The sequence below is a fragment of the Peromyscus leucopus genome, chromosome 8b, assembly GCF_004664715.2.
Source record: "Peromyscus leucopus breed LL Stock chromosome 8b, UCI_PerLeu_2.1, whole genome shotgun sequence".
In the NCBI taxonomy this organism is placed as follows: domain Eukaryota; kingdom Metazoa; phylum Chordata; class Mammalia; order Rodentia; family Cricetidae; genus Peromyscus; species Peromyscus leucopus.
Window position 1 is genome coordinate 35,635,460 of NC_051086.1, and position 546,717 is coordinate 36,182,176.

Here is a 546,717-nt window from a genome sequence, read left to right on the forward strand (position 1 = left end):
TGTGAAAAGGCCTATTAGTGCTGTAGGCGGTGTAGCGGGGATCTGAAGAGCAGCTCAGAAAGCAGAGGACCAGCCTTCAAGGGTTTCCAAGGAAGCAGCGAGGTTCTACCCCACAAAGCACAGGCGTGGTTAATATGTGACATACGCCGTGTGCCCGCAATCAAGTCATTTCTGGTGCTGGTGAGGGGAGCTGGGGGAGAACGACCGCAAGGGTTGAACATTGTCTGTCAGTTCTTCACAGCAGTGCCTGGAGGGGAAAGAGACAGCAGAGGGCGTGGCCAGACCTGGAAGGCCCCTCCCAGCAGCACGGAAAGGATCCGGGATCTAACCATTAGATCAAAATGAAGTGAAATAAAACATTAGGGCTGGAGAGATGGCTCAGTGGTCCTCTTGTAGCAAGAGGACCCGGGTTCGGTTCCCTGCACCTGGGATGGCCACTCATAATCACCACTATAACTCCAGCTTCAGGGAACCTGCCACCCTCCTCTGGCTTTCTCCCTCCCTCCACACTTACATATACACACACATATATGCTATCCATGTAATTAAAAATCAAACCAAATCATTAAGCATATGAATTCTGTGAGTGTGGGGACCGTATTGGTTTGTTCACTCAGTATCTAGAATAGTCCCGGGCACGTGGTCTGCTTTTGGTATTATGTGTGAAATAGAATAAACACATCTTAATTGCTAATAAAAACTCAAAGATGCCAGCACTCGCCTCATCTGCTGCACTCTCCAGTGCCTGGCAGCTCCTGAATCTGCTGCAGAATCTGGGGTGCTCTCTGCTGGCCACCTGCCAGGCTGCTCAGAGCCCGGGATGAGCACTTTCTTAGGGTTAGAAGTCTGGAGAGTTGATCTCTATTGACAAAGCACTTGTCAGTTGTGTGGTACCTTTTACAGCCTTTTGGTGGGTGTCTGCAGTGGCTGGAGTCTCTCTGCTCCTTCATTTTATGGTTTTTCTGTACAAGGCATTTCTATGACAGGGTTTGGGTGTGGTGATATATTGTGTCCCCCAATATGTTGTGCACCCTAATAAAGCTTATCAGAGGATCAGAGGAAAAAGCCAGTCACTATAGTAAACATAGAAGTCAGGCAATGGTAGCACATGCCTTTAATCCTAGCATTCGAGAGGTTGAGATCCATCCGGATCTCTGTGAGTTCAGAGCCACACTGGGGAACAGAGCCAGGCATGGTGACACAATCCTTTAATCCCAGCACTAACCGTGGAGGTCTGGAGGTCTGTATAGACAGACAGGAAGTGATGTAGCTGGCCGGAGAGAGGAAGTTAGATGGCAGGACAGAAATGCATATAGGCATGGGCATACAGGAAGTAGGTCTCTTTGGAAGCTGAGGAGTTGGTGAGGTGAGGTTGGTGGTGGCGTGTCCTATTCCTCTGATCCTCAGATAAGCTTTATTAGGGTGCACACTATATTGGGGGACATAACATATCACCACATTTGGGGTCATAGCCTGTGACCATAACAAGCCATGTTCAGCCAACCATTCTCCATAACTCAATTGAAAAGGCCAAATTAATAGTGAAAAACTGAAAAGGGGGGGGGGGTTCATTCATTGGCCACATTGAAAATAGGGACAAAGAGACTCTAATCCATGTCATCTTCATCTGTCTTCAGGGTCCTCAAGTGGAGTTAATTCATGTTTAAATAGAGGTTCAGAGCAGTCCTAGCCAGGTGTGGACCCATTGCCATTTCTTCTGTGAATGATCTAGCAATTTCCTCTCTGCTGACTAGGGGTTTAGGCTTTTTCCTCTCCCAGCATGAGACGCCCCCTTGGGGGGGAAAGGGAGGAGGAACTCCAGTTTCATGGGGTCCATTGCTTCAATAGTCTGATAGCCCATTTGTGGGATACAAGAGTCTCTTTAGAATATCTTTATCTGTGCCAGGATGTCTGTACTGTCTTAATGGCCACGTGAAGACCTCGCACATCATGAACGGTGAGGTGAAAGGCACCCCAATTCCATGTTCTGATCCATGTAGGTGACAAATGGTGGCTGGAAGCCCACTGGTCCCCAGCACCCAACCAGATGACCTTTCAGCGCCACTTCAGGATGTGTCTGTGTAGATGTGCTGGCCTGGCAGGAAGTCTTCACAGGAGCTGTTTCTCTTTCAGGAGAAAGTGAACGCCTTGTGGATTCAGGCCGACACGTGTGAGCATGCGTCTCTATTTGAGGATTTCAGCTTTTAAACAGAGGCACAATTTGTCAATTTTGGGTTCGGTTTACAAGCGTTCCCTTTTCTGAAGTCTAAATTTGTGTGAGTGGGGATGTGCTAATGAAACATGACATTTTTGTCTATTAAACCTACCTTCTCCAGGGAAGGGCGCTAAAAGAGTTCATAAAACTCCTCCTGGCATCTGGGGAAGCATGGTGTTAAAGTCATAGGTGTTTGAAAGAGGAAACTAAAATCATTGCTGCAGACAAAGGCTAGGAATAATTTAAACTGTTATCAGCAAAAGCTTAACAGAATACGGAATTAGGTAAGAGGACTAGAGGGCTCCCCCTCTCCCAACCCCACACTTTCAAGTTTCTTGACCAGCTTATGAGTATAAGAAATTTTCATGATGACAATATTCACATTTTAATTTTCAGGCTAACCCCAACTTGATTCAGCTTTGTCCCAGGAAACCCAAAAGAAGGATCTATTTAAAAGAAAAAAAAAATCTGAGCTTGTAGATTTAATTCAAATCAAATTTAATTGTGTCTTCATGGCATAGAAAAATTGGCAGAATTAGTACTAATGTTTTTTGCTGTTAAGTTCCAAATTGGTTGTTATTGAGCTTTTTCAAAGGCCGGGAAGAAGGCTAGTCTATGGGAAACGACTAAGTCTGGAGAGCTGTATTTCAAAGCAAGCTTGGAGAACAGGAATCCTGAAAGAGGAAACTAATTGATATAAAGTCTCATTACAAGCAGGATTACTCTCAGAGAGCCAAGACTGCTTGGGATGTAAAGTGTTTCCGACAAAGAGAATTGTTACAGGCGGTCTCTTGTCTGGAAGGAGTTGAGAAAATACCCAAAGGATGTCAGAGGAGGTAGTGGTCCCAAGCAAGGGAAGTCTCATTTTCCACACTAATTCCATTACTGGCATCTTTTTTTTTTTTTTAAATTAACAAACACAATGAACAGAAGTTAGTCTCTTTCAGTCATGTCTATGTTTTTGCTGTGGCCCCTACAAAAGCTGTTATGCCTATCCCCTCATCCCTGTAGAAAGCGAAGAATCCATTTAACCCTTTCATACCTGTGTGTCTCTCCCTGCACAGAGTGAGGACGGGGAGTCTCAGCTGGCTGCCAGGGCCCCATTGTGCTTCTCTGTATTCTTTCTAGGCTATAACCCAGACCCCAGGGGTTCCCCTACCTAGGCTCTCAGGGAAAATGGCTCCCTCCTGCCTCTCTAGACTCTTGAGATGAACATTGAGAGCCACTGGAGTGAGTTAAGGAGACTTGCCTCACTGGTCCCCCCTACACCCCAACTTTGTATAGTCTTCATCTTTGTCTAGTTCAAATCCCCTTCAACTGAGAGTAGTCCTGTTTCAGCCCCATTTGGTAAGTTAGCCTCGAAGGTTTAAATCCCAGGTTCTTTTTTTTTTTTTTTTAAGATTTATGTATGTATGTATGTATGCATGTATACAGCATATGTGACTGCAGGCCAGAAGAGGGCACCAGATCTCATTGCAGGTGGTTGTGAGCCTCCATGTGGTTGCTGGGAATTGAACTCAGGACCTCTGAAAGAGCAGTCAGTGCTCTTAACCTCTGAGCTATCTTTCCAGCCCCAAATCCCAGGTCTTTTACTGGCCTTGGTAAAGGGCTCATGGCCCATCCTAGAAGGCCTCTATGAAGGCTTGTCCATTTCGATAAGACGAGAGCCTAAAATGCTTCCTGACATACAAAGTGGACACAACACAAGTGTGGAACAAACGACTTGGCTAAACTGATGAATAAGAGGTCACAGCGAGAAATCTGCCAGCACAGTTTTCTACGCTAATGGACACAAGCGGGTTCCCTTCCCGGTAGCCACAGATCACATGCAGTGTCGTGTACCCTTTCGCATTTATTGAACACGGCTGTGTGTCAGCCATGATGCTCTGACATACACTCCCTGTGATCTTCACGCAGCAGGACATGTAAGATCTCTTTCTAATCTGTACAGTTTGATGAACTCACGACATGTGTCCATGTACGACAGGCCCCTAGTTCTGACTGGCTCCTTTCTCCCTCCCTCCCATCCCCCCTCTCTTTCTGTGATGGAACCCAGGGCCTTGCACACGCCTGGCTCGTGCTCCAATACCAAGCTACATGTCGTCCTTGTCTGCTTCATGTCTTGCTTCCTCCTCCTCCTCCTCTCTCTCTTTCCTTTCATTCTGAAGAGGTCATATGGAGTCCCAGCTGACCTTAAATTCCTCATCCTCCTGTGTCCACCTTCTGAGTTCTCTGACTGCAGGTGTACACCCCAGGCCTGGCTGTCTTCCTACACAGGGGATCGAACCCAGGACCTTTTCTGCACTTGTCAGGTGTTCTGTCATTGAGCTACATCACAGCTCCTGCCTGCTCCACTTCCCGTCTGGTGGATCAAAGCCTTTTTGTCTTCCTGCTTCTGAATTAGTAAAGTTAGCTTCTCTAGTTAGTCATAGCTTATAACGACCCCTTTCCTGTCCTGGCTCCTCGGTGTGATGGGCAGACTCTCCTGGCAGCCATCAGCCATGATGAGGCTGTAATCTTCATTTGTCTGAAGGTTAGGACTGTGGCGACCCTCACCATTAGGAAGATAGCCAAATGCTTTGAAGTAGGTTGGAGAAAGTTTCCAACGGAGGGGAGAGTGGCAGTTTAGGAAGTAGATGGAGGCATTTCGTTTGAGTGGTGGATATGATAGCTCTCAGTGCAAGATTAAACGCAACAGATGAGGGGTTTGGATATCCCAGCACACACCTATAATCTCACTATTTGGGAGCTGGAGTCAGGAGGATCACAATTTCGTGATCATCCTCAGCTGCCCAGCAAGTCTGAGAATTTGCTGGCAGCCTGGGCTACATGAAACTCTGTCTCAGACAACAAACCACCCAGGATGAAAAAAGTTGTGACTTTGGTGACAATGCAAGGCATCTTGTCTTAGTTAACTTGTGCTAGCAACCTGACACAGCCTAGAGTCGTTTGAGGAAGTCTCAACTGAGGAACTGCCTGGATCAGATTGGCCTGTGGTCATGTTTGTGAGGGACTGTCTTAGTTGAGCCTCATTGTGGGATAGCCCAGCTCACTGTGGGCAGAACTATCCCTAGACAGGTGCTCCTTAGATGTATTAGAAAGCTAGCTGAGCAGAAGCCTGGGAGCAAGCCGCAAAGTGTTCCTCCATGGTTTCAGCTTCAAGCCTCTGCTTGCTTTCCTGCCTTGGCCTCCATAAGTGATGAGCTATTTCCTGGAAGTGCAAGCTAAAATAAACACTCTCCTTGCCCAAGTTGCTTTCAGTCATTTTTTTTTTTTTTTTAATAACAGCAGCAGTAAGCAAACTAAACCAGGCCTTTCCCTGTGGAAAAGAGCATGCTGATCCTCATAGAGCACAGTGACCTGGGACTTCAGTATAGTCCAGCACCGTCTGCAGTAACCCCTGTTGGTATATATCACAGCCTTGTGCTGCAGTTAGCTATTAAGAGTAATTGCCAGAGTCACCTCTAAGTTTCAGTGTGTCCTAAGGCTACTCATTATTAAAGGACAAACAATAACGTTGCATTGTAGAAAAAGTATATTAGGGTGGGGGAGATGGCTCAGATGGTATAAAGTGCTCTCCATACAAGCCTGAGGACCTGAGTTCAGCTCCCAGAACCCATGTGAAAAAAGTAAGGAGGCCAGGTATAGTTGTGAGCAATTGTATTACCCGTGCTGGGGAGACAGAGACAGGAGCACCCCTGGGACTTGCTGGCCAGCCACCTTAGCTTACTCAGTGAGCTCCGGGAGAGTGGGAGACCCTGTCTTAATAAACAGGGTAGATAGAGCCCGAGGAATGACACCAGAGGTTGACCTCTGGCCTTCACATGTATGTGTCTCCATGAACATACATACATAGACAAATACACGCACGCACACACTTGTGTGATCTGGCACTGATAAACTTGCAGAGTTTAATAGTCTTGTCTCTTTCCCCGTCTTCACTGTTGAGGTCTCTTTATTACAGCTCTTATCATACTCTACCTGGAATTACGGCCCCTTTACTTGTATCTTTCTTTTTTGTTAGATCATGAGTCCTGGGGTGGGGGTGGGGGGCGAGCAGAGCAGACATTTTCTTGATTCCTTGGCCATATCTTTGTGCACATAATAGGCTCCAGATAAGCATTTGTTGATTTGCATAGAATTAAAGTTTGACACCTGCAAGAGTTGAGTGAGCCCGGTAACTCAAATTAGAGTCAGAAGAATCCAATTAGAACCCATAGGTACTTGTGGACACTCTGAATGTCAAATGAAGGACTGCCCTTGGTTCTGCTGAGTACAGGAGGTCTGTGTGCAGAGAACCACCCTGCTCTGTCTCATTTTTGAGGAGGAAGTCCATAATGATCAGTGACAAGTATTGGGGAGAGCTGGCAGACAGAACAGGCTGGCACTGTCTCTGCCTTGTGGCTGCCGAGGTCCCTACTTCACAGAGAGCCAGGCAGTGGCACTTGTGTGTCCACTGGTAGCCCCAGGGGGCCTGCTTTGAGTCAATTCTCCCAGATCCCTTGGGAGGTGAGTGATTATATTGTCACTCTCCTCAGCAGCACAATCTACTTTCCTACCTCTTCCTGGATGCTTTCAATTCTGACCTTCGCTGTCTCCAGTTCATCTATCTATTGTTTTAAATTTCTCCTCTCTGTCTTTTTTGTTGTTGTTTAGGATACTGATGCTAGTCTTATCCTTTACACAAAAATCATGTCTTTAAGGACTATTTGTTAGCGAATAAAATGTGGGCTTTGAGTCCAGTGCATCATTTGATGTGGGTGCTGGGAACCAAACTTGGGTCCTCTGCAGGAGCACCAAGTGCTTTAACTGCTGAACTGTTTCTCCATTCCTTATAATCTTAACAGTGATTTAGAGTAATAGGTCTTAATTTTTATGAAGTCCAGTTCAGCAGTTTGTTCTGTTAAGGGCCGGGTGTTTAGCATTGCACTGAAGAAATGTTCAAGGTCATGGGGGGTTTTAGTGCTTTTCTTCCAGAAGATTTATAGCTTTGCATTTGGGCCAATCAATTTGTCTTAATTATTTTATATGAGCCAGGGTATAGATAAAAGGTTTTTTTTAATTGATCAGTTGATGAGTTGATTGCAGATGGTATAACGGTTTTGTGGTGAAAGGGCATCCTGGTGATTGGAGAGTCAAGAATGCCGCACAACACTACGCATCACACCACTCAACAGACCTCATGCAAGAGATTTATTGGGCGGTGGTGGCGCACACCTTTAATCCTAGCACTCAGAAGGCAGAGACAGGCGGATCTCTGTGAGTTTGAGGCCAGCCTGGTCTACAGAGGGAGTTCCAGGACAGCCAAGGCTACACAGAGAAACCCTGTCTCAGAAAAAAAAAAAGAGATTTATTGGGGGTGGCATGAAAGGCTGCCTCTGAGTGGGGATATGTGTGTGTGTGTGTGTGTGTGTGTGTGTGTGTGTGTGTGTGTGAGAGAGAGAGAGAGAGAGAGAGAGAGAGAGAGAGAGAGAGAGAGAGAGAGAGATATGTTGCATTGACCTTTAGTAACGATGAAGATTGAAGGTGGGGTGGAGGATGGGGGAGGACTGGGAATGTGGGCAGTTCCAACAGATGGAGCTCTCATTATTCCAGCCCATTTTCTGAAAAGGCTGCTCTTTACCCAATGAATTAGTTTTGCCCTTTTGTCAGAGCTTAGGTCTCCAGTGAGAGTACATCTGGCTGAGCAGAGAAAGCACCTCTACAAATCTGTTCTAACATATACACAATGGGAATTCTGGGAAATCTGGTCCCTGCCAGCTTTATCAGAGCCATGGAAAAATGCAAGGCTTGCAAATAACAATACGAAGGATACTTATTAAAGGCAGATATTTGAATCTTGTAATGGTTAATCTTACCTATCAGCTAGACCCAATCTAGAGTCAGTGAAAGGCAAGCCACTGGGTGCTCATACTTGATCAGATTGTTCATACTGAGAACAGCCACCCTAAAACAATGTCAGTGGAACCTTTGGGTGGCAGCCCAGATAAAAAGCAGTGGGAGAAGTCAAGCTGTTGCTTTTTGCCTGGCTGTCCTCACTCTCATAGGCAAGTTCATCCACTCTGTTGCTGCCACTGCTGAATTCCTTTACTGATATTAAGACCCAACTTATGGCTTCCAGCTTGGACTGAAGACCGGTAGGTCTTCAGGGATCCTTTGGGCCTTAGTACCAGGTTGGGACCACTGTGGTGTTCAGCTTTGTGGACTGAGCATCTACCGGATCCTCAGCCTCTCTGGGTGAGACAGCCATTTTTGGACTACCCAGACTGTATTGTGTAAGCTCCTCAATTCCCTGTTACTGTATATTCAGTCTATTGGTTCGTTTCCTATAGAGAACCCTGACTGATCAAGTCTTAACAGAAATAAGCTTTCTCCTGGCCGAGCTTCTCTATTTCCCTCCCATCGTTCTGAAGTAGGGCTTGAGCTGCAGTTCCATTGACTGGGGCAGAGGGGGAAGAGTGTGTTGGTAGAATGAGTCATAGGATCCCGCAGTAGATAGGCTGGGTGTTTGAAGAGCTGAGTATGCAGCTGAACACAAGGGCCTTATGGGAATGGAGTAGTGGTGGGAACAGGGAGGACTGAGATATGGGTGGAACTCAGATCACACACTGCTTGCAACACCAGGCTTTGGACCTTTCTCTTCTGCCTCAGGGACAGCTCTTGATGGCTGTGTGATTGGAGCTCACCCTTGCTCTTCAGAAGTCCTACTCTTTGCCATAGAGTGATCAGGTTGGGACTTGTGTTTTGAGGGGTGGCAGCCCTTGGAGGAAGTCACGTTCCCTGTGATGGTGGGATGCTGAAAGAAGAGGCCAGGAAAACATCAAAATCCTCCTTCCTCTTTAAAAGAATTTTTATTAGCATATATCAATTATGCATAATTATGGGCTTCATTTTGACATTTTCATACATACGGATAATGTATCCTAATCCTATTTACCTTTTCATTACCCTCTCTTGTCTGCTTCCATGTCTTTTTGTGTGTGTGTGATTGAATGAGTTCCTCTAGGCCTGCTTAGAGAAGCATGATGGGGGGGGGGGTTATTTGCAGGAACATAGGCACCTCACCAATGGCTACACCATTGAAGAAAGTAATTCTCCCTTCTCTACCCTTCATTAACAGCCTCTAGCTCCTCAAGCTTGTTCCAAGCATTAGTTCCTTCTGGAATTGCCTGGCGTCTGTCAAGTGTGTAGAGTATTTGAGATAAGGTGGTAGCAGGCTCTCTTGCTTGTTCCAGAAGCTCCATAGAAGCTACCTAGAGAGAGGCTGGTGGCCCTCAGCACATGCCATGTGAGTGCTGTCAGGGCTAACCACAGAGGACAGTGAACTGTTCAGCCCTTCCTGGTACCATCCCATAGCAGGATGGCAGTTCACCAAAGGATGGCATGCTGCTCGGATCCTGCCTTTTCCCTGTGAACGTCCTCTGTTCTGAATGGCTAAGGTGTGGGCTGTGCTCCAGAGTACTTAGGTCAGTGTGTGAAGACACACTCTGGGAGTGCAGGGTGGCATTCCAGGTGTCTCACTTCCTGTTCCGTGGTTCAGAATTCTGGGTCCTCATTTGTATCTCCTGCTCACCAAGAAGAGCTGGGCCTTGGCTGGCCGAACTCCGATGGAAGCCAACTGTAGAAGAGAAGTTCGGGAAGGGCCAGGTCCATCCCTGGGGGAGCTGGTGCCGGGTGAGAGGGTGAGCTCTTGGGCTGGTACGGAAGCTGTGTGGGTGGAAGGATTTTTTTTCTTTTTGGTACCTCTTCAGTCCTATCAGCGAGACATCCAATTATGCCACTTATCTGAGGCCATAATTATTAAAATATCCCGAATTGTGATGCTAATAGCAAATTTGCTAAATGGAAATGAATTTTTAATATCATAATTTGCCTTCTCCTTTTTATCTGATTCATTTTCTCTGTTGATGTCATTTCATTAAGGGCAAGTGAAACACAGAGGACCTTCAAGCCCTTTCTGCTTAGGACATGTTTAGTTAGGTTTCAGAATGTCTTTGAGTTTTCCAGGACCTGCCTAAGGCATCATGCCCAGTGGGCCCATGCTCATGTGTTCTGTGGACCTGGACCTCATATCCAAGAATCACTTCTCCTTAGGCAGAGAGATCTGGTCCTGATGCAACTCTATGGTGCCCTGCCATTTGATGTGATCTAAAAGAGGCCCCACTGTCCCTAGGCCAAACTAGTTGATGGTCACTTGCGAAGTCAAGTAAGCAGCATAAGGCAGATAGACAGGACAGAGTTGTGCATGGTGGCTCAGGCTCTCAGCCCTTCAGTGTGTTTAGGAACACACTTTGGAAGTCTCAGATCTGCAGGCTGGTTTGTTCCTGTATTTCATTGAGCCTGGAGGAGCTGGAGCTGTGTGTCCCGAGGAAGATGTTACTTCTCTCCATTGTAGCGTAGCCTGTCCACAGGTATGCATGCCAGCATTCAGTGAAACTCTTCTGCATTGTGCCTTACATCGAGTCCAGGGGGTAGGAGCTGAATGCCACGCCACCCTGGGATTGTTAATTCTCACTGTCCACTGGACTATATTTAGGCTAACCTAAGAGCTACACCCCGTGGGTGTGACTGTGTGTTTAGCTGAGGAGGGAAGACCTACTCTGAATGAATTGGAAGGGGAGAAAGAAAGTGAGCTGAGCGCCAGCACTCATCTCTCTCTGCTCCCTGACTGTGGACCAATGTGACCAGGTCTTCCCTGACATGATGGACTGGACCCTCTCAAACTGTGAGCCAAGCAAAGCCGCCTCCCTTACGTGGCTTTGTCAGGTATTTGATCACAGCCATTATCAGTTAACACATACCCGACCCTGAAACCATTCTCCCCTGAAGATGGGTGGCCTCCCAAAGGTGCCTCAGGGACAGAACATATTTTTAAAGAAGGAGCCAATAGGACTCAATCAACAACCTGAGAGTGGAATGTAAAGAAAGGACAGAAATAAGCAGAATTTGAGAGAGCAGTTCTTGATCTGAGGAACTGGATGCATGGTGCTGCCTCTCTAGGGGGTGGGGAGAGATAGTTGGGGAGGGACCCTTTGCCCAAAGACCAGGACTTTGGATTTTGATGGTCTCTGTTTGCAATGGCAGGTGAAGGTATTTCATAGGTTTGGGGGCATGGAACCCAGAGGTGGAATTTAGGAAACATTAACATTTTGCTATTGTTTGTAGCTAGGAGACTAGAGAATGTAGTTCAGGTATCAGAAAACAGGAGTTTTTTAAAAATGTATCATCCTGGGTCTAAGGAGATGGCTAAGAGCACTTACTGCTCTTGCAGAAGACACAGGTTCCAGTCACAGGACCCACATCAAATGCTCACAACCATCTGTAACTCTAGCTCCAGGTGATCCGACACCTTCTTCTGGTCTCTACAGGCATCTACACTCACATACACATACCCTTCCATACACATAATTAAAAAAAATAAATCTTTAAAAATATATTCATCAAGTTGAAGGGCATCCACCTATCATCCATCCACCCACCCACCCATCATCTATCTATCCATTCACCCACACTGTGGTGGTAATCTAATTGTACTGAAATGTGATTTTGATTGTATGTTAATAAATAAAGTTGCCCGAGGGTCAGAGCTATTAGAGCCATAGCAAGAGTGTGGCGGTGGTGGCACACGCCTTTAATCCCATAGATCTCTGTGTGTTCAGGGATACAGCCAGCATTGGAGACATATGCCTTTAAGACCTAGGGGGCTGTACATTCAGACAGTGACAAGGCAGTCACGTGTTTGGGTTTACAACCAATGAGAAGACAGAACAAAATACTATAAAAAGATGAACAGACAGGATATAGCTCTCTTTCGGAAGCTGGGACACCGCAGGAGGAAGGGTGAGATTTAGCTCTGAGCTCTGACCTCTCGGCTTTCACTTTTACATTGTTTCTGTATTTCTTATTTAATAAGATTGTTGGTTACATCTACACCACACATCATCCATCTATCTATCTATCTATCTATCTATCTATCTATCTATCTATCTACCCATCATCTATCCATCCACCCACACATCATCTGTCCATCCATCCACCCACACATCATCTGTCCATCCATCCACCCACACATCATCTGTCATCCACCCACCCATCATCTATCATCATCACCACATCATCCATCTGTCCATCTACCCACCCATCATCCATCCATCTATCCACCCACCCATCTGGTAAGATTCTTTTCCAGTATCAAAACAAATTAATTTCTATCCTGTTTCTTTACCCCACTGTATATTTTATATCTGGATAAAGGAGGGGAGGTTTTCAGCATTGAGAAGGGGAGATTAACATAGAATGGCTCCAAAATTGTAATCAAACTGTGGTTCCCACTCGAGGCACTTTTAGACTAAGCAGCCAGGAGTCAATGTTGCCTGGGAATGCTCTTGTGTGCATGCGTGAAAGGGAAACACAGCCTCTAAGCTTCCAGGGTTCTAGAAATAGACTTTCATTTTTTAAAAACAGTGAACAGTTGAGAAAAAGCTTTTAACATTTTAAATACCCTTTAACCACAGATATTTATTTCTGTGAACTGATTTACATATAATTAGAATACCTACAGGTTCTAAGGGGGAAAATACATCCTTTTCCTGAGCTATAGAAATCCAATGTCGGAGGCTTTTAGGGAATAGGGAATAATAAAACAGGAGAAAAATATCAGAGTTCAATTTCTTTTATAATTCACCAATATTTTCAAGGCTCCCAAATAGATTTCTTAAAAGTAGTTATGAGGTGAGGTAGTTCTATATTTTCCATCAATTTTTTTCTAATTAAAGCTGGATTTGGAAAAGAAAAAGAAAATGCCTTGTACCCTGGAATAGTTCTTTATGTCAAAGATGCTGTAATGTGAATTTCTTAATGTTACGTAATATGATATCAGAGCAGCTTGGCAGTTTCATGAACTGGGGAGCAGAAGCTGTTTCTTTGGTAATTATGTTTTGTTGTTTTGTTTTTAATTGGAGAATTAAAAGATGTGGGGAAATACTCCCTTGTTTGACTTTTCTAGGAAGACTTTGGTTAGTATGAGTCCAGTGAGATTAAGGCCTTGCCTAATGGGTACTTTAGCTGCCCAGCCTCACCAGTCCCTGAGTGGTGCAGACATGGGATGCTATGTCGGTTTCAACCATGGGTGCTCCAGACAGGCCCTTGAGCCAAGGGCTCTAAGGAGGTAGGGCTGAGCCTACCTGGTCCACAGCACATCCAACCCTGGCCTTTGTTTCCAGGACAAGCTTTCTGGAAGAAGTCAGGCTCTACTTTAGTGAGAGAAATGAAGACTGCTTGCAAACCAGAGCAAACCTGTATCCCAGTGGCCACGAGCTCCAGAGACTGGCAGGCAAAATGGAATCCAGGCACTGAGAAAGATGTTCCTGAAGCAAAGTCCTGAGGCAGAGATGTCTTATCAGGTATTTCTCTGGCTTGTGGGGTGTGAGTAAAGGCAATGATATTTCAAAGTAGGTGGAGTTATTTATGTATGTGTATGCGCGCGCACACGTACACATGCACACATGTGTTTGGAGGTTAGAAGACAACTTTGGATGTTCTCTAGGTGCTTTCTACATTTTTTCTTTAAAAGACAAGGATCTCTCCCTGGGCTGGAGCTCACCCAGAGGACTAGACTGGCTGGCCAGCAGACCCCAGGAGTCTGTCTCTTGTTTTCTCAGAACTGGAAATATAAAGTCATGCATCCTTCTCCTTCCATTTCCCCCTTCCCCTCAACACAGATTGAGAGATTGAACTCAGGTCCTTGTGATTGCAAGGCAATCATTTTACCAATTGAGCTACCCCTCCCCCCAGCCTCCATCTTTATTTCCTCTCTTCTTCCTGCTTTAACAAGATAGAGAGGACTGGATTACTTCCCAAGTCACCATGGAATGTGACCTAACAGTCCCAGTGAAGCTTTATGATTTTGTTAGGCTGAGCAACAGGGATTTAAGGACTTAGTTGTTATAGCAGCAGAGTGAAACATTTTCCTTGCAAGTACAACTCCTCTTTCAATGTTATTCCTGTACTTCATGGGGTCTTTCGACATTGGCATGGTTCTGTTTAGAAAGATACAGCTTCAAGAAGAGCCTCATATTGCCTTGGTTGGGGACATTGTTGGCCCCCACAGCCAACTCCCAAATAATCACATAAAGACTTCTTATTAACTATGAAAGCTCAGCCTATTGCTTAGGCTTGTTCCTACCTAGCTCTTATAACTTATATTAACCCATATTTTCATTAATCTACATTCTACCATGTGGCTTTTACCTTTCTCCCATTCTGTGTGTCTGACTTGTTTGGCAACTGTCTGGCTTCTCCACCCTTCTTCCTCCCAGCATTCTCTCTGCCCTGAAAATCCTGCTTAGCTATTGTCCATTTAGCTTTTTATTAAACCAAAAACAGTGACATATCCTTCACACAGTGTAAAGGAATATTCCACAACAGGCCATCACAGACCTGCTTTGGTGCTGGAAAAATTTCTGAGTGATGATAATCAGCTTAGGGCTTGGAGTCAACTTCTCAGCTCTGGCCCTCGTGGGCATGTGGACATGTGGGTGTGATTCTATTTTCCATTTCCCAAGATACGTAGGAAATGAAATTGTTCTCACATTTTAATCAAGGACACGTGATCTACAGTAGGAAGAGCAGCCTCCCATATAAAATCATGTGGGGGGTCATCGCTCATCTCCCTTTGAAGTGATTCATGACTCTCTAAGGTAATAAAATACCTTGCTGAAATACAACGATCTGTCTAAGCAAATAAAAACCTGACAGAGTTACTGTATGGTGTTTTCTAGGGAGCTGTAACTATGATAGCTAGTTCAATGAGAACTAAGTGGGAAATCCAAATACTGGGCAAGCTGCAAAGGAGAAATGAATCTCCACTGGGGAAGCTGGTGCCAGGCAGTGCTCAGGGCTCATAAACTATATGGACTTTCAGTGTGAGGGGACTTGAGATGGGCAAGCAGGCTAGCTTCCTGGCATGGACACACCAGAGCTGCCAAACTCCTGGCCTCTGATCCCCACTATCTATATTCTCAGTGACCTAGTGCCAGGCTCTTGGGCATTCTCCTCTCTCCCTCTCTCTCTCTCTCTCTGTCTCTCACTCATCATTTGAGGCAAGGTTTCATGTAGCTCAGGCTGACCTTGAACTTCTAACCTCCTTGCCTTCATCTTTCAAGTATTAGATTTAGACATAGGCCACCAGGATCAGTTTAGACCATGTCCCTTACAGAAGCTTTTCATTTTGCTGTGGATGTGAGATTTGTTTAGGGACAACATAAACTAATGAAGAGTTAATCAGTTTAGAATTAACTAATGTAATTTAAAAAAAAATAAGAAAGAGGAAACACAGGGAACCTCACTTTTGGATCTGGACTCCTACCCCAAGTGTCCTCATATTGGCATTGTTCTCTCAGGGTAGGGTAGAGACCCTTAGCTGCGTCCTCTCATAGCATTCTTAACAGCTAGCCAGTTGATCCATGTTCAGATCTTTCCAATGTCTGGGAACACATTTGCTGGTCCAGGGAAGTCTATTGGGGGCAGTTTCTATGTTGAGATGAAGCCAGCTTTCAGCCACAGATACAATCCCACCCTTGGGTCATGTTTGACAAATCTGGTCATCAGCTCCCTGAGAGTTTTTTCAAAGCACTCCAGTCTTGTGGCCCACACATGCACGCAGCTCCTCACAATGTCTCTTTAGGCTGAGGACAGCAGCTTCATTCAGAAGCAAAGCTTGGCTTGCATCTCTGACCTCCTGTGTGGCCTCCCTAGCTTGTTCTTATGGTCCAAGGCTCAAAGGGGAGGTCCTTGCTGTTACGTTCACCTGGTACCAGGTGAACTCACAAGTGCTCCACCAGCTCAAAGCAAGCAGAAGGTGGCTTCCAGTTTAAACAGTTTTATTCTTTGCTAGGTGTGATGGGACAGACCTGTCTCTAATCTCAGCACTGGAGAAGCTGAGGCAAGAGGGTCTCAAGTTCAAGTCAGTCCAAGCTTTTGCCACAAAACAAAACACAGCCCACAAAACAAAAAACACTTCTTCCCTCTAACTTCTCTCTCACACAATGATGTCACTAGAAAGCACCCCATTTCCTATATCATTCAACCATGGTTACAACAGCATATTGGTGGCCTCTATATACAAAGCACACTTTGCTTATATTTTGGACACAAAATTCACGTTCTTCTCCCAAATTAGTCTGTTAGTTGACTGACAGTTGTTGGAGTAGATCCGTGAGAAGTTACTGGTGAAGAGAGGCTCCCTTGGCTTCTTTGAAATTTTATTTTTAAAGAATTAGTTTTATTATTTTTATAAGTGTGTGTGTGTGTGTGTGTGTGTGTGTGTGTGTGTGTGTGTACACATGTGTGCATCTGTGAAGGCCAGACATGGGCACTGGTTCTCCTGGAGAGAGTTATAGATGGTTGTGAGCCTCACGTAGGTGCTGGGAACTGACCTTGGGGCCTCTGGAAGAGCAAGAAGTGTTCTTAACCCCTCAGTTCCATCCCTCCAGCCCCCAAATTTACTTTTAAATAGTTTACAATTCAGAAGTAGACAAAACCCTGGGTCACTTCATTCATGAAGCTCCTGTCAATGATAATGTCTTACACAACCAGGATGTATTGTCAGAAGCAGGAAACTGAGAGTAGGGCAAGACTTTTAAATCATTTTTGGGCTTTATTTGAATTTCACAAGTGTTTTTTTTTTGTTTGTTTACTTAAGGTAGTGAATATCAAACCCAGGGTCTCCACATGTTAGGCAAAGTATTCTATCAATGACCTTCACCCCCAACCCTCTCTTTACTTATTTTGAAATATGGTCTCACAAAGTTACTCAGGCAAGCCTTGAACTTGTGATCCTTTTATGTCAGCCCCTCAAGTAAGCTAGGATTATAGGCCTGTGCCATCTGGCCTGGCTCCCAAGTTTTTATAATGTGCATTATCTATGTGTATATCTGTAAATGCATGAATAGATGTCACCCCATTTGCAGTACAGAGCTTTGTCACCAGCACAGTAACTCTCAATCACTTGCTCTCCAGCCCCAATGCCTGGCAAGCACTCCCTATAATTTTGCTTCTTTGAGAATGCCTATGATTGACCTTTTAAATTCAATGTAATGCCATCAGTGCAATGGATATCTTCTGCTTTCATGTTTTCATGAGACTAATTATTGGATAGTTTTTATATGAAATGTGAACAATGTGCCAAAGCCTCCTAGTGTATACAGTTAAATAAATAAGCCACTGACTTATGGATATAAGAATGAATTGTGCCCATGGCCAGATATGGATTGGCCCCCAGGAAGCTCTCAACCACCACCCAGCACCTGGAGCTGTGAATGAGACACATCTGAGTTCCTGATTTTTTTTTCTTCTAGCCACCTGTGTGCTTTAAACACTGACCCAAGGCTAGCGAGATGGCTCAGCTAGGGAAGGATTTCTGTCAAGAGTGAAAACCTGAGTTTGGTCTCTAGGACCCACAGAGTGGAGAGAACCAAATCCCACAAGTTGTCCTCTGACACACGTGCCACCCTTCAGTAAATACATAGTTTAAAAATAAATACTAGCATGTCTTCCTAGCATATTGAGACAGCAGGAGGGTCTAAACTTGTCAATGTATAGATTGTCTTCAGGGAAGCATTTTAGTGGTGGCATTGGTGTCACATTTCCAACTCCTCCTGCATTTGCCCTCAAGAGGAGGAATGCTGTGAGAATTTCAATTCCAGTAAACTCACAGGTGATTAACCCCAGAGTGAAAATATCCACTGTATTTTGATAAATATTAATGTTTTTATTGAGCACATCAACTGTAGATGGGAAAAGGAAGATGTATAAAATTGATAATCAGATAGAAAAGATGGAGTCTCACATTTAGGGATGGGAATGATTTTTATCTGTTTTTCTATTTATGGTACTATAATTTGCAGAGCATTTGAACTTTGCTTTATACATCCCTTCAATGATCTAGGAAGCTTAAAACAATGGGAAATTTCTCTTCATTTTTCCTTTCTCTTTCTCGATGGGGTCTCACACATTCCATGCTGACCTTGACCTTGAACTATGTGGATGAGGACAGTCTTAGTCTCTTACCTCCACCTCCTGAGTGCTGGAATGGCAGGCAAGTATCACCACACCCCATTCATACCCTGCTGCAGAGGAGCCCAGAGAGTCCTACATGATGGCAAATATCCTAGCAACCGAGCTTCATCCCCAGCCTGGAGAACAAAGATTTCTAAAACCCAACCCTCAAGGAGTAAAAATTTATTGGCCACAGGTCAGCTAATTAGTGTCAGAGTTTAAGCAAAGTAAATGCTGTGTTGATTGCATTTACAAATATAATCAAATAGACACGTGTATGGTTGGATACTGGTAATTAATTTCTTTAGTTCAACAGACATTAATTGAATGCCTACTTTGTGCTTCTCTGATAGACATCCAAGAATTATTTGGTGAATAAATAATAAATGGATGGATGAATGAATGAATGAGGGAACAAATTCAAGTTGACAAAAATGTGACCAGATGTTTTGGACTCTTAAACCTAAGGATAAGACAAAGATCCACAAAGAATCTGTTATAGTTTCTTAAATATGAAATGATCTTTATGACTAAGAACTTTGTGTATTCTTCAAGCCAACTTTAGAAACAAGCATTGAATACTGTAGGTATTATATAGTCCTTGGAGACCATGTTTGGTATTTTCTCTATGTTGACCAACTATAGAAAACTTCTATCTGAAACATACTTTCAACCAGAAAAAAATAGCAGTATTATCTCCCTCATTAGTACTACCAGCCTATAGAATAGCAATGCTAATGCTAATATTAATATGCATGATGATGCTAATTCTAATATGACTATTAAGTGACTCTCTTTCAAAGTCCTTATTGAGTCCCAAGCTGTGTTTCACATGGCGTCACTTAGTTCCCACTACTACCATGAGAATTATCACAATGTCTTTAAAGATGAGGAAACTGAGGCTTGGGAGCTTCCAGAGTTTTCCCAAGGTCATGATGACAAGTGGTACAATCAACATGAACACAGTGACTTATCGTCTTAGAAGCATGAACAACTGGTTCCATTCTCCAAATATTTGCTCCCTAATCTCTCCAAATTAGTCTATCTGATCATGTGGAAATGCAAATGAAGATGCTGAGCAGATGTGACACTTAGGCTCAGAGGTGGTGGCCTCAGGGAGCAACTAGTCACTCACATTGACATGAGTTTACAGTTACCCAATGACTCAAGCTTAGGAGACAGGGTAGGGAGGGAACATGTGAATCCCATGCTGGGCTGTCAGAGAACCCAGGACTGGTCCCTGCGCAGTGCAAGCACTATGCCTTGGCCACACCTAGGATGTTTTCATGTAACCCATAGGATGTGGAGAGCCAGTGTTCAGTAGGAAGGCAGCAGTGGAGCCCACTTCTGTGGTGGTACTGGTACCACCTAAGATATCACATAATACAGAAGAGTTCCCTGATCCCCACAGACAGGTTAAGCATCTCTTGCTGGATGCTCCAAAGATGCCCCACACTTTCACACTCTGTGGTGATGCTTTGGAACCTACTCACTTGACCAGGAATTTGAGAAACACACTGAACCTTGTTGCTCACTACTTTGTCCCCAGATCTAAAAGAGGGCCTTGAACACAGCGACTATTTGTAAGTAGTCATCAAATAGTTTAGACTGTTTTCTCAAAAGAAAAACAGTCTTGGGACACTATGAATGGCATCAAGGAAACCTAGAGTTTTCTCACTGTTTGAATTTGGGCATGTCATAAATGCAAGATCTTGGCTCCCTTCCCTCAGATCCCAACTCCTTCCTTTTGTCAATTACCCATCTTTCTACTCCTTATTAGCCTCTTGCTTCTTCCTTTATCTCCTTCCCTCCACTCTTCCATCTGTCTCTTTAGTTTAGTTTTGTATATGCCTCTGAAATGTGCGTGTGTTCTTATACATGCATGCATCCTCGCCATCACATGAGGCTAGAGGATGTCAAGCTATTCTCTTCAATTACACCTCTACCATGTATTTTTAAAAAGTCTTATTTATTTTTATGTGTATGAATGTTTTGTTTGCATGTAGGTGTACCATGTGATTGTAGTATCAGTAGAGATCAGCAGAGGGCACAGATCCCCTGATTGGAGTTAGAAGTAGTTGTGAGCCACCATGTAGGTGCTGGGAACCGAACATAGGTTCTTTGTAAGAGAAGCAAGTGGTCTTAGCATCCAAGCTCTCTCTCCAGTCCCTTTACATTATTTTTTGAGACAGAGTCTCATTGAACCTCACCATTTCAGCTATACAGACTGGCATGTAAGCTCCCAGGATCTATCTATGTCCCCCTTCCAACATTGGGATTACAATAGGTGCACAATACAATGCCTGACTTACACAGAAGTTCCTTTTAAGGGGGGGAAATACATATTAGTATTTTGAATAATTTAAAGATGAGAAAAAGATGGTTCTGTCAAAATTTTTGTTTCTATTACATATTGTAATTATGTGTGTATGTGTCTGTGTGTGGATGTGTGCACATGAATGCCTTGCCCATGGAGGCCAGAAGAGGGCATCAGATCACCTGAAGCTGGAGTTACAGGTGATTGTAAACTGTATGATGTGGGTGTGGGAACTGAACTCTGGTCCCCTGCAAGAGCAGTGAGAACTCTTAACTGCTGAGACATCTCTTCAGCCCCCTAAGGCCATTCTTAATAGCTGAGGGGCAGCTCCCTGAAGAGGATGAAGCTAATGTTTAACTTGCAAACCATCTGAAGAAAATATTAGAAGGAAGGGATACACAGAAAGCACAGGGAATAGACAGCATAAAAAGGCAGAAATAAATATTAATAAAGAATTGCAATCATTATAAGTTACATTATACTCATTAATAAAGCCACAATGGCTCTCTATATGAATCAATTTTGTTTTAATATTCAGCAGTATGTTTATATGTTATATATTAGACATAAAGGACTGTAGAAAAGACAGGAAAACAGTTACCAAGTAACAAGCTGTGATAGACAATTTTTTATTTATTTTACATACCAACCACAGCTTCCCCTCCCTCCTCTCATATCATTCCTCCCCTAGCCCCACCCACCTCCTATCTACCTCTCCTCATCCACTCCTCAGAAAGAGTAAGGCCTCCCATGGGAGTCAACAACACATGGCATATCAAGTTGATGCAGGACTAAGCTCCTCCCCCCTGCATCAAGGCTGAGCAAGGCATCCCACCATTGGGAATAGGTTCTAAAAAGCCAGCTCATGTGTCAGGGACAGATCTTGGTCCCACTGCTAGGGGCCACAAACAGATCAAGCTACACAACTATTCCCCACATGCAGAGGGCTTAGGTTGGTCCCATGCAGGCTCCCTAGTTGTCAGTTCAGAGTCTGTGAGCTCCTGGGAGCCCAGGTCAGCTGTCTCTGTGGATTTCCCTATCATGATCTTGCCCCACCCTGTTTGCTCATATAATCCCTCCTCCCTCTCTTCAACTTGACTCCCAGAACTCAGCCCAGTGCTTGGCTATGGCTCTTTTCATCTGCTTCCATCAGTTACTGGATGAAAGTTCTATGATAACAATTAGGATGGTTACCAATCTGATTACAGGAGAAGGCCAGTTCAGTCACCCTCTCCACTATTGCTAGGAGTCTTAGCTGGGGTCATCCTTATGGATTTCTGGGAGTTTCCTTGTGACCAGGTTTCTTCCTAACCCCATAATGGTCCCCTATATCAAGATAGATAGTTAGATAAATTTAAAATCAGAGAAGTAGTAATTCAAGTCACAAAATAATGGAAGGAGAAAAAAAGACATTATATGTTGACAAAATAGGTAATAGATCAAGAAATATAATGACCATGAACATTCATGTTCTCATAACATAATATAAAACTAAATAAAGTAATGGTTATAGAACAGGCTGAGAAATAAAAATCATGTAAGATGCTGATATACCCTAAGCATTTGCCTTAATTATTCTAGTATTAATAAAAACTCAGGAATCAGATAGCAGCATAAAAACCTGATTGATCAGAGAAGTGGTGGGTGGAAAAGAGACCAGTGACCTCCTCTTTCTCTTCTTTTTCAATCTAAAAGGGCCTGTGAATCTTTCTAAGCCCCTCCATACTATGTCCTGTGTTTCTCTATATGTCCTGGGTCCTCCAAAACCTCTATGGCTAATTCTGGTCAGCTAGTAAGTAACTAGCTCCATTCTCTGATTCAAGGTAAACTTTACTTTCAGTCTTAGAAGTGTCAGAGTGTGATCAAAATATCCCACATTTCCCCCTTTTTGTCTACATAAAAATGAAAGGTTTTAACTATAACATGGTAAAACTATATACAATAACAACAATTAACAGGTAAGAATTATATTCAGAATGTCCAGTCCATTTGCATTTGGCAAATTTAAAGAAAACACTCCATTATCTATCTTATCTTGGTGAGTTCAAAGTTTTGTACCTAATTCACTTTCTATCCTAACTTGTATTGCCAACCCAAACCACCTCTAAACCTTTTCTTAGAAAAACAACTTAAGCTTTTATACACTTAACACCTCTTTTGTGAGTTTCTTTTCTGAATTTGGTAACAAAGAAAACTGTAACTATAACTATCTAGTCTTCAACTTCATCAGAGACCTGGGAAGGCTATAATATTACCCGAGTAAACAAGAAATGCAGAGCAAACAACATGCAGAACTATGGAAATGACAAAGACATTTGGCTGTCTGGACAGACACCTAAGGTTCCTCTTCAATGGTGCATCCATCTTCAGCCTACAGCCCTAGAATATCTGACAGACTTTTCTGTGAAGCAAGAATTTTGAAGAACTGTCCTACTTTGTCTTGGCAAAGTTTGGCAGTCATCTTCTTTTGTGTCTTGCTTGTCCAATTTGGACAGCATACTGTAAGCATTCAAGGCAAGGGTAGTTCCTGCCCAGTGACTAACTTTGCCATAATGAAAACAAACTCCATATGGAGGTTCTTCAATGCCTATCATCCTTTTTTATGTAAATTGGTGCTGCCAGGAACAGACATGTCTCACTGTCAAGAAAAGCCTTATGTTATTAAAATGCCTTAAAAGCGGGTGGTGGTGGTGCACGCCTTTAATCCCAGCACTCAGGAGGAGAGAAAGGCCGATCTCTGTAGTTTGAGGCCAGCCTGGGCTACAGAGTAAATTCCAGAAAAGGTGCCAAAGCTACACAAAGAAACCCTGTCTCTAAAAACAAGAAACAAATAAAATACCTTAAGTGCCATATTCTGTAGGTCTCTGAAGTATTTGAAGACCATCTGTCTATCTAAAATATCTCTGACCTGAAAACATACTTAATATGGCCACAAAGTTTATTGTTAGATAATTAACTACTAAATTGTATTTCTTACTTATCCAAATAGTTTGTAATAATAACTTTAAAGGACTAGAAATTTACATTACATTGTTAAATGAATGGAGCTGCATAGGTACAATACCTTAAACAAGAGTAGAAACATATATACAGTATAACAAAAATAGCCTCAAATTTGTATACCAATGTAAAATTGATACCAATGTAAAATATTTAAGACTAGTAGTTGCTTTTATAGTTTAAAAGTAGATTGAATAATCTACCCTTTTATCCTATTATTCTTATATCCTCCTTTTTCTTTTCAGAACAAGATCCCTGAATCTAATTTCCTTTGTTTAGTTTCCTCCCTGACTATGACCAATAACAACTTGCAATTATATTGTAATATACAAAAGCAAACTGTTTCATTTTACTAGAGATGTATGTTGGAGCACTGTCAGCCTTAATTTGTACATGTATTCTCATGATAGACCATGACTTCTAATGATGTGTAATTACAGAATCAGCCTGTTCAGAACTCAAAGCTGTTTCCCATCAAAATCCTGACTATGTATCTGTGGTATGGTACACATACTTTAATTTTCCAAACTCCACAAAATGAAACACATCCATTTGCCAAATTTCATTTGAGTACCTTTTGGGTTGCTTTCTGAAGGTAATGGAGTTTGGTTATACAAAAACAAACAAACAAAAAACAAAAAAACAACAACAACAACCAAGTATGACATTTTCTTATAATTTCCATGGCTTGTTGCCAAGTGATAGAAAAATCTTTTCTCAAACCTTTGCTATTAACATGATATTTCTTATGAAATTCTGAGGCTTCTAGCATATCTCCTACCAACAGCTGATCAATTTTATCATTACCTTGTGCTAGAGGGCCTGGTAGACCCATATGAGATCTGATATGTGTTATATACAAGGGATGATTTCTATTTCTGATTATTTCTTGTAATTGAATAAATAACAAAGTTAAATTTGAATCATCTGGAATAAGTTAAATGGTTTTAATAGGTAAAACAACTCTTTCTGAATATTGAGAGTCAGTAACTATATTAAGAGGCTCTGGAAAATCTAATAATACCATGAGAATAGCATATGATTCTGACTTTTGAACAGAATTATGGGGGCTTTGAACCACTTTATTTAATTTTCCTGACTTATAACCTGACTTTCCTGATTTATTTGCATCAATATAGAATGTTGGGGCTCCAGAAACAGGTGTTTCTTGTACAATATGAGGAAGGGTCCAGTTAGTTCTTTTTATAAATGGAAGTCTCTTGATTTTGGATATTTTTTGCTAATCTCTCCCAAGAAATAACTGTAAGCTCTTTACCAATGTTCATTTTCAACCATATGAGGTAATTTCAGCATTAGTAAAAGGTACCACAATTTTCTGTTGGTCTATTCTTGTTAATTAATCAAGTCTCAACTTTCTTTCAGAATCCACTCAGATACCTTTTCTAAATAGGTCTTCAATGTTTTACTGGTAAAAATTTTGTTTATCATGTTATCTTCTCTCTATGTAAGAATTCCTATAGGAGAATGTGTATAAGAATACAAGCAAGCTCTGGATCCAGGCGATCCACATGTGTATCCTTAATTTCTCTTCTATCAAAGATAATTCTCTCTCAGCCTCAGCTGATAATTTTCTTTGACTATTTATGTCCTTATCACCTTTTAAGGTTTGAAATAAATTACTTAGTTCTTGAGATATCAATCCAGTTGTAGGTCATAGCCAGTTAATATCTCCCGGCAACATTTGAAAATCATTAAGGGTTTGTAGTTAATCTCTCCTGATTTGTGCTTTCTGTGGTTGAATTTTTTTGTAAACCTATCTTATATCTTATGCAATTAATAGAATTTCCTCTTTGTATTTTATCAGGAGCAATTTGTAATCCACAACAAGGCAAAATTTTCTTTATTTCTTCAAACATTTTTTCTAAGGTATCTGCATCTAAATCAGCCAGTAAGATATCATCCATATAATGGTAAATTATAGATTGAGGAAACTGTTTACAAATTATTTCCAATGGCTGTTGTACAAAATATTGACATAAGGTGGGGCTGTTTAGCATCCTTTGTGGAAGAATTGTCCACTGATTTCTTTTAACAGGCTGGGAATTTTTGTTAAGTAGGCATTGTGAAGGCAAATTTTTTTTCTATTCTGTTCTTGTAAAGGTATAGTTTAAAAAAAAGCAGTCCTTTAAATCAATTACTATAATAGAATATCCTTTAGGTAATAGAGAAAGCAGGGGAAATTCAGGTTGTAGAGGACCCATCAGCTAAATTACTTTATTTATGGCCCTCTAATATGTTAACATTATCTATTTTCCATATTTCTTTTTAATGACAAATATAGGAGAATTCCAAGGACTGGTTGATTTCTTCAATATGTTGAGCATTTAGCTCCTTCTGTACCAGCTGTCCTAGTGCCTGTAATTTTTCTGATGTCAAACGTCATTGTTCCATCCAGACAGGTCTGTCAGTTAACCATGTTAAAGGTAAGGCTGTTGATACCTCTGAAAGATCAACAACTGTTGTACCATGTTTATGTACAACCTGAATGCTTGATGACTGTTTTTGATAATACCTTTTACTATTTCTCTTAGAAGCATTCTTTATTTTAAGGTTTGTTTCTGAGATTGGAGGAATGTTAATCTGGGTTTTCCATCATAAGAAATCATGTCCCCATAAATTCATTTCTATGTTAGCCACATATGGCTTTAATTTCCCTACCTGTCCTTCTGGCACTATACATATGACCCACCTTGTACTTTGTTTTACCTCAGATTAAGTCCAATTCCTAGAAGTTGAATATTTACTTCTTGAAGAGGCCAACCTAGATGTCAAGATGTAGGTGAAATTGTTACATCTGTGCCTATGTCTAGTAAGCCTTCAATTACAATGTCATTTATTTGTATTTTTAGAAGTTTGCCAAAATACTTGTTTTATGGCCTCTCCTGAAAATTTGTTTCATCTTCTGAAGCTTTTCTGTCATTCAGAGCAATATGGTTTTTAACAACAGGCATTAAGTCTTTTAATTGCTTTGTGGATGAGTTTTCCCAATGCTGACAGTGAATGACTGAACAAAATTTGATATTGGGGCCTATTAGAGGCCCCTAAGGTATTTTTCCAATGGCAAAGGGGTACTTTGCTTGTCCCTTGTTGATCTGCATTCATTATTCCAATACTGGCCTTCACACACCTTTTGCTTATTCCCGAAGGCTGGGGCCTTCTGTTTAGATTTTCCTAGAAACAAATAAACAAACAAACATTGTTTCTAGGAACACCTTGCCTACAATTCCTTTTCATATGACCTTGTTTACCACAATTAAAACATATGGCCTTTTGATTTTTCTGAAAACTTTTAGAAATCACTTTTCCTATTCAAATATCATCATAAGTGTGAGATCTAATATCAGCTATATTTCAGGTCCATTCATCTATGGGTGCTGATCTTGCCTTTAAAGGCCTAATCACTCTTTTGTATTCTGAATTAGCATTTTCAAAGGCCAAAGATTCAATTAATATTTGTCTAGCTTCTGGGTCTGATATAATTCTATGTACAGCTGAAGTCAATCTTTGTATGAAAAAAAAATCAGTGAAGGCTTCTTTTGGGCCTTATATAATTTTAGTAAATGATTTGGTCCTCTTTCCTGATTCTTTGGCCCTGTCCCAAGTATTCAAAGCTGTTGTACAGCATAGGGCCAAGGTGTGATCATGAAATCTAAACTGTCTTTGCAAAATCAGCACACTGGCCTTCACTGAGAAGCTGGTCTGAGGAAATTTCCATACCTCTAGCCCTACTTCATTGTTCTATGAGCCTAGCTTCCTCTCTCCATCATGTTCTCCATTGTAACTGAGGATGAGCTTCCAATACTGCTGTAGTAAACTTTTCCAGTCTTGTGGAATAATCTGTTGCAAGTTGCTTATGAATTTACCATCTGCTTCAGAAAGGGTGAATTCATACCATATGAAACTACTGCTTCCTTAAATCTTTTCAAATCTAACATTTCTACAAGATCTCTGTTAACTTCTGAATAGTCTTGGGGATGTTTATCATCTGGTGGTCATTCTTTAATGGTAGCTGGATAAATTAAGGTTGGTTTTCTAATAACCTTGGGCCTCTTCTCTTCAGTTTCATAATGCAATGGTGAGGTAGGGTTTGCCCTAAATTCCTGTGTCTCTGTGTGAATATTTTTCTTAGTTTCATTAGCAGGTCTTGCTAAGGACTATATCATATCAGTCAATTTCTCATATTTGGCTTGATATCAAAACACTTTCTAAAGGATAAAACATGAATTATTAAACTGATATAATTATAATTATACATTATGCCAATCCAAGCTAAGTTAATTATCCCTTCATTTAATTTTTCTATTTTCAAAGCATCCACTAAGGAACGATACAGAGACTTAACTCCCTGCATCATAATATTGCTTCTCATTCTTAACATGGGGAAAACTTTTTTAAAAATTTAATTTATTTATCATGTATACAGCCTGAACACCAGAAGAGGGCACCAGATCTCATACAGATGGTTGAGAGCCACCATGTGGTTGCTGGGAATTGAACTCAGGACCTCTGGAAGAGCAGCCAGAGCTCTTAAACCTCTGAGCCATCTCTCCAGACCAGGGAAAACTTTTTTAGTTTTATTTTTTAAAACTAATTCCCCCTTTGAGAATTCCCAGGTGCCTCACCAGATCTGCTGACAATGACAGCGAAGGTGAAGCTATATGAGGGTAGCCAGCTACAAAGGTGGGTTGTGGGGGTAGGGTTGGCCAGGCAGCCAGACTAGCTCTGCTCAGCCCAGGGACCTGTGCCATGCCACACTGGAAAGGGAGAGGCCTGAGAAACAGACACAAAGAGAAAACAGGCAGGAGAAGCCCATGTGGCTAGGATGCGGCATGGGAGGGTACTGGGCCACCTGAATGCCAGAGCCACTGATGGGTGGCTGACTCAGGTGGCTGCAGAGCCAGTGGGTGGCTGCAACTGCAGTATTTGGAGGCGGGGTGTGCAGCCAGGGGTGCACAGCTTGGGGTGAGGCTGTTGCAGAGAGGTTGCAATGGGGGAAACCCCTGGCAGGAAAAGCTGGTGACCCATGGTGGCACAGAGAAGTGGCAGCTTAAAAAGCTGCCAGGAGATCTTGCCATACATTGGATGTCAGATAATACCTTTGTCTTAATTATTCTAGTATTAGTAAAAACTTGGAAGTCAGATATAGAGGCAAAAACCTGATTGATCAAAGAAGTGGCAGAGAAGTGACCAGTGACCTCTCTCTTTCTCCGTTCTCCATCCAAAGAGGCCCAGAAATATTTATTTTGTTGTTGTTTGTTTATTTTTCAAGACAGGGTTTCTCTGTGTAGCTTTGGTGCCTGTCTTGGAACTCACTCTGTAGCCCAGTCTGGCCTCAAACTCACAGAGATCTGCCTGCCTCTGCCTCCCATGCTGGGATTAAAGGCATGCTCCACCACCACCTGGTGGGCCCAGAAATATTTCTAAGCTCCTCCCTACTACTTCTTGTGTCTCTCTCTATGTCCTGCATCCTCCAAAATTTTTACACATAATTCTGGTGAGCTAGTAGCTAGCTCTGCCCTCTGATTCAAGGTAAACGATTATCATTCTTGGGAGTGTCAGAGTGTGATCAAAATATCCCACAACAACAATTATTAACTAATTCTTAATCCCTCTTAAGAATTAGTGACTTAGTGGGTACTCTAAAACTGTGACCTCTGCACCCAGGAAGCAGAGGCAGGAGGATCAGGAGTTCACAGAAAACCTTTGCCTAGATAAGTTTAAGACTTGTCTGAGCTGCAGGCAGAAATCAGCAAAAACATAGATGACTACAGTAATATAATTTACCAGTACCTAGCTATCTTAAGAAACAAAATACACACTTTTCACAGACATATAGCAACCCATCAAATGACTACATGCTCAGCCAAGTGTCTTGGTGTGTCTTCTGTGCTATAACAGGTTATTGCAGACCGCGTCTCTATGATGGACAGATTGAGTTGGCTCACAATTGTGGAGACCAAGAAGCACAACAGTGTGGTTCCAGCATCTGGTGAAGGTCTTCTTGCTGCACCGTAACATGGCAGAGGGTATGACACAGCCTGGGAGGGACAGAGAGACATCAGTGCTCACCCCAAGAGCAGGTGCTCACTCCTCTGATCACTGACCCCATGTGAAGATAATGCCTTCATATTATATGCCTTAGTCAGTGTCCTATTTCTGTAACGAGATACCATGACCATAGCAACTCTTATAAAGGAAAGCATTTAATTGCGGTTTGCTTACAGTTCAGAGGTTAGTCCATTGTCGACATGGTGGAGAGCATGATGGCACACATGCTGGAGAAGTAGCTGAGAGTTCTATGTTCTGACCTGGAGGCAGCAGGAAGAGATAAAGGAGAGAGGAGAGCGGGGTGGGAGGGGAACTGAGCCTGGCTTCTGAAACCCCAAAGCCTAACCCCCAGTGACTCACTTCCTCCAACAAGATCACATCTACTCCAACAATGCCACGCCTCCTAATAGTGCCACTCCCTGGTGACCAAGCATTCAAATCTATGAGCCTATGAGGGCCATTCTTACTCAAATTACATCATGTATGTCTGTGTGTCAGGGTTTGTGCAGGTCAAAGTGGGGTGTCAGGTCTCCTGAAGCTCGAGTTGTAGGTATTTGTGAGCCGCCTGATCTGATATGGGTACTGGGAACTGAACCTGGGTCCTCTGCAGGAGCAAGTGCTCTTAACTGCTAAGCCATCTGTCCAGCCCCTGACAATGGCAAATTTCAATGTGAGTTTTGGAGGGGATAGACATCCAAATCATAGTAGCCTTCAAAGCAGCTTTACTAAAAACTTAAAAATCTACAAACTTAAAAGAATTAACATCTTTCATGCAATGTTTCTGACCATGATGCAATTAAATTTTAGAATTATGTCTAGAAATTTCACAAGTACTACCAAATGGCATTGAGCTATAAAAGAATTCAAAGAGAAGCCACTGAATACTTAGAAGGGAAAGACAGTGACATGTGTCAGCTTTTATGGATCATGTCCAAAGCAGTACTCAGAAATAAATTTATAGCTTTAAATACACCTATTTGTTAAGAAATAATGACAGCAAGAGAGTTAATCTTTCAACTTACAAAGTTCAAAGAAACAGATGAAGTCCAGATAAGCAGATTAAAAAGATATGCATAAGAATATAGAGAGGACTGGACAGTGGTGGCTCGTGCCTTTAATCCCAGCACTCGGGAGGCAGAGGCAGGCAGACTCTGTGAGTTCAAGACCAGCCTGGTCTACAGAGTGAATTCCAGAAAGTCTACAAAGCTACACAGAGAAACCCTGTCTCAAAAAAAAAAAAAAAAAAAATGGATGTATGAATCCAGAGGACAAAAATAATAGGAAGTTAACAATTATGAGAGTGTCCTCTAGAAAGGTTAATTATATCTGTTCCTTTGCTGTTGCTGTAATGGAACACCCTGACCAAAAAGCACTGTTTGTGAGGAAGGGTTTTGTTTGTGTAAAGTTCCAGGAGAGACCGAGTTCGGGTAAAGTAGGGCGGCTGAAACCTGAGGCTGGCTGTTTCATCTGTGAACAGGAGGCAGAAAGAGACAAAAGGAAGTGGGGCTGGGCTACAGGATGTCAAAGTCCACCCCCAGTGACGTACTTCCTTTAACAAACCTCCACCTCCTCAAGGTTCCATGACCTCCCGTGTCACATAAGCTGGGATCAGGTATTCACACATTCGAGCCTACAGAGGGACATTTGAAATTCAAACCGTAACACTAATCAACTAGACAAGACTGATGGGAGGGAGAAATACAAGACAAACATAAGACAAAAGCGAGGTAGAGCAAAACTCCGGAAACTGTGGGTTATAGCCCGTGTGAAGGGTCCCATAATTGAAGGTAGGCATTGCAAAGAATTTGACAACAGCAAAGGTTTCTTAACATTAAATAACCCAAAAGTGATTCAAATGCAAGTATTTAATGAATCCAAGACATTTCTGTCAGAGATCTCCCATATTGTATGGTGTGTGTGTGTGTGTGTGTGTGTGTGTGTGTGTGTGTGTGTAGGCAACTGTTTTAAAATAAATTTCTTTAGATTTATTGCCAATAAACATCTGATTAGTATGACTATTTTATGCATAGAACACACCCAGAGTTTTATAAATTATCAGGTCTGAGTTGGGGAGTTGCCTTCCTGGTAAAGTGCTTGCTGTTTCGATCCCCAGACTCCATGTAAAATTCAGACATGGTATATCTACAGCTCCAGCACAAGGCTGGGTTCTGGAGATTTGCTAGCCATCACATTCTAGCTGAAATGGCAAGATCCAGGTTCAGTGAGATACTATGTCACAAATACTTTAAGATGGAGGGGCTGGAAGGATGGCTCATCAGTTAAGAGTGATTTCTGTTCCTGCAAAGGACTGAAGTTCCACCCCAGCATCCATGTCAGGTGACTCACACCACCCAGCTGGCACCCTCTTCTAGCCTCTGTGATTATCTACACATGCATGTATATATATACTCACACAGTCTCCTTCTCTTCCCCCCTCTGCTACTTTCTCCCTCTCTCTCACACACACAAAAGAAAAACAAAATCTGCAAAAGAAAAACCCAAAGTGGATAAAAATTGAGCGAGACACTCAATATTGACCTCTAGTCTCCACCAGCATGTATACACATGTGCACACATTCATGTGGACATTTACATACACTACACAGTTCCTCAGGTGAAATTCATCATGGTTGTAAGTGGGAAAAGTTTAAGAACCCTTAACTAGATAAAACTCTAGAAACACATAAAATGCCAAAGGTGGCCCAAGACCTTGGCAGAACTAGGAGTCTTAATGAAATGGAAATGGAGTTACAAAGAAGGCCATAGCACTGTATTGTGGCAGCTGTGTTAACAATGCCATCGAAGAGCAGATAATCATACCCTGAAAACACTGCATGGAAGAATAGAAGTCTAGGAAGAGCTATGACATCATTTTGTCCGGAGAATGTAATCTTGGTTCCCAAACTGAATAAAGGTAGTTTGGGTGGGAGATCACTTTGGTTTTACTATAACATGCTATATTAGTTACTTCACCATTGTTGTGATTCAAAAAAAAAAAAACAAAACAAAACAAAACAAAAAACCATGATCCAAAGCAACTTAGAATGAAAGGGTTCATTCTTGCTTGCAACTCCATAGGGCTAGAGTTCATCATGGTGGGGGGTGCACAGCATGACAGCTGGAGTGGGAAGTAGAGAGGTCATGTTTTCTTCCACACACTCCTAACCTCTGAGCTGTCTCTCTCAATTGTTTAGTTTTATCACTGTATTCAACCTGAATTCTTAAGATTCGGATGGTAAAGGGAGGGAAAAAAGGAAACAGTGTGTATGATTACTTCTTTTTTTGCTGTGACAAAATACATGAGGAAAGTTACTTAAGGAAAGTTTGAGGGCACAGGCCATCATGGCAGGGAAGTCAGAACAAGGATGAGCATGGGGTGGGTGGTCACATTGTAACCACAGCCAGGAAGCACAGAGAGAGGAATGCTCAGCTCCAGTTCTCCTTTTATCCAGTCCAGGATGCGAGCTCATGAGCTGACGTCACCACGTTCAGATGAGTCTGCCCTCCTCAGTTAAACCTTTCTGGAAATGCCTCATAGACACATTTAGAGGTGTTTCCCTGGGTGCTCTAAATCCCCCCAGGGTGACACTGAAGATTAACTAGTGCTATATGGAACCCAGAGCATTTCTGCAGGAGCAGAGAGAGAGTGTAGGCTATTGTGAGCAGATGGGGTGGGGGTGCCATGCCCTCTGGCATTATGGAAGGATTGGTCTGCTAGTTAAGGTACACACAAGTCCAATCTATCAGTCACCCACAGCCAAGTATAAGATCTTGTTGTTTTTGCTGCCCCATGACTTCCACAGTGCTCCTCACATGGTTGTTCATGTTCCTAAAGACCACATGCTTTCATTCAGACACTGTCTTGACAGCACAGATGAAAACTATTCCTTGTAGCAAAATTTATAAAGGAGTTTCAGGAAGCCCAGGCAGTCCTCTTCAGAAGAAAATATAACCTAAACATCTATTTTATATTTTTACAATTATTTATTGTAGGGTGTGTGTATGTGCGTGTGTGCTCACATGTGTGGTGGTCAGAGGACAACTTTCAAAAGTTGGTCCTTTCCTTCTACCATACAGGTCCCAAGAATGGGACTCAGGTTGTCAGGCTTGGCAGCAGGTACCTTTACCCACTGAGCTATCTGGTCAACCCTTATCTATTTTTTTCTTTTTATAACTAGATGCAGTCAGAAAAATAAATTAAATATACTGATAGTAATGCAAATAGATTATAACACAGTATCAAGTAAAGAACAGAATTTATAATGTTTTGAGTTATGGGGCAAACATAAACCAACACAATATATTTCTCAAGGATACCTAGATATATAGCAGCATTGATTAATGTATTAGAGAGGAAGACTAGACCGGAAATGGGGAACTAGGAGAAATAATCCAGCAACACAACCAGAAAGGAGCTCTCAAGGACTAAAGAAGACTTTGCTGGCTGATTTTAAATGTCAAGTTAACACAACTGAGAGTTACCTGGGAAGAGAGGGACCCACCATGATCATGTTGGCCTGAGGACGTGTTTGCATGGATTATCTTGATTGTTGATTGATATGGGAAATCCTAACCTACTGTGGGTAGCACCATTCCCTAGGCAGGAGGCCCTGAACTATGAAACAGTTGGTAAAGCTCGATGATTAGCAGGAAAGCAAGCAAGCAACATGGGGGCATTTGTTTCTCTCTGCTCTGGACAATGGTGGATGTTGTGTGATTAGCTGCTGTGAGTTCCTGCCATGATTCCCACTCAGTGATGAACTGTAACCTGCAACTGTAAACCCAATGGACCCTTTCTTTAATTTGCTTGTTGTCAGGCTATTTTGTCACAGCAACAGAGATGAAACTAGGACAGGGACTGTGTGCTTTAAATTTAGCAATCTGATCCATTCCATACTCTGCAAGCAAGGCCTGACAGACCAGAGCAAGCCTCTGCCTATCTTACATCTAAGGTGGGCTGTGCAGTGGTTGGTACCATGGTACCTCATGAGCACTGTCTCTCCTGCTCATCTCAGCTCTCCCCTGCGTTTCTAAGCTCATCAAACCTCTTCCAACTGTGTGCTACCTGTACACTACCTACTAGGAGATTCCTAGTATATCTTGAGGGCTTCTCAAGGGGATCTGGAGGTGGTTACAACATAGCACAGCAAGCCTAACTGGATCGTCCTCTGACCTCTAGTCCTTGTGTTCAAGAATCTAGTTACTAATGTGCCCCTCCAACTTATTGTCTAAAACAGACTTCCCAATTCCCAACCCCTGCTGCTCTGAGCTTGCACCCGCCCTGATACCTGTCTCAGTGGATGAGCCCTCAGCTCTGTTTGTACCCCAGGATGGACTTTTCCATCTTCAGTTCTTATCAGCTGTCAATTCTAACTATAGTCTGAATCTAAATCCCAACAAAATGCTCCCCAAGGCAAGGCAACACATGTCATTGGGACTAATATCACGGTCTCCTAAGGATCCCTTCTGTCCTTGCATCTTGTAATTATTTTCCCTCTCAACAACTAGAAGGACCATTTAAACTAGAGAGGGCTTCTAGTGCCCTCTCTGGTGGCAATTTCCACCACACAGCTTGGCTCTGTGAGCCTGAGTCTTGCTTCTCCTCTTTGGCATACTTACCAAGGTAATCACTGCCCTTGGGACTTCATCCGTAGAGGGATCCTTTCTATGTGGAATATTCTAGTAGGTGCTTCTGATGCCTTGACTATATCATATCTGCTTGAGCCTCTGGTTTTAGTGCAGATGGCCAGACTACACCTTCTAGCACCTATGTGTCTTTGCCTGCAGCTTTTTTCTCTGGTGGGAACCTCTATTGGGGTTTGGCGGGCGGGGGGGGGGGGGATATGCAGAGGCTCATGCTTTACACCAGATCCCTGTGTCCCTGGGAGGTAACACACTGTTAATACAGCCTTGACTGGCTTCCTTCCTGTATCAGTTATGTCTCTTGTTGCTATGACAAGATACTCGATGAAAAGCAACGTAAAGGTTTGTTTTGGCTCATAGTTTGAAGGTCCAGCCCATCATGGTTTAAAAGGCGCTATAGCAGAAGCGTGAGGCAGCTGGTCATGTTGCTCCCACAGTCCGGAAGCAGAGAGAGGTGGATGCTGGTGCTCAGTCTACTTTTCTCTTGTTGCTCAGTCCAGGATTCCAGTCCAGGGAACTATGCCTCCTACATTCAGGATGTATCTTCCCTCTTCAGTTAATTTTTTTTCTGTAAACACTCTCATACACATGTAGAATTCCATGGTGATTCTACATCCAGTCAAGGTGACGTTGAAGATTAGATGCCACATGTCTGTTCTCTGTCTCACTTCCTCACTCCCTTTCCATGGCTTCTTCCCCGAGAGCCACGTTTCACATAAGCCACCTGTTTGTGATGGTTTGTCTTAGGCTCACTCCAGAAAGAATCTGTACTCATTAGCCTCTCCTACACTAGGCTTCACCTTAGACATCACCTCCTGGGGCAGGTAGCTTACCACAGTGGTAGCAACAGGGAAGGGGGCGGAATCAAAATCTAGATGAGAAGCCTGGCTCCTTTGTGAACATGGATTCCCTATGCTCAACGTTCTTATCTTCAGAATGAGACTAATAGTCTACCTCAGTGGGTTGCTAGGGCAGTTAAATGCATGAATGAATACAATGTACTTAGAATCTGGCCTTTGTGTTCTAAGGGGTTAACCGACATTATCTTACAATCCATGAACATCCCAGCTAAGACAGTTCTCGACCTTGACACTCATCATTCTTTTCTTGTGCCTTTCCCCACACTAAGCACACCACTGTCTGACATTCACTTCTGTCTAGCCATTCTTCGTCTCTCGCAATGCTCCCCTTGGTGTGTGAGCACAAGGGCATGGTGTATAGTTACTGCCACCCTCCCATAGCTCCCAGCATGGGGCCTGGCTTACAAGGGCACTTGTTCAGGAAATAACTCTTGGCTAACACCATTGAAAGACTCTTGAAGTTTCCTCTTCCTGTGTACCTCCCATTGGCCAACAAGATAACAGGGAGGTCTAGAATCTGGAGGCAGGAACTCTGTTGGAGGTACTGGCTTAGACAAGAAGTACAGACATAACCTTGGTATCCACTATGGAGGAGGAAAAGAAATGGATGGAGGTGACATTAGCAAGCAGGGAGATCCCAAGGTCTGCCACCTGCTTCCTGTGAAGATAGGGAGGTGAAAGAAATGGGAAGAAATAGGTGTGGGGAAGGTATGCATCTAGCTTGGGTCATATTATTTTGGAAGAGGCTGGGGCCTCTGATGGAGACAATTGTTGGTGCTGAGCTGTGTATACTGGTCTTGGGATTGAGGTGGTGGCCCTGACATCAGCTTGTTGTGGCCTGAGAGGGTTGAAGCAACAGAGGGGCATGACTCACCAGCTTCTGTCTAGAGAGAATCCCAAGGCCAGGGTCCTCCCAAGGCCAAGATGGGGCCCACCTCTGGGACCTTTGTTCCAGTGAGAAGGGCCTGAACTCCAAGGTCCCTATGCATGTATGTCAGGATGCACTTGTATACTTTGCTCTCATTGTGCCATCACCTGATATCCCTCTGACTCCGTGCTCAACCCCGGGAGCCTGAAATTCCAGGTTAGAAGACATCTCTTCCACAGGACTGACACCAGGAGCAGAAAGTCTCAGGAGTAAAGATGTCATGAAAACATTGCGTGGGGTGGTAACAAGCTAATCCCTGGAAAACAATCAGGATCAGAAGTAGTGGCCTTGGGGTCCCAGAGCAGTCCAGAGACCTGTAAGAGCACATAACTCCATGACGTTAGCATGTGAGGTCTGGCCTTAGAGTCTGAGGCAGCCTTTAGGAACAGGGTTGTTGTGGGATATTAGTTGAAGATGTGTTACATTTGTTTATGCTATGGAGCATTCGTTTAATGATGCAAAGATGTGTTGCATTTTTTTCTTATGTTGCATTTGTTTAACTCTGTGAAGCTGTTTCTTTGCCTGCCTGAAACAAGGGATTGGTCTAATAAAGAGCCGAGTGGCCAATAGCTAGGCAGGAGAGGGATAGGCGGGGCTGGCAGGCAGAGAGGATAAATAGGAAAAATTTGGGAAAAGAAGATCAGGAAGCAAGAAAAGGAGGAGAGGATACCAGGGGCCAGCCACCCAGCCACATAGCCAGACATGGAATAAGAAGAAAAGAAAAGATATTCAGAAATAGAGAAAGGTAAAAGCCTATAGGCAAAAGGTAGATGGGATAATTTAAGTTCAGAAAAGCTGGCTAGAAACAAGCCAGGATAAGGCTGGGCATTTATAAGTAGAAAAAGACTCCATGTGATTATTTGGGAGCTGGGTGGTGAGTCCCCAAAGAGCAAAGGAGTTAAAAACAACCAGGAGGGCTCTGAAGTTCTACCACATGAGTTTAGATTACCTAGTTTGTGACCTGCAGGTTTGGGGCAGTTTGTACATTGTCTTTGGGCCTTGGATTACAAGGATGTGACAATAACAAATTTGGAGGCCGCAGAGATGGCCCAGTGGTTAAGAGGACAGACTACTCTTGCAGAGGCCCAAGTTTGATTCTCAGCACCCACAATTGCCTATAACTACAGGTCCAGAGAATCTGACGTCCTCTTCTGGCCTCTGTGGTCACTGTTCTCAAGTGCATGTGTGCATAAACACACATACACACACACACACACACACACACACACACACACACACTCTTTTAGAATAACAAAGGAATAGCAGGGTATGGCGGCGCACGCCTTTAATCCCAGCACTCAGGAGGCAGAGGCAGGCAGATCTCTGAGTTTGAGGCCAGCCTGGTCTACAGAGAGAGTTCCAGGACAGTCAGGGTTACACAGAGAAACCCTGTTTTGGAAAACAGAACAACAAAAAGAAAAAAGAAAAAAAAAGGAATAACAAAGGAAAAGAACAAATTCCTAACATTTCCCTCACAGGATTGTGGTATTAATAATCTGTAGCCAGGACTCTTGTCAGCCCAGTACATAGCAAGTGTCAGTTAATGGTGGCTTCTGTGATAACTAAGTACTTCAGGTTCATCTTTCACTCACCGGGAAGAGAGAGTACATATGGGAACTAACTGGTTTGCATAAGGCTACAGGGCCTATAAGAGGCAGAGCAGGAACTGCTTGAAATACACATTTAAATTAATTATTGCCAGACTCTTTGGTAGAAATGGAGCAAACTTTATCTCCCAGAATCCTCTTCTGGTCTAGCACAAGGCTTTTTATAGCAAGGCTGGAAGCTGGTGAGGAAAGATTAAATGAACAAGTGGACGGCGGACTGAAGGACTGAAAGAAATGGATAATGAGCCTCCTGTTATGTCTCGTCGACTGTGGCCTTTCTCTGAGTCCACATTTGCAAATGGTTAGAGCCGTGTTCGGGATGCAGTCTGGTGCAGTCTCTCATTAGCTGGAGTGTGTGAGTGTGTGTGAGTGCCTGTGCCTGCGCCTGCGCGTGTGTTTATTGAGATTAACATGGGAATAAATCACAGATGTTTAATCTCTTTGGTCTTGGCAGGCCAGTTAAGCAGAAGTTATCAGAGACATAATTTAACTTGCGTTTCTTTTTCCGCTTCCATCAATCTCGGTGTGGACAGTAGTGGACTGCAAAGCACCTCATGAATTAATAAAGAGACGTCAGCGACTCTGGCCTTTGCTGCTGTATTGACTTCATTGACGGATTTGACCACAATAAACAGCCAGGAACTCATTTCCTGCCTAATATGCAGAAGAGTTAATCCTCAGAAGCAAAAGGAAGATTCTAGGCAGGGGCCTGAGGTGGAGCAGAGAGGGCCGTGTTCCTACAGCACAGATTTCCAGAGCTGATGTCCTAATGGGGTGCCTCCTTATGACTTAAAGTGTTTATGATTCCACGGAGGCCTCCAGCTTGGCTGGGGTGCCTTGTAGTGTATTGGTCCAGACAATGCATTGTCTGAGGAAACAAGGCCTTGAGAAACAAATGTGATGAGTGCAGAGGTCTCTGAGGCAGGGTGATGACAAGATTGAGCTGGGGGAGGGGCTGCATTAGTGAGTTTCCTCATTGCTGCAACCAAGTGCCTGAAAAAGTAACTGAAGGAAAAGGGGAGGCAGGGGAGGAGGGAGGGAGGGAAGGAGGGAAAGATGGAGGAGGGGAGGGAGGGAGAGGGAGGGAAGGAAGGGGGAAAGGAAGGGGGAGGGCGGATGAGGGTTTATTTTGGCTCACAGCTTGAGGAATCAGTCTCTCGTGATGGGGAAGGTGGTGGGAGCTTGCGGTAGCTGGTCATGTTGAATCCACCATCAGGAGGCAGGATAGACAGATGCTGGTGTTCAGCTCGCTTTCTCCTTTTTTTATCCAATCCAGGACCCCAGCTCGTGGGATGATACTGCCCATGTTTAGAGTGAGTCTTCCAACCGCAGTTAATCTAATCTAGGAATTCCTTCAAGACATGCACTCAGGTTTGTCTCCTAGGTGATTCCAGTTCTTATGAAGGTGACAATTAATATGAACCATTACAGGATTTTAGAATTACTTCCCTCACTTTGTCTGAGTCTCTCCCCATTATCAGGAGGAGCTTGAGGCACAACATCATTAAAGGCTGCTGAAGTACAAACCACCTAACTGAGCATATGGTGCTATGAGTGTGTGTATGTAGGTATTTATATGTGTCTGGTTCTGTCTGAAGTGGCTGGGACAGGGATGAACACTTGCATGGAGGACATTTCCTGACCTGTGAACCCCCTCCTGACATGGACAGAGGACCTCAGAATGTGGACAATTTCATAATGAGAACAAAACTCCTAAAAGATAGGTTGTGACAAGGACATGTATTGTCACCAATGTAAATGACAGCTGTGTCTTAGCAAGCTGAAGCAGGAAAATTGTGAGTTCAAGGCTAGTCTGGACTACCTAATGAGACCCGGTCTTAAAAAGATTACTAAAATTAGGCTGGGGAGATAGTTCAGTGGGTAAGTGTACTTGCTGCATGGGTATGAGGAGGTAAGTTCAGATCCCCAGAACCACACCACTCAACACACACAAGCGTGCACACACACTCGTGTGCACTCATACACACACACACACACACACACACACACACACACACACACACGTATGAGGAGGTGAGTTCAGATCCCCAGAACCATACCATTCAACACATACATGCGTGCACACACACACACACACACACACACACACACACACACACACACACAAATGCAGAGTATAGCCACATAGGCCTATACCCTAGAGGCAAGGACAGTAGACACAGGACAATCACCGGGACTTTCTGGCCACCATTGTAGCCAAACATTGGTGAGTTCCAGGTTCAGTGAGAGACTCTGGCCCCCATGAATGCACATGGACACAAGCACACACACATGCATGCATATATACACATACAAATTATTAAAATTTATAGAGTACAGTGAACGCAGGACCTAGACAGAATTTTATATGCTGAATTTGAAAGAAGAAAGAGTTAAGATCAGTGGCATAAATTTCTACCTTAGGAAGCCAGAAGAATTAGACCGTTCAGAACACAGAATGTAGAAGAAAGGAAGCAATAAGAAATCACAGCAGAAATCAATAAGGTTGAAAACAAGAATCAATAGAGAGAAAAATCAATGAAACCAAAATCTAGTTCTTTTCAAAATACTGATAGAATCAATAGGTATTCAGCCAAGCTCACTGAGAAAAGGGAAAAAGATACCATTTATTAATAATATAAAAAGAGGATGTTGTTACAGATGTATGGGGGATAAGTAAAATCAAAGGACAGAGTAAAGAAGTCTAAGCCCATGAAATCAATAAGCTAGATAAAGTGGACCACTTTTTTGTAAACACAACCTGCCAAACTCACTGAGTAGTGGACAATCTGAGTGGGCCTATATTCATTAAAATTAAATTAATAATTAATCACCTTTCAAAACTGGAAAACACAACAGGCTCAAAAGGCTTTACAGGTGATTCTACAGACATTTAAGGGAGAATCACACCAAATTCTCTAAATTCTCTTTCAAGATAGAAGCAGAGTAAACATGTCACTCCATGAGACCAGCATTAGCTTAATATCCAAACCAGGCAAAATATTACAAGGAAAGAAAACTGCAGACCAGTGTCACCCATACACATGGATGTAAAGAGCCTTAACAAGATACATTAGCAAATCAAACAATGTATAACGAGTTACACCCCATAATCAAGTGGGATTTATTCCAAATGTAAGACATAGTCAGCTTTTAACAGATCAGCTAATAGCGGAGTGGTTGTGGCGCACGCCTTTAATCCCAGCACTCAGAAGACAGAGGCAGGTGGATCTCTATGAGTTTGAGGCCAGCCTGGGCTACCAAGTGAGTTCTAGGAAAGGCACAAAGCTACACAGAGAAACCCTGTCTCAAAAAAACCAAAAAAAAAAAAAAAATCAGTTAATAAAATTTATCCCACAGACATGTTAAAGAGGATAAAAAACATAGTCATATCAATAAATAGAAGAAAGAAATTTGAGAAAATTCACACCTATTCATGACTAAAATGACTCAATAAAGGCTAGGTATGGTGGTGCAAATCTTTAATCCCAGCACTTGAGAAGCAGAGACAAGTGGATCTCTGTGAGTTTGAGGCCCCCTGGTCTACAGAGTGAGTTACAGGACAGCCAGGGCTATTTGTAGTGATACTATTTTTTTTTGAGAGAGAGAGAGAGAGACAGAGAGAGAGAGAGAGAGAGAACCAAGTAACTATAAAATGTCACAATAAACCAGGAAAAGGGGGAAATTTCTTCAACTTGATAAATATTATCTATGAAAAAGCCACAGTCAACGTCATATTTGATGTTTGAAAACTTTGCCTGCAAAAGAAGACTAACTATGGCAAGAAAGCACTCCCTAGATACTGCTTTTTAACATTGTATCAGAAGTCCTGTTTTACGCAATAAGACAAGAAAAGGAAATAAAATGTGTGCAGAGGAGTAAGGAAGAAATGAAAAAGTCTCTAGAGATTGTCTATGTATAAAATGGTTGAGAACTGATAAAATATCCTTCAGAAATTAATAACTACTTACAGCAAGGTTACAAATATAAGATTGATATGTCAATTACTTTTCTTTACATTACCAATGAATATGTGTAATTTGAAACAAAAGACATAACACTTATAATAAAACACTCAAAAATTAAATACTTTTAATAAAATATATATAATATATAAATGAAAATAGCTACATGATAGACCTAAGTAGAGAGAGAGAATGAATGAATGAATGAATGGAAGAAGAATAATTATTGTCAAGAAGTCAGTTCTTCCAGACTGGGTGTGTAGAAGGTATTTTGGGGGTGTCAACAAACTGATTCTTCTCCCTATGAAGAGTTAAAAGGCCCATTATTGTCTATTGCTGTGATGAAACACCATGACCAAAAAGCAGGTTGGGGAGGAAAGGTTTATTTGGCTTACACTTCCAGATCATAGTCCATCACTGGAGGAAGTCAGGACAGGAAATCAAACAGAACAGGAACCTGGAGGCAGGAGCTGATGTGGAGGGCATGAAGGGGTACTGCTTACTGGCTTGCTTCACGTGGCTTGCTCAGTCTGTTTTCTTATAGAACCCAGGACTACCAGTCTAGTGTCACTGGCTGGAGGACCAGCCTCCAGCAGCTGCAGGGCTCAAAGGGAAGTCCACAGAGTCGGTGTACTGTGACTTTTTTTTATCTGAGGGGGTAAGGGAAAAGACCCTCACATACTCTCTTGATGGCTTTATTCTTCTTTTGCATTCTCTTTATTCTTTATTTTCCTGGTGATTTCCTTCTCTCATTCTTGATGTTTTCCTTCTAACTCTATATTTATTCTTGATGTTTTCCTTCTAACTCTTTCTAACTCTATCTTTATTCTTTCCCTTACAGCTTATATACCCCTGCAAAATCTTTCAAGCAATATAAAAATTACAATGTCATTACATTCTATTTTTCAAGTGAATGATTATAATGAATATAAGTAAAAAACAGCATGTTTTCCATATCCCTTACATGATTAAACATTTTATGTATTACAAGTAAAAAACAAATTATCCCAAGAACCCACATCCATTCATACTCAAGCAACTTGCTATAGATTAACAGTGTAGGCAAGCAAGGTATTCTTTTACTGGCAGGCTGAGTTTTGCAGTTATAAAGAAAGGACCAATCACATTATTACTTATCTTGAAAGGTAATTTTATAAGGAATCTTAAAGGAATCACAAATATAAACTTTTATATATGAAAAGCAGTCAGTTCTACTTTAAATCTTTAGGGTACATAACCACTCATCAATAGTTTTTATATCAGGAGATTGAGGGCAGAAATGGGTACAAGGAATTAATCATCACCTTTGATCATCAACCAATCCTAGCAAGAAAGGTATGTCAGCTAATGATAATTGGGCTGCTTTGTTCTTGTTCCCTGACCTTAAAGAGTTCCTCACTCAGCTATGTGCCTTTCTAAAATTTTAGATTGTCATCTTCGGTTTTTCACCTCAAAGCTGTTTGACGAAAACATCTTAGTCTAACTTTAAGTTATTTTCAAAGCTTTGTTTCAGCTATGATATACTCTGAAACCTGTGAACACATCTCCCAACATTAAGATTTAAAAAATTTAAGCTAGCTGGGCTACTGGGACTCAATTGTTGTCCTTAATCATTAATCAAAGTCACAGTCTATACAGCTCCTCAATAGAAACTCATGTGTTTTAGTTGTGTGACACTTCCTTGTTTATATTTTTAATCATCAAAACTCTATTTAAACTATCATTATTATATAAAATCATTGTTTTAGTTAGACAGTACAGCCTAGAAAGAAATCATCTTCATAATAATCCACAAGTAAAAATGCCCAGTAGAACGAGATGTTTCCATGAGATAAACACACTACATTACAGGCAATGGGGATCTCCCCACACCCATTCACACCATGCCAGATACCAGAGAAAGATGGCAGTGGAAAACATGTAAAGGCACAGCAGAAGCAAAAGACATTCTGGGGTCTGGGGTCTTGGGGCCTTGTCTATCCAAAATTCATCCATCGGGCATTCGCCTCCTGGTGGGCTGACACCTTGAACTTCAATTGCCATCTGCTGCTCCTCTGACAAGGCCACTGACAGTCCAAGGATGGCACCACCCGCCATGGGCTGGGCCCTCCCCCCACTGATCACTAATTGAGAAAATGCCTTACAGCTGGATCTCATAGAGGTGGCTATCATGGAGGCAATTCCTCAACTGAGGCTCCTTCCTCTCTGATGATTCTAGCTTATGCCATGTTGACACAAAACCAGCCAGTACACCCATAATAGCCAGCACAAACTTGAAAGACAAGAAGACCAGAGGAGGACTTGACTTTTATACTTTCTGTAAAGCTATAGTCATTGAGAACTTTGTGAAAGAACACACAAACTCTTAAAGGAGCAGAGTCCAGAGACTCATATAAATACAGTTAGTTGCTTTGGCAAGGAAACACATATAATACAGTGGATATGTTATTAATTATTATATATATTGAGATAGTTTTCTCAACAAACCATGTTAGAACAGTTAAGTATCTACGTACAAACACAGAATCAAGATTGCACTCTGCTTCCTCAGGGTGGAATCTTTACAGCTTTCACAAAAATCAGCTTAAAATAAATCACAGACCACGTGTTATGATTTGGAGATGAAGTGCCCCCTGATTGGAGATGATTGTTCTGAAGGCTTGATCCTCTGTCCCAGAGTGTTCAGAGGTGGGGTTCAGAAAGGTGATGGTGTGAGAGTGTTAGCTTGTTCTGGGGGGGTAATTCACTGGCGATTTCATAGTTGAATGTGCAGTTAGGAAATAGGGCCCCGTTGAGGAAAGGATGTCACTCAGACAGTCCTTTGGAGGCAGGAGTTAGCTCTCCTTAGGCAGTAAGCGGGAAAAGGCCTACAGTCAAACCATAAACTGACCAGGTAACTGGATAAGAAAGAGAACACAGTTGAAGTAAGAGCCAGTGAGACACCAGCCTGTGTGGGAGACAGGAAACATCTACGAGGTCAGGACGGCAAAGCCCGCCACAGGAGAGCCAAGGTCAGCAGCTGTCAACGCTACAGGGGGGTTCAACACCTGACTGCGGTCCTAACTGAGGAAGCAGAGTGCGAGCCTCTGCTTGGTTTGGGCCACGTGGGCATGCGCAGAGAGGCCCCTCTTCCCCGCCATTGGCTCGGTCTGTTATTCACCCAGAGAATTAACCAACCTCAATGGAAATGACCTCGGTCTGCCCACTTCTGCTGTTATGTTTGATGAACAGTCCATGCCAATCTATATTTTCCTCTCTTGGCCCTCCCATGCTCCAGAATTCCTCTCACCTTTCCTTAATTTCTCACTTTTCCTGAATAAATGTGTTTACTTTGCTCTCTTCTGCTTTTCCCACATCTTCATCTCTCGTCCATGTAAGATAAAGAACTCGGAACCAGTGACTTTCAGTCACTGTTGACTGACTGCCACCTTAGTCTCTGTGTGAAGCCCATCTGCTCCAAGAGAGGCTCCTTCATTTCCGAAGGCCTGTATCACCCTGGTGAGTGCATCTTGTCACTGGTCCCTTCCTCTGCCTTTATGATCTGCTTGCTGGGTGCCCTGAGGTGGCAGCCTCCTCTGTTATCCTCTGCTGTGATCCTAGGCCTTGTCTGAGCCTAAGACAATGGAGCCAGCAAACTAGCCGTTAGCTGTGAACCAAAATAAATCCTTTCTACTTTAAGGTGACATCCACAGGTGTTTTGTCACAGTGACGGGAAGGTGAGTAACATCATACATGTAGAAGTCCCAGGACATGAAACAGGAGGAAATCCACACATTTAGATGACCTTAGGTTTGGACTGACATGTAGTTATCACACCAAAGACATTATCCATGAAGGAAATCATTGATAAACAAAGTCCGTCCACATGAAAATATTCTCTCTGCAAAAAATGCTGCTGTGAGAATGAAAGTAAGCCACGGACAAGGAGACAAGTCCATGGTTAAAGAGCTATTATCTAAGCACGAAGAATGCTTAAAACCCATCAATCAGGACACAGACAGGTCAATGTATTTAGTAGACATCTCATCAAAGAGATAAGCATCTGGAAAATGAGCAGATGAAAAGCTGTTTTGCATATTATGTCATCTGAGAAACACAAGGCAATGATACACTCCTGCACATTTCATAGAATGATCAGGCCCCAGCATACCCAGACCACCAAACAAGAGGGCACAGAGCCCTCAGAACTCACCCCTTGCCAGTAGGCATGTAAAACGGTACAACCACTTTGGAAAACAGATTGGTGGGTTCTCATAAAAGTATACATATTTCATTTTTTAACTAAACACATTTTTACCACATCATCCAGCAACCACACTCCTTTATATGTATCCAAAGGAGATAAAACCTAGGTCTACACATGGCTATTAATGGAAGCTTTAATTCATAATTGGCAAAACTTAGAAACAACCAAAACGTCCTTTCATAGGAGAATGGGTAGAAAAACTGTGGTCCATCTAGAAAATGGAGTATTATTCCGGACTGAAAGTCAAAGTACTATCAAGTCATAAAAGGGTAGGGGAGAAAGTTGAATGCATGCTGCCCTGTGAGAAGAGCCAATCTGAGAAGGCTATATGCTGGGGCATTCCAACCAGAGGAGGGAGATGGGAGAAAGACCAGAGGTTGCTAGGGATTAAAGGCAAAGAAGTGACAAAGAGACAGAATATAGAGGTGAGGGGGCAGGAACTAACTCTCTGGTACTGGAGTAGTAGATGTATATCATTTTTTTTCTAAAGAATGAAGAGAGAATCCTAATGTCAGCTGTGAGTTTTAAATCACGATGGTGTTTCCTCCCTCCCTCCTCCCTCTCCTCCTCTCTCCTCCTCTATTCCTTTCCTTATCTCTCCTCTTTTTGCAAGTCTGCACTAAATCCCATCACTCTTGCTGGCCTGCAGAGCATCACAGTCTAGGAAAGCCTCAGCTGATGACTCTCCTCGGAGGCCGCTGTGCGGCCGTTCTTCCCAGGCTCACAACTGTGTTAGATGCGTCTCAGTTGATAAATGCCTGCTCTTCTGAGCTGATAACATGGCTTCTCCTGCTGAGGGTCAGGTATAGGGTAGCCCAGGAACATTTTACCTTGGAAATGTTGGCAGACGACATCCCTCCTGATCCAGTGCTGGGAATCATTTATTAAACCACACAACAATTCAATGCCAGCCCCTGGAGCTACTGTACTGAACAGCAACGCTTGTCTGGACACTGTCTGGCCTTGCACTTTCCCAGTTCTTCTTTCAGCTCATCACATCCTTTGTCCTTGGGCTGTCAGCTGCTACCTGATGACATGTGCTGATTCTAGAATTATTTCTCTCCGCTTGCTAGTTATTGCTGCTCATTGCTTGCAAGTTGGAGCTGCAGGTTATCCAGAACTATGTACTATGAGCTGCCTGATGTGGATGTCTGGAACATCTGGATTAAACTAAGAGAGCTTATAAACCTTGCTGGGAAGGCAGAGAGAGACTGGAGTGAACGGAGCTCTGACTTTCCAGTAAGAAGATACATCGGCCTTCAGTTTATGGCTCAAGGCTCTGTGTGTCTCTTTTGACTCTCGCCTTTTGACTCTTCCCTGCATCCTAGATAGGAACAGGAAAACAGTCTGCAGGATGGGGAGGTGATTCTTCTGACACTTTCCTCAGAAGATCACCCGTAAGCTAAACACATGAGAGTCTGGAGTCGTCTGACGGGCTTTGTGGGGGCTCCATCATCACAGGCTTTCTGAACCTGCTTTGGGGGAAGGGAAGTATTCTGTTGAGAGCCAGGCATGTCCAGCCTTTTGACATTGTGACATGATGTTGTCATCTACAAAGTTCACACTTAAGGCTCATACAGCCAGCTTACCCAAAATACATCACAGAAACATGCACAGTGTTTTCATTAATTTTATGACTTTGTGTTGGGAATTCGCAGTTATCTCGGGCTGCACCAGGATCCAGGGTGCCCATGGTACACTGTGTGGGCAACCTAGCTATTTCTAGGGCTCCTCTTCTATTTAGATTTGTTTTCATCATATTAAATTGTGTGTATATTAATCAAATTGTGTACTTATTAATTAAATTAAATTGTGTGTGGGTATGTGCAAGTGAGTGCAGGTGACTGTGGGGACCAGAGAGGGTGTCAAATCCCCTAGAGCTGGAGTTCCAGGGACTATGAGCCACCTGATGTGGGTGTTTGTAACTGAGCTCAGATCCTGTGCAAGGTCAGTGTTTGCTCATAACCTCTAAGCCATTATGCCAGCACTCTCCCGTTTTATATATATATATATATATATAGAAGAGATGTCGTCAATTCAGAAGCTTGGTTTAGTGAGATGACGTTCAGATAGAATAGAAACCATTTTAGTGGAGCGCTTGGCAAGTGGTAAGGTATTCAGATATTCAATTATTGCCTTTCTGTATTTTTCAATATAACTTCAGCAATGTCAAGACCATGATATGTAGATGACCAAGCCATGTAGAAGTCATTACCTCAGATCTCAGGAAACATAAACTTTGATGTGCAGTGGACCCTTCTTCATGTAGCCCGGGGCTCAGGGCAAATTTCTCTTTTGGAAGACTTTACTCCTGTTGGTTCTTTCTGTGCTGTGTTGGGTTTCACTGTGTTGTGTGTGGCACCCAAAGGATTAAATAAATCCAGGGGACTGGTGGTCCCAGAAACCTTTTTATAAAAGCCAAGATATCTGTCCTTAGGACCTCCAATTTAGAAATGGCACAGTTACTCTGCTGGAAAATTGTGGTAGTGTGAAGGAAGTAAGGGGACACTTCCAGACCTGATGCATTCCTCTTGTCTCTCTCACCCCTATGCATCTCATCACAATGAACAGGACTGGACCACCCAGTGACGGTGGCCTTGCATCTTGGTGTCATGCTGCACCTTTTCTTGTGTTCCACACCCATCAGTTGTTGACCAATTGATTGTAAGACAAATTGTTAAACAGTCTTATTAATAAAAAAAAAAAAAAACAGAGCCAGATATTGGAGTGAAAACTGAGAGATCAGAGGAATAGGACAAGTCACAGCCAACCTCACCTCACCAACTCCTCAGCCTCCCAAGAGACCTACTTCCCATATACCCATGAATATATTCCTTTCTGTCCCTGCCCTCTTACTTCCTCTCTCCACCAGTTATATCACTTTCCTCTTTCCGCCCAGCTCTATCACTTCTGTCTGTCTGTACAGACCTCCAGACCCCTATAGTTAACTACTGCTGGGATTAAAGGTGTGTACTACTTTGCCTGGCTCTATTCCCATTGTGGCCCTGAACTCACAGAGATCCGGATGAATCTCTGCCTCTCGAATGCTAGGATTAAAAGCATGTGCTACCACTGTCTGTCTCTATGTTTAATAGAGTGGCTGGCTTTTTCCTCTGATCCTCAGATAAGCTTTATTGGGGTGCACAAATAAAATATCTCCACAACAGATGGATCTCTAAGTGATGCCTCCAGTCTACCTCCTCACCCCTCTTGCCTGAAGACTGTGATGCCTACTAACTTCTTTCTTTGCTCTCTCCAGATCCTCTCTACTCTCTAAGATGTCCCCACCAATAAGAAGATAAACTGATAGAAACCTTCAATGGGTTCATAGTAGTCCATTATTTTGAGCCATCAGGAACCTTCTCACCAAAGAACAGAACCTGGAGACCTTTGCACAAGTTGTACATCCCATGTGTCCTCCTGACTTCATTCCGACATTGTGTTTCTCAAGCATGCTTACGGTTCCCCTCTAGAGCCTTTGACTTACTCTTGCCTTTGCCAGAGCTTCCTATGGCAAGTTCCCTCTTCTGTTTGGTCTAAGCTAAGAGGTCAGAGGTCCCTTCCTCCAAGACGCTTTCCTCAGTATCCTCATCACCCATCCTGAGTAAGATGCTCCTCTGCATTGTTCTCTACCTGAGCACATTCAGCTGCCTTCCAGTCACGTTCCTGGAAGCTATACCAACAGATTCTTGGTTCATCAAGTGAGACTTGTGTGGACTGGTTCCTTCCATCCATTGTCAGGTTCCCTATCTAGATGGACTAGATGATTGTCCATCTCTCCTTGGGAACAGTCAGCTACAAAATAGTCCCCCCAGAAGAAAACAACAGCAGGTATGCCAGTTGAGAGACTGAAAAAGCAGGACTCATCTATTGAATCAAAGGAAGGGCTTTTACCAAGAAGACAGCACCAGCTGAAGAAAAGGCGGAATGGCCATGGACCGTACTCTTCTGGGGGTTAGAAATTCAGTGGGCAGTTATGGTTGTGTTAAGGTTGATGAGACAGGGAGGAAGCCATGTCAGCGGAATCTGATGAGAGCTGAAGTGACAGATGTGGGCCACCTGGCAGGAGCGAGAGTTGGGAGAGAACAGGTCAAGCAGGCCAGGGCAGAGGAGCGAACAGTCCTGCTTGCTCATCTCTGAAGTACTGGTACATCCTGGTTGAGGGGAAAGGAGCTTAAGCATACTGACATTCGTCTACAGAGGTCAGCCTCCACGGTCCAGAGCCAGAAGAGGACAAGAAGGGGCCTGGGGTGAGGCAGATTGGAAAAGACTGTCAGCGTGGTTGCCAGCCAGTGTCTCTGTTTGACAATCGGAGAGCAGCAGGGGCTGTCGCCGGACTCAAACGAGCAAACATTAACTGAGAGCCCTAGGCTGGTCCCTCCTCCTCCCTCCACATTGGTACCCACCACGCCATGCAAGCAGGCAGGGCTGGCAGCGTGACTTCTGTGCCCCGCCTCAGCCCAGCAGCTGCACTGCTGTTAGCGTTCTGGGGGGTCCTGTACCCTGAGTCTCCCTCACAAGACTCTGGAGAATGTAGAGGCCAGACTCACAGTGGAGGGAGAAAAAAACCTTATAGAGAACAAAGGGCCAAAGGCCACCAGGACATTAACAAGGACCAGGGAGGGTTGTCTCAGCAAGAACTTTAATTCCATAGCTGGTTTCACAGTTCAGTCCCTCCCTCTGCTATGGGGTTAAGGAGGAAAAAAAAGAAAATTTTCACTCTTTCCTTACAAGTGGAACAAAGGGAAGGATGAGAATTAGGATGCTCTTTCTCAGCACAGCTGCAAACCTGAACTCTGGTGACCAGGACTGCTCGGGCTATAGATTGCACATCTTCCTGGATGTCCAGGCATACAAGTGCCATGGCGCGTCTTCTCTCATCGAAGGCTCACATGCCTGTGGTCCCGCGAGAAGGGCACATTTCACAAAGCGGGTGCCTTTGACTCTTTCCCACTGTCATTACATTTTGATAACTGCTGGGATTTGGGAGCTCTTTTTGTATAATTAAAACATTTTTTTCTCTTTCCTTTCCCCTCTCCTAACCTTCTCATATACTTCTCCTTCTCTACTTCCGTTCACGGCCTCTGTTTTCATTAATTGTTCTTGCATACACAGTAGACGGCCCTGGTGATGTAGGTATGGGTGAGCTGATTTCCAGGACATGAGAGCGAGGGAATTGTAGCTGCCCCTTGCTGCTTACTACACAGGGTGAGCTAGCCGGGGTGGTACTGAAGAGCTACCCTGGTGTTGAGGATGAGGGAGAGCTGGTGGCCTGACCAACCCAGCAACCACCCAAACCCAGAACCAGAGCTATGAGTTGGCCCATCCCATCATCCACCCCATCTATGATCTACTGGAGCAGGTAAATAGGCTGGTCCTGCAGACCCAAAGTTACAGAATCTCCATAACACAGGACAAAAACAGATATCCAAGAGGAACCCCAATATTGATGACGTAGCAAAAATCAGAGACCTCAAACCAGACCAATGACTCGTTGTAATGAACACTTGCAAGTAACAGTATATGGACTAAAGGGCTGTGTGGCTCCTTGTGTCACGCTACAGCTTCCACAAGGAGGTCCGTCCTTCCGTCCTTCCTTCCTTCCTTCCTTCCTTCCTTCCTCCCTCCTCCTCCTCCTCCTCCCTCCCTCCCTTCCTCCCTCCCTTCCTTCCTTCCTTCCTCTTTTCTTTTTCCTTTTAATCTCATTTTATCCTGTGTGTGGGGGGGGAGGTTGCGGTGGTAGAGGGCAGATGGGAAGGGATGGGGAGATGAGTGGGATCAAGATGCATGATGTGAAATCCACAAAGAATAAAAAGTTAAATTTGAAAAAATAAAAAATTAAAAAGTTGTTTTGCATGCATGTATGCATACACACACACACACACACACACACACACACACACACACACAGACATTCCTAAATAGAATCTGTTTAATCTGCATAATGTTACTTGTATGTATATTGTCAAGGCTGGCCATTGGCACTGGACAACCAATTGGTGAGCTCTTCCCTGGGAGGGATCATGTCTCTGGTTCCCAGCCTTCCTCAGTTGCCTGTAGTTCTTTGTGTAGGGTTGAGGCCTCAGGAGCTTTTCTCTTTCTACTTGGGCATGCCCCTTGGTGTCATTCTTGTTCAGCTCATGTTTGGGTGGTCATGTTGGTGAGATTTTACGGATGTAGCTACTGATACTACTCGGAGACAAAACCTCACAGCAAACTCCCCCATCCTCTGACTCCTACAATCTCTCTGCCTAGGGTGGGCAGTCTGCTTTGGTTTGGGTTGTAGGCAGAGCTCTCTGTTTACTGGGAAGAACTGCAGAAGACCACCCTGAGAGTGGGTGCCACCCATTCTGGTGTGTGAGTGTGAAGTGGCTCCCATCAGTTGTGTATTTAGACACTTGGCCCCATGGTGGTACAGTTTGGAAGGTTGTGGGACCTTTAGGAGATGGGGACTTACCGGAGGAGATATGTCACTGGAGATAGCTTTGGAGCGTTGAGGTTTGGATGTCTGTCCCCACTTCCTGTATGCTCTCTACTTCCTGGAAGCATAAGCAGTGTGGCAGCTAACTCTGGCTCTTGCCACCATGCCTCCTTGTCACCATAGGCTGTATCCCTTCAAACTGTGGGACAGAGTAAATCCTTCCTTCTGGAGTTGCTTCTTGTCAGGGATTTGATCATGGCAATGAGGAAAGTAATTGATATACCCACTAATATCCCCTGATATCAGGGATGGAGGCAAACAGTCCAGCGGGGAGGCATGGCAAGACCCAGACCACAGAGCTACCTGAAGGATGGGCCAGAAAAGTGTGAAGGTCTCCTGAGCCACTCCCCATGTGATGGCCCCTATGCTTTGAAAAGCTCTGAAGAACCAAGGCTATCCTATCCTTCACAATGGATATATGCCTTTAAGATTTTCAGTGATTATAACAGTATGTAAATCTTGCTTATTGCAAAACTTTAAGCAATTCAGGTTGTGTGAAATAACAAGAGAAATCCCTGTACCATCTCAACCCACTGAGTTAATAACTTTTTAGTTTGCAGGGGATGCATCTAGAACTTTCTTTCAATGACTACATGAAATACATACATATATATGCATGCTTGCAGACTGGATTCAAGCTTATACACTCCTTCATCCTTCTTATTCTACTTTGGAATCAATGGGCAATCTCCTATGTTCACACATAATACATGTCTGAAAAGATGTTCAAAAGTTAAATATGCAAAAGTGGATAGCAGATATACATCTTCAAAGGTGATTGCAATTTCAGAGTTCTAAATTATTCTGGCATCTCATTCTTCATTTTACATTTGTTCTTAGGCTTTTCAACAGAACACCAGCCTCAGCAGCTTATGTCCCACAGGCAGCCAACCCAAGGTAAAGACTTGCTCTATACAGTGTCCCAGCAACTTCCTCATTTCAATCCCATTAAGCATGTAAGACCTCATCTTCTTGAAAATACCTCCATTTTAATTTCTTTCTTTACTTTCCATTTTATAAGACAATGAGGCACACTGCAATAAAATGTTTGTGCATAAGCATCCATCTATGTAGAGATGGCCGCCGTCTGCTATGTAGAGATGGCCGCCGTCCTTCAGCTGGACTGAAGACCACTGTGTAGTAGCACTGCAGAACTTGAACATGCATTCCTCTTGAGTTCTGAAAATCTAAACCGCACATTTGAATCGTGGCTAAGAGGATCTTCATGTTCAGGGTTGGGGATTATTTACAAATTCCAACGATGAAACCAAGGATCATGGATTGTTGTTGTTGTTGTTCAGGCTGATACAATACAGCTCATCAAAAAGGAAAAGAATAGCTGGAGAGGGAACTCAGTGGTTGAGATGCAAGCTACTCCTACAGAGGACCTGAGTTAGGTTCCCGGTGGCTCACAACTACCCGTACCTCCAACTCCAAAGGCTCCAGTGTCTTCTCTGGCCTCTTCAGGCAACTGTGCTCATGTGCATATACCCCCACCCACCCCCGCAGGCATGTATGTGCACACACAATTAAAAACTAAGAAAAAAACTTTGGTCAGTACTCAGTTCTCAAGTTAAATAATTTTAAAAAGGAGGAGGAGTTCAGTGGAGGAGACTGGGCAGCTCACAGAAGCACCAGATGGCTGAAGAATAAGGTTTGGTGCTTTGTTTGGCAAACAGTGGTCTAAAACACCATTGCAACAGCCAGTTCGGCAAACCCGTCTTTGCTGACTCCACCCACCTTGTGCCACCACTGGCCCCACATAGTGCTGTAAGTGCAGAATGACCTTTTTGGCCACTGTTGGCCTTCTCGAAGACTGCCTCACTCCTTTTGGTTTAACTTACCGTGTGTGTGTGTGTGTGTGTGTGTGTGTCTGTCTGTCTGTCTGTCTGTCTCACAGGACACTTGTGGGAGTCATTTTTTTCCTTCCACCATGTGGGTCCTTGGGATTGAACTCAGGTCCTCAGGCTTGGTGGCAAATGTCTCCCCTGCATCCCAGCCATCTCAACAGGCCCTAAAATCTTACATTTCGGTAAGCTGTCTCCCTGCTTGGTAGAGTGAATATCAGTATAGAAATACCACATCTAAAGAATTGGTTAGGAGCTCAGGTAGCTCAGTGGATAAAAGCACTTGCCATGTAAGCCTGGCAACCCAAGTTGGATCCCTGGAACATATGATGGAACTAGAGAATGGACTCCTAAAAGTTCTCCAATTTCCACACATGAGTTATAAATGTCCTCCCCATCACACACACACACAAATAATAAAATAATAAAAAAAAAGCTGTTAGGTGTTTTAATGATTTCAAATATTACACACACACACACACACAAATGGGTAACCCACACTTGACATGACGCTTTTATTGAATAGAGTACTGAGTCTGTCAACAGAAAGCTACTGTATTAGTAATCCACAAAGTCTATACATAGATTTTTCAGGCTATTGATGTGAATGCTATGTGGCTGGATCTTCGTGACCCATTTTGTGACATTCCACAAGCCTTTAGGAATACTCAGTCCGGGTTCATCAGCACAGGGCTGATGCATGGTGTTGTAATGACTCCATTGCTCCTGCAGGTACTGTAGCAACACGTAACCACCGGGAACTGTGCGCAGTATATAACCTGCAATGTGCACCGCACCCCTGCCAAGGAGAGCAAGAGACGCTGCATGAAAGCTCTTCCGATACTCTTTGTGGACTTGCGATTCATTTGTCTAAGACAACCAATTATGAAACAACAAGCCTGGTTTCCCCTCCAGAGCGGTGAGGCAGCTACAGTGACAGCTCCTAAGTACATAAGAAATGTACGTGGAGTTCTGTGACATTTTGCATTCCCAACTCTGCCCAGCGGCCAGTGGTTCCTCCTTCCAAGTGACATATTGATTGGGAGTACATGCAGGCCGAGTATGATTGTGTTCAGTATTTTGAGTTCATCATCTGTTATCCCATTCGTATTGTCATCCCAGGCCCAGACAGTATCAAATTGGAAGCAGTAGTGTAGAAAATTACGAAGAAATCAAAAAAGACCACAGCTGTGAAATGAATCAGGCCAGCGGCCCCTGGTTAGCGCTTCTCCTCATGTGAACACTCTGGCTCTCTTTCCTCTCCTTGGCAGCGGGTCTTAGAGCCAGGAGAACCCTGGGATGATTACAGATCAACTCTGACCTTGCTTTGAAATTAGGTACAAGGTGTCCCCAACAGCAGCTGATTTTGCTGTCCTAAGAACCGTGTCACACCCTGAAGGCTGTGGGTGTCTCATCAAGGTGTGACGGTGAAGGAGGAGGATGGAAATGTGATAGATGTGGCTGGCTGTGCATGGCAATCTCACTCTCCTAGGGAGCTAGGGATGGCCCATTCCCCTGGTTTTATGAGCTGCTCATGAATCACATCCCTCCAGGTGGATCTGTGACCAGGGCTAATAAGAGCATGCATGGTGCATGCTGGCGTGAGTGTAGGGGCAGCTCCACCTTGGTGGAGAATTTAATGCATCATCAGGGTGAAAAGCCTTAACAAATTCCATGTCTGAAAAGATGGCTCAGTGGACAAAAGCACTTGCATGCAAGTCTGGGGATCAGAGTTCAGATCCACAGAACGCACGTAAATCGGGGTGCACCAGTACGTGTCCATAGTTCCCGCACTCCGACAAAAAGATGGGCAGCAGAGACAGAGGATACCCCCCCACACACACACACACACAAAAGCTTGCTGGCCAGCTAGCCTGGTGTCTGCAGCAGTGAGGAACAAGATACCCTCTTGTGGACATCAAAACTGACACCTGAGGTCAACTGTCCTCTGACCTCAACCATCACACAAGAGTACCCACCTCCACCCCTCTATAAAATGACACGTGGGCAACCTGCATCTCGTCACCATGCTAATCATTGGCTCATGTGCCATGCACCTGGGTGGTGGGCATGCTTGTGTTTGCTTAGCATGTCTGTCTGGCTGTAGATGAGGCCTGCACTATGATGTTAATCAGAACTAGGGCAACCTTTCTTCCTATTCTAGAAAGTGCCTGCTGACCCCCTTTCCCAGCTCACTGAGAGCCTGGGCCAGGAGACCTGGGTTTAGGGAATGTGCCTATCTTGAGAGGTCACCTCAGAGTCTACAGGAAAGGTCACTCTGGGGGTGGGATAACAGCTGGGTTGGAGTGCTTGCCTTGTAAGCATGAAAACTTGGGTTCAATTTCCCCAGAGCCTACATAAAAAGCCAGGCATGTTGGTGTATGCTTGTAATTAGCTGGGGGAGATGAGACAGGTGGATGGATCCCTGGGGCTTGGAGGGGGCAGCTAGCTTAGCTTAGCCTGCTTGGCAAGTCCAAGTCAGCAAGAGGCCCTGTCTCAAAAAACAAAGTGAACAATAAGAAACATTGTCCTGTGGCCTACCTACACACATGTACACATGTACGTCCACACTCCTACAGACACATGTTTACACAGGGATACACACACAGACACATCATTCCATGAAACGGTAAGTGAAAGCTTGCGCTCTGCACCTGTTACAGTGCCTGCTGAACCTGGGCCACCAGACAGAATATTCTAGAGAGAAGGCATATTCCGAGAGTGCCTAGCAGGAAGCCTTCCCTGCCCACTGCCCTTCTCTGTCACAGTGGGATTCCAGACAGCCAGAGGAGAGTTTTTACCCTTTCTGCCCTATCCCACACCTCCTTAGATCTGGGTTCGCTTTAGGCAGGCAGGCTCTGATGGCAGGTGATCGTCTCCCCCAGCGAAAGGACAGAGACTATCCCCTTTGCCTGGGAAACTCTGCCCCTTTCTAGGCTCTTGTCTCATAAGCTTCTCATATCTGTTCATTTGGCTTTGGGGAAATCTGATGGACTATTCACAGACCCACCACTATACACCCCACCAAAGGCCAAGGGGGAGGCCACACTTGCACACTCACTAGGCTGCAGTAAGGTGCTGGAGTCCCTGACCAGAATAGTGTCCTAGAAGACCAGTGTGATAGCTTTCTGTTGCTGGGACAAAAATATCTTAAAAGGAAGAAAGGTTTATTTTGGCCCATAGTTTCAGTTCATGGTCAGCTGGCCCCATTATTTGGGGGTTTGTTGCATACACACACACACACACACACACACACACACACACACACACACACACTCACACACACTCGCTGAGCAGTTGATCATTAAGGGAAAAACTAAGCCTTGAGACATACATAGCTTTTATGAACATTCATTCAACATGGATGACAGATTTAAATGTAAGGTGTAAAACTCCTAAATTTGTTTTTTTTAAAAATAGGGAGAATCCTTGGTATTGTTGATTTAGAATAAAACAAAAGAGAAATTCATACAATGTTGATAAATTTGTGTCACTATTAAGTATTTGCTTCCACAAAAGACTTGTTCAAGGGAAGAATAAGCCAGCTATGGATTAGAAAAAACATTTGTGAGCCATGTGCCAATCAAAGACTGGCTTCTGGGATGCATCAGAACTCTCAAAGATCAAAAGTTTTGTTTTTGACCTTGTTTGTTTTTGTAAAATTCCATTTCTAAAAGGGTCAGAATGAACACAGTCGCTCACATTTGTAATCCCAACACTTGGAAGATTGAGGCCGGAGGATTGTCATGAGTATTCACTACACAGAAAGTGGCCAAACGTTATAAAGAGACATTTTACCAAAGAAAACATATAATTAACACAGTAAAAGGTTGGGGCTGGGGATATGGCTCAGTGGGTAGCACGCTTGCCGCTCAAGCATGAGGGCCTGAGTTTATGCCCCCCAGAACCCATGTAAAAAGTGTGTCTCTAATAATCTCAGTGTTCCTAAGGTAAGGTTGGAGAGAGAATCCCTGGAAAGTCATGGCCGGCTAGCCTGGTGTGCAGAGTAGTGAGCAGCAAGAGACCTCGTTTCAAACCAACAGAAGGACAAGGACACATACCTAAGATGGCCGTCTGACCTTCAGAGCCCTGGCACAAGTGTGACTGCACACACATACCCACACTCTCTCTCTCCCTACCTCCCACTTCCACACACACACACACACACACACAAGCACATACACCCAGATTTCTAAAAATGATGTACATCACCATTAGCCATTAAAGAAATGCAAATTAATTTAGGCTATAGCGAACTATCACTATATACCTATCAGGACCAATGAAACACACATATAAAATGTGGTTGAAGCTGCAGACATGGAAACATTCGTGCTTGGCTGCTGCTAATGCAAAATGGTGCAGCCATTCTGGAGAGCAGTTTACCCAATTTCTCTCTCTTTTTTTGGAAACACTTTTATTTAAAATTTGTCATTAAAAAAATTGAACATGAAATTATTGTACTAACCAGCAGTTGCATTTGTGGGCATTTGTCCCAGAGAAATGAAAATTTATATTCACATAAAAGTGTTTATAGCAACTTTGTTCATAATAGCCCCAAAGTAGAAACAACCCAGGTGGTTAAATAATGTGGTACATCCACATCAGGGGGTGCTACTCTGTGACACAAAGCAACTGATTGTAGACACACGGGACACCGTAGAGGAGTCTGGGTACTTGCACAGAGTAGATTAAAGGTGTATGTTGCAATTATTTATTATAATTGTCTCAAAATGAGAAGATAATAGACATACTAAGATTACTCATTTATAGAGATTGGGGATGGGGAGAGGGGTGGATGTGGCCACATGAGGAGTTCTTGTGCTGGAAAAGCTCTTGTCAAGGTCAGGATCCTGGGTGAGATGTTGCACATGGTTTAAAAGATGCTGGTAGAAGATGAGATGGAGTAAGGTGCACACGGGACCTATTTGTGTCATTGCTTGAAACTATGAAGGGCTGGAGAGTTTGATAAAGTGACTACTGTACACGTGGTAGGGCTGGAGTTCAATCGCCAACCCATGTGAAAGCATGGGAAGCATGGTGTGGCATGTGTGTGGCTACCTACTGCTGGGATTGTAGAGACAGGTGGATGCTGGGGGCTCGCTGGCCAGCGAGGCTAGCCCAAATGAGCAAGTCCAGGTTCAGCGAGGGACCCTGTCTCAAAATAATAAGGTGGAGAGCAACTGAAGAAGACATTTAACATGCCTCTGGCCTCCACACATGCACTCAAGGGTGAGCACATTTGCACGTACGCATACCACACACACACACATACACACACATACACACACACACACATACACACACACTTACTCACTGTGTAAATGGGAACTTGAAGGACAGCTCAGAGGTTCAGAGTGCATATAGCTATTGCAGAGGACCTGAGTTCAGTTCCTAGCACCCACACCAAATGGCTCACAACTGCTTGTAACTCTAGGGGATCTGATGCCCTCTTCTGGTCTCCACAGGCACCTTCACTCATTCACATAACCACATACACAGATGTATGTGTAATTTGAAGTTTAAAAAAAATCTTTTATAAAGAATCCACAAGTAATTAATTTCTTTCATTTGCAGTGAGATACTCAGGCCTGCTGGAGTGTGGCAGGGCCCACAGGGTGGGTAAGTGAGGTCAGGAGAGGGATACACGTGCATCCTTTGCTCAGGTTGTCTTTTGGCTGGAAAGCATGAGCTGTGTGAAATGGCTAGGACGTTCAGTTGTTTGTCTTCTTAGTCATAGATGTTTGACTTGTGCCCATAAAAGACTATGTTTAAAGTCGAGAAACATAAGGAACCCACTGATGAAATGCAAGTTAATTAAGGGTGGAAAAAAATGGCAAGTCTACAATACTGCTACAGAATTACCTTTGCCAATCTGTGAATTGCATTCATCTGATAAAGAATCCTCATATGGACCCTCGTGATGCCGTTGGTACTTCAAAAACAGTGTTAAAAAAAAAGAAAATAGGGTGACAATTACATCCAATTTGGGTTTGCATTTGAGAATAAAGGTTTTATCCACACCTACAATGTGACATTTGCAGAGTGCTTGTAAATGGTGGCCTGGAATCTTTCTCTTCCTGTCATTTATAAATTAAACATAGAAAATTTAAAAATAAAACAGTAGTATTTTAAACATACAAATCTAGAAGTTTTAGTTTATTTTATTTTGAAGCAAGGCCTCTTGCATCCCAGGCTATTCTTGAACTTGATACGTAGTTGAAGATGATCTTGAACTTCTGATTTCCTTGACTCTACCTCCTGAGTGTATGCTGGCTTATATCTTGCTGGGGTCCAAGTCAAGTTTGTATTTGATATGCAAGCACGTTACCAACTGAGCGGTATCCCAGCCCCAGTTCCAGAATTTTAGATGTCAAATTTTGGAAGATATTTTGCTCGTGATTAATGCTGTGTCAGGTCTTTTGATTTGCTATGATATCACCTCTTAGTATATTTGTCAGAAAGTTACACTTTCTTCACAGAATTGAACAAAAATCATTTTCTGTTTGTTATAAAAACTACAAAATAAAATGTGACTGTGACATTTATCTTATGGCTATTATTCCTGATTGAATTAAAGCAAACTTCCGGGCACAATATTTTATGTAATACCCTAAAAGACTTCCTTGAAAACAACAGATCCCACTTTTGGGTACATACTACACCAAAATGGCAGGATTGTTTAAAAGTGGTTTTGAGCAGGGCTGTAGAGAAAGACATTTGCAAGCCACATATGGCTAGGCAAGGCTGATGTGTGTGCACGCATTTGTCAGCTTTAAAGCAGCCTGTCAAGTCGCCTGCGATGTACCCGCTGTCTTTATCTAGTGCAATTAGAATTAGATGATCCAGGTTGATTATCTATTCCCTATAACAGAAAATTGCCACAATCTGAGGGCTGGGTTAAAGTCCAAACCCTTCGTCCTTTGCCTTGCATGGAGACCTTGTGAAATAATGTGCAGCGCACATTCCCACGTGCAAAGGAGGAATGTCGCCCATACGGTACTCTTCACCAGTCACGCACTGGCTTTTACTTATGCTTTGGTTTCTCGTGTGATGTTTTCCACTGCTTGCAGTGAGAAACTCCAAATTCAACTGATTTAGGAACAATGAGAAACCTAAATCCCAATTTAGAAGCTTCAAAGTAGGTTGTATCAGTAGCTCACTCAAGACCTAGAATCTTTCCCTGTCCTCCCTCTTCCATCCTCCTGGGTCTTCCTGGGTCAGCTGTTCTCAAGAGCACAAGCTGATGGCCATGAGAATGCAAGACCCTTGTGATTAATGATGGCACCAAGAGAAGAGGTACTATGTCTTCCCGAGATTCTCTTTATTCCCCAGGAAGTTTTCTCTCTGGTTTCCTTGGCTAACACTGGGCCCCCAACTCAGCTCTTTGACCAATCACCATGAATGTCTTGGATGGTACTGACAGGGAGCCTTTGAACAGGAGTGACATGCTACAGTCAGGAAAGACTAGAGAAAAGAATTTTGAGTCTTGTTGGAGCCCATTTGGGTTTCCTAGTGGCTTTGCTCAGCAGGTCTGCATAAAGAGGATTGGACCACAGGCCTGAGTGCAGGTGTCTGAGATGGTCTGCACTTGGCTGTGCTGGGGGGGGGGAGGCCTTTTGCTCCACCCCTAGGCATTCCTTTAAATACCCTAGGGCAGAGACAGTGGGGGCTGATGGAATAGAATAGGTTCCAGGCCCTCTTGAGGCTATCCTACATTTTCTGTTTCTTCCCCTTCTAATCCTTCTATCTAATATTTCCTGCTGCTCCTACTCAAGAACACTCTGGGCAAATGTGGGGGTGGTGGGTAGGCCCCCCTTCAGAGTCTGCAACTAATTTTGAGTCTACCAGGGGCTTAAAGATTACAAGCTTGGGTTTTATTTCATGACAAGGGTTTGTGATGAGGAAGACAATGTAAATAGGCTCTCCACATACCTTACCTATTTGTAGGGGTTGGATTTTGAGACGTGTGTTGGCTGCAGTGTATAACTGATGCAGAATGGCCATCATGACCACAAGGATTCAGGTCAGATCTAGCTCTGCCATTTTCCAGTCAGTTAGTGTTTTTGGTTAGGAACACGTGTTATCGTTAAAGTTAGTGTTCAGGGTTAGGGTTAGGGGTTCGAGTGAGAGTTGAGGTTAGGGGTTAAGGTAGGGTTCAGGGTGAGTGTGGATAGGGTTTATGGTTAGAGTTAGAGTTAGTGTAAGATGAGGGTTAGGGTTGATGGTTAGCGTTAGGTTTTAGTGGTAGGGTTAGACTTAGTGTTTGGGGTTAGGGTTGGGATTAAGGTTAGAGTTGAAGGATAGGCTTCGGTTTGGGGTTTAGAGTTATGGTTGGGTTCAAGGCTGGAGTCCATGCATAATTATGATTTAATATACATTATATGATGATGTGATGACAATAGTGATAATGGCGTTCTAGACAGGACTTTGTCGTAACAGCTCAATATCTGGTCTTTTTATCTGCCACTATCTGCAATTTCCTTGTCTATACTGTAGCTGGAATGACTTTTTAAAGATATACCATGAATTATTCCATTTTCTTTGTTCAGAAGCTTCCACTGCCTCCTGTGATACCTACAATCAGAACTCCAGTCTGTCTAATCCTTAGGCCCTGGCTGACATCTCTCTTTTCTCTCCCTTTCCAGCTGGGTCCATGGCTAAGCCTCTCTGGTCCAGCAGATATCAAGTCCATTCCCCATTGCTGTTCTGGGCCTTCTGTGTTTGGGCTGCTGCTAGCAGCTCTCATATCTTTCTCTAGCTGCTGACCTTTCTGCTCTAAGCCCCTGCAAAGAGAGGACCTTCCCCTCTGACTTCCCTCCAGGCACAAAGGGCAACCCGTAGGTGCTAACACTTTATCGAGGAGACCATATGAGTGGCAAAGGCTGGCGTTTGTATTTCCACTTTTAAAAATGCAGTTGGCCCCTCCATCCTTTACTTTCCATACAGGCTCTTCTGTCCTCCCTCTCTCCTGACCTCAGCAGGCTGTGGTACTTAGTGGTGTGGAAGCCTGATCTTCTCAATCTGATTTAAAAAATCTGATGTGCTCTGCATTCTTAGAATAATAAGCTCAAGTTCCTCCAACTGCTGGAGCCTTTCTTGGGTTCCTTGTGCCATCAATCTGGCCTCTGGGAGTTGATGGGGCTTTTGTCATGGAGGAGGGCTTCATTGTTCATCTCCCTCCACCTTTTAGTACCCACAATGCCCTTTCCTTCACTGCATCATCTCATTCATCCTACCTTCCGAACTGAAATTTCTCCTCTCCCCAACTGCCTCTTCATTAGCCTTGAAATTCCCTCAATCACCGTTGTCTCCTGACTGAATCCCAGACTTCTCTTTATGCCGCTCTTCTCCCTAAACCAAAGCTTAAACAATGATCTGGGGCGGGAGAGAGGGCTCAGTAGGTCAAATGTCTCCTGCACAAACCTGGGGATCTGGGGTTTAACCCCCAGCACCCATAGAAAAGCAAAGCATGGAAACATGACCCTGTCACCCCAAGGCTGGGAGCCAGAGATAGGTGGATCCTGGGGATTTGCTGTTCATCCAGTATAATGGAAATGACAAGTTCCAGGCCCTGTGAGAGACCCTGTCTCAAAAACCAAGGGGGAAAATGACAAGGAAGACACCCAACAGCGAACTGCCACACACACACACACACACACACACACACACACACACACACACAGAGAGAGAGAGAGAGAGAGAGAGAGAGAGAGAGAGAGAGAGAGAAGAGAGAGAGTCATATACACCCACACAATTATTTTGAGTGTAATTTTTCATTTAGATTTAGAATTTATTGCTCACATCCTCCAAATCTCTACATGATTCCATGAATCATTGTTTAAGAAGTCAGTGTTAATGTTGGACTTGAGAGGTTTTGATATCAGGGATCTTTTCAAATCAAAGTGATACCAACTTCTATAAAGACTTGTAAATGAAGAAAATGAGGACATGATTGCTCCTAGGAATGGTGGAGAAGGTTTATTGTAGATATGAGTGAGAAAACAGTCAAAGGCATCTGGAATGGTCCAGACTGAACTGGGCCAGCAGACTGAACTGGGCTATGGGGATTGGGGAGAGGAAGAGAGAGAAACCAGGAGCCAAGAGGCCAAGAGGCCACATAGCCCAATGGCTGGGCTATATAGGAAAGGAAAGCTGGGGGAAGGGAAGGGAAGCTCAGGGGTTGGCGCAGTACAGGATAGAGGTGGGGTATGCCAGCCAGGATGACTGGCATACTTGCTGAGAAACTGCTAGGCAGCATACACTTCATATGTTAAATAGGCACCTCAGCCATTTGTCCTGAGTTTGAGACCTAACAGCTAGTGTGGTAAAGACATGGACATTTTGAATTGAAAGTAGTCTTGGAACTTCATTTCCAGGGCTGGAGAGATGGTTTAGCAGCTGAGAGCACTGACTGCTCTTCCAGAGGACCTGGGTTTAATTCTCAGCACCCACATAGTGGGTCACAATCACCTATAACTCCAGTTCCGGGGACAAACGCCTTCTTCAGGCCTCCAGGGGCACTGCACATACACGGTGCACAGACACAGATGAAGCAAACACCATACACATAAAAATAAATAAAAATTCAAAAAGAAGTTAATTTCCTATGTCTGTCTTCCACCCCACCACCCCTAGCTTTGACACGAGAGAAGGAAAAGCAGAATTATTAAAGGATGAGCCATATTTGGTCCATCAAGTCCAAGTGGGGCACCGAAGGAAAAGGGCATTGGAGATAGGAGGGAACAGAATGTTAATTATGGAAGATAAGGAAGGAGGTTGCTTCTGTTTTCCTGCCTTGTCACATGGTTTCCCAGTCTGGCTGCCTCACCCATAGCCACTGATGGGGACAGTGTGGCTGCCTCACCCATAGTCACTGATGGGGACAGTGTGGTTGCCTCACCCATAGTCACTGATGGGGACAGTGTAGCTGCCTTACCATAGTCACTGATGGGGACAGTGTGGCTGCCTCACCCATAGTCACTGATGGGGACAGTCTGGGATTGGTCTGGAGGAAATGGGGTGTGTCCTGGTCTCCTGTGGAAGCTGAATAAAAAGAAAGGCAATGTACACCGCTCAACTTCTCACGATAGGCTTGTGGGTTTGGTAAAGAGGAGTAGGAAAGAGTCTTAAAAATGGTAAAGTACCAGCTGCAGAGATGGTTCAGTGGTTAAGAATCAGGACCTCTCCTGCAGAGTTGGATTCCTAGCAACCATGCCTGGTGGTTCACAACCACTTGTAACTCTAGCTTCCAGGGAACCTGATGCCCTCTTCTGGCCTCCTTGGGTACCTACACATACATGTACACCCCCCAACCCCCACATAAACATAATTAAAAATAAACTTTAAAAAAAACCTAGTAAAGTTAAAAAATAAATAAATAAAAAGGTCATTGTGGTCACTGTTAGCCTGAGCTATATAGTGAGAACCTGTCTCAAAACATAGCAAGACAGGAACTGTTTAAACTTCTTGTAGAAAAGTATATATATATTATATCACTTCCTTTTGTGTTTCTGAATATGTATCGCTGAGACACTCCCCAACAGGCTGCGGGCTAGGGAATTAGTAAAATTTGTGTCCAGAGTCCTTCTACTCAAACTTACTACATTGTATGAAATTCAAAATTTACCTGAAAACAAAACAAAACAAAACAAAAAACAAAACTTTCCCAAGCATCCTAGTTATCTGAGGAGAAGCAGTGTACTCTCAAGTTCTGCAACAAGGATGCAGGTCAATTCTAGACTCTCTGTGGGAAATCTAGCCTGGTTTCCAACTTGGGGTGTGCCAGTAAACCAAGAACCACTCTGGCAGATGAAAGCACAAAGCAATGGGAAGAGATGTTCAAGTGTGGCACCTGATGCTGCCTCCCGGAGGCCTGGTTGACCTCCACCTTCACACCTCACCTTCTTGTATTCCAAGGTGACTCGTCATCCCATTCTGGTTTTCCGCCCAGTGGTCACAAAGGCTCACTGTGGAGGTCAGCGCCAGCTCTCAGGGAGTAATCAGCACATCTGGTTTACAACAGTTTCACTCCCTTCCTGGGGAAACATGAAGAAGCCTGCGGTTGTTCAGAACATTAAACATCATTATTTCTGGTCTTGGTCAGAATGCAGGCCTTGACTTATGCATGACCTCTAGTTATTAAAAAACAAAAACGGAGTGCCCAAGTCCTGCCTGGAATACTGTTATATGGCCACTGAGCTGCCTCTACGGCTTGGTGCTTAGAAAAGAAGAATCTGCATTTCTCCCCCACCTTAACTTGGAGAGCTGTGTGGTTTAACCTGGTCGGTAGACTTAGGGTACAAGTTCAGATCCGGGCACAACATCACTGCCCTGCTTCCCTGCTACCTGTTAGATCCACTCCTTCCTATTTCTCAAGATGTAAATTGCTACATCTCCTAGATTCTATTTAGTCGGAGAATCCAGCCTCCGGCCAGCCTCAGGGATTCATTCATGGATGGCCTTGGCAGAAAATCATGGTCAATAAGCAAAGAACCTCATGCTAGCCACAGCCTCAGGGCACAGAGAACACGGCTGCCTTTTTTATATCTGAGTGCAAATCTTGGTGTTTACAGGGCAAGTCACAGCTGACTAAGACCTGGAAGTGTCCTCGTTTTGCAGTTGGGAAGCATTTACAACGGGCTCTGAGTTGCACCACTCACTGGACAGTGGTAAAAAGAGGGCTAGATACCAGACCAAAAACCCGAGCAAGAAAGGTCCACTCACTGCAGTATCTCCAGCAGCCAGCCCAGTGGCTTGTCCTCAGTGGAAGGAAAGACTCAAACAACCCTTTAGCATTTCTCCACTTCCTTTTATATTTAACTAACCTTATCTCCAGAAAAGCCCCGTTGCACCCTCCTGCAAATCAGGGGAGGTCCCAAAGGCATGGGCAGGACACTGTACTCCTAAACCAAAAAGCCACTGGGCATCCATACAACACAGCAGGAGGCGGCACCTGGAGAGGCTGCGGCCACCCCTGCCTCGCTGCCCCGTGCTGCTTTCTCAGGTGTGAGGTTAGATCGAGCGTGACAAAGGAGTTTTTTGCAACTTATCTGAGCACATATCAAAAGCTGTGGAGGTTGAAGAGAGAGTTGGAAAAGCCAAGAAGCCGCGCCGTCTGGGGATCCGGAGAGGGGGGGAAATGTTCTTGTTTTAGGAACAAGACGCGCTCCCGGCTCAGGTGGGTCAGGCTTGGCAAATGTCACCTGGGACTCTTTAAGAGCCTCTAATTGGGAGTAACGAAAACTTTGCTCTTTCACAGGTAGTTGTTTCTCAAGGCAGGGAGGAGTGTCCCCAGGATTTTGCTCCGGGGACATCTCTTTTGGTGCAGTGTACCGACCCGCTAGGGCTTCACGAGAAATGGCCGCTGATTGAGAACAATTCGGCGCTTTGAGCAAAGCCCAACCTTGGGGGAGGCTGGCCGGGAAAGACGCTTGGAGGAGAGGAGGGGTGAGTGGAAGACGGAGGCAGGGGGTTGTCACCTGCTGAGCTTCCCGGGAACCAGGGGAAAGAGAGGCACCCTGGCCAGGTGGTGCAGGGCGCAGGGAAATCCTCGCGCCCCGCGTGCGCGCCGGGCTGCTCCACACCTGCCGCGGGGTCTGACCGGCAGGCGGGCGGGCGGGCGGGCGGGCGGCGAGCACAGGTGGCGGCGATTGGGCAGGCGGGGCCCGGAGGGTGACGTCACGGGCTCCGGTCCCGGCGGCAGAAATAGGGCAGCCGCGGCAGCGGTGGCACAGCGGCGGGCGACGGAGGCTCAGTGAGCTGGAGCTTGGACAGTCTCTAGCACGCCGGGGTACCAGCCGACAGCCGGAGACGACCCAGCGGAGGACGCGGGGGCCGGGTCGCTGCCGCTGTCGCCGCCACGGGGCGCTCCCTCCCTTCCACCCGAGTCCGGCCACCTGGTCTTCTTCCTCTCGGCCCTGGCCGCCGCAGGTAAGCGGGGCGCCGCTCGGGAGCAGATGCGGGCGTCCGAGTCGGGCCACTGCCGCCAGCCCGTCCCGCTGCCGCCCGCCGAGCTCCCGACGCCCGCAGCTCCGCAGCTCGCTGCAGGGCCCGGTGCGGGCGTTCGCTGGTCCTCACTGCCCACGCCTGGAGAGCCAAGTTTGCGCGCCTGGCCGCGGGCACGGGACCGCAGGGCCGGGGCTCGGCAGGGCCACCCTGGGTGCGCTAGGACTGGAGGCTAAAGCGGGGGCATCTGGGGCTTGACACCCGGGGATCAGCGGCGGGGAACGGAGCGATCCTTAGAGGGGCGCGCGGGGCGCCACGCAGAGCCGCTCCCGCTGAGCCCGAAGCTCGCGATCCGCACCGAGACCCTGCAGGCGCCGCTCTTGGGTTCTGAACCCCGAATGGCTTCGGCCGAACCTTGGCGAGCGACAGACCCTGGCTCGGACCCGTGCCCTTGGCTCAGATCTAGAGTGCGGGACGGTCATCCTCTACACCTCCTTCCCCTCCGCTTTGCGGGGAAACTTGCGTCCCCTTGTCGCAGCCAAAAGATGAGCTGCGCCTCTCCTGGCCCTCATTTTACACCATAGTCCCCGGTGTAGGGAGCTCACAGAGGGCATCCGGGCAGATCCCTGCTCTGGAGACCCTGTGGCTTCAATTCTGCGAGGCCACAGTTGTTGTCAGTAAGCGGCTGCTGTAACCCACTGGGAGGTCTCCAGGGAGCAGTTTGTCCTGGAGGACATTCAGGTTGGGGGCTTGGTGCTAAGACTGATTGTGCTGAGTGATTCCCCCTTAGCCCCAGTGAAGGAAGAGAGACCATTCCCAAGTTTCAGAGGGGGCCTGTGGAACGCTGTCAGAGTGTTGTTCTTGGGGCGCACATCGCTTAGAGTTTGGGTACCACTGCAGCACGAGGCTTTGAGCATTCCCTGCAGCTGACAAAGCCATGTCCCACTTGGCTTCTCTCATGCCTGCCACCTGAGGACTTCGTGTCCTGAAACTCTTGCGAAGGCAGAAACTGACTGACAGACAGCAGTCGGTAGAGCTCGTGGTGCCCTGGATTTGACGAGCATCTGTGCCGTGCTTTGGCCTACTCAGAATTCCCTGGGAGCTGGGCCCCGGCTAGGTCTGCATTTGCTCCCAGAGCTGGTCCACCTTGCACTGCCCAGAGGACTTCCCTCCCTCCAGATAACCGGCCCTTGACACTGATGAATAGCGCTCTGGAGTCTCCCCTCCGCTCCCTCTAGGTGTCGCTTCCACCGAGGTTTCCATGGGTGAAAAACAGCGCCAGTAGCTTTCGTCTGTTGTCTTAGTAAATCTGTTGCAAGCCTGTGCGCCAAGAATTGTACTAGATACCCCCATCCATGAAGTGCCCAAATTCACCCCCCTTTTATGCACCTAACACAGAAATGGGGTAACTGCCAGGCAAAAACGTGCGCAGCAATACCCCTCGCCGTTTTTTAAGGGGGAGGGGAGGGGCATGAAGAAGCCATCAGGACTTGCCCAAAAAGCCCCCAAGTTATTTTCCTACTCACCAGCCTTCGGTGAAACAAGGGTAAATTTTAACGCTCTATTGTCATCCTTGGTAGTGGCCAGTTCCGTTCTAGTCCCTCTGACTCTGAGGACAGGCTCTGGTGCGGGCGTGGGTGTGGAAAGCAAATGGACAGGGGAGTAAGCAGGGCTTGTGTGGTGTCAGAACCCCAGCACCTCTCCATTCAACCCTGGAACCCCTGTGCCTGACAGAACTCAGTCACTTCCTGTTTCAGTTGGAGGAGAAGGGGCTGCCACTGTCAGGGCCACTTCCACCACTGTCAGGCCACTTCCGCCACTATCAGCTGAAGAGTGACTTTCTTCCTCCCATCCTGGGACCCAACGCCTCCCGCTTCCAAGAAAGACTTCAGCTTGAGCCAAAGGTCAGCCAAGGAAAGAGTCCACAGGACACAGTGTAGTAACATTCCTGATGATGTTGTCCCAGCGACTTTTATTTTTCCTCTTAGAACTTTGAGCTCACCAGTTTTTGTTAATTCCAGAATGGCTTTTATTTCTTCCTCCCAGAGAGGGACCAGCTTGTTGCCCTGGGACTAGGTCACTCACCCATGCTTTACCTTCTGCTAAGGACTTGGAGAACCTATTTTCTGTGACTTCATGTGGTGATCTTGTGTTTGACTTGACAGTCTTTTCCAGGGACTGGTATTGAGCAGTGAAGATTTCCCAAACCTGCCCTTAATGGCTACCCTATCTCTGAGGTATTTTTTTCCCTCTGCAAGTCCCGCCTTCTTGTGTTGCTTATGTGGAGTTATTGTTGTCCTTCCACACTTAGTGAAATTCGATTTTTCAAGAGAATATCTCTCCTGAAGAGTTTTGCCTCGTAATACCTAACACTAAGGTGTGGAACATCAAATATAATGGAAAACCACAGTTAAAAGAATGTATTTACACAGTATTACCTGAAGGTTGGAAGGATAAGGGTGACCAGAAGCCATAGGTACAGAACTTCAGTTCCAAGATGAATGTCATCAATTTATGCATTGCACGTAAAATAATTCAGGTAGACAATTCACCGATTGTTGGGAAATACATAGTGCATAGTTAACAGAAAATGCAATGCAGGGCTGGTGAGATGGTGCAGTGGGTAAAGGCATTTGCTGTCAGGCCTGAGAGTCTGAGTTTGAGCCCTCAGATCTACATGTAGAAGGAGAGAACAGATTCCTGCCACTTCTCTGACTTATACATACACAATCAAATAAATAAATAAAGTTATCAAAATGCAATTCCGCTTAATTACGGTGTTAGTTACATGTTTATCATCTTCAGGTTGATATTTTAGGGGTAATTTGGGGAAATCCGAAATGCTTTTTCTTTTTTCCTAAACTGCACACAAATCAAAACTAGAGTCCTAAACCTTCCAGTAGAAATTAAGATTTAGTTCCTGGTTTCAGGTTGGGTTTGGTGTATGCCCCCTCTCCCTAACATTTGGGCTGATACACAGAAGAGGATAGCAGGGCTCTGGGACTCCCCATTTGATTTCTCTCTGTTGACTGTCAACAGAACATGGTGTAAAATATGGTCCTATTCAGGTATCAAGCAGATGTTTGGAAATGCAGGTGCCTCCTTGCTCTCTTTGAGGCTCTACCGAGGCATCTTTATAATTTCTAAGCCATTTGTGTGTGACTAATCCATAGCGACTGGCCTGGTAATGTTCCCGTGCTCTGGAAAAGAGGTCAAGAGAGAAAGAGAGCTGGTGAGCAGTGTCCCTCCCTGGTGGCCAGAATTCCCGCTTGTCCTGAAAGATTTGGTTACAGGAATAGACAAGACTTCTCTCAAGTCCATCACCTGTTTAAGACTCCGGTCACTGATCCTGCACAGTAAATACAGCTTACATGTTGGTTTGTGGTCTCTGTGTGGGGGCAGATCTGTTGTTTTTTTTTTTAAAACATGAATTCATATTAGTTTTAGTCTTTCCCCAATAACTTAAGATTTTAGTCATGGCTTTTCAACTTTCTTCAAAAAGCAACTTGGCATTTGGAATATTACATCATGATAATTTGTCATAACTCTGTAATTTTGAGCATGGAGAGATAGCACAGACACAAGCTTGTTTTACAATTCCAGGAAGTCCTGTGGTTTGCACAGAGAGGCTCTGGTACTGACAAACACAAGCATCACCTGGAAGACCATGCAAACCTGAGCCTTTCTCTAAGTTTGCAGTAGCATAAGAGCGCAGGCAGGTGTCCAGATGGTGGGACGCTGGGGTTAGAGTCTAGGTCTGGGCAGTGCCCTGGTTCCAAACCTTCAGTGACGTATTAAAACTACAGCAGACAGGCTAGCACCTAGTTCTCCTGACTGTGGGAGAATGTTGAGGACCCGGTGGGGACCAGAGGAAAGAGTGAAGTGACTTTCTTCCACCAAAGATGTTTTATCTGCCAAGTGATTGATGCCCCGAGTTGTTTGGAAAAGAGACTGTCTCAGGGACTCCATCCTGGTGGAGTTGGAACCAGTGCTTGGGGTCTGGCCAGGATTGAACAGAAACATACAGCGAATGAAGCATAGTCTCAGAAGGCAGTCTAGATTGATAGAATCTGCAACCTTCTGAGGAGCTCATTCCCAGATCTGTTGCTAAAGGCTAGCAAGGCTATTTAAATTGGAGCTGCAATGAGTTCAGTAACAGATTGGTGACCTCTAAGTGACTTATGCTCCCTGGAGTTGGAGAAGCATCCTTGCCCCCTAGAATTCTGTATGATTTCTCTTGGAGAATGAGCCAAGTTGTACTCCCTCTGGGGTCAGGTACAGAAAGGGACAGCTTGGCTCTTCCCCCTTGCTCTGAGTCCTTGGCCATGGTCAGAGCCTTGACAAGAAAAGGAGGCTCTGGGCAGCTTTCAGGGGCAAGAAGGGACTCCCAGTTTGCTTTGTATAGATTGACTCTGTCATATGAAAAAGAACTACCTACCAAGATTAAATATTGCCAAGGGTGGAGAGACATTGAGGGACAGGATGTAACAGAACCACCCACCTGCTAACTTACATGCCATGTAGCTTTGACAAGGTACTTACCCTCCCTGTGACCCTGTTGTCTCTGTCATCAGATGGGGAGGAAGGATAGTCATTGCCTTCTGCAGGGAGTAAGACGAGGGTTATGAGTAAATGCCTGTAAAGCAGTTAGAATAGTACCTGACACATGGTAATTGCTATGTGAGTATTAACCAAATAGAGACTCTCTATTTGGTTATTAGACAGATCATCAAAATTGATTTAGACCCCATATTAATTCTTCTTTTTATTGACTGAGTTGTCATAAAACTCTAGTTGAAATTTTTTAGGCTGTTGCTGCTCTAGATGCAATGAATTGTCAATCACCCTTTGTATAAAATGACATCCAAGACACATCCACAGTGTAAATGAAATCAGCTAGTGGTGGCCAAACTGAGCTGCATTTTATAAAGAAGCTGTGTAGGCTGATTCCAGTGGTTGATCTGGCTCACATGTCTCCCTGTCTTCAAATAAGGTCTTAACAGGGACCGTCAATGCAAACTGGATAAAGATCAGTACCAGTTCAGCTACCAAGGTTGGTTCTTAGGTTCCAAGTGTTCTGAAACACCTCTCAGCATCCAGCCGGCTAATGCTCACCCTCTGGACCTGCCTTGTAAATGAACTACATGGTGCTTGCCAAGACAATAATTGAAATGAATGGATTTTATTTTGATACTATCCATAATAGTAAAACACCATTGGTTTTTCTTTTTATTACTAATTGGTCTTAGATTACGAAGCAAATTGAAAGTAAAGCGTTAGATTTTGTGGCTTGTATATTTCATAATTCCAGGAGTTGACATCTGTACATTAAGTAAGACAGATTTTGACTGTCTCTATTTTTCATGTGTTTGGGCAAGGAGGCATGATAAAAGGAGGTAAATAGACCTTTAAATGCAGGTGTTTTCCTCACAAGCATTATTTGTAAGAGACTAATATGGACAAATTTTAAAAGGAATAGAGAGCATAATCTTTCTCATTCTAGCTTGAATAACTATACTTAGCTCTTAAGATATGCAAAAGTCCAGCAGCTGCCATCTGCAGTCTCTGGAATGTGGCTCCAGGTTCAAAGAGAATACTTCATGAAGAATATGGAGCTGCCTTATTTATTTTTAGAAAAACGAAACAAAACAGTTGCAGTATGGGAAATACTCTCTTGTAGCTCCGCACGTGGGAGTTCTTTTCCCTCTGCCTCCTCATGCCTCTGAGATGTGTCCATCCTTCGCATAGAGTCAGGCAGCTGCTGGTTTTTGTCACAGGCCTCACTCACACAGGCAGCAGCCGAAGCCACACTGTGCGAAGTGCGCCTCAGGGGCAGGGATGGTGACATTCTGGTGAGAGCTACTGGCCACCTGGACCACTTTCTCAGTAGCTCAGCTTTGCTGACAGATGTCAAAAAATGAATGGCTAAAGAAATAGAGAAATGGGGGTCTCTGGAGGCCTTCTCTAAAAGAGAGCTATCCCTTGGTGACCTTGTCATTGTGTGTGGTGTTCCAAGTTTTAGTCTGCCTTTTCTTCTTAGTGGGCATTTCTGTCTCACACATGGGGAGGCAGCCAGAGGAGCCCGTACACTGCACAAGTGGATTTGTTGGGCGGTCATGGCCGTAGCACTAGTGACCAAGTAACAGCCTTTGTCCCTTGTCTAGGTCAGATTTTTAAACTGTTTCTACTCCTGATCCCTTTTACCTCTTATGTAAATTAGATTACAAAGCAGACATTTACTGGTGATAAATCTTAGACTTTTACTTTTTTTGTTTTGTTTTTGCTTTTCGAGACAAGGTTCCTCTGTGTAACGACCCTGGCTGTCCTGGAACTCTCTTTGTAGACCAGGCTGGCCTTGGTCTCAGAGACCCACCTGCCTTTGTCTCCCAAGTGCTGGGATTAAAGGTGTGCACTACCACACTGGGCTGACTTTTACTTTTAAAGATTTATTTATTACTTCTAAGTGTGTGTATGTGTACTAGAGAGGAGGTACCTCCCACCCCAGCCCAGGCCAGAGTCATCAGATTCCCCTGGAGCTTGAGTTACAGGTAATTTTGAGTAGGCTGATATGGATACTGGGACTCAAACTTGGATCCTCTGAAAGAGTAGAGTGTACTCTTAACCCCAAAACCATGTCTCCAGCCCCCAAGAAATTTATTTGAAAACAATTATTTAGTATATATGTACTTTTATTATTTGTTAAAGATAAAAGTAAATTTGTATACTCATAAGATGACTGTGCATAAGGAATTCAATTTTGGCGTATGTTTGATACTGCAGGAGGAAGAGCATCTTTGGTGTTTCTCGGAGCTGATTAATATTTTGATTTTGTAATTGTCAGTGTTGAACACCATGTCACTTAAATACATAGTACAAAATGGCAGAAGGGTGTTCAGGACCATTTCAGAAACGGTTGGAAATTCTGTCCTCCTCCTGAGCCAAAATTCACTTAACAAGTTTTATGGAATTCCAGCCAGCAACTCAAATAGCAATTTTAAAAATCAAACATTCTTACACACTACCATCCAAATATATATACTCATTTGATACTTACATGCTGAGGAACGATGGTAGGAAAATATTAAAAGACTTCGTCGTCTATAATCAAATCATTATGCTTCCATAAGAGCAGAAAACTTTGCTAAGTGAAACACTGTGGTTCAGAGCATGCAGTAGTCCTGGATCTGAGCCATGGTGTTTCAGGCAGCACTGGAGGTAGTGTGTTAGGTCACACAGCGTGTGTGAGGCAAAGTCTGGTATGCTTGGAGCCAAGGCTGCCATGAGGTGGTGAGATATAGCATAGATAAACATTGCCAGAACCTCCTTGGTTTCATTGTGCATTTGCTTTTTAATTAATTGTTAGTTCTGTATTTTACTGTTTACTATATTCTACCATTGCCCAATTTTTAACATTCCCCCCAGGAGAAACTATATAAGCCGCTTTGAAGTTGGGATCCACAGTTGAAAAGGTTGGGGTCCAGAGTGTAGGAGTTATCCAAGGCTGTTGACTTGACTACAGGGATGGGACTCTTCAAGCTACAAGCTATCTCAAGCCAAGCTTTTGAATGAGATGCAGGCCAGGTCATCTGGAGTGCTGGCCTCTAAAGGGCACTATGTGTTTCTCTCTCTCTGAGAACAGTCTGGATGTAGCATGGAGAGTCTGCAATTAAATACCATCAAAATTATGGCTGACATACACTTACAGTGCAAACTTAACTTAAAAAGTAAGCAGGTGGGCCAGTGAGATGGCTCAGCAGGTAAAGGTACCTGCCATCAAGTCTGGTGACCTGAGTTTGATCCCCAGGATCCACACAGGGGAGGGATAGAACTGACTCCTGCAAGTAGTTTTCTGACCTCCAACACATCCCCCACAACACACACACACACACACACACACACACACCATCCTAAATATAAATTTTTAAAAATGCAGTTACTAGGACCCCTGGAGCAATCTGTCCTCATTCCATTAGCACAGCAATTTAGCACATTGGGTTTCTTCTTTTTTCTTTTCTTTTTTTAAATTTTTGAGACAGGGTTTCTCTGTGTAGCTCTGGATGTCCTGGAACTCGCTTTGTAGACCAAGCTAGCCTTGAACTCACAGAAATCCACTTGCCTCTACCTCCCAAGTGCTGGGATTAGAGGCATGCACCACCACCACCAGCACACATGAGGTTTCTTAAACACTGTTCATATGTGAGCCTCGATGTCTTGGCTGTGCGGCTCCTATGTCTTTGGTTACCTTGAATTGCCCTTTGTTTTATTCTAGGACTTCAGGTGAAAATGTTACTTCTAGGTTATTGGGATTTAATTGGTATTGGCTGCTTAGATTCTGCTACAAAAACTAAAATACTAGACCTTATGATGCTATTTTGAAGTTCATTTTGTTAACCAAGATGTGAGGTATAGAGAAGTTGTTACACACTTATATTATTCCTCATCAACATTTCTTGAACTGTGTTTATTTATTTAGTGTATGTATACATGGGGGTACATATGCCATGGAAGACAACTTACAGGAGTCAGCTTTGAGGGATCAAACTTAGGTCATCAGGCTTTTCCTAAGCTTCTTGTGCCTAGCTCCAAATGCCTTTTCAGGAAATTGAGGTATGGATGTGCCCAGTAGATGTGACTTGGCAGACTCATCCTGGTTGTCCTTGTAGATGTGGTGGTGCTTGGCATTTCAAGTGGGACACTACCTAATGGCTTACATTAGCAGAGTTCTACTCCATGCCTGGTACCAGCTATCTCAATTCTCAGAGCACCCTAATGAGGTCTCTAATATGGTCCCCATTACAGAGATAGTGTACCAAGGCCCAGAAATAACGCAACTTCTCCCAAGTAAAACAGAAGGGTTTGTATTGTATTTTATACTTAGATTAATCTGGTTCTTTGTGTGTGTGCACTGCTGTACATGTGTATAGTTGCATGTGCATAGGGAAGCCAGAATTCAACCTTGATTGTGGTTCCTCACCAGCCAGCCATCTTGATTTTTTGCAAGAAAGAGTTTTTCTCACTGATCCATGGCTCACCAATTAGTCAGTGCTGGCTGGTCAGCGAATCTCTGGGATCTACCTTTCTCTACCTCCCCAGGACTGGGATTAGAGAAACAAACTGTCATTCCCAGCTTTTTATGTGAGTCCTGGAGCTCAAACTCAGGTCTCCACGTGTGCGTGGCAAGCACTTTACAAACGAAGCCACCTGCCCAGACCCTCAGGTTAACCTGTGTGCACATCAACTCCCCACTGACCTGCGGTGACCTCCTGCTGCTTCCCACTGAGCCTTTGTTATTTTCTCAACAGACTGGACAAAATGAAACCGGGAGGCTTCTGGCCACAGCTTGCCCTCCTCGGGGTCTCCCTGCCAGCTGTGCTGGGATGGATGGACCATGGAGCCAGCAGAAGCCCGAATGTGGTTCTGGGAGAGTCACAGGCAGAGGTATGGTCTGGTAACTACCGACATGACATTTCATACAGGTTGCTTTTCAGTGTTCCAGTGTCTGGTTTCTCTTCCACTTTTAGATCAATTATACCACTGTGTCCATTCAAATTGCACCCAGTTTTTGGTAGGGAACAGGAGGAGGCAGCAGGCACTGTCCCAGGTGGGCCATGGTTCTGGGTTCCTCTCAACGAAAGCATACCCCTAAACTGTGCTTCTCACTGCACATTTGTCCTTCCCCAGAGACCCTTCTTAGGACTGGCTTGTCTGTGTATTTAATTCCACAGATTCAGACCAACTGGTGGGGCACACCCATGTGAACTTATGAAGGATTTGAATGACAAAATATGTCTTAAAGGAAACAGACCACTCTTAGGATATATAGCTAAAAAAGAACTGAGCTGAGAAAGAATTGGCGAGCTGAGGTCCTGAGGGAGACAGCTTTAATGAACAGATAAGAATGATTAATGGCATGCTAGGTGTATATAAATACTTCTAAAGAGCCCGGAAAACTTACTCTCAGAAATCTCCCCCGAGGGCCTGGATGTACCGCTAATTGCTTAGTGATCTCTAGTCTCAAGTGTCCCAGGCACAAGTCCCACTCAAGGTAGCAGGCTCAGTGAATTTGGGGTGGCCTCATGAATTGAAGGTGCACATGGAATGCGGGTTATCTTCAGAAAATGCATTGTGTAGGTGCTGAACTTTGAAAAGTGAGTACCCGCTTCATTTAAACCACCTGGGATTTTCCTCTTCGCCTTGAGGAGCTGAGTCCTTATCAGGGTTCTCCCAGGCATCCCCACTTCCATTGTCTTACACTGATACATCCTTTTCTCTGTATCTGTGTGTCTGTTCCTGGGGAAGGAGAAGTCAAAATTACCGAAAAAAAGTCAACATACCCCAAGAGCGGATAAGGGACACACACAGTGTGTGTTAGGATTAACGCATTATTTGATCAAACGGCACAGCGTTCTCTTTCATTATTACTTAATTGTCATGCAATCCCAAACCTGCAAGCCTTACTCTTCGGGGAGTTTCGGAAGGAATTTAATGCACACTTCTCCTGCTGAAGTTGGTGCGGTGTGCCTTTGTCTCAGGTCGATGATTAAGTAGAAACACTATCGCTCCTGTCTAAATCTATGAAAGACAGAACTTAATGTCGCTTGGAAAGCGTCTAATGGCGGCTGCGACTGGGCTGGTGAGAGCTACATTTCCCATGTGGAAAGGGCTTCATTTTTATACTCACATCCCAAGGGGAAACCATCACTTAAGTCCTATAGATCCATCCTTGAATATTTAATAGGAAAGCAAACAGGCCTTACAGGTAGCTTACTCTTCTGAAGGTGGGGGGCTCCTTGGCCCTCTTCAATGCACCACTTATTTCAATTATGAGGCAAGCTAATTAAAGTGGGATTTAGCTAGTGGTAAATGGGAGGCAAGTTAGCATCACCCAGAACCTCCTATGTGAGTGTTTAACACCTCAGCTTTGTGTAACAACAGGAGAGGTAGGCTTCTCTTTGTTTGGGGTTGTCTGCCCCCATACTCCCCCCAGCTCCAGCTGTGTCTCCCAAGTCCAAGAATGTCACTTCAGGAAGGAGGCAGTCTCCTGGAGGCAGGTGCAGCTGGCCTGTGGGCACACCTCTCAGCTGTAGCTCTATTTTCTGCTGTGCTCTAACTCCCTGAGCCGGCTCCTAGCTCTGGTGAATGAGGTGGTCATGCTGTGAATGGGCAAGTCCATGGGAGTCGAGGGTGGCTTTGGTCAGGGGTTAGCTAGCAGGGGCAGGCCATTCACTGCAGTGGAGGTGCTGCTGACTTTGGTCATGTTCTGAATGCCTCTCAACCTCTGGTGTGTGTGTGTGTGTGTGTGTGTGTGTGTGGTGTGTGTGTGTGTGTCCGTGTCCCTGTTAATATAGCATGCAGAGGCAAGTGTAAGACATCCTCCTTGATGACTCTCTGCATTATTCCCTTGAGACAGGGTCTCTCACTGAGCCTGGAGACAGCAGTTTTTCAACTGAGCTGGCTGGCCAGCAAGCCCCAGGTATTCTCAGGCCTGCATGGCAAGTGTTCTTTCCTACTCAGTCATCGCCTAGCCCAGCAGTTCTCAATCTGTGGGTCACAACCCCTTTGGGAGTGTTAAATGGCCCGTTCACAGCAGTCGCCTAAGGCCATCGGAAAATGCAGATTTTTACATTACTATTCCTAACAGTAGCAAAATGACAGTTATGAAGAAGCAACAAAAAAAAATTTATGGTTGGGGGTCACCACAACATGAGGAATGTACTAAAGGGTGGTAGCCTTGGGAAGGTTGAGAACCACTGCTCTAACCTAAGCTCTTGTTCTTACTCCTTCTCTAGAAGCGTCTTAGACCACTATTAATCACATATGGGCTTGCACTTTGAATACTTAAGTTTTTAAAAGAAAGATTGATTTGCTCATTTTTTTTTATTTGTGTGTGAGTTGGGGGGTGGTGGTGAGTGAGTTTTTGTGTACCACATTCAAGCTAGCCTACAGAGGCCAGAGGGTATCAGCTCACCTGGAGCTGGAGTTGCAGGTGGTTGTGAGTTACCGGATGTGGGTGCTGGAAACTGACCCAGGTATGGTGGTTTGAATAGGTATGGCCCCCACAGACTCAAGTGTTTGAATGCTTGGCCCATAGGGAGTGGCACTATTAGGAGGCAAGGCCTTGTTGCAATAGATATGGCCTTGTTGAAGTGTGTCAATGTGGGAGTGGGCTTTGAGGTCTCATATGCTCAAGCGATGCCCAGTGTGGTACACAGTCTCCTTCTGCTGCCTGCAGAACAAGATATAGAACTCTCAGCTCCTTCTCCAGAACCATGTCTGCCTGCATACTGCCATGTTTCCTGCCATGACAATAATAGACTGAACCTCTGACACTGTAAGCCAGCTCCAATTAAATGTTTTCCTTTATAAGAGTTGCCGTGGTCATGGTGTCTCTTCACAGCAATAGAAACCCTAACCAAGATACCAGCTCCTCTTCAAGAGTAGCCAGTGCTCTTAACCATTGAGCCGTCTCTCAAGCCCCTTATTGGTCCTTCTTATCTTTTTTCTTTACTTAGATACTTTGATTTTGCATCTAGATGAAGTTGATCTTGTTTATCTTTCTCTTCCTTTCAGTGTCTTACTAATTTTATGAGTAAAAAGGAGGCTGAGTGTTTTTTTTAAGTCAATCAAAACTTGATGCAAAATCCAATATCCATCATAGATCACCTTGGGTCTTCCAAAATTCAAACGAGACCACCGGGTGGTGGCCTTTCTACCCTCAGACAGGTCCGTGTATGGCGGACAGTGACCAGTGTCCCCTGCTAGCTGGGAGCAGTTTGTGGCCCACCTGAGCTTGCACCTTACTGACTGACAAGATCACCCTTGAGGATCATGGCTTCTGTATCAAAGTTTCTCCTTTGAACTGTAGCTAATCATATATTCATAACCCACTGTCCAAGCTGCACTGAAGTCTTTTAGAATTTTCCTCAGCTAGTCTTATTTCTGGGAAGGATCCAAACCAATAGAGTTTCCTGAGACTCTAAAATAAGTAAAAATCAAAACATTTTTTTTCTGTATATGTTCTCTCTCTCTCTCTCTCTCTCTCTCTCTCTCTCTCTCTCACGCGCGCGCGCGCGCGCGCACGCTAGCAGTCAGTGTTGGGTGTCTTTATCCACTCTCTGTGTTATTTTGGGGGATAGGCTCTTTCATTGGTCTGGAGCTCACCCATCGACCAGCCTGGCTGGCCAGCAAGCCTCCACGGTCCTCTAGCTCCCCAGCACTGAGACTACAGACACATTTGCTTTTTTATCGATGTTTGTGAGACATGCAGCTGGCAGGGAGTGCCTGTTAATAAGACCTGCCCAGCTTTTCTCCCTGACAGCAGTGCTTCCAAAAATTATCAAGGTTTTCTAGGGTTCTTGGGAAGCATTAACAAGGTTTGACTTGTCTTTAAAGTTATTACAACAAGTATTTCATTCCCCTGAGAGTAAATGAAGATTAAATGACCAATGGATGAGTGTGTGTGTGTGTGTGTGTGTGTGTGTGTGTGTGTGTGCACACGCATGCGCATGTGCACCAGTATGCACACAAACATGTATTTTGAAAGCAATTAGAGCTAATGTGAATTTTAGTAAATTATTGTTTCTTGTACAAAGACTGCAGTTAAAATAGCTTCCAGGAGTTTGCTGTTTTACGGATGTGGATTAAAAATGCAGCTGCAGGGTATGCCTCTTCATAACAGCTGAGGAGCAAGATGTGGCCTGGAATGCTAATTACACTCTGGATTCAAAAGAAACAGTTCTGGGGTAGAATTCACTGACATCTTAAAATATTATCACATTGCCCCTCTTCTCCATCTTACATCATGGCCAAGATGAGCTGATCATCCTTGACCCCAAATCTGAAATCCAACATGACAGGTCACTTAAAGACCAATAAGACTCCACAAATAGAAAACCCACACCTGACTTCATGTGACAGATTGCGGTAAAAAATGTAGGCACACTGACAATATCATACAAAATACTGCCGGGCCAGGAGAGCTGGCTCAGTGGCCAAGAGTGCACACTGTACTTGCAGAGGCCCCAAATCCCATTCCCAGCACCCATGTGGGTTGGCTCACAACTCCCTGTTAACTCCAGCTCCAGGGGATCAGATTTCTCTATGTACACACACACACACACACACACACACACACACACACACACACACACACACACACTTGAAAATAAATAAATCTTCAAAATTTTCTGCAGGTTATGTGTATAAGAAATAAATGAATTTCATGTTTTGCCTTGGGTTCCATGCCTCAAAGAGATCATTATATGGGTACAAATATTCTCAAATCCCCCCAAATCCCAGATGCAAGCCATCGTTGGTTCCAGACATCTCGGGGAAGGATTTTATGTGATAGGTACTGAGAAGTCAGAAGAGTGACGAGAGACAAAGCAGCAGCTCCCAGAGGACAGCCCTGTTCTTGCAAGGTGGGCATTTGTGGGCTCCCTCAGTGAGCCCTGGGTGCTGAGCCCCAGCACCGGCATCTGCCCTAACTGCTGGACTCAGGGATGGGCAGGGAACCCGTCTACAGCCATATGTATCCTTCATGCACTTCACTTGGTTCTAAGAGCTGTGTTGTCGTGCACTGCACAAGTACACGTGTAGAACAGCCCTGATCCCTTTAAAACTGTACCCCAGGGCTTACAGACCAGTCCTAGGCTTGGAGGTCAAGCCATGTTTTCAGCGTTAGCAGCTCTCAAAGGGAAGTCTCTGAGGAACAAATATGTAGTGAATTGTTGACCAATCTATCCCAAGGGTACTCTACACTGGCTGGCTGGCCCCTTCCGCTTTCTACAGCCATGGGCCGTATAGACTGCGTGACACTCATGTCCTAACTGGACCTGCCCCTTTGCAGGCTTCCTACATGTGGTCAGGCCCTCAGGAGCACTTGGACTGCTAGATTGGAGTAGTAATAGTTTAAAGCAGTTCATTATCGTTGCATGTCTTACTGGTTCCAGCAGCTTTCCACTTTTTAGGAAAGTCTTCTGGAGTCCAGGGAAGAAGTTTGATCACCTGTGAGGGTGAGGTCCATCCTTCCACATCTCTACTTACCCTGCCTCCTGATGTGGGCATGGGAAAAAAACAGACAAACAAAACCTTCTGTCTGTACAGTCAGTGCCCAGCCTCCCGCTGCAGGCGAATAAGTGTGCCTACAGTTTTCAAGGGGAAGTATGGCAGCCAGTCCTCCTAGGTGTGTCTCCAACCTGCAGAGTTAGTGTGGACTGTGCCCGCCCAGCACCTCCTGAGCTTCTATGTACTGCAACAAACAGCCCAGGGCCTTCTGAGATGCAGCTGGTCTGACCGGGTCCTGAGTCTGTGCTTCTCATAATCTCCTGGCAAGGCAGGTCCTTTCCATTCCAGGGGACGTTGGGCAGAAAAGCATAGGGGTGTTGCCATTACTTCCTCCAAGCCCCCATGTGAGAAGGATGGTCCCAGGTGAACTCCTCACTGGCTAGTCTGTTGGTGATTTTAAGTCCTTTGGGAGGCAGTTCTCAGTGGCTGCTGTGATGGCTAGGGTTAGTGTCAACTTGAGAGAATCTGGAATCTCCTGGGAGAGGGGCATGCCTGTGGGAGATTATCTTGATTATGCTAATTGATATGGGAAGATTCATCTTCATTGTGGGTTGGACCGTTCCCTGGGCAGGGGACTTGACAGCCTGAGAAGGAAAGCTGAGCAGCAGCTGCGTGCGTGCGTGCGTGCGTGCGTCCATTGCTGTCTTCTAACTTCAGAAGTAATGTGGCAGCTGCTTTTGACTTCCTCAGTCTTGATGGCCTCCACCTTGAACTATGAGCTAAAGTAAGCCCTTTGTCCCCGAGGTTGCTTTTGTCAACGTGTTTTATCACAGCAACGAGATCTGAGACTAAGACAGGTGCTGAAGGTGGTCACACCCCAGGCCCCAGTACGTCCACAGACCGACCTTCCCACCACCATGTATCCATACTGGTGTCTCACCGCGTCTATGTCCACAGCTGTGGAGAGACTACAGCAGCTGGGCTGACACTGTTTGGGGGCTTGTTTCTACTGTATCCTTGGACAGGGGACATACATCATTGCCTGTGCTCCTCATCACATCCCTCCCAGCGAGCCCGCCTTCTCTGTGGGTGGACTGTATTCTCTTCAGCATTTTGACACCATGGTTGACAGAGTTTTAATTGGCCTTGAAAAGTTCTGTGACCCAGGAAAATGAGCATTTATGAGTTCACAGAAAGCCATTATTTTTCTTCCTCTTAATTTATGCATCCAGCTATTTTTGCCTTTGCAGCTAAATAATCTGAGCCTCTCTAGGAGGCTCTGCACCCTTGTCTTTGGGATATTAGACCACGCACTGTAAACGGGGCTGTGGTTTCTATCTTTTGGGCAAGTTGTATCAGCAACTTTGCCAAGACCCAGTGGTCGACTTGATTTATCCTCCATGACTTTTGGGTTATCACGCCAGCTTCCCATTGAGAGAAGGATGCTGGTGCCAGTCTGATCCTAAGAACCCGCATGAGTGGCTTCTCCTTTGCCATCCTGCCAAGGCAGAGCAATTGTCCTTCTGCTTCCATTGCCATGGTCTCTGCTCTGAGGCTTCTGGGCCTTGTCCTGCCACTACCCACAGAAGAGGTAGGGGTACAGCTCCAGAAATGGAATCCTACAATGGAGCATGCATCGGGCCCTGTTCTCTGAGCAGGAGGGAGTCAGCCTGTTGGTACTGAATGGGAGATGCTCAAGTGGCTGCCTTCTGTTTTCTGTTCTTTTGGAGAGAGAGGGTCAAGTCCTCAATGTGTTCTCTTCTGCCAGGAAGATACAAAGTGCTGGGGAACCCATCTTCCTTCCTGGGCTGGGAAGCTAGCCCTTTTGGTAGGTTGTATGCTTGGTTAACAATAACAGGGTCTGGATATGATCCCTTATTCCACAAAAGCCAATGTGGGGATTCTGAGGATCGGAGGACTAGGACTAGCTAGCTGTCTTTCTGTTTTCTTTTCTGCTTTTGAGACAGGAGCTCACTGTATAGCCATGTCTGGCCTTGAACCCCCAGAAACCTGCTGGCCTCTGCCTCACAAGTGCGAGGACTTTCTTTTTGATGGTCTTGCCCTGTAGCCCAGACTGACTTTGAAGTCAAACCTGCCCTGTCTCTGCCGGCTAAGAGCTGGGATTATAGCTGTGCACTACTGTGTCTGAAATGATGGCTTTCTTGATGCAACGGCAATTGGGTTGAAATTAAAACCTTGTTTGAGTTCTGTGTCATTTAAAGCTTGCTTCTCTAGTTAAAGGAAACAGAATTCTTTTCCTATTTATTTTCCTGGTGTTTAAAACCACAATTGAAAATTTTCCCTGCAGAAAAGACCTAATGTTCTGTGGTTCTGCTAAAGCTCTTGGGAGCATCCATTCCAGGCAGATAGACTTCCTGTGGGTAGACTAGGCCAGCCTCAAACTGTGGTCATTCTCCGGCCTCTGATTCTGCCATGTCTAGCTACTTAAGCCATCCCTATCCTCACAAATACAGGGGCCTTGTGCATGCTAGACAAGTGCTCTACCACTGCGATACATCACCAGCTAAGATATGCTCCATGGGTCATTGTGTTCTCCTCTGCTCTCCTCTGCTTGGTTGACACACTGGCTGATGTCTTCATGTCAGCACATGACCTTGAAGAATGGCTTCTCTGCCTCACGCACAGTGTGATATTATGTCTTTTTGTCACAAAGGAGAACTTTAAGGCTGATCTCTCATAGGCCTTATATGAGCCGTGGGCTATCCTGGCCAACTGGAAACCCCTCGTGTCTTAAATCTAAGTAAGCAACAGGTCTCTGATGAGCACCCAGCTATGTGTGCCATAGCTAAGCTCAGCCAAATGGCCAAGAGAAACGGGGTTTATGATTCCATCCCAAGAGCTTGAGGATTATTGGAATGTGGGGGAGGGGAGTCAGAGGCTGTTGCAGAATGGAGTCTGAGTTCACAGACAGAATTAAGCAACTATGTTAATGATCTTCTCTAACATAGAAAAGATGTAATGCCTAAATTAAATGCTCAACTTTAGCCTCAAGAAAATTAGGTTTATTTATGAAGTAATAAAGAAGAAAGTGGCCGCTGCCTCCTGCGACCCCACTCCAGCTCCCAGGACAGGATGCCCGTGTCCCTTCTCCAGGACACAGGAGGTGTGGGACTGCGCACTGTTGAAGTTGTGTTTTGGCACATGGCTCAGCTGCTCTGGATACTTGAGTGTGGGAAGGAGAGGGGCTAGAGGAAGCTGGCATCTCTCGAGTGTCACCTGCATAGGGTGAGCATGGTGCAGCATGCAGCCGCCCCCTGGGGCATTTCAAGTCCTAACACCCCATTCTCCTACCCCAGAGCTTGTCTACCAGCACCACACCCCTCTGAGACATTTACCCTAAGGCTGTGTTCTTATTGACTCGGTGACTCCTAGGTCTGCTCAGGGGACTTGGGTGGGCTGTGGGGAGGAGATGGCTGCTCCTTACCATTCTGTCCCATTTTGCTTAGGGTACTGCACACCATTATACCCCAGGGCAGCACACATCATTATGTCCCAGTACTCCAAATTGCCATAATGTACATCATATCCTGAGGCTGAGAAATCCAACCCTGGCCAGGGGTCTCCTGGCTCAAGTGCTTGCAGATGGCTGCTTATGTAGGGATGAAACACCTCTAAGGCCATGTGGACTGGAACAGATTTAATCTGTGATTCCTTATATATTCTAAGTGGGAATGTGTATTAGAATTCAAAGCTCCACCCTTTGGAGGGGCTGCTCTTGTATCAAGAGTAAAACTGGTCATGAGCTGTGTTATATAGGAAGCTTTTGTCCACATTCCTAGGCTGAGAACTCTCTACAGGGTTAGGAAAGAGGAGAAAAAAATCATTAGAGAATGTTTAGAACTCAGAACCACCCTCAGGCCTGGAGTCTCTGATCCAGAACTGAGGGAGTTTAGTGAGCAGTGTGTGGGGTGGCATGCAGATGCTGGGCAAGGTGAGGGTGCAAAGGACCCTTGAGGAAGTGGAGGACTGTATGTGGAGCTGAGAACTGGGTTGATCAGTCATGAATTACAACCATACATACCTACTGGAGGAGGAGGGGAAAGAAACTGCCCAAGGTGGACATCTCTGAGCCTGTTGTCCAAGTAGTCAATCAGGGACCTATTGGCAGCTAGAAATCGGACTATCTGATTAGGTGCTTGGGTGGTAGAAGGACCCAGACATTTTCTAGAATGAACAGCAGGAGGCCCCAAGGGGCTGAGTGCATTGGTCAGTGGCAGTCTGTTTCTCCTTTGTCTTCTGAATTGGACCACTTCTCCCCTCCAGCTCTCTCTCCTCTTGCTTGTCTCCTTTCCACAAAGCCAGGAAGCCTGGCTCTGCTGCCTTGCTATGTTGTAAGAGCATGTCACCTTGTCTCTGCTGGCACATGGACTTCCAGCCCTGGGCTATGGTCTGTCTCATTCCAGGTCTGGTTTGTGTGATTAGATCTTGGGGTGAGAAACTCAAGGGGTGAGTCTAGTGAAGCAGTGGCTCCTACCCAGCTTCTTTGGCCAGTGTGCAAGCCCCAGCTTGTGAGGTAGAGTTCAGGAGCTCTGAGGACAATGTAAAAATAAATAAGGTGGATAGCTCTGGTGGAGGCTGGGAGAGGTCACTGTGGAGAGAGGACATGTGGAGCCTGGGGAGCCAGCCTTGGGCATCTGAAAAGGCATCAGAGAAACTTGAGCTAAGCTCTGACAAAGATGGGTTTTGTAGAGTTGAGCTCTTCATCCTGCCCATCATCACTGACCCTGGCCCTCTTCCTGTTGCTCATTCCCACTTCCAAGGCCTGTACTGAAGTTGGAGTGTGTTTCCCCATAAACAAGCGTTGGAAGTTTCAACATTGTTTGAATGCCACAGTATTAGGAAATGGGGTGCAAGGGGAGGTGTTTGGCTCATGGGGGCTCTACACTTAATGCAATGAGCCAATGTGATTAGCAAAGACCCTGAGGCTGTGAGTTTTGTCTCTTGCTTTCTGGCACTCTGCCTCTGCTCCTTCCACCTCCACCATGAAATAATGTGCTAAGAAGACCCTTCCTTATAGCCAGCCTCGCGGTCAGAGTCTTCCCAGTCTCCAGAACAGGGAGTCGAGACATTTCTGCTCATTTCACGTCACCCAGTCTCAGGTCTTCTGTTACAGCAACACAAAAGGGTTTGTAACACCACTCGATCAACTCACTACTTGATGTGGCCATACCCTCCCCATCAAGTAGACTAAATGGGAGCAAGCATCAGGAGTTGGTGTGGTCACATGGTTGAGAGTCACACATCCTGGGCTTCAGGCAGTGCCTTGGAGCAGCTGTTTGAAGCATAGTGGGAGTTCTTGGTAAGAGAAGGTCACAGGCAGGGGAGCCATGACTTAACCACACGCATTTTCATTGGTGAGTCACAGCCCTGCTGATGCTAGTCGCAGCCTGGTGAATGAGCTGGTTTCGGGGAAAGTAGGCCGGATAGCCATGGATGCTTCCCCAGCTCTGAGGCTCAGCTCTGCTTCCAGATAGGTACAAGGCCTTGGTATGCTAGGGGCTTGTTTTCTGCTGTGATGTTTAGTATCTGTGGAGTCAAGACTGCAAGGAAGAGGAAAAGCAGGGCATCTTCAGGATGGGATAATGGGGGTATGAGCTCTTCAGCTCAGACCTGGGGCTGAATAGTGTTCTTACCCATCCCTTAACAGGGTAATTAAGAGGGGGACTCCCGAAGGGTATTCCAATTCCTACCACGGAATTCCTCAGTCCCACAGCCAGGGACAATAGCATGAACCAACAGCTTCTGTCTTGCCAAAGCTCTTGGTCATTACTTCACCCGCTTCTCAGAAGACTACCTGGGGTCTCTTGTCTGGTTGACTCTTACACACTTGGCATCTGAGACTGCGGGCTGGTGTGAGCTGCCAGAGTCTGCCTACATGGCATTGGAGTAGGGTTTGCACCTGCCTTTCCAACTGCCCAGCTTGTGCTCCAAGATACTGCCCGCATTTCCTTGCAGCACGTATTCCCCATGTGAGGGAGGGCGCATCTGATGGCACAAAGTGAAGAGAGGAGGCAACAGAGTTCAAGAGAATCTCCCAGGGCCAGCCTGGGCACAGCCTCTTGACTTTCTCCAACACACACACACTCATGCAACCACACCCCTGCCATAATACCCTCCCTCCTCCCTCACCCCCACATCTTCCTCTTGTCTTTTCCCTGGGATGGGGAAGGGTCTACCAGATAGGTACTATGGAGACTCTGAGAATGAACCTCTCCTTGCCTGTGTGTTTGCATATTCTTCAAGATACCTACAGGGACTCCCCAGCTTCTCTTGAGGTGGGGTGGGACCTAGCCAGGTCTGGCTATTGCTGTGCCTGCAGGGAAGGCATCAGCTTTGGGAGAGATCTATGTGTGATGGTGTGCAGTCTTCTAATTCTACTTTAGAGCTGTGGCCTTGAGAAATCCCTGAAGAATGACGGTGATAGTCTCCTTTTCAGAAGGGAGACCTTGCAGCCTTGACCTTGGGGAAGGAAGATTCCCAGCCTCAGCAAACAAGCTGTTGACTGTCAGATAAAGGCATTGGTGGGTCAGGACCTGCCTGCAGGAAAGTGCTGTGTTTGCTGCCTTTTCCATGGGCCACTGGAGAGAGGAAAGAGGCTGTGGAGGTGAGTCAGAGGCAAGCCTGGTGCTCCTACATGGAGGAGTGAGCAGATCCTGAGTGTGGAGGAAGCCCTTGGGAGATTAGTCCCTGTGTTGATTAGCTTCTGTACACAGGTGCCCCTGTGTGGGGGGAGCCTGCGTGTGGGAACACCCATGTGAAACAGCCCTAAGTGGATTAGCTCCTGCGTGGGGTACTTATGGGGAGAGGCTATGTGGGGGAGCTCCCACATGGAACAGCTCCTGTATAAATCAGCCCCTATGTGGATTAGCTGCTGCATGGAGAAGCCCTTGTGTGTGGGAGTTTTTGCATGGGGGAACTCCTGAGTGAATTAGCTGCAGTGTAGAAGAGCCCTTATGTTGATTAGCCCCTGATTGGAAGAGCCCCTCTATGTGGGGGCCCTTGCAGGAAGGAGTCCCCATGTAGGGGGAGCCCCTGCATTGGAGAGCTCTTTCCTGAGCGAGATGCTGTAAACATTCGCTCTAGTATGAAGCAGCCTCATGGGAATTAGCACCTGTGTGGAGGAACTCTTGTGTGGAGGAACCACAGCCTAGAGGATCATCTTCACTGAGGAGCTCCTGTGTGGACCCTGGTCCCCTCCCTGAAGGCAGGGAGCAGGACTCACTCAGACACACTGGGCACAAGATTAGTCCAAGATGTGATAATGGGATGGTGGCCCTGTCAGACTATCCCCACCTCATGTGGATGACTGAAGGACAGGACTGGTGAGTGGTCAGAGCTGCCTGGAGTGACAATGGAAAAGACCACTCTGAGGGCAGCCAGAGACACCCTAGGCTCTACAGGACCCAGGAATCCTGAGTACCCATACCTACAACACCAGGGGGGATGGAACCCCAGCATTCCCATGGGTTAAAGCATAGAGCCAGCAGGTTCACAGGATGTGAGAGTAGGTCGTGGATGGTACACTGGCCTGGGATAAGAACAGCTCTGGTGAGTGTGGGTGATTCATATTTATGCTGTTCCAATCGATGAAGCGCTTTTTGCCTTGTCCTTCCCAGTCACTGGCCACTGGCTGCAGCATAACAGCTGTTCTCTACCCCAGAGGCCCGGAAACCCTGGTGAGCACCTTCTTCAGGCTGGCTGCTAGGCTAGGTACTGGCTACACAGTGCTTGAGTGTGCCTAGGGCTGCCTGAGATGGTGCCTGTTTGGAAAGCATGGTATTAGCTGAGAGAAACTCAGACAGAGTGTCCTCTTCCCTCTGCCTTGTCCGTTGCGATGGGTGCTCTTCGGGAAAGGTCAGCTAGGCTGTGTGGGATCGGGTAGAGCTCTAATGCATTTGAGCCAAGTACAAGGTGCTGGCTGAGGATGTGTGGGTGACGTTGATGGCTCCCTAACTGGCACCTGTTAGTGGAGTGGTGACCCTGTGTACTTTATGCAGGTTCCTATGTCATCAAAACCCACCCTTGACCCCCTCCTCAGGTAAGGACACTAGAGTCCCCAGAGATTCCCATGTGGATCGGAGAGAGGACGGGGAAATGCTGTTGATGTTCTCAGATGGGCTAAGTCCTAAGTAAATATCAGCCCAGCTGTGCTGACCCCTGGTGCTTTTCTTCCTTTGGACTCGGTTGTGAAAGAAAATTGAAAAAGAGCCTTATTGTGCCTTACAGGCTTTTTAATTAAATATAACTCATTTAATTTAAACAACTTTAAGTTCCATTATTTAATATAAGTGTTAGGGTGGTGCAGTGAAAGCATCTTCTAGTCAAAGCATGGGGGAGGTGGTTCTCTTCCTGAGCCTGGGCAGAAGCCCACCCCAGTGATTTATTCAGACAACAACGGAAGCTCATCAAGTCTGGACAGAAGGCAGGTGAGGCAGATGCTCCCAGGATGAGGTGGGAGTCTGTTCTTCCGGGCTGAAGGAGGTAGACATGGGGGGGACGCTCAGCCAATTGGAAACAGTTTTCTACCAAATCTGGGGCCCACTGCGGGCTCTCAACTTTAAGTTCCATCCCACAGCATGGTCTGGGAACCATAAACAAGAACCAGAGGTGAGGGAAGATCCTGGAGAGGGAAGCTTGCCTGGTGGACAGGAGGAGAGATGGAGCAGTCCAGGAGCATTGGGCACTCGGGTGGAGTGGGTTTCTCTTGCAGCACAGTCCCTGTGTGAGGACCTCCTTGCCTACTTTGTCTGAAACAGTGTCCTTCCCATCCCCAGTGCCTGTGACTAGCTCATGCCCCTCTTCCCTCTCAAAATGTGGTGCTTCCTATCATGGGGTGATTTGTCTCCTTGGCCTCTTGGGTGCCTGTTTCTGCATGAAATTAGGATCTTCATGACGACTGTGGCTGTGGCTGTCCCAGTACATATATCTGGAGACCACTATAGTTCTTGAGTGGATGGATATACTATTGTGAAGTAAAGAGTAAACTAACTGCTTAGGAAACTCACCAAGAGCTCTGTCGAGAGACCATGCTGAGGGCTGTGTCCTGGAGAGAGTTCCTGGGGAAATAAGAGGGCAAGGCTTGTTGGAAACATGCCTGCAGACCCAGGGAAATGAGAAGCAGACTGTACCTCAGAAGGTAGAGGCCTGCCTAGCACACAAGGAGCCCCAGCTTCAACCCTGAGCAATGCCTAAATCCAGCATGGTGCTGCACACCTGTGAGCCAAGAACTCTTCTTCAAGTGGATGACTTATGGTACTTAAAGTTAAGAGCCAGCCACAGGTCCTAGAATTGGCAGGAAGCAGGAGGATCAGAAATTCAAGGCTATCCTTGACTGTATAGAGTATTTGAAGCCAGCCTGGGCTATAGGAGACCCTATTTCAAAATGAAAGGAAAGAATAAATGGAGATGTTCAGGAAGCTGGAGGGGACACTGGTCAAGGAGGACAGAGGGATAAAGACTTTTGTTTCTGAGCAAGATGGCAATTTCTGGTTTAGAATCTCGCCTGGGGAAGAATGCAATCTTGCCCTTCGACATCAGCCACTCTGGATATTTGCCTTTCTCCTGCCCAAACAGACACCACTCTTGCCTAGCTCTGGTCTGTACCACCCTCTCCCTGCTGGCTCACCTTCTCACAGGTTCAGCCAGTGTCATTCAATCCCCACTTACCAGGACTCGGAAACAATTTGTATCTATGTCAGGTCATCTATATGAGGGTGACCTCTTACTCCATGTATGAAAACAAGAATAAAAAATAGAGTCAGGCCCGAGGACACCCCCTGCCCTGCCCATCACACTCTTAATTTCCTGGGCACAGGTTGTTCTAAGCCTCATTTTGGGCTCCCTGCTGGCAGAACCAAACAGTGGTTGGTAGTTGAGAACAACCTGTTGAACAAGTTGGTGCTATTGTGTCATCTATTGGGCGGTCCCTAGAGGGCATCCTACATGAAGAGTTAAGACTCAAACTCCCGCCTTCTCCTTCCTGGGCACAACTGTCCTTGCTCTCTTGTTCTCCTTCCCAAGATGTCTACCTGGTAGCCTTGATTCTTCAAGGGACTTCCACTGCTGGAGCAAGGCCTGGCAGGGGGTGAGGGTGCTTGCTCATTTGCTTAGTGGGCACAGAGCTTTTCAAACAGGTCTGAAGGTAGAGTGTTCGTCTCATGTGCACGAAGCCCTGTGTTTGATCCTTTGTACCACTTAAACCCAACCTGGTGGTTCACACCTATAACCCCAGCACTCCAGAGGTGTGGAGGCGAAAGGATAGGAAGTTCAAGGTCATCCTTCGTTACATAATGAGTTCGAGGCCAGCCTGGGCTATATGAGACCCTATCTCCAAAACAAAACAAAAACATCCCCCAAACAAACTAAACAAAAAAGCTTCTCAAGTAGGTAATATAGTACTGACCTGTTTAAAAACAAAAACAAAACAATAGATAGTCAAGAGTGTGTCCCTCAAGTCTGGTGGGAAAACTCACTTAAGTGAAGTTCTTAATATAATTTGGTTTCTCCAGGCAGTGGTGGCACATGCCTTTAATCCCAACTCAGGAGGTAGAGAAAAGTGGAACTCTGTGAATTCAAGACCAGCCTGGTCTACAGAGTGAGTTCCAGAACAGCCAGGACTATGCAGAGAAATCCTGTCTCAGAAAACAAACAACAAACCAAAAAACTACAAATAATTTGATTTTTTTTAGCCTTAGATCTCACACTGAGGCACAAGGACCTGTGGACCACAGGACAGGCAGATGCTGTACTCAGTGTTATAGTCTGGTACAGGCAAGGCTGTGTGAGGTGAGAGGTTCTGCACAGGCTGCCTGTGTCTTGCCAGGCCTGCCTTGTATTCGTGGAAATGACATTTGAGCGATGAGATCCCCTGGGTTGCCATATTAGAGCCTCAGGCTGTGGACTGTTATGATAGTCCTGGACACAGTGATTACTTCTTCTAGGAAGACATGGATTACTTTTCTTGTCAGAATGATCATTAGGTTTTAATTTGTTGAGTTGTCAGAGAGATACAAGTGTCAAATGCCTGTCCGTCTCACTCTGGCCCTTCAGTAGTACTGTTCAGGCCCTGATTCCTGATGGGGAGGCGGAGTGATGGATTGGAGAGTGCAATCGATTCCATCCAATTCGAGTTAGTGGTTCCCTATGCTTCACTATGGCGGACTCTACCTTTACTGTGGAAGATGGCCTCGAATGAGGAACTAGCCCTTCTTTTTAAAGTGCAAGCAAGTAACATTACTGTATAAAGCTTTACAGATATCTACAACTTCGAATCACTAAATCTTTGTATTTTACTTGTTATAGTTTTTTTTTTTCCTGTAAATCTGGGGAGGGGAGGGCCTTACACATGCTAGACACATGCTTTACCTGTGGTAAAGGCCCACTTTTTGTTTGTTTTATTGAGACGGGTCTTTCTACAGAGACCAGGCTATCCTGGAACTTGCTATGTAGACCAGGCTGATCCCCAACCCACAGAGATCCCCTCTGCTTCAGTCAAAGTTCTGGGATTAAAGGTGTGTACCACCATGCCCGGTTCACCTTTTATTTTGAGATAGTCTCACGAGGTTGCTCAGGGTGGCCTTGAATTCACGCAGTAGCCTTGAACTTGCCATCCTCCTGCCTTTGTCTCCTGAGTAGCTAGGATTGCCAACTGCACAAGGCTCAGTCCTCCCCCACAGCCCCTCCACTGTGGGAGGTATGTTCACACGTATGTGGATACATGTGGATACCCATGCATGTGTGTGAAGAGACCATAGGTTGATGTTAAATGTGTCCCTTGATCATCCCCATCTTGTATTGAGGCAGGATCTCTCAATACAAGAGGCAGAGTCTCTTGAACCCAGAGCTCATCGATTTGGCTAGTCTAGCTGGCCGGAACTCCTGTCTCTGCCACCCAGGTGCTGGGATTATAGGCTGGCCAGCATGCTTGCCCAGCATTCTCACTGTTGCCCAGACGGAGCTTTACCCACTCCCTATTCCTTCTGTTACTTTGGAATGTGAACATGAATGTTCAGATCATCTTTTTCCCAAAGGCCTGACAACTCACCCATACCTTTTCTTTCTGATTCTGGAAACTTCCACAGATCCCATTCTCTTTAGTGTGATATCTTTCCCTTTCACTGATCACTCAGAAATCCCTGACAGGAAAGTCTCTGGATTTTGCCCTTTTTTTTTGAGACATCGCCAACTTCATTTTGGCTTGGTCCTGTCTCTCATTGCACAGATAAGTGAATTGGATCAAGAGCCTCCTGGGTGGCTCCCTCACAGGCTACAGTGGACAGAGCAGCAGCTAATCAAACAGGTTACTCTGACCCATCAGAGACTTTGAGGGCCCGAGTAACTTCCCAGTTTTTCTTATGGAGCTAGCAGAATTGATGTTCCCAGATGTGCTCTCTGGAATGCTGTTCATGGGTTTATCACATTAGTTATTTTTAATAGTAAAGTCAGAAAATTACCTCAGCAGTAAAGAGACTGCTTTGATTAAAAAAAAAAAAAAAGTCAGACAGAGATTTTTTTGGGGGTAGGGGTGAATAGACGATCTCATATAGCCAAGAATAGCCTCGGATTCTCTAAGTAGCTAAGAATGACCTTGAGTTCCTGGTTCTCTTGCTTCTACCTCTCAAGCACTGGGATTGCAGGCATGCACCATCACACCCAGTTGATCTGTTGCTGCGGATGGAACCCAGGACTTTGTGCATGCTAGGCACACACTGTGTGAACTGAGCTACATCTCCAAGCGCGTGCTCTCTCTCTCTCTCTCTCTCTCTCTCTCTCTCTCCTCTCTCTCTCTCTCTCTCTCTCTCTCTCTCTCTCTCTCTCTCTCTCTCTCTCTCTCTCTCTCTCTCTCTCTCTCTCTCTGTGTGTGTGTGTGTGTGTTGGTAAATCTCCCTTCAGATTCTCTAGCTTGGGTATTTTAGCCTTCCCAGTGTTATGTGAATTCTGATTGATTTACATCAGTGCACTCGTGGTTAGGAAACAGAAGGCACACAGAATTTGCTCACCTTCCTGTTTGTGTTTTAGCTTCAAAGTGTGAGAGAATTACACGTTCTCTGTCCACATGACCAGGCTCAGCTTCCCCTCTCTAGCCCTTGGACTCCTGTGTAGGGTTCGTCTACCTGGGCAGCCTGTGGGCAGGGCTGATGGACAAGTGCCAGGGTCTATGATGTGAGTCTAACTCCCTTAGCTTCCCCAGCATCTTAATGTCTCCACTTACCACCTCCACCTTCCCACACTGACCTGGCTTTAAGGCAGGGGCCCCAGGAGTTCACATACTGCTCCCTAACTCCAGAGAGCCTCTTTGGTCCTGTCCCTCGTGAGGAAGGAGATGAACTCTGAATCCTCCTCTAGGTGACATCCTCGGGAGCTCTGTGGCTTGGTACTATCTTGGATACTTGAGTAGGCTCTGTATGAATGAAGAAGGCAGGAGATGTCCACTTTCTCAGAAAAAAACAATCCTCATCTACCCGTCTATCTCTGCTGGATAGTTTTATGTCAATTTGACACAAGCTAAAGTCATCGGAGAGGAGAGGACCTCAATTAAGAAAATGCCTCCATAAGATCATGCTGTAGGCAAGCCTGTTGGGCATTTTATAATTTCTTGGGGGGAGGGCCCAGCCCATTGTGGGTGGTGCCACCCTGGGCTGATGGATCTGGGATCTATAAGAAAGCAGGTTGAGCAAACCACAGGCAGCAGCCAGTAAGCAGCACCCCTCCATGGACTCTGCGTCAGCTCCTGCCTCCAGGTTCCTGCCCTGTTTAAGTTCCTGCCCTCACTGCTTCTGATGATGAACTGTTATATGGAAATGTGAGTGAAATAAATTGTTTCCTCCCCAAGTTGCATTTGGTCATGGTGTTTCATCACAGCAATAGTAACCCTAAGACACTATCAACTACCTACCTACCTGCCATCGATCCATCTATCTATCATCTGCCCATCTACCTGCCTGCCATCTATCTACTTACCTATCAGCTCTCTCCCTACCTGTCTACTTACCTACCTACCTATCATCTCTGTCCTTACTCATCTACCTATTATATCTATCTATCTATCTATCTATCTATCTATCTATCTATCTATCTATCTACCATCTAATTATTTACTTATCTACCTATTATCTAATTTTACATCATCTCTATATTTAATTATTTACCTACTTATCTACCTATTTAATTTTTATCATCTATATCTATCCATCATCTCTCTCTCCCCTCCCTCCCTCCATCTATCTATCTATCAATCTATCATCTGTCTCTCTGTCTAGCATGTGGTATATGTATGTATATGTGTGTGTGTGTGTGTGTGTGTGTGTGTGTGTGTGTGTGTGTGTGTGAGAGAGAGAGAGAGAGAGAGAGAGAGAGAGAGAGAGAGAGAGACAGAATGTGTGAGAATGTGTGAGTATGTGTAGGCTAGATATTGGTGTTAGATGTTGTCTTCTACCATTCCTTACTATATGAGATAGGCTCTCTCTCTGAACCTGGAGTTGACCTTTTCAACTTGACTGGCTGGCCAGTGAGACACCATATTCACCTGCTTCCAACCCACTAGTGCTGCAATTACAGATATGCACCGTGCCTGCCTTTTACGTGGCTGCTATGGCTCTGGACTCAGGTCCTCAGGCTTGCTCGGCAGGCGCGGGCCCCACTGCCCTCTCCCAAACCCCTCCTGCTGTCTTGATTCTTTAGCCTGGATCTAATCTCAAGTTTAAAGCTAACTCTCCAGGCTTCCTGCTCACCTGGCTCTGAAGTTTCAGACACACATGCTGGGAAGCCTCCCCATGAGGTGGCTTTCCTCCTGCCTCTAATTCAGCCACCCAAATTCGAGTGAGTCTACAAAATGCTTGTGCCTGCTCAGTGAGGGGGAGCCAGTCATGGAACACACGCCATACAAGACATTGCTTTATTTAGCTGTCTGCTGTCAGTCCAGGAGGAGATTTTAATTGCAGAACAGTATCTTGCTAGTGAAAATGAAAGTGGTTGGAGTGGAGTTTTTAGAATTAAAATGAATCCGTGGAGGAGGTGCAAGAATGCTTGCTAAAACAGCCTTGGTTTTTGAAGCATCTCCGTTAGGAGAAACTTGATGGTGGAATCGCAGCAGCAAAGAGGTGTCTGTCTCCTCCACACCCTGTGGTTTAGGAACTGAGTGTGTGGGCTTCCTTTTGCAGCGTCTTCTGGAAGCTGGAGTGTGAGGAATCCTGATGCCAGCAGTTTCCTCAGCCCCTCTGTGGCTGGATGGAGGAGTTGTCATGGGGGGCTCAGAAGAGTGACACTGGGACCCCCCTATTCCTGGCCCGTCCTTGATGGGCTACCCTCTACCTAGTCTGCATACACTGACCAAATTGGGCTCCAGTTGGTTTCCCAGAACATCACTTCTCAGTTGAATGTGCTTGTCACACCTTTCCTAAACCACATGGTCCACATTTTCCCAGAAGTCACTGCACCCCATAAGAATTTAAAGGACAGCCAGAGACTCTTCCCCTAACCAGGCATGGTTGGGAACCTGGCTGAGGAGTCACAACTACCATCATGGGAAGGTGCTACCTGCCTCCTCCTGGGCCTTAATCTCTGTTCCCAAGATGGACATGGGGCATCGGGAGGCTCCAGGCCTGACATGGGAAGTACTGTGTTCAAACACTTTAGACAGCCCTCAAACTCCTTTTTTTTTTGGCACTGGAGAACTTCTGGATTAGGAAAAATATTACTCAGCACTCACATTATATTGATTTAAAAATAAAGATTATGCTGTTCAACTACACAGTAAAAATACAGCTTTTTGGAATGGTAATTTCTTTTTACTTAAGTTCTTCTACATTATGGTGGGAGATAATGGATTCAGGAAGGGCACACGAGGAATGAAGCCGTTGTATTGTATTGGTTAAATGACATTTAGAATGATTTGGCTGTCAGATTCATGGAAAGGTTATGAACAGTGAATGAAAAATCTAAAATTAATTCCCTACTTCAAGAAAGTATGATTTATACCACAATAAAATTAGATTTTTAGTTAAAGAAATTTAGTCATTAAGAAAGACCTGTGCGCTTACTCTCATTTATAACCGTCTGACTTGATGCTTTCCACAGAATATCATTTCTTCCTTCGGTGAGGCATTCAGGGCCCCCCGATGTCACCACGCATGCCAACGAATTCACTTTTGTATGTTTCCTCTGCTTTTAGGGACTTGCGCTCTCAGGGGCTGGAAGGGCAGATTCTGATTAACCCTCTGCCATCAGGGAGGCATTGAACTTCTCTGCCTCCTCCAATAGTTGTTCTGTCTCCCTTGGTTATTTCAGTCGTGGTCAAGATTAACGTTGGAGGCCTCTGTGCCAAATACCTATGAAGCCAGGTTTAGACTCACCGTCATTTACATCAATACTGCTCTGTGGGAATGTTCTGTTCCTGCCTAGATTTCACAGATACATAAACTGAAGCTTGGGGAGCTTGAATGGTTACAAAGGAGATGCCTGTGTGTTTGGGGGCATCTGGTGAGGACAGGCTTGGAGCTATCTGATTTGAAAGCCCAGCTCTTCATCTGTGTCATATTTTTCATGAGTATTTGTGGGTTACTTTGTGGCAGGAGACTGTGGGGTGGTATTTCTGACACTGGAGCGGAGCTCTGCCTGGGTCCCTTCCTCTGTGTGTGGTAATCAGCAGAGTGTAGCCTTTTTTTCTCTGTAGAACTGACATTGAGAATGCACAATGCTGGATTATCCATGAAGAACAGAGATTTGTTCCACACAAGTCTGGAGGCTGGGAAGTTCAAGAGCATGGCACCACTGCCTGGAGAGAGCTTTCGTACCATATCAAAGAATGGCAGAGGGTGTCACACAGTAAGGACATGCACACATGTTCACACCAGAGAAAAATTAAGTCTGACTTAGTCTTTCCCAGGAACCCATTCCTGAGAAAAGTAGCCCATTCCTCTGACAGGACCCTTTTCTGTGACTTTTTTACCCCAAGGTTCCATCCCTTCATGCTGTTAAGTGGCAATTAAGTTTCAATCTGTTTTGGAGGGGGTGTTCAAAGACTTTTCCTCATCTTCTATATTATATATATATTATATACTGTATAATTTACAGTAGAGATTGAAGTTTGTTTCCCTCATCCAGCAAACTTCCAATGCGTACTCTTTGTGTGATATCTTACATTTCATATTTCAAGTGTCAACAGTTGGTATCAAATGCATAGCAAAGCATACATTTCCCGAGCGCAGAGCTCAGTTAATTTTGACAATGTGAACATGCTTGTGTGACCCGCACGAAAATCATGACCTAGAACCTCCCCGGTACCCAGAACCCTCTTGTAACCCTGTCATTCTCCCTGCCAAGGTCACCACTATGGCTTGTTTCCAGAATTCAAAGGACTGAAATCTTACACGTTGTCCTCTTCTTTTATTCAACACTGCTTTGGAGACTCACCCAAATCTCTCTCCTATTGCAGAAATTGGTTCTTCTGCTTCTTGTCAGGTTCCTATGGTAGAGTTGTGACATGGTTTATTCATCCATTCTACCATTGGTTAACATCTGGTTTGGTCCCATGCTCGGCTCTTATGCAACCAGCTGTGAGCAGCAGTGAACATGCCTTGGTCCTTATAGGAGTGTTCTTGGTCTTTCTCTCAATCCTTATTTATATTGTTCAGTGTAGGACTCAAATCTTTTTCTGCATTTAATCGATTTCATTATCTTTGGTTTCTGGAACTAAGGAGTTTGTGAACTTGAGAAGGTGTCATAATCACTCACTGTCTTCTATTTTTTATTTATTAAAACTTTTTCTACAATATATTTTGATTGTTTTCCTCTCCCCTAACCCCTCTTAAATCTTGCCCACGTCCCTACCTGCCCAACTTTATATACTCTCTCTCTACCCCTTTCCCTCAAAACCAAACAACGCCCCCAAAACAAAGCTCAAGACAAACAAAACAACCCAATAAGGCAACAAATGCCAAAACAAAAAAGAAACAAACAGCCCGCTAATAGCCATACAGTTTGTTTTGTGTTGGCAAGCTCCTAGGCATGGGGCCTGTCTTGGAACGTGGATGACCCCAGTGACACTCAGCTGGAGAAAACCGATTTTCCCTTCTGCAGCATGTATCGATTGCAAATAGCTTCTTGGGTAGAGGTGGGCCTTTGTGTCCATTTCCTCTATCAGTGCTGAGACCCTGTCTGGCTTGAACCTGTGTGGGTCTTGTGTGCTGCCATAGTCTTTGCGAGTTCATATGTGCATCAGTCCTGTTGTGTCTGGAAGACAGCTTCCTTGGAGTCACCCGCCACCTCTGGCTTTTACAGTCTTTCCACCTGCTCTGTTGGATAGTTACCTTAGGGCTGAGTCGTTAAGTCAGAAAAACAGATGTCACAATAATTGTGGAGTTTAAAAAAATATTTATTACTTGTACAACCATTGTGGAAATCAGTATGGCGGTTTCTCGGAAAATTAGGAATCGAACTACCTCAAGACCCAGCCATCCCACTCTTGGACATATACTCAAGGAATGCTGATTCATACCATAAGGATACATGCTCAGCTATGTTCATAGCAGCACTATTTGTAATAGCCAGAACCTGGAAACAACCTAGATGCCCATCAACGGAAGAATGGATGGAGAAAATGTGGTACATATACACAATGGAGTACTACTCAGCAGAGAAAAACAATGAAAGCATGAAATTTGCAGGCAAATGGATGGAACTAGAAAAAATCATCCTGAGTGAGGTAACCCAAACCCAGAAAGACAGTTATGGTATGTACTCACTCATAGGTGGATTCTAGATATAAAATAAAGAACAATCAGACCACAACCCATAGAACCATAGAGGCTATATATATAGCATGGAGGTCCCTAGGACAACTGTGGCATATAATAAATTTCAGTTTTACTCAATTATTGAAAAAAAGTAGCCAAATGAATGGAAACACATGAACTATGAACCAAAGGCTGAGGGGCCCCAGCTGGATCAGGCCCTCTGAATAGGTGAGACAGTTAATTGGCTTGATCAGTTTGGGAGGCATCTAGGCAGTGGGACCAAGTCCTGTGCTCATTGCATGAGTTGGCTGTTTGAAACCTGGAGCTTATGCAGGGACACTTGGCTCAGTCTGGGAGGAAGGGACTGGACCTCCCTGGACTGAGTCTACCAGGTTGATCGCAGTCCTCAGGGGAGGACTTGTCCTGGAGGAGGTGGGAATGGGGGTAGGCTGGGGGTAAGGGGAGGGGTGGGAGGGGGAGAATAGGGGAACCCATGGCTGATATGTAGAACTGAATGGTATTGTAAAATAAAATATATATATATATATAAATATATATTTAGAGGCATTATATAAATATAAATATTTATTTAGAGGCAAGCAGGTCTCTGTGAATTTGAGGCCAGCCTCCTTTACACATGGAGACTCTGTCTCAAAAAACAAAAACAAAGAAGCAACTGAACAAAAAACAAAAGACAGTTATTCATTATTCTATCTATCTATCTATCTATCTATCTATCTATCTATCTATCTATCTATCTAATCTATCTATCATCTAGCTATCTAGAGACAGAGTCTCATGTAGGCTGGTTTTAGACTCTTCATGTTCCAGAGAATGACCTTGAACTTCTAATTCTCCTGTCTCCCCCTCCCCACCACAGTTAATTTATGTGGTGCCGGGAACAGAATCCAGAGCTTCATGGATTCTGAACCAAGCACCCAGTCAACCAAGCTGCATCCTATCCCCAAAATATGTCTTTTAGTGGAATTTAATACAGAGAATTGGTTAAACAGATGCTAAAGATGCTTTTTAAAGGCATCGAAAGACTCACTGTGATAATTTGGAGCCATTCCTGGAGGACCCAGGCTTTCATTCCTGACCTGCAGGACACAGGTTTCGTTCCTGAGGAGGAGACTCACAGACCCAGCCAGATCTTTGACTAGTGAAGTCAATTTGCTGCTGCTGATCCCTCTAGAGCTGGAAAATGATAGCCACTCCAGTCTGTGCAAACATTTGGCATTTTAAAATACAGTTTAGAAAAAAAAAACCCGTATTGTCGATTCTGTGATACATAGTACTATTTCCCTTGTTTAAGAATGTGCTGTTCATGTCTTTTGCTCATTTTTCAGCTAGGCTACTTGTGTGTTTCTTATCTACAGAGATACTTCATACTTAGAGAGATACTTCATACTTAGAGAGATACTTCATACTTAGAGAGATACAGTTCAGACACTTTCCTGTGAGACACCCGTCTCTGTTTAACCAGTTCTCTTCCATTCTGCTAAAGACCTGTGGCGGGGCTTGGGGCATGGCTCAGTTGGCAAGTGCTCGTCTAGCATCTGTGAAGACTTGGTTTCCCCCCCAGCATCACGGAGACCACATGTGGTGGCACACACGTGTAGTCCCAGCACACTGGGGAGGTGGAGGCAGGGGGATAGAAGTTCCAAGTCATCCTCCACCACACAGAGCTGAAGCGTCTCCACCTTTCACCATCTCTGTTGTACCTTTGCAAGGAGCCAAAGTCTCCGTTTTGATCACGTCTAAGATAGCAGTCTCACCCTTTCGGAGACCCTGTCATGACCTACCACAGACATCTCCATCCTCTTAAAGGTTGCCAAGATGCATCTTGAAGCCACCCAGGGTTTCCATTTCATGACCCTTCACCTCCAGAGCCCCCATCCATCTGGACCTGACCTCCACCTGTGTGTGGTAGGGCAGAAGGTTGAGTTTGCTTTTCTGCCATGTGGATGTCCCATTGATCCAGCACCCTCTGCTGCAAAGACCATTGTTCCCTACTGTGTTGCAGAGACACCGGAAACAAACAACGTGTGTGATTTGTTAGCATCTCTGCACGTCCCTTCCCTCTTTGATTTGCTTTCTTAGGGATTTATCAAGCTATTAATCTTTGCAAAGAACCAACTTTTTCATGGTGCAATTTTCTTCCCTATTGTATTGATTTCAGTTTCTGTCATATTTCTTTCCTCCTACCCTTTGTGGACTTAAATTTTTCTAGTTTTTAAAGATAAATGCTTAGGTCATTCATTTTCAGTCTTTAAAAAAATGTCCTTCAAGTATGCATTTGAGGCTATCATTTTCCTCTCAACGCTGATACATCTCACTTGTTTTTATTCTGTTGTTGTTGTTGGTTTTTTTTCAGTGTTAGGGACAAAACTCAAGGTTCCATGCACCCTAGGAAAGTGCCCAACCACAGAGCTGACCCCAGTCCTATATCCCTTGTGAAAATGTTGTAATTTAATTGTTATTCTGCTCTGGACAGCTTGCTTCTCAGGTGATTCTTGCCTGTGGAAGTTCTGTGATTTGCTTTGGGAGATAAGGGCCAAATGTCTGTGGAAATTTTTCTCACTGTCTTGGTTACTGATTTCTACTTGAAAGTCCCTCTAGTCAGGAAGTTCTCAGGTGGGTCCTATAATTTGAAACTTGTTGAAGGCTCAGCAATTTTTTCTTTTTTGAGACAGGGTTTCTCTGTGTATCCTTGGCTCTCCTGAAACTTGCTCTGTAGACTAGGCTGGCCTTGAACTCAAAGACCCTCCTGCCTCTGCCTCCCACGTGCTGAGATTAAAGGTGTGTGATATTACTGCTAGGCAAGGCTCAGCAAATTTTAATAAATGTTCTATGGAGACTTCAATGAATATGTAGAGCTCAGTTGTTGGAAGCAGTGATCATATATACTATTAAGTCAGGCTTCTTCATTATGGCATTCAGTTCTTCTCCCTCCCCTCCCCTCCCCTTCTTCTTCTTCTTCTTCTTCTTCTTCTTCTTCTTCTTCTTCTTCTTCTTCTTCTTCTTCTTCTTCTTCTTCTTCTTCTTCTTCTTCTCTCTCTCTCTCTCTCTCTCTCTCTCTCTCTCTCTCTCTCTCTCTCTCTCTCTGGTATATGTGCATATGCATATGTGCAGTTGCATGCACTGGCCAGAAGGGGGTGTCAGATGCCCTGCTCTATCACTCTTAGTCCTTTGAGACAGGGTCTCTCACTGAGTGGGGAGTGAGGCTGGGAGCCAGCAAGTCTGAGTGATCCTTCTGTCTCCATCACCTACCGTGCTATGGTTATGAGCATGCTGCCACTTCTGTCTTGGTACGTGGGTGCTGGGAGGGTTTTCATGTCTGTGTAGCAGGCACCCTTCCCCACTGAGCCGCCTCTGCAGCCTCTCTTCTATATTCTTACTGCTTTCCTTCCATTTGTTCTGTTATTAATAGAGATTTCTTAAATTTAATCGTTATCATATCCTAAAATGTCTCTTTCCAGCTCTTTTAGCTTTCATTTTGTGTGTGTGTGGGGTGGGGTGGGTAGGTTCTCCTATTAGGTATATATATATTACGAACCATCCTTTTTATCACTAATTTTTGCTGGAACTAATGTGGTATATTAACTGCTTTTAAACATTTTCACATTCAAACTTTTGTAGTCTTGTAGTTACCATGGATCTCTTCTAAGCAGCCTGCAGTTGGAGGCCTTTGGTTTTTGGTTTGTTTGTTTTTTCCTTGTTTCTTCTCATTCTTCACTTGTCTTAGTTGTTATTCTTGTTCCATCCCATTGGCCTTATGGTGTTATAACGTCATGTAATGCCCATTATGGGAAAGCTACTTCCTCCTAGCCAAAAGAATAAAATTCACCTCTTGGCAGAGACTTAATACTCCAGTTGGGCTGTTCCTCCTCAAGACATGTTAAGGAGATGGTAGGAATAATTATTCCTTTAATGAGAAAGTGCACCTTACCTTCCCAGAAACCCTGCCCATGTAGTCACTATGGAATCACAGCTGTGGCCGGGTGAAGCCACCCAAGTTTCTGAGTTACTGAGAAAGGGGTAACCTTTCTCTTTTGTTCATTCTTTCTCTCTCTCTCTCTCTCTCTCTCTCTCTCTCTCTCTCTCTCTCTCTCTGTGTGTGTGTGTGTGTGTGTGTATCTCTGTCTGTCTCTGTCTGCCTCTGTTTCTCTCTGTATCTCTCTGTCTCTGTGTGTATCTCTCTGTCTGTCTCTGTCTCTGTGTGTCTGTCTCTGTCTCTGTCTCTCTTCTTTCAGATACTTTCCCAAGCCTGGACATGCTTTCCCAGACCCTCTGGGCTTCCTCTTTTTCTCTGGCCCTCCCCACCTTTGCCTGGCAGCTGCTTGTCTGGCCTGTGTTTGCTTGCTGACCTCTGTGCCTAACTCAAAGGGCAGGCTTTCTCACTTCCTTCTCTGTCCTCCTCCTCCAGGCAGCTGGTTTTATTTTAAACCCTAAAACAAGCAGCGGGGTAGTGGTGGCAGAGGCAGAGCCAGGAGGCAGAGGCAGGTGGATCTCTGAGTTCAAGGCCAGCCTGGTCTACAGAGTGAGTTCCAGGACAGGCTCCAAAGCTACACAGAGAAACCCTGTCTTGGGGGTCGGGGGAAGCAAAGCTAAATTCTAAATTCTAAAACAACAAATCACCTCCAGCTTCCTTTCGAGTCCATTCTTTAAAACTCCCAAGAGGGGAGTCCAGCTTTCCCAGAAATAAGATACCCAGTGTGGGACTTCCCTATATCTCCAGTAACAAAAACATATTTTTCATCATTTTTTGGGGATAGTTCTAGGACAGTCTATTCCATTCTAGCTTCTGACCTTCAATGATCATTTAATCCTGCAAGTCAGCTTTTACCCTATAGCAATACTGTTAAACAATATTTTAAATGATATTTTTACTTACCTTTTAAGCCTCTGTGGCACTTTTTATTTCCTTTTCATATTGCTATTGTGAATCCTCAATGTTTCCTTTCGAGTTTTCTTTGCCTAAATAAATCCTTATTTCACCTTCACTTAGTTTACTATAATACTGTCTGAATTTTTAAAAGATTTATTTAAAATTTTACATATGTCTCCCACCCTGATGTGTGTGTATGTGTGTGTGTGTGTGTGTGTGTGTGCGTGTGTGTGTGTGTGTGTGTGTGCGTGTGCGCGCGCGCCCCCAGAGGCCAGAGGCTAGCATTAGACCCCCTGGAGCTGGTGTTACAGGTGGTTGTGAGCCACTTGACATAGATAGATGCCTGGAGCCAAACTCGAATCCTCTACAAGAGCAGCATGCACTCTTCACTACTGAGCTGTCTCTTGAGCTCCATTCCTGTTTTCTCACAGGATGCAGAAGTCTAAGGTTTTATCTACCATACTTCGAGGATGTCATTTCATTGTCTTCGGGCTCTCCTGTCTCCTCAGAAGTAGGCGTCACCCCTAAACTACTCTTCTGTAGATGCTGCATGTGCCATCTCCACCAGCTGCTCTCTGGCTGGTCTTAAGATTTCTTTTTGTTCACAGCCATTCAAGTATTTTGCTGTAAGAACTCAGGGATAGGTTTCTTTGTATTGATTGTGGTTAGAGTTTGTAGAGGTCTCATATGTCTGGCTTGCTGTCATTCATTAATTAAAAGAAAATTTGCAACCAATCTGTTTTCAAATGCCAATTCTGCTCAATTCCTTCTCTCCCTTTATTCTCAAATTCCAATTACACCCTTGTTTGACCTTTTCACTGGGTTATGCGTCTCTTACACACCTAAAATTTTAATTCTTGTGTTTCCTCACCGCAGCTCTTGAATCTGATTGTTTTCTACGGACCTACCTCTCATCCAGCCGTTCTTTTCGTGAGCTATTACATCTGTTTAATTCTTCAGTTATTTAAATTTCAGTTCAGAACGTCCTCTTGGTTCTTTTAATAGATTCTAGTTTTATGCTGAAACTTAGAACCCTTCTCTCTACGTTTTTCAACCTTTTAGTCATATTCTAAAGCCTGCGTCTGCTGATGTAGAGTCTAGACAACCAGTGACTCTGTTCTGGTAACCTGAAGTCTCTTTCTTGGGTTTTAGTCATTTTAATGATGTCTCCTGTCGTGCTTGGTAATTTTGGACTGGGTGCTAGAGAGTGTGTGTAAGGAGCCGTGGGAATAAATCCTTTGGCTTTCTTGAGTTACTGGTTTTTTCCCTAGGCACAGAGAATGCTTGCCGGTCATCTTGATCTATTCAAGTATAGAAACTACTTGAGAATATTGTGATCTTCTAAAGTCTGTTAGTGCACCAAGGCCATTCTTTCTCAGTTAACTTCTGTCTCCTTGGTATCATGTTACCATCAAAATCTGTACTTAGATTTTATTATTTGGGGCTTATTTAAATTTTTCATTTTTTAAGCTTGGACTACATTTTTCCTTGTTTCTTGGCCCCTTTTCCTGTGTATACCCAGCTTAGTCACACCTTCTAGGGGAGTTTTGTGCACACCAGTAGGTCACTTCTTTCTACATCTCTTTTGCAGAATTAAAAAGAAAACTTTAGAGAAATGTTTTAAATGTATCACTATTCACTATGATGTTGGTTGTGGGTTAGTTGTATGTAGCCTTTCCCTGGTTTAGGCATGCTCTATTTGTACCTAGTTTCTTGAAGGGATTTTCTTTTTCCTGAATCTGTTGAGTGGGTCACATGGTTTTTGTTCTTGATTCATTTTATATCAATTGTTTGCCTATGTTGAAACATCCTGATGTTCCAAGAATAAAAACAACTTGATTGTGATATGTGATATTTTTAATGTATTGTTTAATTTGGTTTGTACATATTTGGTGAGGATTTTTGTGTTTGTTCGTCAAAGATGTTGGTTTGCAGTTTTAAGTTTTGGTTGTGCCCAGATCCATTTTGGGTATGGAGGTAATAGTGGTGTCACAGAATGAATTTGAAAACAACCTCGCCCTTTCTACTTTAAGGAATAGCTCAAGGAACAACATCATTAGTTCTTCAAATGTCTGTAAAGTTCAGCAAAGAATCTAGTACTGAGGTCTTCACTGTTGGGAGACTTGATTTCTCTATTATCTCATTTCCTTTTTATTATATGTGTGTGAGTACTTTGCCTCCATGTATGTATGTTTGCACACATACATGCCTGATTCCTGCTGAGGTCAGAAGAAGGTGTTGGACCCCTTGGAACTGAACCCAGGCCCTCTGCAAAACTAACAAATGCTCCTAACTACTAAACCACCTTTCTAGCCCCGCTTGCTGAAGTTTTAAATTTCCTCTTTGTTTAATTTTGGTAGGTAGTGTATACCCCAAAAATGTAATCATTTTTTCTAACACTCCACTTTATTAGAGGGTAAGTTTTCAAAATGATCCCTAATGATCCTGGAGTTTTGATGATATTTGTTGTAATATCTCCTGTTTGATCCCAGATCTACTCATCTCAGTCTCCTCTACTTTTCTTTTTGATAGTTTGGCTGAGGGTTTGTCAATCTTATTTATCTTTAAAGAACAATGTCTTTTTTGTGTGTTTTTTTGTTTTGTTTTGTTTTTTGTTTTTTTTGGTGTTTTTTTTTTGTTGTTGTTGTTTGTTTTTGTTTTTATGAGACAAGGTTTCTCTGTGTAACAGTCCTGGCTGTCCTGGATCTCATTCTGTAGACCAGACTGGCCTTGAACTCACAGATATTCACCTGACTCTACCTCCCAAGTGCTGGAATTAAAGGTATTCACCACCACCTCCTGGAGAACAAAGTCTTTTTTGTGATTGATCCTTTGGGTTTTTTTCTTTCAGATTTTATTTCACTAATGTCTGCTCTAATTTTTATTATTTCTTTCTTGCTTGAGGTTTAGCTTATTTTGTTTTTCAAAGATTTTGAGGTACACCATTACATAACTTGAGATCTCTCTGATTTTTTTCTTTTAGGCATTCATTGATATAAACTTACTTCTTAGAACAGCCTTCATTGTGTATCACAGATTTTGCTACATTTCCATTTTTATTAGAGTCTAGGAAAAATTTATCTTCTCCAATTTCTTCAATGTCTTACTGGTTAATCATCTCAAAGCTTCTGTATGTGTTATATACTGTCTGTAATTTCTCTGTATATCTAGTATTATCTAGTATTATCCTATTGTTATCTCATAAGGCACAAGACATTATACCACTTTTAAAAACTTAAATCTTACTTTAATGACTGAAGGAATGTCCAAACTTTTGATACTGCGATATGACAATTGCTATCTACAAAGTTCATGCTCAAGAACTGAGCAATCAGATTACAAAATAGTTTCAAAAGTATCACATAATATTTTAGCAAGCTTATGATTCCATGTTGGGCTTGGCTGCATGTGTTGCATATGGCCCATGAACTGCAGACTGGACCTGGAAATCTGTTCTGAAGAGAGTTCCGTGTGCTACTGAAAGGAGGTGCATTTTGTAATTGCTGGATAGAATATTCTGTAGATTCCTGTTAAGTCCAGTTGGTTTATAGTATGAATTAACTCTGAAGTTTCATTGTTGATTACTAGTTTGAATGACTTACATTGGTAAGAGTGGAGATCTGAAGTTATCCAATACTAGATATTGGTGTCTGTCTACTCCTTTGTGTTCAGTAGTGATTGTGCCTTGTCATGTGGTTTACCAACATTCAGGGAACCTTCTTGATTTCTGCTTTATCAACTAATTTTCACTTGGAGTCTACTTTGTGGGGTAGAAGCATAGATATTGCTGCTCTCCTCCAGATTCCATTTGCTTAGAATGTCATTTCCCATCCTTACACTCTGTCTATATATGTCTTTGCCAGTGAAGTGTGTTTCTTGCATTCAGCAAACAATTGGATCTTGTGTTTTAATCTAGACATCTAGTTCATATATTTTAATTGAGGTCACTTATATTCAGAGATATAAACTAAATGTGTATCCTAATTCCTGTCATTTTGTCATTTTTTCTGATGTTGGATTTTTTTCTTTATTCTTCCTTGTTGATCTATGCTTCTACTAGAATTTATCCTTTCCTGGGTGCTGATGGTTATTTTTGTTCTTTCTCTTGTGTATAGGGTTCCATTAAGTTTTCCATATAACACTGGCTTACTGATCATGAATTCCTTTACATTATACTTATATTGGAGCATATTTATTTATTTCTTGTTCAGCTCAAAGAACAACTTTGCATCCTATAGTAATATTGTTTAGAAGTTGCATTCTTTCAGAGTTTTAAAAGACATCATTCCATGTGCTCCCATTCTAAAGAGTTTCTGTTGAAAAAAAAAAACTACAGTTATTCTGATAGATTCACTTATGTAGGTGTGTTTATTCCTTGCAGTTTTCAGTGTGCATTCTTTTTGTGTATTCTGGTGTGTCTGTTGTGGGTCTAAAGGCCTCATGTACCTGGATGTTCATGTCTTTCTCAATATTTGGGTAAATGTGTCCTATTAGTTTATAAATATGTCTTTGTATGGCTTCAGTGTGTGCCACAGCACTTTATTCTACTAAAAACAAAAACAAAACCAGTTTGGTCTTTTAATCATGCCCTAAGTTCTTACATGTCTATTCATATTTTATTTTATTTTAATTATTGTTTGATTGTTTTCATTTCCCAACTTTGTTCTCAAATTCTAAAATCCTCTCTTCTTCTTAATGTTACCTTCTAGCTTTGCAGTGGGGTTTTTATTGGACTAAATGAGCTTTCCATTTATAAGATTGCAGTTTGTCCCTCCAACTCTCTTCATTGTGCAATCCATTAACATTCTGCATTGTATTCATTAATTTTTCAGCTTAATTTTTCCTTGTATTTTCTTAGAATTTGATACTTTTAAAAACCATTTTTAAAAAAAATTCTTTATCTGGCATTTTGTCTACTTCAGTATCTTGGCAGTTATTTGTTAAAGAATTATGACTTTGGGGATAAGTCATGTTGCCTTGGTCTTCCATATTTCTATGTTGAGATCTGTGGGTCTGTTGGTCATGAATCTCTTCTAATTTCATATCATAGACATTTTAGGAAATAGCCTTCTCTTGGTGGTGTCTTTGGACATCAACTTACTGTGATGTGTCGAATGTATTTCTGATTGGATTTTGTAGTATAGGTTCTCTGTTATTCCTTTTGTGAGGATTAGTGTAGTTTGGCACAGTGTATGCTATTCCAGAGCCCAAGTGTCTGTGTTCTCCATGGGCATGAGAATGTGGGGGTCCTTCTACTAAATCGGGGGGGGGGATGTATCATGGACAACAGTGTCTATGGGGTAGATGCAGTACAGTTTGAAGTGTTCTAGAAGCCACTTCCCTAGAGTGCTGTCTAGGCATGGTGTTCTGTACACCTGCTGTAGTTAAGGTGGATGTGCAGGCCTCTCCTAGCCATGCTTACCTGGTTGTTATCTCTTTGAGCTAAAGAATTTGCTGAAGTGTGAGCAAGAGTGGGATGTGTCGAGTAATCTGCCCTGGCCTGTTAGCTGGCTTCGCTGGGCTCATTTCAGTGTCATTGTCCAGGGCCACATTGAGTCATGATGAGGACACTAGACAAGATAGTATGGCACTATTTCCTGTCACAACTTTTTAACATTGAGAATCGAAGAACACCACTCAGCTCCCACATCAGCTGAGGCCATGCTGCCGTTTTATACCAGCCGCCCGCCCCCAACCACGGTGTCTGTCTCCTGGTTCTTCCCCCTTATTGCCTTCTCCACCACACCCCTGCACCGCCACTGCCTCAGCTTATTCTCACCTGTTCCCCCCAGCCTTGTCTGTCCAATATTAAACTTGAGAGCGCCTCTCCCGCCATCCTCCTTGCTGAGATGCTGTTCACAAGCTGCTGGGAGCCAGGAAGAGCTGCTAGTTTCTAATCCATCCACCAATCTGGCTCCATCATCAGCTTTGAAGTCAGGTTTAGGGATTTTATTATCAACTGGCCACTGACCAAAATGACAGATGTTAGACAAGTTCAATCTCTTCTCTGTTTAATCAGTAACAGAAGAAGATGTAAGAGAAACCTTCAATGAAACAAGGTCTCATTTTGTAGCCAATGCTCATCCTGGAGTTTTTGCCCTCCTGTCCTGCCTCCCAAGTGTTTACAAATGTGGGCCACAATGCCAGTCTCCCCTAGTTTTATTTAAACTGTATCAAGCCATGGTAATAGGAAAATTTCTAAATTCATTACATAAAGCTAGAATCATTTAAGTTCCTAAATTTATAAAAACGTTATACCAACCTCATTTATCAGTATAAAATCATAGAGAAATCGATATAAAACATATTTAAAAATCACAGCAGATAGTATTCAAGATCACATTTTTTAAAATATTTATTTATTTTAATTATATGCACATGGGTGTTTGCTTACATGTATATATGTTCACCACATGTGTACAGTGCCTGTGGAAGCCAGAAGAGGGCCTCAGACTCCCCTGGAACTGGTGTTATAGGTAGTTGTGATCTGCCACATGGGTGTTAGGAACTGAACCCTGATCCTCTGTAAAAGCAGCAAGTGCTCTTAACAGCTGAGCCACCCTTCTAGCCCCCACGATTGTGTTTTTAAAAGTCTATCATGAGTTAGGAAAACTTATTCCAGAAAGATAGAGCATTATGAAGCCTACTTTATAAACCGTCCTATTAATAAAACTGAGGAAAGCATCATCTCCATAAATGCAGAAGTAGCACTTGATAAAATTCAAGACATATGTATTTTATTTTATTTTTTATTCAACAAATATGTGTCAAGCACCTGTTCTTTTACAGTACAGAGGCTGCAAGAGTGAGACAAATGCTGGCTCCATTCCAGTCCTCGCACCAACCAAGGGAAGCAGTCAGTAAATACGAGAGTAAGGGGACAGGCACTTTTACCCAGAGCGTTATTTACGTGAAACTCAATGCATATCGATCGTACCAGTATAGTTAGCACACCTCTGCCAGAGACTCGCTTCTTGAGTAGAAAGTCACTAAAGGTTTTCTCTTAGAAGTCAGAAGCAAGCTAAAAGGCTCACTTTGTCTGCACCCTTTATTATTTTAGGAGGTAGGGACAGAGTCTCATGCCATGCCTCAGTCTGGCCTTAACTCATTATGTAATGCAGACTGGCCTCAAACTTGTGGTGATCCTCCTGCCTCAGTCTCCAGAGTCCTGGGATTCCCAGCTTGCCACATTTAATGTCCAGTTAAGGAAGAAGTTAACAAGACAGGAAAGCAGAACTGAAGTTGGGCATTAAGGACAGAGATAAGATCGTTGCTGTTTGCAGAGTACAGGACAGTGAACTGTAGCCGTTTTTCATTGGTTATGAAACCTCAGCAGCTCATAAAAGCTGCAAATGAGAATCCCCAGAGAAGCAAGGAGCAGGCCTATCACAAACAATAGGAAATTTAGTCAAGTGGCTGGTTTTAAAATCAATCAACTCACCTGCTGGGCCAGTGAGCCGGCTCAGTGGGTAAAGGTGCTTGCCACCATGCCTGATGACCTGAGTTGCATGCCCCAGGTCCACATGGTGGAAGGAGAGAACCAACTCCCTCAAGCTGATCTGTGACCTCGACACATGTGCTGTGGTACCCTTCCATCCAAAAATATAGTTATGCATGCTACCACCTCTGACTTTTCACTGGGTCTGGGGACCCAAACTCAGGTCCTCATGCCTGTGTGGCAAATGCTTTGTTCACTGAGCCATATCCCCAGCCCATAATACTCCAGAAAGAAGCAAATATAGACTTGAAGAAATGGTTAGAAATGCCATGTTATTTGGGAAGATACAACATTATATAGACATCTGCTTTTCTTAATGCAAAACCTTTATGCAACGACAATAATGTTTTGTAAAGGCTTTCCTGGTAACATAAGGCAGGCTATGACTACGCCTTCATTCACAATACTACGTGTGGTGGTTTGTAGGGGGTGGAGTTGCCAGGCCCAGGAGCAGGTTGCTGAGGAGCCGCTTGGGAGAAGATGGCTTTGCTTTGGGTTTATACATGTTGTATCATCGTTCCTGTCTCCACGCCACTGCTCTGAACCCTGACCCAGATAGTCCTCCAGGGTCCAGCATTCAGGAGGCTCATTTGTTTCCTCATGTCAGTAAACCCAGCCTGGGTGAGTGTTGTGGTGCTGTTAGTTTGCCCACCTTTGTGTGACATGGGTCCTCCACTGGTCCCCACTGGGTCTTTTCACTCATGGGAGAGGTCATTTGAGTGGCCTGGATTCATTCCTGTTGCTATGTAAAGCATCCTACCTAAAGCAAATTAGGAGGAAAGGGATTTATTTGATTTACAATTCCAGATTATAGTCCAGTGGTGATAGGAAATAGAGGCCGGAACTCGAGCAGCTAGTCACGTCATATCCGCAGTCAAGAGCGAAGAAAGGACACACACACACACACACACACACACACACACACACACACACACACACACACACACACTGGCTTGCTTGCTGCTTATGCTCAGCTAGCTTTCTTTGCTCCTATGTCTCGGAATCCCCTTCGTAAAGAATGACGTTACCGACAATGGGCTGGACCCTGTCCTTGTCAATTAACCATCAAGACAACCCCACACACATGCCCACAAGCCAAATGAGCTAGTGCATTCCTCAAATTCCTCAAGTGAGACTCCTTCCAGTCATTCTAGGCATGGCAAGATGACGTTTTAAACTGTCACAGGGAGGCCAGCCTTTGGTGGGTTTCCCGGTTCACCTCTGTAGTTGTTTCCTTCTCCTGACCACACAAGGATGCTAGACAAGAATGCCAAGGTGGGAAAGACCAGGCCACCTGCTTCCAGTGTGGTGCTCCGGGATGATTTTGGTGGGGAGGGATGGCGGGGGAGGTCCACATTTGTTGTTTTCTTTTAGCAGACAGTTCAGAGTTCCAGCTTCTCTCCACCTTGGAGTTTTCATTTCAAACCGATCATTTACAATGAGTTGTAGAGTCTTCATTCTGTTATGAAAGCACAGGGTGTTCCTGGCCTTTCCCCTTCAGTTCTTCTCACTGGGACCTTCCTGCTCTCCCGATCCCCTGTATACTCATTCAGTGTGTGACCTCCCTTCCCTCATCCTCTCATCCTGGTGCACTCTCCCTCCATGCTCCCTGCCTGAAAATTTTTCCATTATTCAGTGCCATGTTCAAAGATTCTCTTAAAAAAATAATTTGCCTTGTTTCCAGCTGAATTTGAAATGCTGGCATTTATCAAGGCAAATCGCCCTTTGATTTCTCAGTAATGTGTATTTCTTCTGAAGCTCCCTGTTCGACTGAATTTTAATGCAGACATCCTGTGGCACCTGGGTAGTTTCCGAATAATTTGCTTATTGCACTGTACAGAGCTGGCATCAAAAAGATCCCTGAGATCGGATTAGGAAAACCAAAGGGGCTTAACTTAGCCAGCGAACTAGACTCACTCTCTAAATTGTCCATGAGATCTCAGCCTTTGGGAACTATAACTGTACACTTCATGATATGTTTTTTCTGGGGACCATATAAGCACACAGAGATGAGACCAAGCATGGGACCACACCCTGGAAGTGTCCTTTTTAATACTTGGAACTAAACTGGCCCAAACTGCACATAAAGAAGACCCATGATTAGCAATGTATTTTTAATAGTTTTAGTTTTATTTTTAATTACATGTCTGTATGTGTTGGGTGTTGGAGTGTGTCCATATGAGTACAGTTGCTGGAAGAGGCCCAAAGAGAGTGTCAGATCCCTTGGGGCTGGAGTTACAGGTGGACTGCCTCACATAGGTGCTGGGTACTCCACTTGGGGTCCTCTGCAAAACCAGTGTATACTCTTAATCTCTCAGCCCCAATAACGTATTTTTAACATCTAAGTCCCCAAAGTAATAAGTTGTTTACATTTACAAGCTTACGTATGTGCATTCACCCATGCGTTTGCATGCACATGTGTGTGCACGTGCTGCGTGAGGTTAGAAGACCCAGCATTGCTGACTGTCCCGCCTTACTACCTGCTTCACCTTTTGGTGAGAATGAAACTAACAAGACAGGAGCCATTTGCAAGCGTCTGTACCTTCTGTCCCTATGAATTATTCTTCAAAACCACGTCTCTTTTCTCTTCCAGGAAACTAGAGGCTTTGAAGTCACAAGAAGAGAAGGTAGGAAAAATTTACTTACATCGATATCATTCTTGGCGCTGATATTTTGGAAGAGGCTTGGAACTAAAACTAAAATGAACTTAGACTACAGGTAGCCTGTTCTTTGAAGTACCGTGTGGTCTTTCCTGCATGCTAGCTGTTTGCCTCTTGCTTCCAGAAAGCCAAGAACTTCAGGCTGGGTTTGCCTGTGAGAGCAGAGTTTCTGCTTTTAAGTATCAGTGGTGGCTCCTGGGAACTAGCTCACTAACCACCACATCTGTGGTCTCTGAAGAAGACCCTCAGTGTTGGGTGACATTTGAAGTCATTTGGTTTCACCCAGAAGAAAACATCAATAATACACACACACACACACACACACACACACACTCACACTGGTTTATGGTTTGGGGGCTTCACTGTTGGGCAGGCAAAGCCTCTATGAAAAATGGTTCTGATTAGATTTTTACAGCTTCATCTAAGCCAGAATAAAAATAACCAATTAATTTCCCCTTTGAAAACAATTCCATGATGTTCCATTTTCTCTGCCAGCCTTCCTCTGGCACATTTGTTTTCTGGTCTCAGAGGTAAGCATGTACGAATGGCAATTTCAGAATCTTCTAATGGAAATTTCTCTTATTTACTTTCAGTAACAGCTAGTCTCTAATGAGAGAATGTCTTTTGTGTGATTTGTGGAATCATCTCTTTATTGTAGGGACGGGGAGTGAATCAAGTCAGAAATCGTAGTGTATTCTCAGCCTAGTGCATAGGCTTTGGTTTTAGCCTTAGTCACAGCCTCCTCTGTGGAATCGTCTCCTAAAAGAGTAATGATGGGGTCGAAAAACATCCTTGGCTCCTAAATCGAACGTATCTTTTCCTCCTTCTTAGTTAGCACCTACGCTGTACGTTGCAATGAGAAGCTTGGATAACTGTGGTACCAGCATTTAAGAGCTTGATAACACACTGGCAGTACTGTCCATACCTGTCACCCAAGTGGCTGTCATCACGCTTCTGAAACCAGAAATTCAAAAGAGTTGGGTAATCTGATTCCAGCAGGAACTTGCTGGCTTCCACGGACTCAGTGTGCTGTGGCCCCTGGACCATATCAATGGGGCAAACCACGTTCTTTGGATATTGATACTGAATTAAATTGGATAAAGGTAGATGGAGGGCAGTGTTCATTTTTGAAAATTATGTTCCCAGTGGAACCAGTGATTATGAGCTGGAGAAAAGGAAGGAAGGTAGAAGTTGGCATGCACAGTGTGGCTTTGAATAAGTTATCCGTGTGAGTACCCCTGGCTGAAAATGTCTGAAGATGATTTGCATGAAGGAATCACATATAAACTTAACTTTTTTGTAATCATCTTGTCAGTGTGTTGAAATCGTCTTTGACTAGGCTGGAGTTATGGGACAGCCCTGTGTATTTCTTTCCAAAGACAAAAAAGTCCTCACTGAACTTCCAGGGCTTCAGATCCCCCAAAGGATGATGGTGAGCACACCAGATCGGGCACAGGAATGGCAGGCTAGGCCATCTTCATTCCCAGCTCCCACTTCCTGAGCAGCGGCCTCCATGGTGACTGCCTGGGAACATGCTCTTTGGGTTGTTATTAGCAAGTCTCTCCTGACGTCACAAACATAGTTTCTTCCTATTGTGAAGGATGTCTTTCTTGTTTTCTTCTGTCAAAGTTGAGTGTTTTCAGAGTTCTTGAAATAGCTCAATGTCAATGCTTGTCACACGGCGATGAATGGTACTTCCAAGTGTTTGGGGGCCTGAAAATTCACTGTCATGGGTTTTGGGGGTTGTTAATCTTCAGAACAGTCTATTAGTATAAAAAAATAATAACAGTGCTGTGAAAATTTCACTGAATTATTCCTACCAACAAAAATAGATCACTATTGTCCAGCAGCATTTATGTTGGGTTGAGCCCTTGCCCTGACTTGGCCTGGAACAGGAGAGGTCGGTTATGCTCAACTCAGCAAGCCCTGGGGGGTCCAGAATGATGAAGAAAGATCACTCTGAGTGATGTTTGAGTCGAAAACGACAGCCTCCTGACTACAGAATCTGAGAGGGGGACCAGGGAGGTGACTGCCTGAGACTTTAATCAATGCTCCTACAGCCTGTATGCTTTGCACCTCATCCAAGTCACCTCTACTTCATACCATCCAACTCTTCCCTGAAGCAGGTGGCTGATGCTGTTAGTCCATCCTATTCATCACCTAAAAGCAGAAACCTCTTCTATTCCTCTCTATGTTCCCCATACTTCCCTGCTACTTCTACCCTCCCCAACTTCATGTCCTTTTTCTCATAAACAATTGGGTCCAATTTGTGATGCCTATAAGCACATGAATGTAAGGGCATCTACTTAGGCACAGGCAACCTATTAGATACCATACCCTTAAAGAAAAAAATTCTCTCTCTCTCTCTCTCTCTCTCTCTCTCTCTCTCTCTCTCTCTCTCTCTCTCAGCAGCCAACAGCTGTCAGTAGTTCCTGAGCTATGGGTGACAGGCAGTGAGCCCCCTAGAATCCATGCTAGAGTGTTGCCTGGCTTGATCTCACATCCGCAACTGCAACTGGGATGAGTTCACGTGCCGTGGTCCTGTATGTCCAGAAGAGAGCGTTTCAACCCAGTCCTTCCTGCCCCAGATCTGCCTCTTAGACTCCCTCTGCCCCTCTTCCCTGACGTTTCCTACGCCTTTGGCAGAGTAGAGATGATAGAGATGTCGCAGCTGTGGCTGAGCACCTCATAGTCTCTTCTCTGCCCTTTGACCAGTTGTGAAGTTCTGTGTTAACCACTGTCTGCTGCACAAAGAAGCTTCTCTGGTGAGGGTCGAGAGTGCCATCATTCTATGGGTGTAGGGAAACAACATCTTGATCCTGCTCATTAGGAAGCAGAAGACAGTTTGATATTATGTCCATTTAACAAAATAGTCGTAATATGTTCACCCCTAGAGCCTATGAGCTCCCCAGCCATGGGTTCTTGGCAGGATTTATAATATCAGTCACACATCTCTACTTGTGGAGCAGGCCTGAAACCAGAAAGTGGTTGGTAAGCCCTATAATGTTCATGCCACTATCAAGCCCATGGACATATCTTGCCAGACTGGTTGTTATTGTAGCTTTCCCAGTCAGTTCACAGCTGGGTAAGACTGATGAAGACTTTTCTCTCCCATCAGCCTGTGATAACAATTATTTATTGAATTAAATAAAGCTACTCATTTGCACCCTGGTCTCATCTTCATGATATACTAGCAAGGACCCAAGGCCTTTGGGTTTTAAAAAGATAATTTAAAAGAGATATTCTGAATTGTTACTACTAGTTTTTAAAATACCACTATAGTTCTTAAGTGTGCATTACCATCTCTGGTGATTATTATATTCAAATAGGTTCTAATAAAAAGAAAAGGCCATTCTGGGTACATCCTCTGGATATTCCTGGGTGATACATTAATAAGAAGGCTTCAGGTTCAAATAAGCTTTGTGTTTTGAGGTGAATGTAGAGCCATATTTCTCAAAGAAAACAGACAAACTGACAAAATGGTATATTGAAGTCTTAAGCCAGAATTTGTGAACATGACCTTATTTATTAGGGTCTCTCCAGACAATAGACATACCAAGTTAAGGCAGAGTCATACTGGTTCAGTGCTGACATTAGTTCCATGAGTGGCAGTGGGAACTTCTTATCTAGACACAGAAGGAGAATGCCATGTGAAGGAAGAGACAGGGCATCGCTGACAACCACTAGTTAGAAAAAGGCATGGGGCATTGTCCCCTAGAGCCCTCAGAGAGGAGCCATGAATGGTCCGGCCAACCCTCCATTGATTTTGGTCATCTGAGTTTCAGAACTGTGAGAAAATGAATTCCCACTTCTGAAGCCTCCTAGTTTGTGGTACTTTGATACTGCAGCCCTAGGGTGCCAGTATACTCAGAAAGTGCTGAACTCCAAAAACCAGATGAGTTGTGTGGCTGCAGTTGAGTTAGTTTGGGCTGTAGAATCACTCTGACTTTTGTGTTAAATACACTCTCAGCAGGGAAGATAATAGGCAGCGTATTCCCGAATCGGCTTCCCATGGGATGAAACAAATGTAACTTTGCTGGCGTTCAGGGCTGGCACTGCACTCAGTGCCTTTGAGAGGTCTGCTGCAGCGGATCCAGGCAAGCGGATGGCTTCCTCGGTGGCCAGGCAGCAGGGGCTGAGCCTGTCTGGAATGGTGAGGGGCGTGCAATGATGCTCACTTACTCATTATGAAGTTTCAGAGAATTCATTATCTCCCTCGACCTTGGATGCTCCAGGACACAAGCAGAGCAGCCAGCACCTTACATCCGAGGCTCCTCCAGTTCCATGTGTCAGTGGAGAGAAGGACTCTCCCTGCCCTCCACTCTTAAAGGTGGTGGTTGTGTAAGTTGTCTGCTCTCGATTCATGCTCATCAAGGGATAGTGCACATCACATGGGCTACCAAGCCTACACAGCCGAGAGAAGTTCATGAACGGGAGTTCCTGAGACTTTGTATCCAAGTTCCTAGTAAAGATTGGGGTAGGACAGTAAGACCACAGGTTGTCTCTAGGCCAGGAGACATGTACTCCTTAGAGGGAAAAGGCCGTTGTTTCTGCATTACAGCCCTGTAATGACCTAGTATCCAGGCCCCACCTTACTAGCTGCTACACAGGAAAGTAGGCATGGCTACATTTTGTCTGCTTTCTAAAACAAGGTTTTAGCCCACACACACATCTTTCCCCACACACATCTTTCCCCAGACGTCTAAGAATACATGGTGTGTGTGTGTGTGTGTGTGTGTGTGTGTGTGTGTGTGTGGGGGGGTGGTGTTGGAGGTTAGGGGTGAATGTTAGGCATCTTTTCCACTGAACCTGGAGCTCACTGATTCACCTGGGCTGGCTGACTTGTGGATCCTCCTGTCTCCACCTGCCCAGCACTGGGATTAAAGATTCACACCACCCTGCCCAGCATTTTTCGTGGATGATGGGGATCTGAACTCAGGGCCTCATTTCTCCACAGCAAGTCTTCTGCCCACCGAGCCACCTGCCTAGATGGAGCACAGTTCATTTTACATCTCTTTCCAGACACCTAAAATTTAATTTCAACCTCTTCTGAAACTTCACAGTGAAGAGTTGCCAACCTCAGTCCTTCCTAGACACTCCCATGTCCACTCAGAGGGCAGGTGCTGATTGTGCCTGCCAGAACCCATCGGCTCACACCAGCACTTTTCTCTGACTGATCCCATCACTTTGAATTACAGCCATGGGAACACCCTGGAGCTCATGGAGCAAGTGGCTTGGATAATTCAGCCCTTGTCAGCTATCTCTGAAGGGCAGGAGGTGATCTGTAAGCTATTCCAGATGTCTGTGATTGTGCTGTGATTAGGGGCTTGAGTTTGGAGCTGGGCGCCGGGGTGTCATGTTATATTACTGGCCCTCCCAAGGATGCCTCACTTACTGTGTTCCAGACTTAGCCAGCCTGGCCTGGCTTTCCAGGAAAGCAATGAGAGACTGGGAGGGCAAGGATGCTGCTGTTTTCAGGGGAGAGGAAGGGAGGGAGGGATTGTCACCCTTAGCCTGGGCGACTCTGGGTACTTGGGCCACTTGGCAATGCAAATCCCCCCGACTAGACAGGACTTGCCAGAGCTGAGTGTGAAATTGGGACCCTGGCTTCCTGAAAACCCCTGGAATCAGTCCCCAGTTGACAGCTGCCTCTAATGGCCCCTTTATTGTTCCATGCATCTGGGGGAACTTAGCTATCAAGATCTGTATGATGTTTGCCATTAATTCTGATTTTGTTTAGCAGATGTTTTCTGGATCTCTCCATTGCCTGCATAATGTGTCTCAGTCTAATGTGAAGTGGCTGACTCTGGGCTAAAACAGATGAATGAACTCCCAGGTTTGGGGGGACCAACTTTAATGGCTGCAGATGGAGGGAACTTAAGAGGAAACCAACCAGAGTTGACAGGGCTGGGACAGTAAGTCCTTTTCAGTTGTAGACTTCTACTTAGGCAAGGCGAGGAGTTCCCAGCCTCCACTCGTTTATTCATTCTTGTGGAGGTGCTGAGTTCAGAGAAGTGGAGAGTGGTGCCCGCCTCTTCACAGTCCTTACTCGGCAGATATGCCTTCTCTGTGGCACACTGTCTCTCTTAAGCGGATAGAGAAGACTTTGTACCCAGTTGCCCCAAAGTAGATGAGAAATGGGCAGCCCTGCTGCTAGGGTGTCTACTCAAGTGCAGGGATTCTACCCCCAGGCTTTTTTGTTTGTGTTTGTATAATTGTGTTTGTGTATATGGTGTGTGTGTGTGTGTGTGTGTGGGTGGGTGGGTGGGTGTGTGGGTGTGGGTGTGTGGTCAGAAGACAACTTGCAGGAGTTGGTTCTCTCCTTCTTCCGTGTGGGTTCTGTTGACTGAACTCAGATCATCAGGCCAAGCTGCCTGCTGAGTCATCACCATCCCTTCACACTCCACAACCATCCCTTAAAGACAGTGCTCATGGCACCCTATCCTTGGGGGTTCCCATCACAATACTTAGACCAGGGAGGCCTATCTGGAGTTGGTGGGGAGTCCCATTGTCAAAGAGATAATGATTTCTGTTCTTGTTTATTTCTGTTGCTGTGATAAAACATCTTGACTCAAAGAAGCATAGTGGGGCAAAGTGGCTATTTGGTTTACGATTCCAGGTGACAGTCCTTAATTGCAGGGGAGTCTCATCATCAGGAGCTTGAGACCTCTGGTCACATCACATCCATAGTCAAGAACAGAGAGAACAAGGCTCCTGTGCCGTCTGCTTGCTCACTCAGCAAGTTTTCTTCACCCCTGCACAGTTCAGGGGCCAGACTAGGGAATGGCGCTACCCACAGTGGGTTGGGTCAATTAACAATCAATACAACTTCTTGTAGACATGCCCACAGGACAACCTGACCTCGATAATTCAACTAAGACACTCTACCTGGGTGATTCCAGATTTTGTCAAGTTGACACAACTATCCAGCACAATTCCCCAAGGTATGAACCATTGCAGAGTCACAAGGACCATGAGATCACCCCTTCCTACAGTCCCATTATTATGATGCCATTCCTCAATGTCCAAGAGAGGGAGGGGATGGGGACACTCTTACGGGACCTAACAAGTACTCATCCTTGCACAGAAGCCATGCCTCCCCTGAGCATCCAGAAAAAGTCAAGATTGGCATTTGTCATCTTCCAGCCTTTCTTAGTCCCCAAATCAGAAGGAGTCTCTGCTGTTTAGGAACCTTTGCAATGGTCTCCTCTCTCTAAGCACTGAAGCTTTGTGAAGCTGTTTGCTCCAGCATATTAATGTGCCATCGGCAAGCCTTTGGAGTTAATTATCTGTGACTTAAGAACCATTTATTTCTGTCTCTTTGTCCCATTGTCACCCAGCACTTTTCTTTATTAGGAAACGAAGTAGAGAACCCAACTGACCATTATGTCCTAATTCTCTGGCTGTCATCAAAATTAGTTTACCTCCTAAAAATTCTTTTTAACAACCTCTACCTCCCAAACCTGTGCCATCTCGTTATTTTCAGACCGTTCTGTCTCTTAACAAATCTTTAATTTCTCTGCATTGGCATGTGCTGAGCCCACACTGGGCCTGAGCTGAATGGGGAGGCAGCTCATCTAAATTAGCAAGGCTGTCAATGTTCTTTGGTGATTTATCAGCCTTACTAGCCAAACAGTTGGCTTTTCCCCACCCTCCCAGCTATGGTGGGAGAGCCACAATGTGCCTCCTAGGGTACACATGCTGGTGAACCAGCCATGGCTACCCTGAAGGGCCTTTGCAGGTCATGTGATCATGTTGGGAGGGTCTGTGAGTTATAACTGGTTCCTGGGTCTCTATATCCTCTTATCTGAGTTGTACTTCTTGCCCAAAGCTCCCATTCAGTTCCTGGAAAGCTTTGTTTGTAATGTTAGATTTCACCCCAAAGAAGGTGGCCTTGCCTTGATGTCCCCAGGAAGTCAGGGCCTGTGTGCTGGAGAAATGAGCAAATGGGCTGAGCACTGGCTCTGTATTATGTTGACAACACCCCACAGCCTCTTGGGACCAAGGTTTCAGGCAGTGGTGGGGAGGCTTGGGTGGTGTCAGAGTGTGGTTGGCCCTGTGGGATGGTGCACAGAGCTGGTTTGCAGGCCTTAGCGCCTCAGTTCTTCCTGGGCTGCTTGGCTGTTCTCTCACTGCCTCAGAGGCAATGTCCTGGGGCCAAGGTGGACAGTCCGTGTTTGTGATGGAGACATTTCTCTGTGAAAAGGTGGCATGCTCCTAGGTTATTGGTTGCTAATGTAAGTTTCCTTGAGGCGATCGGAGGGTTTACTGGCTTCAGCACACTTGATGTGGGCCCAGGGACCTGGCTTTTCTCTTCAGTGCACCCCTCTGGCTGACTCCCCCTACACTGAGCGCCAAACTTCCTCCTCACAAGGCCAGTTCAGCAGAAGAGAGGCAGCACACAGCCTTGGCCTCTCCCTGAGGTACTGGGGTTTCGGGGGACTACATACACTCAGGTCACACAGCCCTTCTGCGCCAATGACTGAGGCCTAGGGAGAGTCACCAGCTGTGCCCAGTTTGGCATGTCATGAACCAAACATAGGAGGAAGATGGTTCCCTAAGTGACAGCTGGGACATGGGAGCAGAAGAGTTAAAAACAACACACACCTCTGGGACTGGGGTGACAGCTTAGTGGGTAAGAAGAGCACTGCCTCACCAAGCTGGTGGCCCGAGTTTAGACGCCCAGAACCAACATAGAAGCCGGAAGCACAGGGAAAGTGTCTGCAGTGCCAGCATGCGCTGTGTGGAGATGGGAAGTGGAGACAGAATACCCAGAAGCTTGCTGACTAGCTAGCCCGGCTTACAGCACCTCACAGCCAGAGATGCCATCCAAGGCCACTTGTTCATTAAGCCATTTCCTATTTCCTACTGTGTGTGTGTGTGTGTGTGTGTGTGTGTGTGTGTGTGTGTGTGTGTGTGTGTGTGTCTGTGTGTGTGTGTCTGTGTGTCTGAGAAAAGGTCTCACTATGTGGCTCAGGCTGCCCTCTGACTCACAGAGACCAATCTGCCTCTGCCTCCTGAGTGCTAGGATTAAAGGCGTGCGCCACCATACCCGCCTCACACTGTCCGCATTTTAAAGCCAGTTGGTGGACAAAATTCAATTATGCAGGTAAGAAGGGATCTAATGGAAATATTTTCAGAATAGCCTTAATGGGTTCCTATAAACACCTTCTGAGATGGAGCAGTGCACTCTCATTTTGTAAATAGAAAAAAGACTGGGCGGGTGGGTGGGGGAGTTGAGACTTAGCTCTGCGGGAGACTGATCACAGAATTGAACCACAAGTTTCCCAGAGGCCACTTGGGAAAACATATTTGCTATGGTTACCTGACAGTGTTTGTATTACTGTGTTTCAAAGTTCAGGCTCCCACCAGGACTCCTCATTCTTCAGGTGACAGGTGGAAGGCAAGGGACCCTGCAGGGCTGCCTCTTGATGATGGTAAGCGTTGTGGTTGCTTGCTCGGGAGCCCTGGCAGCCTCAGAGAAACAGAGCCCCCCACATCAAAAGAAAGGGGGCTGGCAGCGAGTTGTGGGAGGAAGAGGACATTCCAATCTGTGTGTTTTGCTAATTTTAGGATTCCTGTTTGGCTGGCAGCAGCACTCCCATCAGCTGCTTAGTGGCTTTGTGTGCTGCTGTCCTAACATTTGCCTGAGCCACTGAGCATTCAGACACAAGCCGCGAGTCCTGTGGCCAAGAGGAGCCGGATTACATCAGGGCGTCACATCTAATCTCACGCTTAGACACTCAGCCCAACAGAAAATGACTTGATCTCTTGCTTTGGTTTGAAAGACAGTGGGTTTGTAAAAATGGCCTATGAAACTGCTTTCCCCCTTTTTAGGGAAATTGAAATGATGTCTTATGCTTGAAGTGTTACTAGGCCATCCTTGCTCCCAAATGCTTTCTGGTTTTCCTTCTTTTTCTATTTTTATTTATTTTTACACTCATTTATCTCTCTCTCTCTCTCTCTCTCTCTCTCTCTCTCTCTCTCTCTCTCTCTCTGTGTGTGTGTGTGTGTGTGTGTGTGTGTGTGTGTGTGTGTGCGTGCGCGAGTGCACGCGCCAACATGTGCACATATGGAAATCAGAGGACAGCTATTAGTGCCAGTCATCTTCCTCTACCATGTGGGTCCCTGGAATCCAACCGAGGTGGTCACCCAGTGGCAAGTGCCTTTACCCACTGAGCCATCTTGTCAACCCTGAGTTTGTCCTCTTCCTAACACAGCGGCTCTCAACCTTCCTAATGCTGTGACCCTTTAATACAGTTCCTTATGCTGTGGTGACTCCCAACCATAAAACCATTTTTGTTGCTACTTTTTAACTGTAATTTTGCTAGTGTTATGAACTGTAATGTAAGTATCTGGCATGCAGGATATCTAACATGTGACCCCTCTGAAGGGGTTGAGAACTGCTCTCTGACATGTTGAAGAACATCTGTGAGCTGGAAAGAGTGAAGATCCTACTATCATTGGTGTTAGAAGCAGAATCCAGCTCAGAGACAGCAAGGGACTTAGTCTGGGTCACACAGTTCATAACTTCCAGTTCAGTATTCTCATTATGCTTACTGAGGAAGTTTATAAATTAAAACCCAATGGAATGGGGCTGAGGACATAGCTCAGGGTAGATTACTTGTCTAGCATGCTTGGAGGCGGTCCACAGCACTGCACACCAAGCATGGTAGCACACGTTTGTAATCCCAGTACATGGGAGGTAGACACAGGAAGATCTGAAGTTCAAGGTCATCCTCAGCTACAGAGAGTCAAAGCCCATCCTGGCCTACTTGGGACCATATCTCAAAACAAAACAGCCAACAACAAAAACCGGAAAGCAGAGTTTTAAAAACAAAACAAACAAAAAAACCTTTGGGGTGGCGCTCTTTAAAATCAGATACTGCAAAGAGAACTCTGACAATGTAATGAGTCCTTACCTTGGGGAACCAGAATATTGAAAATGTCCCAGCCCCATTCCAAGTGGCTGTCTATGCTGATGAGGAAGTGCCACGTGGCATAGCTCGTGGTTTGAAATGATGACAGTTTAAACAGAGCCCCCAAACTCCATTCCCCAGGGCTGGAGAGATGACTCAAGGGCTCAGAGTCCTTGCTGCTCTGGCAGTGGATCTCAACAGTTCAGCAGATCTGCTGAGTTCAGATCCCAGAACCCACATGAGGCTCACAACTGTCTGTACCTCCAGTTCCAGGAGATCCGACACCCTCTTCTGGCCTCCACTGGTACCAGGCACACGTGTGGTGCACAGACATACATGCAGGCAAAATATTCACATGTGTAAAATTTTAAAAATGGACAAAAATAAACGTAACTTCACTGCCATATGTCAGCAGACACATCAGTAACCCCCAAACCCAGATGCTCCCAAGATGGACAGTTCTGCAGCTCTGCTGAGAGCTCGTGTCTCCTGCAGACCAGAGCCTTAACTGCCAACTCTGAACTCATGACCAGCCATCCACAGATGCTTAGTGGAGGCCAGGAACAGGGTGCAATTCTCCCATGAGGTTTCAGAGTTCAGTTCCTCATGTTCTCTCATAGCCAGGCCTCTCAGCAGTTCTCTCTAGGGTTCCTCTTCTATTCTTTTAGTTAATTCATTTGTTTGTGTGCTTTCATGCATATGTGTTCCAAGTTCCATGCCACAATGCCCATGTGGAGGTGAGAGGACAACTTAGTGGAGCTGGGTCTCTCCCTCCTCCTTTAGGAGGGTTCTGGGGACCCAGCTCAGGTCATCAAGGTTAGTGGTAAAGCCTTTAGCCCCTGAGCTGTCTCGCCTGCCCCTTTTGCAAGGTTTCTGATGGACAAGTTAATTTGCATACACAGATGAAGGGAAGCCGTGTAAACAGCAGGTAACAGCGATTTCCTCCAGTCCTTTTGGAAATGTACACCTTTCCAAGACGAGGAGGCGGGGCAGTGGAGCTTTTTATTTCTTGTTGTTTAACAAGCTCAGCAGCATCTGTGTGTTTAGGAAATAATGAAATCACCACTTCTTCCCCCAAGAGATTTCTGCAAGCAGAGCTGTCCAGGGCCAACCCATCTGTCCAAATTCCACATCTCCATGTGGAGCATCTCAGGAGAAGACCAGATGAAGCCATCTCAGAACCAAATGCTGTTAGATAACTCTTAGTTCAGAGTGTGTCCATGCCTGATGCTTGGAGGATGCAGGAGTCAAAGATCTAAGATCCTGGAAATAGAGGAAGACACAGGTCCATAGCTCAAAACCATAGTTGACCTAGAGAAATACCAGGGGTGCCTAGCACTCTGGGAAGATTAACACCTGTTTCCAGAGGCCAGCCCTATAGCCAGCTGGTCTTCATAGCTGTGCTCTTTCCACCGAGCAACCTTCCTGGTGCTAGGCATGGTAGCAATCATGCCCTCCATGGCAACAGCATTCATGATATCATCCTAGCTACTCAATTGCAGATAGAAGGTTCCTGAACCTGTTGTGGTTTGGATATGAAGTGCTGCCCTCCAAAAGGCCCATGCGTATTATAGTTTGGTCTCTAGCTGGTAGCACTAGTAAGAGGTTACTGGAGACTGAAGTCTGAACCTCATCAATGGGTCAGTCTATAGAGGAATTCATAGCTGGAGGAGTTGTTAGGAGGAGGGATCCGGTTGGAATAATCCCTCACTGGACATGTGCCTTTGACGCGTTCATCTTGTGTCTGATGCCTTGTCAGCCTCTCCCCATCCCGTTTTCCCCTTCTCTGCCGCCAGGAGGTGAGCAGCTCTTCTCCGTTTTGCTTATCTGACACAATCCTCTGTGCCACTAGGACCCAGGGACTTAATGGATGCTGGGAATTCTGTAACTCCTCTATATTCAAGGAGCTAAGAGAGCGCTTTGCACACACACAGCATCCTGTTAGCTGCTAGTATAAAAAACAAACACAAAACACAAAACGCCATTAGGGCTCCACCCCCCACTTCCTTGTGAACACTCCAAAGTCATTTCAGGTTCTGCCGAACTTACTAAACTTCTGTTAAGCCATCTTGGACCCCGCCTACAGTTTATAAAGCAAACACTGGCTTCTCCAAGACCTCTGAGCCCAATTTCCACTCCATAGTTCTTTTAAACATAAGGTAGTCTACAAGCCAGATGTAGCCTATAACTGTATTTTGTTTGACTTAGATTATCAACCTATGGGAGTAAATTTTTTTCCTCTATTTTAACTTGAATGAGTTGCCATCATTAAAAAATAGGGACATTTTGCATATGTTATTCAAAATAGCTCTGAGCCCACACGGTATCCTGCAAAACATGCAAAAACCACACTGGAGGCCGTCAGGTCCCCAGATGTGCATTCTCCCCTGTCTGACTCAGTCCACACACACCACTCCCTTGGGCACCTCTGATGCTGAGACTGTGTGCTGAATCCAGTACAGGGAAGAAATGCAGCCAGGTGGAAGGACTTGGAAACTTGCATTCATCAAACCATCTGTGTGGCTTTAGGAAACATTTGGGTTAATTATTTTTACATTCATTTACTTAGTATGCTTGTGAGTGTGTGTATGTGTGTGTGTCCCCATCACACACACACACACACACACACACACACACACACACACCCCTATCACAACACACACACACACACACACACACACACACATCTATCACAACATGGGGTAGAAGTCAGAGGACAACTGGGAAGAACCGGTTCTTTTCTTTCACCACGTCATTTCCAGAGATGGAGCTCAGGCTGGCAGAGGTGGTGGGAAGCCCCTTTGCCCACTGACCCATCTCACTATTGTACTCGGGTGTAGCAGGTGCTCATCATAGCACAGCAATCCATGCCAGTAAGAGGAGAATAAGATGCCTATCCCCACACCCCAGTGGCAGAGACTTGCCCACACCTATCCCTCATCCCTTTGAAATGACAACACTAGTGTTTAGAAGCAGGTCCTTGGTTTCCCCACTCAACTATCTTAATATCTGTTATTAAGCCCTTGATCTATAAACATTCACTCTAGGCAAGAGATTTGCAATCAAGCATTGGGTGTGGTAATTAATATGTGTGCCTCTTTGTGTCAGTTGCACAAATTTAAAACAGAGCATTGCTTAAGCATTAAAAGACACTCCACATGTGTTGAAAGTAATTACTTTCCGAAGATATTTCCCACTGATGTCCCGTTGCATCTAAATACGTATTTACAGGACTCAGTAGACCAGAATAGCTCTAATTGATATATTTCAGTTCACTGGGTTAAAAAAAGAGAGACATTTTGAAGCATATTTTTAATCAGCGTGTTTGTCCCAAAGATAGTGTTTGGCATCTCCAAAATCAGTCACATGGTGTTAGAAAAATATTACACATGGTGTGCTCCCTGCACAGATTTAGAATTTAATGAGAGGTGACAGTGCAGCCTGAGCATGACTGTGGCCACAGCTTCAAATCTGGGCTCATGAATGTCCTAGAGCTCGGAGGGGCTGAGGAACTCCCTCCGTGTCGTTTTCTTCATGTGCAAAGCACATATGACACACAGCCTCTGCCCTTGTGTGGCAAGAACGAAGGAAGGCTGAGTTGAGTTGCAAGTGTTGTTCTAATAAAACAGACTTAATTGTTCGCTTTGTACGTTTTCTGTTTTATTGTTTTTATTAGTTCTCTTGCCTCTGTAATTGGTAATTATTGGGTTCCCATTAATTCTTTATTAGTCAGTTTATAAACGCTACCATGTGATTTACCCTTCCGCTTACACTCGCTTTCCCCCAAATGTCATTAGCAGAGGCAAAAGGCCTGTGCTCGCGATTCTGCCTGCATCTAATGGGGCCAGCAGAGCCACCAGCAGCTTCCCATGGCTCACTCTTGTCTTTAGGACTGATCATTCCCAATTACTTGGTTGCTTTGCTGTAAAAGGATGAGTATGAAACCGAGGAAATTTATTAGAAAAGCATTCTAAGGAGCAGTAAGGGTGTACAATGAACAGTGTCTGAACAAGGACTCTAAGCTCCTTTTTTTTTTCCTTTTTGAGATGAGAGAGAAGAATTAAAAAAAAAAAAGTGCCCTTGCAGCTTGGGACAAGTGTCTTGAATGTAAATGATCATGCAATGTGGCATGCTGGGTTAAAGGTCTAGGAATCATCATTCATTCAGAACAGAGAGGCCAAGGCCCATTGAACCTGAGACATGGCATCTTGACTGTACTTTTAGACACCGTTACTCTGGTTCATTCTCCAATTATAGCCCTCCCCCCTTTCTGGGCAGCTTTGCCAAATTCCATAGGCAGCCATTCTGAGTTAGGATCCAGCTCACTGGAACCCAGATGAATTTGCTCTGGGGAGATGAAAACAAATGTCTATTTGCCTCAGATAAGACGCAGAATATAGACAAAAGTAACATTCCACACAAGGCTAGTGTGATGGCTAGCGTCTGTTGTCAACTTAACAGACTCTAAAATTACCTGGGAGACACACCTCTGGGGGTACCTGTGGGGGATTATCCTGATTGCCTTACTTGGAAGGCCCATCCACTATGGGTGGCGCCATTCCCTGTCTGGGTCCTGAATTAAGTGGAGAAAGGAAGCTGAGTGTCAACACACATTTGTCATCACTTTATGCTTTTTGATTGTGAGTGTAGTAACCAAATTCCTCGAGCTGCTGCTGCTGTGACTTCCAGTATGACTATCGTCTCTGGCAAAAAATAAACTTCTTCTGAAGTTGCTTTCTTCATGGCACTCTATTACAGCAACTTGGAAAGAAACTGAGACAGAGCTGAATAACCAATGGATTTATTGGGGTACCTACAAGGGGTACTTACAGGAGCCTGGGCAACCCCCAAACAGCTGCATTACCATTCATGTGATCCCCTTCATGGATCACAACTTCACCATAGCTGCAAAGATGGAATTTCACCCCCTTTTTTAACCTACCACACTCTGTGTACTCTTGTACCTCCCAAGACTAGATGTATCTTGGGCATGGGGATGTGTAAAGAGAATATGTGGCTAGACTCATGGACAGCTCCTACCAACTGTTGACTCATTCACTGGAGGGACTGTCAACAGGGCTGATGCTGAAGTCTCTGAGGGGTGATTTCATTGATGTCATGTAGCTGGTAGTAGCTGTTATCCTGAGAGGGACAGCATTCTTCACCATCAGTTCTGTCACTTGGAGGAGGTAACTTCACCTGGGCCTTGCTGTGTGTCATAATGAGTTCATCTACCCTGTACGGTAAAGGTTACTCTGGGTTAAATCCATACAAAAATGCTTAACGTAGTATTGGCCCACATTCTGACCAAGTTCTGGGGGTTAAACTAACTAACTAATTAATTGCTTTTTCTATTCTTTGAGATTATCATGCCCTCATATAATGTGTTTGGACTAAATCAATCCCCATGCCCTTCCTCTTCCTCCTCTGCCCCCTACTGTTGCCCACGCTCTTCTCTCTTTTCTTAACCCATTGGGTCTACTTAATGCTGTCTGTATGTGCATGGATGTAAGGCCATCTGTTGGAGCATGGGAAATCTCTCAGCCCTGAAGAAAGCTGACGCCCCTCTTCTCCAGAAGCCATTACTTGCCAATTATTCCTTGGCTAGGTATAGGATTTCCTGAGCTCCTCCTAATCCAGACTAGGATTTTAGCTGGCTTGATCTTGTCCAGGTCTTGTGCATGCAGTCGCACCTGCTATGAGTTTGTGAATGCAAAGACCCCATCATGCTGGCAAACAGTTTCAATGAAGACATCCACCTGTGGCTCTTACCGTCTCTCTGTTCCTCTTCAGTGATGATCCCTGAGCCTTGTGGGGACAAAGTACAATATAGATGTTCCATTTAGAACAGAGCACCCCACAGTCTCCTGTTCTCTGTATGTCAACTATTGTGAATTTCTGTATCAGTCAACTGCAAAAATAAGAGTCTCTGATGAGGGTCAAGAAACACAGTAATCTGTAGGCATAAAGATAAGAACTTAGGGGAAAGTTTATTATATCCATTTAGCATACTATGTTATATTGTATCTGCTATTATTATTATAGCATAATAATAGTTAGCCATGGGATTTTGGCTAGTTAACAGTATCAGGCATGGGTTCCATCTTCTGAGTGGTTAAAAGTCCATTCAGGAAGTGGTTGGTCGCTCAAAACACTCATGCCACTATTGTACCTTGTACTGGTGGCCTATCTTGCCGGGCCAGTCATTACTGTAGCTCACGGAGTTTATTAGCTGGGTAATAATATTGTTGATTCCTTTTCTCCCCCAGTAGCATATACAGAACCTTACGTCACTAAGAATGCTAGCCAGTGGGAATAAAGCTTCTATCTTGGTGCTGGCTTGATTTCTCCATGTCCTGACTCCAGGATATGGTGTCTTCAGCAGTAGGGTCTTGCATTCAAGTGCTTCTAAAGGGTAACTTGGGCAGAAGGAATCACCTGTGACGGTGGGAAGATGTCTACATGTCCCACTGACAAACGATTCGAATAGAGGTAACCTATACCTGTCACTGAGCTTTGTATTTGATAACCTGTGGTTTCGGGGAGAGGGATTGTCCCTGCTATAAGGGGACTCCCTTTATAGATGTGTATACATCTGAATACTGCTAAGTCTTAGTTAGGTTCCCATCTGGCATCTTCAAAGGTCCTTTTCCCCATACTCACTCCTCTATGCCCATTCCCTACGCCACTCAACCTTCCTTGTTCCATTACCCCCCCCTTAATGCCACCTGAGTCCGATTCTGTTTCACCCAAAGTCCCCCACACCTACCCTTCCCCCTTGTCATGGCCCCTCACTAGTTTCCTGCCTTCTCTGGTTACTCTAACTGAAACACACACACACACACACACACACACACACACACACACACACACACACACACATTTCAAGATTCAAAGCTGGCATCCAAAGATGAGATGTCTTTCTCTGTTGTCCTTCGTTGTTGGCTATTATCTGGTCCCCTTTGGGGCCAGGGTCCCCTGGGTTTGCATCCTCTCCTCTCCCTCAGTGTGCCTGCAGTACTGGGAACCAGGGAGTCTTCAGAGAACACTTGCTGAGATGCATTGTTCAGGAAGCCTTGGATTAAAGCAGGCCAACTTATTTTCTTTTATCTCTGCTCAGTAATCACATTTACCTGCCATGTGGGGAGAGGGGGAGTAATAAAGTCAAAATTCCAAGACTGTTTGTGCAGGCTGTTTCTGGCCACGTGGGAGATGAGATACCTTAGCTGACTCTTTCACTTAAAGCAACCAAAAGTTATGGGTAGAACATTTCAGCCATCCTTTAAAGACATCAGTGCGAAGGCCGGGAAGGGAAATGCTGCTAAAAAGCCAGAAAACTCAGAGAGAATAGGAAATCAGGGCTTAGAGGCAGACTTGTTTGCTTTTAAGAGTACTCATTCCTTACTGTTGACCTTGAACGCTGATGTTTGTGACCCCAGGAGACACTGGAGATGGGAGCTGAGCCCTGGACACATTAGTTCATTAGAAAACTCACTTCAGCTACCAGGAGAGTCCACTGAGCCCCAGCAGGCCTCAGTGTTAGTTCCAGGGTAGAGCAGTAATCACTTGCCTGCCTTCCCTCAGGAAGCAAGCAAGGGAGGAAATGGGTCTCTCAGAACACAGCGCTAGGCCAGGGCAGGAACCGAGGGAGCCTCTCTGAGAAGATTCCGGAGCTGCGTTTCCATCAGCGTTCTGCCCTCAGGAGTTCTTGAGGAGGCCTCAATCCAAGACTGACCTCAAGTGGTCCAGTCAGAGGATTCTAGGGTACCTGGTGGAGTAGACAAACCCTGACCAGACAAGCTCTCCACACAGATGTCGGGATTTTGAGTCTGCTGTCCAATGACTACTATGGTCTAAAGTTCTTTTTAAATATGAAGGGAAGCAAGACACTAAATAGAGCCAGCAGATAGAGAACCATGAACACTTCAGATAATTTAAATGAACAAATACAGAATTAAAAAATGCATGATACAAGAAATAAAAAAGGGAGCTGAAGGTAGGAGCAAATAAAAATGCTATAATAAATAAACTGTTTAGATAATCTAAAAAAACATATGTAATTTTTGAGATAAAAGTATTTAACTGAATTTTGAACAGTCAGAGCTGGGGACATAGGTCAGCTGATGAGGGATTATAAGAATGGAGACCTGAGTTTGCTCCTCAGAAGCTTTGTAAAAAGCTGGGGTGGGGCTGGAGAGATGGCTCAGTGAGTAAGATCACTGGCGCTCTTCCAGAGGACCCAGTTTGATTCTCAGCACCCACATGGCAGCTCACAGCCATGCTTAACTCCAGTTCCAGGAGATCTGACACCCTCTCCTTGAGTAGGAAGATTTATTGTGTCCCGCCAGCTGGTCAGGACAAATCTTGCCTACTCATGTCCCCCAAGTAAACACACAGAAGCTTATATTAATTATAACTACTTGGCCATTAGCTCAGGCTTATTACTGACTCTGACACTCAAATTAACCCATAATTCTATTTAGCCACGTGGCTTGGTAACCTTTTCTCAGTTCTGCCTTGTCATCTTGCTTCCTCTGTGTCTATCTGGTGACTCCTGACTCAGCCTTCCTCTTCCCAGAATTCTCCTTGTCTGCTTGCTCTGCCTATACTTCCTGCCTGTGTTTTATTAAACCAGTGTACAAGGGCATTATCCCGCAGCACTCTTCTGGTCTCCATGGGCACCAGGCACACAGGTGGTGCACAGATAGACAGTCACGCAGACAAAACTCGCCTACACATAAAATAATATAATTTTTTTGAAAGCTGGGAGCAGTATGAGTGTTTGTAATTCCAGTTTGGGGGAGGCAGAAACAGGAGAATCCCTGAGACTCACTGACCAACCACTTTGGTATGCTTGGTAAGCTCCAGGCAAGTGAGAGACAGACCCTGTCTCAAAGTGACAAGGTAGCTAGCACCCGAGGAACAGTCAGTCCTCTGGTATGTGTGTATATGTGTACAGGTGTACTTGTGCACAGATGTGCACACATGGCGTGCATACACACACATGCACCCATGTACAGGTGCACTTGCTTACACACACGCACATGCACGAACACTCACATGTGCATACATAATCGATTTGTAGGTTTAAACATGGGGAGATGCTCTGGATGCACCCAGAATGCAATTAGGCATTAGAACCATCAAGGTTGCACAGAGCAAGGACTAGAGGAAGGAAGCCCTTGTACAGAGAGCTACAATAAGAGAGGAAGTGGGAGACTGATGTTAGACGAGGTCAAGGTTGACAATTGTGAGCAAAACCAAAGGAAGGCAGTCTACCATCAATATAAGAAGTCCAATAAATCCCAAAGAAGATAACCAAAAGGGATCTACACCCATGTGTTCTACAAGAACACTAGAGTCACAAAGAGAAGACATTTCTTATGCACTTTCCCCATGGAAACCAGGAAGTGGGAGAATAATGTCTTCAGTGTGTTGAGAGGGAAGATGGGTCATTATGGAATTTTAGACTTATTAACCTTGCCCCATACCTCTCTTGCTCTGCCTCATCTTTCCAACTTTGCATCCATTAACCTTTACTTTTCAAAATGCTCATTTTGATGCTGTCTTTGTCAATAATCTCTTAAAACCAGGGGCTGCATTTCTGAGTCCTGGAGCACCCATTTGAGTCTTTCTAATAGCTTCCAATTATCTGTGGGAATCCTCCATCTTTCCCTCACTAATGATAGTCATTTTGGAGTTCCCTGTCTACCCTTGTCATATGGTGAGTGCTCAGAGTCCCACTGGTGATTTTATCCCATGATTGTGAGTCCCCTTCCTGTCCTGCATGCCTGGGTTTCCTTAGAGGATTTTGTTTTACCCGTGAATTGTAGGATATAGGAGGCCCATTTGTGGGATGTGGTCCTCATGCAAAGAACAAAGCCTTTTAGAGAGGAGTTCTGACACTAAGTAGCATGCTACAATTGAGTTCTGTCACTAACTACTAGAAGTCAACATGGGCCACCCCATCCACCATGTTTGGGATTCAGTTCTTAGTGAGAAGGCTCTCCCTTCACACACCAGCCTCAGGTTGAGGTGTCACCTGGGCCACCTGCATTTCTGAACAACTGGCTGGAAATTCTGGAGTTTCCATGGTAAGTTTCAGGTTTGATCAGCCATTAGAACAACTTGCACTTGAACTCAGGCACTTTATATGTGATTACAGGTTTGTTGTTGATATTATGAAGAATACAGATCAAGACCAGCCAAAAGAGGAGGCACATGTCCAAAGTCTGGGCAGGCCCTGGCTGTAGCACATTCATGCTCACTCCCCATGGCAGCAGGGTCTCATTTTTCTGGCACATCAGTGTGATCACCAACCTCAGAGTCCAGTAATGTGATTAAGTCAATAGCAACCCACGGAATCAACTTAATGATCAAGGGAATTTATTTGGGGGTTAACTCACAACCACAGGAGATTTATCATAGGGTCCGGGAAATCTGAGCTCTGTCCCATGCTGAACAGCTTGGTCCAAGATCTCAGCATCCAAACCACAAGGTAGCCAAGAGAGAACCACCTACATGCATCCCAGGTCTTAAGGATCCCTGGTGGCCACGCCCCAGGGGCAGGTACCTCAAGGTCATAGGCAGGTGTAACAGCCACAGCTGCCTCACTAGGGGTGGTGCTTCAGGGCATGACTCAACACCTGCTACAGTCCAGAGATTTTTTTATTTATGGGTGTGTCTGTGTGTGTATATGCCATGTGTGGGTAGATTGGATCCCCCAGAGAGAGATTTAAAGGCAGTTATGGGCCACCATGTGGAACTGATATATCAGGACCTCTGGAAGAGCAGCAAATGCTCTTATCTACTGAGCCATCTCTCCAGCCCCTGAAGTCCAGAATTTTTGCTGGGATGTGTTCTGAAGGTGTTGCTGACTTAATCAAGACTATGAGATTAAACTCATTATTTCAGGCCACTCTTTCCCCCAGAGCTCAGGCTGGCCCCCAGCTTCAAGTCTCTAAGCACATGGTTAGTCTTTCTGGTGACCAGCTCTTCTTGTCATCCAATCTCTTAGTGTAAACTCAGAAGTTAACCACAGGACTCAAAAATAACAAAGATGTTCCTGTTATTTGGAAGTTTCCCAGGATTCAGTCTCCCTCACAGAAATTAACCAAAGCCAACCCAATTCTTTCTTAGGCCTCTGTGTCTCAACTGTCTGAGAGCCCCAAAACTTACCAGACTCAACACTTTGACTGAGTTGGACCTCCATCTATCTGTAGAGCCTGTCAGATCTGTGTTCATCTCCACAGAGAAATTCTCTTTGGCCCCCACAATATTGCTGTTGTCCTCAAGATTTAACTTAGGACCAAACAGAAACCCTGTTCAGATTTTGGAGATACCTTTTCTGCATTTCTTTCTTCTGAACTTAAACAAAAATTAAAGTTGTTTATTGTATTTATTTAACTGGGTATGGTGGCACATGTCTTTAATCTCAGGAGATAGAGACAGGCAGATATCTATAAGTTTGAAGCCAGAATGATTTATATAGCAAGTTCCAGACAAGCTATATAATGAAACCTGTGTGTAAATCTCTCTCTCTCTCTCTCTCTCTCTCTCTCTCTCTCTCTCTCTCTCTCTGTGTGTGTGTGTGTGTGTGTGAAGTTACAGAATAAGGCTCAGAGATCGAATCTCCAGAACCCACATAAAAACCAATTGCGTAGGTATGGCAGCCTGTCTGTAGTCCCAGCAAGCCAAAGGCAGAGACAAGAGCTCCTAGAGCAAACTGGCTAGGTAGACTAGCTGAAGCAGCAAACAGTACTTTCAGTGAGAGATCCTGCCTCAGTATAAAGGTGGAGAACAAACAAGGAAGGATCTGGTAGGATGTCAACCTTAGGCCTCCACTCACACACATATAATAATATGCACACATGCATTCACACACATGTTAATATATATATATGTGTGTGTGTGTATAGGTGTATGTGTATATATATGTGTATATATATGCACATATCCAAACACCATAAACACACACATAAAATAGAATTAAAGGACAGGACTAGGGACATAGCTAGTGGCAGATCACTGGCCTAGCATGTATAAGTTGAGTTCCTGACAATAATAATAATAATAATAATAATAATAATAATAATAATAAATAATATACAGGATAATGAGAAGCTAGAAATAAAGAATGGAAGAGAATATTACAGGAAAGCTTCCAGAGCCCCTGTTGGTTATGCTATCAAAGAAAGACAGAGTCACAGGGCCTTGCTAGAGAGTAAGATGCTTGCCAGGGCCGAGGGTGGCTTAGTGATAGAGTGCTTGGCTGCTGAGAAGGAGACCCTGAGTTCTATCCCAGCTGTCAGAGGTGAGTGGGGGAGCATCACTAAACAATAATGAATTTCCCAGGAACACAAGCAATCTAAATCCTGTGTTATTCATCAAGGCCCTCATCACTGCAAATATAAAGTCTCCTTTTTGTGAAGTAAAGTAGACAGATTCATAATTGCAGTGGGAGCAGTTACATAATTTTAAATAGCTCCATTAGAATAAGAAAGCACAAAATTTGATGAGTTAAATATCTAACTCATAGAGTTAGGAAAATAGTATTAGAATAAAGCCAGTGAACCAGAAGGGAATAAATAATAAAGAACCATCATGAAAAGGGGTGGATAAAATTAAAATAAAAAATAGCAGAAAGGATCAGAAAAGCCAAATTCTGATTTTTCTGAAAAAATAAAACCAGCAAAAGTCTGGCAAGAGTCATAAAAGAGGAGAAGAGAATACACTTATCAAGAATGAAAGGGGAATTTAATTACCGAGTCTGATGAAATTAAAATGCTAACAGGATCTTACTTTGGCAATACAGTTGAAAGTTCTGATGGTCCAATTCATAGGAAAAAAAAGTTTGCCAACTTACATTCAGATAAATCTGATCATGGGGCTGAAGCCCAGTGGGTAAGAGCACAAACTACTCTTCTAGAAGATCCAGTTTGGTTCCTAGTTGCCCTATATCAGGGGTTCACAGCGTCTACAACTCCAGCTCCAAAGACCCCTGATGCTCTCTCCTGTCTTCCCATAGGCACCTGCGCTCATGTGCATATATCCACACACAGACATACACGTAATTAAAAGTAATATTACTCTTTGCAACAGACAGGGCCACTATAGAAAACCACAACCAATCAATATGCAGAGTTGTGGTGACCTGTCCCAGTGGATACATCTACAGAGCACTCCCACACCTAAGGGTCAGGGAACATTGCAGGAGAGGGTCCAAAGATCGTAAGGGCCAGAGGATCAGGGACTTTTCTGTGACTGTGCCTCTTACAAATATCAAAAGCTACACCTATAAAGTCTCAGCAACATGACTGCCCAAATGTGAACAAAGCTGAACGAGGAGTACATCAGTGAACATGCCGGACTGTACTCAAGAAAGCCCATGAGGCCTCAATACACAAAGAACTAGCAATTGAGTAAAGCTGGGAGTGGGAGAGGTGGGTCCTCCCCAGGGAAGAGCACACCAGTCGGTTGTCCAATGCCAAATGGTTAGCCCTGAAAACACAGACAAGTAACATTATATAGATGCAACAGGTTATATTTGGGAACATATAGTTATACACAAATACATATATGCATACAATCCAATGAAAAAAGTCATGACTTTATAGATGAGCAGGAAGGGGCATATGGGAGGCTTTGAAGGGATGAAGAGGAAGGGAGAAATGTTATAATTAAATTATAATCTCAACCCAAAATGTAATAATAAAAATAAAAATTTAAAAACTCAATCTAGTAATCAATGAGAGAATTGGGCTAATCACTGTAAATTTTATCACCATGAAGACAACAGATACAGATAATGGCCCAGGGGATTCCAACAAGTACTGAATGAGCTACCATTTTACTCCTGTATAAGCTTTTCAGAATACAAGTGTGTGCCCTTAGGAGGCTGATTGGAACTTGAAGCCCAAATCTAGGAAGACTGGCATGGGTGCTGGGTGTCACGGTGGTGCTCACCTGTAATTCCAGCACTCAGGGGGAGGCTGAGACAGGAGGACACAACTAGATCTCAACAATAAAACTGAAAATGAAAAAGGATGATATAGAAGAGAGAAAAAAGCCAGTCATTCATGGCTGTAAAAACCCTAAGCATAAAATAATGAACTAAACTTGTAGTCTATTAAAAAAAAAACTCATAAAAATTTGATTTCATCTCAAACATCTGTGGTTGCTACTGGATCTCTCTCCATGTCTTTCATCACACAACAAAGTTTTAGTAGGAAAGTCAGGTGACTGGCTCCATTAGCATCAGAAAGGCATTTGGTCCTTTCCTGGGTTGTGTCTCTTTCCAAAGGCTTTCTTTTCTGTGATATGAGGAAACTTCTCTGCTGTCACACATGGTGTGAGACCTCCACAAAGAGGAAATGCAACCGAGCCTAAGGAGAGCCTGCCTTTTCACGACTGGGCAAGAAAGGGCCAGGTATGGAAAGAGGAGGAGCTTGCTTTTGGATTGGAGTTGGCAGTATCAACAGGGAGGGCTGCTGGGAATGATGACAGGACTTCCTATGTCTCTGTGCTGACAAGGCATAAGAGCAGTAACCCATGACACTGCACTGAGCCCCTTAGTACCAAGAGTTCTCAGCTAAGACTCACTGGAGGAATGGAGGACTCCAGCCCCAGAGGAGAAAAAGAACAGTGGACCTGGAGTGCTGCTTTGTATGAGAAAGTGAGACATTGCCACCATGTATTCCCTCCAGCTGGAGGGGATACACCAGATCTTTTGAGCTGAGAGAGGTGGGGGCAGCTAGGGGAGAGAGCAAAGTGTTCACCATACAAACACGAAGACCTGAGTTTGATCTTCAGAACCAAAAGATGGTTAGAAATAATGACTGGGAAAGTCGGGCATGGTGTTGCATACCTGTAACCCCAACAGTGAGGACACAGAGGCAGGAGGATCTCCAGGATCTCCAGTCAGAACAACCAAGGTGGGAGGCGCCTAGGGAGCAACACCCAAGGACAACCTCTGGCCTCCATTTAAACATGTGCATGTGTGTACCTCCAAACATGTACGCAAACATGTGCACACACAAAGACAAGAAAGAGATAATGCTAAATCAGTAGTGGCATATTGTGGGGTCCTGCCCAACCTTAGGTCTCTTGAGAAGGGATGACCTGGAACCAAGGAAAGGGAGGGCACTGCTCACTGGTTCCCCAGCCTCCCGTTTTCCCCGGGGAGACAATCAGATGTAGTGGGGAGCCAAGTCAGGCAAGGACTCGTTTATTTAAAAACAACAAGCTCTTTCAAAGCATAAAAAAAAAAAAAAAAAAAAAAAAAAAAAACAAGGCTGGATGGGGGCAAATGTCCCGTTGGGCCAATCAGCTTAAAGGTTACCCAATCATGCTCTTAGTCTACAGCATTTACAGTGTTGTCCATGTGGGAATCATGTACTGACATCATCTTTCTTGACCTGAAGCTCCAATCATATTTTTTTGTAAACAACTTGGGTTCTACCCTCTACATTTTCCCTCGGGCCATCTTTACCAGCACCTGGCTCCATAGGCACCACCACCACCACCACCACCACAGCATATTATGTTTTCCCAAAGTAGCCACTGCAATATGTGATGTATTTTCTTACTATGCTCCCTACCGTTGAATATGGGCACATTGGCAGAAATTATATATAGAATTTTTGAGGTTGGCCATAAAATCAGGGTGGCTCCACAGTGCTAGTTAGGGTACCCACGCAGGGTCTGGAGCCCCCATGGGGCTGTCTAAGTTCCCTGGGGTCACTATACCAAAAGGAAAGCCTGCTTAGTCCATCTGAGAGAAGCATGTGGAAGACCTCAGAGTGAGCAGAGGAAGAACAATGTGAGGCCAGCCACCACTTGACAGCAGCTACCCACAAGCTCTTGAGCAGTGGTCACCTGCCTGCACCCTCCCTAAATACCAGACCTACAGCAACACTGAGACATACTGGAAAATGCTTGTCTTAAGTGCTATCTTGGGGTGATTTGTTGCACAGTGTTAAGTAATCTTAGTAAGTTGTGTAATGAAAACCTAAAGCCCAGCACGTTGTTTTGGGACAATGTGACCAATGCAACAGCAGCTTGAAGGGCTTTGAAGAGACACTGTGGCGGCCGAAGGGCCTGTGTGAGAAGGTTAGTTGTCGTCTGGAGAGCTCTCAGGAGGCTCTTCCAAGCAAGGAGGGAAAATGTTATTAGAAGTTAGACGCTAGAGGACCCTCCATCGGCGGAGGAGAGTTTGCTAGTATTGGCTCTTGTCATAATACAAGAAAAGTGAAACCTACCAGATAAACTCGTTTGAAGAGATTGTCAGGCGGAATGTTCAACATCCCCCCACAAATGCTTCCTGCTTGTGATAAACCATGCAAGGAGAAGGGTGAGCTCAAAGGACCAGCTGCCTAGTGGAAAGGTAGCAGGACTCAGTGGGTTTGTAGATCAAACTCTGGGATGGAAAAGGATGTCAAATTACATTTGGGGGCAAAGAACAAGGCCACGGGGGAGAGGCTATATGATCCATTGTAAAACCTATAGGATTTGAAAAGGCCTTGGTGAGTAATAAGAGCCAGGAGTCAAATTTGATGAGGCGCAGAATATTTACATGTTTTAGAAGCATTCCTCTACACAGTGGAGGAATTTTAACTACAAAAGGGCAAATAGTGACTCTGCTTTGAGGGGAGACACTTGGTGGACATTACCTTATAAGGAAACAATTAAAGCTTACATTGCCAGTCCTGGGACAGACTACTGTTGCTTGTCTCTTAATAGGCTGTCCTGAGAAAGACAGAGGGTCATTTCAGTGCTATTCCTTTGACAAGGTTATGACTGAGACCTTAAGAGGACACATCAAAGGCATTCAGGTTGAGGGGCATTCTACAGAATAGCTCTCCTGCTCTCTTCAAAAAATATCAAGGTCAAGAAACAGAGAAAGGCCAAGGAACTGTTCAGATAAAAGGAAACTAAAGAGACATAACAACTAAATGCACTCTGTGATCCCAGAATAGGAAAGAAAATAGCTCTAAGGACATGACTGGGACAATTGACAAAGCTCAGCTAGGGCTGTGGATGGGATGGTAGTCAGGTAGCTATGCCGACATGTTCAATTATACCAGAGGAAACTGGCTTGACCTTAAGAAGTGTGTGCTTGAGGTCAAAGATGTTGCTTTATACTTGCTCTCAAATATTCCCTCAGCAAATGCATAGCAATACATATTGTGCATACGTGTGTGTGTGTGTGTGTGTGTGTGTGTGTGTGTGTGTGTGTGTACATAGAAAACTTAACAAACAAATCGGCCAAAATGGTGACTCTAAAAACACAAAGTCCTTATCTATTCTTGCTATTTTTTCTAAGATTGGAATTGTATTTTTGTTGTTGTTGTTGTTGTTGGTGGTGGTGGTGGTGTGTGTGTGTGTGTGTGTGTGTGTGTGTGTGTGTGTGTGTGTGTGTGTGAAAAGGATGGGGTCTCCAGTAGCCCAGGCTGGTCTCAAAGTTGCTACGAAATAGACAAAGATCTTATACTCATGATCCTCCTGCCTCCTCTGCCTCTCAGGTGCTGAGATTACAGATTTCATGGCATTGATCTCAAGGCAATCCACCTGCCTCAGCCTCCAATGTGCTGGAATGTAAGCATTGTATTTGTTGTTTTATAGAGAAATATTGAAAACCTTCCTTTGGGTTGAGGAATAAGACAGGCTGCCAGCTCTTCAGCTCCTACATACCTTCTCTAGGGGGCTCAAGCAGCATTGCAAAGCAAGACAAAAGCCAGAGAGAAAGAATGACAGCTGTCATTCTCAAGTGATGTGATTGTATAGAAAAGACAGAAGACTGTTAATCATTGCTGGTATTGAGTAACTTATTTTATCAAGGTTCTTAAACAAAATCAGCATACACAATTTAACCACATAGCTCTATAATAGCAACAAAGAGATTGGTAGGTTGGATGGATGGACGGACAGACAGACAGATAGCTGATGTTAGAGAATACATACTATATTTGAGAGATGGCTCTGTGGTAAAAGTGCCTGCTGTTAAGCCTGAAGACCTGAGTTTAATCCCCAGGACCCACAGGATAGACAAATAGAACCAAGAACTGCAAGTTGTTCTTTGACCTCTGCACATGCATGTATACAAACGAACACATGTATACACATAAAAAAAATGTAAAGGAGAGAGAATACTCATTGGAGTAAAAAATGAAAGCATTTCATCTACCTGCAATAACATTGGCTCTCAAGAACACAATATTGGGCAATATGAAATAATCAAAAGATGTCTTTATAAATGAGTAAATGTTAAATAATACACATGAACAATCATTTTATTGTTATTTTACTTGCTACCTATAGTGTACAAATACTTAATTTCTATTGGAGCTTAATTTTAAATGATTTTAAGTTTATAGAAAATGCTCACATATTGACTAGAAGGGATGTTTTAAATGCCTCTCAAAGGTAACCAACAAACGCCACTATGCCACATCCATCATCCTAAACAGCTGATGTACAAGTATGTTTGTTGGAATGGAAAGTTATTTTCAGTGCCATGTGAGGATGTGGAAGACAGTTTATAAGAAAGAGTATGCCTGTAGGCTTACAATTTAAAAAGCACAGGAGGCAAATACAAGCAAGTGTATATGAAACAAACATATATTGTTTATTTTGATTTATTGTTGAAGGACCTAAATTAATGCACAAGAAAGAATAGCACTGTTAAGAACAGTCCATTTGCATAAACTCTTCTCCACAGCTGTCAGGATCCCCTAATGCTTTCCTTACAATAAGCATCTGCTACTTATTATATAAAGAAGGTAAAATCTGATTCTGCGGATGAGAGAAGAGCAGGCCCCACCCCCACGAGCTCTGTTCAGCTATCCGCATGCTTGCTCATCACTAATGTGGGCTTGCAGAAGCCTCCCAGTGTCAGAGTGGTAGCGTGGGGAACGTGAATAAGGTGTGGCCCTTGACTGTAATTCAGTCAGCACCCATGATAATACAGCACCCTATGTACTCAACACACAGTACAATACCCTTGGTAACATCAAAGAAGCATCCAGAATCTCTAACATCATTTCCACCCCCTTGTCTTAGCCTGTTTGGGTCCCACCACAAAATACCAGACTAGGGTTAAACCTCAGGAATTTACTCTCACGTTTTTGGTGGCCGGGTCCAAGATGACGATGAAAATGGCAGCCACTGTGGGCCTGAGGAGGGCTTTTTTTCCTGCATTGTAATGGCTGCCGCTCTGTGCCTTCTTACTGGGGCAGAGAGAGACCTCAGCTTCCCTGTCTCTTATATGGTGCTAGGGCAGTCTGATAATCCCACAGGGCTCTGCTCCCATCCAGATGACCTCCCTGGCCTGACATTATGTCGATCTAAGTCCAAATGCTGTCACATCAGAGGAATGGACTGTCAACCTGTGAACTTGAGGCAGACACGCTGCAGTCTGTTGATATCCTCCTCTGTCTCCCTTCCTCATTAAGAAGCACCATATTAAAGGAATGCAGACCAGTATAGCAGAGAAGAAAAAGGCAAGAGACTGTGTGAGGACCTTAGAGCATTTGTGGGGGAGAGACACCAGGATGGCTGGGGCAGAGGGGAAGATAAAAGAAATGGAAACAAATGTTGCTGTAAATTATGAATTTACCCCAGTGGCTAGTCTAGAAAAAAAAATGAATGAAGAATCTTATTTTTGACTCGGGAGCTTTGTTCCTTCAACCACATTATTCTTGTGAAGCAAGACCTTACAGGCCCTGGATTTAATAGTTACACAGTAATAGTTATGGGTGCACAGAGGATAGAGTGACCAGAAACCCTATTACCAGGGATAAATGGAACCTGGATGTGTATGAAGCAATACATCAGAATATAAGAAACTCAAGCCAGACATGGAGACACATACCATTAGTCCCAGCACTTGGGAGGCAGAGGCAGGTGGATCCCTGTGAATTCAAAGCCAACCTGATTTACACAGTGAGTTCCAGGACAGCCAGGACTATGTAGAGAGATGCTGTGTCTTTGTTAGGGTTTCTATTTCTGTGATGAAACATCATGAACTTTTGAGAAAGAAGGGGTTTATTTGGTTTACACTTCCACATGGTAGTCCATCACTGAAGGAAGTCAGGGCAGGAACTCAAGCAGGGCAGGAACCTGGAGGCAGGAGCTGATGCAGATGCCATGGAGGGGTGCTGCTTTCTGGCTTGCTCTACATTGCTTGTTCAGCCTGTTTTCTTATAGAACCCAGGACCACCAACCCAAGTAAGGCGCCACTTACGATGGGCTGGGGCCTCTCCCATCAATCACTGAAAAAGAAAATGCCCTACAGCTGGATCTTGTGAAATCATTTTCTCAATTGAAGTTGCCTCCTGTCCATTAACAATAGCTTGTGTCAAGTTGACATAAAACTATCCAGCACACCCTGACTCAAAAAACTAAACAAAACAAGAATATAAGAAACTCATTACCACACTTCAGTGTCTCGGCATGATTGATTTTATGTCCTGGGTCTTAATTCTTACCATGTGACTGGACTTGTCCCAAGTTAGGGCCACACTGTAGAAGCAGAGCTGTCTCTATTCACTGGGAAATAGCAGAGGGATTTCATCTGAAGTTGGGGGCACACATCTGTAATCCCAACACTTAGCGAGTAGAGGCAGGACGATCACCTGAGCCACATCTAGAGTCCCTATCTCTAAAACACCAACAAAAATATTTACATCCCAAACTGTGGATGATTTCTGAACCTTGCAAATTTCTACTAAGTGGAGGGTTTACTTTATTGATTGCAGGTGGGAGACTTAAATACAGCCATTTCTTCCCGTGCTAACTGGTGGTTACCAGTAGAGCCAGGTTGGGGTGGGTTGAGGAGCCATAGATAATGGAAGCTGCTGAGAAGTCGGGAGGCAAGGAAAGGTAGGGTAGACTGGAGGGTCATCTGGGCCAAGGCTGAATCCACTGCCCCTTGCCTCATGGAAGACCTGAATCAACTCTGGGGGAGGCTCCAGGACCACACATTTCTTCTTTTTATTTACTTATTTATAAATATTTAAACAAATACTTACTCTGTGCTGGGAGTAGAACTGTGACCTTGGGTATGCCTTAAGAAAGTACTAGGCTTGCCGGGCGGTGGTGGCGCACGCCTTTAATCCCAGCACTCGGGAGGCAGAGCAGCGATCTCTGTGAGTTCGAGGCCAGCTGGCTACCAAGTGAGCTCAGGAAAGGCGCAAAGCTACACAGAGAAACCCTGTCTCGAAAAACCAAAAAAAAAAAAAAAAAAAAAAAGAAAGTACTAGGCTGAACTACAGTTCACCATGCTACAGCAACTTTTTCTAATGTGAGACGATGAAGAAGGAGAAAGAATGTCACTGGGCTTTGAGGAGTGTCTGCTGTGCTAAAGAGCGTAGGGCACCTGTTCTAGAGAGCTTATGTTCCTTTTCTGTTGCTGTGGTGACAGCTTACCCCAAGCTGGCTGGGTTCAACAACACACATTCGTGGTTTTCTGACTGGAGATGACAACTGCAGAATGGAGCTTTACGTTGCTAGAACTAAGGTGTCGAGCCTCAAGGCCACCATGGGCTTATTTTGGTGGCTCTGAGCCCATGACAAAGCCTGCTTTGTTCCTAACATAGGCTCCCGGCTTATGAGGCACTGTTCTGAGCATGGCACACCTGAATCCAGAGCCTGGAAGTTTCACAGCTGAGGTGGGGTCTGTGGGGTGTTCCCATGGTGTTTGGGCCCCTGAGTAGATGGGACTTGTTATCCTGCTGTGGCAGGCCTTTCTAAGCAGGCATCTTCAGGGACATTGGTAATGCTTATCAGCTGTCTGTGTGTATCCTTACTGTGTCTTCAGAGAAGCGAAATCTGTACAGGTAGTGTAAGCCCTGCCTACTGTAAGGCCCCTTAGCCATGGGAGACATCTTAGCCCCGCTCCCAACAGAGTCTCCTGTGAGAGTTCTTCACCTTCTTGGTGTTGAACTCAGTAATGACACCCCCTCCCTGGCCCAGCTCCAAGATGGAGGCTTTGCCTTGTGCCCGTGTCCAGAAAGGAGGCAGTCTGTCTGTAACTGGATCTGGAAAGTACACTGAACACCATTCCCTAGGCTGTGAACTTGAAAGACACACAGCCTGGAGTGCTGACTGTGGATTCCAGGTTATGTCCATGCTTGGTCTGGTGGCCCACGCAGCATAGAGCAGGACTGGGAAGAGCAAGGCTTAGGAGGCAGGGCAGGAGAGAATCATCCAGCTTCTAGAGCCTGTGTGCCTCTGGCTGATGACTCCACGCCACTCTGATGTCTGCTTCTGCCTCCCTTCTAGGAGGACCTGGTGATGGCACCGGATAATGGTGGCCATCTCTCTGCCTCTAGATCCTTCCTAATCACGCTGCAGGGACCCTTTCTTCATAAGGAACCATACATCGGGCCTCCAGGCATCGACACAGTGTCTGTGGGCAGCACTTCTGCCCACTGGAGAGCTGCACTCTGAGCCGCACCTTGTCACCTCCCCGGGCCGGAGTACGCTTGTTTTGCTTGTTTTCCCTTCTCACGGTGAACGTCCACCAGCTATTCAAAGGCTGTACTGTGGTGACCGATGTCAAGAGGGAGTCACCGTGGACTTTTCACATGGCTCATCAGAACACGACCATGAGTGAGTGGCTGAGGGTTTGGACCTCTGCTGCCATCCCTCACCCTGTGTGGGCGCAAACTCAACCACAACGGGCCGTTGAGAAAAAGGGCATCTTTCCTCACAGGCCATGTCAGACTGTAGCTCAGAATCCAAGCCAACGAAGGATGCATGGCTCCCTCCTTCCCTGTACATCCCCAAACTATTCAGAGCACTGTTTTGGGGGGGAGGTGTCTGGGGGTGTGGCTTGGACTTCCGTGTGGATGGGAGGATGCTGTGTGAAGCACGGTTTGAGCCCTGCTGCTTCCCAGCAGACCTGCAGCAACACAAGTAGGGTCCCTGAGGGAAAGGTCCCCAAACTACAAAAGTCAGAGCTAGGGGTTCAGGCCCAGCAGCCTGCCCCTCGCTGCTGGGGCTTCTCATTTCTGGCACTGGAAGGAGGCTGTGGCACTGTTTCTGGAAGAGGTGCCCTGTGATTGTGATAGTTAATTGAAGGGGATATGAAAAGGTTGTTATGATGTGTGTGTGTGTGTGTGTATGTGTGTGTGTGTGTGTGTGTGTGTGTGTGTGTGTGTGATCTGTGTGTTTGTGTGCATGTATGTTATCGGGGTGGATGTGTGTATCCATGTGTCTGTGTTCAGATGGAGGCTAGAGGTCGAGGTCTTGTGTCTTCCTCGGTTACTCTCTACTTTCCTTTTGCAAAGGCAAAGAACCTGGAGCTTTCTGATTCAGCTAGGCTGGTTGGCCAGGAGGCTCCTGGGATCTGCTTGTCTCCCCTAGTACTGGGATTACAGTTATGTACCACCACGTCCAGCTTTTTATGTGGGTGCTCCGGACTGAAACTGAGGTGCTCATGTTTACACGGCAATCATAGCCCACTGACCGAGTCATCTCCCCAGCCCAAGTTAGTAAGATCTTGATGCAAAGGTGTTGAACTAGTGTGAAAGGAAAGCCCACTGTAGCCAGTGGTGGGCTGGCGTGATAGCAGAGGCCCAGCCCAGTGGTTGGGGACCCTTTGCTTTTTGCATTCGTTCTGAGGGAGGAAAGTGTCAGACCCACACAGATCTTCAGCTGACCACCCGGAAGAGAAAATCTGGCAAGCCCAGGTCTGGGCACTGCCCACCGAGGCTCCAAGTCCTTGCAATCCTGGGTAATAGGGCAGGATTCCAGGCCAAGGGTGATGATAGTGTTAGTGGACGAAATGTACAGAGCCCAGTGTATGACCTGTGGCCATCTGAACATCACCCTCCGCCTGTGGCTCTGCACTGGGGTCTGAACCGTGGTCCAGCTGCTGGCAGAGGTTGATGGGCTCTCCAGCATGCAGGTACCTTTGTGGAGGCTTTGGGGGTTACTGTGATCTGGGTGGAGTCATTGGCCTTAGGTCCACCCGAATGCTGCCTGGAAATGCAGAGGCTCCACAGGAGGGGATACGGTTCCCTCTCATTAACTTTGTTCGTCCTGTGCATGATGGGAGTTTAATTGTCCACCTGACACAATGTAGACTCCTGAGAAGAAAGTCTCACAGGGAGGTTGTCTGGATCAGGTTGGTATGTCTGTGGGGTTTGTGTTTGCCTTCACTGATGTGGGAAGACAGAGCCTGAAAGGAGACAGCACCATTCCCTGGTGTGGGGCCCTGGACTTTGTAAAAGAAAGCCATCCAGATGCCAGCATGTGTGCGTTCTTCTCTGTTGCTTGACTGTGGATGTGACGGGTCTAGTTGTCTGAACTTCCTGCTTAATGGTACTTCCCTGCTGTGATGAACTGTGACCTAGAACTGTGAACTAAAATAAACCCCTTTCCCCCTAAGTTGTTTCTTGTCGGGGTATGTTATCACAGCAACAGAAAGGAAACCAGACTCCTGGACACACGGGTGATACAAGCCCAGCTCTCATAGGAAGTCTGTCTGATTGTACCCTCCTTGATGGCAGGTGCTGTAGGCTTGGCTTACTTTGGGGCTACTTCATTATTTTGCTCTTCATGGTTCCTAGACTTGTGCCCAGCACGCAAATGCATATCACATGACTTAGTATCACACATGACCCTTGTAAACTGTACCATGGAAGTTGGGCCAGTGTGGCTAATGAAGCTCTCGGATGCTAGGCCAGAGCCTGGAGTTCTCCATGCACAATGGCTTTAACTTACTGTTCCCTTGAAATCAAGTGTGAGCAGAAAGTGCCTCAGCCACCCTCACAGGCCTGTGAGAGCCCCCCACACACACACCCGCCTGCCCCATTTGCCCTCAAAGCCTCTGAAATGCTAACATGCTGCATTTTCCCTGAACTGGTTTCCTTAGGTTTCCACTGGTTTTACAGCACCCTTGGGTGCCTCCAGTCCTCTTAGGGGCTGGTAAAGAATTCTCAAAATCATTTGCTTCCAACAGAAAACCAAATCTGCACTGCACAGCAGTTTTAGCTGCATTGGCAGAAGCATAAGAAAGAATGTGCCACCAAATCCAACCAAGCAGACTGGGTGTCACACTCTGAGAGCTTACACTAGCCGCCCTAGGAAAAGAAATGCCTTCCTAAAGCCAGTGTCTTCTTCAAGACATTTAGGGCTGTGTGGGGGTTTGGAGTCCAGCTGCAACCATGTAGGGTCCTGTTTTACAAACACTCATGCTTCTTTTCCTTTTTCATAGAACATAAATGTTCTTACAGGTGAGGAGTATTATTAAAAACAAAATTCAATAGAGGTCTGAGCAAGAAAGCTCAGGAAGTGAGCCTTTAGTGGCAAGAATGTCGCCATTTGGGGGTTGGAAGGATGGCTAAACAGTTAAGAGTGTGTACTGTTCTCACAGATGATTCTCTTGTTCTCCTGGCACCCACCTCAGGAGGCTCCTAACTACCTGTAACTCTAGCTCCATGGCATCCAACACCCTTTTCTGCTTTCCAGGGGCACCCACACTCATGTGCATATTCCTAAACACAGAAGCACACATTCGTATATAATTTTAAAAGTAAGACAAGCTGGGTGTAATGACTCACATGTTAATCCTAGTACTTGGGAAGCAGAGACAGGTGGATCTCTGAGTTCCAGGCCAACCTAGACTTCATAATGAGACTGTTTCTCAAAAACAAAAGTTTAAAGTTTTAAATTTGTCAACAAAAATTTAAAAACTCGAAAAAGTCACCATCTGCTAAGCCTCTGTTCAGGCGTGCTCTCAAAACCAGAAATTCTTAGCCTGGATTGTGTGCTTTCTAGTTGCTTGACCTGGCACCGAAGAGGCAGCTGACCTCAGTTTCCCCATCTGCAGAATGATGATAATGGTGGTGTGTATCTCACAAAGTTAGAAGGATGAAATGAACCAGTATTTATAGAAATTGTGAGAACAAATCTCGGCACACAGTAAGCATGTGATCGGTGTATGCTTGATGAGACATTATGCACCCATGTGGACCGAGGTTGGTGGGTGCTAACTATGGGGTTCATGTCTAGAGAGAAGGCTGGAGAGGGAGCAGTCCAGTGCGGTGCCTTGTGATGAACGCTAGCTCCTCACAGAGCCATGTGGGGACTCTTAATTAAAACATGGATTCCACTGCTGGCTTTTGTTGTTAATATTTTGGGTAAGTCATTTATCTCCCTCCGCTTTGGGGCATTTGTAGGGAATGCTGGATTACAATGACAAATAGGCTTCATAATTTCAGTGCCACAGCACAGCACAACTTTATTTCCTGCTCTAGGACAAATGCTGGGCAGGTGTTCAGATCATGGAGGCCACTGCCCTCTGCACAGTCATTCGGGAACCAGGCTGATCCTGGCTTTCAAAATCACCCTAGGAATCAACATCCTTGGCATGGTGGGAAGGGCATAGAGGTATGCCTGTTTGATGCTCCCAAAGCTGTACTTAAAAACAGCACTCAGCATTACCACAGACAGCTGATGGGCAGGGCGTGATGATATGGCTACACTGAGTAGCAAGAGATCGTACATGTTATTCATAATGTGTCTAAGGAAGTCCAGACCTTGCTAGATGCCTCCATTTGCTCATTTGTAAAACTCCAGATGATGCTCTCTGCCACCCTGACTCACAAAGGTCATCATGGAAGCTACATGCTCTAAAAGGTACCAAGCCACCAGAGCTAGAAAGAACCATGCAGAGGTGGCGGGGGGGGGGGGGAGTCATTGTCTGAGTGCAGTGGCTTTGGCTCAGGAAAGTGAGATGAGGATTTGTTGGCATCTGGGCATCATCTCTTTAGTGTCTCCTGACCAAATAAATTTAGCTCAACCAGTTTTCACATAGGAGGGGGTGACAGAGGTCCCATGACAAGTTTGATAACTCTACCAGGGGAGCGCAGGTACAAATTAGAGACAGTACAGTAAGAACTGCAGAATGGATGCATGCTGAATTCAGACCAGGGCATCAGGCCAGCTTCCTCAAGGAAGGAAGGAATGTGTCCAGTAGGGAAAGGAGAGACCTAGCAGCCTGTGAAGGTCCTGGGGAAGGAAGAGTTTAAGTGAGAAAGTGAAAGCTGATGTGACTGAATCCTGGCTGGAGAAAGCCTCAGGACCAGAGTGGTTGGTGTACAGGCAGAGTTTTGGAGCTTCTGTAAAGAGTCATAGAAGCCCAACTTCCCATGGGAAAGGTGGCCGTTTTCTGGATCCATGGTGATCTATATTAAAAGCTCCCACTGAAGCATCTCGTCTACAGCCAATTCCATATGTTCCACCATGTACATCACTAACCAAGTCCCCAAGAATGATAGGCAGATAGGGGAAAGGCTGTGATATGTGCTTAGACTAAATCTGATTGACAAAGGTCACCCTCGTTCTCAGCACACACCATTTATTTGGGAGGAGCTAAGCATGTGAAGTGTGTGTCTTCATAGGTGGATCCAGTGTTTCTTAGGAGTGGGAGGCAAAGACTAAGCATGGTCCAAGCTGCAGTGCCAAGTGGCTGGCTCAAATATGTACTTTGAGTTTACCATCTTATAGGATCAAGCCTCTGTGCTTTCAGATATAGTCTTGGGTGTTTAACACTATTGTCTGTCAAGAATGCTCAAAATATCATGCAGTAATGCAGTAAATTCTGTGTGTGTGTGTGTGTGTGTGTGTGTGTGTGTACGCAAATGCATGTACATGCAAAAGAGAGACAGAAACAAAGTGAGAGAAAGAGAGCGAGAGAGTGAGAGTGAGAGTGAGCAAGTGAGCAAGCAAGAGGGTGGGGGTGGGGGTGAGTGAGGTAGAACATGATGGAATTGGCACTGACTGAACCCACCTGATTTGGGGGTGAATCCTATTTCTCAGAAGTCATTTCAGGTGAGAGTGACCTGACTCTCTGAAACATCTAGCTGCGTTGATCTTCCTGGAACCATGACTAATTTTTGATTCTCTGGTTCCATCCACCAGGCATTAGCCAAAGTACTAAAATACACCCTCCATTTGCAGAGAAGTGGAAGGTGTTCAAACACAGAATCAAAATAAAGGATAATTTTTCATCTGTCCCTGAAGCCACTCATTTTCCAGCAGCGTAGAAACAGAGTAGGCGGCAGTGGGGACATGTGGGGACTGCAGATCAGTGCATTAGTGGTCTTCCGGAGAGGACAACACACACCAGTGAGCTTCTCCGGACAGAGGCTGCAGCCGGCTCCCACCAAGCAGCTTGCTGTAGGCAAAGGCGCTGCAGAAATGAAGGGAAGCCCAGGGTCCCTCACCTACTTGAGCTCAGCAAAGTAACCAAGCCCTCTGGGTCCCACAATGACACATCTGGGTTGGCCAAGAAGCTCTGCTCTTCCTCCCCATTGTCTCGCACAGCCAGCTTGGTTTGGGGTTGAACATATGTGATGAGGCATTTCTCATGGACCTGAGAGGCTGCCAGGGACCCTGGGGAATCTGCACTATATTCTGCCCCAACTTCAAGGCCACCTTTGGCTGACCTTCCCACTACTCTTCTAGTGATGCATCTTCCCCCAACCCCTTCCAATATTTCTCTTTTTTTCTGGCTGTGTGTTTCAATGTGTTCCCTCTGAAGTTCCTATATTAGAAACCTCATCCCTAGTGCAGTAGTGTTGGGATATGGGCACATGAGAGGTAAATAGGTCAAGAGGTCCTGCCCTTGGGCATAGACTAAAGTCATCACTGCTTGACTAGACTAGTTATCGTGGGAGTCTGGCCCTCTTATACCCTTTCATCTTCCATGAGACAGTATGGCACAGGGGCTCTGGACAAACGCCACACCATGTTCTTGGACATCCTAGCCTCTAGAACAGTGCATCAAAGAAATCTCTTTCTAAATGACCTACCCATAGGGTTCTTTCATAGTAGGAACAAAACCACAAACAAAACAAAGGCCCAAACCTGCAGACTTAGGACTGGCTTTTGCCATCTGTAAATACATTCTCTTCTTCCTTCAAGACTTGGCTGAGGTCTGCTGTCTGTCTGTTCTCTGCCTGCTTCTTCCTCAGTATAAAGCCACTAAACACCATACCTAGATCAAGTTCCCACAATGGAGATTAAATGTCAGTGCAGGGAGCCTTGGGAGGCACTCAACCTTATCTAAACCAGAGCAATATCAACATTTGTTTATTTATATATTTGATTTAAAAAAAAAACAAGACAGGTTCCTATCGTGGGTCCAAGCTGGCTTCCTACTCACTATGTAGCCTAAGCTGGCCTCAAATTCTCTTCAGTCCTCTTGCCTTAGTCTTCTAAGTTCTGGGATTACAAGCGTACACCACCACACTGGGCTTCAATGTCTAGCTTTAGTTAGCAAATCACTGGCAGGATTCAAAACTATTTTTCTGTAAATAGCAGTGATTTTTCTTCAGGACCTTCTCTGTGGCTGGCTCATGGTTGGTGCTCAGTAGATACCTACTGAAGTACTGATGTAAATGTTAACTTTTTCCCAGCATGGTACCAAGCAAGTAATACACACTCAGGTAACAAGTCTATGTCCTACAGATTTGAAGTGATAAAAAGTTGAGTTAGTCAATAAAGTTTCTGTCACACAAGCCTGAGAATCTGAGTTCAAATCTCCAGCACCCATATAAAAGCTTGGAATGATCGCATATGTCTGCAACCCTTGTACCATGAGGAGTGGAGATGGGTGGGGTCCCCAGAACTCTTTGGCTTGTCAGCTTATCCAGATCCATGATATCCAGGTTCAGTTGAAGACCCTGCCTCGAGAAACTTGGTGGAAAGCAAATGAAGATATCCTGACATAGACCTCTGGCCTCCACACAAGTACACACATGCATATTTAAATTAAAACTAAATATAACTATTTTTTAAAAGGGGAGAATTATGCCTCTCCCTTCTAATGGGGGAGGTAGGCTAACTTGGGGTTCAAAGAGACAACATGGCTTTCCATTTTCCTGGCACTCTATTGATGGCTGTGTGGCCTCTGACCCTAATCATCCCAAATCTGGATTCCGTCAACTGAATGACAAGGGGTTGTGCCTGGGTCCTGTGATCTCTGGAATTCTCCACACTGCTACTTTCATTGCCTGCAGAGGTTCATTAGGACTGGAGCTCTTTAGCTGGCCATTATGCAACTGAGACACAGCCTCTTGTTAGTGACGATGGACTCACTGTTGAGGCCACAATGGTTACCTATGACTGGGGAATGGAGACCTAGAGGCTGCTGAAAATGAGTAAGAAATGGCCCCCTCTCCCCAGCAAATGGGAAAACCATGGATCCAGAACTGCGGATTCTTACCAGGCAGGGCATCATCAACGGCTCCTGATTTAGCTTGCTCTGATTCTCCCCTAAGCAGCTCTTTTCTCACATTGAAGAAGGAAGGAGCTGCATTGGAGCGGAGCTCTGCACTGCCAGCCTGACATGCACGAGGGCAGTGTAGAGGAGGGACCCAGCCCTCCTGGAGCACAGAATGTCAGGCTCTGCTCTTGGCCAGCCCTGTGTGGTCTACAATGTCGATAATGAGATAATTCTCACAGGGATGGAAATAACCAACAAGCGTCATTTGCATTTTTAACCAAAGGGATGAATAATTCATAAAAGTCCTTCAGACATCAAGCCAACCCTGGGCCTGTCTGCCGAGACAGCAGAAAGGCTGTAGCATCCGTGGGCTCAAAAGAGTCTATGGAGCAGACTGACAAGGCAAAGTTTCAGAGGCCTTTTTGATCTGTGGGCTTAGTGGTAATGGTTCTGGTCAAAGATTCCTTCACAAAATCATTCATAGGCAGATTAGCAAAATGTAGTTCTTCCAAGGGGTTTAAAGAGGACTGACGGAGGGACCAGGGAGGTCAAGTTCAGTCCTGAAAGGTAAATTCACCAATGGTCTGAATCAGGGCTTCAGGTGGGTGATGCCCTCCACAAGATGGGTAAGGTAGGTGGGACAGCCAACAAGTGTGAAAGGAGACTACTAGATGTGACCTTCCTGTGTTCAGCTCTCTACATTTTATCCACTGATAGAGCATGTAACTGACCTTGGGAGATGTCCATGAAGGGTTCTCTGTATGCCAGCTATGTATCAAACAGGTGTGGGTCAATGTAAGCTCAAGTTCTAGGGTACGCCTGTTGCTGATATTCTCTGAGTGACAGTCATCCCATCAACTCCTTGGGGGCTGACTCTGATCTTTTATATTGCGTAGACAGAGGCTATGGCAATGGTCCTTTACCTTCACCTTTCAGCCACCTAAAGCCTTTATTTTTAGGCTTTGGAAACTCCAGAGAATAATGGGGACTTTCTTCCTAAACCCTAAGTGTCCTCCCATCATGCTTATGACTTTCTGCCCTGCGTCCACAGCCACCCCCCTGTGCCCCTCCTGCAACTCCCCATTCTCCACAGCCATGCATTTCTGCCATCATAGAATTACTTGCCACTTACTGAGCACATAGGTGTACGTTAGGCTCCATATATTGGCATACTCAATTGTCCATCACGCCAACCCCACATGATTGGTGCTTTACGCTTACCTTACATGCAGGGAAATGAAAACCCAGATGAGAGTAACCACTTAAGTAATGCCTGTGAGTAAGCATTATAGCAGAGTTTAGATACAGGTCTACATGACCTGGGAGCCTGCACACATTCTCTAAAGAACAAGTGAAAAGTTGAATATGTTATCTACTGTCCAAACTCTGGCATCTATGATTCAGTTGATCTTGCTGGCCTTTCCCGTCATTCTCCACCCACACAGCTCCAGTCATGGATGCAGAGTCATGAAGATTTCTCCTGTATATCCTGCATTTTCCTACAGGCTGCTACAACAAAATACTGTGGGCTGGGTAGGTTAACCAACAGAAAAGTATTTTCTCACTGTTTTGGAGACTGCAACTATGAGATCATGGAGCCAGCAGGATTGGTTTCTGCTGAGGCTCTTCTCCTAGGGCTGCATAAGCTGCCTTCTTGCCTTGTGTTCATCTGGCCTTTGTTCTGTAGACACAAAGGGCTTTCAGTGCCTCTTTTTCTTACCAGGGCACCGACTTATTAAATCAGGACCCTATCTTTATGACACCATTAAACCTTACTTGCCTCCTGGAAAGCCAGATTCCAAATGCAGTCATATTGATGGTAAGCCTTTCAACACTTAAATTTGGGAGAGACACAACAGAATCTAGAATCACACCCAACTGTTTTTGTTTGTTTGTTGTGGTTTTGTCTTGTTGCTGCAACAAAACACCTGACACAAACAACATAAAGGGACAAAGGGTTTATTTTGTTTATACAGTTTGCAGGGACTTCCCATCACGTAGGGAAGGCATGGCAATGAGAGTGTGAGGCGGCTGGTCACATTGCAACCACCGTCAGGAAGTAGAGGGGTCCAAAGTAGTGCTCTGCAGGACATTGCCAGTTCTGTTTAATCTGGGACCCCCAGCCTAATGTGTAGTTCTGCCTAAATCCTAGGTGAGTCTTCCCACCTCTGTCAACTTAATCCAGACAATCTGTCATAGGCCTGCCCAGAGGCATGCCATCGAGGTGATGCTAGATCCTGTCAAGTTGACAGTATTACATATCATCACGCTGACTGATTATGGTAACAAAAATAATAGTTACCAATAAGTGCTTCGAGCGTTAATGAAGATAGAAACTCAAGAGTTTGGGATCATGGACTGAGTATGCTGTGTGTTCTCTTAATGGTGAAAGTGGCCTTTGGAATGGATTCTGGATGCCCCCATTGAAGCCTCTTGGCTCTGAAGGGCCACTGGGGCAGATACATGTTAAGAATGTGTCAATTAGGTAATCAATTAGCTTAATTTCAAAGTGGCCACCAGGGAAAGATGCTTCTGAAATTGTTTAGTCTGCAAGTCACATCAGAGAGACATCTGCGTCAGCATTCTATCATGCCCCAGCCTCCTGAGTTTAGGCAGGATATGAGAAACCTGGAAGAGGTCCAGAAATTAACAAGGCTGGATGGAGGGGGAGAAAATGAGGCTGTGTGTGATAAAAGGTAATAAGAGGTGTGGGCTTTTTATTGTTTCAAATCCCAGGGCCTAAGAGAGTCTGGCAAATGGGTAATTTACTCTCTTCTTAGGGGTTAAAGGAGGAATGCTGACCAGCTTTCTCAGAAAACTTAATAGGAATCTTGGGCTCCAGCCCAGCAAAAGAGCTAATGTTGGAGGGTGCAAATAAGCTGTCATTTAGACCTTTAGCATGACTCAAGACTGAATTGGCCAGCAAAGGAATCACACCCTGTGGTCTTGTCATGGTAGCTACCTGTCTTGAAAGGTTTGATATGAAAGGAGGTTTCAGACTTTGTCTCCCCAGATGGAATTCCTGCCCCACATGTCCTGGGGTAAACTCTAGGGACCACAGGAATCATCTACTCTGCTCTGAACAGTGTCCCCCAGAGCTGCTACATCTTCACCCTTAGAAGAACTTGACAGAGGCTGGGAAGGCTGGGAATGTAGCTCGGTTTGTAAAGCACTTGCCTAGCATGCAGGAGGCTTTAGTCCTAGCTCTGCACAGACCAAGTATGACTGTGCACACTTAAAATTCCAACACTTGGGAAATGGAGACTGGAAGATCAGAGGTTCAAGACCAACCTTGGCTACAGGAAACCTAGTGGATGGGCAAGTGGAAGAATGAGTGCAATGAGCCTGATGTGCGGCAGCACCTCCTGGCCTTGTCAGCCTCTTCGGGGACAGGTAAATGATGCACAGTCCCTTATTGTCACCCTCAGCAGCCTGTCAAGTTCCCCTGGAGTTTTAGAAAACTTGACAGTGGCCAAACCAGGCTTTGTAGCGTCGACACTGAAAAGAATTTTGGGACGAGCTAGTTTATGAAGCACAGTTGGACATTTTATTAGTAAGGGCTGAATCACAAGGATTAGGAGAAAAGGAGTGCTCAGAAAAAAAATGAGACACACCTAAGTGAACAGCTCATTGTTTTTACAGTGTTTCTATGTAGCATTTGGGTGCGTTTTGAAGCTATTGTCTTATGACTGAATGGTTCCTTGGGGGCACCTGTGTAGGCTGTATTTGGTAGGACCAACTCTAGCCCACAGGCACTTAGGAGCATAGGATACATTTGCTGTAAACAGTGAGTTTTGTTTGATAATCAGGCAATGTCTTTGGAAAGGAATGAGGCCCCAACCAAGATCACACACAGCTGAGCCTTAAGCCTGGGCCGTGGGTCATTGCTCTTTTAACATCAAATGTCTGTCTATGGAAGGCCCGTTAGCTGGGCATTGGCAGCCTTGGCTGCGGGCATTAGCTGTGTTGGAGTTCCGTTTCTCGGCTGGTGAGAGGCTTCCATCAGACTCCAGGAGGAGGGACTCTTCTCTCTAATGCCTCCATAATTTCCACCTTTCAAGCCTATCTGAGCTTCTCTCCTCTTGGGATAACACAAAGTCTGCCTACCTGGAGGCAGCAGATCACACCTGGATGCCAGAATGTCAAGGGACCTTATTCCAAGTAATGGGTGCAGTATCCTGCCCGACCATATGGCCTCACCACAAAAGAAAATTGACTGAAAGCACTCACTAAGACATTAATAGGCGAATAAAGAGTTAACAGAATCCCTTTCTGGGAGTTAATTTAGAAGGAGTCTTATAGGATAATGGGCAATAAATGGAAAAGGAAATAATGTTTCTAGAGACTCATTTTTCTTTTAAAACATAGCAGACTTATCAAAGAGACGCAATTGTTTCTATTATATCATTCAATTCTGTGACTCCACAAAGATGTTTTATCAAATTCAAGCTCATTTATTTTTCTCCATTGACAGATAAAATTGCATGTGTTTCTCATGTATAACATGATGCCTAGAGGCACATAGGTATTGTCGAGTGATGTCTAGCTGGTGCCTCCAATAGTCACCATGCTTGTGTGAGAACACTGAACTTCCATTCCCTCTGCATTCCTCAGCATCTACTCCTGAAACCCATCTCAAACCCACGTACCTGCACAAGGATGGAAGGTGTGCGGCAGATTGTCCCAAGTCCTGCCTTTGTGAGGCCTGTGATTCCCATCAGATGGGATTTCCAATAGCCAAGAACAACCCAACTGTCTTCAGCAAGGAAGAAGTGATTTTTGCCTGGGAATTCCTGTGGTCCCTGACTGGAACATGGCTGGTTCATGTGATCCAGCCATGTGATCACTGAGCTGGATGCTTATCAGGGAAAACTAGGGATGATCCCACCCACATGCGTCAACCCAGTCCGTGAAGTTCTTGAGCTGGACCAACTTGGGTCCTGGCCTTGAATACCCACTCAACGGAGGAAGGAAGGCTGGCCTCAAGAGTGCAGATGGTAGGCAGCAAGAAAATGGATGTACACACCCTCAGCCAGAAAGTGTCGCCTGTCTGTGCAGGAACTCGGAGCTCAGGCCTGCCCTGCTCAGTGTTTCTGCAGTGAGCATCAGAGGCTGTATGCCTGACCCTCCTGGCCAGGTCAATCTTCTGCCTCTGCATTATCTCTGCCAGGGGTGGAAACATGCCATCTCTTCCCATCAGAATCCCTCCCTCCCACCCTTTGTCCTCAGTACCCAATTGGCTCTCTGTTTTCCAAAATGGCAGCTTGTTCCCAACCACTCCATAGTACAATGGAAAAAGCTATGCCTACAGGACACGGACACAGGTACATGATCTAGGTGAGTCTTCAAAGCCCCTTTTCTGAGATAGTCCCACCCTCACCTGCCTCTGACCAGTGCTGAAGCTGAGCATCACACTCTCCAAGCACAGAAACCACCGTGCTGGTTTCTCTTCCTAGAGAACTACATTCTCTGGGTGCGTGGGTCACTTTCTGCTGCTGTGGCAAACTACCAGAGGAAACCAAACGGTGAAAGATTCACCTGAAGGTGAGAGATTTACCGTGGCTCCAAGTTTCTTGGGTTTCAATCCAAGGCCACCAGGAACCATTGTTCTAGGCCTGCAACAAGGCAGAAAGTCACGGTGACAGGAGGGTGTGGAAGGAGGAGGCCGCTCGGTTCTTGACAGTCAGGAACTAGAAAGACACAGAGACGAGGCCAAGGGCAAGATAAAGCCTTTAGGGTCATGTCCAGTGACTCGCTTCCTTGCCTCCCAACTGCTCTGTTCAATGACAAATCTATCAATGGGCCAAGTATTGATTAGTTGATCCAATCTCCGCCTAAACCCCAGCTCTGAACATTGCACTGGTTACCTGGCTCTTAGCATGTGAATCTTTGGGGACATTTCTTTTTCTTTCAGATAAAATTGCATGTGTTTCTCATGCACATAGGCATTATGAGGCGCTTGGATCTGCTTAAGGCCTCTCAACCTCGGAGTTCCCATCCTAGTGTCCCCGTTAGCACTCTGCACATGCACCCACTGGCGCCTCAGCTGAGGAGGGACAGGTTGAGCTACAGTAGTTCCCTGGGTTGCAGGATGAGAGGGAATGCCCATTTCCTCTCCAATGTGTGCCATTCCCATTCCTCGTTTTTGAGTCCTGGGACATTACCCATCCCCTGAGCCTGTCCATCCCCACTTTCATTCTTCCATAGGAAATACAGCCTTGGTACCTAAAGAGAAGGAAGGCAGGCAGGGAGAGAAAAGAAGGGCAATAAAAACAAAATCCCAGCTAAAGAAGTAGGGAAACTCATTCTGACTTCTTCCCAGGCTTGTTTCCCCAGAAATCTGTTTTGTGGTGTTCATACTTTTCAACACTGAGCCTACAGGTTACTTTAACATCTTGCTCTTATCAAGTAATTTCACACAAGTTGTGTGTGTGTGTGTGTGTGTGTGTGTGTGTGTAAAATTGACTCCCAGTTTCTCTTAGGCCCTCATTAGGGCTAACACCTACCTATCCTGCCTAAATATTACAATTAGACCTCAAGCGAAGTAAGTACATGTCGCTGACAAGGTTGAAGGCTTCATGTTCCCTCTCCCTGACAAGGAGATCCTAGGGATGACTTGTTTTGAATTCTCACTCCTGATGACGCCTCTTAGGGCTGAAATGATTCTTGTTAAACAACAAAATTTTCTATGAAAGACATCTTGCTGGGAAGGGAGGAATAATGTCTGGTTGGGAAAGCATAGTTAGTTCTTGTACGGAAAGTGTCAGCAGGGCTCGGGCACTGTTATTACTGCTATTACCCTCCTCTGAAAGGCTTGAAGCAACTGCCATTTGGAAATGAAAGGCACCCCTTGAGGTTCTGCATGGCTCAGTTGGTGTCGCAGACCAGGAGAAGTACCCCACTCATACAGGCTGTCACCCGGCACCTGCTTCCTGAGGCTAGCCCAGCACCTAGCAAGGTGGCAGGTGGCAGGGTAGGAACAGAAAGATGAGGTCTGTGTCTGGGTTGTTTGGAAAAGAGTTTTCTGTATGGGCAGCTGCTAGTGCCCAGTTCCTGTGTATCGAAGAAGCAGTGGGCATAGTCTGGCTAATGAAACAAAAGTCCTGGTGTGGAAATGGGTTGTGGGCCTTAACAATAATCAGAACAAATAGTAGCATTTGATAAACACCATGAGCCAATTCAATGCTAGGGATCAGCAATTGGAGCTTAGCGGCCAGAAGCAGGAGCCTGCTGTTTGCCTAGGGGACATTCGTCCCACCTGACCAGTGAGCCCAGAATGCCAGGCTTGATTCTGCAAGTGTTTCCTTTCTTCTAGGTATCAGTACTTGGAAATGTAATAATCCAGCCTCGCTGAATTATATGACTCAAAGAAGCACTCCATACAAAGATCATTGTTAATGTTGCTCTTTACTTGAGGTCAGTCAACAGTACCCTTTGTAATCTGGCTTTCCAAGCTAATATATCTTTGTCGTCATCGGCTTAGTCTCTTTCCCTGTTGCTGGAATAAAATACTCTGACAAAAGCCACTAGAGCGAGAGGAGCTCACAGCTCGAGAGTAGAGTCCCTCGCCGTGTGGAAGTGACTGTGGCAGAGGCTTGAAACAGCTGGCCATATCACACACACGCATCAAGAGACAGAGAAAGACCTTTCTCTGTTCAGACGGTCCAGGATCCCAGTCAGGGAATGGCGCTACCCACACTGAGTGGGTCTTCCTACCTCAGTTGATGCTGTCAAGATAACCCCCAATGGCAACAGGAGGGTCTGCCAGGTGATTGTAGGTTCTGTTAAGCTGATGCCCTAACCATCAGAGACATCAATCCAGCCAATATCATAAAGCACACAAAGATATTTTTAACTTACTATCAGACATCAACAAGTGTCATCATCTACACATATGTTTGGACAATTACAGGCTTTTCTCTTCCACCCAGGCTAAGAAAAAACAAACAAGCATTTAGTGTCGCGTGTAGTTCTTACTTCTTGGTCTGTGGATTCCTAATTTTTTCCCTAATGTGGTCACCATACTGTTTCATTTAGAGAACATATCCAGAACTTTAGATCTTTAGAGGCATAATGTCAAATTGCCATTTTGAAAGGCTATTTCAGCTCACATCCCCACCAGAAATGAGAGCTAATGTCTTTCCTCCCCACCCCTACAGTTCATCTGGGTATTAGCATTTCTAAAAAATCACTACTAATTCAATAATATCGAAATGGTATTTCATTGTCTCAATTTGCCTTTCTTTGATTATTGATGGTGATGAACACGTTTTCATCTGTTTATTGGGACCTGCATTGATTGTTTTGGTAGCTAGCCTGCTTCTTTGTCTTTTTCTCCTTTGATGAATTTCCCCTTCTTCACTATTGGTTTGTAAGATAATGTGGTTTTGGGGGTGTTTTTTTTTTGTTTGTTTGTTTCATCTATTAAAGACTTTAACTTCTCAGGCTGGCAAGATGGCTCAGAGGTTAAGAGCACTGGCTGCTCTTCTAGAGGTCCTGAGTTCAATACCCAACAACCACATGGTGGCTCACAACCATCTGTAATGAGATCTGGTGTCCTCTTCTGGTGTTCTGCATGTACGTAGGCAGAACACGGTATACATAATAAATAAATCTTAAAAAAAAAAAAAAGACTTCAGCTTCTCAGCATCCAATTTGCAAATATTTTCCTTTTTTTAAGTTTGTCTTTTACTTGTGGCACATATTACAGAAGGGTTTTTTTTTCTATTTTTAGCCAAAATTTTGTTTTCCCAGTACAATATTTGAATTCATTTATATACTTAGAAGCACTTTCCAAATTACAATGGTTGATGCATGCCTGCAGTCCAGCATGTGGGAGGCTGAGGCAGGAGAATCAAGAGTTCAATGCTATCATGGGCTATATAGACAGAGCCTGTCTTAAAAATCAAAACCAAAAACCATGGCTGATGGTTTTTAATATAGGTCAAACATTATTCTATGTATTAAGATGAATATTAAAATCAGTAAAATTTGAGTAAAGCAGATTACTCTCTGTGTGAGTGGGCATTTTCTCATTAGTTGGAGACCTTAATGGGAAAATAAACTGATCCCACGCAGGAGGTAGGGCTCCGTGGGTGAAGTGCTTGCTATGAAAGTCTGCGGACCTGGTGGGGATCCTCAGCAGTGTTGTAAAAGCCAGTGTTGTGGGTGAAGATCTGTAATTCCAGTGTTGGACAGGAGAGAGGTTGCAGGGCAGAGACCAGTGGATGCAGAGGGACCACCGGCAAGCCATCCTAGCAGGAACAGTGGGCCCAAGGTTCAGTGGGAGAGAGCCTATCTCAGTAAGATGGAGAGTGCCTGAGGAGGAAGCCCCACGCTGACCTCTGACCTCCACTTGCAGGGACACAGGTAAGCTCACCCACACACAAGCGCACAGACACACAAAGAAAAAGAGGACTGATATCCCCCCAAGGAAAAGAAAGTTCTGCCCTCACACGGCTTTGGACTTGAGCTGTATCAACAGTTCTTCCTCGGGTCTTCACTCTGCCAGTCGGCCTGGCAGGTTTTGACCTTGCCTGCTTCTATAGTCACATGAACCAATTCTTCAAAATAGATTCATTCTGTCACTCAAGCTCCCTCTCTGCACCAAATCCATGTGCTGTTGAATGTGTTTCTCTGTAGACTCCTGACTGATGTCCAACCTAAGGATTATATATTCATCTATATAATTTCTTGTGTTTATTATTTTTTTATGATGGTGGTAATTGAATCCAGAGCCTTGTACATGCCATCCAAATATTCTACCACTGAATTACATGCTCAACTTTTATCTGTAGCTCCTTTTAGCATTATTGTACTTTTGTTTTGTACATCTTTATTCCAGATCATCAAGCATTGAACATTCACTGCCAGGGATTTCATTTGATTATCTTTCATGAGGTTAACTAGATTTACTGGCAACTACCAAACAAGGTGCATCTAGTTTTTCCATTTGAATTTAAATAATTTTTACCATGTTCCACAAAGAAATGTCATTGGAGTTTACTAGAATTGTTTTAATGCCGTGTGTGTGTGTGTGTGTGTGTGTGTGTGTGTGTGTGTGTGTATTTATGGATGTATGTTTGTATTCATTTCTCTTGCCATGACAAAAAGCAAGAGAAAGGGTTTATTTTGGCTTAAAGTTCCAGAGGGATACAGTCCATCGAGGTATGGAAGGCATGTGAGACTGGCCTGGAAGTCTCACATTTCCTCCACACAGGAAGTGGGAGTGGGGAGACACAGACAGGAAATGGGCCAGACTCTAAAACTCTCAAAGCCCGCCGCCAGTAGCACACTTCCTCCAGCAAGGCTCCACTTCCTAAAGGTTCCATAGCTGACAGCTACCATCTGGGGACCAAGTGTTCAAGCTCATGAGCCTGTGGGGGACATTCCTCATTCAAACCTCCACAAGGTTTTAGGTGGAGAAAATGAAACTCTTTACTATTCTGAGGTTTCCCATTCAGGAATATAGACTTTCTCCATTTATTTACATCCACATTTTTTCTTAGCACTCTTGTCCTTTATTCTCTGTGTGTTCTGCATATTTCACTAGTGTGTTATACTTTGGGTGCAGTTGGATTTTTTTTTGGCTGTTATATTTTGCTTTTATTTTGTTCTGTGAGTTCATATTGTAAACAGAGCCTTATAAAATTAAACTCTCTGACAAGTTCCAACAGTGATGGTTTGAAATTATAGATTTTCCTCAGAAGACAATCATTGCTTGTCTCCTCTCTCTCTCTCTCTCTCTCTCTCTCTCTCTCTCTCTCTCTCTCTCTCTCTCTGTTCTTTTGACTATTGATTTGTTTCTTATCTAATTGCAATGGCTAGATATCCTAGTTTGTTTTCTGTTGCTTCTATAAAACACTGACCAAAAACAACTTAGGGAGGAAAGAATTTATTTGGCTTACAGCTTATAGTCCATCACTGAGGAAAGTCAGGACAGGAATACAAGGCAGGAACCTGGAGGCAGGAACTGAAGCAGAAGCCATGACGGAGTGTTGCTGACTGACTTGATCTCTATGGCTTGCTAATTTGCTTTCTTATACTAACCAGGCTCACCTGTCCAGGGATGATACCCCCCACAGTGGGCCTGGCCCTCCCACAGCCATCAAAAACGGTTGCCTACAGGCCAATCTGGTGGAGGCAGTGGCACAACTCTGAGAATCCCTTTCCCAAGGCATATCAGGTTGACAGACACTAACTGTAACACTAGACCTTCCAGAAGACACAGCTGAGGCACATGACCTTCTGTTATAGACATTCACTGTTGGGATGCTGTTGGCTGTAACTTTAACCCAAGGAGCAGTCTTTGCACTGGGAATGACCCTGAGCTTGGCCCAGAGGAACTTGTTAGTCTCTAACCATTGAAGAACTGTTGGTGTGCTGCCAAAGTCATTGTGAGTTCTAGAGACAAGTTTCTGTGTTCAAGATCAAGCATTCTCCTTTCTATCTGTAAAGATTTGGGCAGGTTACTTAGCTTATAGTGTCTGGCTTTCTCCACCATTTGAACTTCTTTTTTATCCAATTCTTACATTCATTGCAACACTAGACCTTGAATCCTAGAATTAATTCATGTGAATAAACCTTAGCATTTCCCTCATTTTTTTCTCTACATCTACCAATTCTTGCTTTCTTTTACCATCATTGTTGTTATAGATTTAGGGCCAAATAATTAAAAACAACAACAAAAACAAAACCCCTTAGTCTTTAATTTCAAAATTGTTGACAGTTTCTTCACGCTATAAGCAAACGCATTACTTATTTAGATTTCATCTCTTGCTTGCTGTGTTACTTGGCCTGTGGAGGTTTCCTTTCCAGATGTTCATTTTTTCTCGTGGGTTCTGTTAATCTCACATCTCCTGCAGCCCTGATTCAAGAGCACTTAAGTGTAAACCCTGAATGCCACGTATCTAAGAACACAATCCTGTTGTATACAAAAGACACCTCCCTTCCTCTACTTCTTATGTAGAATTATTTTCCCATCTGAGTCTATAGATATCAGTCCTTTTGTCTTCCAGTAGTTTGTGTTCTGCAATAAAAGTCTAAGGGAGCCCTGATTTTATTTCTTCTGCAAAACAACAACAAAGTCTCTTTGTTCCTTTGTTTCCTTGCCAAATTGCTGGAACCACTTGTTCTTTCTTGTTGTTACTGAAGTGTTTTATTTGGATAAGTAAGTATAGGCCTACGTCACTCCCCATGTTCCAGAATGATGAATGGGTAAGAACCCTCAAACAGTGCTCTGCTCTTTAGGGGAAACGTTATCAGTTATAACAACTATGCCCCCACCCCATGTGCCATCACAGTGAGGACAGGGACTCTCTTGCCTCTCTTCTCTCTTCAATGCATCTGGGGACAGTTTTGAGCAATTGTTCTCTGTGTCACTGATCTAGTTTTGCCTATGTCTAGACTGTTCTTCCCTGGCACCACAGAGACAGAGCATGCTCACTGCACAAGGGCACTCATGCCTTTTGTCTTCCATGGGTGCAGGACAGACTACAGTTGACAGTGTCACCTGCTGCTGGCATGCCTGAGCCCCTCTGCACTGGCATGAACTCAGTGTGTCATTGCTTGTTCTAGGGGTGATCGTTGCTCTTTCGGACAAGAGAGTATAATTTAACCTTTGTCTGTACGAAATAATAAATGGTGCATATTTATGGAAAGAGCAGCAGTTTGACCCCGTTTGGATCTAAGTGATGTGAATACATGTATACCAAGAAGCATCATGCTAATAGCTGGCGGTGAAGCATCACCAAAGCAGACTGACAGTTACAGAAGACACGGGAAGAGGAGTGGGCTTCTGAGTGGAGGGTGGAGGGCAGGGAGCTGCAGGGAGCGCTGGCAAATGACCTGAGTGTTGGCAGTTCACAAACATCTAGACTATAGCTCCAGGGGACCTGACACAGTCTTCTGGCCTTTGTAGGCAACTACACTCGTGTGCACATACACATCATTTAATGCAAAAATGTTTGTAAAACTACAGCCTCCTTGTTTCTTGCCTTCACCTTTCTCATCCAAGCCTACCCCTATTGGCAGCTAAGGCTACCACAGCAATCCCATGTAAAACCCACTGCTTTTCTTGCTGAGAAGATGGGCATTTCTAAATATATAGAAGAACAAATGTACACATTTATCTTTTTGTAGCATATGATACATAATTTATAATACAGAGGATTGAAAAACACTCAAGCTGCCTCAAATATCACTCACCATATGTAGGAACATAATTGAATGACATGCATTCTAAAAATCTGGTGTGTAAAATTCTTTGAAAACGTACTCACATGATTGCGCTAAGTCTCTCTGTTTAAAAATAATCCGAAGCATTGCATTGGGTTGTTGTTGACTTTAAACTCCAACTCTCCAAATTGTTTGAGATCCAAGACCTCAGAAGACCGTAGATCCTTGGAAACACAGTGTGTAACCAAGTAACTGCCAGCATTGCATGTGTCTCTGGTGCCCATTGAGGACCTAGAATAGATTAAGATTGAGGGCAAGGAACTGGGGTGCGGTGTTTGTACAGTGCCCCTCTCTGCTCCCGAATGACTGCTTACATTACAGTAGTTCTTATGACACCCAGAACCCCCTCTAAGGAAAACTCGCTCAGCCTCAGACCCAGCTGAAAATTATGTGCTCATTATTGAGCTTCTGCTACAAGTCAGATCTCTCAACAGAGAGAAGAGGGAGCCCTGGTGGGAAGCACGAAGCGGTATATTCATGCTGAGAAAAGGGTGGGGTTGATGCGGGCAGAGCAAGTGCTCTGGCTTCAGACTCTGGAGGGATCAAGAGCCTTGCTCAGTGTGAGCCCTCAAAGATGTCTTGCAGAATCTTCACTATTAGACTGGGGTGACTGTGGGATGACCTGAGGAAGCAGTAAGGACGGCAGGGACGTTAGAGAATAGACCACTGAAAGCTATGACTTTGGTAGATCCATAAAACTGGAATAGATATAAAATGGCTGCTCCCAGGCTCCCTGTGGTCACACAGCTCTCACACCATGTTCAACCTTGAAAGGCACCTGCTAGGTTCTGTTTTCACTTGTCCCTTTACCTCCCCACTTACCCTACCACATCCACCCTAACAACCAACATCCCCTCTGCCCCATCTTTTTATTCTATCTCACAGCTTCTGAGTAACCAGGGATACTGTTTTTTTCTGAGTCCTCCCTGATTCCTGGCTACCTCAAGACTTTGTTGTTTCAGTTCTGGGGGAAACTGGTTGATTTACCATTTCGATTTCTTTTAAGTTTAATTCAATATACTGATTCTAACTGGTTCTGCTCAGTTCTTGCAATGTGTCACTGAAGAGTCTTTGGATTTCCCTCCTCTGTGTGTGGGAATATACCATGATCCAGCTAGATGGTTTATAGGAAGTCACAAAGCACAAAAATGGCACTTGGAGCCATCCTTCCAGCTGATTCTGTCACTGAGATGGTTTTCCTTAGAGGGAGCCATGAGTATGGTTAAAAAAAAAAAAAACTAGTGTCTTCAGCCACTGAAGAGGAGAGAGGGGCGTCACACAATCACAGCTGCCTTGTTCCTTGTCTGGCTGCAAAGACAAAGAATATAGATGAGCATCAGTGAAGAATGCTTGGAATGTTAGGGGGTGATCACATCTGATATAGTTTGAGTGTGAAGTGTCCCCACAGATTCTCATGTTAAGAGCTTGGTCCCAAGCTGATGGTGCTACTTTGGAAGATTCTAGAAAACTTAGAAGTGTTGTTTAGCTAGAGAAAGCAGATCACTGACTGGGTGGGGAAGGGCATATTTTTTCCTTGGCACTTCCTGTCTGCCTCTGCTTCCTGTATGCTATTTGGTGAATAAGCTTTTCCACCACACGCTCCTTCACCATGATGCTCTTCTCAAGGGCAGGAGGCCAAATGACAGTGAACTGAGCCCTCTGAAACTGGGAGCTAAAACAAGTCCTTCCTGCCCTAAGTTGTTCATGCTCAGTATTCTTGCCCAGTGATTAAAAACAAAACAGACCACTCATGCTGCAAGAGAAGCAAACCTAGGTAGAGATGGTCTGGAGGAGCCTGAACCAAAGCTGGCTCAGCAGAGCATGAAGCATCTTTGACGACTTACTCCATGGTCATGGAGGAATTTGCAGAGATGCATCCCAGGCCTAGTCATCAAGTTGACAGAACACCTTGAACTGAACTGAGAGAGGACCAAGCAGCAGAAACACCAATGGCTAAAACTGTTAATGGCTTCTGCGAAGGCTTCCACCACGAGAGCTGTATAGCACTCCTTGCTGCTGGAGAACTGCCTTTCCTGCCCGTCTCCCCGATGGGTCTTCTGGCCAAGGACTATGAGTGTGCAGCTCTCCCTCCAACCCAATGCTGAGTCCATCTGCCCCTTCACCATCGATGTTGGGAATCAGAACCACCTTTCTTCCTGCTACTAGAAAGGTCTTGGTGGGGTCTGTGAAACTGGCACCCTAGTAACACACTCCACATTTTGTCCCTATTTGCCTCGAAACTGCTCTGTTTTCCCCCAGTTTTCTTGGAGCAGGTGATAAAATCTAGGCAGGAGCTGAGTCTGTAGTTTTCTCTCTGCTGGGAAAATTGATCTTCCAGCAAGCCTCAGGGAGGGCTGGGGACATTGCTGGGATGGGCCAGTAATGAACTCCCAAGTCATGCATTAATCACAGAGAGTGGACAGGAAGGTACCACCTGACACCATGAGCTACTACAGCCGGACCTGGGAGTACACGGGCCCCGTCCTTGGGGTTCAAAAGGTAATTTCTAATATAGTCATAAACAAAGTCTCATGTGTCTTACTGGTGGGTCTTTGGGGGTTCATGGCCTTAGCGAATATACAATGTTGTCAGGTTGCTTTGTGCAGAGCTTGGCATTTTGGTACAAGCTGTGGTCTGCTAGTTAGGAGCATTGGAAGCCAGGCAACTCGGTTCCATCGTCTGACCCTACTGCTTACTAACCTGGTGACCTTACACCAGTGAGTTAAATCCCCTGTGCCTCAATGCTCCCACTTGCAAGTGGGGGCAATACTAGTGTCCACCTTGTAGGCTCCTTGTGCAGATTTCAGGAGACAGTGAGCCTGCATCCAATGTTACTTAGAGTCTGTAAGTGTGGTGAGCGGACTGGGGCTTTGGCTAGTTCTCTGTGTCTGAACCATGACATCTAGCACTTGTGCCAGACACTTGTCTCAAGAGCTTCACAGTCAGTGGATAAAATCACGACTCCTACAGTCCCTGCCCAGCTTCTAAACAGCCAGGTCTTCAGCTGGCAGATGGTGCTCAGAGCAGACACAGGGGCAGAGTGGGCACACTGGCTGAAGCTCTCACACCCTCTGAGCATGTTCTCCATGTTCTGGTTTCTTGCTTTCGTACGTAGGCAGGCCCATTATCTATAATGAAACACTCAGCATTTAGCAGTCCTGCAGCTATTGTGGTCCTTGGCTGAAGGGCTCTGGTTATGAAATGTAGCGTTTCCACGAGAAAGCAAGTAAGGACACCAGCAGTTGTGTTCCTGGGCTGAGAGCAAGAACTGGTTAGCAGCAGGAACTCACCCTCAGTGGCGACAGCCCTCTCCATGGTTTTCCTGGGGTGCTTCGGTACTGCTTATGCGGTTCACTTCTTTGAAGGTTCTCAGAGCTGCCACAGTACTCGAGCAGGAGTCGAAGACTCATCTGTGAAAAGGAATCAGAGAATTAGAACATGAAGATGATGATGGAGAAGGCAGGCCAGACTCTTTTTACATTGTCAAAAGGGAAGAGCTCTGTCCTGGAAGACTGCAGAGGTACAGAGGAGGTGAAGGACAGGATGGCAGAACATGTTTCTTCAGTAGGCAGGAGTGCATCTGCTGTGGCCAGGAGGACGCCCCCACACAGGGATGGGGGTAACAGGGTTTCAGGACAGTGCCTACAGTTTGAAAGCCATGTTGCATGGCTTCTCTTCGTGATCTCTGCTTCCTTTTGAGAGGGAGCAGTGGACCACCCACTGAGTTGGCAAACATGGGTTCTGAGCTTCTTTTAGAGACGCCTTCTGGTCAACCTTAGGAAGTAGCCAGCGGGCCAAGCTCTTCCAGCCTGACTGAGAGGACCTGAAGTAAATCGATGGGCTGCTTTATTCATATTCATTAACACACAAACAACAACAACAAAAACTTCCTATTTGTATTGCTTAATTTTTCTAAGCTGACCTAATTTATTTTAGGTGAACGCTATTGAAATGTGTGTGGCTTGTTTACCAGCCACCCCGCCAGCCACTCCTCCTGAAAATAGTTACCCAGCAAATGCTTATCAAATGGCCTCACTTACACCAGGCACTGTTGGGGGACCCTGGTGTCAGAGGTGGGAAGCTAAACGACTTGGTTTCAACCTGATTCTCATTCCACCTCAATTCTCAAATCCTCAGAGTTCCTTCTGGTCACATAACAACACCAGGCAGCAGCTCGGCCCCTGCTTCTCAGCTAAGAAATCCCGATAAAAAGTGGTTAGTGGGCCAATGAGATGGCTCCCTCTCAAAGGGAAGGAGATACTGAAGAGAAATCCAGCATGGTTTTCTTTTCTCTTCTTTCTTTTTCTTTCTTTCTTTCTTTCTTTTTTTTTTTTTTTTTTTTTTTTTTTGTATTTTGAGACAGGGTTTCTCTGTGTAGTTTTGTTGCCTGTCCTGGATATCTCTCTCTGGACCAGGCTGGCCTCAAACTCAGAGAGATCTGCCTGGCCCTGCCTCCCAAGTGCTGGAATTAAAGGAGTGTGCCACCACCACCCGGCTAGGCATGATTTTCAAAACATAGGCACTTCCCTGCCATCCAGTTATCCCCATCTCTATGTATGGGCATCCTCCGGCCACAGTATATATACCTAGTTTACCGAAAGAGACATGCTGGTGTCCTAGCCATCCTGTTCTTCACTTCCCCTAGGCTTCTGGAATCTTCTAAACAAACTTTGATGAGTTGTATTCAATCTCCAGGACCTATATAATTGAAAGGAAAACACAGACTTCCACAAGTCTCCTGACCTTTGTATTCATGAATGTGGGGACACACATAAATTATAATACAATATAGTATGTGTGTATTATGTATACATATGTGGGTTGGTGGGTCCATGAACTATATGAACTCATGAGGGAGTCAGAAACCAGAGCTTCGCCCTCCTCCCCCATCTCTTCTTGTCTACCAAATTGAGTTTCCAATCTTTGTTCTGCTCACCTCTTGAAATCTTATCTGTGGCTTTTTTCTTTCCTCTAGGACTGATCTGTTGGCTTTTCAGGGTGACAGGTTGATAGAATCAAGTCATCTGTGCTAGTCAGGAAGGTAATAATGGCTTCCTGCAACTCTTCTGTGTCTTTACTTTGGCCCTGGCTCAAGGTCATCTGCTTTCAAACAGTTCTTCACCTCTGACTCCAACAGATTCTGGCTTGACTGAAGTTAGGGGTATATTTTAGGGCAAAACTTCGAATCTGGGTCAAGGTATAATTTTACATGTTATACATCCCTGGATAATTGAATGAATTTACACACACACACACACACACACACACACACACACACACACACGTATATAATCAGCATTTTTCCAAAGAGGTGAGTTTGAGTGATAGCCACACGACTTCTCATCTAATAAAGTCTTCCTGAAGTTAGAGGTCCTTCTCCAGCTCCAAAAGAGAACCCCACACCTGCTTGGGATTGGCAGACAGCCCAGCTGCCCTGCTGTCTGGGATCTGGCAGTTGTCTTGCCTTAAATAAACCAATCTGAAGGATATATTCCCAAGCAAGTAAGATGGGTATTTTTGATGGGCATCGAGCAGAGATGTAGTTTATTGGATTTTATCTTGCAACTGATTTGTTTCTGCCAGACGTTGATATGCAACCCCGATGCTGTGATTTCAGGCCCCGGGAGTATTAATGTATAAACAACCCTCCGTTGCTCCGTCTGCTAGTAGGAGTCTTAATTTATCACAGAGATGGTAGAGTTGCAGTTTCTCATCTACTTGTAAAAAAAAAAAAAAAAAAAAAAGAGGCCGGCAGCTGTAGGGAATGCATCCTCTCTTCTCTCTTTTAAGAATTCATTCTTTGGAATAAGAAATTTATTCTAAAATATCTTTATCCCGAAGGAAATAAAAACCCTGCTTAATGGCGGAGAGTCTCCCCTGGGCTTTGATTAAGCAGAATCGCAAAGCCAGGCTTTCTGTGCTTCTTGTTTCTCATCGGGGCTGCTTAGACTCGGGGAAGGAAATCTTGTCTCAGGCACCTAATGTGACAGGCACCTTCTGGGACACAGATGTCTGCCTGCTAGGACCTGCTGCTGTCACAGGTGTGCTGAGAGGACACACGTGTGTCCAGTGACCTCCTGATGACTGTGGAAGGCAGAAAAATCCACCTCTGTTACTTAACCTGGAGATGATGCCTCTTCTGCTATACTGAAAACATAATAGTCTTTATGATTTTTTTCTGATTATGAAGACAGAACCCTTCCTCATGAAAACATTTGAATGTATAACTGTATAGAGAGAGGATAACAAAGCTTACTTATAGAGCTGTGAATATGACTTGGTGGGGAATAGCATTGGCTGTGCAAGTGTGAAAACCTGAGTTCAAATCCCCAGAACCTATGCAAAATCCAGACACACAGCATGAACACCTGTAATCTCAGCGTTCGTATAGGGACACAGGGGTGGCGAGGGGTGACTCCCTGGGAGCTCATGGGCCAGCTAGCCTGGAGCATGAAGTAGAAAACAATGAGACCCTGTCTCAAAAAGGAGGAAGGAAAGGACCCCATGCATACATATGAATGCGCGCGCGTGCGCACACACACACACACACACACACACACACACACACACACACACAGTCTTCCTTGTAATCCCACCACCAAGAGTTAGCATTTGTGCCATTCTATCTATACTCAGCCTATTCTCTCTTAATACATTTGTGTTGTTTTCACAGAATTGAAATATTCCTGTACATTTTATCTGACCTCAGTTTCTTCACTTAATTCTATATTTCTTATTTGTTGTTATTAAAAATATATTCCACATCATTGCACAAAAAGGTCATTGTAATACCATGACAACAAAGCCATGAGTAGATTATAGCGTCTACTCCCTCTTTAAATTCAAGAGAAGTGGACCCTGGAGAGATGGCTCAGTGGTTAAGGGCATTTACTGTACTTGCAGAAAACACAGGTTTGGTTCCCAATACCTACATAGTGGCTCACCACTGCCTGTAACTCTAGTTCCAGAGGATCTGGTGCTCTCTTCTGATGTCTGCAGACGTTGCTACATGCATATACTCAGGCACACACACATAAACAAAATAAAAATTTAACTATGTGTATAATTCAAGAGGGGATAGGCATTAAATTATTCTATAAGTGATTGTTTTATTGTAACTGGGATAAAGTTATGAAGGAAATGAACAGGGGCTATGGGTACCTGACCTAGTCTTGGGAAGTCAGGGAGCTATCTCCAAGCAAGTGGTATTAAGGCTAATAGCTGAGAGCTGAGGAAGGGCTGACCAGGCAGGAGCTGGGAGAAGCGTGGCAGGGGAAATGAGTTCTCTCTGGCCAAGAGCTCAGGTAGGAGAAAGTAGATGGGAAAAGACAACTGTGTGGGTGAGAGAAGCAGGAAATAGCTGAAGCAAGACAACAGGAGGTGTGGTAAGGACTGCATGAGTGATTATAGTGCAGGTTAGGGGACTTTTTCTGAGAGAATTGAATAAGCCACCAAGGATTTTAGCCATGGATGTGACTGGAGAGGGTGGAGATACAGTTCTGGGTAGTCATTCTAATGTACAGAATAGGGATGGATGGTGGGTGTGAGGAGCTGAGTCAGGAGGCCACCACCAGAACCTAGTGGAATTGTGGTAGATGGATAATATAGGTAGGTGGTCACTACCTGTGTTCGTCTGTGTTGGAGGAGCACATTTGAGTGCCTCATTGGCTACAGGAAAAAGAAAATAAAAAGGCGTGCTGGGGCTGTGTCCTAGATTCCTGCCCTTTGCCTCTGGACAGAAGCACTGGATGCTAAAATGGGGAAGCATGGGGAGGACTAGGTCTTTGGGGGCAGGGGGATGACAGATGATCAGTTGGATGTGGAGTTGGAGAGAAGCCAGCTTATCGACTTAGCTTTGCAGGTTGGAATGAAGCGTGTTTTCTGAGTGAAAGGTTGAGAGTCTGAAATCAGCACCGGGACCGTAGAGTGAGTGATGAGAGGTTGAAACAGTCCAGGCTAAGGTGGTCTAGGGAGGCAGAGCCTCTGCACTTCGGGAGGGGAGGTGGGGTGCATCTCTGCTGCCCCTCCTTGTCGCTGTCCACCCAGGCTCATCTGAAGTCATGACAGCCTTCACCATTTGGTGTTGTGTGGCAGCCCGCTGATGCCAGTTCCCGATTGCTTGCCGACACATCCTTGGGGACATTCTGAGCCTCTTGTTTGAATTTGGCTGTGTCGGGAGCATTCACAAATGGGAGCTGGCAAGTGCTATGAATTAGGGCTTTGAAAATTATCTCTTCCTTTTCACAGATCACAGATTGTTAAATATTTACCAGCATGCTGTTGTTTGTGACCAACCTCTGTATTTGTTACTGGTGTCATTTTGTGGTTTACTTCCTTTGGAATCCGTGAAAGACAGTTATCTGTGATCATCTTGATTTATGTCCTGAAAATCTCTGATTTGCTTTTAAATCATCAGCCCTCTGGGGTAAAGAGAGAGTAAGCCGGTAGCTCTTTGAGTCATAGAGCCTTCTCAGTCTCAGCGCGGGCTTCCTATTCCCCACAAATAAATGACTTCACACTTCACAACCTGACACAAATGTGCGCTCTTGCAGCTTCTCTAGTTTAAGAGTCTTGGCCAGTTCAAATGGAGTTCTTGACTTAGGTGTCCTTGGGCTCTTTCTTGGGGTCCTAGGGGCAAGGCCACTTCTGTGCCCCACTGACTGTGCTGACTGAATTTGGTTTCCTGAGACACCAGGACCGATGTCCCCACTTTTTGCTGGCTGGCAGGGCTGCTGTGTTTATAAGCCTCACATTCTCTTCTGCCAATGCCCCTCGGCTCCTAAACTAGCAGGGACCTTGGTCTCTCCTCCGCTCCCAGCTGGCGAAAGTCCTGGACAGCTTCCCTGTCCTAGCCTGCCCCTACAATAGTGTCCTGGGCTTTCCATAAGCATTGAAGGTTATTTTTTCACAGTGCTGTCAGCTCAAAGTCAAAACTGGGTGTTCTGATCAAAGCTCTACCTAGGACTCCTAATTTCCTTTTTCTGGGTCCAAGTGTTTCTGGGTTGTGGCAGCATCAGCCCAGTTTCTAGCTCAGTCTTCAGTGCTGTCATTGTTCTGTGTTCTCTCTCCATGCCTGAACCCACATCTCCTCATACTTGCATGGGGCTACCCTGATGACATCACATTTCCTAATGCTATGGTTAGATCTTGAATTTCTCAATGTCATCCCATGTGTTAAAGGCATAGGGTAGTGTTTAGTTCTGTTTGCCTGCTTGACACAGCCTATAACCCCCTGGCAAGAGTGTCAGATGAAGAGTGGTCTAGATCAGACTGTCTGTGGGTGTATCTGTGGGGATCGTCTTGACTGCCTTAATCGATATGAGAAGACCCAGCCTGAAAGTGAACAGTCTAAGAGTGGATCAGGTGAGCTGAGCATAAGCACGCATGCGCTCATTTCTCTCTGCTCCTGATTGTGGATGTGATGTGAGCAGCTGCCTCAAGCTCCTGCCACTGACTTCCCTGCTATGATGGACTATAGCCAAGAGCTGTGAGTGGAAATCAGCCTTCTCTCCCCTCGGCTGACTTTGCTAAGATATCTTATCCCAGCAACAGAAAGGGAAGGAGAACCCTTATCCACCATCCCATGGTCTTATTTGGAAGTGGAAGAAGCTCAAGAGGCAGGGCCCAGCAGAAGGAAGTTAGGATGTGGACTTCTTTCCCTTGTTGTTACGTAGTCACCGAGAGATAAAGAACTCACTCTGCTGTGTGCAGCATGGCTACATGACCAATAACCAAAACCTCAGGAGCAATAAACCCAATCAAACTTCTCCTCTCTAGAAATTGTTTATTTCAGGGACTTTGTTCCAACAAGGAAATGTCTCAATAATATCTACAATAATAAGATTCTATTTCCAATCAAGTCACATTAGCAGCTGGTTAAGATCTCAGCATATCTTTCTGAAGAGCACAACACTCCCCCCCCCACAATGCTACAATAATAATTTAATCACAGGAATGGTATCAGTGATGGCAAATGTTGATTGTCAACTTGATAGGACCTAGAGTTGCCTGGGAGACACACCTCCAGGTGTATCTATAAGGGAGTTTCCAGAGAGCTTTCACTGAGGAAGGAAGATCCACCCTGGATATGAGCCCTGCCGTCAGCTCCCAGACTGAATAAAATGGAGAAAGGGAGCTGAGCATCACCATTGATCCCTTCCAGCTTCCTGACTATGGACACGATGTGACCAGCCACTCTTTGCTCCTCTAGGCCTTTGCTACCATGATTAAGCAACCACACCCTTACACCCGGGGCAAAATAAACCCCTCCTTCCTTAGGTTGCCTTTATCACATGTTTTGTCCTAGCAACAAGAAAATTAATGAGTTCAGTATTTCATTATAGTCACGGGTCCCAAGAATGTGGGTATAGAGTGTTGGGGGAGGGGTATCACCAATGGAACTCTATCTGTTTTCAAATGTGCCCTTCAGGGAATTAATTGTTTCACTGGCTGGCAACTCAAAACAGAGCCTGTGTTATCTATTGGGTGGCAGTGATGCACCAGTTTCATCTTTCTCCTGTCGTGAGGGTTTTACAATTATACATTACAGTTGTGTGTGAGTGAATGAGTGTGTGTGAGTGTGTGTGTGTGTGTGTGTGTGGTATGGGGGGGTGGGCATACACATGCTGAGGTGCATTTGTGGAGGTCAGAGGACCACTTGTAAGAGTCAGTTCTCTCCTTCTGCTATGTGGCTCCCAGAGATCATACTCAGGTCATCAAGCTGGGTGCAAGACCGCCTGTACCTGCTGAGCCATCGATCTGACTCGTCTTGAGTTTATCATCTGCCTAACAGGACCTCACTGTTTTCCTTCTTGGGGTCGGGCTCACAGGGATGAGCTGAATAAGGGGTTGGGGATGAGGCAAGTTATAATGAAGCTCGCTCCTACTTTTCAAACATAACCATCTCTGTGCTCCCAATCAACAGCCATGGAAAGTTTGCTGTTGCTTTTTATTTATTTTCCTAATGTTATGAAGTGTGTAACAAATCGCTCCTCATTTTCCGTCATGTGCCTTCGTGTGAAGGGGCTTTCATTCTCTAGCTGTGCCGAGCCGGCGGCCGCTCTGCAGCTCCCCTGGCAGCATGCATGCTTGCTCGAACTCTAGTCATCCTTACCGCACCTATTTTCTGTCTGCCCTCTCTTTTCATCTTACCCGGGAACGGGGTCCCCACTTTGAGTGATGGCTGTGTTTCATCTGCAACTGACTAAAATTACATGGCAGTCGGAGCCTCCCTTTTATCTCCTCTCTGTCTCGATGTCAAGCAAATCCCAAAGTTACAACACAGGTTTTTATGAAGCAAACAGGAGTCTTGTTGGAAGCTGTGGCTTACAGGCATGTGGACGGGGGAGGGCCTCCCGCTGGGGGGCTGGTTTTGTCTCTCCTTAGCAATGTCCTCTGGGGAATTTAATTATGCTAAGTTATCCTCTGACCTATGACCATGCACTCCTCCTTGAAAGGTTGGAGGATATCATTAGTCATGAGGAAATTTTGTTTTTGGAAATGTTTGCTGCTTCTTCTACCACCTTGTATATTCTCAAAGGGTAATGTGTCAATCACTTTTTTTCTTCTTCACACCATGGCTGTTTTGTAAAGCAGCTTGAGAACCCAAGCTTGGAAAATGTACCCCTTCATTACTGTGTGGTTTTCCATGCTGAACTCCTTACCCCAGGAAGCGTGACAGCCCCAGATGTAGAAAGCTGGGGTCTTATTGCCACCAAGGTCAAACTCCAGTCACATCTGCTCCAGCCCCATAGATCACAGCTCTGTGCTGTGGTCATTGGGTGAAGGATGGCTTTCATCGGAGGACAGAACTGAATCTGCCACTTTGGTCTTATCACCCTCTGCTCAGAGCCAGGCGTGTGCCGTGCCAAGGCCAGGGCCCTGGATACATGAGCTCCCCATCTCAGCAATGAGAGTTAATGGTGCTGGAGCCTATGACAAGCTGACCATTGTGAACCTCGTCTCTGCAAAGTGAAGGCGGGGTGTCCCTTCCGGGGACACTGAGAGGGACCGGGGAACAAAAGCAAGGAGACTGCAGAGACAGGAGGCTGGCGGGGAATGACTAGAGGAACAAGACTTCTATTAATGATACTTGTCGCTCAGGACAGGGTCCCAGACAGCCCCCCCCACCCCCATGCATGCACATTCTATCTCTGAACAGAGCAAGAGAGTATTCATGTGAGTAGACATCACCCTCCACCTTCCCAGTGAGAGTTGAAAAAGAAGTCCACCTCTGTGGGATGGCTGTAAAGACGATACTCGACAAGAGAGTTTTCTACATGCATGCTGGTTGACAGAATAAATGAAGATCAAAATCTGCAATGGCAGGATTTAGGTCTTCCCTCGCCAGGATCCCCTCATCCGGCTAAAATGTGTGCAGCGGGAGGTAGGGCTGCCTCAAGGACTTCAAAGGAACTGCAGAGCCATTCGCGGTGGCAAGGCCTTGGCAGTGTGTCAGAGGCTCCAAATCCCCAACACGGGATTAGTCATCTGAGCCCGTGTTCAGCCACAGAAGGAATTTAAAGCCATGTAAGAGTGTGCTTCGCTGAAGCAAATGTAAGTTGTCATGATTACGAACAGCGCATTTTAAACTGAACAGAAACCCCGGGAGGCTGCTGCTTCCTGGGTGGGATTAGACGAAGCAGCTGGTAATTGCAGCTTATAGGATCTTTCTCAGACACCCATCCTCACAGCCATGATGATGTGCATCTGGCTTCTGCTTGAATACCCCAAACAAATAACTGTATTACAAGGGGTTGACTAGACAGGGTTGGAAGAGAACCACCTAACAGATCTGTGTGTGCTTTATAAAGAGCCTTGAGGGGGCCTGAGGTGTAGCCAGTCAGCAGCTTGCTCTGATTGGCCAGTATTATTAAAAGTTTGACTATTACTGGTGGGAGTAAGTTGTGTGTGTGTGTGTGTGTGTGTGTGTGTGTGTGTGTGTGTGTGTTTTATTGATTCTGAGTCTGGAGAGAGTGCTCAGATAGTAGAGTGGTTTTTGCCATATGAGCATGCATAAGTTCAAACCCCAGAACTGTTGAAACACATGTCAGGCATGGTGATGTCCTCTTGTGATCCCACAGCTGGAAAGGTAGAAACAGGCAGATCCCTCTGCCCTCCTGGTCAGTTAGCCTAGCTCCCTAGGTGAGCTCCAAGCCAATAAAAGACCCTGTACTAAGAAAAAGGTAGATTGCATCAGAGGAATGACCCACAACATTGTCCTGTGGCTTCCACACATTCATACGTGTGTGTGTGTGTGTGTGTGTGTGTGTGTGTGTGTGTGTGTGTGCTTGCATACACACGAGCACACGCATGCATAAAGAAATCCCCATATTCCTGTTTAGATACCCATGTATGGTGATTATGGCATTTCCTATAAACGAGATCTATGTGTTGACCAAAGACACTAGAAATCCCTTCCCCTTGGCCTTGTGTTCCCAGGGCTACCTAATGTGAACAAGTCCAGCCCTAAGGCAGTGTGGGTGGAGCACAGAATTCTCTCATGCCTGTCTTCAGCAAGATAGTGTTAGAGAAAGCTTCAATTCCCTGGACTCCCTTATTCATAGTCTTGCTCACTAAGAACTTCAACACAGAGGCCGATAAAAGCTGGGCTGAGTATTTTAGAGCTTGTGCATTGAAGTTCTCTTTTGAAGAACATAGATGAGGCTTTTAAGGCCCTCTCCATCTTCCTAGAGTCCAGTTACACTTCCATCAGTGACTCCTCGCTCCCCTCCCCACCTACACAGTCCATGCTGCGAGCTGGCTGGCTCCTGAGTTCCTGCATTCCTGCCAAGGCCTGACCCACAGGAGGTGCTACTTTGACAGAAATAGGGATGGGAAGGGGACACTCACAGCTTCTGCCCTTGCAGAAGCTCTAGGGACATGTGGCCTAGAACAGGTGTCCACGAGGGCCCATGGTGTGACAAAGATAGCAGACACACTCAGAAGAGGTATTAATTGGTACATCCTGAGGGGACCGTGGGAGAAGAGGCTGAGAGTAGAGCTCTTTGGGACCAACAGTGAGGCAGGAGACAGCAGAGCTGGCCACCTCCTGAGCCAGCTGCAGCCCCTGGTGCCCAGCTCCTGTGTAAGTGGGCTAGTATCTGCATTGCTAAAACGTGGTCCCTGGATAGGTTCCTAGGCGGATGCTGCAGCCCGGACACATAACATCCCATTCTCTGTGTTTATTTATCAGGGATATGTTTGCTTTCTGCCTCAGAGTGGAGGCAGTTGTTTACAGGTACACCGTCAAAATATTGACTCAAAGTAACCTGTGGTTCCAGGACTGAGAGGAAGGAAAACACAGCTCACTTTCTGCTCTGGTAAAAGCCTGTGGACCGAGTGCACCACGGTACCCGCACCCTCCGGATGCTAGAGCAGCATGGTGGACGTCCCCTGATGGGCCTCCTCAGCAGCAGGCCATGGGCTTCCTTCTCAGTGTTACATGAGACAAGCACACAGAAGCAAAGCACCCGTCTGCCGAGGGACATCAGCATCTCATCGTCCAGATCTGGTTTCACCTGAAGGAACCAAGGAATGACAACAAAGTTGGTCAAAATCTCTGCTTGGAGTCTCTCAAGGCCTGAGGGCAGAGGTGTGGAATGTTCCATCTCCCAAAGCCTCTCTATGTTCTGTGATGGCAAGCTATCCAGAAACACCTGGAAATATGTTTGGAGTGTAGGATTCAGTTTTCATTAGCGTCTGTTGGGGACAGTTGTCTCAACACCGACACCGGCAGTTGGGCGAGTCACTTCAGTGCTTTACTGGATGAGGAAAGCTTTCAAGGAAGTGAAATTACCTATCCATACAGCGCAGTGTTGTAAGAAGACGACATCATAAGAGGAACTGTCTTAGGCAGGCTAATCCAGTGTGAAGTTCCCTTGGGCAGGTAAAAGCTGTAGAAACCATCACCTGGGAAATCTCTAATCCTCTAGACCCCAGAGCATGCACAGATATCCTTCCTGTCTCTCTCCACACCTCCTGGGCATACAATTAGTGTAGCGTTGACAAATTGATCAATTCTCCCTGGCTCATATAACTCTTGATTCCAGCATAACACTCAGGTCTGTGGAAAACCCTGAATGGGAAGCTGGCTTCTGCTCTGGACAGGGTCAGACAGGTGTTCCACAGGAAGCTCATCTGAGAAGGGGTCCCCAGGGGTCCAACCCCTCACTTCAAAGGCCCAGAGTTGGTACTTTCTCTGGACTTAGGGCCTACAGAGCAATAGCTTCTTGGGCAGGGCAGGACCCAGACCAAGGCAACCCACCTTGACACCAGTAAAACCCAGTTCATATCTGTGGTATGGCCCCTCATGTGCCCACTTTACCCTAGTAGGACTGGCAAAGTGGCCTCTGGGAAAAGCTTATAGCCAGAGCTTTGGAGACACAAGGATCCATGAATAGAATGGGCAGTCTCCAGATCCCAGACAGCAAGGGTAGTGGTCCAGAGGCTGCAGGAAACATGAATGACCTTGCCTGCGGTGAGGGCCAGATACCATGGGGCCTGTGGACATGGAACCTTGGAAACATTTACTGCCTGGATGGTGTTCCAACTCCTGATCACCCTGACTGATACTCTAACTCCTGATTACCCTGATTGATACTCCAACTCCTGATCACCCTGATTGATATTCCAACTCCTGAACACCCTGATTAATACTCCAACTCCTGGGAGGTTCTTTCTGTTCCTTTTCACTTTCCTTGACAGAGAAAACTGGCATTGGGTTGGGAACTTTTCTCCAAATTTGCATATTTAGGAACATTTTTCTCCTCACTGAGATAAGCCTGTAATTCCCACAGCACTCACAGGAGGACGTGCCCCGTCAGCAGTCTGTGTTGGTTTCTGGCTGCCAGGAGGGTCTTTGATGAAGCTGATTCATTTTCTCTGGCCTTTAAAAAAAATCCTAAATCATATAAGAGAATAGTGTCAGCAAAAATGAAGATTATAAAACATCAGTTAAAAACCACGAGTATGGATTGGAGTAGAGATTCTACCAGCTTCCAGCCTCAATGACAGGGCTTCCTCATCTCTTCCACTCATGAGCCCTTTCCACCCAAGACTCTGGTCTAAAACAGGCATATAGGTGTAAGTACAGGGTAAAAAAAAAAATCAAACACTGGTACTAGAGAGATGGCTCAGCAGTTATGAGCACTGTTCCTTCAGGGGACCCCAGTCCAATCCCCAGCACCCATGTCATGTGACCCTACCAACCGCCTATAACTCCAGGTCCTGGTGATCAGATGCCTTCTTCTGGCCTTTATGGGCTCTGCACTTGTATTCACAAACCACACACAAGTTACATAATTAAAAATAACAGTAAAATCCTTAAAAAGTAATGAATCAAACATTTGTTGATGATAAATTTTCTTTCAAAGCAATTCTTTGGTATGCATGCAATATATCATTTATGAAATATGAAAGAAAATTGCATACTAATGAGATGGATGTTACTGTTGGCCACATTATGGTCTGAAGGTATCTTACATGTTGACTGATGACAGGAAAATATTGTCTTTGTTTTCCATAATTAAACCATTATATTTTCCTAAGAATAGAAAACTTTGTACACATAGCTAAAACACTGTAATGCATAACACATAGTAGGTCCAATCTGAGCCCAGGCATTTGAGGCAGTATCTGTTAGTGGCATGTGTGTACATATGCAATACAAGAGCATGCATAGTGTATGTTCAAAACCAAGGCTGCAGTGGAGTCACGTGATCCAACACAGGCAAACTCTGCCAGAAACACCTCAGATTCGTTAACGCATTCAGTTTTGGATTAATTGTTGGTCATCTTGCATTCAGAGACCTTTCACTGTTGATGTAGTCACAACCCACAGTTGAAGAACATTTTTGAGTGGCTACAGAGATAGCTCAATGGGTAAGAGCACTTGATGTTCTTGCAGAGGTCCTGGACTCAATTTCCAGTAACTCCATTTGGCAGCTCACAACCACCTGTAACTCCAGCTTCAGGGGATCCTAGCCACCTTCTGGACTCCCATAGGCGTGTGTATGAACATGGTGTACATACAGACAAACCTTTAAAAGACATGTGTTATGTGATAAAAGGTCTGAATACTGGCTGCCTCTCTCTTGTGTCAGGCATTTTCTATCTTTGCACATCAGACCCTCATTTGCATCATACTGTTGTTGAACTGGATGATCCTTCAGGGTCTAATAATCAGTATTTGGTTCTAAGAAAGCAAATTGAAGGCCCAGGGGGGAGATTTTCTTGAGGTCCTCCCAGCAGAGACAGAGCCAGGCATATAGCCCCATAGGATTTGAAATCAGAAAGACTCAAGCTGCTTGTGGTAGTCCTGTGTAGTAGCTACACAGAGGGCCAGCAAAGGGCTGGACCTGGCAGTATCAGGCTTGGTTTGTGTTAAGAACGTGTGGATGTTTCCATCCATAACTCAGAAAACACTTACAGTGTCCATGTGAAAGATAGGTTGTTATGTTTAAGAAATGAAAACCCAAAGCTCAAAGTCAGGAATTAAACCTGAAGTCATGGAAGACCGTAAAACACTTCACCATAAAGCAGATTTTACCTGTGCACACAGAGGGACCCCCTAACTGTTGCTTAACCTCTGGTCCCTCTTCATCACCTGTGAGGAAGGATGGTGACGGCTCTGATGCAGAAGAAAGTGCATTCAAACAAGCAGCAATGTCAATCACAGGGACCTGCCCTTCACCTTGAGCACCTATCCTGAATGCCACACTCCTAGAAGGGACACCATGTTCATGCCCCCTGCAGGGAGATGTGAGGGAAGTCCCAGAGCAGTGGGGCCATGAGTGCTGTTAGAGCCTCCTTGTGCCCTCAGCATAATGCCCATGTTAGTGCATCCTATCCAGTCGTGTGCACACACTGGTGCATTGAGATGCAGCATCAGACCCACTTACCCAGACAGGGATGTTGGGAAGGAGATTATATTCAAGTTGTAGCTCCTGATTAAGCTGTGCACTACTCTCCCTCCAGGGAGGCAAGTGACAGGGGCTCCTGCTGGTGTCACATGCCACACAGGGGCACCAGATTCCCATCCTAATTTGGAGCAAGTTTATTTCCCTCTCATGACTTTCCTGCGGAGATAAGTACAAATGTCTCTGCACTCTGGATGGGGCACCAACCACATACCAGAGAAACGATTCTACCCAACTCTCGATTGGTGAACCAGGAAGTTTATTGGGGTTATTTATGGAAGCACAGGTGACCCAAAGGCAGATGCATTATCAGAAAGTCCACCCTGGCATGAGTGATGATCCACGGAAGTTGCATCCCTGGAGCTCCCTGCACAGTTGGGAAGCAGCTCCACTCTGAATAGTCTCTTCTCTAGCAATTGTTTACTGCTGATATAATGGGGGCAGATGTGAACCTTACTTTCCAAGCTTCCTCAGTCTTAGGAGCTCTTCTCTCTCCAGGATTAACTATTTGAGTTTGGAGGATATAGCTACACGGTATTCACAGGTTCTCAGTTTCCTCATTGGTCAAATGTGGATAACATTCTCTTGCCTGGGTTTGTGGCTCTCCATTCAATGCGAATGTTTCTGCCCAAGACAGGGTGGTCCAAAGCTTTTCCTCTCCAGCTACCCTATCTCTCAGGCTCCTGGCCCTGTGAGGCCTTTACCTCAGATGAGGAGCTCGGGCAGGAGCTGTGCCCAGACCCCTCTAGTGATGTGATCGTGACAAGTCACCTGAATTGTCTTTCATTTCTTCACACAAGTCAGTGAGAGTAACTTGTGTGGGTGATGTGTTTACATAGGGGAACACATTTCTCCTCCATTTATCCCCTCAAAACCTTTTCCAGACATGGTTGATGATTGAGCTAGTCTTAAAGAAACTGAAGGACAGACTAAGGTGAGGGAACGCTTGCTGCAATCCTGTTCCCTTCTCTTGCTCCTCAGACCCGTTTCTCCTTATCATTCCCTTTCTGTCCTCCGTCATCTCCATCTCTCCCTCAGAATGTTTCTCCCCGAAGGTTTTCCCAATCATGGTTCTTCTTATACTCACACTCCTCATTTTTTTGCCATCTTATAGCCTCTTACCTTTCTTCCAGACCCTCTCTCTATCCCTCTGCACATACATCTGCCTCATTGTTTTCCCTGAGCCCATGCAAGTACTGATAGCTTCATGGAGGTGACAGGTCACGAGTGTGAGCTAATCTAGCTGTGGACTTCCTGTTTCGTCTCACATGATGCCTGTAACCTGACAGAAAGGAGGCAGTCTCCAGAGCTGAGCTTGGAATTGGAGCATGTGGAAATGGGCTATATGAAGGAGTTTGTCTTCTGGGAAAAGCCCATTTGGAAGATTTATTGGAGTAGTGAGGGTGCACTATTCCTGGGGTACCATGGCACAGGACCATGTTGTGTCCATGCATGGGGATTGAGGTGTCCCTGGCCCCTCAAGGCAAATGTGTGGTTTAACTCCCTTGTGCACAGTGTTGGAAGGTTCCTCTTTGAGACAAGGTCTTACTAGGTAGCCGAGGCTCGCTTTGAACTCCTGATCCTCCTGCTTCAGACTCCAAAGAGCTAGGATTCTGTTTGTGCCCCACCACATCTGGCTTAATATCTACATTTTGAGTCAGAAGCTGACACAGAGCACTTGCCAAGGCTGTGGAGTATCACAGTGTCAGTACCTTCTGCCTGCCCAGACCGCTCATGAAGGACAGTAACTTGTGTGCAATTGCCATGCCTGGGGTGACTGGGTACTTGCCTGGAATGTGCTGATGCCATACCATCTCCCTCTCGTTGAGTGGGCTTAATAGACCTCTGCAGAGCAGCAAGTCCTAACCATGCTTTCTTTCTAGTTTAAATAGCTGAAATTAAATTACTCTTCGTTTGCAATGTTCCCGTATCTGGCCATTGCCAGCATAGGCTGGCCCTCCTCCCAATTAGTTGGAACTGGTGAGGCTTGCCTGCTTGGGATGTGGTGCCATTACCTGCCCATCAAGGGCTCCCTCCTGCTTTCTCTATGAGTCTCCAGGCAGGTATTTCTTTAGCATCTATTCCCCAGAGCCAGCTGTGAATATGATCTCTGACTCCTTAGTTGTTCTGAAGCACGAGCGAAAGGGAAAGAATGTTCCTATGGTGGAGGCTGCTTGCAGGGCCCTCTTCATGGCCCCACAGAGTATTCTAGAATGTCTCATAAAATTATCTTCTGGGCAGAGACTTAGCACTACCTGGAACAGTCACATTTCATTTTTAAACCAAAATTCACAGCTGCTGTCCAGAGTAACATATTGAAACTTTTGACAAGAAACAAATAAGCCAAGAGCTAGAAAGTTCTTCTGGTGAAGTTGCCCTTCAAATCATGTCTGACCCGAGATGTAGCCTTAACCGTGGGAGCTTTCCTGCAGCCGTAGCAAGAGCAGTTGCTCAGTAATTGCAAAGGAGCTTACGCTTGGCATTCTTGTCTCATTTCTTTTGCTCTGACAAATGCCCTGACAGAAAACAACATAGGAGAGGAATGGATTGTTTGGCTTACAATTCCTGGTAGCCGTCCATCATTTCGGGGAAGTCAAGGCAGGAACTTAAGCAACTGGTCACATTGTATCCATGGTTAAGAGCACAGAGAAAAGAATGCCCTCCACCCACCCATTCTGCCTTCTTCTTGCTTAGATAGCTTTCTTCACATTCTGTTCAGGGCCCAGCCTAGGGAATGGTACCACCCATAGCGGTCCAGGTCAGTTAACAATCAAGAGAATTGCCACAGATATGCCCACAGGCTAACCTGACCTATGCAGTCTCTCTTCCCAACTAGTTCTAGGTTGTGGAAAATTGAATTTGAAAATTAAAAACTAGTTATCACGCTATGAGGCATCATATACATGATTTTGGTTCTCCCTTATCACAGACATGCAAAGCAAGGAGAGAGAAATGAGTCCCTCCTCTCAGTCTCCAATGCAGAAGCGTGAGAAGCATTGAGTCCTCAATGCTCACTCTCGGCTTTCTTTGCTGTGCCATGTTTTCGTTGAAGAGACAGACAGTAGGCAGCATTGATGAGCTAGGTGGGGAAAAGGTGCTACTACTGAGCACAGATGCAGAAATGGCCATGTGGAAAATGCAGGTTGTCTGTTTGGGCAAAAACTGGATGGGAGTTCCAAGCCGAGCTACCCTACATCTGTGTGTATTTGTATACATGGTGCTGGTGATGGAACCCAGGACCTTGCCCATACTAGGCAAGCAGTCCCCCAGTGAGTTACATGCCCAGGCCAAACTGACCTGTTTAAAACCACAGACAGAAGCCTGAGGAGGTGTGGCGGCACATGCCTAAAATCCTGTACTCAGGAGGCTGAGGCAGGAAGAACACAAGTTCAATCCAGCCTGGGCTATATAACAAGACCTGCTTCAAAACAACTGAAACAAAATCAAAACCTGAAAAGGACCTAGAAGCCTGTGTTTATTTGACACGGGATAGTTTTCATTAAGGTCAGAGAATAAACTTCTTCATCCATACAGATGAGTGAGTTTCTTCTCTCTTTCTAAAGAAAATAGGGATTTCCCACCCTCTGGGGCTTAGGAAAAGCCTTGTTGGTGAAGTTGCCTTCTTCCACGTCGTCTCCAAAGTTGGGTTTCTTTACACAGAGGCTGCAAGCAGATCTGGAGTAAGTAGCACTGAGCAGCAGATGGTGTGTTTCTTCCAGCTTGCTTCTTCCCTCGTTCCAATGCATTGCAGAACAATGGGCTCAAAAGTAGGGCCACTCCCACTTCCGTCGCCACCCGCCATTTTCTTCTGGAGACCCCTACCCCCACTCCGAGAAGCAAAGCCCTCAGCTGGTTTGCTCTGTGGTCAAGAAAGCGCCATACCCAGCGAACACAGTACCTGCAAAGGGCCTGCTCGCTGGGCAGAGGCGAGGGGAGAGGCTGGCAGAGCCTGGTTTGGGCGGTAACAAGCAACCACTGACGGCCAGAGTGTGAAGAGCTACAGAGGGCAGAGGTCCATGGTGTGGGTCAAGGAAGGGTACAGCGAAAGAATGCAGAGTAGGTTCTTGCAAGGCAGTCTGGCAGGCCCTGGGAGCAGCTGCAGATGGGCTTCCCCACCAGCCCTCCCTCTCCCACACACTCTGCAGTCCAAGGCCTCGTCCACAGAGCTGGGCTTGGAGGTGGCTTTTGTGCTGGCAACAGATGTGGCAGCCAGAAAAGATCTGGTCTCCCGTTGGGTATCTTCAGCCCTGCTCAGAGGCACCCACCTGTCCTGGCCGCCTGCTGTGTCTCCTGGACCATGATGGCATGCACTATCCTAAACCACAGTGGGAGGCCCTGAGATACAATGACGCATGGGGAAGGCTGCCCTGTGAACTGCCTTGACCCTCCAAGCTCAGAAATGAGGCTACTGTGAGACCAGGATCAAGTGAGTGGTCGGGGGTCAAAAAAAGAGAGAAACTTTCTCTGATCCTACCTGTGCTAACACGAGTGGCCTCCAAAGGTCTGGTTTAGAAGAAAGGTGTCTGAGCTCTGGCAGCCAGCCCTTTTAGTGAGTGAGTGTGTGTGTGTGTGTGTGTGTATACACATGGTGTATACACACCCATATGTTTGGGTACACATGCCACAATGCACACAGAGGCCAGAGGAAGACATTGGGTGTCCTCTTCTATCACACTCCATCTTATTCCCTTGGGATTCCCTATACACCCACACCTTCTCATCTGCATTGGAGGGAACCAGGATGGAAATGCCCTGGTCACCTCGCTTCCTCTCATGGTGCCCTAAGTCCATGAGATCTGTGTTCCCACTGGGAAACTGTGAAGCCAGTTTTGGGAAGAGATGCTTACCATGGCAAGGCTCTCATTTCACAGGGCCATTGAGGGCAAGTCATGGAAACCAGGGCTTAACCTACATAAAACCCAAGGCACCCCCCATCCCTGCCACAAATGTTTCCCAGAAGCTCAACAATTCTATAACCTCCATACCTTGTCTCAATTGCGCCTGGGAAAAGATAGAGCAGGCCCACAAAAAGCCTAGGCCTGGGCTTGTGTTTGCTGGCAGCGCAGCCTGGCATCGCCATTTTTCTGTATACATACTTGGATGGCATTGCTTCCATGCTGAGTGAACTCCATCAGTTGCGGCAAATCCCACAGAATAGACCCTTTCACACCAAGTAAAACTAGCTAAGTGCTGGCTGGTAATGCTTCTGCAGACAGACACTGCCTGACTCAAGGTCAGTTTTTCTTTTCCACCTTGGCATCCACTTCCCTCCTTTCCTCCTGAGGAAAATCCTCCCAGGCTGGGCTTCAGCTCTCTCTGCTGTTGGGTGCTCCCACAGATGCCATGGGGGGGAACCTGCAGATGTGCATCATGCTGCATCTTACTGGTTTGAGCTGCTGCCTTGGGAACATGCCTCTGTTCTCTGACCCCATGCTACTTCCAAATCACCAGCAGGCTCCAAGCTCCATGCAGGGATTAGCTGCCTCCAATTGATTCCCCGCTGTGAACTGAGGCAGGGGCACAGAGCCTGGCATATACTAGCTCTCAATAAACACTTGTTGTATGAGCAAGTAAAATGTTCTTCATGAGCACCTGTGTTCAGTCCAATCCATGATGATGCTTAGCTTCTGGGTGACTAGAGTCAGCAGTAAAACTATAGTCAACTCCAAGCAGAGGCTTCAAGGCCAGAGAGCCCTGGACCCCACTCACTGCCCAGAAAGTCCTAAGACGTGTGAAGTCTTTGCCAACCAACAGCATGGTGTCCAGTCCTCAGCAGGCTAGCCTCCCTGGGATTTATTATGCTCAGAGCCGTCCCTCCCTATATCCCAGAGGTATCTGCAATTGCCAGGTCCACCTCTGAGTCATAGCCTGGTCCATCTCTCTCCATACCTAGAGCATCTGTGACCATGTGTGACCTGCTGCTCAATAGCAAAAGCAAAAGTGTTGCTGAGAGAGAGATAGGTAAAGGCTTTCTGGGTGAAACCTCATTTGAAAACTAAGTCTCTTCTTTCGAAGGAAATAGAGACCAACATCTCCTGACACAGCCTCCTGGGTCATGGGTAAGGTGGTTTGTCCGAGAACAGAGGTTACACATTCAATGAGATTGTAGGGAGACTCCCAAGAGGCTTTGTCACTGCTACAGGCTAATTTTAGCATGTTTCTGTTACCCTGGCACCACCAAAGAAACTTCATGTCCCTTTACTCTACAGCTCAGCTCCCAGCCTGAGGCTACCGCTCTGCCGCCTCTGGTCTCGGTGTTTTCCTCGTCCAGGCCCTTCCTATGTGAAGCAGACAGCAGGGACTCCTCGAGGCCGGCTTTCCACACAAGCACCGTTCTCTGAACTTCTCTCATGTTGCTCCAGTCAGCCCTTCGTTTCTTTGTTCTGCTGAAACATGTCTCATTGTGTCTGCCACATTGTAACGGCTTTTCCACCTGGTTCCTTTTCATTCATGGCCCGTTGTGTCCCCTGTCTTTGGATGGAAAAAGAAACTGAATCTTAAAGAAGTCCTCCACCCTTGTTAGAGATATCAGAAGCGGAGTCAGACCAGCCCCAGGCTGGTGGCTTTATTGGATTCATCCACACATGCATTTAGCGTCTTCTGTGTGCCTCGTGCCGTGCTGTGAGCAAGACGCACCGGCCCATCCTCTGTGGGACTCTCGGGCTTCAGGAGGCAGATGAACAGCAAGTAAGCAAGTCCAGATGAAAAAGGTGAGGTGGCGATTGGTAACACCAAGGAGAGTAAATGAGATCACGTGAGGGCCCAGCAAGATGGCTCAGTGGGCAAAGGTGCCTTCCACACAAGCCTGAGTTGGATGCCCAGAGCGTACAGAAAGGTAGAAAGAGGACTGACTCCAGAGACTTGGCCTTTGACCTCTGTACACACGCTGTGTATGCTCTCTCTTAAATAATAGTGATAATAATAATAATAAGAAGAAGAAGAATAAAAAGATCATGTGGGAACTGTTACCAAAAAAAATGCAAAATTTTTTTAGCATTTTTGTTTTATTTAAGCCTTTATCAAAATTTTCACCTAGTATTCAGTGCTTAAAGAATTGTCCAGGTGGAGTAGCATACTTCTGTCATCCCAACACTCAGAAAGCTGAGACAGGAAGATTGTGTTAAGTTCAAGGCCAGCCTGCACTACAAGGTTAAGACCCTGTTGCAAAAACAAAACAAAACAAAAACAACTTTTTTTTTTTTCACATTAAAAATGTTCAGATTTGAGAATCTTTTAGCCTGTGTTGTTTGGGGATATAGTCACAACTACAAAATGTCTTATGGATGAGGTAGTTTCTGTTTCACACTCTATGGGAGGGCAGGTAATGCAGGGCCTTCTCAGCCTCCATGTCCCTCCAATCCCCATCCCTGCCTGGCAAGGCAGCTTCCTTCCTACTGTGCCAATCCAGGTCAGTGCCGAGGCCTCAGGAGCCTCGAGCTGAATGGAATCAGTGTGTGTGAGCAAATTACCCCAGTTATCTGGCCATGTAGAAGGCTGCAGCACTGCCTTTCATGAAAAATTAAAACCTTGTCCTGATCTGATGGAAAGAAATGGATGAGGCAACTTGGGGAGGTGGAGGGGGCGGGGGTAACTCGGCTATTGTGCGCCAGGCAGATGATAAACTACACGTTTTCCTGACTCCGGGGATCAATGGAGAATGTTAAAGAGAAAAACCACAGAAGAAATTAAGATTAAATTTGCAAGCCCATAATATTGGGCCTGCATTCTAACAACAGCAGCAAAATGAGAGCCGCTCCTAAAAATGCATTATTTATCCCTGCCTGTTATCACAGTGACAGGCGCTCCTCCCAGAGGCTTGAACCCGAGCGGGTTACAGAGGGAGACCAGAGACAGACAACCAGCTCACAGATTCCGTTAGAATTTCAGATGAGCTGGAGAGGCTGCGTTTTTAGACTGTTGCCTGGACCATTGTGCCATAAATTGTGAGGACCAAGGCAGCTGAGTGAGTCTAGGTCCAAAGGGGCCACAATGTGCTCTCTACACAGCATACATTTTATTAAGGGGGGTAAAACAAAAAACAAAACCAGGGGCTGGTTATGCAGCTCATCCCCACATCTTTCATTAGCAGAATCTTAAAGAAGAACGTGAGTGGTTTGGGGTTCAAATGGGACCTTCCACAGAAGAACACAATTCACTTCCTAATGAAATTCGCTCATCGTAGTGTGTACCAGAGAGAAAGTGAGAAAGAGAAAACTGTCCCACTGGCGTCAATGATGTGTCTGGGTGTCTGTCTCCGAAGTCATCACCATGGAAGTCACACAGACCAGGCAATGAAAAGTTTAGAGTAACTGAAGTATAAAATGATATGAAACGCCCCCAGCTCCAAGTGTCCTTTAGTACCCACGAACAGTTATCAATTATCTGGGCAAGTTTCTCTCTGGAGTCTCTGGGAAACTGTCATTTCTCATGGGAGGAAAAACAGAGAGAGAAGGAATTTCACAGAGTTAAAGATAACGTTTGAAGACGGGGCTTCAGTTGCCGTCCAGGCCAATTAGAATTTCAGCTAGTTGTTATCTGGGAGAAAAGGCAGTGGCAGAATGTTCAAGGGTCACATGTTCCCTGGGTCTTTCCCGAGGGGATTTGTGCTGGGTCTCGGCTGAGGGGAGGTGTTTGTTGAAAATCACTTGGTGTAGTTTGAGTTCCAGCCCTGGTAGTCTAGAACAAACCACCTGGTCTCTCCAGCCTCAGTTTCTTCCTCTTCACGTGTGAATGTAGTAACACCATCTCCCCCACAGGTCTGCTAAAAGGATGCAGTGAGATGCATGGAAATTGTTAAAGACTGGAAAAGGAGTGTAGCGTGCCTGCCCTGCATAATGGCAGGCTATTGGAAAGAACTAGAAGAAATGGAATTTGCTAGAAGAAAGAATGGGTCTAGGGAGATGGATCATTGGCTCAAACGCTTGCTGCACAAGTGTGCGGACTGGGTTTAAAGTCTAGGATCCATGTAAATGTCAGGTACCTGTAACTCAAGCCCAGGAAGGCAGAGACAGGATCTCCAGAGCAAGCTGGCTGTAGAGACTAGCCACACTGGCAAGCTCTGGGTTTGATTGAGAGTGCCTGCCTCCTTGAAGAAGGTGGAAGACAGATAGAGGATTATCTGATGTCAGCCTTGGGCCACCACATGCATGTGCATGTGCATACACACATACATGCATGCATACACAACACACACACACACACACACACACACACACACACACACACACCCCAAAAAGCAAGAGAATGATAAAGAAAGTGGTAGAATGGTTTATTGGTTGTTTATGCGAAAATTAACTCCCTCACCTTAGAAATTAGAGCCATATTTTCAAAGACCATCTTGACAAAACCAGAAACTATCGGCAGATTTGAGAAAATATGTTTAAAACCCTCTCCTTCCCATTTTCTCTCTTTCCTCTTTTCCTTTTCTCCCAATCCCTTCCTTCTCCCCCCCACCCCCGTTCTTTCCTTCCTTCCCTCCCTTTATCACTGGAATAGGTAGTTTAAACCTTAAACAAGAATGGTGGGCAAACACATACAATGGTGTGCTTGGCTCCTTGAGTAGAACACAGTGGCTGAAAGGCACAAAGCTTTCACACGTGAAATGAGTGAGCACACTTTGTATGCCAGGCATGGCCCCATGGGTTAAAACACTGCTGGAGAAGCCATCATCGTGGAGTAACCTCCAGGAGGGTCAGTTAGTTTATACAGCTCTGCCTGACCTCAGGCTTAGGGACTGGGAATCCCTGACCCTGGCTAAGCTCAGTCCTTGGCCCTGTTCAGTTATCCCCCAGGTTCGTATTGTGAGGCACAAGAGACCACTTGGGCATCAGCCTTCCAGTTACAGGTTACATCTGCATAGCAACTACAGCTTACTCAACAGATGATCCACCAAGTGAGGCCTACTGTCCAGAGAAAGGACAACCTGTGACTTCTCAATAGAAGAAGTGTGGTAGTGTAGAGTGACCTGGAAGGGATGTGGTGGGCACTGTCATGGGATGAGAAATATCGTCAATTGCTCACACATGGGTGAGGATGGCCCATCTGACATCTAATGCCCTGTTTTCTGCAGGAGAGTTTCCCAAGGAAGTAAGTGGCTGTGCTGCAAAAATTTCACAGGATAATTTGCTCCTCCACAACCTCTCCCTAGCCAGCGTTTCCATGTCAGTCATGAATATTTATGTCTTGTCTACTTGAAATGCTTAGAAGATGAAAAACCAAACTTTACTCTGTCTTAAATTTGTCTAAGATGTAAGAGCATTGGTAAAAGGTAACAAGGAGGTCCTGGGCTTAGGGCAGTGTTCAGGTGCTGTGTGTTAGTTGCTGGGAGATGTAAACAAACATCTCTTCAGCCTGCACAGGGCAATGGCAGTGGTTCCACTGAAGCCCAGCTTGAAGAATGAGAGTTGGAAGAATTACCAGCAGAAGAATGGGTGCCTCAAAAGCAGCTGGATCTCTGAAAGGCCCACCCCAGCATGGTTAGGGACTCAGAAAAGTTGTGTCCCCAGAATTCCTTGCACAGCTCCCAGACTCCACACACTCTTTGCACAGCAATTATTTATCACTTGGATGACTTTGGAGAGGAACTTGGGAATCTTGTGAGTTTCTTGTACTTGCTGAGGCTTGTAAGTTTCCTTAGCTTCCAGAGCCTCATGACCTGCCTCAGGTTTCAACTTGGAGAGAGCTGCTACACATCAGACAGAGCTCCGTTCAGCTGTGATTCAAACCCTAGTGTGTCAGGGTGAATGAACCTCTAGGCCAGCATTCTGGGGGCCCAGCAGAGGCTCATTTGAGAGTCCAGGGATTTGAAATCAGTCTGGCAATATAGTGAGAGCCCATCTCAAAACAAATTGAAAAAACCAGGATGCTATAAGACATGTGTGAGGCAAGGCATGTGTGCAAGATGTATCAGTCACTGGCCATCTGATTCTACTGTGGTTTTTTTTTTTTTTTTTTTTTTTTTGGTTTTCGAGACAGGGTTTCTCTGTGTAGCTTGCGCCTTTCTGGAACTCACTTGGTAGCAGCTGCTCGAACTCACAGAGATCGCTGGCTCTGCTCCGAGTGCTGGGAATAAAGGCGTGCGCCACCACCGCCGGGCTCTACTGTGGTTTTATAACCAAGCTAAAGGGATCTGCCTCATGCTAGATGATAGATGCTTGGCATCACTGCCGTTTGGTTTCCCTCTGACTCCCCAAGAATCTCCTCTGGGTTTTGCCATCTCTGTTCTTTCCCTCAACAGTGTCCTCACACCCTCCTGCTGGCCTTAGGTCCCTTTCTTGGCCTCTCCCTCTGTCCTCTCCTCTCCTCCTCCTCTTGTACTTGCCTCCTGCCGGAGTCATGCGCACACCCACCCACGGCACCGCCCTGCCCCTCCTTGGAGAGCCCTCCACCTCCGCACAGGCTTTTTCAGCCCGGCTGTTTGGGGTTTCTAGAAAGCAGGGGCATTGTGCACACACGCTGGCAGGGTGGCTTGCGCACCAATGCGGACTCATTCCCAAGCAGATTCTCTGAAGCGAGGGGAAGCTGATTATGCGGGACCACTCCAAATTCAATCTGCTGGTTATGTTATCGCTGGAGCCCGTGATGGAAGCACTGCCCGATAATTCAGACTTGCCTATTACTTATTCTTTATCTGGAGGAAATAAAGAGAAACAATTACCTTGGTGTGACATTCTGCCATCTCTACAAAGCCACCTTGCACCCGAGACTTCGCCAGCAGCCGAAATAACGAGTTAAATGCTAAATATTTCATGGAGAAGAGAGTGGAGGGGCTATTGAAAATAAATTTAAAAGACCTTCATGTATTCTGGTCATATATCCCTGCATAAAACTTCTCCATAGATAAAATAGCTTTGTGACAGGCAGGGCTGTGGGAAGGCAGAGTGAAGGGGGTGGGAAGAAGAATCCTGCAGAATCCTGCGACCTCGGGGTGACGCAGTAGAGGGGAGCACCACTGTAAAGGCATCTTGGAAATAATTGAGGTTGGACTGTTACTGCGGAGCCCTTCTCGGTGATGAATTTTAAATTATGAATGACATCTTGTTATGTCCCTTCTCTCTCACCCACCTGTTGGCAGACTACTGGGAAAACCAATGCAGACGTTCTCACGGTAGACAAACTTCTCAGGGACTCAGCCTGGAGCTTTGGCTCAGGACTTAGCTTGAGAAAGGCATCATGTGGCTCCTAGACTCTTCCAGATACAAATGTCCAATTCACTGTATCCTGGGTCCAACCAGGGCTGAGTGTAAAGCTTGTGAGCCCTTGAGACATGAACACATTCCCTTTCATATTCTTACCATCGAGGACAGGCTGTGGGACCCTAAGGAGGATGCCAGGGTTATACAATGACTTCAGGTGTTCAAGGGATGGATGCTGGGACTGATAATCTTCCTCTGGGTGCTGGAAACACTGTGAGTAAGGGAGTAGCAAAAACTAAAACGACAGGACTTGGGCTGGGGAAATGGTTCCACAGATAAAGCATTTGCCACGCAAGGATGAGGAACAAAGTTTGGATACCCAGAACTCATGTAAAATCTAGGCAGGTATGACAGCTACCTGGAATCCAAACATTCAGGAGGCAGAGATGGGGGATCCCTGGAACAAGCTAGCTAGCTAGATTAGTCAAATATGTGAGTTCTGGGTTCTGTTGACAGACCTGGCTTCAATAAAGTGGAAAGTGAGCAAAGAGGACACCTGAAGTCAACTTCATGCACATGTAAACACACGTGCATGTGTACCCACATACACATGTGCCCACACAGCCACCTACACATGTGCAAACTTTCACATAAAGTACAAGACTAGTTCAAGCAGAGAATTAGCCAAAGCTACAGAGAAACTGCTGATGTTTACCGCCTTTAGAGGAAATTGCTAAGAAAGAGATAATTTAGCAGTAATCACGGGTATGCTGGGTCTTCCCACTGACCCTGGCGTTCACGGTTTTCGCTCACTGCATCAAGCATTCTTGGCAATTAGATGTGCTCGCCTTATTAATGCCAGGGCCAGGAAGCAGAAAATGAAGGCCTTCATTGCAAATAGCTGCCTAATGTTGCACTGCCTGCCTCTAAGTCAGGGAAGCCATGGGTCTCTGTCCATCCCCGTGCACTGACTGCCTTTGATGACAGCTGCAGAATGGAAGTGTTGACACAGATGAGCAAAGCCTGGCATTTTCTGCTGGTCTCTGTACTTTTCCACTGCATGGGTGGAGCTGGGACACTCCTCCACAGGAGCCAAAGATGCAGCAGCCCGCCTGCCCGCTCCCAGGGAGTCTGAGCCTACCTACTGGGGGTGCTGTGTGCACCCTCGGGAAGTGTATGAGCATATCTCCTCTTTGTCCTTTCCCTTGGGTACTGTGAGTTGAGTTGTTGGACATGGAGCAGGAAAATGACTTAGAGGCCAAAATCTGGGCCATGGGAGGCTTGTGAGACTGTCCAAGACCCTGGTTCCCAGGAACCACCTGTGTATAAGAAGCCACAGCAGGTGGCACATTCCCCCTTTCTCAGCTTCCCCTGGAGATGAGGACCAGCTCTTTGCACTTCACCAGCCCTAGGATGGAATGAGACATGGTAGAAATCGTTGTAAGACCTACCGTCTGCGTTCTTTGCTGAGGTGGAGGAAGGACATGCCAGCCCTGTGGCAAGATTTCTCTAGGTGTTCTTACCCCTCCTCAGAGAAAGAACGTACAAGATATTTCATTTAAACACGTCTAGGCAAGAGCATTGCCCCGGAAGTTGAGGACTGACCTCATGTAACTCTTGACTCCATAACCACTTGGCAGCCACACCAAGGCTACCACGGTGGCCTTACCCTGAGTGCAGCTGATCAGTGCCGAGTGAGGACTCTCGGGGGCTGTAGGAGGGACATGCTGCATATGCAACAGGGAGCCACGGTGTCCAGCTGTAACCAAAGGCTCACGTCTTGCTCTGTCCTGCTAAAGCTTTGCGGGTGGGGCAGTGAGGAGCTGCCTGCCTGGAAGACTGCTGAGCTGCTGACAGGCCCTGACGTGTCCCCTCTACAGAGCACGCCATTGATTTTTTTTTTTCCTTTTCAAATCAGATTCCCCTGGATAGTCTCTGAAAACTGGAACCAGAGCACTAGATGAGAGTGTGTTAGACAGGCAAGGTTATCTTCTTTAAAGAGGAAATCGGCAGCCACCCCTTCAGGGAGAAGTGTCTAAAGCAAAAGGGAGAGGAGGACCTGTCAGAAGCTGACCAGGGCAGTGCAGAAGTCAGGCAGTGTTCACTGAGAAAGAGGTCACGGGTAGGAGCTCCCCTGCTGCGGCTCTTGGGTTGTTTGTTTGTTTTTGAACAGGGCAAGGTATTGAGACAGGGTGGCTGATCTGGAGTGTACTATGTAGACAAGGCTGGCCTCAGACTCATAGAGAATCACCTACCCCTGTCTCCCAAGTGCTGGGGTTAAAGGCACAGCCCTCATACCAAGCTTCCCCACCATAGCCCATCAGCATGGATCCACGCAAGGGCAACGATGCAGAAAGCAAGACAACAAGGGATGGAGTCAAGGTCACGAGAAAATCCATCCCTAGTCCAGCTTCTTTGTGTCCCTCTGAGTGGGCTGGAATAGAACGCAATGGCCAAGATCTGCCTGCTCAAGGGCCAGCATGTTCGTAGCCTTCCATCACTGATCTGTTAGCTGCTTCTAAAAGTTGAGGGCAGGGGCTGGAGAGATGGTTCAGTAATTAGAACATTTGCTGGACTTGTAAAGAACCTGAGTTTGGTTCTTAGCACCTATATGGTGGCTCACAACTTCTATAAAACTAGTTCCAGAGGATCCAATGCTCTGCTCTGGGCACATGTGGTGCACAGATGTACATTCAGACAAAACACCCATGTACATAAAAATAAAACCTTAAAAGTCAAGGACAATCAGACCTGGAACTGAATGCAAAACAGTCAGATTTCCAGTGTTATACCTAGGAATTGTTTACCTCTGGGCAACTGAGTCAAATTTTGGTGTTCTCTGCCCTTCTCTGGGCGTCCAGCAGTCTGGTTCTCCTCACTACATTGCCCCAGAATCCCTCAGACTGTCTCTTTGATCATCATTTGTCTGATTTTCCTGGAGTCCTTTCTTCTGGAATCTCTGTCTGTCTGTCTGTTCCAGTCTAGAATGTTCTTTTGAGCTGTTCTGTCCTTCCCAAGATAGCTTTTTTTGTTTGCTTGTTATTAATGCTTTTCCTTTTCTGGAGCACATCCTTGTTATTTCAAAAAACAAAGATAGAGCAATAACAACCAAACTTGCTTAGGGCCTCAAGTGTCTGTCACTCGAATGTCCAAAACCGTTCTTGTTACGTCTTCACACTTTATTGGCTGGACAAAGAATTCTAGCATTCTTCCTAGTCAAGATACTACAACTGTCACAATCAACACACACATACACACACACACACACACACACACACACACACACACACACCCGCCTGGCCATGGTATACCCTGCACACTCACGTCACAGCCTGCTCATCTCCCTGCAGTGCCAGAATCGAGGCCTTTTACTGCACACAATGGTTATGGTGCCAGACTCCTTCCTTTGCGTGCTTTCTAAAGTCACTGTGGACGAGGACAGGAAAGAGAGTGTGGGAAAGGGGCCCCTGGCTTTTAACTGGCCCCGCTCAGAAGTGACACCTCATTCTACTCCTGTCCCTACGTCTCTGCACAGGTCACGTGGCCCCATGTAACAGGTTGGGTGGAAAAGTATGTCTCTAGGAAGAGAGAACATTCCCAGACTGTTAACTATGTCACTTTTAAGCAAGCAGTGTCACTGATGGAAGCCCAGTGCTGAGGCTGGGGGATGATCTGTTGGTACAGGGCTTACCGTGCAAGCATGAGGACCTGAGTTCTGATCCCCAGCATCCACATAAGAGGAGCACACAGCAGCTTGTGTCTGTAACCCCAGTACTGGGGATGGGTATCTGGGAGCTCACTGGCCAGCCAGCCTAGATGATTGGTGAGCTCCACGTTTAGTGAGAGACTCCGTACCAAAAAACCCAGATGGCCACCGAAGAAGACACCCAGTATCAATCTTGTCTCCACATACAATGTGCACAGAGGCCCTCACTCACACATACACACACCCACATTTCACAAAACATAAGAGAAGAAAGTAAGTATATGGTGTGTGTGTGTGTGTGTGTGTGTGTGTGTGTGTGTGTGTGTGTGTGTGTGTTCTGCACTGACTCTTGTTCCTCATGGGTGGCCCACTGAGTTTATTTGAAATGTATTAGAGTCACCCATGTCTTGATTGATTTAGGTTGTCTGTAACAGGATACCGTGAACAATAGAAATTCCTTTCTTGGGCTGGCACTTTATTGACTAAAGGTGATTACCACCAAGCCTGATGGCCTGAGTTGTGGAACCCACATGGTAGGAGAAGGGAACTGACTTCATGTTGTCCTCCAGACTCTACATGTGCACATGTATATGCACACACACGCACACTAAGTTAACTACAAAGAAAGACATGAGGTCTGGTATAGATGGCACTTTCTGTCTGTGTCTTCGAATGGGAGAGGGTTGAGGTGTGTCTCTGGGCCATCGTAGATAAAAGCATTGATCCCAGTCCTGAGGGCTCTTTCCCACTCAGACCCCTGCAGCCCACTACCCTCCATCTTCTTCAAGGTTCATGAGGGTAAGAGCAGTGATTCATTCCTTCACCCTCTGTGCTGTTTCCAGGATGAGGATATGGCAGCTGAGGCCCTTGCCTCTAACATAGAAACTCAATAACCAAGAAAAGTGATGTTAAACGTAATATTTTACAAATTAAAATTAATGCAATAAGTCCGTGGTGAACAAACTAATTAATACCCTTGGTGTTGTGAAGTTCTGCAAGGATGTGTCTGGCTTGAAGGCTTTAATGGTCATTCCATGAGTTTTCCACAACCTAGCTGTACTTATCCATCCTCACAGGAAAGGTGGGGGGGGGGAGAGAGAGAGAGAGAGAGAGAGAGAGAGAGAGAGAGAGAGAGAGAGAGAGAGAGAGAGAGAGATTGATTTTCTCACATTGACTTTCTCTTTCTGGAATTTTTAATTTCATTAAAAAAAAAAACCACCCTGGAGCAGTAATTCCTCTCACATATTTTCCCTCAAAGCTTATGCCTCCCAAGATATTTTATTCTTTATTCTTGAATATACCTTTGGCTTTGTTGCTCAATCTGAGTATCGAACATTTTAGGTCAAAAATTCATGCTTGGAAAGCATAGTATTAAGTGAAGTCATCCAAATTAAAAAAGAAATGAACATGTTCGCCTTCATATGCAGCTCCCCAGGCTATAACGCACACATGCACACATGTAAACAGGGGTAAGAGTGGGTAAGGTCTAAAAGTCTAGAAAGGTGGCCCAGAGAGGGTGACATTAGATGATGAGAAAGGACTGAGGACACAGGTAAATGTCACAAGGGACCTGAGAGGGGAAAATAAGGAAAATCACAGAAACACGCTTTGTTAAGAAATTCCGTTACAGCATCTAACACATTATTAAATGCTGATTTAGAGAAAGAAAAGAATTCGTGCTTTGGCTGAGGAGACGGCTCAGCAGGTAGAGGCGCTGGTCAATGAAAGCTGAGGCCCCTGAGGACCCTGAATGGGAGAGGAAGCTAACCAGTTCCTGAAAGTTACCCTCTGACCTCTATTCCCTTGCTGTGGTGAGGTCACACCACACATACACACACACACACACCACACACATACACCCCACACACACATACCACACACATACACCCCCCACACACACACACCACACACATACACACACCCACACACACACACACACACACACCACACAACACACACACACACACACACACACCACACACATACACACACACACACACACACACACACACACACCACACACACACCAGTGTAATTAAGAAACAATCCATACTATGATTTCTAAGCACATACTTATCATTTATATTCTTGGAGTTCTAGAATGATGCTTTTCTTACTTTTTCTCTTTTTACTATATTTTGGGGCTCTGGGATTGAGAGAGGGGGTCTCTTGTAGCCCAAGTTGGCCTTGAACTTTTGATGTAACTGAAGATGACTGGACTCCTGTTCCTCCTGTAAGAACCTCCTAGGCACTGAGACTGCAGGTGTACACCACTACCCCCAGCTCAAGTTACTGCTTTCTGGGCATCAGTTAAGGCCCCTAGTTAGCAATGTGTAGTTTTCAGTTTGATTTTTCTTTTTCTTTTCAGCTCTTTCGACATGCGGATTATGTCTGTGTTTTTGGGTTGTGCTTTAAGTGTTGTCTTTGTGGATTCACTTGTTTTCAGTCCCTCTGTGACCCTACTCTAGGCATTTTGTGTTACGGGCCCCGTGATTCTTAGCTGTCCATTCACACATAGGAACATGGAGTTCCAAAGGCTGGCTGGAAGATCTCAGGTCTCACTTCAGAGCAGGATGTGGCAGCTAGCAGTTTCCACTGTATGATGAAGGCTCTGAGCTGGACACTGGCTGGGCTTCCCCATACAGTACCCCGCCACAGTAAGAAAGACTGTAACTTCCACGTGAACCATGGCGGCTCTCCTCTCATAATTCAGTCTATGTTTTTTTTAAAGGTTTTATTTGTGTGTGTGTGTGTGTGTGTGTGTGTGTGTGTGTGTGTGTGTGTGTACATGAGTGTAGTGCCCACAGAGGCCAGAAGAGGGCACCAGGTCGTCTTAGCTGGAATAACAGGTGTGAGCCACCTAATGTAGGTGCTGGGAGCCAAACTCAGCTCCTGTGCAAGAGCAGCAAGCACTCTGAACTGCTGAGCCATCTCTCCAGCCCCCACATTTTACTTTTTAAGAAAAGAATCCTCCAACTCCGTTTTCCTACATCAGGGAGTCTTCCATATTCAAGTCTTTGCTTTTTTCTGAGCCTCTAGGGGAGGTGTGAATCTGGAGGTGGGCTCCCTTTCCAAAGGTAGCCCCCTCTGCATATTCTTGGCTGTGCCTGTGAACTGAGGCATCTTCTGCCCCGTGTCCCAGAAATGTCCTTAAGTCCCTTGCATTAAAGAGATTTCTCCCATTTTCTTTGCTGTTATGATTTCTTCTTAAAAGTCACTCTGACGTCTTGGAAGGAGGCGGTGAGCCGTGTGTCATCTGAGGAACTGCACCCTTTTTAACTTTGAGAGATCTGCTTTCTGCTTGTCTTCCTGCCCCACTTCTGGAACCAGCATTTAAGACCACACCATACATGTTTACATCAGAAATAGTCCTTGACTTTTGTCTCTTCCCTGTATCCTTCAGCAACCCCACACGGCTCCACTTTTTACATCTGGATGTCAAATCTGTCTACATTTCTCCACCTTACTCCAGATGTTCCAGCCTTGTCTCACTCCCTTCACTGGCCTTCATCTCTCACCTCCTTCTAGCCTTTCTTCCTTTGAGAGAGTGGCCAGCCTGAAAAGCAGTTAGTCTTTCCTGTCCTTTCCCAAGCTGGCTCCTATTACCCATCAGCAACATCCAAATGCCTTCCAGCTTCCAGGCCGCTGGTCCTGCTCTGCCTTCCTTACCTTGTTCCCTATGGCTTCTGCATCTGACAAGGTTTCAGGGGGTGACCACCAGCCTCCTCACAGAACCCCTGGCTTCATGTCTCAGTGCCTGTATTTAGCTTGAACAGCTACCTCCTCTGAATCTCTTTTCGAATCCTGCTTAGCTTCGGGGTTCTGGACTAAATGCTCACTCCACCAGGGAGGCTTGTCAGTGCCCATCTGTAGCATGGAGCTTTGCCCCTTCATCCACTTCCTGCCCTTTCCTGGTATATCTGTCATACAGCTTGGAGGCAATTCTGTCCTGCATCTAAGTAGTGGTAATGGGGGGGGCGGGTCATTTACCCACTGAGCTGTGGAATCCCAGGGGAAAGGTTGGTCATGACTGGTCCATCCACTGGAGCCCTTCAGCAGACACATGACACAGGAAGAGGAGTACCCCATGGCTGGTTGATAAAGAACCGCAGTTCTGGACCCTAGACCTTCGGCAGGGGTAAAGCTTGGGGAATAGCTAGCCTAGTGCCTGGATTGAAAGGGCAGCTGTCATGAAGCTGACGTCCCTCGGGGTACAGAAGACTGTTCTATGTCTTAGCAGGGAGCTTCCATCATCCCTTCCAGAAGCTTGTGAGTGTTAACTAGAAAACAGAGGCAACCATGTGGCCACTGTCTCCCCACTGTGTGACTTTTCCTGGAGAATCCATGAACAAACATCTGTTCACCCCACGTAAGTCACCAATGACAGACCCAAGAAATGACTCCACTCGTGCCCAGCTTGGGGAACCAATAAGCAAAGTGGGTTTACTTACAGGAGGGTGACTCAGAGCTGCCTCTCCATACACCGCACTCCAGCATAGGTGGTGGCTCCCACCAGCTGCCTCCCTGTGTGCCCAGCTCGCAGGCAGCCCCCCCCCCGAAGCGTCTCCCCCCCCCCCAGCTATTGATTACTCCTTACGCAGCCTGGGGCCTTGTGAATCTTGTAACTCTGAGCTCCCTGGGTCTGCTGAGTTGTAGGAATGTCTCTTCTCTACAGGAGAGAATGTCTCAACTTGGAAGAAATAGCCACGTGGTGCTCTTTCTGTCCTTAAGACACAGCCAGCGATGGCATCGCTTACTAGAACTGAACCGCCATACATATAACCAGGAGCCTAGTCCGGGGCGCCATCCCTACCTGACCCAGATTGTAGTCCCTGTCATTCCAGGACAGTCCCCCAAACCTGGTCTAACCCATCAAGATGGAGTTTTGTGGAAGCAGGAGAGCTATATTCTCAGCAGCAACACAGGCTGTAAGGTACCCAGAGGTGCTCTGTCGTGTGCAAGGGGCTGATGCCCTGGTGCCACCATGGCAGAGGCCCTGGTGCTATGTGGCAGAAATAAGCAGCTTTTATTTCCACCCTTCCAATGAGTGTGGCTGCTAAGAAGCTGCGAAGGGAGGCCTTGGAGTCTGCCCAGCCTCACACCTCTCCGTTCTCGAGATGTTCCTGCCCTTGACAGTACAGGAAAATTAGTCCATAAATTATGAGCCTAGAAGGGACCTGCCAGTCTCCTCCTGTGTGGTGTTAAGGTTGTCGCCTATGAGCGCCCCATTCCGAAGGCAATTAGTCTAATTGCTTTTGTTATTTTGGAAAACAAATTAAGCCACCCAAGTGTTTCCAGGTAGGGAAAAAAAAAAAGGTCTGTAATGTAGAAGACACATTTCTAGGGTGTTCAGCTCACAGCTAGCGGTCTGAGCAGGCAATCACAAAGCCACTGGAGGGACACCAGGACCTTTATGAGGTGAGCAGCTGCCTGGGTGGCATGGGGTCTGAGTGTATGCAGGGCCCTGGAGCCACTGGGCTCCTGCCTCCCCTTTTTCTCCCTGACCTGAAAGGCCTTTCTATGGAGTCCGTGCCCTGCAACCTGCTTTCACCACTGCCCTAGGCAGGGCTGCCTTCAGTGGTCAAGATGAGTGGAACAGCCACCCCCATGCAAACTGAGCTCTCTGCCCTCAAACCAGTCACCTTCCCTCGGCCACCATGGGGACTGTAAAAGGCAAGAATGCCACAAATCAGACATGGGCTTCCTGTAAACTGGAGAATGTGCCTCTGTCTACAGCCTAGCTTCCTATTCAAGCTTTGGAGACCCCAGCTTTGTCCTGGGGTTTGGTTGGTTGTTTTTGATGCTGGGGACAGAATCTAGGGATTGATATGTTACCTGCAGGCCCTTTCCATAAAGGCACTCCCTAGGCCTTCTCCTATTTACACTGTGTGCTTTGTACTCCGGCACCTTTGAATCAATAAACAGGCTCAGCTCGCTCTCTCTCTCTCTCTCTCTCTCTCTCTCTCTCTCTCTCTCTCTCTGCTCTCTTTCTGTGTCTCTCTCTCTCTGTGTGTGTGTGTGTGTGTGTGTGTGTGTGTGTGTGTGTGTGTGTGTTTGCTCCTTGCTTTCTAGACCAAGTATGCTGGCTTAGTGTCATCTGCCCTGACCATGGCAGAGAGAGCTTGGCATTTGCAACTTGGTACTTCCTCTTGGTATCAGCACTGGACTTCAGTTTCTCCTGCATTGGCTGACACTGTTTTGTGCCCATTGAACTGGCCATTGCCTTGTGAGTGACCTGAGTAGAAAGGTGCCTCGCCTTGTTCATTCTATACATCTGCTATGTGCAAAGGCTGCACCCCACAAGATGAATTTAGTAAGCCCTAGATGGATAGATGTAACCTAAATCTTAAAAGGTCTTATTAATAGAAAACCCAGAGCCAAATATTGGGGTGAAAGCTGAAAGATCAGAGATGCATAACAGCTGGGCACTAGCTAACCTCTACAAAATCATCAGCCTCAAGAGAGAAAGTTCCTATTTATGCACACCTTATATACCTTTCTGTGTCCTGCCATATTATTTACTGGGATTAAAGGCATGTGTCACCAATGCCTGGTTCTGTTTCTCTCATGTAGCTCAGTGTGGCCTTGAACTTACAGAGATCCAGATGGATCTCTGCCTCTCAAGTGATAGGATTAAGGTGTGTGCCACCACTGCCTGACCTCTATGTCTAATTTAGTGGCTGGCTCTGTCCTCTGATCCCCAGGTAAGCTTTATTGGGGTATACAATATATCACCACAGATATTAAGCTGAATTAGATAGAAAAATGAATGAGTAACTAAGGATTATGGTAAATGTTATCCCAAGGAAGTCATTCACTTCAGTTCCACTTAAAATTAGAAACTACTGGAGGTGGAGAGGAGGGGGCACTGAGTCAGTCAGGGCCTTCTGGTGTCTATCTGGCCCCATGGGGATGTGTAGGGAACAGAAGGTGGTAAGGAGCTGCTCCAAGAGTGGTGAACACTGTAAAGGCAGAGGCCTTATATCTCCATCCACTAAAGACGAAAGAGTACCACAAATCAGTCATGCTCCTGCTCCCTACCAAGGAACATACCAATCCTGCACTACCCACCCCCTACATCAAGCTCCAGAACTATGGTTGACATAACCTCATGAGGTCTGGTCTCCAGGACATACAGACCTTATTGTGACAAGCCTCCTCTACATGCCCATAGGAAGATCTTGAGAAGCAGAGACACCCATTTTGTCAACATTTTCCTGGCACCCATGTTGGAACCAGAGCCAGAGGCAGAGCCAGGAAATCTGTTTTGTTATGAGGACTCGGTAGTTTCTCTAACAGGGGACCCAGAGCACACCTGCCTTGGAATCTCAGGGTTGCGGGGGGGGGGGGGGGGGGGTGGGCGGATTTCTTGCTCCTATTCTGCTAATCAGAGCCCCTTGAGTGGGGGTCTAGGAACAGATGTTTGAAAGCATACACCCCTCTGGGCTTCTTGCTCCTGGGAAGCTTAACTCACTGTCTGAGGGGGTCCAGTGCCAGCCTGAGGACGGAGAACAGTAGAGACAAGATGTCACTTGTCGCATCCTCTTTACTTTCTTGGGCCTGAGACTTGACCTCTTGGAAATCATCCAGGGGCTCAGTGGCCTTCTACTGTGATCTCAGCTTCCTTAGCCCCCAGCCTTTGATCTACATTTCCTGCCTCTGATGAAACACAACCCGCCCCATGCCATCAACCAAGTGTGGTGCATCTTCAGCCAGCAGCGGAATAACTCGGAAATACTGAGATCATCTTGGAATTTATTTTGGTCACATATGTCTGTGTGCCACTTTGTCAGATTTGGGATTAAGGCTTCTTTAGAAGCACGCCTTAGATTGTGCTAACTTTCCCTTCATGCCTGCACAACACTGTCACCCGGACCAGAAGACACACAGGAGTCCTGCCTGTGCCCACAGCTCACCAGGCTCTGGAGAGACTCTACCTCCTCCTGTGGGTGAACTGTGGGGGGCTACCCACCACCCCCACATTTCCCCCAGAGTGAAACAATGGACTTAATTACAAGTCCAACAAGGACAAGTTATAGCCAATGGACAAGGAAAGGGTAAAAGTTACTGCAAGACCCTTGGTCAGCACTGGAGAGTAGGGAACTGACTGATGGTCAAGAGTGAGGAAGAGAAGCCTTACTGACTTGCGAGCCTGGCATTTCTGGATAAATTGGCTTGATAGAATTCTTCACTTAAACTCAAGAGAGTAAGCCAGGGTCAAGGTCCCATGGAGACAAAGGCTCAAAGAAGTTCAGCTAAATGTCAATCAGGTCTTGGTCTGCATGTATCCATGGGATGCTGGAATAGCCACACCCACAGTTGAGGTGAAGATAAGGTCTTCATACAAATTAAAGGCAGTTCAACTCCTAAGGTCTAAAACAGCCCTCTTATCCCAAGTGGCCTTTGTTGGCCAGGCTTTGGGAAGAAGCTGAGTTCAGACTTTGGATGCTTGAGAGCTCAGGAGCACTGAGGATCTCAGGTCACTGCTCCTGTCTCTGAGACACAGCTTGTCCCAGCTCAGGTTCTGAGTACCTTGCCATTCACTTATTCCCTCAGGTTACTGAAAGCTCCACTCAGATTGGCCCAAATGATTGGAAGAATCATTCTCATGCATTGACCATAGGTCTAAAGCTTGGAACTGTCATTGAGGTCAAGAACCTGGCTGCTTCCACTCTGCCATCCCCCATAGACACACAAACATGACAAATCCCTCTCTGGTGGACTCACACTTCATTATCCACAATAGGATGCTTGCCCTGTCCCGAAGCCATCCTTGGCATAGCAGTAAGGTTTAGGAGTATCTTTGACTAACTGCTTGGAGTAAAATGGCAGTGTAGAGTAAACAGTGTGTCTTCTACTCATGCTTCTTGAGTGAGGGAGTAGTCAGGGCTACAGAGCTGACTACCGATAGCCTAAAAGATATGCAAGGTGTTTCTTGCATCCCTGAGTGAGAGCAAGGGAGCGGTTTCCATGTACCAGAGGTTCTGGGCACAGTTCCTAGAGGTTCCCTAGGGCCTCAGGGAAGGGGCACTAAATTCCTAGGCTTTGCTCCTCGAGGGCTTTGTGTACCAAAAATGCTTTTCTTGAGCACCTGGCCTACTCCCAAGCCTGACCAGCTTCCACTCTAAGAAAGTTCCATCTGCCATCAGAGCATCAGGGGCAGTGGAAGATGTCACAGAAATATATATGCCCCAGCATGCTTCCTTGGTAAGGTTGCAGCCTCAATTATCTGTGTCTAGCTTTCTCCATCCCTCTCCTCTCTGGCTAGTTCTGTGGTTGACCAGAACAGCTCAGATGGTCTTTGGGAACAGACAGCCTGCTTGTCATCTGAAACCCTAGATGACCTTGCCCCAGGTTCCAGAAGACCAGAAGGTTCCAAGGTGTGGTTGTGAAAATGTATAAGCCTCTTCTCCTTTGAGCATCCTAAGCCATTTGTTCTCTCGATGTGTGTGTGTGTGTGTGTGTGTGTGTGTGTGTGTGTGTGTGTGTGTGTGTGTGTATTGCAATAGGATAGGTTCTCAGGTGAAGCAAATGTCTGAGGTTTATTGCCCAGGCCAGTCAAATGGCATAATAAGTCATATAAGCAGTATGAAATGCTTCTAGAGGAGTAGTGAGCATGGAGTGTGCTCCAGACGCCTCCCCAAGAGAACTAGAGTGACTGGCATGTTGTGTACTTTGGTTAGAATCACTTTGGTAGTTTTAAGGGCAGGGGGGATAAAATCATCATTCACCCCAGTATGTTTATGGGGCTGATTTGGAGTCACAAACATTGATGAGCTCAAACTGCGAGATTACATGGGGGAGTCAGACGACAGCAGGAGAAAAATTTGAAAACCCCGGATATAGTTGGGCATTGGACGAAGCCCCTTTCCGGAGAATGAAAGTCTGAGAACCACTCCCACCATTCCTGAAGACCCACTTCTTTTTTTACTTTTTATTTTATGTGCATTGGTATTTTGCCTTCATGTACATCTATGTGAAGGTGTCAGATCCCTTGGAACTGGAGTTACAGACAGTTATGAGTTGTCTCATGGGTGCTGGGAGTCGAACCCCGGTCCTCTGGAGGAGCAGCCAATGCACTTAGCTGCTGTACCATCCCTCCAACTGAAGACGGACTTCTAAAGGCAATCAATCTGTTATGACAGGCAAGGACGGGCGGCGGGTCCCAATATTGAGACATGGGACTGAAACCCACACTAGTTACGGAATTCTCCTTCTAGATTAGAAATTTTAATAGCGAAGCAGCATGGACAGATGGGATTTGAGCAAGTGATTTGTGTAAGCAGTCTACAATTCACCAGAGGGTTTTGTTCCCAGTAGTTTATCACGAGGTAGTCACTTGGTCCTTTGGAAACAAGAATTAAATTTTCTCCACAGCAGAATACCCTTGAATGTGTTTTGATTTTTGCATTAGTATTCCAAATTTATTTACCCTTTAATGTTGCAAAAAATACTTTGAATGTGGGATTAATCAGGGGCGCCTTCATGAAAGCTAAAAGAACATCACGGGAGATGATCATCTCAGTTTCTTTTTCTTTCCTGAGATAAAATACATGGACAAAAGCTGCTTAGGATCGGGGAAGGGAGGTCACGACAGCAGAAGCTGGGGCAGCTGGTCACATTGGACTCACAATTAAGAAGCAAAGAATGCCTGTGCTCAGCTCACGTGTCCCTTTTTATACAGTCTAGGATCCCAGCCCATGGGATGGTGCCACCCACGGTAGGTGGGTCCTTCGCATCTCAGCCTTACCAAGTTAATCCCCCACAGGTGTGCCCAGAGGCAGGTCTCCAACGTGACAGTAGATGAGATGACAAGTGAGGGGGGTCCCCAAGATGATGGTGGATTTCCCACCTTGACTGGTGTGACCTGAAGAAAAAACAGACTGAACTGAAGGAGCAAGAAGCTAACCTCATCACATGTAAGAGTGGGAAAGGGTCTGAGAGAGGGCTGGGTTCACACCTGCCCCTAACAAATAAGGAAAGAGGGACTCGGAGAGACTCTTTAGCCTAAGGCTACACAGACAGTGAAGTAGGACTAGAACCCAGGCCCACCCTGACTAGGGAGTGATGCCTATGAGGTTTCTAAAGAGAATTTCAAGTATGTTCAAGCAGTGTTGTGCTTCATTGAAAGTCTGTTTTCCCAGGTTCCTCATAACATATTCCCTGTTCTTCATTTTATAAATGGAGGTGAGGCTGAGGACTGGGGGCAGAGCCCTGGCATCTACAGATAGAACTAAGAGGTAGAAGACATTCTACAAAACCCAACAAGGCCAGACTAATGAAGATGGAGGTGTGGGAGAGCTGGATCTGAGGATGTGGAGAACATGTGGTCCAAACAAGGAGGATGACTGAGATGGAGCCCAGCAGGTGCGCTGCAGCCCTGGGTAGTCTTGTCGCTGCCCTTGCCAGAAAAACACCTTAGAACAGAAGACCAAGGCTCCTTGGCAGGAACACGGGCAATTGATGGCTTCCTTACTTTCTAATAACTGACTGAAGCCACATGGGAGAGAAGGTGTTTGTATTGGTGCATGATGTAAGGAATCAATCATTGATAGTGGCAGGACAGACATGGTGACTTGGGTTATAGCAAGGGACACACACACACACACACACACACATTAGTAAATTAGAAAGCAGAGAGCTGGGGCAACATGAGGACCAGGCTATAATCCTCCTACCATCTTTCCCAGCGACCTATTTATTCTCTCTAACCTACTGAAAACCGAATAACTTCCTAAACAGTACCACAGCTGGAGACCAAGTATTCAAACACAGAAGACTACAGGGAACATTTTTATATTCAAGCCATAACATCCTACCCCTGGCCCCCATAGACTCATGGCCAGCTCACATTGTAAGATGTATTCAGTCCAACTTCAAAAGTCCCAATACTCCTAACAGTTTCAACACTGTTCAAAAATCCAAAGTTCAAAATCTCTTCTGAGACTCAAGGCAAACTCAAAGCTGTGAGCTCTGTAAAATTAAAAAAAAAAAAAAAAGTTTATATACTGCTAGTACACAATGCTACGGAATAAACATACCCATCCCACAGGGAAGAAAGAGGGCATGAGGAAAGACTGAACCAAAGTGAGCCCTAAACCCAGTGGGTCAAAGCCTAACTCCTGGAGCTCCATGTCTAACATCTGTAGTAGCAGCAGCAGCTGTGCCCACCCCCCAGGCTTGGGTAGCTTCACCCCTGCAGCTGTGCCCAGGGAAAGGGGGCCTTGGGTAGCTTCACCCCTGCAGCTGTGCCCAGGGAAGGGGGCCTTGAGTAGCTTCACCCCTGCAGCTGTGCCCAGGGAAGGGGGCTTGGGTAGCTTCACCCCTGCAGCTGTGCCCAGGGAAGGGGGGCCTTGGGTAGCTTCACCCCTGCAGCTGTGCCCAGAAAAGGGGGCCTTGGGTAGCTTCACCCCTGCAGCTGTGCCCAGAAAAGGGGGCCTTGGGTAGCTCCATCCCTACAGCTGTGCTGCCTAGACTGGCTCCACTCAGTGCCTACAGCTTTTCTCAGTAGACACTCAGCTCCCGGCGTTTCTAATATCTTATGGTTTCTATCAAAACTTAGGCTTCATATTCATACATTGGCCTCTCGGGGTCACTTTTCAGGAAATCCCATTTCTGTAAATACTACCTGACCTCAGTGGCTTCATTCTGGACCCTTGATGTGAACCTCCATGACCCTGTAACTTCTGTATTCTGAATGTCTGAAAAAGAGTCTTCATGGACACTTCCCTAGGTGGGGGTGCTCAGGCAGGGTTCCTGGACATGCTCTTTGTTCAGGCATTCTCTTCTCAAATGACAGTTTTTAAAAATGAGTGTGTTGTTATACCTGGAACTCTCGGTGGATGAGGTCTTGCACTTAAGATACTTTTCTTATTATCCTGCTGCCAAGTGTGAGATTTCTCTTTATGTTGCCAATCTGCTTAACAATTGCAGTGGCTTTCTCTGCACCCAACTTCTCTGCAACTTTAAATATGCCCAAGCTCCTGTCTTCCATGAACTGTACATTTTCTTCATATTTCTGCTCTGCTTTTCTCTATCCTTCTCCTCTCTCTCTCTCTCTTCTCTCTCTCTCTCTCTCTCTCTCTCTCTCTCTCTCTCTCTCTCTCTCTCCCTCTCCTCTCTCTTTCCCTCTCCCCCTCTCTCCCTCTCACCTCGTGGTATGCACCCCTAAATACCATGAGCAGTAACCACACCCCAGTCTAAATGCTATGCTGTTTTAAATTACTATACCAAAGAAATAAGCATTGTCAGTCATTTTTAGTTAAACCTCACTCAAACTTTCAGAACAGTGGGAGAACATAGGCAACTTATTTGCCAGAAGGTAATATGAATGATTTCTAGCACAACCCCTGATAGACACCTTGTCTTCATCTCCAAAACCTCATGAGCACAGACTCTGTTGTCTGCATTTCTACTGGCATTCTAGCCTCCTGAGTTCCCCTCCAAATAGTTCACTACCCTCTCATATTTCTCCCACAAACCAGCTCTAGAGACCTACAAATCACAGGGTCAGGTTTCTCATAGCAGCAACCCCACTCCTGGTACTAATTCTTTGAATTAGTTACTTTCATCACTTCTGTGCCAAATATCTGATAAAAGCAACCTGAGAAAGGAGAGGTTTGTTTTGTCTCACACTTTGCGGGGATCCAGTCCTTCCTGGTAAGGCAGGCATGACAGACAGAGATCTACTCATGGTGGGTCTCCATCTATGGCAGTGGGAGCTTGTGATACATCTTATTGAATCTCAGTGGATCAGGAAGGAGGAGCTCAGGCTAGGATCAAAGTCAGGCTGTCACCCTCATGACCTATCCCCCAGTGATTCACCTTTTCCACCTGGTGCTCATTAAAGGTTCCACAGTCTCCCCCAACAGCACCAAACACATCAGCCTATGAAGCACATTTTGCATTCAGACCATAGCAACTCCTTCAATAAATGGGAGGATGATTATCCAAAGGCACAGAGCTCATGATTCAAGTGTATGACACTCATAGTACATTGAAGCTAAAATAGGAAATAAAAGGCACTTCACTCCACAAATTGCACATGGGCATCCAGCTTGAACACCACCACTCTGGGCTCAGGATGACCTGTGGGCGGAGAGGCAACCTTGAGCAATGGGGACTCACAGCCTCCTTTTCTCTCTGTTGTGTTCCTTTACCCCAGACTATAAACTGCTTGAGGACATAGGCTGTCTTTTGGTTTTCTTGTTTTTAATTCTCCAGACTCCCCAACAGCTGTTTGGTAATATCCACTGAATGAAGTTACTCAATTTTAAGTGGATTTCTGACAGCAAAAGCATTTGAAAAAAATAACACTATGTAAAATTGGCACTTGAAATTCAAGGCAAATGTCTCTTTAAAATCTATAATTTAGAGGTCTAATTCTAATCATGACTCTTGTATGGGAGTCTGTCTGCATTCAGGCTTTTCCTGGGGGAAAGGGGCTGTTTGGCAGCTTCCCTTCCCACCCTGGTGGAGAAAAGAACTACCCTGTCCCAGGGCCATGGAAACAGCAGTTGCTCTTGGGAGCAGCCTGTTGGGTTTGCCTTGTTCTTCATTTTCAGCCTCATAATAAAAGCACAAGCTCTTTGCTTTAAACCACCCAGATTCCTACCCATCCCCCAAAATGGAGGCAATGATGTGATCCCTGTGGTTTCTGGAAAACTCATTCAGCCCCATGTTACCCACACTTTGGATGCAGTTGGGGTCTTCTAGAGGAGGGAAGGGCCCATGAGCCTGTCTCAAAGGCAGAGATCTGAGCCACCCGTCAGCAGCATCCTGCCCTCCAAAGGCCCTGGGGCTGGGTATCTTACTTCCCATGAGCCTCTCTCTCCCTTCCCTCTAGAGCATGGCATGGGAACCGATCATTCACCTCTTGTACCCTAGAGCTTTCTAGCATGTCCCCTGTCCTCTTGGGAGGCTGATCATGTCACTCGGGCATCTACCCTTTCCAACTTCCTTGGATTTAAACTATACTCCTTTTTAATAACAGCAGTGATGGGGTCCTCATGTCTGTGAGGCCCCTGTCATTGGCATGCAGATGGCTGTCCTCTAGTGCAGTCCCTCAAAGCCATGCTGTCCCCATTCCACAGATGAGGCATAGGCTCAGAGAGGGACTGGCTTGAGGCAGGCTGAGGGGTCAGAAATCCACCCTCTGTTCCTGACACACAAGGCATGCCATGAAACTCATGCCAAGTCCATGACTGACTTCACTCTAGGATGAAGACAGGAGTAGTATGGGAGGGGCCGACTTAACCCCCCAAAGACGGCAATAACATCCCTGGTTCCTCCTGGGTGTGATTGACTAGGCTTGCAAAATCCACAGCTGAGATTTCAAGGCTTCCATTACTATTTTGTTAAGGACAAAATCACTCTTTTTTATTAATACATAAATAACTTTTTTTTTCTCAAGCAGGCCCAGAGAAATGAAACATAGATGGTGATAATGTTGAAAATGTTTACCTATTTCCTCTCTGAGGACATCAGATTAGTCCTTTCTGTGGGTGGAATGTGTAATCTGAGGGAAGACAATATCACCCTTTTGATCTTGCAATACATTTTTCATATCTTTGCCACAAAAGCTGATTATTATCGTGACATTTTTAAACAATGACTGTCCGCTGTGCAGAATGGGAAAGGAGAGCTGAGCTCAATGTATAGACAGATGGATGGATGCTTGTTGAAGGCCGGGCTGTGTGGATGAGTTTTCCTGGTGTGGTATTCACGTGGGCGACACCACAGTTAACCCCTTCATCCCAGGATGTGATTCTGTGCACTAATTGGGATCTGCGCTCGGTTGTGGGAATTGGCCTCTTCTCTCTCTTGATTAATGGCCCCGTCCACTCCTTCCAGGGTCACTGTGTCCCCTTTTGTTCCTGAACATGAGAGAATCCTTGATTAAATGATAGAAGCAGATTGGGCAAGGGAAGATGCAGGGAAGAGCTTCCTGAGTCACGGATGTTGCTGCTTGATGCTGAGAACCTTTTGTCTAGGAGGCCATCTGGGCCCATGACACAGGCAGCTGAGAGACAAGAAATCGGCTCAGCTGTCCGGGCTGGCTAACATGGAAAATGGCATTTCTGGAAAGCTCCTGTTTGGGGTTTACTTGTTCCCCTTGGGACTTTACCACACTGAAAGGGGGCATGGATGTGGACTAAAGGAGGGAGCTTCGAAATGGGCAAAGGACAAAGATTCCAAACATGTCTAATGTGGCTGCATGTGTTAGGAGAATGGAGTGAGTCCGTGTACCTACCTGTGTGAGGACATGTCCTATGGCTGAGCACCACACAAGGCCAGGCTAGGGGTCAGCAAAGTGTGAGGTGGAAAGCCACCAGCAAAGGAGAGGTTAACATTTTAGGAGCTGTTCTGAGCTCCATGGCATGCAGCACTGGGCACAGCCCGGCCATCTTGCAGTGTAGTTAAAAATTCCCCTGCAGCCACAGGGAGCAAACAGATAAATCATGAATGAATTTGAAATTATATTTCCTTCTCTTAGCTTTCTTCCTGCCCCCTCCTGCCTCATCCACCTACTGACCCCAGAAACAATGTTACAGACAAATTGTAGGTTGTAAATTCTGTCCAAAGCATTTGGCTCCATCCTTGCTAAGGGTTTGGGGAAGGGGCTTTCCATCTTACTTCCTGAATCTGGTTGACAGGTTCCCTCCAGTGGGTAGAGACTGGAAGACAAAAGCCAGATGCCACCAGAGCTCTTGTGGAACCAGACACAAGAAGAGCACAGGTGTCCTGGACAGCGGGCAGATGTCACCAGGTGCATGTGCTTCTGGAGCCTCCAGCCTTTCTCTTTCTGTAACAAAATACTCGACAAAAGAAGCTTAAAGAAGGAAGAATTTCTTTGGGCTCATAGTTTGGGGATACAATGTATCGTGTCAGAAAAGTCTTGCCAATAGGAACGTGAAAAAGATGGTTACCTTGTATCTGCAGAGAGATGAATGCTACACTCAGCTCACTTTCTCTTTTTTATTCAGCATGGGCCACCAGCCATGGATGATACCCACACACACACACATTGGGGGAAAATCTTCTCGATTCAGTTAAACCTTCCCAGTAACCTTCACAGACACCTAGGGGTATGCTTCAACCAAGATTCTAAATCTCACCAAGTTAACAATCACAGTGCCTCTCATACCATGTGTCAGGCACACTGGGATCTTGTTCTCTACGTCAGATCAAAGCTTTCATGAGGCAATATATATAGGTTTACATTGCTAATGTCACTCTCGTGAGAAACATAATCCACAGCCCATGAATAGTGCATGGAAGTCACTAATAACAGGACCCCCAGGCATCCTGGTACCTGAGAGAGATGTGCACCATAACTGGTGGCCCCTCCATGAACAGGTACACAGAGGCATCCACAGGGACTCTGATGGAATCTCCCAAGCACATGGAGCAGTAATAACCCAGGTTCCCCATGAGCAGGAGACCCCTGGGTTTCCCTGTCAAGGAACCCCACCCTCAGGCTATAGGGCACTGTGGCCACTAAACTGGGAGTCTCTTTCACAGCTCTGTCTCCAGTTCTTTGCCTTCTGACAAGTGTAATCTCTTTCAAGATCTTAAAGACTAAGCCGGGCGGTGGTGGTGCACGCCTTTAATCCCAGCACTTGGGAGGCAGAGGCAGGCAGATCTCTGTGAGTTCGAGGCCAGCCTGGTCTACCAAGTGAGTTCCAGGAAAGCGCAAAGCTACACAGAGAAACCCTGTCTAAAAAAAAAAAAAAAAAAAAAAAAAAAAAAAAAAAAAAAGATCTTAAAGACTAAGTCTTGAGTCAGAATGGGTCTAGAAGCCCTGATGAGTCACCTACCTGATACCAGCCCTTCTCTGTGGTTTTCCTTTAAAGAATTTATCATCGTCGTCGTCGTCATCATCATCATCATGTGTGAGTGTATGTAGGTTAATGCAGAGGCCAGAAGGTGGCATCAGATCCTCTGGAGCTGCAGTTACAGGTGGTTGTGAGCTGCCGGATTCAGGTGCAGGGAACCAAAGTCCTGCCTGTGGCAAGGGCAGCAGATGCCTTTAACCTCTGAGCCATCTCCAGCCCCTCCTTCCTTTTCCATACCGGAGGATCCCTCCTCTTTTGCACACCCCCCTCAGAGACCCTCTCGCCTCTGTCCCAGCTGGTGTGCAGCTGGTCCTTGCTGAAAAGGCAAGTAGTTTATGAGAAGAAATAGAGCAAAGAGCCAGTGAAATACATGTGTGCGTGCGCGCGTGCACGCGCACACACACACACACACACACACACACACACACACACACACAACACACACACTTGTGCTTAGAAAGCAGTTCTTTCATCCCCTGCCATGTTAACAACAGCAGTTACAATACATTACCTTTTCCAGAGATCCCAGTGACTAAAATTCTCCCATCCATTCTTCCGAGGTAAGCATTTCCTGTTCATCGTTTTCTTGAAAGATAAAAATACATCAGTATAATATGTCTAGTGTTTTTAAAGTGATGTGTTTAGCTTTTCTCTACAGCAGGAAAACTAGGAAGTACCAAAGCAAGGTGCCTGGTAAGGTGGGGATGTTAAGAGGGAGGAGATCAAAATGTGGGGAGGTCACTGGCTATCCCCACTTCCTGTCTCTTTATCCCAGCTGGACCATACACTTCTCACGGTGGGGATCTGTCGTCTCAACACCTTTTCCTTTGGTATCCATAGAGCCTGTCACTTGTGCATCCATTTAACCAGTCCATGTTGAGGGAGGTCTCTTCTGTGTAAAGCTCACTGCCATGAGTGGGACACCGAGGCATGTGAGACCGTCCCTGTCCTCTCCATTGATGGGGGAGAGTGTATGCATACTTTATAAGTTACTTTAAGAATGTTTGCCGGGCGTTGGTGGCGCACACCTTTAATCCCAGCACTCAGGAGGCAGAATCAGGCGGATCTCTGTGAGTTCGAGGCCAGCCTGGGCTACCAAATGAGCTCCAGGAAAGGCGCAAAACTACATAAAGAAACCCTGTCTCGAAAAAACCAAAAAAAAAAAAAAAAAAAAAAAAAAAAAAAAAAAGAATATGCCTTAGATTCACAGAAGCAGAACACTCAACATCCACTCTGCACATTTCAAGAGTACAACATGCCAGGCGTGGTGGCGCATGCCTTTAATCCCAGCACTCGGGAGGCAGAGCTAGGTGGATCTCTGTGAGTTCGAGGCCACCTGGTCTACAAAGCGAGTTCCAGGAAAGGCTCAAAGCTACACAGAGAAACCCTGTCTCAAAAAAAACAAAATAAATAAATAAATAAATAAATAAATAAATAAATAAAGAGTACAACACATGCTCATTAACACCTCATCATGGTACATGATAGACCTCTGGGCCTTCTGCTTCCTGGCTCCCTGTGATTATGCATCCTGTGACCAGAATCTCCCCAGAGCCACTCCCCGATGGCCACCATTCAGCTCTCTGCCTTTTATAAGATTACATTTTCAGAATCCACATGTGAATGAGATCATGCAGCATCTGCTGTCTATGCCTATCCCATCTCAAGTGACATCACATCCTCCAGGTTGTCACAAACATGACACAAAGTGGAGGAGGTTGTCAGCAGGGAGCAAGTTCAAGGCCAGCCTGGGATACAGAGTGAGAACCAGTCTCAAAATAAATCCAAACCAGCCAAATGCCAGGTCAGCAGGGCTTGGGTTATGGTAGGAATGTGAAGGGACAGGGTCTGGCTCTCTAGCACCCTATGGGGTCAATAGATGGCGAAGAAGAGTAAGGAAGAAAAGGCGTATGAACAAGGCTTGTTAGGAGATGGCCAGCTCTTGCCTTTCTGTGACCTTCTTGCCCCACATTCTGAGGGAAGGTCTTATATAGATATTGCAAAAGAAGGTGTATGAGTCCCAGAATGTGAGTGTCTTGGGTTTTAAAGTGACCTCTTCTGAGAGGTGGAGTGTGTGTGTATATGTGTGGGTGTGTTTGTGTGTATGTGTGTTTTCTAGTTCGCAAAGTTGGTAAGTCACATCCCAGTGGATCTAAAAAAGACACAAATAATCAACATTTCTGTGTTGATTAAAATTACTTGTGTTACAGAGACAGCTGCCCCAAGCTGGTGGGAGCTCATGGACTCTGCACTGTCAACTGGGGTACATGCATGGTACCAAACTAGACCCTCTGAATGTGGGTGACAGTTATGTGGCTAGATCTGTTTGGGGAGCCCCTAGCAGTGGGATCAGGAGTTATCCCAGGTGCATGAAATGGCTTTTTGGAACACATTCCCCAGGGTGGGATACCTTGCTCATTCTTAACACAGGAGGCAGGGACTTGGTCCTGCCTCAACTTAGTATGCCAGACTTTGTTGACTCCGCAAGGGAGGCCTTACCCTCTCTGGGGAGCAGAGGAGGAGTAGGATGGGGGAAGGTGGGGAGGACGGAAGAAGGGGAGGGGGGACTGAGATTGGTATGTAAAATGAAGAAAAAAACCTTTACAAAACAAAAAAATTACTTATGTCTTTGATGTGGTCAACCTCCTTCCAGAATTGGCCTTGGCCTGTGGCTTGGGCCCAGAGAGTCCCAGGGAGGATGTGTAGTTTCTAAGCTAGCTCCAGTGTATAGTTAATCTATCAAAAACTAGTCCTTAGGAGGCAGCCAGTCCTTCCCAAATAGAGAAGGCAGGGACAAGGAGAAGTTGTGAGAGTTGGGGATCTTTCAAGGCCAGGCTGTGCTGGGCTCTGTGGCCTGAGACTGCAGTCCCTTGGGAATCCTCTCCCAGTGTAGTCAGGTGGAATGGACTGCAGCCAGAAGAATGTCCCCTTCTGGAGAGTGAGGCCTCACCTTTTGACAAATGGCTAGTGTGTTCAGGAAACAATCTGCCACCTGTGTGAGCATCTAAACTGCTGACAGTTCAGGTTCTGAGGAAGGGTTTTCATCCCTGAGGATCTGCCAGTGTGTGGGGGTGGGGTAACCTAGCACCCTTGCAGTCAGCCTGACCAGGGCTTCCTTGCCAAGTTTCATTTTTCAAAGCTCTGCAACTTTACTTAGATGTATGTGGGTTTTGCTTTGTAATCAGATTCCCACCAAACATCTATCATTAAATCTTTGTTTTTACAATACATGCTTTATTGTAAAACCAATTTCAACAGAGTGTTGCAGATGCAATGCAATTTTCATGTCTTAGTTGGGTTGTCTTTTATTTCTTTGCTTTTTGTTTTTGGGTGGGTGTTTTTTTTCTCTTTTTTTTTTTTTTTTTTTTTTTTTGGTTGCTAGGGTGCTAAACACTTGAGAAAGTAGCTTGGTAGTATCTATAATGCAGCAGTCTTCCAAGTAAGAGATTACATTAGCCCCATGTTATATATTTGGGCAGATTGTATCCATCATGGCTCGGCAAGATAAATACATTAAAATGCACTGATTTAGGAAGAAATGAGATACTTATATTGCTGACAATGGTTTACGCTTCTCTTCTGACGGATGCCTTGCTACTGGCATAGCTCATACTTACCCAGCGTAGCGGTTTCCATTTCTTAAGGGACACAAAATGCCACAGGAAGCCTAGGAAAGTAGTTCAGTTGGTAGAGTGTTTGCCTCAGAAGTATAAGGATCTGAGATAGATCTCCAGAGCCTACGTGAAAAGCCAAGGGTGGTAGCACTTTCTTGTAATTCCAGTGGGAGGCAAAGACAAGAGGATCCCAGGGGCACGCTCTGGCGCCCTCTCCTATCTGGTGAATTCCAAAGCAGGAAGAGACCTTGTGTAGGCAACCGTATCTGCTGTGAGTCTGCATGCAAAGCTGTCACAACCAATCATTCCCCCCAGCCGTTCACAGTGGTCCCTGAGCCTCGGCATGGCTGGGGTGTGATACAGATGTTCCGTTTGTAGCTGAGCAGCCCACTGGCACCTGTTCTTTGCGCTTGTGAGTTTCTACATTGACCACCTTTTACTGTATTGAAAACAACAGCAGCAGCAACAAAAACCCAGCTTCTCTGAGGAGGTCTGAGAGCCACACTAATCTACTGGGAAGAGATACAGATCTAGAGAGCAGTTTTCTACAATGCCCATTGAGTAAACTAATAGTAGCAGGTCCATCCCTGGGACCTGTGAGCTCTTGAATATTGGGTTTGGAGGCAGATTCAAGTGCCAGGCCTGTGTTTCCTCCTGCATAGAAGACCTTAAATTCAAACAGAGAGCAGCTGGTTAGCTTCATAGTATTCATGCCACAATTGCCCCCATGGACATATCTTGCCATGTTGGTCATTACTGTAGTTCACAGGGGTTCACAGCCGGGTAAGGTTGTTGATGACTTCTTTTCCCCAGCAGCCCACATAGCACCTTCCAACACTATGAAAGCTAGCCAGTAGGGAGGAAGCTTCCCGGTCAGTCCCAGCTTTATCTCTCCATGTCTTTATAGACATTTTTAAAAGGCTGTCAGGGAGCTGGGGGTGGCTCATTGTAGTGCAGATACAATGCAATTTTCATGCATTAAAGTGCTTGGCACACAAATATGAGGACTGGAGTGGGTCTGGAAGCTCACTGCATTTCTGGCCCTGGGAGATAGAGACAAGGGATCCCCCAAAGCCAACGGGCTAGTGAATTCTGGGTTGATTGGAAGATTCTGCCTCAATAAATAAGGCAGAAGAACAATGAGAATTATTCAGCCATGAGTGCACCCACACACTTATGAACACGCATATACAATATACCTGTATGTACACACACACACACACACACACAGAGAGAGAGAGAGAGAGAGAGAGAGAGAGAGAGAGAGAGAGAGAGAGAAATCTCCCCAACTCCCAAAAAGATGCCAGATATACATGCATATATAGGTTGTGCCTCAGAGGTGAGATGCCCGCCAGCTTTCTTCAGCCTCTGTCTGCTCACCCTGGCCTTCTCTTCTTGGAATATCATGAGATGAACCCAAGGGTCACACTTATTGTGTGTCCCTCGTAGACTAGGGTAGGCTGTGACTCCCACCAAACTCGAGGTGTCTTGTCTATCTCCTTTTCCAAGTTGGCAGCTGTGGCTGGCCAGGAGTCAGGGTCAGCCCTGGCATCTAACCAGGAGCAGCACGTAGTCTTGAGATGATGTAACAGAGCCCTTCAACCCCACCATGAGGCCTAGGTGCACTGAGACCACTCCCAGTGATGTGCTCCATTGTCTGGGAGTAAGAACGCTCATCCTAAAGTCCATCTGATTTGAACACAAGAATTTAGACTATAAAGCAGTCCTGTGGGGGAGGGAAGCAGTCCTGTGCACGTGGATTCCACCCTATGCACCCTGGGCATGGCAGGGATTGGACAAACTGCAGACTTCTGGAGGAAGTGGCACTGGAACCCTTCATGAGTGACTCCTGCTCATCTCATCTTCCATAGCCTGCCCCTGCCTTCTCACTGTCTGGATTGTCATGGGGTGGAGAAGTGTGGCCTAGGAAATGCAGCAGAGCACAATGTGGTAAGGTTTGGATTTTAAGATAGACCATCCATCCACCCACCCACCTGTCTATTCCTTTCACATGTGTGAGTGATTTGTGATGGGGGAGGGGCAGGTCAACACTGAGTGTCGTTCTTCATGTGATGTTGCCTTTTTCCTTTCCTAATTACTTATTTATTTTGAGGCACGCTCTCTCACTGGTGCAGAGCTCTCCAATTATAGTCGGCTGGCTCACCAGAAAGCCTAAGGGATCTACCTATCCACCTCCCCAGTGCTGGGATTGCAAACCTGTTCCTTCTTGCCCTGGTTTTTATGTGGCTCCTGGAGATCAAATTCAGGTCTTCATGCTTGCACAACATGCACTCTGACCGCTGATCCATCTCCCTCAGGTTCTTCCACTCATTTCTGAGGATGCATGTGCTCAGACACCAACATCAGCCCTAGTTCACAACGCACTGTTTGCACTATCCCACCCAATCATCTCTGTGAGCCTCAGCTCCCTCATAGCGCTCTTGGGGGGATTAAATACTAATTGGTCACAGCACAGAGGAAGCCTGCCTGGGACAGAGAATTTCACCATTGTGACTGTCTTTGAGATATGGTCTGAGGACTGCGACGGTGTGAACCTCTGATCTCTCTGGGCAGGAATAGTATGTCCACACCCTGCTCAATGACCTGGAGTCCCCTCACAGGTCGTTGATGAAGATTATAGAGGTGTATTCCCCTCTTTCTCAGAGAAAGATAACAAAGACCTTTCTATAGGACTCAGAGGACTCTGAGAAGTGCAGCTTTTCCATGCCCCCCCACCCCCACCCCCGTCATGACAGCTGTCCCTAAAGTACTCGCCTCCCAAGTTAGAGGACTGGAGTTTGGGCAGGGTGTGGTGACACACGCCTGTAACCCCAGTGCTGGGGGGCAGAGACAGGGGGCTCCCTGAACTCACTGGCCAGCCAGCATGGCCTACCCTACTTGGTGAATTCAGGGGCTGTGAGAGACCTTGTCTAGACTAAACAAACAAATGATAAAGTAGGGACACACACACACACACACACACACACACACACACACACACACACATACACACATACCCCTATCTCCCAGCTCTCTGAATCCTTTCTGAAATAGATTCCTACAGGTGTAAAATTTTATTAAAATCAGCTCACAAAACCCTCCAGCCCAGCTCTGGAGACTGTGGGAGTCAGTCTTTCACTCAATGCTTGATCTACACTTAATACTCACACACATCCACAATCAGACGATGGCTTCTGCAGCCAGACTGCCTGGGTTCAAGTCCTGGTGCTCTACTTACAAAGCAAGTGTTCTAGGATTGATTGCTTAGCCTCCCTGAGCCCCGACTACCTCATTTTTAAAAAATAGACCTACTTCCTAAGGTATTCCTGTAGCTTAAATGAGTTAATGTGAGGAAGCCTTTTGGTGCGAGGACTTAGTAAAGCATGAGGTGTGCTAGCTATTGTTACTCTTTCTGGAGGAATTTCCATTTAAATGAGAAATGTCTACAGAAATCACCTGCACAGAAATCTCTCAGCTCAAGAAAATTTCCCAGGGCTGCAGATTCCCCCAAGCTAAACGTTCCTCTGTTGTTTTCTTCTCCTTCAGTGCAACATAAAAACCATTTGTCATCTTTAAAAAAAAAAAAATCAGTTCTTTGGTTTGGTACTTGAGAGAATGACAGCAGATGAGGCAAGAAAACCCTGCATCGCCTTGGACAAGCTGCTTCTGGGGACTCAACGAGGCCAGAGGGACACCCAGCAGTGTGGATGGACTTCTTACATCTCCAAGGCTGTGGGAACAGGCACCCTTCCCAATATACTGGCAGGTTCCAGTCAGAGTCTAACTTCAGGCTCCTACACTATGGTTCTAGCCACAGCTCTCAGTCCCAAGACTTTAACATACTTATAGTTTATTAAACACACACACACACACACACACACACACACACACACACACACACGAGAGAGAGAGAGAGAGAGAGAGAGAGAGAGAGAGAGAGAGAGAAAGAAGTGATCACCCAGGTGTGTGCTGGTGTGACGCCCCAGCTCCACTAAGTCCTGTGTGCTGTATCTTCCTTTGATCCTGACCTCTAACTACCATGTGATCTCCACACAAAGTCAGGGCCCTGCCTTCCATACCCCATAACCCAGGAAGTGAAATGAACGCTCCTCCTCAGCTCCTCAACCAGGCAGACAGTCCTGAACGAAAGGAACCCTTTTCATTTGCGCTTGGAGTGGCAAGCACAGGCCTCAGATGCGAGACAGGCACCTAGCGGGCCAGACAGACCCTCTCTCGGCCGCAGCCACTCTGGTATCTCACAACCCATCACCTTGGTGGACAGTCACAGCCCCTTCGCTTGCAGAAAAATGGACAAGTCCGGGGCTTCTGCTTGGTCCGACAGCTTCCTCCCAGCAATTACCCAGAGGCCTTGGAGAAATTTCTTCTGCCCTCTGGCCACTCTCTCCTCTGCGTGGTTGCTCTGTACCCAGGAATGTGCCCCACAGACCCTGGCCAACTCCTAGAACAGAGAGACACCAGTAGCTCTGAGCTACACATGTGTTTCTGGCCCTGTCTCAGCCCTGTTGGCTGCCCGTGGCTGCCCGTGGCTGCCCGTGGCATTCTTAGACTTTCCCATGGCATACAGCAGGCACTCAAAGGTGTTTTTGATTAGACTGGAAATGCTGGCATCCGCCAGTGCAGGTGGGGTTGGTCAGTGTGTACAGACCCTACCTGCCTTGATCAGGTCACTCGCCCCTACAGGTGCAGACACCGTGGAAAGGGTCCATTCTCCAGGTTGCTCGGGCCCAGAGCTCATTCCCCGCTTTCACTTCCCCTCCCCCCCCTCCCTTGCCCTCCTCTACTCCTTCATGCCGCTCTAGCTAAAGGGCCGTGTCCACCTGGGAGTACCTGGAACACAGGGCTTGTCCGCTTAGTCTTGTGGCCGTGTTCGCCTCCCCTGGGCCCTGAATGCCCGGCCCCTTGATGGATCTGATCTGAAAAGGTGTCCATGACTGCAGCATCAAGTGGGCCATGGTGGCACGGAGATGACAGATGTGATATGTTCCTGAGCATGCTGGACTGAGCATAGCAGAGTCTTCTTTTGTAATGGAGTTAATGGTGTCCCTCGGAGGCAGCTGCACTTACATCTGGTGTTAAGCCACTGGTATTTAAACTCCATGATGGGGGAGCCTGCCAGCCCGTCCACTAGCAGCATGTAAATTACGCCGGTTGCTCATGCACTTTTTCTAACCCCAAGTCTCTTGAATTATGGAAGATCGACAGGACCGGTGAGGGTTTTCAGGATTTCCCTGGGCAGGTGGCTGAGAAGTGGTGGCTGGAGCCGCAGCCTCTCGCCACTGACTGCTGCGGCACCGGCCTTGCTCAGCCTTAGGGACTCCAGGTTCACCCTCAGGCAGCCTTCTCTATCTCTTTCTCTTGGGGAACCCCTGATTGTGTATCATGACACAGATGGACTGCCCTGGTGGAAACTAGCATGGTGGCTTTAACCTAGAAAAAGGAACCTGGATTGTAACTCTGTATGTGAGCTGTGTGTGTGTGTGTGTGTGTGTGTGTGTGTGTGTGTGTGTGTGTGTATGTGTATGTGTGTGTGTGTGTGTGTGTGTGTGTGTGTGTGTGTGTGATGGGCATGTGTGTACAGATACATGTAGAAGCCAGAAGACAATTTCAGTTGTCACAGGGTCCTTCCAATGGCCTGGGATTTGCCAAATAGACTAGGCTAGCTAGCCAGTGAGCCTCAGGGATATCTCTCTCTCTCTCTCTCTCTCTCTCTCTCTCTCTCTTTCTCTTCCCCCCCCCCCCCAGATTACAAGCACACACCACAACACCTGGCTCTGTGTATGTGTGGTTTTTGAGATTTATTTAGTTTTATTTTATGTGTATGAGTGTTTGCCTACATGTGTGTCTGTGTACTGTGTTCATTCCTGGTACCCACAGAGGCCAGAAAAGGGCATCAGATGCTGGAATTGGAGTTTCAGATAGTTGTGAACCACTATGTGGGTGCTGGGAGCAGAACCCAGGACTTCTGTAGGGTGGCTGGTGCTCTTAGTCACTGAGCTGTCTCCCCTGCTGTGCCTAGCGTTTTGTACAGTTCTAAGGCTAGGACTTGCATCCCCATGCTTCTAAGGCAAGAACTTTACCAACTCAACTAACTCTCCACCCCCCAAATTTTATCTTTACTTGGACACAGGTGACCACAGTGTCTCCCCAGTACAGGCCCAGTTGAACCCCTAGGGCAGGAATGCTGGGGACCAGTTACTATGGAATCTTTCTACTCAAGGCAAAATCCAATTTTCCCTCCATTTCATTTTCTATGAATTCATACATTTGCCAATACTTAAAAGCCCCTGCAGCCAAAATGAATTACGCAGTGATACTGAGAAGAGAGATCCAAACAGCGCTCAGTGGGAAAGCCAGCACCTCAGAATCATGCGGCTGTGCTAACAGTCTTTGAAAAGCTAGAAAGGAAGCTGATCGGGGGTCACTGGACCACTGACCTCCCCCTGGGATGTGTCTGTCTGTCCTCTCAGGTGCTGTCTGTCTTTCAAGGCTTCCAGTTGCTTTACTGTATCATGGCCCTGGGCTCCAACTCCTGACCCACTTCCTAGATCCCTCTTTGTACCTTTTGTCCCCAGCTGTTAGGCTGCGGTTACACGTAGCCTTTCTGCCTCTGCTGCTCCAAGTGTCACACCAGCCTTTCCCCAAGTCATGGACAGTGTCTCTGGATACCCAACTCCATAGACTCTACCTATGTATCGGTGTAGAGATGCACCCCGCCCCCACGTCCCACAGGCTCCCCCATAACCCCACCCACCCAAGGCACCAGGCCCAGCCTGCCAAGGAGTAGCCAGGACTCTACATCCTCAGCCTACATCGAACACAGTGGGTGACAAGGAACTAAGGACAAAGCAGAGCCTCAGGGACCACTGTGGCTCACATGCAGAGATGTCTCAGGGACCAAAGAAGAGGGCGCCATTTTCAGGGCTATACCCAACCCCTTTTCTCCCAGTGTCTGCCTGTTTGCCTGAAGGCCACCACTAAAATGTAAGTGTTATCTGGAAGGAAAGAATTGCCTCCTCAGTATAACTAGTCAATTAGACATCTGGATGGGAATTAGTCAGTTGATTACCTGAACTGGTGGCAGCTGTGGCTTTTTAAGAAGCTTGCTATTAAGGGACTTGAACAGAGAAAACCCTGCATTTGTACCTTTGGGTGTCAAATTTCAGCCACCCCCACCCCAGGGTTTATGGGAGTCCAGGATATTCAGAGCCCTGCCCTCAGGGTTCCCAGGCCCCCTGTGTTAGTGAGAGCTACCCACAAGCTCCTTCAGCTTTATTCTTCTCCCTGCAGTGAGGGTGGTAATAATGCTTACCTCTGTCATTGGGAGGACACTGAGCTTGGCTAGGGGTCAGCTGCACACTGTCCCCCAGGTAACATCTGCTGCTACCATCCCCACTGTGAACCCCAAGGGCTGGCAGCACCTGACTTGTCCCCTAAGCATGAATGAATGAACACCAGGAGTGAACTGGGCATGGTGGCACAGGTCTGTGACCCCAGTCCTTGAGAGGCTAAGGCGGGAAGGTTACAAGTTTCAGGCCAGCCTGAGACACATTGTAAAATTGTGTATCTCAAAAAGATGACACACACACACACACACACACACACACACACACACACACACACGTGACACCTGGGGGAGAACCGCGGTGACAGTCATCCCCACAGCTGTGCTGTGTGTGGGTCCGAGCAGCGTGGACCCCACTGGCAAGGTGGATGCTGAGCCCAGTGTGCTGCCAGGTCACTGAGCAAGATAGCAAGGCCCGTGGAAGATGGAAAGTGTGGAGGAAAAGATCAAAGCTCCAGCTGTGCCAACAGAAGCAATGGCGGCCATCAGACAGGCACCCCGAGGAGGAAAGAGAGCATATGGCTTGGGTGGGGACAGATGAGTGGAATGTTGTCCCCCCGCTACTTTATGATCACTTTTTCCTGGTAGCACTTAATTGAAGTGTCTTCTCACATCTCCTGCGTGAGCGAAGACTAAACAGCCGCTTCCACGCTCATCTGTGAAACGTGAGGTACTCGCACATGAACACGGGGTGCAAATAACAGTTTCCTCGTTGCAGTTATTTGAGATAAAAAATCTCGCCATCTGTTCCAAGAAAGAAAGAGAAAAGAAAGAAGATCTGTTGAAAATTACCACAGTTCCAGTGGGATTGGGGGTGGGGGGGGGTGGGGTGTAGCTGGCATTAAGATGGTGTTGCAAAGACAATCCCATGTCCATGGTGGATCGCTGTGTGTCTCTGACTTTATCAAATGTGAGCTGTGGGAACCTGTGCCCAAATGTGATCAAGTATATCTTCCCCTAGTGACAGCCAGGGTGCTTCCCTCAAGCATGGACTTTGGAAATCTCCAGAACATTCACTATATACTGGGGGAGGGGAGGTGCATTTGTGCCAAGGCATCCATGCAGAGGACGACTTCAAGTGTTCATCTTTGCCAGTTACCTCGTTTGAGACTGGGTCTCTCCTTCACTGCTTGTCACACGGGCTAGCTGGCCAGCAAGCTTCTGGTGAGTGGTGGTGATTCTCCTGGCTCCGCCTCCCATCTCCCAGTAGGAGTGAGCTGAGATTGCAAATGCGTGTGCTACTATATCCCACTTTACGTGGGTTCTGAGGATTTGAACTCAGGTCATCAGGCTTGCGCTGCAAGCCCTTTACCCAGAGAGCTATCTCCTCAGCCACACTATGAACTATTTTCCTGTAGCTGACTAAAGGCAGCCTTCAGCAGAGGCAGAAGCCATAGTGACCTGGGAACAGGTGACATGGACTGGCAGTTTAGCCACATGGGACCCTGGGAAAAGCCCTCCCTCACCCTGTGCCTTGTCATGTGTGCTAGTGATAACATGACCTCAGAAGAGGCCGTCACAGCACATTGCACAGAAGACAGCCACCAGTGCTGGTCTCGCCACGCCTGTGCTGCCCTGATGAGGGCACGTGGGGGGTGCAATGGATGGCTAGGGGAGCCCAGAATGGCCCCCATCACTGGATCTCGACACGTTAAAAAGGAGAGGCACTTCTGTGTGAGCCTTCTCTACTCCCCAACCTTCTTGCTATAGGTCTGGGTCTCCCTGTGGCCTCTCGGCTCCCGTAGTGACTCACTCACAGTTATGACTAATCCCAGCACCAGAGATTCCCACTAGAGAATCCCACTAGAGAACAAGGTCTAGTGAGGTGCTGGATGTGCTGAGACACACAGCTAGTGAGATCAAGGCCGCACCTGGAACTTGGATCCACAATCCAAAGGAGGAGCCAGTGGCATGTGGACATAGCTTTTTTGGATCTAGGCTAAAACAGGAAACACAGTGTTTGATTTTGACTGCCAAGTTGACCAGATTAGGAAGGTGCTGAGAGGATTGGTGGAGCCCACATCTAGGAGTGTCTGCAGTGATGTTTCTGAAGACAAATAAATTGTGGGGCTCTGATCTAATGAGTGAGTTCACCAGTCGATGGATTCTTATTATGACGGTATTGCTGGGAGGTGGTGGAGGGTAGGGATGGGGCCAAGTCGAAGGAAGTATGTCACTAAGGGCTCATCTTTAGAAGTAGATCTCTCCCTGGTACCTGCTTATATTCCCCCTTTTCTATTCCCTGTCTTCCAAAAAGTGAAGAGCAGCCTCCATCACAGGCTCCCACCATGATGTTATGCCCAAGAGCATGAGACCAGGTGACTATGGGTGGGACATCCTAAAACTTTGTGAGCCAAAATAAGTGTTCCCTCTTTGTAGATGCTTCTGCTGGGTGTCTGTTCACAGCAATAGAAAAGTATCAACTATAGGAACCTTTGTGAAGGATTTGGGAGGAGCCTGGGCTATGGAAAAAAAGTTATCAGAAAAGACTATGCTTAGGAGTTCTATCTGTTGAAGAATATGCTTAGGCATGGCACTCAGACCAGATGTTCCTGAAAGTTCTGAGGAGGGAACACCCATAGATTCAAAAGTCAACATTGTAAGCGTCCAGAGACAAGCATGGTGTCTGGAGCAGATGCTGCCAGAATCTGCCTGTGGACAAGGGCCTAGGGGTCTTGGTGGGGCTCACATTGTCCAGATACCTCCCAAAGAGGGGCAAATAGGCAAAGATTCTTCTTGGGAGAAATGAAGGTCATAGCAATTATCAGTTTTATGTCCCATGGTCTATCTCTCGGAAATCAGCAGCCCTTGAGTTTATAAAGAACATATAAGCTTATAGCATCCACTAAAAGATTTGCTGGGGTGTTTGAGTCACCCAGCACAGCCCCCAGCCTGCCATCTGCTCCCACAGTAAATTATCTATGTTTTATGATCTTTCACAGCATTCGTTTAAAGAGGATTGTCTTTTTTCTCTTTCTTCAAAACCCAAATGCAGGGCTGGGGAGATGGCTCAGCCGGCAAAGTCCTTGCTGGGCACGAGGATGCCCAGCACCCATGTCAAAAACAGGCTATGGGGGCTGGAGAGGTGACTCCGAGGGTAAGAGCACTGGCTGCTCTTCCACGGGACCCCGGTTCAGTTCTCAATGCCCACATGACAGCTCACCGCTGCCTGTGACTCCAGTTCTGGAGGATACGACGCGGTCTTCAAGCCCCTGTGGGCACCTGCTGCATGCATGGTGACAAACACACACGCAGGGGACACTCATACACATACAATTAAAAGAATTACATTTGCAGATTTTTTATAAGACCAACTGTAATGAAATGGTATGTGCCTGTAATCCTAGCACTGAGGAGGTGACAGCAGGGTCTCTGGAACTCTCTGGGCAGCTAGCTAGCCAAATCAGTAAGCTTCGGGTTCTGTGAGAGAATTTATTTCAACGTGCTATAGTGACCTTGCGGCCTCAGCCATCAGTGTAGGGTCTTCTTAACTTGATGGCCATAGGCAGACCTCACTTTCAAATCCTCCTGATATTTTCTGTAAGGATGCTTTTCCTTAAAGATTCTCTTCATGAGGGATGTGGCTGGGAGCTGGGAGGCAAGGTGCTGGAGTCCTAGCTCTCCAGTGAACTGTGTGACCTTGGGCAAGTCACTTACCCTCTCTGTGCTTCAGTTCCCTCCTGTAAATGGGAGTAATACCTACCTCACAGGGTTGTTGTGGGGATGAATTGGAGATCCTGTCTGTAACGCATTTAAGGTTCTTGAAGAAGGCGCTATATAAATACAAAGTCTTATCTATTAAAAAAATTCATTTCAAAATACAAGAATAGAGAGCAGCTGAGGAAGACCCTCCAACATCGAACTCTAGCTTCTACATGCACACATACACACATGTGCATCTCTCTCTGTCTGTCTCTCTCTCTCTCTCTCTTTCTCTCACATACACACACACACACACACACACACACACACACACACACACACACACAGGCTCTAGTATAAACTCAAAGCTCACCTAAAAAATCCTCAGAAATTTCTTTCAGTTTGAAAATTGCCACAGCTCTGAGAAGCGGATGCACAGATCAGGAGGAGCCTGCAGAGTCTGCTTCCGGTAGAGAAAGCCCGTGTCGGGTTCAATACCCAGCATGACATACAGCCACCCATTCCCAATTCGTCCTTGAAAAGTCAGTCCAACCCTCACTAGTCTCTCAGAGGCTCCCACATGGAGCTCCCTAATCACTGGAGGGGATGCACTTTGTTCTCAAGCCCCTCAACATACCAGGGAGTCTGGGGCAATGACTGAAACAGTGTACCCCAAGACTGTGGCCATATGTCAGTGTCAAGGTGGAGGGGCTCGGGAGGCTGGGCCTGCACTCCATAGACTGCACTCACTGGGGCAGTAAGCTAAGGGCACTCATGCTCAGCCCAGCCATCAGATGGGTAGCTGCAGGAGGTCCTATAGCCACAGGCTGGGCAGCCTGGTGGTTGGCCCTGGAGCAGCCTCTGGCACAGCTGCTCCTAACCACACTTGGCAGCCTGGTAGGTGCCCTTCCCATGAAGACTGCAGACAAGTCAGTATGGGTCTGTCTGTCTTTCTGTTGGTTTTCTCTCCTCCCACCGCCTCAGTTATTTCATCACTTAGCAAACATTTTTTTGCAGGCTTACCACGTCTCCAGGGCTGTGAGGAGCTGGGGATGCATCCGCCGCCATGCAGACACAGCTCCACCCTATAGCCACACGTGGGTGCCCTGCCCAGAAGGAAAAGGGTTAGGAACAGTGTCTCCTGTGAAGGGGTGTCTAAACCAAAAACCAGCAAGGGACTCATGCCAAGGAGTGTGGGGAGAGGTCACAGCAGAGAACCAGATTCAAACGCTTGCTTCAGAGGAACAGCAGGCCTGCAGTATTGCTGCAAGCAGTGAAATCAGGTTGGAATAGGGTACAAGGGGCAGAAACAGGATAGAGCCTCCCCTGATGCTGGGGGGTTCCCCAAGACGGTGACAAGTCTGTAACCCTCTCATGAGATCAGACTGAAACAGTGGAGTCATTAGCCTGAAGGAACCAGAACCACTGACACCCAGTTTCCGACCACATCTGGGCCAGAGAACAGGGTCCCAGAAGTGTTCGACAGAAGTCTGATGCTCTCCCCATCCTGTGGGAAAGGTCTGGAAGTTTAGCCCTGTGCACTGGTTTGGAGGAGCAGAGAGAGAGAGCCAGGTACTTCCCTACAGAAGTTGTACCAACAGCAGAAAGTATGAAGATTGAGTTCCAGTTTGGAGACTGGATAACCAGGTGCTTTCCCTTTCCAGGTGGCATCCCATAAATGCTGCCATTTCTTCTTCAAAGCAAATAGAAGAACGGAGCTGCCCTTAGCCCTCTCTTACACCTGGGGGAAAAAACGATCTCCAATGGGAACTTTACGATAATTTTGGACTTCATAAAAAATTTAAATTCCATGTTTAGACTCCACCATCTCTGTTTAGTTTTTAATTACCATATACTCACATGCAAGGTGCTGTGCACAAGACAGTCTGCAAAGAGAGGCTGGGGATGGGCAGGAGCCACAGTGGCCCATATGGAACAAAATGATATTGCCATGGGAGTAAATTTAGACCTAACAGTCTTCTGATGAGCTAAATCTGGGAATGTATTGTTCAAAAACACCAGATTTGGTGTAATGAGCTGGGTTCACATTTCATAAGATAAACAAAATACCCGCTGTCACTTGGAAGCAGATGTGGTAGTATGCGTAACTGCGTGAAAAACAAAGTAACCAGGGTGTTGTGTGGGGTGTGGAGGCAGTGTGAGCCTCAGGTCCCTTAGAGGATGTAGCCTTGTCTGGTGAGTAGGTTGTTCCTGCTGACTCTGAAAGCCTGATGGAGGCTCTGTGGCTTGAGAAGGGATGGCATGAAATGTGGGGTCCGTGTGACTTTCATAGAGTCACCACACAGAGACCTTGGTGTTTCCTCCTTCCCACTTCCACCAGGGTTCAAGATGACATGCATCTCCACGGGAAGTGTGTGTGTGTGTGTGTGTGTGTGTGTGTGTGTGTGTGTGTGTGTGTGTGTGTGTGTGTTTGCTGTTTGGGCTGTTGTTGTTGTTAATGTATAGGCTCCTGTCAGTCAGTGGTTGCTGAGCAAACCCAAGGACCTGATTTGGGCTCCTGGCAGCCACAGACAAAGGCGCAGTGGTGCACACTGGGAACCCAGCCCTGGGAGACGCAGACTGGAGGATCCTCAGGGTTTGCTGGTCTACCAGTCTACACAAACTGTGAAGCTCCAGTCTCTTCAACGAGAGACCCTGTCTCCAAAAAAAATATGCTGGAGAAGCAGTTGAAAAAGACACCATTGTGGCCTCCAGGCATGGACACTCATGCACATACAAACACCTACACACAAAAATGTTCTAAGTAAATAAATAAATGCATCATGCTGTATTGTATTGGTTTTGCTGAACATAGTTTTATTGACCCTGGTTGAGAACAGATTAGAATTTCTCCCCTTGATTTTGATGAAAAGAGGTGGGTTTAAAACACACATGGCTACACACACACTTCCTCACGCAGCAGCAGCACCTCTCAAGGATGCTGCGCAAGATGAGATTCGATAAAAACGGATCTGACTCCATGCAAGCGTAAATCGACTTAGCATCTCTCATTCTGCTGGCCCACTTTCTAGATAAGCACAACTGTACAATTATCGACAAAGAGAAAGTGAAAGAGATGTCATGCTATCAGTTTTCAGCCATGTGGGTCTTTTGTTTCTCTTGTGGTTATGAGAGGGGGTGGGGTGGGGAGATGAGGATCTTATTGCCCCGTGGTGCAGATGCACAGCTTTCCTCAGGCAGTAGTTTGTCAAAAGGTCATTGCCACCTCAGATCATGAGATGAGACTATTTCAGGGAGACACCCCTTCATCTCTGCTGGAGGATATGCCTGGTCCTGCTGCTGGTGCGCACATCTGGAGAACTTATCAGCAGCTCAAACCCAAGGCATGAGATCCTTTTGATCCCATGTGACAGAGACAGGAAAGTCACTGTCCCCCTATCACCCCTCCATCAAGGGAAGGACACCAGCAGCTAAGTCATGACTGGCAACAAAGCCTCCTGCCGTCAGTGCAGAGATCCAGCAAAGGCTCTGTCCACGAGCATCCACCTGCCGCAGGCCCTTCCACTCTGGACTGACAGCCCTGCCAAAGAGAAGCTGGACTCCCCAAGGAGATTGCGGCTGACTACCACATGTGGATCAGGCTGTTCAGTGAGGGTAGGAGGCAGTGGGCTCCAGTGCCGGTGCCATAGCTGCGAGTCAGATCTGCGTTCTCTGGTCCTAACCCTGCCAGCACCTCTATAGCCTGAAATAAGTGACTCAATTGCAGTAGGTCCTGTCTGTCACCACAGCTCACTTGAGGCCTCCCTGCTCAGGTGTTCATCTTGTTCTGCCCTTGTGGATGGATTATCCACACATGGCCGCCTTCGGTGTCTCGACTAGACATTTTTTCCCATTGTAGCAGTCAGCACTGGACCACCCTGCCTTCCTGACTCTCACTATCCCCTACACACCGAATGTGTCTTCAGCAACTCTCTGTTCCCCCTTAGGCTTTGCCAGGATCCCCGGACTTTCCCTGTGAGCTCACAAGGCAGAGGGAGTGCAGGGGCTGATGTCGTCAGCCCTCCACAGCCGTAACCTGAGTTGATGGGAAAATACCAACTCCACAGGCGTCCATCCTGGTGCAACACACTCCATCTGCACCTCCCACCGAGGCCTGCCCAGGAGGCCCCACTGGTCCTGGCAGTAACTGCTCACCAGTGTTACTCTTGGTGGCTACTTTCTATCCCCTGTGTCAGTCCCCAACCCCCTGCCTGGGCTTCCTGGGACCACCTCCTAGTAAACTGCTTGCACTCATATCCTATTGGGCAGCCAGGTGTGGCAGTACTAGCACTAACTAATTCTAGCACTCCTGGGCTATGTATCAAAACCTTGTCAAACACGCTCATACCCTACTGATGCTCTAATTGTGATTAACCCACTGAGTCTTGAGGGTGACCTTGAACCAAGGCATGTTGTTGGCCCAGCTCCTTCCTGTTTCCATCTTCGGGACAGGACTGCCCTTGTAGGCTAGCAGGGAGGAGTGACCTGCCTCATAGTCTCCAGGATACTCGCCTCTTCTGTGTGGTACTGTGGGAAAGAGGCAAGAGAAGGCAGGGGTAAAGGGGGTGTCTCGTTCTTATGAGATGGCTGAGAATCGATCTCTAGTTCCCTTCTCTTTCCTCCTCTTAGCTCTGCCAGGGGTCTAAGCCACTCACTGCCCTATTAAAGTACCCTGTGGAGGCGGCCCAGCCCCATGGAGGACCGTTGGCATGTCCATCCAGGATAGGCGATGGGCTGAGACCAGCTCCAACCAACTGCTTCCTGTATGAAGCTGATGTCTCAGGCCAAACCTGGCAGTGTGTGACAGCTTTGTCACCCAGCTAACAGGAAGGGCTCAGTGCAGCCATTTGGGTTGATTGATTGATCAGGACTCCATGTTGGGTTGATGATTTGAACTCCGTGTGGGCTCCTGAGGCAGAAGCCAGCAGATGCTGACACCCTCTGTGAAAAGATGCCTTGTAGCCCAAACTCACTTCAACTGTGAACCTGGTGAGACAACTTAGAGGGGCCCTGGGCTGTGTGCCACCGCAAAAATAGATAGCTCTGATTTCTGGGTGCCTTGCCTGGCTGCTGAGCCCTTTTTCCTCAGTAGTTTCCACGAGTTACTCCATGAGCTAGTGTAGCCCAGGTATGAAGATTCATCTCCTCACTTCCCTGCCCAGCTGGTCCCAGAATTGATTTGTTCATTCACAGCCAAGGCCCACACTCCAGGATAGTGTTCTCCCTTCTTCTCTGCCACCACCCCCCCAACGTGGGCCCCATCCATGGTGTCCCTCTCCTAGAGCATGGCCCCACCCATGGTGCTCCCCTCTCCTAGAGCATGGGCCCCACCCATGGTGCTCCCCTCTCCTAGAGCATGGGCCCCACCCATGGTGCTCCCCTCTCCTAGAGCATGGGCCCCACCCATGGTGCTCCCCTCTCCTAGAGCATGGCCCCACCATGGCCCCCTCCTAGAGCCTGGCCCCATCCATGGTGCTCCCCTCTCCTAGAGAATGGGCCCCATCCATGGTATTCCCCTCTCCTAGAGCCTGGGCCCCACCCATGGTGCTCCCCTCTCCTAGAGCCTGGGCCCCACCCATGGTGCTCCCCTCTCCTAGAGCATGGGCCCCATCCATGGTGCTCCCCTCTCCTAGAGCATGGCCCCATCCATGGTGCTCCCCTCTCCTGAGCCCCCCACCCATGGTGCTCCCCTCTCCTAGAGCATGGGCCCCACCCATGGTGCTCCCTCTCCTAGAACTGTTGACTACAACATGACCCAACAGTCCTGCCTACCTACTGCCAATAAAGCCACGTCCAACTCCTATCAGAGAAAGAGAAAGAACATTCCTAAGGAAGTGATTTCTCGCTCCAGGGTGCAGGCTTAGGCTGAGCGCAAGGGCACTAAACACGCAAACCCTTGTGTCTCGTGTCTCTTCCCTTGGGCACAGCCTTCCACTTACACCTCAGGATGTGCAAACTGACAAACACAGCCCTGCCTTGTACAGCTGCCCCGCCTCTGCCATTGTGGATAGCAGGGCTAGGATCTGGAGCACTCTCCCTCTCTGTCCTGACTCAGGGGCACAGAGAACCTTTGGAATAAAGTGATATTCCCAAGATGCCCCTGCAGTTAGCACTTAAAGATCTCCAGTGTGGAGAAGGAGGACCAAAAGGTGTTGCCTTTTATAATCTCTCAACCTGGCAAGCCTGGACCACTTGACTTTACTGGCGGGAAGGACAGTTGACCTTCCCCCTGATAATAGCAGAATGAAAAATGTCACGTGGGCTTGGAGAAGACTGTCAGCAGTGTGACTGGTCTCAGGCCAGTGCCATGTGCCTCTACAGGTTTCCTCCTAGGCAACCCTGGTAATATGTACAGTACGAGACAACATGGCATCACAGGTCCATGGCTTATTATCACCACTGGCCTCCACCACACTGAGCCAGAGAAATGAAAGGGGTGTGGGACTCCAGGAGCTCCAGAGCCTCCGTGCTCCTCATAACCCCGTTGTGTGGATGTCAATTATTTCTCACAAAAGCTCATCCCTGCAGCCAGAAACATCCCTGACTCCCCCAGATCTTCTCGAAGGCAGTGCTAACTAGCTAGCAGAAGGATGGGCCCTGCTCACCCTCTAAATCTTTTATTCCATTTGCATGTGGCTTTTCCTCATGACCATGTCCTTTCTATGAGGTGTGAGCCCCAATGTCAGGACAAGCAGGCTGGTGTATTTGCAGTTTAGCCCCCCTGGAATCTTCCTCAAGCAAACTCCTTCCATGCTCCTCGCTCACCCCATGCCTGGGATCCTATGAACGTGGAGGTTCTGCAGTTTTCACACCGGCTCCTCTTGTCCCCCATGTCCCTTTGTCTGAAGCATCTCAGGGACCTTCATGAGTGTCCCTATTGTTATGATAGTGTGTGCTACGCGGGAGGTCCTGGTGGGTAGAGCCAAGGTGCCCCACGGCGGGTGAGAGACAGAGATGCCATGCAGACAGAGCTCAGTGAAGAGTTTTATTTGGTGGGAGAGAGAAAGGGGGAAAAGGAGAGATAGAGAGGGGGACGAGGGGTTTGAGAGGTGCACGCCTTGTGGGACGAAAGCGGAAGAGAGAAGAGAGAGGAATGGGCGGAGTTTTCCCTTAAGAATAGGCACCAAAGGGCAGGATCAGAATATTATCACCTACAAACACAGCCTTCATGGGTTCTTTCCTGTGGACAATCCCTGCTGTCAACTCTTTCCACCTAAATGACCCCCACACACCACCGTCTGATCGACACTTCCCGCTCCATAGGCACAGTCTCAAAAAGATCTTTTTCCATTCTAAAATTACAGTTATTTATTTGTGTATGTGTGTGCATATCTGTGTGCACACAGGCATACATACACATATGAAGGTCACAGGACAACTTTGACAGTTCTGTTCTCTCCTTCCACCACGAGGGTTCCAGGTATTGAACCCGGCTTGTCAGCCTTAGTGGCCAGTGCCTTTGCCCATCAAGCCACCTCATAGCTCCTGCAAAGAGTTTTTAAATCCATAAACAAAGAATTTTTTCTAACATCTTGGGAAAAAAAATAAAATCCATTTATGGCTTTTTGTCTGTAAGCACTGAATGCCAGGAGATAATGGATCAGTGGTTGGAGTATTTCAAGGACAGAAGATTATAATCCATGGATTTTGTGCCCTGTCTGAATGCTGTTCATGTGTGAGGGCAAAAGAAAGGCTCTTCCAGAATGTACAGAAGCTCAGAGATCCCAGCTTCCTGCTTTTTTTTTTTAATTTGAAAAATAGTGTTCCTCTCACATGCTACACAACTGATAAATGGACCAGACAACTCAGAAGAAAAACCGTCTTAGAAGAATGGCCATGAGATTTGAAATCAGTCAGTAATGAAATTAAGCATATGTAATTATGGAGGTATGATAGTTTGGTAACTATCAATTCAAACCAGGTGTAGGGAAGGAGGAGAAAGAGGAAAGGGAGGGAAGCAGGGAGGGAGAAAGGGAGGGAGGGAGAAGAAAGCTAACTTGGCCCTATGGTGCTGAAGTCAAAACTATCAGGAAAAGGACAAAGATACATTAGTCACAGATACAGTAAAAAGTTAAGAGGAAAAATTTACTAGTGAGAAAGCACTCTCTCTAATTCACCCCAAATAATCCAACTACACAGAGTTTGGGTTCACTGTTAACTACCAAATACCTTTGCTCAAGCTTAAATCTGGGAGATTCAATTTAGCCCCTTGCCCTCCACCCCATGGTCCCTTCTGGAAGCACAAGAGCACATGCCTGAAGTTCCCATTCCTTCCCGAACGTGTGACTCCCCCTGGAGCGCCTGCCCAGACCTCTGCTGTGCTTCCCAAGCCCACTTGTCAAACCGCTACTTTGTAGGCAGCTTTTCGTGGGTACTGCCGGCTCCCCAATAAGTCTCCCACACAGAAACTTAAACACTCAGCCGATAGTTTAGGCTTGTTACTAACTAGCTCTTAATACCTAAATTAACCCGTATTTCCAGTCTAATTTCCAATCCATGTGGCTTATGGCTTGTTACCTCATTTTCTACACATCTTACTTTCTCTCGATTTGGCTGGAGACTTCCTAGATTCCGCCCTTCTTCTTCCCAGCATCCTCCTAGTCTGGTTGTCCTGCCCAATATCTTCCTGCTCAACTACAGGCCAGTCAGCTCTTTATTAACCAAGGAGAGTGATACATAATTACAGTGTGCAAAGTTTGTACCACAGTAGTACCTGGCTACTAAAGCAGAACTCTGGATCTTTCTGTATCACCAACCCTCTTTCTAGGAAAAACAACACACTTCCTAAACCAGTTAACACCTCAGTGAAAGAGACAGCTGCTCATCTATTTATATAAATCAAAGAAAGGTACAGGAAGCTCCCTGATCCCCTTTGTGTCCTGTAACACCCTATCCCATTGGACTTCTGTCCAACTGTGTAGTCCATGTCTGTCAAAAAAAAAAAAAATCTGCTTTCACCATCTCCATTGTCTCGGTCCCAATCTTAGATGCAGTTATTCACTGACCAGAATCCTAGTGGTATCCTAGCCAGCCACCCTCTATTCCTTCTTATTCCCCTGGAATCTATTTCCCACTGAGACCCATGCATCTGGGGTAATGCTAATCAAGAGTATGTAAGTATATATATATATATATAAAACAATCGGCTCCCCAGGGAGAAAAACCCTGATGAAGAAGTTGCTCACTTCCATGGTGTGAACTCAATTAGGCAGTTTCAGTTGACCAGTTCAGGGACATCAGGGAGCACAGAGATGAAAAGACGTGGCTCTTGTGAACAATCCAGACCTTGTCTCAGTTTTCAAACAAAGGAGCCGGGAGTGGGGTGGAGGAACTAGGGAGACTCCTCAGTTGGTAAAGTACGTGCCAGGCAACCATGAAGACTTGAGTTTGAGCCTCAGCACACAGGGAAGAAACAGGACCTGGTAGTGAACATTTGTAAAAGGAAGGGAGACAGAGATTCTGGGTCTCACTGGTCAGCCATCTTAGCTGTGTCAATAAGCCCAGGGCTAATGACAATGCCCAATCTCAAAAAACAAGGTAGGTAGAGTGACCTTTGGCCTCCATGCACACCCACACATGACCACAACACACATATGACCACACACATGTGGCAAACCAGCCCCCACACTTATTTACTCCAGGAACTCTTGAGGAATGAGGAATAAGAGAGTTAGTTAGAAACAGAGAAGGGAGAGAGAAAACAGAAAACACAGGATAGACTCGGGTGGGCCTGAATCCTCATCCACTGGTCCAGAACTTTATTTTAAAAGTCTATTTATAACAATGCCAAGGGGTGGAGCAGAAGACCTCCCCCTTGCTAGTTACAGTCACCTGGTACCCAGGCCCATGGTCCAATCAACCTCTTATGCAGTCCTGCTGGGTACAGCCACTAGGAAACCTAGTAGGCTCCAACACACACACACACACACACACACACACACACACACACACACACACACACTCTCACACACAGCTGGTGCTATAACTCAGTAGCAGAACAAGCCCTCTGCTAAAAGTGTTTAATGACTTCTTATTCCTTCTAGATCAAAGGTTCAAAGCCCCCTAAATGAAGCTGCTAAGCCTGACCCCACTGGTCTCTCTCACTTCTGACTGCTGCCACCGTGTGCTCTGATTATCTGTGTTTGGCCAACTAGCTCTCAGCAGGCTCCTTCCTACCACCATCTTCTGCCATGGTGATGACCCCAGCGACTTCCCTGTCCCCAGGCTACTTAAGAACATTCTCCTTTCTTAGAGAAGTCAGTCCTCAGTTCTACCAAACTACATGATGTCATCACATTATAAACCTGTATAGCATTTAGTCGCTCATAGTACTAACCATATGCCTCCACTGTAGTGGCCTTGGTCTATGAAATCATTGATTAGCGTCTATCTTTTACACTGCACTGATTTCCATGCAAGTAAGAATCATATTTGTTTTATGAAGTTCGCTGGATTCCCTAGCGCCTGATACTGGCACTGTACAAAATTCTCAATAAATTTTTGATGAACAGGAGAATGGAAAGACATACACTTAAAGCCAAGTGGCCAAAAGGGTTTCAGGAAGGTTTAAGATTTAGCAAAAATCTATTAGTCAAAAACCCAAAGAAGAAAGCAAAGGTAGCAGTTTTAGAGACAAAGTGGAAGCCGGGTAAATTTAAGGTCAAAACATTAAATGAGAAAAAATAAAGGATATTGTCTCATGGTGGTAAAAATCTATAAAGAAAATACAGTGGTCCTGGAGGTTTATGAACCAAATAACCCAACATCAGCCATTACTGTCCGGAACAGAAGGGAACCTGAGAGCACACTCAGAGTCTAACATGCTAGCAGGACTGAATGGGGAGGCCATCAGCAAACAGACTGCGTAGCCCAACACAACAACAACAACAACAACAACAACAACAACAACAACAACAACGCTGCCTCACTAAACGTTTTCTTCCCCACGTGCAAGAACTGAGAGGTGGTTTTCAAAGAGTACTGAGACAAATGATCAAGCATTAACAGCAGTAATGCTATGGCTCCATGTACCGGGTAGATACCAGGGCACTTCTCAAGTGTTTGTCCCCCAAATGCCTCCGAGTAACCCTCACAGGAAACAGACTCTGTAGTCAAGAAAGTCTAGGGAACGGCAGTGTTAAGCAAAATGAAACAGATTTAGTCTTTTGTTTCCAAATTTCAGTCCCAAGGGGCAGAGCCAGGACGATGCAAGTCAGGGAGGCGCCGTACCACTCACCTAGAGTCTCTAAACTGCATTTTTTTCTTTTAAATTTTGAGACAGGGTCTTGCTAAGTTACTCAGGCTGCCACATCTGCATGTCTTCCTACATGCCTTGAACTCACTTGTAGGTCAGGCAGACCTTGAATTCACTATCCTCCTGTCTCAGCCTCCAAGGGATAGGGTTGTAGGCCTGTGCCACCAAGCCTAGCTGAATCAATACTCTTGGGGCAGACTCTTTTTTTTTTGTTTTGTTTTGTTTTGTTTTGTTTTTTTGTTTTGTTTTGTTTTTCAAGACAGGGTTTCTCTGTGTAGCTTTGTGCCTTTCCTGGAACTCACTCTGTAGCCCAGGCTGGCCTCAAACTCACAGAGATCCGCCTGTCTCTGCCTCCCGAGTGCTAGGATTAGCCCGGCTTGGGGCAGACTTTTAAAATAGTGCCCCAGTGCACTCCATGGCCCCAAGAGTGACTGACACTGCTCCACCTGTCTCTGTGATACTCAGTCAGAGAACATCTCATGAGACCATGTTTCATTCTACAGGAATCACTGAAGAAGCAGAGGCTTTAAAGATGAGTAAAGTAGATGAAAATCATCTCAAATAGATATGAGTAGATATTTGGGAGCTTCTGTTCAGGGGAAGAAAGCTCTGATAGAGCAAACAAAGGGAAGGCGAAGTGAGGGAAACTTGATGTATTTGGAAAGACATAAAATCCTTAGTGACTAGCATGAGGAAGACGAAAACTGGAGGGAAAAACGTGCTAAAGTGGGAAAAAAAACCTATCTAAGAAAGCCGTTAGGAGCAGGAGAGATGGCTCATTGGTTAACAGTGCTTGCTTCTCTTCTGGAGGACCCAGGTTTGGTTCCCAGCACCCATGTCAGGTAGCTCACAACCTCCGACTCCAGGGAATCTGATGTCCTCTTCTGGCCTCTCCAGGCACCCATACATGGACAGATACACATATACACAAAGACATATAAATAAGTATTTCTAAAGAAACTTTTAGTAATTAGCAAAATGGTAAAAAATAGAAAAGAATGTGAATGAAAACATGAACAGGGTACACACACACACACACCCATACACCCATCCTACATGATCATTGAATACTAGAAAGATGCCACTCTTCACTATCAGAAAAAGTGAATCAGATGGTGGCATCATACATTCCCGGCTGGGGCAGACAATGCTCTGTTTTGGATTGAAGTTCTGGTCTTTTGTTTTTGTTTGAAGCAGGGCTCATAAGTGTAGGCTTGCCTCAAACATAATTGAAGCTGGCACTAAACTGACCCGGCTGTCTCCACCTCCCAAGAGCTGGGATTTCAGGGGTGCACTACTATCCTGCTGAGCTCTGGAACAGGGGCTTTTTAATGATAAATTCAGTTTGGCTGATGGTAGAGGGAAGCCGGAATAGTCAAATATAGCCAGTGAGAATATCAAACAGTACCTACTCTGGCCAGTCAGTTGACAGCGCCTGTTTATCAGCTCTCCGTTTAAAAATGCCTTTGACTTGGTAATTCCACTTCAGGAAATTTATTGTGGGCAAGATCCTCAGAGAGTTACGTTCAGGGGCATTTGCCACAGCCTTGTTTCTAATAACAGAGATAGTAGAAGTCACCAAATGCCAAACTGGAATTGGTTGAAGAAATTATGATGTGTTTTATACAATGAAATAGATTATTTGGCTATTAAAAATTTCAGCTTGTGGAAATATTCACAAAAAGAGAATATTAAGTTTAAAGCAATGATGTAGAAGCACTTTCTGATTCCAATTGTATAAAAATACATATGTATATTTATGTAACTGGAAAAGACGGGAATGAAATATACTCAGAGGCTGAGTTATTCTCTCTGGAAAACATTCCATTTATTTTCTCACCTTCCCCTCCCCCCAGCATCTAATCCATCAACCAAGTCTTATCAACCTGACTTCCAGCACACACACACACCCCGAATCTTGTCTCCTCCCCTCCATCCCCACCACTCTGGCCTAGTCAGAGCCGCCATCATCTTTCCTCTTGACAAACGTAGACGGTGCTCATTGGCCTCCCTCCCCCTTCTCCTTCCCTATTATGATTCCATCTCCATGCAACAGCCGGAGTAATCCATTTCCAGTGGAAATCAGATGGTATTAGCTCCTGCTTGAATTCCTCCAGGGCCTGCCCATCAGGCGTCCAATAAAACCCAGAACCTTCCCCAGCCATGGCCGCCCTCCTGTGTGACCTCTTTTCTACCCACCCCCACTTCTGCTGGCCTCCAGCCCCTCTGGGCTCCTCTCCTTCACACCCCTTTGGTCTTGTCTCTTGCTCATCCCTCTGTCCAGGATGCACCCTCTGCTCTTTACTCAGCTTACACCTCCTCAGAGTCACCTCCTACTTGCCCAAAGTAGCCCTTCTTTCGTTAGCCTTTGTGACCACCTGATTTTTTCTCGTATATTGATATATTTCTTTATGTATTGTCTAAACTTCTGCCCACTAGAGTGTAAAAATCCACCACAGCTTTCAGTGTTTACTTAGAACTCTGTGTGTTGCGATGAGTGCTTGCTGAATGAATGCATCAGAAAATGGAACCAAAGATGTTTCACTGAAACTGGAAAAAAATAAGTCTTGACAAGTGACTTGACTGGTAATCTTCAAACCTCAGCTATGGCGCTCCAGGAAATCTCCAGGCTGAAATGAGCACTCTCTCCTGCGCATGGGTGCCCCACTGCCCTCTAGTGGGTAATTTCTCCCCAGTGTAACCTACCAGACCAGAAAATGACATTAATGTCAACAGGCAGGTGGAATGGATTGTGCGGTGCCCCCTGCTTCAGAAACAAATAGGACTGTTAAGACTTTTTGAGTCTCTGGGGAACCTCTCTAGGTTTTGGTGAATTCCAATGAGCTCTGGTTTTAAACATGCAAGATTTCAGCTCATGGAAAGGAAACAACTTGGGTTTTCTTTGCAGTACCACTCCAGGAATTTCTCTTCCCCGCCCTGACAGGTGGAGAGGGCATAGTGGAGCCAGGTGGCTTTTAATGAGGTAGAACCCAAGAAGCAGACTCACCTCTCTCTGAACCTAGTGGATCTGGATCATAGCTGCACACAGCAAGGCTCAAAAGCCCATCGACAGCTGCCCCACTTGATGCTGTGAATGGCTTCTATGGGACAAATCCCTAAAAGATGCTGATTCGTCCTGTACCATGAGGTACATTGTGTCAGGGCCATTCAAGTCGTCTATGTAAAAATCAATCATTTGTCTAGTAAGGGGGCACAGCCAATCAGTCACCCAGGGTCCTGTGTCCCAGTGGTTTACATTTGACGATGGAATTTAAGATCTGGAAGGGACATGGATCTGCCTTTTTTATTCTCTGAGCAGTCACTGGTACTTTGAACTGCAATGATCTCATGCTCAATCAATTTCAAAATAAGCTAGTAAATAAGTTGTATTGTCCTCCCCTGAATGCTGAATGAGCACTTAATATGGGTGGGGCCCATCAATCTTTACAGCAATTCAAATTCTTTTCTGTTCAAAAGTTTTATTTTATATGGATAGAATATTTAACTACATTAACAGCATCATATTCATAAGCAATTTTGAATATTTTTAATTAAGAATTTTATGCATTGTATTCTGTTCATATTCATCCTCCTCCCCATCTATTCCCAGATTCAGCCCCCAATTCCATACTCACCCAACTTTGTACCTTCGTGGATTTTTTAAACATAATTTTTTATTGATTATTTGAGAATTTCACATCATGCACCCCAATCCCTCTCACCTCCCAGTCCCTCCATATCTACTCCTCACCCCTGCAGTATACCCCTGACAAAATTAATTCAAAACAAACAAAAAAGCCTACCTCTCTCCTCCATCTTTCCAACACCTCTTCGTTCATCCTAGTGGCATCAGGAGCTGTGGTGTGTCATGCCATAGTATGCCCCTTTTGTCCAATCAGCCCGCCTGCAAAATGTTCATTGACATGAGTCAGTGGTGTGGTTCAAGGCCTCTAGCACACCATCATCACTGGGCCCTCATTGAAACTCCTCTCGAATATCCTGTTGTTGCCCCAAGTCATGGTGATCCTGTGGTTATCGTTCCACAGAACCAATCCCTTTACACACTCCAGCAGGTCAAAGATGGGGCAGCTGTTAGGGTAGGCCAACCCAAGGCCCAGGCGAGGGATGGAGCCAGTTCTAGGCTCAGGCCATCGGTGCCAGCTCTCCCACACCTGTGGTGGGGTCTCCCAAGTGCTGGGATCAGCTCTCCCATGGGGAGGGGCAGCACCAGCTTTCCTGCTGCGGTGCCCAGCATGGGGGAGGACCAGCTATCCTGGGGCCAGTGAGGGACTGGGCTGGCTCAGCACAGCCCTCGGATTTCAATGTGCATAGTTCCTATGACCCCTTGTGGTAACATAAGCCACGGACATCAGCCCAGCCCCTGGCTGCTGGTTGGCCATGGACCCAGATGTGGTCCATGGCAGCAGCCCAGGCCTTGCCCTGTGTGGCTGTGCAGGCCACTTGAATTAGCATGCCCCCCAAGGCAGGGAGGCCCTCTGTCGCCAACACGGCAACAGGTGGCAGCCCAGACGGCTGGCATCAGCATTGCCTTCCATGGGATCAGGAACCATGCCATCATGAGTCAGATTTTCAGGGAACAGCATGTACCAGGTTACTCCAAAATCCAACAACTTAAAACCACCACTCTTGTCTCAACCCTTACAATCTTAGAACTAGAGCTTGGCCGGGGGTCACCTGAGTGGTTCTTTGGCTCCACATGGCATTGACTAAAATGTCTGTAGTGACAATGGCGCTCCATTGCTGACCAAGGGTCCTCCCCAGGGACTCACATTGTCTGGCATTTTGGCAGAGTCAGCTCCAAGACTGGACCAGTTGCAACCTTTTACTCCCGACCTTTCATATTCTTAGCCTCCTGATGGCTTCCGAGTTCCTTAAGCTCTGGAGTCACAGTTGTGTCTCCATAGTCCTCCATAGTTTCAAGTGGGTGACCAAGGCCAGACCAGATTTCAGAGGAGACTTAGGTACTGCTTCTCAGAGAATGTGCTACCTTCTTTAATCTGCCACAAATAGTAATGCTGATACCTTCGCCATTTAGAAGAAAATGGATAGAAATGAGAAGGACTTCATGGGAAAGAGGAGATTCCTGCTGGCTGCTGTGGTAGTGATATACTACTGTCCCCTCTTTGCTACCTCTGCCCTGGAACTTCATGCTCTGGAAGGCATGCCACATCTTCCTTCTGGGTTGTTCACCAACAACACTCCCTCTGATTGCATGTACTTTTTCTCTGCCCGAGAATCTTACAGGAAGTTGGGTTATTCTCTACTACTTCGCAGGAATGTGGGGTCGGGTGGGGGCTTATACTTGTGACTGAAACTTCTGTCCTTGCATGGTGCCCTTCTCCTTGGCTGACTGTTGCCCCTCTAGTTTTGCCAAGCTAGAGTCGTGCACAGCCAAGAACGCATCTCTATATCTAATCACGGGTGTGTTCCTCAACAAACAGCTGCCAGATACCATGCATGATTCTGTCACCTCTCACCTACCAGATGGATTCATGTTGAAAGGTCCATCAGGAAACTGAGGAAAGGAGACACCAACAAGCCTGAACGTCACTTCAGAAAGCTCCATTTTACCCTTTGATTCTGTAGAGTAAAACCTTACATAATGAGTTTGTCTAGGGCAGCACAAGCAGTGAGCCGAGGCATGCCTGAACAGCTATTTCCCCCAGGTCTCCTGCTAGCTCATGAATAGACATCTCTAACCAAACTTGTAAGGACTCTGACTTGGCCCCTCTTCTCCCAGGTCCTGCTGAGATAGTACTGATGACCAACAGACTTTATGGTCATCGTCATGGCAACAGATATCACTGTCCTGGGGCCACTCCTTGAACCCTTTGCAAATGCCACCTCCTTATTATCTTAGGAGATGGTGGACTGTATACACAAGCAGTGAGACCCCATCCCCACAGGGGCCTCTCCAACTGGAACAAGCCTGGGTTTCAGAAGAGGATGATGGGGTCCCATGCACACATGGACAGCGGGTGCAACAAAGAAAGTTAACTCAATTGGTTTTTCTCCAGTTGTTTCTTTTCTTGTAAAGTTTGCCCCTGGTGTGAAAATCTCACTTCCAACTTACACTCTGTGCCCAAGTAGCTCTCCATCTAGAGACGGGAAAATTGCTTGGACAAGGAAAAATGCACCTTGCATTTCCCAAGTGTTTTATATGTCTTGTGGCTACTCAGTCTCTCTCAAGTAGTAATGGTGAGCATTTATTTACAGCTCACGTTTCAGATGCCCATGGTATGCAGTGTGAGCCTGTAGCCAATGACTTGCCATTAATCAATAATCAGAGATGTGAAAATGAGAATGTGTGAACCCTGGTACAGACCCAATTACCCTGAAACTGGAGAGAAGAGACTTCATCCTCTATCTGAGTTGCATCTTGAGTGTGCTGGGGGATTCTGGGAAGTCACAGAGTGATGGTGACCTCATGCAGGGAGTAGAAATCTCATGGGGACTAGATGCCTAATTCGCCAGGATCAGTCCTTGCTACTCTGGATTACCTGGGGAGTCTAGAATCCAAATGACTGAAAGGTTCTGCAAGCATTTGAACCTGGGCAGCCCCAGTTAAGACAGCTCCACTGAGGCACTTTTCCTGAAGAGATGTGTGAAAATGCCTGTGCACCCCAGATAGACCTCAGAAGTGATTCCATTCAAACTCAAGCTTGGTGAACCAGGCAGTTTTGGGGGATTACATACAGCACCACTGTGAGTAATAGGTAGCACATCTCCAAAGACATTCCTACCAAGCATGACTCGAGAAAGCTGCATCTCTGGATTCCCCACACAGCTGACAGATGGCCTCTCCACCAGAGAATCTCCTTTCCCCCACAAGTTGTTCATAACTCATATAATCCAAGGGAAGCTCCCCCTCATTGAGGGATGTTTCAATCTAGAGGAAGTAGCTGGGAAAAGAGGGCCTGGTTCTAGAACATTGTTTGTAGAACAAGAATGAATGAGCTTAGACCCTGGCTATCTATCTCCTCTCTGCCATGCACCTATCATCACATCTTACACAGCTCCTCTTTGTCTCAGAGATGTTGGCCATGAACAGAGGACCTGGTACCACACTCTGCTAGGGCGGAGGCCTCCTTCTGCCTTTCTTTCCTCCTGTCTGTGCATCAGGAATCAGACAACCTACATTGGGGGAGAGTCGTGAATGTAAAATAAGGTTGTGCAGCCGGGCGTGGTGGCGCACGCCTTTAATCCCAGCACTTGGAGCAGAGCAGCGATCTTGTGAGTTCGAGCACTGGCTACAAGTGAGCTCAGAAAAGGCGCAAAGCTACACAGAGAAACCCTGTCTCGGAAAAAATAAATAAATAAATAAGGTTGTGCCCATGGGGCACTCGGTTAAAAGTTGAGACCACACCCATACCATTATCATCTTTATCCTCAATGTCACCTGAATTCCCCCTCTGCAGGATAACTGGCCATAGAATCCCTATCAAGGATTAAGTAGGTGGCTCCTCATTCTTAATGGCTCTGTGGGTGATGGCCTTCCTAAGAGCAGATTTTCTCAGGTGTAGGCCACTGGTTTAATCATATCCTTGCCCAGGTGGGACACACATCAGAAGAGATTTTTTCATGAGATTATAGCCTGTGGATGCCTAGGGCTTGATTCTTCTTAACGCCACACATGCAACCCTTAAGAGCCCTCCTCCTCCATTAAGGCCAAAAGGAAAGAGTTGAAGCCCTCCCCGTGCATAAACCTCAGTGGTACATGCTTCAAAATTAGAGATGTGACATGACACAAGGCAGGTGACTCAAATGATGGCATTTGCATTTTGAGCAGTTGGAGATGGCACCTCCCTATCTCAGCCTGTCCCCTGTTAATGAGAAACAAAATGAAGGCAGAGTGTCCCCAGCATTGTGTGACACTTCAGGCTAGCCTTGAAGCCAGAGACTTGAGTAATGACCGGGGAAACAGATTCTTTAAAATACAGCCTTAAAAGGACTATCCTTGAAGAAAGGCAAATCCTGAGTTAGGGAGACAGCCTCTGCCAGTGAGGATGGGACCCTGTGTGGAGCCCCTCTGGGTGGCAGTCTCTCTCACCGTTTGGCAGCCTGTTACTAGGGCCTCAGGCTATGTGGCTGTCACAAAACTGAGCAGAACATTGATGTCACAGTGCGTAGGACTCATGCATTGGTATGTTCTTGGTGGGTGTCGCGCTGTGGATGGTTAGAGCCTCTCCTTCATCACTGTTGTCCCTCTTCTTTGGATCTGAGCAGGGTGTACAGAGTCCCTGGACATTCCCTACCTGGATCCAACCAGGGGGGTGCCAGTAAGGAGCCCTGGGACAAGCCATGGAATCACATGACAGTACACATGATGCTTCTGCCATGATACACAATCAGATTACATTTCAAGGGACCAAAAAGTCCTGCCTCATTCCTCACACTGGCTGGGATCTCTTTCATATTAATTTGAGGTTTTTCAGAGACCAAGTGTGGGAGAAAGGTGGTAGTACCAAGATAAATTTAAATCTATCTACTCAAACTTCTTTCTCAAAAGGGACCCACCCCCAAAGTGGCACTCCTGGAGTTAACTCATGTGTTATTTATGACCTCATGCTTTTGATTTTTACTCATTGTTGTGTGGCCAAATGTTATGGGAATGCGGTCCCATAGCCAATTATATGGAACAGCTTGGCCCAATGGGCGTGGTCTTCTCAGGAGATATGTGACCTGATAAGAAGACCACACCCATTGGGCCAACATGTTCCATACAATTGGACCAAAATCCCACACCAGCCAAATATCCAAGAAGAAGCCATTTACACAAGGAAAGTTTGTTTAGGCTCATAGTTTGAGGAACACAGTCCATCCACGGAGAAGAAGGTATGGTGTCAGGCACTCAGTGGTGGCAGGAACGTGGGATAACTCCATATTTGCTTCTCAGCAGACCAGGAAGCAGGCAGGGCAGGAAGTAGGGCTAGGCTATAAGCCTTGAGGTTCCTGCCCACTCCCCTCGTCTTAGTTCGGGTCTCTATTGCTGTGAAGAAACACCATTACCACAACAACTCTTATAAGGAAAACATTTAATTGGGTGGCTTGTAGTTCGGGGGTTGAGTCCATCATCCATTATCATCTTGGTGGGACATGGTGGTGTGCAGGCAGACATGATGCTGGAGAAGCAGCTGAGAGTCCTACATCCTGCAGGCAACAGGAAGTGGTGTGAGACATTGGATGGTATCTTGAGCATATATGAGACCTCAAAGCCCTCCTACTCCAACAAGGCCACACCTCCTAATAGTGCCTCTCCCTTTAGGATGCCATTTTCTTTCAAACCACCACACCCTTCCAGTAACCCATTTCCCCCAGGGATATTCCACTTCCTAAAGGCTCTGTGGTCTCTCAAATCGGCATCACCAGCCAAAGTGGCCAGGTTTTCAAACACCTGAGCCTGTGAGGGACATTTTATATCTAAGTCCTAACACCTTACAAGTAAGTTTGCACTTGTTTCTTAGGGGTGATTTATTTTTGGGGGTTTCAGGAGAGGCCTTGGACTACCCCTCTTCCCAACTTGCTGGCTCTCAGCTGCTCCTGTGAAGAGTCTGCTGCCCTCAGCACAGTCCTGGCACCCTCAGGCAGCACATGCTTTGCTGTTGGGAATATGGGGATAGTTTTCAGACTGAGTGAAGTCAACTCACCCTGAGATTTGGGCGTCTGAGAGTCAGCAAGGTCAACATGACAAGACACTCAGGGGTAGGGATTATTTCAAGACTTGAAACCTCTGTGTACTCCTTCCAGAACACACACTACCTTCTGGAAGGAGCAAACCTAAGCTAGAGAAAGGGCGGGGTGGTCCATCCAATGTCTGGTTAATGCAGGAAGAAGGTGGCTCCAAGCCTGGAGCTAGGGACTAACAAGACTAAGCAAGGTTCACACTTCCAGCCAGGGATAGCTCTTCCCCAGCCCCTCAGTTACCATTTCTACCACCTTCACTCACTTCCCATCCCTTCGCTGACCTACTCCGTTAGGAAGCGGAAAGCCCGTGTCCATCATCCCTAACCCACAGTTCACCTCTCTGCATCCTCGGCTTCTAATTGGCTGTAGGGCTGCATCTGAAGGAATCTGAGTTGTTAGTGTCATGCCTAATGATCGCTGCCTGGACACCAACTTTAGGACATGATCCAATTACAGGGCAGCCCAGTCCGCAGGCCGCACTGCCCACCTGCCCAGAGTCCTCATTAGACAGGCAACCTGAGCCCAGGATTGTTGTCGACACCGTGTTTAGATGACAGGAAATGTCTCCTGCCCTCACACCCACGGCCCCCAGCTCTGTCTTGCTCCTCCTGTCTGTCCTACCGCTGTGGGGAAGGCCTCCATTTTCCTCTGAGAATGATGCTAGCCAGGGAAAATGGGAGCTGTGGGAGAAGCCGAGCCAGACTCAGCTCCCCTTCCCTCACAGGGAAGAGGAGCAAAGGTCAGCAGGGACAGGAGGGCCCTGAAGGGCCTGAAGCACTCAGACAGGAGCTCTAAAGGCCCCTGGAGTCATTCTGCTTCCCACACCATTTTTCCGTGTTCTGTCCTAACTTCGAGGCCCACTTTCCCCGGGGCTTCCTAGGAACCAGGCGAAGCCCTTTGCCGTGACAGCAGACTGTGAGGGTATTGTTGAGACAGTCAGGGTCCTAAAATAGTTTGAGTCCATCTCTCTAAAACCACTGCACTCCAGAGCCTGTGTGAGTCACAGGAAAAGTACCCACGGCATGCAAACAGAGCCCTCTGGGATGTTGGCTCAGCAAGTAGACTGGATTTTTGCATAAAGAAGATAATTTCCCTTCATCCACTCCAATCTAACCCTCTGCCGAGGTGTGTAGCTGGGCAAGAGAGGCATAAATGGATTTCATCCCCACTAGGTCTTCTGGGCAAGGCACAAACTACTCAGCTACATACACCAGCCATGAATTGGCATAGCTTTTGAGGGAAGGATCTATGTCTGTTGTTTTCTGCTATATCCTCGGAGTCTATAGGTGCCTATCCCATAGTAGGAAGGCAAAATTATTCAATGAATAAATTGGTTAATTCATATTTTCATTTAGAGTTGAGATTCCAAGCTTCAGAGAATGACCCAGAAGGGCTATTGAAAGCACTGAATTGCTAACCATGGAAGTTCAGATGTCAAAGGAGTCTTGGGAGACCCGCTGGGCCTTGATCTCGCCCCACGGAAACCTGCTGACTAGTTTTCTGCTGATCCAGTTCCCTTTGCCCCCTTGTCATCTTAGCACAGGATTGTTGTTAAGCCTCGGGTGGGGAGGGCTTGTGATACGGCCCAACAGACTCAAAACCTGGCATGGCCTGTGTCTTGTGGGCCAGAGTCTAGCTGCCTCACTGGGACAGGCTATCCCCACAGCTTGACAATATCTCCTAGGATGGGCTGTGGGCTTCAGCCAAAGTATATCTTTTTTGTCATACTTTTTAAGTCGCATATTTAAAATGTTATACACTAAACAATCTGTAGTAAAATGATTTCAAAATTGTTAACAAATGAGCAGTCAGTCCTAAATGAGGTGTCTGCACCACTTCCTCCAAGACTCAGAGAACACAGTGGAAGAAGGGGCGGATCGGATGTAACAGCCAGAGAATGGGAAGGAGTGCTGAGAAACATTGTCTTCTGGACATGACATATGGGGCATGCTGCACCCGTGAACCCACAGCAGCGGTGCTAACCTGCACAAGACTGGGCCAGGCAGCCATCCATCCTGGATGGAGGCGGGGCTCATGAGGCCCCACCCCTTGGAGAAGCTATACAGTTAAGGGTTGCTGGCAGAGGCGGGGAGAGGGCACATATTCTTTAGTGATGCAGCCACTGGCAAGTTGCCCTCACCCAGTAACCCACCCTCTCGTGTTCACACAAGCAACCCCAATTAGATGCGGCTTGACAGTTGCCCCCAAAAATAAAGACATAAAGTAGGAGGGGACTTGGGAAGAAGGGGTCTAATGGGAGGGGGAAGGGAATAAGAGAGGGTATTGGAGGTGATAGGATCAAAGTACATTATATATAATATATATAAACTGTGAAAGAATAAATGAATTTATAAAAAGCAAATCAAATATGGAGATCAAAAACTATTAACAAAATAACCTGTGCAGACATTCCATAGCAAGCAAGCATTTATAAAAGGCAGGCATAATGAACACTGGGCATCTGTGAGCCCATAGATCTCTGTCTATATCTAATCTATATCAACTATCTAGTCACTTAGACGAGATAATCTCAACAGTCTCCGAGCTGACCACAATCTGCTATAGATAATGGTTTTCCTATATTTTGTTTTGTTCCTACAGATAGATAGATATCTGTCTAGTTATTCACTTACTTATTTTGAGACAGGTCTCATTAGTTCACATTGGTCTTGAACTCTCTATGTAGTCAAAGATGACTTTGAACTTCTGATCCTCTTGCATCCACTTACAAAGTGCTGGGATTATAGGTGAGTACCATGACATCAAGTTTTGCATGGTGCTAGGAATCAAACTCAGGACTCTAGCCACGTGACCAGTTCCACAGATATCCTTTTAATTGAATCATCTGCTTAGAGAAAGGAAACAGGGAACTTCCTTCTGTCCTCACTGTGCTCCAGGGAGCATAGTAGGTGTTTATTATTATTATTATTATTATTCATTATTGAATGTGTCTGCTAGCCACAAGAGAAGCATAATCTCTGACTTTTCACATGCCATGCTCCAGATTGTCGGACCCCCAAACCCAGTGTCTTTCTTTGACATGGTGTTAGAAGCAAACCCAGCAGGAAGAATGCTCCATGGTGACCTCAGAGCCGTGGCCATGGTGGCTAGGTGGTCACTGTCATCATTGCTACAGCCACGCTTTGGCTGAAAATGAACAATGGTGACTTTCAGAGGACACCTCCATCTGTCCCTTCAGTGTCTGAGCACAGCAAGGGAAGAGTGTGGGAGAGCGAGTGGGAAGTTGTAGAGGACTCTAGAGCCCTGGGTGTTCTAAACAGTGCAGTCCTGGTGACTGCTGGGGAAACACAGACCTTGTCACAACCTATCATGGCCTTGACTCCAGTGTGCCAAGTAAAATCATCGCCTCTGTGATCCCCCATCTGCAGAGCAGTCCCCTCAGGTTCTGTGTCTCTCCACTTCTCCGTGACCTTCCTGAATGGTCAGGGCTCCTGGGAGAGTGTTTCCATCATCCTGACAGGCCTTGCCTTATTATCTGTCCTGACACGGCTTCCTGTGCTGTGTGGACATCTCCTCTAGCACCATGTGCAGCCAAGTCACTCTGAGAAAGTGCTCTTGTGTGCCCTACTGTTAGACAGTTTGGACGTCATCTGCCCCTGAGCTGCTGCTGTGAGGGGCAGGGCCTGAGGCAACCTCCCAAAGTCACAGAGACAGGTGCCCCCCACCCCACCCCATGGCTTCCTACAGAATGCTATCTCACCACATCTTGGTTCCACAGATGCACACAGCTTTGCTAGTCTGCCCTTTGACCCCAGAGTGAGTGATGACACCTAGTGACAAGCTGCTAAAGTACTGGAATCTAAGGACTAGTCCTCTGATTCTGAGGGTGTCTGCATGCAGGCTTTGTGTTGATGAGATTGGCCTGACACATGGGCCCCTGCCAGTGCATGCGCAGTGAGTGAGTGAGTGCTATGTTGGGATGAAGTTCTATCTTTGACCTGTTCTTCCTGGATGTTGCAGAAAGAGAGGCCCTGTGGCCTCAACCATGAAGCATGGGGCTGGGTTCCTCACGGGTAGAAATGGCCTGTGCTTCTAACTGCCACTGCTCCTTCTGCCCCCTTGCTCACCACCTCCACCCTGACTAGCGTCACAGTGAATCACCCAAACATCCCATATCACCACAACTACCTGAACCTTTACCGCTGCTGCTCCTGGCATAGCCATTCCCTCTCTTTCCCACTGCCTCCACCACTGCCATGGTTCCAGCCAACGTCAGTTGGAGGCTCCCATTTGCAGGTGGCAAGGACTTGAATTCTTATGTCTCAGCAGAAGAGGGCAGCTCATGCACTGTAGAGATGTGGACCGATGCACTCCATACGGATGACGCTCTGAGGGGTCATGGCCAGAACCCAGGAGGCACCTGAGATCACAAGCCATGGTTCTTCCCAGGAAAGAAGACAGGCATGGCCCAGCCCATTAAATGCTGCTAGAACAGCACCAGGTGCTGCCTGAATGCATCTGGTTGCAAGTTTCCAATGTTGCGAACAGAGGCTGCAAAATGCCACCAGGGCCAGTCTGGATGAAGCTGCAGTTAGCAGTGTTGAGTGGCCAAGCAGAGGTGGTATAGGGGTTGGGGCCAGTAAATATGTGACTTGTGAACTCTTGAGTATAAGAGCAAAGCCCAGGTCCTGACTTAGCCTGTCAGTATGGAAATCTCAGGGGAGGTTCTTTCCTTCTCTTCCCCTCCCTGACCTATGTCCTGTTCACTTAGCCTCCTGCTTTCTGCATCCCACCAAGAGCATCCAGCAGAGAGGCCAGACTACCCCAGGGGCCCAAGGGCTACCTCCAAGATGCATGCAGGCACGAAAGGGCAAAGAGGTTCAAACTGGCCAGTTTCTTTAAATTCATCCAAATGACCTGATTAAATACCTCTTTCCCATACAGAGGTAGACTTGTTGAATTTCACAAGATTCCACGCTTGTTAATTGTGCAAATGTAATTTTTGTTTTAAATTAAGCTGTCTTCCTCTACACCCACTCTCTAGGTGACGTCATTCAGTGTCCAAACTTTAAAATCTTCCTTAATTGCCTCTCCATTCATATTCCAGGCTCACGAGGCCAGTGACCCCTGTCTCCACACAGACACCATATAAGTTTCTCACCTTTAACGTATTGGAACAATCTCTTGCTTGCCCACCCCCGTCCTCACTTTGTTCCATTTCCCCTTAAGAGCATAGGAAATAGCATTCTCCTGGTTGTTCAGCTGCAGTCCTGCACAGACCCCTCTGCTTACACCCCCATGCACTCTGCAGCAAGCCTTGCCTTTCCCTCCTCCCCAGGTCTCCACATGCTTCAGGTCTCTGCCTGCTTCGGGCCAGCAGCAGCAGCAGCAGCAGCAGCAGCAGCAGCAGCAGCAGCATCTCTGGCTTCAGTAGCATCGCTAACATCCAAGGTCCTCCCCTCAGCCGCTGTCCCACCCAGGAGTCACAGCATGTTAGCAAGAACATAAATCACCATGCAGCACTCTCTTGCTCGCTCTGCAAGCTTTTTCACTGTACTTAGGATGTGATCAATGCTCTCTATCCCCACCTTGCTCCCTGACCGTGTCTTAGCCACTGCCCTCTGCTGATCTTCATGCCAGCCCCTTCTTATTCCTTCTTCAAAACCCAAATCCACTCCCACTCCAGGGTCTTGACACGTGAACAATCTTCAGATTATTTCTGGTTTGTTCCTTCTCTCTGTTCTCATCACTGCTGAAAGGCTACCTCTTCTGAAAGGACCTCTGTGGTCACATGATCTAGTTTTCCAGTTTTCTGTTTCTTGGTAGTGTTAATGGTTTTGTCTCAGTTTCCTCCAGCCTACGTTTGCAAAGGTTAGGGGTGGGTTGTATGCGTCTAATGTATCTCTAATAAATAGACTATTCTCTATGTATCTAGTGTATCTCTAATATATAGACTATTCTCTATGTATCTAGTGTATCTCTAATATATAGACTATTCTCTATGTATCTAATGTATCTCTAATATATAGACTATTCTCTATGTGTCTAATGTATCTCTAATATATAGACTATTCTCTATGTGTCTAATGTATCTCTAATATATAGACTATTCTCTATGTGTCTAATGTATCTCTAATATATAGACTATTCTCTATGTATCTAATGTATCTCTAATATATAGACTATTCTCTATGTATCTAATGTATGTCTAATATATAGACTATTCTCTATGTGTCTAATGCATCTTTAATATATAGACTATTCTCTATGTATCTAATGTATCTCTAATAAATAGAATAATCTACTACAAGAGTATTCAGTAGATTCATGAATGAATGAATGATCAAACATAATGTCCACTCATAAGAGCCTGCAGTTCCTTGTTCCCATCTTTGTGGCCAATGCACTGTCACTCAAGGTGTCAGGATGGGATCATATGTTATTCTCCCAAGAATAGTGTGTAGGAGTCATGTCTAAACACTGTGTAAGGTATGGGACAAAGCCTGTGGAGTTTGTCATAGGCTCGGTGGTCACAAGCTTGGCTAGCACATAGAGGACAGTGATTCACCAAGAGGGCAGATACAAATGATAAGAGTTATGTTCTGTGTGTGTGGCTGCCTGATCTGTGATCACATAAGATATGGCTGTGACTAGTCAGGACAGGCTATATTATTTGTGGGGCCTGCTATAGAGTGAAAATGTGCATAGCCCCAGCTAGAAATCGCTATCACATGTCCCTGCGCAACACCTGAACCATGCAATGGTAAACCCAAGGTCTTCCCATATGTGTCATGATCCTGTTGGCCTAGCAGGGACAGGTACCTCCTTATCCTTCCCTAAGAGACTTGTGGCATGGATCTGACCACAAGTCACTCATAGCCCCACTCATTCATCTTCAAGGCAACAGCAGAATATAAGCCTTTATTCCCCAGTATAGTTTATTACTGCCCAGGGCAGAGAGTGTCAAGAGAGGTGAATAGGATCTGCTGCCCACCCAGGGTGCTTTAAAGGATGGAAGCAGGCGGTGGAGCAAACGTGGGGGAGGGAGAGAGGGAGAGAGAGAGAGAGAGAGAGAGAGAGAGAGAGAGAGAGAGAGAGAGAGAGAGAGAGAGAGCAACAGTTAGGACTGCATCTGAGCCAAGACTTCCAAGCCTTGGTACATTCTCTACTGCTGACTTTTTTTACAGTACAAATTCAAACAGAATGAATAAGAGATTCAAGACACCTTCAGGCACAGAGCTTTGAGCTGGGAGCCCTTTTGAGTGCAGGGGCCTTGAATTATGGTACTAGTCACGCAGCCATGAGTGAGCCCTGGCTGGAAGCCCAGAACACAAGGTAGCCAGTATTGCTCTGGGAGCCTCTCTGGTCCTTGGGAATACCTCAGTAGTGTCTCAAGCAATGCCTAGCCAATGCCAGACTCCTGATACCAGGGTGGTGTCACTGTTGAAAATCAAATCACCCAGGCACACCACTAGCCTAGGGACCCAGGTGGAAGCAGAACTCCTACCAGGCAGAGCATGCAGGTTTGAAACTCTAGATTGCTTGTTAGAATCTACAAGAGCTAGGAGGGAGCTCTTAAACTTCTGTGTATTTTAAATACACTGTGGGGGGGGGGGACTGAGCCACTAATTATGTTTAATTGAAGAACAACAGTTCATAGACAACGACATACATAGACCTTCATTAATGATTTCAAATGTCTAACACTGCCATTCCAGTCATGACAGAGTATTTCCTTTGCTCTAGAGCAGTGGCTCTCAACCTTCCTAATGCTGCAACTTTAATGCAGTTCCTCATGTTGTGGTGACCCCCAACCATAAAATTACTTTCGCCGCTACTTTATAACTGTAATTTTGCTACTGTTATGAATTGCAATGTAAATATTTGTCATGCAGGATATCTGATATGAGACCCCTGTGAAAGGGTCATTCAACCCCAAAGGGGTCAAGACCCACAGGTTGGGAGCCATTTCATCCCCATGCAGAAGCAAGCACAGTGCTGGTTCTTAACCCCAGGTGCTGGAACCTCACATAAGCAGAACTGTATTTTACAGGAAGAAGTCTTTGCAGCTGGCTTGCTCTACTTAACGGATTTGAGTGGTTTACTAGGCAGGTTTGTCATTACTGTGACCAAATACTTAAGAAGAAGGAAAAGAAGAAATATTTCTCTGGCTCAGGGCTGCAAGGGGTTCAGCCCATGGTTGCTTGGCCCATGCATGCACTTGGGCAGAGCCTCATGACAATGGGAGTGTATAAAGGAAGTTATTCACTGCAGGACTGACAGCAGCTGGGAGCAGTTTAGGGAATATCATTTTGTGGATACAGGCTGCTGTTTCTCTTGGAATGAATGTACAGACAAGCACATAAATAGTTTCTCAGGATCATTAGCCATTAGGAGCTACAGTTTAAATCCACAGTGACGTACCATCATACACCTGCTGGGCTGGTTAAAATTTAAGACCAGTGACAGAAGTATTGGGCGAGGTAGGAGGGAAATGGAGCATTTGTGATGGGAACATGAAATGCTATGGCCACTTTAGAAAATGATTGGACAGTTTATTTTTTAAATGTAAGCAGGGCCCTGAGAGATGGCTCAGCAGTTAGTTTGGTTCCCAACACCCACATTAGGTGGCTCATAATTGTCTATAGGTAACTCTAGCTCTATGGGATTAATGCCTTCTTGTGATATCCAAGGACACCCAAATTCATGTGCATACACCCCCACCCTCCCCACTTGTACATAATTTAAAAATGATTCAGCCATTCTACTCCCAAGTATTTATTTACCCAAGATAAATTAATACACAGGTCCATGCAAATACTCGTATATGAATATTCATGGAGCTTTATTTGTATACTGGTTTTTTATTTAATTTATTTATTTTACATCCCGACTGAAGTTTCTCCTCCCTCCTCTCCTCCCCCACTCCCCAATCCACTCCTCTTCTGTTTCTGTTCAGAAAGAGAGCAGGCCTCCCATGGGTATCAACAAAGTTATCAACCTTTGTTGCACTAAGACTAAGCATTCCCTATTAGCTGAGGCAATATGAGATTCCCAAGAACCAGTCAAAGCCTTAGAGGACAGTCCCTGCTCCCATTGTTAGGAGTCTCATGAATAGACCAAGCTACACAACTGTCACATCTATGTAGAGGGCTTAGGTAGGTCCCATGCAGACTCCCTGGTTGTTGGTTCAGACTCTGTGAGTTCCTATGAGCCAGGTTAGTTGTTGCTATGGGTTTTCTTTGTGATGTCCTTGACCCCTCTGGCTTATACAATCCTTCCTCCTCTCTTCAGCAGGATTCCCTGAACTCAGTCTAATGTTTGGCTGTGGGACTCTGTATCTGTTTCCATTAGTTACTAGACGAAGGCTCTCTGATGACAACTGGGGTAGTTAGTCACCAATCTGATCACAGGAAATGGCTAGTTCAGGCTAACTATCTACTATTGCTACAAGTCTTTGCTAGAGTCACCCTTGTACATTTGTAGGAGTTTCCCTTGCATCAGGTTTCTACATGTCCCCGAAAAAAAACCCTTTCCAGTCATCTCTTTCAGTACTCTCCCCCTCTATCCACCCCCCCAACCCGATCCTCCCTCAAGTTTCCATCCCCACCTACCCCCAATCCACCCATGAGATCTCTTCTATTTTCCCTTCCCAGGGAGATCCATGCATTCCCCCTTGGGCCCTCCTTGTTACCTAGTCCCTCTGAGTCTGTGGACTGCAGCATGGTTATCCTTTACTTTACAGTTAACATCCACTTATGAGTGAGTACATACAATGTTTGTCTTTCTGGGCCTGGGTTACCTCACTCAGGATGATTTTCTCTAGACTGATCCATTTGCCTTCAAATTTCCTGATGTCATTGTTTTTAACAGCTGATAACCGTGTGCGCAGTTTATCACTCAGCAGAGTCACGATCTCTGTGATTCGGGCACTGGCTACAAGTGAGTCCAGGAAAGCGCAAAGCTACACATAGAAACCCTGTCTCGAAAAAAAAAAAAAAAAAAAAAAACAGCTGAGTAATACTCCATTGTGTAAATGTACCACATTTTCTTTATCTATTCTTCAGTTGAGAGGCATCTATGTTGTTTCTAGGTTATGGCTATTGCAAATAAAGCTTCTATGAAAACAGTTGAGCAAGTGTCCTTGTGGTATGATTGAGCAACCTTTGGGTATATGTCCAGGAGTGGTATCACTGGGTCTTGAGGTAGATTGATTCCCAGTTTTCTGAGAAACTGCCATGTTGATTGCCAAAGTGGCTGTACAAGTTTGCACTCCCACCAGAAATAGAGGAGTGTTCCCCCTGCTCTACGTGCTCTCCAGCACGAGCTGTCACTTAGCTACTCTGACAGGTGTAAGATGGAATTTCAGTTGTTTTGATTTGCATTTCCCTGATGGCTAAAGATGTTGAACATTCTTTTAAGTGTTTCTCTGCCATTTGAGATTCTTCTGTTGAGAATTCTCTGTTTAGGTCTGTACCCTATTTTTCAATTGGATTATTTTTTGTTATTTTATTTTGTTTTGTTGTTTTTTGATGTCTAGTTTCTTGAGTTCTTTATATATTTTAGATATAATCCTTCTGTCAGATGTGGGGCTGGTGAATATCTTTTTCCATTTTGTAGGCTGCTGATTTGTTCTATTGACCATGTATGTCCTTTGCCTTACAGAAGCATTTCAGTTTTATGAGGTCTCATTTATTAATTGTTGATCTTAATGTCTGTGCTATTGGTGCTTTGTTCAGGAAGTTGTCTCCCGTGCCAGTGCATTCAAGACTGTTCCCCATTTTCTCTTCTATCAGGTTCAGTGTAACTGGATTTAGGTTGAGGTCTTTGATCCACTTGGACTTGAGTTTTGTGCATGGTGATAAATATGGATCAGTTTGCATTATTCTACATGTTGACATTCAGTTATGCCAGCACCATTTGTTGAAATGCTTTCTTTTCTCCATTGTATAATTTTGGCTTCTTTGTCAAAAATTAAGTGTCCATAGGTGTGTGGATTTATGTCTGGGTCTTCAATTCAATTCTTTTGATCAATGTATCTTTTTTTTTTATGCCGATACCATGTAGTTTTTATTACTATAGCTCTGTAGTAGAGCTTGAAGTCAGGGATGCTGATACCTCCAGCAGTTCTTATATTGTACAGGATTGTTTTAGCTATCCTGGGTTTTTTGTTTTTCCATATGAAATTGAATATTGTTCTTTCAAGGTCTATAAAGAATTGTGTTGAAATTTTGATGGAGATTGCATTCAATCTGTAGATTGTTTTTGGTAAGATGGCCATTTTTACTATGTCAATTCTACCAATTCATGAGCGTGGGAGATCTTTCCACCTTCTGATAGCTTCTCCAGTTTTTTCTTCAGAGGCTTGTAGTTCTTGTCATACAGGTCTTTCACTTACTTGGTTAGAGTTACCCCAAGATATCTTACATTGCGTGTGGCTATAGTGAAGGATGTTGTTTCCCTGATTTCTTTCTCAGCCCTTTTATCATTTGTATGTAAGAGGGCTACTGATTTTTTTTTTTTAGTTAATCTTGTATCCAGCCACTTTGCTAAAGGTATTTATCAGCTGTAGGAGTTCCCTGGTAGAATTTTTGGGGCCACTTGTGTATACTATCACATCAGTGTCTCATGTAGCCTGGGCTAGACTCAACTCACTAGTCAAGTTGTTGAACTTGAATTTCTGAAACTTCTGACTTGTCTCCAGAATTATAGGGTTATAGGTGTGCACCGCCATACCCAGTTTATGCAGTGCTAAGGATTGCAGTCAGGTTTTTGTACATGCAGTGCAAGTACTCCACCAGCTGAGCTACACCCGTAGCCTGATTGTAAACCATTTGAAGCAACTCAAATATCCACTGGCAGTTGAATGAGTAAACTCTATCCATATCATAGAATACTATTTAGCGATAAAAATGAATTAGTTAGTCCCAGACAAAGTTTGAACTTAATTTTTTTTAACATTTATCGTGTGTGTGTATGTGTGTGTGTGTGTGTGTGTGTGTGTGTGTGTGTGTGTGTGTGTGTTATCCATGGAAACTAAAAGAGGACATCAGATCTCCTGAAGTGGATTACAGCAGTTGTGAGCTACTAATGTGGGTACCAGGAATCAAATGTGGTTCCTCTGGAAGAGCAACAAACATTCGTAACCACTGAATCATCTCTCCAACCTCTGGAGCTGGGATCTTTTGGTTTATACTGCAGCATGAATGAATCTCACAATAATTATACTGGACAACAGACAAAATGGGTGTCTATTAACATGTTTCCATTTAACAAAAGTATAGAAAGCCTAAGCTAATGTCTTTAGACAGAAGACATACAGTCATGATGAAAAGCTAGGAAAGAGGGTTGCAAAAGCCACAAGGAAATTTGATGAACATGTTTCTTACCTTAAAATGCTTTAAAATGTATTTATTTTTATTTTATGGGTATGAATGTTTTGCCTGCATGTATATCTATGCGTGTTCCTGTGCCTGAGGAGGTCAAAGCGGTATTGAATGTCCTAGAACTGGAGTTGCAGATGGCTGTGAGCTGCCGTGTGGTGTTGAAACTACATCAGGTCTTCTGACAGAGCAACCAGTGCTCTTAACTGCTAAGCCATCCCTCCAGCCCCTTACCCTTGATCTTTTGTCACTATTTATTTATGTGTTTGTGTGTATATACATATGCATGAACATGATCATGCATGTAGGTTCACAAAATACATGTGGAAGTCAGAAGCCATCTTTTCAGAATCTGTTCACTTCCTCCATCATGTGGGTCCTGGGACTCAAACTCACATCATTAGTCTTGGTGGCAAGAACCTTTACCCAATGAGCCATCTCATGGACCCTCTTAACCTTGAGTTTGACGTGGTTTCATGGCTGTACACAAATTTCAATTTGCACACTTTATGTAGATGCGATTTATTGTTTATCGGTTATACATCAGCAAAGTTGGTCTTCGATAGTTGAGTGACTGACCACACAGTAAGGATGTTTCACTGACACGTCACTTCTCTTTTTGATTGTAGCTTCATAGTAATTTCCAAGTCACATTGATATTAGTTCTCCAAATCTGCTCTTTTTCAAGATTTTTAAATATATCCTGGATGAGTCTTATTTCCATGTAAATGTCTGGCTTACTTTGTCAGGGTTTTTGTGTAGAAAGTCTGGTGGTGTCACAATCAGGCTTGTACCAAACCATCAGTCAATTTAGAAGACTCGAGGTCTTAAATCTATTGAGCTTGATAATCCATGATCAGATTGGCCAGTTTTTCAAGTTGTGCGTTTTAATGAATTTCCATGTTATTTGTGAAACACACTGACATAAAGTTTACAACATATACTGCTCTTCCATGACAGCAGCGTATCTCTAGTTACATTCTTTATTTACCCCTGTTGTGGGTGTTTTGTATACCAATCCCCACCCCTGCCAGACTTGGTAGAACTGGCTCTGATTTTTCCTTATTTTTTTCTGACTTGCTTATACCCTTTCTTACCTTTATTTTTCTTTCTTCGACTCCTTCTGGTAGTCCTCTTGCCTTTTCTTCCTTCTTGAGGTAGAAGCTTCCTTTCTTTTCCCTTGGCTCTTGCTATTTCTTTTGGCCGAGGCTGTGTTGTGTAGCTTGTTTGAAACAAGGTCTCGTGGAACCCAGGCCTTCCTCGCTGTTTTTAACTCCTGGCTTACAAGCGTGCATCACCACACCTGACTTCCGTTTTTTTCCAGTGTGAAGTAAAACATCGTTCTTACTGTTGTTGCCCTGAAGGTCACATCTTGTGTTTCTCTGGTGCTTTTTGCGTTTTCTTCTTCTCTAGTTTCTGGAGATTACCTGTCACCCAGCCTGCTTCCTCCCTGGTTCCTGCCTGTTCATTTGGCATGGCGTTTACTGGCCTTGGGTTGTGTTTGATTTTTTTTTTTAATAATCTTTGAAGATTTTTAAGCAAATCTTTGAAAACACTTCTTCTGCCCCTTGTTCTCTTTCTGGATCAGCTGCACTCTGTCGCCTTCACTCCTCACGTTTCTTGGACCTATTTCATTTATTCCATCTTTTTTTTTCTCCTCTACACTTCATTCTGGGCATTTTTTAATCTTAACCCATCTTTATACTTTTTAAGCCCTTTCTCTCCTATGACCAATCAGCTGTCACTATTATTAAAGACCATTTAAATCATTATTTTACATCATATATTTGTTTCATTTCAAGGCATGTTCTTATCTGGACCTAGCTCACCTAGACATGTGTTCCTTTCTTATTATCATAAGGCCTATAGCTTGTTTGATGTTTCCATGTTGTGAAAGCAGAAACAATAAGTCTGCGGATTTATAGGCAGTTAATAGTTGCTAGAGGAGGAAGCGGTATTGTCTGGAATGGTGTGTAGGCACTAATGAATACCTAGGCTCCTGTAAGCAGCCTTAATAAAATTACTGGTTCAACACACATGCGTGCACACACACAGGTATGCACACACACACACACACACACACACACACACACACACACAGGAGAAAGCAGAAGGAAGAAAGGTTGAGAAGAGGACCAGTAGAGTAGGATGCAGAGAAGATGGGGTGAACAAAGACGTTCTGTACATACATGAAAACCTTTTAGAGTGAAACCCATCATATTAGCTACTTTTCTCACTGCTGGGACAAAATGGTTGACAAGAGCATCTTAAGAAACGAAGGGTTGATTTGGGTTCCTAATCCAGGGTAGACTTGATCGTGGTGGGAAAGTCCTGGAGGGAGGAGCCCGAGGCAACTGCTCACATGGAACCCACAGTCAGGAAGCAGGGATGCATGCTGGTGCTCAGCTCACAATCCCCTTTACACTCAGACTGGGATGGCACCACCCACATGAGTCTTCCCATCTCAGCTTTGCTAATCTGGAAATCTCCTCAGAGCCAAGCCCAGAGATTTGTCTCCAAGGTGATTCTAGATGCTGTCAAGCTGACAGTCAACATTAACTGTCACACTCATTGTTATGCATAATAAAGATGCTTTAAAAACTTTTTAAAGAGTGGAAACAATATTTTGTAAACATCCATGTCTTAGCCAGAAGTAGAATTTAGTCCATGGAACTTGGATGCTGTGTGTTTTCAGGGTTACTGGGAAGTTATAAGAGAAGTACAAAGATTTCTCATATATTCTTCCTCCGAAGACCCTATTCAAAATCTGCCAACTGTTCCCATATGTCATTTATAGAAAAATAATTCACAGCAGAACACTGACTGCTCTTGGTTGTCACCTGTCCTGAGAGATGTTTGAATCCTTCCTCAACATCCTTGTGCTAGTTTGATTCACATGTTATAAGAGAGCAGGCCAGTTGCTTCAATAATGTGCCTTGATTAGAGTTTATCAATGTTTCCTCACAACCACATTACAGTTGTTGATTGGGCAGAACGGTACAGAAATTATGATGTGGTCTTTTCCCTAAGTCCCATCCAGTAGACTGTGATGTCAACTTGGCACATATATCCTAGTTAGCTTACACTGTCAACTTGACGCTGTCTAGAATTATCTGAGAAGAGAGTCTTTGGATGTGCCTGTGGGGAATTGGCTTGATAGCTAATTGATGCAGGAGGGTCCAGCCCACTGTGGGTGGCACCATTCCCTGTACAGGTGGGCCTGAGCGATATATAAGAGAGCTAGTTAAGCATAGGTTTGTGAGCAAATCAGCTGGCAAGTGGCATCCTCTGTGGTTCCTGTGGTACTGCTCTGGCTGTGGAATGAGTTCCTTGGTCAGGAATGCTATTTGGAACAGCAAGTAGGCCTGCTTTCAGGATCCTGATTGAATCCCTACCCTGATTTCCTTCAATCATGGGCTGATAAGCTGAAATAAACCTTTCCCCCATGGCGTTGCTTTAGATCAGAGTATTTTATCACAGAACTAGAAATCAAACTAGAACACCCGGCTGGGCCATCTTTGGTTGTTTGAGTAAGGTGATGTCTGCCAGCTTTCTCCATTACAAACTTGCCCTGTCTTCCTTTACAATTACAGATGCACTGTGGTGATGCACATTGGGACTCCACACGTCCCACTATATCTCGTTCTTTAACTGTCTTCTGCATGTGCAGATAGATCTTGTCTGAACTGGTACTACAGTGGTTGCCAAATAGAAGTTCTCTAGTTCCAGTATTTGTTCTCCATTTCCTAGCTGGAGTTCTACCATGAAAGTTTCTCTCTTGCTGGTTTGTTTGTTCTTTCTTAAAAAAAAAAAAAAAATCCCTGTGAACTCACAGATTCCATGAAGTTAAAGCACTTCCCCGTGACTCTCATTATTTATTTTCATGCAAAAACCAAAAACCACGCTGGATTTGGCCGGGAGGTGTTTCTTCATCCTCCTTCAGTGTCCTTTGGTACACATTACTCTTCAAGGGCTCGCTTATTTTCTTTCACAAGATGTTCCATGCTATTCTTATTCCTTCCCTGCCCCTCCCTGCAACAAGCCATGTGTTTCAAAGAACTTTGGTTCCCTTTAGTGGTAAATTGTATTGACACACCTCGAGTGGGTGTTAAATGTGTTTCTCATTCCTGCTGCTTCTCATATCCTTTCCAGAACAGCAAGGAGAACATCCGTGAGTTGGTGTGCATTGACACACGTTGGTGCACATTCACGTGTGTATGTCTTCTAAACCATGAGCTTATACCAATAACTCTGTGCTGGTTAATCTTAACTGTCCATATCGATGTTGACATAATGGAATTGAGAGATGCCTGGGGAATTAATAAATCATACCCTCAGTGTGTCTCTGATACCATTTCCAAAGACAAGATTGGATTGCAAGAACTCTGGTTAATGGCTAACCATTAATGGCTTGAAATTTGGAAGAAGCTCTGTGGAGGGTATGGCCTTGCTGGAGGAAGTAGGCCACTGGGGGGCAGTGTCCTTAGGGGCTGTATCCTGTCCTGATCCTTCCTGTCACTGCTCTACTTGACTTCCTGTCTGTTGTGATGTGAATGTTTCATCCCACACTCACCACTGTGATAACCAAAACCTCAGTTAACTAAAACCCTTCCTCATTATTGTTTGAAATGAACCCTTCCTCCATTTAAGTGCGTCAGGCAGTCTGTCACAGCCTTGGGCACCTGACTAACAACCTCCAATGCCAGTTGACCCACAGGAGACAACTGTGGGTCCTTCTGAGACATCTCTCTTCATATTCATAACTCTCTCCTGGTTCCCATTATTCACAATACATGTGTTTATCGCTTGGTTCCCTTCCCCATGTAAAATGATCTCCTGGCCACCAAACCACAACCAACTCAGCTGCCTTCTTTGTTGACTACAGCTCATCTCAAAGCAGCCCCTCTAGAAAGGAGCAAGGTACCCCTCCCATGTTGCCATTTCCTTGTGGTGACCATGACAACCTCCTGTTGGCCACCATCACGATCTGACACCTTCCTCTTTATTATGATTTTTTTAAGATTAATAACTTGCTGGATTTTTCTCTCTTAAAAAAAGAAATAAAGATAATATTTATGTGTTTAGTCTTGTACTAATACGTACATTATCATAGATCAGGGATATTTTTTAAGTTAATATAACTCACTTAGAAAAATTTTGGCTTTCTATGTTATCTAGCTGTGCTACGATAAACATGATTGAGCCAAGTGCATGGCAGAAGGATTCTGTTCATGTAAACATGTCAAGAGGTGAAGCCCCTCTCCGATGCCATGTGCTGGGAGGGCAGAGCCATCAAGAGCAGGCCCATTCTGGCCAGCACAGACTTGCAATCAGGTGACATTGTAGGTTAGAGACCCCACGGCTGGGCCTGCCTGTGGCATGACATGACCCATTCAGAAAGTCCCTCGACTCAACTTAGTCTTTGATTTCCCCCCCTTCAGACATCCAAAAATGGCCATCCACTGCCCTCTCATTGCTATCAATCAGCTACATCTGTGTGCTGAGGCAGGCGCTCATGCCCAGGGCTCGCCCTTGGGGCAGGGAGTGGAAGCTGATAACACAGGTGTTTGTTTTCTTGAACACTCTTAGTGGGCTAATCTTTTTCGTTTAAATTTCTAGTGATGGGAGAGTTTAGGTTGCTTTCAGTACACAGGAGGGTCCAGACTCGCACAGACTACCTGGCTGGCCCAGAGCCTTCACTGGGTCTTAGCAGCATGACCCACTCCAGCCACTCCTGAAGGGCAGATGGCAGTGTATTGGAAACGGTGCCCCACGCTTCCCTCTGTGATTACTCTGGGTTGGATTCTATTTTTAAAAGTCATAGTCTGGTTTCTGCCTCTAGCAATGAGACAGATAAATACATATATATACATACATACATACATATATATATATATATTAATATATATATATATATATTAATCCTTTAAAGCAGTGATATGCCAACAAGAGAAAAAGTCATCACTGAAGGATGAAAAAGCAACCAAGGGCTTGAGGAGATGGCCCAGCCATTAAAAGCCCTGGCTGCTCTTGCAGAGGACCCAGGTTCCATTCCCAGCACCCACATGGCAGCTCACAGCCACCTGTACCTCCTGCTCCAGAGCATCTGATACCCTCTTCCAGCTTCCATGGACACCAGACACACACATGTTGTACACACATACAACAAGCAAATAGACACGCAGAATAAAAATGAATAAATCTTAACAACAAGAGCAAAGAGCACACAAAGCCAGGAATTGAGAGAAGCTCTGGGGCTGACTTCACCCCAAGGGTTTGGCCAACCCAAGCGGGTATTAGCTTTGGTTTGAACAGCCTCCATGACTCAAAGGGCAAACCCCAGGAGCCTGCCAGGCGGACTATTTAGAAAATCCCTTCCCACTATAAACCTGGGATCCTCACAGACTTCTCCTCTAGGGCAAAGGAAAAATAGGAAATCTACATTTCTCGAAGGAACTGCAAGAAAGTACAGTGGTTTAAAATCATGGCACCAAGGAGGGAGGGAGAGAGGAAGAGAGGGAGAGAGGGAGAGAGGGAGAGAGGGAGAGAGAGAGAGAGAGAGAGAGAGAAACAGAGAGAGAGAGAAAGAGAGAGAGAGAGCGCCTTGATAATTTATAGCCACATGTTGATCTCCACAAGAAATCTAAGTTTATTGAAAACTATGTGAGTGTGTTTTTTTTTAAATCTCAAACATGAATTGTAGAATGTCAGGGTCCATTGGTACCTGGCACAATCGGTAAGTTCTCGTAGCTAAACCGTATCTCAAAAATGTTCACAGAGTAATATCCAGGAGATGTGAACTATTTTTTGAAAAAGATTTCTATGTATTTATATGCATGTGTCTGTGTGTGGGTTCATGCACATGGATGCAGTGCCATGTGGGTGAAAGGGGTGGCAGAACTGGAGTGGCAGGCGGTCGTGAGCCACCCGCCAAGAGTGCTGGGGACTAAACTCGGGTCCTTTGAAAGGGCTGCAAGCGCTCTTAACTGCTGAAGCTCCTCTCCAGGCCAATGGACTGATTTGGGGTTTTTATTTGTTTGATTGATTGATTGATTGAAACAGAAGATGGAATGATGCCAAGAAAGAGCCAGCAGGATGTATATAAGTAAAAGAAGTACACAGAAACATATAGGCTTAATTTTTAAATTAAAATATAATTAAAAAACTAAGAGATGACAAAATGGCCAAATGTCTTTGTGAGGGATAAAATAGAAGTTTTGGAAATAAAATTTCAAAATTGAAAACTTCAACTGTTCTTTTATGATTCAGGATTATTTCGGCTTCCTGGGCCTTTTGTGTTTCCATATGAAGTTTAACATTTCTTTTCAATTTCTTTGAGGAATTGCATTGGATGTTTGATGGCTTTGAATCTGTGAATTGCTTTTGGTAGGATGGGCATTTTCACAGCGTTAACTCTGCTAATCCATGAACACAAAGGCCTTTCTGTCTCCTGGCTTCTTCTTCAATTTCCTTTTTCAGTGTCTCTAAGTTTTCACTGGACATGTCTTTCACTTTCTTGACTAGATTTATTCCAAGATAATTTTTGAGGCTACTGTGAATGGAGTTGTTTCCCTGATTTTCTGCTCTTGATGTCTGTTGTGTGTGAACAGGATTGCTGTGTGTTAATTTTGTATCCTGCTCCTTTGCCAAATGTGTTTATCAGCTATAGTTTTTTGGTCTTTAGGGTTTTTTTCTGTATAGAATCATATCATCTGCAAATAATGGTCCTCTGACTTCTTCCTGTCTGCTTGTGTCTGTTTTATCTCCTTCATTTGTCTTATTGTTCTAGCTAAGACTTCAAGCACTATATTGAACATGAGTTTGGAGAGTAGACATCCTGTCCTGTTGCTAATTTTAGTGGAAAGTGCTTTGAATTGTTTTGTTTAGACCGATGTTGGCTGTGGGCTTGCTGTATATTGCTTTTATATTGAGATAAGTCCCTGGTTATTTCTAGATTCTCCTAGACTTTTGTCATGAAGGGGTGTTGGGTTCTGTCAGAGGCCTTTTCTTGCATCTGATAATTTGATCATGTGGTTTCTGTCTTTGGTCTATTTGTGTGGTTGATTATATTTGTTGATTTATATATGTTGAACCATCCCAGCATATCTGGAATGAAACCAAGCTGATCTTGGTGGAAAATCTCTTTGATGTATTCTGGAATTAGGTTTACAAGTACTTTATTGAGAATGCTTGCATCCATGTTATTAGAGATGTCGGTGTGTGATTTTCCTTTTATTCAGGGTGGCAATCTTTGTCTGGTTTGGGTATCAGGGTGGAACTGGCTTCATTAACAGAATTCAAAATTATTTCCTCATTTTTGATTTTGTGTACTGGTTTTAGGAATATTGATATTAGTTCTTCTTTGAAGGTCTGGCAGAATTATGTACTTAATCCATCTGGACCTGGGCTTTTTTTAGTTGGGATATTTTTAATTGCTTCTTCTATCTCATTGGATGTCATTGGTCTGTTTAAATTATTTATTTCATCTTGATTTATCTTTTTTTTTTTTTTTTTTTTTTTTTGTTTTTTTGGTTTTTTTGAGACAGGGTTTCTCTGTGTAGCTTTGCGCCTTTCCTGGATCTCGCTCGTTAGCCCAGGCTGGCCTCAAACTCACAGAGATCCGCCTGGCTCTGCCTCCCGAGTGCTGAGATTAAAGGCATGCGCCACCACCGCCCGGCTTTTATTCATCTTTTCTAGGCCATGAATGTCTAGAAATTCCTCCATTTCATTTTAGATTTTCCGGTTTGGTGGGATATAGCTTTTCAAAGAATGCCTTTATGGTTCTCTCAATTTTCTTGGTGTCTGTTGTAATGTTTCCCATTTATTTTTAACTTTATTAATTTGGATCCCCTCCCCTTTTGAGACAGGATCTCTATTATTTAGGCCTGGATATTCTGGAACTCTCTATGTATACCAGGCTGGCCTCAAACTCACAGAGATCCACCTGCCTCTGCCTCCTGAGTGCTGAGATTAAAGATGTGCACCACCTGGATCCCCCTTCTCTTTCTTCAGTTTAATTTGACTCAAGTTGTGTCAATGTTATTCAAAGAACCAACTCTTCTTTTCATTGATTCTCTGTGTTGTTTGATTTTTTTTTTTTTACTTCTATTTCATTCATTGTATTCCTTGTTTTAGTGATCTTTTCCCATCTGGTCTTTGGAGGTGTTATTTACTCTTGTTTTCCCAAGGCCTCCAGGGCCATCATTAATTGATCAATTTGAGATCTCTAAATTTTTTTAACACATCCATTCAATGCTATAAACTTCCTCTTAGGACCGTCTTTTTGTGTCTCATAAATTTTTGTATATTATGACTTCATTTTCATTCCATTCTAGAAATTTCAAATCTCCTTCTTGATTTCATCCTTGGCTCAGTTATCATTCAGTGGTATGTTGTTTAGTTTCCAGAAGTTTGTGTACTTTCTGTAGTTTCTATTGCCATTGAATCCAGCTTATTTACTCAGTTGAATGTGAACTAGAAAAAGATTGGCAATGGCTTAAGAGGAAACTCATGATCTGGAAGACAGATTTGAGGAAAGTATACAGAATATAGCACAGAAATACCAAAAGTAAAAGTGTGGGGAAAGTATTTAATAGAATGAGAACTTGTAACACTGCAACTCAATATATAAATAAAATGGACATTTTAGACAAATGCAGCTAAGAGAATTTGAAGCATAAGAAGGTATTTGATAAATATAAAATGTGGTAGTCAGCTTTCTTTAAGTCAAGAAAAGTGGCTAGAGTTCATTTGTTCTAAGAGTCTTCATATGGGGAGCAACATATTAACTTTAGACTTTTGGTTAATTATGCTTTGTAAATGAACTTTATAAACAGAAGAATAAAGAAAGTATATTTGGAGATGGGACAGTGGCTTGGCAGTTTAAAGTTCTTGCTGCTCTTGCAGAGGACCCAGGTTTGATTCCCAGCACCCACATGGTGTCTCATAACCATCTGTAACTCCAGCTCCAGGGATCTGATGCCCTTGCTGGCCTCTGTGGGCTCTGAAAGCATGTGGTGTACTCTCACACAGGCAAAACACTGACACATATAAAATAAATCTGTTTTAAAAAATAAATTATATTTAATTTTTAGATGAGTAGAGGGAGGAATCTGTGAAAGATACTGTCCCAAAATAAGGAAATGAGAGAAAGAAGTGCAGAGAAAAATGTAATGAACAACCTCGTATAGACTATTGCATGTGTGATGGTGGGCCATGCAATGGGTAATATAAGCAGAATTAATGGATTATAGTTATTTGAAAAGATGTGGATACAAACACAGTATTAAAGAAACTAGATCTCAGACAAGTGCACATGGTTCATTTATATAAAATAAAAAGTATATGAAATTAACACTATATTGCATAAAATATGAAGGGAGGGGCACAGGGAGAGGCTCAGTGGGCAAGAGTACTTGCTCAGCAAGCAAAGGACCTGAGTTCTAATCCCAGCAGATGTGTAAAGAGTTCAGCATAGCTGTGCATGCCGATAACCCAGCATGGGAGAGACGGAGAGGGGAGGGTCCCGGGGGCAAGGGCAAAGGGCAAAATAGAAAGAGGGGGGGAGGATCCCAGGGGAGAAGGGCAAAGGGCAAAGGCGAGAGAGAGAGAGAGAGAGAGAGAGAGAGAGAGAGAGAGAGAGAGAGGAGAGAGAGGGAGGAGAGAAAGAAAGAAAGAGAAAAAGAGAGAGAGGGAGGGAGGGAGGAAGAGAGGGAGGGAGGAAGGAAGGAAGGAAGGAAGGAAGGAAGGAAGGAAGGAAGGAAGGAAGGAAGGAAGGCAGGAAGGAAGGATGGAAGGAAGGAAGGAACCCATCTTTAACCAGGTGGATGAGGACATGCTTGCTCGTGGTACTTCGATGCCTCTGTTGTCCTGCACAGTACACAGCACTTACTAGTATACACAATACTCTGGCTCAACCCCTTGCAAATAATAATAAATTAACATCAGTTTATCAAGTTAATAAACTCTTCATTGGCTATTTTTCATATCCACTCATTACTTAATAAGAATAATTAGGCAGGTATAGCTACTGGAATCCGATTGGGGGGAGGGGCATTGTGGGCGTGTTCCAGTATTATTTTATTGCAGGTGGGTGACCAGTTGCCCCAATGTCATTTATGAAGTAGTAACCTTTTCACCTATCAGAACAGCACTCTAGTCATACAGACTTTCATATACATCGAGATTTATCTCTGGAATCCTCTCTTCTATTTTGTGGTCATTGATTTGCCTGTTTCTGCCTCAATATCCTATCTCTCTTGATGTCAGCAGCTTTCTGGACTGGTCTTCTAACACGGGACCAGGCACTCCCTCCCCTCCCTGTACTTTCCTTATCTTTCTTGGTTATCTAAGGGCACTTATTCTTTCAAATGAACTTTTAAAGACCACTTTATACCATTTCAAAAGGATTATATTAAATGTATAAATTTATGGGAATGTCTTCCCACTGAAAGAATAAGAAATGACTTTGCATTTGTTCAAATCTTATTTTATGACCTTCAATAAGATTTTATAGTCCTTTTCACGTAGGTCCTATGGTTTTCTTGTCAAATTTATTCATAAATATTTTATGGGTTTTGCCATTATTGTGAGAGGACTATTTCCCTTTTTTTTGTGCCTAATTATTTATTGCTAATGTAGAGTCAAATGGTTAATTTTGACACATTTATCATCTGTCCAACTACTTCATCACAGTTGTTTTATAATTTTATCTTTTTTTTTTCAGTACTGGGCATTAACTTAGAGCCTTGCACATGCTAGGCAAGTAAGCAAGCATTCAATCACTCAGCTGCATTTCCAGCCTGCTTTTTACTTTCTCAGTTTGGGGACAAGGTCTCCATACATTACCCAGGCTGCCCTTGAACTCCCTTTGTAACCCAGGCAGGCCTTGAACCTCTTCCTAAAGGACCCTACACCACCAGACCTGGCTGATTTCAACCCCTTCCACTTGGGTCGGTAATCATGCAGATGTAGCAGCAGCAGCTGCCAGTGCTAACTGCTCATTGCCCTCCTTTTGCAAACATTAGGGTTAAGTTACACCCCCCGCACCCCCATCTTAGCCTATCTCCTTTTTCCACAGTGACCGTGATAATGGCAATGCCTGTCTGACTCCCGGTTCTAACCGGTCACACTCTGTGACTGGCTGTCTGTGAGGACATATTTAAAGGATTTTCTTCTGCTCCTTCTTCCTTAACAATGTTACTTTAAAGGACTGATTTTTTTTTTAAATGTTAATGTATATGAGTGTTTGGGCTACGTGTAAATACATTGTGTGTGCACAGTGCCCAAGAAGGCCAGAAGAGGGCACCAGATCCCCTAGAACTAGCAAGCAGTTAAAGACTTGTGAGCCAGCATGTGGATGCTGGGAACAGAACTAGAGTCCTCTCAAGAGCAGTCAGTGCCCTCTAAGGCTGGGCCATCCCTGCAACACCCAGGATGGATATATTTTCAGATTTCCTTTATTTCCCCTTTTGCTCATTCTAGTTACAGTCTCTACTCGGTGTTGGAAGCCCTTGATTTGAGTCTCAATAGTAACAATTCTCTTCCTAAAATCCTCTGGTTATCCTTTTGGTTAAAATATCCATGTTCTAAGGGGAAGAGAGAGAGAGAGAGAGAGAGAGAGAGAGAGAGAGAGAGAGAGAGAGAGAGAGAGAGAGAAGGAGGGAGGGAGGGAAAGAGAAAAGAGAGAAAAAGAAAGAAAAGAAAGAAAGAAGGAAGGAAAGAAGGAAGGAAGGAAGGAAGGAAGGAAAGAAGGAAAGAAGGAAGAAGGAAGGAAAAAAGAAAAGACTTGTTCTGTACTTGATTCTCCTGGAGTTTGGGCCTTTTTGTCTCACTGTTTAAATTAGCCTTCTCTGGAAGTTCTGTCCCCTCCGCTTCACTCTAGTGGCAGGACCTCCTGACATACACAGTTATTTCCATGACTGATCTCTGGGCTGTAGTTCAGACCTTAATGCAGTAGTGAGCTCACAAATAGCCCCTGGCAGATGGCCACTGAGCCTGTGAGCCTGTTGTGAAGACAGACAGTTTGCTGGGTCCCTAGGGAAGAGAACATGGCCATGATCTCTATGGACTTTTCTGGTTTTGTGAGGAGCAGGCCCACCCTGGTTTTAGCTCCATTGAATCTAGAATCTGAGTTTCCTTTCTGTCGTTGTAAATAAAACAGTGTGACGGAAAGCAGCTTGGGGAGAAAGGGTTTATTCAAGCGTACAGTTCCAGGTTAGAGTCTATCATCGTAGGTCAGACAGCTAGCCACACCACATCCATGTTCGAGAACAGAGAGAGTGAGTGTGTGCCTGCATGTTGTCCTCGGCTTCTTCTGCTATCATACAGTCCAGGACCTAAGCCAGGAAATAATGTTGCCCAATTCTAGGCCTGATCTTCCCACCTCAAAATAGTACAAGTCAATGCAAGCAAAACAGGCCCCATGAATATGGCCAACCTGAGCTATATAATCCTTCATTGAGACCCTCTTCCCAGATTAATTCTGGGTTGTGTCAAGCTGACAATTAAAACACGCCATCATACCTACAATCATGATTAAGCTTTGTCATGATGTTACCCAATATACATGTTTATTGATCATCCCACTGAGATAAAGGATATCTGAGGAGAAATTGGCAGTCTACTAATTGTAAAATAGTCATTTGTGTGTGCACTAATATTCAACTTTCACTACTATTTAGGCATGTGGGTGTCTTGCCAGCATGTATGTCTGTGCATTATGTGTGTGCCTAACGAAGACCAGAAGAGAGCATTGGATCTCCTGGGACTGAAGTTATAGATAATTGTGAGCTACCATGTGAGTCCTGGAGATTGAACCCAGATCCTATGGAAGAGGAATCAGTACTCTTAACCACTGAACCATCTCTCTAACCCCAATTTAATCTTTTTTTTTCTTGAAAAGTATAATCAGAATGGAGAGCATGCATCTTCATTCTTCTTCCTTTTGCTGTGATTAAAAAGCACTCTGAGACAAAGAATCTGTCTCACAGTCCAGTGCAACAGCCCTTCATGGCAGGGGCATCATAGCAACAAGAGATTGAGGCAGCTGGTCACATTGCACCCACAGCCAAGAAGCAGAGAGCAACAAGTACTTGCACTCAGTTCCCATTCTCCTTTTTTTTTTTTTTTTTTTTTTAAATAGAGTCTAGGATCCCAGCCTAAGGAGTGGTACCACCTTTTGTGGGCAGGTCTTCTCACCTCAATTTAGCCTAATCAAATTACTCCCCCACAGGCATTCATAGATGCTAATTTAACTAGATAATCCCTCACAAGTGTGCCTGGAGACTGGCCTCTTCAGTGATTCTAGATCCTGTCATGGTGACTTGAGTAGTAGCCACCACAGCGTGTTATCATCTTGGGACACACCATGACAGTGATCTCATCGAGGCAAGGGACTGACCTGGAGGCTCCACTGGCACAGTGTGTGGGGTCCTAGAAGAAGTTAGCATTCTCTCAGGCAGGTAAGTCTCCAGGGACAAAGTGGCAGGAGACATTCCAGCCCCTCCCACTGAGCGCCTTCACAGTAATTCCTGGAATAATTGGAGGCAGCCAGAGGAGCAGTGCCCTTTAATCATTAGTTAGTGGAGGAGCTGGAACAAACCCACACAGACGGAGGCATCCACACGCCGCTGCCCGGTTGCGCATTCCCAGAGGCTGGCAACAGCTGGTGCCATCAGCTCTGAGACGGAGGGAACTCAGAGGAGCCCGAGAGTGACATGGGAGTTAGGTACCTGGGGGGACAGTGAGGGGCCTGCGGACAGACCAAGATGGATGGCAGCTGGGGGGGCTCTCTGAAAAGCAAAGAACTTGGGGGCAGGAGTGTATTTGGATGAAGTCCTCTAAAATAAAGCCATTTTGTAAACGAAACACCCCCCACCCCCAGCCCCCCCCCGCCCCCCCCCCCCCCACCCCCCCCCCCCCCCCCCCCCCCCCCCCCCCCCCCCCCCCCCCACCCCCAGCCCCCACCCCCGGCCCCCACCCCCAGCCCCCACCCCCGAGCAACACTCCTTGGGACTCCGCATTTTTATGCTGCTTCTTCATTTGCAAGGAGGTTTCTGCAATAACTCCTCCAAAGCCGGTTCTGATCAGTTGGTTGAGCAGACAGGAGGAGAGGGAGGGAGATGACTGACTGACTTCCCTCTATCGTCTCCTTATAGCCCGAAGACCCCCAAGCTAAAGCCCTGTCTCTGACATATGGCCACAGTTCACAGATGGGAGAGGATTGTTTTTCAGTCCTCATGTATCTCTTTTCATTTTGGTTTCTTGAGGCAACAGAGTTGCTCACAAATCCCAGGGCTCTCCTCTGTCTTGTCTGTCTGTGTTCCTCCCCTCCCTGTGAGGCACCCCCTTTCTGCCAGCCCCGTTCATTTTCCTCCCTCCCATCCCTCACCAGCAGCCTTGGGACTCCACATGCCTTCATCAGATTTATCTTTACCTGGCGTTTTCCACAGCTGACTCTGCCGGCCCTCATGCATCTGAATATTTGAGACGTGGAGCCTGGGCTTGGCCTGACACTACAGAGACCTCATGCTGGGTCCTGGAGCTCTGAGGCCTGCTGTCGGGGAGCACAGAACCCCAGTTGTATGGCAGAGAATGTAGTGAGCTAGAAAACAGCCAGAAAGGATCCCAGGACAGAACCCAGGAGTTCCTTCAATGCTTGCGGGAAGTTCTAGAAACAGCGAGGGCAGAGTCTTCATTGTCCTGCCCCATGGCAGAGGGGAAGACAGCTGTGACCAGCCATAAAAAGGGCTCTGGAAGGGAAGAGATAGCCTTGACCTGACTTGCAAAGTGAGCTTGTGTAGATGCAGATCAGAGAGTAGAGATGAGAAGTAGAGAATTTAGCTAGCCTGCCCAAGGCACTAGGTTCCAGCCCCAGCATCATGCAATTAGTTAACTAATTAAAATAAACAATAGTGATGGTTAGTCTCTAGTTTTGTTTTTTCAAGCGTGTGAGTCCAAGATGTTTCAGTCAGTAAAATGCCTTCCTTGTAAACAGGAGACCTGAGTTTAATGCCCAGAACCCACTTTAAAAAGCCAGGCAAGGTAAGGAAACAGAGGCAAGCAGATTCCTGGGGTTGGCTGGCCAGCCTAGCCTACTTGGTACATTCCAAGACTGGTAAGAGACCCTGTCTCAGAAAAGGTGGACAGTACCAGAAGAGCAAGAGCAAGGCTGTCCTCTAGCCTCCACACACATGGGGCACACACATGTACACACATGAATGCGCTCACACTGGAACTCTGATGCCCTGGCTCCTGCAAGGCTGCCTTTGACAGCAAGCTTCGGGGGGCCTGGTGAGGCCCACAGAGCTTGTCCTCCAATCCATCAACTCCAGTCACATCATCCGGACAGCTTGGGATTTCAGATTCACCCAGCTTGGAAACTGGACATTTTCCATGCTCCAAGCAAGTCCTGGGGAAAGTGCAGGGGAATTGTTTTCGGGAATATTTAGAGGCATGCTATTTGGAGTCTGCCTTTCTAAACTCAGTCAATACTTTCAATATAAATGTGTCCACTTTCCCTTTAAGGCTGGTCTCCTGAAGGCGGACACCACCCCTCCATGCTCATGGGCATTTGACTAGCCATGGGGCTCCCTCGTTTCCAGCCTATTTGCCCTTCCCATCACTGACTCAGAAGTCCGGATCCAGCCTTTGCTGCATACCAATCTTCTTTGGTGAATGATCTCATTCAGTCCTCTCAACCATCTTATGAAGAACAGATGGCCACCATTCAGGATTTTAAATAAGAAAGACAAGAAGACAGGGAGCTTGCCTTGGGTCACATGCTACTAACAAGTACTGAAGATAAAATAAAGGTTTCGAGTGTGTGGTTGCTTTGAGGGCAGACAGGCAACTCTAAGGCCTGCAACAAGTTCTGAGTAGGTCAGTGGTGTTCCTCTGGCTCTGGCTCTGGCTCTGGCTCCCTCTCTCCTGCCCATGGTGCCTCCCCAAGGAGCAAGATCTGTCACCCTAAAGCCAAACTTAGTTATCTGGAGCTCCGCAGTCCTTTTCTGGAGTCTCTTTGTGAGGTTGAGGCTGATCCCCTCAGGCTCCCCAAGTCATTGTGTCACGATGGTGCCTTGTTTGACAGGCCCACCTAAGCCAAGGCCCTGACCTAGGCTAGCAGGTCGCCTCTCTGTTCAGCTCAGCACTTAACACTCACCATTCATTAACAGCCTGGACTGTAAGATTATGTGTGAATTTATACATTTATTCCAGTAGAGATGTAAATTATTCCTTCTGGTGGCAAAGGTAGGCCTAGAGGTCCTGGATTTCTCAGCCTGTCTAGGTCACTCACTGGCAACATGCCATGCCCACCCACCTCATGTCTTCCTTCCTCCGTCTGTGTGCATTCAACTACCCCAGGTCCCCTTCTTCAGAACCAGCTTCTTCCTCGTGAATAAGGCAACCACAGCTGGGGAGATGGCTCAGCAGTTATGAGCTCTTTCTGCTCTTGGAAGAGTCTGGGTTTAGTTCCTAGCACCTACATCGGGTAGTTCACAACTGGCTGTAACTCCAGTTCCAGCGTTGCAACACCCTCTGGCCTTCATTGGCATCTACATGCATGTGGTGCATGTAACTCAAGCAGGTGCACATGATTACACATAAATAAAAATGAATAAGTACCTCTTTAAAAACAAAACAGTCAAAGAAGTGATACCTACAACCCCCAAGGTTGACCTCTAAGCTTCCACAGGAATGTGCTTCCTCTTACACATGCACTTGCACACTCACACATGTACACACACACACACACACACACACACACACATACACACAATGCTTAGATGAGCAAACATTCCACCCAGCTGCCCATGGTGACCATGTGTTTTCTTACAAATGTCTCAGCCAGCAGAAGCTAGAGGCAGCAGCAGCTTCATGCCAGGCTAGGGTTTGTGGCAGATGGCAGACAAGGTTCTTGAGGTTCTTGGTACCATGTGTGCTTCCCTGTCTTTTGCTTCCAACTCCCTCCTTCCAGCTCAGCAGTGAGCGGCTTCCTTGGAACCTCGCCATGACATGTCAGGGCATAGGTGAGGTGGTGGGGTTTCATCCTGAGGTCTTTCATGTAGCCGTTAGTGGTGAGCAGAGGCCAGGTGGCCCTGCCTGAGATCTGGAGCAGACATTCACCTGCTGAGAGGAAGGCAGGGCTGCTATCTGTACCAAGCAGAAGACAAAGTCAAGACATGGAGACACAATGCTAGGAAAAAACGTGCCAGCCAGCAATCCTCATCCCTAAGTGGCAAAGTGAATGAGTGCCCCCTCATCTCCATCTATTTTCTCTTGCTTTAACAGAACACCATAGACTGGGTAAATTATAAACAAAAGAAGTTTATTTGTTCCAAGAACATGGTCTCTGCACTGCTTCATGGTACGACAAGAAGGCCAGAAAGAGCCGGGGCTATGATGGAGTGAGCTGACTAGGAACCTGCCTGTGTGCTGGTCCCTCCCGCCTAGGCTAGCACTCATGCGATCATGACTGTCATGGTAGACCTTCATTGTCACCTTGACTGGATTTAGATCAAACACACCTCTGGGCCCATCGATACAGATGTTTCCAGGAAGCTTTAGCTAAGGAGGGAAGACCTACCCTGCGTGTGGGTAACACCATCATGGACGGGGGTCCCAGACTAAATGAAAGTGAGCTGAGCACCAGCATCCATCACTCTCTGCTTCCTGAGTGTGGGTGCGACGTGCCCAGCTGCCTCGTGCCCTTGCTGCCATGATGGAACTGGAGCCAGAGGAAACCCTTGCTTCCTTGAGTTTCGTTCATCAGCTGTTTGGCCGCAGCAGTGAGGAAAGAAGCTAAGTCGGTGCCCCAGCCACCTCCGAAAGGTCTTGTCCCTTTAACTCTGTCACGATCATAAGGCATACCAGCACCAATCTTGAAGGGAACATACTCAGCTTCCCCATGTGTCACCCTGGACACCATCTCTGAGATGGGAACACTCATGGATATACCGCAGACCAAGGAGCCAGAGTTTGGAAGCAAAGTAACCCACCTGGGGTCTTGAACGCACTGGGCTATGAGGAAGCCACACCCCAAACCACAAGTGAATCAGACTCCCTTTGCTGCACCCAGAAGCTATCCTGGAACTCAATCATTTGAATGGCCTCCCCTGGGGCTCAGGGTGGTGCTGAGTCTCACCTTATACAACCAAGCTCAGAGCTTCTGGCCACCAGGTCTGTGATGTCTGGTCCAGCGTTGTCTATGTATGACAGCAGGGGTCTTCAGCACCAACAAGTACAAATAGATTTGTAGCTCTACCACCATCCCTATAATGTATCAATTCCCATGTCTACCCATGTTCAGTAAATTTAATTAGTGGTGAAAAGCAGCTTATTTGGCAAGATGATCAGTTTTTAACCTGGGTAAATGACTTTCTTTATGACTATAAATTAGGCGCCTGCTATCTTTTTCACGCATCACGGTTGTCCTCATAAACACTGGAGGCAGTTGCCGCGAGTCTCACTCCGTTACCTTTCCCATTACTGTTTTATCATCATCCCGCTAGGAGTGGGAAATTCATTCTGCTTTAATGACAAAAAGGAAGTGGTGACGAGGGGCTTGTTTAATGAGGAAACTGCCTCATGGTCAGTGTCTCCATCCATGTCTGTCCCTGCCCAGGCAAGCTCAGCTCCCCCTGGGGCCTGCCATCCACAGCCTTGGTGAGGGCCACAGCCTTGGTGAGGGCCACAGCCTTGGTGAGGGCCACAGCCTTGGTGAGGGCCACAGCCTTGGTGAGGGACACAGCCTTGGTGAGGGCACATACCACGGGGCTTCATTGCTTCCTTTGTTTTAATTGCAAATAATTAAGAATCAAATATTTGCCGACCGCTGATTTCCACAGCCGAGAAAGAAGGTGAGAGTTCTCATTGTCTTCCATGACCACAGGTTGGCACAGATGTTTTCTTAACTGTGACCACCCCCCCTCCTCAGAGCACAGTTTACGGAAAGTGGCCTGCAAACTAATCAAAGAGCAATGGACCCCAGTGGTATTTAGTACAATCTGGCCTTTCAAAGAAGAGTGCCAAGTGGAATAGGCGCCCCTATCTGAATGAAGGTGGTCTTCTGAAGTCCCCTTTTCCCTGCCTCTCTAGGTCTCTAGTCCCCTTGACCACAGATGGCTCCTGCAGGGAGACTTAGGAGAGGCAGGTCAAGATGAATGGTCACCACATGTGACCCTCCCCATCACCCTCCCCATGCCAGCCTCTGACCTGGCATTGGAACATTGGCACTAAATTGGCCTTAAAATTGTTGTGTTTATTAAAACCTGAGAGTTCTGTGGCACAGAAGGACAGTGACCCAGCACCTGCAGAGCCTCCTAAAGCTAGAGCCAGGGCACACATTCTAGGGGAGCAGTAAAGGGAAGGAACATGGGCTGACTAAAGAAGAAATATCCCCCACCCAAGGTAAATTGGAGCTGATAGCCAGTGGGGGAGAGCAAGAGGGGTCACAGCTGGAGAAGAAACCCCACAGCTGGATCTGAGAAGCCAGACTTGAGCTGTTTCTTTTCAAAATGGGCCATTAGTTCTGTTTTGCTTGCATGGGGAAGTTCATTGAGACAGTGTCTAGTGGTAAGGCTTCGCTTCCTTGCCCTGTTTGGGAAGGAAGCAAAAGCTGGTCAATTCAGCACTGTGTTAGTGCCTTCTAGTGGCCGCTGGCATTTCCCAGGAGAATCCTGCTAATCAAACACACTTGGTGGCAAGGCAACCAGAAGTCAGGTGTGTGGGCTTCCGGCCCAGAGCCTGCTCTCGGCACCCTTCCCTTCCCTCTGCCACTGGTCAACCACCACAGGAAAACCGCTGGAGTAGGAGGGGTGGCCTCAGTGCCAAGGAGCCTTTGCAGTGAGGTGGGGACGGTCGGCCCCCTGAATAAAGGAGGTTTGCGTGCCCCGCTCTGGATCTGCACTCTTACTCTGCAGAGATAGGTTGGCCTTCGAGTTTATTATGATGCAAGAAAGCAGTCGATACTTCTTAACTTGCCAAGGTCAGGGGAATTTAAATGAGTTATTGAATCAAGGAGTTAATCTTCCCATAACTGGCTTTTTTTCCCCTTTCAAATCTATGATGATGAAAAGCAGACCTAACACAAAACAGGAAAAGGATTCTTGGTTTTCCCTCATACATGTGTTTGTCCCGGGGAGTAGAAGGTTCATTGTTGACAACCAGGGCCATTCTGTCTTGTATAGTGTATGGGAGATGGTTTATTTGTTTGGACTTAGTTGTTTATGTGATGTTTTGGTTTTGGTTTTTGGTACCTGGTCTTATGTAGTCCAGGCTAGACTCAAACTCAGTATGTAGCCAAAGCTGACCTTGAACTTCTGATCGTCCTGCCTCTACCTTCAAGATGAAGAGGATGACAGATGTGCACTACCATAACAAGCATGGAAGACCATTGCTTCAAAACATAAGGCAAAAATTTCCAGAGCTGTAAACTCTGTGTTCACGTTTAAATTCTTGGGACTTTGGGTTCTTTTTTTAATTCCCAGCATGCCACATGTTGTCGTTAATGGCATGGGGTCATCCTCTAATTCCCTGGACTCTTCTCATATGGTGGAATATTAGTTAAGTGCTCTGGATGGACTTCTCTCTTTATAAGCCACCCCCAGGCACCTGCCTCAGGATGTGAGCTCTGAGCACTACTGTGTGGAGATCCTTGTGGGTGTGTGTCAGACAGAGACTACCCAAACAGTATGGCAGATCCAAATTCCCGGGTGTTGTGGAATGTTAGTTTAAGATGTGCTATATTCATTTATGCTATGGAATATTTGTTTGATGATGCAAACATGTGTTGCATTGTTTTCTGTTGCATTTGTTTAACTCTGTAAAGCTGCATTACTTTGCCTGCCTAAAACACCTAATTGGTCTAATAAAGAACTGAACTGCCAATAGCTAGGCAGGAGAGAGGGATAGGTGGCTGCCAGGCAGAGAGAATAAACAGGAGGGAAAATCTAGGCTAGAGAGAGAAAGAGCAAGAAGCAGAAAAGGAGGCGAGGAGGATGCCAGGGGCCAGCCACCCAGCAATACAGCCAGTCACAGAGTAAAAAGAAAGAGATATATAGAAAAAAGAAAGGTAAAAATCCAAGAGACAAAATGTAGTTGAAGAAAAACAGGATAATTTAAGTTAGAAAAGGTGGCTAGAAATAAGCGAAACTAAGGCCGAGCATGCATAAGTAAGAATAAGTTCCCGTGTATTTATTATTTATTTGGGAGCTGGGTGGCAGGCCTCCAAAGAGTTAAAAACAAGCAAACAAACCAAAAAGAAACAAATACACCAGGGTCTCAGCCTTCTGTCTGCAGATACAAGATCAAAGGACTGGTCAGGAGTTGGAGAGGATGCTGGTGGCCCTGCTGATGGTGTGGACTCCCCACTTGCCTCCTCACCACACTTCCTCTCTAGACTGTGCAGTGGCTTCACAGGGCTGATGTAGCACTTCTCAATTCCTCTGCTCAGCTCTCTCTATACCTTTGCCTTGGACACTGGTCTGAAAACGAGCTCCTAAACTCCCAAAGTTCCTGTCTTAGTTACTTTTAAACTGCTATAATAAAAGACACCATGGTCAAAGGAACACATAGAAGGGTTTGTTGGGGGATTGCAATTCAAAGAGTGAGACAATGACCATCATGGTGGACAGCATGGCAGCAGGCAAGCAGGCATGGCTTTGGAGCAGGAGCTGAGAGCCCACATTTGATCCACAAGTGCAAGGAAGAAAGAGAAGCAGAGCTAATTTGGAATGGTATGAGCCCACTCTCAGTGACACACCCCCTCCAACAAAGCCACACCTCCTAATCCTTTCCAAACAGTTCCACCAACTGGGGACCAAGCATTCGAACCACAGCACCAGCCTTAGCTATATTATAGCTTTGTCACATTCCATTTTCAACAAGAATAACTAGGTCAAAGAGAAGTAGAGTTATGGCTTATTCATCTTTGAGACCTCTCAGAGACCTAGTGCACAGCCTGGCTGCAAGTCATCAGTTAAGAAAGAGAAAGGTGGATGTGGTAGCCCCATGCATGTGATACCAGCACTTGGGAGATGGATGCAGGAGAACCAGGAGATTGTAGCCAGTCTGGGTTAAATGAGACTCTGTCTCAAAATAAAGAAAAAGAAAAGTAAAAAGAATAAGAGGAGAAAAAAAAGAAGAGACAGAAGAAGGGATGGAAGAAGAAACCAGTTTCATAATGATTTTGATGCAGTTCTAGACTATGGAGTGGTCTCAGGGCACAGGAACAGGGGTTATTACTCTGTCCTCTGGTCTAAGGCACCTCTTAGCACAGAAGGACTGGGTATCTTCAGTGGGTGTGTGTCAGACAGAGACTACCCAAGTAGGATGGCAGATCCAAATTCCAGGGTGTTGTGGAATGTTAGTTTAAGATGTGCTACATTCGTTTATGCTATGGAATATTTGTTCAATGATGCAAAGATGTGCTGCATTGACGGCAATTGATCCAATTGATGGCAAGGAAGAGCAAGCCCATGAAAGCACAAATATTCACCAAGGGCCCTCCTGTGGGTTCCAAAGGAGCAGGTGCTGTGTCTGAGATGTTCAGAGTGAATCTCATAAAAACATGAGCTCCGCGCGGTACGACATCCCTTTTGACTCCTAGAGCTACTTCTTGGAGGAACAGGGACTCCATGTAGTACCCAGAGGCCCTTCACCCCACCATGGGTCACCTCAGCCTTACATGAAGTTGAGGCCTCTACGCTCCTACTGTTTGTGACATAAATGAGCAACACGGGCTGTCTGTGACTCTGTTCTCCAGCCCTGAGCTCACCCTCTGTGTTTGTGTGCATCCACAGGTCTTCCCAGCCCTGGGCTGTCAGCCTCCTGCGGGAAGAAACTCTGCAGCCACGGGAGCAGGTGCTTGCTTGACAGGGCGACAGGGCAGCCCTCGTGCCACTGTGTGGAGGTCTGCAGGCCCCGCTACATGCCTGTGTGTGGCTCCGATGGGAGGCTCTACGGGAACCACTGTGAGCTTCGCCGTGCAGCCTGCCTGCTGGGCAAGCGAATTGTCAGCGTACACAGCAAGGACTGCTTCCTCAAAGGTAGGACGAGGGCGCCTTGCCCCGGGCTGTGGAATTCTGTGATGCGTCTTCTGACACTCCTTTGGCCAGTGACGAAGGTGCTGTTTGCACAGGTCATGAGTATAGAGGAAGCGAAGAGAATAATTGGTACACGAGCCCAGTAGCAGCAGAGACCTTTCAGCAATGTGCATTCAGTCCGAGTCTAGTCTCCAGAGGTCTCCACCCCTTCCTCACCCTTGGATAACAGAATCTAGGGAGGTCAAACCGAACTCTTCCCTGGGGCAGAGTCTGTATCCACAGGGCACCAGACAACAGGCTATAACCCGGGTCTCCACACAGCTTATGTTCTGCAAAGTGTCAATAAAGACCACATGGAACAGAGTTCCATGGGTCAGGAAACTATATTGTACATATAAAATGACCAGATGATACCAGCAGAGTGGTCCCCAGCCAGGGGGAGAACATCCCATGCCTTGCCTTTTCAGAGAAGCTCTGAACGAGATCAGGAAACCACCACAAAGACAGCAGAACACACGTATGGAGACAGAGCAGAGAACTCACTCTGTGCCAGGGTTAGGTGGGAAGAGAAGGGCGAGACAGTACGAGCCACAGGAAGGGTTCAATTTTATGTATTAATATGTCCTCAGCACCGGCACACAAAGGTGCTCAGAGGCTTACAAATACATGTGAATGTAAAGGCTAGAATGCTGTTCCTATGTCCATGTGGCCTCAGGACACATAGTATGTGCCATGACCTGCAGAAATGTTTGTAAGCCTGAATGGCCATGTGTGCATTAAGTTTCTTATGCTACAGAAGCAGAACGTGGCAGATGGACAGATCTACCTTGACTAATCTAGGGGACACTGGAGGTGGGAGAGCTGTCTTCAGATTCTGTGAAATCGGAGGTTTGCTTTGGATATAGCAAGGAAGGCCAGGACCGGGAGTGGGGTGGGCTGGGGAAGGGGGGGGCAGGGAGGAACGTGTGTTTGCAGTGCTGGCCACCAAGGGCTACAGAACTACTTTGTAGTGATGAGCTGGGCCTCACAGGCTCCCTGTGACTACCCCCAGCATGTGCGTGTTCCACAGGACACAAGCCTGGGTTGGGTGGTTACAGTCTAAGTGAGGAAAACAGTTATGTGAGCCTCCGCCCCCTCTGCCCCCAGCCACCGGCACCAAAGTAACAACTAGGCTGTTCTGGTTTAACTGTGGTGGAGTGGCCTCTGGGAAGGGGCACTTAAGCCTGGACAGGAATAATCTCAGACACTTTCATGGCTGTGCTCATGACGCTAATGTTCAGGTGCTTCAAAATCATGAGGTGCATTATGCAGATGAGACCACAATGAGCTGAGGACAAATGCCTGGAAGGGCTGCCCCACTCATGGCCGCCGCTTCCCCGGCAACCGAGCGCACTAAAACACTTGACCAGTTGCTCCAGCTTTATTGGGCGTGTTGAATTTTATAGACTGATGTTCCATTCTCTGGTTTCCAATATCCCCAAATTGCGTCTTGCGGAAGGTTTTTTTATTTCCTCGTTGGAGTGTGCATGGCCTCCCTTGCCATCGGTTATTCAAACAGCATTTCTCACTTCGTGCGGGGGAAGGAACAATGGCCACAAAACCTGCCACAGTGAGGGATGGCAAGGGCAGCCTCCAGCAGGGCTGGGTGGTGATTGAATTCATGCGCTGAGGCTTCCTAACGCCAGTTCTGTGAACCCCGACCCACACAGAGCTGTTCCCCTCCAGACCCCTCTTCAAGTGAGCAATGTCTGCACGCATCCCTAAATACCAGATTACATCTGGGCTCTGGGATGTCTCAGCTGTGTGACCCCAGGTGCCTCTCTGTACTTCTCTGGTCCATCCTCTCCTTCAGCTATACCATGGTCCTGGTGGCCATCACTGTCTGCTCTGGCTGTGCAGAGTGATGGAAGTACAAAAGGTCATGTGTTACAGTACCTGGCGTCCACTGCATCTGATACAGACCATCATTGCTCCTTCTCAGCTAATGTGGCCACAGACTTAGGGCCTAGAGATGCCCAGACTGAAGGGAACACAGAGGCAAAAACAGAAGTCCACCTGGGGGGCTCGTGGGGGACTTTCTGAGCCCAGATAGCTTATATCTGGTGGACAGAGACTGGGTATGGGAGGTACTGAGTACCAAGCACTAATGCTGTCATGGAGTGTCCACCTAGAACCAGGACTTCTCTACTCTTGATCCTAGGGTCTGGACTTCTTAGAAAATCCTTTAACAAAGTAGTTCTCAACCTTCCTAATGCTGCAACCCTCTAATTACAATTCCTCATGTTGTGGGGACCCCAACCACAAAATTATTTCCATTGCTACTTCATAACTGTAATTTTGCTACTGTTATGAATCATAATGCGAATACTTTTGGAGACAGGTTTTCCAAAGGGGTCCCAACAGGCTGAGAAGCAGTGCTTTAACACCTCATGCTAGGTTGGCTCCAGTCACGGCAGGCAGGAAGGCCCAGTCTCCTCTTCCAGCATTCCTCTAGGGTGTGTCCAGCAAACTGGAGGGACCTAGGCTGATGAGGGTGGAAGACAGATCAACCCTGAGCAAGAAACATCCCCCCAGAGCCACGGCTCCAGTAGAAAACCAACAACAGAGGCTTAGCAGGACCGAGGTGGGGGATAAAGAGGGAGGAGGGTATGCAGGACCACATCATCTGCTGTCTCTATCTACCTCACAGTGGCAGCAGTCTGTTTAATATCAGCTTGAGCTCTGTCTTTAAAATACTTCTTCCCCATGAAAACACAAATTCTAACATCATCCGTCTTCTCTTCTCTGAGTGAACATAGGACTTCACTCTCTAGGAGGGCATCTGTCCCCAGAAGCCAATCTATGGACTCTCCTAATGGGGCCAGAGTGTAGATCAAGTCGAAGGGCTGTGGCAGACGACACTGGACCAAGGCACTGTGTCTACAGCCCCTGGAGGGAAGGCTTCTGCCGAGAGCTGGCTGGTGACAGGGCCCTCACCACACAGTGTGAGAGAAGAGTCAGAATTCTAAGCCCCCTGTTCATAAGAAAACTTCTGGTATCAATCAATCCCAGCTGCTATGGTGACAGAATTCTTTGTGACAACTAAATAATAAAGTATCATTTAGGGATCATTGACCTGCGTGAAAAATCAGACTAAACTTGGGTGGCTTCTACCCACGTTTGTGGCTTTAATCCCAGGTCTCCTGGGCCAGAAGCTGGGTGTCTCTTATTCAGTGTCAGGAGCAAGGAGAGGTATGGGAAAGATGTTTTGTGTATGCTTTCCCTCAGCTCCAAATACCACCAAGATAATATACCCAGATACTGGATGGGACTCACTGCCTAGCTTCATACAGAATTTGTGTTTGAAGGCATCTTGTCACAATGCATTCCTCCACGCACACTAGTTTCCCCTTGAAAAGTTATTTTTCAGACTTGGTTTTGAAGTCACACTTTCTCCTACGAGCTTGCCTTCCGAGCAGTCCCTCACCATGCTAGAGTCATGTTCCATGGCTGATCTGGTGGCATAGTTCGGAAGAATTCCAAACAAACCATGAAATTATGGAAGCAAAAAGGGTGGTTCAAGTTTGTCTTAAGTGAACCCTCCAGCTTCCTCAGCTGCAGTATTTGCAAATGTCCTTCAGATTGCTCAGCATCCAGAGGCATGCTGCCAGGCCAGTGACATCCGAGAAGATAATTTCCACTTACATTAAAAACCAATGAGTAGACCACACACTCACACTCACTAGCCTTTTCTATCCTTTTCAAAGACTTATCTTCTAAAATTATATGTACATGTGTGTGCTTGTGTCTGTGGGTTATGTATGAGAAAGTAAACATGCTCAAAGAGACCAGAGGAAGGTCTCAGATCCCAAGGAGCTAGAGTTACAGGCACTTGGGAGTTTCCAGATATGGGCACTGAGAACAGAACTCCCATCCTCTGCAAAAGCAGCAAGTTCCCTTAACTTCTGTACCTCCCTCCAGCATTCTGGATTTTTTTTTTATCTTAAGTATTGGTGAACAGTCATGAAAACTCAACTCTTCATTCACACATTAGTAAAGCAAATCTTGATGCCAGAGAACCTTCTTTTCCTTCTCCCTCTCTTTTCATCTTACTGTTTATTATTACTGTTGTTGTTGTTGTTGTTACTTGCATCTTGGTGCTTTCAGAACTTAAATTAGGCTTCACACCTTCCCAGGGCCATTTCTATACTTCCACAAGTCTCTTCTGTCCTGCCAGGACAAGTTACTCTCATCCTAGGCTGTGCCAGCCACGAGAGACTCTAGTCACCAGGATGTGTGTGATCTTGCTGCAGACTTGGTGACAGAATGGGCTGTGGTTTAACTCTACCAGAGGAGCAGCCCCTCTAGCTTGCAAGCCCTCTAACAAGGAAAGAGTTAGACCCAAAGAAACCAGGGGAGGTCCAGGCTTCTGGGGCTGAGTGTGCTGCTGTGCCTTCTTGGACTAGGCCACTGAGGTTGGCCTCATCTGTAAAGTGGGTAGGATAACAGTACCTCTTTCCTCTCCTGGGGTGGTGTGAGTATGAAATGGGCCATGACTGCTTGACTAAGCACCTATAAGTGGCGTTGATTGTGATGTCATTGCAAACAGCCGGGCACATTCAAGGGTAGCTGTCAAATTCCCAGCCTCTTACATGACCATGATGATTAATCTTGACCATCTGCTTGGCTGGACTGAGAGGTGCCTAGGAGACTGGTAAAGTGCTTCTGTGAGTGTGTCTGTGAGGACATTCTCCACATGGTATCATGAGCCAGACACGGTGGCACAGGCTTGTCATCCCAGCACTGGGAAGGCTGAGGCAGGAATGTCAAAAATTCAAGGTGAACCTGAGCCATACAGTGATGAAAGAGAGAGATTAGACTGTGATTGTGAGGGTTCAGGATTCTGACTGAATTAATTATGAAACAGTAGCATTTTTTTGAGGTATTAGAGAAGTAGAAGAACCAGGTCATGGGGTGTGTTCTTCAGAACTTTCCGCTTCCCATATTCCCTTCCTCAGCTTCCCAGCAAACAGGAAGTAAAGAACCTTCCATACCAGACTTTCCCACTACTGTCATGTCTGCCCAGATGCATGAAGCCAAATGACCCTGGGCTGAAGCCTCTGGAGACGTGAGCCAAAATAAATCCTCCCTCCTTTACAATTGTTCTCTCAAGTACCCTTGGTCCCAGCTACACAAATATACAATGGCAATACTGGCTAAGGGTTGAAAGGTGAGGGCTGGTGTCTCTCCCTTTGAGTTAGAGGAGACAAGATGAGTCTCCCCGTTTCTTTAGGAAGTGACTAGAATTTGACCTTCAAACGGCTCCTTCTGTGAGAAAAGATGAGTGACCCAAGTTTACTAGCTGGTTAGCAAGGAGCAAGAGAACCTGATACTCAGCAAGGAAGCAATATCTGGAACGTACAAAAGGGTTCTGGGAAATGTTAGTAGAATCTGAGGGAGAGATTCACCTGTCAGATGTGAAGGAGAGTGAGCATTCATGAGCACACTTGGCAGAGGAGACCCAGGAGGTGGATGGAGGAGCTACCAGGTAGAAACAGTGAGGTAGGGTTTCAAGGGTGCATAAAGGATCAAGTGTCTGAACTTTGGGTCCTGGGGTGGGGCTCAGGGAAGGGCCAAGCAAGCAGTGTGAACTCAAGCTGACTCTATCTATATGAGGAAGAGGGAGGGGACAGCTGGAATAAAGGCCAGCTCCAGTCCCTTGCATCCAAACTCTCTCAGCCTACAGCTTCTCTAACCAGAGACACCAAGACCTCAAGGATGTATAGGAATCTCTATAGGAATGTCTCTGGACATTCTCTAATTTTGGATACTCCACACTCCATGGATCTGGCCAGCATCCATGCAGACAACTAGAGACTGGCTGAACTGAAAACTAACCCACATCCCAGCATAAACATGCACCCCATCTCAGCCTCCTTGGAGTGCATTTATCCCACTTGTAGAATCTGCTTCCAGAGTAGGGGGAAAAATGACTTCAAACAAACCTGTATGCTCTTTGAATATTTCCCCTTGGATTTCAGCAAGAAATGTCTTGGTATGAGTCCCCTGCAAATTTGCAAGAACACTATCAGTTCAGCACGTGTGGTGTGCTCCACAGAACAGCTGCATTCTGAATGAATTAATTACAATCCAGTAATTAAAAATTGCTAATAAGTTATTGAGCTGAGAAAGTCTTGCACTGCATTGATTTCACGCACAGAAACAAGTTACGGCCTCTGAGCCTCCCACCTCCCCCATTGTTCCCTGCTGTCTTCAGGCACCCCTTCTGCTTGTCTCTACGTGCCCTCTTTCTGTCTAACTTTCTCAGTGTGTTGGCCATTGGCAGGCTCACTCTCCATTCCTAAAGTCAAAAGAAAAGAGTGTGCATTGGATCCTTCTGGAACCATGTAAGCTTTCTCTACCCTTTTCTACCACAGCCATTGAACTACTTAAGATCACCCGCAGAGGGCAATGTTGGTGGCTGAGTGTTTAAGAGCACTTGTTGCACAACCATGGGGAATTGAGTTCAGATTCCAGCACCCACATTACAAGCAGGGTATGGTCTTGAGATCCCCTATAACTCCAAAGCTGAGAGGCTTGAAGACCACTGGATCTTGTTGGCTGCCAGCCTAGTCAATAAAAGCAAGCTCCAATTAAGGAGAGACCTTGCCCTAAAGGAATAAGATAGAGAGAGGCTGGAGGGTGGTTACCCAACACCCTACACTGGCATCTGTGCCTTGTTCACACACATACATATACCACACACACACAAAGATCATCTATATAGACAAACAAATGGTAGATAGATATATGATGGATTGATATATGATATGATACATGCAGGACCAGAACTTTGCTGTATGAACTCCAAGCTAGCCAGCATGCCAGGGGAAGCTCTACAAAGCACAGAATCCCCTCTGGGATAAGTCTTTGCCAGTGCCTAGCTCCCTTCCATACTAAACATCTTTACAAATGTAGACGTCTGCTTTATTTTTCTCTGCCCAGCTCACTGGAGATGTTCTACTAATTTTTTTTGGCTGAATCCATACGTTAGTGACTATTCAACATACAGTCTCTTTGAGGGCCCCGAATGACAGAACAGGAGCTCCTCAGAAGACCTCAGCAAAGAGTAGATGGATCCAGCCAGGCAGTAGTGGCGCATGGCTTTGATCCAGCACTCAGGAGGCAGAGGCAGGTGGATCTCTGAGTTCGAGGCCAACCTGGTCTACAGAGCAAGTTCCAGGACAGCCAGGATTGTTACACAGAGAAACCTTGTTTCAAGAAACAAAACAAACAAGGAAAAATATTAAATGGACCATGAGAAGGACCTTGCTCAGAGCCCTTGTGGGTTCTCTGGGACAGGAGGGTGCCATCCCTTGGATCTAGAAAGCCCCTGTAGGCTCACGGTCTACATCTTTATTCCCCAGCTACTGGCACCATTTGAGCACCAAGGCTTAAGGAGGAACTGTTAGGAGATGGGCCCCAGCTGGTGGAAGTGGCTGACTAGGGGCAGACCTTGAAGATTATACCTACTCCTAGATCCTGCTTTGCTCTTGATCCCTGGTCTACCGGGATGTGAACAACGTCTACCACATACTCCCATTGCCATGAACTCCATCATTCATGTCTTGCCCTGCGATGATGGACTGAGACACACTCTTCCCCCAATGAAGTCATGAGCCAAGACAAATCTTTCCTTCCTTAAGTTCTTCTTGTGTAATATGTTGTCATAGCAAAAGAAACTTCTCGAGGGCCATCAAAACACTGAGGAGGAAGAAGGAAGGAGAGGAACAGTGAAGGGACAGACACGGAGCTCCCTGCTTAACGACTATCCCTCCAGGAGGCTGCTTAGAGGAAAGCCCTCCATGGAGAGAAAAGTGACCTTCGCCCCAGCAGCTCAGGCCCTGCAGAGCAGAGACGGTGCCCAGCACCTGGGAGGTTTCAGATGCTCACTCCAAGTCAATGGTAAATTACTAGAGCGAGAAGAAGTTGATTTGGGACTTCCTTAAGGCTCTCCCCTACTGTGCCTTCAATTAAGATCAAGGTTCCTGGGAAGCAGCCACTAAATGGTACTACATATCCGATCTCTGTGCTCAAGCAGTTTATCTAATTATGTGTGTGACAGACTCAGCAGCCGTCAGACCAGCCACAACTCTAACGTGTTGACTCTGTACCTCCCGCCCGCTGCAGCGTGTGTCTGCTCACTCAGATCCCAGGGCAGAACTTCCTCGCTCTCCTACAGATGTGCGTTCCTTAGGTTTTCTGCTGCATGGTGACTCGAGGAGCCGGAGGGCCCATGGTGGGGGATAGGAATTGGGCAAGAAGCTTGGTGGCCAGGCTGGTCCTGATTCCTGTTCCTTTTGTCTTTGCCTCCATCCAGTCTCTAGGGATGATATAAATGTCCAACTCCTCTGCCTGCTTTTCTGCTCAGGAAAGCAACATTTAAGCCACCTTTCCTTCTCCAGAGAGAAAAGGAACACAGAACTGTGACAATAATGGAAATAAATGAGCCCCATGCAGTGACCTGAGGAAGCACAGTAGGAGTTTTGGGCAGGATCCCCGGTGGAGCGTGCTCTTGCCATAAAACCACACCACAGTGACTAACCAAATGTGGGGGTCTGAGCTGCTCCTCCTCACTACCCCAGAGCTGAGGAGACCTCACTCCTTGTGCCTCCCGGGTCACTGGATCTGCTATGGCTCATTGTCAGGCAAAAACTTGTGCTCAGTCCTCTCCCAGATCCCAGTGCCTTGGGAGAGCCGGGTCCAGGATGGAGAGTATTCCAGGGTGTGAAGGGACGGAGCACTTCCCTGCATCTGCTGGTCTGAGGCATCACCTCTCCTCAGGAGCAGTGCCCTCTGCTTTTCTTCACCTACTCCATTCCGCTCTGATGCATCCTGCCACTCAGCAATGGAGGCAATCGGAGTGAAAATGGCTTTCAAAAACCTCCTGCTAAATGAAAGGAGCAGGATCACTTCATTTGCAGGTAATTAAAACAGCCAGCTGCGGTGAACTCTGTCCACTGCCTTTTATAAGCAGATGCGTCTGAGATGTGTTTCTCGGAGGAGCTGGAAAGGAGGGCCCCTCGGGGACCTGCCAGTCATCCCCCTTTTCTCTCTTCCTAAAGGAACTTTCATTTCCTCTTCTGCTCTTTGTCCTCAGTCTACCCTCACTTCTTAAGATGGCTAAGATGGGGGCCTGAACCCCCCATCTCGTTCTCAGTGGTCCAGTGATGCTTCTGGGATGTGGCTCAATGCCTCTTTCACTTACTCTGCCTTACTGAGCTGGTACTCATAAGCTCTCTCTCGTTCTCTCTCTCTTTCTCTCTGTATGTCTTTCTCTTTCTCTATCTCTCTCTCTTTCTGTATGTCTCTCTCTCTGTATGTCTCTCTCTCTCTCTCTCTCTCTCTCTCTCTCTGTGTGTGTGTGTGTGTGTGTGTGTGTGTGTGTGTCTTTCTGCATCCCTCTTTATCTCTGTCTCCTCCCTCCTTCCTTACCTCCCTGGTTTTCTCCTTCCTCTCACACTCATGTTTCAATCTCTATTTCTCAGATGTTGCATAGTTCACTCTAATACAATCACATGGTCCATATTTCCTTTGACACATAATAAGCCCAAGGTCTTTGCTAAGGGCATTGGCAGAGATCTTCAAGTCCATGTAAATTCTCTTACTCCACCTGATAAATTGATAAGGCTCAAACGGACCCAGGTTTCTTTGGCTCTCCGTAGCTTTTCCAGCGCTAATAGAATAGGGGCCTCTAAGCCATGGTGTCCTGATGTTGGAAACTTCCCTGATAGGTAGATGAGGGTCAAGAATGGGGGTGGGGGGTGGGGAGGAGGCAAGGAAGAGGTATCTTACAAGGTCTCAAAAGGAGAAATACTTCTACCAAGGACTCGTCAAAGGAGAGCACAGGGCAGGGGTGGAGGCGGTACCAGGAAGGGTCAAGGACCCATTGTCCTTTTCATGTGGATAGTGATTGGTTTTTTCTTTCTGCCCATGCAGAGAAAGTTTCAGCCCTACAGACTTACCTGAAGGCCAATCTGATGGAAGCAATTCCTCAGTTGAGAGTCTGTCTTCCCTGACTCTAGCTTATGTCAAGTTGACAAAGACCTAATCAGCAGAAGGAGTAAACGGAAATCGAGCATTGCTCCCGCAGCGCAGCAGGGGGGAGTCTCTCACCCAAGCCAGGGGAAGGAAGAGCAGATTGGGGGATTACCCCCAAGAAGCATTTTAGGCAGCAACTGGGTTCTACTGTCAGTTCAAGAAAATACGAACTTTGAGAAGAGATGAGAAATGGGTTACCAGTCGGCCTAGGCATTGTCAAAGTAAACAGAGGCTGGAGAATGGAAGGGAAGTGTCTGAAGTCTTGGAACTACAGTAGCAGAGGTTCCTTATACATTTAAGGAGTCCAGTTAACCATGAGGAGGGGAGGGGTATGTTCATTAGCCATATGAGAGAATATGGAGAAATATTCTTCCCAACGAGAAATAAGGAAAACGTCTCCCTGCATATAATACATAGGAAATGAGAAAGAGTCAAATCGAGATGTAAGAGAGGGTGATAGATGTGGAGAGAAGAGAGGAAGGTTTAACACCTTGGTAACTAGGTGTCGTAAAGAGCCCAGAGCAAGCCAGATAGACACAATAAGAGAGACAAGAAATCTAGTGCTGTGTTCCAGGCTTTTGGTGGCCCTAGGGAACCTCCTTGCCAAGGAGTGACCTTGAAAGCAGCATATCCACTGAGAACATTTGTGGAGTTTTGAGCTGATGAGATTCTAGTCTGAGTTCTGCACCCATCAGGTGGTGATTATGTGTGGAAGTGACAGAGTGGATGTTCAGATGGAAAAGATTTCTGAGAATTCCTACCCATGCAGTCCTTCTTGGGGAAGGGGAACAGAATCAGGAATCCTCAACAACTTAGATAAAGCCCAGAGAATTTTTTTAAATGTATCTATGTCTATGTGTGAGTGCTTGTCTGTATTTGCACCACATGGATGCAGTACCTGTGGGGGCCAGAAGAGGGTGCTGGATCCCCTAGTGCTTGATTTATATGTAGCTGTGAGTCCGCTCAATGTGGATGCTGAGAACCAAACCTGGGTCCTCTGCAAGGGCAGCAGGTTGTCTTAACCGTTGAGCTATTTCTCTACCACCACCACCACCTGCCCCAGAAAATCCAACAGGGAGAAAGCCATGGTCGTCAGGACTTACGGGAGTGTGTGGCTGCCAAAACTGAGAAGCTGTCTAAATAATTGCTCCAAATATAATTAACAAAAATTGCAAAGGGGAAATTATGAAGTTAAGTGCACTTCATCCCCTCTCTTGCTGTGCCAGTTAGAATTTTGTCAACTTAAAACAAGCTCGGGTCATCTGGAACAAGGGAGCCTCAGCCGAGAAAATGCCTTCATCACATTGGCCTGTAGGCAATTTTCTTTATTAATGATTGATGTGGGAGGGCTCAACCCACTGTGAGTGACTCCAGGGGCAGTGGCTCCTGGGTTAGGCAAGAAAGCAGACTGAGCAAGCCACAGGGTACAGGCCAGTAAGCATCATTCCTTCATGGCCTCCGCTTCAACTCCTGCCCCCCGGGTCCTTCTTTGAGTTCCTGCCTCGACTTCCCTTCATGATGGACTGTAAGCTGTAAGATGTAATCAACCCTTTCCTCCCCAAGTTGCATTTGGTCATGGTGTTTATCATAGCAATAGACAACAAAGACTCTTGCATGTGGGAATTTCAACAGATGATGCACAATTGTCTTAGACAAGGACTGGCCTCACGTACCCTCCTTCTGCCACAGCCTCTTAAGTGATGAGATCACTTGTGTGGGCCACCAGAGCAGGCTAGACTATATGCATACACACTTTCTAACTAGGAATACTGGATGGTGTACATAAGCCAAAGGGGGAAGTTTTCCATTTCCTCTGTCCTAATAGCCCAGAATAACCCAGTGCTGGCCCCAAACAAGCCTCCTTGATTATTCCCAGTGGCTTGCAGGAAACCCGGCCTCCTTGCCTTTGGTGGTATGCCCAGACAACACGGGTAGGCTTGGTGTCTGACTGAGATTTCCTCCACAAAGTTCAGGCCTCCTATCATCCATCCCGTGTATCCCAGAAATCTTGCTAAAGCTGATGGTAAAGTAAAAGAAAACCTCATTCTGACACACAAGCTTTGCTGTCAGCTTGATTAGAGTTAGAGTAACCTAGGAGACACACCTCTGGATGTGTATGCAGTGGTGTTTCTAGAAATGTTCAACCAGGGAAAGAAGACCCATGCTGAATGTGAGCAGCATCCATGCATGGGGTCCTAAACCATATAAAAGGGAAAACAGAGAAGGCAAGCTGAATGTCAGCCTTCCTCTCTCCCTCTCCTTCCTGACTGAGGGCACAATATCTCATGCCTTCTCCCCCTGGCTGTGCATTCCCCTCCAAGATAGAGTGTATCTCCTCAAACTATGGACCCAAACAAGCCCTTCCTGACTGAATTTTGTCATAGAGAGAAAAGCAACTAATCCAGGGTTGTGGTGCGTCTTCCTTAAGTCAATGTGTAATAAGCATATGACAAAATGCCCGTGAGGTGGTGAGTAACAAGTTGGATGGCCAGCACGATTGGCTGCAAAGTTCCACCAGAAAGAAACTGCACGCTTAATCACTGAGAGAAATGTGTGAGAGCCACGCTTTGCTGGGGAGGGGGTTAGGCAAAGGATGGCACTGTTCAGAGTTGGAAGTGGAAGTTAAGCCCTCAAGACAGCAGAAACCAACGTAGTCTAAAACCATATGCAGAAGTGAACAGAGGCCGGTGCAGCAGGTGTCCTTATCACGGCCACCGTTCACTGAGTGCTGACCAGGCTCCCGGTCACTCACAAGTGGATGCTCATGGCCTTCTCCCCCTGGTTAGCCCTTGCTAAGGAGCCAAGAGAAGTAAGTGTGTGACCAGCTCTGTTTCTGAGCTGGGAGATGACTGCAGTGCTGGGATGTCGTTTGTCCTTCTGTGCATCAGGCAGAAGAGAGGAGTTGCCCTGCCCCTCAGGAGATGCATAGGATAAGTGACCAGGGTGGTGGCAGGTGGAAACCTCTCAAATAGCTCTCCTAAGCAGTCCTGTGTTCCTCCTCCACCAAGCCAACCACGTGGGGCTTGTCCGACAGGAACCTAAATGTAGTTGCCCCTGAAAGGGACAGGAAAGAGGTTTGGGCTTCCATGAACGTAAGCATTGCCATAGTGAGTCTTTGTAATGAAACTAATCACATTCTTCTCTGGCCCCAAGTGCCTGTCTCCATGAGGCTGTGTGATGTGGCCACCACAGTCAGTACATTGCAGAGAAAAGGGTCCCCACTGATGCCAAGCAAGACAGGCATGGGTGAGGTGGGCAGGTTTTGCCCCCACAAGAAGGTGGGCACCCACCCACATTCTTCAGTGGCTTCTCTCTAGCTCATCCTGCTTTGGTTCCCCACCCCACCCCACTGGCCTCCCCACCCCTGCTAGATTTTAATCATCGCAGGTCTTGTTTACATGCCAGGCCTGTCTTCAGAAGCACTTCCCTGCTGGTGTTAAAGATACAAACTTTGCATTTTAAAAAGTTGTGAGACTCTCTGGGCAAACAACCATGGTTCCAGAGAAGACCTCAGAAGAACAGGGGTGGATAGGAAAGACTAATGCACAGGAACTGTTGATCAGAAACAGGGACACACTGACCATGCCCATCTAGAATGCTGGAAAGAAATATCTAGATGAAAGGTCCCACCAGGCTTCTTTGGGGTCCAGTCTGCAGGGACTTCACTGACTGATTAAAATCACCCAAATCTGTAGCAAATTATTGTTATTTTTTACATGTGTCCCTTTATATGAAACTAGACATTGGATGGATATGGAGGGGCAGAGTTCACAGCTAACTTCAGAGGCCCCGAGTTCAATGCCAGGTCCAGTGCTAAATGATTTATTTCCTTCATTTAATTTGCTCTTCAGGATGAGGGCTTCCATGATGCCTCCTTGGCAGACAGAGACACTATAAGGCACACCGGCTGTCTGGCAGGGGTACTCCATGTCATGCCCTCTGCTGCCTCAGGAGGTTCTCAGCCTGAGTGTGATTCCTCACCCACTGCCACTCGGAACCTGGATGGAGTGCTGGCTCTCTGTTCATTGCACCCCGTCCCCACCTTGGCAAACCCTGGCCTCCAGGACACAGGCATCCACAGGAGAGTGGAGAAGCAGTGTTGGATCCCAGACATCGCCAGCAAAGCTGACGGATGCCTTCTGCGAATAACTGCTCACACACTGTAGTCCTTCCAAACGGTGACTGTTTGAAATTGCCATTAAACGTTCACACAAGGGCTGGGAAGAGTGGATCCGTGCTTAAGATCACACATTGCTCTCACAGAGGACTTGAGTTCGGTTCCCAGCACCCACATCAGGCAGCTCACAACCTCCTCTAACTCTGGATCCAGGGATATCTGATACCTCTGGTCTCCAAAGTCGCCTGCACATATGTGCACATGCCCCCACACAAATACACACACATCCACATAATTAAGACTTACATACAAAACACACACAGTGTAAGATGCAAATCTCTGGGGAGAAAACTCAAAGAGGAAAATAAAAGTGGTCAGAACGATGGAGGGGAGGGAGCAAGCAAAGAGCAGAGGATGGATCAGGTGCTCACACACCTGCTTCCCACAGATGCCCAGGTCTAGTGCAAGCTGCACATTCAAAGACACTGGGATTCCAGTCTTGAATCCCAGGACTGAGAGGCTGGCAAGAGAGATGGGTAGGGAGTGGCAGTTACTCCTGGAGACCAGTGAAGAAGGCTAAACAAGGCAGTGGCCAATTAACAGAGCAAATGTTGGAAGCAACCTCCTAACCACGGGATGTCATGTCTCCTCCAGGGCTCCCGGGGCCATTGGTCAGACAAGCAGATGCATGAATTAAGTTAATTGGGGGAAAATTCCTTCCAGGGAAGTGGCCACTAGCTTGGCCTTTAATGGGACAAAGTTTTTGATGTGACAAGCATCTTTGCCTGAGCCAAGAAAGGACATGGCCTTCAGAAAGGCCCTTCTCTTGCCCACCCAACTCCACTCCTGCCTCTGACACTCATTTGCAAGTTTGTGTGTCCCTATGAATCTTAGAGCCAAAGGTCTGGGAGTGTGACTCAGAAGATTAAGGTGGGAGAGGGCAGCAAATGCCTTCCAGGACCCCAAATGGGTTCCATCTGTCTCAAACCCACCAGGTTCTGATCTCTGCCGTAACAGTGAAGGTGTGTGAGAGGGGGCCATGGGGGAGCCGAATCTGGGAGTGTCTAAAGGATAGGGTTGGGCAATAATAGCTGGGCTTGGCTGGCCATGCCAATGGAGACCTTTCATCTGTATGTGAATGAAAGCCGTTCAGACATGGAGGACCTGCTTCAGCCAAAGGAGGAGGTCAGGGAGCAAAGCCTGTGGACTATCCGTCCTTTTCTCAGGCCACCGTCCCTCCCATGCTCCCAGTCTCTGGTCTGTCTCCCCTCCCCACACTCGGCTGGCCCTCCTACCCTTCCTCGTGACGTGTGACTAATGCCATGGCTGCCAACTTACACGGTTTTAGTTAACTGGAAGAATTTACCATGTGACACAGACTTCTAGGTTTACTTCTAACAACTTAACCAGCACCACCAGCAGAAAGTAGACGGTGGCTCATCACCCTGCTCCTCAGAACCTAGAATCTGCATGAGCTACATGGGGTGAGGGCATGGAACCATCCCTCCTGACCCTGCCCCATCAGGTGAAGAGAGTCAGGTCCACCCCACCAGCAGGGCTGTCCACTGTAAGATGGCGCCTTTCCAGGGTCTAAGTCAGTCGATCTGGGTTATAAGTGGGTGACAGTCAGATGGATGAGTTGCTTCCCAGGGTCCTCCAGCGGGAGGACATGATTCCAGGCACACACAGTTGTCACAGGTGGGAGGAAAATATTAGCTTTGAATGAGGCCTATCAGGTGTTGAGTTGTGTAACCATGACAAACAGGTGCAGACCTCAGTCACCGTCCTTGTATCAGTGACTCTTCTCATTGTTGTAGGGGGAGAAAACTGAGAAAAGCAACTTAAGGAGCCTTGGAGATGGCTCCTGACCTAAGCAATCCCCAAGGCCTGCATGGTGGAAGGAGAAAACAATGCCCCTAACACCATGTGTGTGCATATGGGCTGTGCAGCTGCACTGTGTGTGTGTGTGTGTGTGGGCGCGCGTGTGTGAAATGGAATAAATTATTTTAAAGGCACTTAAGAAAGCAAGAGCGTATGTATTTGGGCTCGTTGTCTGAGACACAGTCCCTCGTGGTGGGGAAGGCATGGTGGCAGGGACGTGAGGCAACTAACTGGTCACATCACATCCACAGTCAGAAAGCAGAGAGAGGAATGCCGTCACTGGGTTTCCTTTCTCAGTTTTGTTCAGTCTAGGACCCCAGCCTAACAGATGGTGTTGCCCATGTTCAGAATGAGTCTTCCCATCTGGAAGACTCTCTGGAAAAGTCTTCACAGACTCGCTAAGCGGCATGTCCAAAGTGACTCTGCATCTCTGAGCTTAAACATTAACATTAGCCATCGCATTTCTATGAGCCTGCTTCAGGGCTTGGGTGCTGCTCAATGCTACCGTGCATTTATGCAGAATGTGCAAGGACTTGAATTCAGCAACAACACCACAATGTTTATTCTTACTCGCTCTGTGCCCAGGGTGGGTCAGCAAGAGCTCAGCTCACTGTCACATCCTGCTTCAACAAGGTCTGAAGCCACTGATGTGGGAGAGGGGATGTGCTAAGTGAATGACACCCCAGTTTGCCCGGGCTGGAGTTCACACAGGTCCACTTGAGTGTTCCTCTTGCTTGTGAAGTAAGTCACACCCCCAGGGCTAACTGCTTCATTGTTGTGCCAGTGTGCAGCTGTGAGGAGACTCTGAACACATGGCCAGGGTTCTGCCACAGAAGAATGGGAAGCTGGTGCTCAGAGCTGTCTAGAATCCCAAGGCTTCCACTTCTAAGCTCCTTGAGTCTGTTACAGAACCTCTTTTAGCATCAGTTTCTCAGTCTGTGAAATGGGCCAGTGGCTGCTGTAATAGTCAACTTCCATTATCAGCTTGATTGGATTAGGAAACACCTATGATTGTTGAGGCACACCTTTGGGTGTGCCTGGGGAGGGGGTACCCCAGAGAGGATAGAAAATTCATGGAATGTGGACAGCATCCTTCGATGGGGCTGGAGCCCTGGACCTAATAAAAAGGGGGAAATTGTGTTCAGCATGCTGTCCTCTCTCTGATTCCTGGACCAAAACATTTCTGCCACCATGCCTCCCTTACCACAGTAAACTGTGTACCTCCATAATGAGTCAAAATACCCCCTCTCATAAGGAGCTTTTTGTCAGATAATGGTCACAGTACCATGGAGAGTCCTGGATCCAGTACCTTGTGTTGCTAACTTAGTTTCTAAGTATCCCCAGAGTTCCTTCCACAGTGGACAAGAAACCCAAGACCAGAGAAGCAGAAGGGGAGAGTGACCTGGCCACAGACTAAGACACAAACAGATCACAGGGGTCTTGACTCTAGGGACTGCCCGGATTCCCCAGGAGCCTTGTGCTGGCTCCTTTGTGGACATCAAGGTTATGTGAAGATGAGAACCAACGGTGTCGTGTGAGCTGTACAGGAGCACAATGCTCCCACTGCATCCAGGCTGGCTTTGAGTGCTTGCTTACACCTTTCCTGGGTCTCGTGGGAGAGAGAACACATGTAGGAATGGAAGCATAGATCTCCATCTGACCTTGCTCCCACATGTGAGCACATTAAAGTAATAGGCCAAGTCTTCCATCCTGCCTGGTTCCCTCTAGGGCTAAGGAAATTCTCTAGGGAGGCTGTAATTCTGAAAGGGACTCCGAGCTAATGGGTTGAAGGCTACAGCTCATTCCCTTTGTGTCAGCAGCAGAAAGCAATCTCCTTACACACGGCTTGGGTACCTCTCGGCTATTACTTACACCTTGACCTTTGGGCCTACCAGGTGTCCTGAATATCCAGAAAGGAACGACAAAGTGGCAAAGGCGGAGCCTGTTGTCCATTTCACATCCAAGCAACCGCATCAATCACACACAGACTCCTAATGACCAAACTTCCCATCTCAGAAGCTCCAGGTGTTTACGAACATCCACAAAATTAGTATTTTACAGACAAGAGCAAAAGACCATACTGTTTTCCAAGGTTTATTCACTGGGCCTGAGACTGGGCGTGGTTCAACAAGCTGGGATAGAGTTCTGGGTTTTCCTATATGGCCTTGACACTGATAATCAATGTGTCTGGAGATCACAGCTCACACAGTTGTCTTGCTGAACAGCAGGAGGGACCCATTCTGTCTCACTCACTGCTGCATTCTAGGCCTAGCCTTTAGTAACTGTCTTAGTTAGAGTTTCGATTGCTGTGAAGAGACACCATGACCTCAGCCACTCTTATAAAGGACAAACATTTAATTGAGGTCGCTTACAGTTTCAGAGCTTTAGTCCATTATCATTGTGGTGCGACATGGTGGCGTGCAAGTAGACATGGTGCTAGAGAAGGAGCTGAGAGTCGACTCCTACATCTTGACCCACAGGCAAGAGGAAGTGGGCTGAGACACTAGGTTTGGGCGTATATGAGACCTCAAAACCCGCCTCCACAGTGACACACTTTCTCCAACAAGGCCACACCTACTCTAGCAAAGCCACACCTCCTAATAATTCCACTCCCTATGAGCTTAAGGGGGCCAGTTACGTTCCAACTACCACAGTAACCATGCAATAAACACTCAGAGAGGGAAGGATAGCAGAGAAGGGACAGGGAGCGGACACCAGCCAGTTTTCACCTACCTCAGTAGAACAAAGGTTGATGGTGGGAGCTGTGAGGTGAATTAATGGGTAAAAAGCATTTGACACCAAGCCTGGGGACCTGAGTTGTATTCATGCTCTGTGGCGCGGGGACACACACACACACACACACACACACACACACACACACACACACGCACATGTGCGCAAGTGCAAGAATAAATGTGAAAACAAGCTAATGGTTGCAGAATCAAGAACAGCCTGCAGAACTTGTGTGAACAGAACCCCGCTTGTTGTCTGCATACCATTGTCAAGGTCATAAATGCATGAATCCGAGTCACCCTTCCCTGGGTGCCACAAGAGCACCCAGAGCCATGCCCACCACTACAGTCTCACCTCTACATTAGTCTGGACTTGAGAGCCCCTCCCCCACTCACAGTATGGAAGGTGTGAGCATTGCCCACTGTCCCTCCTGACTCTGTGGCCGCCATCCTCTGGCTTCCGTTTTTGCCAGGGTGTGTCTCAGCATACTCTGCCGGTTCTGTTCTGAATGCTGTAGATGTTCATGTCTGGTTTGCTTTGATTTCTCTCGGCAGCTTGTTTGGAAGATCATCCCTCTGAGAATAGCTGGAGCTTGTTTACTTCTTCTCCTCTGGCTCCCCTTATAGGAACATACCACAGTGTGTCTCTTCTTCTGCTGACGGCCAGCATTTGGGCTACTTCCCATTTGGGGCTATTCCAAGCAATGCCACCACCACCCTTCTTGTCCCTGCCTTGGAATATACCACCACAACTGTTTCTTCAGCATGGATCTCTGTAAAGATGCTAATTTCACCCAGCTAGATGATGCCGTACCCTTCTCTAAACTCATTGACCAATTCACCTTGTGCAGTAGTTAATTTTCTCATTACTGGGACAGAATCCTTCACAAAGGCCATTTAGGGAAGGAGAGGTTTATCCTGGCCCTTGGTTTAAGGAAAGCTGTCCATCAGGGCGGGGAAAGCATAGTAGCAGGACATAAAGTTGTTGCTCACATTATGGCCTAAGAAGCAGAGGACAGAGAGGAATTGGGGTCCAACTACAAAAGCTCAAGGTGCATCCCCAGTGGCCCACTGCCTCCACCAGGCTCCACTTCCTAAAGGTTCCATCGCCTCCAAAGAGCACCACCAGCTGGGGACCAAGCGTTCAGACACCTGAACCTAGGGGTGCTGTTCACATTCAAACCTTATCTTGCCCAAAGCAGTGTGTGCAACTTCCCACACCTTATATATTTTGGGTGACCTTTCACTTGCTGTGTAGATCAGGCTGGCCTTGAGATCTCACAGAGATCTGCCTGTCTCTGCCTCCCAAGTCCTGGGATTAAAGGTGTGCACCACGACACTTGGCCCACACTTGATATATTTAAGAACTCTTGTGACCATTAAACATGTTTAATTTCTGCTGGTCTCCTATTATTGAGACAGTTCTCTCATCGTAGTTCTGATTAACACTTTCCTAACTATAAACCAGGCTAAGCATCCTGTTGTTTGATTGATGGGCCATTTTGGTTGGCCATCTTGATTTCCTCTTCTGTGAAGTGCCTGCCCAAGTATGCATTTTTTCTATCAAGTTAGCGTCATTATTATTATTATTGATTGATTGATGGCACTCCGTATATATTCTGGATACTTATTATGTATTGATTATAATTATTGTAAGCATATTCTTCTGCTTAGAAGCTTGACTTTTCACTCTGTCTTGATTTCTTTTTAAGGGAGGAAGTACTTAATTTTAATCTACTTGAATTTATCAGTCTGTTTCCACATGGCTAGTGGATTTTGTGACTTCCAAAATAAATGCTTTCCAGCCTCCAAGGCTCTGAATTATTCTATATCATCTCTACTTCACAGTTCTGCCCTTCACATCCAGGTTTTGGCATGATAGTGTCTTTAATATCCATATACCTATCCTTTGTTCCTTTAAATGTGCAGGTCAACCGCTGCTGATACATCCAGAGTTGGGCAATCAGCGGTACACGCCATTTTAAATACTTTATCACCTCCAAAAAGAAGCGGCATTCTCTGGCAGTCACTGCCTGTGTTGCTGTGACAATATCCCTGACAAACACAAAGGAAATTGGAGACTCCAAGGCCTGCAGACAGTGTCTAGCCCTTTCCAGTGGCTGTGCTTTGGGGCCCAGAAGATGGGGCATTTGTCTGCTGGTTTCTTCACTCTTTCGCCAGATCCAATCATTTCTCTGGAGAAAGGCTCTACAGAGCTCACGTGCTGCCTTCCCCGAGTGGAATCCATGTTTACTTTTTAGCTTCCTTAGATTTAACTTTTTGAATGGCATAGTTTCGTTACCTTCTAGAAGAATCCCAAACCACACTGGCACCATTTATTTTTGAGAATCCATCCGTTCCCCCCAGAGATCTAAAGACTCTCCCTGCCCTGCAATGAAGTCCGGAATGGAACGGGGTCCTTCTTTTGTGCAGCCACCTAGGGACCCATTCCACGACTTTCATCTCCAGAGTTTGCACTAAGTTTCCACTTACACTCAGCAAGCTTTTTTTTTTTTTTTTTTTGAGAATACTGCACCTGCAGCTGCCATGAGTCTCTGTACAAACCTATAAGTTGCAGCATCTAATTGTCAAGAGTATATGCACACATGCACACACACACACACCTACCTGTTGAGAATTTTATTTGTATTACATCGGATCTGTGAGTCAAGACAGGGAGAACTGGCATTCCATGACAGTGTTTTCCAGTCAATAAACATGGCATTTGCCTCCATTTCTTCTAAGTCTGGATATTAGTTGACACGAACAATATGCCTGCCCTCTCCCACCATGGCTCTTTCAGAAATCTGTGATATTTTCTTCTGTCTGTCTCAACCCTTTCTCGCAAGGGATCTGCTCACTTTAAATCATGTCAGTGTGGGAAGAACACATTTGTCTTGGAGTCTATGCCTCACCCTTGCGTGTGTGAGAATCAGACAGGATTCTAGGAAGCTGCCTCCTCTAATGGACCAACCACCACTGACCAGAGCAAGGACAAGAAAGGACACTTTTGTCACACAGTAGCCCCTGCCCTAAAGTCCCGCCAGTGCTTTCTGCTCCTGGCTTCTTTCTTGTTTTCTCCCAGGCTCCAGCTGTTCTCTGTCAATGAGGAGCTAGCATGAGGCTTGCTGTTTCAATCGAGGAAGGGAAGTCATGATTGGGGGGGTCTTTAAAAGTCACAGCTATTACTTCTCATTGTTGTTTTTCTGATTACAAAGGTATTATGTATTATTTCTAGAAATTTAGGAAATACAGAAAAGCACAAAGGAGAAAATAGAAGCTATTTACCATCAGAAGAAACTGCAGATAATAATATAGAATGTGACTTTATAAGGGTTTTTTCCCCCTTTGTGTTTATACAACACACAGGCACACTGGTTTTTCAAAACGGCACTTTATACACTGATGTCTTCATTCAAACCGTAAGTTTCTTGGGCAGAGGTCTCCCCACCCAGAGAGGGAATTCACTGCAGGTCTGCAGGAAATGCCTGCCAGAGAGATAGATGTGTCAGAACCGAAACTGGCAGCGAGGGCGTGTGCTTGCCCACAGAACTCAGCTGGCCATTTTCAGGTGGATGTGCAAATCTAACAGCCACTCAAGCTGCTGTCCACTTTCAAAAGACTGCTATTCCAAATTTCCTCTTTAATCGAGGCCCATGTCATAGCCTGAATCTTCCAAATTTCATTTGGCTGCTGAAACACAATACGGTTGACCTTAAAGAGGTTTTTAAAGAGGTTTTAAAGAGGTTTTTCTCTCATGGTTATGGAGGCCAGGAAGTTCAAGACAGAGGTGCTGGTCATCCTGGGGTCTCACTCATTGGTGATCTCTTGCTATGGTCAAAATGGCCACTTCTCTTTTTATCCAGAAAGAGAAAGAGAGAATGTGGGTGAATCTCTTTCATGCTTCTTTCCTTTGTTTGAAATTTTTGAGTCATTATGTAAACCAAGCTGACCTTGAACACTACTTGTAGCCCAGGCTAGCCTCAAGTTCACAGTCCTCCTGCATCCACCTCCCAGATGCTGAGATGACAGATGTGTATGCCACCCAGCATTGTCTCTTCTTACAAAGACACCAATCTCATTTGTCAGGGCTCCATCCTGGTGGTCAGTTGGAAGAAGGGCTGGCCAGCACAGAGTGGAGGCTCATTAAGGACAGACTCAGAAGCCTTTCCCAAGCCCATCACCCTTTCTAATTACCTTTCATGGCAGGACAGCCTTGATTGACATGAGGGTTGGGGTTCCTTTTCCTATGGGATCTCCATTTCCACACAGGTGGAGACAGGAGCCTTGCCCCTGTATTTGTACTTCTGAGGCTAGCTCCTGTGGAAAGAGTCAGTCTTCTGGGGATCTGTGCCCAGCTCCGATTGCCGACCAAACGGTGCATGCCTGTTCTCATTCTGTACTGGTGCTGCTGTGTCCCTACACTTGACTGCCCCTCGAGCTGTGCCCAACAACATTGCTGTGTTGTTATGTGAGAGCCTTCTCCTGGGAAGACATGCACACACATCTACTCACCCCAGGAAGGGAACCCGCCACTCACCAAAGCAAGGATTGCACCAAAATTTGGTGAACTAATGAGCTTTTAATTGGGCCTACTAACTGGCCTGTGGGTGAGAGTTCACTTACAGAGCAGGGCAAGTCAAAAGCAGCTGTTTTGACAAGAAGCCCACCCCACCACAGGTGACAGCTCAGGAAAGCTGCAGCCCTGGGCCTCTCTGCACACCGTGCAGGCAGCTCGGCAGGCTGACGACTCTCCTCCCTGCGGCTCATCCGCTCACACTTTCCCCACTATGTAGCGGTTCTGTTCTGCCTCTGTAACCCTGAGGAAGAGTCCTAATGCAAGGTTCAGCTTCCCCAGACACGTGATGCTTGCTTACCTCTTGAATCTCTTGAGTCTCCTCCTCTTTCCTCTTGGAGGGGAGGTTTCAGTTCAGAAGGAGCTGCCATACAGCACGTGTGCACACAGTGGGCCACCCATTCTACAGATTTTCAATCGATGCTCCCTCACAGAGACGAGCATTATTGTGGGTAGAGCCAGATAGTGCTTCACACTGAGAATCATTCAGTATAGAGATATGGAAGGGCTCATGACCCCATGCTGGGTAACATGGACTAGGTTATAGTCCGGGGTTCCCCAGCAGAGAGGATGAAACACAAACAGTTGCTCGGCATGCAGCCATACATCTGCACCTGTTAAGGACCTGCTTGCAGATGGGTCCCACTCCATCCTGAGCAAAGCCATTGATTGCAGGTAATGTTTATTCCTCCCTCCGCCTTCATAAACACTTCCCAGCAAGAAGCCAGTGTTACAGGCAGTATGTTGCAACTCACATCCCTCGCTGCTCTTGTTACACATGGTAGATCTCTCATTCTAGAGACGGATTATTGTATGATGATCCTATGATGATCCCATGTGGTGCCGTCACACATTAATGCTCTCAGGCTGTTACAAGGCAGTTATCACTATAGTAGATTCTCCCAGTCCCCAAGGCCCAATGTTGGAGGTGGCACCCACCCCTTGGGTAGCTTAGTGGGCTGAGTATGTCAGCTCAGTTCTCAGTGGCTGCAGAGCCTTGAATGTCCATTCCATTCCTCTAAGTTTACAACAACAACAACAACAACAACAAATCTAAAGCCCTCCAGAGGTCTAAAGAAGGTAGCTGGCCATTGAATGACACAAGGCTGTTCAGACTTTGTCCCAAGCCACCCCCTATAAAACTGATGCTACTTGGGCACCTGCTTTTGATACAACCAGGCTTCATGGGTCCCTCAGAGTGTCACTCAAAATAAAGCAGCATCTCTCTGTAATTGCCCTCATTGGCTTTTATCCAAGTTCCCGTACACAAGCCTGGAAGTTGGGGTCCTGCTGGCTCCAGGAAGTGTGTCTGGGAGGCCTGGCAGATGGTGACCAGAAGGACTGGGGAAAGACATAGTCCTGACTGGGACCATTCAAGAGGATGGACACCCTTAGTGAGCACCAGCTGACACCGAGTGGAGCCCTCTGCTCTCTCTCCTGTCATCACAAACTGAGGGGGATCCTGAATCACAGATGAATTCCAGGGGGGTTCAAGACTACAATGACATGCAGCCAAGAAACTTTATCCTGTAGGAGAGTGTCTCAGTTTTTTAATCACTGTGATAAAACACAATGACCAAGGCAACTTGTAGAAGAAAGTATTGAATTTAGGGCTTACGGTTTCACAGGATTAGAGACCATGATAGAGCAATGGCTTGGTGACAGAAATAGCTGAGAGTTTGATCCACAAGCAGGATGCAGAGAAGGCACATTGAAAATCGTGCACCTCTTTTGAAATCTTAAAGCCCACTCAAGTGACACACCTCCTCTAAGAAGACCACTCCTCCTAATCCTTCCCAAACAGTTCTGCCAACTAGGGACCAAGTATTCAAGCATATGAGCCTACAGGAGCCATTCTCATTGGAACCACCACAGACAGTTACAAAAACATCCCTGCAGCTACAAGAGAAACCCTTGAAATCACACCTGAAGCAATCTCCTTTCTACTGTAAGAAACGAGAGAAGGGTCTTCAGAACTGCAGGCTCTCCACATGTGTGCTGGAGCTCAGTGTTTGGGCAGCTCAGGAAATAGGTGTTGTTCCTGCAATTGGGTGACAAGAAGGCTGACTCCCTGCCTGTCACTGCTATGAGCTTTCATCCTTCCCTGTCTTCTAGCTGGCAGTCTGTACATGAGTCAGCCACCATGGTCTTTATCACTCTACATGATCTCCACATGGATACCGAAGCCATGTTCCCAAGTGAGCTCTTGTGTTTTAAGGATGAGGGGCAGTCCAGCTGTGGGGACACCAGCAGCTTCCTCCCTCCCAGACAGGTCCACACACAGGGCCACACTGCCCACAGGACACTGCCCTACACTTTTCCAGCCCCAAGACTGTCTCCCCTCACATTTATTCTTTCCCTGATGAAGGCTTTAGGGACACTAGCTCTGACTTTAAATTTCATGAGACATAACAGGTGGTGGTGGCACATGCCTTTAATCCCATCACTGGGGAGGCAGAGCCAGGCGGATCTCTGTGAGTTCGAGGCCAGCCTGGTCTACAGAGTGAGATCCAGGACAGGCACCAAAACTACACAGAGAAACCCTGTCTCGAAAAACAAAAACAAAACAAAACAAAATTTCATGAGACCCTTCTGGGGGATGTCTTTGGGAGCAGATATCCTGATAGATGGACATTACTGCTGGGCACCCCCAGAAATCCAGGCAATCTGAGCTCATCACCTCTCTGAAGTGTATGCCTAGTCTGGGCGGATCAGTTCCTCTCACTGCCCAGGGTGGCCCTCATGGGTGTGTGGAAGTGGTATTCCCCTGAGTGCCCTTCGATCCTGCCTGCCAACACTGCCCGAGGCCACCAAGCATCTAGAGAGCCAGGCCTGTTCCTGGACTGGGGAAGCAGCCGACAGGTGTTTCACTACATCTATGTCCTAACCCAAATTGGAACCCAGCCCTGGAATCTAAGACTCTTGCCCTGAGCTAACCTAGCATGTTAGTAGTTAGCATGCTGGCTAACAATAGCTCCTCTCTTCCTCTGAACTCCCTGGCATCCTTTCTCCTCTCCTGTTCTTGGAACTCCCATGTGATCTCCTTACTGTGAGTTGATACCTGAGAGAGCAAAATATAAGAGGAAAAACCTTCTTTGGACTCACCATTTCAAAGGCTTCAGTCCATTGTGGCAGGGAATGGATGGCATAGAGAAGCCACATCATGGTACCCAAGAAACAGAGAAAGAGAGAGAATGCCCACATTCTCTAGCTCACTCCACCTTCCCCCTTTTAGTCCCTCTGGGTCCCCGGCCTGTGGGACTAACCTCCTAAGTGACTCCTAACCCTGTCAGGGTGACAATCTGTAGGGGTCTCTGCAGCCTCCATGGGCTACAGAGAGATGGTCCGCAGGAGGCCAGGAGGCAGTTCAGTTCAGTGTGACTCAGTAGCAGTGCTGGTTCAGACTTCTGAAGTCTGACCCCAGATAGTTTATTCTAGACATATTTAAGCACAGCACAATTTGGTGAAAAATTATTCTGGTGATAATTAACTCAGTCCTGCATTCACAACAAAGCATACATAATTCTCCTTGAGGAACGAAGTAAGCTAAATATAGATTAGACATGACTACATTCAAAGTCTTTGTAAAGTCCATAAAGATAAGGCCTACAGATGACCCAAGGATAACAAATTTGCAGAAGGATCTGGTGCTGGAAGTCTCTAGTCACACAGATAGAGCAAACATCACCAGACTAGTCAGCACATCCACTCCCAGCCTTCTGGATGGATAACAGGTACTGAATTGCTTTTCTTGAAGGAACAACTGTGTGTGCTTAATGTCCCAGGTTCTCTTAGTGCTCGTGTGAGGGTACAAAGGCCTCCATGCCTTTTACAACAGTCAAGATGAACCATAACACGCTACTTCCTCTCTAACCACAGGGCCACCATGAGCCCCTTGCTCACACCCTGACTGCAGTTCTCATCTCCGGCTCTTGCCTCTTCTAGTACCATTTCATCTCACAGGCCCCATCTGGAGTTTGAGGACAAGAGAGGCCAAACCTGAGGCTGCCTGCAGCCCAGCCATCCTAGGACTACGCTCTGTACCTGTCCTTCTGCCCTTCTGCCCCAGAGAGCAGAGCCATGCAGGTCCATGATCGTCCTGACTGGTTGTGTCCTGACTTTCATCTTCTGAGCTGGGACAGGTCCTCTCTTCCTCTGAGTGTCCCTCACTGCCCACTGCCCAGTCTTGTCCCACGTACCTTGTCACGCCCTGAGCATCTCAGCTGGGAACACAGGGCAGCATCTGGTTCCTTCCTCTGCCCACAGAGCTCGGGTTCTGGGTATAATAAGGGGTGTGGGGCTCTGACAACATGCCCAGTAGCAACCCAAAAGAAATGGAACAGTCAGAGTAGGGGTGACCAGCAAGCTTCCAGGAAAGGTAGGGAGATGGTCTTGGCTTGGCTAAGTGAAGAAGTAGCCCTATAGACAGGGCCCAGGTCACCAGCATGTCCTCAGCAACACCTGGGGACAGTCTGTTCTCTGTCTACATCAAAACTTGACTGTCCTGGGGATGTTGCCTGTCTAGTATGTACAAAGCCTTGGCTTTAATTCCCAGAAGTGCATCAACAAGGCATGGTGGTACATGCCTATAATCCCATCACTAGGGGAACAGAGACAAGAGGGTAGGTTCAAGGTCCTCTTCAGCTACAGTTTGATACGATTCTGGAACACTTGAATCTCTAGCTTAAGAAAACTGATTGTATCTTTAAATTTATATCATATCCGTGTGTGTGTGTGTGTGTGTGTGTGTGTGTGTGTGTGTGTGTGTGTGAAAGCCAGACGACAATGTATAGGAGTTCCTTCTCTTCCTCTACCATGTGGGTCCCAGGGGTGGAACTTGGGTCATCCGGTCTGGCAGCAAACTCCTTTACCCGCTGAGCCATCTCACGGACCCCAGCCTGTGGTTTTTGCCACTAGGAATGTCTCAGCTGTGGGCCTCTCCCAAGTTAACGGGTCTAAGCCCTGGTGATGCCAGATGACTGCATGACATACTCGATGCTGGAAAATACATGCCATGAGAGTTTTGCCCTTAATGGTGCCTGTTGTTTTCAACAAAATCTCAACTGTTCGATTTTTCCAATAAAGACTCAGGAGCCAAATGCTGGGGTGAAAGCCTGCTAGCTCAGAGAGGCAGAGAAAGCACCCAGCTGACCTTCCTCCTCAGCTGATGTCCCAGAAGCCTCTCCCTTTCCCACTCCATCTTACAACCAACCTCCTCAGACCATGTCCCTCCCTTCTACTTCCTGTGCATCTCTCTGTCCTCGTGACTTCTTGTTCTTTATGGTTTTTTCCTAATAATCCCATGTTCACTTCCTATCAACTGGTTGCTTGCTCCGCCTCTTGACCTGTGGTTGACTTTATTTAATCCTGTTTACAATATTCAAGCAGAAAGCTCTCAGATTAAAGAGCCAGGGCTGAGCCACACCACAACTAGAAACAGATTTTTCCAATAGATAATGTCATCTCGGGATTCACAGTGTGAGCAAATACCTGCAACAGGTGCCAGCTAGGGTTTCTAAGCACACACTGCATGACAGGCTCTCCCACCTGTCAGCATGGGGGCTGCCTGCACTGAGGTCCTAGAGAGAAAGTAGGTCACGGCGATGGAGCGGGCTGGTTGGGCTGGGTGCCGTGTCCTTGTGACTCCGAGCTGACATCTCCATGTGGGTCTCAGCCGCGGTCCTCTGAGGAGCCAGGAGAGCAGAGAGTCCAGGCAGCAACTAACAAGGGGGCCATGAGCCCTGATCGATGAGCGAGGCGACGCTGCCAGGAGCAGCAGCTGCGTAATTGAGCCCCTTGCTTTATGACAAGGCTTGGCTCCCTTGAGCCAAGTCTAAATGCCAAATGAATCCCGAACTTTGAAAAATCCAAAGAGATTAACAGGAGCCCAGCAAGGACTACCTTGGGTGGCTTGGGAGCTGATGGTTATTAAGCAGGCCATGCGTGGGTACAGGACCCAAGCCAACCCTAGAAGCCAGCCTCCATAGCTTCATGCCTTCACCAGTGGGGGTGGCCACCTATCTTGGCTCAAGATTGACTTTTCTCTCCATGAGAACTGAATCCATCTGCTGGGAAAATCCCCTTTTGCAGGAAAAATCTCGGCCTGCCAACTGCTCTTGGCTTAGTGAAAAAAAAAAAAAAAAGAAGAGTGATTCCAGTGGGTCAGATGGGGGAGGGGTGCTGGGGAGACGGCTAGGTTGGTGTAGTGCTTGCCTGGTAAGCATGAGGAGCTGAGTTGAATCCCCAGAATCCAGGTCAGAAGATCTGGGCACAGTAGCACACCACACGGACGAGAGGCAACAGAGCAAAGGGGCATCCAGGCTGAGGCGCGAGAGAGGTCGAGTGAGCTGGACATACGGCGCTGCTCCTTCTGGTGATGGCATGTGACAGTACAGCCACCCTGAGTCAGCCATGCCCTCGGCTCCTACTGCTTCCGTTACTAGAAGCCAACTGAAGCCGCGGTAGAAAATTCCAGAATTACATCATTTTAGTAGCATGGGGAAACCTCACGCCATCCTGCCGCGTCACACTCAGCATGTGGGTCATCCCTTCCTCCTGTGGATCTGCAGCATCTATGACCTACCCGATAGTAGCCATCAGAACAGCTGCTGCAGTTAGGTAGTGCTTGCACTCGAGGCTTGGTACTCCCGGGTGCAGACATTCGCTGGGAGTTTTGGAATGCACCCACATCGGATAACAAGGGACTACAGTGTACATGGGTTAGCGCCAGCCAGGGAAGCCTACCTGAGCCTGTGCATTCAAAGACCGTGTTGGGCATCGGCTGACCGACTGCCACAGCTCACCAAATCCCTAGACTGTTCAGAGGTAGGACTGGCACTGCCTTGTCTGTGTGCCCCACTAAATCACACTGTTAGTACAGACTGGGTGGCGTAGCCCAGAACCTCACGGTCAACAAAGGTGCTCTTACCAGGGGGCACATTTCAGGGCTTAACAGTCCCCTCCAAGGAGCCAGGGCCAGAGCATCAAATCCCTGCTGAGACAAAGCTAATGGGCTCCAGAGAGGGGGCAGCACACAGGTTGACGACTCCTTCGGTTCTTAGACAGTAGCGTCTTGATAGGTTTGGGTTTCTCCATAACGCAGCACAGGAGGCGGCATTTCAGCTGGCCAGCAGAAAGGACTGTGAAATTGTGTTTGGTTTCTATTCAGGTACACCCCTGTCACCTGTGGGATTGTTTGACTTGTTCTCTCCCAAGGATCAGAGCTGGCAGACTCTTTAAAACTGTAACCGTTCGTTTCCTTTTCTCTATTTCTGATCTTTGATTCTGAACTCCTGGTGTGGTCGGCAGCAGAAAACCCCACAGCGGCAGGCGGGCGGGGACCGCTGCTTCCATGCACTTCTGAACATCTTTCATCCTCGAGGTGCGGGAGAGCTAGGGCGAGGAAACGTGGTCTCAGAGCAGCTGTTCAAAATGGCCTTTCACACTGCAGACTGAGACCTGGGTCGGAGGGACTCACGGAACAACGTTTGCACTCTGTGGTGATGAAACGGCTTTCCTAGAACATCCTCAAAACCCAGGCTCTGGCTGGAACGGAATGAAAACTTAAAATTTCCCAGGATGCTTTTCAAAGATTCCTTGAAAACTGAGACTCATGCTATGTGGCTGTTTCCTTGTGTGCCTTGGGACAGCAGGCAGACATTCTGTACCGAACCTTCCACACAGTTCCCGAGATAGCACCTGCAACCCTTCACATCACCAGAGAGAGCTGTGGACTCATCTTCACTCCACCTGTGGGGACATACACCCAAAGCCCAGCTAGGGGAAGTTTCTAAGCAGACCTGGGCTCGAAACTTGGATCCCGGAGATGGCGGCATTGTTGTAACTTAGCACCCTACAACGTGTGTAAGAAAATTCTAGCTGAGCCATTTGCTAGTACTTTGAATCACTGCAGTGAGTCTGGGTTCTAGATGCTGGGTTTCACCTGGCGTCTGTCACCTTAGCATGTGCAATAGGGCCGCCAAGAAGAGGGTGGGTGACAAGAGGGACCTGGGCAGCGGGAAGAAGGAAGTTCTCTGTGACCAGAGAGGAGCCCAAATTAGGGTGTCCTTTTCCAGATGGCTGCGCTGTCCCTTTCACTTCGTGGGCACACATTCACCGAGGACCCGCGATGGTCTTGTGACTGCTGCAGGCCCTGGGGACAAAGAGAGCAGACCCTGTCCACCCGCAGCCCTTTCTCTGCCCTCGGTGTGCATACAAGCGAAGATGGTGAGGCAATGAGGGTGAGACAAGGCCGACAGACACCACAAGGCTGCACAGAAGAGGGCTGGGGAGACGGCAGTCGGCGGAGGGCTTGCGGCCCACGCGCCAGGAAGAGCCAAGTGTGGTGGTGTGTGCCTGTAACACCAACACCGGTAAACTGAGATAGGAGAATTCCTGGGGTTCGCCGGCCAGTTAGCTCCAGGTCACTACCTCAAAAAATAAGGTAGAGATCAATCAAGGAAAACCCCTGGCCTCCCACATCTGCATATGTCCCCCTGACATTGGAAAAAAAGAAAAGTGAACAGAGTGGTGTTTGCAGGAGGAGGGAAGTGTGGGAGATGGTGTGTTGAAGGAAAGGCAGCCAGGCCAACATCTGGAGAAAGAAAGTCTAGTCAAAGCTTAGCCTGTGCAAAGGCCCCGGGCCTGGAAGGAGCCGTAAGTTCAAGGTGGCATAAAGGCCTTTATGGCTGAAGCCTCAGAGTGATGCTAAAGTTAACGGGAGATGAGGGGCTGGGGAGGAACCTGAGGGCATGGGACCTGGCAGGCCATCGTGAGTCATTTGGGTTGCCTGTTACACAACAGTGACATGGCCGGGAAGAGGACCTGAACACTAAATCCATTGCTTTATTGGGTCCGATGGAAGGTTAGGAGCCTTGCAGTCTGCGGGGTGCTGAGGCAGATGGTGAATGTTAGCACCCACCCCATGGCAACCTTTTCAGCATTCGGCGCTCTGATTAACTGGCCATTCTTCCTCTTCAGCACACGCTGAAGACACTCTGTTCAGGAGGAAGTTGAAATGGCCAGCCCCTCTAATAACAGAATATTGAAAAGGTCACAGCAGTACAGCCGAGTTCTCCCACCTACAAATCACAGAGACCAGCAGCTCAGATAACTCACTCTCCTGACAAATCAAGAAGCAAGGGCTGAAGACCACACCGCTGATTAGGCCCCTCCAAATCCAAGGCCTGGGGAGAAATCGATGGCCAGAGCAGGGCTGCCCGGTGGAACAGGGGGTCAGAGCAGCAGGGATGCTGATTAGCAGATCAGCAGGTGGGGGCAGTCTCCTGCCCCCTGGTGGCTGCTCCCAGGACAGCAGGAGGCCCTGCCTTGTGTTTGCCGTCCCTGTTAGGAGTGCTCCGGGAGGCCCAATAGATCATAGCTAAGTAAATATTTGCCATTTAAACATTTAAAATCTAAATGTTTTTATTTCTTTCTTTCCAGATAGTTTATGTTCTTTTTCTCCTAAGAATTTTGTTTTTGTTTTTCTAGAAATTACCTTTTGCTCAGATCTGGCAGAGCAGGCCTCTAATCCCAGGTACCTATGAAGCTGAGGCAGGTGGATAGAAAGTCAAGGCCTGGTTAGAGAGAGGGCCCAGTAGGCAGAAATGCCTTCTGTGCAAGCCTGCTGACCTGAGTTCAGGTGCGCTCGCGTGCTTGCCTGCCGCCCTGGGCTGCAATGGGGGCAGACGGAGAGGGTCACGGGGCCTGGGGCTCGCTGCTCATCAGCCTGGCTCCAAGTTCAGTGAGAGACTTCAGTTCAGGGTTAGCCTGAGCAATTTACTAAGACCCTGTCTTAAAGGTTAAAAACTATAAAAATAAAAAAAAAAAAAAAGGAGGGGGCAGGGAATATAGCTCACAGGTAGGGTGCATGCCTGGCATACACGAGGCTCTGGGTTCAATCCAACGCCACAAAAAAATCAGATAGATAGATAGATAGATAGATAGATAGATAGATAGATAGATAGATAAAAATGAAAAGGAAATTAGCTTCTGCCGTGGCCAGTCTTTGGAAGAAAAAGTAAGCAAGAGCATGTAAAACTCAATTCTCACAAAACAAGGACAGGTTTACAGCTTAATTTACCGTGGAGCTCCGCAAACAACATGAAAGGAAAATGATTTAATTAAAGACTGGACAATTAACCTACGTGCTCAGAGAGAGTTCACCACACAAGTCTTCATCTGTGGGCAATGGCTACTGAGAATCTTAATGGATCCGCAGAGCAGGATTTGAAGTGGAAAACTCACCTTAAAAAGAAATCTGAGGAGATGAAGAGAGGGATGAATGTCAAAAATGACTCTGATTAAGCCATGATAAAGTACACCAGCAGCTGGGAGGGGGAGACGGTACATGGGAGTTCTTTTTAAAGCCATAGGCCCTGAGATTGCGGCAGGCTTTGGAGATAAGGGGACTGACACTTTGAGAAGGGTTGATTAAAAGCTTTTTGGCACAAATGCTCATTTTCACTGGGGGTTGAACACAAAAATCCATGGAGTAAATTGAAATTCTAAATGCTAAGAGAAGACTCAAAGATTTACTGCCACAGATTCAATTAAGGGCTAAAAAAAAAAAAAAAAAAAAAAATGGACCATCTCCTTCAGGATTCATTTAGACACCAGCCTCATAACCACCAGTTTCCCATGTCTGCTAATGGTGTAAGCCCTGCAGGGGGACCTCAAGATGGACAGATGGGCCTTAACTTAGGGCCAGCGTATATACAGGCCCCTGCACAACACAGCTAATGTCCTCTTGACTAGAGGGTTTGACGTCCAATAGAAACATACTCAGTGACCCTCTGAGCTTCCAGCCCTCGAGACAACAGGCTTTGCTCACACCTCATCCACCCCTTGCCTCCAGAAGAACCTGACTTCAGAGATTTTCACCACTCTATAGCACCAGCCCTAGAGAGACAGAGGCAGGCAGGTCAGGAGCTCTAGGCCAGCCTAGCCTCCATGAGAGCCTATCTCAACAAGAAAAGAGAGTGCTGGAGGTGAGATTCAAGGTTACTGAATATGAAGAACAAGGATCTGAGGGGCTGCCTGGACACTGTGAGACGCAGGGTCAGAAAAAGCTCCCTGGAACTAGCCAAGTCAGAGAAGGTATGGTGGGGCAGGACAGGTAGAAAACGGGAAACTGAGGGTGAGAATTTCCAGGGCTAGCAGAGGAAAGCAGGATTGAAGATGGCTGCTGGATGTTCCCTGGGCCTTGTGAGTCTCAGAAGAGAAGAAGCAGGGCAGGACCCCACCTATGGAAACAAAGGCACCTGTCCCCCACCCCTGCCACCACAGGCTGAACCAGGAAGTCGCTTGATGCCTGGTTTGTTTGTTTCTCTGTGGAATACCCAGATTACTTAGAAAGAGAAGGGATAAAGGAAGGTAATTCTCTTCTTTGAAAAATGATACCGCAGACCCCAAGCCCCAAATGGAAATGAATCAGGAGCACATTGGACCAGAGAGAATCAATAAAAAAGATGAGGTTTAAAGTGATAGGTTTAAAGAGCTGACAGCGACAGGAAACAGGAGAGAAGGAATTAGAAGACGAGAATTTTAAATCCCAGACATTAAACGTGAGATAAAATAGAAAAAGGCGAGTAAAAACAGAATGACTGTTGGAATTGAGTATTAAAAAGGGGGCCAGGTTAAAAAGCATGGAATTAGTGATGCTAAAATAAAAGTAGGAGATAACAGCTTTAAACTGTAAAGCTGCTAGACCTACGAGAAAGCTGCTGAGGAAAAAGAAAGGCGCGGAGGCAGGGGAATACCTGTACAGAACGACTGCCCCTTACACACCCTCCTTGTGTCTTTCGTACCCTTTCTGGAAGGGCAGTATTTTCAGATTTTAGCTAGAACATGCTGTCCTATTATGCTTGAAGATCAGACACCTCAGCCCTTGACCTATTGGCAAAACCCTGAATGTGTGGTCAGTAAACTCCATAGAATGATCTAGAAGCTGTTCAGTGACATGGGGTGTTAGGTTAACTACAACCAGTTAGCTAGTACACAAATGGACAAATGGAGCCCCTCCTTAACATCTTTTGGGGACCATGACTGGAAACACAGCCAGATCTCCAAGCATGAGTTCTGAACTCTTTCGCGATATAGTATCCATTTTTTTTTTTTTTTAGAACAAATGCAACGCCCCCTCCATGGCCCTGAAGTGATAGCACAGACTTCCATGGATCGTTTCCAAATAGGGTCTGTTCTTTGATACTTTTGTGAGGAACACAAAGAAAGCAGTCAGTAGCGTAAGAGACTGCTGCTGCCCGATACATAGGTCCTGATGCAAACCCACAGGAGAATTCCTAATGACGGAGCTCAATGCCTCTATGAATGCAGCTTCTGCGAGCATAGACGATACAGGTGCACTGAACTGGCAGCTCATGGGCCACCTGCTGTGTTACCATGGGCAACACGATAATGGTAAGCAACTTTTGATAAAGTTCTGAACAGAGCAACACATATTCTTCCCTTGGTTTCATAAACCAGGGAAATTCTGAGGATATTTAGCCATGCTGAAAGGACTGTGTGTTCATGTCTAAGTAGAGGAGGTTCTGGTTTCAGTGGCTGTTGATGTTTTCACACAGCTTTCAAACAAAGGGCTCATAAGACAATTTGCTGATGTGAAGGCGTGGCCTATGTCATTCAGAAAGTCCAGCACGCCTGGTTTTGCCATCTCAATATTAATAGCAGTCAGTCCTTGTGGCTACTGAAAACATTCTGGAACTTTGTAGAAAACCTGCCGTGAGTTCTTGCCCACTGTTTTAGAAGGGGGTGCTTAAATGGCAACTCTGTGAATTTCCTTGTGGCCACCAGATCGCAATTGCCTCAACTCAGTTTTGCAGAAAGGTGTTCAAATGAATACCTATAAAAACCAAGAGCAGAGACCCTGAAGGAGGCACCTGTGAGTCCTGGCCAAGAAGTCCCTGTTAGTCACTGCAGGGAGCCCTGTCGATTCTTGGGCAGAGACAAGAAAGGAACATGGAGCAAGTGAAGACAGCTGCTGGAAAACAGGGGAATGTGAGCCAGGCAGAGACGGACAGCCTGCCGGGAGCCTGCCAGCTACCTTCCTACATGAGCCACACACAAGAGAAACAGCCTGATGTGCCATGAGGGGGGAGATAGCCATCAGGAATTCCTTCACTGGGCTGGGAAGATGGCTCCGTTGGAAATGTGCTTGTCTCACAAGGATGAGGACCTGAGTGCAATCTCCAGAGCCCAGACTTAAAAAAAAAAAAAAAGCCAGGCATAGTGGTGTGTGCTCTCCATCATAGCACTGGGAACAGAGGCAGGCCGATCCCTGGACTAGCTGCCACTTGAGCCTAATTGTGGAGACCCAGGTCAGTGAGAGACCCTGTCTTAAAAAACATAGACAATCAAACCCAGCTGAGCTTGTTCCCTGGCCCCTACATATACACACACAGACACAAGCACACATTTATTTCATCAACCTCAAAACTCAAAACCCTAAAATGACACACACAGGTAAGAGGCTTCCACTCCCAGGCTAGATTTCATCCCATTACAAAAACAGTTCTAGGAAAATTCTAGGGGGAAAAAATGCCAATGCCATGGAGTAGGAATATCCCACCTCCTCAGCAAGTTTCTTGGTGCCATCAGAGGTCAGGAGTCAGGATTCAGACTCGTTCTCCAGATGCAAGGACTCAGGGAAAGTTAATTCAGTGTTCTTATGCTCAGTCAGTTAACTTGTTTCTGAATTGGTTTCTTAGTCAGAGGAGAACTTTGAGGTGTATAAACGCCAAGGGAAGAAAAAGGTCTATACTCAATTGTGTTATTGTTATTGAACAGTTTTATTCTCAATGATTTAATTCCCCCAAGTTTTGCCTTAGGAAAAAAGAAATCATCACAGTGCAAGATAAGAGGGCAATTAAACTCGTGTGCCAGGGAGCATCCATTGCGGCGATAATTGGAAGAATTGACAGAGAAGGGGGGGGTGCCGTCTCAGGAGAGATGGAGGCCGCCTCCTTTACTCTGGAACCTTATTTAGGAGTTTTGGAGGGTGATGCATTGCTGCTCTTAACTACCTGAAATTAAAGTGGATATCAAAGACATCATCTCCTCCCTGATCTTATTTTTCTTTTTTCCTTGGGCATGATTAGATGATGTAAAGATAATTCTGCTTTTTAAGTGCACCATCTCTTGTTTCCCTGCAACTGTAATCACATCACTTGGATCTTTGCCTCGGGAATTGTATTGCCTTGCCTCCGTTCCCCCTCCAGGCAAGCAAACTTAGTCAACTCCAAGGCAGTTCACAAATCATGAGAGCCGGGTTATTACAGAAATACACACATATGGATTATTGACCAAAAAGCAAACCCGAGAGACACTAATCGCAATATTTATGCTTTTTAACTTGAGATTTGAAGCAAGAATATTTTCAGATACAGATTCTGTGAAATGATCATTGGGATCATAACACATTTTCTGTGTTAAGGTCGGAGTCTGAAGTTAACTTTGAATTAAGGTTCCTTCTAATTCACTGTTAAAGAAGGCTTTAGATGGTGCTGAGGGTGAGGCATTAGTCTCCTTTGATATTTATATGTACACACAAACATATAAAAAAATTAAATATATGTGTATGCGGACAAAACACCATGACCAAGACAACTTATAGAAGAAAGACTTTACTGGGGTCTTACAGCTTCAGAGGGTGAGTCTGTGACCATCATGGTGGGTACACAGCGCAGGCAAGCAGGCAGGCAGGCAGGCATGATGGTAGAGCAGTAGCTGAGATCTTGCATCTTGAGACAACACTACAAGGCCGAGAGAAAAGGAGCTAACTGGGAGTGGCTTGGACTTTTGAAACCTCAAAGCCCACCCCCAGTGACACACCTCCTCCAACAAGGCCACACCTCCTGATTCTACACAAAGCGTTCCATCAACTGAAGGTCAAGAATTCAAATACATGAGCCTATGGGGGCATTCTCATTCAAACCACCATATTCTATTCCCAGGCCCCATCAGTTCCTGGCCAATGCGTTTAGTCCAACTTCAAAAGTCCCTATAGTCTTTCTCAGTCTCAACACAATTTAGAACTCCAAGTCTCATCTGAGATCAAGGCAATCTCTTAACTGTGAACCCCTGTAAAATCAAAAAGTAAATTACATGCTTCCAACTTACAGTGGCACAGGATATACATCACCATTCCAAGAGGAAGGAAAGGAAGCATAGTGAGGAAATACCAAAGCAAGACCCAAACCAGCAAAGCGAACTCTAAACCCTATAACTCCACATCTCATGTCACAGGGCTTAGACGACTCTGTCCCTCTGTCTCTACTGACAACACACTTCTCTCTTGGGCTGTCTGCGGGCATAAATGGACTTGCCAGCAAGAGTGAAGAAAAGCAGCCCAAAAGAGAGTCTCCTTCTCTTACGTCCCTTTGTCTAGGTTGCCACCAGAAGGTGCCACCCACACTTAGAGTGGGCCTTCCTCTTCAAACCATCTAGCTGAGGAAATCCCTCAGAGGAGGGCCCAGAAGCTTGCATTTTAGTTGATTACAGAGCTGGCGAGGTTGATAACCAAGACTTTCCATTCCAGCATCCTAGGCTGTGCAGGCCCTGGGAGCACCATTGCAATGAGGAGGCCCTGAAAGTGTGGGGAAATGGTAGCACTTGTGGCTGTATTATTTGGGAAGGCAGAAATAATCCTTTCAGCTTAGAACAGTATGAGAACTCCAAGCCTTCTCTGAACTCAGAGCCATCTAAACAACATTGTGCAAATTGGACAATCTCGGCTAAAGACTTCTGACGCCCCTCCCCCGACTCCCAGCCAACCAGGGTCCCAGTCACTGGTGATGGGAATATCACGTCAGTGCATGGCACTGAGGGACCTCACTCTGAATTAGAGGGATGGGGATGAAGGGGGAGAGCATTTGGAGTCTGAAAGAAACAGACAATCAACAGAGAAACCTTAACATGATGAGGCATCGAGGATGTAACTGAGGGAAACAAAATTAAAACTCCGCAAGCCACTGCTCTTGCCCTGGCCTAAGGTTATGATACTGATGTCAAACATTCTCTCTTTCCTCTCTCACTTGCCAGAGAGGTCACGTGGCCACTCTGGCTAGCCATTTACAGGTCCCTGCTGGAGTCTTCCCATGGGTTCCCGTGTGTCCCATCCCTGTACTCATGCTTCAAGGACCTGGTAGACTCTAAGCCTGGTCCTGCTGTGCCACACTGACCTGAAGTTTGAAAGGAGATGATGGCCCTGGATGGACTTGGGCAGGAGGCAGGCATGCAAAGCAGCCACACCTCCAACCATGGTGCCCACCCCCCAATCCTTCTCTGTGAATGTCTCATCTTGAGACACCCCTGCAGCTGCTGCTTATTCATCAGCAGGATTCCCCATCTGTCTTTTTGGTACCTGGCCCCACCTGAGGACATAGGTTGCAGGGGTGTACAACCTGACACCCCCCCCCGTTAGGCGTCTCTCTGTAGGAAGTGGCTGGGCTCCTGGGCCTGGCCCTGCCACCAAAGCTCTCCATGACACATTTCTTCCTCTCCAGATGCTTCCTTCCAGAGGTGCTCATGGACTCCACCTCCTAATCTAAGCTCAGTGGGTCATGAAATATGCCCCAAATGCTCCTTTCTCTGTGTCAGCAATGGTGAAGGGACATAGCACAGCACTGCCACCAGCAGCCTTGAGGAGGTCCCTTCCTGCTTAGGGACCCCCATCCAGGCAAAGCAGGATCCTAGACTATGATGCAAAAAAGAACTTATTTCAGGGTGAGGCAAGCGAAGCAAAGTTAGTGAGTTTATCAAAGCAGGGAGCAGGCACGTCTGAGGTTACAGCATGGGGGAGCAAGAAGGACTGAGAAAATTACACTAGGCATACAAAACGCAGAATGGGCCTTTAAAAAACTGGTAATTTAATCACTAAGTCTCTCCCTTCCTTTTCCTCCCTCCAAAGCCTCTCATATACCCCTCCCTGTTCCCATTCAAACTCACGGCTTCTTTTCTCTTTAATTGGTGTTGCATGCATACATATATATGTGTATACATATATATTCCTGAATAGAACTTGTTGAGTCCATATAATGTTACTTGTGTGTATGTTTTCAGGAATGACTATTTGCTACTGGACATCCAATTGCATGCTCTTCCCCTGGGGAAGATCATCTCTCCTGTCTCTAGCCTTCCTCAGTTGCCTATACTTCTCTACGTAGGGTTGAGGCCTCGAGGGCTCTTCCCGGTCTAGTTTGGCATGATCATTTTATCACGTAAACAGAAAACAAGCTAGAAGAGTGCCCTATTCCTACCCTTTTAGAGTGACACTCAGTTTGAACACAGAAACTACACATTGGCTTGGCACTGCTCAAATCCATCTCAGGAGCTCAGGGTGCCATGCAACCAAAGACTACTACAGACCATAGGACTTCCCAGAGCCAGTCAGCAGCAATAAGAGCCTCCCAGGGCAGGATAGGAGTCCCCAGGCTGCAGGCAGTGACAGGTCCTGTCCCGTATCTCTCTCTCTCTCTCTCTCTCTCTCTCTCTCTCTCTCTCTCTCTCTCTCACACACACACACACACACACACACACACACACACACACACATATGCATATGCACAGACACTGACGAGCATCCTTGAGGGTCTGCCTACCCTGTGGAGGGAAGCAGCTCTCTGTAACCAAGACTCGATAGGGAGGATACGGAATCGGCCTGAGAACAGCATGAGTTACAAGGTCAGCAGGCAAGACTGGTGCTCACACTCTTGGTTCTCCCAACATCTAGGATGTGGCCTCTGACTCCCTGCCTGTACCCATCTCCTTGCCACTCTCTGGAGACTCTATGGGAGGGACCAAGCCAACCCCTGGGCACAAGGGGCTTGCATAGTCAAGCTGGGGAGTGAAAGAAGCCAGCATCCAGCAGGAACCAGCTGGACGAGGAAGCCAGTAGATTGCTGGGGACAGAAGGCCAGATTCCTGGGCTTGTGCCACCTGGAATCTCCAGTGTGTCCTCTCTATCTCAGGACCTCTGTGCACCTTCATCTCTGCAGTCTGAGCTGGGAAACTGTCAAGTCTGCCCATCATGTCCACCCATTTTTGAAAACATTCACACGACCCTTTTAGCAGCATCTGGCCACATCCCACTCAGCAGCAAACGCCCTTACCCACTGAGCCGCCTCTCACGTGGGGCTTAGTGATGCCCTCCAAAGAGAAGGGGCCAGCCACAGGACCCCTTCTAGAGAGTCTCTCTGCCCACCTCCTCCCTCCCACCAAGTTACTCTATCTTCCCTGGGAGGGAAGTCCCTGTGTTCCTCCCATCTCCCCAGCTTGTACTCTGAAGTTTATGGGCTGCATAGTTCCATTTCTTGCTATAAAAAGCCAAGGTTTTAGAGCTTTAGAAATAAATTATTTTTTCAAAAAGGCTGTCTTCTGCAAATTGAAAGCCTTAGTTTTCAGAAAATTGTCTCTGCTCTGAGTTTCAAGAGCCAAGAATTGGACACCTTGATGCTCTGTGTCCACCTCCACCCACACTCTCACCCTAGCTGGAACACTCACCTCTTACCTCATCTTAGTGATGAAAGAACTAAGGAGGAAGGAATAATTTGCTTAAAAAGAAAAACAAAAAACAACTGGCTATCCTTTTTGAAACAGTCTCACTCACCTAACTATGGCTTTGGACAAGATGGGGCAGTGGATTCCTGTCTTCTGAGTGATATGTGTTTCTCCCTAGGGCACTTCAGTAAGTATACCCCAGTCCTTTCAATGAGGACATGGCAAGCAAGGGTCTCTCCTCTGCAGTTGGAGGCCATTTGGGAAACCAAGGCTCAGTTTGAGCCTTCCATGCAGCTTGAACAACATTAGGCCCAGGACGGATAGCCTTGGCTGAAATGGAAAGCTGGCCATTTCTATCCGCGGAGATGCAGAATGGGGGTTGTTATGGGCCTGATTTGTGAACTTGAATGAGAGCTTTCTAGAAAGCCATTTGTAAAATTCATGGCCGTCTCTAGCCGCTGCTAATGCATTCCATCTTCCACCTTCTCAGACCAGGCGATTCCACATTCCACGTATTTAAAAATTAGAGTGAATGAGGGAGGGAGCATGGGAAAGGCAGGAGGTTGGGTGGGGTGATGAGGGGGCCCCTGAGAGGAAAAGGCATGAGTGCCACACTGATGCCTCAGCCTCCACACTTGTCTCCCATAGCACCACAGCACCACCGGCCTCTAATCTGGCCTGCTTACTTCTAGGGAGTCCATTTCCATTTACACGAATGTACATAGGATGTACATATGTGCATATTTGTGGGTATACATGTATGTGTGCTTGAGTGTGGGGACCCAAGATTGATGTCAGGAACCATCTGAATCTCCCTTTCACCTCATTCAATGAGTCAGGGTCTCTCAATCAAGTGCAGAGCTCACTGATATGGCTAGCTTTTCCTAGCCAGGTTGCTCAGGAGACCCTGGCCTCTGCCTGGAGGCTGGAATTACAGATGGGCCACCACATCAATGAACAGAGTGTTAAGTCAGTACTTTTAGTAACCGGGTATAATGAGGTAAAGTTGATGTTGTAGGTAACAGTCAGAAGTAACAGAAGCATCAGAGACTGGGTGGCTTCCAATTGGCAATAAGATGTAATTTTGAACATGGCTTCTCTTGGGCCGCTTTGTCTATTGTGTTTGTATGCACACACTTGTGCCGTGCGTGGCACGTGTGTGAAGTTGGAGGAGCGGGCACCTTTACCCACAGAGCCATCTCACCCATCCAATTGCATTTTCTTTTATGGTATGCATGGTTTTTGCCTTTTAAACTTTCCCAGAAATGGTGATACATTAAACATCAGAAGATGTCTCAAAGGCTATCTCAGACTGGTAAGAATTCACCACGTTTTCCACTCTGCCTTTTGCTATATTTATTTATTTTGCTGTTCTCTAAAGAGTGCATTGTGGAATTGCTCAATATATTTTTCTCAGCTGAAAATGCCAATGTATTTATGTAATGAAAATGCCAATATGTATGTATATATTTAAAATTAGCATAGAAATGATTGAGGCAGTTCAGGATTGATCAATAATCATATTTGATTTGGGTTTTCTTATTTTGCCTCCCTCGGTCATCCTAGGCTTTGATATTTATTACCACCCACTGAGATTCTGGCCTTAACTAAATAGAAGTTGCTTGGGGAAATTCACAGTCCAGGGATTGAATTGAAGCGGCTGCTGGATACAGAATTAGCTCCGGCAGAGTGAACGGAAACTCAGTAAGCCAGCACTGGGCCTTTGATAAAAACGTCTCTCCCTGCCTGGAACACAGCAGAGCCAGCAGCAGTACCACACCACAGCCCCAGTGCAGAATTTCACATTTCAAGAATAGGGTCAGAGTCCTCTCTCAAATGGACAAAGGGGTTTTTGCCAAATACTGTATTTTTATATATTTTTTAATTATGTGAGTAAGTGTGTGTGTGTGTATGTGTGTGTGTGTGTGTGTGTGTGTGTGTGAATAGATGCCATGCATACCTACATATGGAGGTCAGAGGTCCATATCGGGTGTCTTCCTCAACTGCTCTCCATTTTTTTTGGAGGGGGGCAGGGTCGTTCTCCGATCCTGGGGCCCACTAGCCTGCCTGGGCAGCAAGCCCCAGGGTTCCTCTTATCTCTATGTGCCACCATGCCCAGCTTTTCACATGGGTGCCAGGGGTTGGACTCAGGTCTTGTGCTTATGAACCATCTTCTCACTACTCCCAAATGCTGTATTTTTAACACGTGTGGTGCTGTGGTTTGGATGGGATTTGTCCCCTAGAAGGTCATGAGCTTGGTCACCAGTATGGCAGAATTGGAAGGCAGGGGGTCCTTTAAGAAGAGAACTTAATACCGGGTAATTAGGTCATGGGCCCTAGCCATCTGACCAGAATTAATGTGGTTATCTTAAGCCCTCAGTTAGATTCCTCAGGAGAAAGTCTCTGTGAGAAGAGTTAGCCTGACAGCTGACTCTCTGGTCCCTTGTTTCATCTTGCCATCTCTTGTGACATACTCCCACCATTGTGACACCACCCACTCGGAGGCCCTCGCCAGCAGTCAAACATATGGAGTTGCCCAATCTTGGACTTTCAGCCTCCAAAACTGTACCCGGCCTCGGCTATGTTGTTATAGCAACAGAAAATAGCTTAAGGCATGTGGGTTTAGAAGACTAGAGACTCTCATAATCCAGAAGAATGAGGGGTACTTTGAGTTGTATGTGCTATTTGGAGATTGATGAAGAGTTCCTGGGGAGGGAGCAGTGACCTAGGGCCCGCCTTTCAGGAGTCCAGACACAAGCTGTCAGGTCTCTGCATGCAGGCTGAGCATCAGACCCCATGAGGTAGGCCTGCCTTCTGTTAGCCCAGCCGGCAGCCCCAAGAGGCATTGCAGAGCAAGGGTCCTGAGAGGTTCTGTTTTTCCACAGTTGCTAAGGAAACCTGCACCCTGCTTTACTGCTTGCTAATTGAAATGAAATGGATTTTTCCAGGACAGGTGACCTGAGCCCTTAGCAAAATGCATAACAATCCAACACAGGACAAGAGACTTCTTGCCGGTGATGGGCCAGCAGGGGTAGCCCATTCAGTCTGTCCCTTCTCAGAAGAAAGGAGAGTTCTAGGCCTTCAGGTTTTCCAAGGCTTGGGGGAATGAAGATCCATGAGCACTTAGAAACCAGAGTCCTCTGGTGGGTGTTGGAAAAGCAAATGGACCTCTCCAGTCATAATGCACACAGGGAATGTAAAGGAGAGTGACCACAGAAGACCAAGAAACAGAGGAGGCAGGGATAGGGACATGGCTCAGTCAGTCAGTAAAGCGCTTGCCTTGCAAGTCCAAGAACCGCCGGGCAGTGGTGGCGCACGCCTTTAATCCCAGCACTCGGGAGGCAGAGGCAGGCGATCTTTGTGAGTTCGAGGCTAGCCTGGTCTACAGAGTGAGTTCCAGGAAAGGCACAAAGCTACACAGAGAAACTCTGTCTCACAAGTACAAGAACCAAAGTTCACCCCAGAACCCATGTGTTGCAGGGATGGGGGGGGGGGCTGTACTTGTACATCCAGTGCCTGGGGACTTGGAGACGGGAGGATCCTTAGGGACTGGCCAGCCACCATTTCCTGATTTCCTGTGTGGTGAGTTCCAAGCTAGTAAATGGCCCTGTCTTAAAAAACCAAAGTAGGCAGCTCCTGAAGCACATGAACATGAGAAAACACACACACACACACACACACACACACACACACACACACACACACACACACGATATAAAGGTAGTCTTGTCTCCTGAGGTCATTATGTTTTCTTTTGTCCAAATTTCTTAGAATCTCCAGGAAAAGGAGAACTTTTAAGACTGCAATTTAGTTCTCTGTATTGAACTGTTTGCCACAGGCCTGGGGGCTCTTCCTAACGTCACACCTAATGAACTGCAATATAAGATACAGGATGACGGTGAGACTCCTCTGCCTGGCTGCCTGGGCTCCGGGCCTTCTTTTCTCTCCCATTCTCTCTGCAGAGGGAGAACATCTCATCACTCACAAATTACCTACTTCCAGTGTAGAGATGGCTTTTTTTTTTTCTTTGAAAATGTGTCACCATCCCCAGGAGGCATTTCTCACTCAGCAGGAGCTGAAATCAGCCAGGTGTCTGTCCATCTCTAGGAGCCTGGTCAGACAGAGGTCAAGGAAGTTAGAGGTCTGCGGGATCCAGGACACAATGTCGGCTTGCCTGGGTCCCAAGCCTCCAGAATTAACCAGCCAAAATGGCCATCTTTTCTACAGAGCCACTGCCCTGCCTACTCAGGCTGAACTTGTCTTCTCGGCAAGATTGACATTTCTGGAGTGTGTGTGTGTGTGTGTGTTGTTTGTGTTTTTGTTTTTTTTTTTTTTTTGTGTGTGTGTGTTACAGTGTGCATGTGTGTATGCATGTGCATTTTACGAGGCACAGAGGCCCCTGCTCACCATAGTTCACCTGTAGCATCCTTGGCCTGCTACCCTCAGCAGGCCCCATTGCCTTGCAAGCATGGAGACACTCCCCGGCCCCCATGTTTACAGTTACAAACGGTGCTTGCCTCCTCACCAGGTGAGCACAACACGAAGATCCTGTGTGTGCACAGATACACAGGATTTCTGCTCCTCCTGCGTTGGCGGAGGCAGCCCTGATCTGTCCATTTTGATTCCAAACTGACTTTATTCTCACCCCTCTCCCGCCCAGCCCTGCCGCCATCTGGACTCCACCCCTTTACCTCCTGATCTACAGTCCTCCCGACCCCCTTGTGGACTCTCTGGACCGGAGCTTGCCGCTCCCTGAGCGAGGTACCACAGATTCTCAGCCCCAGAGCTCTCTTCCCTGCCACTGTCTGACCCGTTGCCTCTGAACTCTTGGGGACTCCTGTGCAGCCCCCTCTGTGTGAACACTGTCCATCTTCCAGAACCATCAGTTTTCCAGAAGCACCTCAGTTTTCAGGGAGGTTCCAGGGAAGACAGGGATGGATACCTGGCAGCACAGCCGGAACAGGCATTGGGCCTGGCGGTACACGCGACACAGGTAATAGGAGTGAAAAGGGCTTGTGGTCCCGACAGGGTCAGGGTTCGACGGCAGGACTCTAGGGGCAGCTCCGTCAGCATCGCAAAGACACGTGGATTTTTTCTTGCTTTATGGATACACTAAGGTTCAGAGAGACTAAGTAACTAACTGAAAATCACACAGCTTGTGAGTGGTAGATCCATGTGGGCCTCTAAGTATGGATGGGACAAGGTCAAGCCAGACACAGAGCCCTGGAGGTTGGGGGTGGGGTGGGCGAGGAAAGGGATAGGAGCTGAAATTAGCGCAAAAGTGTTGATAGCCAAGTGTGTTCCCTTTCCACACAAGCTTGAGAGAGTAAAGGGCCCGTTTCCCACGTGTGGTATCCCCACGGCCCTCCCCTCCACCCTCCCCTCCCCCTTACCCTCGCACTCTCAAGGGGGGGCTTGAGAAGGACTTCCAGATTACAAAAAGGGCAGTGCTTGAGGGGGCTGTAGGGCACGTGTCTGTACAGCTGTGCCGCGGCTCCTGAGTGCTCGCTCAGCCATCCAGCAGGAAGCCAGCTCCCAGCTAAGACCGTGACCTTAGCCTTGGGCTAGACCGAGAAAGCACACGCAGACATGTTCAAGTCTCTGTACAGATTTTTTCTTTCCCACTTACTAGTAGTTAGGAGAGAGGTGCTGGCTGAAGACATTATGTGCATGAGGTGCACTGCCACCCCTGGGGTGTGTGACAAAAGGGAGGCTGCTAGTCCTGTGCTGTGGGGCAGTGAGGGACCTTGGAGGCCTCTGGTACCACACACCTGGGTTGGACGGTGGTTCTGAAGCCTGGCTGGCTACACCTCCATCCTTGGCAAGAGCGGTGGAGACAGGAACCAGACGCCGTGTAGAAAGAGCTAGACACAGAACCAGATAACCCTAGCTTCTCACTATCTTGCAGGCTCCCTCCTGTCTTGGGGCACACAGCACATAGCTATGGAGTTATCTGAGTGAGTTATTTTATTCCTTTTCTTTATGTCCTGAGCAAAGCCACATCATCATTTTATTAATGTATTTGCAATTACTGGATAATGATTTCTGGTCGCGTGTGGTCTGTGATATGGGGACGCTTAATCAAATATCCACACGATGAGTCTTTAAGTTCTCTGGGGCCAGAAGCTTTTCCCATCAATTAGGCTTCAAAGAAATGGGTTTTAGGCCCATCTACAACTGCATTTTTATGCGTCTTTCATGACTCCCTGGCCTCCCCCTGGTGTCTTTAGAGATACCAGGAAATGGGATGTGGGGCAGAGGCATTTATTAGTGGGTGTGCAGAGAATGGGTTTATAATGTGGCTACAGAGTATTAAAGTGACTGCTTTGCCGTGGACTGACTTATGTTCCCTTGATAGTCACTCTGTGGTGTTCTCTATACACAGTGCCACCAGGAAGAGAGACGTTTGTTGGCTCAGTGAACTCCCTGGAATCAAGCCCTAGGGGATGCCTCCTCTGGCAAGAGACTAGACTTCCAGAGCCTTCCACACTTTCCCCTACACTACAGCAGAGTTGGGAATCTGACTTTAGTAAAAATGCAGGGTGCTTCTTCATTGTCTAGAATCCTCCTGGGTCACTGACCCCCCCACAACCTGGGCACAGGAGAGGAGGGGGTGGTGGCCTGGGCTTCTAGTGAGCAGGCTAGTTCTGTTCTGCTATGCCTTGGCCTGTACATGAATGCTTGGGAGACTCTAGACTCTCATGGTGAAACTGGCTAATATCCATTCTGCAATTTCAAACTGGCTCCTAAATTATTTGGGGGGTTACCTCTTCAGAGGGGGGATGTTACAGTAGCATTGGAGAGCCACTAAGGGAAAGATTTTTCCTTCTGGTGTAGAGAATGCAAGCTACATCTGCTATTGGGTGGAGGCTGTTCCAAGGCACCCAAAACAAGAGTTAATCCTGTCAATCACCTGACCCTGGACTGCCCCTCCAGAAAGTGGATATAAGCCATGCCAAAGAGATGAGGGGAATAATTATTCCTTTGATGAGACAATGTCTTCCCAGAATCTGCATGTTCTGCACACTCTACAGAGCCACCATGAGGTTTTGTTAGGTCCGCCCACACCTCTGAATCCTGATTCAGACAGGTAGAACTTGACCTTCACCTTCTCCTGTCTATTTCTTTTGGATGCTGGCCAGAATCTACGTGTGCTTTTCCTAGTTCCTTGGGCTCCCCCTGGTTTTCTCTAAAGATCCCCAGACCCCCTGACCTTTTGCCATACAGCTGTTTTTGTCCAGCACATGGCTGACCACCAACCTGTGCCGACCTAGCCAGCATGGCGCTCTCTCTCTCTCTCTCTCTCTCTCTCCCCTCTCTGTAATCCTCTTGCAGGCAGCTACCTGCCCTGGGAATTTGCTTTTAAAGTCTAAGAAAATTGCCCTCAAGCTCCAAACTATAAGCACACAAGGGAGAGGATAAGATGGAGGATTCTGAGTCTCCAGGCTCATCAGCAGTGCACAGCTCAGACCCTGGGTGTTCAAGGCTTATGTCAGCCTAAACAGGAACTGTTTATGTTTGGGTACGCAAGTGACTATCCTGTGGCTTTCTAGGGGTGACAGGGCATATCTGCCTCAGTGGAAGCAGCTATGAACGAAGTTGTCTGTACATCTGTTCATTCTTTCATCGGTCTCTCATGTGCCAGGACCCCTGTTGGCTCTCACTCCATGACAGAAGAGCTGTGGTCAACAAGTAGAGGGAGGAGGGACAATGGGTGGGAATGAGAGAAAATGGCCCACAGGGAGGAGGACTATTAGGAGGTGTGGCCTTGTTGAAGTAGGTGTGGCCTTGTTGAAGTAGGTGTGGCCTTGTTGGAAGAAGTATGTCTCACTGTCTCTTCCTGCTATTTGTGGAGCCAGATGTAGAACTCTCAGCTCCCTCTCCAGCACCATATCTGCCTGCTTACCACCATACTTCCCACCATGAACATAATGGACCGAACCTCTTCAACTGTAAGCAGCCCCAATTAAACGTTTTCCTTTATAAGAGTTGCTGTGGTCATGGTGTCTCTTCACAGCAATAAAAACCCTAAGACACTTGCCAACTCCATGAATGCAGACCTGTGCCCACAAGCTACAGGTGTCCATGGCTCCCTTCCCCGCAGAAGCAGAGGAATGCTAACGGGTAGCTCAAATCACCCATCCTGTCGGAGGCCATGTGTCTTGAACACATACTCTATGTTGTCTCTCCACGTGACCCCCATCATGTCCCACGGATCTGAGAAGTCTGAGAAGGCACAGAAACAGCTGTGCCCTGGAGTATATACAGTGTGGCTAAACCCATTGGCATTTCTCTCCACCCAGCATTGGGCCCCAGAGACACTCATGGGAGAACAGTGCTGGATATGGAGTCAGAAAATGCTGGAGCGGATAAAGAGCACAGCTAGCTTGAGGGAAGGGCAAGGCACAGAGGGTCAGGACTGCAGGAGTCCTGGGACAATGTGTCATTGGGCTGGCTAGGTAGGCAAGTAAGTGCTCAAGAGAAAGGAATGGATGTGGGCCCTTCGTGACACGTCTAGGCATGACTTCTTTAATCAGTCTTCTAGCCCTGCCTTGGCCGGTAAAAAAAATCCATGATGCCATCCCCTCCCTGCACTCAACAGAGAAAAAGGTACCTATTGAGAAAGTGGGGCAGGGTGGGGGGCAGGGCGGGGAGTAGGGGGGCTTTAAGACTGACTGAGGATAGCCAGATTTATTTTATGGGACCTTAATATGAGGCAGGACTGCTATTCAGCTTAGAACACTTTAGTGTTCAACTTGAAATCTCTAGTTAAATCTAGAAGCCCAGACAGTAATTCACATGCTTATGAATTCTCAGCACAGGGTAAGCTTCCAGGTCACGGATGCCTGTCAAGCCAAATGTTCAGCATGGTTATAAATTATCTCCTGGGGTGGAGTGCACTTTCCTCTACTCCCTCTGTATAAGCAAGCCGAAAGGGGAGTGCCTGGGGTTAATTGGTCTGTCAGCACAGGTGCCAGACATCTCGTGTGGGCACAGTAGGTATAACAGCTCCAGACGGTCTTAGAGGGTCCTGTGAGTGATTCGTGAGGCCCCATCTGCTGGTGGGCATTGCCCTGCACAGCGAAAGAAACCTAGTAACACTGGTTAGTGAACTATGCTATCTGCACCTTGACTATTCCAGAAAGCAGGAGCCGGCCAGGGAAGACACTCTAGAAGTAAAGGAGATACAATCTGTCCAAGAAAGTCCAGTCAGGCCTCAGCCACAGAGGCCCTTTCAGATGGAGGAGCTGGCTAAGCAAAGCCAAGAGGAAGTCAGGCTGGGACAGGCTGAGCCCAACTTAGAGCTGAGTCAGGCATGACAGTGAAGACCCATGTTAGTTCCTTCTAGACAGGAAGCCTTGAATATCTATTTCTGTGTCTTCTGAACCAAAAGCCAGGGCCGTAGTGTTGAGACTCATTTCAATCCTTGGTGGCCTAGGGGCAGAGAAAATCAACCTAGCTCTTAGGCCTAATCTCTGGTGCTCTCTCAGGAGTAAAGGTGAGAGTGAGGCTAGGATGTGAGTGAGGCTGTGCAGTGGGATCCCCTGACTCCTGGGATCTAGTACTCTTCCTCCTTCAGTACCCAGCAACCCCCCTACCCCCCAACCCCACTTTCCCATGCAGCCTCCTCCCCAGAGTCTCAGGTCTGGAAGCTTCAACAAATGACTATTCCAGGGAAGATGGGCAACCCAGTTTCTACCAGGAGGAATGCTGAGCCCTGGATGGTTTGTTGACCAAAGGCAGAGAGTTGGAGGCCCGTAAGCCAAAGCCATGGTATTTCCATGTCTTTGACCAACTGTGGGAACCCTGGCCTCTACCCTCCCATGTTCCCAAGCTGAGGGATGCAATCAGCATCATTGTTGAGAAGCAATGAGGGGCTTTTTTTATTTTCATGTGTGCATGTGTTAGGTATGTTTTTGCAAATGTGTGGACACATGTGCCTGTGCGTACATGCTTGTCGAGGCCCACAATGGACATCAGGAATCATCCTCAATTACTCATCCACCTTATTCATTGAGGCAAGGTCTCTCAATCAAACCCAGAGCTCACTGATAAGGTTACTCTTCCTAGCCAGCTTGCTCCTGGGATCCCCTACCTCTGCCATCCAAGGTTGGAATGACAGGCAGACTGCCATATCCAGCTAGCAATTATATGGGTTTCAGGAGATCTGAACTCTGGTCCTCACACTTCCACAACAAGTGCTCTAACTACTGAGCAATTTCCCCACCTCCCAGGCTGCCTGCTAACTAAAATGATTAGGAAAGTCCAGCACGTACAGAAAAGCGTCATAAACATACAGCTCCTGAGCTTTGCCCATAGAACATATCCGTGCAACCAGCACCTGGGCTGGGACAGTCTTGCTGGCACCCTGCAGTGCCCTCCTGCAGAGCACATTCAGGGCTCCACCCAAGTACAGCCTGTTGGGCAGGCTTTGGAAGGGGGAGGAAGGCACACATCAAAAAGAGGGCTGAGTCCAACAATGTTTATTAGAGATTGTGGTAGTTAGCATGGATTTTCAACCTGACAGGACCTTGCATGGCTAGGAGGCTAGCCTCTGGGCACACCTTTGAGGGATTATCCAGCTTTGGTTCTTAGCCTCTGGGCATGTCCATGCAGAATAATAGATTAGGCTAATTGAAGGAAGAAGACTCACCCTGAATGTAAGTAGCACCATCCCAGGGACCGGGGTCTAAGACTTAATAAAAAGGAGTAAGAGACCTGAGCCCCAGCATCTCTGGCTCCCTCCCCTTCCTGGCTGAAGACAATGTGGCCAGCTGTCTCGAGCTCCTGCCCCTAAGCATTCCCTCCATGCTGGGCTCTGCTCTCGAACTGTGAGCCAAAGTAAGTCCTTCCTTCCTTAAGCTGCTTCTGTTGGTCGGTGTACTTTATCCCAGGAACAAGAGGAGTGGTCCCCAGGGAGGAGTGGTCCCCAGGAAGAGACATAGGGAAGAAGAAGGAGGGAGAATGGTCCAGCAAGGAGAAGGTGCTGTGGACAACTGGCCCTGTGTGTGGGGCTGTGCTTGACGCCATGTGAGCAGCCACGTGGGAATTTACCAATCTCAGCTGCAGCATCTCCTTAGAAGTTGGACCATTTCTAGACCCTGCACCCAGAGGAAGAGGAAAATTTGAATTGAAAAGATATAGCAGAGTGAAAAGCAGAGATGTCCCCTACACTCTCTGCCTTAGGCAGTGCCTAGGGATTCCATGAAACCTGGCTTTCCAATGCCCAGAGGTCAGGCATAGTGCGCTGGGGTCTCTTGACTTAAGCTGGAGTACCTATGTCTACCTGTCCTCTGGTAGCCCTCTCTGAAGGCCCTGGAAAGCGTTCTGCAACATGGATATTTCTAGATTTTCATTCCCATCACACTCAGAACCCATCACCTGTCCTAGGAGGCCCTGCCCACTGGTCGGTGTCTGCTTCATATGGAAATACCCTCAGTGAGTGTGGCTCTGCCCTGGGAATTAGCTACAGGTGACTTCTCTCAATTAAAGGTTGGCAACTCCATCATTGTGGACTCTGGTTTCCTGGGCTCTGGATAAGGCTAAATCCAGACTCCTGAATCTGTCAGCCAAGGATCTGACAAGAAATAGTAGCATGTTCCAGTGTGTTCCTGATAATAAGACTTGCCGGTAAGAAGCCTTGCGCATGCTTAGGATTCTTACAGCTTCCTTGGGCTGGAGAGTCTCCTTCTCTCTCACACCTCAGCATCCCATCCCATCTTTATTCTCATATCTGGAGGTGTTGTTGCAAGAGCTGGGTGACTGAAATTAGAAGAGAAAGAAGGTGTCACTGGAGAAGAAAATGCCCCCAAGAGTGTGCCACAACAAATGCCAGGCAATGTTGCTTTCTGTCACCGGGGCCTTGGCCCTTAGGCTGGGCCTCTGTCTTCTTCTGGGTTTCTTTCTTAATAGATAAATAAGGAGCCAGCTACATCATCCCAAACCCTTTACCTGCTCTGTGGTCTGTGGCCTGGAAGCCGTGGTGAGCTGGCTAAGAGGCAAGCGGGGGGGGGGGGGGGGGGGTTGCTGTGGCTAAACCGCTGGCAGAGGGCCGTGGTCTCTGGAAGGCAAACCCAAATTCACAGTTCTGTGTATGAGAAACAGAGAGGGGGGGGATGCCTCCCCCCCAACCCATCCTCTCTGCACTGACCCTTTAGCTGTGGGTTGCTGGCCTTGCAGGAGAAATGAAAGTGCCACCCCTTCCTCCTGAAAGACCCACCAAAAGGACGTTATTCTCCTCAGAGCACTGTTAATGAGGAAACAAAACTCAAGGTCGGAAAGTGATTGGTTTTTTAGTGATGGCTCCTGCTTTCGTTAGGGGCCATTAGCATTATCAGATGGGATTTCTGAGAAATCCCTGACATGCAAGTGTATACACACTCACACACACACACACACACACACACACAGAGAGAGAGAGAGAGAGAGAGAGAATTTCTGCATCTAAACTTTGTGAGATATTTTTGTCTAACTACACTCTCAAAGTCTGATCCCAAAGAATGTAGACACACCTGTCGGCACTGAGGCAACATGTATGTGTCCATGGTACACTATATACACATGGCACAGGTAGGCAGGGTACTTGTTTAGGCTCTGAGGCACGAAGAGCCTCTGGCTACATGCTGCTGGTCCCAGGTCTCCAGGGCCTGGCACGATTCCAGATGTGTTCCTACTTCTCCTCTGGGAACCCAGGCACAGTCCTCTCGTTTCCATCGTCTCCTTGGGCCCTGAACCCTTTCAAAGCATGTGAATCCATTTCCATGCTGGTCTAAGGCAGCTAGGAGGCCGTTCTGGGGCTTGGAGAACTTATGAATATGGAAGGCAGAGAGGGCCAAAGGGATTTCTTGGTGTGGGAATGTAGTAAGAGCCGGCCTACCCTCAGACTCCCATCCCGCTGCGGTGTCCGTGGTGTTTCAGAGAGCACACCACAAACACCATGCAGCCGGGCTGAGATGTGACTGGAATAACTCAGCGGGTCGGGGAGAATGGCTTTGTGGGAACTCAGAGGAGAGCATCCAGGGTCCTCTCCCATCCACCCTGCCTACCTCCCTCATAGACCACTTGCTGCACATTTCCAGCTGAAGCTGGTCCCTGACCTGCTTTGAGGCTTCGGGTTGAAAACCCTGAATGTGCCACCTGGGTCTGACATCCACAGAGATAAGGTTTTCTACAGCTCCTCCATAAGCTGCTGAGTTCTGGAAGTTTCCAGTATGAACAGTGCCCAGTGGGCAGGCTGTAGGAGGGAAGCGTTTTCCCCTTCATGCTATGGCCCCAGTACTTCACGGATATCCAAGCTCTGCCTATAACATCGCTGATCTGGCTCAGAGTTCCCGAGCAGCTTTGTTTGGTTTTGACCTGGGATTTACTACCAATCTCCTAACACGGGGAAGTAAAGAGCAAGCTTGAAACCCCAGGAAATCTCCAAATCCTGTCAAGTCTAAACCTGTTCAGCCTGCTCTCTGAAATGCCGTTTTCCGGGAGCCCAGGTTAGGGCAAGACTGGCCTCTGCAGACCATCAGGAGGCAGTTTCCCCAGCTCCATGGAGCTCCTACAAGCAAAAGGCCCAGAGCGTTAGTGTTTTGAGCTTCTCCTTGGCATCAATACATGCCCCTCACACCAAAGAGAGGAGACTCTGCCGGCAGCCTTTAAAATCTAGTGGCTTTTTTGGCTCAACTGAGAGGCTGACAATTACTGTGTGTAAGCAAGAAGCCCTGAGATAATCCCTCAGACAGTGCCAAGCAGTGAGACACCATCCGGCACTCTGGCCTGCTCCATCTTCTCACATGGCCAACCTTTTACTTCCATGACTAGGGTATTCAAAAACTCAAATGAGATTCCTGGCCGGCCAGCAAAGACTCGTTGAGCAGGATGAAGCCGCCATGACTCTGGCCATTACATGCCGTGAAGCCTGCACCCACACCATTGTGACAACAGAAAGCACCCCCCCCACCCCCAACTGTGCACTGTCTCCCCAGGACTCTCGATAAGAACACTGCACACACTCCTGATGCGCCCTTCAACTCACATGAGAATTAAGTGCTCCTGCTCTGCCTGGCTGCTGAAACCCAGCCTTACCCTTGAGCCTGGTAACTCTTGTCTCAGCCACTGCAGGAAGGAGGGGCAGCCCCGGACTCTGCGGTTTCTGGGCTGTACACTGTCAGTCACTCTGGACGATACTCAAAGACCATGGCAGCTGTAAGTGCCGAGAAAGAGCATTTTCGCTATGGTTGACGACACCTGGGGAGCCAAGATAATCCCACCCCAACAGCAGGACTCTTCCCCTGGGTAGATGTCCAGCAGGGGGTTGGGGGGAGTGTCTCATGGGGGTCAGTCTTGCGAGGAAGCCTCTCACCTCATTCATTCCCTCCCACTTCCCCATCCAGCTGTACTCTGGCCCCACTCTTCCGCTGCTTCCAAGTGTGGATGAGGTAGGAGTGGCCCGAAGCTGGGCTTCTGAACAAACCACGGAGACAACCCCCTCCCTGAGTCTATGAAGAGCTAGTGCCCACATCCCAAAAGGAAACTGTGATTTCCTAGGGTAGATGGATGGCGGGGGTGGGGTTGAACTAACACAACAGTAAAAAGTCAACTTCTTAATGCCAAGAGGGCTTTAGCGTTGATACAAATTCCCAAATATTATTCTTTCACTCTGGGGCCACCTGATGGATGTTCCAGTCAGCCATAAAAAGTGTAAGTGATCCCTCTCCCAGGAATCTAGCCAATTTTGCTTTCTTTAATAGGAATAAAAGTGAGGGTTGTAAATGTCAAGTAGCAGATTGTGTGGCAACATCAACTGAACCCCGCATTCATGAGCAAATGTACCACTTACCTAACAAAGGTCCAGGTAGGTTTGTTCATTTAAATCACCAGGTTCTCGGGTGAAACTTGAAACATTTTGTCCATATGAGGTGTTGGTGTGGGTTTGACTAGTCCCAGCCCAATGAATTTGGGGATTCAAGTGTGAGATCTGCTCATGCACGTGTGGGCACACCAGTGCGTGTGGACGTATGTGTATGTGTTATGTACCGAAGGTCATGCAAGCCCTAAATATGCAGATTCTGTTTGTGGTCCCCAAACAGACTTTGTGCTTTCAACCTAGAAAGTTCACCATCAACTGAGATGAGAAATTCAGACACCCCAGGGAAAGACCAGGTGGAAACTGGCCAGAGACAGCTTGCCAGCCTGATGACAGTCCCACTGAATTCTGGGAAGATGAGCGGCTGCATCCTGGAGGTCCCTGTGACATCTGAGAAGGTGCTACCGTAATTCAGCTCTCCTTAGCGACCACTGGCTGGCAGGATGCCTGCCTGCCAAACACCTGGCCCGAGATATGGCCTGGCCAAATGCCAGCAGGTGACCTTTGAAAGAACCAGCCCTTTCAGCTACAAATCTAGCCATGCCTGTGACAGCCGGCAGATCCCCAATACAAGATGAACCCCATCCTGTGGCCATGCTCGCCTGTCCCTTCACCTAGGTGGAGGGTCTAGCACATGCCCGATGTATGGAAGAGTGAGTGAGGGCCTGATGTTTAGTGTTCTCTCTCCTCCCCCCACCCCAACTTCCTCTCCAACCCCCTAGGGTAAGACAGCTACACTGCAGTGTAGGCTGGATTTCCTTTCCCACTTAATCCCTCTGGGTGTCCCTTCCAGGCTCTCTTGGGAGGCAGTCAGCCTGAGTCACTTCCACAGGTCACGGGACTGAGCGCAGATTATAAAAGGAGGCTGGAGACTTAAGTGGCTTCAGGTCAGGCCACAGACAAGCATAGACACCTCTTGAGTAGAAGTCATAGTAACTGGTCACTTAGCAGTCCCAACACCCAGCTTTGAGTCAGGTGGCATGACTTCCGGAACACCAGTCTACATAGGTTTGGGAACTGTAAGGAGGCCCGTGTCTTGTGTGTTTCACTGTCCTCTGGAATTCTTAGGATTTTTGTGGCTCTGTCAATACCATCTGAGGAACTATATCACGTTAGCAAAAATGTATCCAAAAGATAAGCCCATTGGTTGTAGCATTTATTGTTAATTGAATTTTCCCAGAAATGGCAGCTGAAAGATTGTTAATGTTCATGAATTTATATCAAGTGAAACATCTGTTCCTCTTAAGCTAAATTCCAGCACAGTCGTCGTCGTCGTGCCTCGTGAATTAGATCTGGGAGCAAAACGCTTCTTGTTCTTTGCACAGATTAGCAGTTTCAAAATAGACCCCAGAATGACACACCGCAACCGAGGCTGGGAGAACACAACCACTTGGGTGGGAATGTTGGCGCCAGACGCTTACATGAAGTTTCTGCTTTGGTGGGAAAGATCACAGAATTGTCAGAGCAAAATGTGGCAGTCAGGGGGTCTGGGAGGCAAAGACTGCTATTTCGGAGGGGAGAGGAGACGGCCTGTGAGCAAACTGAAGGACAGACAGAAGGACAGATGGAGTTCCATGATGTCTCTCAAGCCTCTAGGGGTGTTGCCAGGTGTGGTTCTAAGACTCTAAGCTCTAGTTACAGCCTGGAAGGAGCCCCGTCACCTTGCCAGATCAAAGATGCCTGTATTCCAGCGCGTGTGGCCCTTGTGTGGTTATTGAAGCTGTGGTCTATATGCCGCTTGGGAAAAGTCATCTCTAACCCCCAGTGGCTCCTGGAACGTAGCCCACCAGTCCTTCCCCCTCTCTGCTACTTACATTCCTCCCTGCCATGACAAAATACCTGAGAAGAAGTGATTTAAGGGAGAAAAGAGTTTATTTTTGTCACAGTTTGAGGGTACAGCCCACCTTGGCAAGAACATGAGTTATCCTATTACCTACTGTCCCCCAATCAGAAGCAGGGAGTAGACAGGAAGTCAGCTATAAACCCAAGGCTCACTTCCTCCACTGAGGCACCATCTCTTGAAGGTTCCACACCTTTCCAAACAGCGCTGACAACTGGGAATCCATCGGTCAAATCTGTGACGCTATGGAGGGCAGTTCGCTTTCAGGCTACACACCCCCCCCCCAGTAGCACTCACCATCCAGTTCCCTGAAGGAAAAGCTACTATGGTATGATGTTAGGCAGTCTGGTCCTGTGTCTTCTCAAAGGACAGTGGGAAAGGTTGCCTGAGTCCAGGCCTGACCAGTGAGCGCAAGACAGACAAAAGGAGCTGTGTCCAGCTGGAACCCATCATAGCAACCTTAGGGTTCCCCAAAGCCACTGCACCCTCACATTCTGCCTGGGAATAAAGCTCTTCCCAGGCCCAGAGAGCCTCTTGGCTCCTTTTCTGCCCATTTACTGGAGAGCCCAGGGAAGGGAAGGGCCTTTCCTAATGCTATTCATAGCTGGACCTCCTTAAAGAACCACCCTGGATAGAAGAGAGAAGACATTTTCATCTGCCTCCTCTCCCAGGCTCTTTTCAGGGAGCCACCTTGTGCCCACCAGAAGAGACCCTTCTATAATAACCTGGTGTCCACACTCCCTGTGGCTGCCCACCCTGCCCCCACTCCCAGGAGGGCCACGCTGGAGTTCACTCTGTGCGGCCAGCGGTGTGTCCCCTGGGTGAGGTAAGGCCCATAGACCCTGGCAATCTCAGGAAAGCTTGACTGTCCATGGGCAAAGCCGAATGCCCTCACTCAGGAGTTAGCCCCCTGCACCCACATTGGACTCAGGGAGCTGGTGTGATAGAGGACCGTCCTACCACCCTCAGGCTTCCACCCTTCCGCCTGCTTAGGACACTATCCAAGCCCCTCTGCCTCCCTTCTCTGCGGAAGAGGAGGAGGCACGGTAAAGTTAACAGCTGGTTAGACCTAAGTCGGCCAAGGGCTGGGCTCGCACCTGCAAAGCAGGCCAGCAGGGAACCAGTGGAGTGCCTGCTAGTTAGCAGAGAGTGTGTAAGTATGAATGGAGGGTCGGGGGAGGGCGATGAGGGGGAAGTGGGCAAAGTCTGGCGGAGAAGGAGGTGGGAGAGGGCTCACCAAAGGCCCTCAGTGAGGAAGGAGGAAGCAACAAGACCCATGCACGCACTCACACCCTCACCATTTCCACGCAGACACTCTCAGAGCGTGGGCTTCTCCATGCCTGTCTGTCTCCCCAATGCTGCTCCTCCCCTTGACCCTCTGGAGTCCTCCAACCCCACCCACAGCCAAGAATGGCACTTCACCTGGCAGAGAATGAAGACAGTCCCTTTGAGGCACAGTCTGGCAGAGGCCGAGTGTGGAATATTCACAGTTCCTCCCCTGCTTCCCTTAGCTTTGCAGTAGCAAGTGTCCCTTTGATGGACACTTAATTCTGGAGGCCACTCCTGCTTCCTATCTCCCTCTGCTCACAATATTAAATGCGGCTAAGTCTGCACATTCCTGCTGCGATCATCTCCCTCCGCGTGGAGGGAGCAAGGCCAGAATGGGAACATTTTAGAATCTTCAAAGAGGGACAATTATTGAGGGAGCCAGATTAATGAGGTGTCATGGCAACTTAGCCAGATCTGCAGCTGACCTTTCTCACAGAGAACAGGCTTGATAAACGCAGTTCATTACCAAGTTCTGACAGAAAAATAGGAACACACTCTGGGCTCCTCAGTGCACCGATCAATATTGTATCTGTCAAAGAAAGCGTGGTCTAGACGCAGGAGGATCCTGGGACTAACTGGACAGCCTCTGCTGTGTGGGGGACCCTAGACCAGCCAGAAAGTGGCTTGGGAGCTTTCTGACAGCCAATCAGTCAGAGAGGTCCTAGAGTGGGAACAGCCCTGGAGTAGAGGAATGGAGGGAAAAAAATCCAAGATGACTTCCTCACTCCATGGGACTACATGTATAGAGTTAGTTGTCAGCTACTTCAGTGAAGGAGACAAAAATGAATGAGCTCCATCTCTCCTCTGGGGGCAACCCGCCAGTGTCATCAAGGATACCTCAAGCCAGATGGCCACATGCACTAACAAAGTCCTTTCACAGTTCCTGTTTTGACACCATGATATAAGATGTTAAGGTGCCTAGGGCCCCCCACCCCATCAAGCTTAGGTGGTCCTCAGGCTCCCTTAGGCAGTCTCATTAGTGATGTTGGTGTTGGTTGTATTAGCTGCTTTTCTCATTGCTGAGACAAAACTGACTTAAGAACAAAGTGATTGGGGCCCACGGTTTGAAGGGTACAGCTTGTCATGGTGGGGAAGGCATGGGGACAGGAGCATGAGGTACCAGTCACATCGCATCCATATTGCAGAGAGACATGGATGCTGGTACCCAGCTGGCTTCCTCCTTTTTTCCTTTTTATTTAGGCCCCAGGACATGGGACGGTGCTGCCCATATTCAGAGGGCTACCTCTTTGGAAACTCCCTCACATACATCCTCATAAGTGTCTCTCCTAAGTGATCCTAAATTCTGTCATTTTGACAGTGGAGATAAAACATCCCACAGGCCAAGTTCAGCAGCCTGTAACATTTATGTTCTGAATTTCCTTGCCCCAGGCTGGCCCAAGAAGCCTTGGACTAGAGATGGGTGTGTTGTGAGTACCCAAGCCTCTGCCACACACCCTCCAGGAACCTTCTCCTTCCAGGAGCCAAGTGTGCTGAAGCCCAGACTAATGCTGGACCCTGCTCTGGTCCAGGAATGTCACATGCCCTCCCTTCCTGGAACCCTAGGCAGAGGCTGCCTTAGCCTCCAGCCAGCTGGGTTGACATCAGCTGCACACACTAAATGAATATAGATGATTGGTTGTATTCATCTTGTTCTGTTTTGCTTTGTTGCCTTTTGAGTAGTGTCTCTCACTCTATCCCTGGTTGGCCAGAAGCTGTATAACTCAGACTGGCCTCAAACTTGGGGTGATCCTCCTGCTTCTGACTCCTGAGTGTTGTGATTACCACCCCTGGCTTGATTTTATTTATTCGTCCACGTGGTTATCTGCTTATCTCTTCAATTGGCACATCATTCTTTTATCATGCAGAAGTCAGGGGACAACTTCATGGAGTCACTTCTCTTTTTCCACCTTTACACAGGTTCCAGGGATGGAACTTAGGTCGGTACACCTAAATGGTTTGAACCAGAAACAGGATTTGGAGCCTCGGGTAGACAGGTCTGGCAGATGCAAAAGTGTGCATTGTCCTGTGTAGCTGGGCCATTCCTGTCTATCTCCATGAAAGGGGACAGCATGAAGTGTGCACTAAACCTAGGTCACAGTGAACTCTCCTGGGAAGACAGACATCTGGGGTCAAGCCTGGATTAGGGAGGAAAGCTCACCCTGAGACTGAACTGGAAGACTGGCAGATAACATGGAATGGTGGCACAGAGCCACCGGAAGGCATTTGTGGAAGCATCAAGTGTGTCCCCAGGAGGAGAGCTAGACCACAGACTCTAAAGTGATGGACTCCATTGGTGCCTAAATCCCTATACCTAGGTGACTTTCTCTGCTGTGTCCTCAGATCTTCCCAATGTGTGGGGTGAGGGGACAGAACAGAAGAGTTCAGTGACTCTAGACAGGTGACTTAATGATTTGAGTTTCGGTGGAGTTCTCCATGCCACTCATTGGAAGCATGGCTGCTCTGGTGATGAAGAGAGATCAAAGACTCCCTGCCAGAGACTGGGGGTGTAACTCAGTAGTAGAATACGTACTTGCCTAGTGCTCACAAGGTCCTAGGTTCAGTCCCCAGCAATGCAGAGGCCAGACAGGGGTGATGCCCAGGAAAGGAAAAAAGAACAGGAAATGGGAACATCGGGTTTCTGTGTCTGGATCCCTGCCCTAGCTCCCACACTAGCCTATGGCCTCTTCATGCTTCTGAGATGGACCAACCACCCTCCCCTGCCTTGATGTTGTCCACAGGCCTATGAGTGACTCTCTAGCTCCACTGACTCCAGCTGCTCTGGGTGTGCCCTGCACACCTTGCTGTTCCCTCAGCCCCCTTCTGTAGCTCACACTGTCCTCACACTGCAGGTCTGAGCCTCTGCACAGCTTTCCCCTCTCCCCTTACCTGATCTCCTACTCCTTAAGACACTCTTAAAGGCTTAGCAGGCACACATAGAATGTCAATACATGCTGCTACACAGCTGGGCAATATGGCTGGTCAACATAGGACACTGATCCTGGAGACTCGGGGCACTCAATGGGGCTCCCAGCTTGGCTTTTAGACACACAACAGAAGCCTCTGGGTGCTCAGAAAAAAAAAAAATTTTTTGAGACAGGGTCTCAGATAACCCAGGCTAGCCTCAAACTTGCCATGTAGCTGAGGATGGCCTTGAACTTCTGATCCTCCTGCCTTCACCTAGGAAGTTCCAGGGTAACAGGCAAGTATCACCACTCCCAGTTTTATGCAGTGCTGGGAACTGAACCCAAGGTTTCTTGCATGCTAAGCAAGCACTCTGAAAATTAAGTCGTATCCCCAGCCTGAAGCATCCAAGATTCAGCAGGAGAGCAAAGCCTGAGATGTTACCACAGCCCCCTAGTTCCACCTCGTCAGAACCACCTCGTGGTCTTCCCAGCTGCCCATGTTGGAGAGGGTCTAGCTATAGACCCTTGGTACGGGGCAGCAGGCAGCTCCGAGAAGCTCTGAGAAGGTTGGGGAACCAGCAAGCCTAAGACCTTACGACCCATCTGACCTGCCTACTCTAACCTCCAGGGAACCCTGCTGCTGTCACAGGTTTGCAGGATGGTCACCTCTGACTAGCATGTCTGAAGGAGGCCTTCTGCTGACACCGCTCTAGTCACTGTGGACACCAGCTTCCCATCATCTGGTGCAGGTGCCTGTCCCCGGGAAACCTGACAGTCCCTGTAGTTTGTGTACAGCCTCCACATGGACATGTCTGCCAGCACCCACCCAGCAGCTAAACAGCTACCCCTCCATTCCTGCTCTGTTCCCTTATTTCTGCTCCATTTGCCAGCACAGATTTCACCCTCTGGTAAGGGGCGATGGGCTAGACTCAGGCAAGATCATCCTACTCTTTCCCCAAAATAGTTTTTTGAGAAAAATTCCAGCCACCAGACACATTCTTCCCAGCCACATTGGCTCTGTCATGAGACCAGGCCATGGAGGTGATGCTCAGTACTCCACAGCCATGTAGGTTTAAAAACAGGGTATGTCTATGGGTCCCAGGAACTCTCGAGAATGGGTCACCTACCAGGCAAGAGAAGGATGTGAGCAGGTCTGGGGATGGGAGAGGACCCTTCTGTCAGAGCATGGCGACTCCCAGGGAGCAAATAGATTTGATTATATTGAACACAGCAATTGATTTTTTTTCTTCTAAATAAACACACAAAGGAAATAGTAACAGGCATTTGTTTCTGACAAGAATCAATTGACCCCAAATTGGAAGAAAATATAGAAACACAAACAAGTGCAAGAAAAAGTGTTTCAGCCACCTGGGCTTCTCCAATGAGAGGAGGAGGGCAGGAGAGAGAAACAGCTCGTCACCCCTTTCCCACTGAGGAGCTGCTGTGAATCTGTGCTCTCTCCATCACGGTTCCAACAACTGAAAGTGGGAGAGTGGCTACCGATCACTGAGCGTTGGTTCAGAGTAAAGATATGGGTGACGATGTTAATTAACCCTCATGTAGGATGCACTATTACCCCATTTCTCAGATGAAATCACTGAGGCCCCTTGTCCCAGGTTACACAACCGAGAAGCAGCCGAGCTTGGACTCACAAACCTAGTGGTCCCCAAACTCAAGCCTGTTCACTGTCTGGTCCTGAGAGGTTAACCTGACACTTTCAACTGATGTTAAAATTCTGGGGGCTGGGTGGTGGTGGCACACACCTTTAATCCCAGCACTCCGGAGGCAGAGGCAAGCAGATATCTCTGAGTTCAACACCAGCCTGGTCTACAGAGTGAGTTCCAGGATAGCCAGGACTGTTTCAGAGAAACTCTTGTCTCGAAAAACCAAATAATAATAATAATAATTCAGGGAAGAGGCCCTAACTCCAGACAGTCTATCCCCAGCACCCACTGATCTTCCGTTTAGAATGGAGGGCGGGGAGCCCACACCAGCACTCACCAGATTCAACAAGGCCAGGCTCAGGCAGTGTTTGGTGTCCCCAGGGGGAGTGGGACACAGGGCTGGAGGAACACGGCTCAGTGACATCCCTGCAGCCCCGGCTTACTGGCTCACACCATGTGTGGTGGCCTCGTCACCGGCAAGATAAACTATGTCACGTCGCAGTGCATCACAGGCCTCATTTGCCAAAGCACCGTGCTACGCTATGCGTTCAGCAAGCGCGCCCCTGATAAAAGGCCTAAGAGTAATGGGCTGTGCGCTCTGGCTTAATCTCCTAAAGCTTCCTTTTGTTTCTTGGTCATGGACTTGTGTACACATGTTTGTTTTCAAATAACCCAGCTCTGGGAGTGTACCTAATTACCTTAAGCAGGGATTATTAGCCCTGTTAACTAAAACTCCCTAATCTATGAGGCCAAGGATTCAAAAGCAGCCTTTAAGATAGGATTAAGACAAAAGGCAAACTGTGACGGAATAAAATTGGGGCTGGCTTTCCTCGCACTGTGGGACAACAGTTGCCAGTTCCGCTGGAAGAATTTCCCCCATCCCATCTGACTCACATAGGCACCCACTTAAATATCAGTAGGCTGGATGGGTGGGCAGATGGACAAGCAAGCCCCCTCCATGACAGTGGCACTGTTTACATTTCCTGTTTACGCTGGAAATGTCCCAGCAACTGCTTATGAATGAGAAGGATGAATGGATTGACGGGTGAAACATTCTCTCAAGTCTACAGGGTACGTGTGACGTCACAGCCCCGTCTTCTCTTTCCAGGTGACATGTGCAGCATGGCTGGCTATGCTCGTCTCAAAAACGTCCTTCTGGCACTCCAGAGCCGCAGACAGCCGCTCCAGCAGGGAACCAACAGGCAGAACCTCGCCTCCCAGAAGCGCCTCTTGGTGGAGTCACTGTTTAAGGAGTTGGATACTGACGGCAATGGCCACCTCAGCAGCTTGGAGCTGGCTCAGGTGGGTATGGCATTCAGTAGGGCCTGAGGAGAGATCCCGTGCGGCACCTGTGGTGAAGAAACATTCCTGGGCAGAGACCGTTGTTTGTGACTGTCTCTGTCACGGGTTGCCAGGGGACCCCCTCTCCTATCCTTCCCAGGATTCACAGCTTGTTGTCAGCTCCTCTGAGAATGTCTTACACACAAAATTCTGCCCATGTCTCCCTGCCACCTGCCACCCCAGCCCATGTTTACAAACCGGTTTTGATGCTTCCTCAGCTCGCAGGCAAAGCCTCCCTCAGAGGGGCTGCCCACTGGTGTTTTCTTCAGAAAGCCAGCCTTGGACACCTGTCATTTTCCGCAGCGGAAATGTCAAAGGGGAGCAGCACTTGTTACAGTGAGTGTCTTTGGCACTCCAACCTGGGCGTCCCCAAGGCCTCTGCCCAGTGACAGTGATGCACTTTGGCATCCAAATACCAATGGCCCAACCCGCCAGCTGTTTTTCTTGTGGGGAACCCTGTGTCCACCCCTCCATGGCGCTCACCTGAGAGTGTCTGTACAGCCCAGCCAGGTTTGCCTCTTCTCCAAAGGCTGTGGGTTAGAAGGTATCACTCTAACTTTAAGGAGGTTCTACGTCACAAAAGAAGCAAGAAAGAGCAATGTCACTGCCTGGGGCCACTGTCACAGCCACTGCCAGGGAGAGGTCTGGAGGGTTCTGGTGGCAGGAAGACAGGCATGGGACAGAAGGGCTGTGTTGTTCTAGTCCAGTCAAAGTAGATATGAGCAAGGAAATGGGTGCAGCATTTCCAAATGAGTGGTCCATAGAAACCACTCCGCCCAAGGGACCTCAGAGTGCTCACCCAGAGGAGAGGTGACAGGGATGCAGTCTCACCTTTGATGCCAACTTAGGGGACTCTTAACCATGACACACGGACCTCGGCTAAAGGACAGCCTGGGGCTGGGGCAGTGGCTCAGCAGGTAAGGCATCTGCTCTGTGAGTGTTCAAACCAGAGTTTGGATGCCCAAGAAGCCTTGTAAAAGCCAGGCGGGTGTGGCGTCAACCTGTAAACCCGGTATAAAAGAAACAAAGACAGCAGCCCAGAACAAGCGCTGGCTTCAGTGAGAGGACCTGCTCTAATGGCGTTGAGAGTAGTCCAAAACAGCTTCTGTGGGCGCATGCCTGTGCAGCACTCATGTGCAAGCATGCAGATGCACGCATGCTCAGCAACAAGAACCAAGCTGATGGCCAGATCTTTGAGCAGGCCCTTTGCCCGTGGTGGCTAAAAACCACCGTTTTGCTTTTATGGAGTGACAGCCGCTAAGAATGCAAGCTTCACATCCACGCAGCCTGCAGTCAAGGTCTGCTGCCAGCACTCAGGAGCTAGTGAGTCTCAGGAGGTACCTCACTCCCAGGCCACCATTCCTCAGCCGTGAACCTCGCAGGGCCATCACGAGAGTTAATGGTGCTGAGACAGGAAGACACGTGACGTGTGTAAGCATTGTACTTGGCACATGGGATGTTCCCAGTGGGCAGCAGCGTCGTCATCATCATTAACCTCATTGTGCCCCCTTCATCCTTCAGCATCCTCTGGTGCTGGGTCGGGACCCCTACTGTCCCACTTCACAGACGTTTGTAGAGGAGGAACCTGAGGCTCTAGGGAATCAAGTCGCCAGTGACTCTGTGCCACTCACCACACAAACCCAGGCATCCTAGGAAGCCTGCTACCCACAGATGGCATGGTGTCATCGTGCCTGTATATGGCTACTCTGTCAGTGATAGTCAGCCCTCAGCTCTGGCTGAACCCCAAGGAGCAGAACGGGGAGCCCTCCTATGATGAGAATGACTCTGGGAAAGCCCAGAGGTCTTATGATTATGACTATCTGCAGGAACACACCCCACCTGTCATTCCTCATACTGCAGGCTGAGCAGGAAGCATGGGGCAAGTGACATCAGATTGCCCTGGGCAGACGCAGCTGTGAGCACCTGGCTACCCACGTGACTCCCAACAGACCTTCTTGGGTTCATTGCTCTAACCTGGCAGAGACGTGGCCAGAGGCACCTGATGCCATTAACAAGCATGGTAATTGGACTATGATTTCCTCTTTAAATTTTAATATGTTTAAAGCCCATCTCATAAATCCGCCAAGCAGAGCCCAGCTAATATGGGCCTTGCCTTGACACTGAGTCAAAGGCGCCGGAGGGAAGAACTCGTCGGTCCTATGAAAAGTTAATCAATTTCCGATGTAGAAATAGACAAAGGGAAATTTCCATCTTTGGAAGATTGATCTGAGGCGTCACGGTTGATCTCCTTTTTATCGAACACGCTCACTTGCTGGGTGAAGGGTCATTTTTTTTTTTAACATTATCACATTAAATTGCCTTTAATATAGCAGACCAAGCCTGGAATGTTAAACAAAGAGAAAGATGCCTCTGCCTCCACCCCCCAAAATAAAACAAAACCATTTCCTCTCACTCGATTTCCTTTACAGCACCTCCCTTGCCCAGCCTGTGGCTCTCAGCACTCAGCAAGCGAGGAGGGTGTGTGGACTTTCTACCCATACGACCTTCAGTGTGTGGCTGGTTGTGATGGGGGCAGGGTTCTGCGTCTTGTGGGTTAAACCATAACCACAGAGGAATCCACAAGAGTCCACCAATAGCTCCTAAATCAGAATCCTGACTCAAGGGTGATATTTGTGGCCCTGGAAGAACATGGAAGGCAGGGTAGGCTCAGGTCTTCCTGTGGTTCGAACATAAATGCCCCCACAGGCTCAGCGTGTCTGAACACAGTCCCCAGCTGGTGGTGGTGTTTGGGGAGGTCATGGGACCTTTAGGAGACAGAGCCTTGCTGGAGGAAATACATCGGAGGTGGGGGCTTGAGGCTTAAAAGCCTGGTTCCCACCTCGCAGGTGCCCTGTGTTTCCTGGGCAGAGATGTAATCTGACAGTCAGCGTCCTGCTTGCCAGCCTTCCCTGCCACTGGCACGGCTTCCAGGACTCCAGGACTCGGTGGCACTCTGTCCCCGGCTGCCTTTGCCGGGTTGTTTTATCACAGCAACAAAAAATGCTACTGAGACAGATCTGGTCAGCAGCTGCTTTCTGGGCATGCGCTGTGGCAAGCAAACTCTGTTAACAGTGGTGAGGGCTGGTGCGTGATTGAGGGGTACAGTGATAAAATATGGCATTTCTTTTCTCGTCACTGTAATATGATACCTACCAAGAAGCTACTTGGAGAGAGGTGCTTCCTTCTGGCTCACAGTTTGAGGGGATGCAGTCTATTGTGGTGAGAAAATAGGGTGACAAAAGTATGAGGTGGCTGCTGGCCACCCTGTGTCATCCATCGGGAAGATAAGTGCCAGTGTTCGTCAGGTTTTACAATCCCCACCCCCTTAATTCAGTCTGGGTCCCCAGCCCAGGTATAGGGCGGGTCTTCCCTCCTCACATAAACCTCTCTGGTATCTTCCAGATCGTTCCAACTCCAGTCAGGCTGACAATGAAAATTAACCCTCACACACACAGTAGCCTGGGATCCCACCCTGAGGTCAGCTGTTAGCTGGCTTCCTGTATCAAGCCCTTCTCTAGTCTGTTCCCCCCATTAACAGCACAAGTGACAGACAAGTGACCCCAAAGGTTCTTCCTCCCTTAGATCCCCTGGCTCTGCCTGCAAGTCATGGAGACCACCGCCCCGAGGCCTGGCACTTCCTTCTCCGAAGCTCATTTTCCTTATCTATAAAATGAAGGATTCAAGTCAGACAAGACCAGAGATCTCTGGATACTCCCCAGTGCCGCAGCCTGCATGGCTTTGGGATTGCCCTGAGCAGGGAAATGAGGGAATGAAGAAAGGACAGACATACAGACACACATGAAACTGGGGTGGGTCATTCACTCCCATGGAGACGCACCAGCCACAGCCTTCTCATCTGAATTGAGAAGGCAAGTCCATTATATACAGCTGAACCAGGAAGTGGGTTTCACTAATCCAGATGGGGGTTTCTGGAGGGGAGAAGTTCAAGCTGCAGCCATCCAGGAGGAGGAGGCTGTGGTCTGCACACACAGTCAACATCTGCACATGGACGCAGGGGAAGCCCAACCTAGAAAAGGTCTTGCCATTCCCATGGGTCTCAGGCATCGGGGTCCTGGATGGGACCATGGTCATGTCAACAGCACACATTTATTCACGGTTCAACCGTTCCCACACCCCAAGGCCTTTCTTTACGCTTCCCTGAGTCTCCACTAGACCCGGTGCATTTTCCAGCAGCAGCATCCGTGATGCTGAGCTCGCTGGTGACTCAGGCTTTGTCTCTTCTCACCTCACAGTATGTGCTAAAGGAACAGGACCTGGACGGTTCCCTGAAGGGATGCTCACCAGGTGATCTCCTGCAATTTGATGACTACAACAGCGATGGCTCCTTGACCCTCGGGGAGTTCTACACGGCCTTCCGTAAGTGAGACCTCTCCACAGCGCTAGGGGAGTGGGCACTGATTTCCTCAGATATGCCATGCCTTGGTAGTGATGGGCCTCCGAAGCCTGGACCCCAGGTACATAGGGCATGTGAGCCTGGCTTCAGCAGTCTGCCAGGTAGATTTGGCTTTGATGTGAAAGAAGTCGAGATTGTTCTGTACAAGCCTGAGCTGTAAGAAAGGGGCAAAACCAGATGGGTGGGAGGGAGAGGGCTCGCCAACCCTCTGCCTTTTGAATAACTATGTTGCGCATTGATGGAGGGATTTGGGCTGTGAATACAGCAGAGCTGTAACAACAATTCTCTTGACTGCATATCATGTGATTTTTCTTTTCCTGGAGAGACATGAAGACATGTTTATTTACCTCAGATATGACATCGGTGACAGACCACAGAAATGACTCCACCCAAGTCCAGCTTAGTGAACCAGAGGAGTTATTGGAGTTACTTTAGAGGAGCCTGGGTGACTCAAAGGGTGCAGTATCGCTGAAAAGCCCACTGTAGTGTGGGCAATAGCTCATGGGTTAACGACCTTCAGCAGGACTTGAAGGCAACTTGATTGATCAGAGTCTCTTCTACCATGCAACTTCCATTACATAGATAACTTGAAGGAAGGGGGGAATCCTGTGAATCTTGTGCGTTTCAGGAGCTTCCTGGCCTTGTTGTGTTTACTTCCTGAGTCATAAGCCTCCCTCATTACTCCAGGAGAGAATGTTTCAATTCAGGGAAAACTGTTCTACAGCACTGAACATGGAGGCAACTGGACTCCACTGGAGAGCCCTGCTTGGAGGGAGACTCTGAGGGAAGGGCTGGAGGCATGGCCAGGCAGAAGCTGGGTCCAGTAACTGTCCAAGAGCAATGGAGGAAGTCTCTATGCCCAAGAGAGGTAGCGGGTTATCTAGAGAAGGCACAGACAGTGAGTACTCCTATTGGCGTGGAAGTGGGGGCCCTCAACCTCCCTCAAAGAGCAATTCTCAGGACAAAACTCCTTAGCTAACATGCTGTTATAGCCTCTAGCTATTGCCCAAAGAGGCCCAGGCTTGATCAGAAACATTTCATAAGGTTAGGCATTGTCATAATCTTGTAACTATCTTAAGGTGGTCTTTTTGTCCCCACCTCAAAGCAGACTTACTGGAACTAAGCAAGTTTTACAGAAGCTGAAATGTACAGGTTTCTAGTTAAGACAGTTTTATCTTTAGCAAACAGGACTTGCTGTCTAAGTGGATATTGGCGGTGGTCACTTCTCAAGGGCCAAGAGCAGATGCACACCTCCTTTGGGAAATGGAAGCAGTGGGCAGGTTTGCAAGAGCAGACATCAGTAGATCAGTGTTAGCTCTGTCGGGCCAACCAACAGTCAGCTGGGTAGCTGGGTAGAGGCGTGCGCATTGAAGAGACAATGAAGACTTTCTCACAGCCCTTCAAGGAGACTCTGTGGGCCAATCAGAACTTTCTCACAGCCTTGGAGCAAACAAGCTTGAACTCTATTGACTCAGAATAGACTTCAGATTCAAACTGGGAAACTGAGTCAGTTGTGGGCTCCCACATAGCTCTGTGGTCTCAGATGGGAGACAGCTTCCTACCCTTGTGTACCTTCCTGTTTCCCAAGTCGGTTTGCTGATCATAATGTTCACGCTTGCTATTTTCCTTTTCTTTTTCACTACCATGTCCTGAGTGGCTCCTGCTTGGGTTCCCTGGTGTGTGCCACACCTGGAGATGACCTGCTTAGAGACTCCATCCAGCTAACTCTGGGTGGGGCTTGCTGACATGAGAGGTAACCTCAGAGAGGTCTACCAGGGCCCACACTGGAGGAGGGCAGCTAGCGTGCTGGGCCCATGCTAGAGACCAGAAGAACATGCTTTGCCCTAAAGAGGGGAATCCCATTTATATTCAAGGGTACTCTGGTCTGCTTAGAGCAGGTAGTGTGTGAACCCAGTGACGTGCTTGTGGGCGTTCAAGCTCCAGGCAACCGATGGTAGGTGTTGGCCTTGGGGAGGCAGTACAAGCTCCTGAAGACACTGAACTTCCTAAGCCACAGAATTTAGAATCTCTCCTCCTAGCACTCATCAGGGATTTCATCTTCACAGAAGGTGTCCCTGCAGTGTAGTGACACCACTTTGAGCTCTGGTTACTCCCAAGAGGCAGTCCTTCTGTCTTGTTGGCTAAAGGAGTTTTGTGGCAAGTAGAAGATATACTTGAAAGACATAAAGGAGAGAAGCAAGTGATGTTTCTCTGCAGGAATTGCCTGTGTTCCTGTGTGGTTCTGTGGGGAAAGAGAAGGCTTTCCAGTTCACAGCATCTTTGGTGTCCAGGGTTACCAGCCAACTGCTACTGCAAGGCTTTGTTTGACGTACTATGACTATGTTTGGTCTCAAGCATCCTCATCCTTGCCAGCTAGTAAAACCTGTATCTGCTGATACTAGTTCATGATAAAGTGTGAGTGACTTGTAAGCTTGTCCTGTTGCTAGAAATACCCGTTTGGAGCATCAAGAGGTTATTTGCAAAAACAAATCTTGAAATTTTAAAATGTTTAGGGAGTTGACTATTAAATGGTCAGGAACTTTGTAAATACATAGCTGAGCAGTCAGAAGCTCTAAATCCACAGTAGTGGAAATCTTACCACCTCCAATATCTACAACCACATAAAGGCTACACAAAAGGGGGAAGAGTAGCTATTTTATTATTATTATTATTATTATTATTATTATTATTCAGAAAGACATGCTAAGTGTTGACCTGAATAGCACAAAAGAGACCCTCCCTGTTGACCCCAGTTCATCAGTGGTCTCTCCATCCACTTCCCTTAATAACACTAGTCCCACAGAACTCAGATGGACTAGGGAAGCAGAGTCAGGAGGGACAACAGCCAGACTTGTTCTCCAAGTCAGGAAGTGGCATGTTTTCCGGGAACAGATCTCATGCGTGCTGCCTAAACTCCAACTCCTCTACAGAGAACTCTATATCACCCTGAAGACACACTTGCATGTAGGGAGGGAGTGTCTAGATTGGGTTAGTTGAGATGGGAAGACCCACCACTAGATGTGGTCAGAACCAATCCGTGGGCTGGGGTCCTAGATGGCTTGAAAAGGGGAAGGCAAGCTAGGCACCGGAACTGATCTCTCTCTGCTTCCCGACTGTGGGTACAATATAACCAGCTGCCTCACATTCCTACTGCATGACTTCCCCACCACGATGGCCTGTATCCTCTCAAACTGTGAGCCAAAACCAACCTGAAGTTGCTGTTGTCAGGCAGCTGGTCACAGGAGTCAGTAAAGTAATTAATACAGCTATGTACCACCACTCATGTGGCCAGCGATGGCACACCCTCGATCCTGGGGATGGATCTGGAGCCAAACAGCAAGCTCTTGGTTTTGCTCCTGAGGAAATGCAAGCATCTCTACAACCCCTGAAGATAGATAGATGGTTTCTTAAATGTCGATAGTAACAAGAGTGAAGGTCGATATAAACAAGAGCCCCTGTAGGAAAGGGGCACACTGTCCCTTCAGCTTCAGACATAGCTCTCAGGCAGGGCACCCTGATGTCGGCTCCTACCATTCCTAGATTATTATTTGAAAAGCCTTATAATCATCATTTTTTGAAGCAAATTAGATTCTGCGGTTTCCTTGGACTTGTTTCGAACCAGGCAGCCAAACCATTCATCACAGCCCAACCCGAATAATAGATATGCAATAAAATGTAAACTTGCAGCCATTGAGAAAGCCACAAAATGAGTTAACCCGGCTATAAAGACCTGACATGCTGCGGCTCTGAGCATCCAGGGATCAATGGCTTTTCAAAGTTATAGGAACTGCATGCTAATTCCCAGAGCTGTAGTGATAGATGTTTGGCTCGGTGAGTTTTAAATGAGTAATTGAAATGAGACATACCGGCATAACTGACTCCCTAGAAAGCGATGGGCATGCAAGAAATCTCACTAAAAGCCAGCTCTATCTTACACATCTCAGCAACAATATTTTAGATTTAATTTTAACAGCTGGAGTTGATGGGCTGACAGAAGCTGAGAATTTGGATTTTCACTTGGGCTACAAGGTAGGGTAGAAGATACAGGGGGACTCCAGCCCGACAGCCTTCTAAAGCAAACTCTATCACTCTACCGGAGATGATGGGCCTGAGCTAGGGGTGATGATACACACCTTTAATTCCAGCACTTCGAAGGCAAACGTGCATGGATCTCTATGAGTTCTGGGCCATCTGGGGCTACGTAGTGACCTCTCCTCAAAACAAACAAACAAAGATGATGTGTCTGGGTGTTTGCCCTGCAGAAATTACATGTGTCGATGAGTTTGTAGTGGGGATGGAGAGGGGCTTTCCTCAGAAGCTCACCTTGTGGCATAGCTGTTCTGGCCCTTCTTTGAGCTGGTTTACAGAACTCAGCCTGTTAAAAGCTAGGCACATGCCAGGTGGTGGTGGCACATGCTTTTAATCCCAGCACTCAGGAAGCAGAAGCAGGCGGATCTCTGTGAGTTCGAGGCCAACCTGGACTACAGAGTGAGTTCCAGAGCTATACAGAGAAACCCTGTCTGGGCAAAAAAAAAAAAAAAAAAAAAAAAAACTAGGCACGGAGTTCCATGGCTAGTAGCTGCCTTGCTGAATTGGTTCATGATGAGGTTGCATCTCACTCCTGGCTTTAGAAAGTAGGTGAATGCCACACTCTGGGAAGAGGACACAGAACAGGTGTGTTAGCCATAAGAAGCAGATCTCTCTGTGTCTGTCTGTCTCTCTGCCTGTCTTTCTCTATGTCTCTGTGTCTGTCTCTGCCTCTCTGTGTCTCTGTCTCTCTCTCTCTCTCTCTGTGTGTGTGTGTGTGTGTGTGTGTGTGTGTGTGTGTGTGTGTGTGTGTGTAGGTATGTATGTGACTGCAGGATTGTGGATGCCAAAGAACTACCTAGGATATAGTTTCTTGGGCACCATCCACCCTGGTTTTTGAGAGGGTTTCTCACTGGCCTGGCACTTATCAAGTAACCAGGGCTGCCTGGCCAGCAAGGCCCAGGGATCTGCCCATCTCTTTCTCCTCAGTACTAGATTGGGATTACAGTCACGTGCCCCCAGGATGAACTTTAAAAGGGGAAGGGGGAGTCTCAGATCAAACTCGGGTCCCCATGCCGGCAAAGCAAACACTGTACCACCTGGGCCGTCTCCTCCACCCCTGCATCCATCTCTTTCTGACCAGCAGTCAGAGCTAGGACTCCCATCCCAGTTACCCATCCCATACAGTGACAGGCATGAAAGATGAAGGCCGCCTCCCTGTCTCGCTCCATCTATCAACTAAACATTGTTTTCAAGTTGCTTTTGACACCCCAGATCAAAGTCAGGCCACTGAACTAAAGGCGCAGTGTCCTCCCTGCGTGTGTCCTCCACCTCCCTCCCCCCCTCCAGCACAGCCACCTGTCCCTGCTGTGGCAGAGACCCAGGCTCCAAGGCCACTGGAAAGCCGGATGCAAGCTGGTCCTGACTGTTCATCACAGCCAATTAACTCAAAAGTCGCTCACCTAAAAAAGCTTCTCGATTCTGCATGTTTTTACACTTTTCCAAATGTTCAAGTTGGGATCACAGGGGGAAAAAAACAGGTCGCTTAAATGAGGACTATGTTTTTTTCTCCTTAAATTCATTATCAGTTTCTTCTTTTTAGAAAGATACTTGTCTGCATAATTAATCCTCTGAGGGCAAGCCCAGCAAATGTGTGGATGGAGGCAGGTTTTGAGCAGCCACGTGGGCTTCACATGGTAACACTCCAGATCACCAAGCATCCCAAGGTGCTGACAGGGTGGGAATCTGACCCAGACCTCCCTCTGGCACTTGGGAGCTCTGGGCATACAGAAAGGGGAAAGGCGTATCCATCTCCTCACTGCCTGAGTCTTGTAGCCAGGGCAACTCTGAAGTAGATGGACCACTCACTGGGTGACGTTGCACACGTTTTCCACCATCTTTGCTACAAAGTGCAAGGGAGGAACAGTCTGGCCGCACACATCTTATCCCCCGGAACCAATGATGGCTGCCACGGTCCCAGGCTTCCATAGCCACCTCCTCAAACCCAGTGATTACCCGGTGGTGACAGAAGACAGCCACAAGCTGGAGCAAGCTTTCTCAAATGTAGTTGGACTTTCCTTTGTGGGACCGCCAGCTCCCCAATAATGACATGGCGACTTCATATTAATTAGGAAAGTTTGGCCTTTAGTTTAGGCTTTTTCCCAACTAGCTCTTATGACTTAATTAACCTGTTTTTATTACTCTACATCTTGCCACGTGGCTCAGTTACCTCTCCTCTGTACCATATGTCCAATTTGTTCTGTGTCTCGCTGGTGTCTCTTTGAGCCTAGATTCGTCTCCTCTTCCTCTGTCTCCCCAGAAATGCCACCTATCCTCTCCTGCCTAGCTATTGGCCATTCGGCTCTTCATTAAACCGATCAGAAGGCGCCTTGGCAAACACACTTCTTCATAGTGTACAAAAAGATTGTCCCACCATAATAAGCATCTCTTGGGTCCTATACTCATAGAAGGTGAGTCTGACTGCTGATGAAGGCAGACCCTGCCTCATCCTTGCCATTTAGTTTCTAGCAGTGAGGCCAGGCGAGAGGATGGGTTGGTTCAGAGCCAGCACACCACCTCAGGGTCTGTGCATGTCAGTATCATTCATTGTAGCTGGCAATGGGTTCTTACAGTTATAGAGACACCTAGCCTTTAACCTGTGCCGGCACTGTGCACTGAGCCCACTTCTTTGGAGAAAGAAACAAATTCAGTGAAGTTAAGTATCCAACCCGAGGTCACACAGCCAGCAAGTAGCAGAATTGGAATTGCCCTTGCACATGATCCCAGAATCTCCTCCTCACGCATTTAAACTTGTGCAACATTCCCCTTTACATTCTCCAGGGAGACGTGTGCTGTCCCCACACTTCAAGGTCATCCCAGTAGTCTCCCCCTACCAAGATGTCTTTCTCAGCTTCTCTTGCACATGGGCAAAGCCCGACACCCCATCCTCTGGGAGCCCAGAGACAGTCCTCAGCTTGTCTCTGCTTTTCTCCCTCCTCCACCTACACGCTCCTCCTCTTCCTCCTCTATCCACTTTGAAGTCTCAAAGCCTCTTCCTCATCTCAGTAGTTCGCGTTCTAACAACAGCAAGTGCATTGTGAGGCCCAGCATTTCCAGCCTTTGTCTGGAACCCAGTCTCCCTTTTTTAAAGATCCCAGCTGGAAACTGTCAATGGGCTCAGTGCAGAGCAATTGAATAGTAGAAAATGAACTAATTACAGGTTGTTATTGAAAATCTATTATATACTAATTGCAAAAAGAAACCTCATTCAAATATGATGCTTTGGTGATTTTTTAAGCCTTCCTCTTGGAAGGGGAGACAGGGTAGGGTGTCTGGACACCTTGCCCATCATCATCCCAAGGGCTGTGGAGCCAACTCTTGTTCATGGGGTCAGACAGCTAAGCCTGACTTTATGCATCATGGAGAAACTAAAAATTCTGCATGGAGCTTTCTGGATATTAGTAAATACTTTAAAATGACTGCAGAGGAGGCAAAAGATTTGGTTACAGAGATATAAATGAGAACAATTGAAATGTCAGCCTTTTACAGGATAGCACCATATTGCCATCATGAATCTCACTGTTTTTTTTTTTTTGCAAAGCTTTTGTGGGAACTTTAATGCACAATTCAGCACTGAAGGTCATATTTCTGATTTCCTAGCTTGCTCCCTTGAAGCATAGTGTTGGGGAGGCTTGGGATGTGCAAGCCTGAGCTATCCAAAGCCAATATCTCAATGAGGATCCTTGTATGGCCAAGGTTGCCTTCAAGGCCCCAAGCAGAAGCCCAGAAAGCAAACTTAAAACAACACAGAGTGAGACCCCCAGCAGCCGACTGCCTCCTTGGCCTGCTGTTAGCACCCTGGTGGCCTTGTGGGGGTGGCTGGCAGGGAGTGTGAGGGAGCACACCTGAAAGGCTGTTATGGTTTAGATGTGGAGTATCCCCCACAGGCTCATGTGTCAACGCTTTGTCCCCAGCTGGTGGCGCTGTTTTGGGAGACTGTAGAACCTAGGACAAGTAGTGCTAGATGGAGGAAGTGGGTGGTCTTAAGGTTTATGATTCAGCTCTACTTCCTGTCCTGTCTTCCTGGCCACTCAGACATAAACATAAGCCAGCAGCCTCCCTCACAGTCCTGCTACCGTGTGTCCCTTCCTGGATGGACCACACCCCCAAGCCTGAACCCAAGTCAGGGCTTCCCTTCAGCTGCCTCTTGTCAGTGTTTGGCCATAGCAATAAGGTGGACCTCCCAAGGCTGGGCACTTGAAACATAGTCATGAGTCCACCACCTCTGTCTGTCTGTCTGTTGTCTGTCATCTGTCATCTGTCTTCTCCTACTACCTCTTTTCAGATGCAGTGACAGTCCCTTGCAAGACCCTATGGCTACCATTAAGAGGGCCCAGTCCGTGGTCTGCACAAGGCATGTGTCCTGGGATAGAGGTGGGGAGCAGTGGTCAGAGGAAATCCATGACAGGACACGGTGACTGAGTGAACATCGGTCACACTCAATACCACACCCCAAGAGCAGGGTAACCCTTGGTGAGAGGAGACTGAAGGGTCATACCCTAATAACCAAGACACTCTGAGTAGGTAGAGAGGGGCATTCGATGCCTATGCTACTACTTAAACATGAGGTAAGGGGGGACCTCCAGACCAGCAGATCTGCCTCATCCTAAATTCTTTCATACATCAGTCCCTTCTGATCATGGCTCTCACAGGGCACCCCTCCATCCCTGGAGGCCAAGGTGGCTTCTGACCACCCCAGAACTTTCCTTGGAGCCTCCCTCTGGCCCAAGGTTGAGACAGGGAGGGTGGTAGATGGTTGGGATATTGGCAGAGGCCATAGGACTAAAGAGTATCCACAGAGATAGCTGCAGAGCAGACAAGGCAGTGGATAGAGGGGGAAGGGAAGGGAGGGTGAGATTATTATTGTCCCAACCTGTCCTGGTTGGAAAGAAAAGCCAGCTGAGATGGGACAGGGGGTGGGGAAAGAGAAGCCTGGAGCTTTTCATACAATGGACATTCAGTCTCATAGCGGAAGGAACTCTTTAAAAGATTGAAGGCCATATTAAGAAATAAATACATATGTCCACCATGACAGGCAAAGAGGTGCCTTCCCCTATGTATAATCTAAGTTACCTCTCAGTCCAACTAGCCTTCTATCACTCCATGCTGACCTCAGAGGACTCTATTTAGAAGGTGGCCTTAGCTGTCTGTATGACTGGGCATCTGACCTGTCCCACCAAGAGTCTCCCAGAAACTCCCTGGAAACTGTGAGGAAGCCCAAGGCCAGAGGCTGGCAGTGCCCTCTGTTGTCACACGTCTAGACCCAAATCACATCCAATTTCTGTGTGTGCAGGACCTACAAGGTCAGGGGTCATGGTCTCTCTAGAGGTTGGTCTTTCTAGCTATATGTGGCGTTGAGGATATGGAACCACAGCGAGTGAGCAGAAGAACAAATCAATGAGAGATGTTCTCTAGTGCTGGAGAGGCTTGTGTTCTGACTATGTGAGGGAGGCACATACCAAACATCACATACTCTGATTCCAGCCCACACAGACATAAACAGGGAAAGTTCTGGTCTCCTCTTCCCTGACTCCCCCACGAGTCCCACCTAGAGTTGAAATGACCAGAGGCGGCCAGCCGGTCTGGCTACCACCACTAAGGGGCTGAATGCTACTTTTTAGCACAGGACAGACACTTGGGAATGGTTTTCTGCTCCAGGTTTCAAAGAGATTCCCGCCCCTCAGCCACAGTTCTGTTGGCTTGGCCTCCTGCTCCTGGGATGGAGCTGCCTCCAGGGAAGGGGTGCAGCGACTGGTATGCTGAGCCTTGGAGAGCAGTCTCGGATAGTGTGGGCATTTCTTCTTCAGAAAGGGATTTCAGAAGAACAACTGCTCGTGATTTGTTGGGAAATCACCTGCAGCCGGGGATGGACCCAGATCCACAGGGCTCCTTTCCCAGTCCGCAGGAGGTGAATGAGTAGGGTGCCTGACATGTTCTGAGCCACCCCCACGTCCCCTATCTGTATGGCCCCTCTAGGCTCACAGTCTTCCTGAACACTTTGGAAACTTCCTAGACAGAGCTTCCTCCAGCCAGCTACTGCTGACCCTCCCTAGCCACCATAAGCCACACAAAGACCACCACCACCACCCCAAGAGCCCAAGAAGGCTGGTGGCCACAGAGTTCCGCTCAAAGCCAGGTCATTAATTCCAGACCTTTCCATGACAGAGCACGCAACTGAAGACTTCACACCCTGCCAGGACCCTTTAGGGCCTTCCCTTCCTCCCTCCACATTGTGTGTGCAGCAAGCACACTCGGGCTGTTCACGCATACACCACTGTGGAGAGTGGGATTCTGTGCCTTCACCTATTTGTCGAATCCTGAAGCAGCTCCCTCACGGGTGCTTCCAGACACCTGTCACCTGCATCCCTTCCGGACCACAGCACAGAACTTCCTGGTGAATCTGGGGGCCTCCTGGCTCCACAGGGAAGCGGGAGCCCCCAAGGAGCATACTTGTTCAGGTTTCCTCCACTCTCCCTGGAGTTACCAGCTCTATGTATGATATCTTCCTCTGAAACGCAAGCTTATAGATAACAATGACTTCTCAGCGCCACCGCCCCCTCTCCCGGGCCCCCGTACCTCCAGAGACTGTCTGTTAGCCTTGTCCATCTCTAGTATTGGCCCTAACCATCAAAAGGCCACTTCTCTGCCATGGCATTGAAAACGTACCGGTACCTGGCAATAGGTTCAAATGTGGGAAGTAAGGCCTTGGAGACAAAGGTCATACCCCTGGCTCTGTGTGTGTTCAGAGCACCCATCACTTGGCATCTCTCGCTGATACCTTGGTGGTGGCTGACAACCTAGGAGCTCCCAAGAAGCTTGCACTGAGCCCTGGCCTGGTGGCAGCTGCCATAACCATATTCAGACCTACATTGCTCACACTCAGGACATGGCAAGGGACTTAAGGTTTGAGTTGGCCTATGGCTGGTTCAGACAGAATGAGTGAGAGTGGATCGGACGGACACCAAAGACTTAGAGGTCACATAACTCAGCATCGAGAAAACTCCCGGTGCTGGCCGAGAGCCCTGCCAGGCCCCTGTCCATGTAGTCACTGGGTGAACAGATGGGCCTGGAGTGGGCAGGTTCCATCCCTGTGGGAGATCAGAGTCCCCATGTCTCCTTGCATCACATCATCCAGCACCAGGCGCAGAACACACACAAGGTAAAATGGACCCCCATCATCCTGCTAGGTGCTGGTCCCAGGCCTGCCATGGCACAGCCCTGCCCTCCCCGAGGAGACATGAGACCTGAAAATTCTGACATATGAGGGGCAGGCAACAGGTGACCAGAACTTCCTCATGAAGCTCCTAGGTTTGGAAAGGAAGAAAAGTTGTGGAATGTCTTCTAGAGAGGGAGTTGAGAAAGCAGTAGTGGTCACATTCCAGAGGGGGTCTTGGCCTCAGCAACAGTCCTGTATAAGTCAAGGTTTTCTAAAGGAACAGAACTGATAGAATGAAAAAAGTACACACACACACACACACACACACACACACACAGAGGCTTTATTAGAGTGGCTTACAGGCTGTGGTCCAGGCAGTCCAGCAATGGCTGTCTACTGATGAAAAGGGCAGGAATCTGGTAGTCCACAGGCTGGGTGTCTCCGCAGCCCCATTCTGGTACTGAAATTCCAGAGGATTCCTGGAGAACTGCCGGACTTCAGTCTGTGCTGGAATGCTGAAGAAGTAGGCTCTAGCCCCAGGGAAGGAAGACCTCAGCGAGAAAATAGATGAGACAGCATGAGAGTAAGGGCAAGCACACAAAAGTGAAAGCTTCCTTCTCCTGTGTCTTTTTACGTGGGCGACCGGAAGTGTGGCCCAGACTTAGGGTGGGTCTCCCCACCTCCTATGATCCAGTCAAAAGAATCCCTCACAAGTGTGCTCATCGACTTAGGTTTTAGTTGATTCCAGACATAGTCAACTTGACAACCAAGACTAGCCCATCACAAGCTCCATGTCCCCAGCCTAAACACATGTCTGCCATGGGGGCTACCTGGTGGATTGTGTCATGCAGAGGCCAGCTTCTGTCCACCCATCCTGGCTCCTCCTCTCCCCTCCCCCTTGCTTCCAGCCAAGGGTGTGATGGAGCATAGCTTCCCAGACATGAGGCTGCAGTGGGAGGTGTTTGAAGGCCCCAGAGAGCATCCCTTCTGGGAGGGCGGCTCTTACTGGCAGGGGAGCAGTGGACGGTTGCTTCTGACAGGAGAAGGATGACTGTGTTTCTGCTGCAAATGCTGTAACCATAAAAGAACGGCCTGAGCAGGACCCCTGGGTCCCCCAAGTCGACTCTCCATCCTACAGAGGCTGAATGTCCACTTCAGAATACTCAGGGCCAGACTCCGAAGCTTCCCCTCCCCCACCTGTCTTCCAGCCATGGCTTGGGAAGAATTTGGAAAGAAGCCCATGTGGAGGGGAAGCAGAGATGGCGTGGGCCGGAGGGAGAGTTCACAGCAGCTGTGTAGCTGCTGATTAATAGCTCTGGGCCATGGCAGCTTTGAGGGGGAAGGAGGACCTCTCAGTTAAACGGAACTAGGGGGAGGCATGAGGAATGTTGTGGCCATGTGGGTCCCGAGTGAGCCTCTGTGCTGTGTCTGCATACCTTTGAAGTCAGAAGAGCTGATTGATCTCGCCTGCAATGAAGGGCAGAGACCTAGCCCAAGCCCATGATCCCTTGCTCCCAGACCACAGGCTCTCTGTAAGCAGCCTTGGCCAGGCCGCCAGGCAGATGAAATATTAAAGAGCCTCAGAGTCTGGGAAGTTTCACTCTAAATGGGTTGTGTCGGACTGGACCAACTGAACCAAAGAACAGTGTCTCTCAGAAGGCCATGGGCCCTTGCCAACTGTAATATTTGAAAGCAGAATGGCTTCGAGATGCCCAGGATGCAGGAAGTAGTCTCCTCCATTAAGGGACAGTGTGGCCTTACAATGGCTGCAGTCCAGGCTGATTCAGCACCCCCACTTGATGCATGAGAACAGCCTCCTGGATGCTAGTCCCTGCTCCTAATCCTCGGGAGAGGATGCTGGGGCCAAGAGTTCTTCCAGGCTAAATGGCTTGATAAGTACCTGTCGCTTAGTGTCAGCAGGACAGTGAATGCCCAGAGTGAGCTAAGACACACCCGCAGAAGTCAAATGGCTCAGCATCATGGCTTCCTTCACCACAAAAATCTTCACAAGGTCCTCAAAGTCATAGAACAAGAAAGGCTTCTTTCTACGTGATCATAGCATGAGGTTTGCAGGTAGAAGGTCTTAGGTTTGAACACTTGATCACCAGCTGGTAGCACTGTTTGGGGAGGTTGTAGAACTTCCAGGAAGCGAGGTCTGGTTGAGCAACAGGCTTTGAAGGTCGTGGCCCAGTCCTACTTCTAGCCCTACTCTCGATGTTTCCTGATCCACCAAGACATGACCAAGCAACCACATGTCCCCACTGCCACAGCCACTGTTCCCACTGCCACAGCCACACGTTGTGCCCACCAACCTGCCTTCCCCATCATGGTGAACTGTATCCCTACAGATTCGAACCAGAAGAGACCTCTGCTCCCTGACGTTGTTTTCTGCCAAGTAACAGAAACAACCAGGAGAAAAGTAGCCAATGCATGCCCTAAATTGAAACGACTGGTGGCATTTGCTGTCATGTATCCCTGCATGCCTAGAATCTGCTCCAGGCAAGCTCCGGGTTTAGCCCTGAGGAGACAGTGGTGACATGGCGGGCCTGTTTTTGTCCCCATATCTACAAATTGCCTACTGAGGAAGAGGGTTCAGGGCCCACAGTGGAAAGCCCACCCAGGATGGACACGTGCCATGTGGACAGGGCCTGGGGCCAATTCACAGTGCAGAGGCACCATGACTCAGAAGCTGAGCACTTCAGGTCCTCAGCGTGTGGCAGAGCTGGCTTCTGAAGCCACATCATTAATTTCAGGTAATAACCCAGCATTAATAGCTGATGCTAAGCCCGTCTAGGTGAATTCATTAATCCTTACAGCACTCTAGGAGGGAGCGGCTATTCCTCTTCACAGATGAAGCCCAGAGGCCCCATACAGTTGATGGCTTGCCCATTTTCCAGACCTAGGAAGCTATAGGACAGGGCTTGAATCCAAGAGACTGGCGTCAAAGCCCAAACTCTTGCCCGCGCTGCTCTGACTCTCAAGTACCTCGGCCAGCTTCGGTCAGCAGCATGTGTTTCACGGGTGCCCTTTGGCACCTCAGATTGGCAGCTCTTGTCTTTACAGGCCCCTCTGGCTTGGGGATGGTGGTCTATCTAGCCAAAGGACAGACTGTTGATCCCAACTCTACCCTGCCCCACTGCCGGCATCCTGTCCCACAGTGGCCAGTCCAACCCAGCACCTGCTCCTAGAACCTGTGAAGGACTAGATCAGGCTTTGGGACTGAACCCATAGTGGGCCAGAACCAATCTGGCAAGCTCTTTCTGGATCCCCACGTGTGGGGACTGTGTTAGACATCTGTGGACTGTGAGCAGATACGTGCCCTGGGGACCAGTCAGATGTACAGGGTTCACACACAGGAAGCAAAGAGCAGGAGGTTTCAGCTGGTGGCTGAGCCAAAACTTTTGATTCTAGTTAAAAACATTTATTGCATTAGCCAATAAAATATATTGCTTCACTTTGTGGAAATTCTTATGAAAAGAACAGCGGGTAGCCCCAGTTAGAGATGGGGAAACTGAGGCACTGAGTTGTTAAAGAACTTGCCTGTGGTCACCCAGGTGGAACCCAAAAGATCATGGTAACTCTAGTTACCCCCATCCACATGTCTTAAGAGGCCTCATGCCACCCACAAGTCCACACATTGGCTTAAGGACCAATATGGGTGCTCTTTGTGTTCCCAGTGTCCTGGGGCTTATATGTGCCTCTTTTTCGCTTGATTTAGTCTATCTTTTTATTCATTAATCAGGGACTGGTTCTTCCCCTGAGTGTCAATGATGTTGTAAAACTCAATTAAATACCCTTTAGCAAAATGCTTTGAGATCCCACGTGTGGGATAGGACACATTAGCACAACATTATTTTTTGGTGATACTATTTGACATGAAATATCATCCCACTGATGCCTGTAGAGAGCCTTTATTCCAAAGGGGTTTGATGAACGGTGCCTCTGCAGGCAGGAGAGCATGTGAGCGCGCACACACACACACACACACACACACACACAATTTAAAAATATATACATATAGCACGGTCAGAGGTGTCCAAGTGTCCCTGTAGTAGCTTCCCTGATTTCCTCATTACCCCCTGAGCTCCCGGAATCAGCACCAGGTCACCCACACGAATGCTCCCTGGTGGGGCATGTGTGGGCCATGGAGGTTCTTCAGGCCTGGGAATAAAACTCACATTGGTGAAACTTCCATGGCAGTGAGGCTCCTGCCCCCGCTCCAGCGGCCACACTGAGGTGCTTTGAGAACAGCACAGAGGGAGGGCAGGACAGGGTGAGCAATAGGCAGCAAAGTTTACATATGGTAGACCATGGAAGTCTCCTCCAGAAAAAGAATGCCTAAGCCTTGTACTAGGACTGGAGAAGATGAAACCCAGCCATTCGGTTAAGACTAGGTCTGCTCTCTGGAAAGAAGGGTGAGGTTCCCAGAAGCCAGTTGGGGAACCATTTTGTCACTAGATGAAAAGAAATCTCTAGAGGGTATAATGTGATACTTTTCCTGGGAAGACAAGGACCAAAGGTCTGTTCACCCCAGATAAGGAAGACATTGGCATTTTGACAATGTGTAAAGCCATTCAATTGGACAAGGCCATTGAGTTGGTGAAGGTGGATGGAGTACGGCCCAGACTGGGCCCTGGAGAGAAGTCAGGGAATTGGGGGTGCACCATCTGCAAAAGACAATACAGAGCGATGCCAGCACTGAGGGAAGAGAAGGCTGAGTGCAGGTTCCTGGGAGCCAGAGAAGAATGGAGCGGCCAGCTGGGCGGGTGGGGGCGTCTGGACAGAGCACAAGAAGAGGGTGCCTTCGGGAGTTTGGCGTCTTTGCGACGTTAAGGATGGCGTGAGAAGGGGAGACAAAGGTCTCAAATGAGTTTAGGACAGAGGTGGAAGAGATCAGTGTCGAGAGCCTTTCTGAGACTTACTGGGATGAAGTGAAGGAGTTTGTGATGATTGATCAGGTGGGGTCAGCACAGTCACGGAAGTAAAAAGAAAAAATGGGCAGGGACCGGGAGATGCCAACGTGGCCACTTCAGGCACAAGGGGGCAGTCAGGCCTAAGATGGTGCAGTGACTGACCCAGCCCATGGCAGTCCTCCAGGCCACTGTCTGGCCTCAGAGAGGGGACTAGAAAGGACCTATTTTAATTTTCTCCTCGGGCCTCCGCATGACAAAGGAGAAATATCACCCAACATTATTATCTCTCAGAAAATACTCTCTGGAACCATAAAAAGGGAAATACAGCAGAGCCGGCCCACGAAGGCTGCCCCTAAATCAGCAGCTTCTAAATTACCACGGTGGTACTCTCTAATTCCTGTGGATGAAAACATTAAAGATGACAATGTCCCTTTAAATCAAACTCCCTGGGACTCGGCGGAAAGAGTCGCTGGGCTTTCCCCTCTCCCCCAGACTTTTTTTTTTTTTTTTGTCTCTTTTCACCTTGTAATAAGATATAAATCATAACTTGTGGGGGCAAGCTCTAGTAAGCAAGCTGTGAACACGGGTTTTTCTAAAAATGAAGGTGTTTTGTTAATGGGAAGTGTCTCATCTCTGGGAATGGGAGAGTCTCGAGTGGAGTTCGCTATTCAACTTCACACTTCTAAAGTGTATTTTATTCTCAGGCTGGTCTCGGGCTGGCTGTGGCATCACTACAATGAATCCAATGACCTGGTGGCACCCCGGGAGGCTAGGGGCTGCCTGGCTCTCCCATAGAGGACGGCTGGACTCAGGTTACACAGAGGCAAAGACGAAACCCCCAGAGCCTTGTCCCATGTGGCAAGGAGGCACCTCTCAGAAAAGGACCCAGAATGGTGCTTGGGTACTGCCCATGCCTTCCAGGGCTAGCCAACTAGGTTCAAAAGCCCCTCGTGTCCAGAGCCTGGTACATCCTAGGACAGGAGGGAGAGGGAGCCAGAGGTCAGAGCAGCCAGATGGCAAAGACCCAGATATGCAGAGCTGTTGCTGTTTCTAGGGTAGGAAGCAGGTAAGAAGGAAAAAAAGTCAGGGTTAGACCAAGCCATGGCAGAGGCAGCATGGCCCCAGGGCTCTTCCCTAGGTCAGCTCCCTTCCCCTCAATGCTCGTCCGTACTCTAGGCCCAGCTCCTCCGGCCTGAATCGGAGAGCCAAGGCCAGAACAAGCTACCACTGTGGAGTTGTACTACATCACCATGATGATCAATACTGTCAACTCAACAGGATCTAGAATCATTAGGAGACGTCCCCTAGGCACATCTGTGAAGGAGTTTCTACACCGGGTTGGCTGAGGTAGGAAGGCCACCTTAACTGTGGGCAGCATCATTCTATGTGCTGGGGTCACAAGCTGCTTTTATAAGAAGGGGAACGCAGACTGAACACAGCATGTATTTCCCTCTGCTGTGCTCATGCAGTATGACCAGCCATCACACTCCTGCCACCATGCCTTCCCAGTCAAGATACCCTCACGCTGGAATGGACCTTCCTTAAGTTTCCACAGCAGCAATGAGGACAGTGCACAAGGAAGCCACCAGAGTAAGAAGTCTTGGTGGTCTTATGGGACAGCTCTAGGCTTAGTCCTGAAATGGAAGGGTTTACTGGTTAAACCTCACAGGTTAAATCCTGCTGTCTATGACCCTTTCACTCCCAGAATAACCAAACACCTTAAAAGGCTCTCTCAACCCATGGCTTTAACTTAACCCTCCAGTCTGTGCCCTGTCTCCTGCCTTGCCCACCTCCACTACACATCTGTACAGATGAGGAAACTGAGTCCTGCAAGGTGGCTCATGGCCCAAAGGACATACACTGCCAAAAGACACCCTAGACCCTCATACGTTGTGACCTCACTGCAGGCCTGGCCCCACTGACTTCTCTCCTCCAGACTCGCCTCCCCCACCCCCAACACACACACACACACACACACACACACACACACACACACACACACACACACAGGCCATCTCTTCTCTGCCATTGCTGCTGTCATCATCTTCATCAACATCTTCAATATTTTTCCTATTTTCGTGTCTCTGTGTGCTGTGCATGTACGTGGGCACAGGTGTGGAGATGCATGTGTGTGGAGGTGCCTGTGTGTGAGGGTACATGTGGAGGTGGATGTCAGGGAATATCCTCAGTTGCTTTCCCGCCATATTCACCGAGGCAGGGTCTACCAGTCAAACCCAGAGCTTACTTACACACCAGTCAGTCAAATCCAGAGCTCACCCATATGACTAGTGCCCCTAGCCAGCTTGCTCAGGGGATCCCGTCTCTGCCTCCTGGGACTGGAATTCCAGGTGCGCTGCCATGCCCACCTGGCATTAACTGGGATCTGGGGATGCAAACTCTAGCCCTCTCACTAGCTGCTGAACCATCTCTCCAGCCCTCTGGCTTCTTGCTAAGTGACATCTTTCCACTATACGTCCATGACTCTTCCTCTGTAGGTTGACAAGGAAACAAACTCTTTAGGCCTTGAAAGTTACAGTCTCCATCACAACTGTCAAATACACAATGAGAAGCACTGTGGACTACGCAGAAACCAATAAGTATGGCTACACACAATGGAACCTGACTTATGGACCTTGAGGGACCTCCTTCCTCCCACCATGCCTCATTCCCTCGGCAGGGTCTTCCCAGTCAAGCCTCAGACCTCTAGTCTCTAAAACAAACCCTTGGCATACCTTGGCTATTACTTATGGACACCACACATTAATATGACTGAACTCCCAGTCCCCATTTCCTGTGTCTGCTTCAGTAATGTATCATTCTTCCCGACTTCCTTTGTAACAAGACTGTACCCGAGTGCAATGTTGAGGTTGCGAAGCCTTATGATTCCATGAGGGAGGTAGAGTTGTGAGTTCTGGACCTAGACCACCAAGTAGGGAGGTATGGCTGGCCGGGGCACTCACTGTGGTAGGCCTGTTGGGCCTGCTCAGCGTCCTGCCAATGGCTGGCTGGCCCCCAGCCTAGTACTTGGCATGTCCCATGGAAAAGAGTTGTAGTGATGGATGAGGCTAAATGGAGTCCCCAAGTATGAGCAGGAGAGCACAGGTGAAGGGCAGACATCCTGTAGTCAGAGACACCTGTCATCTGGCCTGCCCATCTCCGGGTGTTCCCATGGCCACTGAGCTGAGAGAAAAGCCAGTTCTTTGAGCCATCTGTGAAGAGGCCTCCCGTTCCTCCAGCTCCTTGAGGTATTTGTTTTGTCTTATGCCAGAGAGTGCTCACAGCAGAGGCCTGGACGAGGTAGTAAAATCCAAGGGCTTCAGATATCCATGACAGGATCCACACACCCTGGAGGAGGTAGCACATAGAGTTGCCCATGCAGAATACATACTCGACCCCAGAGCCAGGAAATAGGGTTTCCGGGTCAAGAGAAAGGGCAAGCCAGAGACTGGCCCTGCTCCCATGCACAGGAGCGAGGTCCTCTGTGGTCTTGAGGTGCTGAGTCCTCCAGCTCCATGTCTCTGGTTCTGGGGTGCTGTGGTAAGGGGTTAAGCTGAGGTCACAAGTGCTGATGGATGACACTCTAAACATCTAGCTGCTAGAAATGGCAAACAGCCCCGCCTGCTTCCAGACCAATGTGAGCAGAAACAAAATTACATCTTATTTATTCTTTTTCTTCTTCCTGATCCAGGCTGTGGTCCTCGATAGTTAATCATCAAGTTGCCTTGCACACACACACACACACACACACACACACACACACACACACACACACACACAGAGAGCCAGGAGCAAGAGGATGGCAGGGTCCCTCCAGGTGGCATGCCTGTGTGCCTGTTGACCAGATTGACTGCCCAAGGCTTGTTCAGAGCCTCATTTTTCATCTCGGCCTCTCTCAGGGACCGAGGGCCAGCAGCAGCATGCCTTGTACACTTGGGCCTCTCTCCTGGCATACTCGGGAAAGCACTGAAATTTATTTCGTCCATTTGAATACAAATGCAATTGAGGCAAAATCCTTTTTTTGTTTCAGAAGCCATTGCTCCAGTTCTGCTTCTCATCAAGTGAATTGACAGCCAAAGAGGGACGAAATAAATAAGCATGCATCTGGCTGTGCCAGGTGAAATAAAACCCCTCACTCATTACCGGATGTGGACATGGTAGTGTCCAGCTGTGTGAGCAGCCCAGCGTGGGGCTTCTCCCTGGGCAGTACATTAGTTACTTATGCGTCACTATGATCAAAATACCTTACAGAATAACCTAAAAGACAGGATCAACTTCACCTCATGCTGTTGGAGGTTCTCAGTCCGCCGTGGTGGGAAAGGCTTGGAGGCGTTAGTGGGAATAGGAGCATGTGGTGGATCGGGTAGGAGCAAAGAGCACATGGGACAGGCGTGACCTTCAAAAGCCAACTTCCCAGGACCTACTTCCACCATCCAGGCCCCACTGCCTGAAGGTTCCATGGCCTCCCCAAACACACCATGAGCCAAGATAAGGACACTCAAATCGGGAGCCTGGGGGGTGGGGGGCATTTCCTATTCAGATCACAACAGGAAGGTCTGGAGACAGATGTGAGGGCTCTGGGGAGTCTGGGTCAGGGGAGCTGGGAGACAGGTGCTCACAGCAATAGGTTGCCTGACTTATTTCAGTGCCCGTCATTCTTTCTCCTCGGCCTCTTACGCAGAGGGAGGGAGACATGTCCAGGAAGTCTTGCAGGATGTGTGCTGTAGAATGAACCTGGGAACCTGGAGGGCTTCCTAGGGGAAGATGGCTTAGGTTGGGCCTTGAAGACCAAGATGGGGTGGGTTTGTATGGAGGAAAGGCCTCTGCTTTGAGGTGAGAGGAAGCTAGAGAAGGATCAAGCATGGTGTTCGAGAGTGAACACTCCCCTTGCAGGTCAGCGTGGGCCACGGAGCTGAGCCTCCAAGGCCAGGCTCCAGCTGCGCCCAGTGTGCCCTGAGCTGCCAGTCCTCGGGCCTCCAAGGCCCCTACTCTCATTCTGGGTCCCAAAGGTAGTTGAAAGGTCAATGCCAATGAGCCGACCCTGCTTCCGAGAAGTACTCCACGAAAGAGGGACATATGTGTGACACACGGTGCCCGTCCCTGGTTTGCTTCAATCCAGGCTGCAGGGAGAGGAGTGCGGCCAGAGGTCGATATCTGGAGCAGGTGTTTCTGAGCTCTTGGTATCTCATCCAAGGAACTAAAATAAAGGTGCATATCAGCTGCCTCAGACGGATGGACAGAGCCAGGCCACAGGTACCGGCACCTGTCTGGCACCTGTCCCCACGGAAGGCTTTGTCTCCTGAGTGTCTGGCCGTAGAGTTATAAGCCCGAGAGTGTGGCAGATCTCAAGCCATTGGTGTCTGGCCAGGTCCTGCTTGCCCTTATGGATACTCGATGTGATGATTTATAGAGGACCGAGCACTGCCTGTCAGACAGTTCGACACGGGAAACAGGCAGGTACCAGGCCTGGGCAGAGCCGGGCAGACCCAGACAGGCCCAGCAAAGGGCTGGTCTGTGTCCCCGACCCCCTGACAGCGCTGCATGGGGCTTTTGTGCAATTATGGGGTCCCAGAAACAGAGGGACCTCTTCACCACCACAGAGACCCTGAAGTCCAGCCCCAACATGCTCACCTTGGAGACTCACAAGGCTCCAACTGAGTGAAGTCACATCACTTAACTCTCAAGCTACCCAGTCAGTAAGAGCCAAGGCTGGGCTACTAAAATTAAGTCAGTCATTTCTTCAAAGGGGAATAACTGTTCTCCACTGAGCCATTCATTACTCAGGTACTGTGCTAAGTACTTTATACTGTGCATTGTTTAGTTCCCAAACAAGGTGCTGTTACTAACCCATTCTACAGATGGTGTGACTGAGGTCAGACAATAGCATGGCTGTGAGTAAATCCAGAACTCCAAAGCATGCATCCCGCCTCCTATACTATACTCCTATTCTGCTTTCCATGGGAGATTGATGGATGGAGTGTGTGAGGAAGCAGTCCTGCAAGGCTCCCTGGAGGAGGTGGTATTTGATATCGAAACAGCTCCTAGAAGTGGGTGATGCTTGGAGTGACTGGGGGGTTGTGGGGAGACTGTTTTATGAAGACATCAGAGTGCAGAACACACTCAGAAAACAGGTAGGGTGATTCCAGGGCCTGGAGGACACACAGGAAGAGCTGACTAGTGAGGTTAGCCAAAGCAAGAAAGCTCAAATGTCAGACCAGGGGCAGCCAACCAAAGCTCTGGGTTCAGAGAGAAGCAGAACCAGGGCTGAGCAGTGTAGGAGCCCACACCTGCCACCCAGTCTGTCACCTCCCTCCTGGGTCAGCACCCAGGTGGCATCCCAAGCCTCTGAGTGCAGCAGGTGGACTGTGGAGAGGATGTCTCCCAGACTCCCCACAGTAGGGCTGGTGTCTGTCGAACAGACCTCATAAAGCTCTGGATGGAAAGCTAGCACTCTCTGCCTGAAAATCTCCAGGTACCTAGCCCTGGGAAGTACATGATGCGAGCCCGGCCAAGCAGCCTGGCAAGGCAGGGTTGCCCACAGCCAAGGGACTGCTTCTAAGTGAAAGAGATGGAAAGATATTTAAAATCAATACTCTCAAATTAGCTTTTCCTTTTGTGAGATTGAACACGCTCCATTCAAGCCCCAAATGGGGAAGAATGTCCAGGGCAGCACCAAGGCGTCAGTGTGTCTTGTGAATTACAGGCACTCAGAGGCACTTCGAACGAAAACAAAAATTGTAGGAATTGTCTCCCAACAATAGCCAGGCAGGCTGCTTGCATACCACGGTCCTTCTGCTCCACCGGGAGCCGGCTCAGCCGTGCCTGCAGCCCCCCTGCCAGTCCTCGTTTGCTTCATTCAGAGGGTCCCTGTAAGATATGATACGGCTGGAGGGATCTCCAGCCCTCCACAGGCTCCAGAGCAGCTACGTGGCACATGGGTGGAGGTTTTCTTAAAGCCCCCTTTGAACCCAGCCTGAAGGTGAGAGGTTTTTGTCAAGACCAAGGAGGAAAGTCTGACTGGGTGGGCAGCATCCAAAATGCACCCATAGAAATAAGATTTCTTCAGAACAAGAACCAGATCTCAAGACAGGTAATTTTATTTACTTGAACTTGGACATCTGAGGTTGTGTCTCCGCGTTCCAAGACCCCATTCTCTCTCTCTGACAATCATACACACTAACATGCATTCATCACACTCTGGCACAGTGTCAAATACCTTACACACAATCTTCTCAGGAAAGCTAGGAGGTAGAGCTTATGAGGAGTCCCAGAAGAGGACTGAGACACTGAGAGGTTAAAGAATTTACCCAAAGGTGCACAGTCTGGAATTAGAATCCAGGATCCTAACACACACACACACACACACATACACACACACACACGCACGCGCACGCGCACGCGCACACGCACGCAGGCACAACAGCCCAGCTGATGTGCTATGGTTGGTCTTGGTACATACCAAGACAGACAAATTTATATCCCATTGTCTTCAGGTGATCATAATAGGGCCAGGCACCAGACAGAGCTCTTGGTGCCCTAAGTGATGAAGCCACTGACCCAGCTCAGCTCCCATCCAGAACTCTATGCTTGCAGCTTGTGGTCAACCCTGAGAGCTGTGAGAATCCAGTTGGCGGGGTCACGGCATGGTTGGCTCCTGAACACACCAAACCCAGGAACCATCCTAGAGTCTTGGGAGGGCTCCAACCAGCCTCTGCTTCTGCAGCCATGGGTCCATCAGGCACAGGCTGTGCCAGGTGATAGCAGGCTGAATGCGTGGGAACATCTGCCTCAGCTGGAGCTGCAAGGGGGGGCTGTTGGACCTCACAGTCTGAGTGAACTTCAGTTGCCAAGCTCACTTGCCGAGCAGCTTATGTGGTGGCTGACTCTGAGTCCAGAGGAGAGAGACGTACATGAACTGGATACAGGAGGCTCCCCAGGAGACAGGACCTGCATGAGGCCCCGGGAGGATTCTGGGAAATGATACCTCCGAAGCTTTGGAAAGGAAGGTGTGAGGTTTAGGTCCTCCTGGCAGGGAAAGGGTTGTGTTTCAGAGCAAGATTAAACAGAACCTTGAGATCTAGCAGCAGCCTTGGGGGAGAGCACTGGGGTACTAGCAGGTAGCCCCTGGCTCAGCCACCTTCTAGATTAACTAAAACCCCTCCATTCTGCCAAGACACTTGAGAACTGAAGTCTTCATTGCCAAGCTCTAGCGACTCCAACTCCAGGACCCGCTTCGTCTTTGCTTTCCTCTTTGCATTGTCCAGGACTTCTCTCGTCACTGAATTCTCTTCTCTTTCACCTCTTTATAATTGAAGACGGGCAAACTCTATACCGCTCCCTCTGACCCGGACATCCAGTACGGCAGCTTCAGGGCACCCACGCTGACAAGTGCTGGGCTCTGACCACACTCGGGACTGCCCAGAGCAGCTTCTGAAGCATCACCTGGTGCTCACCTGCTCCAGCTGGTGCTTTGATTGGCTCCCTGTCTCTCTTCACCAATCTGAGCTCTTGTGCCTGTTCATCCTGTCTCACACTCTGGCTATCCTTTCCTACCCAGGGTCTCTTCCTGTAGATCTGCTTATATTCTCCCAGGGACTGCCCTCTACATAAGAACCCCATTTGTTCCAGGATGGTAGGAACTCTGTCTAATTCGTCAGACTTCCAGAAAGTCTGGAGATGGAGGCTGGGCAGCTCAGTCAGTGAAACTCCTGTCGTGCAAGAATGAGAACCAGAGATCAATATCCAGGCCCCACATAAAACAAGACAGACTTGGTGACCTGCTCTTGTAATCCCAACATTGCAGGGTGGGGATAGGGGACAGGAGGCTCCCTGCGGCTATCAGCCAGCCCAGTCTGTTTGATAAGTTCCAGACCTGTGAAAGACCCTGTGGACAGTGCCCTTTGAGGAATTAGTCACACAGTGCATTAGTGACTTTTCTATTCCTGCGATAAAGCAGCATGACCAAGGCGGCTCAGAGAAGGAAAGCCTTATTTGGGCTTATGGTTCCAGAGGGTTCGAGTCCATCAGCATCCCGAAGAGGAAGCGAGACAGCATGTGGGTGTAGCGACTAGAGCAGCAAACTCGGAACTCACATCCAAAACCACAAGCAGGAAGCAGAGAGCAAACCAGGAACGTTGTGAATCTTCGAACTGTCAAAGCCCCCGCCTCCCCCAGTGATATATCTCCTCCAGCAAGGCCACAGCTCCGAAGCCTCACCAAACACAAGCTGGGGACCAAGTATTCAAATGCCATAAACTATGGGGGACATCTCATTTAAACCACCGTCTGCAGTTACTGGAGACTGTACCCTGGCCTCAGTACTCACAGGCATGTACACACATGCACACATACACCAGCACCACACAGCACAGAGTTAGTTCAGCGTGAGCCATTTCCAGGTCAGGAACGGGAAGGAGTTAGGGGTTCATCTGGGTCTTGAATACCTGAGTCTGCTCTCCGAAGGCTGGGCAAGAACTTACAAAACAGACCAAGGTAGTCCAGGCCGAGCCCAGCTGGAGTGGTACGGCAGCACCCAGTGGGAGAGCTGTGCCGGGCCGGCTCTGCACAGCTGGGAGAAGAAAGGCAGTGACCAGGGCATGCTGGGAAGAGATGGGCCAGCGGGCGCCTACCACAGCAACAAGTCACAGCTGCAGAGCCACCAAAGGCAAAGCTGAGCCTGTCGCTTTCACCAACTGTCCACAACCTTCCCTCAGGCCAGCTTCCGCCCCAAGGGACACCTGTCTTAGCATCAAAAAGGCACATCACACTCTAATAATCGGCAGGTGGTGTTTTTAACGACATCAGTGGCATTGTCCGTGAAGGAAACCGTGCTTTGATCAGGAGCGGTCCGGCCTGCAAGCCTGGACTTGGAAGGTTGGCTCCTAGGTGTGTGTTTGGAGTTCCTGGGGTAGGAATGAATCCGCAGCCCTTACTCGAATCTGCACGGATCACTCCTCTACCGCTTTGTGCCCGTCTCCTGCTCCTTGACCCTGGCCTCAGGTCAGCACAGCACTGGGAATCCCTTCCCCACGGTACAGAGTCCTCAGGGAAGGTCTCTGTGAGTACCCCTGCCCCTGCCAAGCACGCCGAGCTCCTTCTGTACACACTAGCCAATGCCCTCAGAGCCCATTCTCGTCTCCCTCCCTACCCCCTCTCCACCCCCTCCCCCTGTGAGCCATACATGGAACCTGCTTCTCTCTGGGGACCTGTAGCCCCTGTCAGAACAGAGAGGAGGAGAGTCAGATGTGTCCATCATCATTTGCTATGAACAAGGAGAGACACAAGCAGATACACCCTTCCAGTGGGACCCACATCGTATCACTTGGATAGGCAAGGTCTAGGTCCACAGAATAGGATCTTCAAGGCACAACAGGGCCCTGTTAGAAGCTGTGAGTTCTTAACCCCATTCCTAGCAGGGGTCAGAAGCCCCAAAGATCCCAGCAGAGTCTCCTAGAATATACCTTTAGGGGACACCAGTTCCCCCACCATCACTCCGTAAGTGTCACGCAGGAGGCAAGCTCTGGTGGCCTGGTGAGAAAATAATGACTTGACTAGAGCGCACCACATCCTTGCAGGGCCTCCTTTGTGCCAGCACACAATCGATGCCCTCTGCTCCTGACTCACACCTCAGAACTTGACAGGTATCGACGACCTTCTCTTTGAGAAGGGACACGTGTCATCTGAGCATTGCAAGGCTGTCATATCTCGAGAAAATCAGCCTCTGGGAAAAAGACTCTGCTCCTTGGCATAACAAAGTCAGGACAGGACAGACCCTTCAGATCAAGAATCCTGAGAGTTAAAACAAGGGTGACGACCTGCTGGTTCAGCCCAAAGAGGACCCAGGGCAGGTAACTGGCCAAAGCAGAGTTAGCATCTTGACCCGTGGGCAAAGTGACTCCGGTCTCTCTTGGGGGAGGGGTGGTGCTGGGAGGCAGCACTAGTCCCCAGGGTACGAAGACAGGATGCTGTTATCCTCCGAACAGCAGTTTCTACTCCCATCCACTAGATAAGTTACTCTGCCTTCCCCACAGCAGCAGCCGCTGTTAATGGGATTACAATGTATCTCAAATTTCCCATTACCTATTTCAGTTATTTCACAAATGCTAATCAGAACTTGACAATACAACTACGAGCTGGCAGCAAGCCAAAGTGAGCGGGTGGCCTCTCTCCCAGATGGCTACAGGCTCCCTACCCCAGGACACATAGGGTATGCCAGGAAGATTCCTCTCAAGCCCCAGGATTTCAGGAGCCCTCAGCACATGCCTAGGAAGCCTGGCCAACTGTGGCTTTCCTAAACCCACTGCTGCCTCTTCTTGGGAGCCCTCCGGTACCCACCTTCCCCATCCACTGGCAAGTCCCTTAAGACTCAGTCCCAGAGTCCTCCACTCCAGAGGCCTCGGCACAAACGGCAGAATTCTCATCCCATCCCGCTTCCTCCCTCGGCCTGAACTCCCAGTGTTCTCTGCTGCCCGCAGGGAACTCTGTGCGTTCCTGCGGACGAGAAAGAATGAATGGTCATGCTCTCACCAGCCTTACTCACTCGACAAGCCAAAACCTGGCCAAGTCCCTAGTCTTGGAGGCAAGAACCTGGGTCCCGGACCCAGCCCCCGAAGGCACGTAGCCATCATCTGTCCACCGTTCAATCCAAAAGCCTTAGCCCAACCCCTCTGGCCATGCCTGCCACTGGCCTGATCCCTTGGGGACCAACCTAGGCCCCAGAGTCAGCAAAAAGTGGCACAGGAAGCCTATTCAGTGAAGACCTTCAACGGACAACTCACAGGAAAACCTGGTTGCTTCCCTTCAGCCTCCGGTCCTACTCTGTGCATTTCCTTCTATTCTCCCTTTCAGTTTGGGGACTAAATGTCAGGAACACCTCTACACTGTGACAAGAGGAGCCGGGGAAGAGTTTGTCTCTAGAGTCCTGAGGAACTGGAGTGCTGCACCTCTCTGTGCCTCAGTTTCCTACCTGTGCAATGGGAGTCGCTGTTGCTCTGAAAGTTCTAGTAGGTACTATGTGTGAAGGCTTAGTGCAGTGGTTCTCAAGCTGTGAGTCACGACCCCTTTGGGATCGAATGACCCTTTCACAGGGGTCGCAGATCAGATGTCTCGCATATCAGCTATTTATATTACAATTCGCAACAGTAGCAATGTTACAGTTATGAAGTAGCAACAAAAATAACGTTGTGGTCGGGGGTCACCACAACATGAGGGACTATTAAAGGGTCGCAGCCTTAGGAAGGGTGAGAACCCCTCACTTAGTGGAAGGCAAGGCAGGGTGCTCAGAGAATATCAGTTTGATGGATTGTTTTTGCCTCCCACATTTAGCCTATTTAAGAGACATTTTCCTAGGTCTAGAGCATTCTAGCCAGGCCAACGATCTCAGGAAGACCCTGGACCCATGCATGAGCTTGAGGTGCCCTTCAGGGCTGTTAATGCCTATCACACGAGGTCCAGCATCTCCGCCAAATGAAAGAGCAAGGGAACTATTGTGATGCAGGCTCACAGCTCATGACCAAGAGTTCACACACCTTGTTCCCTGTGTTGGGCACTTAGGGGTGCTACGACTCAACAGTGAGCAAGGGCATCTGTGGCCTCTGCCCTCCAGACTTACTTCCTCCCAGGAAAGAGACAGCAAAGCTCTGGGTGGGGTGGTGACCAGGGAGGCCCCTCTCTAAGGAACAGTGTTAAAGAAGAGAGCCTGGGTGGTGAAGGAGCTTACCATGCATCCAGGGGACCTGGATGAGAAAGGCCGCCACGTTTGAGGACTGAGGGCAGGCCAACATGGCTGGGAACCATAGGTGGGCAGCTTGTCCGCTCTAGGCCAGACGATAGGCTACCGGGCTCAGTTCTAGCTTGGGGAAACACCAAAAGGGAGACCAGGCAGCTGAGATCTCTGCCCTTGGCGTCCTTCTGGGTAATAGGCGCTCGTGTGACCCCTCTTTGTGGCCTAGGCATTTGAAACTACCTCATCAGGAGCGGGCTTCAGGGCAGCTCCTGGGTGGTTTTCATCCTCCTGGCTCAGCCCAGCCCCTCAGTGTCCCAGATCCCACTGTAACTAGGAGTAGCTCAGTCATGACTATTCATGCCTGGGCTCTCTCTAGTAGCAGGCTCATGCCTCTGAGATGCACACGTGTGCCTAGCTATGGCAGGGATGCCCCCATGACCCCCTGTGCCCCCCTGCTCGTCCTCCTCAGGCTCACCTGCCACTTCCCACCCAAACTGGCTTATGCAGCCGAGCTGGAGCCACGGCCCTGAGGTGACTAGCAGGGGTCCGAGCCGGCAGCGCCCTGCAGGTCTGGAGGGGACTGTGGGTTGACTTGCTTCCCCAAACCCTACAAATGCCTGCAGGCATTTCCTAGCAGTGTCATAACAAATTGCTACAAGGTGGCTTGAAACCCCGAAAATTTATTCTCTGCTGGTTCCAGAGACAGAAGTTAAAAATCAAGGTGTCACCAGGCCAGCAGCTCCTGGAAACTCTCCCCTGTGCTCAGCCAGATTCTGGCAGTTCCTGGTGTCCCTGGCACATGGTAACACTACGCCAGGCTCTGCCTCCATCTTCACAAGGCGGCCTCCTTGGCTCCTGCATTCTCTTCTCTTTCTGGGAGGCACTTGACCCTAAATCCCAGATAAGCAGCCTTCAAATCCGTAAGTGACGATATCTGCAAAGATCCTTTGTTCAAATAAGATGACATTACAAGACCCCCCAAAACATGAATGGGGAGGATGCATTCAGTTCCCCACAGGCCCTAAGGAGGCTGGCTCTGGCGAGAAGATGAGATGGGGCACCCGCCATGCCACTGCTCCTTTGCCTGATGGCTCACTGTGTCAATGTGTTCAGAGTCTCCTCAGGACCACTGAGGTTCCTTGGCCTTCCTAGGGCTACAGAATGCCAGCTGGGCTCAGCCCACCCCTCAACACCAGGTTTGGGGGCTTAAGTGCCGGGTAGAGCCTGTGGTACCAGATCCAGAGAATGCACAGTAGCTGTCTGCAGAAGCCAGCATCCATAACCAGGCATGACACAGGCACTTGGAATAGAGGCAGGAAGGATTCAGGGCTTCAAGGTCATCTTTGTCTATACAGCGAAGTTCCAGACCAGGTTAGGTTTCTGTCAGCTCAACAGAGGGTCGTCTGGGAAGAGGGAACTTCAACTGAGAAAGTGCCCCCATCAGATCGGCCTGTAGAGAAGTCTGTGAGGCAGTGTCTTGATCAATGACTAATACGGGAGGGCCCCAGCCACTGTGGGTGGGCCACCCCTGGCCAGGTGCTTCAGGATTGTATAAAACAATAAGCTAAGCAAGTCAGAGGTAGCAAGCCGGTGAGCAGTACTCCATTCCTCCTCGGTTTCTGCTGGAGTGCCTGCCCTGACTTCCCTCAGGGCCAGACCATAAAGTGTAAGGTGAAATAAACCCTCCCCTCCCCCAAGTTGCTCTTGGCTGGTGTTGTACCACATCAATAGAAAGCAGAGCAGGACACTTGGGCTACATGAGACACTGTCTCAAAGGGGAAAAAATCTAAAGAAAAACCAGGAAATAGCCTTGCTCTTCTCGAATCTCCCATCAGCGTCACCTGAATTTCTGCTCCACTGAACCAGCTGTTGGCAGGGCCAGTGAGGGGCTGGGCTCTCTGAGGAACATTCCCATGCATCCTTGGGTGTTACTTGGCACCCCTCCTGGGTCTGAGGCCAGGACTTAAGTTTTGAGCTAGCAAGAAGGCTGTCAGGAGCTGTACACCTCAAGCTCCCTTGTCCCCTGAGTTCCTGTTTACACATCTGTATGAAGAGCAAGATCAGCTGTGGTCCTTAAGGACCCTTTCCTTCCTCATGTCACAAGTCTGAAGCCTGGCTACCGAGAAGAATCTGGGTTTTCCAAGTAGGAGTGACCTACAGAACTGCCAGAGTTCACCAAAGGAAGACTAACCCTTTCCTGGGATGCCCCCCAGAGTCCAGAGTCCAGTGTTCTACCCTGGCCTTCCTGAGATGCCCCAAGAGAGTCCAGATGTGGCCTCAGCTGCAACAGCCTTCTAGGGCGAGCAGGAAATCACACTGTGGTTCCCATAGACTGTTCTGGGAGGGAGATTGTCATTAAAACCTCCCAACTCACTGGGTGCAGATACAAATCAGTCATCCCAGCTACTAGGGAGGCTGAGATAGGAAGCTTGCAATCAGAGCCTACCTGAATGAGAATAAGTAAGTTCAAGGCCAGATCAGGCAATTTAGCAAGACTCTGTCTTCAAATAAAAATTAAAAAGAGCCAGATATGTGGCTCAGGGAGAGTCCTCGCCTAGCATACACAAGGCCTTATCTAGTTACATCAGCCTGGTAGCATTGTAGGTTGGCCTGAGACCTGCCAGTCACCACCAATATAGTAGAGCGCTTCTGGGGGTGTCATGTCCTCTCCACCACAGCCTTACACACCTGGACATTCCTACAAGCTCATCATTGCCTTTGGGCCAATACCACTGTCTAGGAATGTGGCTCACAAAGCCGAGGGCTTCCAAGTTGAAATAAAGGGAGAAAAAACAGCAGCCAGAGGGAGCCAAGGCCGGAAAAAAACTAGGTCCCTTCCATTCCTTTCAAAATTTAAGACCCCCAGGATCCATTTTTCCCTCTGTGATGCCGTGTGTGGTAAGGACACATGGTCCAGGCCCTGGAAATTCAGAGAAGGGCACAGCTCTGACTACAGGGACCTGCTGTAGTGACAAACCCCTTATCACATAGACATGATCACAAGGACCCCTGCATACTTTGGAATGGTTGTTCCTTTGTGTCCCATTAGTATCAAGTGCCCTTATGAATCCTCCAGAGTAGTTTAGAACAAGGGTTCAGTCTTAAATCAGAGTGATAAGGAAACCCAGACACCCTAAGATTCTTCTAGAATCAATGTTGTTCATGGGGCTACTCACGCCACAAACTAATTGAAATATAGCATATAGAGAAAAGCATTCTGCAAAGAGACATGAGCACGCCTTGATAGCTTGCCTATCATGTACAAGGCCCCTGGGATTTAATCCCTGGTACATCCCAGAGAAGCAACATCACCAGCACCTCACTCATCCCATCCTGTCTGTCCCCTCCTGGTCTCGGCACCTTTCCCTCCTCTCCAGCGTAATAATCTCCTGCCCAGCACTGCAGAGTAACCTGTGTGCCTTAGGACTTTGTGTCAATGGAATCACTCAGAGTGACCCTTCCATGTCTGGCCAATTGCCCAAAACTGTCTGCAGGTTCACCTATTGTAATTCCATCTGTAGCAGGGTCCCTTCTTTCTTTCTCCTGGGCAATAATAGTCCATTGTACAAACATGCCAGAACTGATACACCTGACTTGTTTCCAGTTTGGGGAAATTACTTCTTAAAAAAAGATCCAGAGAATGTACAAGTTCTCACTCGAGCCTTTGATGAGCTCTCAGTGTCAAATTACCAGTGGGGAGTGTGTGTAGAATGACTCGTGATAGTTTAAACACACCCCTGCCTGCCCAGAGAAGGGGGGTTAACTGGAAGGGGTGAGGGTATAGAGAATTGTCACGTAACCACAAAGCAGCTTCTCAAAGTCAGCTAGGGACACAGGCTGGATGGACATCACAACCCCCTCTACCACACAGGGACACAGGCTGGATGGACATCACAACCCCTCTACCACACAGGGACACAGGCTGGACGGACATCACAACCCCCTCTACCATACAGGGACACAGGCTGGACGGACATCACAACCCCCTCTACCACACAGGGACACAGGCTGGACGGACATCACAACCCCCTCTACCACACAGGGACACAGGCTGGACAGACATCACAACCCCCTCTACCACACAGGGACACAGGCTAGACGGACATCACAACCCCTGTACCACACAGGGACACAGGCTGGACAGATGTCACAACCCCCTGGACAGTCCTACAAGCTCATCCTTGCCTTTGGGCAAGCGCCACTGTCTAGGAATGTGGGTCTCAAAACTGAGGGCTTCTGGGCTGAAGCAAAGACACACAGAGCAGCAGCCAAGCAGGGAGCCAAGGCCCAAACCTTCCAGGTTTATTCAGTTCCCAAAGGAGCCTCCTCTGCACCTCCCTCCTCCTTCCTCTTCTGTCCCTACTTCAGTTTCCTACCCACCCCTTCCTTCCCTTATTCCACTTCTTCCCTTCTCCCTCACTTCCTCCCCTCCCTCTCACTTCTCCCCTTCCCCCCTCACCTCCTTCCTTCTGCCTCACTTCCTTTCCTCCTTCTCCTTCCTTCCTCCCCTCAACCACCTTCCCTCCATCTCCAAGACCCTCAGGCAGCCAGGAACTGATCTAGAACTATGAGCACCCCTATAAGCCCCATCTTGGGACAAGATTATGCCACTTAAAGGGAAAATGTAGTTTCTCTCTGTCGATTTAAATTATGTTTGGTATACTGTTAGTTAAATATGTACAAGCGTAAAGCTGGGTACATGTCCCTTATGCATAGAGCTCTTTTATAATCATAAAGCTCAAACAAATTTATAAACGAAATAAAAACAAACTGCAAAACCAATAAACTTCAAATTAACAACATTAATTTAATGGGACAAATGATACTGTTTTCCTGAAACTAAATCAGTGCTCACAGCGTGACTCTGGGGCAGCCCGCTGTGGTCTCCACCTTCCCTGCAGCTCCACTGTGAGCTGGGGGATGACCACACTCTCCTACCACCCTTTGTTCAAAACCTCCACGCCTGTACAGTGTCCCGACCTCCTGGTGTCTCGTTGCTCATTTGTGAGCAAGGGCATGAGCAAGACAACTTGTGAGGGACTGGGGATGTGGCGCAGCTGGTAGAGTGCTTACCTGGCATACATAAAGCCCTGGGTTCAATCCCCAGCACCACATAAAACTGGACATACTGGTGCACACCTGCAGACCCAGGAAGAGGCAGGAGGATCAAGTGTTCAAGGTCATCTTTGGTGATGTCCGTTCAGTTTTGTCTTTGGCTACATAGTAAGTCTGAAGCCATCTTGAAATGCATGAGACCCTATCTCAAAAGTGGGCATGGGATGGGGAAAAGGCTCAGCAGTTAAGAGCATTTGTTGCTCTTGCGGAGAACCCAAATTCAATTCCCAGCATCCATGTGGTGACTTAAAACCACCCATAACTCCAGTCTCAGGAGATCCAACACCCCCTTCATTGCCTCCATGGGTTCCTGAATACATAGGCATGCATACATATACTTAAGAACTTCATACACATAAAAATGAATGCTTTTTAAGAGACTTGTAGGAATTCAGGCTTTGATACACATACAGCTTCCTGGACTTGACCCTCTGAAAGTCAGAAAAGCACCCCCACTTCGTGATGACCATACTCTGCTGTCAACATTTCAGAATTCTTATTTTTAAAATATTAATTTTTATGAGTGTTTTGCATATATATATGCATATATATACACACATATATGTATATATATGCACCATGTGTATGCAGTACTCACAGAGGTCAGAAGAGGACATTGCATTGGATACCTTGAACAGGAGTTAGAGATAGTTGTGAGCTTCCATGAAGATGCAGCGAACTTAACCTGGGTTAAGCTCTTCCCTGCAAGAGCATCCAGCCCACTTAACTGCTGGGCCATTGCTCCAACCCTCCTTAGTTTTTTAACAAAGGGTCCTCTGTCTTCATACTGCACTTGAGCCACGCACCTATGTCTGAGGTTCTATGTGTAGTACAGCTGAGCACACAGTGCATACTCAGTCCTGTTTCTAAGAGTGCTTAGTACTCCTGTTACCAAGTGTAGTTTCTTTATGATGTGTTCTTCAGAGACAATTTATTTATAATAGAGGTTGAAGAGGCCACCTCATGTGTGTAATTGTATTGAGTAATTCTTGAGATTGTGTGTATGTGCTGTGGAGCAAGGACTCTGTAATGAGGGAAGGACTGGTATGCAGAGTCACATGGGTATCCTGAGCCCATGAACCCTGCACCATTGGCTCAGCTCCGGCTCCAGCCTCCTACCCCAATCTCCTAACTTGATATTCAATCACTTTTATCAGAACTGGTGCAAAAATGGGGCCAGTCCAAATACTGCTGGCTATTTTCTTCAAACTGCTTAAATCGATGACCGGAGTTTAAGTTAGCCGCTTATGGAGTTGAAGACATCTTAATGGATTAGAAACTCATACGGAGTTGCTAATTTAATTTCCCCTTTTTATTGCTGTTCTCTTATAAAACAGCACAGAGAGCCCTTTCTCTGAGAGTGAGATATTAATAACCGAGGCATACTCCAAGAGCAAGGGAGGGCACTAAGATTTTGCAAGGTCTCTCTATTTGTCCCTGACTCCTCAAGGCTCCTATGCTGGCCCAGATAGGAGACAGACCCAAAGGATTAAGTGCTCAAAATTCTAGGAAATGGAAACTGCCCTTGGCCACTGTCAACAGAGCCAAGTGTCATCGCTACCTGCCCAGAGCAGATGTCTGCAATCAGCTCCACCAGCCCCTAAGTGTTGTGAGAGGTTTACCAAAGAAAACTGGGCACTTGGGCTTGTAAGGATAGAGCATTAATATCCCCTCACTGTGCAAGACTTGGATCTCCTGGGAAAGTCCATCTTCCTTCTTAGGGCACAGTAAGCTAGAGACCTCCCTGGGCTCAGTGAGCAGCCTCAGGTCTAGTCTCCTGGTGGAAGCTCCAAGGGGAACCTTCCTGGGCCAGGGGTGAAAGGAGGATGTGGACTGTGCCCAGCTTGCAGCCCCTGGACTAGGTTCCTACCTTCCCCTTCCCCACAAACCTGAGTTCTCTTGGCTATGCTGAGGCCTGTGGACAAGGATGTGTTGTGACCAGCCCTGTTGGAGCCGATTCTTCAGTCAGCCTTGCAGCCTTGGGGTAAGATGAGCCTCAGAGGTCATGTGTGGCCAGCACCCACTAGTGTGCCCCTGTGAGATCACCTCCAATGACAGGACCACCAACTTCTGCAGACAAATGTACCAGGTGGCCCTGAGCCTGAGCTCCTCCCTCCTCTTATTGGTGAAATTATTAAGGCCACTCCACATAGTTAAAAGGGAGATTTATTTTGTGGGGTAACTTACAAGTGAAGGGATAGGTAACAGGGTCTGGGAAAGGTGTAGCGGATCTCGGGTCTTCAGGGTCCTCTCTTGGCCCCGCCTTGTAGGCATGACAGTTATGAAGCTTCATTGGGGGTTAGAACTTCCAGATCAAAGCTGGAATGACTACCCACCACATCCTCTGTTGGAGGGTACCACGGGCCCAGAACGGCAGCCTAGCTGCACAAGCCCCAGGGCCTCAGGACTCCAGAGAATACCTCCAGTATGACAGTTAGTCTAGAAATCATGTCATCCCGAACCACACATGGCCTCACAAGCTCTGTGTGCAATGCAGCCAGACTGAATTGAGGTATGCAAATAAGTGTAAAATGCACATTTTCAAGCCTTGTATACAAAATACGTCAATTAGATTTTATGTTGATAACATGTCAAAATGAAGACATTTTGATAGATTGAGTTACAGTAGATTATTGAAATGAGCATCGCTGAGTTAGTTTTTCTGTTTTATGTAGCTGCTAGGAAAAAGTAGATACATGCTGTGAGTTATATATTTCCAGGGACAGTGCTCTGTCTGGAGAAGACAGGAGAAGTCTCACAGGTCAACTAGATTGGCGTTGAGGATGTAACTCAGTTGATAGATTGTTTGGCAGGCTCAAAGGCTAGCTTTAATGTCTAGCATCGTGTAAGCTAGGTAGGGTGGTGGGTGCCTATAATCCCTGGGCTCAGTAGGTAAAAGGCAAGAGGCTCAGGAGGTCAAGGTCATTTCCCTCCACTCAAGGTCAATCTGGCTACATGAGAGTCTGTATCAAAAAAGAGTCAACCCAATAGAATCATGACCAGACAGAGGGCTGAACCATCTCCTAGCATCATGCGGGCCCCACAGCAGGATTTCTCCTGAGCAGTGTGGCTCTAGGTGGCCTCCCATGCCAACCCTTACAGCAAAAGGAGATGAGGATTGAGACCTGGCAAGAAGCTCTCAAAAGGGGGACTTCAAGGCTGTACTGTGACAAATACTATCAGGATCAGAAAGGCAAAGTGGCTTCCCAGGCGCACCTGAGATTTGCAAGTGCCAACAGATGGTCTGAGTTTTCATATTCTCTTCTGTATCTCACCACAAAATCCAGAGACACAGTCACAGCCCTGCTGTCACACAGACTCGGGCAGACATTTGCCACTTGGAGTGGCTCCTTCAGCACTAACACAGCATGCTGGTTTACAGACTCATAAAAACCGCAAGAGTTATTATTTCTCTACACCGCAGGCCTATCTGGGGTACCCACTTAACAGCGCCCATAGAATAAATTACTTCCGGATGACACTTTTTAATTGAATTGAACTAACAGCTTAGTAATATGTTGCAATAAGAGGAATATTAGGATGATTAAAAGATCTGAAAACTCTTGCAAAATTAAATGATTAAACGTAACACTGAGTAAATGAATGAGTCTGTGTGCATTAATCAGTTGTGGGCCTCGGCAAACAGTTGTGTAGCTAAGCGTTCATTGCGGCCCCACACACCCCTGGCTTCTCTCTCCCTGTGTGTGGCTCTCCATCATACCCTCTTTACTGCCATTCAGTCAAGGGGCATCTCCCAGAGGCAAAAGAGCCCAAGTCCTTTTGCCTGGGAGTGTTACGTGAATCGCAGCTTCTGGTCAACCACTTGTTCCTGAGGTTCTGGCCACACGATTCAGCCAGGTTGTTAATTGTCAATCCTTGTTTTTCGTTTAAGTGCAACTTAAAGGAGTAGAAAGTCATATTCTTTCCAGGTGAGTAACACACACCTGTAATCTTACCACCGATGGTGGCTCCAGCAGAAGCATCATAAGTCCCGGGCCAACTTGGGCTATATAATAAGACTTTGACTCAGAAAAGAAAAAACAAGTTAAGATTCTGGGGACCAGAGAGGTAACTTAGTAAATTACCTACTGTTCAAATATGACAACCTGAGTTTGGATCCTCAGCACCCTAGCCTGGCACAGAGGTACAAATCTGTAGTCCTAGTGCTGGGCAAGGCAGAGGAGGGCACATCCCCAGAGCTCACTGGCTGGCCAGCATAGCTAAATCAGTAAGCTCCAGGTTCAGTGAGAGACAGACCCTGTCACAGAAAATAAGCTGATAATCTATCAAAGAGGTGGGCAACATCAACCTCTGGATCCCATACACATACACACGTCCACCTGCACACACACACACATGAACACATACATACACTACACACACAAGGAATTTTAGGAGCTAAGAGTGACTGATGCTCTTCCAGAGAACCCAAGTTTGGTTGGTTCCTGGTACCCAAGTCAGGTGGTTTACAACCACCGATAACTCCAGCTCCAGGGTATCTGATGCCTTCTTCTGACCTGCACAGGTACCCATACACAGGCCATACTCATACATGAACATGCATATATACATATATATGAGAAAAAGAGCGAGGTGGAGGAGGAAGAAAGAGTGTTCTGGCTTTCATACTGATCATAAGAATTATAATTCTGATAGTCCCCCTGCCTCCTTTTTGATAGTTTAAGATGTCTCTCGTGCCCCATAGCCCAATCGTTTTCATGTCCTTAGACGGTTGAGTCTGCCAAGTTGGTCTTAGGAAAAGAAGGTCGGGTGTCGTATGGGAAACAGCTGTGGATAGTGTCCCAGGAAGGTGTCATCTGTGTCCTACCCTTCGCCACTGACCACACCAGCCAGCACCATGCAGGTACCTTTTGTATGACCTAGAAAGCTAATTAACTTCCTTACACAGCTCATCCCACGCCTGCCCAGAGAAAACACAGGTCATTTCTTTTCTGATCATATAAATCTTTCATGCCCCGTCCATAGCCGTAATTAGTCACATAGAAATTCAGGTTATGATTCAGGCTGTTATTAGGGAATCATGAAAACACTAAAAAGTTGTGTTTCACTCTCTGATACAAACTCTCAAGGTGTCCATTACAGAGAACAGAAGGGACTCTGTATCTCATTAGGGTTAAAATTCAATTCAGAGCAGATTCATTGGCTGAACTTGATGCTGAATGTATTTCCCCAGACATGCCTGGCAGGAAGTTCAGGGCAGGTCTGCTTTTATCTGCACCCTGGAATGCTGCAGTGAACACCCCACCCCATCCAAGGTGCCTTTCTAGGCTAAGGATCTGGAGCTTCCTAAAACATGCTGCAAAAACCTTCTCAAATAGACTCTCAGTTTCAGTAAACCAGCAGCTCCTGAAGAATAGGCAGCTTTCTGTTAAGTTACAGAAACGATGTTGCCATTGTCTGACGGTTGGGGTTGGGGTAGGGGCATGATGGGTTGGACCACTAGATTCTTCTCCCCTAACCTGGCAAGCCCAGAGCCCAAGGAAGGAATTGCATTCCCACAGTTACCCTGGAGGCCAAGAGGGCTCTTGAAGGTCAGTGGGTAGCGGCCTGGTGTCAGCCCTCTGAGTCACTGTCCATTCTTCTTCAGCCTCAGCCCAGGCCTCTGGCCACGCTCACCATGTAGCTTTAAATGGATGCTAAATGATCAAGGAAGCTCCCCTCAGAACGCCAAGGGTCTGAGCTCTGAGGAAGGGCATTGTGGCTTCCAGAAGCTGCCTGTCATGAAGACCCAGCCCATTATGTGAAATTCACCCTCTTCAGGTCACCCAGTTCATGACACCTGCTGTATTAGTGCTAGCCAGCTTTCTGTTGCTGGGGGGAGGGGGAGAATCCCTGAGAGAAATCAATTTACAGGGGGGGGGAGGCTTATTTCTGGCTCATAGTATCAGAGGTTTGAACCCACAGTCTCTGGGCTCCATCACTTTAGGCCTAGGGAGGCACTGTACATCAGCATGGAAGCCAGTGGCAGAAGAAACCCATGTACCTCATAGAGGCTGCCGAACGACAAAAGGAAGGAAGATGTTGGGGTCTGGGGTCTCCCTTGAAGAGCACACCCCCAATGATCTGACTCTGGCTGGGCCCTGCCTCCTGCATGTTCTACCACCTCCCCAGAGTGCCAGCAGCTAGAGGACACATGACATTTCCACAGGAAACATTTAAAAATCAGGCCATCATATCATCAATCCAAGATCCAGCAACTAGCTGATTCTGGACCTTGGCAGGGAGCAAGGAGGCGCTGGTAGCCTGCTGACCAGATGGAGGAGCTGGAGCAGGAATGGCCACACCTCAAGGATTCCCATTCCCCAGTCATCTGAACGCCCCGCCGGCCCTTCACCTCAGCAGAACTCACTGCTCACTTGTCTCCAGGACAAATGCCCTAAAAACCTTCATTTGTCAAAACTCTGAAAGCCACTGGCCTGAGCCAACCAGGAAAGGGGCGATCCCAGCTTCTTTACTAGAGGAGGCAGACGATTCCAGTGTCTTATCGAATTAATCCAGTATGTACTCTGCCATTATCGTAACTATGCCCTTCATCGCCAGGCCAGTTCGGGAACGAACACTAATACATTCTGTGCGGAGTCTCTTTATGGGGAGGATGGGAGCCTGGTGGCCCTTGACAGAGAGGCCTGCAGCATAATGCAACAGAAGACTTTTGAAATGCTAATGTGAGCTCCCTGCAACTTAATTTTATTTTATATATATATATATGACATTTCACAGCTCCGCAGCCTCAATAGCTAGAACGGCATCGTAAAACTGACAACACGGTGATTTAGGGAGGAGAGTCCATCCAAGTGAAATGGATGGTGGGCCTTTAAAGACCCTGTTTAGCGCCTCTTACCTGGGGTCAGTGTTCATTTTCAATACGTCATTGAAGCATTCTGTTAAATCACTTGCCGAGTGGCTTGGCTCTTCTCCATCTTCGTGTTGGATTACGGAGCTAATGAGGCATAACCCCGCAGGAGGGGCGAGAGCAGGCTCACGGCGGTTTTTCCTGGTCAGGAAGTACCAGAGAAGGCCGACCTGAATAAAAGACCTACAGAGGAAAGAGGCCCGGCAGAGCAGGTGTGGGAGCACAAAGGTTTCCCCCTGAAGTCGGTGGTTAGTGTCGGGTGCCGCACAATTCTGGCCTTCTCTCTCTGCAGGCTTCACAAGCGCAGTGTTCACTAAGCCAATATTCATAAAAACCCAAAATGCAGTCAAGTCTGCAGCCAGCAACATAGGAAGATGAAAGAGGGCCCAGTGCATGCCTTGTGGAGTTTTCTAGACCTCAGAGACAGAGGGGCTCAACAGGGCAAAGGGGTTGAAACCAAGCCTCAAACCTCACCCAGATTAGCATGACCTTGAAGAGTGAATCTGCTCTGCCCCCTCGAGATTCCCATGAGACCCTGTGACAGTGGCACTCCTGAGGACTCCCTCTCTCCTCTCTTTTCTTTCTGAAATATTTTATACAAGTGGAGAGACAGGCTGGAGAGACAGCTCAGTCAGTAAACTGCCTGCCATTCAAACGTGAGGGCCTGAGTTCAATCCCCCGAGCCCACGTTTAAGAAGGTGGGCAGACTGGTGCACATTTAACACTCCTAGCCCTGGGAAGACAGGAGAATCCATGGGGCTTACCAGCCACAGGCAGGCTGTTGCCTTGTCTTGCAGTTTCCAAAGTTAGGAAACTACCCAACAGTCCAGTCCCTCCCCCTTGTCTTAAGAAGAACAAGGAAATTGGGTTCATGTTTGGATTTGCCCCAGAGGAAGCTGGACTGCAAAGAGAGAAGAGCAAGGTCTCCGGGACTGCAAAGGCCTCAGAATAATCTAGGGACTCAGATGTACATCAGCCCAGCCTCTCCAACATCCCCCTACCTTATCCAAGTACAAGGAGGACATTGGGAGTTGGCGTCCAGCTGCCTACCATGCAGTGTGGAGAAGCACAACCTTGCCCACCTCTTTAAAGATCACAGCCTTGTGACCTTGGAGTTGAGGCCACGGCAGAGGAAGCCCCTAGGAGGAGGAACCCAGACTCCATCTGTGGTACCCGGGGCTCCATCTGAAGCCTGGGTCTGCCGATGTGACTACCCACCTGAGTCTCTGGCACTTTAGGACTGCTCTCCAGCTGTTTTCTTGGGGATCACTGCAGGTGTCTGACTTTCGTCCATTGGTTCAGGCTTTTTAAATGCAAACTTGCTCACTTTCAGTTAGAGGGCTGACCCCAGGAAAAGCAGATCCCTCCCTCCCTCGGTGGCTGTACATATACGTAGCCTGTCATCTACATTCTGCTCTTCTGTCCAGCCTGGGTGTGGCTCAGACACCTCAACACAGCCAGTCAGATGGGAAGATTATCTCGACCCACCTCCCATCAGCCCTGCATCCCAGGTACAAAACACTGTCTAATAATAGGTACAAGCTAGAGGTACATGGAAGGGACCCAGTGCCACCCAAACCAACATCTATGCTCCTCAAATGTCATAGACGGATAACATTGTGTGGGCATCTATAGAATAATGGCAGCTACTCTTCACTTGGCTCCGCTGCCAAAATACCAGCCCAAGAGTACAACATCAGAAAGGGGATGAGTTCAGTCCATAGGGGTGGCTGCTGGGAAACCCCAGTGGCAGTCAAGCATCCTGTGCATACACCACCTGAGTGGCCATCTCACATGGAGCAGCATCCCAGCACCGGTCCTTAGATGGCATGTGAGTAAGAACTGTACATCAGAACCTCTGATGTAAGGCCGGCTTTCCCTGCGCCCTGCTCTGTCCAGCTGCTGGCACCCTGACAGCTACCACCCTCCATCTCTGTGGTTAGTCAGCAGAGACAGAGGCCTGGCCCACCCCACCTACACCACATGTAAGCATTTGACTTCTGGGCCATACAGTCCTGGTCCCGGCCAGCTTGCGAAGGGCGTGGGGCCTGGCAGCTGTGGAGAGGGAAGAACACAAAGAACAGGGCAGTATAACCTCTGCCATGGTCACGAGCTCACCTACTCCTGACGTAAATAAACACAAGGCAGGCCGGAGGGGGGGGGGTCTTTTGATTGAACTCTTCGGGTATTTATGTTATTGATTACACACATATAAGTAACTTTTAAAAAATACAGGCAGAGCTTCATGGTCCATGACCTAATACAGAACGCTAAACACCTGCCCTGCCGAGAGCCGTGTATGGAACCTTGGGCACATGTGGCATGTGCAGCAGTGTGGAATTGGAACATCACAGTCACTCAATCCCAAGGCACCTGGCTCCAGGGCAAAGGGAAACTGCTCTCTGAAAACACTCGAGACCACAATCCTTCCTTGCTCCCACCAGACTGGGCATCAGTGAAAAGGATCCGCTCAGAGACCTGACACATAATCTGGCCTCAGTTTCATCATCTGAGACAGGGACAGATATCCCCAACCTGGCAGGTTCTCTGTAAGGTTGATGGGACCTCAGATGTGAAAGCGCTTTGGGTAAAAAGGGGCTATCCTCATCCCAAGCGTGCCTCCTCACCTAGCCTATGGTCCTCTTAAGTCAGTTCTGGAAGGAGCCGCATGGCGGCAGGCAGACACAGAGCCTGCAGCTTTCAAAGGCTGATGCTGGCCTGCCCTGAGCCAACCTGCTCTACCAGCCCAACCCTGATGCTGCTCAGCTCTCTCCTGTCTCCCTTCCCCTTACCATATCTCTCCCCTCCCTGCCTCACCCCACTCTTGACTCCTCCCCAGCCTTTGCCCCTCCCCTCTTCTTCCCCCTGGACCAGTAAACAAAGTCTCCATCTCCTCCTGCTACTCCTGCTTCTCCAGCCAAGAGAGGTGACTCTGAGAAATGATACCTCACAGGCTCCAGGCAGAGAGACAGGCATACAATGGGAGCCTAATCTGCCCGGCTGGCAGCCAGATGTTCCACCATTGTGACTTGTGGGGACCTGTTTGCTCTCAGATTTCAAAGGAAGGAGTCAGAAAGTCATGATCTTCCTAAAGAATAAGGACACCTAGTAAGGATTCAGGGACAATGGCCGAGTAGCTCGTACCAGGCCAACCTTTCCCAGAGCAGGGCAGCAGGGACCCCGCTGCTGTGACTATAGCAATCTGACCCAGAGTGTCTCTCCTAACCTGCCGGAAACATGGCCAGCTCCTAGACTACCTCCATCTCTGCCTACTGAGCAAGCAGAAAACAGGAGTGGACGGTGTCCTTTTAGTCTCTGTGCTAGGGACTCCCTTGACCTGAAGCTGGTCATTTTTTCAGTGACAGGGCCCTAAGGGTCATGATGACCAGGGGACAAGAAGAGACGAAGATAGTGAAGTGTGGCTTCAGGGGGTCTTAAAAAAGCTGATGGTTCATGTAGGCAAGTTTATTAAGAAGCACACCACCTTATATTTTGTCTTCATGAAAGGAAGAAAATGGGACAGTGTCAGCAAAAAAACTGTCACACAATGGGAGCAAGTCAGCAAGAAGCTAACCAAGCAATGTTGTACAAAGGGGACACGGGATAGCTCAAGGATGGCTGAGACCGAGCACACAGCAGCCTTGGGACAGATAACTCCAGTCTCTTCAGAGGGAACGGCAACTTCCCAGGAACTAAAACCTCACAGACCTTGCCAAGTCTGCCCCTGGGCAAGGATGCAGAACTAGGTTCCTTTAGTCTTCCCATCAGGGACCCTGAGGAGGCCTGGCGCCCAACACTCCTTCACTTCTTGGTCAGCAAGAGTGCAGGGAGGTCAGGCAGGCCCTTGGCTCTCCAGGTATTCACCCTAGGCTCTGGTTCAGCCAGGAGATGGCTGGGGAGGCTTCTGAGCCCATCATTTCAGTGGGCACACATTACTAGTGTCTGCCCCTCTTGAGGGAACTCGTTAAGTTGGTGATGGTGTTTGGAATAACACAGAACCTCTCTGCCCATGTCTCCACGGCTCATCTGTAGAACCACATGAGCAAGGAGAAGTCATTTTTATCTCCCAAGATAGGAGCCAGGCAGACACACAGGGTATGTATACTTTGTAGTGTAGTCTAGGCACTCTGTGTTGGCATATAGAGGTCTCTGTACCTAGACTCTGACTTTCTGCAGAATCAGCAACAGCCAGCCAGTATTGGGATGGCTCACAGTACCTAGTGAGAGACAATAGGCATGGTAAGGTAATAGACGGTGGGATCCTTGAGCTTGGTGACCTACAACATCTGTAGAGATGAGGACAGATGGCAGCCTCCTGGGGTCCTTACCCTGCAGTTGAGAATTCAGTGGGCAAGTGGGAGGAGCCAGGAAGCATCTCTCTGTCATCAGCTGAGCTTCCTCAGCAGGTCCTTGTGATCCTTCCCTTCCTGACAGGCCATGTGGGAAGAAAGTGGAAGCAGACATGGGACCTCTTGGCACAGATGGGCTTCTGGTGGGAAGAACTGCAGAGCATCCTGCCTCTCCGGGCAGCCAGGTGGCGTGGGCACTTGCAGGCAGGGGGTGGGTGGAGTCTCTAGGAGCAGAGCAGGATTTGTAGTCAGTGCAAGCGGTGGTGTGCTGCATGGCTTGTACATGAGACAGGGATTTATAAACTGCCACCGAGTCACTCCCTGGAACCCAGAGGGTAACTTTACCCGAAGTATTGAGCCCCTTTGAACCTGTTTTCATACTGTGCAAAAAAAAGAAGCCAGTCAGGCGGTGGTAGCACATGCCTTTAATCCCAGCACTCGGGAGGCAGAGCCGGGCTGATCTCTGTGAGTTCAAGGCCAGCCTAGTCTACAGAGCAAGATCCAGGACAGACACCAAAACTACACAGAGAAACCCTATCTCAGAAGGAGGAGGAGGAGGAGGAGGAGGAGGAGGAGGAGGAGTCGCCAAGCCTGGATTCAGCACGGCAGCCTGTATAGGTTCCCAACATAGATTTTTTCTGTCCAGGACATGAAGCCTTCCCACCACAGGAGCCCTTTGTCAGCTTGCTGACTTCTGCTCTGGCTGACCCAGGAACCCCTGCAGCATTCCTGGGCCGCAGGAGACCGCTTGGGTCTAACAACAAAGACAAGCCACACCGCAGCTTCCCATAAAATGCAGGAGACTTAAGTGCCCCACTGCTAAGAAGGGCAAACCGTGGCAGGAACCCTGGTGACAGCACCCAGTCCCAAGCTAATGGGTCTCCAGTCCCACTGGGGTGCTGGTCCTGCCACTGTTCCTCTCTGGACCTCTGTGTTCCGGTCCCCCACATTGGGAACAGCCCACCAATGACATGAGACCAAGATGGCCAGCCATGTAGGGTTGTCAGGCATCTCCTGTGGGCGTGTGAGTCCTGGATGCATAGACCATGCCCCCCTTGCATGTGAGGGACTGCAGGCCACGTCTCAAAACTAAAGCTGCCAAATAATGCTTGGAGCTTTAGTTTTATTCTTATGCGATGGCTGCTATGTCTCTGATTGCGTGGCCGGGATTCAGGGGGTAGGGCACAGCCTTGGGAGCAGGATAGGGCACAGCCAGGGCAGAGATGATGCTAAAGACTAGAATGTCCACACTGGCCTTCTGCCAGCTTCCCTGGTTTGAGCAGAGATGTCTCAGGCATATTTGTATATGGCTGGGCTCACTGGTGCCAGCGTGGCCAGTGAGCATGGGGAAACCCAGGATGCACTTGGAGACTAGCCAAAAGTTCAGTTTGGCTCCATCTAAGTGGGAGCAGTAGGAGATGGAGTGTTAGTGGGCCTTAAATGCCAGGCAGGGGAGGGCAGATGTCCTATGAGAGACTCTTGGCAAAACACTGCCATCTTCTAGAAAAACAAGGTCCTGCCTGGGAGCCACTGTGGAGGGATGGAGAGGAAAGGGTAGATTTGGAGGGGCGTAGGATGGCTTGTCTATAACTGTAAAGACGAGGAGAGGCAGGTGGGATGTGGGCTCATCTATCCATTCCTCAAATGGCCTGCTCGCTCAGCTGGCCAGCAGCCCCATGTGTCTGCAACCTAAGGCAGACACCACATGGCACTACCGCCAAGAAGTAATTTGCCATGGGTCAAGATGTGGAGATTTCCAAACTGACAGATGGCGGAGGGGTCTTGAGAGAGGGAGCGGGAGGCATTTTTCTTCCTGAGACTTGTCCTTGGACAAAACACACATTACAGGGTTTTCTTTCTGAAAGATAAATGAAAGAGGCTGGCCAAGACATGGAGTGAGAGAGAAATCCCCACTCTGGGAAAAGAAATTCCTCACATCCCGACACTTGTTTAGGACTTGGCTGACATGCATGTTGCCTCACTTCAGCAGGTTTCGACGAAGGTTCTGTGGCATCTCCGAAAGTGGTCACACTGACCTCAGGGGGTCTCCCCTCCCCCTACTCAGCTGCCTGCTCGGGGATCCAGCCCCCACCAGGGACAGCAGGCAGGCCCAGCAGACTGGGTACTTCAAGAATGCCACTGCTCCTGCCTAGGGAAGGAACGCCACTCCTAGCAAACAAAGGATACACGTTTGTTTAAGTCGTGATGTTGATGTATGCTGCGGTTCCCAGTGGTGCCACTCCTGATATCAGAGGCAGAGCTCTTGGTTGTGGAGACTCTTGTGTGCCTTCTAAACTGTTCGGCACCATCCCTGGCCTTCGCTCGGTAGATGCTGACAGGAAACTGCCTTCTCCCCTGGCCACCCCCATTGAAACAATCAAAACTATTTCCAAGCAGCACCAAAGGTCTCCTGGGGACTAGAATAAGGGTGAGTTGAGAACCATAGGTGTAGACGGAAGGGCCCTGCCTCATCTCCCCACCCTCCATTCCACTTCCCTACGTCATGTCCCACCCACCTTCTGTTCTGTTGCAAAGCTCCAGGGACTGGGTATAGCGGCACCTTAATCCTCTTCAGGCAGGAGGATTAAGAGTTCAAGGCCAGCCTGAGGTACACTGGTGAGTCCCTGTCCTCCAGCCTCCAGACCCTTCCTCTTCTTCACGCTTCCCAGGAATCTCATGCGGTCCCATTTTAAATGTCACTTGAGCATGGATGCATTTCAAGGTCACAGCCTAGCCTGGATCACCTCTTCCTTGAGCCCTAGACTTAGATCACACTGCTCGCTCCTTGATTTACCTACCGCAGTTAAAAAGCAGAGTCCTCTGTTTCCCCTTCAGGACCTTCTCTCTGAGTCATTCAACAAATCCAGCCAGCACCTGCCTAGGACTTCAGGCTCAAACTCGATAATTGGCTCAAATCTTTTCTTCCTATCAGTCTCCCCATCTTATCTATCTTCATTCAGTCACTCTGCCCCCCGGCAGGTGACCCAAATAATCTGCTGTTCCATAGCTCATGGTCTAGCCAAAGCCCCTGGCACCACAACACTGGCCTCCTGTCACCTCTCTGTCCCCTCCACATAAACAATGAGCGTTGTCCCTTCTTCCTTTGTGACCGAGCCTCCTCAGGACAGGCTCCCCAAGCCAGCCTTCTTGCCTAGTGGCTTTAGGGATGATGGCATAACACAAATGTGACAGTGGGGTTTGAGGGGACATCAGTGGGGACTTTGGAGAAAAGGTTTCTTTCTTTTTAGGCCGGCACATCCTCTCTACCAGCTCGTACTGTGGGGCACAGATCTGTGAAAGCAGGGAGCCTGCCGGGTGCGGAGGTGGCATGCTCAGGGTGCCGGAGGGCCCAGTGTTTCCCTGATACCAAGGGATTACCCTGCCCAGGAAACTGCCACCAGGGCGTTCTGTTAACACCGCTAGGGATTTCTCCTACGATACACATTTGTCTTCAATGTCAGAGTATCTCTGCCTCCTGCCGGAAGTCCTCCCGGGACTGCTCCTGAAATGAGATCCAAGCTCCTTCCTGTCACCACACGACCAGCCCTGCTCCAGCCCTCTCCTGTTGTTGGGGCTGCCAGGGTTCAAAGCCTGTCTCTGGCAGCCCCAACAATCTAGAGACAAATGCAGGCTGCCAAGATGGCTCAGTCAGTAGAGGGCTTGCCGAACAAGCCTGAGGACCTGAGTTCAATGCCCGGAACGCACATAAAAGGACAGGCATGATGGGTGAACCCAGGTTTGAAAAAAAAAGCCAGCTGTGATGATATGACCCTATAACCCCAGCACTTGGGGGAGCAGAGGCAGGGGAGCCCTGGGCTCACTGGGCAACCACACCAGACTATTTGGCTAGTCCCAAGGCAGTGAGTTACCCTGTCTCTATAAACACCTAAAGAATACACACACACACACACACACACACACACACACACTCAATAAAACAAAACTTAAAAACTAAATAAATGAGAGTTGGCAGGAGCTCCAAGGGCCTGGAGCCCCTCAGCTGGTGTCCATGGGCAATGTGGGGAGCTGGCATCAGAGACAAGTGCAAGCTGCTCTCCAAAACGGACTGCTGATGCCTGTTTACAAAATGCAGCCATGGCTGAGCATCCTCTGGAGGATAATTAACCAGAAAGCATGATATGTTTATTCATGACCTTTTCCACCACGGCTTCTCGCATTCACATGCATGAAGCATGCCTGGGCCTTGGGTAGAGGTCGAATGAGAGGAGCTGGGGCCAGGGAAGGTGAGGGAGAGGGGGCTCCTGCTGAGTCCTCTGGCCCCAGGACACACAGAGAGAGGGACTGGGACCATAGAGACATCTTTTCTCCTAGATGACGGTTCACAAATGGCCTCCACTGAGAAAGTCCTTTCGACGCTGATTCATGCAGGAAAGCAAGAGAGTGGTTCTGAGTTTCACTTCATTCTGATGCTTGGAGGGGTGTTGAGGGCTATCAGCTAAGCCAGAAGGGCCGGTAGGCTAAGAGGGAGTGGGGGCCTCCATCCTGGAGTTCCCCTCCTCATCCGCCCACAGGCACCCCCTCTTGGCCCCTCATACAAGCTGACACTGAACCCAGTCCTGTCCCCTGAACCACTGAGGTGCTTCCTGCCTTGGTCTCTCTGTTCTCCCAAATCCTCTCCTCTCCCTACAAAAGGGCCTTAGCCACACAACTACCAGAGTAAGGTTTTAGCACATGCAAGGTCAGGTGAGGTCCTTCCTTGGTTTAAAAACCTCCCCATAGGGCTGGGGAGATGGGTCCGTGGTTACAATGTTTGCTGACAAGCTTGAAGGAAGAACTGGAGTTCCCAGATCCCCAGAATCCAGGTGAGATGCCAGGCGGGAGAGGAGGGCTGCCTGTGCTTCCGGCCTCGGAAGGGAGAACAGGGAATCCCCAGAACACGCTGTCTAGCAAGACTAGCCCAATCAGTGAGCTCTGGGTTCCATTGAGAGACCCTGCCTCACTGACTAAGACAGAAGAGCAATCGAAGATTTCCAGCATCAGCCTCAGGACTCCACATGCATGTGCATACATGTCTGTACACACATGCACACCACACACGTGAAAATGGGAAAAGGAAAAGAAAATTAATCCCCTGACACGTCCCATCACTCTAAAGCTATCAGTCCTTACCTCAACTTCTTGTCCACCTGCAACAGTGTCACATGTCCCTGCCTTGTTCCCTGTCAGCCACACTGGTCTTCCTCAGTTCCCACAGTCCCTTAGCCCCACCCTGCCTTGGGAAGTTTCCTCTGAAGTGTCCTTCTAAGGCAGGAAGATAGCTCAGCTGGCAGAGCGTTCTCCTAACATGCACAAAGTCCTGAGTTCTAGCACTGCATACACGGGGCGTCGTCCTGCATGCCTAAGATCCCGGCACTGCACTGCGACTGTAGACAGGAGGATCGGAAGTTCAAGTTCAAGGTCTGGCAAGATGCATCCGTGGTTAAAGGCACTCGACACTGATGACCTGAGTTGGATCCCTGGGACCCATAGGGTGGAAGGAGAGAATCAACTCCTGCAAGTTAACCTCTGTCCTACACACACACACACACACACACACACACACACACACACACACACACACACTAAATGTGGGGGAAAAAATCACCAAAAAAAAATCAGGCTCATTCTTAACTACATAGCAAGTTCTGGGCCACTTGGGATATCTAAGACCGTCAAGACAAAAGATGTCCCTTCCCCCAGTCTCCTCACCTTTCAGCTCTCAGGTTTCCATGTAACTATGGTTGATCCAGAATCCTCCGGCCCCCTCCTCTGCTCTCCCTCCTCATCTCCTTCTTTGTCCCCATGTTTGTTACCCCACTGTCATCTGCATGTGTGTCTCCCCTACCCCGTGAGATGTCCTCCATAGGCGGGAGTCTGTGACAATGGGGGGGGGGGTGGTGTAAGGGAACCAGCTCCCAGGAGAGACGGTCAGAGGCCTAGAACAGGAAGTGGATCACCTGAGCTGGAAGCCGCTCAGAGGCTTCTTGACCTGATGCTGCTCTCCCAGGTCCTGCCCTCGTCTCCCTGCTGTTCCTTCGATAGAAGTACACTGACTTGTATTCCTTCTTTTCTGAGGGGGTGTGATACATAATTACAACACCATCTGCTATAGAAACCTCAAAATCTCAGTAGTACGCCACAGCAAGGCTGAGTTCACCACCCTCATCGAGTCTGATGGGGTCGGGCAGCTGGCCTCAATAGAGATGAGGAGACCACGGTCCTCACACCCACAAATGCTTGACCACAGGTCCCTGCAGGAACAGGAGGGGGAGTATAGATAATGACTTCATTAATCAGGGTTCTCCAGAGAAACCAAACCAACAGGACACGGAGGTATCAACAGAGGCAGAGATAGCAATAGAAACAGATGTAGATTCAGTACGAGGGACTGGTCCACACAGTTCTGGAAGCTGAGCAGTCCCAAACTCTGCTGGCAGCAGGCTGGGGACCCAGGAGACCTAGAAGGACGGATGGTATGCATCTCATTCTGAAAGTCAGGAGTTTTGCGATCCAGGAAGGGTCAGTTTATGAATTATTTGTCTTGTTTCTATGATCACGCACCCTGACAAAGGTGAGGGCAGGGAAGGTTATTTTGGCTCAGGGTTCCAGGGTACAGTCCATCGCAGGAGCAGGGGCCGAGGCAGCTGGTCGGGTTGCATGTGCAAAGAGGAAGGATGAACGCTGCATTCGGCTTGCTTTCTCCTTTCTAGGCAACCTGAGACTCCAGCCCGAGGAGCCGTGCCTCCCACCCTCATACATCCCCACCGCAATTAAACTAATCTAGATAATCCCTCACAGACAGGCCCAGAAGCTGATCTCGTAGCTGAGTCCAGACTCTGTCCAGTTGGCCAGGCAATATTAATCATCACAGCCAACATCCTACCTCAGTGGTCAGGCAGGAAGAGCTCTCTAGTCAGTCTGTGTATTCTCCTTAGGCCCTTGATGGACTGATGAGGCCTATCCACGTTGCAAAGAGCAACCTGCTTTACTCTGTCTGCAGATTCTTATCTTCCTCTCCTCCAGAAGCATCCCCACACAGACAGTAATGATTGAACAAATATCTGGCCATCCTATGATGGCCTGGTCAAGTGAATGCACCAAATTAGCCCCCATAGTGATGCTGAGAAAGTGCCAGGCATGGTTACCCCCCCCATGAATCAGAGCCAATCATATACCCCCCCCGACTCCAAGAGAAATAGTGGGGTGAATGCTCAGGAACTGGGAAAAGACACACAATAGCCTTTCCTGGGGGCGTAGAAACTTTCTGTTCCTTCCTCTTGGTAATCTCTCCAGAGTTCTGCACCCAGCCTTGCTGATCAAGAGTGATTTCTGAAATGCAGAGTAAGTGACATATAATTACAGAAGATACATTTTAATGTCCCTTTCCCCTGATGTCACCAAGCAATAGGAAGGTAGTGTTCTTCCTTTTGCCAATATCATCTTTTTGGCAGAGCTGAGGCTTGAACACGGGACCTTGCTGTCTGTGTGAAGCGGGTATCCTAACCACCAAGTTACGTGCCTAGCTTGGCCTTTTGCACATATCTTAAGTCTTCCTCGGGAGTAGATGAGGCAAGGCATGGGAGATATGTAGACTGAACTACCTCACTGAGGTATTCCCAAACACAGAGACGGACAGGGAGGGAGTGGAGGAGGGAGGGGGAGCTGGACATGGTTCTGTGATGGTCACCTACCCTGCTGACCAAGAAACCCTGAGCTTCCCGCCTCAGCTCTGACCCCTGCTCCTTTCTGTCAATGCCTCTGCTGCCTGACACACTGTGACAGGTCACAGCACCCCGGGACAGGGACACTGAAACCTAAGCACATGGTTGTACTAACTGTCCCAGTCACAATGACATTCAGTTTTCGGAGAAACCCAAATGGTTTATTGCTTCGAGGAGGTGAACAGAACCCAGAGAGACTCCCAGTCAACTCTGCCCCCCTGTACCAGCTGATCCTTTAGTCAAGGGGAACCTACACCAGGCTGGGGCAAATAGAAAGCAGGGTAAGGGTCTACCTTCCGCACTAACCACACGAGGAAGGCCCAAACAGGAGGGCAGCGGGCACGGCAGGAGCCAAGGCTCTCGCCCTGTATCTACAGACAGGCCCTGTCTGCCCCCAGCCCTTCAAGACCCATCTTCTCTGCTGAGCGGTGAGCTCCAGGTTGGCAGGCACTGGGCCTGTTTTGCTTGCTAGTACATTCCCACCACATCTTGGCAGGTAGTAGGTGTTCAGTAAATAATAGCTGAATGAGCAGGAATCCTTCACCTGCATAAAATTACCTATTCAGTCACTTCTGTGGGCCAGCATTGTATTAAGTATTGAGGATACACAGGAAATAAAACAGGTCTGGTCTCTGTCTGTATGCATCTCATAAAGAGGTTTGTTTACACTGGAGACCACACCTTGACAACTAAACTGTAATAAAGAGTGAAGCAACACCAACCCGTGTAAGTCAGCTGAAAATGTAAATTACCTATGACTCTGGGTAATTAACAAATTAGTTTATTGCCAACTCCAAAATGAGGCGAGCAAGAGGGATGAGAACAAGAGCAGAAAAATGGGAACTGATTATGCGGAAGGAAGCAGGATGCCTCGAAGTGGCCTCTTGTGTGGCTTTGGAACAAACAACCTGCACAGGCTGGCTGCACCTTGGAACTCCAAGCCTGTGTCAAGATGACATGCTCTAAAATAACCCAACCCCAGCCTCATGCCTGCGAGGTCTCAACAGGTGCTTGAAGGGAGCCCAGCATGATAGTTCTGTGATGGAGGGAACAGAGGGAGGAAAGGGTATACAAGCTGGGTCCTGTCCCCAGTACAGCAAATGCACACATACACACACACACACACACACACACACACACACACACACACACGGCCAAACACCATCCCTGGGCAGAGCCCAAGCAGTCCATTCTATAAACTCCAGCTAAAGTCACAAAGTCTAGGATGTCACCCGTCCTATTTGGTATGGAGACCTTGGACACACACTCAACACTTAACATCTTCACATTGCGCCCATCACGGGGTGACACCAGAGTATGTCACACAGTGGCCACACCTCCTTTAGGGACACCCGTCACTAAAGAGTGAAGAGTGCATTCATCCCAAGGAAAGTGCATATGAGCAGAGGCTGCCCTTACGGACCTAAGTCTTAGCACCTGGCTTCGGCTCTCCTACAGGGTACTATAATCCTGAGCCTCGGTGTACCATTCAAGGCTCCCACATATTGGGGCGGAGGCTGAGGATATGGCTCGGTGGGTCAAGCACTTGAATGAGGGGTCCCCCGTGGTCTCAGACATTTGAACATTTGGTTTCCTATTGACGGTGCTGCTTGCGAGGTTTAGGAGGTGTGGCCTCGTTGGAGGAAGTGGCAAAGCCTCTCACCATTCCCAGTTCGCTCTCTCTGCTTTCTACTAGCCATTCAGTATGTGAGCCCTAGGCTCCCTGCTCCTGCTACCATGCCTGTCATTTGCTGGCATGTCTCTCTGCCATGACAGACTGTTAGCCCTTTGGAACTCTAAGTCCAAATAAACTCCTTCTTCTCTAAGTTGCTGTGGTCATGGCATTCTATCACAGCAATAGAAGAGGCACTAACACAGGCAGTATGTAAACCACCGTGCCAGTGATGTATAATGATCTATAATGATGTATAATAAAGTAGATCTTTGGAGAATGGAAACCCTATGTAAGTGTTTGTGCAGGAGGATGACTATGGCGTAGTGGGGGCAGCGTAGCTCTGGCTCCGATGATATTTAACCACAGGGGGCAATCTGACCACATCATTTACTCCTCATTTACCCGGTTTCTAGCCTGCTTAAGGAAGACCTCTGGGTTCCTCATGGACACCCTTCTCTTCAACATCTGTGAAGGCACGAAGGTGGAGGCCAGTGCCTACAGCACTGTGTCTGCAAAACCGAGGTCATGCTACCACTCTGGGGCAGAGGAGTGGAGGGAGGTCAAGGCCTCAGCCTAGCTACTATGTGCCAGGCACCATGCTAGTCAGCCAATAGCACCACGGCTACAGGACAGACCTCCCAGCCGTGCCCCTCCAGGTCTACTGGAGCGGGCCACCCTTGCTGAAAGGAGCTCACTTGTGCAGACATGACAGTCGTCACAATGCACAGCCTATCTCCTCACGCCAGGGGGAAGCAAGAGGAAGCCCATGTATGCCAGAAAGCCTGACCCTGAAGACCATCTGACTTCCTTACCCTCCTTAAAATCCTTCATCACCCAGCAGCTTTCCAATGCAGTTCTCATAGCAGCAGCATCCATGTCCCTGTGGGCACAGAGCACTGCTCTGGCCTCCATATACATGCACATAACTGTATGCACCAGCACTCTCATGTGAACATGTGAGTGTGTGTGCATGCACACGCACGCACACACTGTTTTAAATCCAAGGAATAAGAAACCAGCTAGAGCATAATGTCCAAGACAGAGTGGGTACAAGATCAGGGACTCTTCTCGATTCTGCATGTCGCATGAGTAACAGCAGCTGAGAGCTTTATTCTGGAAGGGACAATAGAGGTTTGTGGGAGGAAGGGGCATTGGTTACATTGGAGATGCATTAATTACTCATCTCATTACTGTGAAGAGATGCCTGACAAGAAACCTAAGAGAGGAAGTGTTTATTATGACTCACAAGCCACGGGGATCATTCCATCAGGACGGGGAAGATGTGGCTTCAGGCAGGGAAGCTACAGTGGCAGAAGCAGGAAGTCAGCAGATGCGGAGTTAACAGGAAGTGGGGCTGGGTTATGGAGCCTGAAGACCCTCTCTGGTGACCCACTTCCTCCAGCAAGGCTCCACCTCCTAAAGCCTATGGGGAACATTTCACATTGAAACCACAGTAAGACAGGACCATGTAGGAAGCTGCTGGGAGCCAGTGAGTAAGAGGGGGGCCATCACGAGGGACGTTCTTGTGAGGCATGGCAACCCCTGGTGCTTCTGCTTGAGACATCCCTTACAATAGTGAGCAGAGAGCAGAGGCAGATAACAATGGGGGCAAGGCAGGGGTAGTGGGCACCACCTGCAGGATGGAGGGGCTCTTCAGGGGCATCCACGCAGAATTATCCACTCAGAGCTGTAGAATCTAACAGTTTGGGGTGACAATCAACCTTCATTGTCAACCTGACTGGTTTTAAACACACTTCTGAGCATTGTCTGTGGGAATGTTTCCAGGAAGCGTTAACTGAGGAGGCATGTATTAGTTACTTCTCTGTTGCTATGAGAAACACGCTGTGACCAAAAGCATAAGCAACTGATAGAAGAAAGAGTTTATTTTGGCCTACAAGGTTCCAGAGGGATACGAGGCCATCATAGTGGTTGGGGAGGCATGACAGTGAGCTGAGAGCTTTTCAAATACAAGCATGAAGTAGATGGAGAGAAAACGGAAAGCAAGGACTGGCTGTGGGATCTTAAGTCCATCCCCAGTGATGTACCTCTAACAAAGCCGCACCGCCAGCTGAGAGGCAAACATTCAAATACCGTAGCCTATAGGGGACATTTCTCATTCACACCACCATGCAGGAAGAGCCACTCTGAAGTGGACGCCACCATCCCACAGGTTGGGGACCACCCCTTTCCTGAATGAAAAGGAAGAACGGAAGCTGAGCACCGGCATTTCTCTGTGTGTCCTGCTTCCGGATGCAGTGTGTCCAGCTGCCTCCCTCGGCTGCTACCATGCTTTCCCCAGCATGACGGTCTATATCCCGAATTAAACCACAAGCCACATTAAACCTTCCCCACCTTAGGCAGATCCTTGTCGAGTACTTATCTCATAGTGTGAGTCCCTGGGGCTCCTAGCCACATCTTTCATTTTGTTGATATCTACATGGAAGTCTAAGGACGGGAAGGGACCTGCCCAAGGCCACTCTGCTTTTCAGAAGCTGAGCCAGGTCCAGAGGTAAGAGTCCTATCCTGTCCAGTGGGCCCCAGCTCCCCCCAGAATTCACCCCAGAAAGCTAACTTGCCTGGTCTTCCCACTTAGCCTGGAAGCAGGGGCTGCCAGGGAAAGCTTGCTGAACAGTAAATAAAGAAACAAGGGGGAGAGAAGAAGGCTCAGTAACCATAAATCTCTTTAGAATTTTAAAAGGAGCTGGGGAATATTGACACGAATTAAATCCAATAAAACATTCATTTAATTAAACTTTAAATGATCCAAATATTTGCTGTTTGGTTAATATTTGTGTAGCTGACAGGAGCGGAATTACGATGGTTCTGTGGGTACTCACGCATTCTAATTTTGCATGAGTTTTTCCTGCACAAAGTGTATGTCTTCATACATACAAATGATGGGGAACTCAGCCGTGGAAGGTGCATCGCCCAGCTGCCCCAGCCACGCAGACCAGGAGGGTGGCAGAAGGCTCCCACTGCCCTGACCCCATGATGCTTTGTGTGTATTGGCCCTATGTTCCAGGCTGTAGCAGACCTTTTGTGAAAACTGTGACCTTGGGAGTACCATGGAGGAGGGGATCCTACAGTTCCTCTTGGTACCCTATCCTAGATGAAAGCCGGCACTTGCAGCCCAGAACTCTAATCCAGCAGATGGCCTGTCTCTCAACCTCTACTCTGCACTGCCCCGCCCCTTTCAGATTCCCAGGCCCCTCCTATCTTGGAAGGCAGTGGTTCCCAGGCCTCACAGAAGCCTTGAGGATGCCTACTGGACTCACAAGAGTCTGCAGCAGCCCAAGCAGAGGGGAGGCACTGTGTGCTAATTACCTAGGGATGTGATACAGGTAGCTGGGGAAATCACAGCAGAGAACTGGAGCCCCGGGGGAAGCCCTGTCTCCTGCAAGGGCCACTCTATGTTGATAGCCTGTCTTTCTGGTCTTGATGGAAGTCAGATGCAGAGAGTGTGATGATCCCTTTTGCACCTAGCCTCACTTCTTCTCCGGGGACACTGAGAAAGAGGCAACTGAACACTCCCTCCATTGGTAAGGATGTCCATGCTGATGATTCCACAGTCCATAGGCATAAATGTTCTGGTATAACTGCTCTATGCATCTTCATCCCAGTCGCCCTCCAGGCTGGCTTCCAGGGAAGCCGCACACATAGCCTCACTCTGCTGCCTCGTTCCAACCAGCAGGACCTCCAGGCTACTCAGGTCAGCCCTGCTACCCGCCCAGGCAGAGCCTCCCACAGCCTGTCCCCACCACCAGCACCCCTTCAGGCTCTGGTCTGACTCACAGGATGTGGGGAGCAGACTGCTGGGGGGCGTGCAGCATCTTTCAGACCCCCTCAGGATCCCTCCCTCTGCATACCTGGGACGCTCCCTTCTTATTCTCATAGTCCCTAGGGCAAGAGGGGTATTCCACTCATCTTGCTTCCAGAGCACAGTGTTCATCCAGTGAGGAAGAGTTCCTTTCTCCAATTGAGAGCCCTGGATTCTGAGCCCTAAGGGCCCGGAGTTCAGTGGAAGCTAAACAAAATCTCTCAATCTCTCTCTCTCTCTCTCTCTCTCTCTCTCTCTCTCTCTCTCTCTCTCTCTCCCTCCCTCTCTTGGTCCTTCTCTGTCCTCTGTCCCTCTCTCCTTCCCTCCCTTCCTCATCCCCTCCCTCACACACACCCCTCCCATCACACCTTCCTTCCCTTCCTCTGAATCTCTAAAACCAGGTTCTTGGTCCTGCTACACAGTCTGCACCTCTTTCTCCCGCCCTGAGCAATAACAGTCCTGGCCCAGAGGTGGGAGGGCAGCAGGCGGACCGTGATTTAAGAGGGAACTTGAAATGCACGGCTATAATGTTGGTGAAATATTACACCGACTGCATCCACATCCATCACCCGGTGCTTATCTTTCCTCATGCTGGCTCCTTTGCTCGAGTCACATTTTTCCTCTGTGTGACTGCCCCTCCCCACAGGCCTCTTGGCTCTTCTTGGGCTCCTTTATTTTCATTTTCTCCGTTGTTCATCCATCCATCCAACAAGCACTGAGGAAGCACCTCGGTGTAGAGCGTGTTCACCGTCACAAGCCCAGGGCAGGGCCACTACATGACAAGGAAGGGACTTGGCTGCTGCAGGTCTCACCTCAGGCACCTGCTTCCAACTCCCACCCTGCAGCGCTGCTCCTGCGCCTCTCTCCTCTCCTGTTCCCCTCCCCCACACTCGGGCAATCCAGATGCACAGCCTGAGGTGGTGACACCAGTCCCAGTCCCCTCCACCCAAGCCTGGTCCCACGCTAGCACTCAGCAGCCTGGGTTTGATTCATTTTTCATAAATCGTGAGGATTGCAGAAAGCCTGGGGGTGGTGTGGAAGTATCTTAGATCCTTCTGTGTTTGCCTAAAGAATGACCAGTCTCCGTGCCAGTTGGCAAGTGAAAATAGAAGGGCTCATAATTTGGCCAGCCTGAAGTATATTTCCAAAGATAATTACAATAATAATGAAAGGCCACAGTGCACGGTCACAGAACAGAAATCCAAGTCCAAGCTCAGTGAATCTTCAAGCAGAAACAGACCTTCAAAGGTCAGCCAGTTCCTGCTCCAGACCGCAGACAGTTCAACCTTTAAGCTACCCCAGATGGACGGCATACCTGTCGGCTCACCAACAGACCTTGACCGCACTCAGCAAGTTCCAACTTCATTAAGCCAGAGCGCTCCAAGCAGCATCCCCCACTGCTGGCTCTGTGGTCTGTCTGCACGGGGCGGACCTTATGGGGCCTGACAACTGGTGTTCTCAACTCCACTCACAAACCCGTGGCCCAGATGTTTCTCCAGCACCTTACCTATTGCTCCTGACTGGTTCTGACTCACAGAGCCTTTCAGACGTTCAACATAATTGTAACCCATCACCCAGCAAAGGTGTCTACCTGTGCCTTTAGTTGGCATGTTATAAACCACTTCTGGGGGTCCAAAGCTCCCCTTGGCCCTGCCCTTGAGTGAATCTGTGACTGTTCACCTGGAGTTGAGGTCTGGCCCCCTGTGTCTGCATCTGACCGTTCTCTCCTCTCCTTCTGCAGAAGTGATTCAGCTGAGCCTCGCCCCTGAGGACAAGGTCAGTGTGACCACAGTGACCGTGGGGCTGAGCACAGTGTTGACCTGTGCTATTCGTGGAGACCTGAGGCCGCCGATCATCTGGAAGCGCAATGGGCTCACTCTGAGCTTCCTGGGCCTGGAAGACATCAATGTAAGTCACCGGCACTCGTTCTGAGTGCAAGGGATGTCCTGGGAATGTCAACGTGCAGGACACCGTGTGGCAGTAGTGGCAGAGGCCTTCCATTTAACAGGTCCACGCTCAGCCTGACAGCTTTAGAGGACCCAAGTCCTTGCATGTACAGAGGGCAAGATGGATGACAGTCATCAGCCTGATAGTTATGTCCAGTCAAAGGAGGCTGTTACTGACCAGGAGGCACCCGGCCAGGGCAGGTGGCCTGAAGGCCTAAAACAGGCCCTAAGCCTGGGATCTGGAGAGAAACAGGTTGTGTGAGCCCGGTCTCATCCCTCACAGGGATGAGCCACACGCTGCCAGAGAGCACAGCCAGGCTGAGAGAAAAGCTGGCCAGGGGCTGCAAGGAGGAGGATCCAGCTGTACAGCTGGGGAGAGTATGGACAGTTGGGCTGTCCCTGCAGAAGGCAGTTGAGCAAGGTGACTGGGTGGATGGAGGATAAACGACAGATGAGGAGGTAAAAGGGAGCCAAGGAAGGCCAGCAGAGGCTCACTTTAAGAACCTTTTTTCGGGGGTAAGGAGATGCAGATTCAAGGAATTTCCAGCCACCTCCCCCCACAGATGGACATAGAGGTTATTCAGTCACAAGTAGCCCTGACTTATCCTGGAACCAATCACAGTGTCCAAAGGGCATTTACAAACTGATGCCAACCATGAGAACTTCTATACACACAAACCCATACACCCAGCACTGCACATGCGTACACACACACACACACACACACACACACACACACACACACTCCTTATCAGAGAGTAGGTGGGTGAATTTACACAGCCTGATGTGACCAACAGGGAATAATACTTCTGGACCCTGAAGAACCTGTCAGCTACTTCTATACCAGCTTTGTGACAATGAGTAATTCCTTGGCCTGCTGATCCCTAGTAAATTTATCTTTAAGAAAGCAACCTGGGCTGCCCCTCCCTTCCACTGAACTGCAAGAAGACATGGACTAATTCAAATATAACAATTGGTCTAGCTTTGGCAAAGGGTAGCGGTGGCTGTCCAGACATTTCATGAGAGAAGTCAGCAATGCCACCCATGTTGGTGAGATACAGGGGCAGCTATGGGTCTTGGGCTAAAATAACGGGAGTAGAGTTTCCAAGCAGAGGAGGCTACACTGGTCTCCTAGACTCCGGATGAACAGTAGGTCCACAATGGGATGCTCGCATCAGAGAAGATGACTCGTGGGATGAATGGTCAGATCCTGGCCACCTATAAGTGAAAGGAGATGATCTAAGCCATGTGACCACCAAGGAAACCAATCTGAGCTCCTCAGATGGGGCACCATTGTTGCTACTGAGCCTGCCTCATGGTAGATTGAGCCTCCCATCCCTAGGGACATGCAAGCACAAGCAGGGACCATGGGCAGCAACGCTGACAGTCTCCAGATGGCGGCTAAACTCATGATGTGAAGCTGCTTCCAGGGCTGAGACTATCATGGTGTACACAGTCCAGCCCAAAGTATAGGCACCATTAGAGTTGAGATTCAAGACCCGAGGCCCCTTTAGGTGGAGCCTGCAGATCACAGGGAAAGCAGCTAAAAAAGTGACCATTCTACAGCGTCTAACCTGGCAGATCTGGCTGAGGAATGTCCTCAACCCTCTTGTCACACCAGGCAGTATTGATTCCCTAAGACTTCCCCTTTTGTGGGACGGACAGCCAGTCTCCTCTCCCATCCATCTCAGAATGTCAGTGAAGCCTGCCCTGGGGGTGCCTGGTAGACAATTCTTGAGTAGACTCCTTCATCCTCTAGACCTGAGATGGCTAGGCCTTGCTAGAGACCATAGCAAGAAAGTCCAGTGTGTGTGTGTGTGTGTGTGTGTGTGTGTGTGTGTGTGTGTGTGTGCACGTGTGTGTGTGTGTGTGTGTGTGTGTGTGTATGTGTGTGTGTGTGTTGTGTGTACATGTGTGTGTTGAGTATGAGCGTGTATATGTGTGCATGTGTGTGGGTTGGGTATGCCGGCTTGTGTATACAGAGCCTCTCATAATTGGCATCCATTTGCAAATGCCTTTGGCCGCCGTGATTGTCACCTCACTGGGCCGGGGCCACCGGTGACTGACTAACCTCCCCAGCATTATTTGGTGCTCCATTTAAACACGTCGGAAATAAAAGCAGAGGCAAACTCTCCTCAGCGCACTTGCCATCGGTTAATTAAATTACTCAAACATGCCTCCAGCACCAACTCGATTGCATTTCTCCTTTTCAAATCAGGTTAGCAATTTGGATAATTGTGGGTGCAACCAGAGATTAATGGCCCCTCGTTACCTCTCTGGAAACACTTGCTCATGGTTGAGTCAGTAGCCTGCAAATAGGCAGGGTCAGGTCTTTGCTTCTCAGAAGCCCCAGACACAGGTGCAGGCAGCATCTGCTCTACAGGGGTCCTTGTTGCATGCAAAAACACACATGCAATGCCCATGCTGCTTCCTCCACATCAGGGAGAAGGAGCACCACCTGCTAATGAAGAACATAGGCTGTGGGTTCAAAGAGGCCTAGGTTCAAGTCTCAGCTCTGACACTTTTTTGAGTAACCTTGGAAAGGACCCTTGACCTTTATAAGTCTCAATTTTCCTCATCTATGAAATGAGCTAAATGAGAGAGGGCACCTGCCTTATAGATTTACAGTAAAGAAATGCATGTAACATTCTTTACATAAACTATTCTATGAATGTCATTATCATCTTCATTATTATTATTATTACTGAATGAAGAAAAAATAAAAAGGAAGGACATGACTGCTCCTAGGTATGGTGGAGGAGAAAGTTTATTGTAGCTAAAAGGGAGAGCATAGCCAGAGGCAGAGGCACCTGAGAGAGTCCAGAGTGATATGATCCTGAACTATGTGAGGAGAGGTTGTGGGGAGAGGGGACAGAGGGGAACCAGGTGCAGCAGCCAGGAGGCCCAAAGAGGAGGAGTAACCAAAATGGTTGATTATATGGGAAGGGAAGCTGGGTGAAGGGATGCCTAGCCCCTGGGCTGGAGAATTTTAGGGTAGAGGGTGGGGTACACCAACCAGGAGGACCCTGTAACAAGTAGGGACTGAGGGATGCTGGCAGAACCTAGTGGCCAGTGTCCACTTGGATTTGTTAAATAAGCACTTCAGCCATTTGTCCCAGGATTTGAAACTTAACATTCTACCCTCATTAACATTAAGCTGACCATGTGTGGGAAAGACCCAGCTCAGTGTGGGATACCCAGAAGGTTTGCAGCAGCAGCCTCCCTCCCTCCCAGGACACCAAGGAGGACACTTCTAGGAGTAAGTAGAGCCAAAGAGGGCAATAGCTGGGTCCCCAGAAGGCCCAGGGTATTTATGAAGCAAGAACTGGTCAGGGGAGAACAGCCCAGGAGGAGCAAAGACCTGAGGTTCTGGGGGTCTTTGGCTGCCTCAGCACCCCTCACCCTGCCACCATGAGCGCTGAAATACAATCAACGCAGCTGTAATTAATGCCTGGTACCGAAACATGGCTTCCAACCAGGGAAACGGATCAGCCTTCCAAGCCCGAGGCAGGGAGACTAGAAAACACAAAAAGGTGTGGGTCTCCTTTCTTTGTCATTTGTATGAGACATCTTGATTGGCAAGAAAATATTAATCACTTTTTCTCTACTCTCTTAATGAGACGCTTTCATGGGCAACAAAATATTAATTTGTCTTGTCTTATCTGTTAAGAATTCTGTTAATGAATTCAGTCACAGAGCTATTAGAGAATGCCATCCTAATGACACATGTAATTAAACTTTTCTGACTTGCAAACATCAAAGATGCCTTGAGCATCAGAATAATATTTGATCAGAAAGTCAATGTTCCCCTCTAGCCCGGAGGCAAGCGAGGAGCCGCCTGTGTTCTGTGGAGAGCGAACACTTCTGTCAGAAGCGCCGAGCTTGCCAGTCATCATTTCTGCATTGATTTGCTTACTAAGTGCCACAAAAGTCCCACGCTGGGGTCCAGAGCAAAGACACTGTTCCCAGCACACGGGGGGAGGCAAGACTTCCACAAACACCTGTTGGAAGGGCTGCAGAAAGGAGCGGTCCTCGCCGGGGCTTCCTGTGACCAGGACAAGCAAGGGAGAGCAGTGGAAAGGCCGCAGTTGGGAACAGACCCCAAAGGGCTTTGAATAGCAATGTTACAGCCTTTGCCGTTTCCCCATAGACTCAGGGGAACTACTGAGTTTTAATCAAGAAGCAATGTGGTCGAATGTGGCTGCTACACAGGACCAGAGACCCTCCTCACCTAAAGTTGAACGTGTCTCCAAGAAGAGCCCCAGGGAACATGGGGCCCAGAACAAAAGGGAGGTCCACAACTGTTCCCAAGCCTTGTCCCTCTCTAAATTGGCCTAGAGCACAGTCAGAGTAGCCACGGTGTCTCCTGACCAAAGTTTCCTCCATATGGCTATGGTACCATTCACGGCACTTTTCACCTTGTCAGAAAGTCCAACCGGGACTCTTCAGAGCCTCCTGAGGATGCCCACACCAGTACTTCACATGCACATGACTTCTGCTTCACCAGCTCGTAACAGCAGAAACTGCACCCCCCCCCCAAGAAGGTCCCCACTCCCAAAAGAGACCGCTGTGCAGGGTGCTAGCAAGAGCACCCCTCACAGAGGCTCCTGGGTCACAATGTGCCTCTTTCTGTCAGCCTGAAGAGAAATCGATGGTTTCCACTCCAACCCACGGTCCCTGGAGCCAAAAAACGTACAGCCTCTAATTGAGTTACTTCCTGGCCACCTATTGGCTTCTTGACTCAAGCAGCCATCGTTCTCAGTGTGTCTAGATCCAACCCTGTGCTCACTACAGCCCTGGGGGAACTACGGCCACAGTCACTGACCTAGAAACCGTCTTCTTTAGTCAGGCTGCCCCTAGGAGTGTGTTCACACCAGCGTTGTCTGATAGAGGAAGAAGATGAGACCCTGGTCCCCCAGCCCATGCCATGGTGCCCCTCAGACCATCCCACTGTGGGCACCAGAAGTCAGCAGTCAGATCTCCCTGGCTCTGCTCTGTCCAGTGACAAATGCTATGTGTAAGAGGCAAATGTTGTCACTCACAAAATGCCAGTAACAGGTGTCTCCCAGCAGCCAGAGCCCAGGTTCATCCTGGAGGGTTCGCTCTGCCCAGACACCACACTATCTTAGGAAGCAGAAAGATGTCTACCACTCTGGGTGTCCCATCAGAAAGGGGGCAGGTTAAGCTCTGAAGGCTCTCCCAACCCTGTGGTCACACGGGTCAGTGATGAAGAAGCCACTTTGGACTCCATGTGATTTTTGAGTCCTGCACAGAAGACAGGAAAGCATCTTGCTTTCTTTGCCTGAACCACCAAGAAGAACCATGTATCACCCTTCCCTGGATAGCTCCTGCACACATGCGCATGCACGTGCGTGCGCGGGCACACACACACACACACACACACACACACACCTCCCTAAGGCTCAGAAACAGGATTTGGGGTCTAAGCTGGGGCCCATGTCAAAAATAGACATAACTGCTACTCCCAGCCCCACCCTGGGCATTCTGGGATGGAGTTTGAAGGCTGTCTTACTTTCCATACCAACAAAACATGCAAACCCACTCTGAACCACAGTCCTCTGGTTCTCTAACCACTCCAGGCTTCCCAGCAGCCATTCAAAGCAGAGTGAGGGACCCCTCCAAATCCAGACTGTGCGTCATTGCCTCAACAGTATCACTTGTCCTCTACCACGTGACTCTTTTGCTCTCCAGTCATCCAAAGGATGATGGCACCTGCCCAAGGAGGGACAGAAACAGGGGCGGGGCATCCCAGAAGCCACCGATGATGGCAGATCAGCAGAATCACTGAGTGTTGGTGCTGTTTTTTTCCCTATGGGTTTGCAGCTGCTCCTGCCTTGTGGTAGCAGGTACTGGGCTCATCTCTTCCCACAACTGCATAAAGTGGGTGGGGTTAGAGCACTCAGAGGCATGGAGGAGCTTTCTGGGGGCCTGCAGCCAGCCTGCCACCCAGTGGCACTCGGGGTTTCTTGATAACAGGACATAATACTTAGTGCCTGGCATTGCTATGCCCTGTGGCTGCCTCTGCCTACCTCCCGCAACCCCCTCCAGCTCCCAAGGTCCCACAGCTGCATCCACTTGGATGAGCTGCTGGCACACTAGCCACTCCCCTCTGGCCCCACTGAGGACCTTCTCAGGGGGGAAAGGGGTGCGTGCGTGCGTGCGTGCGTGCGTGCGTGTGTGCGTGCGTGCGTATGTGTGTGTGTGTGTGTGTGTGTGTGTGTTACCAAGGAGCAAAACCAGGACCTTGTGCATGCTAAGCAAACAATGTACCACTGAGCCACATCCCCTATCTCTCTTATATTCTTCTTTTTAAGACAGGGGTGGGGGGAGACGGGGTGGGGAGGACAGCTAGATGGCTCTGTGGGTAAAGAAAGGTGCTTGCTGCCAAGCATGGTGGATCACTGGTCCCTCATGATAGAAGGAGAGAGCCAAATCCTTAAGTTATCCTCTGACCTCCGCACCTGCACACACATAGGTGCATGCACACGCACATGCGCACGCACACGCACATGCGCACGCGCTTGCGCACACACACACACACACACACACACACATATAAATAAGTAAATGTAATTAAAAATTAAGGGGAAGGAGAGAAGGAGACATCAACGGCTCAGTGATAAAGGCGCTTGCCACTCACCCCGACACATGTGCTGCGGAACACATGCCTGCGCACACACATGCACACACAACATAAACAAATGGTTCTACAAGATTTTAAAGACCTACCACACACTCAGTATATTTCAAATAACTTGAGTCACTCTTTATTTGGCTGTAGGTTTGAGGTTTCTGTGGGTTTTTTTTCCTTTGTTGTTTGTTTGTTTGTTTTTTGTTTTTTTTTTTAACGGAAGCTCACTCTTTGGGGCTTTCAAATGCTGGCAGGCCGAGTACAGGGATAAAAGCAGTGCCACAAAGCCCCACTAGAAGAAAGTATCTGTGCTATTGTTTGAAGGGTCTGTTAAAAGGTTCCCTTTCCCCCATGGCTAAACGGTGTAAAACTGAGAACAAATATTTCTAATGAAGCATGTGCTCCTCTCTCCAAATGTTTCTTTGGAAGTGAGTTCTTTTTAAAGAAAAAAAGACCAAAAAGAAAATGATTTAGGAGCTCGTGACTCATTTAATTTTTATTGTCTTTGTATGAACTGGTCGTGAATCCATTGTGGAGTGATGAGAGGCGTTTGATTAGCATGGAGAGCTGTTTGCCACCCGGCAGACAGTAGCTGTCATTCTGCATTAAGATCATCTCATTAAACGCCTGGGTACATTTTGTTTTAAACTCTTGGAAAACATAGTACTTGAAGCTGAGGCCAGTTCTTTCCAGCTTGGGTTGAAGACCCTGGTGATATCTAAACCTCCTGCCTTTTTAATCTTTGGGTGAATTCAAACTGACAGGTGTATTGTCTGGAGTGGTCCCGGGGGAGTGGGGGAAATGAGTCTGTGGATAGGGTCCTGTCACGTACGCACAAACCCTGCATTCCAGCCCCAGCACTGCATCCCAGGGCGTGGTGACACACGCCTGTAACCCCAGCATGTAGGTGGTAGAGGCAGGAAGACCAGAAGTTCAAAGTCTTCTGTTGCCTCCAAAGCAAGTCAGAAGCCCACCTGTGCCACATGAGACCCTGTATTAAAGAGAAAAGAAGAAAGGCACTCCGGGCATGGGTCCTAGGTCTGTGGTGTGCCAACTTGTGGACTTGTGGGTCAACTGTCCCAAGTACCTCCTCTGGCGCTTGCTTTCTAGGTGGCTTCCTCTAGCTCACCTCTTTCCCCCTTAGACCTGACTAGATCCTGAACGAGCCTGTGGACTCCTCATAGACTCACTACCCAGCCAGTGGAGGAGGCTGACCAGGGTCCCTCCTGGCCACTGCAGGTTGGAGCCTAGCCCTCCAAAGGACGCTCTCCAGAGCCTGTAGTCCCAGCCCCACACCACAGCAGCTGCCCTGCCTTGCCCTCTGCCCCCACCCGGTGTGCCTTCGCCTCTAGTCCCTTTGTGCTGGCCTTGTCCACTGCCCACCACACTGCGGCCCTCACCAAGACACACAGTTCGTATATGCAACCACATCCAGATGGAAAGTTCTTAGGAGGAGCCAATGTGCAGTTTGGAGAGGGTTGGTTGGTTTGTCTTGAAAGAGGCTGTCCTGTAGCTCAGGCTAGCCTTGATCCCCCAGTGTAGCTAAGGTTGCCCTCCTGCCTCGTTCCACCTTCTGATTGCTGGGATGACTGGCATGCCCCACAACACTCAGTTTATGCAATGGAAGCAATCAATTCCGGGGCTTCGTGCATATTAGACAAGTACTCCACCAACAAGCCAGACCTTCTCCCTGCCATTTTCAGTTCGGAGAGAAACTATTAAATGTTTCCCCAAAGGGCGTACTGGTTTATACCCCTTCCAACAATGTGTGGGGGTTTTAAGCACCAGGTCAGTGGGAATTTCCTGATGAAAAATCTCTTGGTCCCTACAAGGAAATGTAATCAAAATTCATCTTGGAATGTTCTAAGGACCGTAGTTGGGACAGGCTGGAACCAGGGGCTATTACTCCATTAAGCCTCCTCAACCTGGGGACTTGTAACCCAAGAGGAACTTGTGACTTGGAGGAGGAACAGCAGCCTCCCAGATAAAAAACAATTGGTCAAAGTGGGCCTGGGACTTCATTTGATGCTGTCACACACAGCCTGATGCCCGAGTCCCTTGACATCCCCTGCACATACTGGCAATTATCCATGGACCCAAAGCCCCATTCAGGGACTCAGGCACCTGGTCATAGGGCCCAACAGCTGCCAATTATACCTTGTGACACTCCAGCCAGATGAGTGCTGTCTGCTCTCTGAGAATAAGCAAGCTCGATGCTCAGAGCAACAATCCTGATATGAGCCTCCAGCGGCGGGGGCCAGGTCCACGTGTGCACCCAGACGCTTGCATATGCCTCCCCAATATGGCATCCCAGAACCCAGGCAACTGGGCCAGAACCTCTTGTGTGAGTTTTGTACCAACAGTGAAGTTAAAGTACTACAGACATGTGCACATACACACACACACACACACACACACACACACACACACACACACACACTTCATAATCCTAGGGCTCCCAAACCAGTCTCAGGGTCAGTGATTTGCTGGGAGGACTCACAGAACCCACTGGAGACTGTTGGCCTCACAGGTGACGGTTTCCAACAGGGAAAATGCAGGAGAAAAATCAGGAGACATCAGCAGAATCCAGGGAGTCCCAAGCAAAGTGCCTCCTGGGACCCATCCCAGCGAAGCCACAGATGTGTCGTTTTCCATTATCAGCATATGGCGGTCACACTGAGTGTGCCAGTCCTTGGTGTCCAGAGATCTTTCTGGAGCCTCCTCACAACCCGCCCTGTGGATGACCTTTAGCCTGCAACCCCTCAGGTGGCAGGACAGATCCCACATGGCCTGAAGATCCCACATAAACAAAGACTCCAATGAAACAGGACATTCTGGGGGCTTAGGGACCACCTTGCTACAAAGCTAGCAGTGTCTTTGAGTGACAGTATATTTTGATGCCCTTCCTTTGCAGGCATAAGCCATAAGGAACAGCATCCAAAGTGACATGTCTCCATCCAGGTAGCCATCATACCTGAGTTCATTATGTGACCCACGGGTGATGACACGGTAGTGGATGAATGTGGGATACCTCCTTTGAGGCTCACAGTCATGAGGGGAGAGACTGACCCCCACAAGCCAATAGTCACCCAAGCCATCCAGTGACCACACATGCCCCCCACCCCCAGGTCTTGAAGAAGCTGGGAGCTTTCCTTACCGTGCCTTCTCATGTGCCTCTGACCCCCTCTCCTGGCCTTGAACCTGAAGTAGGCAAGACAGCCTCAGCCTGGGATGTCTACACCTGCATGGCTACTCTCTTCAGGCTTCAGTGGCCACCCAGAATGTCGCTGCAATATCCTTAATACAAAAAGATCTTGAGCAAGAGGACAGGCTGGGCAGGTCCCTGCAGAATGCCACATCTGTTCTTGAAGGAGCTTGAAAGAATAAGGCAGCACAGGACCCCCAACATGAGTGGTCAGCTATAGAGAACTGGCAGGTTGGATCGGTGGGTGGGTGCACACACACGCACTTTCTCATATTCAATACATGTGTTTGTGTGGATGCTGTATATTTACCAGTGCATGCATGGGGACCCCATTTGGTCTGGATACCAAACATGTGATTCCAATGTCTCTGAGTACTGGCTACTAGATGTATGGGCTGCTAGATGTCACTCAGTATAGGGACCACACTGTCTGACTGCGTAGGCAAGATACCAGGGTGAGTGACAGTATTATGGACTAGAGTCAAGCCAGAGACCCCGGTTTACACCCTCTCACCCAAAGAGAGCCAGGGGTGTCCCTGGGTTGGTTTGTCTGTTTTGTGTGTCCACGTCTTGTCTGCATGTATACACATGCACCATGTAGATTCATGTACCATGTGCATGTAGGAGGCCAGAAGAGAGTGTCAGGTTCCCTGGAACTGGAGTTACAGAACTGTGGGCTGCCATGTAGGTGCTGGGACTTAAACCGGGATCCCCTGGAGGAGCAGCCAGTGCTCTTAACCACTGAGCCATCTCTCCAGCCCCCTAGCAATGTTTCTTGAAAAAGCAGAGTTGGGAAGTTCTGGATAAATGCCTCCAAACTGAGCTTCAGCTTGTGACTTTGACAGTATGGTTGAGCTGAACTCTAGTATCACCCTGGAGTCCTTCTGTTTAACGCTGAGTCACCAAACATTCTGCCTTGGTGGCTCATTGTGACATTACTTATTCCTGACTCTCGTGTGTCACTATGGAGGCGTACCCCACCTCCCCTCTGCTTAACTACTGTTTAATACTGGAGTCTCATCTAATTACTTTCTTTAATAAGGGCAAATACTTAGAAAATCGCTTTTTAATAGACAAACATCGTGTCTTTAAGTAAAATTGTCTCCTTCCCAAAAAATGGATGTGCACCCATACAAAGAATAGCCTAATCTGGCATCTGTTTATTTCTGGAAGGAACTTTGATTTTGCTAATACATTTCTATGTATCAGAGGGAAAAAGCTATCCATAAAAAAACAATTACAGAGATGCAATCAAGCATTGATAGCAGTATTCAGACACATCTCAGGAAGCATTCAGAGGAGGAAAGATTGCAGGCTTAGTTTTATGTAGCTTCTTATAAATCAATGTTTAAAGTAATTCTCTCACATCCAATGAGGTAATTTGATTTCTGCAGCCAGTATTCATATCCAGAAAACAATATGCATTTCGTTCTGTAATTATATGATGTCTATTGTTTTAGCCTAGAGAGATTATTTTATTTATTACAGAGGCAGGCTCTCCCTGAGCTGACACCACAGGCGGTGATGTGCTCTGTACTTAAGAGAAGAGCTGTACAGTATCTGGCTGGCTCCCTTGTCCCCAGGGGCTGGTGCAGCTCTTCCCAGGACTCATTCCCTGGAGGCATGCTCCACTCACAAGGAACAAGGACATATACTTGAGAGACAAGAGAAGCAGGCAGAGGCTAGAAGACTCTTTCAGGGGTGTATGTCAACAGTTTGGGGCTGTGTACAAGGACATTTCTATCTGCTGCTGCCTTGAGCTAAACCTTCAGTCCATCCCAGATGCCCTGACCTGAAGGATGCAAAAGAACAGACTCCCTTGGAGGGATACAGGATAGGGAAGAAATAGACAGGAAGTGGGAACAAGATGAGACCAGACCTGGGTAGGTGACTCAGTCAGTAAAGTGCCTAAGATTGATGAGGACCTATGTTCAACCCCCAGAACCCATGGGGGAAAAGCTGAGTGTGGTGGTGCACTTTGTAATCCCAGCACCGGGGAGGCAGAGACAGGAGGATCCCTGAGACTCCCTGGCCAGCTAGCACATCCACATCAGCAAACTCCGGGACAATAAAGAGACCCTCTCTTTAAAAACATAAAAGTGGTGGCACCTGAGGAATGACACCAGTGTTAACCTCTTGCCCCAACATGCACTTGCACACATGTGCACACGCACCTGCACACACACACACACACACACACACACACACACACACACACACGCGCACACACACACACATACACACATATACATGAATCCTTGGGACCAACCCTTTGCCATTCTCCCAGCCACTTTGTGGTGACCACTCCCATGGTTTTACCTTGCATGGCTAATCAATACTTGATCAGATATGAAGGCAGGAGGTGGACACCCAGATTTTCATACCAAAGAATCAGAGCAGGACTCTACCCCAGCAGAACGCCTCACTCGGTGGCTTACTACCCATCCAATAAATACCCCTGAATATGAAGGGCTGGACTCTGCTCTAGGGAAACAGCAGTGACCACAGAGTCCAAGCATCCCCTCCCCTCATGGTGCTCAAGTCTAGTGTGTTTCACCAGTGGTGGACGCAGTAACACAAAGAGAGGGAGGCAGGCGCCTTGGGGTGGAGGTCAGATGAGAGGTGAGCACCCTTGGGGAAGATAGAGATAGACTGCAGCCTCCAAGGAGGAGGACAGCAAGTGAAAAGGTCTCATAAGCAGTGGGAAGCCAGGGTGAGCAGCTGGGACAGGGCAGAGTGGAAGGAGATCGCTGAGGCTGGGCCAGCGCTGGCACCATCATCGCAGGGCTGAGTGAGGATGTGCGCCATCTGGCGTTTGCTTGAAGAAGCTGTTCTGTGGGACGCTATGTGGGTGAGCAGGCTGCGTGGGAACAAAGGTGGGGGAGTCCCTGCTCCCCAGATGAGACCATAGAGGCTGGATACAGGCTGTCAGGATAGAGATGGTAAAAGAAATCAGATAGTTTCAAATAGATTCTACCAACTCACCCCATGGGACCGGGTGTCTGTTATGTGTGGTTTATTTTTTTTTCCCCAGGGGATAAAACAAGGTGATGTAAATCTGGAGATGTTCAAGTCCTTTGTATAAAATGACACAGCATTTGCATACGCTCCCCTAAACCATCTCTACATAATGTATATGGTGTAACATGATATAGATGCTGCGTAAATAGTTACTTTGTTCTACTCTCCAGGGCTGTTGACAAGAAGAAAGTCTGCACAGGCACCATTTTTTTTTTTTCTGATGATTTTTCTCCTCTGGTTTGTTGAATCTCTAGATATAGAACACTGGCCGTCAGGAAGAGCTAGCCACATATTAGATTCTGACACAAGTAACCTCTTGAACCCTGTGTGCCAATGCTAATGGGATACCACTCTCAGGTGACCCCTGGGGGTTTGACTTCAAACAGCCACCTCACCTGTGCTGTGACCCAGGCAACTAGCAACCCTGACAAGGTGGGGACAAGAGGAAGGAGCCACAGGAGCCTGAGGTTACCCTCAAGGACGCTAACAGGGCTAGGGTGTGCAGAGTCAAGAAAAAGTCAAATGACCATGCACTCGACTCCCAGCAATTTGCTCTGGTTCTGCACTTTGGGTTGCAGTCTGCCTGGATCTGACCGTGTGGAGCACTGGGCTTCCCTCCCTACTCCCGTCCCCCGTAAGGATGAGCTGCATGTCCCCCAGTGCGTGCCGCACGCACGCACGCACGCACGCACGCACGCACGGCTGCTCCGGCTTCCTAGCCATCTTTCAGAGGCCTGCCATCCCACCACTGGACTCCAAGCAAAACCTATTCTTCTCAACACAGGAAACAGCTTAGACAGAATGTCATCCCAGCATTGACCAGCCATTAATTTCTCATCAGCAACTCAGGGGTGAGCCCTTACGGCTCTGCTATGACACAGGCTAAGTCAGCTATGTGCTGTGTGCTTTTATTACTGAGGCTTCCACGGAAGGGCAGGGACGGGCTCTTTTCAGCAAAGTGATTTTTCACAGTCAGGTGCAGGGTTCCAGACTGCTTTAAGATGAGCGCATGGCGGGCCATTTTTTGACTAATACTGAAAGCAGCAGCCATGCTCACTATCAACCTTCCTGCCACAGCTTCGTGCCTTTCTCTCATCCTTCATTGGGCTAATTTAGCCCAAAAGCATCTCCCCCACCCCTTTGAAATATGAGCTCATGTAGCCCAGACTGGCCTTGAATGCACTACCTAGCTTAGGGTGACCTTGAACTCTTGATCCTCCCAACTCCGACCTCTTACATGCTGGGATTACAGGTGTGTACCGTCACACCCTGCTTGTGTGCTCTAGGCATCAAACTCAGGCTCTGTGCATACCAGGCCAGCACTCTACCAACTGAGCCACATCCCCAGCCCCCAACAACATCTTTAAAGGACTCATGTGGCTGTGATCAGGCCCTGGGGGTGTGAGCAAGGGAGAGTGCCATTGCTGCAGGGGCAGGAACAGGGCACTAAGGAGTGGCCCCCGAAGCTGCTCAGACATCCTGTGCATGGTAGCTGGTGGCCTTAAGTTCTTCCACCACAGTGCCTCTGTGGACAAAGGAACTCAGAGAAGACAGGAGAGAGAGCTCGGTGTTACTCTCAGGAAAAACAGTGCCCCAAGTGTGCACCGTGCATCCCATCCCAGAAAACATCTTTATGTGCATTCCTTTTTCTTGGGTATTATTTGGTTTGGTTGGTTTGGTTGGTTTGGTTGTTTGGTTTGGTCTGGTTTGTTTGGTTTGATTTGGTTTGGTTTAGTTTGGACAGAGTCTGTGCTCCTTAGTTTTTGCCAACTTGACACAAACTAGAGTCACCTGAGAAGAGAGACCCTCAGCTGAGGAATTGGCTCCATGTGATGGACCTGTAGGCAAGTCTGTGGGGCCTTTCCTTGATTAGTGATTGATGTAGGAAAGGCCAAACCACTGCAGGTGGCGGTACTCTTGGGAAGATGGCTGAGTAAGCCATGGTCTCTGCTTCTGGTCCTGTCTCGAGCTCCTGCCCTGGGTTCCCCGATGATGGATTATAGCCTGTGAGCTACAGTAAGCCCTTTCCTCCCCGAGTTGGTTTTGGTAAGTGTTTTATAGCGGCAAAAGAGAGTAAACTAGGACATTTTCTCATATAGCCCAGGTTAGCCTCAAGCTCACAAGAATTCCTCATCCTCCTGCCTCCACCCCCAAGTGCTGGGATTTGCAGGCATGTACCCCTACACTTGGCTTTCCATGCATTCTTTTGCTGGGTCCCCAATGCCCCCATTAGGCAGCCAGGGCACATGTTTTATCCACAGCTTATAGGTGGGGACTACAGGGCTTTTGGTCAATGGCAGAGCTGCAGCCGGTTCTGGGTCTCCTGGGTATCTATGCCAGGTGTCCCCATGTCTCCAACAAAAAACCCTGGGCAGCCATTTTTCTTACCCATAAGCTGAGGCCTTCAAGGTCTCAATAGTGCCAAGCCCCACATCCTTGGAGATGTCTGGTAGCAAAAGCCAGACCTACTGAGGGATTTCCATAGACAACTAAGAAATCTTGGGCCCTAACTTGTCGGCAGCAGGTGCCTGGAAGGGCCCAGCTTCATGAACAGCTCTGTAAGAAAGAATACAGCTGACCAGAGAGTTGCTGGTGCCCTGTGTTCGTTGGACCCCTTCTCTGTGTCCTGACTCAGGAAGAGCCATGCTAGGAGGCTGCAAGGACCACTAAGTCGAGCCACACTGGGTCACTCCCTGTGGAAACCCTGGGAATGGGCCCTTCTGTTTCTCTCTCAGGTCCCTGCCTTGTTTTGGTTTGTCCCATATTCCCACCGCTTCTGTCCCTCTTACCTTGGGTGACTCTGATCCCATAAGCTGCCTATACTCACTTGGGGATCTAGATGGAATTCAAATCATGGTTAAGCAAGCTAGAGTCCATGGATGCCATCAAACACAGCCACACTCATTCACACGCATATCATCCTGGCTATTGTCTTGCTGTCATGGCAGAGCCAAGGAGTTTTGACAAAAAGCGGAAGACTCTGGAGGCTGAAATATCTACCATCTAGCCCTTTAAGAAAGTTTGTCCATCTTTGCTCTCAACAAGGCCCTCCCTCGGGAATCAAGCCTTCCACCAGGTGAGCAAGATTCCTGTGAAACAAGCCAGCGTTCCCAGGAGCTACAGGGAATTTGATTGCAGAGTAGGAAAGGTCACAGCCACGTGGAGGAGGAGGCACCAGGGAGGGAGATGTTTTTCCTGGAAAACTCACTCACCAGCTGTCCAGTCTGCTCAACGGAAGTGAATCTCATCGTCATTCTTTTGCCCACAGGACTTTGGAGAGGATGAGTCCCTGTATATCACCAAGGTGACCACAATCCACATGGGCAACTACACCTGCCACGCCCTGGGCCACGAGCAGCTGTTCCAGACCCACGTCCTGCAGGTGAATGGTTAGTAAATGGCTCCGTGCATGCTGTCCCCTCAAAGCACCCTCCATGCTGCTGCTCCGAGCAAGCCTCATTCTCTCTTGCATTTTGTCTTGTTAAAGACATAAACAGCCCATCTGCTGTAATAAAGGGAGTGGACTAGAAAGTGCTGGGTCTGGTTTACCCAAGGCTACCTCCGGTGAAAGGGATCCAAATGCTAGGGGAGGGAGCTTGGGGATGAGTCATGCAGGCAAGTCGCCAGGGCTGCTGAGGCCCCAGTGGCCACTGGGAAGTACGGGGCAGGCATGGCCCCCAGGCAACCTAATACCTTGATCTCCGGATCTAGCAATTACAGAACCTGTGTCCAAGTCACCACTGCTCTTCCAGGTGACGTGACACCACATCGCTGTGCATCTAGATGGCACTGTTTCTCTCAGCAGCCCTTCCCCACAGGGCTCCATGAGCCTCGTCTCTGCCGGTGAGAATGGGCACGTTTGGAGGGTTTTTCACTGGCTCGGGTCCAGACATTACCGGCCATCTTAAAGGCCAGGAAGACCTCCTGACCACCCTCCTCCCCCACCAGCAGTTTTCCAAGCCGGAGTCTGAGTACATTTGTAGCCAGCCCTGGATGAGCACTGTGCATGGACTCTTAAGTGGATATGCTGTCACCCACTTTATGGGTGGCTTCTAAGGAAAATCACTTACTGTCTGGGGCCATTTTGGAGTTAGCTACCTCTATATCACACTGCTTGCCATCTCAGCTGGGCCCCACCCACCATCAAAACAAGCTCCAGTCTCCCTGAAGTCCTATCCTGGACCATCATATCAGAGGGATTAGCATCATCCCACCAAGCCCAGCTGTCTCTGATCAGGCCTGGTACAGGCACTCAGGTATCTGGGAATAGTGAGGCAATTCAGCTCCCAGATCCTCTGTGACAGCTGGTGATTGGGACTTCTCCCAGGAGAAAGTGAGCGAGATGTCACGAATGATGACATCATGAGACTCACCTTCACTGACCTGGAGGAGCCAGGGTGAGTGGCAAGCCATTTAGGGATGACTGGGCATCTTTAGCTCGCCCTGTGTTTACCTTGACAGAGTGTCCATGGGATTTTTATATTTGTGCATGTCCACGTAGTATCTTATTAGAATTTCCCTCAAGCTGGGCTGTACCTTTGAAGTCTGGAGTTCTAGCTGGAAACTTAGCTCAGTTGGTAGAGTGTTCACCTAGCATGTACAAAACCCTGGTTTGGTCCCCAGCACCCCACAAACTGAGAGGGTGGCATTCAGGAGGTAGAGGTAGGAGAATCAGAAAGATGTTGAAGGGCATCCTTGACTATATAATGAGTTTGGGGCCAGCCTGGGCTACATGAGACTCTGCCCATTAAAAAAAAAATATGTATCTGGGTTTCACCGATCATAACCCATGTGTTCCTAGTTATTTATACCCCAACAGGAACTCACCTAGAGATTTAGGAGTCAATCGGGGACTAGACTTCTGTGCAGCAGGCAGGTAGTAGGGGACACTCCTCGCAGGGACTGGTCCAGGTAGAACATGTGCTCTACAGAGAATGTCACCATTTGACTCTGGAAAGTGATGACCAGAGGCTGATGGTGCTTTGAATATTCAGTTGCAAAAGAGCCCTACTTTATGTTATAACCCCTCAGCTCCTCAGGTAGGCTGCAGAAATACAATTACCTGGTATCCCAAAGCCTTCCATCCAGCCTCACTTGATAAGAGCCCAAGGAACAGGACTGGGGAGTTGAGTCAGTAGTCAAGAGTGCTCCCTGATCTTTCAGAGGATGTAAGTTCAATTCCCAGCATTCCTATCTGGTGGCTCACAACCATCTGTAGCTCCAGAGGATCTAGTGCCCTCTTCTGGCCTCCACAGCTACCTACACTCACATTCACATACCCACACACAGATGTACACTCGCATACATAGAAATAAATCTTAAAACTTAAAGAGCCTAGGGCACAAGGAGAGAGCTAGGGCTTCTGTACCCTTTATCTCCTCTAAGACAAACAAGAATAGGATGAGACTCCTACACAACAGCTTGAAAACCTCCTAGATGTCTCCACCACTGGAGGAGGCTCTAAAGCCTCCACATCCTTCATATATAATATAGCAGGCCCCTGTGCTGAGACCTTCTGCCCCTGGGAACCTGGAAGGCTAAGCCTGGGCTCATGGTATGGATGGATTTAAAAATGGGGGGGCTGGATAGATGGCTCAGAGGTTGAGAGCACTGACTACTCTTCTAGAGGTCCTGAGTTCAACTCCCAGCAACCACATGGTGGCTCACAACAATCCATAATGAGATCTGGTGCCCTTGTCTGGCCTACAGGCAAACACGCAAGCAGAACACTGTATACATAATAAATAATCTTAAAAAAGAGTGAGGTCCTAGTACCATGGGCATTTCTAGGCTTAGACTGTTTCCAAAGATGGGAAATGGGCTGCTTACCAGTGTCTTAACCACTTCTCTCGTTGATTGACAAACTGCCTGATGAAAAGGAACTCAAGAGATGGGGGTTCTATCTGGGCTCACAGTTTGAGGATGCGTCTCCATCACGGAGGAAAAAGCATGGCAGTGCGAATGTGAGGTGGCCGATCACAATCGTAAAGCAGAAAGAGAGGTGAATGGTGGTGTTCAGCTTACCTTCTCCTTTGTACTCAGTCTAGGACCCCCGACCATATAGGGTGATTCTAGGCATAGTTAGGGGGGTCTTCCCACCTCAGGTTTTCTCGATGATAACATCTCTATTAGTGTGCCAAGGTGTGTCTCATAGTCAAGCTGATGATGAAGATGAACTATTACGCCTGGCCTGGAAAGCCTTCTGAAGGAGAGGTGCACAGATCCGTGCCCTAATTGTTGAGAGATTCAAGACTTCTCAACTAGCCAAAGGAAGGGCTGTTGATAGTGTGGGGAGAGTACACTGGGAAGCAGATCCCTTGTTTCCGACTTCGTTGTGTGGCCTGCTGGACGGCTGGCCTGGTCCCACAGAGTTCTATATATAGCTCTTAGCGCTCATGAAGGTAGTTGGAGTGGCACTCTACACCCTCATGGGATCACCTCTAAAGCAGATCATACGATTGTCTCCCAAGGATACAACAAAATGGCCTGCTGACCCCAGAAAAAGGAAGTTTTCAAAGTACTACAGGAGTTAAAGTTCTGTCAGACTTGGAAGGAACCAGGGTGCATCTATGTGGAAAGACATGGAAAATAGGGCATTCTGAAAGCCATAATTACAGTAGTGACATTTACTGAATACCTACTGTGTGCCACCCCTATCTTACAGACAAGATCACTGGGACTCTGAGAACTGGGTGACTTACCCTTACATCACACAAACATATAATCAATAGCTACAAACAGACCTTGACAACACCCAGGGCCAACTCGGGATAACGCTGGGATGCCATGAAGCTTCCCTAAGAGAATCTGGATGTGGGGTAGAGTAGGCAGTTGTCAGGCCTTTGTTGTGGTTCTCTGGACTGCACACTTGGGGAAACAGAGGACCGGAGTCCTGCATCCTCTGGAGCTCTGCATCCTCTGTCCCCAAGCCTAGTGCACAGCTCAGAGCAGGTCGGAACCAGCCATTGAAAGAGACTCTGAGGAAAAAGCAGTGAGTGGAAGACTATTGGCCTCAGCAAGATGGGAGTTGGTAGAACACATGGCTGGGTGCCAGCCAGTTCCCCAGGGGACTCAGTGAGTCCTTACACTCAGTGACTCCTGATGGTGCAGGTTTCCAGGAAGGAGGACTGGGTCATGGTAGGAATCCTCCAGAAGGAGGGAACAAAGATTTTTGTGGGGACTGGAGAGATGGCGTGGTGCCGAAGGAGGGAGCTCTTGTGCAGGAGATTAGGAGGCCAGGAAGACCCTGCTGGTTCTCAGAGGGCTTTCTGACTCGCTAAAGAGTCTCAGGAGGCAGGAGAGGAACATGGGTAATGATGCTGACCTGTTCTTTTCACCATCCACCTCACTTGAGGATATGAAAGATGGTCCTGAGCAGCTTGGGTGGAGTTTGGCTCAGCTGCCTAGCTGTGCTGGTGGAGGTCTGGTTTGGTCCCTTCCCGGCCTGGCAGGGAGATGTTAGGGAAATACATGGGATGCAGGAGGGGCAGACTTGGGGGAGGCTATGGTTTATCTTAAGCCATAGTTAGTCATAGTTGGTAGACACTGATGATCAAAGCTAGTGGCCCCTTGCAGGGCCTCCAGCCCATTATACAGATGAGAAAATGAAGACCCAGAAAAAAATGGCCATTCAAAATATAGGTTGCTTCTCTCGAGAACCATCCTGCTCTCCAGTGGTTTGGTAGCAGAGTTGGGATCCCATACATAGACTGGGCTACCACCAACTTCTGGGATCCCCCCACTTCCGTGGCTGCCTGACCTAGCCGCTTAAAGGAAACCCTTCCAGGAAGCTATACTACCTCGCACGAATTATTAGTATAACTTGCCCATAGCCCAGGCTTCCAGAGATGAGGCCCAAACACTGACATGATTTATAACTTCCTGCAAAGTCCCTGCATTGCTTTCACGGGCAGGAGCGAGAACTTGAGACATCCATGATTAATCCATTAAATTAAAAATACCTTCGACCTCCCCACAGTTCAGACAAGTAGTGATTCATCCCCAAAACACAATCATCATCTTCAAATCTGCTTATTACCCCAGCTTAGTGCTTTTGTGACTTTTTACGTAAGAACATGTTTATGCCGCCTAAACCTTGGCAGTGAGAGATGATTCCCAAAGAAAACGGGCCTTTGTGTTGTGGATACAAATGGGGTGTGGGTGGGTGGGTGGGTGGGTGGGTATGTGGAGGCCAGAGGTCAGCTTCAGGATCAGTCTTAAGGAGCCACCCACCTTATTATTTTTGAGAGCGTCTCACACTGACCTGGAACTCGCCAAGTAGGCTCAGCTGGCTGGTCAGAGAACCCCAAGGGCTACCTAGCTTTCTCTTCCTCCTGGCTCCCTGGGATTGCAGGCACGGACCACCACAGCCAGCCTTTCCGAGTGGGTCAGCTGCATGTCGACAAGGCAAGGACTCTGCTAACTGAGCTGTCTCCCCACCCCCTCGGGTGATCACAGGGAGGTTTTGCAATGTAAAAGAAACTGTGTTTGTCTAGGATCGCTTAGTTTCCTATTTTTAATGTGCAAAAGATGAGGGGTTAGGTGTTGGGAGACGCATGGCCTGGGACACAAGAAAATCAGTTGTGTCCTTCCCACGCTACTGAGAGCTGGCATCTTTGTTTTGCTCCAACGGGGACCCATGTGGGTTCTTCACAGTCCCACGGTTCTCCTCAGGTCCTCTCTGTCCTGGTAGACTCTACAGAGCTGGCACTGGATACACAAAGCATGTGGCTGCGGGGATCAGAGCTGGGTGGCTGTAGGTCAGGTGCTCACTCAGAGCCTGGGCCTCACCCATTAGAGAACGGTTTGGTCTTCTAGGCAGGCACTGAGTTGCCCACCCAACTGAACTGTGATTTTTTTTAATTCCTCATGCTAGTTTTATCCTCAGCAAATGGTCAGTTTTAAGCAAGACAGCTTCCTTGGCAATGCTGCTCGGTGCCAGGCTTTACCTCTTGTGTTGCAGCCCAGGATAGAACAGGAGCTGAGGAGACCAAGGAACCTCTCTGGTCCTGCCCCTACCCAGGTGCCCAGGATGGCCCACAGGGTCCATCTTCCCCCATCCTCCACTGCTGATGACCCAACTGTGCACTGGCATTCTGCTCTACACCAGCTACTCCAGGAAAACACTGAGGGGACCTGACCACTGGCTCATGGAGAATCATGGCAGTTTACTGTTCCCATGAGCCCAAATTCCTGAATGCAACTTATAGCCGTATGCCCTGCTTGTATGTACATACACCCCAGAGCACTGTAGTCCAGCCAGCCATTCTCTGACCTTCATCTCTGCCAGCCGCCTCAGTTTCCCTAACAGGGTTACCCTCTTGACTTCCTGCCATGGACGTGTTCCATTTGTTGAGAAATGGCCTTCTCCCCAACCCCTTGCTTACTATACACCCCCCACCAATGCATGCAACAAATCAGCATGCTTTGGCATGCCACATCCTCGTGGGGGCATGGTAGTAAGCAAACGTGCTAAGGAAAAAATTTCTAGAAAACACGAGTGAGGAGAATCGGAGGAAACATATGTGATTTACATAGGATGGTAGGAGAAAGAGATGGAGAGGGTAGTGTTGATGAATGGTGGGGGGGAGGTCAAAGGTCACTCCCAGTGTTCTGACAAGGGGAGTCTGCCCTTTACTGAAATGAGAAAGTTTGTTTTAAGGGCAAGGGTCTGAGCTGAATGATGCATTTCAGATGTGTCAGGAGACAGGCGTCGAGTCTGTGGACGGGTTAGGCTCGCGGAGGGTGGAGACCTGCACGAACTCCAGCATCCAGAGCCGGGGCTGTGAGGGAAAGCCAGGTGAGCAGGTAAGAGGGAGGAAACCAGTGGGGACTAAGAAGGATGCCTAGGGCCAGGTGGAGACAGCAACTCACACATACACACACACAAAAAAAAAATCACTCAGCTGTGTGGTGCAGTGCAGACAGGCTGGGGCAGTGATGAGGGATGCTGGGTCAGGACAGGTCTATGGAAATCACCATGGCCGGGAAAGAGCAGTTCCCACGGAGTGACAGGTTCATGTGGCTGGAACTGGCCGAGGGATGAAGGAGGAGGGAAGGGGGTGGTGCGGAAAGAAGTCAGGGGGAAGAGCAGCCTCTGTTTTTGGGGTGCTTTAGAGTTACTTCATTTTCTTTAACCTAGGAGAGAATGAACAGATTGTATGAGCTGAGGGGGGAAATTCCCGAGAAATGGAAAAGGGTGAGGCGTGAGGGAGGGATGTTGGGGCGGATCCTGGAAGAGAAGGGGCCGGGTCTAGGGCTTGAGCAAAGCAGAACAGCAGTCTTAAAACCCAGCATTGCTGTGTGGAAGGACCAAGAATGACCAGGAAGTGAGACTCCTGCCCCACTGCCCAGCCCAGGGAGAGAAAGAGAAGGCTTAAGCAGAAGCCCATAGTCCCAGCTATTCGGAAACAGAGGCAGGAGGATCAAATAGTAAAGACCTGCCTGGGCTACAAAGTGCAGTCAAGCTGGGTAACAGTGAGACTCTAATCCCCACCTCCAAAACAAGAGCTAAGGATGTAGGGCAGTGGTAGAGCACTTGCTTAGCATGTGTGAGCCCTAGGTTCTATCACACATGCACCGAATTAAGTAGTGGGGGCTGAGTAGGAGTTGCCCCAGGAAGCTGCAAGAGGGGCGATGTCCTCAGGAGAAAGCCAGGTCTCCAGGGGAGAAGGACAAACAGGTAAAAGAACATCACTAGAGACTTTGTAGACGAGAGTATGAATTCCAGATGGCAGAGGAAATATGTAAGAGGGTGGGCCCAGCAGGACAACGTGACATGATGTCATTGCAGGGGACAAAGGACAAAAGCGCCTGGTGAATACCGCTCAGAGGTTTGAGGCAGGCTGGCGAGAAAGGGGCATTAGATGTGGGGGCAACAAGTCCTCTTCAGTCCTTCTCAGGCTCCCCTCAAGGAGACCTCCAGACTGTCAGAGGACATGTGTATGCATATGTAGAGCCCCATTCACCTCCCCTCCCCCCCGCCCCCACACACACACCTATGAAGAACTTAGTGCCTTGAATTCAGGCATGTATTTTTGTTGGGTGAGTCATCCTGCACCCTTGACTTTCAGTCAGGCGTCCTTTTGTTCTAGAACACTGGCACATATTTTGGTTTAAATTTAGTCCCAAATTGGCTGGAAAAGCTCCCATCTCAGAGCAGTGCACACAGGCATGGGTGGGGAGAGGGGCGGAGGAGGGAAGGGGATGTGCATTACCTGTGTTCCGATAGATGATACCTGCTCAAGTGTGAAAACTTCAGTCTATACAGACATTCCTGTCGGAGAGCAGAGCAGAGGCCAAGGCCAGTCTCCAGAGCTGGTACCGGCCACTGAGGGGACCGGTCCTGCTACTCAGGTCTCCAGTTCCCTGAACCAATTCTGCAACAATATGCAGCAGGCGCCACAGACATCTGGAGGTCGAGTCTTTCTCCTGTAGGAGGAGGGAAGAATGAAGCTGCTAGGATCCGCTCCCCAAGGCTCCCCCGAGAGTGACCCTCACATTGGCAACTGGTTTAGTCATCTTTCCCACACAGAAAGCTGCACCACGCAGCAAGGCTCCAAGGCTCTTGCCACTGTGTGCATCATGCCTGACACTGCCCGATATGGAATTGACAGAGGCTTGTAAACATCAATCAAGGTCTTCAGTCAGGTGCTAGGCTCAAAGAGGAGGAGCCCCTCCGTCCCCCACGCAGTATTGTAACGCTCTGTGACATCTTCGTTTAGCAAAATGACAAGGAACAATGTCATTCCTCGGGTTCCTCAGCCATGCACTGAATTTTTTTCCCTTTCTAGATAAACTCAGAATTATTTTTTGTCAAGCCCCAGTGGACTGGTTTTAATTGAAATTAGATTAAGTCTGTGGGTTAATTTGTCAGCTGTTTGTGGCAATGGGAGATCTTCCTAATCAATGACCTCCTTTGAATTGTTACTCTTTCTTATGCTGTCAGTAAGATTTTATAGTTTTCATCACTTGGGTCCAGTCTGTTTGTCTGTCTGGTCTGCGCTGATCTCTAGGTAAACTATTCGTTTTGTGTGTTTTGGTACTAGCTCTCTATTGTAATCATGTGATCATTATCTTTTTTGGCTTGGCTCCTAGAATACAGCTACCTAAAACAACCATTGTTCTCTATTATATGGTACAATCTTAAATGTCTCTAAGAGACTGAAGAGATGGCTCAGTGGTTAAGAGCACTTACCTAAGGACCAAGGTTCCAGAACCCACAGCAGGTGGCTCACAACCTCCTGTAATTCCAGTTCCCAGTGACCTGACGCTCTCTTCTGGCATCTGAGGGTATTACATGCACATACGGACAAACGGACACATACATTTAATAAATATAAATTTAAATCTTTTTCATTTTGAAATGCCCCCATGGGTGTCTTGAACATTTGGTCCTCAGTTTGTGGTGTTATTTTGAAGGCTGGAGAGTCCCTGGAAGATGGGTCTTGGCTAGTAGAAATAGGTCCCACTGTGCAAGGCTTTGAAGTGGACACTCCACTTTGACTGACCACCTTCTCTGTGTTCTGGTTGGTCACAACATGAAGAGCCTCAGCTGCACCAGAGAGAGCGCCTCTCCCACCACTGTGCCTTCCCACCAAGGTGAGCTGAGGTCCCTTAAGTTCTTTCTGCTGAGTGTTTGGTCACAGGGGTTGGAAACATGACATCATCCTTTACTATGGACGTCCTCCGTGTCTTGCCTTCCTTGACCACACCAGTGAGCTTCCAAGTTAATGTTGCTGCCTTTACTTTCTCCTTTTTCTTTTTCCTGAAAGGAATGGTGCTGTTCCTTCTTTGTATGGACTTATTCTTCGTTGTAGGAAGAAAACATCATTTTGTTTCTATTTTCTTGAGACCCACACACCAAGAAATGGGGTTTGGGTCCTTTTCAAAGGCTCTTTAGGTACTTACTAAGAAAATCAAATGATTTTCGTTTGGGCCACCTTTGGCTTTGGATTATAGCTTTCCTAGTAGACCCTGAGACATATTATATTCAGAGTATGTTGTGCTATTTTTTATGTATGTGTGTCTGCATGTTTATATGTGATGGTGAATGTACACATGCCTCAGCACACATGTAGATCAGAGGACAACCTCAAGTGTTGTTCCTTATATTCCATCTTGCCTGAGGCAGGCCTCTTGTTCCCTGATGCTGCCCCATGAGCATCTGGGAATTCTCTTGTCTCTCCCTCCCATCTTGCCTTAGGAGAGCTGGGATTATAGACACATGCTACTGAGTCCAGCTTTCTGCATGGATCTGAACCTAGCCAGGTCCTCACACTTGCACATCAAATACTTTGTCCACTGAGCAGTCTCTCTAGGCATTTCAAGAATGCCTAGAGAGACTTCAGCAGTTAACAGTGTATTTATGATTCTGATTTATATAGGACTGTGGTGGTTTGAATGAGAACAGCCTCTAAATTCAGATGTCTGATTACTGGGTCCCAGTTGGTGGAGCTGTTTGGGAAGGATGAGCCTCAAAGAAATGCTTTGTTCTGTAAGTTGCCTTGGTCATGGTTCTCATCACAGCAGTAGAAAAGTAACTAAAACAAGGACCAAGTGAGATAAACTCACAGCTTATTCATATACATGTGCGAGTGTGTGCGCACACACACACATATGTACATACATACATATGTGTGAGCCAACTTTACAGCCCCTAAAGGTTCATTTTAAATGATCCATTTCATTGAGATCTTTGTTTTTATTACCTATAATTTAATACAGCATTCTCACAATGTTAAACCCCTTTGTAGTCTTTCTCTAGTTTTTCATTGACCAAACTTGCTCTTCCTTCAAACAGGCTCAAAGACCTACTCATCAGTCTCTCTCGGCTTTTGAGTTGAGTCCTCCATTTCACTCCTGCTCTCCCTAGGTTCGCTTTGTGGTTTCCAGGCAGTCTGCTATGCATAGATGGAGGTCTTACAAGAACCTGAGCTCACTAATGTTCAGATCCTGGACAGTCCTCAACTAGAACCTTGGTTTTTCTAGAGCCTTCTCAATTCATCAGCCTCAGTGCTCTGAGCTGCCAAGCTCCACCTCTGTGCTCTAAGGTTGTAGCCTCCTTACTCAAGTCTGCACTCTACTTGGACCCCATCCCTTTCTCTGCCCAATGAAGGTGTGAAGAAAGCTCGTCCTTTCCTATATGAACCAAGGATGTCAGAGAACACCTGTGTTCTTAAACAATCCTCACCCACGTCTGAACTGCCCCCCCCTTACCTCCTTGATGGCTTGATCTGGGACAAGGCCGCTCTTCTATAGCCTAGGACTCTCCCCCTAGAACCTTGACAAAGAGAACCAGGGAGAGATGCACAGACATCGTGCTCTTGGGGCTCCCTGAGCTTAGTTTGGATTCTGCCCCCCTCCAAACTTCACCCCAGAGGTCAGCCAGGGCAATCCTGGAAACTCGAGCTGAGTTGGTAGATGCTAAACAGACCCCTGAAGTGTCTCCTATAGCAATGGCAGGTCCATTGCTCCTAATGTGCCTAGAGTTTCTCTTTTGTCCTCTGTCCACCGAGCGTGGATCACCAGAATGCTGTCTTCCTCAGACTCCATTGTTGGTGCCATTGGCTCCTCCCATGTACGTGTCAAGTGCTCTCTGTTCATCCAGAGAAAATTTTCTCATCTCAAATACCACGATCCCTCCTTGTAATGGACAAAGGAGCTTGCAGATAGTGATAAGAAAACACAGTTATCCACTTCAAGAGGAATCCATCCCCCACTTTCCGAAGGGGGATTTAATACTCAGGTCTGTTTACATAAACTCTCAAATCCTGGTTTTAAAGCATATAGAGCAAAACGTATTCATAAACATGAGAATATGGGAAATGATAATGCTTTTATTTCCAGGAGGGGGACTCTCTCCCCCAACGATCTCCACTTCTCCAAGAGCCTTTGCCTACAGCCTGCCCATGGGTCAGGTGGCATGCCCAAGCTGAAACTTAACTACCACGGGCCAGAGCTGAGTCACTGCCCGACCAAGGAGGACACATCCTTCTTTCATGCTGGTTCCAGGGCTGAGAGAGAGAAGAAATAAAAATGACCCACTGGAAAATCGATGGGCTTCCCCACAGTCGTGATGTAATTAGCAGCCCTGCCAGTCAGTGCCCCTAAGTGCTTCGTGAAGCATTTCCTGCAAGAAATTAAGGCCCCATCCAATGGCTTTCCGATAACAGGAATCATACATCTGAATTTCATTCATTCAGAGATAAATTCCAGTGGCTGTTGCTCTTTACATGCAGCAGCAGAACAGCATTAAATATCTGGACGTCTTTCTGATCATATTTAGAACAAGAATAGAAGCCATGGATTACAGAGTCCCACACTGGATGTGTTTATAGCTTGTGATCCATTTTACAGCCTTTTCCCTCGACACTTGGGTTGCTGAAGACATCATTGAGAGCTGGTTCAGAGGCCTCCAGCATCACCTCTTGGCTTCACCCTCTGGAGCGGGGGGTCTCAGGGTTTGGCTACAGCCCAAGGCCGGGTGTGGGTTTGCTCTTACCAACACTGTTCTCACCCACAGTGCCACCAGTCATCCGTGTTTATCCAGAGACCCAGGCACAAGAGCCTGGAGTGGCAGCCAGCCTGCGATGCCATGCTGAGGGCATTCCCATGCCCAGAATCATTTGGCTGAAAAATGGCATGGATGTCTCAGCCCAGATGTCCAAACAGCTCTCCCTCTTGGGTAAGAATGGCACAAGAATCCCAGGGGGGAATGAGAGGTAAAATCGTGGTTGAGCCTGTGATGACTGGCACACAGGGCTCATGGGCATCCGAGAGGCTATTTGTTGGCCAGATTCCGGGGCACCCTCTGTATTTCAGCAGTGCCAGCCTGTCCTGGGCAGAGTCCCATGAACGATGGCTGCCCCCAGCCACACTCAAGGACTGTGTTTTTAGCTCAACACTCTTCAGAGGTCCTGAGAAGGTGGCGGGGAGGGCACGTGAAAGGGTGTTCCCCTGAGAGTGCCACCCTGAGCCACTGTCCCTTCTACAGCCAATGGCAGTGAACTCCACATTGGCAGCGTTCGCTATGAAGACACAGGGGCCTATACCTGCATTGCCAAGAACGAAGTGGGCGTGGATGAAGATATCTCCTCCCTTTTCATTGAGGACTCGGCTAGGAAGACCTGTGAGTCCACTATTGGCTCTGAGATCCTCACTGAGCTGTTTGGGAGTATTAGGGGGACAAGGGAATGTATTAACTCTCCAGGGCCACAGTCACCAACTGGGAGCCTCTGGAGGCTGGGATAAATCTATTTCCTCTGTCCACAAAGCTAGGTCCAGATGGTGACCTTCTCAGGCAACCTAGACAGCTCTGGAAATGTAGATGATTGAAGTCTCTGGTCAGGACACAGAGCCCAGGACCAAAAGGAAGCCCAAATACCCCAGCTCTGCTCCTGCCTCCTATGTGATGACTGGAAACTTGGTTCCAAACGCCTTTATGCCCCCAGGTGCTCTGTCCTAGTGGCCTGGAAGCTCTCAAGCCAGGCGGTGGTCCCCTCTCATCTAAGGTTTTACTTCCTTTGATCTGAAATTCCAGAAATGAACCCCTTAAGTTATTTCTTTTATGTGTCCTTTTGTGTGCAGGTTCCCACAGAGGCCAGAAAAGGGGGCGAGATCCCTTGAAGCTGGAGTTACAGGTGGTTATAAGCTGCCTGATGTGGGATGCTGGGAACTGAACTCTGGTCCTCTGGAGGAGCGACATAAGCTCTTAACCAATAGGCCACTTCTCCAGCCCCTTTAGTAACTTTTTCACCACAGTGTGTTGTAACTATTCTATTGTATTATTAGTTAATTTTGTATTGCTTGATTTATACATTGAACTCTATCATGGGTATGCATGCATAGGAGGAAACAGGCAGGAATGGGGTTCAGGACTGTCTGGTATGTGGGTGCTACTGGATTCATACACAACTAGGGACAGTGTGGCCTCTCCTCCAGAAATACTCACCCACCTCACCCACCCTCCCTCGTAGCCACTGCCTCCCGTGGTTCTGCAAGCAGATTTTGCTGCATGGATGGCATTCAGTTCTTCTTCCTCAGACTCCAAACTAAGCCTTCATCGTTGAAAGAATGTTCTTCCTTGGAGAGTCCTAACTTAAAATGACTTTCCTGGAAGCGCCTTGCAAATCAGGGAGAGATGCTACACATTTGTTATTGTCCATAGACTCAGGGAATAGGGATTAGCTTCTGGGATCCCAGAACCCAGTTTTAAAGATTCATTTAGAAAGCAAAAGCACCCTGAGACCCAGAAGTGTTCTCCTGGGTCCAGCATCGTAGACTGATATTGTTGCTGGGCCAACGAGAGATGCAGATTCTCCCAATGCTGAGCGGGTACTGGAATGTCCCTCAATGGAGTGAACCAAAGAATCACAGCAGCAAAAAAGTTTGACATTGTCTTTTTTTTCTCTTCCGGCTATCATGTCACGGCTCTACTGATTCTCGGCTGCTACAGTAGCAAACATCTTGTGGCGGGAAGAAGGTACTAAGTGTGACTGTCCTGTGTTATGCTTGTAATCACAGGTGTTCTTGGTTCCACCGTGGGCCACTTTTCCCTGACCCATCAACCTTTCAGAGCCTATGTACCCGAGTCACGGGCTCCTAGGCAAACTCATGTGGCACACTCATGCACAGACCCAGCTCAGTCTCCTGAGCATTGGGCACTGAGCCTGACACAGTCCATGTGAGTGAGGGATGGGGCCAACTGCAGTGTTGATGGCTGTGACCCTTGGTGCACTCACTCTCTGGCTGCCGTGTGCACTCAGCTTGAGCTCCGTGTCTTTTAAACAATGGTACACTGCTAGGCAGAGGTTCTGCAGAGGGACTCGGGTTTTTTCAGCAGAGACTTGTAAGAGAACACAAGTCTGCTGGGGTCGCTGCGCACTGTAAGGACCAAAGGCACACTGAAGTCACCTTAGGGCTGCTCCAGGGCTGCTAGGTGTTGCATTCAGATTAAATGATGAAGCATCGACCAAACCCCATCTCACCTCAGTGACTAAATGCTATGCCCTTCTCTGCTGCTACTCAAGTCCTGGGGCAGGGGGGGGGGGAGATACAGAAGCCAAGAGGAAGGGCACTCTCAAATCTTAATAGGAGAAAGATGAGACCAGACAGCGGCAAAGGAAGCTAGGCGCAATTTGGAGCCTCATAGCAGAAACTAGATTTCAACAGAACCTTCTGGGGGGCGGATCAGGAGACTGGGTCTCCTGTGAGGTTGATTTTGTGTTGAATGACTATTGACTCTCACATTCCCACCCACTGAGAGAGCACTGCACTCAGGCAGAAATGTAGCTATCTGTGTCTACAAACCCCGTGTGGGCTACATTAAGCTGTCAATCTTATGCTGACTCTTCTGGTGACTGACTTTCAAAGCAGCCCAGGGAGGGTTTCAGCCCAAGGTTTGCCAGGTGGGCCATTCATGACAGAGGTGTTTTGGCATGATGCCTCAGAGATGCTGGGGACCGCGCTGAGGCACAGGCACATAGCTAGCCTCATAGACTCTCCAAGGGACACCCAGGACTAGCTCTAGATTTCTGTCAGGTGCTCCCCAGACTGGGCATCTTTGGAGGACTAGGTTCCAGATGCCCAGCAGCAAGGGGGTAGTGCAGAGCTGTGATAGGATACATTGGTTCCCAGCCTTGAGGACACTTCCACAGTCCCAACTGCATCAAGTACTATTGTGGATGGGACTGTCTCCCCATCAGGAAAGTGTGTTATACCCTCTACCGTGCCTTGTGTGGCCCTATCAGTGGCTAGAAGTTCATGACCACATAGTGTTCATTCCTCCCAGGCCTCAGCGTGGGAAACATGTTCTATGTCTTCTCTGACGACGGCATCGTTGGCATCCACCCTGTGGATTGTGAGGTCCAGAGACGCCTGAAGCCCACGGAGAAGATCTTCATGAGTTATGTGAGTTTCTGTGACTGAGGCAGCTTCCATATCACGCCCAGTCAAAATCCAGAGGTCATGCTCCACCTGTGCGTGCATGCATGTGAGACCGGGTTTCTTCAGCTCTGGTCATTACGTGTGGGTGTGAGTCCAGGCTAAGGGAGGAGGAGCATGAGGCAGGGCACTTCAGCTCTCCCTCTGTCTCCAGCAGCTGTGAGGGCCAGCGCACACTGGGTTCCTGGCCTCTAGAAGTTCATGGTCAAATACTAGAGACAGCAAGGTGAACAGACCGCATCTAGACAGGTATTCTTGCAGTGACCTTTGGCATGGACACACGTGAATGAACGCCGAGTTCCAGAGGTGCTGCCAATGAAACAGGAAGCCAATATCAAGTGGAAAGTGACAAGGATAGAGGTAGATCCAGGGCAGCCCTCCTCCCCCACCCCACCCCCACTCCTTCTCCTGGGTTACTCTGTTCTCTGTGGCTCCCTCAGCCTACCTGTCCCTGAGCTGTAGCCGCCCCCCCTCCCCGACTCTGTTAGACATCAGGTCACAGTCCTGTTCTCCAGGACTTTGTAGCGTCCTGTGATGCCAAGTAGGGGAGACACTCGTGAGGGGGAGGGGTCAGGTGTGGGAGGCAGGGCACTTGACACACCCTGGAGTTGGGGGTACCTGCAAAAGGACCCAACAGGGACCAGAGGGATGGGATGTTTCTCAGCTGAAGATGCAGGTCTGGGCACCATCTGCTGTGAGTGTTGTCAACAGCTGAGGAATATACAAGGGCATGTGCCATTGGTGTGAGTGGGACATCCAACAGAGAGTCCTGACCCATCAACAACTCAGGACAGGCAGACTAAGGGAAACCAGTGAACAGGAGCAGAGTTAGGACAGGGTGACAGCAATCCAAGAGAACAGGGATCACAGACAGGGAAAACAATGTTCCCAGCTTTGAAAATATAAAATAGCCGGGCAGTGGTGGCGCATGCCTTTAATCCCAGCACTCGGGAGGCAGAGGCAGGCGGATCTCTGTGAGTTCGAGGCCAGCCTGGTCTCCAAAGCGAGTTCCAGGAAAGGCACAAAGCTACACAGAGAAACCCTGTCTCGAAGAACCAATAAATAAATAAATAAATAAATAAATAAATAAATAAATAAATAAATAAATAAATAAATAAAATAAAGAGGACAGGAAGGAAGGAAGGAAGGAAGGAAGGAAGGAAGGAAGGAAGGAAAGAAAGAAAGAAAGAAAGGAAAGGAAAGAAAAAAGAAAGAAGGAAGGAGCTCCTAGTTTTGTGTAGAATGAGCAAGACTGGAGAAAAAGAATGAAAGGTTGATTTTAGACGTACAAGTTAGAGAAGCACATTAGTCACCACAGTAGAGCCCGAGGCAGCAGGTAAGAGTGGAGTTCACCGAAGAGGCTTAAGTAAAGACAGGCACGTGGTAAAGCGCTTTGCTTGCAAGCATGAGGACCTGAGTTAGAGACCCTTGAACCCGCACTAAGGGGGTTGTGGATGGAGAAATGGCTCAGTGGTTAAGAGCACTTGTTGCTCTTGCAGGGGACCCAGCACTCACATGGTGGTGGTTCACAGCCTTCTGAAACTCCAGTTCCAGGAGGTCTGATGCCCTCTAGCGGCCTCCAGAGGCATCGGGCACACACGTGGAATACATACAAATATGCAAGCAAATCTCTTTTTTTTAAGCACATGTTTGTAATCCCAGCCTGGGGAAACAGAGGCAAGCAGATTGTAGGGTTCATTGGCTAGCTAGTCTAACCTACTTGGCGAACTCTAAGACACTGAGAAACCCTATATCAAAAAGAGTAATGGAAAAATGAGGTGGGCGGCACTCGGGGAATGGCATGGCCTCCCCAGGCCTTGTGCAAACGTGTACATATATGAGCACGCATGCACACACATGCACATACACACATGCACACACACACACACACACACACACACATGCACACATGCACACACACACACACACACAAACACACACGGGAGTGTTAAGTGTACAGGCAGTACCTAAAGCTGTAGGTTTCAAGGAGATCAACAAGGGAACAGACTTCAGAGAAGAAATCCAGGAATGGGCCCTGGGCCGTTCCACACAGAAAGATCTGCAAATTGAGCACATGGTGACATAGCGTTGACCTTGGTGAGGAAGATGAGGGTCCAGTGAGAAGTTAGTGACACGGCAGGGCTTGCATGCCGTGTTCTACGTACGAATCCCAAGGAGTTTAAGAGAGAAAAGGGGATCCAAGAGGGTTAAGGGATAGGGACCCCAGGGGTGTTGGAGAGCATGGAAGAACCGATTCATGGCTGTCTGTCTCCTTATAGGAAGAAATCTGTCCTCATGGGGAAGGAGATGCCGGCCAGCCTTGCCAGTGGGCATCTGCAGTCAATGTCAGGAACCGGTACATCTACGTGGCCCAGCCAGCACTGAACAGAGTCCTTGTGCTCGATGTTCAAGCCCAGAAAGTCTTACAGGTAACAGCTCTTGGAGGAAGTGGGGAAGACTTGAAATCCTGGGGCAACACCTGCTGTGTGCACACTCCCCAGTTCCTGTGAGAGGGGCCTAGCCTGGGGAGAGGCCCTTTGTAGCAGTCTATCAAGTACACATTCCTGCAAACCCAGCACGACTGAGGATGGATGCTGGCACAGTAGACCTGAGCACAAGAGTTCAGTCAGGGAGGCAGAGTGCAAAGCAGAGTTCCAGACACTGCAAGAGCTGTGGAAAGGAGGGTTAGTGTGACCATAGAGCTCTAAGACTACTCAAACAGGTCCTCACTCTGGAGCTGAACAGAAGCTGGGATCTGAATGCCACCCAAGACAGAGACTGTGGGAGCAGCACACAGTGATGAGGGAAGAGTGGAGACAGTGAGTTTAGGAGTAGACAGAAGCCAGCCCCTTGAGGGTCCTGGGGGGGGGGCAAGTGGGCTGTAGAATAAGATCAAGGCAGAAGAGAAAGCCACCAAAAGGTTTCTGAGCATCCATACAGATGCTGCCTTAAGAAGACAAGAAGACAAGAAGACAGAGCAGGAATGGGTGGAACTTGTTCCAGACACAAGATGGTGGTGGCATCAGAGGGCCGTGATGAGAAATTAGCAGATTCACTTTGTTATTTTTAGTTATGTGTATGTGCACGTGAGCATCAGATCCCCTCAGCTGGAGTTGCTGGCAGTCGGGAGCCGCTTCAGTACTAGGAACCTAGCTTCAGTCTTCTGGAAAAGTAGCAAGCGCTCTTAGCCACTGAGCCATCTCGCCAACCCTCCTAAAATTCTTCCTGCCAGGTTAAATATAAAGCTCGAGAGGGACCAAAAGGGCATTATGTGGTTCTTTTCTTAGCTTGGGCATAGAATGGTTATATCATTTATAATATTTGATAGGTAAATAATGGCCCCAAGAAATCCCATCCCAGGAAACTGAACATTGCCTTACATAGCAAAAGGGGCAGTATAGGCATGGCTAAGGATTTCTCATGTCAGGAGATCCTGGAAGATTGCAAGCACAAGTATTCGTGTAAGGGAAAGGCAAAGGAAAATTTGACCACAGATGGGAGATTAAATATGAAATGGTGTCAGATATTTAAGGAGCTATCTCAAGCAAACAGGTCAAAGGAAAGATGGAGGCTGCAGCTGTCAATCTGAGTATCATCATCCCATGGCCTGATTAAATCTAGAAAACGGGCTGAGATCACCCAGTGTATACAGAGAAGAGGTCAAGGATGGAGGCCCGAGGCTTTCCTACACTCTAAGATTAAGAAACAGAGAGACAGACATCTAAGAAATAGCCTGAAAGGAAGAAAGCCTGGGGCAGGTGGTACTTGACAGGCAGAGAGGGTTTCCAGAAGGCATTAGTGGCCTCTGGTGGCAGTATTGCTTTGGATGTTAGGAAATCTGAGAACCGGCCATTGGATTTCCTCTTCCCACATCACAGACCACCTGAGTTAGACCAGCTAGGATGACAACAGTCAAGACAACCCTGGGGAGGGGGCTCAAGGCAGAACGATGGGGGAGGAGGTGTGGTAGGGGGACACAGGCAACTGTATAGAGGGATTGCCAAGCAAAACTCAGAGTATAAAAATGAGGGAGGAGTGCCAATGTTACCCCAGAGTGTGCATGCTAACAGGAACAACTGTTTCCAAGCTCCTCCCATGTGTCATCATAGTAGACAATTGTAGTGGACTCCAGTGCACACAGATGGGAACACCAGTCTTAGCCAACAGAATATTCCTCCACTAGGCAATTCAGGGGGCAGTAGGTAGATTGATTTTTCTTTTTTTGTTTTTTGTTTTTTTCGAGACAGGGTTTCTCTGTGTAGTTGGTAGATTACTTTCTTTTGGATTTTTTTTATTTCAGTGAAACAGAAGGAAGATTATCACTAGGGCTGGAGGTTTGAGGAGAAAGGTGAAAACTAAGGGTGGGATTGCATTAACCAGGCACATGTGCAGCAGGGAGTGCTGGGCAATAGTGATTACCAACTGAAGGACTGTGACTAGAAATTTAACCAACCAGCAGAATTGTCTCTGTCCTGCCCCTGTGAAATAGCACGTGCAAAGAACATTTGATATAGCCAGAGCTGTGGTTTTTCCTGGTATATGAAACAGGTTTTCAGTTTGATTCCCACGGTCAGAGAACACACTGAGTAATTTTTACCTTTTGAACTCTACTAAAGCTTATTTTAAAAGAGAGCTCGTGATCAGCTTTGATAAATGTTTCATGTTTATTTCACAAGAACATGCATTCTAGTGTCAGATGAGCTGTTCAATGTGAGTCGGTTATGTCAAGTTGATTCATTGTGCTGCTCAGCTCTCCTTCCTTAGGTGACTCATTTTGTCTGGTCTATCAACTGCTGAGGTGTGTTTTTATAATCCACTGTGGCTATAGAGTTATCTCCTTCCACAAGTTCTATCCATTTTTGCTTTAAGATTATAGTCTCTTCCTAGGGGAAAGATTTTTTTCCTCACAAAATATCCCTTTTATCTCTGGTAATGCTGTGAATCTGGGTTTTTTTTTAAATAATGTTAGTATAGCTAAATCATATTTTAATTAGCATTCTCATGCTACAATTTTTCCAACCTCTCTATGCCTTATATTTAAAATGTTCTTTCATAACATTTAAGTTTTTTCTACTTTAACTATCTTAGTTTTTTTTTACTTAAAATATTTGATCCATTTATATTTAATATAATTTGTACAGTTGACTGCTTCTATCTTCTTGCCTTTTATTTAGCCTGTTTGTGTTGCTTGCTTTTGGCTTTGCCAAAGATTTTTGTTCTTTTTTTTCCCTCTGTTTATTGAAGATGTTATTAGTATCATAGAGACTGCAACACACATCCTTACACTGATACTATCACATGGTTACTTCACGTCTGGGCTTCCCTTCTTGCTGCTGTGCTAATGTACTCTGACAAAAGCACTTGAAGGAGAAAGAGTGATTCTGATCACAATCCATTATTGCAAGGAATCAAGTAGGAAGCTGAACGCAATAGTCACAGTACGTTGATAGTTGTACAGGGCTGGAGAAATGGCTCAGCAGTTAAGAGCACTGGCTGCTCTTCCAGAGGACCTGGGTTCAATTCCTAGGACTCACTGTCTTTAACTCAAGCTCCAGGAGTTCTGACACCTTCACACAGATACACATGCGGGCAAAACACCTATGCACATAAAATAAAAATATTTTTTTTTAAAAAAAGAACAGAAAACAGTGAATTAGTAGCTGGGCAGTGGTGGTGCATGCCTTTAATCCTAGCACTTGGGAGGCAGAGGTAGGTGGATCTCTGTGAGTTTGAGGCCAGCTTGGTCTATAGAGCAAGTTCCAGGACTACACAGTGAAACCCTGTCTCAAAAACCAGTGAATTAGTAAATGCAGGCTAGTTCTTAGCTCACTTTCTCTACTCTTAATCCCTGGCCTAGGGAATGGTGCTACTACAGAGGAGAGACCTCCCACCTCAAATAACATAACCAAGATAATCTGACCTAGACATGCCCAACTGCCCATTTCCCAGATGATTCTAATTTATGTCAAATATAAAGGTAGTAGGTCTTTCCTTCGGTCCGTCAGCTCCCAAATAATGACACAGACACTTACTGTAGCTAGAGTTTTCTCCAATCCTGCCTGGCCCACAGTCAGGACAAATCTCTCTCACCCGCCAGTCCCACAGCTGCTCAGATCCAACCAAGTAAACACAGAGACTTATATTGCTTACAAACTGTATGGCCATAGCAAGCTTCTTGCTAACTGTTCTTATATCTTAAATTAACCCATTTTTATTAGTCTATAAGTTGCCTTGTGGCTTACCGGTACCTTACATCTCACTTGTCATGACGACGGCTGGCAGGGTCTTTCTGCCTCAGCCTTCCACTTTCCAGAATTCTCCTCTCTCCTTGTCCCACCTATACTTACTGCCTGGCTACTGGCCAATCAGTGTTTTATTTATTAACCAATCAGAGCAACACATTTAACATACAGAACATCCCACGGCAACTTACTAATTATGAAAGCTCAGTCTTACCTTGAGCTTGTCCCACTAGGTCTTACAATTTAAATTAACCCATATTTTAAGTCTACAATGTGTCTTTTACTTCGCTCCCATTCTGTGTGTCCAACTTGTTCCATGTCTCCACGGCATCTCCTGTGGGCTTCATTCATCCTCTTCTCTCTGCCTGGAAGTCCCACCTCTCTCTCCTGCCTAGCTATTGGCTGTTAAGCTTTTTTTCTTTTCTTTTTTTTCTTGGTTTTTCAAGACAGGGTTTCTCTGTGTAGCTTTGCACCTTTCCTGGAACTCACTCTGTGTAGCCCAGGCTGGCCTCTAACTCCCGAGTGCTGGGATTAAAGACGTGCGCCACCATCACCCAGCTGGCTGTTCAGCTTTTTAGTACATCAGGCACAGCAATATCTCTTCACAGTGTACAAATATTCCGCAACAATAAATTTTAACACTAGCCATCACATTTCATTTCCTCAACATTAAAACGCTAACTCCTTTAACCTTCTTCCTGCCTTTTGTATTATTATGTATTATTACTGTATATAAATAGACATACATACATATATCCAGGCAATAACTGATACTTACTTTCTAGTCCACTTCCTCTCTGAGGTAGGTGGTGGTAGTTCTGACAACATCTCACTCCATAGGCCAGGCTAGCCTTAAACTCACAGGTCCTCCTGCCTCAGCCTCCAAAGGGCTGGAATGAGGTCATTTTTCTTACTTCTTTTGCTGGCAACGGAGGTCAGTGTTGTTTGAAGTGAAAATATTGTCTATTTCTGCATAATGCTAGATGACAGTTACCTCCCTTCAGCATTTCAAGACACCCTCCAGATGTCTTCCTTTGCTGCTGGACCAACTGTATCTTCCCTCTCGCCTCCGAGCTCCTCTTTGGCCAGCGCTTTAACTGCCATGCTTCTCATGTGGTGACCATCTTTGTATTTATTCTGATTCAAGGCTTCGAGAGGCTCCTGAGTTTGTGGACTGAACATTTAACAGATGGGAAAATTCTCAGCAATTATGTCTTTAACTATTCTGCTGGCTCGGGCTCACTTTCTTCCTCAGGACCCCCATCTTTAAAATGATTTGTCTTAGCCGGGCAGTGGTGGTGCACGCCTTTAATCCCAGCACTCAGGAGGCAGAGCCAGGTGGATCTCTGTGAGTTCGAGGCCAGCCTGGTCTACAGAGCGAGATCCAGGAAAGGCGCAAAGCTACACAGAGAACCCCTGTCTCAAGAAAAAGAAAAAAAAAAGTGTCTTTCCATAGTATCCCACATGTCTTCTCTTGTTTTGTATGTCCTACAATATGTATTATATTTTGCTAATCCTACCTTCTTCATCTAATATTGATTTGCCTATTTATTATATCAGATAATTCATTTTTACCTCCAAATTTGCTATTTAATTGCCAAATTCATATAAATTCTTTGTTGTTGTTTGTTTGTGATTTTAGAGAAAAGGTTTCTCTGTGTAGCAGCTCTGGCTGTCCTAGAACTCGTTTTGTAGATCAGGCTGGTCTCAAACTCACAGAGATCAGCCTGCCTGTAGAGTGCTTGGATTAAAGTTTTGTGCCACCACCACCTTACTTCATATAAATCCTTAATTGTCCTCTCGTGGCCCTTCACATTATGATTTTGAAAAGTAAAAAGATATCTGCCTCTTGAAATGCCTAGTGATTTTTTTTAATCCAAACATTCTACATATTTTTAAATTGTAAAGTCTTTAAATGGCTGTCATCCACCAGAAAGGATTCACCCTTTCATCTGCCCAGCAGTAAGAGTAGTGACTTGATCATTTTCAAATTTCTCGAGGGCCAAGTCTGCTCAGTCCATCCCCTAATCCCGGGGCTTTTAACTCCGGTTCTTTCTCCTGCCTCACTTCAGCTGCTAAGCGCAGTGAGACCGTGGAAAATCCAATTCTGAGTGTAATCCACTTTCGGCTCAGTTCTTCGGCTCCCTCTTTCACAGTACGGAGCAGGAGCATGAAATCTCACAGGACGGGGTTAAGTAGAAAGGGAAGACAATGGCTACTGTCTAAACACCAAGGAAATTTTGCAGTGAGGAGAGCAGATGAATGGGATGCATGCGAGAGAGGGTCTTGAAAGAGAAAGATCAAGGGCTGGAGAGATGGCTCAGCCGTTCAAGTCCTCAGATGGTAGCGTTACCGCGGGACAGAAAGCTCCCAGTAGGATCATGGCAGTGCTGGGTGCCAAAGCCTTTGGTAAATGTATTAGTCGCATGTCTCGTTGCTGTGACCAGACGCCTGACAAGAAGCAACTGAAGGGAGAGGGTCTGTTTGGGCTCGAGGTTTGAGGGTCTGGTCCGTCACAGCAGCAAGCATCTCCAGTGGGAAGGGCTGCTCATCTTGAGTGCACAGTCAGGAAGGAGAGATGAAGGCTGATGTTCAGAATGCCTTTTCCTGTTTCCCTCTTCATTGAGCCTTGGGCCCAGTCTGTGGAGGGTGCAGCCCACATTCTCCTCTCCTTAGTTCAACTGTTGTATGAATCCTACTTGGTCTTAATAAAAGCCCCTGACCCTGATATCAGGATGAAAGCTGAAAGATCAGAGAAGCAGAGCAAGCCACAGCCACCACCTCACCAACTCCTCAGCCTGAAAAAACCCTGAAAGAGGCAGAGTTCCTGTCTCCTCCTGCCTCAGATTCCTTTCTCTGTCCAGCCATATCACTTCCTGTTTCAACCTTCCTAGTGCTGGGATTAAAGGTGTGTGATCCCAAGTGCTGGATTTAAAGGTGTGTGCCACCACTGCCTGGCTGTTTCTTTTAGACTGGATTAATCTCATGTAGCCCAGTGTGGCCTTGAACTCACAGAAATCCAGACAGATCTCTGCCTCCTGAGCAATAGGATTAAAGGTGTGTGCCACCACTGCCTGACCTCTATGGCTAACTCTGTCCTCTGATCTTCAGGCAAGCTTTATTTCCTAGATTACAAATAATATATCACCACATTAAACCTCTCCAGGAACATGCTCACAAGCATAGCTCGAGCTGTGTCTCCTGGGTGATTCCAAAACCAGTCCAGATAAGAGTGAACACTGACCACCACAGTAAATGAAAGCAGGGGCCAGGAGGTGGGGAGACATGCCAGGCTCACAAGAGGTTACATCGACCTGGAGGGTCAGTCAAAGCTAGAAAAGTAGTTCAAGATTCTCCTTGGGACTTGGGTGAGTGCTACCAATTAGAACAAGGAAGTGAGTGAAGTGAGTTGTGACAGTGGGGAAGGTAGACATTTCAGTAGGGAGCAAAATCACAAGTTCAGTTCTGCACATTACAGGGAGGTCGATCTGGGACATACCAACTCTTCGTCAGGAGGAAGTGGGGAAGCCAGGGAGGTCGGTGGAGTATTTCTAAAAGGAGTGGTGGACACATGAAGTCCTGCAAAGTTAAGAGGAGGGCCATGAAGTGACAGATGAACTTTTGAGGAGGTCTGGGACACCTCACCACAGCGATGGAAGCAGAAAATGAGACGTGGGTAGGGGGCTCAAAAGACACTTATTTAGGGAAGTTTGGGCCAATAGTGGACAGAGATGGTCATCTTTTCCCCACAGACTAAAAAGGCTAGAATATGGATGAAAGTGAAATTTCAGAAATTATGTTGCTGAGGTATAAGTTATGTTGGTGGAGGAAAAGCCATTGAAACCGTGGAGAAAGTGGGGCTTTGGGGACATGTGCTGGCTCGTTTTATGTCAACTTGACACAAGCTACAGCCATCTGAGAGGAGGAAGCCTCGACTGAGAAAATGGCTCCATGAAATGGTGCTGCAGCCAAGCTGCCTGTAGGTCATTTTCTTAATTGGTGATCAGTGGAGTAAGGCCCAGTTCACTATGGGTGGGGCCACCCTGGGCTGGTTGTCCTGGGTTCTATAAGAAAGCAGGCTGAGCAAGTCATGAGCAGCAAGCCAGTAAGCAGCACTCCTCCATGGTCTCTACATCATTCCCTGCTTTCAGGCTCCTGCTTTGTTTGAGTTCCTGTCCTGACTTCCTTCAATGATGAAGAGAGGTGTGGAAGCATAAGCCAAATAAACCCTTTCCTCCCCAAGTTGTTTTGTTTCAGAAACAGAAACCCTAAGACAGGGCTTATCCATATGGATTTGAAGGCATCAAACATGGTGGCCAAATGGGCAGAAAAAGATGACAGAACCTGCGTCACAGCATCTTCACTGAGCATGGGGGTTATGAGAAAAGCTGGTGGTTCATAGTCTAGTGGCATGAGCATCAAGGAGCAGTTTTGTAACAAAAACTATACTGTGGGGCTGGAGAGATGGCTCAGCAGTAAAGAGTGCTTGTTGATCTTACATAGGAGTTGAGTTTGGTTCCCACCACCTACATAGTTGACTCACAACCATCTGTAACTCCAGCTCCAGGGGTCCAAAGCACTCTTTTCTGACCTCCTCAGGCACCTGAACTCACACACAACATACACATAATGAAAAAAAAAAAACACTATAAAAAGAAAAAGAGCATTCTTGTGACAGGGCCTTGGAAGAAGCTATAGCCTTGGCAGGTAGCAAACTTTCAGGTGCTGCAATTTAAGAAGGGGGTGTGTGCCTGCATGATGCTGTAGTCTGAGTCCAGAACCTTCGACTGATTGACGTGCAACAAAGAGGCTGCACAGAGTAGAACAAAGGTTAGAGCTGGGTAGCAACAGGTAGCCTCCAAATCTACCTCAGATGGTCATGGGAAAGGACCACTCACCAGAACCCAGATGGATGCTGAGGGCCCAAGAGCCCCCAAGACTTCCAGGAAGACTACAAAAAGCCCCCTGGAGCTGGTTCTTGAGTGGAAGTCTTAAAGACTCTGTGCTCAGTCTCTGTCCAAGTTGGACCTAGGATACTTTAGGTGAGATACGAGCAAGAAACTAAGTTCTTCAAAGGGACAACTCATGGAATCCCTTGCCCTCTGAGGACAAAGCCCATGTGAAGGCTTGTACACTGAGTTTCCAATCAGGACTATTGACTAGGGTTTGAGGCCAGCTTCCCAACTCCCCTAGTGAGATAACCACATACACAGAAGTCCAAAATGAGCATCATGTCAGCCTCAGCAATGACCAACTTGTCACTATTTCTTTTCAAGTCCATAGGTGTGGACCCTCTGCCAGCCAAGCTGTCCTATGACAAGTCGCATGACCAAGTATGGGTCCTGAGCTGGGGGGACGTGCACAAGTCCCAACCAAGCCTGCAGGTATGTGGAGCATGTTGAAAGCTGGCACTCAGACTATAGCAAGATTCTGTTGCAATAAAATAATTGTCTCATGCTTCCCTGGGTGGCCACCTATCCCAACTGTTTCCACAAAAGCTGGAGAAGAAAGCAGGAAACAGTATTAGTAAGCTTTACCTGTCCATCTGAGAAGAAACTCTCAGTTGAGAAACTGCTTAGAGCAGAGTAGCCCGTAGGCATGTCCATGGGTGAATAGTCTTGATTGTTAATTGAAGTAGGAGGACCCAGTCCACTGTGGGAGGCACCATCCCTTATACAGGTGGTTCTAGGCTGTATAAGAAAGCTAGCCAAGCATGAGCCTGTACCCAAGCTGGCAAGCAGCAGCCTCCAGGCTCCTGCTTGAGTTCTAGTCTTGACTTCCCTCAAAGATGAACTGTGACTCTGAAGTGTGAGCCAGATAAATCCTTTCCTCCCTAAATGGCTCCAAGTCAGAATATTTTATTACACCAATAGAAGGAAACCAGAAACAGCCCCGAGCAATGCACCCATTAGGCAGTTCACAGGGCATCTTCAACCAGGACTGCTACTGCAAACCCTGCAAAATGGTCAAATTCTAATGTCCTGACAACCCAGTCCCCACCCAGCCCCACCACACCTGCTTCTCCTGAGTCAGTAACTATTCGAGTCAAATAGGATGAGCCTCCGGAGTCCAGACAGTGAAAAGAAAGGCAAGATTTTCTTCTCCTTGGAATGAACAGACCGTCTAGAGAATAGTGTTAAATCAAGTCATGAATGTGGGCTCTTCCTATTTGCTTTCTGTTGTTATAACAAAATACCTGAAGCTGGGTGATTTATAAAGGAAAAAAAAAAATCTGTTTTCTCTCATGGTTTCATCTAAGACCAAGCAGCTCTACCTGGTCAGCCTCTGGCAAGAGATCATAGGGAGCAATACTGCCTGCCATCATGGTGGACATGTAGAAAATGGAAGCAGATGTACGTGGAAGGGCACGTGTGCCAGTGGGTAAAGAGAGAGGCATGATGTTCCCATTCTTGTGAGAACTCACCCATCCTAGGAGGACCACCTTAATCCCCTCAAGAGAATAGAGATTCAGCCAGGCGGGCGGTGGTGCACGCCTTTAATCCCAGTACTCAGGAGGCAGAGCCAGGCAGACTTCTCTGAGTTCCAGGCCAGCCTGGTCTACAGAACGAGATCTAGGACAGGGACGAAAACTACACAGAGAAACCCTGCCTCAAAAAACCAAACCAAAACAAACCAAAAAAAGAAAAAGAAAAAAAAAAAGAATAGAGATTCATGAACTAACAGAGCCCAAGAAGGTCCCACCGCCTTTCAACACCACAGCACCGGAGGCCACGCCCCAACGTGAGTTTGGTGGAGACACACTCTATTGAAACTACAGTTCTAATCAGTAAACAGGAGCAGCAGCCCATGTGCTTAAATCCACAGAGAAAGCACACAGACTGAGTGCTCACAGCGTGCTAGGCCACAGGTAGTGATTTCCCCTTGGTCCCAGCCCACCCAGCACAGCTCTGAAGCCCCTACCCTGTACCTGCTGCCTCCTGAGAAGAGGCTGGGCTCTGCTGATCTGTGGGAATCCTCCCCATACCAGCTAGGGAAGTTTGACACTAACTGGCATTGGGTGAGCCTGGTCCTGCCTCTCTCCCCAGGGATCCACTAAGCCCTTTGAAAAAGTCACTTGATGGTCAACTCAGTTCTCCTAAAAAGCAGTGCACAGAACCATTTGCGTACATGGAGGAGTTAACTCATTACATGTAAATGAATGATTTGGGCCACTAGGGTTGAATGTCTTTAGAATCCACAGAAGTAAATGGAGACAACTCTGCCCTGTTCTCCCAGCCCTTGCTGGACCCAAGGGGAAGATACCAGGCCCAGGTCCAGTGAACTTGACAATCCAAAGAACTTGCCAAAAGTCCTGGGAGCCAAAATAAAAGTCGCTGAGAACAGAAAAGGAGCTGGAAGAGCTGTGGGGGACTGTATTACTCATTTTTCTCTGTAACCAAATACCCTCTGAATCGCTTGCTTGCGGCATAGCCCTTCACAGTGGGCCCAGCCCATCATGGCAGGCCCAGCCTTTCACAGCAGGGGAAGCGCAGCTGGCAGGAATGCCTCCCAGGTGTGGCAGTGGGAAGGGACGGCTGCCTGGTCACATCTCAGTGACTAGGATGCAGACAGGGTACCGCAGACAAAATCAGGCTGTACTCGTCAGGGTCCTCCAGCAATTGCCACCTCCCGACACAGTGTCACCTCCCGACACTGTGTCACCAGATGGAGAACGAATGTTCAAACCCATAAGCATGTGGGGGACATTAACACAACCAAATCACAACAGGGACAGATTTCCTGAGAATGTGGAGAACAAAATCCAAGGAGAGACTACCAGAAAATTGGTCATTTCAACTAAAAAGGGATGCAACTGGCTTCCTAGTTTAAAACTGTAGTGATTTAGAAGGAGGAGGAGAGAAAAAAACTGCATCTTTATGAAGTAACCTGTAAGAAAAAGAAAATCTTCCTGAATGGAAAACCTGTGAAGATTTAGAGATGTGGAACAGGATCCCTTAATATTCAGAGAGAGGGGCGGGGTCACTGTTGGGATAGAATCAAACAGGAAATGTGTTAGGCATGCTACTACTCTCCTATAATCCAAGCACTGGGGAAGCTGAGGCAGAAGGATGCCCACGAGTTCCAGGACAACCAGGGTGACATAGTGAAACTATTGAAAAAGAAATCAAACAAATTTGGAACATAATTGCTGAGTTAAAGAACTGTAATCATTGCAGGCAGTGGTGGTACAGGCTGGATCTCTAAGTTGGAGGACAGCCTGGTCTACAAAGTGAGTTCTAAGACAGTCAGGGCTGCACAGAAAAACCCTGTCTCAAAAAAAGAACTGTGTCATCGTGTGGATTCAACAAGATCTAGGGCTGGAGAGAGGCCTCAGAGTAAGGGTGCTTACCACACAAGCCTAAAAGCCCAGGTTCAAATCCCCAGAAGCCGTGTAAACATGGAAGGAGAGAACTAATTCCACAAAGTTGTCCTCTGCCCCCACACATGTGCCATGGTGTGTGCATGCATGCTCATCCACTTGTTCTCAAAGAGGGCTTCACAACTCCCAGTCCTAAGTGATGAGAAGTAACATGTCTCTTGGTACTTTTTAATAAAATGCTGGAACTCCAAGAAAGGAAACTCTGACAAGGGAAGCCCCTTGGGGCTAAAAAAAAACAAATTGTCCATCAAAGACAATCGGGTTGACATTAGGCTTCTCACCTGCAACAGTAGCTGAAGATCACAGGTGACATCGACGTGCTTAGAAGAGCAAAGAGCTGAGCGTCGATAGTCCTGTCCAAGCAAAGACGCCACCTACCTGGGAAGACAAGAGGGTGTGTGTGAGCATCCAGGGGCTCAGCACTAAAGAAGCCTGAGGGGACATCAAGGGAAGATACGACAAGCATCGGATGAGCCAGACCAGAGACGTTATCACAGTGTAGAGAGAGAAAGGAGGCACAGCATTGAGGGACAGAGGAGGTTTAAGAGAGGGCTGGAAGTGTGTATACTAAATAAAGCTGGAGAATTAGGGACTGAAAGTTGTCCTCTGACCTCCATATTCACACCTGCCGTCTCTCACACAAAACCGATCTTTGTTTTTTTTTTAAGATACGGGGGCTCTGGGGAGACTGAAACTGCGTGATTCCTGGGACTCTCTAACCAGCCAACCCAGTCTACATAGCAAATCTCAGGTCAATTCAAGAAACTGCCTCAAAAAGAAATAAGAGGGACATAGAGTTAAAGAGATGAGTGGTCAGAGCACTGGCCTCTCTTGCAGGGGACCCAGATCTGGCGCCCAGCAACAGGGTGATTCACGGCCATCCATAACTCCAGTTCCAGGGGATCTGACGCCCTCTTCTGACCTCTGCAGGCATGCACATGGTACACACCATATGAGCAGACAAAACGTCATGCACATAAAAATAAATATCAAAAATATATTTTAATTTTTAAAAGGAGGGTGCACCAACACCCAAGGCTGGCCTCTGGCCTGCACATGTGCACACATGCATTTCTGAGTTAAAGGGACCAGAATGCAGCTCCACGCTAGAATGCTTTCCTATCACATCCAAGGTCCTAGGTTTAGTCTCTATTACCAAAAAGTGGGGTGGGGGGGCACATGAGAGAAGTAATAAAAGGAGAGACCTCAAGACTTGAAACCGTGGTAACAGTTGATCAAAGGGATGCTCATGAGAGAGAATGCAAGTCCTGGGTGAGGTGGCTTCGAATTTAAAAGCTGTAGACGGCAGGAGAGACTTTCATGATGATGAATAGCTATGTGCCTGACAATGTGAATGTATAAAGCAGTGATTAAATATAATATAGCTTGATCAAAGATGGGCCTAACTTGTACATACCAAGTAGAGAAAATAACACATTGAGAAAGTCCATCCACACAGACAAGGAGCTGAATTTAATATATAGGAAACATTTCATCTAGTAGAGTTCTTTCACATGTGTATAGATACAAAAGTATTTCGCTAATCTAAGGAAAGTGTCAAAGGTTTTACAAAATTAGATGGTATAGGCTGTAATGTCTGATAACCAGAGGGTGACCTGGGTGCTAGAGAGAGGGCCCAGCAATTGAGTCCTTACCACTGTTGCAGAGGATCAAGTCTGGTCCCCAGTATCCACAACAGGAGGCCCGCAACCACCTACAATCTGAGCTCCAAAAGATCCAGTGCCCCCTTCTGCCCTCTTTGCACACGTATGCGTGCATGCATGCACACACGCACGCGCACACACACACACTTATTTTAATTAACTTTTTTTTAAAAAACGTTCCTAGATACCAATAAAAAAGCTGTATGTGACCATGCACACCTATGACCTTGAAACTCCAAATGCTAAGACAGAAATATTGGGAGTTCAAGGCCAGACTGGAATATATAGGGAGACCCCTGTATCCCAAATCCAAAACACACACAATGAAAAAGATTACAGGTGTGGGCAAAGATTTTGATGTTAGTACTTGTAAAGCATTGGAAGTATTCTACCCCTCCTTCTAAATATTCATTATTCAGGAATTTGTTAAATTTTGCCCTGGCAGTGTGGAAGTAAGTCCATGCATGAAGCAACCAGTTTTGACCATAAGGCATCATCACCAATTTTACCCAGTGTTCTTACCCCAGGCCCAGCTTTCAGTGGCCTCTAGCTTGTCCCTCTAGACGTTACTTCTCAGTTGGCACCGTTCACCCATTTAAGGAAGAATCTCAGCCTCTTTGTCCCCTCCCTTCTATCCAGGTAACCCTTATGCTACTATGCCATCTGGGGTCTCTCCTGAGATGAGCCCACAGAACCAGGGGTCTTTCAGAATTACCTTTGTGGCATCTGTGGGCTCAGCCATGTGCTAGGACACAAGGCCAGGGCCAGAAGAACCTCCGGGCTCAGAGAAATAAAGTTGACACACTACATCGGCTCAGTGGTCCGTGGTGCTGTGTTTGATGAAGCCACCTCTGAATATAGGGTGTCAGGGTGGTGAAGCGTGAGTGACGCTGACCGACGACAGCCTGTAATTTTCCATCTCTGTTATAAGCTGAAATGGCAGGCCTGGTGTCAAACAGCGATTGCATGCTGCCTTGGAAGTCTCAGCCATGTTTCCCAGACACTCTTAGATCCAGTGTCCAATCCTTATATTTTCTTAATGCTCAGTTCTGTGAGCTTCTCTCCCACGAACTTGTCAAAAAAGCATCATCCTGCCATTTGTTAAACAGAAAAAAGTCACAGGAAAATACGCTCCGTACAACTTCAAAATCACTTGGAGACTAGAAATCGCAGCATGCATCCCTCTGCTCCAGCATCTTGCCTGCTGACATCCCCCCACCCCCAAGGCTAGCATGGAGATACACAAAGACTCCAGCCTCACACCTGCCTGAACAGGCAAGCCAGCTGCTGTTTGTTTTGTCATGAAAGAGAGAGCCAGAAGGCAGTCCCTTTCCTAAAAGGCAAAGTGTGCATGCTTCAGACTGTGTGTTCAGCAGGCCCCACCAGAGACTGCCCTTGTCCTGTAGGCTGGCTTTGGGCTGCAAAAAACCTGGGTCCTTCCTACTACTGCCATGGCCACAATATGATTGGGGGGAAAAAAATGTTTTTCTCTCCTGCTTGAGAGTTGAGGGTCTGCTTCCTACCCCCAGTGCCCTTGAGCTAAACTTGCCTGTGAGCTGGCCAAGCCCACACTGTAGTGTAGATGTGCCTCTTTCTGGGCAGTGGCCTAGAACCTACAGATGGATGACCATGTACAGAAGGCAGGGGGTCATGGGCCGCCTTGGTTAGCCAAGTGGCTTCACCCAGGAGACCCAGTTTTGTCTCACCCTAACTTCTCCCTCCACCTAGCTACCCTCGCCCTGACTCAACACTGCAGGGACACACACCGGGGGTGGATCTACTTGCTTTCTGCCAAGTCCACAGGACAGAAAGCAGGACAGAGGCAACCATGCTCCAGCTTGTGCAAAGCATAAGACCAAAATCTTTATATTAGGAAGCAAGTCCCTTTTGCACAGCCAGAGTCATGCTGCAAAATGCCATCATGGCATGAGTGACAGCCCTGCAGGATGCCTGCTTTCTCTCACCAGTTCTGGGGTCTCACAGAAATTCCCAGAAACCTATGCTAAGGCACCTAGCCTCAAAGCAAATAAACTCCAGATTAGGGAGATGGCTCAGTCAGAGTGCTTGTCAGGCAAGCATGAGGACCTGAGGACCCGAGTTCCAATCCCCAGAGGCCCCATTTTAAGAAAAATAAGCCAGTCATGGTAATACGCACTTGTAAGCCAGTGCTGAGAAGGTAGAGGCTAGCAGATACGTGATGAATTACAGGTCAGTGAGAGACCTGGGCTCAGACACACGGAGTAGACAGGACATGAGAAATGATACCCAAGGTTGACCTCTAGCCTCTACTAACATATGTACACCTGTGCACACACACGTGCTTGCCCCACACAAACATACAAAAACACTAAACATGTTCAATAATGTCCTAGTCCATGAGTGCACTGTTCAAGCTCTTTCCCTGAGGTTGAGCAGAGATGCAAACACCAGAAGTGAGGAAGGCTGTCTCTGACCCATTACCTCACCAGGGAGGGAATCTTCCTTGGAAATCGTTCCCTAGGTCCTCACCCCACCCTCCTGCAGGGTGGCAGGAAGCAGACTGCCAGGTCTGACTGAGGCGGGAGTGGCCAATCTGGGCCTTCACTTCCCGCTCCAGCAAAGACAGACAATCTCCACATTCCCAAACAGCTCCCCCTTGGCTCCTATCTCTTCCCTGAGACTAGGGCTTTCCCACCATCTATCTCACCATCTGTGGGGTCTACAGCTGAGCATGCACATACCCAGAGCTCCAGATCCTCCTGAATGGGTGCCTCTCTGTTACAGGTCATCACCGAAGCCAGTGCTGGCCAGGGCCAGCACCTCATCCGAACACCATTTGCAGGAGTGGATGACTTCTTTATACCCCCAACAAATCTCATCATCAACCACATCAGGTAGGATTGGTCCACCACCAATCTCAGCCCCACCCCATCTGCCTGGGCAGTCAAGCTCCCCTCTCCCTCTCAATACTTCCTGATCTGCCTTTGGATAGAGAAGTGAACACGCTACCCCACCACCACCACACCCCCAGCACAGCAGACCCAGAGCCTGGTTCCCTGCTAAGCATACCTTCTAATTAAAGTGTTCCCAGTTCCCAGAGTCTTTAGGGACTGGCCACTCCCCTTCCTTCCTCACTTCATAGAGCACCCACAGGCTGCTCTGCAAAAGTCCCCTGCTGTGCCATCAAGACCCCAAAGATGCCACTGCGTATGCCTCTGTGCACCGACATCAGACACTGTCTTCAGGAAGAAATGATTCATTTCTGCACGCTGATGCTAGGACCTAAAGAGGACAATAGCCTCCCTAAGAACCCCTTCCCTGCAGGGCCTCAGAGCCTGAATGCATGCACGAGACCCCCACCAGGATGCTGGATCCAGCCGGGAGTGGTACAGGCCTACAGATGCTCCTGAGTGGCTTTTTAAGTTCAAGTTCCTTTTAAAGGCATCGTTTTCTCCCTCTGCTTCTATAAGGATGCTTTAAAGCCCATGTCTGGGACATTTTGCCCACTCAGGAGATGCCTTTTTTTTTTTCTTCCCAAAGGAAATTATAGAAACCGATTTCTCCTATTCCTTTAAGTGCATGCATTCAGCACCAAGGGCCTTTGTGAGCAAGACACTGGGGCACAGGATCTCAGGGGGAGTCTCACCTCGAGTCAGATCTTCCATACTTGCAGTCAGTCTCCAACAGATTTCAGGAAGCCAGATGAGATCAAGTCCCATCTGCTGGGGGCTCCCTCTGGGATCCAATCTTCCCAACTGCCCTGGGAAGAGATAGAGCTCTTTTAGAGTCCCTGAAGCTCAGAGAGGCAAGCAGCTGGTCCTAGGCTTTGTAGCCATGGCACCACCAGGCCATGTGGCTTCTGGGGCAAAAGCTGCCCGAGGTTCTTCTTGCCCACATCATGGATGCCAGAGGGGAGACCACCCTGTGCATCCCTCCCCCAGTGTCAGGATTACAAACAGGAATTCTGTCCTTGTTTAGCTGCATCTGTGGCTTCAAATTCTGACTTACCAGACAGCTCAGGAGCAGACTGACTGACATGGGTCCTCGTGACAATCCGGGCAAGAGTCAGTCTTTTTCTCCAAGGCCTGCAAGCCCAGATCCCCACCCCAGCTAACACAAGCTGAGGAAGGGGCTCAAAGGCACCTCCAGAGAGAAGCCATTGAGGGCCTTTCCCCTTCCCTTCAAAAGCATTTTTTTTTTTCAAAGATGAGTGGGTTTTGCAAACCCAAATCCAAGAACATTTGTACTCAACTGCATGAGGCTGAAGAATGTAGATAACTGACTCTGGGGTGTCCCCTGCAGAATGATAGCTCTTATTACTAGACCAGTAGATGACTCAAGGGTTAGGATGCTATCATTTAAAATAAATGACAGAGGCCCGCTGCCCCCAGCAGTGGCCGCGTGCTCCCTGACCTCCATTGCTCTCCCCCCAGGTTTGGGTTCATCTTCAACAAGTCTGACTCTGCTGTCCACAAAGTTGACCTGGAGACTCTGATGCCCCTCAAGACTATCAGCCTGAAGCCCCATGGCTGCATGCCTCAAGCCATGGCGCACACCCACCTGGGCGGCTACTTCTTCGTGCAATGCCGGCAGGACACCCCCACCTCCGCCGGCCCACAGCTGCTCATTGACAGTGTCACAGACTCGGTGCTGGGCCCTAACACTGACATCACAGGCACCCCCCACGTGTCCCCTGACGGACGCTTCATCGTCAGTGTCTCCAACAAGGGCCCCTGGCTGCACGTGCAGGAGGTCACAGTCCGGGGGGAAATCCAGACCCTATATGACCTAAAAATAAACCCGGGCATCTCAGACCTGGCATTTCAGCATTCCTTCACTGAAGGCAATCAGTTCAACGCCTATGCCACTCTCGACAAGGAGCCAGACCTGCTGTTCCTCGAGCTGTCCACCGGGAAAATGGGCAGGCTGAAGAACTTAAAGGAGCCCCCCACGGGGCCAGCCCCACCCTGGGGTGGACCCCGCAGAATCCTGAGGGACAGCGGGCTCTTTGGACAGTACCTCCTCACGCCGGCTCAAGAGTCACTGTTCCTGATCAACGGGAGACAAAATGCCCTGAGATGCGAGGTGTCTGGCACAAAGGGTGTGGCCACAGTCGTGTGGGTCGGGGAGGTATGAAAGGGTCCAGTCAGGAACCTTGGGTCCAGGAGTACCACCTTAGTCCTGACACCACAGCCCCAACCAGGCGCACTGTACATTTTCACAGACAAAAAAAAAGCCAAACCCTGTACTTCGCTTTGTGGTTCAACACTGATCTCCTTGCAAGTTCCCTAGTATAAGGTATGCGCTGCAACCAAGATCGGGGGTTTCCATTCAGAAGTATGATGTAATGCCTTGAGCTGTGATGAGAACACATGCTGCTGTGTGCAAGGAAACCACCTCTGTTCCTGGCTGGACACTACGTCGCCTGGGGACACCACAGAACCGAGGGATCCTGCTGCCCAGGCTGACGCTTCCGTCGGTTGCCTTCACATAGTCATTATCCTCACCCGCCAGCCCCAGCCAGTGCCCTGAAGGAGTGGTCTGGGCAATGGGGTTGAGCATGGCTGTCCCTCTTAGCGGGCTGGCCTTCTACCCCTGGCTGGGGACTTCACTTGTCCCATCCCGGATGCTGCTTGCTTGCTTTTCCAGATGAGTGCTATACCCCTGCGGGAGAGCCTCTGAGACTTACTACACCTTGGGGAATGGGGAAATCACTTGCTTTATTTTGGAATTTTTTGATTAAAACTAATTTTTTTATAATCTCAGATGCGAGGATGCAGAGAGATGCTCTCCAAGGCCCGGTTATATTCTTCCCTGCCTTAGGCCAAGTCTCTGAGGGGAGAGGGTCCCAACAGTACATCCCATGTGCAAAAAAAAATAGACATCCAAGAAATAGTGGCCCTCCACATCATAATGTGGGCCCAAGTGCAGCCCATAACTACCATGTTAAAATCCATGCTGGGTCCCCAAGAGACCAAGCTGAGCCCTGTGTGCCTGCTCTTCACCATAGAAAGGCAACACGTTATTAAGGAAGCTAATGTGCCAGCATAAGTACAGACCCAGGGCAGACCAGGCTTTCCTGGTAAGGCGTAGGCAGCCTCTGAGCACAATGCCAAAATCCAGAAGCCATGAGTGCCATCCATCCAGAGTTCTAAGGCTGTATTTCTACAGGAGTGGACGGCACTGATGCCTCAGCCCCTGTCACCACACCTCAAGAGAGCCCCCTTTCCCTAAGTGTTTTCATTCCCACACTCCAATCTACACACTCTCCAACGTGCAGAACCACAAAGGGCTGTGTCAGCCCCTCCTGTCTGCCTGTGGTAGGCTCTCAGGCCATCAGGAAGAGGCACAACCCAGCCCTATGGGGACCAACTGTGTCAGAGACTCTCAGCAAGAAAGAGACCCCCCACCTAGGTTTCTCAGAACACTCCTGTCCTCTCCCATGTCTGTGGCCAAAACTTACCAGCTTTCTTATTCGAATGATTATTCTGCAAACCCGTGGCGTTGAGACAGTGGGTCTACCCAGACATTTCGGCTAACTAAGCCACTTTTACCTACCAACAATGGCCATGACTTTGAAAACACAGACTGCACCTCCCTCCCGCTTCCTGCATGCATGTGCAACCCCATTGCTCACTCCAGTTTCCTGCCTCGTAGGCCACTAAACAACTGTCCCTTACAGTCCAAGGCTGTACATGTGCTATCATGTTTCAGATTTGGGTAATGACAAGACACATAGAAGTTGAGGATGCTGACCTCAGAGGCCTAATGGCCAGCTTCACAATGGGGTAGATGGTGATGCATCTCTTACCCCTTTTTATCCGCCTCAGTATCTTAATATGATTCCAGAGTCCCATGTTTTCACTAAAATCTTCCAATGTTCACACATTTCTCCTTTTGGAACAATAGTTTCTGCCTCAGGCAGATGAATCCCTGAGCCTCAAAGAGGCAGAGCATCATCTCCCCAAGCCCACCAAGGCAAGGGTACCCACACTCTTTGGATGCAGTATTCCAAAGTCAAAGGCAGATCTCGTCCAACAAACAAGAAAAAAGCAGGCGTGCTACTTGACCACTGCCCCCTCCCCGTTTCTGCACACTCCTGGAAGTCACTCCCAGATTTCTCTTTTCTTCTGGTCGAGTTACTGGAGACAGCGTATGTCCAGTGACCTGCATGTAAGACATAAAGCAAAAACTCAGAAGAAACTTGAAGTCCAGATGTCAATAACTCAGCCCAGGATGCGTCACAAAAGTGGAACGGCTTCCTGGCGAGAACACCAGGAGAAAGCAGAGGACCACGGGGAAATCGTTCCTGGCTTCCCGGTCTCTTCACTTTGGGGCCAGAAGAGAGAGACTCGTGAGTCAAGTTTAAAACCCACTGGCAGAAGATGTCAGCACCACCCACGAGTGGGTCTCCTGCAACAAGCCCAGCCCGTGGGGGTTGGTCTGAACACAAAGACTGACAACTAACAGTTTACCCGGGAAAGATTGGTTTAACCAAGGAAATCACCAGGAAAGCTATTTATATAAACTCCACCCGTAATTCTTAACATTCAGCTGATGATGCAAACATTCAACTGTTCTTTTCTTTCCAGAAAACAAATTCTGTGCACCTGTAGCTACAGGTTCTCCTTCTGCCCCAAAGTCCTCACTCTCAACATGTTACCCAGCCACCCCAGAATGCATAGAAGAGAGCCTTCCTGCTTCAGACTGAGTGTGTGATCCTCTTGTCCAAACAGGCCTGCGGGTGGACCACCCCCAGTATGGTTAAAGGGATCTCTTCAGTTCCCAAGTCACACAAACATCCTGCTGCCTTCCTGAATCACAGGAGGAGGCTGGAAAAGGCCTGAAGTCATGGCTGGGATCACGTACTAATACTATGCTGCAGGTTCTCTGAGGTAGAGAGTGAGCATCACCCACAGAGCTATCTCTCCTCCACTGGCTCTCTGTTCAGAAAAGGGCTCCCACCTGAAGGGAAACCACCCGAGAGGACTGACTGCTCCCCCAAACAGAGCCAAGAGCAGCAGAAGCCTGCTGCCACCGAGCATGGGAACTTCCCGTCTTCGTCCAGCGCAGCAGGAGTAGGCTCTGTACAGCTGCATCTTCTCGTTCATCTGATGACCAATAACCTGTGAACTAAGGGAGATCTCAGAACTGAGATGGGAAACAGATTCGCTCTGGATATATTTTTGTATCACAGGCTAAAGTGTAGTTGCTTCATTGTTTCACGTGTTTCATTCAGATACCACTGATGCCGGACCCTCTTCACTAACAAGCACCACAGCTGTCTCCCCAACCCTCTCTTCCAGAAGCAAGCCTCCTCGGAAATTGTTGCCATTCCCCTCCCTCCTGCACACCCACCAATCTACCTCACATCTTCCTCCCGGGCACCCCGCACCCCCAGAATGCCACCCCAGGAGGCCAGAGATGATGGAAGACTACTGCAGTACTGACTCGGAAGTCCTCCACCAGCCCCACCCCAGTCCCACCCCACATATGATCAGAACCCGCGCATAGCACCCTGCTGTCCAAAATCACAACCCAAACCTAGTTCTCGGTCCTACCCAGTTAGAAGCCGAAGACTAGAGAAAGCACCATCAGGGTGGTCAGGAAAAGGGACCCTCGTCCAGCAGGGAGAGAGCTGGTGGCATTTCATTTCAGCCCGGCCTCATGCTAGGCAGTCCACCCTCTCCATCGTTTCTCACTTCATTCACACTTTCTTCCTGGTTCCCTTCCGGTATCCCAGGCCCCCTGCTCCCGAGTTCCCCCATGATGGCCCTCATCCTTCAAGGAGCAACAACTCTCTGTCACACCAGCTTCGTGTGCCCTTTGCCCACCTGTTCCTTGCTTTGAGGGTTCAAATGAGAAGTCACTCACAGACTAGATGCTATCATTTGATTATTTGCTCCCAGGCCACCACAGAGGCAATGTGGTTTTGTCCAGGACGAACATTACTAACTGTCTAGGTTTGGTTTCTCTCCATAGCCACAAAGATGATAAATGGGATACTTAGAAGATCCAACAGGAGCAGGGAGCTCGGGGTGTGACCACAAGATGCCAAGCGGCTGGTGGAAGCCAAGCCACTGCCTGCTTATCGCACTGGCTTGAGGATCTGGGGTGTCTTGGCTGGGCCCCTAGACTTGGGCATCAACTCCCTAGCAAGTGCCTAGAGATAATAAGCAAGCATCATCTTAGGTCTTCACATTCTCCTCTGGCTCTTTGGGCATCTAGCTAGGAAGTGTCATTGAACCCAACACAATGGGTGAAATTATGGGCTATGTAAGGAGAGAAGAAATGGACTTCCAGAATTCATAGTGAGGCTTTTTTAGCTGGCACCAGTGCATTGAGGGTGTTTTTGCCTTTTAGACAAAGTCACTGTTTAGGCACCTTTCTTTCCAAGCTCCGCTTAGTGACCATGATACAGTCCATTTCCCAGGGCTCGCTCCCATGACAGTTCCCACCATTCATGGAGCATCAGCTTTCTGTCATACAGGCATCATATGACCTCTGGCCATGATGTCTTGCTGCTTTAGTGTTCCAATGAAAAGCCACTGGTGGCCTAGAAAACATGGCCCTACCCTAGACAGCTCTAGAGAACCCTGCCTACAGCCCGCAAAGCCTTGTGTATGGACTGGGCCCCTACACCAAGTCTTGGTGACCTGTTGCTCTCCACAGTTCACCTTCTGGAAAAAGGGAAGCCAGCAGTGGCTGGTTGTGAGGCCCAGGGACTCTCTCAACTCCAAGTCCTCATCCACTGTCTAGCATGCCATCTCCAGAAATGGGAGAGAAACAAGCTTGCAGGCGACCAGACCCAGACCCACTGTGCCCCCTGGTGGTAGCACCTCGCATCCACACCCTCCCTGCCTGCCTCCTCCACCCTTCTCCCTCCCTGCCCTGGCTCCAGGGCTCCCCATATCCCCCAGTGCTGCTGCCCTGCTTCCTGAAGGCTGTGTGAAATGACCCAAAGTGAAACTGGGCATGAAGTTTTGCTGGAGTGGTCGCACACCATGTCACACTATTGTGTTGCCGAATGACCTTCGAGTTGTGGAACCCCCTACACACACCACCAAGAGATCGTCACCCTTTCCCCGCCTCAGAAAAACCCTTGGATCTCTTACATTGAGGCAAGCTACATTCTTTTGAGCAGTTGTGTGGACTCCGAAATATATTTTCTGTAATCAGTATTTCTCAAAAGGCCGCCTGTAATTATTATACACATGTGAATTTTTTCCTTATTTATAAGATATATATAAATTATTTTTAATACATCAACTTTAGTAGAAATTTGTACCAACACAGTAACAGTATGTGGCATTTGAAATAAGTTTGTGTTTATTTTGATGTATGACACGGTATTGAACACATGATGTATTTACTGTACCACTTGACAAAAAAAAAAAAAAAAAAAGACTCACAGATTATCATAAAGTATGGTCATTGTCAATGCTCTTTTTCTGAGGATTTTACAATAAAACTTGAAAAAGAATTACCTTTTGGGCACTAGTCTGTCAGCAGCTGTGAAAGTGAGAATTGACAAATGGGAGACCCAAGATTTGGTTTGGTTTGGGTTTTTTTGTTGTTTTTTGTTTTGTTTTGTTTTGTTTTGTTTTTCCAGTCATGGTTTTTCTGTATACCCCCAACTGTCCTGGAACTCTCTATGTAGACCAGGCTGGCCTTGAACTCAGAGATCCGCCTGCCTCTGCCTCCTGAGCGCTGGGATTAAAGGCATGCGCCACCACCGCTCCATTTCAATGGAAGCAGAGGCTCAGAACAGAAAAGGCTCCATTCACCTACAGGGAATGGATGCTGGTCTCTGATCTGATCTACCCACATACAAAGCCTGAGCCTCAGTTCCCCTGGCCTCTGCTTTCTAGATCTGCCTCATTAACGTTTGTGGGAGGGTGGGGGTCCAGCAGTTTCCTGTGTGGTGAGCACTGAGCCTGAGCCCAATGCAATCATGTGACGCGAAGCAGAGCACAGTGACCAATTGTCCACTCTCCCTGACCTTGGCCCCACCCAAGCCTGTGCTCATCACATGGGTACAGTTCACTCCAAGACCTGCCTGTAATGGTGCGGGAGCTCATGTCTCACCTGACATCCCAAAGGTCCTTCCTGCCCCAGCCAAGGAGGCCACTCAGACAAAGAGTGTTTGAGCTCCACGTGCCCAGATGTCTACCTCAGTTTTGTTCCTCCCATGGCCAGAACAATTTTGCAACCACATCTGCTCTGTTCAGCCATTGTTTTCCAAAACACATCTCTGTATCCAGGCTTAGTCTGCATGGAACCTAGAGTCTAAAGCTATGAAACCCCAGAAGTACGAGAGCCCAGCTCATCAACAGTACACACAGGAATGCTCACTTGGGAGTAATTTTTGGAGGAGATGATTTGAGTTAAATAAAAATGCCTGATGAACAGTACAGGTCACAACCTGCCTACCAATATAAGAGGCAAAAGCAATGGGTTCGCATGAGAGAGAACAGCCAGAATGCTGGCCCCGTAGACATCACGGCTGTGTGAGATCTCCGCACACAGTCAAGCCGGAGGCTAGAAGAGCCGTGGGGTAGAGTTCCATATTGTTACAAAAATCAGTGGCCAGCCTCTGGCTCTGCAGTTGGAGCATCTTCCCTGGCAGGTGGTACAGGTGTCCGGTTGAAAGGAAGGAAAGGGAAACACTTCCAAGAGCATGCCCGTGTCTCCTGACCTGCACCCATGCCCCAGGTGCCCGGGAGCTTAGTCAACTATCTGTGCACAGCCTGAAGTCATTCTGTTCAGAGGAAACTCTCCTGGGGAGAGACACAAGGGGTTCCACGGGGAAACTCTCAAGAGAGGGAGAGTTCCCAGGACATGTAGGCAGAGGCTGCAAGATGGTCACGACTGGGATCCTACCCTATGGGCACAGAGGCCTGGGACGTTGAACACCAGTGAAGGATATGGTTAGGAAAGGACTGTTCTAGGCAACCCTAGGTGGGGGGAGAGGTCTTGGGGATACCCCAAGTTTGGAAAAAGGCCAAGATACCCAGACAAGGACAGACACAAGAAAGTCTCTACAGGACAGAGGGAACTGAGGAGTACACAGGTCCAGAAAAGCTGAAGGGACGAACACAGGGCTGAGTCCCAAGTTTCCCCAACTGCAGGCCAGGAAGCTGTGGGGTTTTTGTTTGTATGTTTGTTTATTTATTTGGAGACAGAGTCTCACCATGTAGCCATAGGATTCACTACTAATCCCAGCACTCAGGGTTAGAGGCAGAGCCAGGTGAGTCTCTGTGAGTTCAAGACCAGCCTGGTCTATCTACGTAGTTATTTCCAGACCAGCTAGGGAGACTGTCTTTTAAAAAAAAAAAAAAACTAAGCTAAACTAAAGCCTTTTGATGCAATAGTGGTCCTTCATGTCCAGATGGATATCATCTTAATATGTAAATGTCTGTGCAAAAAAATCCTAGTCATTACTTACCTGCCATGCCTCCAAAGCCACTAGTCATCCTCACTGTGTTCAGAGTCCATCCCTTCCAGGCAAGGTTTCCCACTAAAATGAAATCCAGGTACCAGTGCTGGTCAATAGTGACCAATGAGACCAAGCAGTCCTGAGTGGTCCAAAAGAAGGGCTCCAAAGCTGATGAGCCATAGAGCCTGCCCTGCGTGCAATGGGCAGAATGTTCCCCAACACAGACAACAGGAACACTCTCAGTGTCTCTAGGGCACAAATAAGAAAATGCAATATAGAGAAGAGACCCTGATTAGCCGGAAAGAGAGCCTCAGTCCTGGGTGCACACTGATCAGGCATCCAGGAAAGTCCAGCTCTCAATCAGTACTTTCTGATGCTCCACTTGGCAACCACATTCAGTGGCATGAAAAACATGCTGTATATGCTCATTTTGTAAGAAAATCACTAAGGAGAAAGTATAAGCCACTATATTAAACACTGAGTTCTAGAATTATAAGCATGGGTACACAGGATCTCACTGTGCTAAGTCTAAAGCTGCAAGTGAATCTATAATTAGTTAAAAAAAAAAAAGCCCTAAGGCCCTGACCATGTCACCAGTGACTCCTTAAACATTAATGGAAGCTACAAAGCGAATTTTAACACAGACCCTTTCAACATATACAAAAGGAAGAGAAAATCCTCAGCTCACTTTGTAATGCCAGAAGTACTCTTTTATCCTAAAATCCAACAAAAAACCCCAAGAAATTTCCCCAAGAAAGGGGAAATTACAAGATGATATTACACTCAGGACATACATGACAAAATTCTAACAGAAATACCAATAAACTGAATCCAGTAACTTAGGGGAAAGGACAGTACATCATGACTAAGTCAGATTAATCTGAGAGTTGCAAAATGATTTAATGAAACAATTACTTATATTGTTCTATTATTAAATAAAACTCCAGAGTCAAATATTGGTGTAAAAACCTGATTGATGAGAGAAGCAGCAAAGAAGGGATCAGTGACCTCCTTTCTCTCTTCAATCCAAAAGGGCCTGTGTATCTTTCTAACCCCTTCTACTTCCTGTGTCTCTCTATATGTCCTGGGTCCTCCAAAACCTCTATGGCTAATTCTGGCCAGTAAGTAGCCAGCTCTGTCCTCTGATTCAAGGTAAACTTTATTGTCAGTCTCAGGAGTGTCAGAGTGCAATCAAAATATCCCACAACAATTTAATATTAGAGAGAAAGGATGTAATTCACCACATTATCAGATAAAAGTAGAAAAAGCATATGAGCATCTCAAGAGATTCAGAAAAAGTATCGACTGAGAGGACTGAGCAGATGCCATAACAGGCTGCTAAGTTTTCTCTCAGAGATCAGGCTTCAATTTCAGTTTCCTGAGACTGGACAGGCAATTTCTGAGGAAGAGCCATGAACAAGGGACAATTAATCTCCAATATCCCCAATAGCAAGGACGAGGAGCTTGCTACATGCAGTCCAGGCCTGAGCCATAAACAGCTCAAAGTGATAACCAAATAAGGATGAAGCCTGGAACTTGTCCAACCCTGCCCAAAATTGGAATAACTATGCTCTGACCAACCCCCAACTAATCCTAGCCAATTAGAAGTTACTAACATGATTATCACTTGCTTAAGCCAATCATATCTAAAATGACCTAACTGCCTTAGGACCTCCCCTTGGCTATGCTTAAAATGAGCCCACACGTTCCTCTCAGGAGCTTCACTATCGTGCATTTGTATGAGATGGCAGGTCCCAGCATGCTAGAATAATAAACGCTCATGTTGATTGCATATGTGGATGGTTGTCCTTTGTGGGACTTCCCCAGGACCCTAACATTGACAAAATCCTAAAATCACTCTCACGTGACCTGGACCTGCAGATTGTTCTTCCATGGCAGAGTATTAAGGGTGAGAGCCAGAAGATGAGAAGATAAAAGACAGGAAATCTGAGGTCAAGAGGTTTTGCATCAGTTAAGTCTTATGCCAAACAAGCTTATTAAGAAGTCCAGCATCTTATATACAGTTTTTAGGAGAGAAATGGGACAGTGCCAGCATCAAGCTGTCACACAATGAATGGGACAAAGTCAGCAGGAAGCTAACCAATCAATGTTGCACAAAGGGACACAGGATAGCTCAAAATTACCACAGACTAAGCATGCAGCAGCCTTAGAATGAGATGTTTGGGTTCTCAGGATCTGAAGCTGCTGCTCCCTCAAAACCCTGGCCAGGCCATACTGGCCCTGCCAAGCATATTCATCCATAGATCAGGGCCTCAGCAAAAGCTTTGGATCAGCCTAGCCCTCGACACTCACACATGACCTCCTCTTTTTTTTTTTTATTTAAGAATTTTTTTTTATTCCTTTTACACGGATCCCCCTCTCATTCCTCCTCCTGCTCTCCCCAGTTTTCCCCCATTAACCCACTCTCCATCCCCTCTTCCAAAATAGTAAGGCCTCCTATGGGGAGTCAGCAAAGCCTGGTACATTCAGCTGAGGCAAGACCAAGCCCCTCCCCCCCTGCTTCAAGGCTGAGCAAGGGTCCCATCATAGGTAATGGGCTCCAAAAAGCCAGATCATGTACCAGGGATAGATCCTGATCATACTGCCAGGGGCCCCTCGAATAGATCAAGCTACACAACTATCTCCCATATGCAGAGGGTCTAGTCCGGTCCCAGGCAGGCTCCACAGCTGTCAGTCTATAGTTCATGAATTCCCACAAGCTTGGTTCAGTCATCTCTAAGTTTCCCCATCATGATCTTGATCCCCCTTGCTCATAGAATCCCTCTCCCTTCTCTTCAGCTGGACTCCTGGAGCTCAGCCTGGTGCTTGGCTGTGGATCTCTGCATCTGCTTCCATCAGTTACTGGATGAAGGCTCTGTGATGACAGTTAGGGTAGTCACCAATCTGACCTCCCCTTAGCATAAAGACTTCGGTCAGTTCATGGAGACAAAGAAGAGCTACAACAACAGATTTCACTGAAGCATAAACATTAAGATGAAACACTGAAAGTGCTCTGGGTGGGATGAGGAGCAAGACCAGGACCCCACTATTGCCTGTGCCTACACACTGCCAGAGCAGCAAGACAAGAAAAGGAAAGAATGGGCAAAACGATGTGTGTAGAAATTCCAACTGAATATATAAGACACAGACATGTGATTAACATTAACAGGAGCTCAGAAGCTATTTCTCATTGCCATAAAATACCTGGCAAAAGCAATCTAAGTGAGGGTGGGTTTATTTTGGCTCACAGTTCAAGGGTTTTGTCCATCATGGTAGGGAAGTCATGGCAGCAAGAACAGGAAGTGGCTGGTCACATTGTGTCTGTTGTCAGGAAACAGAGTAAGACTATTCCATGACCACAGAACCATGAAAAAGTGCCACCCATGTTTAAAGTGGGTCTTCTCGCCTCAGCCTAATCTCTAGAAAAGCTCTCACAGACACGCTAGGGATTTGTCTCCAAGGGGATTCTAGATCCTGTCCATACAATTGTTGACAATACAACAATCACAGTGTTTATAACTACTATGTTAACTCTGCAAGGAATACTAAAAGGGATATTTCGATATGAAAAGAAGGATAAACACGCCAGGCAGTGGTGGCACACACCTTTAATCCCAGCACTCAGGAGGCAGAGGCAGGCAGATCTCTATGAGTTCAAGGCCAGCCTGGTCTACAGAGTGAGTGTCAGGACAGACTGGGACGGGGACACACACACACACACACACACACACACACACACACACACACAAAACACATCTTATCTCAAAAAAAAAGTTACAACAGACACTGAGGAAATTCAGAGAATCATAAAGACTTTAAAAATCAGAATTCCACTGCTGGATATATATAAAAGAAATGGATTAAATTTTCAATATATATGGTCTACCAATTTTTTAACTATTAAATATAAGTGGTAATATTACAAGGACGTTTTAACACCACTCTGTCAATAATTGTCTTGAACAAATAAAAATTTGTAAGGATATAGAAGATTTTAGCCACATAATACATAATTATGACCTTGGTAGGCTTATATAAAACCTTGTATATAGAAATTAGAAAAAAATTTCAAATTCACATAAAACTACCATAGGTGGCAAAATCATAGAACATGTTATCTAGCCACTATACACTAAAATAGAACTCATCAACAAAAAAAGTTTGCTTAAAAATATCCATAAATTGCCAGGCAGCCTTTAATCCCAGCACTCCAGAGGGAGAGGCAGGCGGATCTCTGTGAGTTCAAGGCCAGCCTGGTCTACAGAATGAGTTCCAGGAAAGGTGCAAAGCTATACAGAGAAACCCTGTCTCAAAAAAAAAATTATATATATATATATATATAAAATAAATTGCTGGGCAGTGGTAGCACATGCTTTTAATCCCAGCACTAGGGAGGCAGAGGCTAGTGGATCTCTGGGAGTTCGAGGCCAGCCTGGTCTACAGAGTGGGTTCCAGGATAACCAGGACTGCTTCACAGAGAAATCTTGACTCAAAAAAACCAAAACACAAAAACAAAAAAGAGTCGTAACTTTAGAGAATTAAGTGTAAAATGATAAAAAATTCAAAAATCAAAGAAACCATAATTGAAAATTTGTTCCATAAAACTATTAGAAATTCTATTAATCATGTTTGTATTGCTGTGAACTCAATGCCTAATAGAAACCATTTGACAAAGGAGAGCTTGGGTCATGACTTCAGAGAGTTTCGGTTCATCAAGGCAGGGAAGACATGGCAGAACAATTCAGTTCACAGTGGTAGGAGTGTGTGGTGGAGGTTTGTCACATGGTGGCCAGCCAGAAAGCAGAGAGGAACAGGAGGTAACAGCCAAGGATAACCTTCAAAGGCCCATCCCTGGAAACCTACTTTTAATAGCTAATCCCTACCTCTGAAAGATTTCACAGCCCCCAAAACAGCACTCAAAACATGAGCCTGTGATGGACAGTTCAGATGCAAATTGTACCAAAGATATATCTATAGATGGAGACTTTATATAAAAACATATATTGTTGGCCATACATTAGAAATTGCTGTTGTTTGAGTATGGTTTGAGTGTTCTTGAAAGGTAGTCAGTAAAAGAGGAGCAATTGGGAGGTGGTATAGACCTTTAAGGGGCAGGGCCTAAAGGGAGGTACTTAAGTCATTGGAAGCATGAAGTCATTGGCAAGCATCCTTTTGGTAATTTTTGTGCAAGCTTTTGAATCTTTACAAAAGTCATTGTGATGGTTGATGTCCACTGTCAGCCTGACAGGATCTGGAATCACCTAGGAGGCAGGCTTCCAGGCATACCTGTGAAAGATTAGCTTCTGGGCATGCCTGTGAGAGATTTTCTTGACTAGGTTAGCAATGGTGGGAAGACCTGTCCACTGTGGGTGGCACCATTCCCTGGGATGGGATCCTGAACTGTAAAGAAGAAAACATGAGCTCACACAAGCATTCATCACTCTCTGCTTCCTGATTGTGGGTGTGATATGACAGATGCTTCGGGCTCCTGCCACCTTGACTTGGCCACCATGACAAACTGGACCCTTGAACTGTTAGCTAAAATAAATTCTTTCTCCCTTGAATTGCTTTGGTGGGAGAAATAGTTTATCACAGCAACAAGGAAAAAAGCTAATGTGGTTGGGGTAAAAGGAGCTAACCTGTTCCCTGGAAGAAGTGACTGCTCAGCACACACACACGCACACGCACACACACACATGCACACACACACACACACACACACACACACATGCACACACACACACATGCACACACGCACACACGCACACGCACATGCACACACACATGCTCCCACTACTGCTCTTATTGAACCCGTTTCTCGAAACCCCCAGAGACCACCAAGGATCTGGTTTCTGAGAGAAGCACATAAGGGTCCTTTTATTGAGGTTCAACCTGGGCCACTGCACAGCAGATGGAAGGAAATGTGGCGGCAGGCATGAGCCCAGGTGTAGAGAGTTTTTATAGGGAAAAACCACAAGCCGGGAATTGACAACTTGAGATTGGGTAGAAGGGATATGGGGCAAGGTGATTTTTTGAAACTATTGCTTTAGACTTTGGGCACAAAAGCCACATTTGAAACCATTGGGTTAGACTTTTGGCAGGGAACCACAACCCGCTGAACAGGATTGTCTGGACTGCTCCGCAAGATTATCTAGATATCTTCAAGGGCCATAAACCTCAGACAGAATGTCTGCAGGAGGATACTGCTCTGGTCCTTCCTGGAACTGAGTACAGCAGGTGGTCTGAGATGGCGGCCCTTTCCCTAAAATGGAGCCTGTAAGGTCAAGTCTAGTCCTTCATACTCTCAGCTTTGCCGCTGAGCCTATGGGCCCCCACAGAACCACACTGATATAGTTGGCATGCCCCTGAACTGCCAAGTGTGTGAAATAAATACATCTTTCCTCTTCTAAAAATGTCTGTTCTAGTTTCTTTTCCATTGCTGTGACAAAACCCTCTAGCCAAAAGCAACTTGGGGAGGAGAGGGTTGGTCATAGTCCATCATTGAGAGAAGTCAAGGCAGGACTATGGGAGCAGGAACCATGGGAGCCTGCTGCTTGCTGACTTGATCTCTGGCTTGCTCACAGCCCTGTGTTCCACTTACTTACTTTCTTCTTTTTTTTTATTTATATTTATTTAATTTTTTGTTTTTTGTTTGTTTATGGGGGTTTTTGTTTTGTTTTGTTTTTCTTGTTTTTTGAGACAGGGTTTCTCTATGTAGCTTTGCGCCTTTCCTGGAACTCACTCTGTAGCTCAGGCTGACCTTGAACTCAGAGATCTGCCTGTCTCTGCCTTCCAAGAGCTGGAATTAAGGGCATGAGCCACCACTGCCCGGCCTCCACTAACTTTCTTATATAGTCTAAAACCCACCTGCTTACAGGTGCTGCCACCACAGTGGGCTGGACCCTTGAGCAGGACCCTCCCACATCAACTGTCAATCAAAGACATGCCCACAGGCCAATCTGATATAAGCAATTCCTCATTTGAGATTTCCCCTTTCCCAGGAGACTGTAGTCCTTATCCAGCTGACAGCTGAAGCTAACCAGGACAGCATTCCATGCCAGAGTTTTCATTTTGTAGACAAAAACATTACTAAATACAGAGATACACACTAGAACTTCATAATGCATAAATCATAACAGAGAGAAATATGTGCATTAGGAAAGAAAGTCTAGGGCTAGAGATGGGGCTCAGTTGGTAGAATGCTTACCCAGCATACACAGGGCCCAGGGTTTGCTTCCCCTCACTGATTTGTTTGTTTGTTTGTTTGTTTGTTTGTTTGTTTGTTTGTTTGTTTGTTTTAAGGCATGGTGGTACAGGCCTGTAATCCCAGCTCCTGGGAAGTGGAAGCTGGATGATTGGAAATTCAAGGTGAGCCTCAGCTATGTAGAAAGCTCAAGGCCAACCTAGGATACAGGAGACCCTAACAAAGAAATGGGGAGGGGGAGGGAGGAAAAGAGAGAGAAAGGGCTACATTAGAAAAAAAAAAAGGAATAGTTACATATCAAAGACCTGAACATTCAATGCAAGAAATTAAAAAGAAAAAAAAAAACTCAGAGGGGGAAAAAAGGCGAAAAGATAAAATCAAAACAGCATAGAAGAACCGGGAATATTTGAAATGTAAAAACTATTTTAAGAAGACAGAAAACAAAACCAAGAGCTCATTCTCTGCAAACACATAGAACAGGGAAAATACAGCAAGACAGAGCAGGGAAGAAGAGAAGCAGCTTTGGGAAAGAAAAGGCAACATTGTTATCGCACAGATAATGCAGATTTTTTTTTAAGAAAAATAACAGATTGCTTCACAGAACAACTTGAAGTAATTTCTACAAAAACTTAAATTAGATGAACTGTTTCCCAGCAGAGGTAAAATGGTTTGCCAAAATGAACTAAAAAAAAATTAGAAAGAAATGAAAACCCCAAATAAGCCTATAAAAGAAAGCAAATCAATAGTTAATCTACACACACAAACAGAGACAGGACAGGCCCAAGTAGTTTGAGAGGAAATTCTATCTTACACAGAATGTCTGGGAAAACAGGACAGAAAGAGAGCTCAATGCACTTTATGACACTAGGAAATTCCAAAGCAAATGCCAGCAGAGACCAGTAAAAGACAAGAAAATTATGAGACAATCTCACTTATGGACAACAGGAAAATTCCAAATAAAATTCGAGCAAAGCAAATCGTAGAACATCATGCTTCATGACCAATAAACACACACCCCAGTAATTCAACAGCCGAATAACCTCGGAGACCAAGGAATATAACTCACTACATTAATATAGTAAAGAAAACTCTGGGGTCACCTTCATGAAACTGGAAAAGGACTCAACAAAATTCAGTGCTCATTTGTCATTGGAAACCCTTACTTAATAAACCGAGAATAGAAGGGAGGCAGAGCCAGGCAGATCTCTGAGTTCGAGGCCAGCCTAGTCTACAAAGCAAGTTCCAGGAAAGGCGCAAAGCTACACAGAGAAACCCTGTCTCAAAAAAAAAAAAAAAAAAAAAGTCACTGGTTAAAGCCAAGTGATGGATCTCTGTGAGTTCGAGGCCAGACTGGTGTACAGAGTGAGTTCCAGGACAGCCAGACCATACAGCCCTGTCTCAAAAAAAAAGAAGGAGGAGGAGGAGGAGGAGGAGGAGGAGGAGGAGGAGGAGGAGGAAAAAATGTCTTGTCTTACTTTATCTTGTTATGCTATGTTTGATTAACATCCCTGAGAGGCCTGCTCTTTTCTGAAGGGAAATGGGGGTGGCCAGGTAGATCTGAGCGAGAGGAGGAGGGGACTGAGAGGAGTGGAGGGAAGGGTAACTTCAGTCAGGATGCGTTGTATTAGAAAAGAAAAGGAAAAAAGAAACTGACTAGGTACACCTCATAGGACCGTCCTAGTGACATTTAATCACTTCCACTAGCCAAGCGCTGGTTTATAGCATCCCCAATTGCATATGTGTGTGGTTTATGAAATAGGGTCTCTCACAGGCCAGGCTGGCTTCACATTGTCTATGTAGCTAAGGCTAGGCTTGAACTCCTGACCCTCCTACCTCCACCTCCCAAGTACTACGACTACAAGCATGTACCACCACACTGGGCTTGAACGGAAATCCTTTCCAGGCTTTATCCTTCCCCTGTGGTCACTTGTCAGGGATGGGGAAAGGCTGGAACTGTCTTTCAACTTCTCACAGGCAACCGGGTGACATGTGTTTAACTATTTGTGTCGCCACTGTGACAGGTCACCATGGGCAACACATGTTTTGAAGCCTAAGAGAGCAAAGGATACATTTATTTTTATACAGACACTAAGGTTGAGACCTTTACCACAGGTGATACGATCTTAGCTAGTAGAGGAGCTAGACACCGTACTGAGGTAAAATCAAGTATGCTCCCTTTGAAGTCTCAGTCTGCCTTTCTCACGCTGTGAGAAAACCCCATGAACAAAAGCAATGTGGAGAGGAAAGGGTGTATTTGGATTATAGGGGAAGCCAAGGCATGAACTCAAAGCAGGAACCTGGAGGCAGGAGCTGATGTGGAGACCATGGAGGGACATTGCCTACCTGCTTCCTCCCCCATGACTTGCTCAACTAACTTTTTTATTCAACCCAGGACTATCTGCCTAGGGTTGATACCACCCAGAGTGGGCTGGGCCCTCCCATGCCAATATTAATCAAGAAAATGTTCCAAAGATGTGCCCACAGGCCAGTTTGATGGAGGCATTTTCTCAACCGAGGTTCCCTCTTCTCAGATGACCCCGGCTTATGTCAAGGTGATGGGTGGGGGGCGGGAGGGGGAAACTGGCCCAGAAGTCAACAATAAGGATGTTGACAGTCTCCCCTGCAGCATTGAGTAGGAGGTCCTAGCAAGGATAAAAAGATTGGGGGGGGGGTGGGGAGTGAGACACTAAGGGTGCAACATTCCACTAAGAGATTCTTAATGAGAAAAGGTCTGTCCAGGGGCAGCAAGATGGCTCAGTGGGTAAAGACACTTACTGCAACAGTCTGGGTGCCTGAGTTCGATCCCCAGAGCCCACTGAAAAGGGTGGAAGATGAGAGCTGACTCCACCAAGTTGTTCTCTGACCTCCACATGTGCTGCTGTGGTCTACATTAATAAAACCTTTAAATTTAAGAAAAAAGAGAAAGGCAGTCCAGTATTGTAGCTGGAGTTTTCCTGCCTTACCCACAGTTAGGACAAATCTCCGTCACCCGCCAGTCCCACAGCCGCTCAGACCCAACCAAGTAAACACAGAGACTTATATTGCTTACAAACTGTATAGCCATGGCAGGCTTCTTGCTAACTGTTCTTATAGCTTAAATTAATCCATTTCCATAAATCCCTCTCAGCCTCTGCCACGTGGCTCGTGGCTTACCGGCGTCTTCACATGCTGCTTATCCTGGCGGTGGCTGGCAGTGACCCCTTCCGCCTTGCTGTTCTTTCTTTTCTCCTCTCTATTAGTCCTGCCTAAACTTCCTGCCTAGCCACTGGCCAATCAGTGTTTTATTTATTGACCAATCAGAGTAATTTGACATACAGACCATCCCACAGCACAGTATAAAGTGGACAAAGATGAACAAGTAGAGGACAGACATAAAGCCCGGTGGCTGGAAAACAGAGAAAATATTTGCCAGTCTCAATAAGAGGAAAATGCTGCTTACGTGTAAACGGCGACACAGATTTGCCTGCATAAGAAAGGCAGTAATTAACAAATCCAATAACACCCAGTGCCCCTGGCTTCCAGAGAAAGTGCAGATTGGGCCAGCACTTTGGAGAGTAATTTGGCAAAATCTAATTAAGTGAAAGATCGCTTCACTTCGCTCGTCAATCAAACAGCTCTGCTTCTAAATACAGACATTACATAACTGAGAGTATGCGTTCACTAAGTGTGTTCACACTTCAAGAATGTTCAGAGCTGCTGGAGAGGCAGCTCAGGAGTCCAGGGCACTCACTGCTCCTACAGAGGACTCGAGTTCAGTCCCTCTCAGCCTCTGCAGGCACCCGCATACATGTGCATACGTGCTCGTAAATTAACAATAAAATAAAGCCAGATGGTGGTGGCATGCACCTTTAATCCCAGCACCCAAAAGGCAGAAGTAGGCAGATCTCTGTAAGTTCAAGGCCAGCCTGGTCTATAGAGGGAGTTCCAGGACAGCCAAGGCTGCTACACAGAGAAAACCTGTCTTTAAAAAAAAAATTACTATTATTATTATTACTATTTTTGAATCTAAGAATTATCTTTTGTTAAGATCACTGGTTAAGAAACTGACTGGGAGCTGGGAGGTGGTGGCATACACCTTTAATCCCAGCAGAGGCAGGTAGATCTCTTTGAGTTCGAGGCCAGCCTGGTCAACAGAGTGAGTTCCGGGACAGGCTCCAAAGCTACACAGAGAATCCCTGTCTCAGGGGAAAAAAAGAAAAAAGAAAAAAAGAAAGAAAGAGAGAGAGAGAGAGAGAGAGAGAGAGAGAGGAAGGAAGGAAGGAAGGAAGGAAGGAAGGAAGGAAGGAAGGAAGGAAGGAAGGAAGGAAGGAAGGAAAAGAAAGAAAGGAAAGAAAGAAAGGAGAGAGAAAGAAAGAAAGAAAGAAAGAAAGAAAGAAAGAAAGAAAGAAAGAAAGAAAGAAAGAAAGAAAGAAAGAAAGAAAGAAAGAAAGAAAGAAAGAAAGAAACTGACTGGGAGCCAGGCAGTGGTGGCACATGCATTTAATCCTAGCACTTGAAAGGCAGAGGCAGACGGATCTCTGAGTTCGAGGCCAGTCTAGTCTACAGAGTTCCAGAACAGCCAGGACTATACAGAGAAACCCTGTCTTGAAAAAGCAAATAAATAAATGATCATAGTAATGCTGCAATAAGGAAAAATCAGAACAAGCTAAATGACTCTCAGAAAAGAACAGATTGCCACGTGTTTACAGAATGGAGTGTTGATGAATGAAACAGAGTTGACATGTATGAACATGGTTAAATTTCAAAAACACCACTGAGCCAGAGATGGAGACACATGGATGCAATACTGACACCTGGGAGACTGAAGGAGAAGGGTCACGAGTGCAAGACCAACTGGGGCTTCATGGGAAGACCCTGTCTCAGCTGAGTGTGGTGCACACCTCTAATCCCAGCACTCCAGAGGCGGAGGCAGGAGGATCTCTGTGAGTTCAGGCCAGCCTGGTTTACTTAGTGAGTTCCAAACAGCCAGGACTGTTACACAGAGTAAGAACATCTCTTGTGCTCTAATTTAATAAACAAAATATAAAAAAAAAAAAAAAAAAAAAAATATATAGAAGAGAAAAGAAAAAGACCCTGTCTCCAAAAGTAAATTATAATATTGAGTGAAAAGGCAAATTACATAAAGTTTTTAAAAAATGCAAAACAGGGCCGACAAGATGGCTTAGTGGGTGCCTACACAATACAACAAGACATCATGACCAAAATCAACTAGGGAAGACAGGGTTTGTTTCAGCTTTAGTTCCACATCACAGTTTATCCCTGAGAGAAGTCAGGGTAGGAACCCAAACAGCACCAGAACCTGGGGACAGGAGCGGATGCAGAGGCCGTGGAGGAGTGCTATTTATTAGCTTGCTCTTCATGGCTTGCTCACCTGCTTTCTTATAACACCCAGGCCCACCGGCCGGGGTGGCACCGCCCACAGTGAAGTGAGCCCTCCCACAACAATCGTCAATCAAGAAAAGGCACCAAGGCTTGCCCACAGGCCCATCTTGGTTAGGTGGTTTTCTCAGTTGAGGTTCCCTCTTCCAAAATGACTATCTTGTGTCAAATTGACATAAAACTAGCCAGCACAGTGGGTAAAAGATACTTGCCACCAAACCTAACCAACCTGAGCTGCATCCCCTAGGTCCCATAGGATGGAAAGAGAGAACCAACTCATACAAGTTGTTCTCTGACCTCCACATGTGCACCATGGTACACATATGCACACATATAATAAGTAAATGTGCTTGAAATGCTTAAACATGCGAAGTATTCCAGCACATATTGCTGCTGCTACATTCATATGTAATGAAGGCATAAAAATATAGATGAGGGTAGCAGCCAAAAAATTGTACTAATGCTTATGCCAGGAGGGGAGTAAGAGATTGTCATAAGGTGAGGGACTGTGAGGAAATTAAACTATTCACAATACAGTTCCTATTACTTTTAATCTAAAAGTAAGTCTAAAATAAAATTGATCTATATAAACCTAAGTGAGCTAAAATAATCTAGATAAACATGGTGTTGATGTCCAATAGAGCAAAGCAGATGATGACCTTACCTCAGTTGCCTTCTACATCTCTGTATTTTATATATAATGAGTCTGTTTTTTAAAGATATATTTTAATTTAATTATGAACGAGTATATGTGTCTGTGTATAAATGCACAAGAGTGCAGTGCCAACAGAGGCCAGAAGAGGGAGCCAGATTCCCTGGAGCTGCAGTTACAGGCAGTTGTGAGCCTGAGAACAAGGGCTGGGACCTAAACTCTGGTGCTCTGAAAGAGCAGCAAGTAGTCTTAGCTGCTGAGCACCAATGAACGAAATTTTCAAGTTGGATCAAGCTGTATGTAATTTTAAGACTCTTCAGAGGATTCCAACCTTTGAACTTGACTACATTTCCTATTTTAAACAAAGTAACTTGTTGCTAATTCTTTTTATTGAGATTCAAATAAAACAGTACATACCACAAATTCTAATAACCTATTTCTGTATTTAAACATAGCTCTAGGTGGTGGGTATAATTTTCTAATCACTTTTTAATAAGAATTTTTTTCAGACATCCAAATTAGAAAAGTGAAGTTTTCTCAGTTTGCAGATTATATAATAATGTATATCACCTTGAAAATTCCATTAAAAGACTTGTTAATACTTTATCAGAGCCAGGCATGATAGCACATGCCTTTAATCCTAGCACTCAGGAGGCAAAGACAGGTGAATCTAAGTTCAGCTCTAGCCTGGATTACACAGTAAAAGAAAGAGACAGACACAGAATTGGTCCTGGGAAACTTAGATGGTCACATGTAAAAAGAATCAAGTTGAATCAGTAACTAGCACCATATGCAGAAATTAATTCAAAATGTATCAAATATCTAATTATAAAAGCTAAAAATAAAAATAGAAAACCCTTAGAAGAAAGCACAGGAGGGTGTGTGTGTGGTGTGTGTGTGTGTGTGTGTGTGTGTGTGTGTGTGTGTGTGTATCTACCCATGGAGGCCAGAAGGGGGCATCAGATCCCCTGGAGCTGGAGTCACAGGTAACTGAATCACCCAGTGCAGATGCTTGGTTCAAACCTTGGGTTCTCTTCCAAATGCAGTATGTACTCTTGATCTCTGAGCCATCTCTCTAGCCTCAGAAGCAGTTTTACAGAACTGACTTTCAAATGATATCCTGGATTGACACCAAAGCACACACAGAAAAAAAAAAATACACAAAGTGGACTTCATGAAAAGTGTCCACAGAATAGAAAGAGGACCCACAGAATAGGAGACAGTATCTGCAAACCTGTTAATCTCTGAGAAGAGATTCACATTCAGAGTACATAAGAGAACTTCTAAAACTCAACAAAACAAACAACCTGACTCAAAATGCATCAAGGATTTTTTTTTTGGGGGGGGGTCTGGTTTTTTTTTTTTTTTTTTTTTTTGGTTTTTCGAGACCAAAAGGGTTTCTTTGTGTAGCGTTGTGCCTTTCCTGGATCTCGCTCTGTAGACCAGGCTGGCCTCCAACTCACAGAGATCCTCCTGGCTCTGCCTCCCAGTGCTGGGATTAAAGGCGTGTGCCACCACCGGCCCGCCCATCAAGGGTTTAAATAGAAATTTCTTCAGCAGGTGGTAGTAGTGCACACCTTTAATCCCAGCACTTAGGAGGCAGAGCCAGGCGGATATCTGTGAGTTCAAGACCAGCCTGGTTTATAGAGTAAATTCCAGGAAAGCTAGAGCTACACAGACAAACCCTGTCTCCAAAAACAAAAAAAAAAAAAAAAGAAAGAAAAGAAAAGAAAATTCTTCCAAGATACACAAATGACCAATGGTCACATGACTAGATATTCAGTATCATCTGCCATTAGAAATGTACACATAAAAACTAAAAGAAGAAAGGGCTCAGAGGATAAAGGCACTTGCCAGCAAGTCTGACGCCCTGAGTTCAATCCCAGGGCACAGACCCACACAGTAGGAGAGAACTGACTCCCACAACTGACTCTCAACTCCACAACCACTCCTTGACACACAAACACACAAGAGCTTGCATGTTCACACACACACACACACACACACACACACACACCAATGTCATTTTTTGAAGAATTACACACAAAAGAGATACCACCTTCTACTTATTTAGAACAGTCCAACAGAAAACTTTAAAACAAACAAACAAAAAATACACATTGGCACGGACACAGAAATCAGAACCTGGGGCATTGTTTAAAAAAAAAGAAACTGCAGGGAGAGACATCGGAGAGAAGTCTCAGTGGTTGTGCTGACTAGCATTTTGTCGACTTGAAACAAGACAGAACAGTTTTGGAAGAAGGAACCTCAACTGAGAAGATGCCCTCAGTGGATGGCCTATGGGGAGGCTTGTGGTGCATTTTTTTTAGGGTTTTGTTTTATTTGTTTTGATAACTGATGGGGGTGGGGCCCAGCTGACTGTGGACAGCACCACCGTGGACAGGTGGTCCTGGAGGGTGTAAGCAGCAGGCTGAGCAAGCCATAAGGAGCAAGCCAGTTAGCAGCACTCCTCCACAGCCTCGGCATCAGCCCCCGCCCCCAGGTTCCTGCCCTGACTTCCTTCCGTGAAGATGCACTGTAGTGAAGAAGTGAAATAAAGCCTTTCTCCCCAAGTTGCTTTGGGTCGTGGTGTTTTATCACAGCAATAGAAGCCCTAAGGCAGTGGCTAAGAGTCCTCGCTGCCCTCGCAGAGGACCCAAATTTACTTTCTAGCATCCACCTCAAGTGGTTCACAACTGCCTGTGACTCCAGCTCCTGAGCATCCAGCACCCTCTTCTGGCCTCCACAGGGCACAGGCACATATGTGGCAGATACAAACAAAAATAAAAATAAATCTGTTTAAAAACGAACTTAGTACAGCTATTGTGAAGATCAGCATGGTGATCCTGGGTGGGGGGAGTAAAGGTGAAATTTCCATAAATTCTAATGATTCTGGCTGTGGATACATACACAAAAGAATTAAAAACAGGGTCTAGAAGAGATGTCCGTGTGTCTATGTTCTTAGGAATGCTATTCCCAACAGCTACAATATATAAGCAACCCAGTGGTTGAACAGATCAACAAAGTGTGATTAACTCAGACACTCAGGTACTTTACAGCCATAAGAGGACAGAAAATCTGACACATGCTGAAGTATGGATAAGTGGTATGGATGATACGCCTAGTGAAATAAGCTGGTCACAAGAAGATAAAGTGGTCTCAAGACCACTCTAAGGAGATCCTTACAGCAGTCAAAACACAGAAACAGGAAGTAGGATGGAGGCTTCCGGGACTCAAGGGATGGAAGCTGAATTGTTGAGCAGATGGAGTTTGCATTCCAGAAGATAGAGCACTCCGGAGATGAGAGAGGCTGATTGCTGGAGACCAGTGGAAGTTGCTAATGCCGCGGAACTGTACATTTAAAATGGTTGGGATGGCAAGTTTTACACTATGCTAGTTTATCACAGTTTATAAGGGTAGAACAATAGTTACCATGAAACCTGAAAAAAAATTCAAAATTATAAAAACTGAATAGACAGACATACACATTAACACAAATGCAAGCACACTGCAGAAAGATACCATTGGCTGAGATTTTTTTAAATTCAGTTTAGGCTATAATAGCCTTGTTAATTAGCTAGCTCTTGATAGCCCACAATTTGTATGTATTTCCCCATACCATCTTCAGTAAGAGTCAATGTGCTCCCCATCAACTTTAAAATACATCATTCGGGTGAGAGGAGGTGAATGGAATGATGGTCGCATTCATGGTAGAAACCCAGCCCAGGCTGGACCACAGGGACTAACAGTGTAACAGGAACACAGATATACCCATTCCCATGGCTTCCCTCCCCAGCCAAGTGACAACATAAAGTGTCCACCTCCAGGGAAGAGCAAGGGAGGAGGATGGGTAATTTCCCCAGGAGATGACTGATAGGGTAAAAAGGCTTATTCACACCCAGGTCAATTTTGTTTCCTGTCTTATTGCATTGGCTAGAACTTCCATGGCATTAGACAGTATACTATTTGCCATCTCCCTCATTTAAATTGAATGTTTCTAGCTTGGGGCCAGTGGTTTGACTCAGTGGGTGAAGGCATTTGCCAAGCAAACCTGGCAACCTCAGTTCAACCCCTAGGACCCTTATAAATGTAGATGGAGAAAATGGACTCCATAAAGTTTCCCTCTGACCTCCAAATGTGCAACGTGGCATGCACGTGTGCACACACTAACAAAAAAAATAAAAACATGCTTCTAAACTGAGTATAAGGATACAGCTCATCATTTTATAAAGACATTGCAATATCCTCCAATTGCTCAAAAATCCAAAATTTCTGTGTTTCATTAAATTATTTCCCATAATCTTCACATGCTCAAAATGTATCCATTTGAGAGCTAGAGAGATGGCTCTGTGGTTGTTAAAGATTACTTGCCGCTCTTCAGGAGGACCAGGCTTTAGTTCCCAGCACTCACCCCCAGCTGCCCACACACCTATCACTCCAGTTCAGGGCATCTGAGATTTTCTCCTGGCCTCCATGGGCACTTGCACAAATGTGGTGCACATATACTCACACATACACTTAACAAATAAACCTTTTAAAAATGGTCAGTGTGTTTTTGAAAGAACACACACACTGTAAGTCACAGTCACTGAAGCTAATTCACAGTACTTCCAGGAAACTCCAAAGACAAACAGGCAATGGGATAGCAGGGAAGTATGCATGTGGTCAGACAGACAGACAGATGGAAACAGACACACAGATAACAACACACACACACACACACACACACACACACACACGCACGCACGCACACACACACACACACTCGCCTCTATTAGTCAAAGCCTCTACAAGTGCAGTGCCTACTAGAAATACGTGCCTGAAATCTCTCTCTCAGCCACACAGTGACTCAAAATCCTGCTCTAAGTCAACCCTGGACTTGAACACCTCTGAGTCTAACCAGGAGTGGGACCTTTTGTATAATACTGTGCTTCCACCTGGCGGCCTGAAATTTGGGCAGGCGCCCTTCAGCTGTTCCCACACATGGCATCTGCCTTCCTGTTGCTCAGCTTCTCAGAAAATTGTCAAAATAGCCAGGGATAGTGACTCCTGCCAGCAATCCCAGGGTTGGAAGGCTACAGAAAGGGGAGGAAGGGAGGGTGGGGAGGGAAAAAAAGAAAGGGGAGGAAGAGAGGAGTAGAAAGGGGGTGGGAAGGGAAGAAGAGGAGAAAGAGGAGGTAGAGAAAGAACAAAATGGCAATGAAGCCAGGCGGTGGTGACGGCGGCGCTCGCTTTTGATCCCAGCACTCAGGAGGCAGAGGCAGAAGGATCTCTGTGCATTCAAGGCCAGCCTGGTCTACAGAGTGAGTTCCAGGACAGCCAGGGCTACACAGGGAAACCCTGTCTCAAAAAACAAAACAAACAAACAAGAGACAACAATGACAGACAGACAGACAGACAGACAAGCCTCCCAAAGTCTCAGTAGGACATAAAGCCACCCAGTGCCTGAAGCTCCCACAATGCTCTGGGAGTGTCCTGGGCTACAACCCAGCAGTTTCACATTTGTGCAGAGACACCTGAGGGAAGCTTCCCCAACAGCAATGGCTGGACAATCCGACTGCTTTAACGTACATCTCCAGGGGACACGTTGGGACCAGGCAGTCAGGCCAGCTCTGCCAACTGCACTGTCCCCTGTTCATGCCACCAGCTTCTCATCAGATGTGGCCATCATTGGACAGGGAAGTTCATCTGAGGCTGAGCAGAGTCTTCCAGGTAGGCTGAGGTTTGTAACTACTCCACAGAGTCACTGCGATCACCGAGTTCCTTAACGTGCCTAGAACAGAACCTGGCACACAGTCGCTACTCCAGAGAACAGTAGCTGCTAATGCTGAAGCTGATACTAGTAGTACTGGACAATTTTTACAAAACTCCAAAAGCATTTAAAAAAAAAGATTGACTATACAAATTCAACATTAAAATTTAAATTACTTACGAAGTAAAGAGCACCATAATAAGTAAAGTGGGAAGATAGCTTCAGATGGGAAGAAAATATTTATTTGCAAAGCACTAATGGAAGATTAGTATCTAGAATGTATAAATAATTGCTACAAATCAATAAGAAAATGTGCTAGATTAAAAAAAAAAGAGCAACTGATTGAAACACACGATTCACAGAGAAAACCTGAGCAGCAATAAATATGAAGCGGTGCCTGACCTAAGGCAGTCAGAAAAGGCACCTACAGTTTCACTGACAGTGGATGAGGCGGCAAAGATCCAGCACTCCGGAAGCTGAGGCAGGAGAATCCCAAGTTCAAGGCCAATGTGGTTTACACCGTGTCTTAGTCAGGGCTACTGTTACAGTGATGAAACACCATGGTCAAAGCAGCTTGGGGTGGAAAGGGTTTATTTGGCTCACTCTTCTACATCACAGTTCATCATCCATGGAAGTCAGGACAGGAACTCAGACCGGCCAGGAACCTGGAGGCAGGAGCTGATGCAGAGTCCATGGAGGGGTGCTGCTTACTAGCTTGCTTCCCATGGCTTGCTCAGCCTGCTTTCTTATAGAACCCAGGACCACCAGCCCAGGGATGACACCACCCGTAATGGCCTGAGTCCTCCTCCATCAATCACTAATTAGGAGAATGCCCTTCAGCCAGATCTATGGAGATATCTTCTCAGTTGAGGCCTCTTCCTCTCCGATGACTCCAGCTTATGTCAGGTTGACATAAAACTAGCTAGTAAACATAGTGAGAGCCTGTTTTTTTAAAAAAAAAAAATTACAAAAACCACAAGGGCCAGCAAGCTGGCTCAGTGCTCTGAAGGCACTTGCTGGCTAGCCTGAACACCCGAGTTCAATCCCTGGGATCCCCACGGTGGGAGAAGAGAACCAGCCTCTTCAAACTGTCCTTTGACACACGTGGGTGCTGTGGCACATGCACACGCACACCCACACCCTCTCACACACACTCAAAAATAGCTCTCATGGTTTTATATTAAATACATGTAATTTTTAAATTTTTAATTAAAAAAAACACACAGGGGCTGGAGAGATGGCTTAATGGTTAAAGGACGCATATTACTCTTGCAGAGGACCCAAGTTCAATTCCCAGCACCCATGTCACAGCCACCTCTTAGGCCAGTTCTTGGGACTCCAATGCCTCTGGCCTTCGAAGAGCCCTGCACTCATATACACCAACTCACACCCTGACATACATGCACAATTTTAATTTTTAAACAAAATGGAAAATTTCAATGAAATACGATTTCACATCCCTCATGCTGACAAATCCTAAAGTTAACAATGAACCAATTACTGGAAAACATGGCAACAGAGAAGCCATAAATGGGTGTATTGATCCGCAGATCAATCCAAACAGGCTATCCCTCAATGTTTAGGCCACACTTCATCAAGCCTAAGACAACAGTGATTACAAAATGCATCTTTATTCCACGTGCTAGGAAACGAGCAAGATTCCCAGACACTTGTAAAACAGCATGAACATCAGAGATGTTTAAATGGAAAGGAAACCTTTCAGAATCTATGAAATACAGTAATAGTGAAAAAATTAGAAATAGCTTAGATGTTCATCCATCACAGAAATGGCTCCATGAAGGCACTATATATTCACACAATGAAATTCTTATAGCAGTTAAAAGTCATAGATCACAGAAATATCGCTGAGTGAAAATAGCAAGACACAGGGTGATGGACAGCTCACATTTGTGAACACACACACCCGAGAAATCTTATCAAAGTTTTAAAAAATTACCTTTTGTTATAGACGGACCACAGTCAAGTCCCGGTTTCCCTGAATGTGTGTCCACACTGACTGTGGGCTGGGCTCGGCCATTTGGGTTTGCCAACTGGTCAGAACAAAGTTCAGGAGAAGTGAAACTTAATTAAATAAAAGCATATGCTACTGCTGGCAGCTTCTCTCAGCCAGGCAGAAGGGAGTCTAGGCATAGAAAGAACATGTCTGAAGGGGGAAAAAATAAAATAGGCCTTTAATCCCATCACTCGAAAAGCAAAGGCAGGTGGGTCTCTGTGAGTTCAAGGCCAGCCTGATCTACAAAGCGAGTTCCAGGCCAGCCAGAGCTACATAGTGAGAGTGTGTCTCCATTTAAAGAACAAAAAAGTCGTGCTGGTATGCCCAGAGCGTGCATAATTAAGCCTAGAGAAAAATAAAGTTCTCAAAATTTTTGGCTGTGGCTTTGACAAATGCAGTTAAATGGCATGGGATACATAGGAAACACAAGGACTTTGAGGATATTATATTGTTGTAAATGTGCCAGCCTGGGCTAAAACTACTGTAAATGAAACAAAACAAAACAAAAAAGATGTACAGACAAGAAGCCTGCTGCTACCCACAGAATGCTTCCTCCTTAGAAGTACATGAGGAGCCAGGCAGTGGTGGTGCACGCCTTTGTTCCCAGCACTCAGGAGGCAGAGCCAGGTGGATCTCCGGGAGTTCGAGGCCAGCCTGGTCTACAGAGTGAGTTTCAGGACAGGCTCCAAAGCTACACAGAGAAACCCTGTCTCAATAAAAATTAATTAAATAACTAATTAAATTAAGAAACATGCACAAGGAAACCAGGTAGATGCCCACACACCTGCAAGCCCAGCACTCAGGAAGACTGAAGCAGGGAGGCCATTGTAAATTCAAGGCTAGCCTGAGCTATCCCTTGAGACCCTGCCTTAAAAACAAAAACAGGGGTAGGAGAGTTCAGGATTCAGCAGTTCAGAGCACCAGCTGCTCTCACAGAGGACCCAGTTTCATTCCCAGCATTCATACAGCGACTCACAACCATTTTTAACTCCGTTTCAGCAGATCTAATGCCCTCTTCTGGCCTCTCCAAGGCACCAGGCATGTAAGAAAACACACACATAATTGTTTTAATTTTAAGAAATAAACATGGAGCTGGGCAGTGGTTGCACAGGCCTTTAATCTCAGCATTGGGGAGGCTGAGGCAGATGGATCTCTGAGTTTGAAGCCAGCCTGGTCTACAGAGAGAGTTCCAGGACAACCAGGGCTATGCAGAAAAACCCTGTCTAAAAAAATATATATGGAGTCCTAAGGAGTGCAATGATACATAGTGGCCGTATTTGTCCTTAATGGTAATGCCTCACATAACCTCAATGACATATCAAGCTCTAAGATGTAGACCGCCTGCCCAGCATGCTGGGAAGTCCTGGGGTTAATCCACAGTATCACCAAAAAACAAAGCAAAAACTGTATTAACATAGCAAAATCAGGAGAAACATTGTATCTAGGGTGTTTTATTGGTAGTGGTGTGTTTTCATTTTTTAACCTGTACTTCCTTGTAAGTATGTACACACACATGTGCACACAGAGATCAGTGGAAAGCTTGCTGGAGTTAGCTCTCTCCTCTCACCACATGGATTCTAGAGATCAGGTTGTCAAACTTGGTGGGTGGAAGTCTTGCCCTGCTGAACTGCCCGCCAGCCCTGGTGGTGGTGGTGTTTTAAAGACAAAGTCTTATGTGGCCCAGGCTGGCCTCAAACTTGCTACATAGACAAGGGTGATCTTGAACTTCTCTGACCTTCATGCCTCCACCTCCCAACTGTGGGACTACAGGCATGCACTACCGTGTTTGCTTTGTGTGGCCCAGGGACTGAACCCAGGGTTTCCTGCATGCTAGGCAAGCCACTCCATATACCCATCTCCCCCACCCCCCGTTACACAATATTGACCTTTTGTTTGTATCCAGGATTTCACAAATGCTAGGTAAGCACTCCACATACCCATCCCATTCCCCTGCCCTCCCCCCTTACACAATATTGACCTTTTGTTTGTAAGTGCTAGGGACTGAATCCAGGATTTCACACTTGCTAAGCAAGTGCTTTTCTACTGAGCTACATCCCCAGCCCCGATATGTGGTTCCAGGTAGGCCATTTAAGATATTTTTGCTTGTTTTTTTTTTTTAAGTGGTTATATTTATTTTTTTTAAACTTCTTTATTGACTGTTTGGGAGTTTCACATTATGCACCCCAATTCTGTTCACCTCCCAGTCCCCCCATATCCTCTCCTCATCCCTGCCATGCACCCTCACATAAGGAAACAAATCTAAATATGCAAGCAATTGAACAAAAGCAAGAAGCTGGAGAGATGGCTCAGAGGTTAAGAGTACTGACTGCTCTTCCAGAGGTCCTGAGTTCAATTCCCAGCAACCACATGGTGGCTTACAACCATCTGTAAGGAGATCTGGTGCCCTCTTCTGGTCAGCAGGTATACATGCTGTATACATAATAAATAAATCTTTTAAAAAAAATGCAAAAACCAACACACAAAAAACCTAAGTGGTTCTATTTATATTGATAATATCGACAATATGTTTATTGACAGGAAGATTCTAGCCATGGTTTTATCTTTCTGTTGCTCCCTATAGAACACAAGAAAACCAGCCTGGTGAAGTATATATGCAGCAGTTGGGTGATGGCTTCATCAGGCCAGTGCCTGCCTTGCAAGCCCAAAGCCGGAGTCGGAGGATCTACTTGCCTACTGGCAAGTTTCAGGCCAATGAAAGGCTCTGTCTAAAAAAAAAAAAAAAAAAAAAAAAAAAAAAAAAAAAAAAAAAAAAAAAAAAAAACACACCCAAGGTTGTCTATGGCCTCCACATGCCTGCATATACATTATACATATATGTGCACAAAGATACAAAGATACACATATGTGTGTATATGGGGAGTCTGAAGGCAGATCTGGCTGATGGATATCACAACTGCTGGTGTCGGCTGCATTTCCTGTCCCTCTTATCTCCCCCTGCCTGGCGGTGGCACCTCCTCCCATTGGTACATAATAATCCCTGGCCAGAGCAATCCTTGCCTTCCCCCAAGCCTGCCCATAAAGGACAGAAAAGAAAAAGAAAATAAAAAAAACCTCCAGAGTGGAGGAGACAAAGAGAGGGCCTCTGTCTCCAAACTCCTCTCCCCTAACTTAGGAAATGGCTTCCCTCCATGCCTGGCGCCTGTGTGAACAGTGCCCGTGAGGTTGAACCTTCCATTAAGACCCTTTCCCTCTCTCCACACAGCTTCAGAACCTGACCCAGGACCTGGCATTTCAGGAAAGCAAGAGGCCTGTGATCTGTGGCCTCCCTGTGCCTGTCATAATTGGTGACTATGAAGTCCGTGCCTCAGAGGCCCAGCTCCCTTGGAAGACGCTCCTCAGTTCCTGCGTAGTTTTTCACTCCAGTTCCACGCTCTGATTGTGCCACCTAAATTGATTTTCCTGGAACTGCAGGAACTAGCTGGCTGGCTCTCTACCCTGGGCCTGTGCATCTGACGATGCAAGCCTCCCAGCTGGAGGAAGACTGGAGTCGCTGCTTGCAGGCCTCCGTGCCCAGCTTGTGTGTGGTGCCGGGGACACCATTGCATTATCAGCTCTCCATCTTCAGGCCAGGCAGAGCCCCAGAGGAATCTGTCTGTGCCATTTACATTTCCCTTGTTTTCAGCGCCCGGGACTGTGGGGATATTTCTGTCTAGAATACGTTGTCACTGACCTAAAAGAAGAGACACGGGCGCTCTGACCCCCTTCACAGGGACCTTCAGAAACTCCTGGAAGTGGCCAGGCACCAATCACAGCCCATGCTCTATAGGGGAAGCAGACAAGTCAGGAAGGGTCCACAGTCTAGCAGGAGGGTGGGACATGGAAGGAGGGTGGACACGCAGAGAGACATGGCCGGGGTGACTTCCAAGCAGAGCACAGAACACAGCTGCCACAGTCAAGGAGGCTAAGGCTGCATCTCAGGGATAAAGTGGGGACTAGCGTGTCTGTGGCCCTGGGTTCAACCCTTAGTATCATAGGGGGAGAGGGGGAGGGGGGAGGGGGAGGAGGAGGGGGAGGGGAGGGGAGGGGAGGGGAGGGGGAAGGAGAGGGGGAGGGAGAGGAGAGGGAGGAGAGGGAGAGGGAAGGCAAGGTATAGCCAGCAAGCACCTCACTCTGCCCCTGCAGAAGGGCTTATGAGGTCAATACTGACCCCAGCCAGGTTAGTGCACACCTTTAGTGCCTCTCAGGAGGCAAGGGCAGGTGGACCTCTGTGAGTTCCAGGCCAGCCTGGTCTGTGTAACAAGTTCAGAGCTATATAGTGAGACCCTGTCTCAATAAAAAAAAATTTTTTAAAGCAAGAATATTTAGCCCTGCAAGCCTCCTGACCTAGAATCTCTGGTTTCCCTTGAGCTCACAAGCCCTAGGTCCACCCCTCTTGGTCATCAGGGCCAGACAAGGGGCCAGGAGAACCTACGGCCTTCCCACATGAGTGGATCCTGATCAGCCCCTTTGCACACCACCACCCACCGCCATCCCTGACACCCCAGAAAGCCACAGAGAATGTATTAGGGATAGAACAATGGACTTGAGACCTTATGTTGAGGTGGAACAGCTAAGAAGAGCTGGGAGGGGGTGACACTAGCTGAGGGGGGCCAGGGACACCAAGGAAGAAGGGCCAGACCTCTGTGTCTATCTCCAGGGATCTCCTTTCCCTTTGGGGGAAGCCATTTTCATGAGCTTAGGCCAGCTACAGAGAAAGTGAATGCAGACAGATTCCCTCTGCAGAATCCAGAAACACCAGACAGACTCCTGGGGCCACTTGGCAGAGGCAAACCCCATGACTTTCCTTTTCAGTAGTCTAATTCCAGAATTACCACTTCGCAGGCCACGGTGAGGCTGCGCATACTGCCAGAAGCCCTTTACGGAGGGAGAAAGTCTTTTGTCACAAGCCAGGTAAGTGTCGCATATTGTGTCCTGCTTGGACAAATGAGCTCTACAACAGGGAATGAAAGCTTCCAGTCCCTGAAGGCTTGCTCAGGCCTCTCTAGTCCCAGAGTCCAGCCATGATCTGATAAAACCCAAACAATGGATCATAGCTGCAGGTGTGGGGAGAAAACGACCTCAACAGTTAGGTGGCAGGCCAAGAAGCCGGAGGATGCTGAACATCACAGCAAATTGGTGAGGGCCATGTATCTAAGCAATGAGGGACTTTTCTGGTGTCCTGAAAATGCCACACAAAGGGCCACGCCTCTGTGCAGGCTTGGGTCCAAGGGAAAGGAGAAAGCCAGAAACCGGATATAATTTTCCAGGCCAACTACCCTGAGAGCTGCCAAAGTGGCTCACCTGAACCCCTACTGCCATGCCAGGCCTGTGTCTCCTGCACTAAAGACACAGACAATTGATGCCAAGAGGAGATTCTGACACAGGGGAGTGGAAAGCCAGAGGCACACAGGTACTACTTCCCTCTCCCAGAATTCCGGAACAGGCCTGAGGGAATGAGGAAAGGCGCACAGGGGCGTCACACGTGAGCAGCCATGCTGTTGATGCAAGCATTTTGGGAAAGATCATGTGAGCTCTGATAGTTTCCATAACTCAAACTCCATCTGTTAACCAGTCAAGTGTTACACCCAAAGGTGTCCCTGTGGCTACCAGGCAATTGGATTCTTGACCTTCGGTTCCACTTTGCTAGAGCTTCAAATCCTAGCACGTCGATCTGTGTATGAATACGTGAAGAAGAGGAAGTGTGAAAATGCGATTTCTAGTGAATACGATTTTGCAAAGCTGGAAAAGCTAACTGGGATCTTGTCTTTTAATTATCTTTCTTTTTCTTTTTGGTTTTTCAAGACAGTTTCTCTTTGTAGTCCTGGCTGTCCTGGAATTCACTCTATAGACCAGGCTGGGCTCAAACTCAGAGATCCACCTACCTCTGCCCAGTACTGGGATTAAAGGTGTGCGTCACCACCTCCCAGTCTTTTATTTATTTTAAGAAAATTAACTACTAAAGTTTGCCATGGTGGCACATTATTTGTAATCCCAGCACTTGGAGGTAGTGTTAAACCCAAAGTTAACCTATAAACCTCATCTGCCCAAGGACCAGGTAACTTCCTGGGATTGTGGGAGTTGTAGTTCTTGGAAAATAACAAAGCCTCATGGGAAAGTACAGTGGCCTATGGGTTTTGTCTACATAAGCCCCACCAACCTGTGCCTCAAGGCCACGCAGCTGGAAAGTTTCCAGGTGGTAGTCCTGACCATATTCTACCTTGGTCAATATTTAACATTTTAATAAAAGTTTGTTTAAATTCAGCCAAGATGATAGAAATGGTTTTTCTGGTGAATTTCAAGATTAACAGTAGACACAGAAGGATTAGGAGTTCGAGACTAGGTATAGTCATAGGTATAGACATGGCAAGTTCGAGGCCAGCTTGAACTACGTGAGACCTTGTCAGGGGTGAGAGGTGGGGACTACTAATGCTTTTGAGGAAAAATAATATTCTAGGTATGTAGACACAGCTTAAAAACATTATGGGGTCAGCAAGATAGCTCTGCACTTTTTACACTTGCTGCCAAACCTGAGTTCTATCCTTGGCACTTACTCTACAAGTTGTCCTATGACCTCTACAGATGCATTTGTATACACACACACACACACACACACACACACACACACACACACACACACACACACACGTACATGTACTTCAAATAAATATAATTTCTTAAATATTTTAAAAGAATTCTACGGTCACATCTAGAATGTGCTCCTTAAAGTGGTACATACCTTTAGTTCCAGCACTTGGGAAGCAGAGGCAGGAGGGTCTCTGTGAATCTGAGGCTAGCCTGGTCTACATAAGGAGTTGTAAACCAGCCAAGGTGGTATAGTGAGACCTTGTCTCAAAATATTTGAAGAGGAGGAGGAGGGAAAGGAAAAAAAAGAATTCTGTGGCTAATCAGAAGCTTCTAGCGTGAGAAGAGAACATGTCCTTGGGGAACATTCCAGCTGCATTAAGCAACTGTCAAGTCCAAAGGAAATGCCATTTCCCCAGATTCCAAAAGGCAGAAGGGAAAAATGGCTAACTGTGCTTACTAGCATACCAAAGTGCGTGCTGGCCTCCAGGCTCCCTCAGTATCACAAGTACCTGTCACACATATTTCAAAGTCCATGCTGGCATCCCAGCTAGGTTCAGCTCTTCAACTCCTTCCCTCTCCTAAACTCCCTCCAGCTCAGGAGTGTCCCTTCCCCACCTGCTCATTCTCCTAATAACCTTATTCCAGCGATTTCCTCTCTTTTTCCTGCGCTCTCTGTCTTCCTCTGTCCCCCTCCTCCCCATCTCTCTGCTCCCCCGCACCCCACCCCACCACCACACCCCACCCCACCCACCTACCCCTCTCACGCTCTTGCTCTCTCATTCTGCTCTGTTCCTGCTTCTCTCCCGGCCAGGTCCAGTCTTCTAGCCATATTCAGTCACTACTTTCTCTCTCTCTGCTCTGGACTCTTCCAGATGCTTCTGGCTGTTCTCTCTCCCATACCTACAGTAAAAATCTTCCCCTTAACCATACCATGGAGAGGTCTCCTCATCAGTTTGACTGTGCTGGATAGTTTTACATCAACTTGACACAAGCTAAAGTCATTTGAGAATAGGGAACCTCAACTGAGAAAATGCCTTCCAGCTGTAGGGCATTTCCTTAATTGATGATCGGTGGAGGAGGGCCCATCCCATAGTGGTCCGGCCTACCCCTGGGCTGGTAGTCCTGAGTTCTGTAAGAAAGCAGGCTCAGGAGATCATGGGGAGTGAGGCAGTGAGCAGCACTCCTCCATGGCTTCTGCATCAGCTCCTGCCCTGCTTGAGTTCCTGTCAATGATGAACAGTCATGTGGCAGTGTGAGCCAAATAAACCCTTTCCTCCCCAACTTGCTTTGGTCATGAAGTTTCATCACAGCAATAGTAACCCTAACTCGGACAACCATCCTCAGGCTTTCCCAGAACCTCTCCTAAGAACACCACAAGACAAAGGCCCCAAAGATCACTCTGAGGGGGGGGGGGCAACATGGCCTCGTGCTTCCATTGATGTCTCAGAGGAGACAAGCCTCCTAACCAGAGTTCTAAACCTGAGCCTGTAGAAGATGCATGAACACCATCGGGAATTGAGGCACTTCCATCAAACATGGGGCAGATACTAACTGACCCCTTAGTCTCCTCTACATCTGAGGAGCTTTGAGGGAACTTCCAGGAACATTAAATGGTTATGTTTGCCATCTCTGTTTCTGTGATAAAGTACCCGACAAAATCAACTCAGGCAAAGGTTAGGCTGATTTGGCTCATGATTTGAGGATACAGTCCATCATCACAGGAAGACACGATGACAGAAATGAGAAGCAACCCCCATCAGGAAGGACAGAGGGCGGAGTGCTCATGCCTATTCACTTTCCCATGGAATGGTGCCACCCACATTCAGGTGGATTTCCCCTCCTCAGTTTAGCCTTTCTGGAAATGGCCTCATCGACACACCCAGAGGTTTGCCCTCTGACTGGTTCTGAAGTCCACTAAGTTAATAATCAAGATTACCCATCTGCAATGTACATTCTATTAGTAAATTACCACCTTCTGTTTGAGCTCACTGAGAAAGTGGCTCTGGGAATTGGGATATCCCCAGCCCCTGCACCCACTTCAGGCCCAAGCACGTTTATGTCAAGTGTGTTCCAAGATAGCTTGTTTGTGGGTGGGCTGCCCTTCCCCCCAACTCTGACAAGGAGTTGAGCAAAGAGAAACAGCAGAACAGCCCAGCAGTAAAAAAAAACATTGTGTCCTGGAGAACAGCTGGGTCAGCCATCTCCAACAGAGGTTACTCCTCCGGCTTACCCCATGGTATAAAAGTGCCTGCGATTCGATTGAGAGAGAAGCTGCGGGTGTAGCCACAGGGAGCTCAGCCATGAAGAGAAAGCCCAGTTGGGAACTCCAGCTGCCTCCCCAGCCAGCTTCCACTGGAGGGGTCCTCCCTGCCGTTATTTGCCCTTTTCCTTGGAGACCTCACCTGAGGGGACCCTCTGCTCTGCCTCAGACTCTCTCTCTATTGGGAACTCCAGCTGGCTGCCTCAAAGGGTCTCCCCAGTCGATTTCTGCAGGGTATTTTGAGTACCCAATTTGATAATATTCTGTTATCCAGTTAACTGCCTACCTATACATCCATCTCCTGCTGGGTTTTTTTTCCCCTCTTTTTTTTTTTTTTTTTCCTCTGTGTAGCTTTGCGGCTTTCCTGGGACTCACTTGGTAGCCCAGGCTGGCCTCGAACTCACAGAGATCCGCCTGCCTCTGCCTCCCGAGTGCTGGGATTAAAGGCATGCGCCACCACCGCCCGGCTTTTCCCTCTTCTTTTGCTCACTCATTGGAAGTCAAAAGCATGGCTGTCGTAGGTCATTCTCCAGACCACAGAGCACCACCAGAAAGACAGCAGCACAGGATCAGGCAGGTTAGAGAACTCACCAGGCCTCGCAGCAAGCAAGCAATAGAAACTGATTTCCAGCCTGGCTCTTTCCTACCAACTCCCCTCACCCAGGTCCTCAGTGTTAGGCTATTAAACCACCAATGTTGCCAAAGTGGAGAGGGGAGCGGGCCATTAGATACTTCAGAAAACAACTTCTGTGAGAGGCATGGAGCTCAGAGAGCAACTTCAGACCTCACAGGGCCGAGGCCCAGCTGGTTCCCACACATTATCTGATCAAATGCCTTCCAACGGCAGCAGATGCCTGTCTCCAGGACACTGGATTATCTGCCCATTAAATCAGATTGCTAATAAAGAGGTTTTAATGTAGGATATGAATCTTCCAGCAGTAACTGCTTACCTCAAGTTTTTGTGCTAAATACCCCAAAATGAATCTCTGAGCAAAAGGACATCTGTCACAGCAGCAACTTCGGCTATCATTAAACAGCTGGGCCAATCCCAGGCCTCCACAAAACAGAGCACACATTCCTCGTCACACACGCACTGTGTTGTGTGCTCACATGTAAGTATACACTCATGCTGGGCTGCACAAACAGCCTTTTCCTGCAGAGGGGCACACTTGATACCACAGGGTCACAAGACATGTCACCAGGGGGTCCTTTCTCTACCCAGGTAGAGCGCCTGAGCCCCACCAAGAGTTCTTCCTTTGTGGTTAGATGGCATGCATCACCTGAACAGAAATGAGCCAGCACTCCCCGAGAGAGGAGGCACACAGCTGGCTGTAATACCCTCCCACGGTCCTTTTGCTGTGTCCCAGAACAAATTAGTCTCAGAATCAGAATTATTGATGACTGAGCTCTGGGAAGAAAGAATGTAAAGAGGAGAGTCTGCCTGGTAACACCAGATGCAGAAATCCAACTTCAGTATGTGCTGGAAGTTCTAAATGATACTGTAAATAAAATCAGACACACCTATCTCAGAGACGTTCCCTGGAAGACACTGTGGTGGTTTAGAGGAGAATGGCCCCCGTAGGTGCATATATTTGAGCTCTGGAGCTCAAACTCAGGTCCTCAGGTCCACATAGCAAGCACTTTATCAATTGTGACATCTCTCCAGCTCTACTTGTCTCACTGTGTAGACAGGCTGGCCCCAGGCTCTTTTTTTTTTTTTTTTAATTTATTTATTTAGAAGGTGTCAGATCTCACTACAGATGGTTGTGAGCCACCATGTGGGTGCTGGGAATTGAACTCAGGACCTCCGGAAGAGCAGCCAGTGCTCTTAACCTCTGAGCCATCTCTGGAGAAGGTGCATATATTTGAAAGGTGGTCCCCAGTTTGGGGGATTGTTTGGGAAGGACTAGGTGTGGCCTTGTTGGGAGGAGGTGTGTCACTGGAGATGGGTTTTGAGGTCTCAAAAGATTCCCGCCATTCCCCGTGTCTCTCTCTGTCTTGTGGTTGTGGGAGCTCTGAGCTACTACTGCCTCAGCACCTCCTCTGCCTGCCTGCCGCCATGCTCCCCGCCAGGAAGGTCATACACTCACCCCCGAAACTGTACGGCCCAAATGAACTTTGTTCTCTACATTGCCTTGATCGTGGTGTCTTATCACAGCAAAAGAAAACTAAGACAGACACAAACAGCATCTCTTCGCCCCAAATAGGGCACCAAGGACAAACCAAGTAATGACTCCACCCTAAGGCCTGCTTGGTGCACTTATGGCCTTATTGGGGTTACTCACAGAAGTGTGGGTCATCCCAAGCAGCCACATCATGTCAGCGCCTCATCCAGTTCTCCTTTCGCCTAAGCTCCCCGCCACACACACACACACACACTAAATATATTCTATCGTCTCCTGAGGCCACGTGAGGCCGGGGCAGAATGATTTACAGCTGGGAGTGAGACTCGGCAAGGGTGAGTGGGTGGACTCCCAGGTCTCACGACCCTCCGCACTCACGCCTTCTTTGAGGAAAGGCCAAGCAGGCCAATCGTGAGGATGCTTCACAGCTGCTCTGATGAAGATGGTCATAACTGTTATGCTCAGAGAAGAACGGTCCACAGCTCTGCCTCACATTGAGCACCTGTGCTGTTGGGCCCAGGTGGATGGGATTGCCAGCCTCTGTCCACAGGTGGGAAACTGAGGCCCAAAGAGGTAAGAGATGTGTCCAAAGTCACAGAGCAGGGAAGTAATGGAACCTAGAGTCACATCTAGCTCTGTCTTAATTAGTCATTAACCGCCTCCCAGGGGGCTGGAGGGACAGTGGCAAACCCTGAAGTGTGCCGCCCTTGAATCCCAGCCCTGGAGGGCGGGGATGGGAGGAGCCTGGAGCCTGCTGGCCAGCCTAGCTTAGCCAGCAGGTTTCCTGTCCCAGTGAGAGACTGTTCCAGAAACCCACACGGGGGCCTAGACAGGTGGCTCCGAAGTTAAAAGCATTGGCTGCTCTTGCAAACAACCTGGGTTTTGTTCCCAGCACCCACATGACATCTCATACTGAAGAGCATCTGCTAGGACCCAGCACCCTCTTCAGCCTCCACAGGCAGCAGGCACTCATGTGGTACACAGACACATGGGCAGGCAAAACACTAACATATGTAAAATAAAAAAAATTACACATTTTAGGGGGGAGGGTGGGTTTCAAAACAGGGTTTCTCTGTGAATCTTTGGCTGTCCTAGAGCTCACTCTGTAGACCAGACTGGCCTCGAAAGCAGGGATCCACCTGCTTCTGCCTCTCGAGTGCTGGGATTAAGGGTGCGCGCCACTATGCCTGCCTGAAACGGTCAGCTTTAATTTTACTATGTTTTTTTCTAACTGAGCAAAGCAGCTTCTGGTCCTTCTGGCCTTGGAGAAGAACCAATGATGTTAGCATCATTAGACATACAAAAGTTGAGTCTGATATCTGGCACACCCTGGGTGTCCAGGAGAACAGAGTGATTATTCGTGAATCCTTGTGGCTTCCCGAGTCATCACCCAACTTATGAATAACCGTACTTGGCATTTAATGAGTAAGTGCTGCCATCGAGTTTCTATTACAATTATGTATTAATTAACAGGATGACCATGGCAGAGTAGCTATTATAACGCCACACGAGTCTACGAATTCAAATTCAGCTCCCTTCTTCTCCTTCCCTTGCTCCCATCTCCCACAATAAAGTGTTTACCATTTCAATTATTTTCCTTCCAACATTGTGATCACTGTACTTAAAATTCAATCAGCCTTCTAATTTTAAGCTTTTTTTTTTTTTTTGTCTTTAGAGCCAACCGTTGACAAGCGTCCTGGATTTAACATCTGTTCCCAGCAGTAAATGGTTTTAAATTTGAGAACTGAAAACACATAGAAGGCAATTATGAGCACTTCTCACACAGTGATTCATGGCCACGCATCAGTAACTTGTTCCTCTGACAGCAAGGCTCTGATAGATCGGTTCCGCAGCCAGCCAAGCTGACGCCACCGGAAGACGAAACGCATCGCCTGGGCACCCACTCCCCAGCAAGCACCTTCTTGTTTTGGGCGTGGTTACTGGGGTTTGTACTGGTTTGAATGAAATGTCCCCTATATTCTCAGGCATTTGAATGCTTGGTCTCAAGTGGGTGCTGTTTGGGGGGTGGGGGGAGGTGTGGCCTTGCTGGAGGAAATATGTCACTTGGGGTAGGTTTTGAGAGTTTAAAGACTTGCCATTTCATGTTGCTCCCTCTGCTTCTGTTTGTGGTTGAAAACGGCTCCCGCCACCATGCCTTTCTTCCCCACCTCCCCACCGTGATGCTGATGAACGCTTATCCCTCTGGAACCCTAAGCCAAAAAAACCCTTCCTTCTGCAAGTGATGTGAGTTATGGTGTTTTATCACAGCAACAGAAAACCAGCTGGTATGCCAGGTGGTGGTGGCACACACCTTTAATCCCAGCACTCGGGAGGCAGAGGCAGGCCAACTCTGAGTTCAAGGCCAGCCTGGTCTACAGAGAGAGTTCTGGGACAGCCAAGACTACACAGAAAAACCCTTCTCAAAAAAAAAAAAAAAAAAAAAAACAGCGGGGCGATGGTGGCACACACTTTTAATCCCAGCACTTGGGAGGCAGAGGCAGGTGGATTGACTTGAGGCCAGCCTGGTCTACAGATCAAGTTCCAGGACAGGCTTCAAAAGCTACTACACAGAGAAACCCTGTCTGGAAAAAAAACAAAAGTAACTAATGCAGGCTTTTGTTTGTTTAATATAACACTTTAAATGTATTCTTTGATAATTTCATACATGCACGAATTGCACTTTAACAATATTGGCTTCCCCCCTCCAACTCCTTCCAGATCCAACTTCCTGTCGTCTTTTTTTGGTTTTGCTTTTATTTTGAAACAGAGTCTCAATATGGAGTCCTATATAGAATGGAGTTATATAGATAACTGCAGGGGCCTCGGATCCCCTGGATCTATCTGGTGTTACAATCGGTTGTGAGTTGCACAATGTGGATGCTAGGAAAGCAAGCACTGTTAATCACTAGCCAGCTCTCCATCCCCCCCCCTTTTTTTTTTAAATAACTCAGTCCAGTTAGTACTGCTCACATATACATTCATGTGGAGCCATCCACTGGAACACGGTCAACCTACCAGGGTCCACACCCCTAAAGAAAACTGACTCCATCGGCTAACAGCCATCCTGCCAATAGCGCCTCATCAGTTGGTTTGTTTTTGTTGTGGAATTTGTTTGTTTTCTCAGGAAGCCACAGAGTTCCGGGGAGCTTATTGCAGTGCGGATTAAATGAGCTAGTACTTACTGAGGTATTCCAGACTTTCCTTTTCACAGCTGCGTTGTCGGTAAGGCTGAAGAAGCATGGCACAGGATGCTGGTGAGCTAAAGGAAAGGGAGGAAACCTCCAAGGAGCTCAGAATCCAGAAAGCCTTCTCCCTATTGTAACAAGGCTTTGTTTGTTTGCTTGCTTTGTTGGTGTGGTTTTTGAGACAGGAACTTAATTACTATAGAGCCCTGGCAGGCACCAGTTTGTGGTCCAAGGTGGCCTTGAGCTAGCAGAGATCCTCCTGCTTCTGCCCCCCAAAGTGCTAGGACTCCAGGTGTACATCACCATGCCTGTCTTGTTGAAGATATACACACACACACACACACACACACACACACACACACACACACACACACGTACGGAGCACTGGTACTAGGAATCACGTGCTGACATGTGATCTAACTGAGCTACTTCCCCAGCCCTGAGAAATGCCTTTTTAAAAAGATTGGTATTGGCTGGGCGGTAGTGGTGCATGCCTTTAATCCTAGCACTCGGGAGGCAGAGCCAGGTGGATCTCTGTGAGTTCAAGGCCAGCCAGGGCTACAGAGTGAGTTCCAGGAAAGGCGCAAAGCTACACAGAGGAACCCTGTCAAAAAAAAAAAAGATTGGTATTTTATTTTTAATGATGTGTATATATGTGTCTGTGTGAGGATGTAGAAGCCTGAAGAGAATCCCCTGTAGCCAGAGTTATAGGTGTTTGTTAGCCACCCAATGTGGGTGCTGGGAACTGAACCCTGGTCCTCTGCAAGAGCAGTACATACTCTTAACTGCTGAGCCATCTCTCTAGACCCTTACAGGGCTATATGTGTGTATGTGTGTGTGTATTACTGAGCATAGAACCCAGGGCTTCATGCATGCTAGGCAAGTACTCTACCATGGAGCTACACACCCAGCCCAGGAAAGCCTTTTGACTAATATTAAAGCCCCTGCCCCCCCAAAAAGACAAAAAAGACCTATTTATTCACCAGGAAACCTGCTGAGTATTGTTACAGACTTTGCCCCATTTACTCCTCAAGTAAACCGGATTACCCTAAGATGTTAGTGAAAATGGGGTCTATTCACTACTTTTCTCATTGATGTAACCAAATGACTGACAAGAAGCCAATTAAGGAAGAAAGGGTTGTTTTGGCTCACAGTTTATGGGCACAGTTCCCCTTGGGGGGTGGGGTGGGGGAGCATGGGGGTGGGCGTGCTTGAAGCTGTAGCAAGAAGAGCTGAGTGAGCTGCTTGCTCACATCTCAACAGATCAGGCAGCCGGAAGGCGAACGCTGGTGCGCAACTCGATTTCTCTTCCCTTTTGTTCAGTCTGGGATCCTAGCCCATGGAGATGCCACGGACATTCAGGGAAGATCCTGCCCCTCAGTCAGTCCCCTCAGAAAGAGCCTCACAGCCACACCTTAAAGGTATAGTTCACTAACACTCCCTGTGTTCCTTAATCCTCTCAAGTGGATCAGGTTAACATCAAAATTAACCATCACCTGGAAACCTCTCCCACGGTCAACTAGACCTTTTAAAGTCTTATTGACGTCCACAGCTAGGAGCCCATGGAAAGACAGACCCTCACCCCAGGACAGCTGCCACTCTCTTTGCCACGTGTCAGAAGGAAGGCAAGGCAGAGGGACCCAGTCCCCAGCTGAGCTCATGAATACAAATATGAATTTACAGTAAGATGGGATGCTGCTGGAGCCCAAGGCGATTTTACTCGGCTCGGGGAGCTGATCCACCCACTGAGGAAACAGGACCACTAGAGAAGGGAAGCATCAATTTGTTTGGCCCAAGTTAGATACTAATTACACATAAGTTAGTAAACTGTGGCTGGTAGAAAGTACAAAATGCTAGAAATGCATTATTAAGGATGATGTGACTTTTGATGTTAATGTTTGGGTCTAGAACAGAGTTTCTGGACATCTCAGCCATCCACCAGTCCTTCTCTGACCTCTCCTCTGTAAACTGAGTGCCTCTCCCTGCATCTTCAGCCTCCAATTCAAGAGCCTTCCTGTCTTCTCCTCGTGGAATTGTAACAGGAATTTGGTTCATGTTTCCTGCCACTCACAGGAGCCAATAAGCAGAGACGGAAATTGAATCTTAAATCTGTGATTTACTCAGAGAGCCAGCAATCTGAGAAGACAGCAGGTTAATAGCCTAGAAATCTGTCTTCCATCCCATCCCCAGCTGGCAGATTACACAGGGAGAGGAGGGGTGGAGACCGAGGCACTCAGTCCCCGCTGGAGCTCAGTCTCCTCTATCATGTGGTCAGCCACAGTTCTGAGACCTGTGACATCAATATTTCTCTCCTGTGGATGCCTGGACTCGGGTACTTCTTGGAAATGCCAGGTCCTGTTAGTTTCTGCTGCTATCAACCCTGGACTCCCCCAGGAGCATCCGGACTGTGGAGAGCTTAATTCTGAACAGATAAATCATTAACGGTGTGTACACGGTAAGCTAGTACTAATGTGGGCCTGCCTGCAGGTTCCTTTACAGATGATGGAAGTGCCTCTGCCTGCTAACTTCTGTCCCCTGTCAGAATGAAACTTGCTTTTACACAGAGCCCACTTCCTCAGGGTGGTCAGGAAGGCCAGTGAGCCCAGCCCCTGGGTCCGGCTCTCATGTCGCTTCTCCACTTCCGGTCCCCTCGCCACTGTGTAGTCTGATGACTATAAAATCATTCACCTAAGATGTGGGTACCTCGTGCCAGCTCCCTCTCCATCCAAGGTCCCCTTAGATGGCCTTCACAGCACCCTGGCCTTCGCTTCCTACACCACTGCTTTCTAGAACTATCTTGGCCACTGAGAGTCACACCCTGGACCTTGTCATCTCCCATTAGCAATCTTCTTCAACATCCTTAATTCAGACATCTCACTCTCAACCACACCGTCTCCCTTTCCAGTTTGTTGAATGAGTTGTTGTCTGGACAACCATTGGCCACCCAGCCCTCCAGTCCTCTGTCTCTCTTCTTTCCCATCTATCAGCACAGAGTAGGCATGTTAAAGACTTTAGATTGATTTATTTGTCCTTTTCCTTCCTTAAATACTTGAAATTTTTTCATTAAAAAAAAGTGTGTAGGAGTGTTTTGTGTGCATATATATGTCTGTGCAACACATGCGTGTGCAGTGTCCACAGAGGCCAGAAGAAGATGTTGGATCCCCTGGAACTGGAGTTACAAACAGTTGTGAGCCATCATACAGAATCTAACCCAGGTCCTCTGCAAGAGCAGCCTGTGCTCGTAACTGCTGAGCCATCTCTCCAGCCCCTTAATTTGAATATTTTAATCAATGCATCAGTAAATATCAACACTGGTTTCAACTTGGGATATATATGTATGTGGCTTTTTTTTTTTTTTCTTCCAGAGACAGGGTTTCTCTGTGTAGCTTTGGTGACTGTCCTGGATCTCACTCTGTAGACCAGGCTAGCCTCGAACTCACAGAGATCCGCCTGCCTCTGCCTCCAAGTGCTGGGATTAAAGGCGTGCGCCACCACTGCCCCTGCTCTATGTGGCTTTTTAAAATCATTCTAAGAAATTAGGTGGGGAGAGAAGGTCTTCCAAGGCAGGTGAACAGAACTCAGAAAGGAAGAGAGAGAGAAGCTTCAAGCCCTTCTAGGAAGAATATTCCAAGCTGTAAAGACAAGTTCAAAGGCCTAGGCAGCAGTGTGCTGGACAAGTTCAAAGAGCATCGAGAAGGCCAACATAACAGGAGTGGAGCAGCTGGGGTGGGGGAGATGTGGAGCAGGGTGGCGAGAAGGGGATGGGGGGGTGCTGAAGCTTGGTGAGGGCTGTGGCTTTTATGTTGGCTGGAGGAAAGCTCAGAGGGTTCTGAGCAGAGAGGAATGTTACCTAGCTTGCATTTCGAAGGGCCCACTAACCCCCTGGGTGTAGAAAAAGCTACAGAGCAGGGCCAGGGCAACTGCAGGGATCCTGGTAGAGAGCTATGATCGTGGCCCAAATGAGGGGGTGGCAGAAGGCTGGGGAGGGGAAATGTCATTCTGCAGATTATTCTTGAAGCCAAAATCAACTAAACAGACCAAGAGAAACAGAGAAATGGTAGATATTGAGACAGGTATTAGACCAATAAATAAAGACAGACACGGTGGCTCACATTTTTAATCCCAGCACTTAGAAGGCAGAGGCAGGCGAATCTCTGTGGGTTCAAGGCCAGCCTGTTGTATATACTGAGTTCCAGGACAGCTCAAGCTACATAGTGAAAAAAAAAAACAAAAATTAAAAATTAAAAAAAAACCTGTCTCATAAGAAAAAATAAAGATAATAAATCAATAAATAGAATAGGCTAGGTATGTAGATGTCTAAAAAGACATCTATAGTTTATAGTTGGGTAAAAAACACATTACAGAGAAGCATGTATAACCCCACTTACACTAAAAATAAATTGCTTGGTTATAAGGGGATTCAGAGTGACACATCCAACTGTACATGGCAACTTCCTGTGGGGACTGTGATTGGCAGGGGAGGGGGGCGAACCACTCTCTTTTCCTTTAGATGCATTTCTTGATATAAACAATTGGAATACACCGTACATTATTTACACGGAATGGGACAGGTGGTGAGCATCCTGAACACCTCAGAGATTTTCAAGCCTGCCTTCATGACATAGAAAGGTGGTTTGAGGGGCTGGGGATTTAGCTCAGTGGTAGAGCTCTTGCCTAGCAAGCACAAGGCCCTGGGTTCGGTCCTCAGCTCTGGAAAATAAAAATTAAAAAAAAAAGAAAAGAAAAGAAAGGTGTTTGAATGAGAAGTCTTCCCCCCAGGGCTCAGATATTTGAACACTTGGTCCCCAGCTGATGGCACTGTTTGGGGAGGTTATGGTATCTTTAGGAGGTCTAGACATACTAGAGGAAGTATGTCACTGGGGGGTGGGCCTTGAGGATTTATAGCCTCACCACACTTCCTGTTCTCTCTCTCTCTCTCTCTTTCCCCCTCTCCCCCTCCCTCTCTCCCTCCCTATTTCCCTCCCTCCCTCTTCCTCTCCCTCTCTCCCTGCTTCCTGTGTGTGGATGAAAATGTGACCAGTGAGCTTCCTGTTCTACTGCCCCACCTTCCTGCCATTGCGAACTCCATCTGTCCAGACCATAAGTCGAAATAAACCCTTTCCTCCATAAGTTGTTTTTGGTCATGAGATTTGATCACAGCAACAGAAAAGTAAATGATACAATGAGAAACCCACCCAGGAAGTAAACATAGATAGCATATGAAGCCTAAAGATTCTCTCCAGTCTTGGGCTTCCTTTGTAAGCTTGATGTAATCCCTGAACTGGCCATCAAGGAGAACCATGGTTCTTTTAGTATGCTTAGAGGAGGTAAGGCAATGACCTCTATAATTGTGTGAGTGAAGATTCAGGAAAACATGGTCAAGGAACTTTAGCTCCCTTCTGCCTTCCTAACAAAGATCCCAAGGATGTCTGGGAAGGGTAGTTTTTGTGAAGATTTGAACAAGCATGGCTTCCACAGGCTCATATATTTGAATGCTTAGTCATCAGGCAGTGGTACTACTTTAGAAGGATTAGCAGGTGTGGCCTTGTTAAAGGAAGCATGTCACCAGGGATGGGCTTGGGGATTTCAAAAGCCTAAGCCAGGCCCAGTGGCTCTCTCTTCCTGCTGTCTGTCTGTATGTGGAACTCTCAGCTACCTCTCCAGCACCATGGCTGCCTCTGTGATGCCATGCTCCCCACCATGAGTCTTCAAGCCAACCCCAATTAAAAGTTGTCATGGCTGAAGGGTTCACAACACGCCCCCACGGTTGCATATACCAGGCGGACACTTCCGCTTAGCCAATTCCAGGTCAGGATAGGCATTTCCGGGTCAGGGCGTCTCTCGTAACCAGGATACCCGGCGGACCTGGACACCTCCGCCTAGCAAGTTCCGGGTCAAGGCGTCTCGTGTAAGTGCATAAGCGCGCAACGTGACCATGTGATCTATGCACACGCGTGGAGTAGTGACGTGACCTGGCCACGCCCCCAGCTGGTTTTAAAGCAGAGCGCCATATTCCTGGTTCTCTCCCCTCTCCTCTTCCCTCTTCTCCACGCACATGTCTTTCCCACAGGCCTGCGCACTCTCTATCCCTTTAACTCTAATAAACTCTTATAAGCGGATTCTGTCGTGTTTCGTGACACTTCCTTGCAGGGTAAGAACACAACGCAGCTAAATAACTAACAATGGCCATGGTGTCTCTTCACAGCAATAGAACACTAAGACACTCTCCAACCGTGTGCCTACCCTAGCAGACCAGGTTTCTGGGAGTGAAGGAGGCTCTGGGGCTAAGAAGAGCCCAAGCACAATTCCACCAAAAAGAAAAAGAAGTCTTCCTTAGAAGAAAGAACAGAGATGCTTCCCACTGGGAGCCGCTCTGGGGAAAGGCAAAGTCATGTAGAAATAACTTATTTCAGCCAAGAGTGAACATGGCTGGACTCTCCAATATCTCCAGTCACAATTAAGATTTCCTGTTGATTTGTGAGTTTCCTCTCCACTTCAAGAAGACAGTAGAGGACAGGAAAGGAAAAGCTAAACCCCATTTATCTGAAATCACAGGAAAGCTGTAATGTGGCCATGATCTTGCCAAATGGATGTCGAAAAAGCTTTGATCTCCATTTTATCCGGAAATGATCCATCCCCGCTGTAATGTAGATAGATGGGTTTTCTGTGCGTGCCTCAAATCTACCCAGCCAGATGCATAGCACACTCTTAATTATTTTCAAATGATTAGAAACAGAGCCATAAATCTACACCCTGACATGGTGCGGTGATTCGACCCCCAGACATAGTGTAACGGGTTATTAACAGTGCCTCCCAAACCTATTGAAATTTTTTTCTAGAGCTATTTGCTAATTAATAGCTGTTCTCACAGTGATTTTTTTTTTGAGTAATTGTGGAATGGATCCATGTTATTTTGTGGTGGGGACATAATCATATCCATTAAAAGTATTTATATGGTTTTAACCTTCTGTTAGAAGTCAATGAGGCTAACCTAAAAGGGATACGAACTTGATGACAGTGTCTGAAGGTCCAAGGGCTGTCACCTTTAGACTTGTTCCCAAAGACTGCTTTTTTTTTTTTTTTTTTTTTTTTTTTTGCTAGAGCAGGCAGGCCTCAAGTTCAGTTTGCCTCTGCCTCCCAAGTGCTAGGATTAAAGATGTACATCACCACACCCAGTCCCCCCAAGACTTAATCTCTAACCCAGAAACTTGGAACTGACCCTTCAGCTATTCCAGAATATCTAGAAGCAGATAGCACTAACGAGGTGCCCACAGGGTCCTTCATGACCTCCACTGCTTCTGCAGAGTCAGGCCACCTCTCTCTCCCGTCCTCCTGAATGAACCTCTCCTTCTCCACATATATAAGCCACAGCCCTGCCTTGTTACTGGAATTCTAATTGGTCTTAATAGAAATCTGGAGCCGGATACCAGGGTGAAAGTCAGTGAATCAGAGCAAGCCACTATGGTGATATTTTATTTGTACTGAAATGTGATTTTAATTTTATGTTAATAATAAAGTTGCCCTGGGTCAGAGCTATTAGAGCCATAGCAAGAGCGTGTGTTAGACGAGCTAGTAGATTCTGTGTTCAGGATACAGCCAGTATTGGAGACATACGCTTTAAGACCTGGACGTACTTACAGGCAATGACAAGCAGTCATGTGTTGGTTTACAACCAATGAGAAGCAGAACAGAAAGACTATTAAAGACAGACAAAACAGGAAGAAGCTCTCTCTCGGGAAGCTAGGAGCACTGCAGGAGGTAAGATTTTATCTCTGAGCTCTGACCTCTCAGCTTTCTCTTTTACATTGGCTCTGTGTTTCTTATTTTAAAAAGACGATTGGTTACATCTACAAGCCACAGCCACCACCTCTTACCTCACCAACTCCTCAGCCTGAAAGAACCTGAAAGGGGCAGAGCTCCTGTCTCCTCCCACCTCAGATTCCTTTCTCTGTCCAGCCATATCACTTCCTGTTTCAACCTTCCTAGTGTGGGATTAAATGTGTGTGATCCCAAATGCTGGAATTAAAGTATGTGCCACCACTGCCTGGCTCTGCTTCTCTTTTAGACTGAATTAATCTCATCTAGCCCAGTGTGGCCTTGAACTCACAGAAATCCAGACTTTCTTGGGATTCAAGGATCTCTACCTTTAATCCCAAGTGTTGGAATTAAAGGTGTGTGCCACCACTGCCTGACCTCTATCTATGGCTAACTCTGTGGCTGGCTCTGACCTGTGATCTTCAGGTAAACTTTATCTGCTAAGAGTACAAACAAAATACCACCACACTGCCTGAATCCTGTTTACTTTCTCTGACTTGCTGAATGGAAAGCAAGTGTCTCTGTGTCTCTTGGAACCTGGGAAACTGTCCAGGAAGTCATTAACATGTAGAGGAAGGTGGTCTCTACTTCCAGCAGAGGAGTGAGACAAGGTCTTGCCTTCTCATGTCTAAAGACTTCCCCTTTGGTCAGATATATCTCAGGCTCGGGGTCGGGTGGGGAAGGTAGCTCAATACTTTCCCAATGAGAAGTCCTCCCAGGCCCTGGGAGTCTGCCTCAAAGCCAAGTACATGGAAAGATCCCAAAACCGTGGGACTAGTTCATACAGAAAAAATGTCTCATTGTTTGTCTGAAGTTCTCATCTAATGGGAAGCTTGCCTGTACAGGGCAACACTAGAAGGATGGCTGGAGGCTGTTGCCCACCTTCAGGGCACCTCCCCTACAGCCCACAGGACACCCTTAGTCCTGAGGCGTGATCTGAGGCACAGCCACCCCCATTCTCAGTGACACAGTTCAGAGATCTCCGGGCCAGAAGTTAAACCTTCTCTAGGAGTAACTGTCTAAAGATCTTTGTTCAAAATAACTAGCATTTGCCTCAATATAGAACCTGCCGATTCTATATCCCAGTAACTCTGTCAAGAAGAAGAAAAGAAGAAGAAGAAGAAGAAGAAGAAGAAGAAGAAGAAGAAGAAGAAGAAGAAGAAGAAGAAGAAGAAGAAGAAGAAAGTTTTTTTTCCCTTTGTATATTGCCTGCATGTATATATGAGGGTGTCAGATTCCCTGGAACTAGAGTTACAGACAGTTGTGAACTGCTGCGTGGGTGCCAGGAATTGAACCTGGGACCCCTGGAAGAGCAGCCAGTGCTCTTAACCGCTGAGCCATCTCTCCAGACCTCCAATATCTTTCTATCTCTGTGTTATTAACTTGGAATTCTTCATGTCGTTTTTCTCCTCTCTCTCCTCTCTGTCACACCCTCAGTGATTTGATTCTTTCCAAGGTCGGATGATGCTCATCAAAAACATGATTGACATCATAAAGAATACAGAGAGAGAGAGAGAGAGAGAGAGAGAGAGAGAGAGAGAGAGAGAGACCATCTAACAAACACATCAGCTACACTCCCTTACACATCATGTCCCAGCCTGCTCCAAAGCAGCAGAGGTGACCCTCTAGGGAGTCGACAGCTGTAATTAGGAAGAGGGCTTGATTAGCATCATCACAGCACTGAGAACTCTGGAGAATCCAGTGAAAGTCTGGGGAAGCTCCTGACGTGTCTGAGCAAAACCCAAAGTTAGGGACTCGAAGCATGCTGTGTGCTGACCTGAGGAGAAGGCCCTCCACGGCCTTTGCCAATGCACACGCTGAGACAGGCCTCCTTCGGTCCCTCTCCTCATCTTCCAGCGACCCACCGTTCAGTGACCCAACAACTTAACTGCCCATCTGACTTTGACCCGTCCCTTGTATTTATCTGTCCATCTATCCAGCTGTCCTAGTTCCTTCTGTCTGTCCATCCAGATCCACTATTCTCCATCTTCACCCACTCTTTTATCTACCCATGCTTCTCACAACCTTCTGCCCACTGCCCCAACTTCATGCACCGTCCATTCACCCATTTCACTGACCTTGGTCTCTTCATTTCATGGATGTCTTCAAAGGACCATCCAGCCACCTATCCAGCCACCTGCCTGACTGTGGGCAGGGTCCCTGCAGGGTCCCACGGCTACAGAAATGAATGGCAGCTTCCCTCCATCCATAAAGACTTCTCCACTAGGTGGAAAGGGGCCGTTGAGAGATGAAGCCCCTGCAGGGGTCTCCTCTAGCAACCTGCATGTGTTCTCGGTATCTGCAAACCACACCTTCTGGACATCCTTGAAGCAGCCTTTCCTAGTTAGCTTCCCATCGCTGTGATAGACGCTCTGACCGAAAGCAACTTGGAAAGGAAAAGGTTTGTTTCCTCCTACAGGGTGCATACAGTCCGCCATCAAGGGAAGCCAGGACAGGAACTCAAGCTGAATCCTGGCGGTAGGAACTGAAGCAGAGACCATTGAAGAACACTGCTTACTGGCTTGCTCCCGGGCTCATATTCAGCTACCTTTTTTAAAAAGTGATTTATTTTTATTTTATGTGCATTTGGTGTTCTGTAGGCATGTGTGTCTCTGGGGTCCCTGGGACTGGAGTTACAAACAATTGTGAGCTGCCAATGTGGGTTCTGGGAATTGAACCCAGGTCTTCTAGAAGAGCAGCCAGTGCTCTTAACCACTGAGCCATCTCTCCAGCCCCTGGACCCTTCTTAAATAGCCTAAGTCCACATGCTTCCCATAGTGGGCTAGGCCCTTCTATATCAATCATCAATCAAGAAAATGCCTCACAAACATGCCCACAGGCCAGTCCTCAGTTGAGGTTCCCTCTTCCCAGGTGTGTCAAGTTGACAGCTAACTGCATCATAGTTCCACTCCCTGGCCAAGGACAGTGTCCTAGCCTTCTCGGAAGGCACAGGGCAGAATATAAACTCATGCAAGGCTTCCAGGAGCTCTGGGCTAGCATTTAGAAGAGCTGCCATTCAAATGTTTGGACCAGGGAGTAGGGGTACATCCTCCCTTGAGCCCTACACCAGCACTATCCAAAGAAGCATAATGTGTAACACATGAATTTAAATTTTCTAATATCCATGTTTGTAAAAATGAATAGGAAAAGGTAAAATTAATTACAATGTATTTAACTTAACCCCAAAATGATAATATGAAATATTATCATTTCAATATGTACTTAGCAGAGCTGGGCATGGTGGTGCATGCCTGCAATTCTAATACTCAGGAGAAATAGCCGGAGGATTGAGAGTTCAAGGCTAGCCTGGACTACATACTCTGACATACAAAGTGAGACTCTATCTCAAAAAAAAAAAAAAGGTTTTTAATTATGCATGAATACACACACATGCATATGGCAGCTAGTCAGAGGAAAAGCAGGACCAGTAAACGGAGATAAACAGGGAATATCAAACTCACAGCCTTCCCCGACTGTCCTGAGCAGTGAAGGTCTAGCCCCAGACTTTCACAGTCCTCTCAGCAAAGCCACCTGGCCATCAGGTGGGGCTACCCTCTGTGGTCCCCACACTGAACCCTGGAAAAGCAGGTCCTGTCTTCAAGACCTCTGAAGGTAATTTCTGCAGCCACCCCTAGGCAGTGCTGTTGGCCTCAGCGCATGTGAAGAGATGAGCTCAGGAACAATATGGTTTCTAAAGATGACGGAACAAGCTCAAAGTGGTTCATTTACCCAGAGCCACGCAGATATCAATGAAAGTGATGGGTCATTCCTAGAGCACCCACTGTCCTCTCTGCTTGCCCCTCCCCCAACCCTTTCTCCCAGGCAGCCCCTCTAGACAGACAACTGAGCGTGGAAGAGCAATCTCAGAGGATCTTCTCTAAGAACCCAGAACCATCCCACACTCCCAAGCCAGGCCCACGTGTTGAGTAGTCTACACATAGTAACTGTTCAAGACCCTGACTACCTGGTCCCAGTGGCCCCCAGCCATACCCAGCAGCTACAGCCCAGAGACCTCAGCTTCACGCTGCCTTAACGAGCTCCAGGTTTCCCATCTCTGCACCTCTGCCCACTAAGTTCCTTCTGCCTGGACTTGCCTTCTCCTCCTTCCCCTCCCTGCTTGGAAAATCCTGACAGCTGTCAAGGCTTAGGCAACTCAGGGAAGAAGGAACCTTTTGTCCTAGAAACAACACATGCTTGTTGATACCTAGTCCCAGCACTTTCTATTCTCTGAGCTCCTTCAAGGGCAGACCCAGGAGCTGCCTCCTCAATAGTGCCCAACAGGCACACAGTAGGGACACAGAAAATGTTTATGAAATAGCCAAGTCAGAACATATGATGCCCTAATAGTACACGTCACATTGGGGCTGCCCCCACTTAAACCCAGCCTCCTCCCATCCTCTGGAACCCCATGTGTCTAAAGCAGCCAGCAACTGCAGCTCCCATCCTTGGCACAGCCATGCCACTAAGAAACTATTTGACCCCCAGGGACCCCCCCTCCAGCAAGTCTCCACTGGGACAAACTCCATCTCTGATTTTGAGTCCCTTTTGCTGCAGATTTCCCATGAGCCTCTAGTATCCACTGCAGGCCCTCACTTCCAAACTGTGGAGTGGCATTCCGTGGTTCTGTATGGGGACTATCAGATATCATGGGTAATTTAGTTTGCTCAGGAGCATATTGGGAGGTTATTTATCTGTGTTCTCTAAAAACTGAAGGTTGGAGTAGATCTTGCTGATTATATTACCCCACTGAGAGACAGAAATAATCCTGAAGGTGGCAAGTTAAATCTCTACTTCGTAATTTACTAAAACAAAACTAATACCCACAGAAATGTTTCCTCGGCCGTTTTATAGCAATTTTGCCATTAAGCTGTCTTTGATTGCAATTCATAACAATGAATAAGGCAAAGGGGAGAGAGTATCTTTAGCCTGCCCAGGAAATGATTCTAAACAGGCACCATTTTCCCTATAAGCAAAGACACCAAGCATCATTCCCAGAAGAGCCGCAGACCACCGAAATAACAAGTGGAAATGATCAGGACCATACTGCATAAACAGAGTGGGACATCCCTCCACCCTAAAGAAAGCCACCAAGTGCCCCTTGGTGTGGCTGAGCCATGAACGTCCACATCCTTCCTTTCTCATCTCCACACCCACCCAAACCCTCTCATATTTAAGTTCTTTTTTTAAATTATGTGTAATGTATGTATGTGTCTGCACATAAGTTCATGTACATGAATACAGTGTGCCTGCAGAGTCAAGAAGAGGGCATCAGATTCCTAAGACTGGAGTCACAGGCGTGGAGTTACAGATTTACAAGCTGCCTAATATGGATGCTAGGAACTGAACTCCAGTCCCCTGCAAGAGGGATACTCTTGCTGGGCAGCAGTGGTGCACACTTTTAATCCCAGCACTCGGGAGGCAGAGGCAGGCGGATCTCTGTGAGTTCAAGGCCAGCCTGGTCTACAGAGTGAGATCCAGGACAGGCACCAAAACTACACAGAGAAACTCTGTCTGGAAAAACCAAAAAAGAAAAAAGAAAAAAAAGAAAGAAAGAAAGAAAAAAAAGTGATACTCTTATTTTATTTTATTATTTTATATTACCTCACTCAATCCCAGTCTAATACCATGTGGCCAAAGTATAAATAATAAATAAATAACAGGAGAAAGAAAGAGAAGGCTGGAGAGAGAGGGCTCAGTGGCCGAAAGTCCTCCAGAGAACCCTAGTTGGGCTCCCAGCACCCACATGAGGGGGATGGCACTGCCTGTAATTCCAGCCCCAAGGGCTTTGACACGCTCGTCAGAACTCGCTGGGCACCTGAATTCACATGTACACATCCCCACACAGACACACACACACACTTGCTTTTTTTAAGGCAGAGAGAACCCTGTCCAGCCACCACCATGGTTCCTGCCTCGAGCTACTCCAGTGAGCTTACAAAGGAATTATCGCTCCACAGGTGGAGGGAGGCTACGCCAGGACCCAGATCCTGACAGGGCCGAGACGCAGAAAAGCGTGTGCCGCTGCTGGCCAGCCAAGACAGAGGCCAGTCCTCCAGGGAATTTCAGAAATCTGTGAAAACCAAAATGGTCCCTAGGGCCCCAGACCTTCCAAATCTCAGTCCGAGGAGACAGCTTTATGCATCATTATTAAATTGCTGAGAAAAGGTAGAAACCAGGAGACTATTAACCGTAAATCAGGCAAATGAGCTGAGGCCTGGTTAACAATGAGGCCACTTGGACACAGACCAGCAGTACCTAAGTCTCAGCAACATTTAACTCAGAGGATGAGGGTAGGAGACGGGGTAGGCAGGCCTGAGCCCCCAGCTCTGGCTCCTCTCAAGACCTCGAACTTTGACCTTGATGGTGGAGTAGGCACATAGCAGCCAGCCTTCACGGGAGCTAAGTGTAGTGTGACCAGTGGCCAGATACTGTTACTGTGCATGTTCTGACTCCCCAGCCAGGCAAGGCCAGCAAGGCCAGGCAGAGGGCCAGGCAGGGAAGGGGCCAGGACAGAATTCCTGTATCCATCTAACACATGGAGGGAAGTTCTGAGAGGTCCCATGAACTAACCAAGAAGGAGTGGTCAGGAAGGTCCAGCCTCCTGTCTCAGTCCTCACCCAGGAGGCAGAGTCTTCTTCTGTGTGAGCTGGGCACCTCTGGGGGCATCATGCAGTTCCCTCTCTTGCTGACCTTATGGTAAGGGAGGACATGGACCACTCCCCAAAGCATCCTCTGTATCTGCCAAAGGCCCCACCCCACTCATCCTTCTGGGATGGAAGACCAGACTAGACAGGAGGGGACCCCAAGCTTTCTTCTAGATGCCCACGGAATCAGCAAAGGATAAAACAGACCTCAGGGACAAGCACGTGTGGACCAGGAAGGACATGCATTTACTGAATAAAATTGTCCCTGTGGGAAGGCGCCAGGCCCAGACAGAGCGATGGGTTTTAACTTCAGTAATCAGTTGCATTTAGGCCTAGAAATGTCAGCATGGAGCAAGCAAAGCTTAGGCCTGAGCTGCCTACTCAGACGAGGACACTCTACTGGCCTTGGATAATTGTGTCCTCAGCTCAGGCCCAGACTCTCTTCCCCACTGAGGAAGCCATTTTTCAGCCCTCAGACAGTCTTGTCAAAAGCATGTTATGAAGCGGTGGGCAGCTAATCACATCGAGCAAGCATGATCTCTGATTCGACACGGTACAAGTAAAAACCAAAACAAAACCCTCAAAAACAAAAACAAAAAAAAGCATGTTATGGCATATGCATGTCCTCACACACACGCATCACACAGACACACACATACACATACTATCATCATAAATATTTTTAAAATAGAATGTATTCAACACCAATAAACAAGTTCCCATTGCAGTAATCATATCGGCTCTTATTTCCCAAGCACTAGGGTTGATCAGTTTGTTGTTTTTGTTTTTTTTTTTTAAGATTTATTTATTTACGTGTATGGGTGTTTGGCCTTTGTGTATGTCTGTACACCACATGAGTGTCTGCAGAGATCAGAACAGCATATCAGATGCCCTGGAATTGGAGTCACAGACAGTTGTGAGCTGCCATGTGGGTGCTGGGAATCAAACTCTTAACTGCTGAACCAACCATCTCTCCAGCCCTGGAACTAGCTTGTTTTTAAATTATCACTCTTGCCCCACTCTCTTAAAGATTGGTTTATTTCTATGCGTGGGTGTTTTGCCTGCATGGGTATCTGTGCACCGCATGCACCAGCACTTGCTTTTTGACAGAGCTGGTCTCGGGATTTTACAGCCGTTAACTCACTAAATCCTTTGATTCCATTTACACAGGAGGCACAGGGGTTTAAATGGTGTGTCTAGTGCCACACAGCAAGTAAAGAGGAGACACAGACCACCCCCCCACCCCCCCGCCAGGCTCATGGCTCATGCTTATAATCCCAGCTACTCAAGAGGCTGGGGCAAAAGAGCGGCAAATTCAAAGCCTGTCTGGGCTACAGGGTGAGTTCAAGGCCAGCCTGGGCTATTCACTGAGACTCTGTCTCAAAAAAAAAAAAAAAAAAAAAAAAAAAAAAAAAAAAATATATATATATATATAAAACCAAAAAGATTGCAGCCCTGGGGGTGAGTGACTCAGGCAGGGTCCGTTCCAGACCCAGCCTCTTCCTCGTGTGCAAGGAGCTGGCCTCACTAAAAGCAATAAAAGGACCTTTTTTCTCTTTTCTTTTTTGCCTGTGCTAGGGATGGAACCCATGGCCTCACCCATGCTGGGCAAGCATTCTGCCACAGCTCCAGCAGTACTGAATGCCAATGCCTGCTTTAACTGGACAAAAGAGCAGCCAACACCTTAGTGCTTCCCCGAAGGCTGCAGGGTGCTGGTGCCGGGCTCACCCTACCGTCTGATGCCTCCTAGTTTAGCCTTTGCAGGTAGACTTGGTTACCACCTACAGCTCAAAAGTGGGAAGCTTAGGGCTGCAGAATTCAGGCCAGATTCCAGGGCTGGGTCCCAGGGACTGTCTCACGGTATGTCCAGTCAGTGTGCTCTCTTGTGGGAACCCACTCACTACCCTACTCTGGACAAGCCCACCCAGAGGGACCGAACCGGAACTTCCAGACCCCATGAGGAAAGTTGGACCTGTCTCTAGCCCTGGTTGGCAAGGAGCCAGATGGACTGTGCTAAGGTCCCTGGACCCAAAGAGAAACGCCAGAACGTTGTTCATTCTCTCCAGATCCTGGCTCTGAAGACCTGTTAGGTTTCTGCTCTCCCTGTGCACTGGGACTGCCCACTTCATGAATGCAAGAAGGACAGCCAGAACCCTAACCCATGGTCCTTAAAAAGCAATGCCTCTCCTCACCTGCCCCCTCCTGCCTTCACTGGGCTTTGCTATGTACCTCTCTCTGCCAGCAGGGGAAAATGGGACCGGCCAAGGGATAGGAGAGACCATGTAGCCAGAGGACAAGAAGGGGACTCAGAAGAGCTGATGGAACCACCCAGACTCACCACGTGACTCACTCTCACAGCTCCCCTCCACACAATCCACACCTGCCTCCAGGAAGGAGGCCTTTGGAACCTGAGGAGGACGTCTATGACTCCCCACCAGACTCCTACTCCTGCCCCATTTCCCTGTGGACAGCCATCTGAATAGCTTGTCTTTGTCCCGTAGGGTTCTCTCCATGTGGCCAGACAATGCTGAACTTCATGTGGACCCTGGCTAATCGCCAAGTAACCCCAGGAAGTTCGGACAACCATCGTCAGCTTCATTTTCCATGGGAGGAAACTGAGGCACAGAACCCAGATGCTTTGCCCAGAATCTCAAATCATTCCATGCTTCATCACATTTCTGTAGCCTCCCTTCCCTGTAACCAGCCCGTGGCTTGAGCAGGCTTCCACAGGCACCACGCTAAGCCTTTTTACCACATCCCCCTGTGCCCAGAGCGCCTCAGCAAACCCCATGTCCCTAGCTGTGGCTGTCTGTCTGTCCAGCAAAGCACCAACAAACCCACCCCTTCCAGAACCCTAGCAGAGCGGCAGTGTCGGGCTCCCCAAGTGCTGTTTACTAGTAAATCCCTAAGAATTTATAATCAAGTTGATGGGGCCTAACGGATGGGCCCAGGACAAAAGGGAGCCAATTACCCAACACTCTCCACTGTGATCTTAAAACAGATGTTAAGAGTGTGTAAAATTATGGCTTGTGCTTGGGAACTGCAGATACAATTCCAACCTTGCCTTTTATGGCCACTCATAAATGTTAAGTGCAGGGAGATCTACATCAGAAACTCTGCTGTTGCCATTTTGTGCTCGTTCCTCAAGCCAAGGCTGCATTTCAGGGTTGGTGTCCTGGTAATTATCCACTGCGCCAGTGACATGCAGAAAAACACCGCATTCTCGGTCCCTGGTTCAAGGTGCCGCAGAGGACAGGCCACCCAGGCTCGTGTTTGACGACCTCAGTCCTGGGATAGAGGGAAAAGGGGTCACCAGCTAGCTACTGCCCTCACACTTTATCCTTCACGGGACACACACCAAGAGATCCCCTGCTCCAGCCTTCCAGAACCCAAATTAAGGCCAGGTATCATAACACTGGGCAAGCTGAGGCAGAAAGGAGTCAGGAGTTCAAGGACGTCCTTGGCTATACGAAACTTCGTAGTAATAAAATATAAAGGCTAGGAAGGTGACTCCACGTGCAAAGGGTTTGCTGTGCAGGTATGAAGACATGAGTTCAGATCCCCAGAACCCACATAAAAGCTGGACATCGTAGCTGGACCGTCTGTCTTCCCACAACTCCTGTGGTAAGATGCGAGTGGCCAGAAAATTCCCGGAAGCCTGAGGACCAGGTGGGCTGGAGTCAGCAGTGGTAATGAGACTGTCTCAAACAGGGCGGAGTATGTGTGGAGGCCAGAGGGCAACCTCAGGGGTCCTGCCCCACTCAGGAGGCCATCTACTTGTTTTTGAGACAGAATCTTTCATTGACATGGACCTCCCCGATTCAGCTGGGATGGCTGTCCATCGAGCCCCGGCGATCTGCTTGTCTCCACCCCCTCAGCCCTGGGATTAGCAGCCTACACCACCAAGACAGGCAGTTTTTTTAAATGGACGCTGGGTGGGGATTGAACTTGGGTCCTCATGATTACGTGACAAGCTCTTTACGGCCTAAGCCGTCTCCCAGCAGGATGTGACTTCTATGCCTGTAAATTGCAGGCCCTTGCCAGTGTCGCGCTGGGATGATCTCTGCCCTGCACTTCTCTCCATCTCGCAGGACTGCTTGGTGCTCTCAGCATGCCTGGGGTCAAGCTGCCCCCAAGCCTCTCTTCCCATGATGCCTCTTTACTTCTCCGCTCCAGCCTCATCCGACTAGGCCACATCATCGCATCGCGCCCTGCCTGATGACTGTTAATTATCCACTTATTTACAGGCCCTGCTGGACAGAGAGCTGCACAATGGCAGCTGTGGACCCCGTGGTATCCCTGCTGCCAGGCCAGTGAAGAGCACTGTTTGTCAGGCTGACAAACCAGCACATGATTCAGCCTCCCGACTTATGACAACCCCCAAGTCCCCCCTGATGGTTGCCATGGCATTTGGGCCAGAGCCTCCTCTGCTCCCGGTCAATGTCCTGTCCTGTGCCCACAGCACCTGGTGAGTGGGTGGGGTGCCACCACACAGCCCTGCCAGATTGTCAGGGGCCGTTTATTTTGTAAACTCAAATTAACAGGAAGCAATTTCATTAATAGACAGAGCCGCTTGATGAGTTAGTTCCAATTTAGAGCTCCCTTCTAAAGCATCTGTAAAAGCCGCGTGGAGCAGGCCGAAGGGCTGGATCTGAGTTAATGGAAACGGGGCCACGTGACTGGCTGACCCAAGCGCACTGCCTGAACAGTGGAGACCCCTCGTGCCATAGAGCCACCCTCCAGTTTGAGGGAGGAAAGGCTTGCTATGCACCTGACACAGGACGTGAGACCACAGATTCAATTAGAAAGGATACTGGGGCAGGGGGCTGAAGGAGGATGGCTCAGCGGTTAAGAGCACTGACTGCTCTTCCAGAGGCCCAGGGTTCAATTCCCAGCACCCACGTGGCAGCTAACAACTGTCTGTAACTCCAAGATCTGACACCCTCACACAGGCATGCATGCAGGCAAACACCAATGTACATAAAATAAGAATGAATAAATTATCAAAAAAAGAAAAAGAAAGGATGCTGGGACAGCAGATGTAGTTCGGTAGGTAGACTGCTGATGTAGCAACGAAGAGGCCCTGGGGACACGGATCAGCACAACATAAACTGGGCACAGTCATGCACAGCTATGATCCCAGCACTTGGGAGGCAGATGGAGCTAAAGTTCAAGGTCATCTTCTAGTGAATCTGAGTTCAATTTGGAGGACAGCCTGGGCTACATGAAACCCAGTCTCACATAACGAAATGGCTAGAGTGTGGGTCAGTTGATGAAGTGTCCAGCTAGCATGCGTGAAGACCTGGGAGAGAGAGAGTCACGTGTCCCGGAAGAGACCGCAAGTAAGCCGCTCTAGCTCAGACCCAGAGGCTAGCAGCCACGCCTCCCAGGGGGAGGGTCCTGCAGTTGCTGAGCAACACCGCTCCTCTAGGGGCCTACCCTGGCTTCTGAGAGACCGGAAGGAAGGTTCTCCTTCAGCTGTGAAAGCTCAGGACCACCTTGGACCTGCTGAAACAGAGGAGCATTTCAGGCTGGTTCCCAGGAAGCATGAATGTCTCTGCCAGCGTCTGTCGACCCCAGTGTCCTGGTGTCTGTCCACCCTGGTGTCTGTCCGTCTACCCCAGTGTCTGTCTGTCTACCCCAGGGGCCCTCCAGTGTCTACCTCAAGCCAAAGTCAGCACAATAGTCCTCTTTTATACCCCGTGATGCGGCACTTCGGGTGGCCCGCAGGTGTGTATTAGTGACTTGTCTCACTGCTGTGACAAAGCAGCTGAGAAAAGTCCATCACGGTCGGGAAGCCGGATGGTGAGAGAAAGTAGCTGCGGCAGCAGCAGCTTGAAGAAGCAGCTAGTCACTTCACAGTTGTGCTCAGAAAGCCGAGATGAATGCTGGTGCTCAGTGCTCGCTCGCTCTCTCTCATCGTGTGTGCGTGCGTGTGTGTGTGTGTGTGTGTGTGTGTGTGTGTGTGTGTGTTGGGGTTGCCTGTGGTGAGGCATGCACCTGTGGAAGCCATAGATCAACTTTGAATATCATTCATTCTTGAGGAGCTATTCACCTTGATTTTCAACACAAGTTCTCTCTCTGCCCAGAGCTTGGCAACTGGGCCTGACTGCTGGCCGACACACCCCAGGGACCTGCTGTCTCTGCCTCCACAGCACTTGGGTACAGGTGCTCACCACTACACCTGACTTTTTTTTTTTTAATTTTATTTTATTTTACACACCTGACTTTTTACATGGCTCAGAGGATTGGACTCGGCTTCTCATGCTTGCAAGGTGAGCATTCTAACCAACTGACCCACCTCCCCAGCCTCCATTTCTGCATCCCCCCCCCATTTTTAACATCTATGTATTATTTTACATGTATGGGTGTTTTGCCTGCATGTATGTCTATGCATAACAAGTGTACAGTGCCCACAGAGGCCAGAAGAAGGCATCAGATCCCCTGAGACAGAAGTTACAGACAGTTGTGAGCCACCATGTGGGTGCTGGGAATGGAGCCAGGTTCTCTGGAAGAACAGCCAGTGTTCCTAACTGCTGAGCCATCTCTCCAACCCCCACCTTTACTGCTTTTTCTTCAGTCTAGGACCCTATCCCATGGGATGGTACCATCCGCACTCAGGGAGGCTCTTCCTTCTCAGGTAAGCACCTCTGAAAACACCCTCACAGGCACTCCTTACGGTGTGTCTCCTAGGTGATTCTAAGCCCCGGCAGGTTGACAGCGAAGATTAAACATCACAACACAATAGGGTTCGTGACTAATGCTCTCACGTTCTAGCTGTTGCTTCTGTGGAGCCAGACCTATTTTGACTTTACCTACACCCCAGATGGAGAAGCCACCATCTCGTCTCCAAATTTCTGGAATCCGTCATGAAGTCTGAATGGTGTGCTGATTCCGACCTGCAAGGCAACGACCCACTCTAACAAAGAAAGGGCAACGTCGCCCCCATGTGGCAGCATCGGCACTGCAGCTCACAGAAGACCCATGCTGCCTTGTTCAGTCTTACCTAGGATGTCCCCCTTTGCCCAGCCTTGTGTGCTGTATATTCTGCTGGCCTGCAGCATCCATTATATACAAGATAGACTATCTCAGCAGTCTGGCTGAACTCACGATGGCTCATCTCTTACTGCCCCTATTTTCTCCCTGAAACAAAGCCCCATCCATGTATTTTAGACTGGCCTAGAACCCACTATGGAGCCAAGTATGACCTTGAACTTCTGATCCCCCAGTCCCCAGTGCTGAGATTTATAGGCATGAGAACTCACTCCTAATTTATTCTCCTCAACTTATGCATTAAATTTTATCAGAGGTATGCATGTATGGAAAATGTAATGCACATAGGATTTGGCATCACCATGGATTCAAAGGAACCATTGGGTCTTGGGTGAGTTTCCCCACAGATTAGAGGGGAATATATTGAGGATGGCTTTTTAGAAGTCACTAACCCCTATAACAGGCACACAACTCTCCAGAAGGTCAACTACACTACTGTAACTAGCTGGTGTGAGGATCCCTGGCTTTATGATGGGCACCAGCTTTGACTCCTTCCCCACCCAGAAAATGGAGTTGAAGACCATGCCCTTGAGCTCTAGTGGCTACCTTGTCTCCATTGAAAACATGCATCTCTCTAATCAAATATTCCAAGGGCTTTCTCTACCCTAGATAGATGCCAATCACTGCTTTCTAGGAAGACCAGGCACAGAGGCAAAGCCTTCCACTCAACCAGGGGCCTTCCCTGACCACTGCATGGGCCTCTCAGTGTTTCAGGCACTAGCATGTAGCTCACTGAAGTCCTGTGAAGGGTAATCTAGATCATCAACCTAATGGATTCAGAATCACCTACAGGGGCACACCAATATGTGTCTGTGAAAATATTCCCAGAGGTTTAACTGAGGACGGAAGACTCCCTGAACCGAGCAGCACCATCCAATGGGCCAGGGTCCTGAACTGAGCAGAAAGGGAACAAACGGAGCCGAGCCCCAGAATTCATCTCTGTTCCCTGCATGCCCTCATGACCACACCTACTGCAGCACCAGGATGGACTGTCCCCTCAAACTGGGAGCCACGGAAGCTCTTCCTGTGTTGTGTTTGTTAGGTACTTTATCCTAACAAGAAAAATAACTAACACAGTTCCCGCTGAAATAACTAAAAGATGCCCTCGGGTTGCACACATCTGATTCAGCTCAACCTCCAAATACCTGGCTAGGGTTTGTCCTGGGAGCTGAGTTACAGTCTTCCCAGTGGCTCCAGCTTTGCAAGCACCCATCAAACTTAAATAGCAGGCTGGTGTTTCTTTAAAGTATGGCAGGTTTTTTTTTAAGATTATGTGTGTGTGTGTTGTGTGTGTGTGTGTGTGTGTGTGTGTGTGTGTGTGTACACGCATGCATGCACATGTGTGCAAATGCAGTTGCCTGTTGAGACCAGAGGTTTTCCATCCTCTGGAGTTGGAATTACAGGCATTTGTGAGCAGCCCATTGTGGGTGCTAGGAACTGAACTCAGACCTCTTTGCAAGACCAGCAAGCACTCTTAACTGCTGAGCTGTCTCTCCAATCCAATTGTTAAGTGTTTAAGTTCATGTAGAAAATAAAACAGAACACTGAGTCCTGAAGTACTGGTGGGAAAGCCTGTTAGCTGGAGGCAAGAAAAGTGGACAACAAGCCCTCCACTAATCCAGGACTTTCAATTTTCAACAGGCACCCAGCCCTGGAAGGATTTAAGTCTGGGCACAGCTCATGAAAAGGGCCCAAGACAAACACAGCTTCTTACAGTATATTATTCTGAGTGCTGGACTTGAATCACACATATCCCACTGAGTAACTGGAAGCAAATATTCCCCCGATTCTTTGTCCTGACTGCGTGGGCCAACACTGGACTATGGCTAAGGTTGGGGCCAGCCTGGCGATTGCCCATGGATATTGCACAAATCTGGAGAGCATTTCTGTATTGTTAACATTGTCTGGGCCCCTTCTTTCCCTGATCCCCCAGAAAAGCACACCCTCCTGCTTTCCATCTTGCTTCACGGGCTGATGCTGAGATCACAGCCTTCCTCCCTACAGTTCTTAGAGTGGGCTCCGAGCCAAATGACAGCAGTATTCCAGATCTGAGGGTCATGTCCTGGGGCCGTCCCCACCAAGAACCACTCAAGGAATGGACCGGCAACCACAAGAAGCCCGAAGACTGTCGAGAATCATCCTCATTTAATTCTAGACCACAGGCACAGGACAATGCCCAGCCTGCCAACTGGCCTGGTTTCCAACAGGCTGGGTACTTGGGAATTCTGCTTTCACTGTGCCCAAGCTCCTCCTGTTCAGCCAGCTCCCACCTTCTGAAACACTCCCGAAGCATCCAGACCTGCTGGCCATTCAATTTCTCACCATCAGCCTCCCTCTTCCTGACACACCTTCTGCTCTGGAAGCTTCTGCTTTTTTTCTGGACACTTGTAAATACAGTCCATTCCTTAGCCAGGGGGACACATCCTGTCCTGAGGCTTTCTTCCATAACTACCCGGAACTACAGTTCTCGCCTCCATCCTATACAACCCACCACCTTTATGAGCAGCAGCAGCACCTGCCATGCCCCCTACAGATGTAAAGCTCCACATATCTGATCACATCTCGATTTAAAACCTTAAAGTCACCCTTTCATTTATTGCTTGCTTACTTATTTTGGAGCCACCCAATGTAATCCAGACTAGCCTCAAGCTCACTATACACCAAGCGCAATCTTGAACTGTGATCCTTCTCTTCCCACTCACCCCCTCCAAGAGCACTGGCATGCATCAGGTAGGCTTTGTGTGGTCTCTAGCGACTGAACGAACTCAGGACTTCGAGTCTGCCAGGCAAGCACTCTGCCAGCCGAGCTGTGTCCCCAGCTCAGAGCGCCATTCTCTTTGGTAGTTGTTGCTGTTGTTTGAGACAGGATGTCACTGCATAGCCTTGGCTGGTCTGGAACTCACTATGTAGAGCACGCTGGACTTGAACTCACAGAGGCCCACCTGCCTCTGCCTCCCTTTAAAGC

At 47.2% G+C, this 546,717-nt stretch overlaps 1 protein-coding gene across 1 annotated transcript; it reads left to right on the top strand.

Moving 5' to 3' along the window:
* The first annotated feature begins 68,921 nt into the window (after positions 1–68,921).
* Fstl4 (follistatin like 4) lies at positions 68,922–485,118 on the top strand. The gene is made up of 16 exons (XM_028855681.1): positions 68,922–69,166; positions 78,484–78,619; positions 117,922–117,955; positions 295,700–295,945; positions 361,543–361,736; positions 366,029–366,152; positions 426,358–426,524; positions 442,709–442,829; positions 454,964–455,125; positions 455,435–455,569; positions 456,896–456,922; positions 458,231–458,349; positions 460,662–460,811; positions 469,901–470,008; positions 477,432–477,541; positions 479,081–485,118. The coding sequence occupies exons 2-16, from the start codon at positions 78,494–78,496 to the stop codon at positions 479,781–479,783; spliced, it is 2,526 nt and encodes an 841-aa protein (XP_028711514.1). The 5' UTR covers positions 68,922–69,166; positions 78,484–78,493; the 3' UTR covers positions 479,784–485,118.
* The last annotated feature ends 61,599 nt before the right edge of the window (positions 485,119–546,717 follow it).

What these genes read in the sequence shown, in the direction of transcription:
- Fstl4 (XM_028855681.1), top strand. Translation starts at nt 78,494, where the DNA reads ATGAAACCGGGAGGCTTCTGGCCACAGCTTGCCCTCCTCGGGGTCTCC. An exon ending in GCAGCTTGGAGCTGGCTCAG is followed by an intron (nt 361,737 to 366,028) that starts GTGGGTATGGCA and finishes CTCACCTCACAG; the next exon opens with TATGTGCTAAAGGAACAGGA. An exon ending in GGAGTTCTACACGGCCTTCC is followed by an intron (nt 366,153 to 426,357) that starts GTAAGTGAGACC and finishes CTCCTTCTGCAG; the next exon opens with AAGTGATTCAGCTGAGCCTC.